This window comes from Hemitrygon akajei, chromosome 1 (genome assembly GCF_048418815.1).
Source record: "Hemitrygon akajei chromosome 1, sHemAka1.3, whole genome shotgun sequence".
NCBI classification, from domain to species: domain Eukaryota; kingdom Metazoa; phylum Chordata; class Chondrichthyes; order Myliobatiformes; family Dasyatidae; genus Hemitrygon; species Hemitrygon akajei.
Genome location: NC_133124.1, coordinates 96854587 through 97431302, shown reverse-complemented (window position 1 = coordinate 97431302; position 576716 = coordinate 96854587). Strand labels below are relative to the sequence as shown.

Below are 576716 nucleotides of genomic sequence, written 5' to 3'. Positions count from 1 at the left end.
ACTACTGAACTCACAGCCAAAATTCTGGACAATTTATCCAGAGACTTGAATTTGAACCCCATCATGACAAATGCAAAATTTAAATTAGAGTAATTAAACATCTGGAATTCAAAATTCGAAGTAAATTTATTATGGAAGTATGTATATGTCGCCATATACAACTCTGAGATTCGTTTTCTTGTGGGCATACTCAGTGAATCAAAAAAACATATTAGAGTCAAAGAAAGACCACACCTATCAGGATGAACAAACAACCAATGTTAAAAAAAAAGACAGCAAATTGTTCAAATATAGAAGAGAAAAAAATAAAAATAAATAAATAAGCAATAAATATCAAGAACGTGAAATGAAGAGTCTTTGAAAGTGAGTTCACAGGTTGCGGAAACAGTTCAGTATTAGGGCAAACGAAGTTGAGTGAAGTTATCCCCTTTGGTTCAAGGGCCTGATGGCTGAGGGTTAATAACTCTTCCTGAACCTGGTAGTGTCAGTCCTGAGCCTCCTGTACCTTCTTCCTGATGGCAGCAGCATGAAGACAGCATGACCTGGAGGATGGGGGTTCTCGATGGTGGATGCTGCTTTCCAGCAACAGCGTTCTATGTGGCTGTGCTCAATGAATGGTGAGGCTTTACCTGTGATGGACTGGGCTGTATCCATTATCTTCTGTAGGATTTCCAATTCAAGGCATTGGCGTTTCCATACCAGGTTGTAATGCAGCCAGTCAATGTACACTCCACCACACACCAACAGAAGTTTGTCAGAGTATTAGATGTGTGATGAATATTTGCAAACTTCTAAGGAAAGAGGTGCTGTCGTGCTTTCTTGATAATTGCACTTATGTGTGATTATATTGCACTTATGCTTAATAACATGCTAGTCTCAGGAATCATAAGCATGAAACTACCAGATTGTTTTGGAAACCTATAAATGTCCTTCGTAAAATAATTCAGTTACCTTGATTATCTTGCTAATATACGATTCTAATCTTGTCAATGTGATTGTCTCTTGATTGCCTTCTTAGTTCCGAGGAAATTAGGAGCGGACAGTAATTTCAGGCATGCTTATGACATGCAAATCTCATTCTATTTTATTTTTCTAAGTCTACCACATCCCTGAAAAAAACAGCTGTGTATTCTCCCTGATTTCTAGTTATCTATTCTGAGCTGCAGATGCCAGAATTGTACATAATTATACAGTTTAGAAGCAATTAGAGAATAGTAAAAGCTTAGTAATGTTTCTTTGATTTTGCATAGAATACCCTGACCAGCAATGCTCAGTGTATACACAGTCAGCTTCATAATGGGCACTAGCTTCCGCAGCATCCAGAACATCTTTGAGAAGTGATACCTCAAAAAGGCAGTATCCATCATTAAGGACCACAGCGCCCAGGGCATCCTTTCTTCTCATTGATGCCATCAAGCAGAAGGAACAGGAGCCCGAGGGCACACACTCAATGATTCGGGAACAGCTTCTTTCCCACAGCCATCAGATTTCTGAATGGGCATTGAACCCATGAACACTTCCGCACTACGTTTTTTCCTTTTCACTACTTCCTTAATTTAACATACAAATATTTACTTATTTATTTATTTATTATTGTTTTGAACCGTAAGGTATTGCTGCTGCATATCAACAAATTTGACAACATATGCTGGTGATATAAAGTAAAGCGAGTATTAAAGCAAAACAAGATTAGATTTCAATCTCCGTACCCTGCTAAACTTTGAGTGTTTTATGACAATGGAATGCGGTTGTACCAGACAGTGGAAGAGGTGACTACAGACATGAAGGCCAGATGGTTGCCCGTCAGCGTGACCAAAACCAAGGAAAGCCTGGATGAGGAATTGTCCCACTCAGCTTGGGAAATAGTTCGAGAAACAAGAAGGCAGGAGACAGGAGGAGGCCGAGAGAAACATATCAGGAAGTGACCGGGAGTTTCCCAAAGACAGTCCTCACCCCCTTCAGAAGAGCCATAAGGTTTGGCTAACTTTAAAAATGTTGAGAAGCTAAACAGAAGCAAAAGTACACGGTGATATACCTATCTCGAGAAATACTTATTATAATGTGGATTTTATATTACTTAGTTGTTATTCTTTATTCACTCACTTACTCCTTTTTCCCCACCAAATTGAGTATATATATGTGTGCGTATGTGTGTAATGTGTGTGTGTGTATAAGTACGTATATATATGTGTGTGTGTGTGTGTGTGTGTGTGTGTGTGTATGTATGTATGTATATATAATATATATATAAATTTGTGTGTGTGTGTATATATATGGATATATAGGAGTACACAGGGAAATCTTTTCTGTGTAATGGATTTGTTCACTGACTTTTATGAATACTGCAATGGGGGCCCTCAACTCACAAGTAGGAGGGGTTATCCCCCACAGCTAGACATTTCCTTTAGCTCATAGGTTATTATAGATTATTTACCTCCATAATGGCCAAATGATTAGAGGAGTTTCTACCCATACTGATACATAATGATCAGACAGGTTTTATACGACAACGCCAGACACAAGACAATATACGAAGGACACTTCACATTATGGATCATATACAAAAAAATAAAATCGAAGCAATAGTGATAAGCTCGGCCGCTGAAAAAGCATTTGATTCGGTTAATTGGAATTTTCTTTACAGAGTTTTACATAGATTTGGTTTCCAAGACACAATTATTAAAACTATACAGACACTATATGACAATCCTACTGCTAGGATTAAAATCAATGGATATTTATCAAATAGTCTTACCCTAGAAAGGGGCACAAGACAGGGTTGTGCATGGTCACCACTACTCTTCGCGTTATATCTGGAACCATTAGCTCAATACATCAGACAAAATTAAGATATCAGGGGAATTACTATTAAAGAGACAGAGCATAAATTGGCTTGTTATGCGGATGACATTTTGATCTATCTAGGGCAACCAACATACTCTTTACCTAAATTGTTGCAATCCTTTGAACAATATGGTCAATTATCAGGATACAAGATCAACATAGATAAAACCCAGTTACTTTCATATTACTATAGCCCACCAAGAGAAATTGAAAGTTGATACCCCTGGGCATGGCACACAGAGTTTTTCAAATATTTGGGCATCATTATGCCAAAAGATTTGGCAAAATTATCAGAATGTAATTATCAGCCTTTATATAAAAAAATTAAGGAAGATGTGGCAAGATGGAGCCTTTTTTCAGTCTCAGTTCAAGGATTGATTCTATTAAAATGAATATACTGCCCAGACTGGTATATCTCTTTCAGACCCTACCAGTAGAGATTAATCAAAATCAATTCAATGAATGGAACAAGATGCTATCAAGGTATATTCGGCAGGGTAAAAGGCCTAGAGTTCGTCTCAAAACTTTGCAATTAGCATAGGAAAAGGGGGGGTGGGGCTTGCCTTCTCTTAGAGATTATTATTTTGCAGCACAGTTGAGAGCTGTGATATGTTGGTGCAACCCATCATATGACGCTCAATGGAAAAACATTGAGGAGCGGGTACTTCCCATCCCCATACAAGCAATTTTGGCTGATAACAACCTGCAAAGGTACATAAATACTATTGATAACCCATGGGTGAAATTGACTTAAAATATGGAAAACTACTATAAAAGAATATAATCTAGAGGGAGATATTGCAATTCTTAAATGGTGTGCATATGACTCTGATTTTACACCAAATAAATTGGATGCTAGATTTAAGGTCTGGACAGCTAAAGGAATAACAGTTCTTTGCAACATAATGAAAGATGGAACACTGTTCAGTTTTGAAATTCTTAAAGAGGAACACTTATTAGAAAAACAAGATTTTTATCGGTATTCACAAATGCAACAATATGTTAATAAGACGCTTAAAAATGTAACCAAGGCAAATACATGCTTGATAGAGCTCTTTAGAAAAGCATATAATTCAGATAATGGTAGTAGAATCATTTCAAGCATGTATAAGGGGTTGTCAAATCTTAAAACACATTCGACTTCATACATTAAAACAAAATGGGAGAAGGAAGGAGGAATAATTATATCTGAGGAAGAATGGACAACAATATGGAGATATCAATGGAAGTGTACCAATTCACAGAAATGGAGGGAGTTTGGATGGAAAAACTTGATAAGATATTTTATTACACCCTCTCAGAAATCCCATTATGATAGTAACCTCCCTGTTTGCTGGAGAAATTGTGGAAATCAAAATGCAAATCATTATCATATTTTTTGGGACTGCCCTGTTATCAAAAACTATTGGAGATAGTTAAGGGGATACACAATGCCCTACAAGACATCTTTAAATGTGAAATACCCTTAGAGAGTAAGACCATATATTTTTGAGAAGAGATAAATATTTAATGAATATACTCTTGGTGGCTGGTAAAAAGACTCTTACTAGGAAATGGTTATCACAGGAGAGCCCAACTTTAAATACATGGATGGAAATTACAATGGACATTTACAAAATGGAGAAGATAACAGCATCTGTTAATCATAAGCTGGAACAATTTGATTCAAACTGGGAAAAATGGTTTAACTACATAATGCCTCATAGGCCTGATTTTATTCTCACAAATCATGAATCTGTTGTAAAAAAAATCACTCCCTACTTGTACATAGTTCTTTCCTTTTGCTTGTTTTTTCTTTCCACTCTTTTCTATAAGTGTATACCCCAGATAAATACTTTGTGGAGATTTTGTGATATATATGATTATATGCTATATATAGACAAATTCAGAAATACATCTTATGGAAATGTTTGTTTGATGAACTTCAATAAAAAAATAAATTACAAAACAAAAAGAAATGCAAAATGACACTGCTCTCCTTCACCCCAGTTCCTTCAGTTATTGTAAAGAAAGATCTTGAAGAAACTAACAGATGCTGACTAGAATGGTTCCAGTTCCTATACTTGGTCTCTGTTGAGTTGACTGTCATAGAACTCAACGCAAACCTGTGCTGAGAGAAATGAGAAAAATTATTAAAGTTCACGCTCCTGTGTGAAATTATCAGCTTTGGCACTGTGGTGGGGCTGTGGCTGCTATAGCAAATGTTCATATGCTCAAGGCTCATTCCAGTAAACTGAATATACAATCTTGATTGACATTCCATCATGCACAAAACTGCCAGTGGTGCTGCCCTACCAATGAAAGGTTAAACTGAAGCCTTCCCCTCTCTCTGAAGTGTTTTTGAATGATCACATTACTGTTTCAAAGAAAAGCAGCAGAGATTGCCAATAATGATGAAACATCTTCCCAATTCTGATTATAAGACCTTACTGTGTAAAGACTAGCTACAATGTTTCTTACTTTATAAAATGACTTCATTAGTTTTAATGTATTTTGTTACATCCTGACAATATGGGGGCAAGATAATTAAATGCGTGATATGTATCATTATGCTCATATACGCAATCAGGAAAAAGAGCAAGTAAGGGAATATCTTCAGAAGAATTCTGTTTATTTCACATACTAGTCTGCCAACTTTGCATGTTTGTCAGCTACATTAAAAATCCATTTGTACATTTCAGTGGCAAGAATGAATGAATGAATAAGGAGGTTGTGAAAAAAGGTAACAAGGCTATCCAATGCAGTCTGAGTTAGTAAACTTATGATTAATTACAGTAACCTCTGTAGACAGACTGGAAATTGAGCAAAATTTCAACTCCAGATATTGCATTTTTTGTGTCACTTTTAGCCGTTCTGTTCTTGTGTAGAACGAATAATCATCTTCTTTAACATTTTGAAATTGTGGGTGAGGACAGACGTGCATTGTATTGATGGGGTGATTAGTACACCATAAGAACTGTGAGTTTTTACTGTTGCCAGTTACAACTAGGCTTAGGTGAATTTGAGGGATTGCTGGTAAAGTTGAAACTACAATGGACATGGGTTTTAATCATGGAAAGGGAAGAACATGTTTAGCTGTTATACTAGAAGTGGGATTCAAGGGGTGTTAGCAAAGTGGGATTTACAAATGGGGTGATAAAAATGGCTTTCTTAAATTAAAATGTGAATGAATACAGGAAAACCCTTTGTTGGCCGAAAACATTACCTTTGTGCTGATGTCAGATTTCAGGAACAGGTAAATGGTCCATGTTATTTTTTTCCCTCTTCTGCTTGTTTGATTTCATTTCATGCAGTAGACAATTGTCTCAATGAATCTGTGTTGCTCCTGAACTCTCTATTAAGGAAATAATTGAGGCCATTATCAATTTACTCAGTGCATAGTCTATTTAAAGAAGAAAAGAAAAACTAAATAAACGCAAGGTCACTTTTCCAGATAGGTAATGTGATCTGGAACAATGCTAAGGACAGGTGTGATTGTGCAGCTGAGATTAGCCAACTATTTATCAAAGACAAGCAGAAGAATAAAAATGCTAGGAGTGACCATTCAGTTTGCAAATCGCTGCTCTGCTGCTCTTTCATCTCCACCAACCACTTCTCACAGTACTTCCCGCACAACCACAAAAAATGTAACACTTGCTCTTTTACTTTGTGTAAAGTATCCAGGCAGAAATACAGATTAAAAAGTGTATGCCCTAAACTTGGAGAATTTGATATTGCGTGAAGACGTTGACAACTCATTACAGTGAAGGGTCAAAATAGTGAACTGTCAACATCATCACTCAAAATCAAATTGTTTCTAAACTCAAGCAACACACACAAAATGCTGGTGGAACGCAGCAGGCCAGGCAGCATCTATAGGGAGAAGCACTGTCGACGTTTCAGGCCGAGACCCTTCATCAGGACTGATGCACCATCAATAACTCACTCTGAGACGTAAGAAGCGAGGTATCGGCTTTTATTGACTGGAAGAATGAACAACACTACATCCTGGGGAATGAGGCTGGGCAACAGGCCTCAGTCACCTTTATACAAGGGTCTGTGGGAGGAGCCACAGGAGCAGTCAGCAGGGGTCTGTGGGAGGAGCCACAGGAGCAGTCCAGACAGGTATATGTAGTTCACCACAAGGACTAACTGAAAGGAACGATAGTAAGAGATTTGAAAGTAGGAGGGGGAGGGAGAAATGCAAAATGATAGGAGACGACTGGAGGGGGTGGGGTGAAGCTGAGAGCCAGACAGGTGATTGGCAAAAAGGATACAGAGCTAGAGAAGGGAAAGGATCATGGGACGGGAGGCCTAGGGAGAAAGAAAGGGGGAGGGGAGCACCAGAGGGAGATGGAGAACAGGCAGAGTGATGGGCAGAGAGAGAGAAAAAAAAGAGGGAGGGGGGAAACTAAATATATCAGGGATGGGGTAAGAAGGGGAGGAGGGGCATTAACGGAAGTTAGAGAAGTCAATGCTCATGCCATCAGGTTGGAGGCTACCAAGCCAGTATATAAGGTGTTGTTCCTCCAACCTGAGTGTGGCTTCATCTTGACAGGCCATGGGTAGACATATCAGAATGGGAATGGGACATGGAATTAAAATGTGTGGCCGCTGGGAGATCCTGCTTTCTCTGGCGGACAGAGCGTAGGTGTTCAGCGAAAAGGTCTCCCAGTCTGCATTGTTTCTAAACTGCAATTTTTTCTTGATTGTTTTTATTATCCATTTCAGTAAAACATTTAAATTGCATATTTTGCTTTAAAACTCAACAAAATCTTTATTATTTTGCATGCTTCTTAAAATATTGTTAATACCAAAATTCAAAGTTCAAAGGAAATTTATTATCAAAGTATACATATATCACCATATACAACCTTGCCATTCATTTTCTTGCAGATATGCTCAATAAAATCCGATAACCATAATAGAATCAATGAACGACCACACCAGCCGGGTGGACAGCCAATGTAAAAATACAAAAAGAAAGAAAAAAAAGAAATAATAACAACAACACTAATAACAACAATGATAATAATAATAACAACAATAATAATAAAGAACAGCAGCACTGGACCAGTGGTGGCACCAGAACCAGGAGCAGACAGCAGCAGTACCACCATGGATTGGATGAGACAACAGCACCTGCCTCTGGCAGCAGGAGGCAGAGTTCGGAGAACTTGTCAGGCGGTGAACCATTCAGCCGCATAGACTCGGAGAACAGGTGAGGAGCCAGGGCTCGGTTTCAGGGAGAAGACATCCGCCAGTGTAAAATCAGCTGCGCCCCCCCTCCCCCAGGTCCTGAAACAAATCCAGACACGTCTGTACCCAGATTGGGTGGTGCTCTGCTCAGCATCTGTTCTCCATGTTAGGGGCAGCTGAGACTAAAGCCTGGCTGTAAGTATAAAAAGCAATACCTTTTCACTTGAGGAATGGAGAGATGCCTACGGAACTGAGTGATATGGCCACTGCCTGGGGATCGCTAGGTCATGCTTGGAGCCAGCACAGGACATGACAGTGAGCAAACTGCTAATGGTGCACTGCTGAATAGGCGGACAGGCACCAGGAAACCCAGAGAAGATACTGTCTGCACTCAAAGTAGCCCATCGACAGCACAGGCCACGACAGCCACTAATGTTTCTCAGCAGAGCAGTCCACTTACAACTGAGACCGCTCAAGCAGTTAAATGGTTGTTAGAAGTAAACACATTTATAATGTGTGTATGTTACTGAGATTGACACGAGAGGATACAGGGACAGACTTCATTAGCAGTTTGTAGCGCAATATCCCTCCATGCAAGTAAATGCACAACGAACAACGGGTCAACATAGGGTGATAGCAAAAAAATACTTAATCCCTACAGATATGGTAAACTAAATAAAACGTAGTTGCACAAGAGTTAGAAGGAAACCAACATAAATACCACAACAATACTATGCAAGAAAATAATGAAGCTGCAACGCAGGAAACAAGAATATATGGGCATTGACCCAACAAAAAGACTCTACATACCAAAACAAAATGCATCATCAAAATTTGCTCTCAACAATATTATATTACCACAACAGTTAAGAAAACTTGAAACATTTGAAGAACTACACACATTAACATACTGTGCAACATTAACAGCAATGCAGTTCAATGGCTCCAAAATAGAGGCACTCATTAATAGAAACTCAAACTGAGTAATGAGATGAGAATACCAAAATTGTTGAAGAGATTAAAAAACAAAATTGAAAACTTAAGAGCAGAAATAGGCTGCCTAATGGTCACTGCCCATATATTCTGGTTAGTGTGGTGTTAAATATTCAGATAATTTTGTCTGTGAGCTGAGTTTGTCGTCAGCATTCTGTGGAGGCTCTGAAACTGTGTTGTTGCTGTTAACGTCTGATTGTGAAGCATTTGTAATAATTGTATTTTCATCAGTGCTTTGGTGCGCTGCTGCTTCATTATTTTCTTGCATAGTGTAGTTGTGGTCTTTACGTTGGTTTCCTTCTAACTCTTGTGCAACTTTACGTTTTATCTAATTTAACATGTCTGTAGGGATTAAGTATTTTTTTGCTATCACTCTATGTTGACCTGCTATTCGTTGTGCATTTACTTGCATGGAGGGATATTGCGCTATAAACTGCTGTGTTTACTTCTAACAACCATTTCACGTGTGTCTTTCTTCTCTTAAATGCTTGAGCGGTCTCAGTTGTAAGTGGACTGCTCTGCTGAGAAGCATTAGCGGCAATCGTGGCCTGTGCTGTTGACTTTCATCCTATTACAGGCATACAAACTATATATAAAATTATAACATCATGTATCTCATAACTAATCACCACTCTCTTAGATAACCACAATATATTTACAGAAGAGCAGGAAGTATGTCATAAGGGTATCAAAGGATGGAAAGCACAACTGATAATAGATTGTGTAACTCTAAACACGAGGAAATCTGCAGATGCTGGAAATTCTAAATCAAGCCTAGCAGAAAAGCAGAAATCGTTCATGTTGCTATATTGACTACCTAAAGGCATTTCACTCTATCCCACTTAATAAAAGTTCTTATTATATATAAATTATACCCAATACTTGTGGAATTCCTGCAACATTTGATGAAACATTGGTATACCATAATCATCTTTCCTACTTACAACCAAAAATGAATCACCACTGTTGTCAAAATAAACCGAGGCATTTTGCAAGGCAACTCTCTAAATCTACTATGTTTCTGTTTAGCTTTAAACCTGCTCTCTAATTTACTGAATCGGATGAAAATAGGGTATCAAATTAAAACAACAAAATGAGCAGTACCTTTACACACCACTTACATATGGATGATTTGAAATCATATGCTCCTTCATCAGTTAAGCTAAAGCAACTAATTCAAATAGTAGAATAATTTGTGAAAGATATAAACATGAATTTTGGCCCGGCTAAATGTTGAACATTTAATGTGGTTGTGGTGCATGTCCATCGCAAGTGACGAGGACCAGTGAGATCTTAAAGTGGGTGTGTTTGTTATTTCTGTGTCCAGAAGTGACTGATGACTCCAAACTGGGCTAGGAAGTACCTACCACACATGGGCAAGTGTGTGAAGGTTCTGTAGTTGAGGTGCCTGCTACTTGTTCATTTCACTGACGAGTCCTGACGAAGTGTCTCGGCCCGAAACGTCGACAGCGCTTTACACTATAGATGCTGCCTGGCCTGCTGTGTTCCACCAGCATTTTGTCTGTGTTGTTGTTTGAATTTCCAGCATCTGCAGATTTCCTCGTGTTTGTTCATTTCACTGTTTCCTTTTACTTCAGCATTGAGATTCTTTTCAGCTTTGGTGGCACCTTTGTTGAGAAGGCTGCACCATGATGAATGATTCAAGGCTGCATATTCTCAAGAATTGTGAACAATCTCAAGGGCCTTGAGCAAAGTCTTGAGTGTGTCCTTGAATTGTTTTCACTGACCACCATGAGAACACTTCCCTATGGTCAGTTCCTTGCTTAATCAATCGTCTGACATCCTGACAATATGGCCTGCCCATCTGACTTGATGTTTCTTCAGCAATGTGTGGATGGTGGACATGTCTACCTCAGACAGCACTTCCGTGTCAGGAATTCCATCTTGCTGATTGATTTTCTTGATCTTCTGTAGGTGTGATAACTGGAAGTGGTTCAGTCTGCATGCATATTTCATGTACACTGTTCACGTTAAACATGCAGAAAAGAGGGTGGGTACAATGACACCACAGTAGGCTTCCAGCTTGGTCAGAGTAGTTCCCCTTCACCCCCAGACAGTGTCACATAGTCTCCCAAAACTGGCACTAGCCTTGGTGATCCTGCACCTGACCTTGTTGTCAATGTGAACTGATCTTGAGAGGGTGCTGCTAAGCAGATCTTAGCAGATACATTAACCTGTCAACTGCCTGGAGCTGCTGGCCATACACCGAGATGGATGGTATCACATAGCATCTGGGGCTGCTTGCTGCATGACCTCTGTCTTCTGGTTGCTGATGGTGAGACCGAAGTTGTCACATACAGTGGAAAATTTGTTGATGATGCCCTGCACGTCGGACTCGGAGCTTGCGTTGAGAGTACAGTCGTCAGTGAATAGGAAGTCTCTCAGCACCGTCTCTTTGACCTTAGTAATGGCTTGAAACCTGCACAGGCTGAACAGCTTGCCATTCATCCCGTATTTGATGTGGATTCCAAGATCGCTGCCCCAGAATGCATCAGTCAACATCTCACTGAACATCATGCTGAAGAGGTTTGGCACCAGCACACATCCCTACTTGACCCCATCTGTGACTGAGAAAGCAACAGAACAGTCACCATCATCGAGCACACTGACATCCCGTCATGAAGCTGCTTGACCATGGTGATGAATCTGCCAGGGTGACCAAATTTTGCCATGCTCTTCCAAAATCCCTCTCACCTCACAGTGTCGAAGACTTTGGTAAGATCGACAAACGTGGTGTAGAGCTGTTGATTCTGCTCCTGGCATTTTTCCTAGAGTTGTCTCGCAGCAAAGATCATGTCAATTGTTCCTCTTCCTTTCTTGAAGTCGCACTGGACTTTCCGGGAGATGACTTCATTCCTGATGAGCATTTAGTCTGTTTAACGGGATGCTGAAGAAGATTTTCCCAGCTACAGAGACCAAAGAGATGCCTCAGTGGTTGCCGCATGCTTGGCAGCTTCCCTTCCTCATGTACAGGTGTACAATGGAAGTACCTTTCATTTATTGCAGAATCTGATCCTTCTCCCAGAAGGACTGGAAGAGCTCTGTCAGTTTGCTGGTGATGAGTGAACTACCTGTTTTGTAGACTTATGCTGGTGGAGCATCTGTTCCAGGAGCCTTGTCACTTGACAGATGGCCTATCGCTTTCTTGACTTCCTCTTCTTGAGGAAGACAGTCCATCTCATGGTTGATGTTCACATAATCGAGATGATCAATTGATCCTTCATTTATGATGGATCATCTGTTCAGCACAGATTCAAAATGCTTTGCCCATCTATCCAGAATGTTGGCCTTCTCAGTGATGAGTATGGCGCCATCTGCACTTAGGAGGGGTGAAATCCCAGAAGGGTGATGGTCCTAAGGTTGTTATAGCTAGGGGTGGTAGTGAGGATAAGCTCCTATTACCTATAAAGTGCTCCAAATGGTGGATGACTCTAACAGCCTCTGACAACCAAGTCCAACTCTTGGCCTTCACGTGTGGCCTAGCTACTAGGCCTGGTGGAACTGTTTGTACTGACAAGAGCAGGGGCAAAGGCAGACCACTGGCGCCTCAAAACCAGTTGCTTCAGGTAGGTGGGGCTCATCAGCCTCGGACAGCAGCCCACCTAGGAGAAGAAAAAATCCTGATTTTAAACCTCCGCTACCTTGCAGCCATACCGACCCATGTGAAAGGCTTCGAGAGTAAACCCAAGGACAAAATTCAGAGTCAGGATCCCTAAGGCAGTTTGATGTTGTTTACAACTTCCCTCTGGCAACCTCTGTGACAACACTCGTGCCAAGTTGTATCGGCACTTGCCCTTCCCTGGGACTATGTCAGTGGCATGGAGAAGGGGAGCCCACTGCATGGGCAACAGCCCGTTCTTCAAATCTTCCCACACAGCTTGCGCCCTGGAGAGGACGCAGTCCACCAGAGGCACAATCCCATGATCCCCTGGGATCGACGGCTGCCTGCTACTACTGAGGGCCATACAGTATTTGATAGCATCAAAGAATCTCTTTGAGTCACGTCTACAGGCATAGACCTGAATCTCGCAAATGCTGTCTTCCTGTAGATGCAGGAAGGAGCATTCTGATAGGCTCTGTGCAGCCTGTGCTTCCCCTTTAGGAGAGCTTTTATCTTCTCATCATTCTCATCAAACCAGTCTTGGTTCCTCCTTGTTGTATGGCCGAGGGCCTCATAGGAGGCAGAGTGAACATGATCTTTGAAAGCAGCCCAGTCTTCTTCAACATCCCCTCCAAGACCAACAGTGGCGAGTTGTGACTGGAGGCTTTTCACCAGTTGGTCTGCAGTAGTACCTGATCTCAGCTTGCTGACGTTGAGCTTCTTGGAAAATTTCCTTGCCTGTGGACGTCGTTTGGGTTGGATGTGGACCTTAAGTTTGGAAATGATCAGACAGTGGTCTGTCCAGCATGGCTTTGGTCACTCTGACATTGCGTCTGTCACATCTTCTAGTGATAATGCAGTTAATCAGATGCCAGTGCTTAGAGCGAAAGTGCAGAAAGGTATCTTGTTATGGTTTGGCGGGGGAAGACCACGTTGGTAATGATCAGGCCCTGCATGACACAGGTTTACAGAAGAAGCAGGCTGTTGCTGTTGTATTTGCCTCCCCCATAGTGCCCTTAGACTCCATCCCAGGTATTGTGATCTCTTTCCACTCAAACATTGAAATCTTCTAGGACAAGGAGCTTGTCTGACCTTGGTACAGCACAATCAGGGAATCAAGCTCACCACAGAAGTTGAATTTGGCTTCCTCTGTGTTGGTCATCATTGGGCCATAGGAGCTGATCAGCGTGATTATTCCTCAGGGGTAGCTGCACAGTCATTAGATGATCGTTGAATCCTTTTGGCGGACTGGTAAGCTTTCGGACAAGGTGGTTCTTGATAGCAAGTCCGACTCCTGCTCCGCGACGTTTGGTGCTACTGCGTCCACTCCACGAGAATGTGTAGCCGCCATCTGCTTCTGTCAGTTGGCCTTTGTCTGCCAGGTGAGTCTCGGACAGAGCTATGATGTTAATGTGTATCTCTCCAGTTCCCCTGACACCAAAGCAGATCTTCTCTCTGGTCTGTCAGACTTGCCGTTGTCCACACGTGACAGGTGCTGATTCTGAGAGGTGTTCCTTTTGTTTGGTTTCTTTGATTTCATCTGCTGAAGTGGGACCCCTGCAAGCTGTGGTTTGCTCACCAGGTTTGAGTAAAGTAGACAATGTTTAGCACACCATTTCTAGCCTCTTCCTTGTACAGTGTGGTCTTGGAGAGGCCTGCTATGTCACTCAGGTGGCTGCCAAGTTCCGCTATTACACCTGTCAGTGAAAAATGACCCATTGGCCTGAGCCTTCTGTGTGCCAGTCCACGGGTGCAGCTTCCAGTGTATCCTCACCTGCTGCTTTGTTACTTGCCCATCAACTCAAGACGTGGATTTAGATGTCATGACTCGTGCATGAATTTGATTAAAGTGAGGGAGAGTTGTGCAGGTCATCAAATTCACTGTCTATTCCTAGTCTGTCTGGATTCAGTGGCAAGACGACAGTTAAGATGACTAGAGTTAGGTCAGGGATGCAGTGGATGACCAGGGTGATCTACGTTCTTACCGTTCTCTTTGCGCTCCACAACGTGTGCTGGGAAACGCCTTCCTGCCCATTGAATCAGCTGGAGGTTTCCTTCACACAATCTGCTGAATCCAGTCTTCACGTGCTTTGGGTAGACAAGCCCAAAGTCACCGAGGGTTCAAAATAAACCCCGACGGCTACTCTCACCTGGTTTGTCCAGCCTCTTGAAGTCATTGCCCGGGATGTGACCGCCATCACATGCAAACAGCTTACTTGGAGCCACAGGTGAGAGCTGAGTGCCAGGTGAGTACCAAAGGAGAATAACCTACCTCAGAATGTACAGCAGGTCTTCACACCAGAGATGCTGCCCTCCGCTCCCCGATAAAACATTAAACATAGAGCTAATAAAATACACAATGGCACAACAGAATACAATACAACTGATGGATGAATCTGTAAACATATACTGTAAGTATCTGGGATATCAACAAGGAAAGAAAATAGATCATTGTACGATAAAGGAAAGACTTTTGAAAGAATTTACTTCAAGGCATAAGAAAATCTGCCAAACGGAGCTCAATAGTAAAAATATAACAAAGGCACTTTTGCTCTAAATGATATTAATGTATTCTTTTGGCATAATATTTTGGTCTAAAACTGACCTGGAAAATTTTCAAAGAAAATTAAGAACTTAAATGACATATTTCAGAAAACATTGTGTTTACTACATTTGAATGTGCTTAGATAACACTAGGACAGAAGGGGAAAGAGGAATAACAGGCATTAAAAATCTACACAACAGTCAGATAAAACTTCTAAGGATATACTTTCATCAACGAAAACAGGAATGAACACTCCATGCAAGCATCTGCAATTCCAATAAGTATACACCACTTGAGTTAAATGAGACCACAACCCAGGAAAACGAAGACAACATGACTATTGAAGAAAACGTTAAACAATGGAACAGCATGACCCTCCATGGAAGACATTCCCAAGATCTGAGCAGATTTAGATGTCAACAAGGAAGCATCGAACACCTGGCTCGGAGGTAGAGACCTCTTCACAAAAACAGAAGGGTTCCTTGTAGCAATACAAAAATCAGGTGGTTAACACAAAAAAAGATCAAAAATGCATAATAAAAGGCCAAAAAATTCAAAATGATAAATGGAGAAAATGCCAAGAAAAACCAGAAACAATCCCATGCTACAGAACCCTGTTGCAGTTTAACACAATCTGACTACTTTCACAGGTACAATCAACTGGCAAACATCATCCTCAGCATCTTGTTTTAAAATACAAACTCATAAATGAAATCACACCTTACTATAGAAACAAGCCTGATCCAGTTTTAGAGTCAGAATACCACAAATTATGTTATGACAGACAGGACAATCCATAATAACCATCTGGTTATAATAATGTAGGATTAACAAGCAAGAACAACTTATTTAACCATTCCAAACACACATAACTTAGAGAAATAAATCAGTGAGAGACACCAGAAATATGCTGATTTAAAAGAGGAAATTGGAAGACTTTGGAACATGAAGAAGGTATACATTGTCCCGATAGTAACATCTACAACTAGTGTCATCCCAAAGGCACTACACAATAGCATTAAACAATTAGGGCTATACAGTAATATCTATGTAAATATGCAGAAAACCACAATACTGAACACCACTAGAATAGTCTGAAATTTCCAACAATTGAGAAATGAGTGTGCCTGCCTATGCCTGTGCCTCAGATTTTACCAGCTTGAGCTGATAAAAAATATAAATAAGAAATAAATAAGAAATAAAAACCAAGAACATGAGATGCAGAGTCCTTGAAAGTAAGTTCATAAGTTGTTGGGGTAAGTGAAGATGAGTGAAATTATCTTCTCTGGTTCAACAGCCTGATGGTTGAATGGTACTAACTGTTCCTGAACATAGTGGTGTGAGTCCTGAGGATCCTGTACCTCCTTCCTGATGGCAGCAGCAAGAAGAGAGCATAATGCGGGTGGTGAGGGTCCCTGATGATGGATGCTGCATTTCTGCAACAGTGTTCCTTATAAATGTGCTCCATGGTTGGGAGGGCTTTACCTGTAATGGGCTGGGCCATAGCCACTACTTTGCTTAGGTCAGAAAATGTAATCATCCTTCTCTGCAATGAGTTGGTAAATAGTTACAGTGTAATGTGCTGCTGTAATAATAATCTAATTTTCACAGCATTTATACCTTAGCTATTTATGCCCATAATTCAAAAATCTGAGGTGCAAAGGGACTTGGGAGTCCTCATGCAGGATTCATTGAAGGTTAATTTTCAGGTTGTGAGGAAGGCAAATGCAATGTTAGCATTCATTTCGAGAGGATTATAATATAAAAGCAAGAACGTAATTTGATGAGGTGCTGGTGAGGCTTCATTTGGAGTGTTGTGAGAGGTTTTGGACCCCTTATCTGAGAAAGGATGTGCTGAAACTGGAAAGAGTTCAAAGGAGCTTCATGAAAATAATTCCAAGATTGAAAGGCTTATCATATGAGAAGTGTTTGATGGCTCTGGGCCAATACTCACTGGAATTCAGAAGAATGAAGGGGGATCTCATTGAAACCTATTGAATGTCAAAAGGTCTTAATAGCGTAGATTTGGAGAGGATGTTTCCTATGGTGGTGGAGTCTAAGATCAGAGGATACAGTCTCAGAACAGAGGGATGTCCATTTAGAATTGAGATGAGGAGGAATTTCTTTTGCCACAGAGTGGTGAATTAATGGAATTCTTTGCCACAGGCAGCTGTGGAAGCCAAGTCTGTATGCATAGTTAAGACAGAGGTTGTTAGATTTTTGATTAGTCAGGGCATGAAGGGACACAGGGAGTAGACTGGAGAATGAGGCTGAGAGGGAAGTGAGAGCTGAAATAGCAGAGCAAACAGGATGGACCAAGTGGCCTAATTCTGCTCCTATATCTTATTGTCTATATCTATGGTCTTATGGTCTTATAACAATAAACCTGAAACTTGACTTGAACTTGGTTCCTTGTGTTGGTGATGTGGTGTCTGCTACTCCTGTTCTTATAGAATTTATGCTCAGTTATTTCAGGAGATGAAAAAACGTTGTTTGTTCCGATGGCATTGTTGAATCTCTCTGTTCATTAGTTCATTGTAGGCCAAATACATTACAGTTTCCCTCATCTTTCAGCACAGTTCTGTATCGTTGATAGGCAATGTTAACAGGTAATTTTAGCTGGGTTTTAATTTGCATAGGTGAACTTTCCATATGCACTATGTACCCCCTCAGCCTATTTAATCATGCTTTCAAGTCAAGTCATTAGAAGTCGAATTTATTGCCATGTGCACAAGTACGATGAGGTACGTGTCCAGTGATAAATTTCATTGCCAGCAGTATCGTAGGAGCATAAGTACAGACAACACACAAACCAAATTATGCATAAGTTATGCAAGGAGTGAGTGAAGAGCAAAGTAAAAGATAAAGCTACTTGTGCAAAGAATAACACAATAAGAGACAGGTCTACAGTATCACAAGAAGCATTCTGTGGTGTTTCATTGCTGAAGCAGGATTAACATTATTGTGGTGAACTACATATACCTGTCTGGACACCCTGCTGACTGCTCCTGTGGCTCCTCCCACAGACCCCTGTATAAAGGCAATTGGAGGCACTGCTCCTCCCTCAATCTCCAGGATGTTGTGTGATGGTCTCTTGCTGCTGATAGTGCTCTCTCTTCCAGTTAATAAAAGCCTATCTCTCGCCTCACGTCTCCAAGAGTTATTGATGGTTCATCAGTTATGCAGGTTGTTTCAAAAACCTGATGGCTGAAGGGAGTTAGCTGTTTCTGAACCTGATGGTGTAGGACTACAGGCTTCTATATCTCCTACCTGGCAGTAACAGTAACAGTGACAAGAAGGCATGCCCCAGATGGTGCAGCTGGATGGTGGAGCCCCAGATGATATGTGCTGCCTTCTTGAGGCAGTGCCTCATATAGATACTTTCAATGGTGTGGGTGGCTGAGCTTGTGAAGGACCAGGATGTATCCAGTACTCTCTGTAGCCTCCTGCATTCCCATGCATTAGAATTGCTAGATGAGACCATGATGCAACCAGTTAGGAAACTTTCAATAGTCTATCTGTTGAAGCTTGTTGAAGTATTTGGTTGTTACTGTGTTGGCTTTGGTTCTCCTGTCCAGAAAGTCATTATCTTCTTCGCTGGGTGTTACAGAGATAACATTTTGTTTAACAAAGTTCTGATCTGATTACTCAGTTAGTGATTTCATGTTAACCTTCAGAGGTGTAGCCTGGAATGACAATGTGGCAATAGTGCTGGCTGTGTTGGCTTCATCTATTTGGGACATCCTGGTGAATCACTAGCTGAGAAAGCGTCTGCAACCTTCTTGTTTTTAGCAGTATCTTCACACCTACATCCTTTTTCTCACACTTCTCTACTGACAAGATATGGCAGTACATCTGCTAGCACCATTTCTTTCCCTTGTAAAGTGTAAACAGAATTAAATCATGACTCTCCATCTTAGAGTAATTTTTGCAGTCTTGCGGCTGCCATGTGTTTTCCATATAAGATACATCCAATAGTTTGGCCATCACTCTCGACTCTGAATTTTCTTCCATTAGAGTAGTTGTAAAATATCAAGACAGAAAGATATTTTTAGCCCAGCAAACTTATGTCTAGAAATACATTTCTGTCTTAATATTTTAAATTTGACTTATTTATGTTACCAACTCTTCAATGATAACTCACAAGAAGCTACAAGACCTGTGAAGTCTTTGCATTAATATTGAAATTAAAGAGGTTCGTTCTAAGACTATGTAACTTCATGGCAGATGAAACAAAATATCATATAATGTGTTATATGACTTTATAACCATCTCTATGGCATTGGAAGTATTTCCAGGGTATATCCAAGCTGTTTCTATGGTAACCATGAGCCTGAGTTAGAACAAGAATCTGTCATGGGGCACATAGACAAAATTACATGTCAGGGATACATTGGGTGAATGATGCTATCTGCTGTATCAAGTATATGCAGACAGTGGGAATAGTCAATCAACAGAGCATGTGATAACAAACTCAGAAAACTCCGGAGATAATTGGAGATGATAGGACTGCCCCTGATACCATCACTATGGTAACCAAGGCCTTAACTAAATGATGAGATACTTTAGTCATGAGGTCATTGGAAGTTGACCAAAATCAGGGGTCAATGATGCACATAGAGAAAATTTTAAGATCATCCTTTTTTTTTTATTTCACTGTGTACTAGATCCTGTCTTTGTTGAAAGTTATTCAGTGTGGCAGCAACAAATGAATTGCTGGAGGAACTCTGTGGGTCATGCAGCAATTGTGGAAGTAAAGGAATGGCCAACATTTTGGTTGAGACCCTGAATTAGGAGTGGGAGTAGAGAACTGTAACCCTTTATCGTTTCCATTTACCACCTTTTTGCCTCAGTCCCTACCTCCACCTTCAAGTGTCCCAATCTGGATCCATCTGCCATAATCCTCATCCTCATCTATCACCTGCCAGCTCCTGTCTCACCCCTATCTTTGCCTGTTTTATTGGCTGTCTCACCTCTGCACTTTCAGTTCTGATGCAGGGCCCTGACTATCGCATTGCTTCCACAGATGCTGCTTGACACATTGAGTTCCTCGAGTAGTTTTGTTTTGCTCCTGATAAAGGTTCTGTAGTCTCCTGTGAATTTACCTGGTGCCGTGTTAACTTGCAGTGGTAGTCTTCTCCGATAGCATCAAATAGATGGTGTACTAAAACAAGTTAAGTAAAAAGTCACAAATCCTTCTCAGCAAGCTTCAGGTGCTAGAATCTCAATGCACTCATCATAGTAGAATTCTTCCTCACTCAAATGTGACTACTATCTTCAAAGGTCCATTAAGAGACAAAAATTGCATCATACCATATAAGTATCTCTGAAAGTACTTTGCAGTAAAAGTCATTTACCTGAAAGTCCTGATGCAGTGTTCTGACCTGCAATCTCAACAATTCTGTTCCTCCCTCAGATGCTGCTCAACATGCTAAGTTCCTCCAGTAAGTTGTTTGTTGCTCCAGACTCCGGAATCTGTATCTTGTATTTCCTGAAAGCATTTTTCCTTTACTCCCATTCATCTCAATTTTCATCACATGTGCATTCTTCTGTTGGCTATCCATCATTTCTAGGCTTGATTTAGGTGGCACAGCAAGTCCCCTCATCTTTCATTACCATATACCTCTGCATGTCATGAAGCTGTTGGATATTTATCTCTTTTTGTGAGCAATGATAAATAATAACATTTTTATCTGAGGGTGTACAGGAGCAAGATATTTCACCTAGTTGAGTAGTGTTGCAGCAACAATCTTCTAGTCGATGTCAGTAAGACTAAAGAACTGATTGTGGACTTTAGAAAGGGTAGGATGAGAGAACACACACACCAGTCCTCATAGAGGGATCAGAAGTGGAAAGAGTGAGCAATTTCAAGTTCTTAAGTGTCAATATCTGAGGAACTATCCCAGCTCCAACATAGTGATGCAGCTACAAAGACGGCACAACAGCTTCTATGTTTCATAAGGAGTTTGAGGAGATTTTATATGTCACCAAAGACACTTACAAATGTACTGTGGAGAGCATTCTAAATGGTTGCAACACCACCTAGTATGGGGTGGAGATGATACTGCACAGGACTGAACTAAGCTGCAGATACTTGAAAACTTAGTCAGCTCCATCATGGCCACTAGCCTCTGCTGTATCCAGGACATCTTCAAGGAATGATAACTCAAACAGGCGACATCCATCAGTAAGGACCCCAATCACCCAGGACATGCCCTCTTCTCATTACTACCATCAGGAAGGACATATTGGGGCTAGAAGGAACACACTCAATGATTCTCAGGGGTAGCTTCTTGCTGTTCATGGGACATTGAATCTATGAACATTACCTCACTACATTTTTATTATTTTTTTTATTTTTGCATTATTATTTAATTTAACTATATATACACATATACTTACTGTAAATCACAGTTTTTTTGTCTATTATTATGTATTGCATTATATTGCAGCCAAAAAGCCAACAACTTTCATGACTTATGTCCATGATATTAAACCTGATTCTGATCCTGATTCTTTGGTTATCTTCCTAAACCAACTCAATGTACAGTGCAAACTCCTTCCATTGTTCTCACTTGACCCAATCTGTCTTGATGCAAGCCTTTGAGCTACCTCACAGCTTGCTGTTTGGTGTCAAGCACGACAATTATATTTTATAATATTGACCCATTATTCAGTGTCTTCCTCGAAGACACGAGAAATAGCTGATAACTTAAACTGTCAAACAGCCTACAAAGGCAGCTGGCAACTTTACAAGTTTTACTTCCACAAACACCTTGCCTGGACCTTCTAATCCATGAACTTTGCAATTTTCTCCCTCAGTTAGCCACAGGAATCAATATTTAAGTGGATGGCAAAATTAAAGGAACAATTATTGTCCATAGATAAATATTACACTTGTCATATCTGTAATATCAGTGAGCTATCACAAATGAGTATGGGCCATTGCTGTCTATATTTTTGAATGAAGAACAACATGGCATAAGAAGGAAAACTAAGAACTAGATGTTACTTTTATAAGTTCCGACAGCTTTATCTTCTTTGTTCCTGTTGATGGTTAATGATGGCATTTGGTAATCATCAATGTTCAATTTGTGCTCCTTGCCAGATGAAATGTTACAAGATAATATGAGAACTGCGGGAAGAATGAACGGTCATATGTGAGAAAGGGTAGAGGAAAATATAGAGGGGAAATGAGACTAATACAATTTCTCTCCTGGGAGCTATCATGGATATGATAGGCTGAATGGCCTTTTTACTGTGGTGTTATGAATATCAGATAACAATATCAGCTCTAATTGAATTGTTCTCATTAGCTCTTTACTAAGGAGACATGTCCTGTAATGTATTTATTCCATTATAAGAGACAAAAGATATGCCCCTTATTAAAAAATGTAATATAACTGAAAAGAATCCTTTGCATATAATACACTCTTATAAATACTGAACTGATGACACCTCTATTGGCTTCAATGGTGAATGACTGCTGAAGGTTTGTATATTTTATAAATTCTGATGAAGTTTCAATTCTTCCAGTGATCCGAGAACAATGCCCCCCCAATCTCGTTGGTTGATACAAAAATTGCAATGTGCATTCTTGCCCAAGAGCTTTCTTAAAGATTGTTATGGTGTGCAATATTGCAATCTCAGTGAAGGATTTTGTCTCAAAATGTCAAATGATCATTTCCCTCCACAAATACAATCTAATCTATTGAGTTTCTCCAGCAGTTTGTTTTTGTGCTTGAGATTGCAGCAGCAGCAGTTCCTTCAATCTGCACTTATCAGGTACACATATATCAGTCATGTGCTTGTTAATCCCTAATCAGCCAATGATGTGGCTCCACCTCAATACATAAAAGCATGCAGAGATGTTCAAGAAGTTCATTTGTTCTTCAGACCAAAGATGAGAGTGGGGAAGAAATGTAGTTTAAGTGACTTTGACCATGAAATAATTATTGGTGGTTTGAGTATCTCAGGAACTGCTAATCTGCTGGGATTTTCATGCACAACACTCTCTAGAGTTTACAGGGAATAGTGCGATAAACAAACTACTCTTGAATCACAGACACTGCTCTACAGCATTTACTGAGTTCTATGCTGAACTGCAGTGCCAGCTCATCTCACAGGAATACTCAGCTTTGCAATCAACTGTGGCTGTTTCCTGCTCCACCTGCAGTGATGTATGGATTTGTGTCTTTCATAAAACTCCAGTTCTGAATGACATTTACTTACTTTTACTGTTTGCACAATTTGTTTTTTTCCTCTCTCTGCATTAGGTGTTTGACTGTCTTTATTTAATATTTTTTTCTGGTTTCTTTGTTTTGTGGCTCCCTGTAAGGAGACAAATCTGAAGGTGTGTAAAGTAAACATACTTAACACAAAATCAGAATCAGATTATCACTGACACATGACATGAAAATAGTTTTATGGCAGCAATATAGTGGAAAGTCATAAAGATCTATAAATTACAAAAAAATGAAACTTGCAGAAAAAAGGAATATCAAAGTAGCATTTGTGGGTTTATTGAACATTCAGTAATCTGATGATGGGTGGATCTTTTATTGCTTTATAAATTTTTTGGAGGGCTAAGATGTCAATGTTGCTGAAGACACAGATTGAATTCCTTTAACTTTCTTTGATGAATACAATAGATCTTTCATGTTTCCTGTGGGCTCAATTGCAGTCTTGTTTGTCTCCTTTTAACTCTGTTCCAACCTGTAATGGGTCTTATAGCACAGACTTCAAAAAGAAAGCAATATCTTAATATCTGAGATGGCCTCTCTTTCATTCCCACTGAATTGTTTTGAGAGGGTTTTTTTAAGTATATGTAGCCTCCATGCCCCTAGTGGCCCCCGATCGCCTACTGTGAACCAACATCGCCCCGCCAATAGTGCAATACTTTGGTGTAAATACGGAGTAATGCCCCCCCCCCAGTACATGCTCGCAATACAAATACCAGACAAAACCCGAAAAGCGAGTAAATAATTGCAACTTTATAGTTATCTCTTGGTGATGGGTTAGTAGAAACAGATCATCTAAAGGCACCAAATAAATAAGTTTATCAGTTTGTGCACATATTTTAATATGTTGGTGCTCACACCTCCGGTTCCATCCACAACGACCTTCCAAGCCTTCGGCCACCATCTGAACTGCCGATGTCCAGTATTCATTCCTCTGGAACCACTGTCCACGCCTCATACGTCCGTCCTCCTCGCTCTCCTCCCGAAAAAGACTGTGAACTCCCGCTCAGCTTACACGTACAAGATAGCATAACAATTCTCCATTGGCTATTTTCCCCCTTATCGGTAGTCATAACCTAAACATACCAGACACAGAAACCCATTACAGCATTACAGAGAAGCCATTTTGTTAGCCTGAACACTGTTACTGAGAGTTCTACATATAGTTTCCAAACTGAATCGGTTGCAGAGAACAAATGGTTTTATGGACTTTAACACTCCTAAACATTCAAAAGCAATCAAGAATAAACATTATTAAATTGTTTTAGTAAATTTAATTATTAACAATAAAAATCCCCAAAACCACTGGAACACATCTGAGGTAATTGTGTGTATTCAAATTGGTAACAAAATGAAAAAAAAAGCCTTAAAATTATCCATCACCTTTTATAAGTGTTTTTCTTCATTCAAATCAGTATGCTGGTTGTTCGAACACAAGGTCATACCTGGCAAGGGAAGAGCAGAAAGAGCTAAGAAATCTGCAGAAGCTTGCACTTCACCACTGGAATATTGAAGAGGTCTATCACCAAGCACTGGGGGTAAAATCTTCATTGGCGAGTTGTGCAGAAGTTAAGATGTTCCATCCACACTTGCACATACTTGGGTAGAAGTCCCAGACTTCTGGACAAATATAATTGAAACACAAATTTATATAAAACAGAAGTGTACAGTCAAGTGCTAATGACCTATGCTGATCAACTGGCTGGAGTGTTCACTGAGATCTTTAACCTCTTGCTTCAGCAGTCTTCAGCAGCTTCAGTTATACTGGTGCCCAAGAAGAACCTGGTGAGCTGCCTCAATGACTATCGTCCAGTGGCACTTACATCCACAGTGATGAAGTGCTTTGAGAGGTTGGTGATGAAAACACATCAACTCCTGCTGAGAAGGGACTGAGATCTGCTACAATTTGCCTACTGGAGGATCAGGTCCATAGCAGATACCATTTCACTGGATCTTCACTCAACCCTACAACATCCGGATAGCAAAGATACATACTGATGCTATTGCTCTTTATTGACTACAGCTCAGCATTTAATACTATCATCCCCTCGAAACAAATTAATATGCTTCTAAACCTTGGCCTCAATACATTTTTATTCAATTGGATCCTCAATTTTCTCACTTGCAGACCTCAGTCAGATCAGATAGGCAACTACATCGCCTCCATGATCTCCATCAGCACAGGTGCACCATAAGGCTGTGTGCTTAGACCTGTACTCCCTTTACACCTATGACTGTGGCTATGAACAGCTCGAATGCCATATTCAAGTTTGCTGTCAACACCACTGTCCTAGGCTGAAACAAAGATGGTAATGAATCAGCAAATAGGAAGGCATTAAAAATATGGCTGAGTGGTGCCATAATAACAATCTCTTATTCAATGTCAGCAAGATTAAGGAGCTGATTATTGACTTCAGCAGGAGGAAACTTGACGTCCTCATCGGAGGATCAGAGGTGGAGAGGGCTAGCAACTTTAAATTCCTCAGTGTAACTGTTTCAGAGGACCTGTCCTGGGCCCAACATGTAAATAGAGTTGCAAAGAAAGCATGGCAATGCCTCTACATCCTTGAGATTTTGTGATATATATGATTATATGATATATATGTACAATGTCTGAAATACATCTTATGGAAATGTTTGTTTGATGAACTTCAATAAAAAAATTACAAAAAAAGAGTTCACAGAGATTTGGCATGACAACTAAAACTTTGTCAACCTTCTATAGATGCGTAGTGAAGTGTATATTGACTGACTGCAGCACAAAATTGTATGGAAACAGCAATGTCCTTCAATGGAAAATCCTGCAAAAACTAGTGGATAGGGCCCAGTTCATCGGGGGTAAAGCCCTGCCCACCACTGAGTACATCTGCATGAAACACTGTGGTAGGAAAACAGCATCCATCATCAGGGACCCCCACCACCTAGGACATGTTGTCTTTTCACTTATACCATCAAGAAGGTGGTACAGGAACCTTAGGATGTACACCACCAGATTCAGGAACTGCTATTTCCCCTCATCCATCAGGATCTTGAACCAAATGGGAATAACTTCACTCAACTCCACTTGCCGTTGAAATGTTCCCACAATCAATGAATTCACTTTCAAGGAATCTTCATCTCATGTTCTCGATATTTATTGCCTATTTATGTATTATTATTGTTTTTCTTTTTGTATTTGCACAGATTGTTGTCTTTTGCTCACTGGTTGAATATCCAAGTTGTTAGGCCTTTCATTGATTCCCTTGTAGTTATTATTGTATATTGAGTATGCCCACAGGAAAATGTATCTCAGTGTTGTATATAGTGACATATATGTACTTTGATAATAAAATTTACTTTGAACTTTAAAACATAACCTTCAGCCCATTGAATCTAGATGCTGCCAGGCCTGCTGAGTTCCTTTAGCATTTTGTATGGTTGCTCGGATTTCCAGCACCTACAAGTTTTCTGTTGTTTGTGATTTGACCATCAAGAACCCATTTACACTAATCCTCCAATAATCTCATTTTATTCTCCTCACATTCCTTTCAACTCCATAGAGATTCTACCTCTCAGCCACACACCAAGGATAATTTACAGTGATTATTTAGCCTACCAACACACACATCTTTGGGATAAGGTAGGAAACACCTGGAGGAAACCAATAGGGAGAACACCCAAACTCCTCACATATATCAGTGGAGGTCAGGATTAAACCCAGTCTGCTGCTAGCTGAGTCCCCTTACCACATGTCAGTACCCTTTGCTGAAATTCCAGGCCAATCTTTAAACAACTGGAATAGAATTTGAAACCATAACTAGTGCATTGGGGAATAAGAGTTCCATAGATCTAAGTATGACTCACTTCTTCAATATTTTGATTTCAACAATGTTAGCAATAGCTGCTTTAAGCAAAATTCTATTTCTATGCATTGGACCAAACTTAAAGTGGATTATTGCTGAGAGACAATCTCACCTCATTCCTGGCTACTCTGCCAATAACTATAAGTCCTCTGGCTCACCTCAGTCCTCAGTGCATGATCGTTGTAGAAAAAGATGCAAGAAGGATCAACAGAATGAGGAAAGATCGAGGCAAGTGACATAAAAAGGAAATCAAAATACTCCACAAGCATCTAAAGATTAGAAGGATGGTTTCAAAAACAGGGATAATCATACTAATATCCAGTCGATAAATCTAAAGTTAGTAGCAGGAAACAAGTTAAAGGATAAAATTAACTGCTAACTGCTGAAACATGACTTAAAAGAGGACTGTCAGCATGATTTGGTTAAAATTAAATCAGGTTTGACTAATCTGACTGCATCTTTGATTTATTATCAGTGAGGACTGATGAACATTAAGCAATAAGTTGCTCTTTTTTATGAGAGGATTAAATTGGATAACCTTCAATAATTTTTCCTTGGTCTAGTTCAATGCAGGCATCAATACAGCTGTAACAGTCATGAAGTCACAGAGTCATATAGTCTACACCTATTGTTGTCCATACTGCACTATGATATGTGAATCCTGGATTGGCCTCTACAACTACCAGAGGAACCACCAATAGGAGAACAACATACTCGACTCGTGTTAGCACACCACTACTATGAATTATAACTGAAGATAGGTCAGAACTGTGGGACCAGGAGGTAAAGACATGTCACTTTGTGAAAAACCTACTCCTACAGAGTCTTCAGAGATGTTATATTTCTGCTTCAACCTCACTGAAGAACAAATTATTCACAGGCTTAGGTATTCCAATCCAGTCATCACAGAGACGTGTAGAAACACTGAAGGAATGTGTTCAATGATCCCGCTGTATATGGATCACACCCAAAGTTTTAAGAATTGCTTCTTCCACTGAACTATCAGATTACTGAACGGTGCATGTATCCATGAACACTACCTCACTATTTGTCTTTTTGCACTATTTATTTGTTTTCATAACTTATAGTAATTTAATGTTTTGCACACTATTAGCAGTAGCAGTATGATCACAAGGGTCAGTATGATATTCTCCTACACGGTTGTCTATTGGTGGATCTTCAGGGTCCACATACACTGGTGCAGTGTGGGCCATCTTTGAGCAATAGGCTTCCAGACTTCACAATCCTGCTCAATTTGCTGATTGCCACAGGACTTAATGCAGGATGTTGGGGCAGATCCCATAATGGAGAACATCTGTGCATGACTTGTTTAACTTGGAGAGTTGCACATGCTGCCACCTCATGGGCCTTAACAGATCGGGGTCAGCATACAGTCGCGTAGAAGACAAGACAATTGGGGACCCTTCATAGCTCGGTCTTCTTCCAACTTTACTGCCATTGTGTAGCGTCATCATCTTCTGCCAGCTCCACCACTGAGGGAGGATCGCTCTTTGTATGGAACCTTCCCCTTGACCACCACCGTGGGTGACTCTACCAGGAGCTAAGCACCAGATGGCTAAACTCTGAAAGGCATCACTCTCAGAAACTCACAATCCTCTCTATCATGACCGGTTGATGATCCTCGGAGAATAAACTTGCACTGTACTACTGCAACAAAACAATGGATTTCATGACAACACACACAAAATGCTGGTGGAACGCAGCAGGCCAGGCAGCATCTATAGGAAGAAGTACAGTCAACATTTCGGGACGAGACCCTTCATCAGGCCTGCTGCGTTCCACCAGCATTTTGTGTGTGCTGTTTGAACTTCCAGCATCTGCAGATTTCCTCGAGTTAACAGATTTCATGACATGCATCAGTGATAATAAACCTGATTCTGATTCTATTCTGTCATTGGAGTTTATGGTCACAACGTCCAAATGCTTTGATACAGTGCATCCTTTTACTTATATGCAGTCTGCAATGCAACTAGCAAGAAGCAAAGACCTTTCAACTCAGTGAGGAGTTTGCTTTTGTCAGTGGCTAGAACTGAGTAAAGCTGGCTGATGTCATCTGAAGCTCTTGAACATGATGTAAAGAGGCATTTGGAAATTAGAAGAGAGCTCAAAGGCATGTAATAAAGGCACTGTATAAAGAAATCGAGTTTCTCAGTTTTGCAAGGGATCATGACACAGAAACAATGAGAAAGGGAAGATTTTGCATAAGGCCAGCATTCTTTCCTAATGTGGTTGAGAATAAGGGAAGAAGACTGTAAAGGTTAACTGCAGGAGTCAATGCTCGTAGTGAGATGCCATCTGACAAGAAATTCAAAGACCTCACATAGGCTAGTGAGGTCAGTAAATAGCACACACATTAAATGTTGGAGGAACTCAGCAAGTCAGGGAATATCTATGGAGGGAAATAAAGAGACAACATTTTGGGTCGAGACCTTCAGTGAGGTGGAGTCCATGAAGGCGATGTTGCCTTCAGACTTAATCCTCATTCCATCATCACACTTCCACAATCCCATAATCCTCTTTGATTTATAAACTGGGGATGGTGGAAGCAGACAGCTTTGATCGTTACCTCAACCCCTACCTACTTCATAATGCCCCACACCATTGCTTTCCTCTTTCTAATCATCGCAAGATGCAAAAATGAAGTAGTATAAATTATGTTTTAATTTAACATTCCTAGTCATGAGCTCTCATAATTTATAGATTAGCACAAAAGTGGCAATTTATTGGTCACTTTTGGTCTACAACCAGACCAAGGTAAATGATAGCTCAAATGCTCGTGGATGACAGAGGGGCACAGCTAGTAGAATAGTAGAACCACTGTCCCGCTACTTCAGCAAACCAAGTTCAATATGGACCTCCTGTGCTCTCTGTGTGGAGTTCATACATTTGCCAGAGTCTCCTCGATGTGCATCAGTTTATTCCTACATCCCAATAACATGTAAGTTTGTCACTTGACTTTCCGCTGTCAGATTCCCCGGTTTATGTATGTGAGTGATAGAAACTGGGAAGAGTTGCGGTAAGTGTACAGAGAATGAAATATGTTCACATAGTCTCATTGTTAATGGGTGCTCATGGTTAGCACAGAGTCAAATGCGTATGATTCTAATAACCCCAAGCCAGCTGGTTGGAGTGTAACTTCAAACACTATTTCTGCTTTAATGGAACAGCCCACAGTGTGATGAGAGTCCTTGATGAGGATGGCTTGGACCGAGATACAGTTTCAAATTGGATCGAGAACTAAGCACAAAACAAACATTATACAAAATCACCCCAGTAAAGCTTATGATTGAGCACTGAAGCTATGATCAAGCATTCCTTAAATACTCAATTCTTGGTACCCAAGACATGATTGTCAATTAACGGGAATGAATGTCGTAAACTCTTAAAGAGGCCACACCAGCTATCCATACTCCAGAGAATTTGAGTATTTAAATCCTGGAAGCTGGCATGGTTGGGAGCATCTTGTAACAGAATGCCCTCCCCTATGACTGACTCCTAATGTCCCTCGTTGCTTGAAGAGGCAGGGATGGTAATCGTGGATAAGAGTCAGATCCAGGATGTCCCTGTCCAGCATGCAGCACCTTTGCTCCAGTCCAAATCCACCTCAGTCCACTAGGTATTGCAGAAAACCTTGGACACTATGCGAGTCTAGAAGTCTCATCTCCATGAAGACCTGTTCCCCCTCATTAAACCTGGATGGTGGAGCTAAGGGGCTGGTGCAGACTAGTTTTAATTTAGAGATATGTAAGGTGGGGTTGATCTTTAGGGTCTTGAGGAGCAGCAAGGTGTAAGTCAGCAAGTTTACTCTCCTCAGGATCTTGAAGGAACCAATGAACTTGGGTGCCAACTTTCAAGATTCTATTTGGAGAGACAAATCATGAGTTGACAACCAGACCTGTTGCCCAGGCTGTAACATGGGTCTCAGGCATCTCCTTCAGTTTGTCCTAGTCTCCGGCCTCCGAGTAGAGACCAGCAAAATCTCTCTTGCCCTCATCCATTTCTCCTTGCAGCACTGGACAAGATCTTCTCCCGAGGAACCCTAACCTTGGCTTCTTGCTCTGGAAAGAGAGGCTGAGGATAACCAAACTGGCAAACTGGTAACATCCCATGAATTGAAAGCTGTAAGCTCCTCTGCCCAAATTGAGTTTGTCCACCACTCGTTAGACCTTTCTGAGGCCAGGCATCTCAGGGTGCATTCTAAATCTTAAACACAAAGTATACCGCAGATGCTGTGGTCAAATCAAGACGTACAAACAAGCTGGATGAACTCAGCAGGTCAGGCAGCATCTGTGGAAACGAGCAGTCAACGTTTCGGGCCGAGACCCTTCATCAGATCTGCTCTGTCTGACAGTTGTACTGCAGCTGAAACCCAGAGGAAAGGCTTGCTGTTGGCCCTATCAGTTTACAGAAAGCCTTCCAGAAATGTGATGAGAATTGTGGACCACGAACCAAGACAAAGTCCACTGGGAATCCATGGACTCTGAAGGCCTGGTCCAGAGAAATCCCAGCCTTCTCTGCTGCAGAAGGTAGCTTCTCCAAGGTAATGAACTTATAGGCTTTCAAAAATCGATCGACAATCACTACAATGACCAACTTTAAAGGGGTCGGCTGAGATGTTGGAGGAGCTGGTCTAGAATATCAGAGGATGTGTCAGAGGAGCCGGTTTGGGTTCAAAGGAGCTGACCTGGCTGCAGTCCGTGTTGCTGCCCGCTCGGAAGCATCAAAGTTGGTGCAGTACAACTGTGGGAGCTTGTCTCGGACATTTCACTTGCAATCCCAAGACCCTTTTGGACAATGTCACACGCCTGTTACCCCTGTCAGGTAGAGGGACAGTCAAAATGGGAGCTGTGCAGCCTCGGTTGTAGTAAGAGCTAGGCCTCAAGCCTGGGGCTTGCCTGCTGCTGCAAGCCAAATGAGAGACGCAGATATGCTACAACATGGTTAGGCTCGGCTGGTGCCTGGCCTCGCCTGTCGGTACTTCCCTCACATGTTCAAGAGGTGGAATGATAGAATGGATTGCGTGTGTCTGTACACTGCATGGAGGCTACACCATCAATTGCTGGACATTGTCACTCAAAGTCGTGGACTACATATGTTTTATTTTTGAGTAAATATCCATCTTTGCTCAATATTTTGAATCACATTACTGACTATTTTCAAATTTTGCTTGCCAGTTTGAATGTTGTGCACCATGGCCCCAGAGGAACACTGTCTCGTTCAGCTGTATCAATGTATAGTTTGAGTGATAATTAAATTCGATTTGATTACAATATCATTTAATGTATACCTGATGCTAAATTAGGCCGTTGACTTAAATACAATTCATGACCAGATGTACCTAGCAGAAATCCTGAATTGGAGTAATTTATACTAAAAGCACTTAGAATTGCTTTGTGCCCTGGAAACGAATGATTGTCATTCATATTATAGTCAGAGAAAAGCTCCACGAGGCTTAGTCTCTTGAGGAAACAGTATTTTTGAATCATAGTTTTTATAGAAATTTAAGAACTGTACTATATTACCTTAGCTCTTTCACCCCTCAATAAAGCTTAACCCTAGATTATTAAAGTTAACAAGCCTTAAGTATGTATGCCAGCTGTGATATTTCATCTGATGCTTCATCAGTATGGTACATGGAACCATATGGTGTAGAACCTTCTCACTTTTACAGTAAAAATTCCTCCCTCTCCCTCTCCCTCTACCCCTCTCTCCCTCTCCCCCTCTACCCCTCTCCCCCTCTACCCCTCTCCCTCTCTCCCTCTCCCCTCTCTCCCTCTCCCTCTTCCCCTCTCCCCCTCTACCTCTCTCCCTCCCCTCTCCCCCTCTCCCCCTCCCCCTCTCCCCCCCAATATAAATGTTTGCACCCCTGTCTTCTTTTTGTCATCACCGTAACTTCCATCTCACAGAACTTACAACAGTCTATCAAATGTAGTGTATTTAAGTTGCATGGTTCTGATGCTCTGCTTGTTCAAAGTTTGGTTATATTGTTTTGCATAGATACTGTATCTTTAAAAGCAGTTTTCCACATGTACTGTGAGTTGCCCATATATAAATGAGTTGAGACAAGCCCGCATTTGATAAAATTATCAAATTCCATTTTTGAAAAGGGTTACTTCAAACAGACATCAAGGCTCCAATTAGACAATGGCACTAATGCCTATTTCAAGCTGTATCACATATCACCTAAAAAGTCAACGAGTTTGGAATATATCCTTGGGTCACTTGTATGTCCAGTTTAATTATAAGATATACACTGCTAATTACATCGGCACTAAATTCCTTCCATCCCAGAAATGAACCTTATATTCAACTGAAAACAGAATAAAAGTAGGAGACTATAACTGAGCACAATCCAATCTTCAAAGACATTCGGCTATTTGCATTAACTTAACCCATGTAATCCTGACGCGAATATTTTAGGTTAGCGGATATGAGGTTTTCTTTCAACCTTCCAGTTATATTTGTAAGATGCAATGATTCAAAGCAAAGTATCAACTGGAATTACATATTCCGATGCCTGAGAAGAGTGTGGCAACCTGACTTAATGACTATCGCTCAGTGGCACTTATATCCACAGTGATGAAGTGTTTTGAGGACTGATATTGAAACTTATCAGCTCCTGTCTGAGAGGTGATTTGAATCTGCTCCAATTTGCCTACCAATGTTACTCACTGGCTCTTCACACAACCCCGAAAAATCTGTTCAGCAAAGATGCATGCATACATCAGGATGCTCTTTATCAATCACAGCTCAGTATTCAATACCATCATCTCCTCAAAATGAATGAGTAAATTCCATATCCAGGACTCAATAATGCCCTGTGAAATTGGATCCTGCAGATCCCAGTCATTTTGGATGGGCAAAAGCATCTCCTCCACAATCTGCATCAGCATAGGGATGTGTGCTTAGCCTCCTGCTCTACTCACTTTACACCTGTGACTGTGTGGCAAAGTACAGCTCCAACACTATATACAAGTTTGCTGATGACACAACTGTTCTTGGCCTTATCAAAGGTGGTGACGAATCAGTATACAGGAGGGAGAATGAAAATTTGGCTGAGTGGTGTAATATCAACGTCTCACTCAATAGACCGAGGAACTGATTGTAGACTTTAGCAGAGGAAAATCAGAGGTCCATGAGCCAGTCCTCATTGGAGGGTCAGTAACTTTAAATTCTTGGGTGTAACTATGTCAGATGACCTGTCCTGTTGAGCAAAGACAGCTCAAAAATACCTCTACTTCCTCAGGAATCTGTAGAGATTTCGGATGTCAGCAAAAACCTTGTCAAGCTTCTATAGATATGAGGTGGAATTATGGCCTGGCATGGGAACATCAATGCTTTTGAGTAGAGAATCCTACAAAAGATAATGGATTTGGCCCAGCACATCATGGGTAAAGCCATTGAGAACAACTTACTTGAAATGTTGCCATAGAAAAGCAGCATCCAACATCAAAGATCCTCACCACCCAGGACAACTCCTTTCTTACTGCTGCCATCAAGTAAAAGGTACAAGCATCTCAGGACTCACACCAGCAGGCTCAAGAGAAGTCATGACCCCTCAGTCATCAAGCTCTTAAATAAAAGGAGATAACTACACTCATTTTGTTTCTGGTGTTCCCACAACTGATGGTCTCACTTTAAGGGCACTTCTTCTTTTTACTTCATGCTCTCATTCTTTATTGCTATTTATTTAAATTTACATTTGCACAGTTTGTTGTTCATTGATCGTGTTTGCAGTTACTGTTCTATAGATTTGCTTAATATACCTGCAGGAAAAAGAAAACCAGCATTGTATATGGTGGCATGTATGTGCTCAGATAATAAATTTTACTTTAAACTTTGAACTTTGACATTCAGCTATAATCTTCATCATTAAAATGCTCAATATCAACCTTACATTTAAAATTAACACAAATCATTCATACATCTTTAACCCAGCTAAATGCCCAAACACAATCTTCCAATTCTAACATTACTATTACAAGATGCTCCCAACCACACCAGCTTCCAAGATTTAAATGCTCAAACTGTCTGGAGTATGACTTGCTGCCGAGGCCTTCTTAAGGGCTTTGGACATTTTTGTTAATTGATAATCATGTTTTGGGCACCAAGAACTGAGTATTTAAGGAATACCTGAGCATAGGTTCAGTGCTCAATCAGAAACCTTACTGGTGATTTTGTCTAGTGTTTGTTTTACACCACTGGTCCACTTTTGCGAGGAGGAAGCCAAACTTGTTTGGGAGAACCAGTCAGTCCCGCTCTGGAACCAGTACATCTTCCAACCCTGGAGAGATTTGATGGTTTCCTCATTCAATGCTTGCCAGAAGCTGAAACAAGAGGCGGCCATAGTTTAAACCATACACTGTTGGTCCATGCTACAGGACTGCTTTGATGACATCATCTGGAATGTCCTTTGTGACGAAGATGTCTCCAAGTTCACCGAAGGGGTCATGAGTTTTATCCAGAAGTGCATCGAGGATGTTGTCCCCCAAATATCAATCAGGGTCAATCCAAACCAGAAATCGTGGATCAACAGTTCTGTGCATGCTGCACTCATCACTCGAGACAGAACTGTTGCTCCCGGTAACCACCTGGAACTCAAGAAATGCAGCTACCATCTACGTAAAGTCATCAAGGCAGTGAAATGACAATACAGGGAGAAGATCCAGGCACAACTCTCCACCAACAACATGTGCAGCTTATGGCAAGGTCTGCACACCATCGCAGACTCCAACGCTAAGCCAGTGGTGCTGCCAACATTGCTGCTTCTCTCACAGATGAGCTAACTCTTTTTTACACTCCGTTTGATGTCACCAATACTGAGCCCCTGAAGAGAGCTGCTGAACCAACCTGCAACTTAGTCATTTCTGAAGCTGAAGTACACAGGTGTTTCCAATGAGTGGACAGTCCCACGGCTACAGGATTGGATGGCACCGGAAGGTGGGTACTCAGAATGTTTGCAGCAAAACTGGCTGGTGCATTTGCAGACATCTTTAATCTCTCCCTCTCCTAGAGTAGAGTGCCGTCCTGCTTCAAATCATCCACCATTGTCCCTGTAACTAAAAAGACCAAAGTAACATGTCTGAATGACACACCTGTTGCACTCACCTCATTAATAAGCAAATGCTTTGAGGGGCTGGTCAAGGACAACATCTGCAGCTTGCTACGACCCACACTGGACCCCCTACAATTCGGAGGAGATAGCATCACCCTTACTGGAAGAAATCCCCTCAGTTTACAAGGACTTAGAGGATGTTTTCAGCAAGAGAAAGGCCTTGACTCTTCCACCGCACTGACCCTATGACTGTGCCATGGACCTGCTGCCCAGTACTTCCCACCGCAGAGTCACTTGTACGCACTCTCAGGCCTAGAGAGATGCACCGTGAGGAGTATATAAAGCAAGTCTTCTCACAGGCTTCATTTGGCCCTCCAGCTCACCTACCAGTGTAGGTTTCTTCTTTGTGCAATAGAAAGATGGGAGCCTGCGGCCGTGCATTGATTACTGGGGATTAAGCCGCGTTACAACCAAGAATCGCTACCCCTTCCTCTTATAAATATGGCTTTCAAGATGCTCCAAGGGGCAAATGTATTCACAAAATTAGACCTCCGGAGTGCCTACAATCAGGTTTGTATCAGGGACATCAATGACTGGAAGACGGCATTCAATACACCAACAGGTCACTACGAGTACCAGGTAATGCTCTTCAGCCTTGCAATGCCCCAGCCAATTTCCAAGCCTTTATAAACAATATGCTGCAGGATGCTCTCCATAAGTATGTCTTCATTGCCTTGGATGATATCCTAACCTTCTCGAAGTGCATGGGGGAGCACATCGTTCACATCAGAGGCATGTTAAAGAGGCTACTGGACCATGGACCTTACATCAAGTTGGAGAAGTCTGTGTTTCGTGTGACGAATGTTTCATTTTTGGGTTTCAGCATTTGTAATTGTAATTTTGAAATGGACCCTACCAAGACCCAGGCAGCAAGAGACTGGCCAACACCATCCCATATCAAACAGATCCTGAGGAAAGTAAACTTAGTGGCTTACACCTTGCTGCTCCCCAAGACCCTAAAGATCAAACTCACTTTCCACATCTCAGTATTAAAATCTGTCTGGAACAGACCTTTAGCCCCACCACCATCGGCCCTGCCACCACCCAGATTTATTGAGGGGGAACAGGTCTTCATGGTGAAACTCACATACTGAATTGGGACTTTGGAACTCGCGTACTGTTCGAGGTGTTCAGCAATACCTAGGAGGGACCGAGACCGGAGAAAAGGTGCTGGGTGCCATAAAGAGATTCCTTGGATCTGACTCTCACCCACAATTACCATCACTGCCTCTCCGAGTAACCAGAGCTGTCAGGAGTCAGCCTTAGGTGAGAGGGTCCTGTATCAAGAAGCTCCCAACCATGCAAGCTTCTGCGGTTTCTAATTCTCTGGAGTACAAGTAGTTGGCGCGGTCTGTTTAAGGGGTTAGGACATTCCCTTTAATTGGTAATCATGTTTTGGGTACCAAGAAATGAGTTTTTAATGAACACCTGAACATAGGTTCTGCTGTGTACATGCACAACTACATATCAATTAAATAAAAACACACACAAGGGAGATGTATTTAACTGGTGTATTCACATTGCAACAAGAAAGACAGCAATACGTGTGAGTAGACAACAGTGCATGTGCAGACAGCAGTTCAATACATAGTGCTAAGGGGGGGGGGGGGTCATTGCCCAAAAGATTTAGATCCATACATTACAGGTTCAGTGCACAATTATAACCCTGTCAGTGTTTTCAACTAGCATTTGTTTTGTGTTCAGATTCTCAATCCCATTTGAGACCGTGTCTCGATCCTAGCCACAGATTCTCCAGCATTAGGGTCCAAGCCTTCCTCGTCAAGGACACTTGTCACACATTACCATTTCATTAACGAGGACAGTTTACTCACAAGCCTCTGACAACTGATCATGTTAAACACAGTGGTTTAATCAATGAACAGCACCTGGGTCATTCAAGGAACCATTATCTTGGCACCTTTGTCCTTACTCTTTACCAGAACATGTTAATCCTGAACTCTGCTCTTTAAATAACTCCCACATGTAAAAGATGGGATTTGTCCAAAAGCAACTGCTCCCAATCTACACCACTTAGCTCCTGGCTTATCCTGTCACAATCTGCCCACCCCCAATTCAGTAGCTTTTCACAAGGTCAGATTTTATCCTTGCTCATAAATATCTCAAACCATAATGAGTTGTGGTCACTATTTCCAAAATGTTCAAACACTATCATGTCTGTAGCCTGGTCTGGCTCATTACCCACAACTAAGTCCAGTACATTTCCTCCTCTATTTGGACTCTCCACATACTGTTTCAAGAAACCCTCTTGAATACACTGAATGAATCCTGCTGCACCTAAGCTTTTCTGTTAGGGAAGTTCCAATCAAGGTTCAAAGGTTCATTTATGACCAAATTCGATAACTCTGAATTTCTTCAATATTCTGGGTAGCCATGAAACCAGGAAAGAAAAGAAATGCAGCACAATTATCAATGCCCAAATCCCCCCTCCCTGCACAAAAACTGAGCAAAACGTATCAGCCACATCGAATCGCAAATCCCCCCTCCCTCTCAAAAAAAAACAGAACGGATCAGGTACATCAACCACCCACTCCACATCCTCCCCAGTCGCTCATCCCACAAAAAAAACTGAACAAAATAGATCAGGCACATTGACCCCCAAATCCCTCTTTCCGCACAGAAATAAATGAACAAAACAAATCAAGCACATCATCCTCAAGTCCCTCTTCCCGGGCAACAAATTGAACAAAACTTGACCAGGCACATCGGCCCCCAAATCCTTCTCCCCGCACAAAAAGATTGGGCAAAAAAAAAACATAGAATATAGAAGCCATATGACTGAGGAAAAAAAGAGTCTGTAGTCCAAGGTCAAAAATTCAAAACACAGAAACACCTGAGGGGGACTAATCTCCAGGCCCAGCAGCAGACATTTCCCTCTCCAGTACAGAGCCATCAAAAATTGAATTGAATTGACGTTATTACTTACATCCTTTATATACATGAGAAATAAAAATCTTTACGTTACGTCTCCCTCTAAATGTGCAATGTGCAATTTATAGTAATTTATTATAAATATTATGTGCAACAGGCTAGTCAATATAACAAAGAAATACAGTTGCGTCAGTATGAATTAAGCAGTCTGATGGCCTGGTGGAGCCCGTTGGTCCTGGCTTTAATGCTGCAGTACCCTTTTCCCGGATGGTTGCAGCTGGAACAGTTCGTGGGGTTGGGGTGACTCAGGTCTCCAATGATCCTCCGGGCCCTTTTTTACATACCTGTCTTGTCTCTGTAAATGTCCTGAATAGTGGGAAGTTCACATCTGCAGATGTGCTGGGCTGTCCGCACCACTCTCTGCAGAGTCCTGCGATTGAGGGAAGTACAGTTCCCATACCAGGCAGTGATTCAGCCAATCAGGATGCTCTCAATCGTCCCCCTATAGAAAGTCCTTAGAATTTGGAGGGCCATACCAAACCCCTTCAATCACCTGAGGTGAAACAGGCACTGTTGTGCCTTCTTCATCACACAGCCGGTATGTACAGACCACGTGAGATCTTTTGTGATGCTTATGCCAAGGAACTTAAAGCTGTACATGCTTTCAACCCCAGATGCATTGATATCAATAGGGACTAGCCTGTCTCTATTCCTCCTGTAGTCCACAAAAAGCTCCTTTGTTTTTGTGACATTGAGGGAGAGGTTGTTCTGACACCACTGTGTCAGGGTGATGACTTCCTCTCTGAAGGCTGCCTCATTATTAATTGTGATTAGGCCAATCAATGTGGTGTCATCAGCAAACTTAATGAGCAGATTGGAGCAGTGGGTGGTGACACAGTCATGGGTATACAGAGAGTAAATGAAGGAGCTTAGTACACAGCCCTGAGGAGCTCTTGTGTTGAGGGTCAGAGGGGCAGAGGTGAGGGAGCTCACTCTTACCACCTGCTGGTGATCTGACAGGAAGTCCAGGATCCAGCTACACAAGGCAGGGTGATGGCTGAGGTCTCTGAGCTTCTTGTTGAGCCTGGAGGGAACTATGGTGTTGAATGCTGAACTGTAGTCCAAGAAAAGCATTCTCAGATAAGCATCCCTCTTCTCCAGTTGTGTAAGGATGGTGTGTAGAGCTGTGTCTATTGTGTTGTCTGTCAATTGATTGTATCGGTAGGTGAATTGTAGGGGGTCCAGTGTGGGTGGTAGCAAGCTGCAGATGTAGTCCTTGACCAGGCTTTCAAAGCATTTGCTTAATATTGAGGTGAGTGTGACAGGACGCCAGTCATTCAGACATGTTACCTTGGTCTTTTTTAGGTACAGAGAAAATGGTGGATGTTTTGAAGCAAGAGGGCACACTACACTGGGAGAGGGAGAGATTAAAAATGGCCGTAATCATACTTGCCAGTTGTGCCGCGCACATCTTGAGTACTTGCTCTGGGATGCTGTCTGATCCTGCAGCCTTGCGAATGTCCACCCATTGGTAACACCTGTGTACTTCAGCCTCAGAGATGACCAAAAGACAGGCAGTCAGTGCTCCCTGCTCCACATTCGCTTCAATGCTTCGATCTCCCTCATCGCTTTAATTGGTGAAGAATGGAAGCTTTAATCAGCAAAATGGAGCCAAACATCAGCTTGTGCCCTGTCCTGCAGCCTGCCAACCATACGGTTTTCAATCACTGTCTCTGCCTCTCAGAATCCTCTCAGAGACTGCAAAGATCTGAAGCACCCAAACGATCTCCAAACAGCAAAAATTCCAACAGATCCAGAATCACATTCAAGACAAGAAACAAATGTGAAAGACATAAAACAAGTGAAAAATACGGTTTCATGATCTACCCGGAAGGTGTTAACCAAAGGAGCGTTGTATGCAGGCGCCATCTTGACTTCCTAGTCAATATGAGGGAAGTTAAAGTACCCCGTTATGACAACCTTGTTGTTTCCACACCTTTCCATAACCTATCAACATATCTGTTCCTCCACCTCTTTTTAGGTATTGGGAGGCCTATAGTATAATCACATCAGCAGTTGCAACATCTTATTTCAGAACTTCACCCAAATGACCTCTGTTGATGTCCCTCATCCTCTCTGAATACTGCTGTGACATTCTCCCTTATCAGTAGGTACAAAGCCTAAGTTCTTTTATGCCTTTCTATCATGTCTAAAACATAATCTCCTTTAAACTTCCTCATTAGTCTTAAACTTATGTCCTCTAGTATTTGATACTTCCATCCTGAGAAAAAAATATTCTGACTATTTACCCAAGCTGCTTCACCTGGTCTAAAGTTGCAGAAAGAGCAATCCAATTTTTTCCAAACTCTTTTAATGCTGATACTCTCTAAACTGCAGTGCCTATATAAAGTATTCACACCCCCCACAGAAGTTTTCATGTTTTATTGTTTTAAAATATTGAATCACAGTGGATTTAATTTGGCTTTTTTGACCCTGACCAACAGAAAAAGACTCTCTCGTGTCAAATTGAAAACAGTGATGCAAATTAATTACAAATATAAAACACTCAATAATTGATTGCAAAAGTATTCACCTCCTTCAAGTCAGTATTTAGTAGATGCACCTTGGCAGCAATTACAGCCTTGAGTCAGTGTGGATAGGTCTCTATCAGCTTTGCACATCTGGACACTGCATTTTTTCCCCATTCTTCTTTACAAAACCGTTCAAGCTCGGTCAGATTACATGGAGATCATCAGTGACAGCTCTTTTCAAGCCCAGCCATGAACTCTCAATTGGATTGAGGTCTGGACTCTGATTTGGCCACTCCAGAACATTAACTTTGTTGATTTTAAGCCATTTCTGTGTAGCTTTGGCTTTATGCTTGGGGTTATTGTCTTCCTGGAAAACAAATCTTCTCACAAGTTGTAGTTCTCTTGCAGACTGCATCAGGTTTTCCTCCAGGATTTCCCTGTATTTTGCTGCATTTATTTTACCCTCTACCTTCACAAGCATTCCGGGGCCTGCTGCAGTGAGGCATCTCCACAGCATGATGCAGCCACCATTATGCTTCAAAGTAGGGATGGTTGTTTTTGATGATATGCGGTGCTTGGCTTACGCCAAACATAGTGTTTAGTCTGATGGCTAAAAAGCTCAATTTTGGTTTAATCAGACCATAGAAGCTTCTTCCATCAGTGTCTCCCACATGCCTTCTAGCAAACTCTAGCTGAAACTTCATGTGAGATTTTTCAACAGTGGCTTTCTCTTTGACACTCTCCCATAAAGCTCTGACTGGTGAAGCTTCTGGGCAACAGCTGCTGTTTGCACACTTTCTCTCATCTCAGCCACTGAAGCTTGCAGCTCCTCCAGAGCAGTCATAATTCTCTTGGTGGTCTCCCTCCCCTCTTGCACGGTCACTCTATTTTTGAAGTTGGCCTACTCTAGGCAGAATTACAGCTATGCCATATTCTTTCCAATTCTTGATGATTGACTTAGCTACTTAAAGAGATATTCAGTGACTTTGAAATTTTCTTGTATCTATCTCCTGACTTGTACTTTTCGATAACCTTTTCATGAAGTCGCTTGTAGTGTTCTTTTGCCTTCATGGTGTAGTTTTTGCCAAAGTATTGACTCACCAGCAGTTGTACTTTCCAGATAACTATGTATTTTTACTACATTTGATTGAAACACCTAAATTGCACACAGGTCTCCAAAAACAGATTTCCATTTAACTTATAATGTGACTACTCAAACCAATTGACTACACCAGTGATGATTTGGTTTGTCACATCAAAGGGGGTGAATACTTATGCAATCAATTATATTCTATTTGTAATTAATTTAGATCATTTTGTAGAGATCTGTTTTCACTTTGACACAAGTCTTTTTCTGTTGATCAATATCAAAAAAGCCAAATTAAATCCATTGTGATTCAATGCTATAAAACATGAAAACTTCCAAGGGGGGGGGGAATGGGGTGAATATTTTTTATAGGCACTGTACATAGGTGACATTCAGGTGAGACTCTTTTGCACCCATGACAAAGCCTTCAAATTCTTCCTGTAATGCAACAACCAGAACCATAGGAAATACTCCTGAAGTGTCCTCATTAAAGTTATTTAGAGTTGGAACATGATTATCCAGCTTTTATTCTCAATGCCCCATTTTTTGAAGACTAGTAAGCCAAACACTTTCTTCACTACCCTATCTAGTTGCTAGTTTGAACCCCAAGATCACCCTGTACATTAATGTTCCTAAGGGTCCTACCATTTGAAGTATACACTGTTCTTAGAGAGGATTCAGTCGGATGACCCCATTTTTGGAGGGATTTACTTCTGAGGAAAGCTTTGCATTCAATGAAGTTGGGAAGAAAGAGAAGCATACATAAAGAGAATTTTAGAAACCTTGACAGGGTAAATACTAGCAGTATGCTCTCCTTGTAAGACAGTCAAAGACCAAAGGGCAATATTTCACAATATTTGATAACCCACTTAGGACTGGAATAAGGAAGAATTTCTTCTCTGAACATCATACTTTTTTAGAACTCATTGGTCAAAGTGGGTCCAAGAGACCAAAGGACCTACTCTTATTCCTATTCCTTATAAATATCTGGTAATAAAGACATTGCTTTAACATCTCATTGAAATGTTATACTTCTGACATTGCAGATCTCACTCATTTTCATCTTTTGAAAGCCATGTCGAATTTCTTCAGATTAAGTTGCATGCTGAAGCATTAATGTTTTTTGAGCACTCTCTTAGGTTTGATTGTTTGGACTGTTTAGAATGAGCAAGACAGCTTTTCATGACTACACCAGTGATGATTTGGTTTGTCTCATCAAAGGGGTGAATACTTATGCAATCAGTTGGTTGCATAATGCATTGTTGGTTGAACAGTGCAATTGAACTTAAGAACAGAAACTGCTGGAAACACTCAACAGATCAGATAACATTCATGGAAAATGAAACAGTTCACATTTCAGGTTAAAGACCTAACAAAGGGTCTTCAAACTGAAATGCTAGGACTCTTTCTCTTCCTACAGAAGCTGCCTGAACTGTTGAATGTTACCAGCATTTTCTGATTTTATTTCAGATTTCCAGAATCTGTGATTTCTTTGATATTCAATGCTATTAGAATAATGGCACAGGGGAAATAAATCTCTAATCATCTTTCTAACTATTTCTTATTTTGTTTTTAAAATATAATCACTTTTCTTTGGATTCTATTTACTGCCATTAGTCAGGGTAAGAGTAAAAGAAATCAGCATAGATACAATACTTGCTGATTATGGTCAGTAGATTATAAAATCAGAAGTGATGAAATAAAATTACATCATAGCATACTGCTAAACTGAAATAAATATAAGAGGAATTCATGTTGGTCAAATGTGCTGGTTGATTAATTGGCTTTTGTAATTTACTCAATGGTGTATTTAACGGCACATCGGAGTTCATAGGCTTGTGAGAGAGAGGAAAATATTGAAGAGTTAAGGGGAAGAATGGGATTATTCCCTTTGGAACTGACATCAATCCAAAGGGTTAAGTGCCCTTCTCTGTCACTTGAATGACAAATGGTCAGTAGTTTATTTTAAACTCTGCTCAAACCAAGAGTCGTTTATAGCCATTACTTGTTTAAAGTAACACAATCACAAGATGTAAATTGCTAGCTCACATGAAAAGAACAACTGGCAGGAGCTAATGCAGTGGAATAACTAGGAACCTTTTGGGTTGTAGCTTCTGTAATTCTGATTGTTCCTGTTTAATCAAATGGGCACTGAAAATCTACATATAAAAAGATATTTGCAAATGTACTGAAATAAACTATACTTCTTTAGAATTTATGAACTATTAACAACTGATATCTACAAAGAGAAACACATTATTCAGTATTCTAAGGGACTGAACATATGAGTATTTGGATAGGCGGGGAGTGATTAGGAATAGTCAGCATGGCTTTTTGCATGGTAGGTATTGTCTAACCAATCCTATAGAGTTTTTCAAGAAAGTTACCAGGAAAGTTGAGGAAGGCAAGGCAGTGGATATTGTCTACATGGACTTTAGCAATGCATTTGACAAGATCTCACAAGGGAGCTTGGTCAGGAAGGTTCAGTTGCTTGGCATTCAAGATAAAGTAGTAAATTGGATTAGTCATTGGCTTTGTGGGAGAAGCCGGAGAATGGTGGTAGATGGGAGTCTGGTTGATCACCAAGCTTGGCGAAATGTTTGAAGACGTTCCTGCTCTGATTGAGAAGCAATCATCAGTGCAAAGTTGAGGGTATTGTCTCCTCAGAGTGCCAGTTTATATGCTCCTCTGGAGTCCAAATGGATATTGATAAGATGTGGTGCTCTGGCTGGCTCATTTAGCAGTAGAAGATTCTGATTGGCTAACTTCAAGGGAGGTCCATTAGAAGTGTTCTCCCCGAGACTGAGAGTTTCATCTGCGTTCTCCGGTTTCCTCCCACAGTCCAAAGATGTACCAGTTGGGAGGTTAACTGGCCATTGTAAATTGTTCTGGGATTAAGCTCAGATGAAATCAGGAGATTGCTGTGGGCATGCATCAAAGGCCCAGAAGGGCATATTTCATGCTGTATTTTGATAAATAAACAAATAAATATGATCAGGAAGCACTTGAAGGTTGTAATATCCTTTAGGGGAAGAAAATCTATGTGATACTGGCCTTTATATGACTGCATATCTACAATGATATCTTGATTGTTAATTCCCCTCTGAAATAATGAAGTAAATCACTCAATTCATGAGATAATTCAGAATAGGTGCTAGTATCAATTACATTCTGTGAAATGTATAACAAAAAAGTGTCAAGTTAGTGCAGTGGATCCTGATTTTTTAATAAAATTGCACAGATACTGCATGAGGAAAACCTACCATTCACCTCCATCAATTAATCAATCGAGCAATAGCTTACTGACATTGAATCTATAACTCTTCAATATCTTCACTTTACTTCTTATCCAAACAAATCGTGAATATTGCCATAGGTTTTCTGTAGGACTTTCTGTTCAAGGGTATTTGTTGTTTCCACACCAGCTGGGATACTGTCATTTGGGGGTATCATTGGGAGTGGACCCAAAAGCAAGACAGACACTGAACTACCAGGAACAGGACTAGGCATGAGAAGGAAGCAAGGGAAGTGGGGAAGAAAGGACGTTGGACACGACACAGGCCCCAGACGAGACAAGGACTCCTGGCCTGGCTAGGACTTGACGAGGATAGCGGAACCAGGACAAGGAACTGGGAACCAGGAGCCTGGGCTTGGACTCCAACCCAGAGACTAGACGAGGACGCAGAACCTGGGTCTTGACTCGGGCTCCAGGCACAGCTGCAGGGCAGGGCTTCAGAGAGAAGGAAGGGAACAGTCCAGCCTTAGGGTAACAACAATGACAGCCTGACTTACCCAAAGAGGCAAGGACAGGATACCAACAGGACAACCCCACACCGAGGCAAGGACATGATACTGACAAACCAAACCAGCACCTAGATGTGAATCCTGGGCCACTTATATTCCCAGCCCCAAGACAAGAATCAGGTGCCAACGATTAAGCCCCAAATGAGACAAGGGACAGCCAGAAGACCCAGAGTCTGGAGTCCATGGACCGGACCGAGAACCAGAACGCGGACTTCACGGACCGGACCATGACAGATACAGCTAGTCAATACACAACTATAGAAGTTTGTCAAAGTTTTCAATATCATGCTGAATCTCTGTAAACTCTTAAGGAAGTAGAAGCATTGCCATACTTCCTTCATAATTGCACTTATATCCTGAGCCCAGGACAGGTCCTCTGAAATAATAACACCAAGGAATTTAAGGTTGCTAACCCTCTCCATCTCTGATCTCCTGATGAGGACAGGCTTATGGACCTCCAGTTTCCTTCTCCTGAAGTCAATAATCAGCTTCTTGGTCTTGCTGACATTGAGTAAGAGGTGGTTGTTCTGACACCAGTCAAATGGATTTTCAGTTTCCCTCCTGTATGCTGATTCATCACCATTTTAGTTTCAGTCTATGACAGTGGTGTCATTAGCAAACCTGAATATGGCACTGGAGCAGTGCTTAACCACACAGTCATAAGTGTAAAGCGATAACCATGTCTCCTTGTTGTTACTATGTCATTTAAAGGCAGTAAATTACAGTAATAAAAAAATTTATAAAGAATCTTCATATATTTATTCTTCTTAATCAACATCTTTCTAATGAAGCTTTGTCATAATTTCTTTGAAGTGTCAAGTGTGGAGTTCAACAGTGCAAATGTACTTCAAGGGATTATTATAAAGGTTTAATTTGGCTTTATAAAGGTGGAATCAAATGTAGTTCGTGATTCTTGTTTTGCCATTCAATTAGATCATGCTTTGTGTCCCTGTATAGCCATACTTACCAAAAATTTCAGATTACAGCTTTACTGAATTGAATTGACTTTATTTCTTACATCATTCACATACATGAGGAGTAAAAATCTTTCCATTATGTCTCCATCTAAAAGTGCAATGTGCAATCATAGTAATTTATAATAATTTATGATAAATTGAACATAGAAACACACTCTAATCAGTGTGAATTAATCAGTCTGATGGCCTGGTGGAAGAAACTGTCCTGGAGCCTGTTGGTCCTGGCTTTTATGTTGCGATACCATTTCCCAGATGGTAGAGGCTGGATTAGATCATGGTTGGGGTGACTCAGGTCCCCAGTGATCCTTCAGGCCCTTTTTTCACAACTGTCTTTGTAAATGTCCTGAATTATGGGAAGTTCACAACTACAGATGTGCTGGGCTGTCCACACCATTCTCTGCAGAGTCCTGTGATTAAGGGAGATACAGTTCCCATACCAGGCAGTGATGCAGCCAGTCAGGATGCTCTCAATTGTGCCCCTGTAGAAAGTTCTTAGGATTTGGGGGCCTGTACTAAACTTCAACCATCTGAGGTGAAAGAAGGTGCCTTTTTCATCATACAGCTGGTGTGTACAGACCACATGAGGTCCTCGGTGATGTGGATGCTGAGGAACTTAAAGCTGTTTATCCTCTCAAACCCAGATCCATTGAAGTCAATAGGGGTTATCCCATCTCCATTCCTCCTGTAATCTACAACTAGCTCCTTTGTTTTTGCAACATTGAGGGAGAGCTTGTTTTCTTGACACCTCTGTGTCAGAGAGATGACTTCTCTCAGAAGCTTTATTGTATAAATATCTTCAGCCTTTTCCTGAAGAGAATTTCTGATAGCCTGCTTCTCTTTGAAGGAAGACCCTTCATTTCTTCATTATTATTTTTACATACTTGTGGATCTTCCTCTATTTCAATTGAACCCTCAAGGTTAGAGAAGAAAACACAAGGAAAACATCCTGGTAATATTGGTGAATAATTTTAGGAGTATTCTTTTTCCATAAATTATATTTCATGAATGTTTTAGGGGAAAGAATAGTGAGAACTAATAACTAGTAAATAGGGTTTAGATTGTGCTAATGTGGTAACAGGGAACCACAGATGAAGGCTCGAAGTAGAGATGTGGAATGCAGCTCCACAAAGTCAAATTAGATTTATTGCTAGACCTGTGGATGATCATTTTATTCTCTAATCAGGACCTAGACTGTTATTTAACTAAGTACTTCTGTAACCATCATTCTGTTACCAAAATTTAGTTTTACTGGTGATGCCATCAATTGAAAATGTAAAACTGCCCAATGCATCAGCCACTTCAGCCTACCTACCAACAAGAACATATAGACAGAAAGGTGCCAGATAAAGGCCAGCAATATCATATAGGATCCCACCCATCCTACTCATTGACTGTTTGTCCCACTCCCAGCCAGGAGGAGGCTATGTGGTATTCATGCCAGGGCCACTAGAGTCATTGATGATCATTGTCCATTAGAATTGTATACTGAAAATGGCATTAAACAATCATGAATCATGAATCTTGAATCTTGATTCTTAAAATCTGTACCAAATTCATGCTTAGGTAGATCGTTTGACTGGTCTCCTGGTGTGAACACTATTTTTCTTAAATTAATCACCCATTTTTCCAGACACTAACTCAGTGTAGCTTTTCAGTTTTCTTCTACATTGAGTAACAACTAACTCTAAATAACACCTTGCCTCCATCTTCTGTTGTTGGGAGTTGAAATGGCTGGTAGTGAGAGAAGCAAGTCAGTGGACACCTGTTGGCACATGGGTCATAATGATCAGAGTACTTGTGCAAATATGTACCCAGCAACTCTCTGGTGGCCACCTTGACATCTCAGGAGATGGAGTAAGGAATGCATTCCTCATTCACAAATCAAACATACAGACAGGCAGCATATCAACCACAGGCTACCTGATTGCTAAGAAGAAAATCCTCCATAATTATTCAACATAGCTGCTCTCATCTATTCAGAAACTTTGACTGCTGCAGAAGTATTTTTTTACATAGGGCTATAATATCACTGATGCAGTAATCTTTTCTTTTTATTAATAATAAATTAAGCTAAATGAAAGAAATCTCTGCAAAATTCAATATTTTTATAGTAATTTAGTACATCCTCAATGGATCACTCAAAATTGTTTTCCAGTTCGGTTAATTTTGCTGAGTTGTCAATGCAGATACTGCTTCATTTCTACTTTATCTCTCCCCCTGGAACTGATAACTAGCAATATATTTGTAAATCAGGGAAACGTAGCATAAAGCAGCTCAGTAAAACTACCTTGGCAGTACAACTTCAATATTCTGTTTTTTTTATATAAACTTCAGCTTAACTTTTCAAGCAAGTTCCTAGCTGAACTCACAAGTCAGCAGAATCATTGGATTCAAAGGAGTGGAATTTTGGAAGAGGAATATACTGTGCAGCTAACGTATTGGGATTTCTATAAAATGTCAACCTCTGATTTGATCCTCAGTGACTGAAGCTATTAATCATTAAATTCAAATCATAAGATATGGTTTTTACAATATTTTGTATTAGCAAATAATGTCAAACGAGGAACAATTGTTCACTGAAACTGTTTCTGTTTCTGTTCCTTTGCTAAACTGAAGTTCCATTAGGTGGTTTTGTGGAGTCCTACGGAAGTTAAATTCAAAGTCAAATTTAACGTCATAAGCACAACTACATGTATGGGCGGGTCCAATGAAAACTTTACTTGCAGTAACATAAGACCATAAGTTACAGGAGCAGAATTATGCCATTTGGCCCTTCGAGTCTGCTCCTCCATTTCATCATAGTTTATCCAACCTTTAGAGAATCCTACACAAGGACTCCCAAGTCCCTTTGTGCCTCATTTTTTTTTGTATTTTCTCTCCAATTAGAAAATAGTCAACACTTACATTTCTTCTACCAAAGTGCATGGTCATACACTTCCCCAAACTGCATTCCATCTGCCATTTCTTTCCCATTCTCCTAACCTAAGTCCTTTTGTAGCCTCTCTACCTCCTCAAAACTACCTGCTCCTCCACCTATCTTTATATTGTCCACAAACTTTGCAACAAAGCCATCAAATCCATCATCCAAATCATTGACATATAACATAGTCCCAACACTGTCCTCTGTGGAACACCATTAGTCACTGGCAGCCAGCCAGAAAAGGCTCCTTTTATTCCCACTCTTTGCCTTGTGCCAATCAGCCACGGCTTTAACCATGCTGGAACCTTTCTTGTAATACCATGGGCTCTTAACTTGTTAAGCAGCCTCATGAGTGGCACCTTGTCAAAACAGACACAGATGACCAGTCAAGCAGCTTTCACAAAGAAAACGTAAATATCAATTAAACACATTTTACCATAAAGTACACAATTATAACAAAAAATAATCGATTTTAGTCTAAAGTGATCAAAGTCATAATGTGCATTGCTATATCAAATTAAAGGCAACACAAGTGAATCTGCAGATGCTGGAAATAAATAAAAACACAAAATGCTGGCAGAGCTCAGCAGATGCTGTCTGGCCTGCTGAGTTCTGCCAGCATTTTGTGTTTTTATTTTTAGTTATATCAAATTACTATATTCTGATACCTTCAAGCCAAAACAAATTGAGGAAAGGTCCAGGACAGAAACACACTATAACTTTTACTTCTCTGATGGTGAAAATTTATTGAAACATAATTTTAATGAGGTGTAGAGCTTATGCAGGAACAAACCACCTGATCACAAACTCCTTAGGTGTTAGGCTAAAGTCTTTATCACAGCTACAGTATGTACAACTGCAATTTATCCCTTTCATTCTCCCTCGAGATAATTAATTTGGAATTAGGTAGATCAAATAATTTTTTGATCATTCTCAGCCTGACTCAAGGGCGCAGGCAAGCTGATTTGTTTCCATTGTGTCAGTTTAATGGTTTCTATCAGTTTCTTCTATGCATACAATTAACTTGACCGCTGCTTGTTTTTTTTCCAAATTGTTAGGTTAATAGAATCTCTGACTGATCTTCACACTAACTGTGTATAGCTTCTGCCGTGTAAAGAGGAATTTAAACTTCATCCATTCTACAAAGCATTTAGTCTGGATATAGATTGTATCTGTTTTTGCTTCGACACATTGCCTTTCATTTTTAAATAATATAGCTCATCTTTAATTTCCTTCCATAGCTTTTTTCCTCCAGTTTCGATTGTTATGGTCATGAAACCACTATAAATTAATCTCTTATAAACATTTATAGCAGAGAAATTCTTCAGCTCCATCTGCATAAGACCTCCATGAGCATGGTGCAAAGATTCACAAAGTGGCCTTGCTTCTTGATGCAAAAAGCTGCACAATCCTGATTACCAGTGTAGATGTTTCCAAAAGTAGCCATAGAATACAGCACAGAACTGGGCCTTTCGGCCTAACACACCCGTCTTGCCCGCATAGGATCCGCTTCTGCTTTTTACAGGCCGATTCAACTTCCCGTGTAAATGTCTCTTCAATATGTAATTGTATCTAACTCCATCACCTCCTGAGCAGTAATTTCCAGATATGAACCAATGTATGGATTTTCAAAATACCCATTTATGCTGCTCCAATTGACAACTCGATTAACTTAACAAACAAATGCTAAAGGTCAAAGCTATCACTATACACTCAGAGGGTATTTTATTTGGTATGTCCTGTGCCTAATTAAGTGGCCACTAAGTGTATGTTTGTGTCTTCTGCTGCTGTAATCCATCCACTTCAAAGTTCAATGTGTTGTGCATTCAGGGGCACTCTTCTGCACACCACTGTTGTAACATGTGTTTATTTAAATTACTGTAGCATTCCTCTCAGCTTGAACAAGTCTTGGCCATTCTCCTCTGACCACTGTCATTTACAAGGCATTTTTGCCCACAGAACTGCCACTCACTGGACGTGTTCTGTGTCTCACACCATTTTACATAAACACTAGAGACTATAGTGCGTGAAAATCCCAGATCAGCTGTTTCTGAGCTACTCAACCAACAGGTCTGGCACCAACAATTATTCCAATGGCAAAAATCATTAGATCACATTTCTTCCTTATTCTGATGTTTGGCCTGAACAACAACTAAACCTCTTCTCACATCCGCTTACTTTTATCACTCGGTTGCTACCAAATGATTGGTAGATTAGATATTTGCATTAATGAACAGATGAACAGGTGTACTTAATAAAGTGGCTTCTGATTTTATAAAGGAAAGCATAACATTAGGAGACTTCAAAGCAGGCTTGTTATCCCTTTCAGTAATAAACATAAGTACTTTCTTATTTGGACTTATATCAACCAGAACACGAGCCAAGTGAGAGGCAAAACATTCTTTAACTGAAAACTCAATAGAGATCCATACTTCAATGTACTCTGGAGAAAACTGATCTTTGTCCCTGCTTAGATCGACTATTTTCATTACATTTTGCGCAGGACTTTGGATTTCCTAAAAAATAATTCACCCCCCATCTTTCTTCTTATCCCAAGCACTGGAAGCTGTGGCAAGAATCCTCTACAGAAATAAACTTTCAGTCTCTTTGTTTATGCAGGGAAAGATAATTCTAATTAACATTGGTTTAATGGAAATGTTGTGCTGGAAGTTCAGCATCCAAGGGTAATGAATGACATCAGAGACATCTCAGAAGCTTGACACATTTATCCCACAGGAAGACTGGGCAACCTGATTAACTATGTAATCTCCAGGGGATGAGGTCATTTATGTTTCAGAAACATTTACCAGCTATGAGCCCAAAGACTTTAATTTATTCAATAAACGAGCCACCTAATGTTATTAGCTTGTCACACATCTAAGGAGCCTAATTCTAAATTAATCCCATCAGTTTAGATTATTCTCAGTCACTGATCTCAACTATAAATTTATAATCAGTATGCCAGTTAATGTTGACCTACCTTGGCATAACTGTAATCTTCTATTTATTTTGACAATTTATGTTATCTATTTGATGGCTTTAATAATTAATAACAAAAGGGTCACAGGCTGTTCAAAAAAGTTAATGGTGAAAGCGGATATGTGGACTGAGCAAATGCATTTAAGAAAAACACATGCAGGTTTTAGAGGAGAGACTGACAGGCATGAGATCAGGAATTTTTCTGAAATGTACTCACAGCAAACAGAAAACATCAGGTTTAGTTGTAGCTCCTATACCTCCACCAAGGAGTTCCAGCCAATAAAATCAATCCAGTAGCAAGAGTCAAACCTTCTGGATCTGTCTCATCCTGCTCCCAAATACTCTTATGCTGGCAGGTTTTAACATGGATCAATTTTTTTACATAGATATCAACATTTTGAAGTTGATAAATTAACCTTTGTCCTATACACAGACTCCTAATCAACCTAACAGCTTTATACGTTAACATCTTCAAAATTAACTTTGAAATGTGACACTCGAATTGATAGACAATTAAAGTGAAGTTTGGTGATTTCAATTCCCAAGCAGGAAATGGATGATATTTTCTGAATCAAACAACATCTTCTTTAAACAACAAATTGTAAGGAACCTTACCCTCCTTATTGGAAGAAGCATCACAGTCTGGTACGGGTGTGATTATACAAGATGCTGATCAGACCACACTTGGTGTATCATGTTCGGGTTTAGCCAAACTGCTATAGGAATGATATTGTGAAACTGGGAAGAGTACAGAAAAGATTTACAAGAGATGTTGTCAGGATTTGAGGAACTGATCTATAGGGAAAGATTGAACAAACAAGGACTCTGTCCTTGGAACGTAGGAGAATGAGAAGTGATCTTACAGAGCATCTGTCTTATAAAATCATGAGAGACATAGACAGGCTGAATGCAATTTTCTCAAGGTCAACGAATCAAGAATTAGAGGCCATATGTGTAAGGTGAGAGGGGAAATGATAATAGGAACTTGGGGACAACCTGTTTACACAAAGTGGAATATGTATATGGAATGAGCTGCCAAAAAGTGGTTGAGGCAGGTACAATATATGCTTTGTAAAACAGATGGACAGATTCACAGATAGGAAATATTTAGAAGATTATGGGCCAAACAAGATAACTGGGACCCCTTCGTATTCACAAAGACCAGTTGGGATGAAGAGCCTCTTTCTGACCTGAATGTCTCCTTGACTCCATCTGGATTTATTTGGTCTTCCCACCCCCATGAAGAATACTCTTTGTTCTCTTGAAACCTCTTCTTCTCTGAAAATTGAAACATACCTGTTCCTCTCATTTTGTAATTTCTTATGGAGTGCCACGGACCTGAAGCATTTACTCTTGTTTTTTCTCTCTCTACCTGACCTGCAGAGTATCTCCAGTATTTTCTTATTTTTATGTCTATCTGTTGGTTGCATTCTCTCTGCCAAAGACACCTACTGTATGATATCGGCCTACTTTAGATTGAAACTCTGCAATGTAGTAGTAACATCCTGCTGTTTTCATTATCTTTTTCTATTTGAGTGCCAGCTTCTCCAATGGAAGAGTTGGAGATTTGTTAACTTGTACCTAGTTGAAAAGTCCTGAAACTTCGAGCATTCAATTTTACTGACAGTAAATATACTTTTGAGTTTGGAAAGAGCCAAAAACAAAATCTCTGAGCTAATGCTTTGTAGACTATGATGGATTGAGACATCATGTCATTGGGAAGTGTATTTGGATCAATAAAATGGTGCACTTAGTTGGATTGCTGACTCTGTTTTCTTCCACCTCTTTGATTTCTCTGACTATTTCCCCACATAATTCTTCTAAAACTCACATGCATACATACCTGTTATTTCTAAGTTAGTTTTTAACATTCTCATGGGGAGCCTCCCACGTTTCATCCGCAATGGGAAAAAAAACTTAACAGCCCATATAATGAACCTAACTTCATCCAAAATTCAACTGCTCCAATTTTAACTCACACCATCCCGTTCATCTATCATTACTTGACTTTTTGATCCATCATGTATAAAATCCTTATCCTTACTTGTAAGTAATTCTGACCCTACCTCTGGTATCCTTCCTAGCCTCGCAGATTTCTGAGGGATATGCCTGCTTGTATATGTTCAAAGTTAATTACTCTTTTGTTGGCAATTGTTCCTTCAATTGCCTGAGCCCTTGATTTTAAAATTCCCTCAATAAGTACCTCCAACTGTGCAATTTCCTCATGTATAAACTCTTGCACATTGACCAAACATTAGGTTAAACTCTGTTTTCTTCCTGACAATCATTTTTTCTATTTTGCAGAATTCTCATGAGCTATTTTGAAACATTTTACTACATTACTGCTAAACAAAACAGTTGATAATGTTAATTATGGTTCTCCAGAAACCCCAAGCAATTTCACCAGCAATCCCTAATACACATTTTACGTAGGTTTTCTATGTTTCTATGTTTTTATTATAGATAACTTACACATTTTGTTGCTATTTTTGGGCCAAAGTTATGCTGAGAAATCAGGAGATGTCATTCAGAATGTCCGTGCACTAATTGCTGTAATAACTTTGTTAGAAGTTATACAGAAATCTACAAATAAACTCATCATGGGCTTCCAGCCAGTTACAAGTATCAATTTTAAATGATGTTTCAATGATAAACTCTGCTATCTTCATCAGGGATGATGGGAGAGTTTGACATCAAAACATTGGTTACAATCGATACCTGTACCTGTCTGGAAGCCTGAGAACAGTTTGTTCATTATATACGCTGGGGAAGCACCAGATCCTTTTTTATGTAGAAATCTGTTTCCTTTGAAAGTGAAGTTGCAGCTAAAAGAAGCTGAAGCAATTCTAAGAAAATTCCAGCCCACTTCCCACATTACATTTACTAAAAGATGTTAAGTACTCTTATGGTGTACTTTAGTTACATTATTTAATATAAATACATCTCAGTTGGGGTTTCTTTTCATTACTTATCTTTAAGACACTCCTTATTGCTCCTTAAGAATATGTTATTCCAAAATTTGCTGGCTTTATTGAAAAGCATTAAATTGAGATCACACTTCTCACAAATTAATACTGAAGGTCAGGTTCTGTTGGATAGTTCAAAGATTAGAATTGACAAAAAAATTGGATCTGGCTCATTCTTACCATTACAAAATAGCCCATTACTCATGGGATGTCTAATTAACTTAGGGTTACTTCATTAGTGGGGATTTTAATTGCTGTACTCCATTGATAATAATATATACTAATTGACATAATTAAGCTGAGGTGTAAAGCTTGTTTGCAACAAAGATGTGTTCTGAATCAGAGAACTAAAGCTATTAATTGGTCAATTAAGCCAGTCCAGTAATCCATAATTCTGGAGATTTTTTCCCATTGTTTTTCTGAGCTGATGATTATGTTATTAATTAGTTCCTTCATTATCACACGCTCAGAGAGATATGAACAATACTCAATTTTCCTTTCAGTCGGTTCATTCATCCAATGAAATATAGAAGTTTTATTTGATTTCTCTCATAAAACAGAAAAATACCAACATGTATTATACAATAGTCTGTACAGATGAATCATTCAAAAACCAAGGGTAATGTGACAGAACTATTTTACATAAAGCTTCTTAAATATTTGATATAAATTACTCAAATTGATCACAGAAACAAATCATAGAAATTAGTTCAGAAACTAACCAGATGGACGTCTGGACATAGAATGGATTATAAACCATTATGAGATGGCAAATAAGCACAATAAAAGAAATGAGCAGAATGAACTGGACAAATTGACTATTTCTTTTCTAAGCAAGGTTCTATGTATATAGTAGACACAGAAAAAGTAAAGTAAATATATATGTATTTAACGTCATGATTTTAACTGGTTATCAACAATTTAATCCATTTTAATCTAATATTTTTTCTCCTCTAATCAACAAAGCAATATTATACTGAACTGTTACACATGCCGCTACCATTTGGCTGCTATCAGCTTTATATTACTCTTTCAATTTTTGTTTGGAGATGTGATGAAGTAATTAAAGTAAGGTTCTCCTCTGTTGTCATTTTTGCCTTATGCAAGCTCCAGGAAAATGGTGAAGTATATGGCAGAGAAGGTGAATGAAAGAGTGAAGATGCGAATTTCTTCTTGGCCATTTTCTCTCTTTCAATAATACATTCCATGTGCATGGCGTTCTTTTTAGGACAATTAGCAAACAAAAAAAATATGAATGGAGAATTGGTGATGTTTTCTTGTGCATTAAGCTATTCTGATGCTAAAGAATGTCAATAAACTGAGGAATCTTGGGAGTCAAAACTATAGTTTCTTGATAGTGGAAAATGCAGATAGGTAGGGTGATGATAAAATCAGATGGCAATCTTCTCTTCTCAGGTCAGTACAAAGAATATAAAAGATGAGATCTTATGTTGCATCTTTACATAACACAGGTTAAACCACATTTATAGGACATTCTTATTTTCACACTATAGGAAGGATGTGGTTGCACTGGAATAGAGGAAATACACCAGAATACTATATATGTCGGAGGATTAAAATTTTGGGAAGAGATTGAATAGGTTGGGCTTGTTTACCCTGAAGCAAAAGAGGCTGAAGGGTAACGTAATAGAGCAATATAAAATTATAAGTAGCAAAAATAGGATAGATGATTGGAATCTTCAAGAGCAGCTACTGAACCAGCACAGGTAGAATGATGAGGCTGTAATACGGTCATGGTATTGTTGTGCCAGTGCCTTATTTTCTTGACAAAGGGGAAGAACTTACCGTACTTTCTTTTTTATTTGATTGAATGGTAAAGGAAAACCTGTCATTGTATCTTTTGGGTGTTCTTACCCCTGAAAAAATATGTCAGTTCTGAGATCAGTATTCATATAAGACCTATGCTGCTAATTCCTAGAGCAGATTTTTTAATGTATTTCTTCTTTTTTTCATAAGCTAGGCATGTCAGGAAAGGCTTGCATTTATTGCTTATCTCTGATTCCCCTGGAGCCCTTCAGAAGATATTATTACAATGTAGTTGATTAGCTAGGTTCAGGATTTGGATCCATCAACACTAACATGCCACTTCCAACACTGATATAAGACTTGTGATTCAAGATAGTGTGCAACTTAATTGAGAACTTGGAGGTGTCCCCATTTGCAACTTGCCTTATGTTATTATTAGTGATCCAGTGATCTGTGGGTTTGGGAGGCACTATCAGAGTGTCCTTCATTAGAACTGCAGTATATTTTGTAGATAGTGCACATGGCAACCACAGTCCAAAATGCTACGTTGATTTGAGTCACAACTTTATGCTTTCGCTCTCGGTAGGGTCACCCATGACAAACAGGTCAAAGGGTAGAGGCCAGATTAAGAGTGAGAGTCCTCCAGGTTCAGGGGTTCAGCTCTGGGCTAATAACCCTGACTGGTAAAACAAAACAGTTACAGGAACAGCAATAAAAAATCATTATATATCTGAGTGCAATGGTGTTCCTGAGTTTCCACTCAAACTTGCATGACTGACAGTAGTAAAAACTGAGCTAACTGACACGATGAAGGAAGCCCTGAACACTGCCAGAGATGGAGGACCTTCATTATTGCCCTAAAGGCCAGCGGCATAATGGGCAGTGGAGAGAGAGAGAGAAATGATCCCTAGGACAGTGGATAGAGTGTCATTTGAGTAAGTTAATTTGTCCCAGATGATGTTGCAAGTTGTTGGACTGCACTCACCCAGTAGAGATATATCACCACAGTCCTAATATTTGTCTTGTAGATGGTGGAAAAGGGTGAGTCAATAATGCAGAATATGCAACCTCTGACGTGTTCTTTTAGCCACAGTGCTTCTGTGGATGGTCCAGTAGAGTTTGTTGCAATGAACATTATGTTGATGGTGACAAGCATGGAATAATGAATGCAAAAATTGACAAAGTTAGAATCTTCCCTATTAGAGACAGTCATCGCCTGGTAATTTTGTACCTTGTACTTTACTTGCCACTTACTAGCCCATTGTCCAAACATGTTGCAAATGGAATTGAGCATTGTGCAGTTATCACTGGAATTATCTACCCCAGGGAGTTATGATTACTGGATCATTAGCAATATTTAAAGTGGGGGTAGATAAACTTTGAATGGTTGGAGAGTTGAGGGTGATGGAGATCTGGCACAGAAGAAGAGTTGAGGCCTGGGATAGGTCAGTCATGATCCGATTAAATTTCAGGACAGGCCTGAGAGGCCAACTGTCCACTCTCCATCCTTTTGCCTTGTGTTCTTGTATTTTATCCTAACAACCGAAGGCCATTGGTAAAACGGCTTGAGATCATTGGGCATAGTATACTGCCCAGACATACTCCTGCTGTGATATCCTTGGGCAACAATGAATGTCTTCCAGTTACCTGAATAGGGGTCTACCAGTCAATAAGGCTACACACAAATATTGTTCACCCGGAACTACTCTGTGCTTTAGGCCATTAAAATTTCAGAGCATCACGGACCATATATAAGGGTGATACAGTGCAGAACTTGCACAATAAAAAGAAGAAAAGCATATGCCATGTTTCTCACACAGATTTAGTCTCAATAATAAAAAAAAATTAACTTCAGCAACTACTGTTGTTTAGGAAAGAAAACACTGGCATGCAGTTTGGCATCAACAAGATGTCCATATTTTGGGTAGAGTTTTTTAGTGGAACTAAGTGGTGGCTAAGTTCCAGTGAAATCAAGAAGGAATTTTTCAAAGAAAGGCCAATGAAAATCCAAAAGTCTCTCAAAAAAGTTTGCCAATATAGCGTTAGTTCAAGCTTTTAGGATTGAATTCAATTGATTTTATTGAGGTAAGAATATCAAAAGCGATGGAGCAAATCACCACCTGTATTTTGAGGACAGCTTTGTTATCTTCTTGTAAGCAATTCTACGGAAAAAGTATTTTGAGACTCCCAGTACCTTTATCTATCAACTTTAGTGAAAAAGCGCCACAGCACCAGCTGCAAATACAACTCAGCTAATAATCTGCATTTATCACTGCTCTTTTCTAAATCTGCTTCTAGAAGCATTACAAATAAAGCATCCTCAATCAAACAGTGAGGGAACACTGAGGCAGAGTCAACCCTAATAATGATGGAAGGCAATTGATTTTTCATTGGTTGTTCTTTGTCAATGAGTTAGACATTTTACTTTTAATCAACCTTTTACAAATCTCAGTGTTGAGATTTTGAAGTACAGTATCATCAATACACAGACTAAAAGTAAATGACATTATACAGTAAAGTGAGTCATGAAACCTGTCATCACTTCCTTAGTACTTATTAATTATTTAAAAAGCTTAGCCTTTTTAACCTGGTTTTATTAATTATTTAAAAAGCTTAGCCTTTTTAACCTGGTTTTGTTACAGCCCAGATATAAATCAATTGTGATGAGGCATCCCACTACCACACGCTCTTTTAGAAAGTGGACTCCTGAAGCTGAACAGGCCCTGAGAGACTGCTTCGGTACTACTAACTGGGATGTACTGCAAGGGGGGCTCTGTGGGGGCGTTGAGGAGGTCACTGAATGCACAACGGACTATATTAACTTTTGTGTGGATGCCGTTGTTCCTGTTAGAACTGTTCGCTGCTATCCCAATAATAAGCCCTGGATCACTAGTTACATCAAAGGCCTCCTAAACCAGAAGAAGAGGCCCTTTAAAGATGGTGATCGGTTGGAGCTTAAAAGAGTTCAGAAGGAACTCAGAGTACAGATAAGGGGGGCAAAGGAGCAGTATAGGAGGAAGCTAGAACAAAAGCTGCAGAAAAAAAGCATGAAGGAGGTGTGGGATGGGATGAAGATCATCACCGGATGCGGTGCAAAGCGGGGGGCAAACATAAGTGGAGATGTGCAGAAAGCGAACCAACTGAACAACTTCTTCAATAGGTTCGACAGCACAATCTCATCCTCACCGCAGAACTTCACACCAGGCTTACTTCCCTCACAGGAAAATAGCCACTCACAGGAGACCTTGCCCACGCCCAGGATTACGGCGGCACAGGTGGAAGGTCAACTGAGGAAGATCTGTACCAGCAAGGCGGCGGGACCGGATGGAGTTTCCCCACGATTACTGAGGGCCTGTGCGACTGAGCTGGGAGAACCACTACAGCGCATCTTCAACATGAGCCTGGAGCAGAGAAGAGTACCCAGACAGTGGAAAACATCCTGTATTGTCCCGGTACCGAAGAAACCACAACCAAAGGAGTTGAATGACTTCAGACCTGTTGCCTTGACGTCGCAAGTGATGAAGACCATGGAGCGGCTGATAATACAGAATCTGAGGCCACAAACCAGGCACGCCCAGGATCCTCTTCAGTTTGCGTATAAGGAGAAGGTGGGAGTGGAGGATGCTATCACGTATTTGCTGCACAAATCCCTCTCTCACCTAGATGGGGTCAGTGGTGCTGTGAGGATTACATTCCTGGACTTCTCTAGTGCCTTTAACACCATCCAGCCCAAGATCTTAAGGCACAAACTAACGGAGATGGGAGTAGACTCTCACATGGTGGATTGGATAGTGGACTACTTGACAGAGAGACCTCAGTATGTGCGGTTGGGAGACTGTAGGTCTGACACGGTGGTCAGCAGCACAGGAGCGCCGCAGGGGACCGTGCTCTCTCCGGTCCTGTTCACCCTGTACACATCAGACTTCCAATATAACTCGGAGTCCTGCCATGTGCAGAAGTTCGCTGACGACACGGCCATAGTGGGGTGTGTCAGGAATGGACAGGAGGAGGAGTATAGGAAACTGATACAGGACTTTGTGATATGGTGCAACTCAAACTACCTGCGTCTCAATATCACCAAGACCAAGGAGATGGTGGTGGACTTTAGGAGACCTAGGCCTCATATGGAGCCAGTGATCATTAATGGAGAATGTGTGGAGAAGGTTAAGACCTACAAGTATCTGGGAGTACAGTTAGACGAGAAGCTAGACTGGACTGCCAACACAGATGCCTTGTGCAGGAAGGCACAGAGTCGACTGTACTTCCTTAGAAGGTTGACGTCATTCAATGTCTGCAGTGAGATGCTGAAGATGTTCTATAGGTCAGTTGTGGAGAGCGCCCTCTTCTTTGTGGTGGCGTGTTGGGGAGGCAGCATTAAGAAGAGGGACGCCTCACGTCTTAATAAGCTGGTAAGGAAGGCGGGCTCTGTCGTGGGCAAAGTACTGGAGAGTGTAACATCAGTAGCTGAGCGAAGGGCGCTAAGTAGGCTACGGTCAATTATGGAAAACCCTGAACATCCTCTACATAGCACCATCCAGAGACAGAGAAGCAGTTTCAGCGACAGGTTGCTATCGATGCAATGCTCCTCAGACAGGATGAAGAGGTCAATACTCCCCAATGCCATTGGGCTTTACAATTCAACCGCCAGGAGTAAGATATGTTAAAATGCCGGGGTTGATTGTATTTAATGTATCTAAGTAAACTACTTAAGAACTTTTTAATAGCTATTATTAATGCTTTTTGAGAGAGTGATTTAGATGCTTATCATATTTTTACTGAGTAATTTATGTAATTAGTTTTGCTAAAACAAGTGTATGGGACAGTGGAAAAAATGTTGAATTTCCCCATGGGGATGAATAAAGCATCTTACCACTCCACACCAATCATCTCTTGCTTACAATCTTCTCTTCAGCTCCAATCCTCTTTCAGTCTGTAACCATTATCTCCCCATGTTTCTTTATATTCTTCCCCATGACCATCTTCTGCCCACCAGATCTATACCACTTTTGTGGTACAAAATGCAGTGGTCATGCATGATAGAATATTAGAATTCCTGGGCTCCTACACAATGGTCTTCAATAGATTAAATCACATATTGAAGAATTTGAGACAATTTTCTATTTTATACAACAAACCAGCAGACATTTCTGAACATTTTCACACTTGACAATCTGTTTTTTTTAAATTTATATTTATTATTTCCATTTCCTTTCTCCTTTCCTTCCATCTGGTCACATTTACAATAGTGGCAAAGAGAATTTAAGAAGACATTTACTTTAACAGGTAGACATTAGGAAGCTGTCACAATAAAACAATAAAGTTGGGCTGCAAAGAGCAGCCAATAATTGCCAGAAGCAATTCTCTTCAAGATTTTCAGCTTTCAATCTTTCTTACCTAGGTTTGCTCCTGGGTGGGCAGGCAGTTGATATTTCAAGATAAAATCTAACTAGTAATTGGAAGATACAAAATATATCACATATGACCATTCAGTTCTTTATTTTTATTTTTAAATATGTTTAGAAACAAATATGTTATCTAAAGCTTCACTAGTTTAAAAGCAAAATCATTGATGGCATGTTTATGTTCAATGTTCAATATTGGTCAATATTCAACTCAACCACACAAGCAGGAAGATTTATATTTCACTATTCCCTGTTAATTACAAGTAATTCGTAGAGATACAAAAATGATGTTGAAGTCGTTAAAGTCACCACAACAAATTCCAAAGAAAATTATTTTTTATAGTGATGAAATCAAAGTGATTTCTTGCTCACTGTCAGCCAGAATCCATTAGTACAGCAGAACCAAGAGGCTACAGCTTGCATTTAATGTGATTTAAATTTTCATCTGCCTGAAAATGAAGCATGTGACTTTTATTAGTAATAAAAGTAAAATCACTGCAGTAGAGGTGATAGATCATATGATTCATTTTATTGAACATTTGAAGTGTTGTACACAGAAAGATAATTTCAGAAATATAATGTGGTTCAAATGTCATCTAAATTCCAGTGTCACAAAGAAAAATCAGTAAAGAATTTGATGAGGCTTTTTGGTGTTTTAGCTTTAGAAAGGAATCTGTAAAATAAGAAATAATTTTGCTCTGAGACTGGTTCTTACAAAGCATTCTTTTTTTCAACAAAATTTACACAAATATGTGGGTAATAATGCAGAAATGCAAATTTTAATTAATATTTAAAAGGAAATGACCATGGGTCTCCTGTGAATGCACATATATAGGCATCTGTTTTAAAATTGCCAAATTGAGTTCATTTCTCCCTTACCAGAACGCAAAGTGCATTGTTATGGATTTCCCTGTTAAATTGCAACTACATATATGCATCCATCCATCTCACAATATCTAATGAAGGTTGTTACCAGATTCCTTATTGTTGAACATATTTTCAAAGATTTTATCATCTACAAGTTTTGAAATTAAGGTCTACATATTTCAGCCCAGTTGACAAATTTATTGTATATTAACAAGAATTCTTAAGACCGTAAGAGTGAGAAATTCCACTAATCATGTCACTCTCCGGTGAAGCTGTTGCTCTCCATTGTGCCTCTCTACTTTGTTATTGTTGTGTTGTTGTTGTGTCTTTATTATTGCTATTCTCTCTTTAATTCTACAGCATTTTGAAAGTCTATGTGCATGACACAAAACACTTTGAATTATTTTGAGAGTTTTAACTAGACTAATAAGTTGATTTTAAGTCTAACAAAACAGGACAGGCTAACACAAGAGTGGAGCAGCAAAGCACATATTATATTGGTTTTCATGGGACCATAAGACCAGGAACAAAATTAGGCCATTCAGCCCATCACAACTTCTATGTCATTCCATTTTATTTGATTTATTGTCCCTCTCAACCCCATCCTCCTGCTTTCTCCCCGGAACCATTGATGCCCAGACTAATCAAGTACCTATCAAACTTTACTTTAAATATATCCAATGACTTGGCCTCCACAGCAATGGACCTTGATGTGCATTCACAGAACCCTGGGCTGTAGTCCATTTGGACCAGGTAACCTATCTACAGTATATTCAAGACCTTTAAGCTTCCCAAGCACTTTCTCCTTAGGAATAGTAATTACACTCACTTCTGTCACCTGACACTCTCGAATCGCTATCATACTGCTAGTGCCTTCCACTGTTAAGTATGACGCAAAATATTTATTAAGAACATCTGCCATCTCTTTGTCCCTTATTGCTACCTCTCCAGTGTCATTTTCCACTCTTACCTCTCTTTTACTCTATATATCTGAAGATACTTTTGAATCCTCTTTCGTTATGAAGTAGCTTACCTTCATATTTCATTCTTTTACTCCTTATGGCTTTTTTGTAGTCTTCTGTTGACTTTTAAAAGCTTCCAAATAGTCTACCTTCCCACTATTTTTTGCTATATTCTATGCCCTCTCTTTTGCTTTTTTCAGAGAAATCAAGAGTTAAAGTTTTGAGACTGAATATCAGCAAAATTTGGAAGCTGTGGGGTAGATGCATCAAAAAAAGGAAGTATTCTAAAGGCAAGAAGTTGTGTCATCTCCTGTATTCGGTGCTCCCAATGTGGCCTCCTGTATATCGATGAGACCTGACATAGATTGGGAGACAACTTCACTGAGCACTTACGCTCCATCCTCCAGAAAAAGCGGTATCTCCCAGTGGTCACTTCCCATTCCCATTCCAGCATGTCACTCCATAGTCTCTTCAATGCCGCGATAAGGTCACACTCAGAATGGAGGAACAACACCTTGTATTGAATCTGGGTAGTCTTCTACCTGAAGGCCTGAACATTGATTTCTCCAACTTCTAGTAATTGCCCACCCCCCTTCACCATTCCTCATTCCCATTTCCCTCTCTCACCTTACCTCCCCATCCCCTCCCTCTGGTGCTCCTCCCCCTCCCTTTCTTCCATGGCCTTTTGTCTTCTCCTGTCAGATTACTGCTTCTCCAGCCCTGTATCTCTTTCACCAGTTGACTTCTCAGCTATTTACTTCTCCCCTCCCGTCTCTTGGTTTCATCTGCCACCTTGTACTTCTTCCTCCCCTCCCAACACTCTGACCTCATCCTTTTTCTCCAGTCCTGATGAAGAGTCTCGGCCCAAAGTAATGACTGTTTATAGATGCTGCCGGCCTGCTGAGTTCCTCCAGCATTTTGCCTGTGTTGCTTAGATTTCCAGCATCTGCAGATTTTCTCTTGCTTGTGGCTCCCTATTCAAATCTGGATTATTACATGACACCAAATCCAGAAATGCTGTTCCCCTGGTGGGCTCAACCACAAGCTGCTCTGAAAAGCTATCTTGAAGGCATTCTACAAATCGCACCTCTTATGATCCAATCCACCTCCGTATTGAAATCCACCATGATTGTCGCAGCATTGCCCTTTTTATATTTATTTTCTGACTCCTGTTCTAACTCGTAGCCCACATCCTGGCTACTGTTCCGAGGCCCATATGCAATTTCTATCAGGGTTCTTTTACACTTGCAGTTTGTTAACCCTATCCACAAGAATTCTACATTTTCTGACCCTATGTCACCTCTTTCTAATGAATTGATTTTATTTTTTACCAACAGGGCCACCTCACCGCCTCTGACTACTTGTCTGTCCTTTCAATACAATTTGTGTCCTTGGATGTTAAGCTTCCAACTATGATCTTCTTCCAGCCATGACTCACTGATGTCCACAATGTCATACCTGCTGAACTCTAACTGAGACTCGAACTCTAACTCTAATCATCTACCTTATTCCATATACTGAGTGCATTCAAATATAACACCTCCAGTCCTGTATTCCTCGCTCTTCTTGATTTTGTTCCCCTTACACTTTACTGCATCCCACTGACTGCAATTTTGTTCGAGCATTTGCCTGTCCTTCCTCACAGCCTTGGTACACAATGCATCTGCTTGTACCTGTATACCAACTGCCCTATCACTCCCATTCCCACCCACCCACCCCTGGCAAATTAACTTACACCCTCCCCAGTAGCTCCAGCAAACCTGCCCACAAGGATATTGATGCCACTCAAGTTCAGGTGTAAGCTGTCCTTTTCGTACAGGTCATAACTTCCCCAGAAGGAATTCTAATGATCCAGAAATCTGAAACCCTGTCCCTGCACCAATTCCTCAGCCACATGTTCACCTGCCTAATCATCCTATTGTTACCATCATACCACCATTGGTTTGAAGCACAGGCAACAATCTAGAAATTATTATACTGGAGGTCCTGCTTTTCAGTTTTATACCTCACTCCTTATATTCTTTCTTCAGGACCTCATCCCTTTTCTTAAGTATGCCATTGGTTCCAATATATATCATAACTTCTGGCTGCTCACCCTTCCCCTTTAGAATGACGTGGTCCTAACTGGAGACATCCTTGACCCTGGCACCTGAGATGCAACATAGCATCTGAGTATCTTTGTCACATCCACAGAAACTCCTGCCTGATCCTCTAAATATGGAATCCCAGTGACTATTCTACTCATTTTCTACCCCTTTTCCTTCTGAGCCGTAGAGCCAGACTCAGCACCAGAGACCTGGTCACTGTGGCTTCCCCCGGTAGGTCACCCCCACCCCATTGTATCCAGAGTGGTATACTCATTATTGAGGGGAACAGCCACACAATAACTTTCATTCACATATTTTGAGTAAAACCCATCCTTTACATATCTCTCCCCGATAGTTTCCCAATTGCAATCTGATCTTTTCCAATTAATATAGGAAACAAAACCTTTGTCTTGGGTTCCTTAGCTGTAGACTATTTTCTAACGTACTAGAAATTGCTGCCTCATATGGTAGGTTGTTGTTCATCGACTTCAGCTCAGCATTTACCACATCTTCCCTCGGAGGTTGCTGGGTAAACTGTCCTCATTGGTACTCAAAACCCCTCTCTGTAACGTGAGCTTGATCTTCTTGACTGAAAGACCCTAGTCTGAGTTGGCAGCAAAATCTTTAGCTCTATCATGCTGAACACTGGTGCTCCCCAGGGCTGTGTGCTCATCCCACTGCTGTTTATGCTGTTGACTCATGACTGCACTGCCAGTTTCCGTTCAAACTACATCATCAAGTTCACTGATAATACAACAGTGATTGGCCTCATCAGCAACAGTGATGAGTTGGCATACAGGGAGGAGGTTGACAGACTTGGTAAATGGTGTGAGAATAACAATCTCACTATCAACATTGACATGGCAGAAGAGATGGTTGTGGATTGCAAGAAATTGCAGATTGACCACTCTCTGTTGCACATCAATGGCTCTGCCGTGGAGAGAGGTGAAGAGTACAAAGTTCCTTGGTATGAACATAAAGGATGATCTATCTTGGCCCCAAAACACCTCCTCACTAGTCAAGAAGGCACAGAAGTGTCTACACTTCCTAAGGAGATTGAGACATGCAAAGCTCGCCACCCCCATTCTAACTACCGTACTTTCTTCCTGAGCACCATTGGCAGTGTCCTGTCCAGCTGCATTATTGTATGCTACACAAGCTGCAAGGCATCAACCACAAGGCCCTACAGAGGCTTGTAAATACCTCTGAGAGGATCACCAGGGTCCCCCTCATGTTTATTTGTGACTCTTGCCAGGACTGTTGTATATGAAGGGCCTGAAGCATTGTTAAGGATCCCTACCACCCAACCCACAATCTCCTTGACTCACTACCATCCAGAAGGAGGTACAGGAGCATCAGGACAAAGGTTGCCAGGCTCTGTAACAGTTTCTTCCCCTAAGCTATGAGACTATTGAATACCCTTCTACCACCAAAGTATCATCACAATGAAAGTGAGCGTTTACTGTTCACTATACAGTTTATGGTTTACCTCTGCTGTGCACTAAGTGCACTTTGAATTATATTTTATTAGCTTATTTGTGGTAATATTTTGTTTTATGTGCTGTGTGCGATGTATGTTTATAGGTGCATTGTGGTCTGGAGGAATGTTGTTTTGTTTAGTTGTGTATATAAGACCACAAGACAGAGAGGCAGAATTAGGCCATTCAGCTCATCAAGCCTGCTCCGCTATTTCATCATGGCTGATCCCGGATCCCATTCAATCCCATACTCCTGATCCAAACAGTCAGGGATCTATCAAATTCCATGTTGAATATACCCATGGACTTGGCCTCCACAACAATCTGTGGTAGAGCATTCCACAGATGCACCACTCTTGGCTAAAAAAGATCCTCCTTCCCTCTGTTCTAAGAGGTCGCCCATCAATTTTGAGGCTGTGCTCTCTAGTTCTGGATACCCCCACCACACAAAACATCCTCTCCACATCCACCCTATCTAGTCCTTTCAGCGTTTGGTAGTTTTCAATGAGAAATTCTAAATTCTGGTAAGTACGGGCCCGAAGCTACCAAACGCTGCTCATATGTTAACCCCTTCATTCCTGGAATAATCCTTGTGAACATCCTCTGGACTTTCTCCAATGAGAATACATCGTTTCTGAGATAAGAGGTTTGAAACTGTTGGCAATACTCCAAGTTTAGCCTGACTAGTGTCTTATAAAACTTTAGCATTACCTCCTTGTTTTTATATTCTATCACCCATGAAATAAGTGCCAATATTGCATTTGCCTTCTTTACCACAGACTCAACCTGTGAATAAACCTTCCTAGAGTCTTTCATGAGGACTCCTAAGTCCCTCTGCACCTCTGACGTCTGAATTTTCTCCCTATTTAGATAATAGTCTGCACTATTGTTCCTTTTACCAAAATGTATTATCATACATTTCCCAAGACTGTATTCCATCTGCCACGTTTTTGCCCATTCTTCTACTTTGTCTAAGTCCTGCTGCAATCATATTGCTTCTTCAGCACTACCTACCCTTCCACATATCTTTGTGTCTTCTGCAAACTTTGCCACAAAGCCATCAATTCCACTATCTAAATCGTTAACAAACAATGTGAAAAGCAGCAGTCCCTATACTGACCCCTGAGGAACACCACTAGTCACTGGCAGCCAACCAGAAAAGGCCCCCTTTACTCCTTCCTGCCTGTCAGCCATTGTTCTATCCATGTCAGTATCTTTCCTTTAACAGCGCAGAATTTTATCACATCTCATGTGAGGCGCCTTATCAAATGCCTTCAGAAAATCTGTAAATAACATCCATTGCCTCTCCTTCGTCCACCCTGCCTTTACTTCCATGACTAATTCTAACAGAGTTGTCAGGCAAGATTTCCCTTTACAGAAATCATGCTAATCTTGACTTATTTTATCATTAGTCTCCAAGTACCCCAAAACTCCATCCTTAATAATGGACTCCAACACTCTCCCGCCCACTGAGGTTAGGCTAGCTGGCCTATAATTTCCTCTTTTTTGCCTTCCTCCCTTCTTAAAGAGTGGAGAACACTTGTAATTTTCCAGTCCTCCGGGACCATGCCAGAATCAAGTGATTTTTGAAAGATCATGACCAATGCATACTTTATCTCTTCAGCAACCTGTCTCTGGACTCTGGGATGTAGTCCACCTGGTCCAGGTGATTTATCCACCTTAAGATCTTTCAGTTTGCCTAGCACTTTTTCCTTTGTAATAGCAATGGGACTCCTGATCCCTGACACTCACAGACATCTGACATCCAGCCAGTGTCTTCCACAGTAAAGAGTGAAGCAAAGTACTTATTAAGTAAATCTGCCATTTCTTTGTCTCCCATTACTAACTCACAGCATCATTTTCCAGTGGTCCAATATCAACTCTAACCTCCCTTTTACTCTTTATACAACTGAAAAAAATCATATTATGATCACTGCCCCCTAAGGGTTCCTTTACATTAAGCTGACAAAAAAAAAGTCTTGGATATTACACAACACCCAACCTAAGTAGCCTTTCCCCTAGTAGGCTCAAGAACCAGCTGTTCTAAGAAGCCACCTCATAGGCATTCAACAAATTCTCTCTCTTGCAATCTGACACCACCCTGATTTTCCCAATCCCCTTGCATATTGAAGTCCCCCATTACAATTCTGATATTACCCTTATTACATTCCCTTTCCAGCGCCCTTTGCAATCTCAAGCCCACATCTTGGCTACAATTTGGAGGCCTATATATGATATGTAGCTAAGTGACAAGAAACATGAACTTGAATTTGAAATTGCTATTCCACCCTTTACAGGAAATAAAGACCTCCCTGTAACCAGTTCCCTCTTCCCAAATGCATCAGCTAAGATGAGCTGGAGAAATATAAACACAAGAGATGGCAGATGCTGTCACCAATCAATTTATGGAGGAACTCAATGGGTCAAAAGGAATTGCTGACTCTTTCAGTTGAAACCTTGCATCATGGTTCTGAAATATGTTTTTGCCCAAATACATATTTTGAAGTTGTGAAGACCAATGCCTAGAAGTTGAATTTCACTTATTAAGGTTGATTTATACTTGTGCATATGGGCTACACCGTAACCCTGATTTTCACTTATGCGTTGCTCTATACTGTAGCGAGCATGTGTTGGTGTGCGCTAAAACATAGGTTGGCGGTGGGGTTTCTATGCCACTGTGTTGAGTTTCTTCATGAGAGACACGGACGAGCAAATGCACTTCAAACATTTTTGCGTGTCGGTAGGTAGATTTGACGATTTGGTTCATCTATTTTGCATCGGTGTATGCACAGCCTGCAGACATGGCGGAGAAGAAGCAACCGGAAATACGTAGGAGGAAATGTGATGCTACCAAGCGGACCAATCACTGTTGTTCCAGTCTGGAGAGGTGTACATCACCCTACTGAGTAGGGTACAGTGTAGGTACTACGTAGGGTACGCGATACCTACGGCGTCAATGCGATGCACAAGTATAAATCAGCCTTTATTCCTGCACATAATAATAAGACCACATTAGATGTCTACATAAAGTCATGAAATTGGGCAAAATACATTAGCAACAGTCCTACAACCATGTCTGACAGATTTCTGTGCTGAAGTGGGATTTGTGTTGTTTCTATTGAGAGCTGTTTGAATACCTTACAGAAGAATGTCAGATTGTAAAAGTACTCTTCCTGGCAGCCACAGATCAGCTGCATAACAAGCAGTCATAAAGGTACGGAAAGACAGAGAAGATACCACGTGAGTGGGCATGTTCTATAAAATGGTCCTCCCTGGATAAGGGCCAGTGATTGCAGCACGCTGCTGTGATGTGACTTGTATAGAAAGACTGTGAACAGTGAAAGGATGATCAGTGATGCCAATTCTATAATCTTGAACACTGGGAATTGAAGCTGACTTGTTAATGAATATCCTATGCTCAGTAGAATTATTCCTTTTTTTGCATGCTTGTTTAATTTGTAAAGTTCCATTTCATAGTGTGAAGGTAGTAAGGTAGAAGGGCTAAAGTGTGTGTACTTCAATGCAAGAAGCATCAGGAACAAAGGTGATGAACTGAGAGCTTGGATACATACATGGAATTATGATGTAGTGGCCATTACGGAGACTTGGCTGGCACCAGGGCAGGAATGGATTCTCAATATTCCTGGATTTCAGTGCTTTAAAAGGGATGGGGGGGGGGGGAAGGGGAGGAGGGGTGGCATTACTAGTCAGGGATACTATCACAGCTGCAGAAAGGGTGGATAATGTAGCAAGATCCTCTTTTGAGTCAGTATGGGTAGAAGTCAGGAACAGGAAGGGAGCAGTTACTCTACTGGGGGTATTCTATAGGCCCCCTGGTAGCAGCAGAGATACCGAGGAGAAGATTGGGAAGCAGATTTTGGAAAGGTGCAAAAATAACAGGGTTGTTATCATGGGTGACTTTAACTTCCCTAATATTGATTGGCACTTGTTTAGTTCCAAGGGTTTAGAAGGGGCAGAGTTTGTTAAGTGTGTTCAGGATGGATTCTTGTCACAGTATGTTGACAGGCTGACTAGGGGGAATGCCATACTAGATCTAGTATTAGGTTACGAACCGGGTCAGGTCACAGATCTGTCAGTGGGTGAGCATCTGGGGGACAGTGATCACCCCTCCCTGACCTTTAGCATTATCATGGAAAAGGATAGAATCAGAGAGGACAGGAAAATTTTTAATTGGGGAAGGGCAAATTATGAGGCTATAAGGCTAGAACTTGCAGGTGTGAATTGGGATGATGTTTTCGCAGGGAAATGTACTATGGACATGCAGTTGATGTTTAAGGATATTGTGCAGGATGTTAGGGATAAATTTGTCCCGGTGAGGAAGATAAAGAATGGTCGGGTGAAGGAACCATGGGTGACAAGTGAAGTGGAATATCTAGTCAGGTGGAAGAAGGCAGCATACATGAGGTTTAGGAAGCAAGGATCAGATGGGTCTATTGAGGAATATAAGGTAGCAAGAAAGGAGCTTAAGAAGGGGCTGAAAAGAGCAAGAAGGGGGCATGAGAAGGCCTTGGCGAGTAGGGTAAAGGAAAACCCCAAGGCATTCTTCAATTATGTGAAGAACAAAAGGATGACAGGAGTAAAGGTAGGACCGATTAGAGATAAAAGTGGGAAGATGTTCCTGGAGGCTGAGGAAGTGAGCGAGGTCCTCAATGAATACTTCTCTTCGGTACTCACTAATGAGAGGGAACTTGATGACGGTGAGGACAATATGAGTGAGGCTGATGTTCTGGAGCATGTTGATATTTAGGGAGAGGAGGTGTTAGAGTTGTTAAAATACATTAGTCCCTGGGGCCTGATGGAATATTCCCCAGGCTGCTCCACGAGGCAAGGGAAGAGATTGCTGAGCCTCTGGCTAGGATCTTTATGTCCTTGTTGTCCACAGGAATGGTACCGGAGGATTGGAGGGAGGCGAATGTTGTCCCCTTGTTCAAAAAAGGTAGCAGGGATAGTCCGGGTAATTATAGACCAGTGAGCCTTATGTCTGTGGTGGGAAAGCTGTTGGAAAAGATTCTTAGAGATAGGATCTATGGGCATTTAGAGAATCATGGTCTGATCAGGAACAGTCAGCATGGCTTTGTGAAGGGCAGATCGTGCCTAACAAGCCTGATAGAGTTCTTTGACGAGGTGACCAGGCATATAGATGAGGGTAGTGCAGTGGATGTGATCTACATGGATTTTAGTAAGGCATTTGATAAGGTTCCACATGGTAGGCTTATTCAGAAAGTCAGAAGGCATGGAATCCAGGGAAGTTTGGCCAGGTGGATTCAGAATTGGCTTGCCTGCAGAAGGCAGAGGGTTGTGGTGGAGGGAGTACATTCAGATTGGACAGTTGTGACCAGTGGTGTCCCACAAGGATCTGTTCTGGGACCTCTACTTTTTGTGATTTTTATTAACGACCTGGATTTCGTGGTAGAAGGGTGGGTTGGCAAGTTTGCAGACGACACAAAGGTTGGTGGTGTTGTAGATAGTGTAGAGGATTGTCGAAGATTGCAGAGAAATATTGATAAGATGCAGAAGTGGGCTGAACAGTGGCAGATGGAGTTAAACCCGGAGAAGTGTGAGGTGGTACATTTTGAAAGGACAAACTCCAAGGACAGCCAGCGCCTCTTCCCCAGGGCACCACTGCTCAGTACAAGAGGACATGGCTTTAAGTTAAGGGGAGGGAAGTTCAAGGGGGATATTAGAGGAAGGTTTTTCACTCAGAGAGTGGTTGGTGCATGGAATGCACTGCCTGAGTCAGTGGTGGAGGCAGACACACTAGTGAAGTTTCAGAGACAACTAGACAGGTATATGGAGGAATTTAAGGTGGGGGGGTTATATGTGAGGCAGGGTTTGAGGGTCAGCACAACATTGTGGGCCGAAGGGCCTGCAATGTGCTGTACTATTCTATGTTCTATGTTTATGCTGGTAGTGGGGTAAATATGTCGTGCATAACTTTTCATTCATTCTGTGCCAGGAAAACACCAAGTATCCAAGGTGAACTAAGCACCAAAGTGATTGACTAATTTCCCAATACATGCAATTTCACCTGGAAATGATTGCCAACATGATGCTACCCAGCTGAAAACATTTCTATGTGTGACTTGTAACTGAAAAGTTTGTACTAACACATTGAACTTCATTGCTAATATTTGTTAATCTGTCCTTGCATTAATTCAAATTTCCCTAATGGTGTTCGTTATCTTTATTATAAATAATGTTGGTGCATTGTTTTTGGAGTTTTATTTGGAAAATTAGAGCACACTTTTCCAAGGATCTGGAGAGGGAATATCAATAGGTTCATCAGCTCATCATTGAGATTTATTGAATAATGACTCATTGACAACAAATAAGAAATTTACGGGAAGGATGAATTAATAGTCCTGTAGCTGAAACGTTTCTCTTATTAGCTCATGCGCAATTGAATTACACTTGTGCTTGGGACCAGCTGAATCAGCCTCCATCTGTGATCAGCCCCAATCAGTGTCTCATGCCTTCATGGTTCATTAACATACTGATTCAGTTCTTTACCCAAGGTCACAGAAATTAAAAATATTTAGAGATTTCATGGCGACTTTCTATTTTATTATTCAGCTTAGGCAATCTCGTGTAATGAATCAGTTACCAATACTCAAATGAGCCCTGTTTCCATCCATTTGAAGTCAAATGCCCAAAAACTAAGAAAAAAAATATTTTTGTTTTATGAAGAGCACTGTCTATTTATAGCTTTTTTTTGGCACATCTGGAAATGTATTTATTTCTTCAGTAACAAGAGAAAATCTGCAGGTGCTAGAAATCAAGGTAACACAAACAAAATTCTAAAGGAACTCAGTAGGCCAGGCAGCATCCATGGAAAAGAATAAACGGCTGGCATTTTGTGCCAAGGCCCTTCATCAGGACATCAGGCCTGGCCTGCTGAGTTCCTCCAGCATTTTGTGTTATTTCTTTAGTAATTCTCTTTGCGTTATAATGATGTAAGGGCCTCAGTGAAAATATTCCTATTCCTTATGGATAGCATAACTGTCATTCTGGTATTTGATATCCAAAACACATCAGCCACACTTCAGTTAACAGTGAATTGTGTTACCATAGACGCTGGAAAAGGAAATATAAGTGAATTTATTGTGTTTCTCAGATCAACTTACTGTATATTGTAAAAAAAAGCTGCACTGGAGTCAGTTCCATCAATTAATGATTTTACTGGAACAAAAGAAATAGTCAGGAGTTCCATGTTATTCTTTGTCACAGAGGCCACATTGCCCCATGTTGAATTTCTTACAGAGTTCATTATAGGCCAACTGGGTATTTGAATTGAATTTTCTTTATTTCTTACATCCTTCACATGCATAAGGAGTAAAAATGTTTATGTTACATCTCCATCTAAATGTGCAATGTGCAATCATAGTAATTTATAATAAATAGAACAGTCAATGTAATATAGAAATACACTCAAATCAGAGTGAGCTAATCAGTCTGATAGCCTGGTGGAAGAAGTTGTCCTGGAGCTTGTTGGTCCTGGCTTTTATGCTGCAGTACTGTTTCCTGGATGGTAGCAGCTAGAATAGATTGTGGTTGAGAAGACTTCAGGTCCTCAATGATCCTTCAGACTCTTTTTTCATACCTGTTGTTGTAAATGCCCTGAATAGTGGGAAGTTCACAACTACACTTGCACTGGGCTGTCTGCACCACTCTGCAGAGACCTGTGATTAAGGGAAGTACAGTTCCCATACCAGGCAGTGATGCAGCCAGTCAGGATGCTCTCAGTTGTGCCCCTGTAGAAAGCTCTTAGGATTTGGGGGCCCATACCAAACTTCCTCAACTGTCTGAGGTGAAAGAGGCGCTGTTGTGCCTTTTCACCACATAGCTGGTGTGTACAGACCACGTAAGGTCCTCGATGATGAGGATGCCAAGGAATTTAAAGCTGTTTACCCTCTCAACCCCAGATCCATTGATGTCAATAGGGGTTAGCACCTCTCCATTCTTCCTGTAATCCACAACCAACTCCTTTGTTTTTGCGACATTGAGGGAGAGCTTGTTTTTTTGGGAGATATGACTTCTTCCCTGTAGGCCACCTTGTTACTGTTTGAGATTAGGCCAAATCAATGTAGTGTTGTCTGTAAATTTAATTAGCAGATTAGAGCTGTAGGTGGTGACACAGTCATGGGTATACAGGAGTAAAGGAGAGGGCTTAGTACACAGCCCTGAGGGGCTCCTGTGTTGAGAATCAGAGGGGTGGAGGTGAGGGAGCTCACTCTTACCACCTGCCGATGTTCTGACAGGAAGTCCAGAATCTAGCTGCACAAAGCAGAGTCAAAGCCAAGGTCTCTGAGCTTCATGTTGAGCCTCGATGGAATTATGGTGTTGAATGCTGAACTGTAGTCCAAGAACAGCATTCTCACATGATCAAATCGGAGTTGTGCTTAATGCAGTTAATGACTTACAGCTAAATGCTGATGCAGATAGCATATCAGTCCTCCTAAATCTGAGTACAGCATTTGCAGCATAGATCACATTTCATAAACCACCTTAGTCAGTAGGTAAGTCTTTCAGGTACTCCCATAAGCTAGTTTCAATCTTATGTAACGGGAAGGAACTTCTTTGTTAGCTGTGGAGATTGTGTGTCCAAAATCCATGTGATTGTGTTTGGTGTGCTGTAAAGATCAATTCTTGTCCTGTTCATGCTCCCATTAGATCAGAATATTTCAAAACACAGGGTGAATGACCACAACTATGCAGAAAACACATAACTGTATCTGTCTATTACACCACGTTACCCTGAGGCTCTAGACACTCTGGTCTACAGTCTTACTAGTATTACAGAATGGATGAGTGTGAATTTCCTTAAACTAAATAAGGAAAAAACAGATTTTGATTATTGGTAGCAAAAGAAGTGTGAATCTTAGAAATAAAACCGATCATCTGGTCTTATAAATCAAGCCAAAAGTAACAAATTTAGGCATTAGTATTAACTCTGAGCTAAATTTCAAATCATATATTCACCATGTTACTAAGACTGTGTTCTTTCATTTAAGGAACATTACAAGAGTTTGATTTCTTAGAGCATCTCAAGATGCAGGAAAATTGATAGACACTTTTGATTTTAGACAATTACAGACTATTGTAATGCACTCTTCAGGACAGCCTAAGAAAGATCTAAATTAGCTGCAGCTTGTTCAAAGTGCAGCAGCAAGAATCTTAACCGAAAAAAGAATCTGAGCACATTTCACCAGTTTTGGCATGTTACATTGGCTGCCTGTGTCCTTTAGGATCAATTTTAAAATACTCTTAATTGTATATAAGGGTCTGAATAATCTCACTCCCCAGTATATTTTTGGAGTATTTACATCCCTAATTGTAATCTTAGATCCACAAATACTGGTCTGCTACTGCCAACCATATAAGAACTGGCAATGCATCCTTTTCCTCTTATGCACCAAAAATCTGGAATATTCTACCTTCAGCGATACACCAGGCCAGTACTGTGGAACACTATAAAACACTTCTAAAAGCCTACTTTTTAAATTTGTCCTACTAATAGGATTATATAATGCCTGCTGATTTTGATTATAAAATATAATTTGGCATATTTGATTACATTTTATTCTATATGATGTTTGTCTTTACTTATGGTTTTCAATTTTATCTCGTATTTATATGACTAAATTATTTATTTTTACAATCTATGTAAAGTACTTTGAGCCTGCATCTTAATGTATGAAAGGTGCTTTATAAATAGTTATTATTATTATTATTAAGAGTATAAGCCATAGATTTCTCATTCCTCGGGACTTCAGTTTCCATCAATTTTAAATAATAAACACACCAACAAGAGAAATTAAAATCCAGCAAGAATCGAGATACTTCCTATATTAATTTCCTGGCCTTCAGATTTTATTCATTCCTCTTGAAAATGAGGTTTGAGTTCCATGGATGCATCTTATGGAATGACATAAATGCTTCCATGCATTTCTTGATACCCTTTTCAAAGCATGACATTATGTTTAATATTAATTTAGGGTACATGCACATCATTGACGCAGGCAACACTCACTGCCCATTTGTAATTGTCCTTTGGAAAATCATGGTGATCCACCTACTTGAATGGCAATATTGCTCAATCTGAAAAAAGAGATTGCAATATATATGTACTTCAAGATGATGTGGAGGGAAATCTACAAGTAGTGACGCTCCAAGTTGTACTTGTTCATCTTGGTGCAGAGTTTGCGATTGGGAGCTGTCATTAAAATAATTGCAGTAGATTTATTCTGTACTGAATCTGGCTCTGTGGCTGCAGCCAGCATGAGAAGTCATTCATTGGTGATGCAATGTGAGGTTTAAAAATAGCTCAGATGTTTTTAGCTTTTTTTTTCGGTGGACAGCAGTTAGTGTGTGAGGTCATTCATTGGTGAAGCAGCACAAAGTTCAAAAAGAGCTCTGGTGCATTTTGCCAGAATATAATCCGCGAGAGGCTAATAAAAGGAATGGAGGTGTAGGCAGAGTGGCCATTGTTGGAGTGGGCCAGTGTTAGAGTGGTCTGGATTTGGCTCAACAAGCTTAGGCAAAAATAGGCCTGGGAAAGATCAGATGCAGGCTCAAAGTAAGTTTATAGTAAGTTGCTTTCCTTTTTCTGTTCTTACATAGTGCGCTGAGAATGGATCTGGAGGTAGTGGTATGCTCTTTGTGTGAGATGTGGGAACTCTAGACCTCCAGCCTTGAGTTGCAGCTCCAGAGAGACCATGTTAAGGAACTCGAGCTGCAGCTCAATGACCTATAGCTCATATGGAAAAATCAGGTGCTAGGTAGGAGTTACAGGGAGGTAGCCACCCCTAAGTTGTAAGAGGCGAGTACTTGTGTGATTATCAGGAGAAGGAAAGTGAGCCAGTGCAAAGATCTCTATATCCATTCAACTCAATAATAAGTATACAACTTTGGATGCTGTTGGTGGGGTGGGGGAAACTACCAGGGAGAAGACACTGAATCTGGCTCTGTGGCTCAGGAGGGACAAGGACAAGTCGACTGTAGTAATGATAGGGGATTCCATCATTAGAGTAACAGAAAGTAGATTCTGTGAATGGGAAAAGATACCTGGATGGAGTGTTGCCTCCTAGGTGCCAGTGTCAGGAATGTGTCGGATTGGGGCCACAGCATTCTAAAGGGGGAGGTTGAACATCCAGAAGTCATGGTACATATTGTTACCAACAACATATGTAGGAAAAGGGAGGAAGTCCTGAAGAGATAATATAGGAAGTTAAACAGAGGCAAAAATTAGGAAAATTAGGGTAGTAACCTCTGGATTTACCATTTACCAGTAAGGGTAAGAATAGAACGATTTGGCAGATGAATGCGTGGCTGAAGAACTGGTGCAGGGGGCTTGATTTCAGATTTATGGATCATTGGGATCTCTTACGGGAAAGATATGACCTGTACACAAGGATGTATTACAGCTAAACCCAAGGAGGTCCAAATTACTTGCAGGCAAATTTGCTAGAGCTGTTGAGAAGGGATTAAACTGATTTAGCAGGGGGATGGGAAAGAGAGTGATAGGGTTGTGGATGGGGCAGTAGGTATACAACTAGATGCAGTGTGTAGTGAGACTGAGGAAAGACAGGCAGATAATAGGAAAGAATTGCAGTCAATAGGATGTTAAAGTATAACAGGTGGCCAAAATCAAAACAAGATGATGAATACAGGACTGAAGGTGTTATATCTGAATGCACACAGTATATGGAATAAGATAGATGACTTTGTACCACAGCTACACATGGGAAGGTATGACATTGTGAGCATCACTGAGTCAGGCTGAAAGAAGATCATAGTTGTGAGCTTAACATCTTTGGATAACTTAGTATTGAAAGGATGGACAGATAGGTAGAGAGTGTTGGGTGGCCATGTTGGTATAAAATCAAATCAAATTCTTAGAAAAAAGTTACATAGGATCAGAAGATGTAGAATGCTTGTGGGTAGCGTTATGAAACCGCAAGTCAATAAAAACTCTGGTGGAAGTTATATACAGGCTTCCGAATAACAGTCAGGCTGTGGGCTACAAAATACAATGGAAGATAGAAATGGCGTGTAAAACGGGCAATGTTATAATAACCATGGGGGATTTCAATATGCAGGAAGATTCGGAAATTCAGTTTGGTGCTGGAACCCAAGAATGTGTACTTGTAGAATGCCTGCGAAATGATTTTTTTAGAGCAACTTGTAGGGGGTTGCAGCCCACTGGGGAGCAGGGGGGTGGGGGCAGCAATTCTGGATTGGGTGTTATATGACGACACAGATTTGATTTGGGAGCTGAAGGTAAAAGAATCCTTAGAAGACAGTGATCATAATGTAATAGAATTCAACCTGCACTTTGATAAGGAGAAGCTGAATTGGTTGTATCAGTATTACAGAGATGTAAAGGGATTTACAGAGGCACAAGAGAGGAACTGGCCAAATTTGATTAGAAGGGGACACACAAAGGGATGATGGCAGAACAATAATGGCCGGTGCTTCTGGGGAAATTTGCAAGACGCGGGCAAAATACTTACCAAAGATGAAGAGGTATTCTAAAGGGAGGATGAGGGAACCATGGGTGACGAGTGAAGTTAAAGACAGCATAAAAGTTAAAGAAAGGGTATATAATATTGTAAAAAAAATGTGGGAAAGTACAGGATTGGGAAGCTTTAACAAGCAAACAGAAGGCAACTAAAAAGCCATGAAGAGAGAAAAGGTAAAATATGAAGGGAAGCTAACTAATAATACAATAGAGAATACAAAGAGTTTTTTTCAGATATACATTATAAAGAATAAAAGATAGATGAGAGTGGATATTGCACCATGGGAAAATGATGCTGGAGTGGTTCCTTTTCTGTATTCTCCAGTTGGGTACATAGCAAATATTATCTTCATCAGCAACCAAACTTCAGACATGAACGTGGATTGTAGATTGAATTTAAAATGCAACTCTAAGCAATAGTTTTCTGGGAAAGTGCACTGGAGTTGATTGCAAACCAGACAATGCTGATTAACATTCATTTTGGGTGTCTGGAGTGTGGGTGCAAAGGAGGCGTGTGAAAAACTATATATAATTCAAAGGAGGCATTATAGATACATTGTAAGTATAAAATTGTCCTACTGTTCCCTTTGATCTTTAGCATATGTCATGTAATATGGGGTTGGAAGGCCTCTTCATCCCAGAGTGTCTCATTTTATTGAATAAAACACGAGTTTCAGTGTCTCTTCAGTGACTTTGTTCACATTACAACAAGGTTACAAAGAAGGACAAAGAAACAGCGGATAAACTTAATGAAGACTTTGTGTTAGACTTCACTGTGGAAGACACTAGCAGGGTGCCAGAAATGTGAGCATGTCAGGGGCAATACTGAGTGTCATTGCTATTACTAAGGAGGAAATGTTTAGGAAGCTTAAAGGTATGAAGATAGGTAAGTCACCCGGACCAGATGAACTCCATTCCAAATTCTGAAAGAGGAAGCAACAGATGTTGTGGAAGCATTAGTAATGATCTTTCACGAATCACTAGATTCACGAATTGTTCCTGAGTTCTGGAAAATTGCAAATGTCACTTTACTCTTCAAGAAGGAAGGGAGGCAGAAGAAAGTAATTTGTAGACCAGTTAGCCTGACTTCAGTAGTTGGAAAGATGTTGGAGCCTGTTATTAAGGATGAAGTTTCGGGGTACTTGGAGACACATGAGAAAATGGGCCAAAGTCAGGACAATTTTTTAAAGAGGCAAATCTTATCTGACAAATCTGTTGGGATTCTTTGAGAAAATAAAAGACAGGATAGACAAAGTAGAGTCAGTGGATGTTAATTATTTGGATTTTCAGAAGTCTATGAGCAGAGGGCACTGCCTCAGAATTGAGGGATGTCCATTTAGAACAGAGATGAAGAAAAAATTCTTTAGCCAGAGGGTAGTGAGACTATGGAATTTATTGCCACAGTCTGCTGTGGAGGTAAGTCATTGAGCATATTTAAGGTGGTGGTTGATAGCTTCTTCATAAATTAGGGTGACAAAATTTAAGGGGAGAAAGCAGAATAATTGGTTGAGAGGGATAATAAATCAGCCATGATAGAATGGCAGAGGAGATGTGATGAGCCAAATGGCCTTATTCTGCTCCTATGTCTTATGGTTTTATGGTCTTATTTTAAACACGATGAGCAGTGGTGGAGGAAATGAATGTTTAGGGTGGTGGATGTGATACCTATCAGGTAGGTTACTTTCTCCAGACTGGTATTTAACTTCCTGTGTTAGTGGAACCGCACACATTCAGACAAGTGGAGTAGATGCTATTACACTCCTGAATTGAGTCTTGTTGACATGTAAAAGCTTTATGGTACAGGGAACTGAATGACTCCCTACTATAATCTACAGTGTACCATACGTATGTGGCTGGTTTAGTTAGGTTTCTCATCAAATGTGATAAGAATGCTGTTTATGGTGAAGAACATGGCAGTGTTAATGTAATTTGTTGTCAAGGATCACTTGTTAATCTCCCTTTTATATGAGATGGTCAATGGTTGAATCTTGTGTAAGAGTTTTTACTTACTGGAACATTCATGTTTTCTAAGTCTTACTGCATGCCAGTATTGCAAGGCTTCAGTTTCTGAGTAGTCACAAGTAGAACTGAGCACTGTGCAATTATCAGAGAATATCATTATTTCTGACGTTGTAAGGAAGGAAGATCATTGATTAAGGTCTTTAAGGTGGCTGGGTGTTAGACATTGCCTCAAGAAACACCTGCAGCAATGTGCTGGTGCTGATGAAACTGATTCCAACAACTACATTCACCTTTCATTGTGCAAGGTATACCTCTGTGTCATGTATTTACTTTTACCCAGAGTCCTTTCTGTCCTTGCATTGAAATTAGAAGCAGTCACACTCAACTCGCCTGAGGTCTTAAATGTTGCCTGAGTTCAGTTCCAGACTGTGTTGAAATCTAGATTTCATTGGTTCTGGTAAAAGCCAAACTGAGCATCATTGAGCAGATTAATGATGAGAAAATGTTGATTGATATATGTTTGTAGAAACATAGAAAACCTGCAGCAGAATACAGGCCCTTCAGCCCACAAAGCTGAACCGAACTTGTCCTTACCTTTGAACTACCTAGGCTTACACATAGCCCTCTATTTTTCTATGCTCCTTGTATCTATCCAGGAGTTTCTTAAAAGACCGTATCATTTCCGCCTCTGCCACCACCACCTTAAAAGACTTATCTTTGGGTAAAAAACTTACCCCTGACATCTCCTCTGTACCTACTTCCAAACACCTTAAAACTATGCCCTCTCGTGCTAGCCATTTCAGCCCTGGGAAAAAAGCCTCTGACTATCCACACGATCAATGCCTCTCATTATCTGGTACACCTCTATCAGGTCACCTCTCATCCTTCATCGCTCCAAGAAGAAAAGGCCGAGTTCATTCAACCTGTTCTCATAAGGCATGCTCCCCAATCCAGGCAACATCCTTGTAAATCTCCTCTGCACCCTTTCAATGGTTTCCACATTTTCATGTAGTGAGATGACCAGAACTGAGCAGAGTACTCCAAGTGGGGTCTGACCAGGGTCCTATATAGCTGCAACATTACCTCTTGGCTCTTAAACTCAATTCCACGGTTGATGAAGGCCAATGCACTGTATACCTCCTTAACCAGAGAGTCAACCTGTGTAGCAGCTTAGAATGTCCTATGGATTCGGACCCCAAGACCTCCCTGTTTACATTGCCTTCTATCACTTTGCTGATAATTAAGGATAACCATTTGGTATGGTCATTAGATTGAATGTCCCCCACTATTTGCCAACATTAGTGGTCTCCAGATACAATGAAAAAGTCTAACACAGGCTGGGAATTAAATTTGTCACCTTTCTATTCTGAAAAGTTCATTTCTAAATAAGGCAGTAAATTCACCAATAAAGTATAAGAATTGTTTCCTTTTTAATTGAAACTTTACCAAAAATAAAACTGAAAAAATACATTCAGCTTAATGCTCAATTTGTATAGAAAAGATCTAAGTGACATTGGAGATAAATTTTCACTGAATAAAAAATCACAAGTGTACACATGAGGCTTCTGTAGAATTCTGTGATGTATGTAAGAAGAAAAGGCAAAAACAAGGGAAATTTTTGCACTCTTTCCTCATTGTACTTCTGTGTAACCATATATCAGAGTTCTCTTTTTAATAATAGCATCTTTGTCCCATTAATAATGAAGAGAAAATGCTATTTTACATCAATACATTACAATTTCATTTCAATGAGAATATAAGTTAATTCCATATTTAGAATAAGTCTCAGCATATTCTGCTCAAAATATAGATCCATTGAGCAAGTTAGGGAGTAGATGGTACATCTGTAGTAGAAAAATTGTGGCTACTTTGGCCAAGTCACTGAACTTCACCTTCTGATATTAAGGGAAAAGAAAAGAAAGTGATATTTTGAAATCTTCCTCATATATGTAATTCTTCAGTACAGTACATTGTAACACACCCAAACACAAACACTACCTTCAACTTAAATTATTTCTGGTTGCCATTCTATTAAAATGTGAACCTGAAGAATACTGTGAGATTGATACCACCCCCATCCCCGCAATTATCCACAAATTATGCCCACATTGCAGGTAGAATGTGATGGAAACAGTGGCCAACCCTGTGATGATGTATTAATCAATCCAAAGTCAAAAACAGTTCAATTTTCTCTTATTTCTGGTTGCCATTCTATTAAAATGTGAACCTGAAGAATACTGTGAGATTGATACCACCCCCATCCCCGCAATTATCCACAAATTATGCCCACATTGCAGGTAGAATGTGATGGAAACAAACTAAGTTGCTGGAAGAATTCAGCAGGTCAGGCAGCATCTGTGGATCGGGGCATCTTTTGTATAGGGGCATCCTGATGAAAAGATAGACTTTTAATTTCATGCAGCTTCCAATGATTCCACCTCCTATCCTAAATCTTCTGACTAGCGGAGTGCTCTGTCAATGTCATCAGCTTTTGGTTATCTCACACATTTGGACATTGCCATACGAAACTCAGCTATTATCAAAAATGGAAAACTTGTTTTCTTTTTATGTCTGATTATGCATTGGCATTAGCAGGCTGTGAGTGAACGTATCAGGTGTGCAATAAACTTGTGGACATTTTACAAGATGGCTGAAATGCAAGTTTCGTGTTTTTATGTGGGCAAGCAAACAATTCTTTGGAATTAACAGCATTTCAATCATTTTAAAGCTGGAAACTCAGAGATGATTAGCATTGCCATATCTGACTGCTATAAATGCATAAAATAGCAATAGATTTACTACTGTTCTAACATCAATGTGACAAGAGTCAAGAGTTTACAAGCAAGCCACAGGGATTATTGCTAGGGCATGCAGCAGCACTGACAGCCCAAACAAAAGATAACAGTTTTGCTAATAATTTATACAAAATGTACGCATTTAGACCTGAGAAGCCACTGTGGAGTGTTTCTTCTCTGCAAAGGTGAATTGAACTGTGGCAAACAGCAAGTGACAGTAACAAAAATGCTTTCTTTGAAGTTGCCTTTCACATACTTTATTAGTATTATTAAACTGCATGAATGACTCCAGGCAGAACACAAGGATGAGGGCTAGATACTGCCAGACATATAGTCACGGAGCATTTTATTAGCGAGATTCATCCTTTCATGGGAAATCAACATTTCAGTCTTAGAAACAATTTGTCAGGGTGTGAAATCAGCTATTTACAAGTGTGCTATTGTGTCAGATCAACTCACATTTTTACTTAAACAGCAGCTGACTGCCATATCTGTTATACAGCAAGTTCATGTGGATATATGCGTGTTTGCTTGTGTGTATGTGTGTTCGTCCATTTACAATAGTTGCTTCCCTTTTTTTCTCCCCCCCCCACTCCCCCGTGGCACCTTAAAATTCTGTTTAAAATAGCTATGGCATTCATTTAACACGCATTATTATTAAATATTCTTGTTTTCAAAGTATCCATGAAAAATCCCCCCAGAGACCCCTGGAAATTCCTAAAGCATGTCCAATAAATGTGACAAAAAAGCATTAATGAATGAATCTAAGACCCTGAGCCCACATGTTGGAACATACAGAAGCAAAGAGTGAATGATGAAAGCATTGCACGACCTCACAAATCACCAACCTGTCTGTGGCATGCAGTACTTCCAGTCCACAGAACTAACGGGACAGGTAGCTCGGTGGGTGATTTGTGAGGTAGTCACAAATCATTTTCAACCCCAACAACCCATTGTAGAACAAAAATATAAAAGGACATCCTCCTTGATTAAAAAGCACACCAAATCCTTATCTGAATTGCATTTCACTTAAATTGTCTATTGGCTTATTTGCTAAATTTTGTCAAATAAAGATAACACAGATCTGAGAAATCACTTATTTGGGATAGTTTTCAGAATGAAATGGGATTTGCCATTTCTTTTGCTTAGATTGGATTTGAACCCAGGTCCTAGAGATAAAGAAGAAAACATTTTAATCACACTCTCTGTTGTTGTCTGTTTGTTAGCTTCATCCCTGGGGCAGCAGATCTCCACTGAAAAACAACTCCTTCCATTTAGGATATATGCAAGTATTTCGGGTCACTAGGAAGTTGCAGATTTTTTTTCATAAATTATTCAGTGTTTCACATCAGAGGTTTTTTTTCCGTCTTTACTGGCAAGGGCCATGGCAGCAAGAGTAGACTTGTCAATGAAAATTTCATCAAAACGAAAAAAATACTTCAGTTTCACGAAGGGCAAAAGGAGGAAGAAATGAATCAACAAATGCATTAACTAGTTAATCAGGTTATGACGAGATTAAAATACCATATGACAGTCATTTCTAAATGAATACCATGAATTCTACATAGGGAGATGGGATCAAAAATCAAATTAACCCATATTGTCTTCTCCTTTGGTTGTGGTTTACTTGTTGGTGTTGATGACACTGCATTACCTGATACTAGATTTAATGAAATGACTCCAGATAGTCAGATATAAAATAAAATTGTCCGTGACTGCAGGGATCCTTTTTACTAACATCGCAGTTTACTGCTGCATCTTCTAAACCGTACACTATAGGAATGTGGGTAATGTTAGCAGATTTCTGGCAAAGTAGCAGAGATGTCATTTTAGTTATCTTTGCACCATCAGCTTGGTAATCAGAAAGGCAGTATTAATGGTTTAAAGACGTTTGCTATAAAATGGAAAAGTGATCTTGTCACTTTCAATGTGCTTTTTAGTTGATCAGAACAGAAGTACTTGATGCTGCTTTTGGCACTTCATATATATTCTCAAAACAAAAGCTAACATACAGAGAATTGAGAATAACTAATTAGATTTCAAACTTCAAAGTAAAATTATTATCAAAGTACATATGTTTTGTCATATACAACCTTAAGCTTCATTTTCTTGCAGGCATTTACACACAAAAAATAAATCCAACAGTATGTACAAAAATCTATATATAAACAAAGCATGACATAATTCAATGTGCAAAAGAAGTCTAATTGTGCAAATTTAAAAAATAATACTGAGAACATGAGTTGTAAAGAGTCCTTGATAGTGAGTCTGTAGATTGCAGAATCAGTTCAGTGGTGAGGTGAATAATGTTATCCACACTATTTCCTGAGCTCAATGGTTGTAGTGAATAAATGCTCCTGATTCTGGTGGTATGGGACCTAAGGCTTCTGGTTTCTGCCCAATGGTAGTAGCAAGAAGAGAGCATGGCCTGGGTGGTAAGGATCTTTGATATTGGATGCTGCTTTCTTGTAGCAGTGCTCATTGTAAATGTGCCCACTAGAGGGGAGGGCTTTTTTAGTGATGGATTGGGATGGATCTACAGCTTTCTATAGTGATTGATGTTCCTGGGCATTGCTGTTTACATACCAGGCTGCGATGCAATCAGCTAGGAAACCTTGAGCATTTATAGAAGTTTATCAAAGTTTTTTGTGACATGCCAAATCTACACAAGCTTCTAAGAAAGTACAGGCACTGTCATGATTTCTTTGTGATGACATTTATGTGCTGGACCTTGATATGGCAAAAAAATTAAAGCTACTGACCTCTGTACCTCTCATGAGGATTGGCTCAAGGATCTCCAGTTTCTTCCTCCTATAAGCGATAGTCAGATCTTTAGTTTTGCTGATGTTGAATGAAAGATTGTTGTTCCAGATTTTCCGTCTCCCTCTTATAGACCAATTCATCACCACATTTAATATGGCCAATGACAGTGATGACATCCGCACTCTTAAATATGGCTGTAGCTTGAGACACGACAATAAGTATAAACTGAATAGAGCAGAGGGCTGAGCACACAGTCCAGTGATGCAGCTGCGTTGATTGGACAATTCAGAGAATTAAAACAGACAATGTGGCTGAATCTGACTTTATGAAGAATTTCACATGGATCCATTGAGAGAGTCTGCGAATGACTTTACACTGGCATTTCATCTATAAGCAAAGGTATTCATTGTAGCCAGTTCCAGAGAAGCTTCTGAAGAACCAAATCACCTTTTGACCCTTTCCCCTGCAGCAATTATATTTGTCTTTCTATCTACTTCCTTCAAGAAAATTTTCTTTTAATTCATTTTTAGAGATGTGGACATCACTGGCAAGGTTAACATTTATTGTCCATCCTTAGGTATCCTTCGGGTACAGTGAGCTACCCTCTTGAACCACTGCAGTCCTTCTGGTGGAGGTACCCTGACAATGCTGTTGAAATGGGAGGGTGGGGAGGGAGGAGTTTAGATTCAGAACTTAGACTAAACCACACTGAAGAATCATGTGTGACTTGAAAGAAACTGTGCAGATTTTGATGCCCACATGAAAATGAATATGCACCAAAGAAGGAAACCACACTGAAGAGCATTGAATGAGAGCATCAAAGACCAGCACTTTTAAATAAAGTATATCTTTAAAGAAGGCAAAATAGAAGAAAAGAAAAATGCACCTTGAAAAAGGTGAAAATAATAAGCAAGGGAACCAGAAACAGAAGACTGACCTAGATGCTAAAAATGCTCTCCCAACAAATCTTAAAATTAGAAAGACGACATGCAAGTAATGATGCACCTGCTGTTCTTGTCTTTATTTTTGAGTTTGGGGGAGTAATGTAGGCAGGAGTGATGTTTTAACATAGTACACACCACAGCCAATGTAAGCATTTGATAAAGGGAATCAAAGTTTGTGCTGGTGGATAGAGTACCGATCAAATGGATTGATTTTTCCCAACATAACTGACCTTCTTCACTCAACCAGACAGGTGAAGATTATTGTCTTGTACTGTGTTAATGGTAGAGAGGATTCAGCATGTTAGGGTGTGAGTCATTCACTACAGGATTCATAGAGCACTACAGCACAGAATCAGGCCCTTCAGCCCATCTAGTCCATGCCAAGCTATTAAACTGACTTGTCCCATCAACCTCCACTTGGGCCATAACTCCCCAAACTCTTTCAATCCATATATCTATTTAAATTTCTCTTACATATTGAAATCAGACCTGCATTCACCACTTCTGCTGGCAGCTTGTTCCACATTCTCTCCGCCCTCTGAGAAAAGAGGTCCCCCTCATGGTCTCCTTAAACATTCCACCTCTTACCCTTAAGCCATCACCCCTAGTTCTAGTCTCACTCAATCTCAGTGGAAAATGCCTGCTTACACTCATCACAATTCTTGTAAATGGCTATGATATCATAATTTTACATGCTGACCCATGCTCTAAGCTCATCTGCCTTACCTATAGTACCTTGTTTTGAATAGATGCAACTGAGAACATTAGTCCCACAATGCTCCACCTTCAGGTTTCTTTGTATGTAGGCTTAACGTCTATTTTCCCCTCAGCCATTCCACTGGCACATTATTTTCTCACAGCCTATATCTTCTATGTACCTCTTCCTATTTCTTAAACAGGGCCTAAATGTCCTAGAAAAACAAAATTCCCTAAACCTTTTAGCCTGGTCTTTTATTCTAATAAGAATATACAAATTTTGTACTCCCAATATTTCATTTTTGCAGGCCTCCCATTTACTATGCATCCCTTTGCCAGAAAACACCCTGTCCCAATGCATATCAGCTGTTGTGTCTGTGCACAACTACATATATATTAAATAAAAGCGCACACACAGGTGATGGCTTTTAACTGGTGTATTCATGTTGCAGCAAGAGGGAGACAGAACAATGTGCATGTGTAGACAACAACACATGTGCAGACAACAAATCAATATGTAGTGCTAAGGGGAGGGGTCATTACTCTAAAAGAAATAGAGCTTCTTCTTCCTTTAGATTAGAGCACCATAAAACTGTAAATGTACAAAACATTTAATTTCCCTTTCATAAACCCATATTCCAAGTAATCATGCTTTCACAATAACAGTCCATAATAACTTCACAGTTCTAAAGGTTCAGTCTTTTGGGTGGTGCTCTGTCTCTTTCAAGATAGTGCCTCTGGACCTGTGGAGTGGCATCAGGTTTGGTAGGTGTCTTGTTGAAGACAATGATCTCGGTTTCTGGTGTCACGTTGCTGTCAGTGACATGATCATCACTGAAAGGTAAGTCCGGTGACTGTAGTGTATCTGTCTTCTAGGATGCAGTCGACTCAGGTGTGTTCTTCACCTGAGCATTCAGTATCTGGTCCACATGACATCCCCAAGTCTAATTGAGTGGCAGTCTAGTTGGATTTTTCTCAACCATTCGCGTCCAAAAAGCGCAGGCCCTCCACTTTTCAGTACATAAAGCTCTAACTGTTGTGCTTGGCCTCCATACATCATATTCACTTTCAGTTTGCTGTTGGGAGACACTTTTTCACCTGTGTAAGTCTTTAGCATCACTGAGGTCTTCTCTAATGGTATCTTAGAAAACAGACTGTTATAGTCAGTCTCTGGAATTACGGACAAAGCTGATCCTGTATCCAGCTCCAATTTCAGTTTTACACCAGACACATCTATTGTGATCCAAAGGATTGTGTGATCTGTTTCAGTAATTCTATGCAGTTCTAGGCATGACAGCTCAACTTTGTCAGACTCTATGTTGTCTGATTCTGTTTTACATTTGGTAACTTTATGCATTTGCTTAGTTTTGTGTTTTGTGTTTGTGTCACTGGGTTGTGCTTTTTGTCCGCCTCGTATACTCTCTCTACGTGACCTTGTCTGTGACACTTTTTGCAAACCTTTTCTTTGAACCAACAGTCATTTGCACCATGGGAGGATACGCCACATCAATAACATTATTGGCTTTTTGCACCATTCAGGGATATTTTGTGCATTTCACATTCTACCTTTTTTTTACTGTAGTTCTGTAATTTGTTGTTTTACCATTTTGGCACCTCACACATAGGTACGTCTGGTATTGCTACCAGAATGTCCTTCAGCATATCTTATGGATCAGGGGTAAAATTCTAGTATAATTATACAGGTTGGTTCTGTGTTGTTTGGATTTTAAAGCAATGAGCAGTGATCTGATCAAAACATGTACATTACAAAAGGGGCTTGAAAGGGTAAATATCAAGATGTTTTCACTAGTCAAGTCAAGTTTATTGTCATTTAACTTTATGCATGTATTTAACATATATAACCATATAATGTATATTGAAACAAGATGTTACTTCAAACTAGATTTTAAAGCAAAGTAGTATACATACACATAACGGAGAATAACTTATGAAGTACAGATAAAATCTACAGATGAATCACACATAAATAACAAACTAAAGTGCATTAATTTTAAACATCGAATAGATTAACCTGTGACACTTTGAATACGATGTGACTGAGAATTCGGAAGCCTAATGGCCTGCAGGAAGACCCCGTTTCTCAGCCTGACCATCCTTGTTTTTGTACATCGTAGTCTCCTATTTGATGGTAGAAAGTCAAAGAAGATGCTAGATCAATGGGTGGGATCTTAATAACACAAGGGCCTTTCATACACAGCGCTCCTGATAAACATTCCCAATGGATAGTAGAGAGACTCCTATGATCCTCTCATCTGTTCTCCCAGTCCTTTGTAGGGATTTCTGGTCCAATGCTCGACTGCACCCATACCAGATGGAGATGCAACATCTCAGGACGCTCCCAAGGGTGCTCCTGTAAAACACAGTTAAGATGGGGGGGTGCCTTGTTTGCTTCAATTTTCTTAAGAAATGAAGGTGCTACTGTGCCTTCTTGTTCAGGAAGGTAATATTAAGGGACCATGTGAGGTCATCCATGAGGTGAACTCCCAGGAATAGTGCACTTAACTCTTTCTACGGAGGAGCAGAGGAGGGTGGTTTGTCTGCACTTTACTGAAGTCCACAATGATTTCCTTTGTCTTCTCCATGTTCAGGCTTGGGTTGTTCTTCCCACACCAATCCACCAGCCGCCCCACTTCCTCTCCATACTCTGTCTCATCATTGTTCTTGATAAGCCCAACCACAGTTGTGTCATCTGCAAACCTGATGGCATGGTTTGAGCTGGATCTGACGACACAGTCGTGTGTCAGCAGTACGAACAGCAGCGGGCTGAGCACACAGCCCTGGGGAGCGCCAGTGCTCAGCATAATGGGACTAGAGACATTGCTGCCCACACGGACTGACTGTGGCCTTTCTGTTAAGAAGTTCAGTATCCAGCTGCAGAGGGAGGTGTTGAGACTCAGCGAGGACAGTTTCCCCACCATTTTATGGGGTATGATGATGTTGAAAGCTGAACAGAAATCGAAACACAGCAGACTGGCATGTGAGACCCCATTTTCCAAGTGGGACAACACAGAGTGGAGGGCAAAGGCTATTGCATCATCAGTGGATCTACCTGGGTGATAAGTGAACAGTAAAGGGTACAATGTAGCCGGGAGAAAGGCTTTAATGTGCTCCATGACCAGCCACTCAATCACTTCATAATGGTTGATGTTAATGCCACGGGACGATACTCGTTTAGGCAGGTTACTGTTGCCTTCTTTAACACTGGAATGATAATTGCTACATTGAAAACCAAGGGTCAGTGGATTGCTCCAGAGAGATGTTGAATGTATCCATTAGCACCACCATCAGCTAGGTTGCACAATCTTTCAGAAGATATATTATCAGGCCCCGCAGCTTTGTATGGGTGTTCCTCACCTCAGCTTCAGCCACTCGAGTGTCTGCTCCCCTGGGGGGAGTGGTGTCTCCCTCACATTAAACCAGGTATTGACATTCTGCCTCTCAGGGAGTGAAGCTTCCTAATCGCTGACTAGTGGGGAAATTCCTGACAGAGAAACAACATAAATGCCAATCACTCAAAATTGAAGTACATTCTGCGGAATATACTTCAACTGAAATTTTTTTCTCATAAATGGTGGTGTATGTCTGGAATTTTCTGCCCTGGAAAATTGTGAGGCCAAATTGTTAAAACTAATTTAAAATAAAAGTAGGCAATTTTTCTGAGCTTTGGAATTCTGGAATAAAAGAGGAGTTTTAGGTCTGGTGGAGATCAGCCATTATCATTTTGATTTGCAGGGTAGACTTGAGGGATTAGGAGACCTGCGCATGTCCCTAGTGTTCCTTGACAGTTTGAAACACTAACCGAAGTGATATACCTACATCCAAATTAGGGACAAGTTTAAAGTTACAATCTGTGCCTAAAATTTAGGCATCTGTGTGTAGTGCCTGCAGGTGCTCAGGTATTGCTAGTTACTAAGGCAAAAACATGCTGCAACACCAAAAGAACATTTGTTAATGCAGGTGGTACCTTGCAAATAACAGCAGTGGCTTTACAACAATTTATCAAAATGTATACCATATGATGCTCTCTGTGTTAGATGAGACAATAATTTTACTAAACTGTGTACTGCACTTTTTCCCCTTAAGAGAGTAAGCAATCCATGCAATATAACATAAATATAAATTTAACCAGACATAGATTTAGGTGGGTGCTGGTCTTCTTCAACAAAACATTTCACCATTTACTGTACTTATTTCAAGAAATTATTCACTTATACTGACATTTCTATTGAATCACTTCTCTAGTTAGTCTTCATATAAATTTGATCTCACATCTTGTGATGTAATTGTCTCCATAATCTTCATAATCGCATAATAGATTATATTACACATTTTCCAAAAGAGGTTACTGAAGTTTATTAACTGCTATCGCAACTAAAATTATACGTTGTCTTATTATTGTGTTAATTGATACTATGAACTAAGTCCTGGTAGCTCTTTGGCTTTATGCCTTTGCTTTGACAGACTTTTGCATTGTGACTTGCATTCTGACTTTAGGTAGATATCTAACAATCTTCTAGAATTCTCTGAGGCATCTATTTGACTTTATCTATCTTCCTTGTCTCCAATTCTTGCAATACTGTCATGCCACCTGTCAGTCTGACCTGCTGCACATTGGCTGCACTTTACTTGGCTGACATCAGTAAGTTCATACCAGCTGTGTATTGAAGTTTTTGAATTGCTTCCACATTACAGTGGTCTTCACTATTAAGACAACCACACATGATTCAATCTATCCAGTAATTCTGCAAACAACAAAAACCTTGTGGCCATTGACCTATTCCAAGATCATGTGTAGTCCCACTTTCTGACTTGCCTGTGTTCTTCTCAATCAATAATGCCTTGCTGCAACACTCCATAACAAGATTCTGTCCTTCCAGCTTATCTCTGGATTCTTGCAATGGCATAGCCACTGTCCTGATAATCTGGTGAAAAAGCACTCTCATACTGTCCAAATAAATTACATGATCTACCTTTGAACTGTGGAGAAATGTGAATATTCCCGTTTATATGTAAATACTAAATCACTGTCCAAATAATGCTTTGAACTCAGATGAGTTCGTAACATTCCACTCTGTGACCTTTCATCCCAATCTGAACCAGTGGACAGCTTGCTACTTTTCTTTGTAGATTGGTTTCCTAACCTCATTGTGTCCTCCATGGATACCTCTGTAAAGGACACCTTAAGCCTTAGTTTTTCTGTGCCTTCATATGGACTAATTGGCTCAGTTGCAGCTCTGCAGAAAAATGGACACAAGTCCAGCCCTCACTTGGCAGACACATGAAGAACACCATTTTCATTCCATGGTTTCTGAAGAATGCTCTTAGATATGTTTATCTGGCAGGGAAGTGTATACGTTCCTGTTGATATCATAGAGTTGTATAGCATGGTATTAGGCCTTTTCTGCTCACCTTAACCATGCTGACCTGTTTGCCTATCTATACTAATCCTATTTGCCTGCGTTAGAAACACATATGTTTATTTCTTATAGTTTATTGCAGTTTGTGTGTAAATGCTTTATCCCACCATCTTGCTTATTCCACCATCTTTTTGGCAGCATGTTCATTAACCACACCCTATGTAAAAAAAACTCACCACTCATTTCCCCTTAAAACTCCGTCCTTTCATCTTAAACCTATTCTCTCTTGTTTTTGGTACCCCTACCATGGGAGAAAGATTTTGACCATCTATCTATACCTCTCATCATCTTATAAACTTCTATCAGGTTGCAGACTTACGATCAGAAAAGCATCTTTCCCATCATTACACTCTGTCTCCTATCATTTAAACCCATCTTGGTTAGCCATCTTGTCTAGGATCCTATGTGCCTTAAACTTCACGACCAACTTGCCATAGGGCATCTTGTCAAATGCCTCTTATAGACAAAGTCTACTGCCTGGCCCTTCATCAATATTTTTAGCTACATCCTCAAAAAAATGAAGTTAATGAGATTAGATTTCTCTCAACAAAGCAATGATGGCTATTTTCTAATTAGCCACTGCTTTTGTAAATTTTGGAGAAAATCACAAGAAATAGAATTTATGTACATTCACACTACTGATTTATAGCTCATCAGCCAATAAGTAACCTGGCTTATCCCTGCTGCCCTTCGTAAATGAAAGTGCAACATCAGCTGTTCTCTAGTCTTCTAGAACCTCACCAATGACTGATGAAGATGCAAAATACCCTCAGGGGAGGAGCTAAGATTGTTTTGAGGGTGACTTCTTTGAGCCCATCAACGAAACAGCTTAAATTATTCTCCTTAATAGCTCATTATTCCTTTTCAAGGTGGCTGGGATCATGTTGGAGCCCATGACCTACAACTACACTCAAACTGCAGTTCCACGCAGCAGCGGATTCCCACTTCAGGAGCTTACTGAGCAGCCTAGTATTTTTGATAACTCCAGGAGCAGCCATGAAGACATGTGCCCCTGGGGCCTTGGGAGGACACTTTGGATGAATCAGTTCCTTGCTGGTGTCACCAACAGGAACGTCGTGGAACATTGACAGCAGGAGCAGCTGTCTGCACTATGGGGACTGGGGGGAGAGTCTACTGCTTCTTGAGAAGGGTGAGCTTGAATAAGTGTTGCTTCAGACTGTAATATTTGAAACAGCGATCTGTTGTCTCCCTCTCCTTGTGGAAAGTGTAACACCTCTCTATCCCTTGTTAATGAGAGAGAGAGTCTATGGCATGTCAAAGTGCTAGTTTTTATTGAACTGCAGATCATGGGTTCTTTGGGGACTTTGCCATTGCTTGCTTGGTGGGTGCTGGGTGTTGATGCTTCCTGCTGTAACAAGTGGGAGGGTTGATGCTTTCACTACTACTTCTACATGGGAAGAGGATGGGAGTGCTTTGGGGTTCTGATGTTTTAGTCATTCATTCTTTGGGGTTTACTTCTGTTTCGTGGATGTCTGCAAAGAGTAAGATAGTCAGATTGTGTACTGTATACCTTCTCCGATATTAAACGGAACATTTGAACCATTGAACCATGCTTCCCAGTCTGTGATAGATCTCATTGGGCCCTACAGGTTTATCAAATCTAATGAAACCCATGACATTTAACATCTCCACCTGCATAATAATAACCTGTCCCAAAATATCCACATACCCCTCCATGAATTCCATGTCTTCTTCATTCTTCGTTACTGTATAAAGATGAGAAATACTCATTTAGGATCGTGACTTTATTGTCTGGTTCCACACAAATATTACCTTTTGGTTTCTAAGGATATTACTTATTTTCCTGACTACCCTCTTATTCCTAATATAATTATGGAATACTTCAAAGGCCAAACCATATAGAAGAAGAATATAGTAGTACAGCACAGTACAGGCCCTTCAGCCCACAATGTCATGTCGATCCTTAAACACTGCCTCCCATATATCCCCCCCACCTTAAGTATAGTTTCCTCAGTCCTTGAAGTTACACTTATGTATGTGACAGTCAAAAATTGTCATGTGCATGAAACGCTGTAGTGCGAATCATGAAAAAGTAGGATAAAATGAGTGAAAATAGTTTTTTATTGTCAGGAATCAAGGAAATAAAGGAATCTTGAGGTGGAGAAGGAAAGTAGCTAAAATTACCATGATCTTTTTGAATGGGAACTGTGTAAAGTGGCCAACACCTACTTCTGAGTCTTACAGTATGTTCTCATGTTATAAAATATCACTAAAGCAAACGATCTAAAGTAAAATGAATAGACAGTCCGTGATGGGTCAGAAGAATCTCAAATTGCCTGTCAAATAAGATTTATTCCCTGAGTCTTCGAAAACAAAGGAGTTTGTTCATGCTAATTTTCAAGCTGCATGACTGATTAAAGTTGCATATATTATTTAGTGTTAATTAAACTGATTGGTAGATATGTGCCACCCCAGAGTATCCCACAATAAACAGTTTTTTTTAAATGAATGCAAATAAAGGTGTTGCCAGTAGCTGTACGCTGGTGATTTTATTGAGATTTGGCCTCTTTTCTGAACAGAGAAAGACATATTTGACAATACTTGCCAAATTAAAGCAATGTTACATTTTTCATTTGAATGTCAGTTTTAATTGTGCATCATTCCTCCCTCCTGCAACCTACAGTTTTTCAAAGATGTTGTCTTTTTTGATTCTTTTTGACCTTTTCCCATCTTCCTACCTACCCACCCTACCCCCATATTATATTTGGACTGGGCTTTACATTTGGGTTTTTAAATAAGTTGACGGAGTCTGCTGGAATTTATAAAGAGGAAGCAAACAGACACGCTGGAGAATTAATTACATGAAGCATCCCACTGGAGCCAGAACTTGCCTTCACCCAGACTCCATTTACAGACTCTTGCTTGCAGGAACACAAAACAATAATCAAAAATACTGAATGTAGCTCAGAGGCAACAGAATCAATTTTAGCAGGAGCTACTGCAACTCCAGATGAAATTAGCTAATTTAATACAGAGAAGGCATGAATGATATAAAATGATTGTTGGACTGTGCTGCATTGATTAATTAAATATCGACAAGAAGTATATTATTAGATTATGCCTGTGCTCAAAGTCTAGATTAATTTAAAAATCCCCATGGCAAACCCACAGGAGCTATTCACCAAATGAGAACATTTTATATGTTTTAATTATGGAGTTTGTGTTTTACAGTTAAGCTATTAAAACTAATGGGTATGATTTAAGTATATATTTTAATGAGAAGGTCTTTTCATGTGCTTTACGGGTCACTTGACTTAGTTACAGTGTTCTTGTCTTTGTAAAGGATTCTGAGTTCAAACTTCCTATGAGTGTTGTGACTGAGTAAAGCTGTGCCGCACAGATGCAGTAACTGGGAAATTTAAAAGTCTTTATCCACCTAGCAAACCTCCGAGAGAGAGACCATGAGGATCCAAGAGCACTAACTCTCCTGATATGATAGTTTATACTTCAACACAAAGGGGACAATAAATTAATAACTACAGCTTCAATTATTATAATCACCGATTTAACTTCAGCATTTTGAATACAGTCAGGTAAATTTATAGAATTACACATTTACAATGTGAGCAGAACCCCTTTTGAACATTCAGTACTAGTGTCTAGTCCAAGAGATTGGTTACTGTGTTGAAGGATGGCTCCATGAATATACAACTAAGAGACAAAACAGATCTGTTCTGAACTGTGCATTAAGTGGTAGGGATATAGGGATATATCTTTTAAAATGTGCTACTAGAAGGAGCATTTAGTTATTGTTTACCCCTATGTAGTTTCAATGGGGGAGAATCAGAATGTCCCACTCTCTAAGATTGATTTCATGAGCCACACAATATCAGATGGAAGTTAACTTGAGAGGGGATCTCATCAAAACATATTGAACATTGAAATGCCTATATAGAGTGGATGTGGAGAGGATATTTATGATAGTGGGGGAGTTTAGAAATCAGAGGGCATAGCCTCAGAATAAGACATCCCTTTCGAACAGAGATAAGGAGGGCTTTCTTTAGCCAAAGGATGGTAAATCTTGGAACTCATTGCCATGTGGCTTTGAAGGCCAAGTCATTGGGTACATTTAAAGCAGAAGTTGATAGGTTCTTGATTAGTAAGGGTATTGAAGGTTACAGGAATAAGGCAGGAGAATGAGGTTGAGCAGGCTGAATGGTCTAATTCTGCTCCTATGTCCTATGATGTACAGATTTTACTTTCTGAAGACTGGTTCTCATTTAGTTAATCCATGATTATGTTATCCATAAAGTCATAACTCCAGAATGAGGATAGGACATCTTGAATGCTATCACCTACAAAGTAAAACAAAGAGGCATATGTGACAACAAGGGTTGCTCTCAGATGAGTTTAAAATGGCTTTTATGTTCACTTTAACCAACAGAACATGACAGCACCTTCATGAACTCCTACAGCCTCTGATGACCCTTTGATTTTAGTCTGAGGCCAACATGAGATTATCATTCAGGAGGGTGAACCCACAGAAAGCATTTGGCTCAGATGGTATACCTGGTCAAATACTGAAGACCTGTGCCAACCAACTGGCTGAAGGGTTTACTGACATCTTTAACCTCTCATTACGGCAACTTGAGGTACCCACCTACTTTAAACAAGCTTCAATTATACAGGTGCCCATGAAGAACATGGCAACCTGCCTTAGTGACTGTCATCCAGCTGCACTTCCGTCCACTGCGCTGAAGTACTTCGGGAGGTTGGTCTTGAAACATATCAACTTCTGCCTGAATAGTGACTTAGATTTGCTCCAATTTTCCTACTGTCACAACAGGTCAGAAGATGCAGAGATCAGAATGCTCTTCATTGACTACAGCTCAGCATTCAACATTATCATCCCTTCAAAACTAATTGAGAAGCTCCAAGACATAGGCCTCAATACCTCCTTGTACAACAGGATTCTCAATTTCTTCATTTGCAGAACCCAGTCAGTTCAGATTCGCAACAACATCTCCTCCACAATCACCATTAGTACCACAAGGTTGTGTGTCTACAAACTTGCTCTACTCACTTTATACCTACATCATACAGCTCCAATACCATAGTTAGGTTTGCTGCTAACATAACTGTTGGTGGCTGAATCAAATGTGGTGGTGAATCAGCATATTGGAGGGAGATTGAAAATTTGTTCAAATGGGGCCACAACAACAACCATTCACTCAATGTCAGCAAAACCTAAGAGCTGATGATTGATTGCAGGCAGAAGAAACCAGATGTCCATGAGCCAGCCAGTCCTCATTAGAGGACCAGAGATGGAGAGAGTCAGTAAGTTTAAATTCTTTGATGTTATCATTTCAGAGAATCTGTTCTGGGTGCCATTACCAAAAAAGTCTTGGCAGTGCCTCCACTTCCATAGAAGTTTGCGCAAATTCGGCATGTCATCTGAAATCTTGACAAACTTCTACAGATGCACAGTGGAGAATATCCTGACTGGTTGCATCATGGTTTGGTATGGAAACACCAAGGCCCATGAATGGAACAGCCTGCAAAAATGGAATGGGTACAGCCCAGTCCCTCACAGGAAAAAGCCTCCCCACCATATACTTATGTAAGTAGCAGTAAATGGTGTCATATACTTACTTCAATAAATTTTCGTTGAGTTTTGATTCCTAACAAAGAAGATAATCAACCTATCAGTTTGGTGCAATGCTAAGAAATGTCACATTGACACAGTATTATATATGAGATTCAAGACTTCGACAAAGAAGGGAAAAGAGACTTACTTGAGGTAAAGGAGACTTACTTGAGTAAATTCTCACACCTAGTTCCCAAGGGGATGTTCAATGCAAGGTTAAGGGAAAGGAAATGGGGTTTCCAAGAGAACATTGCAGAATGAATATAACTCCAACTGATCACTTCAATTTCTTTTATTAACATTCAGGATCAGACCATTAAAACAGAATTAATACATTGATTTGCTTTTGTTTTAATGGTAGGCTTATAAGCACTCAAACTAGGAAATAATCCAACAGAAAGTATCTTTCCAACAAATCGATGGGAAGTTAATGAAACTGGAAAGCTACCTCAAGGAGAATCTCTAAAATGGTTCATTTTTATAAAAAGCTCCATCTTATGAAAGATTCTAAATTACAACTTTTCTTTTAAAACCGTAACCAACTTCAGCCTCAAGGTGGAACCCCCAAACTTTAATAATTGTCCCAAAAAAGGTTCAGCATCAAAATGCGAAATATAGATGGAGATTTATCCATCAGATAAGAAAGCAATACTTAAGAGGCATTTAGACAATGTATGAATAGGCAGGGAACAGAGGCACACTGACCATGAGCAGAAAGATATGAGTTGTTTAATCTAGTATCATGATCGGCACCGAAGTGGTAGGCTGAAGGGCCTCTTCCTGTCGGTGTTTTTCTCTGTGTCTATGTTTCAAATTAGAATGAGTGATTTAGAAGTTTGTTGTTATCTTGCAAACAATATGGTCTGGGCATCAGAGTAGGCTAATTAGACCTTTGATGCAGGTGACATTGACCCAGGAGAAGATATGGATCCTTTCTCACTTATCCAATGTGGATGGACGCACAAGAGTCTCCCATCACCCATCTTTGTTTCCCCTCACTCTCTTGGTTTCATCTACCCACCACACACATAGTTTGTTAACAGTCTTCCCCTCTTTCTCCCACCTTTCCCCACCCCTTTTTGCTTTTAGTTCAATCTGCCAGTCACCTCTCCCAAAATGTCTTTTTTATCACCTCATTTACTAAACAGGTTCCAGTACTGGTAGCTGGATGTGTTGCCTGCATATCACCCTAGTAATTGACTGTAATATTCTGTGTCCCCTCCCCCATCTTGCTCCAATTGCCTTTTTATTCTTTTTTTTCTCTCCATTTGGCTGTTTTTTCCAAACTCTGCCCACCATCTCCTCCATTATCTGGAGCAACCTGCCCACCATCTTTCACCCCTTCCCAGTCCACTAGTCATTCCTGACCACCACTCCCTCTCTCCTCTTCACACTGGCCATCTACCCACTCTCAGTCCTGAACAAGATTTTTGACCCCAAACCTCGACAATTCCTTTCCCCCCACAAGTGCAGCTTGACCCACTGAGTTCCTCCAGCAGACTGCTTGTTGCATTGGGGGATGGCAGATTTTGTAAAGTCAGTATTGGTGCTTTGAGGTGACTGTTGTAGGTACCTTATCTTCATAGTGTTTGCGGTCTTCCTGTTTAACGATATATCACTATTCTTAAATCTTAAGATTTCAGGTAATTTTACTATGATTATTTTGAATAGTCCTCTCAAAGTGAGAGCTTTGTCTCCACTCTTTGATATTTTGCCAATTCCCATCCACATATCTGAGCGGATGCAGCTGTTATCATTGTCAAATCACACACAGATCCTTTTGGGTTGGGGTCAGCAAAATACACTATAATTGCAAGTCTTTTGGTGGGGGGGACATACTTAAGAAACTATGAATGTGCCACATGTCTCTTTGCATGTCCAATGCATGATAGCAATTTCCAAACAAATGGCAATCATAATGTCAAGATAAAGTACTTGTAAAGTCAATTTTAAGCTAGTTAATTAATTATATAAACCAGTTTGAATCAATACAAAGTCTTTATTATCAACACAAATACCAATTATAATGTAGCTCTGTTGTAAATAGTCAAAATTAATTTAGTTTAGAAGTTTAAGATCATAGTTAAAAAGATACTCCAAATTCACTTCCGCTTCATGAACGCATGGAAATGGGTGAGAACGTGTTGGAAAATACAATAAGCACTACCTCTAATTGCTGCAATTTACAATTGCCTTCTCACATCCTTCAACAAGTTCAGGACCCTTTTATGAATGCAAATGTCCTGAATTTGCTGGCTGGCATCTGACAGTATTTTCCTGGCTACACTCCAACTTTGGAGCTCAGAAGCAGAGCTTGACCTTACTGAATCCTTTAGCACTTACGCTAGAGAATTTGCCTGTTGATTTGAGTGGAAAGGAATACCTCCAAGGAGAAAGTTAAGTGTAAAGTTAATACATTATTTTACTGTTTTGAATTAATTACAAGTGGTTTTATTTCCAAGTGCTTTCCTAAGTAATGTTGGTAGTGTCTTTTGTGAAAGTTTTAAATAATAAATAGATTTTAGTTGTCTTTAAATATTTGTCAAACTTGGTAGCATTCAGAAGAAATTAACGATATTGACAGCTTGTAAAATTGTTACTTTGTCAATTGTCAAATGCCCTTCCAGCTGTTGGATGATGGAGTTTATTCTTGGCCACTCAAATTGCTGTCAGATTCCACAGTTTGTCTTGTTAGCACATTGAACTTGACATTACTTAGCAGCACTCCAGCATCAAGAAATCTGCATTATTAAGCACAAGTGTTCTTTGTCAACATTCACTGTGGATGGCTTACCACTGGCAACATTTTCTAGAACATATATTACAATAGCTTAAATATTATCTGGAATGTAATATGCAACCTTATATGCAAAGTACATTTTTTCAGAGAAACAGGCTATTTGGTCCACTGAGTTGATACTAGCTTTTTGAATAATCATGCTTGCATTATCTAACTCTTCAGCCATTGTACTGCATTTTGAAATTCCAAGTATCTGTCTAAATCCTCTCTTACAGACATTGCTTCTCTTACACCATCCTTGCAAGTAAAGAATTTCAGATTCAAACAACTTAATCTTCACATTTCCCTTTTATCTGTCATCTGGTCCATGAACCTTCCACTAATGAGAATGCTTCCTTCTATTCATCATGAACTAGTCATGATCTTTCTGTGGTTCCTTGATTCAAGTTCCTGGGTGTCAAGATCTCTGAGGACCTAACCTGGTCCCAACGTATTTATGCAGCTATATTAAAGGCAAGACAGCAGTTATACTTCATTAGGAGTTTGAAGCATATCAACAAAAACACTCAAAAACTTCTTTAGATGTACCGTGGTGAGCATTTTGACAGGCTGCATCACTGTCTGGTATGGGGCAGAGGGCTACTGCACAGGACTGAAAGAAGCTGCAGAGGGCTGTAAATCTAGTCAACTCTATTTGTGTACTAGCCTACAAAGTACCCAGGAGATCTTCAAGGAGCGGTGTCTCAGAAAGGCAGCTCCATTATTAAGGACCTCCAGCACCCAGGGCATGCTCTTTTCGCAGTGTTACCATCAGGTAGGAGGTACAGAAGCCTGAAGGCACACACTCAGTGATTCAGGAATAACTTCTTCCTCTCTGCCGTACTATTCTTAAATGAACATTGAACCCATGAACACTACCTCACCTTTTTAATATATATTATTTCTGTTTTTGCACTATTTTAAAATCCATTCACATACATATGCTGTAATTGATTTACTTATTTATTTATAATAATTATTATTTTTCTTCTATATTATGTATTGCATTGAACTGCTGCTGCTAAGTTAACAAATTTCACGCCATATTGCAGTGATAAACTTGATTCTGATTCTAAAATGACTGAAATGTGTAAGAAATGACCCTGGATAAATTCAAACAATTAAATATATCTGAACTAAATCAATAATGATAATTATGAAATCCCTAGATTGTCATAAGAACGCATCGGCTATCCCAAGCTGGTCTGGCCAAGATGTGACTGCCACCCCATTAATATGATTAACTTCTGTCTTTCTTTGAAATGGCCTGACAAATACTCAGTACACGGAACAATTATTGATGGGCAGTAAATGCAGGCCTTGATAGTGACATCCGCATCTTAGAAATTAATAAATAAAGTTGGCTGACACATGCTTGATTGGAACGGATAATCCACAGCTTAAAGCCTACTTTTAATTAATATGTATATTTTAATTAAATTAATGTGTTTAACTTTGAAATCATGCTTAGTTTGGCTGAATGAAAGTGACTTTTGCGTGTTTATACAATGTGTGAACTGTTGTACATTTGGAAATCAGCATGCGGTATTATGTGTATTAGTCTAGTTGTGGAAGGTACTATTAACATAACAGTTCATTGGAGCAAAGATGTATAAAATTTCAAGTTCCACACTGAACCAATGTGTTCCTAAGACAGATGGAATTATGTGTGGCACCCTGGGCACCCTGTCCAGATACCATGCAAAGGGTTTATAAACAGAACCTCAAGTCTTTGTTGGAGGAAACTTCGCCACAACAGAGAATGCAGTTATTATTGGAGCATATAAATAATTTGTGAGTCTGGTTTTTTTCTCTCATCATTTACTGCAAGGTTAAGCTGCTTTTATCTTAATCTCTTGCAATGGAAGTTAAGTCCCACTAAATCCTGCTGCGTACATTTCCTAGTTAAATAGATTTTCTTGATTAAAGATCTAATTGAGAATTTGTTTCCAATGAGTACTTAAGTGAAAGCCTTTATGGCAAATTGTGTATTACATATAATCTTTGAGATAACAACAGGAAATTTATTCATCATCGTCAAAAGCTGAGGACCTCTGATGACCCAGCAATAACCCTTGATTATGATAGATGCCAGTGTCTCCAAATTTTTGGAAAAGTGCACAGCGGTTAGCACCAATTCTGCAGAGCAATCTCATGGTGCCATCTTCTGGTAATATTATACTAACACAATGCCCTTAAAAACAACATATGAACTGTTCTATGAATGGTACAGAGCAACGAATATATCATCAAATTCAGTATTATTGTTAGCTACTTCCCCATCTGTTTTTTCAGTTTTCATACTTACTGCATGATACTTGCTATTAGTTTTTTAAATCTCCTTGGATATGCATAGCTGTAGCCATCTGTTATATGCCCATAATGTGATGTGGGGTGGTGAAAGTCAGCAGCTTCATTATCTAATAGGATGTTTTCTATGTGTTGTATCTAATGCTGCCATATGCACTTCAAAAGAAACCAGACAAAGGTACAAATTGCAAGAACTTCAAATAAAAGAGAGAGACTTGTTCATTCACATTAAAGCACTGGTCTTGAAATGGCCTTATATGAATATCAGTGGAAGAACTGCTAATTGACTGTAAATCAATTCCTTTGCTGGTTAATGAAAAAAATCTCCATCCATTACCTCTATAGAATTAAAGATAAAACCTTTTGAATATTTTTGGTTTTCAAGTTTGCACATGGATCTTTCAACAGCCATTTTGAGGACATTACTTGATGTTCAAAAGGGAGAAAAGGGTTAGATTGATCTTAGAGTTGGTTAAATTGTTGGCACGGCATCACGGGCTGAAGGGCCAATACTGTGCTTCCATGTTCCATAGTGAATGGTTCATAGCCCGTGGTCCAAGTATTTGGTCATTTTTAACATTAATGCCTATCTTTCTGCTTTAATTTGTATCTCTGTTTATCAAAGGGCTACCAAGTGAATAATGTTGATCAGAAAAATGCAAGTGTGAAGTCAGTTCACCACTGCTTGACCCACTGAGTTTTACAAACATTGTTTTATTCTTCCCAATATCAGCCTCTGCAGCCACTTTTTTCTTTATCCTTCAAATTCAGTTTTTATCAGACTGGGATAAATTAGAGATAAACAAATTTAAAGATGTAGGGCAGAAGTGAGAATTTAAAGATGTAGGGCAGAAGAAGAACCAGTACCTAATAGCATGGCATACAGCAGATAACTAGATACAGAAGTGGTGATGATGCAGGGAGTGATAGATGTGAGCAGGAAGTGTTCAGGGTGGAGACAGTGCAATCTAACCAAGGGAGGGGTGTGGGAAGAAGTAAATATTGAGAACCTGAATAACCTTATCCCTGATCTGGAATAGCTAACAATCAGATGCTGGCCGTTCTATTTACCAAGGGAGTTCTCCGGTGTGATCCTGGCCACAGTTTACATACCACCATCGGTCGAACGTAATCAGGCACTTGAGATATTGCCATCACTAAACAAGAAGCAGTCCACTCGGATCATTTCATTCATAGTTGAGGACTCCAATCAGGCTAGTTTGAAAAAAAACTCTGTCCAATTATCATCCTCATATAATCAGTCCCACCAGAGGTCCCAGCACATTTGACCAATGCTATACTAGGATAAGGAATGCCTGCCATTCCTTGCCCAGACTGCACTTCAGGAAATCTGATCACTTGGCTGCCCTTTTCCTACCTGTATATAGGCAGAGCCTATAGACCAAGGCACCAGAGATAAGGACAATGAAGAGGTGGTCTCTGGAGGCAATAGAATGGTTACAGGGTTGCTTTGAGTAACTGGACTGGGCCATGTTCAAAGGCTCGTCTGTGGATTTGGATGAATAATGAATGTCATGGCCATTATAAAAACAGTCATAGATGAGTGTGTCCCCAAAAAATCATTCAGAGTCTTCTCCAACCAGAAGTCCTGGATGAGCCAGGAGATCCACAATCTGCTAAGGGCCAGATCAGTGGTATTCAAATCTGGCGACCAAGTGAAATACAAGAGGTCCAGGTACAATTTTTGGAAAGCCATCTCACAGGTGAAGTGGCAATTCTGGACTAAACATGAATGAATGTGGCAGGGTTGTATGCTATTACCTTTTACCAAGTGAAATCAATCAACACAGGTGACAACAGGGCTTCACTTCCAGATGACCTCAATGCCTTCTATGCCGACTTTGACCGTGAGAATATGAAGGATCCTTCATGAACTCTCATAGCTCCCAATGAGCCTGTCACTGAGGTTGACATGAGAGCATCCTTCAGAAGGAGGAACTGTTCACAGTACTCAAGATGAGGCCTCACCAATGTCTTATAAAGCATTAGCATCACATCCCTGCCCTTGTATTCTAGACCTCGAAATTAATGCTAACATTGCATTTGCTTTCCTCACCACCAACTCTACCTGCAAGCTGACCTTAAGGTGTTCTGCCCAAGGACTCCTAACTCCTTTTGCATCTGATTTTTGGATTTTCTCTCCATTTAGAAAATAGCCTGCACATTTATTTCTACTCAACGTCAGTAAGACGAAAGAACTGATTGTGGACTTCAGGAAGGGTAAAAAAAAAAAGGAACACATACCAATCCTCATAGAGGGAACAGTAGTGGAGAGAGTGAGCATTTTCAAGTTCCTCAGTGTCAAGATCTCTGAGGACCTAACCTGGTCCCAACATATCAATGCATCTATAAAGAAGGCAAGACAGCAACTATACTTCATTAGGAGTTTGAAGAAATTTGGTATGTCAACAAGAACACTCAAAAACTTCTATAGATGTACCGTGGAGAACATTCTGACAGGCTGCATCACTGCCAGGTATGGGAGCAGGGGCTACTGCACAGGACTGAGAAAAGCTGCAGAGGGTTATAAATTTAGTCGGATCCATCTTGAGTACTCACTTACAAAGTACCCAGGACATCATCAAGGAGCAGAGTCTCAGAAAGGCAGCGGCCATTATTAAGGACTCGCAGAACCCAGGGCATGCACTTTTATCATTGTTACTAACAGGTGGGTGTAGGAAGGACAGCTTTTTCCCCTCTGAAATCTAATTCCTAAATGGACATTGATCCCATGAACACTACCTCACTTTTTAATATATATTATTTCTGTTTTTGCACAATTTTCAATCTGTTCAATATACATATACTGTAATTGATTTACTTACTTATTTATTTTTAATTTTTTTCTTCTATATTAGGTATTGCATTGAACTACTGCTGCCAAGTTAACAAATTTCACAACACATGTCAGCGATAATAAACTTAATTCTGATTCTGATACTACAAAAGCACATGACCATGCTTTTCCAACATTGTATTTCTTTTGTCACTCTCTTGCCCATTCTCTGAATGTTTCTAAGTCCTTCTGTAGCCTTCTGGTTTCCTCAATACTACCTATGAGCTGCCAGTAATGGTGGTGGAGGCGGATACGATAGGATCTTTTAAGAGACTCCTGGATAGGTACATGGAGCTTAGAAAAATAGAGGGCTATGGGTAACCCTAGGTAATTTCTAAAGTAAGTACATGTTTGGCACAACATTGTGGGTCAAAGGGCTTGTATTGTGCTGTAGGTTTTTCTATGTTTCTATGTTACTCCTCCATCATTCTTCATATCAGCTGCTAACTTGGCAACAAAGCCATCTATTCCATCATCTAAATATGCAGCATAGAAAGAAGCAGTCCCAATACTGACCCCTGCGGAACACCACGAGTGACTGGCAGCCAACCAGAAAAGGATCCTTTTATTCTCATTCGCTGCCTCCTACCAATCAGCCAATGCTCTAACCATGCCAGTAACTTTCCTGTAATACTATAGTTGCTTAACTTGGTAAGCAGCCTCATGTGCGGCATCTTGTCAAAGGCCTTCTGAAAATCCAGATATACAACATCCACTACATCCCCTTTATCTATCCTACTTATAATATCCTCAAAGAATTCCAACAGGTTCATCAGGCAAGATTTTCCTTTACAGAAACCATGCACACTTTGTCCTATCTTTGTCCTATCTTATTCTATGTCACTAAGTACTTCATAACCAAATCCTTAACTATCAATTGCAACATCTTTCCAACCACTAAAGTCAGCCTAACTGGTCTATAATTTCCTTTCCTCTGCCTTCCTCCTTTCTTAAACAAACAATATCCAGATGGTTATTATGGATTGTCCTATCTATTATTATTTTTGCTCTGTCTTGTATTTGCACAGTTTGTTGTCTTTTGCACATTGATTATTTGACTGCCCTGTTGGGTGAGGTCTTTCATTGATTCTTTTACCTTTTGTGGATTTACTGAGTATGTCTGCAAGAAAATGAATCTCAATATTTTATATAGTGACAAATATATTTTGATAATGATTTTACTGTGAACTTTGAACTGTACTAAGAATAGCTGAAGTGGAGAACTTGATTTTGAACCTGGAATTCTAGAGTGTGCCCATTGGATGAGGAGGTGCTGTTTAGCTTGAGCTTTGATGGCACTGTCTAAGAGCTGAGTGACAGGGAATTGAAGTGACAGGTAGCTGGAAGCTTTTGGTCACCCTTGCAAACAGAATGTTTTGTAGAATACATTAAACCACCTAGTGTAGGCAATGTCTCCTTTTGTAAGAAACCAGAGGTTTTTTTAAAATTTGTTCATGTGATGTAGGTATTGCTGGCAAGACCATTATTTATTTTCCTTTGAAAAATTTTATCTGAGAGCAGCTGATGTTCTGGCACATTTGAGTCTAGTGCTACCTATAGGCCAGTCAGAATAAGATGGGTCAACTTCTTTCCAAAAATATAAACTTCAGACACCCAATATAACCCAGTAAATCAATGCTTTACTGCAGAAAGTGATGGAGCTGAAGGAGAAATGATTCAATGAGTGTTTGGACAAATAGAGGTAAGAAAGGTTCTTAGGGCTCTATTCAATCATTGAGTAGAAATTAAAGGTAGGAAATGAAGTTAAAGGTTTAACAATAGCAGGCTGTGATAAATGGTGTTCTGAAGGATTTGAACTGGAGTCTCAGCTTTGCAGAATAAATATGTGTGGCTTGTGTTGATGATGAGAGATGCATTCATTATCAACATATCCATTTATTTAGCAATAGCAACATAACAGGAACATTCTAAAGTCATTTCACATGAGTGTTATCAAACAAAAATTTGATATTAATCCACAGCAGAAAATAATAGCAGGCATCAAAAGCTTAGCCAAGAGGAAGGTCTATTGGCAGTTGAGGAATATTTCAGTGACTGCTTGTCTATTTTGATAGAGGATTGGTACATTGAAAGTAGATTCAGAAGGGAGAAAAGCTTAGTTGGAAGTGGAAGATGGAGTTTCAGATGAAGAGTTAATTAGGGAGATACAAGAAAATGGTGAAAGCCTATGACAGAGATTCTGATTATTAAAGATTATCAGGAAAGGACAAAGTATACAAGCATAGGAGTGCACTAAAATATTGTCAGATAAAGTCAAACCTGTAGGTTAGTTATCTGAATGCAGACAGCATTCTTAACATATACATACTTTAATGACATATGGTTTGATAGCAATTATGGAGATCATACCATGAACTATCCACCATGCAAATTGGATAATTCATAGTGTGTAACATTTCTGAAGAATAGGGAAGAAATAGTCTCTGGGTGATTGATTCATGAAGGTTGAGAACAATCCGAAAGTGAAGAACGATATTGGCTCAAAAGCTCAAGCTGTTGAATCAGTTTAAACAGCAAAGGAGCCTCCCCCCATGTTCACGTTATTAGATTTGGGTTGAGGGTAGAAAATTTGGGAATGAAAATACTGTCTGAAATAAAAACAATTACAATGGTATAAGGATAGGGGGGGAAATATATAAAATGAGAGATGAGTAACTTGAGGAGATGGGAAGTCACTAGAATACATACCAATCCTTTATTGGTATGGGGTTAGCAGTGGAAAAGGTGAATAGCTTAAAATTCCGGGCAGTGAACATCTCAGGGGATATATTCTGGGCCCAATTCATTAATGCATTCATGAAGAATGTATGCCAGCAGCTCTAATTTGTTAGTAGTCTGAGGATTTTCACTATGTCACCAAAGACAAATTTCTCCAGATGTATGATGGAAAGCATTCTGATTGCATCAAGGATTGGTATGGAGACTCCAATGTAGAGGATCAGAAGAAGCTGCAGATACTTGTAGACTTAGCCAGCTACATCACAGGCACAACTATTCCCATCATAGAGGAGATCTTCAGGAGGTGGTGCCTTAAGAATTCAGCATCCATTACCAAGGACCCTCAATATCCAGTTCATGCCTCTTCTCATTACTTCCATTGACCTGAAGACCCGCACTCAAGGATTTAGGAATGGGTTCTTCCCCTCTGGCATTAGATTTCCAAACAATCCTTAGAAAGTCCATTATTTTTTTCACTATTTATTACTTGCCATTTATAGTAGTTTAATGTCTTTGCACTCTAGTGTTACTGCAAAAGAGCAAATTTCATGTCCTATAAGTCGGTGATAATAATTCTGATTCTGATTCATAAACCTGTCCTTGAACCTGATGGTACATAATTTCAGGCTTTTTATCTTATGCACAATAGGAAGGTGGAGAAGATAGAATAGAGTAGATAGGTCTTTGATTATGTTGACTGCTCTTCTAAAGCAGGAAGAAGTGTCGACGTAGTCTATGGAGGGGAAGTTGATTTCTATGATGTGCTAAGCTGTGTACCAATGAGATGAGGAGAATCTACTTTTCCCAGAGAGTAGTGAATTTGCAGAACTCTCTGTCCAGGGAAGCAGTGCTGGCAACCTTATTAGATATATTAAAAACACGGTTGAATAGATTTTTTGCACATGAGGGGACATTAATAATTATGGAGAAAATGCAGGTTGGTGAAATTGAGTCACAGCCAGATTAGCCATGACCTTATTGATTGGCGGAGCAGGCTTAATAAGCTAAATGGCCTACTTCCGATCCTAAACACATTAGATTATGCAGATGCTGGAAATCCAGAGCTACACACACAAATTGCTGGAGGAACTCAGCAGGTCAGGCAGCATCTGTAAAATAGTCCTGATCCTGTTTCTAAGGTGTTCACAATTTTCTGCTGCTTCTCATAGCAATGGGCAGACCAGTTGCGATATCAAGCTATTGGTGCATTTAAGTAGGATGCATTCTATGGTGCATCTATAAAGATTGAGGTGGGTCAATAAGAACATGCCAAATTTCATTAGCCTCCTGAGGGAAACAAAGGCACTGGTGATGTTGCCTATGTGGTTGGTATAAGACAGGCTATTGGAAATGCTCAACCACAGGAACTTGAAGTTCAACTTTCTTGACCTCTTTACCAAGGTAATCACCCCACAGACACCATTACTTCCTGAGGTCAAAGGCTTATGAACTACTTGTAAAGAAGTGCTATAGGAAGTATTCTGATTGGCTGCAATGCAACCTAAAGTAGCAACTACTTGGCTCTGACTTGTCAGATTCTGTAGAGAGTGATGTACACCGCTCAGCTCATCAGGCACTCTTCATTTCCATCCAGTCCATTTTCGTGGCGTGTTGTCTCAGGATATTTACTACCATCAAAGATGCCTGCCACCCTGGACATTCCCTTTTCTCTCTTCTACCTTCTGGAAGAAGATGCAATTTTTGGAAAGCATAGAAACCTGACTCAAAAATGACTTCTTCCTCTCTGCCATCAGACCCCTGGACTAATCACCTTTTTTCACACCCTTCCCAATGGTGCTGCTACATTCTTGGACTCTTAATTCTACCTCTCAGTTAGTCCATTATTGTCATCTTTGCCCTACTTCAGATTGCGCTGCTTTCCTTCATTGCAGCACTCTGTTTGGTGCAGATTGCTGTAGTTGCTATAGCCATGAATACTAGTTACTCTGTTCTTCACCCCAGCAAGGAATTTCATTGCACCCTGATGTTTGTGATAATAAAATCATCTGAATCTGAGCTGTCAATCCACCTTATGATTCAATCAAGTTGCCTGACTCTTTTAAACTCCAGTGGATTCAAAACTAGCCATTGCAATTTCTCATAAAGTATCCATCCTGAAGCACCTCCAAGTTCAGTAAACCTTCACTGAAATGCTTTTGGTGCAGTTACATTCTGACTAAGAAGATCAGTAGAACATGCAGGTGAGACAACATCTGGAGTACTCTGTCTGAAGTGTAAATATCTTGCTCTGTATTTAATTCCTCTCACTATGCATAATGGCACGTTGGTTAGCTTTCCTAATTACTTGTATGCCTTCTTACTAGTCACTTACAAATCATATACTGGGATATCCAGATGTCAGACAACTGCAGTATGCACCCTGTTCAAATAGGACATGATGTATAGTTTTGTTCTCAGCCTTCATTCTGGGTTCAAATTCAGAAATTCATGCCCAATTCCAGGTAGCTCTGCTCATGCTCTAGTCTGGTACAGCATTTCCCAAGATATGCTGTTCCAGTTGGGATTGTAAACTGAAGTCCTGTCTGCATCTTAAGTGGATTTCAAAGAAACTCTGGACTATCTGGGTAAGATCTGATAACTTAAAGATTTGGACGATATTTCACTGGTAACTTGGATCATAAAAGCTCTGCAATGCACATGGTAAATTATACATTTATTCCTTTGCTAATTCATTTACTGTTTGTACTAAGTTCACTGTTAACTGGGCACCACTGACCCCCTCAAAAAAGATCAGCAAAACACCTTTGAACATTTTCACAGTCCTATTGAAGGATTTCATTACGCTGTTAAAATGATAACATTTTGAAGACAGCTGGTTGGGAGCTTTCTCTTTGGAGGTGTCTGGGATCATAAAATCTGCCATAAAAATGCCTTCCTTTCTTCCATTAGGAGAAAAATACAGCCTGAAGTAGATAACAATGAATGAATTGTGACAACATTTTTGACATTTTACAAGGAGTGAGCAAAAAGGACTTTTGTGGCTCTATTTATTTCTAGTTCCACCCCTTTCCCTCAACAACCAACACCCCACCGCCCACCACTTCCGATTTATCTAATAGACTTCATACTCCAGTTGTTTTTTATTTGATTTACAGAAGAAATCACTAGATGATGAACAGCATAAGACAAGACAGCGAAGCCTCAACAGATTTATTTTGCTTTTCATCTCAAAGCATTTTGTGTTATCACTATTCTAGATCCATAAGGAAGGAATGAACACTGGAATTTTTCCTGATTTGTGTCACTTAGAACAGATGTCACTGAGTCACCTGTTGAACACAGCAGACTTAGGTGGACTTTACGTTTTTTTCAAAAACAACGCATATTTTATTCAGCACTACTCACTAAGAATTATAATGCAGCTAATAATTGGGAAGTGAGTAGATACATTTCACATCTCTAGTTGGATCTATTATGTCTTGCTGTAGCCAGCTATATGACCTAATTAAATGAGAAGAGCATCTTGCATGGATTTCCATTTGAATTAATTTAAGACAAAGTGAAATTGTGTGTTAGAACATTGCAGTACCTCCAAGTGATAAGAGAAAAACAATTTCCATAAATTGCATTAAATGCAATGGCAGTTATTACAAGATTATTAAATCACAAGCCCATTTCTGTCCCTCAAGGAAGTCTACAGGTCACAGGGGGCAACTCTCAGCTCTGTTGGCTAATGATATCTTAAATTAGGTGTTGAGCAATCGCAGCTGACAAAAAAAACTATTGTAAGAAATTAATTATAATGAACTTGTTAATTATTCTGTTATTCAGAGGTGTCAAATGGAAGAGTGTAATGAGAGAATTCAGACATGTAAAGGAGCTTTATATCTTCTAAACCTCGCCAGGGAACTTCTCTCACTGTGTGTAATGAGAAACAAATTTCTTCTGGGCAAAATATTGTCAATTTTGTATTCAAGAAATGTGTCACTTTCATTACAATTTATTCGGGAACTTTATTGTTTCTCAGCATTGCATTGAAGTGACCAGGATATCCATGGCTTTCAATCATCCTTCTCACTTCTCCAGGAACTTAATTGTAATGCTACCTTTTCAGCAACAAACCCTCACCCTTCTTCCTATGCATAAGCCACACTGCCTAACCAAACTTACAGAGCTTCTCATTCTCCAATGGCTTTGTTTGATGCACTAGACACACTTCAGTGCATTGTGAAAAATTCAAACTGTTCGGCTGGTGTTGCTATGAAAAGCAACTGTGACATCACAAGAAGCAGCCGAAAAATTTTTGTGTCACAAATAGCTGCTCCTGGGGAGTTCACCTAGAGCAAGAAACATCACTTTCCTTTATCATGCATGAGTTTCATTAGGATTTCAAGCAGGAAATTAAATGATTAACTTCAGTTTTCTCACCACTAAGCACTTAATATTAGGTTTAGTCTGGAACAGATTTCATTGGTGGCTATTTTCAGGTGAAATCAGCCCTTCAAGAAGTAGAACAGACCACTTCTGTGTAACTGTTTGTGTTCGACTTCCCGATCTTTGTCCAGATGTACACCTAGGGCTGTTACTAGTTGTGCAACACTGATCTCCATCCTTACTGGTATAAAATGGCACCTTGGAGTACAACTAGCAATTTTGCTATTTTTGATTTCTTTTCTCTGCTAAAAGGATAGTCTGCAGCTTCACAACTCACAACCAAACACAGGCTGTTCCGATGCCTTCCAAGGGCTAAAGAATGTGCTTAAATGACCAAGGATTGCTCCTTATATCACTTTCTTTCTGACACGCTCAATATGTTTCCCAGCAATGATTCCATTGGCAGTACCCTTTCTCCTCGTGGTGTGAGTAGTCCTGCAGGAATGGTTAGGGACATTTGACCAAAAAATAGGTTTTCTCATCAGCCTATTGGCCACTTGTGCATAGTGGTCTGAGTTGCATTCCACCTGAAACTCCCCAATGAGCAAACTATTCATAGGCTTAGGTTATCTGAGGGTGTGAAATTATGCAGGAGGGCATTTAGCCTCATCCTCATGTATGGACTACTCTCTCTTTCGAGGTAAAGGTCATGTTAACCCTTGACCTCTTCGTCCCAGCCTATTTCCAAGCAGTTTGAACAGATGTGTTGGGAATCCCAATTTTATTTTTGTTAATAGTGTGAGAGAGGTACCCAAACACTTTTTTTTCTCTGCTAGGATTTCAGAGAGAAAAAAAGACATCTCAGACTCTGATATTTAGCAGGACTGCTGGCTTGTCAAAAGTGCATGCAGTAATTAATTGCAAGTGTGGACTTCGAATCAACAGGAATGGATTTAAAGATTAAACACAAGATATTTTGCAGATGCTGGAAATTGAGGGCAACACATACAAAATGCTGGAGGAACTCAGCAGGTCAGACAGCATTTATAGAAATGTGATAGGCAGATGATGAGAAGAGGTAAGAGGGAATAAAGGGGAATAGAAGAAGAGGGAAGGTGGAGGGGGAAAATTTACCAGAAAGCGAAATTGATTTTCATGCCTTCAGGTTGGAGGTTACCTGGACAGTGCTGCCCCCTCAACCTGAGAATGGCCTCATTGTGGCAGAAGAGGAGGCCATAGACTGGCATGTCAGAATGGAAATGGGGATAGGAATTAAAATGGCTGGATGGACACTGGGAAATTCTGCTTTTTGTGGATGAAGTGGAGGTGCTTGACAAAACAGTTCTCCAATTTATATTGGGCCTCAGCAGTGTGGAGGCGGTGGGACTGGAGACTGTAGATGACTCCCAACAGATTTGTAGAAGAAGTTTTGCTTCATCTGGAGGGATTATTTACGGTCCTGAATGGAGGTGAACGGGCAGGTGTAGCTTTTCTGTCACTTGCAGGGATATGTACCAGGATGGAGATTAGTGGTGAAGAATGAACGGACAAGGGAATCACAGAGATTGAGAAAGAGGACAAAGGTGTCAGAAGAGGGTGGAGCTTAGTGATGATGGTGTTAAACGGCGACTCCTTTGCTTGCATCTTCAGAAGCAGCTTTATTTCTATCTCACATTTTCCCTTTCAAGGTTCTTTTGAAGACCCTGACCTGGAGTTACAATCTGACTTTGGTTCTTTGCGGGAATGGGACCCGTTCTCAGGGCCTCGCGACCGGCGGCTTTTCATATCCCAAGGACGAAGCCTGGAAGGCTAGCATGCCTTCGGGGTGTCGGATTTTCATGGCTCTGGAGGCAGGCTGATTCAAGGCTGGTGCCGCCAACTAATGCATTGTGGGAGAACAAGGAAGACTGGAAGCAGTGGGCTTGCTGTTGACTGTATGCCCAGAGGCACAGAGCCCAGGAAAAGTGATGCAACAGACTTTTAACACCATAAATCAATCAGTTGTTTTGTTATGTCTCTCCTTTCGCTGTGAAATGGAGACACCCTTTTCTCCCTTATTAGGGAGAGAGAGAGCCTGTGGTATGTTGAATACCGGGTGAATGAGTAGTCTTTGGGGTACTGCAAGTCTGCGTCTTAATTGATGCTTTGCTGCACGCTTGAGTGCTCAGTGGAGGGTGCCGATGCTTTATTGCTGGTGGGGGAGGGGGGTCATTGCCTTGCTGCTGTTTGTGTCTGGGTGGGGGAGCTGGGGGGGGGCGGGCTTTGTGGTTCTAACTGTCACTCGTTCTTTGGGACACTCCTCTGTTTTCATGGATGTTTGCGAAGAAAAAGAATTTCAGGATGGATATTGTATGCATTTCTCTGACATTAAATGTACCTTTGAAACCTATTGAAATAGACAAAGTCTGAAAATGAAAATATAACTCAAGCCCTACAAAAACGTAAATTTTATTTTTGTTCCCTCCTGAAATATGGTGTCTGAAGGAAGACTAAACTACTTCAAAGGAAGGTAGTGAAGCTGTATGAAAATGAATAGTGGATAAAATATATAAACAAATTTGGATGATTAAGGATTTCAAGAACAAAGGAATGGAAAGTTATCTATTTGAAATCAAGTCATTTTATCACAATTGTCACAGCACAAATGAAAATTTACAAAAATAGCAGAGCAGTAGGTTCAATAAGTTAAGAAATGAATAAGAGCTAGCTTGTGGGAATTCAAAGGGAAGGTGTTGAGTACATAAGTTAATCATTTCAGGACACTTGGTAAAAAAAGAATGGGAAAACGAAGGTTGTAATTACAATATATAAGGGCTTGGAAATTGTATTAATGACGTTAGACTGACAGTGATAAAACGGAGAAACAATCAGTTGGAGCAAGTCAGCAGGTCAGGCAGCATCTGTGGAGGCAAGGAGAGAACTGACAATTTGAGTTAAAATCCTGCATCAGGACTGAGGGAGTAGAGCAGGGATAGCTGGTAAAAAGCAGTGAAGGAAGAGTGAGACTCTTCTAAAAATATTTGTAGTGAATGACCTATTTGACTTTGACTTTTACTACATGTAAAAGTGGCATAGGGAGACTTTACTATCAGCATTAGCAAACAACAGAAAAAGAGAAAAGAATGTGATTTCAAGAAGAGAAAAGTAATTGAATTAGGCAAACATCATTCAAATTCAAAATGCAAAATGAAGTGTTTAAAATGGTTAAATAAAGAATCTATATAATTGAGAAGGAAAGAGGAAAAAGGCTTTTCTGGATGGTTTTCACATACAGTGGGGAAAGATAGTAGACCCAGGCTCCTAATATGAAGTCTTAAGTTCCATTCTGTACAAGCCTGTCTTGCGTAGTTAATGGGGAAATACTACCATAGGATCTAGGTTAAAGCTCTTATAATGATTTAAAAATAAAACTTATGTCATAGGAATTTTGACTGGGGAAGGAAAGTATTTTAGTGTCTAACTCAGCCACTGATGTGCATAAAGGTGAGTGCAGAGGTTCTGCAGATTAAAGACACAAGGTTCTGCAGATGCTGGAAATCCTGAGCAACATACACAAAATGCTGAAAGAACTCTGCAGGTGAGGAGGCACCTATAGAAAGGAATAAAGACTTGACATTATGGGCTGAGATACTTCATCAGAACAGGTTCGAGAGCAGTGTAGTTCAAGAAGAAGAACTGACAAGGTCTGTGAGATTTAGTGCAGGGTAGGAGAATGCAGCCAGGCTTTGGAATAGAATAGTCCTTGAATGGAAGAGGACTATGATTAGAAATTTCTTAAAGATTCTCCTGTGGGTTCTCATTACAAAATGACAGACATGTGTAAGACCAGTTTAGATAAATGGAGTTGTATCCACAGATTACATCAGTATGGAGCAGATGATCTGAAAAAAACTTACTTCTGTTCTACATGCCTATATAAACAACTGCTTTACAATGGGAGCTAAACCTTTGCTTTCACACTGACCATGATACCTGCCAGACTATGTCCTAGAATTCTAATTCCTACTTTAAATAAAAAGCAGCAGGTTGAGAGGTTGATGCTGATACTGTCCGTGTGGATTTAGCACATTTTCCCTATTGTGGCATGGGATTTTCCTTGTTTTCCAAATCCCCCTCCACAACACAAAGTCATGCTGTTTGTTAGGTTAATTGTCTATTCTAGATCTTCCCCAGTGTAGATTGTTGCTGGGAGAATCAAAGGGGTGATAGTTGCCTTGTGAGAGAGAATGAGTGACAGGGAAATAAGTAGAGGAATGACTGACTGAGACTCAGGAGGTTCAAAGGCCTCTCATGTAATATTAAGACTTTATCCTCACTTTAAAATGCATCAATGGCCTTGCTAGAACACAGAAAACAATTAAATTTAAGTTAAAATAGGTTAAATTCAGTCTATATTGCAGCCCCTTTACTATTGACTCTTTTGCAATCATCATCTCTGCCTATTATTTCTGAAGTGTAAGTATCTCTAACAAAGCAGCCCAATGTCTTTGCTTTAAAACAAAGAGGACATTTCCAAGCATGTCTTTGTGTTACTTCATACCTGAGAGGCATTCTTGTGGATCAGTACTGCATCCTCCATAGCCGATATATTCTTCAATTAACAGAGCCTAAAATTTTAGCCAATGCTCCATTTGATTATGTTATTAGAAACTAAAAAAGTAAAAAAATTAAAATAGGTTCTTGCCACTTTCTAGCCGATGTTTACCTGCCTGCTGGAAAGCACAAGTTAATAGCAGGAGAACAGGAATGTCACAAGTGACCCGTAACTTATCTATCTTGTGCCCCTTCTGCCTATCTTGGTCTAAGAATTTGAGGCATGCCTTTTTAACAAAAAATCTAACAATAAAGACAGAAGGATTTTAATTGTACACTAAAATAGAGTCTGAATTCTGCCTTTCTTTGAATTAGGGCTTAAAATTATTGATTTAATGTTTTGTATAATCAATGACTGATCTAGAAATTGGCATATAGAACCAGAGTAAATACTTTTTGTGGAATCTATTTATAAAATAGATAATAAGCCTGGTTTTGCTGAAGGTTGCAATTGTGTTAATTGTCCCCATTAGTCTGGGATGCCCAACAGCTGTGGAGATGACTCTATTTTCAGCTAGTAAAGAATATGCCAATTTTAACTTTGTCTCAAATCTATATCGCTAACAGCAAAATTAAGTAGAAAAAAAGAAAATGAGAATTGCTTTCCTTGAGCAGCTCAGTTTTACAAACATCAAATAAGGTCACATGCAGACACAATCCACTAATGGTAATTGCACATTTAAACTGCGAATGCCTGAAATGTATAATTCAGTTAACATTAAAAAAATACTGTCACTGCAGATTTGCTGAAAATCAGTTGTTTTCCTTGTTTGGTATTCATTCCTTTATTTCAAGCACTGGTTTGAAATATGATAGCATAGTGCTTAAGTGACTGGTGTAATTGTCAGTAGTGCAGAATTCAAATCTCATCATTGCAAGGGATTTAAATTGAAGAAATCTGAATCTAAGAAAAATATGATATCATTAACAATAAGATTATTATAAAAGTAATCCAGTCTAAGACAACATATGAACAGGTAAGGAAAGGAAGGATATCAACCGTATGCAAGCAGATGTGCAGTGTAAATTGGCATCATGGTCAGTACAGACATTGTGGGTTGTAGGGTCTGTTGTATGTTCCTGCAGTGGCATTTTTCTATGCTACCAATGCTCTGTAAGTGCATCTATTTTTTTGTTGTTACCATTGTTCATTTCATCTAACCTGATAGGATATGAAGTATTCTTGAGTTTCAATAGGAAACATGATATTTATTATCATAGTGTATATCTGTCACCTTTTCTTTGTCTCTTTCAATGGACTGTTAAAAGTCAGATGGGGAAAGGTAAATAGAATATGACCTGGCTAACTTGCTTAGATTGCACTGGTTAAAATGGTGGAAGGGTAAGGTGGCATTTCATCAACTCTGATAGAGGCGTTGGGGTTCATACAGTACATGCTTAGTTCGTATGTAGATATATAAGAATAATGAGAGCTGTTTTCTGGTTTAATGCAGGAAGTCACTAATTAAAGCAACAAAACAAAAACACCCCAGAAACTCAACAGTTCAGGCAGCTTCTGCAGAGATAGATTGGGCATTAATGATTCATTCTGATTACCTTGGAAGAATAGACTTCACCTACTCCTTTGCTAACCCTGCTTTGACCACTAGCAACCTTAACCCACTTTTCCCTTACACTCATACAAAGTCAGCCCACTTCACCTTAACAACTTTAAAATATTAATGGATCTGACAAGATGAATAAACAGGTAAAATGAGCTGAAGACAAATTATGCTTCAACTGCATAATAGTACTAAATGCCTGTTATGGAGTGTTCTGGAGTTATGTGAATATAGCAGATATTAATTCAAACAAGAGCTAGTCTTCAGTTCTTGATGTGGATTGTAATTTGCAAGCAGTAAATTGAAGTTAAAAGCACACCTTTCCAAATAAACAGTTTGGTCCACAGACTGAGATATGGTTTGCAAAATGAAGGCCATGAGATGTTTGTGTTTGTATCAGCCAAATGTTAAAACAAAGGGGTTGTGTTAATTATCCTGCCTTAAACTTCTTTTGATGTGGGTGATGAGAATGTGAAACGAGATGCCAGCACTAGTGGTGAATGTGATTTCAATGTCAATATTTAAGAGAAGTTTGGATGGGTACATGAACGGGAGGGGTACGATCCACGTGCAGGTCAATGGGACTAGGCCATATATGTCAAACTCAAGGCCCGCGGGCCAAATCCGGCCCGCGGTGGAATTATCTTTGGCCCGCGAGATAATATCTAATTACTATTAAAGCTGGCCCCAGTAATCGAAGCGCCTATGGCGTATGATATGGCTAATGCTGAGTTTATTCAGGTACCAGGTTTTCAGGGTTTTTAGTGTTTATTCGGCAGTCTTGCTCGGCAGTCTTCTTCATAAGAAACGGAATTTGTAAAGTGAAACACTTTGTAGTTATAGCAGAGACTGAGACACATGAGAGCAGGCTGAAAAAATGGAGGCAACGAAAGCTGCGTTCACACGCGTCCGACTGATCTGGCCTGCATGAAGTTGCATTTTGCTCAATCCGGCCCGTGACCTAAAATGAGTTTGACACCCCTGGACTAGGCAGTTTAAATGGTTTGGCATCGACCAGATGAGATGAAAGGCCCATATCTGCACTGTAGTTCTCTCTGACTCTAAACCAGGCAACATGGCCTAAGCTATTTGCACCATTATGACTTGAGTTCAAGCTGGCAAACCAGACTGATTTTGTCGCAAGGATGACAAAATCTGGAGGACCTGAGTTATATGGAAAGATCGAATAGGTTAGGACTTTATTCCTTGGAGTGTAGCAGATTGAGAGGAGATTTGATAGAAGTATACAAAATTATGAGCAGTATAGATAAAGGAAATGCAAACAGGCTTCTGCCATTGAAGTTGCGTGGGACAGCAACTTGAGGTCATGGGTTAAGAATGAAAGGTGAAAAGTTTAAGGGGAACATGAGGGAAAACATCTTCACTCAGAGGGTCATGAGAGTGTGGAATGAGCTGCCAGCACGTGATGCAAGTGATTTCAATGTTTAAGAGAAGTTTGAATAGGTACATGGATGGCAGTGATATGGAGGGGTATAGTTCCGGTGCCAGTCAATTAGAGTTTAAATGGTTCAGCATGGACTAGATGGGTGAAGGGCCTGTTTCTGTGCTGTACTTTTATATGACTATGACTTAGCACATCAAACATGGTAACAGATATAGGCAATCAGTAGTACTCAGGGACAGCATTGACAGCATTAACTTTGGGTGTCTGGCTGTCTCTCTCTTCAGAAGCTTTTAAACTATTTGTGTGAATTACTTTGTGACAAAAGTGTTTCAATATTCTGAAATGACTCCTACTGTAGATATGTAATTCAAAGGAAGCATTATCAACCTAAAATACTGATGTGAGTGACGTCAATGTAACTATTGAAATCATATTGAATCACCTCCTGTTACCTTTGATCTTAAGGGTATAAAAATATGATGTACATTTAGGTTTGTGAGCCTCTTCCTAGGATGTCCCAGAATGATGCCTGCTTGTTTTGATGAATAAAGACATTTACATCACCAGGTTCAGTGTCCCTCTGTGACTTTGATCACAGTCACAACATGCTCAAGTAATGAAACCTTACATCAAACAGTGCATAAAAGCAGGCTGCTTTTATCCCGTCAACATAATCCTAAACTTGATTTCCTGACTATTGGATGCTGATAGTATTCAATCAAAAATTTAATATTTTTAATAATAAATTAAAAATTTTAAATTTTAATATTTTAGTTTTGTTTGTTAACCAAAAAGTAAAGGTCACCCTCAATATATGGCAACATTTACACACCCTTAGAGGTCTACAAAGTGCCAGGGAGGCCTGTACATTTGAAGCTAGATTACTGTGTAGCTGATTGTGTTGGCACATGGCCTAGTGGTTAAGGCATCGGACTAGTAATCTGAAGGTCACTGGTTTGAGCCTCAGCTGAGGTAACGTGTTTGTGTCCTTGAGTAAGGCACTTAACAACACATTGCTCTGCAACGACACCGATGCCAAGCTGCTTGGGTCCTAGTGCCCTTCCCTTGGACAATATCGGGAGAGGGGAAGGCTTGCAGCTTGGGCAACTGCCAGTCTCCCATACAACCCTGCCCAGGCCTGCACCCTGGATACTTTCCAAGGTGCAAATCCATGGTCTCACGAGACTAACGGATGCCTATGATTATGCAAAGCTACTTATTTGGAATTAAGATTAATCCCACATTTTTTGAGCAGATGCAATGAGTTTTTAAGTCAAATGACAAAATAAATGATGTAAAATCTTAAAAGATTAGATGAAATGGTCAATGAAGAAAAAATTTGTAATACTCCACCATCTGCCAGATTGCAGGCATGAATCCTATCCCACAAAGTTATTTTTGTTTTTTTTCTTGTTTCTATGTACTTCATTATCAAGTAACATAAAAGTAGCACATAGCTGTAATTCTTACACCCCCCCCCCCCCGATTTCCCACTAAGAAACAGTGCTTGGTGTCCCTCTCTGATTGGCAAAGATTAGGTTTGTAATTTGTCGGATATTTTCATCATCACTCTCCGTTTGACATTGTTGCGTTCAACAGCACTGCACTGGAACCCACCAAGGCACAGGCTTTATAAAAAGCTGATTTCCCAAGTGGAATAGCACCTATTTAGCCCATCACCAAGGACAAATTACTCCCTCTAATTTCCCCCTACATATCTCTTGCTTTACGTTTTCGTTTCTTTATCAAGGGATAACTAACTCCTAGTAGTGCTGATTGAACAATAACTTGAATATCAAACGAGGAAATCTGCAGATGCTAGAAATCTAAGTAATGCACACAAAATGCTGAAGGAACTCAGCAGGCCAGGAAGCATCTTTGGAAAAGAGTAAAAAGTCAACATTTCAGTCAGAGACCCTTCATCAGGATTAATAACTTGAAGGTGTTGAATGACAGGCAAGAAAAGTGTGATAGTACTCTGTCTTCTCAATTCTGTTCCTCTGGTTGCTATAATAAAGATTATGACCATTCTTTATTATATCTTACCTTGTAAGTATGAGTTTTTGTGCATCATTCAAGATTCCACATGAAGAAATTTAGGGATTTCCTTGAGATCAGGGCATAGTTACTGTCCTCAATCAACATTGCAAAACTGACCTTCTGCAGGTTCAGAGTTTTAAAAAGCCAATTGTTTTGTTTAGTACTTTGAGATTTTGTCCTTTGACAATGCTATTAGACTGTCTAAGGCATATATGTCAAACTCAAGGCCCGCGGGCCAAATCCGGCCCGTGGTGGAATTATCTTTGGCCCGCGAGATAATATCGAATTACTATTAAAGCTGGCCCCAGTAATCGAAGCGCCTATGGCGTATGATATGGCTAATGCTGAGTTTATTCAGGTACCAGGTTTTCAGGGTTTTTAGTGTTTATTCGGCAGTCTTCTTCATAAGAAACGGAATTTGTAAAGTGAAACACTTTGTAGTTATAGCAGAGACTGAAACACATGAGAGCAGGCAGATAAAACGGAGGCAACGAAAGCTGCGTTCGCATGCGTCCGACTGATCCGGCCCGCATGAAGCTGCATTTTGCTCAATCCGGCCCGTGACCTAAAATGAGTTTGACACCCCTGGTCTAAGGAATAGAATACTGGTCGAAAAGTTGTGGGTGGCAATCCTATTCCAGAGATTCAACAATCAAATGGACAGTACAAGACTTGGGATGTTATGACAATCATAAAAGAATTTGCTCAGACCACACATGAATTCTTGTGTGCAGTTCTGATTCCTAGTTATCAGAAGGATGTCATTAAGCTGTAAAGGGTACAGAAAAGATTTACAACAATGTTAAAGAATATGAAACATAATGATGGACCAAACATATTAAACTAGTAAGTAAATGCCTTACTAAACTAATCCAAACTGCCTACATGACATTGGTGTTACCAGGACTGAAAGGTTAAGTTTTAAGGATAAATTGGATAGAGTGAGGCTTTATTCCCTGGAGTGTTGGAGGCTGAGGGGCGTCCTTATAGAGGTATATAAAACCACAAGGGGCATAGATGAGCTGAATGGTCAGTCTCTTTCTCAGGATAAGGAAGTCAAAAAACTGGAGGGCAGTCTAAAGGTAGAGGGCATTAATTTAAGGTGTGTGGGGGTGAGACAAAGAGGACTTAGGGGCAATATTTTCCACACAGGTGAGCATGCTGGGATGTGGAATGACTGCCAGAATAAGTGGTAAATGCAGCTACAATAAAGGCAGCTAAGTCCCTTAGGTGGAGCTTAGGAGACAACAGTACTTAATGGCAGCTCCTTTGCTTGCATTTTTGGAAACAGCTCTATTTCTATCTTTAATATCTCTATTTTTCCCTTTTGGGGTTCTTTTGAGGACCCTGACCTGGAGTTACATGCTGACTTCGGTTCTTTGCGGGAATGGGACCTGCTCTCGGGGTCTCACTACTGGCCATTATTTGATATGGCAAGTACGCGGACTACAAGATGAGCTCGCCTTTGGAGTTTCAGGATTTCGTGGCTCCGGAGGTGGGCAGAATTAAGGTCGGTGCCTCTGCAGGAAATCGGTGTGTCGTGGGAGACAGAAAATCTCTGGCTGTGTGCCCAGAGACCCGAGTTCTTTGGGCACAGAGCTCGGACACAACAGACTTTTAACATCATAAATCAGAGAGTTGTTTGTTATGTCTCCTCTCTTGCTGTGAAATGGGGACACCTCTTTTTCCCTTATTAGGGAGAGAGAGCCTGTGGTATGTTGAATACCGGGTGAACGAGTAGTCTTTGGGGTACTGCCAGTCTGTGTCTTTATTGATGCTTTGCTGCACACTTCAGTGCTCAGTGGGGGGTACTGATGCTTTTTTTGCTGATGGGAGGGGGGATCGTTGCTATGCTGCTGCTCACACATGGGGGGGGTTTGGGGTTCTAACATATAACATTCATTCTTTGGGGCACTCCTCTGTTTTCATTGATGGTTGCAAAGAAAAAAATATTCAGGATGCATATTGTATACATTTCTCTGACATTAAGTGTACCTTTGAAACCTTTGAATAGCAATGGTTAAGATATATTTGGGCAGGTACGTAGACTGGAAATGTTTAAAATTATGCAGGCCAAATACAGGCAAATGGGATGAGCTCATGTAGGCAATTATGAGATAGACAAAAGGGCCCTGTTACCATGACATGTTACTGAACAACTCTATTGAAGTCAGAAGCATTGTCCCTTTTGATGACACCATTTGTCAAGGGCTCTGTTCATTTCCCCAGTTAGTATTTAGTGAGAAGCAAAGAAGTTTTCTGGTAGCCTCCTCCATGTTTACACCTCATCCTGCTTCAATAAGACCTTACATTCTTTAAAGACTTTGCAACGTGCAAATCGGTTGCTGCATTTCACACAAGATATTGAAGGGATGCACCTCAAAAGCTATAAATCATGCATTTGAAAGGTACTATGTAAATGCTAGTTTTCATTTAATATTCTGTGTTATAATAAATGATTAATGGGGCATTGTAAATTATAAGTTAATTGGAAAGATGTTACTCAATCCTCCTTTGGGTATTTAAGCTGCATTTAAATAAACTCAATGTATAAATCCACAATTTTTGTTTCTATTGCAGACTTGAAGCATACTTGTCGTCTATTGTCATTTGTATTACTTAATCTTGATCAATATTTTTGACGAAAGTTGTAGCTGGAAATAGAACATTTATTGATCAAAGTGGCCATGAAACTCAGACTGATATCCTCTGAGGTATCTTTGTCCAGGTTAGAATTTATTGCTCATTCCAGAAGGCCCTCCGAGAAGGCTTGCTGTGAGTCTGTAGACACAAAGGCTAGACTGGAACATGGCACAGGAATAGATTCTACAGTCCAGAATGCTGCTCTGAACTAATAAAGACACACATTAAATGTCTAACTAATCCCTTCTACCTATACAAGGTCCATTTATCTCCATTCGCTGAATGTTCACATGCCTATCTAACAAGCTCTTAAATGTCTTTTGCCTCCGCTGTCACCCCTGGCAGCATATTCCATGCACTCATCGCTCTCTGTTGGAGAAAAATCTATTTGCCTGCAAATCTTCTTTGAACTTCAAAGGTTCAAAGGTCGAATTTAACATCAGAGAAATATATACAATATACATCCTGAAATGCTTTTCCTCGCAAACATCCACGAAAACAGAGAAGTGCCCCAAAGAATGAATGACAGTTAAATGTGAGAACCCCAAAGTACCCCCCCAGCTCCCCCCTCACGCGCGTATGCGGCAGCAAGCAATGATTCCCCCCTTCCCCACCAGCAGAAAAAAAGCATGCATCGGTACCGTCACCGAGTCCAAGCGTGTGCTAAGCAACAGCAAAGACACAGACCAAAGTTACCCCAAAGGCTTTGCATTTCATCCAGCATTCAACAAACCACAGGTTCTCTCTCTCCCTGGCAACGGAAAGGGAGGTACCCCTATTTTCGCAGCGAGCAGGAGACATAAAAACAACCCGCTGCTTTATGACGTTAAAAGTCTGTTTCATTGCTTTTTTCGAGCTCCGTGTCCGAAGATCGCTAAGACCTTGGGCCTTCCCAGCCTCCCCAACGACACACGAGTCTCCTGCCGTGACACCAACCCTTGAGATCTTAGGCTTCCAAACACGACCCAGACTCTCAGGCCAAACCCTTGGCATGTTGAATAACGGCCAGTCGTGGAATCCCGAGAACGGGTCCTATTCTCGCAAAGAACCAAAGCCTGTGTGTAACTCCAGGTCAGGGTCTTCAAAAGAACCCTGAAAGGGAAAAATAAAGATATTAAAGGTAGAAACAGAGCTGCTTCAGAAGATGCAAGCAAAGGAGCCGCTGTTAGTCGCCATTATTCCTCCTAAGCTCTGCCTTCAATTCAAGCGCATGCCCTGGAGTATGAGGTATTTCCACTCACCGCCTCTTTCACTATGCTACTCCTAACTTTATAAACTTTTAACAGGTCTCCGGTCAACCTTCTCCACTTCAGAGAAAACACCACATAGCACATGCCCTCTCATCCAGGCAGCAGCTTGGTAAAGCTCTCCGGACCCTCTCCCAAGCTTTCACATCCTTCCTATAATGAGCAACTAGAGCCGAAGGCAATGTTCCAATTTTAAAAAGCTATGAAAATAGTAGTTTTCCTTCCCTGAAGAACATTAGTGAACCACATATGGTTAGGTGTATATTAAGATCTGGAAGTTTCTTTGTCATCTTCACTAGTAATTTTATTCAATTATTTGAATCCCCAGCTGTTCTGGGGAACTTCGTTCACAGATCAATAGCTTACAACACTGGAATTTAGATCAGCAAATCTTTTTCTGGCATTTGCAATTTGTGATGCATTGAGTAGCCCACTTCTACCACAAAATTGAGTTCCAAGTCTGCACATGTCATCCTGACATTCGCTTATCATGTCTCACACTCTAACCAGCCATCTTCAATTCTGACCTCCAGTGATGTCTGTATAGAGTTCACATGTTCTCCAAGTTTCAGAGTTTCTTCCCAGTTCCAGAAATGCGCTGATTGTTAGGTTAATATTTTTCTGTAAATTGCTCCTAGTGTAGGTGAGTAATAGTAAAATTAAAGTCTGTGTGTTAAAAGAGCAAAGGAAACGGAAATAAGTTTGATAGAACTTCACTGAGAGCCAGCTTAGACCTGACAGGCTGTATGGTTTCCTAGGTTACATGGAAATGCGAAAATTGGTTGCAATATTTTATATTTCAAGTTAAAGGATATTTACTATATGATAATTTTCTATGGAAATAACAAGAGAAGATATACACATCTGTTTTATAAGTAATTTCTAGTTAAGGAGACAACAGACAAACAAGTTACACAAAGTTATTTCTGTATGAGAAAATCAGCCTTTCCACCTCCATCATCTCGCGAAGCAGAAAACTGAATTAGAACCTGAAGGAAAGTGGGAGAAGGTTCAGCTATTTGAGGCATTATTTAGCTATGGATGAGCATTTGTAATATTGATTCTCCCCATGTATGAACAGATTTAATAAAAAAAATCTGCTAAAATCTATCAACAAAATTCTTTTGAAGGTATCTGCCATCAGGGAGACTGATTAAAGATAACTGGAGTGGTATCAATTATCTGCATGAGAAAGCTGGAAAAAGAGTTGATAATGAATTCAAAACAAGAAATACTCTGCAGGTCAGATTGTATCCATGGAGAGCTAAACATGGATAATTAATGCCTTGGATAAATGATCTTTCATCAGAATTCATCAATTCTTCTTGTTTAATGATTACACTTGCCAGTGGAAACATAAATGGTAAATAACTATTGCCAAGTTTAGCTTACTCTGTTGTATTGAAAGACAACAACACAAGCTGCAAATAAAGTAACCCAAGAACTTTATTCAATTTGTACACAGAACACAAGCCACCACGAATGATGCAAAAGCAAATGTAGAAAAATAGTAGAATCATATTGGTATTGATGATTATCCGTTCTGTACAGTTTTACTCAAAATAAATAATTTCCATCTTGCATTGACATCAGTGTATACAATAAACCTATGCTTCCATTTACATGAATAGCTATAAAGGACTGGAAATTCCTTGGTGCTACTCCCGCTGCTCCAGCATTACCTCACTTGAATGATATGAATTACGTGCACCCATTCTGCCCGCAACTCCAAGGAAATTCTCAGAGACTGAACACCCCACCTTGCTTTTTATCCATTCTGTTAGTTCACTCCGTTGTGGTGCTTGCCCCAAAATGATCAGTTACCATTAAGTTGAGTGGATATGGTTTTGGCAGAATTTCATAATGCTAGTTGTTTGTGGATTGCTAATGTGGTTCTCTGCACACAATGCACCTTTAATGTTAGGGGTAGGATTCTGGGAAGTTTAAATGGCTTTGCTGGTGATAGCACTTTTGACAGGTTACAGTGCCAAGTCAATATCTGTACATCCTGAATCAAAAAAAGAGGTGCGAATAGTGGAAATCTGAATTTAAAGCAGAATTAGGAGGAAAGGTTAAATAGCATCCGGATTTGAAAACAAGTGAGTTGATCATTAATTCTTTTTTGTAAACTGTCTTGCTCAGAATATTACAATTTCATGTTTTCATTTTCCTGCTCTCCATTCTGAAGAATTTCCTACTGAGGAACTATAGGTTGGAGGGTAACTAGGATGAATGGCTTCCTTTTTTGGGTGAGCCTACAATGAGTGAGGATTTCATTCCTGACCTGTGGTGTGCTCAAATACTTTTATGTAGTTTGAATAGATGCTTAGCCTCTTCAGTTGAAAGGGAAAGTCCAGGCATAATTAACTTCTAGACTGATAGTAAGACTAATTTATGTGATGGATTAAGAATACAGGCAAGATTGGCACCAGGCAAGTTTAAGGAGAATAAGGTTAGGAAAGCTGAAGATAATAAGAAGCCTTCTTCTATAACTTGGAAGTTACAAGTGAAAGTAAAATTTAAGTATGTAAAGTTTGACAATTTTGAGCTGTTGGAATTTTTTGATATGGCTGATTTCATAACTTGAACATAGGGAAAATTGCACAAAATGGTGAATTGTGGGATTAGAAGATACAATGGACAATTTAGACAAGAAACACACAAGCTGCAGTAGGCAGAAGAGGAGGAAGAAACTGGATAAGAAGGAGTGGGCTACAATTTGTCATTAGCTATGTAATGTGATCTGTAGGAGATAACAAAATATAAGTGAAAAGAATAACAAAACCAGTCTGTAGGTCCATGTAATGTGGAGCCTTTGATTAGGAAGATTAAAATGAAAAGCTGTTATCTATTAGACGAATCGGTCTCTGGTAATAATTTAATCACAGATTCACCTGTGAACCAGCACAATGTATTTGGGTTATAGTAGATCATATGTGAAATCGTGAGAAGCTCAACTTATTGTTTCCAAATTTGAAATGGGTTGAGAGTTCATGTCTCATTCAATTTACTCAAATTTGAACCAGGATTGCCGGTTTTTGTAAAGTGCACATCCTGTCACTAAGCAGACAAGGCTAATGAAATTTCAAGATGTAATTTCAACATGTGGCAAAATGTCAAAGTTTGACAAAAGCCCAAAGAGGCATGAAATAATTTGTAATTGCTCCAATGAAATGTTAAAAACATCATTATAAAGCAATAAATGCTAACGTTAATTGGTTTAATGTGTTAAATAAGAATGCATTAAAAGCCCCTTTATGATGTCTTTCATTTTATTGAATATGCAGATAAATATTGTTAGCCATCACTATAGTTAATAATATTGCTTTGTTGATTGTGACATTGTATAAAACAGGGGAAGTTGCAGCTCCCTTTATGTTCTATTTATGAGTATAATCCCAGATATATTCTTAAACCTTCAAGTAATGGGGCTGCTGCACAACTTAGCACTGTTCTGACAGGAGGGTGACCAGTCCATGTAAGAAGTCAGAAATTCTGAGACCTTACGGAGAGGTTGATGCTGCAATTTCAGTGAATCTAGCAGTGCTCACAACAATTTTGGGATGACAAAATATGTAGTCCATTAGCCAACAATGCTTCAATGACCTTGCCATGTCAAATGTGAGGCAGCTCGCTGAGCTCCTTCTTGCTGTTGGATTTAGTAAATAGCTCTGCTGATTGTGTCTTTAACTGCCACACTTACACAAAAAAAAATCAATACAAATTGACAGGCAGAAAAGAAAGTTAAATGCAGCCACTACTCCTCATAATGGTTTGAAACTGAAATAACCACACACTCGGCAATGGGCATCTCTAAGGCTGTCCTTGACATTCAATTGCATTACAATCAGCAGATCCTGAACCATCGACAACCTGAAGATAAAGGATTGGTGGGTGGAACATTACTGGACTAGCTGTAGAAGTAATGAAAATGCAAAAGAAAAATCAGTATCTGTGGCAAGTGATGTGCTTTTTGGCACACTAAAGATTTTCTGCCATCCACATAAAACTGTTGAAAAATCCTCCTTGTGCATGAATGAGTTGACAATATCTAGGTTAAAGAAGCCACTAACTGGTAGCATTTATACCTCGGGAAATGGGTTCTTATATTCAGAGTATCATTTTAAATAATGGTGCACACTACGCTGATAACTGTATTGGGAATAGAGAATGAAGCTTAACATCATGTTGTAGCCAGGAAGAATAGTATGTAGGAATACCATCTAATGGGAAGCTCCCTCAGAAAGAATGGTTAATGGCAATATATCATCTCAAAGAAGCAGAAATTCAAAAACTAAAGTAATAGAAAGATAATTACATTAAATTGGTGCCAAAGACAAAGCAGCCTATTGATCAGACCTCTAACAGATTGATTAGAATATGAAAGAAATTTTGCAAGGAATCTACCAGAAATACTTTGGTAAACTTTCTGAAGTCATAGTTCTAGTAGAATGGATTTTATAATATACCATTATTTATTAAACTGAATTCAGACATACTATAATGTGTGGTCTATGCAGTCTGGCAGATTAATCCTGAATGTGTAAAAAGTTAACCTTTGTGTTAGTTCCCCTTCAGATGCTGATCAACTCATTCAGTTGTTTACACTTCAGATTTCCAGTATTTCTTCCTGATTTTCAAAATGAACTTTTTAGGAACAACTTCTTCCCTTCCACCATCAGAGTTTGGAATGGCCCATGAACACCAGCTCACTATTTTACTCTCTTTTTGCACTATGCATTTATTTTTTTATATATTATTGTAAGTAACAACCATGTTTTATCTATTGCACTGTTGCCGCACGACAACAAATTTCATGACACATGTCAGTGATAATAAACCTGATTCTGACAAAGCAGAATTGAAATATAATATGCTGGAAAAGAATGGGAGCTGGACAAAAGGCAAAATGTAACAGCACCGAACCTGCTTTGTGAGTAGGAAAATACTTTGTGTATTTTACTGATTTGATTAATGCCCAGACGGATGACACATTTCAATGTTAATTGCAAGCTTCAGTTAATCACAGACTTATATTACACAAATATGGTGGGTCCAAAGTAACTACCATCCAGATAATGTACTCTTTTTTTTGTATATATTATGTCCACATCATTTGCTACCCTGGCATTTCAGTTAAAAAAAACCACATTTGAATGTGCAAGTTATAAACTGGATTTTACATTCAGTAAACTGGTTCTTACATGTACAATCTCAAATACTGTAGGATTAATATTACCATACTATTATATATTAATTTAAATATTAATTATTATGAAAAGAATAACAGTTCATATAGGCAGTACACTATCATGATATGGATATATTTAATAACAAATAACACTGAATTTGGATATGGCACTTTGACAGTTTACTAAAAGAGATCCCAAACACAACATAATTCAATCAAAACTGAGCAATAAAATCAATTCTCCAGTAATATTGTAGATTCAGAGTAAACCTTTGATCTTTGCCCTTCAAAGATCTTCATGCTAGGAATAACAGAGGCTGGAAATGTTACATAAGACAGGAGCATACTTGCTGCATTTCTGGAAACAAGATTCTGAGTTGTTCAATAACTTAATTGGTAAATCCAACCTGCAACTGAATTTGCACAACATGTCTCATGTTTAGTAATGAGTAGATAAACAGTCAGTTGATCTTCAGAGGAGTGTACTCAGGTAATGGATTTTATACTCTCTACCCCAAAAGCAACTACCTTTCTTTTGGAAAGGAATTTAGATAAATGCAGAAAAAAAAAAAAAATTGTTTCCCTCAACCCATGCATGGAAACAGGTGAGCAATTAATGAATCCCAAGAAGCTGGTAGATGGAGAGGTGGAAGGGGCTTAATTCATATATTTTAACAGGATTGTGCACACACTTTAATATTAAGTGCTTAAGTTTCCTAAGACTTGGAAACCCGGTGGCTGAAAGGAAGTGAGGATTGCTAGATTTAACAGGTTAATGCAAGAAAATTAATTTGCAGCATGGACCGAGGATTGAGCCACAATCCAAAACTGTTAATATATCTTGATAAATCACACTTCTCCACATACTCAGTGCCTATGATATCCTTTTCCTCCTTGCTTCTCCATATCTTCTACATAATGCTCTTCGATCTTCTCAGCATCTTTGCCAATGTCCCTGCTCTTTCCTTTTTAATCACTTCTCTGAATATGACTTAACAAAGTCAGTTTGTTTCCACTTTAAGATCCTTTTTTTTGCAGTTTAAAAATGATCAGTATTTTTGAAACTGCTGTCTTACAAGTTAACCTACTTTGTTTTTAGCAGTTAGATCTTGACTTTGCATCATAGGTAAACTGGGTATTTTGGACACGTGAGCCTGTTTATGGCCTTCTGCTTTTATAAACAATTGAAAACGACAAAGTTAGCAATGTGACAATCCAGATTTTACAGGGGACTATCTGCATTTATATGGGGAAGACTATACACATTCCCCACAGTAACTTATGCAACAACCTAGGAATTCCCACATTAATGCATGTGATCACGAGATGTGGTCATTCATTTATTTTTTTTTGCATGGACACATGATGGCCTTGAATGGCAGGCCTTCCTTGTTCTACCCTTTTGGACTGCAAACTTGATGTATACTGGAAAAGTTGAATTAATATCTACACCAGTATAGAAATGACAAAGGAAGTGTTTCCCCATTCACTTTAATGGTGTGCGACAGCTGTGAAGAATTCAGGAATGCAATAGTTAATTCAGAATTTTCTCAACAACTTGTATATTCAGATAATTTATATTTGAAGAAAGGAACTGAAATGTTTTAAATTTACTTTGATGGTTTTTGTACAAGAAAGATTTAAACATTTGGCAGATTTGTCAAATTTTGATTAGGTACCCTCTCCTTTTCCTTTAATTGCCTATTATCTCCAACCCTCACTCCCTTCCATTTCCACCTACACAATTCGCCCATTGGGGATGGATGATATGACTTTGCTGAAGCCTCTATTATTAGCGGGTTTCAAAGCTGAGAATCCCAGTAAATTCTTTATCCCAACAAATTCCTTATCCTTTGGGAGGTTAGGGGATGAAAGCGGTAGGAGCGGATGGATAATCATGTCAGTTAAATGTCAATTTTATTCAGTGATCTATGATGAGCATGGGTCCATAAATAAAGAGTAAAAAGTACAGAGTTCTGCTTCATGCAGTGTTCAAAACAAAAGCTTTGCCTATTCCAAGAGTGATTCATGCTAAAACATAGTATACTGTCCATCATTAGGTTAAGATTCCATTCTTTATGGCTGGTATTTCTGACATGCTGAGCTCGTGAACAGTTTTTCTCCCCAATTTCAAGTCACAAAGTACTGTGTGGCAAAGATTGGCCACATATTGTTAGTTATGGTTGGCTACTGATAATATTAATTAATTAGTTGTGCGATGTTGGCTAGTCTTTTCTCACTACTTGGTGACATTCAAATCCTATAATAAGCATTTTGTATTGTGAATATATTCACACATCATTCCCTCTGTCTCCTGACTCTGCATGAAATAGCTCTCTTTAAAATGTGCAGCTGTGACAGGAAAGGGTTCTACAGAGAAATCTGTGTGTAAACTGACACAAGCACAATGCAGGTGATTAGAACTCATCTTAGTTTTACTCAAGATAACATGTATAGTTTAAGAAATCATTTTATTCCAAGGGGAAGCAATTAACAAATGTTTGTTTCCACATGGTGATAGATGTGATGCTTCAATAATAAATATGAACATAAATTAAAATTGCCTACTCAAGTCATTTTTCGTAGAAAGCCTAGTGATAATTTCTGTGAATTTAAGGCAGGAAAGCAGTTTTAGATAAATTTAATCTGAAGTGTAAATTTCTTTTGGTACTATTTACAACACAATCATTCTGATCACATGGGTTATTACATGGATGATGCAGAAACGAATCAATGCCAACTCAGTCCATGCTTTCCCACAAGAAAGCACCTGTAAATGTTGTCAGGAGGACACTCGGGTGCCGTGAGTCAAGCAGTAGTGCTATTTGAAATAGTTTAGCCCTGCCACCAGAAGGAACTTTTCCAGGAACAGTTCAGAGTCAAGAACGGCAATGTGAGCTGCCCGGCCAATGAGCGCATTGGCAGTGTTTGGCAATGCGTGGAAAATGTCGTAGCGGATCAGGGTGCAGTCGCTGGTCTCTGTCACTGGCCGAAGGAGGTTGTTAATCATCTCAGTATAAACGCAACCTGAGTTATCAAACAAAAACATAAAAAAAATAACTCCACTCATCAATATCAGTTGTTCTTATACAGCCTCCAGAGGATAAAACTATCAAATCAGTGTGTTGCTCAGGATTTCCAGCATCTGCGGAATCTTTTGGCTTTATCAAATCAGCTTAATGTATTTAATTTACTCTGGATTTGCAAAGTATCAGACTTTAATAACAGAGGAATTGCAGGCTGAGAAATGATCATGAAAGTGCACCATATCTCTTCTTGGTAACTGTAGCAGTTGACTAATTGTCATAATCAATTGTCTAAACAGATACAGGCATGGTATGAAATAAAAGCCTTATTGCAACCACAGGTTCAAACTTCTGAGCATGCTGCACTTACCATGTCATCACTCCACACTGTATTTTAATTTTATTTTTATTGAGAGATACAGTGAGGAACAGGCCATTCTGGCCCAACAACCTACCTATTTAACACTGGTCTATCACACAGGACAATTTAACCTACTAACCAGCACATCTTTGGACTGTGGGAGGAAACCACAGCACCTAGAGGAAACCCACGCACTCATGGGAAGGATGTACAAACTTTCTACAGAATTGAACTCTGAACTCTGACACCCCGAGCTGTAAAGGCATTGTGCTATGCCACCTTGGCGCTCAGAAAATTTAGAAGGCTTTCTTAAGGAAAAATTAATTGGATTTGGTTCCACTGTCCACAGATTAATTTTGAATGTCCCCTTGTGAATTACAGGGTCTTCCTATCAATCTTTCTACTTGGGATAAAGTGAAATCACTAACCACTACCATGGAGCTTAAATGGGGCAACAAATTAAAATAAAATTACCCTTCGTCTTTGTTTTCAGCAAGAATATGATGAGATTACAGGATCCTGCATCAAGTTAGTGAATGACTAGTAAAAGTGTACAATGTCTGAAATACATCTTATGGAAATGTTTGTTTGATGATGAACTTCAATAAAAAAATAAATTACAAAAAAAAAGAAAAGAGTTATAACCATAGTTGTTACAACTTATTTGTCTTGGCTGTTATCTATAATCACAGGAATCAATTGTGGGCAGGCTTTTCCTCCTCTATTTCCATCACTTCCCACCACTGGGTAATGGCAATCATGTCCCGAAGGAGGGTCTCAGCCCGAAACCTCGATTGTTTACTCTTTTTCATTGATGCTGCCTGGCATGCTGAATTTCCAGCAAAGTAATCATGTCTTACCTTCTGGGAAACTAACAAACGATGGGCAAAATGCACAATATAATAAACTGTAACGTTGAACCAAAGAAGAGGATAAACCAAGCCTGGACCACAGATATCCAACGTTGTTTAAAATAATCTTCGACACCATGGGGAAAGAAAATTGACAATGGTAATGAGCTCTGCTGCTGTGACATTCAAGTAATGATTTACAATGAGGGATTGAGCAGCCTAAGTGAAATGACAGAAACGATTGCTGGACTATTATAATAGGATTGACACCAAATTGGGATGCAAGTGAACTCAAACACATTATCATGATGTCCCTTCACTGTCCTTTGCTCTCTCAATATTCCTGTAATAGATATTTTAAATCCTGTTACTTAAGCACTTGTGTTCCCCTAATTTTTGCAGCAATTTAAAAAGTAGCAGTAAAAGCTTATGAGGCTTGCAGAACAAAAACACAAGAAAACTATTCATGGACAATACTTACCGATCTGCCTGTCTTTCAGAGCGGTTTTACACATTTCAATCCGGGCAGAATGAAAAGGAACATATCGGTCTTGAGGTGATGCCACCAGCATAACATTCTTGAAGTACTGCAGCCCTGCATCAGAACAACGAAATGCAACCAGAAAGGAAACATGGTTATTGAAATATCCTACCTTCTCCACTTCCTTCCCTGGGTCTCACTGAGCTATCTGTTGCTGAATAGAGCTAGATAGTTGAATCCGGGACTCTGTTAAAGTCACTTTTCGGTTGACTGAGGGGATTTTCCTGAAAGCAAATAATCAGAAACCAACCTCCACTTTCTACCTCTACCTCTACACCCTACAGCCCTACCCAGCACAGACAGACGAAAATCACACATATGAACCAATCACTGACTACTTTCATGTATTTTGTTTTTGGAAATAACAAGATAAGTTTGATGACTGGAAATGTGTCTAATACACTGTCTATGGTCTAAACATTGTTGTACATACTTCTAGTATAATCTTCCTTCTCTTATATTCAATGCTGATTAAAAAGTATCCAATACGCCTTGTCAGCCACTTTACTGACCTTGCCTGACATTTTTAAATGTATAAAATTCTTGAGACTTGTTGAGGCAGATATGGGAATGATATTTCCCAGAATCTGTCGACTCAAGCAAGCAGACATTCAGGATATATATTATTTTATTTTAAAAATTCCACACAGACAACACCAAATCTTAGAATTTGTTTTAATAAAAGTTTTGGAAAATGAGATGCTTATCCAAGATAGAGCTTGTAAGAACTTTGGATAGTAAGGGAATTAAGAAATTAATATGGAAACATGACACCAATGATAATGATCAGCCACTATCTATGTTCAGCAGAGCAGATCCTGATGGCTCACTACCGCTTCTAGTACTTATCTTTTTGTGTTCTTTGGAAGTGGTGGTCAAGTAAATGTTGAAGTATAAGATCTGATATGATCTTACTGAATGGTGGAGCAGGCAAAAGAGGTCAAATGGTTTGTTTCAGTTTCTGCTTGCATCGATCGATGTAGCTAATCAGACAGGCCTTCCCTTACCACTGTCCCTGGTTTAATAAATGGGGAGAATGGGGAATTGTTTTTTTCATTATCTTCTATCCTTGAACAAACAGACACGCATTGTCAGTAAGGCACTTTCACATATGAAGAATGGGCTATTTGACAAGGTAACTTTTGATCGTTAATGCCCATGATACTGTTCCCATTCACACTAGTCCTTTCAGGGCAGGGAGAGAATAAGATTTGAAGGAAAAAAAGCAATTACATTTATGTTTCTATTGGAATGATATGACAACGTCAACTAGATTTTAAAGGACAAAGCATGATATCTTTAAAAGAAATGATCTGAAGGATTGTAAACAGAGCATGAACTGTGTAATATAAGAAATGTCTATTTGTCAACCTTGCCTTTATTATATGACAAGATTGGCTTTCAGTCAGAGCCTGTAGTTCTTTATATATCCGTTGGAAGCAGTAACCTTCCATTGAACGTGACATTTAGGTAGTCAGATCTCTGTTGTTTTGGTCAGTGATCTTTTTCTCTGAATGCAGTTTCTTTTTCCCCATCACATTTCTTGTGACTTCAGTATTTGTGCTATTTAGAGTCACGGAGTCACAAATACCATAGCACAGAAACAGGCCCTTCAGCCTGTCTAGTCAGTGCCAAACCATTATTCTGCTTCGTCCCATTGTCCTACACCCAGACCATAGCCCTACTTACCCCTCCCACCCATGTTATAACCATATAACCATATAACAATCACAGCACGGAAACAGGCCATTCCGGCCCTCCTAGTCCGTGCCGAACTCTTAATCTCACCTAGTCCCACCTACCCGCACTCAGCCCATAACCCTCCACTCCTTTCCTGTCCATATACCTATCCAATTTTACCTTAAATGACACAACTGAACTGGCCTCTACTACTTCTACAGGAAGCTCATTCCACACAGCTATCACACTCTGAGTAAAGAAATAGCCCCTCGTGTTTCCCTTAAACTTTTGCCCCCTAACTCTCAAATCATGTCCTCTCGTTTGAATCTCCCCTACTCTCAATGGAAACAGCCTATTCACTTCAACTCTATCTATCCCTCTCAACATTTTAAATACCTCGATCAAATCCCCCCTCAACCTTCTACGCTCCAATGAATAGAGACCTAACTTATTCAACCTTTCTCTGTAACTTAAGTGCTGAAACCCAGGTAACATCTTAGTAAATTGTCTCTGCACTCTCTCTAATTTATTGATATCTTTCCTATAATTCGGTGACCAGAACTGTACACAATATTCCAAATTTGGCCTTACCAATGACTTGTACAATTTTAACATTACATCCCAACTTCTGTACTCAATGCTCTGATTTATAAAGGCCAGCGTTCCAAAAGCCTTCTTCACCACCCTATCCACATGAGACTCCACCTTCAGGGAACTATGTACTGTTATTCCTAGATCTCTCTGTTCCACTGCATTCCTCAATGCCCTACCATTTACCCTGTATGTTCTATTTGGATTATTCCTGCCAAAATGTAGAACCTCACACTTCTCAGCATTAAACTCCATCTGCCAACATTCAGCCCATTCTTCTAACCAGCATAAATCTCCCTGCAAGCTTTGAAAACCCACCTCATTATCCACAACACCTCCTACCTTAGTATCATCGGCAAACTTACTAATCCAATTTACCACCCCATCATCCAGATCATTAATGTATATGACAAACAAGTTACTCCCCACCTTTGCACGGCAACTCATTGCACACTTTCACCATCCTCCGACTCTCACCCAACCTCAGTGCTTGCATTGACCCTATCCACACCCCTCATCATTTTGTATACCTCCATCAAATCTCCTCTCAGTCTTCTACATTGTAAGGAATAAAGTCCTAACCTATTCAAACTTTCCCAATTGCTCAGGTCAAATCCCAGCAACATCTTTATAAATTTTCTCTGCACTCTTTCAATCACATTTACATCTTTCCTGCAGGTAAGTCACCAAAGCTGCACACAAAACTCCAAGTTAGGCCTCACCAACATAACAATCCAACTGCAGTACTGAATACATTGATTTATGAAGGCCAATATGCCAAAAGCTTTCTTTACAGCCCTAACAGCTTGTGACACCACTTTCAGGTAGTTATGAATCTGTATTCTCTGATCACTCTGTTCTACTGCACTTCATTTTGCCCTACCTTTCACTGTGTAACACCTACCCTGGCTGGTCCTCCCGAAATACAACACCTTACTCTTGTCTACATTAAGTTTCATCTGCCATTTATCTGGTCCTGCTGATCCAGAATCCACTGCAAGCTTGATAGTCTTCTTTGCTGTCCACTACAACCCCAATCTTGGTATCTTCCACAAATCTGCTGATCCAGTTTACCACATTATCATCCAGATTGTTGATATGGATGACAAATAATGAAGTACACAGCACTGATCCCTGTGACATTGCACTGGTCACAGTCCTCCAGTCAGAGAGGCAACTATCTACCACCACTGTATGCCTTCTCCTGTGAAGCCAATGCCTAATCCAGTTTTCCACCTTATCATGAGTGCCAGGTGTCATTCTTGACCAGCCTCCCACGTGGGACCTTGTCAAAGGCCTGGCTAAAGTCCATGTAGGCAACATACACTGACTTGCCTTCATCAACTTTCCTGGTAACTTCCTGGAAAAACTCCGTAAGATTGATTAGACATGACCTAACACTCACAAAGCCACGTTGACTATCCCTAATCAGTCCCTGTCTATCCAAACTCTAATGTCACGGTGTGAGTTGACAGGTGACACTGAACTCGGGTTCAGAACAATAACAGACTCCCACGTAGAGGCAGAAACAAGAGTTTATTCCAACAGAATATTGATGGCTTGACTGAACAACACTCCGAGATAAATCCTTCTTGAAACACACAAGGAGCCCACAATCTGCACTAAATGGAAGTCTGCTTTAAATCAGCGCGGTACACTGAAAACCCGTACCAGTCAAAGTAAACTTGTCAAGATTAAGAAGAAGGCACAAGGGCTTAATGACTCTAGATAAGACAACAATTAACAAATACAGGTGCAGAGGCTCATAGGGCATATGTCAATTTATATATCCTGTCCCTTAGAATACCTTCCAATAAGTTTCCCACTACTGATGTTAGGATCACCAGCCTATAATTTCCTGTCTATTCATAGAACCTTTCTTAAAAATGGAAGAATATAGCTATGCTCCTTTGATGACTCAGCAATAGTTGGGTGTATAATGCGAGGATGAATACAGAGCCCTGGAGGAGGACTTTGTCAAATGGTGCAACATCAGTAAGACAAAGGAGATGGTGATGGACTTTAGGAAGACTAAGCCTGCTTTGCTTTCTGTTATTATTGATGGTGAGGACATGGATATGGTGAGGACCTACAAGTACCTGGGCTGCATCTGGCTGAAAGACTTGAGTGGAATACTAACACACAGGCTGTGTACAAGAAGGGCCAGAGTCACCTCTACTTCCTGAGGAGACTGAGGTCATTTGGAGTATGCAGGCCTCTCATTCACATGTTCTACCAGTCTGTTGTCACCAGTACAATCTTCTATGCAGTAGTGTGCTGGGGCAATAGCATCAGCACGGAGTGATGCCAACAGGCTCAATAAACTGGCTCTGTTACAGAAGTTAAACTGGACACACTGTGGTAGAACAAAGGACCCTACGGAAAATTCTGACAATTCTGGATAATATTTTTCACCCTCTGTATGCCACCTTGACTAAACGGGGAGCACTTTTAGTAACAGACTAAGACAACTGCACTGCTCCAAAGAGCGCTATATGAGGTCATTCTTACCCTCAGCCATTAGGCTCTATAATGAGTCAACCTTTAGCCATGGAAGTGATGACCACCTCCTGTTAGACTGTGTATGGTAACTTATTTTTTATTCTTTCTACTAGTCTTCTAATATTTATATCTGTGCACTTTTAATGCTACTGTGACACTGTAATTTCCTTTGGGATCAATAAAGTATCTATCTATCAATCATCCTCCGGCACCTCACCAATGGCTAAGGATATTTTAAGCAATTTCTGCACACTAGCCTCTCACAGGGTCCGAGGCAACACCTTGTCAGACCGTGGGGATTTATCCATCCTAACTTGCCTCTCAACCCAAGGACCAAATCTATCCATAATTGCCTTGAAACAAATGTCATTATGATATCTAGGTTCAAAGTGTTCTCCTACAAAAACCTCTGTTAACTTGCCTGCTTCATTCCCTAATAGGAAACCTAGTATGACACTCTCTCTAGTTGCAACTTCAATGTATGACTAAGGAAACTGTTTTGAACACAATTGACAAACTCTGTCCCATCTAATCCTTTGACAGTATCGGAGTCTCAGTCAACATGTGGGAAGTTAAAATCTCTTACTATAACAGTCTTAAATTTCTTGCAACAGTCTGCAATATCTCTACAAATTTGCTCTGCTATATCCCATGGACTGCTGGGTGGTCTACGATATAATCCCATTAACGCGGTCATACCTTTTTTATTCCTCAATTCTACCCATAAAGCCTCACTAGATGAGCTCTCCAGTCTGTCCTGGCTGAGCACTGCTGTGACCTTTTCCTTAACCTGTAACGCCACCCCTCCCCCTTTAATCCCCCCTTGCTCCATCACATCTGAAACAATGGAATCCCAAAACATAGAGCTGCTAGTCCTGCCTCTCCTGCAGCCAAGTCTCACTAATGGCTACAATGTCATAATTCCATGTGCTGATCCATGTCCTAAGCTCATTTGCCTTTCCTACAACATCTTTGCACTGAAATATACACAGCTCTGAATATTAGTCCCACCATACTGATTCGACTCACTCTTTTGATTCTAGTCTTTCTATGTAGGCTTAGCAACATCTTTCTCCTCAACCACTCCGCTATCTCTTCTGGCATTCTGGTTCTCATCCCCTGAAATCTAGTTTAACACCCACCCATGCAGCATTAGCAAACCTTCCAGCTAGGATATTAGCTCCTCTCCAGTTCAGGTGCAAACCCTTCTCTAGAGGTCCCACCTTCTTTGGAAGAGAGTCCAATAATTCAAAAATCTAAAGACTTCTCTCCTATATCACCTCCTTAGCCGACAGTTAAACTGTATGATTTTCCTATTTCTGGCTTCACAATTCTGGAAATCCTGTCCTTTGACTTGGCACTCAATTCCCTAAGCTGACTTTGCAGGACTTTGTCACTTCAATGCAAGAACTTGGATCAATCTGCAACTGGTTGCATTGATGATCAGTAATATCAATGATGATATTAGTAATGACAATGGACAAAATACTACGATGGAAACCAGAGCTGCCAACATCTGCTCCAGTACTGTTCCTCAGTTACATTCCTAACAGTTCACATCTCATTGCACTACTGTGACATTTACATTTTCCACATCAGAATTGTCATGGCCTCTGCAAACTAGATTGTCAATTTAATGGCCCAGTATCACAGAGTCATACAGTAAAGAAAGAGACCACTTGGTAAATTAAGTCCATGCTAATTCATCTATGCTCTTCTCATTTACTAGTACATACTCCTTGGCTTCTGTTACCTTGGTGATTCACATGGTCATCTAGATACTTTTACTTAGTGTTTCTACCAGCTTCTACCATCTACCATCTACTCAGACTGTGGGTAACAATAGCTTCTGACTGTGGGCTTGCAAATACTGGAAACTGAGTTTAAGCTTTTCAAAATTAATTTCACTATGAGCCACAATAACCCAGGAGAAAGAAAGGCAAGTAATTTGCTGAAAGCAGTATTCAATCTATTCTGCTCTCATTATTGACACTTGATGCATGTGCACACCACTGGGAAAAAAAGGAAGAAACCGCAAATCACAATGAAGGACTGGTGAAAATTCCCGGTTCCTTATCCGTAGTGGGTTTACAACTTTGAACCAAGCCTCATGGTTCAACTACTGATTCAACTATCAACAACTGAAACATATGTCTATAACCATATATAACAATCACAGCATGGAAACAGGCCATCTCGGCCCTTCTACTCCATGCCGAATGTTTACTCTCACCTAGTCCCACCGACCTGCACTCAGCCCATAACCCTCCATTCCTTTCCTGTCCATATACCTATCCAATTTTTTTTTTAAATGACAAAATCGAACTTGCCTCTATCATTTCTACTGGAAGCTCATTCCACACAGCTACCACTCTCTGAGTAAAGAAGTTCCCCCTCGTGTTACCCCTAAACTTTTGCCCCTTAACTCTCAACTCATGTCTTCTTGTTTGAATCTCCCCTACTCTCAGTGGAAAAATAGAAAAAGCCTATCCACGTCAACTCTATCTATCCCCCTCATAATTTTAAATACCTCTATCAAGTCCCCCCTCAACCTTCTACACTCGAGAGAATAAAGACCTAACTTGATCAACCTTTCTCTGTAACTTAGATGCTGAAACCCAGGTAACATTCTAGTAAATCTTCTCTGTACTCTCTCTAATTTGTTGACATCTTTCCTATAATTCGGTGACCAGAACTGTACACAATACTCCAAATTTGGCCTCACCAATGCCTTGTACAATTTTAACATTACATCCCAACTCCTATACTCAATGCTCTGATTTATAAAGGCCAGCATACCAAAAGCTTTCTTCACCACCCTATCCACATGAAATTCCACCTTCAGGGAACTATGCACCACTATTCCTAGATCACTCTGTTCTACTGCATTCCTCAATGCCCTACCATTTACCATGTATGTCCTATTTCGATTATTCCTAACAAAAAGTAGCACCTCACACTTATCAACACTAAACTTCATCTGCCATCTTTCAGTCCACTCTTCTAACTGGCCTAAATCTATCTGCAAGCTTTGAAAACCTACTTCATTATCCACAATGCCACCTATCTTAGTATAATCTGCATACTTACTAATCCAATTTACCATCCCATCATCCAGATCATTAAAGTATATGACAAACAACATTGGAACCAGTACAGATCCCTTAAGCACACCACTAGTCACCGGCTTCCAATCTGACAAACAGTTATCCACCAGTACTCTCTGGCATCTCCCATCCAGCCACTGTTGAATCCATTTTACTACTTCAATAATAACACCTAAAGATTGAACCTTCCTAACTAACCTACCGTGCGGAACCTTGTCAAAGGCCTTACTAAAGTCCATATAGACAATATCCACTGCTTTACCCTCGTCAACTTTCCTATTAACCTCTCCAAAAAATTCAATAAGTTTTGTCAAACATGACCTTCCTTGCACAAATCCATGTTGACTGCTCCTAATCAGACCCTGTCTATCCAGATAATTATATATACCATCTCTAAGAATACTTTCCATTATTTTACCCACCACTGACGTCAAACTTACAGGCTGATAATTGCTAGGTTTACTCTTAGAACCCTTTTTAAACAATGGAACCACATGAGCAATACGCCAATCCTCCGGCACCATTCCCGTTTCTAATGACATTTGAAATATTTCTGTCAGAGCCCCTGCTATTTCTACACTAACTTCCGTCAAGGTCCTAGGGAAAATCCTGTCAAGATCTGGAGACTTATCCACTTTTATATTCTTTAAAAGCTCTAGTACTTCCTCTTCTTTAATCATCATAGTTTCCATAACTACCCAACTTGTTTCTCTTACCTTACACAGTTCAATATCCTTCTTCTTAGTGAATACGGATGAAAACAAATTGTTCAAAATCTCCCGAATCTCTATTGACTCCACACATAGCTGTCCACTCTGACTCTCTAAGGGACAAATTTTATTCCTCACTATCCTTTTGTTATTAATATAACTGTAGAAACTCTTTGGATTTATTTTCACCTTACTTACCAAAGCAACCTCATATCTTCTTTTAGCTTTTCTAATTTATTTCCTAAGATTCTTTTTGCATTCTGTTATATTCCTCGAGCACTTCATTTACTCCATGCTGCCTATATTTATTGTAGGTCTCTCTCTTTTTCTGAACCAAGTTTCTAATATCCCTTGAAAACCATGGCTCTCTCAAACTTTTAACCTTTCCTTTTAACCTAACAGGAACATAAAGATTCTGTACCCTCAAAATTTCACCTTTAAATGACCTCCATTTCTCTACTACATCCTTCCCATAAAACAAATTGTCCCAATCCACTCCTTCCGCATCTCCTCAAAGTTAGCCTTTCTCCAATCAAAATCTCAACCCTAGGTCCAGTCCTATACTTCTCCATAATTATATTGAAACAAATGGTATTGTGATCACTGGACCCAAAGTGCTCCCCAACACATACGTCTGTCACCTGACCTATCCCATTCCCTGAAAGGAGATCTTCTCTAGTTGGTACCTCAATGTATTGCTGCAAAAAACTATCCTGCACACATTTTACAAACTCCAAACCATCCATCCCTTTTACAGAATGTGCTTCCCAGTCTATGTGTGGAAAATTAAAATCTCCTACAATCACAACCTTGTGCTTACTACAAATATCTGCTATCTCCCTACAAATTTGCTCCTCCAATTCTCGCTCCCCATTAGGTGGTCTATAATACAACCCTATAAGTGTTACTACACCTTTCCCATTCCTCAATTCCACCCAAATATTCTCCCTAGACGAGTCCTCTAATCTATCCTGCCAAAGCACCGCTGTAATATTTTCTCAGACAAGCAATGCAACACCTCCCCCCTTGCCCCTCTGATTCTATCACACCTGAAGCAACGATATCCAGGAATATTTAGTTGTCAATCACACCCCTCCTGCAACCATGTTTCACTAATAGCTACAACATCATATTTCCAGGTATCAATCCATGCTCTAAGCTCATCCACCTTCCTTACAATGCTCCTAGCATTAAAATAGATGCATTTAAGAAACTCTCCACCTCTTCCTCTCTGTTTATCCCTAACGATGCAAACAACTTTATTATCTATTTCTTCCTTCTCCCCTACATCTTCAGTCTGAGCGCTCCCCTTCTCTATCACCTGCCTATCCTCCCTCACACACTGTCTGCTAGCTTTCTCTATTTGTGAACTAAACTCCTTTCCCCTAGTCCCTTCAAATTGATTCCCACCCCCCCAACCATTCTAGTTTAAAGTCTCCCCAGTAGCCTCCCTGCCAGGATATTGGTCCCCCTAGGATTCAAGTGTAACCCGTCCTTTTTGTACAGGTCACACCTGCCCTAAAAGAGGTCCCAATGATCCAAAAACTTGAATCCCTGCCCCCACTCCAAACCTTCAGCCACACATTTATCCTTCACCTCATTCCATTCCTATTCTCACTGTCGCGTGGCACAGGCAGTAATCCCGTGATTACTACCTTTGCAGTCCTTCTTCTCAACTGCATTCCTAACTCCCTATATTCTCCTTTCAGGACCTCTTCCCTTTTCCTACCTATATGTATCACGACCTCTGGCTCCTCACCCTCCCACTTCAGGATATCTTGGACATGATCAGAAACATCCCAGACCCTGGCACCTGGGAGGCAAACTACCATCCGGGTCTGCTGACTGCATCCACAGAATCGCCTATCTGACCCCCTATCGAGTCCCCTATTACTACTGCCTTCCTCTTCCTTTCCCTACCCTTCTGAGCTACAGGGCCAGTCTCTGTGCCAGAGGCACGGCCACTGTTGCTTCCCCCAGGTAGGCTGTCCTCCCCCTCCCAACAGTACTCAAACAGGAGTACTTATTGTCAAGGGGTACAGCCACTGGGGTACTCTCTAGTACCTGACTCTTTCCCTTCCCCCTCCTAACCATGACCCACCTGTCTGCCTCCCGTGGCCCCGGTGTGACCACCTGCCTGTAACTCCTCTCTATCACCTCCTCACTCTCCCTGACCAGACGAAGGTCATCGAGCTGCAGCTCCAGTTCCTTAACACAGTCCCTTAGGAGCTGCAGCTTGGCGCACCTGGTGCAGATGTGGGCATCTGGGAGGCTAGGAGACTCCAGGACCTCCCGCATCCGACACCGAGAACAACAAGCTGCCCTCACACTCATACTTCCCCCTTTCCTCAAATAACAGGAAAAACTGAAACCTAAACCTACCTTGACTTGCCCGTTTCCGCCTAAGCCCATTGAGCCCAAGCCCTTAAGCCTTCACTCTGTTCCCGGCTCACTCTGCTGCCCTCAAAACGACGCTGCCCGCTGAATAAGGCTGTGTCCTTTTTAAATCTTCCCTGCTTCACTGCCTGACGTCACATGACTGCGCTGTCCCGCCTCTCTTAACTCCAATGAGAAGAAAAAATCCGAATGGCCCCCACCGCACTCCCGTTCTGGTCCTCCGACTTCCTTCTCCAAAATGTCTAATTTAGTAAAAGAACAGACCAGGTGCCTCGTTTTGAAAACGTGTTATTGATTGAATAAACTGGTGATGTAATCAATGCTGGCTAGATCTGATGACACAACAACCTCTGCTCTGCTGTCTAAAATAATTTATTGTAACTGACGTCTTTGGAGATTAGTTCAAATTGCCAGGTACTCCAACAAAGCCAGACTCAGTTTGTGCATATGCAATGCCACACTTACTACTCCACAAATTCAGAAGGTGCTTTCTTGGTCTCCTGACAGAATTTCAGCTGATTCCACATGCCAGATATTTCAAGACAGTTGTTGTGAACTTTTTTTTATTAGAAATAATGAGTTTTGTCATGCAGATTACATTACATCTTGGTGAACAACAGTTAATAAAACTGTCAGTGCAACATTTATTGCTGCATGATATTTGTGCATCTGTCTCAGTGTTTTTTAACCAGATGCTCCTACTTTATTAAAGCCTACATAATATTTACATACATATGCATATAAACGGCTGCCAGTTAAACCTCTATTTCAAAATTAAAAATGCATATTTACTTTACCAATTTGATTAGTAATTTTGTTCTGGAAACCTGACAAAAGTCAGAAGGATGCATTCCAGCACAAAAATCTAAGTAACTTCAGGACACAGGGAAGTTCAGTAGCCATTTTCTCTTTCCCTCTCCTAATAACTCCTTAACACAAATCTGTTATTATAACTGATCCTGACATATTCCATGGAAGCCTCATGTGCCTTTGTTTCCTCCAGACTAGATCATTCCAATGTGCAGTTGTGGCTGGAGTTTCAAGTTCAATATCAGGCCATAACGTGCAAAAGCAACACTCCTAGACAAGAATATGAAGAGAAAATGCTGGAAACACTCAGTAGGTCAGACTGCATCTGCCGAAAGAAACAAGATTCATGTTTCAGGTGAAGTTTGATGAAGGCTCTCAGACCTGGTTCTCTGTCAACAAATGCTGCCTGACCTACTGATTGTTTCCAGCATTTTTATTTCTTATTATTTGAGATTTTCAGCATCTGCCATAATTTTTGATTTTCATTATTAGGCTGGTTCATGCAACATTACTGGCCGGCTGCAAGATGTGAATCAGCTTGTTCTGGACTTCTGAACCTGCACCGTCAGTTGCAGGGGGGAATCCTGGCAGTTGGGGGAATCTCCCGCTTCCCCAGTGGAGTGTAGGGGCAGAGAATTTTGCATCCATAACTCTTGCTTTACAAAAGGGGTACCAGCAGATGGGGCTCGTCAGCCTTGGACGGCAGCCCATGTAGGAGAAGGAAAGCCTTGATTTTAAACTTCCGCTGTCTGGTGGCCATAACCACCTATGGGAAAGGCTTTGGGACTAAACCCCGAGGAAGAAGTCCAGAGCCAGGTCAGTTTGATGTTGTTTACAACTTCACTCTGGCAACCTCTGCAATGATACTGGAGCCAAACTGTAACAGTACTTGCCCTTCCCTTGGACTACATCAGTGACCTAGAGAGGGGAGATCCCACTGTTTGGGCAACAGCCAGTTCTTCAAATCTTCCTCTCCCTGGAGAGGACACAATCCACCAGAGGCTCAAGCCCATCATCCTCTGGGATCGACAGCTGCCTACTCACCTACAGTATGTAGCAAACCCCCATTCAGTCAGTACCTTGCCTGAAAAGATTAACGGCTGATTTCTTTTTACTTGTTTTACTTAATCTGCATGTGTTTAATTAAGTTCTATTTCTGAACTACGTTTTAAATTCCTGTACTCAGGGCAATATGAAAATAACAATTATCCAGCCAGCACATTTTTGGTATATAATGGGAAACCTGAGGACACACAGAGAATGAGCCACCTCCACACAGAGAGTAGCAGAGGCCAGGATCAGGCAGGTCAAATGCAGCAATGCTACTCTTGATGCTGTCTTTCACTGGGAGCTTTTCACTCAGCATTTACCCAAGAGGACATCCCATAGTGACTTCCTCAGTGTAATCACTCCACTGCACTCAAGGAATAATTTTAAGAATGGTGAGACCCCAACCCCAGGTTCACCAACTCTCAAATATAATACTATTATTATATATTTGTGAATAACTATGACATTCATAGTCAGCAGCATGTTCTATTAATAAAAGGAAACCTGCCTAAAATGTATGCACATCTTTTTCTTAGTAAAGAAAATCTAAAAAATCTGTGGCTATTCAATTAAATAATCATTATCTGAGTCGTTTGTGAGGAGCTACTGTGCCTGTGCTTGGTCTGACCTGGTGTCATGCAATGTCCTATAGAGTTCAAGCTGAGGAACCCAGTGGTGCGGGCAAAGGGGTAACCAGCAGGATAGGAAGAATCAGTAAGGTATTTGGAAGTTCACGAGTTGCCACTGCCAGCTTTAGCCTTCACAGGAACCCGAACACTGAGTAACCCTGGGTTAACACTCAATTACAGTCCTTGTCACTGACATTGGAATGGAAGATCCAGGACAAACGTCTTAGACATTCAAAAACAATCATAAACAAAAATAATTCCAACCTATAACAGTTACAAACATAATAAAGATTTTACATTTAAAACTTTTTTCTAAAAGTCGTTATCTAATTCTTACCTGGGTCCCTCACAACAGTCTCCTAAAAGTAAAGTAATGGGGACTCTTTCCTTACACTATACCCAACATGGCACAGGATATTGATGAAGATTCCCATTGTAAATTGTGGGGAATTGCTGCAGCCTCTTATTCTCATGGTCTGTATTAACAACACTGCTGGCAAAATAACAATAAACCATTCACAGCAACTTCTGGATTTCTATGTTTCTGTGTATATGTGTGAAAATCTACCAAAATGTTGACAGATTTTTCACTAGTTTTGCTGACAGTTCTTTGCAAAACCGGGCTGTGTTTATTACCACCACTATTCATTAACTGCTCATTCTACTGTGTTCTACCAGTTGAGGACTCATAGTTACTTTTTTAGAGTATGAGTGAGTTGCAATTTGTTCATGATTGGTAGAACACTTCATTTTCAATGGGACACTGTATGAAGCAACCCGATCTTTAATCTACTGCTGAATTTCTGAAACATGCCAACACTGAAATCTCTAATAGTGTTACATATACTTTGAAGGAAGTACTGATGGATTCTATGGAGAAATTATTAGATTAACTCTACACAATTATCACAGTCATCTGCTGAACTTGGGTCAAAACTCACTGTTGTTGGTTGGCTTCCAAACACCACCAATTAGTGATGCCTGAGACGAAGATCCCCTTGAATGGTGTGCTGTAGGCATGAGAACACGAAGGCTTATCTCTGGCCGGCATCCGTCTGGAAGCTCTGTTCTGCAGGATCCATTGCTTGCAAGTCTTGTGCACTCAGGCCCTCACTATCTTCAAGGCTCCATTCTTCAGGCACATGTTTCATCTGACACGTCCAACCCTCTGACCCCAAGTATCTTGCCAGCCAGTGCTCTAAACCAGCCCCAGCCTAGTCCCAGTCCCTGACTCATATTTCCAGCGGCACACCAAAAGCATGCCCATTGTTTTGGTTCTCGGGTACAACTGGATATTCCTGTGGTAGGGACAGGATTGTAGCTACACCTACCTGGCTTTTCACTGAGTTTGTACAAAAAAGTCTTGCGAGGATCAGCCTGGTCCTTGAAGGTTAGTTGTAACAGTGAGCTTGACTTTTTCAGTTTCTGCATGAGCCAGAGGCCTGGAGTGGTAGAAAGGATATAATTAGCAACTATAAGTATTGAAACTCAAGCAGTTCTCCTGTCAGGCTTACAATCATGATTAAAGAGCTAAAAACAAAGACTGAATCAGCCACAAATTTGCACATATAATGCTCATCAGAGAGTTCTTTATCCCTGGGTTGAATCACACACTTGAGAGGCTAAAATAGTTTAGGGGAATGGGCAAAGAAGTGGCAAATGAAATACAATGTTGGAAAGTGTATGTTCATGCACTTTGGTGGAAGAAATAAACGGGTAGACTGTTATTTAGATGGGGAGAGAATTCAAAATGCAGAGATGCAAAGGGACTTGTGAGTCCTTGTGCAGGATACCCTAAAGGTTAACCTCCAGGTTGAGTCAGTGGTGAAGAAGGCAAATGCAACGTTGGCATTCATTTCTAGAGGAAGAGCAGGGATGTGATGTTGAGGCTCTATAAGGCACTCATTAGACCACACTTGGAATACTGTGTGCAGTTTTGGGCTCCTTATTTTAGAAAGGATATACTGACATTGGAGAGGGTTCAGAGAAGATTCACAAGAATGATCCCAGGAATGAAAGGGTTACCATATGAGGAACGTCTGGCAGCTCTTGGGCTGTATTCCCTGGAGTTATGAAGAATGAGGGGGGATCTCATAGTAACATTCTGAATGTTAAAAGGCCTAAACTGATTAGATATAGAAAAGCTATTTCCCATGGCAGGGGAGACTAGGACAAGAGGGCACGACTGCAGGATTGAAGGACATCCATTTAGAACAGAGATGCAGAGAAATTACTTGAGTAAGAGGGTGGTAAATCTGTGGAATTTGTTGCCACAAGTGGCTGTGGAGGCCAAATCATTGGGTGCATTTAAGGCAGAGATAGATAGGTTCTTGATTAACCAGGACATCAAAGGATATGTGGAGAAAGCAGGGGAGTGGGGATGACGGGAAGAATTGGATCAGCCCATGATTGAATGGCGGAGCAGTCTCAATGGACCGAATGGCCTACTTCTGCTACTGTATCTTATGGTATCTTATGCACTTGCATACCACCCTGGCATGACTGATGCAATCTTCCCATCAGTTCTTATGCTATGGTTCTTTAGAAAGTGAGTCAGGGAAGGCAGTTAAGATGAGTGACCACTTCTGGACACTCCCTAAACAATCACGCTGCTGCAGCACTTACTAAAAATGGCCACTTTGAACAGAACCAAATTCAGAGCCAGGAGCCCAGTCTAGGTAGAATCTCATTTATTTTGTGATTACTTGTCCTCAATGGATTCCACTCTCTCATCCTAAACTGAGCCATCGGCAACCCTTCCCACAGTCATCTGCTGAACTTGGGTCCAAACTCTTAGCTTTCTCAGTTAACAATCCCTAAGCAACTTGATAGCATGAAGTCCAACTTGATAGCAGCTATCCCATCCTTTGGCCCTCATCCCTATGTACTGTCAACATACTCCAAGGTTCTTCTCTCTTTGTCATTGTCCAGCTTCTAGCCCAACTGACAACCTCACCTCTCACCCCTCACCTCCACCATAGAACCAACTGCAGTGCTAAGCTTCATTTACAAGGCAATAGACAAACAATACACCCATTGGTTCTAGGCTCAGATACAACTGCATTTTCTTGAGGTGAGTAACAAACTAGAGTGGTTGCTGTCTTACCATACAGCATTCCTTCAGTGGGACAGTAAATGCAAATTTGTATTTCTAGACCAGTGTTAATGACTGATTCGGTTCTATCTGGCATGTTTTCGATGCATATCAGAAGAAGTCTGATATAGCTACAGTTTGCTGCTTTGAAGGAGCAAGGAATAGCAATGAAAAGTGGGTGGTAGGTGTATGGAACCAGCAATCAGAGCAGGTTATGTATTCAGGTTCAAAACATTTGGACAAGTATATGGATAGGAGAGGTTTTCACGGATATGGAACAAATGCAGACAAATGGGATTAGCTCAGGGGTACCTTGGTCAGCATGGAGTTGGACCGAAGGGTCTGTTTCGTTGCTGTATAACTCTGAGTATAGCTGAGCAAAAATTAAACTAAAAAATGTGCAGGTTAAAATAGTAGAACCAGACAAATAACATCTGTTTTTCAATGTAAGACAAATTTAGAAGAGTTACAAGGGTGGATTATTGAATCATGGAATAGTAACGGCATATTTGGTTCCTCAAGTCAGCAATCCATAACACCTTCTAATCTGAACCTCAAGATCGTGCATTGGGAACACACAGAAGCACTGTATAAGCAGTGGAGGGACACATCACGGCTCAGACGAGACAATCTTTCTGCCCCTTCAGCCATCTCCTACAGCACCCCATGACCTCAGCAGTCACCAACAGATTGGAAGAAGTCATGCTCAACCCCAAGGGACAGCCTAAGATGAAGTAAAGGGATGGCATCTGAAAGGCAGCTAACATATTCATAGGAAAAACCCGTTCTGTTCTAGTACAATGGCCAGTAAGCTAGTGAGAAAGATAGCCAAGAACTGATTGAAAATCATGGGACAAGCAATTGGGAATTAGTTTCATAGCACAAATAGGGGAGAAGGGCCACGAGCAAATGGGATTTTAAATAAGGCACTCATCTCTCAACTGAGATGCTTTTTGTACTTCAATGAGGCCAGTGTGATGCTAGATTGGATCACCTGTCCAGATTTTCAGACACAAAGAAAGGAAAGCTGCTGTTAATATCACATCTAGCCTGATGTTTAATGTATAGTCTTTCTATCAAAGCCACTGATGCTCAAGATTGACTTACCCAGCTTTGTAATCAGTGGTGTAGTTTTGACAATTTGCTGAGCATTCTACCATTATGGCAGGTAATGAGGCTTCTATTATAATTAGAATCAGTTCTTTACCGCAAGGATTAGAAATTTGCTTTGACAGTTCCTCCTTTGCCTGCCTTGCTCAGACTCATGAGAAAGTGATTTTAACCCTTGCTGTTTCAGAGCACCATTCCCATTTCCCTCACACCAGATGTACTCTGAATGAGTTTGGCAATTAGTGCAGAATTGTCTGCAGGTGTCTCCATGAATCATAACATCAGCACTTGAGTGAGGCAGCCAAATTCATTACAGGAGAAACAGCAAAAATGTGAGAGAGAAAAATATACTCATAGTGAAAGAGACAGACAGTGACTAAAATTAAAGGTGACGGAGGGAGACTTTTGCCAAGAAATTTGACTCATTTGCACCTGTTTTCATACACAAATTGCATATAAAACCCATTCTGGGAATGTTAGATCATGCTAGCAATCACTTCCAGGTCGATCAGTGTCCACCAGAAAATTGGCCTGAGTACTTCCAGGCACCATGCCTCAAGTACCTTACTTTTGCAGCGTTGATTGTGGACCTAATGAATTATCTGATGTTTGAACACATAAATCAAATCATCTCCCAAAATATTTCTCTTACTTTTGCTAGCGTTACTATTTTATGTAGACCACCTGACTAGTGTAAAGCAGAACCCCTCAGCACCCCCAAAACTTGACAGTGAAAGCAGAGATACCATGACACCTATACAGAGATATGATACAGTTTAACCTGAGCATTCCAAGAAGGATTAAACTAAATTCCAGAGATGCCAGGATCATGTACTTGCAGCAAAGAGACAGTTAGATTGCTGTGAATAAACTGAGATTTGCTAAAGGATGTTTAGATCCGATCAGCAGGTGAATGTATTTTATAGATAATTTTTTTAGTACTAAACTATTGGTACAAATGTTGTCTCAGATTATGGCTAAATGATTGGTGTATACTCAGCACTCTCTAACCTTGCTTCCAATGCTTTTCATTAGCAAGTATTTGTTTCCAACAAAATGGCAAGAAATACCTCTGTTTTCAGGCAGAAGAAGAAAGAGGATTTTGAAAAAAGGTGTTTCTATTTATTGAATTTACTGAAAGTAGATCCTTAACACTTCAGTGAGGAAAAAGCTGTTGCGACTGCAATTTGGATTTTGCTTGCCAAAAATATTTAGCTAACTGCATCTAAATAATAACAGAAAAATCTATGTCTATGACTTCTCTTCCTCCCTGATGATGTCCCCTATCTGGTATCTTGGTTATAAGGGCTTCAAATCTACTAGAGCAGTGTATGGGATTACAAAAGATGGCATCAGATTGTTATTTAAAATGATCAATGGCACTCAATGATGTCTATCACTGTTCCTCATCATATCTTATTTGACAGTTAAGAATGGTGACATTGAAAGTCAGTTCATTTACATAGCATGTTAATAATCTCATGATCAAAGTCCCAAGTAAAGCTAATTAAGTATTTTGAGTGTTATAATTTAAGTAATGTTGTAGCTAAGTTGTGCAAACAGTATACAATGAAATAATAGCTAGGTAACTGGCTGGAATCATGTTAATTAAGGTGCTGGATGAAGTCCAGAGCATTGGGGAGAACTCTGCTGGTGTTCAGAACTGTACCACTGAGCGCACTCTTGGGGAAGGAACAGATGGTGATACATGGCTAGGTGGCAGTGTGGGCTTTGAGGAGGATGCAGAGAGGCTTCAGGAGGTTTTGCTCAAGATGAAGTAAATGGACAAGGGCACAGCTGCAGCATGCCATGGAAAATTCTGAGGTCCTCCTCTACTTTGTTAGGGAAAATAGAAAGCTCAAATATTTTTTAATTGGTGAAAGAACTTGGAACATAGTAAACAAGAGACAAAATTGGCCATTTGTTTGCTTAAACTGTTCCATCATTAAATCAGATTCTGCTAATCCAACTTTGGCCTCAGTACTACTTCCCTGCTCTCTCACAATATTGCCTAACTCCTTTGTAGTTCAAGTGTCAATCAAAAACAACTCTGTACACATATTCAATGACTTCACTTCCATAGCTCTCTGGAATAAATACTTCCTGCAGGAGCACCATCGAGAGTGTCCTGTCTGGCTGCATCAATGTGTGGTACGGAAGCTGCAAGGCACTGGTTCTCAAGACCCTACAGAGTACAGCAAAAACCTCTGAGAGGATCACGAGGATCTCCTTCTCCTCCATCTGTGACATTTACCAGGAGCATTGCACACAAAGGGCTTGAAGCATTGTTGAGGATCACTGCCACCCATCCCATAATCTCTTTGACCCACTTCTGGCAGGAAGGAGATACAGGAGCATCAGGACTAGAACTATCAGACTGGTCTTCCCAAAGGCTGTGAGACTAATGACCACCCTGCCACCACTAAGTTCCCTGTCATTAGGACTCTTTACTGTTGACCTGTGTTGTGCACTACATGCATTTTGAATTATATTTGGTTAATTTATTTACGGTAATACTTTGTTTTACGTGCTGTGTGTGATAGACGTTTTGTGGGTGAACCGTGGTCCAGAGGAACATTGCTTCATTTGGTTGTATATATGTGCAGTCTGATGACAATGAACTTGTACTTGCAAGAGGATTTGAGAACAAGAATGAAGGCACCATAACTATATAAAATCGTGATGAAACAATGTCTGAAATATTCTGTATAGTCTGGGTCCCCGATGTCAGGGAGGAAATGTTTCAATAAAGGGAGCAGTGCAAATATTCACCAGGTTACTTCCTAGAATAAAAGGCTTTTGTCATATGAGGAGCATTTGAACAGAATTTGCATGCACTCTCCTTAATATATTAGAATGAAAGCTAATTAATTGAAACATACAAAATTCATACGGGAGTTGACATGGATCCCTGGATCCCTGGTTGCCCAGGTTGAAGTGTATAAAATGAAAGCTGACAATCTCAGATTAAAAGATCATTCAATCAGGATAGAGATAAAAAGAACTTTCCTTATCAAGTGTTACTGAATCTTTGGAACTTACCCTCAAGAATGGAGAGGCTCAGTCACTGGGCATATCCAAGGCAAAACCTTGTAGATTTTTAAATTTTGAAGTTGATTATTGAAGGAGAGTTGTACCAAGGTATCTCACTGAATGGCAGTGCAGCTATAAGGTCAAAATGTGTAATCCCATTTCTGATGGTGCATTGGTTATATTCCCATTCAGAATTCTAAACTTCCTCACTTCAGCATTAGCATGTGCGTGGGACATAGAGCACGACAGAATTTAGGCAAGTAAGTTTCAAACAAGTTGGAGTTTGTTGAATGATGGAGATGGGAAAAGATAACAAACTACTGGGCACTGGTCTCATCAATGACCAAAGTCAGATGAAGATGATGAGCATATTAACATATATATTGGGTTTGATTTAGGATTTTTTTTTTGTAATTTATTTTTTTAATTGAAATTCATCATCAAACAAACATTTCCATAAGGTGTATTTCAGACATTGTACATATATATCATATAATCAAATATGTCACAAATCACATAGTTTTTATCTGAGGTATTATGAAACTGATATTAAGGATATCCATAGTTTGTTTTAATCAAAGTAAGTGGTCAGGGAAGATGATGGAATTAGCCTTCAGTGCACAATTTATTGCAGAATGAAAAGTGAGTTTCTTTATCAGTAATTTGGCACATTACTGATAAACAGTAGAGCAAGATGTGTTTAACATGTATGTGGAAAGTTTAAAGTGTTTCTTACTAGTTGCATCAGAATCATTACTCATAATTTTTTTAATAAGTCAATTCAGATCTTTCAAAATATCTACTAACAGTGTCTCACTCATAACCAATAAAAGTCCAAAAACACTCACTGTATTTTCATTATTTTTACAAGCCCAGCATTATTTTACCCCCCAACATACCTGTGCTAACCAGCGTGCTGTTATTATATAATGTTCCCAGATGTGGCCCAGACAGCGATAGGAATGTATGCAGCTTGCTGAGGTAACACCGAAATCTTGGTCGTGTCAGCACAGAGCGGATGATGATGTTGCCCAGTGAGTGGCCAATGAAACTGTGTGGAAACACCGGAAGTGAGTTCAAATTTGACAACATTTATTTGATGATGACTCCACCGAATGACGGATATGTGTCACTAATTTTAACAAGCTAAGTATTTCCCAAGACAGGAGATCATATTAAGGTCCAATCACAAAATCCAACATCCCACAGGGTAGTGGTTCACATCCATAGGAGACACATAAGTTGCAATATCAGACAAAGCCTAAGATAATTGTCTAGGATTTTCTAGTGATCATATACATCTCATGATATACACTGTCCAGTGAATACTGTGGACATAATAAAAATTCTATATACCATTTATTGCCATTGGTTCCTAAGTGTTAAGCTGTTTTTTCCATGCCCTTGAAAGTATTCCTTTACTCGTCACATCAAAGGGGATTATATATGGACTTCATCATATGTAGATCGCAACAATAGCTTTGTTACCAAGTTTTAGGGCAAAAATGGGTACCTAGAGTTTGGTTTCACTGAACAGTAGAAGAAACTCAATGGCTTGCTCCTGTCCTTACACAGAGTAGGTATGAGAGAAAGTGCTCTTCCAGGTACCACAATCACAGAAGCAGAATGAAACACAAACAGCAGAGCCCTCAGTAAGCTATAGTGTTTTGCCTGCTCTCATAATGCAGTATAATGTGGCTACCACAGAACTAGATGGGTTAAGGTGTTTTTTTTTGTTTGAGAAAAATTATCTCAGATAATAGTTAAAGAGTAGTTCATCGCAGTTTTTGAAAGAGAAAACGTGCTGCAGTCATGAGGCGGAGGGGAAGAATATCAGAGCATCAGCATGATTTTGTGTTGTTCCATCTCAGAAAGCAGTGCATGACACAACTGACTTGCTATGCTGCTTTTGATGTTTCCAAGGCATATCCACAGGCATATGAACCGCATTGATGATATTTCCCATTATTCAGCTCCTAAAGCACCTAACCAGCACTGCTGCGAAGCAATTGTCTCCACAGGCTCCACGTCTGTGGAGGGACAATTACAGAACTTCACCATATGCTGTACCATCTGCAGCCAACACGGTGGTTATGTCAATGGCAATATCCTGGCTCCAGCTCATTCAGCCAAGCACTGCAGTGTTAGTTAATGAGCTGACAATCAATGTAACCTGCAAGTGAGGGAAGCAGCAGTGAGTACTGCTTCATCTCCTAATGAAGAGAGAAAACAGCCTGTCTTTTTTGCAAATATTAATGCTTTCCATCATTGTGCTGTTTATACTGTGATGCATAGTCAAAATTCCACATACCATTTATTGCCACTACTTCCTTTGTGTTAAATTGCTTTTTTATGTCCTTCAAAGCATTCCTTTGCTAGTGGATCATATATGGACTCATCGTAACTAGATTGCAATAATATTCTTGTGACCTTCTAGCCTTTCTTTATTCCTTGAATACAGTTCTTAAAACATGTCATCAAGCAAAGCTTCTGATCTTCTGCTGTAATATTCATTATGTAAAACACACATAAAAAGCTGGAAAAACTCAGCAGCTCAGGCAGCATCAGAGGTAAATAAACAGTAAACACCTTGGGCTGAGCCCCTTCATAGGGCCCAAAATTGGGACGGCACAGCAGTGTAGAGGTTAGCACAGCACTTTACCGTACCAGCGACCCGGGTTCAATTCCCGCTGCTGCCTGTGAGGAGTTTGTATGTTCTCCCCGTGACCTTGTGGGTTTCCTCCGGGTGCTCCAATTTCCTCCCACAGTCCAAAGACATACCAGTTGGTAGATTAATTGGTCATGGTAAACTGTCCTGTGATTAGGCTCGGAATAAATCGGGAGATTGCTTGACAGCGCGGCTCAAAGGACCGGAAGGGCCTATTCTGTGCTGTATCTCAATAAATAAAATAAATACTCTAAGTAAATATTGTCTGTTTATTTCCTTCCACAGATGATGCCTGACCTGCTGAGTTCCTCCAGCACTTTGTGTGTGTGTGGTATCTGCAGAATCTAACGTGTATATATTGATTATGATTACATACTGTAGTTCATTCTCAGCTTCTCTGAGGTAACACCTCTGTGATATCACTCAGATTAGATTATTCTTCAGGTTAATTCTCTTAATTGTGAGTAGATTAGCAAATTATTTCATACAATTTTCCCCAGGAGATTGAGTAAATACTGCAAATAGCAAATTATCCCTAAAACTTTAAAGGAAGCAAACTTGACAGACCATGTGATCATACAAATGATCAGAAGCCAGGATAATTTTGATAAGTCAACCCCAATTAGCTGTCTTCACATTCAAGCCTTAATCCATTCGTTTGAATGTTTCATGAATTGTTTTCGGAAATTATTCATTATGTCTGTTTCTATGGTCTTCCTTGATCACCTATTTCATAGCTCTATTAAGCTTTGGAAGTTCCAACTGACTGCTTATTATAATTTTCTAATTTGCTTCCTAATAGCAGGGCTCCTTGATAAGCAATCGTCTGCATGAACCTTGTAAGATCAGTCATAAACTTGACAAGTTTCACTACTAGCTCTGTTCCTGTGCTGCCCTAATCTGATACAGAGCTACTGCTTGACAGCATCAGCAGTGATTCATCCATTTTAATTTCAGCTGTCTGTGTGGAGTTTGCATGTTTTCCCAGACCATATGGGTTTCCTCTTGGAGATCTGATTTCTCAAAGGTGTGATAAGTTAATTTGAGACAATATGAGATATAGTCTGTAGGAAAGTGATAGAATGTGCAGGGAGGGGAACAGAATAAAATGGGATTAATGCTGATCAGTGCTTGATGGCACAAACATGATGGGCCAAAGGACTGTTACTGTGCTGTATGAATCTATTTGCCAGTAAAATGTCTTGGTATCTTTCCTTTATTTCTTTAATTTTTTTAATCTTTTAATATATAATAAATATGGTTTGTTAAATAAGTCATAGGGATTTATAAATAAAATGGTCAAACCATTGTAGAATTTTGTATTTTTTCTACCTTTTTCCCTCCTCAGCAGAAGGTACACACAAATGAAGAGACATGCAGGAGAGTTGGAGTAAGTGGATCTTGACCTCCAAGTCTTGCTGGTGTGTTTAAATCATGATCAGGCAACTCAAAATATACATAAAAGTTAAGTTTTACATTAAAATGCCACTGTTCACACCTCAATCTCTGAGGGCAGGTATTTCCCAACCCATTTGAACTAGCAGGGTTTCCTCTTTGTCTGAAAATTCCTCGAGTTCATGTAATATTTCTTGTCTCTTGGCATCACAGGGTCCTACAGCTTGGCAACATGCTGACCAGTATTCCCATCTAAACTATTCCATTTTCCTGCATTTAGCTGAGCTCATGTCCCTCTAAACGTTTCCTGTCCACGTACCTGCCCAAATGAAAAAAGTATTGCCCATTTATTCATTTGTTCAGAGATACAGCGCAGAACAGGCCTTTCTGAAACAAAAAGCTGTATCACCCAGTAAACCACCTGTTTAACACTATCTTAATCACAGGACAATTACAATGACTAATTAACCTACTAACCTGTATATCTCCGTACTGTAAGAGGAAACTGGAGCACTTGGAAAAAACATACGTGGTCATGGAAAGAACAAATAAATTCCTTACAAAATTGAACTCTGAACTCTGACACCCCAATCTATAATAGCATTGTGCTAACTGCTACGCTACTGTGGCACCCTATAACTCATTAACATTTAAATGTTTAGGTGCTGTCCTGGCAAGGGTAATAATTCAAAGGATTTCATGGTCCTTCAGAAAAGCTTTTCAAAAGTACAATTAGTCCAGTAACCGACATGCCCAACAATGGGTGGGTCCGAACTAAATGAATCTCATTGGCACAATGAATTTTGTCAGATAGTGCTGATGATACCTCTCAGCTCCACCAATTCAGATTCAATGCAGATCTCCGGTGCAGTCTGTGCAGAGTTTGCACAGTCATTCTCCTGCACTGTCTCAAAGATGCACTGGTCGGTGAATTGAGGAATGTAAATTATGTAGCTAAGTGAAGGGCAGAAGAACTGGGTTGAGTTACGAGCACGTGTGAGAGAATAGCCTACAAGGGAATGAGACAAAGGAAATAAAATCTGAGAAATGGTACAGATCTAATAAACAAATGACATGGAAATGTGGAAAATGTTCTGGACCCAGTTTCAGAGCTGGATGGATCCTGAGAACCTGGCACAGTGCCAGCGGTGGGCCTGACACCTGCTCCTGGGAATTCAAGCTCTTTTCTTGAGTCTTTAGCTTCAAGCTCTACAGCACTTCTATTTACCACACCATGCATGGTCTCCAGGTAAACTGATGAAGAAACTTTCCTTTTGCACGTGGGGAAAAAAGTCTGCAAACCTTAGGCTCTGCCCAGAACCTCAACCACTGACTACTGCCCATGCTCACACTTTGACCTTGTTTGGAAGTAGTGCCAATCATCATCCCTGAACCAAGTCATAATACCAACTGGCATCTTACAGTGCCCTGCTACTTTTTTGAACCTAATACAAATGATGCTGATCTAACTGTAATACCACTATCTCAGACAAATAATTAGTCAATGCACGTTTCTGGCAAGTGTTGCTCCAGACCTCATTTAAATAAAGAGGAAAAAGGCACTGAACCTTGGCCTGGTCAAGAAAATTTAGAAGGGCGATGGTTGGAGGTTAAAAGACATAGGGGATTATAGGAGTGGAGGTCAATTGGAAAAAGTCTAATTTTGCAATCAGAATGTGGGCTGGACAATGGCTTTAATGTGGAATTGAAACTCCTGCTTCCATCAGGTCCCATTCAGTTCCTTTTAAACTAACGCCTTTCAACTATGACCATCATTTTGTCTCTGGTTAGTGGACTTGACATAGATCCAACTTCCCTGTATGCTATTGGTTCAAGGATCATACTTTATATAGATGACCTCAAAAGAACATAAAGTCCCCTATTTACTGAGAATGTCTACTCAAGGGCTCAGGCTGTCTATAGCACTGTTAAGGACCAAAATGGTGAAATTTTATATCTGGTTCATGATGTTCTATTATCTAAAACTGTAGACATATTACTTTGAATGTAAATCTAGAAGGACAATTTTATAAATGTACTTAGCTTTAATTAGAAAAGGGACTACAACAAATAAAATAAACTCCCCATAGTCATTACATCCCATTTGAAATGCAGTAAGTTATGAGCTTGGAAGTGCAAACAACTCAGCTATGTTTAGTGTAACATTATCCTTAGCAATAAATCGTTGCCAACAATTATTCTCCATTTGATTGGAAAAAAAATCATTTTGAAAATTGTTTCGTTTTATTTTGATGGAGAAAAGAAAGAAATGATTTACCGTTGGGAGTGAGACAATCACTTGTGCTTCAAAGATTACCATCCCCCCCCCCCCCCCCCACTCCTTTTGCATAACTCCTCAATCACCAGTTACACAGAAAGTGATGCTTGCTGAGTGAACCGGATATGATCTATCATGCCCACTTGGAATTGTCTCAGGAGAGACATGGAGGAGAGGCAGTGAATGGTCTGTAAAATGGAGCCAAACAATTTGCAGGTAAAGCATTTTAGACAATCTAACATGAAATGATTTTTATGAGCTATCCATCACTTCATGACAAAGGACATGGTGGATCACTGTAACTTGATAGCAATTCTTCCCAAAGGCACTGATGCTGGTTAATTTTATTTTTGATATATTGCTTTGCTCAACATCTGACATAACTGCTGTAGATCGGCACATCTCTTTTTGCTCCAATATTTTGCTAGTCTGAGCTTTGTTCCCATTGTGGGGTGATATCTAGTCCACAGGAGTCAAATGTTACACTTTTAGACCAATTCTTTCCCCCCAAGATTAAATGCATTTTCTGTGATGTTCTATATGTGACTCCAATCCAAATTCTGGGATAGAAGAATTTTTTTTTAAATGGCTAGAAGCACTAGTATCACTAGAGCTGAGGTCTCTAACCTTTTTTACGCCATGGAGCCTTACGATTGACTGAGGGGCCCTTGGATCTCAGGTTGGGAATCCCTGCACTGTATGTAGGTCAAACACAAACAAATGGGGCTAGCTTTAATATGCAACTTGGGAGGCAGAGATGAGATGGGCCAAAAGGCCTGTTTCTGTGACAGGGCACACCAACTGCAGAAATATCTCAACATGAAGGGAAGGCAGAAGTTGTGAATGGTGTTAGTCTTCTTAACACCACACCCCATGATTCTCTTTAACACGAGAGAGAGGAGAAATACTGCATCTCCAGCCACCTGTAGCTTAAAACTCCAATCATGCTTGATCTTCATTAGTGCCAGTCCTTCCTGACAGAAGTAGAGTGGTTGGATTCCTCCAATGGTCTGGCCACAATGCAATATACACCCTCGACTGCCACCACAAGATATGTGTGAGAATACAAAAAAAGTACTTCCCACTGGCTTTAAAATAATTTTTAAAATTTGTTGCACTAAGTAGCACAGATTTGTTTTTAGCTGTACATTAAAAGTCTACTCATGACTAACATGTAGAATCCCAACAAAGGTCCTGTTCCTGTGTAATCATAAACATGAGAAATTCTGCAAATCCTGTTAATCCAAAGCAACACACACACAATGCTGGAGGAACTGAGAAGGTCAGGCAGCATCAATGGAAATGAATTAACAGTCAATGTTTCAGGCCAAGACTCTTCTTCAGCACTAGAAAGGAGGGGGAAGATGCCAGAATAAAAAGGTGGGGGGAGAGGAAGGAAGATCGTGAGAAGATGATAGGTGAATCCAGGTGGGTAGGAAAGATAAAGGACTGGAGAGGAAGGAATCTGATAGGAGAGGAGGGTGGGCCATAGGAGAAAGGAAAGGAGACAAAAAGTGGGCCATTGGAGAAAGGGACCCAAGGAGAAGCGATAGGCAGGTGAGGAGAGGTAAGTGGCCAGAGTTGGGAATAGAAGAAGAACGGAGGGGGAGAGAAACTTTTTTTTACTGGAAGCAGAAATCAATATTCATACCATCAGGTTGGAGGCTATCGGATGAAATATGTTACTCCTCTGCCCTGAGGGTGGCCTCACTGTGGTATAAGAGGAGGTCATGGATCAACGTGATGGAACGGGAATGTGAATCAGAATTAAAATGTTTGGTCACCAGGAACTTTTGGTTTTGGCTGGTGCAGAGGAGCTTGACAAAGAACCAACTTATATTGACCCTCACCAATATAGGGGAGCCACATTGGGGGCACCAGACATAATTGGCTGTCCTAGCAGATTTGTTGCTTGGGGCGCTGAATGGAAGAGGTGAATCGGCAGGTGTCACACTTTGGCTGCTTATAGGGATTAGTGCCAGGAGGGAGATTAGTGGAAGGGATGAATGGACAAGGGAATCATGCAGGGAGCAATTCCTGTGGAAAGCAGAGGTGGGGAATGAACGCAAACACGAGGAAATCTGCAGATGCTGGAAATTTAAACAACAAACACAAAATGCTGGTGGAACGCAGCAGGCCAGGCAGCATCTATAGGAAGACCGGCCCGCAAAGTCGACTGTACTTCTTCCTATAGATGCTGCCTGGCCTGCTGCGTTCCACCAGCATTTTGTGAGTGTTGGCGGGGAACGAAGATGTGTTTGGTGGTAGGATCCCTTTGGAGATGGCGAAGGTTGCGGAGAATGATGTGTTGGATGCAAAGTCTCAAGGGGTGGCAGGTAAGGATGAGAGGAACCCGTTCTGACATTTACTTCAAAGGAATTTCTTTGCAAAATGGATGAATGACAAAACCACATCCTGTAGTTACCCATGAATGGAAATATTGCCTTTGCACCACCCTGTCAACCCCCCTCAATAGAATTATCTCTCATTCTTCTAAACTCTAGTGAAAATAGCCCCAACTTTCCTGTCCTTCCTCGTAAGACAATCCCTTCACCCCAGCAACAATCCTAATGAATCTTCTCTTAAATGCTGCCACTACAAATATATCCTTCCTTCAATAAGGAGACCAAGTTTACATACAGTGAACTTGGCGGGGGCTGACTGTACCCTATAAGATGTGTAGGGCTCTCAGTACCAGTAACTGTGGTGATAACGGTTCAGACTAACAAAATGGGTTCTCTGTAATGTTACTTAATGCTGTAATGGGTTTCTGTATCTGGAATGTTTGGTTTATAACTGCAGATGGGGGGGGGGGGGAACTAGCCAATGGAGAATTGTTATGCTATCTTGTATGTGTGAGCTGAGTGGGAGTTCACAGTCTTTTTCAGGAGGTGAGCGAGGAAGACGGGCGTGTGAGGAGCGGACAGCGGTTCCAGGGTGGCGGATACTGGATGTCAGCGGTTCGGACAGTGGCCAAAGGCTCGGAAGGTCATTGTGGATGGAACCGGAGGTGTGAGCTCCAACGTATTAATATATTATGTGCACAAACTGATAAACTTACAGATTTGGTGCCTTTAGGTTATCTGCTTCTACTAACCCATCACTAGGAAATAAGTAAGAAATAACTATAAAGTTGCAATTATTTACTCGCCTTTGGTGTATTGGCTGATATTTGTGTTGCGAGCATGTACAGGAGGGGGCAATACACTGCATTTACGCTGAAGTATTGCACTATTGGCGGGGTGACGGCAGTTCACCCTAGGCGAACAGGGGTAAATTGGGGGCATGGATGCTACATTTGTGGTCATAATTCCCTATTTTTACATTCCCTCTGCAGTGCAACAAAGGCCATTAATTCAGTTCTCTTCCTAATTCTTTGCTGTACCTGCATCCTAATTTTCTCTTCTACAGTATATACACAAAGGCACATAGAATTCTTTATTTTCTCTCCATCATGCAATACTCCACTTTTCTAATCTTCCCAACAAAAAGTGGATAACCTCAAGTTTCTCCACATCAGGCATCCGTGTGGATGCGACAACTAGTGGTGAATTAAGAATACTCCCATTATGTGTGCCCAAGGCTACTCAAAACTAGATTGAAGTTTTCCAATTACCCACTACAGCCTTGCAGGCAACAGACTAAAGTAACTTTCATCTCAGTAGCTTAAACTAGATTTGTAATCACGTTCAGCATTTGGGAGATTGATATCCACAGTCAGTGGAGTGTTCAGTCTGCTGGAAAAGTAAGGCATTATACAACATAACATGCTCTATAAAACCAGGACTGTCTACGCCCTTGGTTTGATTAATCTGGGAAGTGGTTGAGCAGCTTATTTATATCAATCACCTATCATGGTGGTACACTTTGTAACTTCCACCAATGTCATACAGTTTACAAATGATCTTAATAACACTTTGCAAGTGGAAATGGTCTGAAAGCAGCACCTCAAAAAACAAATGACTAATAACTGAATATTCATTCAGGGTTCTCATTCTTCCTGGTCCTTCTGAGGCCAGTACAGCCATGTCTACATGTGACATAATCAGTAGCCACTAGCAACAAGAAGTTGGAATCGGGAAGAAGGCGATAGCTTCACGTTAGCCCAGGGGATTGTTACTGGTCATTCCTGATTGCTTCCCCTCCTTCTTGATTTTTCTGACCCCATTGGAATTGTGGCTACTCCTTCCTCCACTTCACCTTATTTACTACCTCCCAGCCTTCTGTTTGTTAACTCCCCATGATCACATTCTCTTATCTCAGATCCTGCATGGAAGTCTTTGCCAGTGACACAGGTACAGCTATCTATCAGTTTAACTCTAATTTAAAAGTGGCTGCAGACACAATTTTGATTAGGATTTGGACTTAACCTCTTCAGGCACAACACTATTTAACCCTCTTATTTTCCCATTGTGATAATTAATTGATCACCCTGACTTCCTTCACTGGTGTTTGAACAGCTATTTCCTTAATTTTGGAGCTCTCAGTAAAATTGAGCATTTATACAAGAAGCTGCAATTGCTGAGAATACTTTAAAACATAAATACTTGGAAGGTTTTTAAAAAGTTTTTCAGAATCTGTACATTGCTAGCATTTTTTTCAATCCAGATTATTAGCTAACCTTACTTTCTGTAGTTGGAAACACAAGAGACTGCAGATGCTGGAATATGGAGTGAAAAACCAAACAGCTGGCAGGACTCACTGGGGTGATTGCCAAGAGTGGAGGCAAAGGGGTGGTCCAAGTATTGGTTGGAGACTCTGCTCCTGAAGTATTGACCATCCCTTTTCCTCCACAAATGCTACTGAGCCCACTGTGCTCTTTCAGCAGTTTGATTTCTATTTAGCCTGGTTCTCATGGTGGAATCATGATAACTGGGCTTTACATTGTTGGTCTCCGTCTCTGGATTATTAGACTGGTAATGTGCCTCCCATGCTCTCACTATATCGTTGGAACTGAAGCTGTTTGATAAGACTGGAACAACGGTGGTGAATCTTACTGGCATTGGTGTACCACACGGAACTATAGCCTAGACCTTACTAAACCTGTACTTACAAAATCCAAGTGTAAAGAGCCTAAATTATGACAAAAGTGCCCAGGACTGGTGGGGGGGTCTCTGCTGGCAAACTCAGAAACCCTTCCCCTGAAAGACCTTAGAAGCACTGATGGCTGGTAAAACACCACCTCACCTGTCCAGCCTGTAAAAACCGAAGATTACTTAACATTTTCTCAAATATTTCAAACTAAGAATATATATCATAAATATCTAATTTGCAGCTATACAAATAACTATAGCCTTATTAAAGTTTTTAAGAAAGACAAAAACTCCAAAAATAGACAAATAAATCCAACATAAATAATTTAAAAAGGAAGCTAACTTCCTCTTTGCTTTTCGGCCAAGGGCCTCTCTCCCCATTGAAATCTATGGGATTGTGGATCTGTGTTAGGTCCGACCGAAGAGATTGGAGTATTTCATTAAGATAGCACACCATTACAGAGCAAATTAATAGATTCAACATTCCAGATTTACTCTCACATTCAGGAATTCTATGTTTAACAAGGCCTGTACTTGCTTCTATTTAGATAGGTGAATGTTGGTGGTTTATAATATAACAGCCTGCAAGTTCTGGGCCATGGAGTTGGTTTCATAATAAAATTATGTTGAATGCATCCCTCTTCATGCTGATTTTTGATTACATCAAGTGCTTCAAAACATTCTTTTTACATATCTCATGATTTCCACTTTTCACTGATAGATATGAGTAGTTTGCAGATGGACAATTATGTATCAAGTAAGAGAGCAGATCTGTTACCTTATTCTGGATATCGTCAGATTGTAGAGGTGGATATGTTGAACAATCTCGTCCAAGAGTCGATCCGTCATTGTATCAAAATCAGCAAAGGTGTCACTCTGAGTCAAAGGGATTCAAAACAAAACAGTGGCAATGTCATTCTGGTCAAAGAACGGAGATAACTATCTGTCTCGATTCACCAGGCAGCACATACATTTCAAGGGTGGAAAGCTGATGACATTTCCATAAAAGAGATAACTTTTCATTTATGCAAAACAGAATTTAGACCGCTTTCAATCCCCAGCTCACCATTCCCTCCCACCCTTTATCTAAAATTGAACAATCCACATGGAAGAATTCAGCAAATAACATTTCATTAAGTACTCAATGAATTCAGCACAGTATCATACATATAGTCATCAGATTGCTGAACCCATGAACACCAGCTCACCATTTTGCTCTTTTTTGCATTATGTATTTTGTTAATATTCTTATTGTAATTTATAACACACTTTTATGTATTGCACTGTACTGCTGCTGCAAAACAACAAATTTTATTTCATACTGTTTGTCAGTCATAAGAAATCTGACTCTGATCATATACTGGATTATTCAAAGTTCAAAGTAAACTCTATTATCAAAGTATGTATGTCACCATATACAACCACGAGATTCATTTTCTTGTTGGTATACTCAATAAGTCAATAGAATAATAAACATAACAGAATCATTGTAAGACTGCCAAACTAGAACATTCAATCAGAGTGCCAAAACAACAAAATTTGCAAATACAAAAATAAGAAATAATAATATTAAATAAATAAGCAATAAGTATCAAGAACATGGGATGAAGAGCCCTTGATAGTCAGTCCATTAGGTGTGAGAACAGTTCAGTGATAGGGCAAGTGAAGTTATTCCCTTTGGTTCAAGAGCCTGATGGTTGAGGGGTGATAACTGTTCCTGAACTAGGTGATGTGAATCCTGAGGCTTTTCTACCTTCTTCCTGATGGCAACAGCGAGAATAAGGCATGACCTGAGTGGTGGTGTCCTTGATGATGGATGCTGCCTTCCTGCAACAGTGCTTCAGTAAGATGTGCTGAATAGTTGGGAGGGATAGACCTGTGATAGACTGGGCTGTATCCACTACATTTTGTAGGATTTTCCGTTCAAGGGCATTGGTGTTTCCTTACAATGCTGTGAAACAGTCAGTCTATATACTCTCCACTACACATCAATAGAAGTTTGTCAAAGTTTTCGATGGTTATGCTGAATATCTGCAAACTGCTAAAGAAACAGAGGCACTGTCACGCTTCCTTCGTAATTGCACTTGTGTGCTGGGTCTAAGACAGGTCTTCCAAAATAATAACACCAAACCCCTAATTGTTAAATAGAATAGTGTGATCTTTATCTTTTTGTGTATATTATCACTGTTTGAGTATATTTTCTTTTAGCTGTCTGGTCATAATGCTTATTTTCCTCTAGCTATTTCTCCTCTAAGAAAATAACCCCTTGTATCAACTTTATATCTTGCTTAATATTATTATCCATTTTACTATGATTCCTCCAAAACACATCAGGCTATTTCCTTGTAAATTCCCAAAAATTGAGTTGGATTATCTGACCTGCAGAGGGAACTGTTTGTCAGGTCTTGCCTTTGGTTCTGGTGGAGAGGTGGATCAATGGAATAGATTTCCGATCACTGACGGCATGCCCTCTGCATGGTGTCTCACTGTACTACTGTCAGTCGGAACCTCCCAGCCTTGACCTGCCATTCAGTGATCCAGCTCTGCTGAGATTTCACTGCACAACTGCATTGCCAAATGCTAAGAAGCATTCAACTGTGGAAGACACATACATACAGCTCAGACTTGAACTCCACACATAATGGGAAAATGATTAGATGAATATTGTCCATATAACTGTTTGCCCAAAATATCCATCAACACACAGGTATTTTGAGTGATTGAGTAGACAAAAACAGAAATTACACTCAGTAGCTACTTTATTAGGTACCTCCTATACCAAACAGAGTGGCCATTGAGTGTATTTCTGTAGGTAAGTGGTCTCCTGCTGTAGCCCATCTACTTCATGTTCTTCATTCATCTCTGAATTTCTTCCCATTCTGATGTTTGGTCTGACCATCAACTGAATCGCTTGACCATGTCTGCCTGCTTTTATGCATTGAGTTGCTGTCACGTGATTGACTGATTAGATATTTGCATTAATGAGCAGGTGTACCTAATAAAGTGATGACTGAGTGTATAACTAATATGGGAAAAAAACACACACACTAAGCTCCTCCTTGACTGATAAATAAACTCCAGGATATTTCTCAGCCGTGTTTATTTGGGGGTGGGGCAGGTAGGGGTGCCATTCCCCACTGAACGAAAGGGCATAACTGACAAGCCTCCACAAGGATTTCTATGAGAGCCATCTATAAAACAAAAGAAATTATAGATTTAACACAAGATGTAATCATGGGACCAACCTCCCTAAGCCAATGAGCATAATCAATAATGTAGAAGGCCATCAATCGTTTCCTAATAAGATTTCTCCAAGTGTGAACAGAGCTGATGAGATCAAGGCTGGCCAACAGAGATAAGGTTGGGCAATCCAGCCCTTTGTATCATTATTTCTTTCAGTCTGATTTCACTAAGAAGCACACCAAGTAACTTTCTTTCGTATCAGCCGGATGAACACAAGGTGCTGTTCTCAGATGTTCTATAACTGCTGCTTAAAGAGAGCCCGTGTAGATTTTCCCTGAATGTGAAAACATTTCATCCAGCTGGATGATAACTTTGAGTGAATGCAGCAGAGCCGATGAGAAGGGTTAATTAGAGCAGCAGTGGAGAGCTTACTGCTAATTTGACAGTGATAGACTCAGCCCATTAACACAATGTGGCTTGATTTCTTTTTTAGATAATAAGGTCTCCGAGTTCAATCTCACTGTGGGAAATGTTTCTTTTTGTCTGAGAAAAATTATGATCTAGTTATAAGCCACAATACATAGAAGTACCTAGTCAGTCAGTAGACTGCTTTTTTAAGTATTGTGCAGATGTCCCTGTGTTGTGGCATGGACATGGGAGGGAAGGAGGAAGGTACAAAAAATAATGGGAATGGGCTTCCAAGACATGAGGACCACATGTTGTACTGACCTTCTGACTGACCCTAAAATCAATCAAACTCTTCCCTCACACAGAGCTCTCCATTTTTTCCATCAATGCGCCATGTTTTAGAATATCCTAAGCAACAGCGTTGGGTGACATTGATTGTCTGTTGCAATCTATCCATCACATACTGTAATGGAAAAAACATCTGGCCAAACCTGCAGGCTAAAGTGTAACACTTACCCAACAGGCTGGTATATGTCTAGGGGAAAAGGAGATCCAGCCACTCACCAACCCCACCTCCCGTACACGCAGGTGCTGTGGGAATCAAGTTTATGCCGCGCGTACACACACAATATCAAACTCACACCAGATACCGTTACGGAATACACTTTAAAGAGTTTACTAAAACCAAAAGAGTACTAGGCAATACAATATATATGAAAGAAAAGAAAAAGCAAAAGGCGCCAACTTATCAAAGTTCAGTCAGTTTAGTGCACATCGGTGGAGCTCAACCATTGAACCATTTGACCCCTCGTCACTTTCCTCCGACCACCACGTCTTCACACCTGGGACCACCCCCGGTGGTCAACCAAGCAGTGCAGCGCACGTCCACCTGCCTTGGCATCTTCTTCCCGACTCTCCTGAAAACCCGCGAAAATGCCCCCCCCCCCAAGCTCCCAGCCTCACAAGACAAAATAACATTCCCCATTGGTTAACAAATGAATACAATCCCCATATCAGCAAGTCTAAAGCTAAACAACTGCGAGAGAAACACTTATCAGACAAAGATGCATTCCTACTCTTAACAAACCAAAGAAGCCATTTTGAGAAACATACACAGGACATTGTACAAAAGTAATTGGAGATGGTCACAAATGCATTTCAGCTGAGAAACAAGTAAACAAGTAATTCAGAGATTCACAGCAACTTGTGCATGTGAGTGTGGAGGAGCACTGCAGAAATTTATCAGCAACTCTGAGAGAAGAGCCTGTAGTTATTTGTTGAAAACTTATACATATGAAGCAACACACACAAAATGCTGGAGCAACTTTGCAGGTCAGGCAACTTCTATGGAAATGAATAAACAGTCAACATTTTGGGCTGAGACCTTTCTTCGGGACTGAGAAGGAAGGGGGAAGGTGAAAAGGTAGGGGAGGTGAAGGAGGCTAGCTGGAAGGTGATAGGTGAAGCCAGGTGGGTGGGAAAGTTCAAGGGCTGGAGAAGAAGAAATCAGATGGGAGAGCAGAGTTGATTGTAGGAGAAAGGGAAGGAGGAGAGGACCCCGGGTGTTGGGGGGGGGGGGGGAAATGACAGGCAGGTGAGAAGAGGGAAAGGGTCAGAGTGGGAAATAGAGGACGGGGGGATTTTAAAAAAAATAGGAGAAATCGATATTCTTGCAATCAGGTTGGAGGCTATCCAGACGATAAGGTGTTGCTCCTCCATCTTGAGTGTGGCCACTTCTTGGCACACAAGGAGGACATGGATTGACAAGTCAGAATGGGAATTGAAATGTTTGGACACTGTGGCAGATAGAGTAGAGGTGCTTGGAAGTACTGTTTGGGGCCCTGAATAGAGGTGCGGGAGGAGGAGTATGAGCTGGTGTAGCACTTAAACTGCTTACAGGGATGATGCACCATCAATAACTCTCTGAGACGTGAGGCGAGATATCGGCTTTTATTGACTGGAAGAAAGAACAAGCAGTAGTTGACCACCATACTACATCCTGGAGACTGAGGCCGGGCTCAGGCCTCAATCGCCTTTATACCGGGGTCTGTGGGAGGAGCCACGGGAGCAGTCAGCGGGGGGGGCGTGTCCAGACAGGTATATGTAGTTCACCACAAGGGATAAGTGCCAGGAGAGAGATTAGTGGGGAAGGACGAATGGACAAGAGAATCACGGGGGGGGGGGGGGGGGGGGAGTGGTAAAGATATACTTAGTGGAAGGATCCCTTTGGAGATGGCAGAAGTTGTGCAGGATGATGTGTTGGATATGGAGGCTGATGAGTGATAGGTAAGGACAAGAAGACCTCTATCACGGTTAAGGCAGCAGGAAGATGGGGTGAGCACAAATACATATGAATATCTATTTGGGGCAAGCAGACTTCCCTGCTTTTTAATTGTTGCTGGAAAGATTTAACCAGGAATTTTCGGGCATGGGTGGGTGGGGGGGGGGGGTTACCAGCATAACTACCCTGGGTTCAAGTAAATTAGATTTTCCATGAATGTCTGGGAATCATTATTAGAGTGTGAAAGTCCAACGTGCCATGAATATAAAGACCGGACACAAACTTTCCGACCTGCTTCTTGTCTGACGTATCATTTTTAAGTCAATAGCTCCCTCTTGTGTAATTTGTTAGTAGCGCCAAATTGGAGCAGCTTTGAAGTAGCTGGCCTCCTACAGTTTTTAATTTACAAGGTATTACGTACCATTATCCGGGAAGGATATCAGCCGCTGTCAGTCCTAATTCACTGGAGACTGCCGCTAGTAAAAGCCTAAAGGTGTTATTATTTGCACACCATGTATTTAAATGCTGGACTAATTTTTCCTCCCCACTATTCTTTATGTGCAAGTCTAGACAGCAAGTGTGCTTGGACATGCTGTTTGATTTTGGGCTGAGAGGAAGTGGAGATGGGGGCATCATAAATATAGTTTTCCAAGACATATTTCATAGGGTTTAAAAACACGAACAGTGAAGCTAGTTTTACAATGACCTAATGCACATTTGCAGACTATCTGGCAAGCAAAAACACTGGAAAAAAAGACCAAAGGGGTTCTCCCCTTACAAGGCTCACTGAACAGATGATTAGGAGCAAGAACTCTGACTCATTTCTAACACAATTTCATTGCAGATTAACTACTATATGCCTTAGCTCCCTGTTGTCTGCTGTTGGATACATTATCAAAACACCACAAGCTAATCTCCAGTCAACTGTCCCTAATTATCTTTTTACATCTGCATCTTTCTCCCCTGTAAAGGCTTTCCTTCATACTTACTTCTTCAACTGAGCCCTCTCCAATGTCTCCTTCTTTGGCTCAGTTTAAAGCCTGGTCATACTACATACCTGTGTAATGCCTTCGATCGTTTTAAAACCTTAACAAGCTGCTGCGTAAATTCAAATTGTTGCAATTTATAAGCATGAAGTTTCAGTCAGAGCACAGACTGTTATAACTCGTACGAAGGCTTGTAGGTGGAGGTGGAGTCACGATGGTGCTAAATTGTGATTCCTTTGTTTTCACCTACAATAACAGCTTTTCTACCTTTGATGGCTCTCTTTTTCCCTTACAGGGTGGATGGGGTTCTGTTAAAGATCCCACCCTGGAGTTACACTCAGACTTTGGTTCCTTGCGGTGGTGGGACCCACTCCTGGGGGCTAATGGCTGGCTGCTTTTTGCTGTCCTGAAGAAATGGCCCAGAAGACAAGCACACTTTAGAGGTTTCGTGGCCCTGTGGATGGACTGCTTCTAAGCCGGTGCCGCTGACTGAAGCATCACAAGAGAGAACGGAACATTGGATCAGCTACTGGAGGACGTGTACTCGGCGAGTCGTACTGTCTCTCTCCCTTGTTGGGGGGTGAGAGATTGCTGCCGATTCTCAGGTCACAGAACTCGGGAGAAGAAAGCGGTGCGACAGACTTTTAACACCTTAAATCAGCGAGTTGTTTTATTATGTCTCCCCTCTCGCTGTGAAAGGGGACACCTCTTTTTCCGTTTATTAGGGACAAAGAGAGCCAGTGGTATGTCGAATTGTCGGTGAACGATTAGTTTCTGTTGCACTGCAGTTCACGGTCTCTTTTGGGGGCATGCTTGGTGGGTGGAAGGCACAGATGCTTTTTTGCTGAAGTGGGGGGTGGGAGAGGGTCATTGCTTTGCTGCTGCTTGTGTGTGGGAGGGGGTAGAAGGGCACACTGGGGTTCTAACGTTTTAACTGTGTCACTCATTCTTTGGAGCACTCTTCTGTTTTTGTGGCTGTCTCAGAAGAAAAAGAATTTCATTGTATTCACTTCTCTGGTATTAAATGAAGCTGCTGAAATATTGAACGTCTGTGCTGTTGAACTACTGAACTACATTGTTTCTTCAACTGTGATTGAGTTTTGTTTTATTATCCTGCACTGTCTCAGAAACTTTGCAACCACTTTAAGATTCAGCTTTAATTTATTCTCATGTTTGTGGGCAGGGAGAAAAAGATTGGAAGAGCGACGTTGCTGTACTTAAACTAGGTAGCTCTGCAAACCTCGTTTCTTAATCTTCCATCTAAACATGAATAATTCATAGGAGAAATAGCACAGAAACAGCATCTAAAACAACAATGGCCTATACTCATTAAGTTCCTCAAATGCAGTAATGGTAATTAGGTACATTACTGAATCAGAATCAGGTTTAATATCACCGATATATGTTGTGAAATTTATTAACTTACCAGCAGCAGTACAATGCAATACATGATAATACAGAAGGAAATATATATATATGTAAATCAACTACAGTAAGTATATAGATGTATATTAAATTGTTAAATTAAAAGTAATGCAAAAACAGAAATAATAAGTAAATGTGAAGTGCAGTTCATGGGTTCTATGTCCATTTAGGAATCAGATGGCAGAGGAGAAGAAACTGAGTGTGTTCCTGAATCACTGAGTGTTTGCTTTCAAGCTTCTGTACCTCCTTCCTGACAGTAGCAATGAGAAGAAGGCATGGCCTGGGTAATGGGAGTCCTTAATGATGGGACACCACCTTTCTGAAGCACTGCTCCTTGAATATGTGATGGATACTATGGAAGTAAGTACCCAAGATGAAGCTGACTAATTTTACCTTCGATATGTTGGCACCAGGTTAGATCCTCAGAGATCTAGACACTCAGGAACTTGAAATTGCTCACTCTCTCCACTTCTGATCCCTCTTTGGTCTAACCGATGTTGAGTGCCAGGCTGCTGCTGCAACACCACTCAACTAGCTGGTATATTTCCTCCAGTCATCTATTATCTCCATCTGAAATTCTGCCAACAATGGTGGTATCATCAGCAAATTTATAGATGGTATTTGAGCTATACTTAGCCACACAGACATGGGTATAGAGGGAGTAGAAACGTGAGCTAAGCACACACTCCTGAGGTGCACTAGTGTTGATCATCAGTGAGGAGGAGATATTAATAGCAATCAGCACAGCCTGTGGTCTTCCGGTTCGGAAGTCGAGGATCCAATTGCAGAGGGAAGTGCAGGGGCCCAGCTTCCATAGCTTATCAATCAGGACTGTAGGAATGATGGTGTTAAATGCTGAATGATAGTCAACGAACAGCATCCTGACATAGGTGTTTGTATTGTTCAGGTGATCTAAGGATGTATGAAGAGCTGTTGAGATTGCATCTCCCGTAGACCTATTGTGGTGATGGGCAAATTGTAGTGAGTCCAGGTCTTTGCTGAGGCAGGAGTTGATTCTGGCCAGGATCAACCACTCAAACATTTCGTTGCCGTAGGTGTTAGTGCTACTGTATGATAGTCATTAAGTGCCTTCTTGGACAATGGTATAGTTGTTGCCCTTTTGAAGCAGGTGAGATCTCTTGACTGTAGATGAGAGGTTGAAAATGTCCTGGAATACATCTGCCAGTTGGTTGGCACAAGTTTTCAAGTGGATGTAAAGCTTGGAAATGCTATGAGTTCAGATTTCTAACGTCAAAATGGTTCCAAAGGGTCACAGAAAAGATGGAAAGAAAATGCAAGATTAGTAGTGATGTACCATCTGCAGGATTACAGCTCCAGTATGTTCCAATGTACTCACCAGCAAATGGTGGACATCAGATGAATTTACTACATGGCAATACATCCCTATAAACACTAATCTAATAATTGATTGAGGACTGATTATAGGCCTGGAGCTCAGAGCTAACTCCATGACCTTCAAAACCCTACCACTCCATTCCTTGAAATTGAGCAGCTAAAGGCTTGATTTCATGCTTCATTCTAAAGATAGGATAAATGTCAGAACAAAAAATATACACTATTTTTTCCCAAAGATAGTGGCAATTTTAGTTCATGTTTCACATTTTTTTCCATCTCCTGTGGTAGTAAAATAAACGATTATCAAAACAGCTCCACACATACGTAGCCCAGGTAAATGCACCACGTCTTACCTGGTTCCTTTCAGACATTAAGAAATCGAGCTTGGCACCAGGAAGCCCCAGTTCAATAAACGTCTTGACAAGTCGTAGATCTGCACTGTTACCTGAAACAAAGAAACACTCTTATATAGCACATTATACAAAAAGTCTTCATAAGGTGCTTCTGATAGGCATGAGCAAACAATAACTGATACTGGGCTGAATAGTGAAATTTAGGAGGCTATTGCTAATAATTTGGTTGAGAGGGATTTTAAAGAAGAATTTAAAGCAGGAAAGAGAATTAAAGTGGTAAGGAGATTGAGAGAGAAAATTCTAGAAGTTAGGATTTGACAGCTGAAGTTAATGGACCAATAAAATCCATGGGCGAACAATGTACAGCAGCTGTTGGACACATATTTTGGAGGGCTGTCAGAGATTACAATGACTAGAAAGGACAATGAAAGACAGAAATACTTTTACTATGACTGTGCTGTTCTATGAGCAGTGCACTGTTTTGTAGCCTGTATAAGTAGACAAGTACAGGAGTGGTAGTTGAAAATAACATGAGTTACAGAACTTCAGATGACCTCAAGCTCCAGTAAAGTAAAATGAAGGAAGTCATCAAGGCCAGCACAAGGATAATAAAGGCTGGAGATAGAAAGGGAAATAAGGTTGAACAATGTGATCACAAATGACACTTCTAATGATTACAAGAACGTTTGAAAGTTGTGAATGTTAACAGTCGGTACTTACCGTCCAATCCATGAACACAGACCACCAAGTGGATTCCTTCCTCTAAATTCTCTTCCTCTTCTTCTGGGGTGAAGTATGGAACATCAGAAGCCAGAAATGGCAGGTCGCTGTACAGCGTGCCTTCAAACTTCAGTCCCTTTATCAACTCATTTTTGGCCTTCACAAAACTGTAAAACAAACATTATTTGTAAAAATACATACAAATCATTTGGCTGTAAATGTAGGTTGCCTGCTTAGAAGGTTTCTAGATGACAAGGAGATTGGTGCAATTGCAGACAGTGAGGAAGGTATGAAAGGATACTGCAGGGTATAGATCACCTGGAAATGTGGGTAGAGAAATAACTGGTAGAGTTTAATCCTGACACCTGTGAGGTGATGCACTTTGGGTGGTCAATATAAAAGTAAAGATCACAGTAAACAGCAGAATCCATAAGAACACTGACTTGCAGAGGGACCTTGGGATGCAAGTCTACAGCTTCTTGAAAGTGGCAACACTAGTGAACGCAATGGTAATGAAAGCTTATGAAATGTTTGCCTTCATCCATTGTTTATGTTGTCCCCCATTGGCAAGTCAATATGCTGCTGGTTCAGCCACTTTCAGAGTATTATGTATAGTCCTGGTTGCCATTTAACAGGAAAGACACTGTTTGGGGAAGGTGCAGAAGAGAATCACCAGGATATTGCCTAGATTGGGCAGTATTAGCTATAAGCAGAGGTTGGACAAACTTGAATTTTTGTTGAAGCATCGGAGGCAAACAAATCACCCAATCAGAAAATCAGAAGAGGGTGGATAGTCATACTTGTGTTTCTTAGCATGGAAATGTCAAATACTAAAGGGCATTGGTTTAGAGAGGTTTATAGATTTAAGTTTCTTTTATACAGAAGGCAGTCGGTGCCGGAAATGCAGATATGATAGCATTGTTTAAACAGCTAGCCAAGCACACAAACAATAAAGAAAGAGAAGTAGGTAGACTCCATGCGGGCAGATGGGATTAGTTTATGTTAACATCTTGGCTGGCACAGGTATCATGTTCCTCCTTTGCTACACTATTCCATGTTCTCAAAGTGAACAGGAGTTTGAAGGTAGTTGTCTTTCACTTCTCAAGCAGACAACTGAAAAATTTACTATTTTACAGGTCTATTTCAGAATTTTTTGTTGTAATACTGTACCTCACAATTTTAAGAAAGGGAGATCCTTATTTCTTAATGGTCTAAAGTGCCATTTTCTCTCACCAGGGGAGGGAAGTTATGATGCATAACTTCACAATTTCCATTTTGCATCCAGTGAGTTCTTAGTAACTGCCGCGTGTGTGTGTGTGAGATTGACCAGATAATGTTAACAAAATAGATGGAGGAATGTGTGTTGGCCAGCAAACTGGGAAAAACTCACCTGCAGTTCTGCAATGATGGCACGGGGATTCTTACACCCACTTGTGAAAAGCTGGAACCGCTCAGTACCTCAGTCATTAGCAAGGCTGATGTTACAGATGTTTATATTTTTAGACGAATCCACAACCAACATAACTTTACTCTTTTCTCATCAGAATCTGATTGACAGCTTTGTATCTTTAGCATTAACCTTAGCTGTAGAAATTTGTTTTGATTGTGCTTAAATTGGTCACATTATATTTGCCCTCCAGTTAACTTTTTTTAGGAAATATTTAGGGGGATAACTTCAATAGAACTGCTTATCAGAAGGTTATGAAACAGATGCCCAAACTTTCAGTGAAACTGCCCAAGATGAACTTCCACTTGATCTGTGATGAATCCATTTTCCCAGTATTGCCCAAATATCAAATGCACAATAGCCACATCACATGTTTGAGATCAAGTATCAAGATCAGGATCATCAGCATTTTTTTCTTAAATCAAAGAACTACACATATTACAATTCTAAAATGAGGAAGTTTAAAGGTAGGATTCAGGTACTTAATCTGAAATCTAATAAAATGAAAGCAGATTGTTTACAAGGCATCAATTATCTACGTACCCCCTAGAAGATACCTGGATTACTGGAAGATAATCATGCAATCCTACTGAGTCAGAGAGTTGTACAACATAGAACTGATCCTTCCACCCATGTTGACCTTTTATTCCCCCAATTACACTAATCCCTATTGTCCACTTCATGACAAAATCCTCTTATGGCTTGCCTATTTAAGTGTCTGCCAAAATGCTTATTAAACGTAGAAATTGTACTTGATTCCATCACCACATCGGGCTGTAAGTTCCAGATATCAACTTGCCTCTCAGATCCTCTAACACTTTTTCCTCTTGCTTTAAAACTATATCTTCTTATCTTTGATACCTCTACCACAGGAAAAATATTTTGACCATCTCCCCTATCTCTATCTCTCATAATCTTGTATGCTTTTATTAGATCACCCCTTAGCTTCTTTGCTGCAGGGAAAACAATAATAGACTATCTAATCTCTCTCCATATCAAAAGTCCTTCAATCCAGCCAATCTCATGGTGAATCTTCACTGCACCATCTCCAGTATAATCACATCTTTCTGGAAGTGCACACAGTACTTACTGCAAGTGCAGTCTAACTAATGTTTTCTTAAAGTTGTAACAAAACATTCCAATTTATATATTCTGTGCCCTGAACTACGAATGTAAATGTGCAATTTGCCTCCTTCAACCCCCCCCCCCCCACCCTTTCTTCCCTACACATCGACAGTCCATTTCTCTCGATAGATACTACCTGACTCTGGGTATCCATTGTCGACTGTTATAGCACATCAAACACCTCCATCTGCTTTATACTGACATGGCCCAGTCAATCAACATATTGATCAAGTCAATTTATTAATGGATTGTGGAGCTCTTTCTAATGAACATGATAAGTTACATTCACAGCTACAGCTAAATAGTTTGCTTTGATGAACACCAAAATACTGAGATTTAAAATAATGTAAGAAAATACCCATCAGCTTCAGCTGGAGAAAAAGTTCCCATATGTCAGTAATAAAGTCCTTTGCAAAACAAGAAAGTCTCAAAAGGTGAAATTTGGAGATATGTGAATTTGTTCAGGTAAATTATTTTACCTGAACTGTGCCTCCTTTAATTATTCATAAATATTCCTGGTTGTCAGTAAGACTTAATTATTATAAACAAGATTTTAGATAAGTATCATTATCTGCGTGGCAAACTAAGTGGCCAACTGTCTGTCCCAGATGAATGCCTTGGGAGTAACTCATATTGGATTACAGAAGCTATTCAAGGCAAAGCTTTAAACAAAGTAATTTGTCTCAGGAACAAGAGAAAATCTGAAGATGCTGGAAATCCAAGCAACACACACAAAACACTGGAGTTCCTCCAGCAATTCATCTCAGGTATGTGGGCCAAATGTTTCTATTTCTGTTCTTGTACTTAAAATTATTTTTATGTTTGCTGATGTCTGGTGAAGAAAGTAAGGACTTCAAGTATGATTTTGTGATGTTAAGTGGTATTAGGAAACTCACTCTCCCCCAAAATATAATCACAGTCGGCTCCAATGAAAACCTGAAAACCAAGAACAATACTTGATTCTGCCATCTTCTAACATTGGCAGTGTTCTTTTAAAAAAAAATTAATTAACCTTTATTTTGTTTGGTTAAAAAACCGTATTGATACTGATTCAGCAAAGGAAAAGCACAACTACTGTGATCTAATTGAATGAGGAACATGTTTGAGATGTTGAATATGAACTCTTTCCATTTGGTACATGGATGGTTCAAAGTGGTAGTCTGTGCCAAGTTCAGCCATAACTTTGTGTCTGATTGAGTTCTCACATTCACTATTCTTGTTGTACTTCAAAACCTCCTGTTTAAAACAGTCAGTCTTTATCTAGTACATGCTGCCCTTGGTTCCCAGATGATGATATGACAGGGTAAATACTAATTTTTAAATAACATCCCAATTCATTTTTACTTTCATAGCTTACAAGTACTAATATCTGGATTTGATTCTAGAAGTCCTCATCTCCTGCCTTGGGACTGGTGTCATTACTGGAGTAACAGCTAACTTAAAAATGGTTTATGTGCGATTATCTATAGTAATTGCTGGCCATCTAACTTACCATTTGTGGGAAGGTTTAACCTTGCCCTGACTGCAGGACATTTGACCTCCAGAGCACTATCTTGAATCTGTTCTTTCTAGAGTCATAGCACAGCATAGAACCAGACCCTGCAGCCTAACCTATCCATGCCAACCAACAAATCCATCTAAACTAGTCCTAGTTGCCTGTGTTTGGCCCAAGTCCCTCTAAGCTTCCTGTGCATGTGTCTGCTCAATAATTTTTTAACAGTTGTTATTGTAACTGACTCAAATATTTCCTGTGACAGCTCATTCCCTATTCCACTAATCTCCGAGTGAAGAAATTAGCCCTCAAGCCCTTTCAAAACCCCTCTCTGCTTAAATCTTTCCCTTCTAATCTTTTTGGCTGTATATATTATACATAATTTGTTAGTAAATGTACTTTGAACTTTTTTGGTATCAGAGTGTTTTTGTAAATTTCTGGCACCCATTTTGATACCCCAGCTGAAACTGGCTAATCCAGCTCCAACACTGAGCTCACATCCGCCAACTCCAAATTCCTCGGTACCACGCTGAGTCACGTTGCAACCCACTACAGCACAGTGGCTTTAAAGAATATGAATCAATAGCTGGTAGCATCCTTACCTTACCATTCTCTCATTGGTTTCTTCATCGTTCTCCTGTGAATTAGCTGACACGACTCCAAAGGAGCCCATGGGCTGTCTCGTGATGGGTGACGCCACCTGCTTGGAAGGAAAGGCAACTGGAGAATCCCTGAGCATGGAAGAAAATGGCAGACACGTAGCTGTACATGAAACAGAGAGATTCACAACCTCAACCATGTTCCTTTTCTCAAACACCATGCCTGAGCCAGCAGCTCCGGAAGGAGTTGCTCCATCAACAAGAGGCTCAAGTTCACATCCGTTGTTACCAATGGGTTGTACTTCTTCTCCAAACTCATCAAGTTGCTGGTTGAGACTGTCACAGTGCTGATTATTGTTAACCGCAGTTTCCATCTTTTCTTCCCGTAGGCATGGGAGCTCTTCATGACAAAGCCTCTCATTCAAAACCACTTCACTGAAAGGAGCTGTGGTTGGTTCCAAAGCTTCTGTTGACTCAGACTGTGTGGCCACTTCATACGTGGATACCTCGCCAATATTGTCTGGTACAAATTCCCCATCTGGTAGCCTGGTGTCAAATGAACCAGGCTGGCCATGCTGGACCTCATCAGAAAGGGGAGGTAGGGATTGTTTAATCTCCTCTGTGTGACTGTTAGGGTCATATGTATTACTACTTCTATCTAATAACTCACTGAAATTCACCTTCTTGCACAGAAGCTCTTCAATGGTATGGTCTGTGCTGTCCTTAGGGCTTGTAGCATCAAGTGTATCTGCACAATGGTGGCAATCATTCACTTCACAGGATATCCACTGATTTTCTCCTGCGTCATTGTAGTCTTTTTCAGCAGCTTTTGCAGAACCATCGTTCTGCACTGATTCTTCTAAGCTTGTTTGTAGGATTTCTTTATCTTCAGGGGAATCAAAAACATCTCCTTGAATTGCATCCATTTCATCTTTGCCTTCCTCTGTCTTTTCTGAGGGATACCCACTGACCCAGCCTTTCTTATCCACTGTTCGGTTCTGCGCTAAAGAGTTGGGAGTTTCATCCAGCGCATCGGAGCTGCTGATCTGCGGGGCTGACAAAGATTTAGTTAATTTGCTGAGTTCTATCTCCTCTTCATCTTCAAAAGGCAATGAACTGATCGATGTCAAAGAAGCTTGAATGCCACTTGGCAGACTAGTGCCACTTTCAGTGTGACCACCCTCTAGGGAATTCCTGTGCATCGCCTGTGCTCTGACTATCTCTTGCATGAGGTCCCGGTCATTTGATGAATCCAGAGGCTTGCGCATCTCAGGCCAAGCCACAGAACTGGGCTCACTCTCTATGCCAGAGTCAGATATAATTGAAAGAGACCGCTTCATAACCCCATAAATACTGGGATAGTCAGCATTCTCGATTTTTCTTTTCACAGAGTCTTGCTCAACAGACTCACTGTCTACATGTTCAGAGCTCATTACAGAATGCAGCAGTTCCTCCTTTTCACTATCTTCATAGTCATTAGATAGAGATGATTCATTTGTATCTGTATTATTTGGAGAACAAACCCCTAACACAATGTTTCCATGACAAAGATCCTTGCTGCTGGGTTTTACTTCTATATATGTCAAGTCTAAATCTGACCCAGCTTGTTTGCCTACTGCTGCGCTATCAGATTCAGGAACCATTTCTTGCTGGTCAGAACCTATTGAGATTCCATTCAATCTGAGTGGTTCAGTTTGATGTTCATAGATTGTTGAGAGATCCCCTTGACTTTGTCCAACAAATCTGTCCACTTCTAAGCTCCGAATGCTCTTGATTTCAATCTCACTGAGTTCATCGTATTCTTGGCTGACAAAAGCAGCCAGATCAACACAGTTGTGCATCGTTTCCAAGGAAACAGTTTCATTCAAAGGTTGTGAGCCCGGCATGCTTGTCGCAAGCAATTTGAAGGTTTCAGAGGTAAAGCAACTATTTTGCACTTGCTGGAACTGTTTCACTCCAGCTGGTAAACTTGCAAACTCTGAAATCTGAGTGTCCAATACATGGTTAAGCTTCAATTCCATTTCCTTGTTGGATTTGCCATTGTCAAATTTGTGATTTGCTGTAAAAGTAAAGAAAATAAACAATGACAAATCAGAGCAAAAACAAAATGCCAAAGGAATACCCATCAATCTCAAGACAATTCTTAAGTATATGAGCTTAATACAAGCCAGTGATTTTCCAATTAATGTTCTGAAGAAGTAAGCTGCCATTTTCAGTGCACTGAGCTGAAATAAAAGGCCCTTGTTAATGAGCAAATGCACATTAAAATTAATGTAATTTCCAAACTGGGATATTAGGATTAAGAAGAAATGCGAGGATACATTTTTATTTAAGGGATGAATGGCATATGGAATAAAGCAGAAATTAGGTGCACTTCAGGATACTTGATTTAGCGTAGAATGAAGAGAGCCCAACTGAGCTGATTGATCACAGGGTACCGAGCTTGTTGGGAGGAAAGATTTCTAAATTCTTTAGGCTTTTACCTTGTTTTCCCTCAACCGACAAGTATTCACAGTGGATTTTAGATGCAAGAAAGTATATATTAATGTTCCATTGATCCAGCATTGAACTCTTCAAATTGGTGACAGCAGTTTCACCATAACCAGAATGAAGCTGAGAGGAAAAATGAATTAGCCATGATGAAATGGGGGTGCAGACTCAATGGGCCAAATGGCCTAATTCTGCTCCTATATCTTATGGTCTTATAACATTGGAAGGGCACCAAAAAAAAGCTGTTGCACTCTCTACAATACTTTCAATGTATGACTAAGAAAAAATGTAAAATACTCTCTCCGAGTTATTACCCAAAACAAAAAAAATGGAATAATAAGGAAACCACACATTATGTGCAAGTATAAAAATAACAAAGAAGGAATACCTGTTTAAAAAAAAAGCTCAATTAGTCTGAAGAAAGAAAGCAACTGCTTTGAAAACTATAAACTTATACTCTTTCCCCAAGTTCAGCGGAAGTGTCAATGACTCAAAATATGAACTACTTTCTCTTTGCACAAATTCTGCTTCACTGGCTGACTTTGTCCAGCAATTCTGTTTTGTTTCAATTTGTTCTGTAGATTCAAGCATACACTTTGCATATCTTTCCACTTAGGATACAGTTTTACTTAAAATAACATTTAAAAGGGCAGAAATGAGAATTTTGTAAAAAAAAGTATTCATATGGTAGTATTTTATGAAATAATCTAAATGCAGGAGATAAGAATCCTTCATCACACTACACAACTGAGGTAGATACAATAGCTGTGCTTTGTGGAAGATTTAAAAAAAAATAATACAAATGAGAAATACAATGAGAGAGCAGAATATTCAGAGAAATTTGGATTTATCCATGGGACCATGTCCCAAGGGCTATTAACTTCAACTGACCATCATTTTCTTGAAATAAATATCCAAGTGCCAAGGGCATTATTGTGTCCAGCACCACTAGATGGCTGCAAAGGGCAAAGCACATAAGGTTTATTCTGATCTGAGCATCATCTCAATTTTGTTTAGCGGATGTTCCAGTTATTAATTTAACTGTGTATACTAGTCAAATATTAATTCCTCTAGAGTACTTTTTCAGACTGTTTACATTTCCAATATTTATTTTCTTAATGTGAAAGATGCAATACTTATGAATAGCTTTTTAAAAAATTTTCTCAGCACTATATCTCCAGATGAGCTAGATAAATATAACTTCCACTTACAGATCTCAAGGGCACAATGTTCCCTAAATAGAAGGAGAGATGCAGAGATTTTGGAAGAGAATCCCATAGATTTAAGTCTTAATTTACCAAAGAAGGAACTATTAAGTACAGGGATGAGCAAAAGGTCACAAGGTTGTGGTCAGTGGATTGCAGGTTCCTTGGAGAATTATAGAGATGGACAATATTACAGAGATATGGGGTGGAAGTGGGTAACAATCATAATCAAATTACTCTACTTCTAAGAGTCAAAATTAGCTTTACGACAAATTCTGCTTCATTTAAGGAAAATAACTTTCCACAGAGAGAACCTGGAGAAGTTGATTGCACAAGTCTGCTTTTTTATAAAAAGTATGGTAGTTCCAGACAAACTATAAAAGAGGTTGAAACATATGATAGTTATGATAGCAATGAAACATAGTTTTGGTGCTTCTTATATCATAAATAACTATTTGTTTCTCTGCCCTGGGAAAAAGCTCAGAAAATCATTCTCTTTCAAATAGCTGTAATCAAAGATATTCTAGACCAACAATTAATACATAACGACTGCATTGGTGCTGCTTTTGGAACCCATGCTAAGCACATTGACTTCATCAAATTTGCCTCCAACTTCTATCCTGCCCTCAAATTTATATAACCATATAATAACCATATAACAATCACAGCACAGAAACAGGCCATCTCGGCCCTCCTAGTCCATGCCAAACTCTTAATCTCACCTAGTCCCACCTAACCGCACTCAGTCCATAACCCTCCACTCCTTTCCTGTCCATATACCTATCCAATTTTACCTTAAATGACACAACTGAACTGGCCTCTACTACTTCTACAGGAAGCTCATTCCACACAGCTATCACTCTCTGAGTAATAGCTGGTCCATTTCGGACACCTCCGACCCCTTTCCTGATCTCTCTTTGTCTCTATCTCTGGAGACAACCTATTCATCGAGACCTTCAATAAACCCACTGATTCTCACAACTACCTGGAATATACCTCTTCCCACCCCGTCACATAAATATTCCATTCTCTTCTCTCAGTTCCTCCGTCTCTGCTGCTCCTGCTCTCAGGATGAGGCTTTTCATTCTAGACCTAATGAGGACCAAAGATGTTCCTTCTTCAAAGAAAGGGACTTTACTTCCTCTGCCATCAATGCTGCCCTCATCTGCATCTCTTCCATTTCATACACATTTGGACTCACTCCATCCTCCCACCACAATTCCAGATGTAGAGTTCCTCTTGTCCTCACCTACCATTCCATTAGCCTCCACATCCAGCACATATTCTGCATAACTTCTGCCATCTCCAATGGGATCCCACCACCAAGCACATCTTTTCCACCCTCCCCCACTTCCTGTTTTCTGCAGGGATCACTCCCAATGTGACTCCTTTGTCCATTTGTCCCTTCCCATTGATCTACTTCCTGGCACATATCCTTGCCAGTGGAACAAGTGCTCCACCTGCCCCTACACCTCTTCCCTCACTACCATTCAGGGCCTCAAATAGTCCTTCCAGGTGAAGCGACAGTTCATCTGTGAGTCTGTTGGGGTAATCTACTGCATCCGGTGTTCCTGGTGTGGCCTTCTGTATATCGGTGAGACCCAACGTGGATTGGGTGATTGATTCGCCGAACACTTATGATCCATCCACCAGAAAAAGTAGGATCACCTGGTAGTCAGATCAGGTTGGAGAAATGACGCCTTATATGCTGTCTGTGTAGCCTCCAACCTGATGGTATGAACATTGACTTCTCGAACTCCCAGTAATTATTAATTGCATCCCCCTCCCACTTCACATTCCACTTTCCCATTCCTGTTTCCCTCTCTCACCTAATCTCCTTATCTACCTCTGGAGCTCCTCCTCCTTCCTTTTCTTCCATGTTCTTCTACACTCTCCTGTCAGATTCTCTCTTCTCAGCCCTTTATCTCTTTCACCAATCATCTTCCCAGCTCTTTATTTCACCCCTCCTCCTCTCTCAGTTTCATCTATCACCTACCAGCTTGTATTTCTTCCTCCCCCACCCCATTACCTTCTTACTTTGACTTCTCAACCTTTTTTCCAGTCCTGATAAAGGGTCTCGGCCCGAAATGTTAACAGTTTACTCTTTTCCATAGATGCTGCCTGGCCTGCTGAGTTCCTCCAGCATCTTGTGTGTGTTGCCTTGGATTCCCGGCATGGTTGCCAGACCAATGTCTATCAGACTGATGCCTCATAAGGTAAGCTTTATAAACGAGGAGTGATTTGTTTGAAACCTGTAAGATCCAGAGGGTTTTTGACAGAATGGTAGGAATCTTTCCTTTTGTTTGAGTGAGAGCTTACAGATTAAGTGGGTCGGGTCACTTTTTTAGAAAAAAAGGTCGTTCATTTAAGACAGGGATGAGGATTTTATTTTCCTTGCAGAGTCCTGGCAGAAATCACTTCCTCACAGAGCAATAAAACAACAACTTTCAATACTTTTAAGATGGAAGTAAGGAAATGCCAAGTAAGAATAGGGAAGAGCAGAATCGGATTTATTATCACTGAAGTGACATGAAATTTTTGATAGGTTTACACAGGTGGGTGAGAATATAGATTTGTGGTTACAATCAGAGCTGTCATGATGTCAAGTGGAAGATTAGGCTTGGTCTATTCCTCCATTGCAGGCCTTCTGGTGAAAGTACTTGTATGGTGAGGTTGGATTGGTGTTTCCAGGATAAAGGACAATCAACAAAGGAAGAATATAGATATAGTTTCAAATAGGAATGGTGTGTGTCCTGGAACGGAAACCACAAGTGATCTTTCCAGTTGCCTGACATCTTTTTCCATCTAGGTGGTTAAGATTGCTTGTACATAGCATACACACTGAGGCCACAAGATATTGGTGGTGGACATATGAATCCTTTGGACAGTGGGTGTGGTACTACTCAAGTTGGTTGTTTTCTTCTGGACTATAGGAAGCTTCTTGAGTGGTACTGAAGATGCATACATCCTAGCCATTTGGAGTATTCTGACACACTCCTGACTTGCACTTTGCAGATGGTGGAAAGGTACTACAGCAACAGTAGATGCATCACCCATTCACTGTAGTCAACCTCTAATCTCTATTTGCAGACTAAGTGATTAAGTGGCTGGTCCAGTTGAGCTTTCTGTCAGGGGTGTCCACTAGGATATTAATGGTGGCAAACTCAGGGATGGCCATCCCTTTAAATGTTAAGATAAGTACTTAGGCCATCTCCTGACCTAGCACTTTAATACCATATATGATGAGTGCAGACATAGGCTACTTCATTTAATATACAGTTATGAAGAGAACTGAATTTTGCAGTCGTCCTCAATGTCGCCACTTGTGACCTAGTAATGGAAGGTCATTGATGAAACCACTAAGCATAGTTTAGTTCTGGACACTATCCTGAGGAACTCATGCAGTATTGCCCTATGGCTGGAATTATTGACCTCCAATAACCTCAACCAGCTGCCATTAAGTAAGGCATGACTTGAACCACTGGTGTGTTTTCCTCTTAATACTCATTGACCACAAAGGTACCTTCATGCCACAATTGGTAAAATACCGCTTGATTCAAGCTTAGTCACTCACATCTCCCCTTTGAAATACACTTCTTTCGTTTATTCTTGGATCAAAGCCATGATGAAATCTGGTTAGTAGGCCCAACCAATAAACACAAAATAAAAAGTGATTCCCACATAACTGACAAATACTGCAGATGCCTGAAATATGAGATAAAAATAGAAAATGCTGGAAATACTTAGCAGGACAGGTACCATCTGTAGAAAGACAAACTGAGTTAAGGTTTTAAACATAGAAACATAGTAAATAGGTGCAGGAGTAGGCCATTTGGCCCTTCGAGCCTGCACCACCATTCAGTATGATCATGGCTGATCATCCAACTCAGAACCCTGTACCTGCTTTCTCTCCATATCCCCTGATCCCTTTAGCCACAAGGGCCATATCTAACTTTCTCTTAAATATAGCCAATGAACCAGCCTCAACTGTTTCCTGTGGCAGAGAGTTCCACAGATTCACCACTCTCTGTGTGAAGAAGTTTTTCCTCATTTCGGTCCTAAGAGACTTCCCCTTTATCCTTGAACTGTGACCCCTCATTCTGGACTTACCCAACATCAGAAACAATCTTCCTGCATCTAGCCTGTCCAATCCCTTTAGAATTTTATACGTTTCAATAAGATCCCCCCTTAATCTTCTAAATTCTAGTGAGTATAAGCCTAGTCGATCCAGTCTTTCTTCATATGAAAGTCCTGCCATCCTAGGAATCAATCTGGTGAACCTTCTCTGTACTCCCTCTATGGCAAGAATGTCTTTCCTCAGATTAGGGGACGAAAACTGCACACAATACTCTCGGTGTGGTCTCACCAAGGCCTTGTACAACTGCAGTAGAACCTCCCTGCTCCAGTACTCAAATCCTTTTGCTATGCATGCCAAAATACCATTTGCCTTTTTCACCGCCTGCTGTACCTGCATGCCCACCTTCAATGACTGGTGTACAATGACACCCAGGTCTCGTTTTACCTCCCCTTTTCCTAATCTGCCACCATTCAGATAATAATCTGTTTTCCTGTTCTTGCAACCAAAGTGGATAACCTCACATTTATCCACATTAAATTGCATCTGCCATGAATTTACCCACTCACCTAACCTATCCAAGTCACCCTGCATCCTCTTAGCATCCTCCTCACAGCTAACACCGCCGCCCAGCTTCGTGTCATCCGCAAACTTGGAGATGCTGCATTTAATTCCCTCGTCTAAATCATTAATATATATTGTAAACAACTGGGGTCCCAGCACTGAGCCTTGCGGTACCCCACTAGTCACTGCCTGACATTCTGAAAAGGTCCCGTTTACTCCCACTCTTTGCTTCCTGTCTGCTAACCAATTCTCTATCCACATCAATACCATACCCCCAATACCGTGTGCTTTAAGTTTGCACACTAATCTCCTGTGTGAGACCTTGTCAAAAGCCTTTTGAAAATCTAAATATACCACATCCACTGGCTCTCCCCTATCCACTCTACTAGTTACATCTTCAAAAAATTCTGTAAGATTCGTCAGACATGATTTTCCTTTCACAAATCCATGCTGACTTTTTCCGATGATTTCACCTCTTTCCAAATGTGCTGTTATCTCATCTTTGATAACCGACTCTACCATTTTCCCCACCACCGATGTCAGACTAACCGGTCTATAATTCCCCGGTTTCTCTCTCCCTCCTTTTTTAAAAAAGTGGGGTTACATTAGCCACCCTCCAATCCTAAGGAACTAATCCAGAATCTAAGGAGTTTTGAAAAATTATCACTAATGCATCCACTATTTCTTGGGCTACTTCCTGGGATGCAGACCATCTGGCCCTGGGGATTTATCTGCCTTTAATCCCTTCAATTTACCTAACACCACTTCCCTACTAGCATGTATTTCCCTCAGTTCCTCCATCTCACTAGACCCTCGGTCCCTTACTATTTCCGGAAGATTATTTATGTCCTCCTTAGTGAAGACAGAACCAAAGTAGTTATTCAAATGGTCTGCCATGTCTTTGTTCCCTATGGTCAATTCACCTGTTTCTGACTGTAAAGGACCTACATTTGTCTTAACCAATCTTTTTCTTTTCACGTATCTATAAAAGCTTTTACAGTCAGTTTGTATGTTCCCTGCCAGCTTTCTCTCATAATCTTTTTTCCCTTTCCTAATTAAGCCCTTTGTCCTCCTCTGCTGGTTTCTGAATTTCTCCCAGTCCTCAGGTGTGCCGCTTTTTTTTGCTAATTTATATGTTTCTTCTTTGGACTTGATACTATCCCTAATTTCCCTTGTCAGCCACGGGTGCACTACCTTCCCTGGTTTATTCTTTTGCCAAACTGGGATGAACAATTGTTGTAGTTCATCCATGCGATCTTTAAATGCTTGCCATTGCATATCCACCATCAACCCTTTAAGTATCATTTGCCAGTCTATCTTAGCTAATTCACATCTCATACATTCAAAGTTACCCTTCTTTAAGTTCAGAACCTTTGTTTCTGAATTAACTATGTCACTCTCCATCTTAATGAAGAATTCCACCATATTATGGTCACTCTTACCCAAGGGGCCTCGCACGACAAGATTGCTAACTAACCCTTCCTCATTGCTCAATACCCAATCTAGAATGGCCTGCTCTCTAGTTGGTTCCTCGACATGTTGGTTCAGAAAACCATCCCACATACATTCCAAGAAATCCTCTTCCTCAGCACCCTTACCAATTTGGTTCACCCAATCTATATGTAGATTGAAGTCACCCATTATAACTACTGTTCCTTCATTGCATGCATTTCTAATTTCCTGTTTAATGCCATCCCCAACCTCACTACTACTGTTAGGTGGCCTGTACACAACTCCCACCAGCGTTTTCTGCCCCTTAGTGTTATGCAGCTCTACCCATATCGATTCCACATCCTCCAGGCTAATGTCCTTCCTTTCTATTGCGTTAATCTCCTCTCTAACCAGCAATGCCACCCCACCTCCTTTTCTTTCCTGTCTATCCCTCCTGAATATTGAATATCCCTGGATGTTGAGCTCCCATCCTTGGTCACCCTGGAGCCATGTCTCTGTGATCCCAACTATATCATATTCATTAATAACTATCTGCACATTCAATTCATCCACCTTGTTACGAATGCTCCTCGCATTGACACACAAAGCCTTCAGGCTTGTTTTTACAACACTCTTAGCCCTTATACAGTTATGTTGAAAAGTGGCCCTTTTTGCTTTTTGCCCTGGATTTGCCTGCCTGCCACTTTTACTTTTCACCTTACTACTTTTTGCTTCTACCCTCATCTTACACCCCTCTGTCTCTCTCACTTGTTCCCATCCCCCTGCCACATTAGTTTAAATCCTCCTGAACAGCAGTAGCATTGGTTCCAGTCCAGCCCAGGTGCAGACCGTCCTGTTTATACTGGTCCCACCTCCCCCAGAACTGGTTCCAATGCCCCAGAAATTTGAATCTCTCCTCCTTGCACCATTTTTCAAGCCACGTATTCATCTGAAATATCCTCCTATTTCTCTGACTAGCACGTGGCACTGGTAGTAATCCAGAGATTATTACCTTTATGGTCCTACTTTTTAGTTTATCTCCTAACTTCCTAAATTCACCTTGTAGGATCTCATCCCATTTTTTACCTATATCGTTGGTACCTATGTGCACCACGACCACTGGCTGTTCACCCTCCCATTCCAGAATGTCCTGCAGCCGCTCAGAGACATCCTTGACCCTAGCACCAGGGAGGCAACATACCATCCTGGAGTCTCGTTTGCGGCCGTAGAAACGCCTATCTATTCCCCTTACAATCGAATCCCCTATCACTGTAGCTCTCCCACTCCTTTTCCTTCCCTCCTGTGCCGCAGAGCCACCCATGGTGCAATGAACTCGGCTGCTGCTGCCTTCCCCTGATGAGAGACATCTCCCCCCAACAGTATCCAAAACAGTATATCTGTTTAGGAGGGAGATGACCTCAGGGGACTCCTGCACTACCTGCCTACTGCTACGCTTGTCTAGTGGCCACCCCTTCCCTTTCTGCCTGTGTAAGATTGAAAACAAGTTAAAAATGGTATTAAAGAAGAGGCTTATGAAGTTGCCATAAAAAGCAGTAGCCGTAAGGACTGGGAAATTGTGGAGGTCAACAGAGATGAACCAAGAATTTGCTTAAGAAAGGCAATGGACCAAACAATAGGAAACTAGTGAGATCAGCCTCCTGTACCTTGGAGAAACCAACTACAGAATGGATGATTGCTTTTCAGTGTGTCTATGCTCACGGAGGCATTCCTCACTGTCCCCTTGCCTGTCACATTAATTCCCTTTCCACTGCCACTCTGACATCTGTGCCCTCTTGCAATGTTACAACACGTCCAAACACAAGCCTGAGGAGCTCATCTTTTTGGGCATGTTGTTGCCTGCAAGACAGAATACTGAGTTCTCTAACTTTAAATATTTCACTGTCACCTTCTCCTTGCAATAAAACTGGCCATTTTTACTGGACCAATTCTAGAGTGTTACCATTAACATCAAATTACAATCACAAAAAAGCTTAATCTGATTTTAACTACTTAACTGAAACATGAAGTTATCATGTCTCAGCCTATCAAAGAAGTTCTCTTTCTTCCATCTCCCCCATTCCCTATCTCTCTGCTGCCTCTACTAACTTAATTCTCTCTTCCACAGTTCCAATGAAGGGTTGCAGGCCTAATTTGTCAACTACTTCTCTTTCCATAAGTGCTGACTGAATTTGATAATCAACAGCTTTATCTGGTGCCCTACTAGCTCTCTTCTTTGACTTGTAGGACTAAAAATTTTTAAAAAAGCATTGAGGACAACCAGCTCATAGATTGAAGGGACTGAAATAGAATGAGTTTAAAGTATAGTGGTTCAGCATGTGTTTAAATCTGAATGTCTGAAATGACTGCTCAAACATCCGCCAGGAAAAATAACCAAAACAAATCCTATAATAGGCTGAATGATGCCATCTGCAACTTAGTTAATAAAAGTAATCAAGCCTGCTTTGAAACTCACAGATGCTCCTCTCCTCTTGGGACGAAAACATTTCACTGACAACTCGCAACTGTAATGAACTTAATTGATTCATAACTCTAGAAATCACTATTGACTATACAAGTAAATAAATAGCCAAGATAGCTGCTTGGTGTTCTTCTACATACCATTTTAATAAAGTCCATAAGCCATTTAAACCTAAAAGATTATCAGCTCTGTTGCAGCATCACCTTGGAGACTGTCATTCAAACAAGATCAATTTACCAGCTGATGTTGCTATTACAAATTTATGATCTGAGCAGGATATACACTCAGGTTCAATAACAACAATCTCCTCTTTAAGTGGATTCCATGCACATGATTAGTTCACCTTCGCTGCATAAAATTAAGTCAAGTGACAAATCACGGTTGAGGAGATGGTGTGTTTATACTAGCAAATATTCTCCTGCTATTCAAATTTGGACACATCATTTAATCATATAGTTATGAGTGCTTTTTTCCACAAACAGTAATGATTACAGAAATTTCATTTAATTTTATAGCATTCCTCAGAGCAATGAAAACAATACAGCACACTATATTACCCTATTAACATGCTCAGTACAATTTTAGTAATCCGTAATTTCTTCTGCAATGGCTTAGAATTAAGTTTGAAGAGAAAGTTAAGCAGCCTGAAAATTCATTCGGCATGTACTTTCTTAGCTGTAAAAGAAGCCAACCAACAGTACTCCATGCCTGAGGACTGGCTGGTTCACCTGACATTAAACTAGCTTCTAAACTGCAATATATTGTACAAGCTTTCTCATGCTGTACAGAACAGTCTTTTTTGGGATATCAGTGGAACTCTATTTCTCTCAAATTGCTAAGGAAAAAACTGCAATTGTTTGTTGATGTTTCAGCAGAGTATAATACTTCTTAGCAAAATTCAAATTTTACACTCTATGCTGCAAGCCAGACTAAGTATATAAAAAGGGTCAATCACCAGTTTACAGGTCATAATCTCATGCAGTTAAAACAGAAATTACCTACTGTAATAAATATGTAACACATTGGATGAAATAAAGGAAATATGACAAACCTTTGGAAATGGATTCCTCATATCGGTCTTCAAATATAATAGGAAGATTACTCCAGTCTCCATCTATGTCCAGACACTCAATAGGCAATGGAGGCATTCTAGTGAGGTAGGATGAATTTCGGACAGCTGCTGCGATTTGACTGTGACTTTGGATTCTGGAAGCATAAAGAATAATTTTAGAACTTTTATAACCCCCTAGTATGCAGATAATTGGGTTCCAAGATAAGGTGATTGACACTAAACTAGAATGGTAGGTGCCCTCACGTGACAGGTTTAACATTTACCTCAAATTTTCAATGATGATATTCTTCAACCTGAAAAATGATTCTGATTCCTTCCAATGAATAAAGATTTAAACCATTGATAATAAGGACATTCAGATACAAATATCAACTGAGAGTTGCCTTTAATGATAAAATTACACGCAAAGGAGTCAAGACAGAACAACATGACCACAAAATATCAGACAAAATAAAGTCAGTCAGCCCATCAAATCTACTCCATCATTCAATATTGCCTGATATTTTCTTTCCAACTCCAGGGGCAAGTTAAAGTAGTACTAAAGACTGTGGAATTTTGGAAATTTCTTCCACAAATGTCAGTAATTGATGTACCAAATATTAATAGTATTGTCCCTTTCTTGGGTAGGTCTCATCCAACTAATATATGTATTTGGTTAACTCCAAAACATCCCACCTTCTTTCCTGCTTAAAACTTTTCCTGATCCTATCAATGATGACTGATTTGCAAACAAAGTGCCATATTCTCAGCAACTGCTGATTGACACCTGCAGCCCCTCCAATTCCTATCAATCTCTCTACAAACCATCTGGAGGGAATCCTCAGCCAGTCTACACCTCCTATCAACTTACAGCCCTGTCCTTTCCAATGCCAGACCTCATTGGAGAATCAGAGGCGGAGAGGGTCCTCAGTGTTATCATTTCAGAGCACCATTCCAAGGCACAGCACATAAGTGCAACTACAGAGAAAGCACGGCAGCGCCTCTATTTCCTTAGGAGTTTGTGAAGATTCAGCATGATATCTAAAACTTTGACGAACTTCCATAGATGTGTGGTGGAGAGTATTGACTGGCTGCATCAGAGCCTGCTACGGATACACCAATGCTCTTGAATGGAAAATCCTGCAAGAAGTAGTGGATACAGCCCAGTCCATCAGGGGCAAAGCCCTCTCCAACACTGAGCACATCCGCTACTGCAGAAAAGCAACATCCATCATCAATTTGATCATTTTTCATTCATTTTGAACTTTAGTGGCCTATATACACCAGGGGTATATGATAAGCCAAAGGACTACATTAGCTTTAATCATAAATTGGCAGCTTTGAAGTTATCAGTCAGCATTATCCAGGAGTTAAGGTTAATCTTTTCTTGCCTAAGGGTTTGTTTATCCCTTACCTCAAAGTAAAGATTTCAGCGTCTCATGCTCACTTGCAGTGAATGGGGTGATTAACACACCTGAAAATTCAACAAGCTTGCACATTATCCCTATTTTCCATGCTTTTCCCCATAAAAGCAAATAATATTTCCCACCTTATGAGAACTCAGTGGTGCCAAGGATGTTTCATAATCTCTCCTCTCCTCCACCAAAGGATAAAACCTTGGGCTCGGTAATCAGTCCCTATGTTACCATGTCCAAACACCTCTGGATGAATGAAACTGAACTATGAGTGTTCTGACTTCACACAGTTTCCAGCAGAATGCTCGAAGGGCATTGATCAGGCACATTTACCCTGGTTGATCTCGTCTTCATGGCTTACCGTAGATTCCGGACTACAGAGCGCACCTGATTAAAAGCCGCTGGCTCTAATTTTAGAAATAAAATCAATTTTTTACTTGTAAAGGCTGCACCGGATTTTCGGCCGCAGGTGTCCCACGTTGTAATATGAGATATTTACACAGAAAGATATTACACGTGAGGATTTTTTAACTTTTAATTAAATCCATATGGTAACAAAAACAAATACATATTGCAAATGCTTTTTTTTCGAACCGTGCCCGTAACGCAGCTACTTTTAAATATACGTTGCGTATACTTCTTTACTGAACAACATTCCAATATCTCCTAACGACTGGTAAAAAATATATATACTGCAGCCTACCAGGAAAAGTTATTGATCGCCTTTAACTTAAAAGCAGCGTTTTCGCTCCGCCGCTCCCCCCCCGCCGTCCCGTTTATCGCAAATGGCATTTAAAAGCAGCGTTTCGCTCGGGTCTAATGCCCCCTCCTTCCCGTTTATCGCAAACCGGTATATTTCCCACAAGACGCGGCGAAACCGGGTGTGACGTCATAGCATCCCGCGATGTAGTACAGAAAACAAATATAGTTAAAACACTTCTAACTTTAACTAGAAAATGAATTACTAAGCGAAAATATTATAAACTAAATAACTGCCATAAAGGCAGCACAATGCTTTTCTTCGAGTGTTTTCCATGTTGATGAGGGTGAGTACAAATGACTGATTTACAATAATTTAATTGTGAAAGTGCGCTTGATTTATCGTACAATTTCATTGGACCTCTGTGAACTACTCATCAATTTTATTGGTCTACTGTTACGAGGCAAAATGTTTTCGGCGGCATGAAAAAAAATAATACATTAGCCGCTCCGTTTTAAAGGCCGCAGAGTTCAAAGCTATTCAAAATGTGGGAAAAAAGTAGCGGCTTAAAATCCGGAATCTACGGTAATTGTTCTGATATCTTGAGTAGCCTCTCAGGTAACACTTTGCAAATCTCACTTATCTCACAGAGCACAAAGTCAAAAGCCCTGTCAAAATATCATTAACTGTATCCTAAAGAAACAGTAATTTAATATCAATATATATAAAAGGATACTTTTATTAAAATAGAGGGTCACTGGCAAAGAACTACAGTCTGAGCCGAGGATGAGCAATGAGATACACTGCCTAGAATTAACGATAACATTAAAAAGTAGTTAACTGATTTAATTTAAAGTTGCATTTCTTTCCCTTGGGTCAATAAAGCTATATTTTCTATCTGCTTAATTTATCAAAGAGAACATTTCCTTCCTAACTCTGAAAATGGAATGGAGCTCACAGGTTAACTAGAATCAGAATCAGGTTTATTATTCCTGTTTTATATGACATGCTTTCTTTCTTATTTTATTGCAGCAGTTCAGTGTAAGGACATAATAATTACTATAAATTACAAAATAAATAAACAGTGAATAAAAAGGAATATTGAGGTGGTGTTCATTGGTTCATGGAGCATTTGGAAATCTGATGATGGAGGAGAAGAAGCTGTTCCTAAATAATGGGATGTATCACCATAGAACCATAGAACACTACAGCACAGTACAGGCCCTTCAGCCCTCCATGTTGTGCTGACCCATATAATCCTTAAAAAAAGTACTAAACCCACACTACCCCATAACTCTCCATTTTGCTTTCATCTATGTGCCTGTCCAAGAGGCTCCTAAATACCCCTAATGTTTTAGCCCCCACCACCATCCCTGGCAAGTCATTCCAGGCACTCACAACCCTCTGTGTAAAAAACTTACCCCTGATGTCTCCCCTAAACTTCCCTTGTTAATTTTGTACATATGCCCTCTGGTGTTTGCTATTGGTGCCCTGGGAAACAGGTACTGACTGTCAACCCTGTCTATGCCTCTCATAATCTTGTAGACCTCTATCAAGTCTCCTCTCATTCTTCTGCGCTCCAAAGAGAAAAGTCCCAGCTCTGCTAACCTTGCTTCATATGACTTGTTCTCCAAATCAGGCAAAATCCTGGTAAATCTCCTCTCCATAGCTTCCACATCCTTCCTATAATGAGGTGACCAGACTCACTAATGGTAGGAATAAGAAGAGGGCATGTTCCAGATGGTGAGAGTCCTTAATGATAGGTGTTGCCTCTTGAAGATGCCTTTAATGGTAAGGAGAGTTGTGCCCATGATGGAACTGGCTGACTTTACAGCCCCTCAGCAGCCTCTTACATCCTGTGCATTGGAGCCTCCATTACAGACTTCGATGTAACCAGTCAGAATATTGATTTGCAAGTTTTTGGTGACAGACTAAATCTCCTCAAACTTCTAAAGAAATGCAGCCATCGGTACAATCATGAAGATGGCATATAAATGTATCAGGCCCAAAACACATATAGATTTGTTGACACCAGGAAGTTGAAGCCACTCACTCTTTCCAGCACTGACCCCTCAATGAGGACTGGTGCATGCTCTCCTGAATTCTACAATCAACTTCTTGATATTGCTGACATTGTGTGCAAGGTTCTCGTTGTGACATCACGAACCTGTTAATCTAACTCACTGTTGTAAGCATACTCATTACCATCTGAGATTCTTTCAATAACAGAGATGTCATCTGCAAACCTATAAATGGCACTTGAGCTGTGCTTAGCCACATAATCATGAGTGTGGAGAGTAGAGCAGTGGGCTGAGCATGTATCCTTGAGGTGATTGACAGGGAGGACGAGGTATTATCTCCAATCTATACAGACTGTTTTCTCCCAATGAAGAAGCCAATGATCCAGTTGCAGAGAGGGGCCCAGATTGAGAAACTTAGCGATTAATGCTGAGTGGATGAAAATTTTTAACACCAAGCTATAATTGATAAAAAGCAACCTGATATATGCTTTCCTGTTGTTCAAAGCAGTGAGAGCGGCTGAGAGATTGCATCCTCTGAAGACCTGTTACAATGTTAAGTGAATTGCAGCAGGTCCAGATCCTTGCTTTGAAGGAGTCAACTCCAACCATAAGCACATCATTGGAGTAAATTGCTGGTGCCACTGGGTGATAGTCATTGAAGCAACTCACCCTGATCTTCTTGGGGACTAGTATAACTGCTTCCCTTTCGAAGCAGGTGGAACCTCAGACTGCAACAATGAGAGGTTTAAAATGTCCTTGAGCTCTCCAGCCTGCTGGTTGGCACAGGTTATCAAAATCTGGCCAGATCAACCATCAGGGCCAGATGCTTTCCAAGGGTTCATCCTCTTGATGGATGTTCTGGCATCGGCCTCTAAGACAAAGATCACAAGCTCATTGGATGCTGTGGGGATTTGCATAAGTGCAATATTAATCTCCCTTTCAAATCCTGTATAAAAGGCATTGAGCTTACTGGGATGTGAAGCATTGCAGCCATTTATGCTGTTAGATTTCATTTTGTAAGAATTAACAGCCTGCAAATCCTGCCATAGCTGCTAGGCATTAGATTATGTCTCAAATTTCACACAAAATCCCTTTTCAGTGTCACTCTGGACTTATTCTGGACTCTAGATCATCAGTCTTAAATGCCACAGATTTAGTCCTTAGCAGGCGGCAAATTTCCTGGTCCATCCAGGGCTCCTAGTTTGTGAAAACATGGATGTTTTCAAAGGCACACTCGTATCCACATCTTGATAAAAATCAGTGACAGCTGTGGCATATACAGTCAGATCTGAAGATGAATTCCTTGTCCAATTTACCAGTTCAAAGCAGTCCTGTAAAATGTACCTCCACCTACCTTAACCATAATTGATGGTCCTCACCATTCTTAGTTTGGTCCTTAGTCTCTGTCTATATCGCTGGAGTGAAAGTAGAGCCATGTGATATGACTTGCAAAAGAGTAAGCACGGGTATGGGTTGGGAAAGTAAACATTCTTGATGTTGGTGTAACTGTGAATGCATGTGTTGGCTCCTCTGGTTCACTAGGCGACATGTTGGTGCTAGTTGGCCAAAGACTTATTCAAACTGACCTGACTGATGTCCTCAGTGATGATCGGGACAGCATCAGGATGCACTGTCTTATGACTATTGATTTCAGTACTCAGCTCCTTCAGTGCCAGCTTGACATTTAATGTTTACTACAAACACCACTTAGCTATGTGAAAGGTCAACACTGAATTCAGCATGTAGACTATGGGTCAACTTTCCTCTTACACACACAAGAAGATTTAAAGGTGACCTATATAAATTTTATATCAAGATAATTGGAAATTTGGTCCAAACATATCTTTCAGGATGATACAGGTCAAAAGCAAGTGACTTGTTAAATAATTAAGAAATGAACACAGTAGGGAAGGGTTGTGATTACTGCAAAAGACAATTCTTTTCTTTATCTGTAACCCTTGCTTCAAGTTGCAGCATCTAGAGACACCAGTTTGGTATCAGATATTTACAAAGGTGTCAGACCTGAAGTGATAAAACCAAACCAGTTTCTCTTTTCATAGATGTTGCCTGATCTGCTGACTGTTTCCCATAATTTGTGCTTCTATTTCGGACATCCAGCATTTGCAATTTTCTTTTACAAGTCCTTTAACCCCACCAAAATTCAATCTTTCCCTATCTCCAGTTATTTGTGCAAATTGTTTTCCAGCCTTCAGCTAATTATTCACTTTATGTCACTTTGGCTCCTTGATATCCATTAAGATTGTGCTGCTGAAGCACAGCAATGACTTTCTGGTAGCAAAAACAATTATTAATAAAGTAGTAATACTTTATTGATCACACTTTTTCTTGAAAACATTCACTGCAATCAATAGCCCGTAATTTCCCTTTTGGAGTCGAGCTTTGGAACAGCCTGTACGACGTGGCATTTTTGTGGTGTGTAGTCTCAAAGGTGCAGGACATTTGTGGCATGGCCTGGGTCTGAGAGGGGGGAACAAGCCGATGTTTGGTTGCTGGAGTAGACTTGGAGGTGATTTGAAGCAGCAGAACTGAAGAGAGGCAGATTCAAGGCATCGGAGACTGGGCCCCGAGAACGATGAACAAGCTTAGATTTGACCGGTTTAAGCGCAGTGCCAGGCAGAATTGGAAAGTCGGCTATGGACCAAATCGAGGCAACATGTCCTAGACTTGACAGCATATTCAAGTGGCAGGGCCTGAGTCTGAGAGCAAGGAATGACCCACTATTTGGCTGACTTAAGTGTCAGGCCCAATTGAAAATGTCAGGGTGTAGGGGCCAGAGGCGAGGGAGGCCCAGTGATCAGCTTGCTGCTTAGTGAGGTTTACTTGTCACTATGCTGAACAGAAACCAGGACCTGCAATGAATGGGATCTTGGATTGGCTGTGACTGGCTTCCTGGCTATGAACTCGCTTTCATGAAATTCAGTTCTGAATGTTAGTTACGTATTCTTATTGTTTGCACAATTCGTGCTTTTTTGGCACATTGGATGTTTGAAGGTATTTTTATTAATGTGTTCTATTGGGGTTCTTTGTTTTGTGGCTACCTATAAGGAGACAAATCTCAAGGTTGTATATAGTAAACATACTCTGATATCCCTCCTTATTCATAAAAGTATATATCCAGTCTTACTATCTTTCTCTTACTGGCTCTGGTCTCCTTGCTGAAAACACTAATATACGTTGTGTCTAATTATTTTTTGTTAATTTGAAGATTCCAAATATTTTCAATCTGTTACTCTTGTTTATGGGAAAACAATTGAGAGGATTAATGAATCCACTGTATTCTACATTTGTGATTGAAAGCAGGGTCTACAGCTCTACTTCTACCTTCTTTTGTTATGAAGAAGCCATCACTTGTTCGTGTCAATGCTTGGAATCCAAGCACTAAATTATGGTTGATTTCCTCATTGAAGTGCACATGGGCCTTACGCTCATCAGCTGGAAGGCAAAGATCTTTTACCATGTTTCCCCTTGCAGCACATTGAAAATCAACCTGACAGCTGAGATCCAGACAGAGAATGTACGGCGATGACTGCAGCCAGCAGCTAATAGCTACAGCTGCGCAAAGCATGATGCAAAACAGGAGAAGCCAATTTCACATGAGCAACAATTTATTGTGAGTAGAAAAATAGGTATGACTCATAGCCACACCAGAGCAGAAAACTGTGCGGAATCTTCAGTTCGAAGAACAGAGGAAGAGATAATGGCCTGTAATGCTCTTTGAGAATTTCCAAAGACATTGGTAACAATAACATTGGAAAGTTGTTCTCCATTATAGTATCATAGAATGTATCAAGTATTGTTCTTAGAAACCATCTGTAGTCAGCAGACTGTGAAATAATATTTTAAATGAAACCTTCATTGAAGAACTGTATTTCCCTGAGACACATTATTTTCAATAAGGGGTAATTTGGCTTTGTTGGCATTCAAGGTTTCCAAAGCAGGCAAAAGAGCTTGTGGTTCCTATGCTAATAGGTGATCACTAGAAGTTAAAATGGTGAAATGCTTAGCTGGGAAGACATAGTCGTTAGACCCACATGGGAAATCTTTCCAGAGCAATCAATTCCTTGAACCCTATTTCTCATTGACTTAAAGGTTTGAAGAGTCCCAAAAATCTGAATATTGACTTCTGTATAAACATATATATAAAAAAGCATCAAGTAAGGTTCCCCATGCGAGGCTTATTCAGAAAGTAATGAGACATGGGATCCAAGGAGACCTTGCTTTGTTGATACAGAACTGGCTTGCCTAGAGAAGGTAAAGGGTGGTTGCAGATATTCGTATTCTGCATGGGGGTTGGTGACCAGTGGAGTGCCTCAGGGATCTGTTCTGGGACGACTCTTCGTGATTTTTATAAATGACCTGAATGAGGAAGTTGAAGGGTAGGTTAGTAAGTTTGCCGATGACACAGAAATTGAGAGTGTGTGGATAGTCTGGAGGGTTATCAGAGGTTACAGCGAGACATCGATAGGATGCAGAACTTGGCTGAGAAGTGGCAGATGGAGTTCAATCCAGAGAAGTGTGAAGTGGTTCATTTTGACAGGCCAAATTTAAAGACAGAATATAATATAAATGGTAAGGTTCTTGGCAGTGTGGAGGATCTGAGAGATCTTGGGGTATGTGTCCATAGGACACTTAAATCTGCTGCGCAGTTTGACAGTGTTGTTAAGAAGATGTATGGTGTGTTGGCATTCGCCAGCTGTGGGATTCAATTCAAGAGCCGTGAGATAATGTCACGGCTATATAAGCCCTTGGTTAGACCCCACTTGGAATACTGTGTTTAGTTCTGGTAACCTCACTACAAGAAGGATGTGGAAGCCGTAGAAAGGGTGCAGAGGAGATTTACAAGGATGTTGCTTGGACTGGAGGGCATACCTTATGAGAATAGGTTGAGTGAACTTGACCTTTTCTCCTTGGAGCAATGGAGGATGAGAGGTGACCTGACAGAAGTGTATAAGATGATGACAGGCACTGATAGTGTGGATAGCCAGAGGCTTTTTCCCAGGTTGAAATGGCTAACATGAGGAGGCATAGTTTTAAGGTGCTTGGAAGTAGGCACAAGGGGGATGACAGAGATAAGTTTTTTGCACAGAGGGTGGTGCGTGTGTGGAAAGCACAGCCAGCAATGGTGGTACAGGCGGATGCAATATGGTCTTTTAAGAGGCTCCTAGATAAGTACATAGAGCTTAGAAAAATAGAGAGCTATGCAGTAGGGAAGCTCTAGGTAGTCTCTAGAGTAGGTTATATGGACGGCACAACATTGTGGGCTGAAGGGCCTGTAATGTGCTATAGATTTCTATGTTCTAAGTACATTGCAGTAACCCCTCCAGAGAGCAATCATCACCAAGAAAGAAGAACCACCTCAGATGTTGGACGTGAGTGACAACCAGGGCTCCCGTAGAACCGAGCTGGGCAGGTTGGGGAAAGGTGGGCAATACTCTACTCTTAACACACCAGTGCCAGAATAGCTTACAAACTTTTTTTTTGGAAGAAAAAATATAAGGATTTGGAGTAAACCAAGCATAGGTATGCTGCCAAACATATTGAGTATTTTATTTTCTATAGCTAATCAAAACACAAGATTTTACAGTGAACAAAATTGGATCATTTTCCATACCTTGGGAGCCACCTCTCATTTGACAATGATGGCAAAAGTTATTCTTCTTTCCAATGTCCTATATAATCTTCAGCTGTCTGGGGAAAAGGATTTTTGAAGACCAAGACATGGGACTAATCTCTTAGTCTACTGGATAGCAGTTTTTAAAAAAAAAAATCCTTCTGCATGCTTTAGAGACAACAGCAACCCATAGAAGGTAATTAAAAGTTCTAACAATATTTCCTCTGCAAAATCCATTATCAGGATTAGTGATGAAATGCCAGTTTCTTTCCCAAGCCAACACCACCAGATTCAAAGCTCTAGTCATGCTCGCTGAGTTCTGATGACTGATCCACAGTACAACTTGATACTAGATGCCTGGTCTCTACCCTAACCTCCCTCATGAGACCTCCAGGAAGATGTTCTCAATGCCTCCGAGGGAAAAATGTAACATACTCAGACACTCAGGGGAGCCTCTGCCTTGCAACACAAAGTGAAGAACAACCACCAAGCACCGTAACTCTGTAGGGCAGTGACAAATGAAATCCAAGTGCAAATAGAGAGGGAGTGTACAACATCCTAAATTAGAACAACTGCCCACTCCATGAATCACCAGCTGCCCCCAGCTAACAGAGCATCTAAAACACTCATCGGTAAAGTCCAATGCACAGAAATGGATTGGAAGCGAGTCATCCAGGTCTTGGAGAACGGTACAAAAGTAAACGACTCCCTGATCATCCACCCTTCTTGCCCAAGGAGGCACTTCACCACTGCTTCACCAAAAGAACTTACAAAGTAATTGTCAGTGGTATACCTCCATTTACTTCTCACTCATCTGTCTTATTCAACGTCTCACTCAACCGATAGCCTGGCCCAAAGAATAGAAACATGCTAGCACAAGTACCTTCTACACAGAGAAAGATGTTAACTGTGAATTTAGAAAATAAAATTTGCTTAATAGAAAAGTAGCACCTGATAATAATTAACAAAAATACTCACATGTGTTCCTGGAATGTAAGTGCCATCTGTTTCTGGTGTTCCATGTAGAAGAAGGCCTCTGAGAATCTTCTTACCTGTGCACAAACAAATAAGAATCTGAGTTCTCTCCCTAATTATATAACCATTTACTTTGTGTCTTTACTCATCTTTCAGTATGTTTTAAAATATTGAGTTTCTGACCATTTGTACTCCTTAAACCAAACCTTAGGGAAGTACGAACTAAAGAATTCCCATGCACAGTTCAGTCTTCTGTACAATGAAGTTGCTGCCAAAATGACTGTGAGATTAAAGAAACTCACTGGAGTGCAACACTGAGAGTAACTGTATGTATGGGTCAAGTGAAGTTCAAGTTCATCGTCAAGTTTAATTGTCATTCAACCATGCATGAATATAGCCAAATGAAACTGCGTTACTCTGGGGCCAATGTGCAAAACAAAGTGCCAACAGTAATTTACATCACAAGGCACGTATAGCACCTCTAAGACAGGAGTAAAATACAGGCACACAAAGAAGACATATAGTCCTGATGAAGGGTCTCGGCCCGAAACATCAACAGTGTTTCTTCCTATAGATGCTGCCTGGCCTGCTGCGTTCCACCAGCATTTTGTGTGTGTTGCATATAATCCAAGTCCCTGGGTCCATGAATGTTGCAGCAGACTGCAGTTAAACACAATACATCTTGTTTTCTGCTGAAGGAACACTGCACGGCAGAACCATGATTCCAGGATTGACACCATGCCACACCGTCTCTGGTGGAGGGCACCAACTCTGACACCTCTTTCCTAGGTAGCTGCTAACAAGTGGCACCGCAGTTTGAGGCTTCAGCTTTGCTATGACCGAGGCCACATGTTGTCTGCCTCCACCATTCACCAGTAAAACAGTGAATCAGACTGCAGCCTTCCGCATTACCAATGTCCAACAGAGTCTTGCCATCATACAAAAAGCGGCTAAGGCAATCACTCGCTGTTGGACTGCGCACCGCCTTTTCACACCGACTCCTCGCTGACAGAGGTAGCAGTTATTTTGTATAATGACGTTAACAATGAAAACACCATCTTGCTGAAATGATATACTGATAACATCTGATGCTTTTATGATTCAGGACCCACGTTACTACATTTTAAGACAACTAATTGATGGATCACAGTGAATTCATGACAAGCCTCTTAAATTTTCTGAAACAATGACTAAGGCAAGGGAAAGAAGCATGGGTGATGTGGATTTTGAAATGGTAAATGATAAAGTCCCTCAAATGCTAAAGTTAAAGCCCATGGAATTGACTCAGCAAGAAAGCTGCATGACCAGGAGATAGAGAGCTGTAACAATGACTCATTCACTAATTGACTGCATGTGATAAGTAGTACTCTGCAAGGATTTGTGTTGAGATTATACTACTCAATTTAATTGTAAATGATTCAAATGAAGGGTTACTAAACACAAACCCAAATTTACCATTATCAAACCACAAACAATATGCAAGGAGGCAGAAAATTTCAGAGACACCTACAAATAAACAAAACTGTGACAATGCCTTTCAACGTTGATTATGGCATGAAGTTATTCACATTAGACCAATAATAGCTCCTAAAGCAATTTAGGGATTTCAATCCTTGGACCTTTAAAATGCCATGCTAAGATTTGGAAAGTAATCAAACAGGCTGGTTTCCCTACCAATAGTGCTAAATACGAGGAGAACCTGCACAAATTGGGCATTATTTCCTGGAACTTATTAGGTTAATGACTGATATTTTTGAAGTGTTCCTGATATTAAAGAAAACTGATACGTAGATTACAGAAAGCAATTAATCTTGTTTTGAAAATAAATAGTTAGATTCTGAAAATATTGGAAAGTAGGCCTAATTAACAGTCTTCCAAATAATGCAACTTATCCTCAGAACTAATTATATGGATCAACTCCATTCGGTCAACAAACGTGATTCCACATTCTCTGTTGCTTTAATTTCTTGTCTCTCATCTACTCTTGACCTGAATGTCCTCACCCTTCAATATTACTTCATTGAAAGCACAGAGGATTAAAGAATAGCAACACAGCATTTAGGTCAACAGATTATATATTTCAATACCAGGGTTAACAACTTGCTTAGTGATTTTTTTTTGCCAATTATATCCAGCTCATAGTTACTTCTGGTTTCTTCATTTGTTCTAGTACAATTACTTTTGCCTTGAACCATTATTCCTTTTGCTATTTAATCACCCTTGTCTCCTACAATTATTACTTTACATTTTATTCTTTCCTGTATCACACTGTTCTCTACATCCCAAAAGCTGTTTTATTTCCTATTTACATCTACTAGGTACCTCCTGTACCTAATAAAGTGGCCGTTGAGTGCTTGTACATGGTTTCCTGCTACTGCAGCCCATCTACCTCAAAGTTCAACGTGCTATGTGTTCAGAGATGCTTTTCTGGACACCACAGTTGTAACATGTGATTATTTGAGTTACTGTCACCTTCTTGTCAACTTGAACCTGTCTGGCCATTCGCTTCTGACCTCTTTCATGAACAAGGTGTTTTCACCCACAGAAATGTCTGCTTACTGCTTACTTATTTTTTCACACCATTCACTGTAAACTCTAGATATAGCTGTTCATAAAAATCCCAGGAGATCAGCAGTTTCTGATTATATATCTGCATTAATGAGGTGTACAGGGTGTACCTAATAAAGTGACACTGAGTATACTTCCAGCAACATGAAATGTTATCCCCCGCTTTCTCCTTCTTTCACTTCAGATGCCAACTTATCTGATGAGCAATTTATGTGTCGTTACTTTAAGCTTTCTAACTTTTTTTCTTCCAGATTTATATTATTGTCTTCCTTCTCCTTTAAGGCTCGGCGGCAGTTCCTCACTCTTCATAAACGCCCTTTGACAACTGATTCAAGTGGACAACCTTAAACATTAGCAAAGACAGTAAACTATTTAACAGTATCAAACATAGCGTGAAAGCCAACGCACCTCGTTTCCAAGAGAGATTTTGGTTAGTATTTGCATTCTAATTTCTCTTCCCAAATTCAATACACATTCCATGTCCAAGTTGCATAATTTTAGTTAACCATAGCTGACTTCTTACCAATCAAAGATTTGACTTACTTAATATCTAGATCAATAGATTTGTTGCAGGAAAAATGTAGTTTCTAATCTACTAAGAATTTCACCTCACAACTAAGTCTCACTCTCAAGTATTGGTAGAAACCAGCCAGAATGATGAACACAGGCGAATGCAGAATGGTCTGATAAATCCTGTGACAGTAAATATGATCACAAACGAGAACATTTACAGACGCTGGAAATCCAAGCAACACACACAAAATGCTGGAGAAACTCAGCAGGCCAGGCAGCATCTATAGAACAAAGTACAGTCGACGTTTCGGCAGCAAATATGATGACTGCTTCTTCACAATCCTACAATTTGGAAGGAATAAGTATCCAGAAACAAAATAATCACCATACATGGAAGGCAGAGGAAATCATTGGGAATCTTTGTGGCCTAACTGGAGTTTCATGAAAGATGAATCCTAAACAGTTATAAATACAAACTGTGGCACCACTACCCTCAGACTGTGATGGTCCTGCCGTAAGAAAGCTGTCACATCTTCCTGAAGAGTCGTGCTGACCCGGAACTGGTTCCACAGAGCTACAAGGCAGGAACAGAGCTGCTGCAGATCCTTGCTGATCTGTTCTGCCACTTTATCTGGACTGCTAAACATCTGCAAAAAATTAAATAAAATCATTACATTGGGCATGTTGTCACAATCTTAACCGCAACCTATAGCAATCTTATTTTTATCGACTGTGTCATAATGGAATGGCGACAGATCCTGCAAAGGACAAACAGGTGAGGAAGAAAGTATTAAATGGTAAAGTTTTGATAAAGTATACTGAAGAGAGACTCGGGAACCTACCTCCTTCTCCGTGGCTGAGTCAAAAGCCTGGAACCCTCTCACCAACAGCACTGTGGGTCTGCACACACTTCAAAGACTGCAGCTGTTCAAGGAGGCACCTCACCTCCACCTCCTCATGGGCAACTAGCAATGTGTAATTTACTGCTGGCTTAGCCTGTGAAATGCATGATTTTAGACAGGACAATAAACTTGGCTTTGATCTTGAATAACTGAATGCAGTGCTGCAGGAGGTTCAGTGAGGGTACACAGTATACCAGTACCACCGACTGCCTCAGGCACAACTCAACTCAGAACATCACTAACACTGATGTACCAACAAGCTCTCAGCTTTGGACTTGTACTGAACATTCATTAGTTCCATTGCACCCTCAGCTAAACACTGCTATGAACGTTGCATCACCTAGCTTGCAGATTACCAGATTTTCAATCAAGACGACTTAAACTTCAGAACTGGAAACATTAAACTTATTGCATCATTTTACTCTCTCTGAGGGATATGCAGGTACTTAAAGAGGAGCAGAAAGAATTACAGCAGGAAGGTGGGGATACCTGATGAAACCAGGTCAGAAGTGGAAAGAAAAATACTATCTCCTGTAGGTATTCTTCTTACTCAGCACAGAAACAGTTCTATTTTTTGAGGTGCAAGTAACTGAAGCAATCGCCTCTTTCTAACATCTTTATCCCATCCTATGCTTCATCTTAAGAAGCATAGAAACATACAGCAAGATAATAGGTCATTTATAAGAACATAAGAAATAGGAGCAGGCCCATCGAGCCTGCCCCGCCATTCAATAAGATGATGGCAGATCTGTCCGTAAACTCAGCTCCATCTACCTGTCTTTTCCCCATAACTCTTAATTCCCCTACTATGTAAAAACCTGTATAACTGTATCTTAAATATATATAGTGAGGAAGCCTCAACTGCTTCCCTGGCAGAGAATTCCACAGATTCACCACTCTCTAGGAAAAACAGTTTCTCCCCTGAATCTTGAGGCAATGTCCCATAGTTCTAGTCTCATCTACCAATGGAAACAACTTTCCTACTTCTATCTTATCTATCCCTTTCAAAATTTTGTATATTTCTATAAGATTCCCTCTCATTCCTCTGAATTCCAGACAGTATAGTCCCATGCGACTCAATCTCGCCTCATAGGTTAACCCCTTCATCTCTGGAATCAACCTGGTGAACCTCCTCTGAACTGGCTCCAAAGCCAGTATATCATTCCTCAAGTATGGAGACCAGAACTGCACACAGTACTGCAGATGTGGCCTCCCTGCTCTTGAATTCAATCTCTCTAGCAATGAAGGCCAACATTCCGTTTGCCTTCTTAATAACCTGTTGTACCTGCAAGCCAACTTTTTGTCATTCATGCACAAGCACTCCCAAGTCCCTCTGCACAACAGCATGCTGCAATCTTTCACCATTTAAATAATTATCTGCTCTTCTATTTAACCCATCAGCTCCATAATGAACATCAAGGATCCATTTACATCAATCCTAATTTTTATTACTCCCATATTTCCAGGTCCTAGTACTAGAGGCAATTTACAATGGCCAATTAACCTATCATCCCACATCACTACAAAGTTAATTTACTGATTTAACTTAACCTCTTTTTTAAAAAAAACAACCAGGCAGTACAACCTGGCCAGACAGCAGAGTTGTCATAAGATGATAAAGATGATCATCTGGGTTACATTTCGAACAACCATCGCAGAAACGGATTCTCACATTAATTTAAGAGGATAACGTGGAGTCTGCATCTAGAAGGCGTGGGCCAGTGGGAAGAGGAAATAATATTCAAGGTTAAAGGAATGCTGTGCACAGTAATGCCACAGACAGGATCTCCTGAGGCCTCAGATGGAGACAAAAGCCCAACATAACCATTAGAAGGAAGGCATTGTCTCATATACCACCCGCCTATGAGACTCATCAGTCACCTCTTTTCCCATCCGTGGAATATTTTTTCACAGTGATCTCACATTCTGCAGATGCTGAGAATCTTGAGCAACACCCACAAAATGCGGGGAAGCTCAGCAGGTCGGGCAGCATCTATGGAGAGAATAAACAGACAATATTTCGGGCAAAGACCTGATGATTAAAGGTTAGCTTTGTTTGTCACAGGTACATGCAAAAAATTGAAACATAGTAAAATGCATCATTTGCATCAAATCACATCAGCGAGAATTGTACTAGGCAGCCTGCAACTGTCACATAACGTGGAGTCATAGAGCACTACAGCACACAAACAGGTCCTTTGGCCCATCTGCTCCATGCCAAACTACTATTCTGCCTAGTCCCATTGACTCACACCTGGGCCATTGCCCTCCATACCCCTCCCATCCATGTACGTTTCCAAATTTATTTTAAATAGTGAAATCAAAACCTTATCCATCACTTTTGCTGACAACTCATTCCACATTCTTACCACTCTCTCAGTGAAGTAGTTCTCCCTCAACCTCAAGTTCCTCATAGGTTTCACTCTTAAACTATGATTTCTAGTTCTGGTGACACCTAACCTCAGTGGAAAAAAAGGTTGCTTGCATTTATCCCATGACAACAGTGGGAAATCAGAGATTGGGAGCAAGAAAAAGAGTGACTCACTCAGGTCGGCAAGTGTCCATTAAAGAGCAATGCTTCGCAGGAGTTTCAGCATTGGCACAGAGGATGTTCAGAGATGGGGAGTGAGAAAAGGAGTGAGTGTATGTTAAAAACAGCGCTTTGTGGGAATTTTACCATTTGAACAGCAGCCAATCAGAGTTCAGGATTCATTAGCAAGTGCAAATTAAAATAAGGCAGGGGTAAGCGGAGTGGCCTTTGTTAGAGCAGACCATGCTAAAGTGGGGACTTGAACTCTTCGAGGCTTCCGCAAGGTAAGGCTTGAGTGAGAGAATATGAAAAGTTGCAGGTATATTTTTTTCCAGTTTATTTATCATTTCCTTCTTTATATTTGCACAGTGAGAACAGTTGGGATGCCAGACAGGATAGTTAAACGCTCATCTTGCATAATGTGGATGGCAGGGAGACCTCCAATGTCCCTGATGATTTCACCTGCAAGAAGCGTATCCAGCCGCAGCTTCGAACTCTCTGCATTAAGGAGTTGGACACGGACCTGGATTAACTCTGGATCATTTGGGAGGCTGAGGGGGTGGCAGACAAGGCACTTAGAGAGGTAGTTAGACCCAAGCTGCAAGACACAGGAAACTGGGTGACAGTCTGGAGGGTGAAAGGAGTTAAACAGGCAGTGCAGAATTACACTGTGTTCATCCCCCTCAACAATAGCTATATCACTTTAGATACTGTTGTGGGTTTATGACCTAGCAGAGGAATGTCTCAGCAGCCAGGTCTCTGGTACAGAATATAGTTCTGTGGCTCAGAGAGGGGGGTGGGAGAAGAAGGGATTTATTTGTTAGGGTAACAGAAAGAAGGTTCTGTGGACAAGAACAAGATTCCCAGATAGTAGGTAACCACCCAGGAGCTAGGGTCCAGGAAATCTCAGACTGAGCAGCCAGAGGTTGCGATCCCTGTAAGTACCGATGACAAAGGTAGGAAGAGGAATGAGGCTCTGCAAAGTGAGTTAAGGGATTTAGGTGCTTAGTTAAAGGACAGGTCCTCCAAGATTGTGATTTCAGGATGCTACCCATTCCATATGCTAGTGAGACCAGAAATAGGAAGACGTTTAACACGTGGCTTAGGAATTAGGGCAGGAGGGAAGGCTTCAGATTTTTAGACCACAATGAAGGTGGGACCTGTTCAGAAGAGACAATTCACATTTAAACTGAAGGGGGTCTTATATCCTAGTGGGAAGGTTTGCCGGAGCTGCATGGGGTTGTGGGGGAGAGTTGCAGGGGGATCCATACTTGTGAAATGAATTCAGTTAAGTTTCCTTAATCAATACATAGAAATCTGAATGAGCAAGTGTGCAATATCTGATCTCCTATTAGGGAATGAGTCAGGGCAGGTGATAGAAGTATGTGTAGGGCAACTCTTTGCATTTAGTGATCATAATGCCATTAGTTTCAAGATAATTATGAAAAAGGATAGTCTGGTTCTTGGGTTGAGATTCAAAATTGGGGGGAAGGCCAATTTTGATAGTATCAGAAAGAATCTGGCAAGTGTGGATTGGGACAGGCTGTTTTCTGGCAAAGGTGTACTTGGTGAGTGGGAGACCTTCAAAAATTAAATTTTTAGAGTACAAAGCTTGTATGCGCATGTCAGAACAAAAGGCAAGGATAAGGTTTAGGGAACCTTGGTTTTCAAGAGACATCAAGGCACGATTAAAAAAAGAGGAGGTGCATGGCAGATAACAACAGGTAGGAAGAAATGAAGTGCTTGAGGAATATAAGCAATGTAAGAGAACACTTCAGAAATCAGGAAGGCTAAAAGAAGGCATGAGGCTGCCCCAGCAGACAAGGTGAAGGAGAATCCGAAGAGCTTCAACAGATGTGTTAAGAGCAAAAGATTGAAAGGGACAAATTTGGTCCTCTGGAACATCAGAATGGTAATTTATGCATGGAGTTAGAAGATTTGGGGGAGATCTTAAACTGATTATTTTATGTTTTGAATTTACTCAGGCGACAGACACCGAGACTATAGAAGTGAGGCAAAGGAGCATCAAGGTCATGGACCCCATACAGATTACAGAGGAGGAGATGTTTGCTATCTTGAGGCAAATTAGGGTGGATATATCCCCAGGGCCTGATATATTTCTCAGACCCTATGGAGGCAAGATTGCAGGGACCATAGCAGAGATATTTAAAACATACTTAGCCATGGGTGAGGTGCTGGAGGATTGGAGGATAGATAATGCTGTTCAGCTGTTTAAGAAAGGCTCTAAGAATAAGCCAAGAAATTATAGGCTGTTGAGACTGACATCAGTTGCAGCAAAGATTTTGGAAGGTATTCTAAAGGACTGGAAATGTAAGTATTTGGATAGAGAGAGGGACTAATTAGGGATAGTCAACACGGCTTTGTGCTTGGTAGGCTGTGTCTAACCAATCTTATAGAGTTTTGAGAGGAAGTTAATAGGAAAGTTGATGAAGGCAAGGCAGTAGATGTTGTCTATATGGACTTTAGCAAGGCCTTTATCAAGGTCCTGCATGGGAATTTGGTCAAAAAGGTTCAGTTGCTTGCTATTCGAGATAGGTAGTAAACTTTGCTGAAGAAGCCAGAGAGTGATAGTAGATGATTGCCTCTCTGATTGGAGGCCTGCAACATAATGGAGTGCAGCAGGGATCAGTGCTGGGTCTGTTGCTGTTTATCATCTGTATCAATGATCTGCATGATAATGTGGTTAACAGGATCAGCAAATTTGGGGTTGTAGTGGATAGTGATGAAGACTCTAAGAGCCTGCGGTGTGATCTGGACCAGCAGGAAAAGTGGCCTGGAAAATGGCAGATGGAATTCAATGCGGACAACTGCAAGGTGTAGCCCTTTGGGAGGACCAACCAGGGTAGATCTTGAAGTGCTGTGTGCAGCTTTGGTCATCTACCTAATGAAAGAAGCAAATAAGATTGAAAGTGTGTGAAGATTGAAGTTTGAGGGGAGACTTAATAGAAATATACACAATTATGAGGGTATATATGGGGTAAATGCCAGTAAGCTTTTTCCACTGAGGTTGGGTGAGAAGTGCAAACATGAGGAAATCTGCAGATGCTGGAAATTCAAACAACACACACAAAATGCTGGTGGAACACAGTGAGTCCTGACGAAGGGTCTCGGCCCGAAACGTCGACAGTGCTTCTCCTTATAGATGCTGCCTGGCCTGCTATGTTCCACCAGCATTTTGTGTGTGTTGTATGGGTGAGAAGTCATGGGTTAAGGGTGAAAGGGGGACATGAGGGGGAACTTCTTCATTCAGAGGGAGGTGAGATTGTGGAATGAGCTGCCAGCACAAGGGGTGAATGTGATTTCAATTTCAATGTTTCAGTGAAGTTTGGATAAGTACATGGATGAGAGGGGTATGGAGGGCTAGTGTCCTGGTGCAGGTCGAAGAAACTAGGAGGTTTAAATGGTTTGGCACGGACTAGAGGTGCTGAAGGACCTGTTTCTGTGCTGTTTTTTCTATGGTTCTATAACTCTATTTATACCCCTCATAATCTGGTATTCCTCTATCAAGTCTCCCCTCAATCTCCTATGATATAAGGAGTAAAGTCGCCACACTTCTGATACCCACAACCCACTAACCCCCATGGTACATCTTTGGATTGTAGCAGGAATCCTGAGCACTAGGAGAAAACCCATGCAGTGATCGGGAAAACCTATAAACTCCGTAGAGGCAGCGGTGGGAATTAAACCCCAATCGATGATTGCTGACCATGCCATGATGAAATCTCTAGGCCGAAAACATTGGCTGTTCATTTCCCGTCATGATCTGCTGAATTCCTCCAGCAACTTGTTTTTGTTCCACACCGATTCAAATGCCAGCCTCAGAAATCATAAAACTGGAGTGGAAACAAGTCAACTGTAATGACAGAAAAAAGGCAAGGATGGCGCTGTAGAGCCTAAAACAAACAGTATTTGTTGTTGGCCTGCAACAAGAGATTATTCTATCTCTACATTTAAATCAGAATGTTATTTATGGTCATGTTTATCATTCATTCATTGTGATCAGCTGAAGAATAATTGCTACAGAAAACGAAGGTGGAGGTTCATTTACAATTTAACAGACTTGTCAATTAACAATTGTCATAATTAATAATTGGTAAGTTATGTCTTTTTGCATTACAATTAAACATTTTCCAGAAATATCACTCTTTTGCAGTTCCTGGATTGCTTCTACAAATGCAACTAACCCTTTTCCTTGATACAGAATAGGCTGTTTTGAATTGTGTTTCTAAATTCATGAGAACTTTCATTGGCACTGGTCCCTGAGCTAGCCACTTACTCTGGCTGCCTCCCACTTCTCTTGTAATTAGAGTACCTTCCCTTGCTCTATGGGTAACTGCTCCTCAAACTAAAAACGGCACACTGTGGATTTGGGCAGATTCACTTAATCCATAATGACCATAAATTATACTAAACAGCTTTTAAATTTTTATCCTGAGTGACATTTCTGTAGCAATGTTTTAAACTCAAATGGAATAAACTTGGTGCTTTCAATGAGGCAACAATTATTTTACTCCCTCACATTACATTTATATTTTCCATTCTTGCCCAATTAGTGGGAAGTTTAACTTGTGCAGGAATTAATTATTTGGTGATACTTTTAAACATATTGTCAAGTATCTGCTTCTTGTTTTCTGTTCATGAATTTTTATTCTATTAGTTTCCCTTGCCTTCACATTGTGCTTCTGACAAGGAATAAATGTCTAGTCATAAAAGGTAGAAGCAGACATCGATGGAAAATGAAAAATGGACACTAAGAGGTTGATCTGGTACAGACTGTCCCACTCTGCCACTTCAGACTTCAGTTTTGAATTCCAATATCTAACAGCTGCTGTGAAATAAACAACAGAATTTCTCACCTGCAGGTTAACACAAAGCTGTGACAGTGTCTCATCTATAAGACAGTCCTCTGGAAAAGACAAAAAAATACAGATTTTGAGAAATCAATCCCATTGGAATAAACTGATTGAACTACAGCTTTCAACAATACATAAACAGGAAAAGCTGGAATAAGACTAATAAACAGGCTAGAAAATGATCTATTGCATTTATGGCCTCTTCCACCCCAGCATGGCCCATATACTATTCCACCTTAAATACTAATCCCATCAGCTTTTGGCAGAAAATGTGTTTGCTCGGATTTCTAGTGTAGTTTTTGTTAGAGTGGTCATTTTATTTCATCAAATTTATTAACTTAACATACTCGTTGATTTTATTACCCTTCATTTTCCCATGAAGTTAACAATGCAGAATCAATATTGCAGATACACGTAACAAGAACTTCAGATGTCTAACACTGTTCTTTAACTACTCTGTGACCTCTTTTGCAGCAAAATATAACAATGAATATAATTGGATGGATTCACACTACTCCAGAAAGAACCTTTCCTTCTCAGACATTCATCATAAGGTCGGTGGAAGAAAGTTTAAGGGAAATGTCAGAGCAGGTTTTCAACACATGTATCTTAAACACTTTGTCAGGGTGGGGGGGGGGGGGTGGAAGAACCTGTTATAATAGGGATATTTCAAAGTTCAAACTTCAAAGATTATTTATTAACTAAGTACATATATGTCACCATATACAGCCCTGAGATTCATTATCTTGCTGGTATACTCAATAAGTATGTAGAATAATAACCATAACAGAATCAATGAATGACCACAACAACTCGGGCATTCAACCACAGTGGAACATATGATGAAGAGTCCTTGAAAGTGAGTCCATAGGTTGTGGGAACATTTCAATGATGGAGCAAGTGAAGTTGAGTGAAGTTTCAAAATTTTAAAGCACATTTATTATCAGGGAACGTATAAATTATACACCCTTAAATTTGGCAGCCACAAAGCAAAAAGCCCGAATAACCCAATTAAAAAAAGACCCAATTCAAGAGAGAGAGAGAAAAAACACAGATCATGCAAACAATAAAATCCAACAGCATCCTGAACCTGACTGGGTCCCAGATCCACTCCTGGAGTAGGCCCAAACCAAGATTCTGTTGGTTCAAGAGCCTGATGTTTGAGGGGTAATAACTGTTCCTAAACCTTTTGGTATGTGTCCCTGATGATGGATGCTGCTTTCCTGCAGCAGAGTTGATCAGTGGTGGAGAGGGCTTTACTTGTGATGTACTGGGCCATATCCACCACATTTTTAAGCGCACAGCCTTGTGGTGCACCTGTGCTGACGGGAGATTGTGCAGGTGATGTTACCAAGGTGAACTGACTGGGGTTAACACATCCCTCAATGGCACCAATCTATTGACCCTACACTTCCAAACCTTCCACCTATTGGTCCTGCCCAGATTTTCAAGAGCATTTCCAGGTTTCACAGAAGCAACACGCCTCATTTTTCCCCCCACAAAATGAACGGCTTCTGAAACTCCCTTTTCAACGCCCCTGATGCACTTTCCCTAACCCACCCCAAAACTAACCTGGAATCTAAACAGTGGTCTGCCCACTGGACTTCTCTCCCCACATCCTCCTACACCTTCCTTCCCATGCATTGGCCTTGGCCTCAGGTGCTGTTGTGCCATGGCTGTAATGCATTTAAAGCATGCAACATGACCTTACAGCATGCCTTTTATAGGTTACTGTTCTAAAAATAAAGCTCCAAGTTATTCCATTCCATAAATATCATATTAAAATTAACATAACTCTACTCTGAATTCATCCTATCCGAGTCACAAAGTCTGCTGTAGCAACAGATGTCACCATAAGCTAAGGGATATAATTTATGGCACGTTTAAACTGTAATCAAATTGCAATTGTTTCACTTGCAAGATATTATGTTAGCGTATTCCTTAAATAAAAATTATACCCCACAGCCCTTTGTCATAGAGATCTGAAAAAAATAATACAATCATTATGATACTTTATAATAAAAATATATAATAACAGTTCAATTAGAACATAGCTTACATAACCTTTGAAAACAATGACGTCCACAGTACTTGATTAAATTTTTGCTGGGGCCTGTTCTCAGAGCTGAATACAACTTGGCTGATCACTCCTAGAATTACCTCAGGCAATAAGACCATAAGACATTGGAGCAGAATTAGGCCATTTGGCCCATCGAGTCTGCTCCACCATTCAGTCATAGCTGATCCTTTTTTCTCCTCCTCAACCCCATTCCCTGGCCTTCTTCCCGTAACCTTTGATGCCATGTCCAATCAAGAACCCATCAAGCTCTGCCTTAAATACCCCAACAACCTGGCCTCCACAGCTGCCTGTGGTAAAAAAATGCCACAAATTCACCACCCTGGCTGAAGAAATTTTTCCACATCTCTGTTTTAAATGGATCCCCTCTATCCTTAGAGGTGCCCTCTTGTCTTAGACTCCCCCACTATGGGAAACATCGTTTCCACATCTACTCTGTCTAGGCCTTTCAATATTTGAAAGGTTTCAATGAGATCCGCCCTCATCCTTCTGAATTCCAGTGAGTACAGATCCACAGCCATCAAACCTTCCTTGTATGATAACCCTTTCATTTCTGGAATCATCCTTGTGAACCTCCTTTGGTCCCGCTTCACTGCCAGCCCACCTTTTCTTAGATGACAAGCCCTAAACTGTTCACAATACTCAACATGAGGCCTCACCAGTGTCTTAAACCCTCAGCATCACATTCCAATTCTTTTATTCTAGACTTCTTGAAATGAATGCTAACATTGCATTAGCCTTCCTCAACACCAACTCAACCTGGTAAATTAACCTTCAGGGTATTCTGCACAAGAACTCCCAAGTCCCTTGGCATCTCAAAGTGTTGGATTTTCTCCATGTTTAGAAAATAGTTTGCACATTCATTTATTTCTACTATCAAAATGCATGACTATGCATTTTCTAACATTGTATTTCATTTGCCACTTTCCTGCCCATTCTCCTAATCTGTCTAAATCCTAATCTAAGGCAAATTATCCTAATCCTAACCTCTAAAACAGGGTCTTAACCAATTGTTTCATTTTGTTAAAAATGTGTTCTTACTCATGGGCAGTTGGAAATAAAAATATTGTCTTTCATTATATTTTAAAAAATAGAAGAGTTGGGAGAGTTCATTGCTTTATAATGTTAATGCATTTCAATGAGGTGAAATACTGTGCTAACTGTCCATTTTCTGAGTGTGAATCAAGGAAACAGGGCATTTGCAAAAGTATAAAAGCATGGGAATAACATTACAGAGAACTGGGAACTTTATGAAAAGGTACCGCATTATTAAGCATTCTCAAAGCATGAGTGCTACTCGCAAACTCCATGTTTACTTATCTACCAAATTCAGTCGATCTCAGAAGACAGTGTGATATTGCCAGCTTGCAACAGAGGGCAGTAGAGAGTTAATCAAGAGTAGTGCCACATAAAGATTATTTTCATCATCCTTAATTTATTGGTAAAGAAGTCTTTTTATAACAATTTGATAGCTTTGCCATCACTTTTACAGGTGTGTTTTTATAATTTTCAGGATTAAAGGCTAAATTCAAATTTCCAAACCACTGTGATGTAAACTGAATGCAGTCTCTTGCTCTCTGAATTAATTATCCATCAGGTTAGCCAATTCACAGAGACCACTTGGCACCAATTTATATTGTACAGTAACACAGCCATTGCCTTCTGAAAAATAAAGTGGTTGCCATTTCTCCAGTCACACAGGAATGTATAGTTTAACACAATTACATTTCTTACCCAGCTGAATCTGATGCACTTCCGGGACCTGTTTCATTATTGTACTGAAATAACAGAGGAGACCTTTGTATGCAGAGAGTAGGATTCGGCACAGGTTTTTGTGCCACCGGTACGCTTGCTGAAGGCAACTCTCAGAGGTGATAGTATTGCTCCCCTAGCAAAAAGAATAAAGAGATCAATACAGGAACAATGTGTTTCACAATGCAACATATACTGCAAATTCATTGTTATATTCAAAACTAATGTAACTAGATCAGTTTTCTATTTCCCTGCTCATTGACCAAGCTTGTGCTATCTACCCCAATTATTTCTGATTTGATAAAGCACCTTTGAAATTATTTGAGAGCTACATAAATACGAGGTGCCATTTTCCATTATTCAAACAGCATCATTTGCAGAAACAACTAAGCAATTTCGTAGATTTCTCCATGTATCCCCATTGCTTTGAATTTAAAATGAAAATGCTGTTAATCATTTAAGTCACTCTTAATCAAGACTCAAAAATGTGTTATGTGCCATGCATTCCAATTTCTGTGAAAAACAGCAGTCGAATAATAAATGTGAATTTATTGTGGATTGCAAACTCTGCAAAATCCTTTCAAGGTTCCACTAAGTGGAAGCGCACAATCTACTATTTCAGAGATTTTACATTCCTCATTGACCTATTTCCTTACGATGTACGAAGAAGCTGTTCATTCCATCAAGAATACCTCATTTCCCAGAGTAATCACATTAGCACTGTTCTTCCATTATAGAACTCACCCTGCAGTTTGAGAGGGAGAAGCCGAAGTCGTATCAGTATTACAGTGGAGTAAATGGAATTACAGAGAAATGAGGGAGGGGCTGTCCAAATTTTATTGGAAAGGGACAATAGCAGGGATGACAGCACAGCAGTGCTGGCCGGCATTCCTGAGGGCAATTGGGAAGGTGCAGGGTAGTTATATCCCAAAGATGAAGAATTATTCTGAAGGGAGGATGAAGCAACCATTTAGGACAAAGAGATGACAGATGCACTTAATAGGTATTTTGTGTCAGTCTTCACTGTGGAAGAAGATTCTAGTAGTATACCAGAAATCGGAAAGTGTCGGGGGGCAGGAGTGAGTGTTGTCACTGTTAATAAGAAGGAGGTGCTTGGGAAGCAGAAAGGTCTGAAGGTGGATAAGTCACCTGGACCAGATTTCTGAAAGCGGAAGCTGAAGAGATCGAAAAGGCATAAGTTATGATCTTTCAAGAATTACTAGATTCTGGAATGGTTCTGGAGGCTAGAAAATTGCAAACGTTACTCCACTCTTTAAGAATGAAGGGAGGTAGGAGAAATTAAATTATAGGCCAGTTACTCTGCCTTTAGTGGTTGGAAAGATATTGGAGTCCATTATTAAAGATGAATTTTCAGTGTACTTCGAGGCATATGATAAAATAGGAAAAAGTCAGCATGGTTTCCTTGAGGGGAAATCTTGCCTGACAAATGTCAGATTTGCATAAGTACTTGGGAGTCCTTGTGCAGGATTCCTTAAAGACTATCGTGCAGGTTGAGTCAGTGGTAAGGAAGGCAAATGCAACGTTAGCATTAATTTCTAGAGGACTAGAATATAAAAGCAAGGGTGTTATGCTGCATTTATAAGGCATTGGTCAGACCACATTTGAAGTACTCTGAGCAGTTTTGGGCCCACTATCTGAGAAAAGAAGTGCTGGCATTGCAGAAGGTCCAGGAATGAAAAGGTTACCTATGAGAATCATTTGATTTCTCTGGCCCTGTACTCGCTGGAGATTAGAAGAATGGGGAGGGGGGAGGATCTCTTTGAAACCTATCGAATTATGAAAGCCCTAGATACAGAGGATATGGGGAGGCTGTTTCCTATAGTGAGTGAGTCTAGGACCAGAGGGCATAACCTCAGAATAGAGGTTATCGATTTAGAACAGGGATGAAGAGGGTCACGATTTTGTGGAATTCATTGCCACAGACGGCTGTGGAGGCAAACTCATTGAGTATATTTAAAGGAGAGGTTGATTGGTCAGAGTGTCAAAGGTTATGAAAAGAAGACAGGAAAGTGGGGTTGAGAGGAATTAAATCAGCCATGATGGAATGGTGGAGCAGACTCCATGGGCCCAATGGCCTAATACTGTTCCTATGTCTCATGGTCTTATTTATTTCCTTGCAATCTATTCTCTCTCACATGACCTCCAACATCACAGTGATTTTCCTAGCAACTAACCTACCAATTAGCATGAAAGGAAATCACAGCATTCAGGGAAGCAACATGTTAATGCCAGGTTGCATTTTATTAGTTTTGAAGTCAGGACTTAACTTCTGATGAGAGACTGGAATTCAATAGCAAACTGTACATTTGCTAATGCTAACCATCACAGGCAGTAACGCTAATTACAGCTCAACCCGTTATCAACTTCTGTCAGGTCAAACAGGGAGGCATCAAATGCTGCTTCCTCAATTTCAACAGATTACTATTTACAGTCTCCTCTGAGAAAATAGACAAGTTCAGATGGAATTAGTTCTGTCTTTAATGTTCTTTTTGCTGAATCACTGCTTAGGTTTACAGTTAGCAGATAATAGGACTGGTAAATTGGCGATTTGATTTATTATTGTCACTTCTACCAAGGTACACTGAAAAAATTATCTTGCATTCCGTTGATATAGAACAATTTATTACAACAATGCATTCAGATAGTACAAGCTAAAACAAAGCAGTGCAAAATAAAATTTTACAGTCACAGGAAAAGTGCAGCTGGACCGAGATCAACAGTCCATTTTATCACACTAGGGAACTGTTCAATAGTCTTCAAACAGCGGGACAGAAGCTCTCCTTGAGCCTAGTAGTACATGCTTTCAGATCTTTTCATCTTTTGTCCATTTGGAGGGGGAGAAGAGAGTATGTTCAGGGTGGGTGGCATTTTTGATCCCATGGAGGGGAGGCTGGTTTCTATGATGTGCCTCTGTCCACAGCTTTCTACAGTTTCTTGCAGTCACGGGCTGAGGAGTTACCATACCAAGTCATGATGCATCTGAATCGGATGTTTTCAATGGTGCATTGTTAAGTGCTGGTGAGGGTCGATGGGGAAATGCCAAGTTTTTTAGCCTCCTGAGGAAGAAGAGGTACTGGTGAACTTTCCTGGTCATGACGCCTACGTAGTTGGACCAGAACAATTTATTGATGATGCTCACACCTTTGGACTTGAAGCTCTCAACCCTCTTGACTTCAGCTCCGTTGAGGTAAATGAGAACACACATATTGCACCCCCACTCCCATCTTCCTGAAGACAATAACAAGCTCTTTTGTTCTGCTGATAATAAGCAAAAGGTTGTTGTCACTGATGTAATATCATGGGCTCTTTATCTCCTTCCTGCACTCTGACATATCAAGATACAGCCCACTATGGTTGGGTCACCTGCAAACCTGTAGATAGATCTAGAGCAGCCCCTGGCCACATAGTTTTGAGTGTACAGGGAGTAGATTAGGGGGCTGAGAAAGCACCAAAGTTGAGGATAATTGTGGCAGGGCATTGCTGCCAATCCTTACAGTTTGCAGTCTGTTGGTCAGGAAGTCAAGGATCCAGTTGCAGAGAGATATATTGAGTCCCAGGTCTAGGAGTTTTGAGATGAGTTTGCTTGGAATTATAGTATTGAAGGCTATTGTTTATTGATCACAGCACCACCTAACTTAAGAGTCGATATCCTCGTGAGATGAGAGCCAGGGAGATGGTGTCCGCTGTGCACCTGTTTCAGCAGTAGGCAAACTGCAGTGGGTCTAAGTTGTTTGGGAGGCTGGAGTTGATGCATCAGCCTCTTGAAGCTCTTCATGGTGGTAGAGATCAGAGCCACTGAGCAGTAGTCATTAAGCCAACTTACATTGTTTTTCTTAGGTGCCAGGATAATAGAGGTCTTCTTAAAGCAGGTTGGATCTTAGACTGAAGCAGGTAGGGGTTAAAAATATCTGCAAATAAACCCAGCAACTGATCCGCACAGGATCTAAGGACATGGCTAGTGGCACCATCCAAGCCAGTTGCTATCTGTTGGTTCGCTCTCCAAAAGACTGACCTTATGTACTCAAGCAGTCTTGGTTGAAGGTGTGAAGGACTAGCACATTACCACATTGATATTCACAATATAGTCACCTCTGTAGAAGAGCAAACAAATACTGACTAAGTGACTTTCTGATGAACCTGTTTTGTTTTGTTAGCGCGGATGATCCTGGGTTTCTGGTTGTTCTCTGTTCCACTCTCATTTTGATCTGTCTGTGACTCTTGTACTGTTGTAACAAAAGCCGACACAAACTGGTGTAAGGATACTGATCTGAAAAGTTAAATCTGTTAACCTGTAGCTCTCTCTATAGAAGCTCACTGGCCTACTGATCATTTCCAGGATCTCCTAATTTAGTTTTATATAGAGATGGAGAGAGAGAGGGTGACAGAAACAAAGAGGGAGAGAGTGAGAGAGATAGGCACAGACATAGAGAGAGAGTGTTAGAGAGCATGATAGAGAGATAGGCAGATAGATAGACAGATAAACAGACAGAAGATTCTATTTAATTGGATCATCATTTACTGAGGACAGCTGTTGATTTGGGACAAATCATAAGGAATAAAAAACTAAATTGAGAAAATAGCTAGAAGTCCCTTTGTGTATTTGGGGCACAATGCCATTTAATTGAGGCAGGAGACTTGTCGAACAGTTTCTAACTAGCGTAGTTGCATACATTTATATGGCCATTATTCACTACGCCATACTTAGAGCGATCAGTTCTTAATCAGAGTCATTTGCATGTGTTTATGTTCAAAAGGCAGTGATTTTTGTCCTTAGTGTGAAGGATTGCTGGCAAGAAATAAGCAATAAGACAATTTGAAACTGTTTCGCTCATTGCGGTTTCAATTATTCGGACTTGTTGATGCCAAAATTGCCAGGAGTGTAAGTGAAATAATTTCACTACTTCAACAAGTTAGGCATTGAAATTATATCAACAATCATCTTCAATTTTACAATGACAATGAAAATTTGGAGATCGCAATTGTCTAAAACATTGCATGAAGGCAGCCCAATATCTGCACTAAATGTTTTGTGCTGATTTTGTTCATTTACAGTCAATCAAAAGAAAATGGCAAATGAATACCACTGTCAATAACTATTAGGAAATAATGCACAGTTTTATAGTACTGTTGAAGTATTGGTAGAGTCCTAATTAGTTCTGTAGTTGATTTAAATACATACATTTCTACTCATTTAAACAGTAGCTGGTCTTTTGTTCCTTTTACCTATTTCCATGAAACTTCGGCTAATTGGGGCAGCTGCTTAATTGAGCCAAAGTGTAATGGTTCTGATGTGTCCCAATTAACCGGAAACCACAATATTAATAAATTTGCTAACTAGAATGTAACTGCACATAATCAATACTGAATGTGAAATAGTTAAATGTTACAAGACAGATTGGATGATATCCATTCTCTAAATAGCTGGTAAAAATATGTCAAGCCTGTCCAAAGACAGAATTCTGTCAGAATAATTTAATGACAGTGTGTTTACACCCCAACTGCAATCATACAATTAATAAAGTAGTTTTTATATCCCTTGGAAACCATGGATACCTTTGAATTGTCCTGTGCAATTAGATGCTCTCTTCCCAAATTATGTTTTTGATCTTGTTTATGTACAACTTGTCATAGCCTCAGTATTAACTGAAGTCTTTTCAAATGAATGATGATTTGCCAAGATGTAGATGATAGTAATTGTTTGAAACATCAAGACAGGTTGACTAGCTAGATATGTGGTGCCACAAGGACAACCTCTCTCTCAATGCCATTAAGACCAAGGAGCTGATCATTGGCTTCAGGAGCAGGAAAAGAGAGGTCCATGAGCCAGTCCTCATCAGGTGATCAGAGGTGAGTGGGTCAGCAAACTACAATTCTTCAATGTTGTCATTTCAAAGACTCTGTCCTGGACCCAGAATGTAAATGCCATTATGGAGAAAGCACAGCAGCACCTCTACTTCCTTAGGAGTTTGCAAAGAATAGGCAAGACATTGAACCATAGAACACCACAGCACAGTACAGGCCCTTCAGCCCTCCATGTTGTGCTGACCCATATAATCCTTAAAAAAAGTACTAAACCCACACTACCCCATAACCTTCCATTTTTCTTTCAACCATGTGCCTGTCCAAGAGGCTCTTAAATACCCTTAATGTTTTAGCCTCCACCACAATCCCTGGCAAGTCATTCCAGGCACTCACAACCCTCTGTGTAAAAAACTTACCCCTGATGTCTCCCCTAAACTTCCCTCCCTTAATTTTGTATATATGCCCTCTGGTGTTTGCTATTGGTGCCCTGGGAAACAGGTACTGACTATCCACCCTATCTATGCCTCTCATAATCTTGTAGACCTCTATCAAGTCCCCTCTTATTCTTCTACGCTCCAAAGAGAAAAGTCCCAGCTCTGCTAACCTTGCTTCATATGACTTGTTCTCCAATCCAGGCAACATCCTGGTAAATCTCCTCTGCACCCTCTCCATAGCTTCCACATCCTTCCTATAATGAGGTGACCAGAATTGAACACAATACTCTAAGTGCGGTTTCACCAGAGATTTGTAGAGTTGCATCATGACCTCTCTACTCTTGAACTCAATCCCCCTGTTAATGAAGCCTAGCATCCCATAGGCCTTCTTAACTACCCTATCAACCTGCGCAGCGACCTGGAGGGATGTATGGATTTGAACCCCAAGGTCCCTTTGTTCATCCACACTCTTAAGTAACTGACCATTAATTCTGTACTCAGTCTTCTAGTTTGTCCTTCCAAAATGCATCACCTCACACTTGTCTGGATTGAACTCCATCTGCCATTTTTCTGCCCAATTCTACAGCCTGTCTACATCCTCTTGTAACCTTCAACCACCTACAGCTCCATCCATAACTCCTCCAATCTTCGTGTCATCCGCAAACTTACTCACCCATCCTTCCGCCTCTATATCCATGTCATTTATAAAAATCACAAATAGCAGGGGTCCCAGGACAGATCCCTGCAGCACTCCTCTAGTCACCGACCTCCAGGCAGAATACTTTCCTTCTACTACTACCCTCTGCTTTCTTCCTTTAAGCCAATTTTTTATCCAAACAGCCAAGGTTCCACTTATCCCATGCCTCTGACTTTCTGGATGAGTCTCTCATGAGGGACCTTGTCAACTGCTTTGCTAAAGTCCATGTAGACCACATCCACTGCCCTCCCCTCATCAATTTCTTTTGTTACCTTTCAAAAAAACTCAATCAGGCTTGTGAGGCACGATCTTCCCTTCACAAAGCCATGTTGACTATCCATGAGTAGACTGTACTTCTCCAAATGCTCGTAGATCCTATCCTTAAGAATCTTTTCCCGTAGTTTGCTAATTAACACCGACGTAAGACTCACCAGTTTATAGTTCCTAGGTTTCTCCCTATTACCTTTTTTAAACAAGGGAACTACATTTGCCATTCTCCAGTCCTCCGGCACTTCTCCTGCAGCCAAAGAGGATTCAAAGATCATGGCTAATGCTCCTGTGATCTCTCAATTCCCACAACAACCTGGGGTGTATCATATCCAGCCTTGGGGATCTTAATGTTTTTAAGAAGATCTAGCACTTCTTCTTCCTTAATCTCCACACTGTCCAGCATACAGGCCCGCTCTACTTCGACCTCATCCTGATCAAGATCCATTTCACTTGTGAATACTGAAGCAAAGTATTCAAACTCCTCCGCCTCCAGGCACATGTTGCCCTCTTTATCCTTTAGCGGTCCCACCTTCGTTCTCGTCATCCTTCTTTTCTTCACATACGCATAGAATGCCTTGGGGTTCTACTTAATCCTACATGCCAAGGCCTTTTCATGCCCCCTTCTAGATCTCCTATGTCCTTTCTTCAGCTCCTTCCTGGCTACCCTATATTTCTCATAAGCCCTATTTCCTGCTTCTTATTTCTAACATATGCTTCGTTTTTCCTCTTGATGAGTTGCCTCACATGTTTCGTCAGCCATGGTTCCCTTTTCCTACCATTTTTTCCTTGCCTCAGTGGGACAAACCTATCCTGAACCCAGCTCAAGTGGTCCCTAAACTTCTCCCACATTACTTCTGTGCTTTCCCCTTTGACCATCTGTTTCCAATTTACTCTCGCTAGTTCCTGCCTCATCCTTTCAAAGTTAGCCCTTCTTAGTTAAGCACTTTACCATTTTGTCTGATTTTATCCCTTTCCATTGCTATGCTGAAGCTAAGGGAGTTGTGGTCACTCTCACCAAAATGCTCCCCCACCAAGAGGTCTGACCACCTGACCAGGTTCATTACCCAGAACTAGATCCAGTATAGCCTCTCCTCTCATCAGCCGGTCCACATACTGTGTCAGGAATCCTTCTTGAACACACCTGACAAATTCAGCCCCATCTATCCCCCTTGCACTCAGGAAGTGCCAGTCAATATGAGGGAAGTTGAAATCACCCATAACTACTACCCTGTATTTCCTGCTCCATTCTAAAATCAGCCTGCTTGTCTGCTCCTCGGTGTCCCGAGGGCTATTTGGGGGCCTATAGACTATTCCCAGCACAGTGATTGATCCCTTCCTATTTCTGACTTCCACCCAGACTGACTCCATGGACATTCCCTCTGCAGCGTCCTCCCTTTCTATAGCTGTGATACTATCTGTGTTGCCTTTATGGCATTCGTTTAGTTTATAATATTTTCGCTTAGTAATTCGTTTGTTAGCATTTTCTAGTTAAAGTTAGGATTGTTTAAAGTAAATTTGTTGTCTGTGATATATAGCGGCATGCGATGACGTCACATCCGGTTTCGCCGCGTCTTGTGGGAAAATACCGGTTTGGAGAAACGGGAAGGAGGGGGGCATGCATGTGCGAGGTCAGCGCAAGAAAAGTTGTCTTCTACGCATTAGAAACACAGTGAAGCAACACCTTTTCACCATACGTTAATGTGGAAGAGTGAACAGTAAACGGTTAATCTTACTGTGACCCTGTTTTCATTGACGACGGTTTACCTCTGTGTTTAGTTCAGCGTTCCCTTACACCTGAGCGAGAACACTACACTATCCCTGATACATCTAAAACTTTGACAGATTTCTATAGAGTATATTGACTGGTTGCATCACAGCCTGGTATGGAAACACCAATGCCCTTGAATGGAAAATCCTACAAAAAGTAATGTATACAGCTAAGTCAACCATGGGTAAAGCCCCTGACACCATTGAGCACATCTACATGGGAGTGCTGTCGCAGGAAATTACCAAGGACCCCAACCACCCAGCCCATGCTCTCTTTGCGTTGCTGCCGTTAGGTAGAAGGTACAGATGCCTCAGGACCTACACCATCAGTTCAGGAACAGTTACTACCCCTCAGCCATCAGGCTCTTGAACCACATGGGATAGCTTCTCTCAACTTCACTTACTGTTTCCACAACCTATTAACTCACTTTTATTTGTTGCTTACTATCTATTACTATCTTTTTTTTGTATTTGCATAGCTTGTTATCTTTTGCATGTCGCTTGTTTGTCTCTCCTGCTGCGTGCAGATTTTCATTGAATCTTGTGCTTCTTGGATTTACTGTGTATGCCCGTAAGAAAATGAATCTCAGGATTGTATACAATGACATACATGTACTTTGATAATAAATTTACTTTGATCCTTTGAGATTCTGCACACTTTTGTTCAAGAAGGTCAACCCCTGGGGCTGCAATGGATGAATGTTACTTATTAATTAAGTCAGAGTATTTTTTCATGTTTACTGTGTGCAAGTTAAAGATTGTTCAATAATCTGAGTTGCAAGTGAACAACATACTGTGCTATCATCAGCGGGCATCCCCAATTCTGATTTTATCCTGAAAGGTCATTGTTGAAGCAGCTGAAGCATTGGGCTCTTTTCCAAGGAATTCCAGTAGCTTTGCATTACTGTTTAAATATGACTGCATTCAACTGCTGGTTATTAAGACTACTTATGGCTCATTCCATTGGATGGATGATCAGCCGGAGGTGGAGGAGGCCATGCAAACTGATTGAAGACAAATGCCACTAACCTGTTCACAGCAGGTTGTGCACTGGCAGCTGTAGCAGCATCTGCTTTCTAATGCACCCCTTTATCTTCTACTGCACAAGTGGTAAGTATTACTCTCAAAAGGTTGGCTTGATTACACCTCTCTAAGCAGCACATTAATTCCCAGTGATTTTTACTTTTAGTGACCCATAATGGAGTGATAGAGAGTCATAGAATTGTACAGCATGGAGAAAGGCCTTTCAGCCCCTTTGATCCATGCTGACCAAGATTCCCATTTAAGCTAGGCCCTTTTGCCAATATTTGGCATATACCCCTCAAAACCTTCCCTATCTGTGTACCTATCCAATCACTTTTTAAATGTTATTGTACCTGGTTGCCGGGATGGAGATGCCAATGTAAGGGGCTGCTTCCCTCCGCTCGCCTGTAGGTCACCCTTGGGCAACATGAGGTACTGCTTCGCCCCACTGATCAGGGTCGTATGAAGCCAGGGGAGCAGGTGGTGGATGGTCCTATGAGCAGCCAGTGCACATCACCAAACCTGGCTATGTGACCACTGATCCAGGCAGGCAATCTCGGAAGAGTATCCATAATGGCTGAGGGTCACCTGTCTTGTACCGACACTGCCCAAAAGAAGGCAATGTCAAGCTACTTCTGTAGAAAAATTTGCCAGGAACAATCATGGTCATGGAAAGACCACAATCGTCTACATCATATGACATGGCACATAACGAACAAATGAATGTACCTGCCTCAACCACCTCCTCTAGCAGCTCATTCCAAATAATGACCACCCTCCTATTAAATCTTTCCCTTTTGATTCTCTAAACCTGGGAAAAAGACTGCGTGCATCCCTCCTATTTATGCCCCTCATAATTGTAAACACCACAATATAATCATTACTCATCCCCCTACACTCCAATAAGAACAGCTCAACATTTCTCCACATACAGGTCATTTCCAGCAACAATCTCATTAACTATTTTGCATAGTTCTACATTATCTCAGACATCTTCTCATTTTGTGAAAGGATCTGTCCTCACCCTTCAGTTACATTTCAAGAAACTTGGAGGCCATTTATTCAACATTTTCATATGCTGTAAACTGACCGTTTCCAACTCCTTCTCAATAACTTTTTGTTCATGTATAGAGGAGTGGAGTTAATGACAAATAATGATTTTAACCGCTGAAACATAACAGCCCAGCTTTCGTTTTGTTTTGTTTTTAATTTGGGTTTTTTTTGAGTTTAGGGGGATTTTTTTCTCTGTAAAATTTAAAAAAATTCTTTTTCATGTTTAGTTACTAAGAGATTGGGAGGCTTAGATTACACATGCTACTCAGAGTCTGTTTCTGTTAACTGTTTTTAATGTAATCCCGATCTCTTTGTATCATTATCATTGTTATGTTTATCTACTTGAAATGTAACAAAAAAGACTGAGAAAGGATCTGTCCTGGAGGGCAAAAAGAAAGGAATTAATGAATGTGACAAAGGAGTGAGTGGATGTGTGGAGAGGCATTATGCAGAGGCAGAGGATGAGAAGGCAGAAGCAGATGGGGTAGAAACTGAGGTAGAACGAACAAGAGAATGTGGTGATTCTCTGCAGGCTACAGAATGAGAAGGGAGTGATACAAGTGCCAGAGAAATGCTAGTATCTTTCAAACAGAATCAAGTTCTTGAAATTTCTGGGAGAGGGACGACAGGAATATTGTAATGTACTGTTGTAGCGGTGTGCTACACGTAGCGCTGAAATAACGACACGTAGTCGATGAGCTGCAGTTGCAAAAGAGATTTATTCGAACTTCGCGGCCTCGCTTTAAAGCTGTGCGTGGGCTTTTCCCCTTGCTGGTGAAGCAGACTTGGCGCCCTTTTTGGGACTGGCCTCAATGCCGGCGCGCGTCGATTTGTGAGCCGGTTCGAGTGCGCTGGGAAGTGGGTCGCCACATAACCCCACCCCCCAGAACCGGCGATACACCCCCCAATGTCCACAGTCTGGGTCGGACTCTGTTTGGGAGGCCTGCCTCTGCGCCACGGTGCCTGAATCCCGACCGGCTGCGCCATGTCCACATGGGCCGGTTTGAGTCAGTCCACCGTGAAAACCTCCTCTCTCCCCCCAATGTCCAGCACGAATGTGGACCCGTTGTTTCTGATCACCGTAAACAGCCCCTCGTAGGGCCGCTGTAGCGGTGCCCGATGTCCAGCCAGGACTCTGGTGAAGTCATTGTCGGACAGGGTGATGGAGTCTAGGTGTGGGGCTATGGCTGCCTCAGCCTTTGACACCTGTTTCAGCCTAAAAAATTTTAAAATTCTTATAAAAATTGTGCACAAGTTACGTTTAATTTATGTTTTCTTGCGAGTGCACCTTATATGGTGCTATGTGATTGTGATGTGGCTACAAGTAAGTTTTTCACTGCACCTGTGCATAAGTGTTCTTGTGTATATGTCAATAAACTTGACTTTTGACTTTGACTTTAACATTGATAATGCCAGCTGCTAAACACATCCCTAGACTTATTCACCTCTATTTTAATCCCCTCAATGGATTTGTCCATTGGTATCATGCTCTGTTCCCTTCCTAACCATTTGCCACAAGACCGCTTATTTGAGTATGTTCCCATGAAAGCTTCATACCCAGGACAATCAAGACATGTACACTTCAGGTCCTGGAATGTATCCCCCCAGGACAGAACCACTTTAGTGCTGAAGTAGGTCAATCACTCCAGGAAGCACATCCCCAGCATTTCAATTCTTCACACGTATAGACTTTGATGTCACACTTCAAATATAGAAGCAAAAAGTGGAAGAAAGGTAAATATTTCCTGCTGATCTGCAGCTGGCAATTTACTAGAGCTGTCAGTAAGCAAGCTCTCTTTGTTGGAACCACTGAATTATGGTTCCAGGCCAGCTTGAAGTACATCTCCACTACAGCAGCAACATAGTACATAACAAATTACATTTAAAAACGATTGTGCTATAATAACAAAGATTTTTTTTGTGAAAATGGAGACGATTTTCATATTGTAATGCCAGAGCACAGTGGAGCACTGAAATGCCTGAACTAACCAATCAGATTACTGCACTGTTCTTGCACAAGATTCAACTGTACAATAATGGGTAGGATTTTGCAGAATAGTGATGATGAAACTGTCCAGACATTACTGTTATTAATTCTCTGCAAAGTAAACTCTCTTCTCCTGCTAAATTATAAATAAACTCCTGAGAATGCCTGCTATATACAAATCACCTGGACTGTAACATCTTTCAATTGTCATGCATTGTTGCAGCAGTCATAAGTAAATTAGCAAAGATGTCATAAATTACAATTACTGCTTTGAAAATCTCATTCACCTGGAAAAGTTTTATTTGTATAGATTATAATTTCATCAGAAATATTTAATTAAAATACTAAATTATATTTAATAGATTTCATTTAAAGAATCCATTTATGAATTTTACATTATATCTTAATATTAAGAGAATATTCCATTGTACTTATGCTTTTAAGAATATCCAAAATGCAAGCTGAACATTGCTCAACTGCTTGCCCACTTAGCCTGTTGGCTTATCACTGTTAAAACAAAGAACATAAAAAAGTACAGCACAGCAAAAGGCATTTTGGCCCTTGATGCCTGTGAAAACAAAGATGCTAATCCAAACTAATCGATCTAGCCGTACAAGGTCTTTGCCCTCCATTCTCTGCCTGTTTGGGTGCCTGTCCAAATAGCTCTTAAATGTTGCTATCATATCTGCTTCCCCCACTTCCCCACGCACCTACTGATCCTCCCCTGTAAATCTCCTTCAGATTTGTTATCGAGCTCCAAATGTCCATGCCAAAGCAAGTTTGCTGATTGTAAATTGGTCATCGATTTCTGCCACCAGCTCCAGAGTTGGAGGTGACATTATGTTGTGGTGAAGGAATCCACTGGTAAGTAGGATCAGATAAGTATTTTCACTGCTTTTACACTTTAGTTGCTTAAAGTTCAGCTAAGTCAAAGACAAGGTATCAGCATTCTTTAATTAATGGAGAGGACAACTGAGAACTTCAAGCTAAATCTTTTCAAATTGAATTATATTTTAATTAAAGGCAATCTTTACAGCCTAGATGCTGCTTGCGATCTGGATCTACCAGTGGTACTCTGGAGGGTTGTAACGCAGAGTTAGAATACAGTAGGGCATAAGGCCTGGCCAAATGAAGTTAGTCCCACAGACGGGGTCACAGACAAATGGTAGAGTAGGAAATGAAGAACAACCCATTACAAAATGAAAAGGAAGTCAATCTAGAGCGTATATTGACTTGCTAATATGCCGGGAAAAAATGTAAGACTGCACTGCACCTAGGGTATATTACTACCTCAGAATAAGGCAGTGTTGCTAACATGGAGATGTAGTTGAAAGATGAACAGGACCAGGATCTTAGCATTCCAGGGTATAGAGAACTTTAAGGCATGAATGGTGATAAACTTTAAAAAATAAGTAGACAGAATCTAAGAGCTGATTACTGCAGGAATGAACAAGGATATAGCAGATGGTTCTTCAAATGCATGGGTAGAGTTTAGAAGCAAAATGGGAAGGACCACTGGGAGTCTCCTACAGTTTTCTTAACAGCAAATCATGAAGAATTGTAAAAGAAGGGTTAATTATGATCAGGAATTTCAATTTCCTCTATTAAATGCAAATGCCTTAGCGTGTGGCAGTTCCTGATGAGGTGTATAAAATTATGAGGGTCATAGATAGGATCACGTAAGAATTATTTCTCCTGAGCAGCGATGTCCAAAACCAAAGGGCATAAGTTTAAGAGAGGAGGTAAGAGATTTCAGTCCTGGTGAAGGGTTACGGCCAAAAACATCAACTGTTTACTCTTTTCTATTGATGCTGCCTGGCCTGCTGAGTTCCTACAGCATTTTGTGTGCATTGTTTTGATTTCCAGCACTGTAGATTTTCCCTTGTTGAAATAAGAGATTTAGTGGGGACTGGAAAACTTTATTTCACCCAGTGAGCAGTTGACATCAAGAATACACTCCTTTAATTAACTGTTCTGCAGATACTCTCATAACATTTAACAATTATTTGGATGAGTGCTTGAGATACCGTGACATAGGAGGTTATTGGCTGAGTATTGGACATAGGATTAGCATTGATAGGTATTCCAAGTTCATTACAGATAAGATTGGCCAAAAGGCCTGGTCTGTGCAACTTAAATCTACAGATGTACCACAATTGCTTGCGCTCTGTGTCAGCTTAATTGACCAAAACAAGTTACAATTAATATATCATGCTTCTAGTGGCTTAGAGCCCTTAAATTACATGACAAAAGCCATTTATTAGGATATTAACAGGAAATGAGTACAGATGTATTTTGGTTTGAATTAAATGAAGGTTGTATTCTAAAATTACAACAAAGTGATACATCTGCTACTGTTATAGGAAGTATTCATGTAGATCTGATTATACAATTTAATACTTTAAATGAATAAACTATCGCTAACAATTCTCGCTATAAGGTGTTTTGTCTTAGAACTTTAGCTAAATCTCCCTTTTTCTTGTTTCCTATGATTTCTCATGCAGGAAATACCATAATTGATGACCAAATTTTACAATCAAAGTGGCAATCTTTTCTTTAGTAGGTCAGCTTCAAAGCAATTGCTTTTCTGTTCCACTCAATAGCATCAGAAAGCACTTAAACTGCTACAAAGTGAAATTTGTGAACCACAATGAAGAAAATCAGAATATTTTGAAACAAGGATATTGTCGTTGTACTTGGACAGTTGTTTTTAAATTTTGCCTTTTCTCAGACTTCTGCTCAGCCTTTCTTGAGGATTCAGACATAATGTTTTATCCACTGGCTCCCTTTATTTACCACTTTGTTTTCTACGATTATCCATGCATCTTTCATCCCAAAAAGAGGGGAGAAAGGTATAGATTTTCTTCTTTTGCATGTAGTTCAACTGGTCTTGTACATGGAGCATGTAATAAGAAATCAGGCAAGGAAGTATCAATTATCCTTTAAAAATTGTTTAAGATTTATCTTGGGTTTAGCCCTCCGTTTAAAACAAACCGCACCTAGACAGACACATATATATGTATACTACTCAATAAAAGATTTTCAAATAGTGGTCTTGTGTGAAGATCTTCTCCAATTTCCAAAATCACCCTATTTCTACCTGAAGTCTGGAAATGACTTGAGGACTCATTTGCAAGTACAATTTCACAGCCAAGAAGTGCACGTTTCAACTCATTGCCATGAGCCATCTATAAAGCTGAGCTGAGCCTATAATATAGGGCAAAAATGCTTTGTTTAGATTGGCAGTGAGTGAAAAATAGCCACATGTCCATCATAGCAAGGATAGGTGGATAGTACATGACTCCAAAGACTAGCAAGGAAGAAAAATGGAGTTGTCAAACAAAAGAAAAATAATTCTTTCTCATGCTTCCAGTTGCTGCCTACCTTTTTAATGGCAAGTACAAATGGCCTTAGCTGTTCCTTTATACACCAGAGTTCAATTAATTTAGGTTTAAAAGTGCCAACATCCTTCAGCCAAATCCTGCAAACTGTAAATTTTAGATTTTCAACCTTTGAACTTTGGGGGGGGGGGGAGTCTTTCTTCTGGCTTCATCAATCAATTCAAAGCCCCTGGATTTAAAGATACGTGCAAGTGATTATACACCACGACAATCACGAAGAACAGTAATGCGGCTCTTTCAATGAGCAAAGACTCAAGGTTTGGAAGTCATTTTTGATGATTTCACTCTGGGGTGCGTGCAGCTGCTGAAAAAGCAAGTCCATCTTATTAACCAGGGATCAGACAGGACTCCTGGGGAGAGCAGAATCCAATTATCAAACCTCACTGCAGGCATACAATGTTACAAATGACACAGGATGATATGGCTTATGCTATGAAGAACATAAAAGCAGTTTCAGACATCGTCTGAAATATACTTGCAAGCAAAGAAAATAATATTTCCCCTAAGCTTATACTGGGGAAAGCAAAACTGCGTATTTTGATTGTGTAAAGTTATTACTCTAAATTGGTTACTTTTAAAATCTGTAAATAGTTTTCAAACTATGTATATGTGGCATTAAGTTATAAATGCTTTAGCTGCAGCAGCAGACTTGTAGGTGACTTGCAGTGGCAACAGAGACCAGGCTTGAGAGCCAGGAACAAGCCAAGGTTGCACCAATTTAAGTGCCAGGCAAAATCAGAATGATTGGCTATGGGCCGAAGAGCAGTGGCAGGTCCTGGGTACGGGTGGGTATAGAAGCAGCAGGGCTTGGGTCCAAGAGCAAGATAGGACCTGCTGTTTGATCAAATTAAGCACTGGGCCAGACTGAAAACATCTTGGTGTTGAGGCCAGAGACAAGGGATGGGCCAGAGATTAGCTCGCTGTTACATGAGGTTTACTCGATTCTGCGCAGAAGTGATACTGTGGTCTGCAACTGATGGGCTCCAAGATCAGCTGTGACTGGCTTCGTGGCTGTGAACTCACTTTCGTGAGCTTCAGCTTTGAATGTTATTTCCTTAGTTTTATTGTTTGCATGATCTGTTGTTTTTTTTCCTGCACTTTGGGTGTTTAATGGCCTTTTTTTAAAAAAAATAGGTTCTATTGGTTTTCTTTATTTTGTGCCTTCCTGTAAGGAGATGAATCTCAAGGATGTATATATTCTGCATACTTTTGATAATAAATGTACTTTGAAATCCCTGCTTGGAAGCTTAGATTGCTTCTGTGAATAAAGAATTACCCATGTGCATGTTCCTGCATTTAGTGTGAATGATTTTTGCAAACTATTTACATTTTTGCTTATACCTTAAATTCTTTTTATCATTTATCACTGTTTGCATTTTCCTAGCTCACAGCAAAAGGTCGTAGAATCTGCTGTACCCTGTTCATATTGACTGCTCTGAGAATCTGACCGGAGGGATTGAAACATAGAACCACTGGAAAGTTGGGCTGGGATTTGGAAAACAACACATTTCTGATGAGGCTGAGTGAAATTGGTAGATCTGTCGGAAATTTACAATGACAGATGCTTCTAAAATGGTTCTTTTTAAGAAAATTGTAGTGACAGTGGATTTAGTAGGGAGGAATGGAAAGAAGCCATTAATAGTAACTAATGTGGGCCATGAAGTGGAAATGGGTGGTCCATAGTATGGGTGGAGGAGAGAATGTGCTGAAATCAGATCTTGTGGACAAGGAGAGCAGAAAGAATGCTTTAGAAAGGACTGAAGAAAAACTAAAAGATTGGTGGGTAAAAAGGTTGATTCCAGAGATGAGGGGGTTAGACTATGAGGAGATATTGAGTCGCCTGGGAATCTACACACTGGAATTCAGAAGAATGAGAGGAGAGCTTATAGAAACATATAAAATTATGAAAGGGATAGATAAGATAGAAGCAGAAAAGTTGTTTCCACTAATAAGTGAGACTAGAACTAGGGGATATAGCCTCAAGATTCGGGGGAGTAGATTTAGGACAGAGATGAGGAGGAACTGCTTTTCCCAGAGAGTGGTGAATCTGCCCAATGAAGCAGTGGAGGCTACCTCAGTAAATATATTTAAGGCAAGATTGGATAGATTTTTGCATAGTAGGGGAATTAAGAGTTATGTGGAAAAGGCAAGTAGGTGGAGCTGAGTCCATAGCCATGATTTTACTGCATGGCGAAGAAGGCTCGACAGGCCAGATGTCCTACTCCTGCTCCTGTTTCTTATGTTCTTATGTTCTAAAAATATACTGACATACTTATTCCACTGTTCTTTTATATCCTGGTTAATAATCAACACCACCAGAAGCCCTCCAGTTGGCCATTCACCTTGATCGTGTTTGTGGATCATGTTCCACTCAGCACCTTTGGGTTACTTTATATGAAACACTTGAGAAAAGGGTTAAGATACTCCTTTTTTAATATCAGAACTTTTTGAACGGAGGTGTTATGATTATTGCGATGTAACGAATGCTCCCAGATTTGATTGCTCCAAACAAATGGCAAGCATAAGATTGAAAAGTTTTGCAAAACATCAGTTAACAGATTGGCAGAGGATAAATGTGTTCATTTACAGGAACTAAAGGCTTTCTGAGTGGTTTTCAAACAAAAGAATTTAAGGTGTTATGGCAACTGTTGATCGGCTGTTCACAAGTTTGGCTCAACACAGACACAATTATCATTACAGCAAGTGTGTTCAAGAGGATGAGACTCACTGCTTTAATCGTTTGGAAAGAAAGGCTATTTTAGAATATTTTTGCTTTTCAATCCTCCATTTCATGCACTAATTTTACAGTTAACTATATGATACAACAGGTTTAGCTGCACATTCAGTATTGCAACCAAAGCACTGATCAGGCAACAAATACAATTTCCATATCTGCTCTTTCGTGAAGTCAGGTGTGATGCCTGGAAGGGCTAGGCAAGTTGAAAGGGAACAAGGTAAATTAATTGAACCCAGAGATCAAGATGGCTGATGAAATTAGGACATCAGGAAGTATAGAGGAAACTTGGTGACCAGGAGGGCTGGTGGAACCTAGGAGATCAGTAGGACCTGCTGCAGGGTGGTAGTAGAGCAGAAGTATGGGGTAAGGCTACAGGCATTAGGTTTGAGAGGGGTGCAGAGACCAGGAGGGCTTGGAAGGGAGAAGAGATCAAAAATTGAGAAAGCTGAAAGGATGCAAGTTGGGAAAACAACAGTCATTAGATACTGAAAGAGCCTGCGAGAAGAACAATCAGACTTTGCTGCTCTACCAGCTCCATGCAAAAGCAACTTGGGTCATGGCACTTAAACACCTTCACACTTCCCCACCCCCCATAGCCCTACAAATTATTCCCAATGCTTTGATTGAGTCCACCTCCAATATTATAGATGCTTCCTGATCCACCATCCATTACTCACTGACTATATTTCTGAATTGCCAGGACCCAGTTGAAAAATGGAAAGTTCTGCATCTATTTTGGTGACAAGATCTTCAAACAGAAACACTCAACAGCTGCCTACCACTGCAAACAGTGCTCAATGCAATTCTCACACAGCATCTTTCCAACTTACAAAAAAATCTGCTTTCCTTGTCAGAAAATAACTTCCTGGTCAGAAAATAACTTCATATTTCCCCTTCTTAAGGCAACTTTTGGCCATTCATCTAACATCCTTTTTGTCACTCACTGGAACGATCCAAATTTTTTGCAGCCCATTTGAAAGGCTGTTCTTAGCTCATTTGCTGCTAGTTTATCCAGCAACTTTTGTCTATCACTACTAATCAATGCTTCTCTCTCCTCGTTGGCCTTGTCTTTTTTTCTCTCTTTTGTCTGATGCTGAAAAGACTCATAAAATTATACACAAGTCCAACAGAGCACTCTGAATTCCTGTAAGACATTATTTGGAAAGTAATAAATTTTAGACTCTCTTACCTCAACTGTAAGCTGCTTGTAATAGCTGGGTCCAAGCACCAGGTTTTCAAGGGTTAGATTTGATATATCTGGTTCTGTCTCCTGACCACCTTTACTAAGCCATGAGCCTTTACCTAGGCGAGGGAAACTAAAGAAATATTTTTAAAAAGTCTCAATAACAATGAAGTAGTAATATAGACTATCCCATTTTTAGGCAATGCTGAACAGTGGAGGACATAACATTTTATGGTACTTCAATGAGGGTTTTAAGGGCTCAAAATAGTCTTTTCTTCCTTAGTTTCTTCCCTTCTCACTTCATATATTGCTTCAAACTGAAGCTCATTTTGAACTTCAGGTAGATGTTTGGTAAACCTTCTGTTTCAGTTTGGACATCAGCAGCAGTTTATTGGGAAGAAAGATGCGCGAATTAGCATGCCGGCTGATATTAAACTTCATTTGTGTCTTAGAAAAATACTTTATGGACCTTTATCCAAGAGATGAATGTTTCTCAAGACCTTTCTCAATAACTTCATCCAAATTTATCACAAGGCAGAGTTAAGCTGAAGCTGATAGCAACAAATTTGAAACGCCTACATACGAGGGGTGATTGATAAGGTAGAAGGAAATGAGTTATACAGCTCTCGTTACATGCACATACAGTTCAACTCTTTGAGTGAAAATGCAGAAAGTTTGAAGTTAATAACTCATCTCCGTCTACCTTAGGCCACAAACTTATCTATCACCCCATGCTGTGGACCATTTCTGGAGGTCCAAGACGCCAATTTCTACAAAGAAGGGATCTGTATGCTCCACAACCACTGGACTAAGTGTGTAAATGTAGGAAAAATAAATGTGCTAGGTTTTCTAAAATTGACTCCTTCTACCTTAGGCCATGAACTTATCAATCACCCCTCATAAGTATTCTGCCTCCATCTTATATTTAGGTGAATTAAGCATCTCATGATTAAAATACTAGTCAGTGTGAGTTTATTTTCTGCCACTCCTCAGCATATCAATGTGTTGAAGATGTATCTAATAGGATGTGATTTTGGAGTGGATCACTGCGGTATCAGGTGGCCTTATAATTACTCTTCTGATAACACATCTTTATTAATGTACGTAAGAAGTAAAGATGAATTTTTGCAATCAAGATCACCACTGTACCTTATCAAGGGTTGGTGCAAAGCAAGAAGTGACGCATGCACAGTAACTGACATGACCGAGAGGTGAAAATAGTCAAACATGACAGGTACGTGATGGTGTAACCCCCTCCTCGGATGGAAGTGAAGACTCAGTCTTCGGCTACTGATCAAAGGGATTCCTGCAACATCACTTAATCTGGAAGAAGCAAACAGAAGATGGATTACAAATGCAACCTGGAGACAGTGTTTATTAAGATTGCTAACATTAAGAAATGACAAAAATTAACGGAAAAATCTCTCAACTTCTGTAATCACTCCAAAAGCCTTATTTATTCAATAAATACGTCAATTATCTTGACCATTCAGTCAGAAATTTCTAGGTATTAGTAGAGTGAATAAAGGGAATCATGATGACAAAGAACAGAACAATTCAGAATTTGTTTGACTGTGTTACAGGATTCACTGAGCTTACATTTATCTAACTCTGCTTGGCACGGAACCAGATACAATCTTCTCTCTAGTTCATACACCTCTGTGTTTATGATCAACCATCCAGATTTTGCTTTTCTTGATGCACACTTCAAATGCTTCAGACTAGATATTGCTAAAAAAAGCAGAATGGCCTTAGCACTGGGGTGAATCTTGGGCAACTCCACCTCAGAACAATCTTGAAAGTCCACGGGAAGAAAGCAAGATAAACCAAAATATCTGTGGTTGTGTTGTAGATTTCTATTTATTGCCAGCCATGCTTCAGACCTTACTTTTTCAGGTTCAAATTACTGTTCTGAATACCACAGCACAGAAATGACTGCTGTACTGAGGGTGTGCTCACATGGATATGATATTGGTCTTGTCTGCCCTCTGAGATGAATGCAAAAGATTCACGGAAAACATCGAGGGTAAAAGTTGTTCCTTCCAATGCTCTAAACAATGTTTAACCCTCAATCAATAACATTTAAGACAACTTATTTAGTCATTTCCTACATTATAACAATGACAGATACATTTCATTGAATGTTATTAACTGTGATGAAAAGAGGCGGTAAAATGTGTTCTATAAATCCAAGTCTTTTCTTTCTGTTTGAAACCCTTGGGTTATAATGAAGAGTTGAGGGTGTGGAATTATATAGAGAAGCAGATGCACTAGGTTGACTTAAAGTTGGAGTTAACATGATGAATCTTCACTACTTTGTGAATGCTGGTGCAATTCTTTGCTTTGATACTGTTGTCACAGTTCAACTGAGATAACATCCAAAAGGTGAACATTGTCAAATTGCAAACACCTCAACTCAGCCTCTCTCTCACCCTTGAGGAAGAAAGCACAGAAACTGTGTCAGCTTCATAGAAATGCAATACAAAGCGAAAGCTTTACGTTCTGCAACCTTCATAATTCCCTTTAATGAAATAATGCCTGTGTTGTCAGAACAGTAACTCTCAGTTTCACTGGTAAAGCACAGTAGTTCATTCAGGCTCAACATTTTGCCAATCTAATATTGCTATTGTAGTGACTAAAACAATTAGGATGGAAATGCAATGGGTTCCTTGTAACGTTCACTGTTGTGTATGTAAAATAAAAAAGATATTTTACATATGCTCGTGACATCTAATGATAAACCAGTTACAATGCAGATTCAACTCCAGTCACACTGACAAGATTTCTAATGTGAAAATGCTGCACCCAGTGATTTTGATTCACTTAAATGTCAATCACGTGTTGTACTGGGGACATTTGGTGACAATCAATCACCGTCATAACTGCTCAGAGGAATTTATGAGCCAATTTAAATACAATTTATTACTATTTTGTAAGTGTGTGTGTGTGTGTGTGTGGGGGGGGGGGTATCTGAGCCAATGATCTATTTATCATCATAGTATGTCTTCAGTCATGAATTGTAAGAGCTCTTAAACACCGCATTATGGTTTTTCCCTCTTTATAATTAAATTTTTTAAAATGTGAATCAATGCAGAAATTAATTCCTTATAATCTACTAAACTGGTGCCAACCACATTGTGACCTTAGAACAATACAGCACTGGAACAGGCCCTTAAGCCCATAATGTCTGTGCCAAACATGATGCTGAATTAAACTAACTCTCCTCAATCTGCATATGGTCCACATGACCCTTCTGAATTATTGTCAAATTGATGGCAAATTTTGACATGACTTTGAAAAAGAATGTTGTGCAACTGAAAACGGTCTTTTAAAAAAATTCTAGAACTTTTAGCATTGGCCAGCAATTTTGGCCCCAATTTTCCAGTAGAATCTTGATCTGCCCTAATATATATTTTGGGTGGTGAGAGATATGTCTTTACCAAGGGAGGTGTATGACACTCCTTCTCTTTGCTAGCATGTGGGTCACCCTTGGGCAAACTCTAGCACCTGCTTAGACCTCCCCGCCCAACAAGGGTCAAGGGTCACATGAAGCCTTGGAAACTGTGGTGGATAGTTATATGAGCAGCTGGTACAAACTGCCAGTCCAGGTTATGCGCCTGCTGATGTTCTCTGAAGAGTACTGATAATGGCTGGAGTCACTCAGTCTTGTAATGACACTGCCTGGAAGAAGGCAATGGCAAACCACTTCTGTAGCAAAATTTGACAAGAACAATTATGTCATGGAGGGGAGGAGACTGTAGGTGGGGGCATTGTGAAGTGGGGGTGTTTCTTCTCCATGGTCAACAATCCCTTGCTACTCCTCAGATTAAGGACAGCTGGTAGACGATGATAGCCCACGTCATATAATATGACACATAGTGAAGATGATGATGTGCATTTTTTAGAATATAACTCCATCAAAAGATGCCAGTGATAGTGCAGTGTTCAACACGCAGCTGCAGAAACCTCACCTACATGAGAAAACCATGGTTCTTATTAGCTCAGAGATGACCCAGCTTTTACCAACCATCTCTTTTGCAACTGGGCAAATTTCAAACAATGTTTCTCTGTAATACACAGAAAATGGTGGAGAAACTCAGCAGGCCAGGCAGCATCTACGGAAAAGAGTAAACAGTCGAAGTCTCGGGCCAAGACACTTCATTGGGGTCTTGGCCAGAAACATCAACAGTTTACTCTTTTCCATAGATGCACTCTGGCCTGTTGCATTCCTCCAGCATTTTGTGTGTATTACTTTGATTTCCAGCATCTGCAGATTTTCTCTTGTTTTTACCATTTCTCTGTGCTCCCTGAGATCTGTATTTTTCTGCTACCATCAAAGATGTCTGTATTGCTTTAATCAAGATCATAGTTACTTCCACCTTCCAAGCCTCAGGATGATTCCAGACTGCTGCTGTTGATTCCGAACACATCTCACTGATTGCTGATCACTAGTGAATTGGGGAGATCACCTAATCACCAGATCACTGTCCTCGCGAGGACAGGAGAATTCACTGATTTCTCGTTCTGTCCACAGAAGGCAGAGAAGGCATAGACATTTGTCCTTAAAGCAAGCTTCGTAAAATACCAGTGTTCATGAACAACATTCAAAATCTATAACTACTTCCATGAATCCACTGCAAGGAATAAAATAACCAGCTCAGTATTTCCAACGTTTTGTTTTACAAGGATCAACTTTATACGCCATATCATTTACACGTATTAGGAATTTGCTGTAGTGTGTTGGTCAGGATAGTATATGGGACCTGACTGCAGCTTGGAAGGACCCTCATGGTACCCTAGTACATACATGCCACTGTACCAGCCTGCTTGGGTCCTTCTGACCACCAGCTCCCACCAGCCCGCTCTCCCGAGAAGCACTTCCTAGCACTGTCTAATAATTATAGCATTCGCTCTTTCAGGAACATTACTGTAATACTCTCCAGTTGCTACAAATGTGCCCTGTCCCTTTCAGGTGAAACTGCCAATGTCACAGCTGCTGGGCTAAGAGCGGGCAGCTGCTGGATCATGCAGTAAGTAACAATTAACTCAGGCAGAAACAACATTGATGCAAGAACATTGTTCTTAGAAACTTAGAATTGAGGGCTAAAATTTTCATGAGTCAATTCTTGTCGGATCAGAGGTGAGAAGGTCAGTAATTTTAAATTCCTCAGTGTTATTACTTTGGAGGACCTGTCCTGGGCCCAGCACTCAAGTGCAATTACAAAGAAAGCACAGTAGCACCTCTACTTCCTTAGGAGTTTGCTAAAATTCAGCATGACATCTAAAACTTCGACAAACTTCTATAAATGTGTAGTGGAGAGTGTATTGATTGGCTGTATCACAGCCTGGTAAAAAAAAAATAATGCCCTTCAAGGGAAGATCCAACAAAAAGTAGTGGATATGGGCCAGTTCATTAGTGGCAAAGCCCTACCCACCATTGAGCACATCTAATAAGCTTCAAGATGGCGGCGCGACACAGTTTGCAGTGGCCTCTCTGGAGTTGATATCTGTTATTTGTCACGCAGGATGCCGTACACAATCCTAATCTGATGAAAAACGGACGTGGAAGCATGGAGGAACATCTGGAAATCTCCAGGAAGGCCTTCTTCATTACTGCCGCTGTTGTGAGGTCCAGGTCTCTACTGGGAAGAACAGGCCCCCAGTCCTTGGGGTCGCGTTGCCAGTGGCCGGTGGCAGGGGCGTTGCAGTCCGCTCAGCAGAAGATGGTGCTCGGAGAGGCTGTGCCGGAGGCTCGGAGGTTCGACAAACTCGGAGTCCACTGTGGTCGGGGTGCTTTCATTGTGTGCTGCATCTGCGAGGCTGAGTCCGGCAGCGCCTTGGAAGTCCATAGCGGGAGTATTCCCTTCTGCCGCCTGCGTGGGATGACGAGTCTATCAGGACCCTGAGGACTTCTGGAAACTGTGTGGTGGTTTCTTTCAAACTTATAATCTTTTAACATTTTTGAACTATTTTTACTATGCCCATGGTCTGTTTTTTTTAATCAATTATTGTATTGTTTGCACTGTTGTAACTAATGTTGAAACTATGTGGTTTTGTGTAGGTCTTGTAGCTTTTGTTTTTGGTTTGTTGGGTGGTAGAGTCGGTCTCCTGACTTGGTGTGTCTGGGCAGTCTTGTTTTTGTCTGGTGGGTTTGTAGCTCCTTTCTGGGGAATGCGCTAAGATGGTAGCGCGATATTAATATGCAGCAGCCTCTCCGGACTCTGGATTTGGGGATTGCCAAACGTTATGTGGATTTTCCGGTGTAGTCTGTTTTGTCGTGTGCTTTTGTGATATCATTCTGGAGGAACGTTGTTTCATTCTTTAACTGCATTGCAGTTGTGGTTTCTAAATGACAATAAACTGAAATTCAATTCAATTCAATTCAATCTACATGAAACTTAGTCACAGGAAAACAGCATCCATCGTCAGGGACCCCCAGATCATGCTCCCTTCGTGCTGCTGCCATCAGGAAGGTGGTACAGGAGTGTGAGTACTCACACCACCAGCTTCAGGAATACTTATTACTCCTCAACCATCAGGCTCTGAACCAAAGGTGATAACTTCACTCTACTTCATTTCATCATTGAAATGTTCCCACAACCTAAGGATAATGGGAATGGGGAATGATGGGGGGGGGGGGATTACCGATAGTTTGAGAGGTGTAGGGGCAAGTGTAGCACATGTTCTGCTTGCAAGGATAAGTGCCAGGTAGAGATTGGGGGAGGGGTGGAGGACGAATGGACAAGGGAGTTTGATAGAGAGTGATCGCAGAGGAAGCATAAAGTTGGGGGGAGGGAAAGATGTGTTTGGTGATGGAATCCTGCCAGGGATGGCAGAAGTTTACGGAGAATCACGTGCTGGATGTGGAGGCTGATGGGATGATAGGTGAGGGCAAGAGGAACCCTATCTTTGGTGGGGTTGCAGGAGGATGGGGTGAGAGCAGACATGCGTGAAATGGAAGAGATGCATTTGAGGGCAGCATTGATGGTGGAGGAATGGAAGTCCCTTTCTTTGAAGGAGGAGGACATCTCATTAGTTCTGGGATGAAAAGCCTCATCCTGAAAGTAGATGCAGCAGAGATGGAGGAACTGAGAGGAGGGGATGGCATTTTTGCAAGTGACAGGGTGGGCAGAGGTATAGTCCAGGTAGCTGTGAGAGTCAGTGGATAAGCTGTTTCCAGAGATAGAGATAGAGAGATCAAGAAAGAAGAGGGAGGTGTTGGAATTGGTCAAGCAAATTTGAGGGCAGGGTGGAAGTTGGAGGCAAAGTTGATGAAGTCAATGAGCACTGCAAGGGTGCAATGAAGTGTAGCAAAAGTTTGAGGAGTGATACCGGTGTAGGATTGAAGCATAGACTGTTCCATGTAGCCACAAAAATGCAGGCATAGCTGGGACCCATGTGAGTACCCATGGCTACACCTTTCTTTTGGAGGAAGTGGGAGGAGCTGGAAGAAGAAATTATTGAGAGTGAGGACCATTTCAACCAGAAGGAGGAGAGTGGTGGTGCAGGGGAACTGGCTGTGTCTGGTGTCCAGAAAGAAATGGAAGACCTCAAAAGCACTCCTGGCCAGGGGTGGAGGTGTATGGGGACTGGACATCCATTGTGAAAATAAGATGATCAGAGCCAGGGAACTTGAAATAATTGAAAAGATCAAAAGCATGTGAAGTGCCATGGATGTAGGTAGGAAGGTCTTAAAAAATATCACTTTTAAGGACTCTTCATCTCATGTTCTCCATATTTAATGCTTTTTTATTAGTTTTTTTTTCTTTTTGTAATTACACAGTTTGTTCCATTTGCACATTGGTTGACTGTCTAAATTGGCGCAGTCTTTCATTGATTCTATTATGCTGATTACTCTATTATGGACTTATTGTGTATGCCCACATGAAAATGAATCTCCTGGTTCTATCTGGTGACATATATGTACTTTGATAAGACATTTACTTTGAACTAACTTTGTATAAAAAAATGCAAAATCTATGTCTGTCTTTCTGAAACAAATACTTTTTGCAGATGGCAGAATGCATCTTCAAAGTGCATTTAATCTTTATATCATCCTAAGGGAGTTCTGCAGTACCACTTTTGAGAAGTTCAGTGGAAAAAAAAAAGACTGGAAAGTGAAGTTTGATTTTATAGACTAAATTACTAAATAATGGATTCTGCCTATGGGTTGCTGAACAGCAATGAGGTCCCTTGTAAATGTCATCTTGGTAAGCAATTCTTCACCATTACCCTCAAGCTGTTCAAGCAGTCAACAAAGTGAATCGTCTTTCTTTGCACTGTGGTGGCAGATCCTCAACTTTTTCCAATTTATATAATGGCATCAAAATAGCACTGAAGGTATGATAGCTAAAGCTGCTGATGACATAAAGATAGATAGGAAAGTATAACATACACATGGCAAATTCTGCAGATTCTGGAAATCAAGTTCAACATACAAAATGCTAGAGGAACTCAGGTCAGGCAGCATCTATGGAAGTGAATAAACAGTTGACATTTTGGCCTGAAAAAGGGTCTCCGCCCGAAACATTGACTGTTTATTCATTTCCGTTGATGCTGCCTGACGTGCTGTATTTGGTGTGTGTTGCTTTGGTAGGAAAGTAAGCTGTGAGGAGGACGTAAACAGTCTAGAAAGGGATACAGATAGGATAAGTCAGTGGTTAAAGTTCTGGCCAGTGGAGTATAATGCTGGAAAATGTGCAACTCTATTTTGACAGGTTGGTCTTGCTCCTCTCTGAGCCTTGTGGTGCACCAGCTGGGTAACCTTGGCTTTTCTTCTGCATTTGTCTGTTTCTTACGAGGCCGAGTTGCTAGCTCGGCACTCAACCCAGTTGCCAGATAGATTCAAACCCAGGACCATTCACCTCAAAGTCCAGTGCGGATGCCACTACACCGCCAGCTGGCAATTTTGACAGGTAAAGTACCATAACAAGTTTCTAAATGATGAGAGATTGCAGAGCTCCAAGATGCAGAGGAATATGTACATTCTGGTATATGATTTGCATAAAACTAGTTTGTTGATCTGGCAAATAACACTGGACAACAAAGATTTTGCTTCGTGAATACTTCTGGCTGTGTCTTACGGATTTTGGGCTGCTGATCATGAAAATCACTGTGAAATTTTCCTATCACGCACCATCCTTTTGAAATCTCCTGTACTTGATATTTCAATTCATAATTCAAGTCAGAATAACTGATGCTAAGAATAAGGAAGGCAGTTTAGTTGGTCTAAAAAGCAAAAAATCATCAATGACTGGTAATCTAAAGAACTTCTAGTGGGTCCGGAGAAAATTGCACAGAAGGCATTCAGCGATGCCATTTAAAAATTTTTTTGCAACTGCAGAGTACCAAACTACACGTAGCTGGTTGACAACATCTTTCAAGCATACAAAACCATGAAGTGCAACATGTCACTAAAGATTAATTTTCTGCATTCCCATCTAGACTGCAAATCTTGGCACTGTCAGTGATGAAAATGGTGAAAGGTTTCACCAGGACATTGCAGTCATGGAGAAACAATATCAGGGCATCTGGAATCCATCAGTGCTGCCTGGTTATTGTTGGACACTTAAACTGAGAAGCCTCAGACACTGAGTACAAATGAAAATCATCAACAGAACATTTTTTAGCTTAGTTGAACTATTCCAAAGCATCAGCAGCATTATGCAATTAAAAGCATTATAGTTAATAAAAGTCAATTTCTTCTTTCATTATACTCCCACATGATGTACAATTTGTGTTCAGCTTCAAATGTTCCACCACAAACAAAAAAAAAATCTGAGGTACAATACTTTCAAAAAAATTTGTTATCTAGTGTAATTAGAAAAGTTAACAGAATGTTATTTCATATTTCCAGGGGAAATGAATACAGAAGTAGGAAGGTTATGCTTCATTTAGAGAAGGCATTGATAACATCATATATGAAGTGTTGAGAGGAGCATTGATTTATGCTTTTGGAATGATGTTAATGTGTTGAAGCAGTTTAGGGAACATTAACCACACTAATAGGTGGATTGTTTTATGAGGAATGATTAGATATGCTAGACTTTAATCAACTGGAACTTTAAGAAGCATGAGGTTAATTGATAGAAACATAATATCCTGAGATGTCCCAGTGAATGTGAAATTTTATTGTAGAAGAACCCAGCAGCCATTGTTTAAAATGATGGCCAGCCATTTTTCTGTATGCTTGTAACTTTTCCTTGACGTGCCTTCCCTGACATGAATACTAGTCCTTAAATGGCCACCTGCAATGTTTGCATCTCATGTAATTTCATTCATTCAAGAGTGGTCCATGTTTTGAGCTACTACTGCACTACCAGCCATTCAAAGCAACAAAACAATTCTTCTTCATGCAAGTCCAGTAACTGAGACTTCAAGACTATAAGACAAAGGAGCAGAATCAGGCCACTTGGCCCATCAAATCTGCTCCACCATTCCATCATGGCTGATTTATTGAGCCACTGAATCCCATTCTCCTGCCTTTTCCCCATAACCTCTGACACTCTGATTAATCAAGAAGTCATTAACCTCTGCCTTAAATATATCCAATGACTTGGCCTGCATAACTGTTGGTACCAATAAATTCCACAGATTCACCACCCTCTGCCTAAAGAAACTTATCCTCATCTCTGTTCTAAATGGACGACCCTCAGTTCTGAGTCTGAGTCATCTGGACCTAGACTCGCCCACTACAAAAAACTCCCTCTCCACATCCATTTTATCCAGACCTTTCAATATTCAACAAGATCCCCTCTCATTCTTTTAAATCAAGACCAGAGACCTCATATGTTAACCTTTTCATTCCTGGGATCACTCTCATGAATTTCCTCTGAACAGTCTCCAATGCCAGCACATCTTTTCTTAGATAAAGGGCCCAAAACTGCTCAAAGTACCCCAAGTGCAGTCTGAACAATGCCTTCTAAAGCCTCAGCGCTACCGCCTTGTTTTTGTATTCTAGTTCTCTCAAAATGAATGATAACATTGCATTTGCCTTCCTTACCATTAACTGAACTCTCAAGTCCCTCTGCACCTCTGCTTTTTCCTTCATTTAGAAAACAGTTTATGTCTTTATTCCTTGTGCCAAAGTTGATGATCATGCACTTCCCTATATTACGTTCCATCTGCCATTGCTTTGCCCATTCTCCCAAACTGGCAGCCTGCTTCCTCAACACTACCTGCCTTTCTACCTACCTTTGTATCTTCCACAAACTTGGCCACAAAGCCATCAATTCCTTCATTGAAATCATTGACAAACACGTGAAAAGAAGTGGTCCCAACACCAACCCCTCTGCAGTACTACTAGTCACAGACAGTCACCAGAAAATGCACCCTTTATTCCCACACTTAGCCTCCTGCCAGTCAGCCCATCCTCTATCCATGTTGGTATCTTTGCTGCAATGTCACGGGCTCTTATCTTGTTAAGCAGGCTTAGGAGTGGCACCTAATCAAAGGCTTTCTGAACATCTGAATAAAAAAAACATCCGCTAACTCTATCCTGTCAGATATGTGAGGTTATCCACTTTGGTGGCAAAAACAGGAAGGCAGATTACTATCTGAACGGTGTCAAGTTAGGAAAAGGGGAAGTACAATGAGATCTAGGTGTTCTTGTACATCAGTCACTGAAAGTAATCATGAAGGTACAGCAGGCAGTGAAGAAAGCTAATGGCATGTTGGCCTTCCTAACAAGGGGAGTTGAGTATAGGAGCAAAGTGGTCCTTCTGCAGTTGTACAGGGCCCTGGTGGAGTATTGTGTTCAGTATTGGTCTCCAAATTTGGAGCGACTGGGCTTGTATACACTGGAATTTAGAAGAATGAGAGAGGATCTGATTGAAACAAATAAGATTATTAAGGGATTGGACACGCTAGAGGCAGGAAACATGTTCCCGATGTGTGGGGGTGTCCAGAACCAGAGGCCACAGTTTAAGAATAAGGGGTAGGCCATTTAGAACAGAGTTCAGGAAAAACTTTTTCACACAGAGAGTTGTGGATCTATGGAATGCTCTGCCTCAGAAGGCAGTAGAGGCCAATTCTCCGGATGCTTTCAAGAAAGAGTTAGATAGAGCTCTTAAAGATAGCAGAGTCAATGGATATGGGGAGAAGGCAGGAACGGGGTACTGATTGTGGATGATCAGTCATCATCATATTGAATGGCGGTGCTGGCTCAAAGAGCTGAATGGCCTACTCCTGCACCTATTTTCTATTGTCTATTGTCAGTCAAGGATTCTTCTTTAGAAAACCATGCTGACTTTAGCTCATTTTATCATGTGCCTCCAAGTAACTTGAAACTTTATGCTTAATAATAGACTCCAACATCTTTCCAACCTGAAGTTAGGCTAACTAGCCCATAACTTCCTTTCTTCTGCCTCTCTCCTTTCTTGGACAATGGAGTGACATTTGCAATTTTCCAGTTCTCCGGATCTGTTCCAGAATCTAGTGATTCTTGAAAGATCATTACTGATGTCTCCACAATCTCTTCAGCTACCTCTTTCTTTCAGAAGCCTGGAGTACAGTCCACCTGGCCCAGGTGACTTAGCTACAGTCACGATCTTCAGCTTCCTAAGCACCTTCTCCTTACTAAGAGCAATGACACTCATGTTCACACTCTGCCACTCTTACAGTTCTGGTTTTCTGCTAGTGTCTTCCACAGTGAAGATTGATGCAGAAGTACTTATTAAGTTTCAACGTCATTTCTTTGTTCCAATTACAGGTCCACAATCTCTTATCCAAAATTCTGAAATCCGAAAAGCTCCGAAAACCAAAGTTTTTTTCGCCAACAGCTGACATCACTCAGGTGTGACGTTGCAGCACTAGCAGAGGCCGCCAGACGTCAGTTGTGGCTCAGCGCTCGTACTGGTTACACGTGCATTTGCTGTTCGCTGATATTTTGCGTTCACTGTTGACTTTGTGTTTAATTTCACTGTGAAAATGTCAAAAAGAGCTGAAGATACCCCTATGGTTAACAATGAGAAAAAGAGAAAGAAGCATCTATTATTATCAATAACGCAGGAAGTGGAGTTATTACAGAAGCTTGATCGTGGTGTGTCTGTGCGGTGTCTTACTGAAGAATATGGTGTAGGAACTACCACTGTATATGATTTAAAGAAACATAGGTTACTGAAGTTTTATAGTGACAATGATGTTCTACATTTATTCCAATAAATCATTTACCATGTGTTTGATTCGGTTCATTTGAAGCTGTATATTTTTATGTTTTATTGAATGTTTTTGTTGGAAATAAAAAATTTTCTTGTCATTATTCCCTAAACAATACAGTATAACAACTATTTACACAGCATTTACATTGTATTAGGTATTATAAGTAATCTAGAGATGATTTAAAGCATACGGGACGATGTCCATAGGTCTGGAGCTCCGCCAGGTCCTAAAGTCCACCCGCAGACAGGTTAAATATGGGACTTGAGCATACGTGTTTTTTTGGTATCCGCGGGGGGTCCCGGCACCAATAAGGAGGGATTCTGAAATCCGAAAAATTCTGAATTCCGAGATGTAACTGGCCCCAAGGATTTCGGATAAGGGATTGTGGACCTGTATTACCTCTCCAGCATCATTTTGAGCAGTGTGATATCTACACGTCTCTCTTTTACTCTACATATCTGAAAACCCCTTTTTGTATCCTCTTTTATATTACTGGTTAGCCTACCTTCCTTCATATTTAATCTTTTCTCTCTTTATAGCTTTTTTAGTTGTCTTCTCTTGGTTTTTAAAAGCTTCCCAATTCTCTTCCTTCCCACTAATTTTTACTTTACTATATGCCCTTTTGTTTTTAGCTTTTATGCTTTAACTTCCCTCGTCAGCCATGGTTGCTTCATCCTGCCTTTAGGATACTTCTTCTTTAGGATGCATCTATCCTGTGCCTTCCAAAGTGCTCCCATTGATGTTCTCCCATCATCCCTTCCAATCAATTTTGGTCAAATCCTCTGTAATTCCCTTTACTGCACTGTAATACTGATCCATCCAATTTTAGCTTCTCCTTCTCAACTGCAGGGTGAATTCTATCATATAATGATCATTACCTCCAAAGGGTTCCTTCACCTTAAGCTTCAGAATCAAATCAGAGTCATTACATACCATCCACTCCAGCTTTGCCATTCCTCTAGTGGGATCAACCATAAACTGCTCTAAAAAGCCATCTTGTATGCAATTTAGAAATTCCCTCTCTTATGAATCAGCACTAACAGGATTTTTCCAGTCTTCCTGCATATTGAAATACCCAATGATTATCACAACAATGCTCTTTTTACATGCCTTTTCTGCTTCCAGTTTTAATTATAGCTGCCATCCTGGCTACTGTTCGGAGACCTGTATACAACTCCCATCAGGGTCATTTTACCCTTACAGTTTCTTAACTCTACAAGGATTCTACATCTTCGGATCCTATGTCAACCCTAAGGATTTGATTTCATTTTTTTACCAATAGAGCCACCCCACCCCTTCTGCCTACTTGCCTGTCCTTTCAATACTATGTGTATCCTTGGATGTTAAGCTCCCAACTATGACCTTCTTTCAGCCATGCATCAGTGATATCCATAACATTGTACCTGCCAATCTTTAACTGCACTACCTTATTCTGTATACTATGTGAATTCAAATATAACAACTTCAGTCCTGTATTCATCAGCCTTTGTTTATTTTGGCCCTGTTACACTTTAACTCATCCCACGGACTGCAATTTTGCCCTAGTATCTGCCTGTCCTTTCTCACAGTCTCACTATACATTGCATCTACTTGAATACAAACTGCCCCATGATCAGCTTTATCACTCCAGTTCACATTCCTCTGTCAAATTAGTTTAACCCCCCCCCCCCCCCCATTCCCCAAACAGCTCTAGAATATGTGCCTGTAGGATATTTGTCCCCAGCAGGTTCAAGTGTAACCCACCTCTTTTGTACAGGTCATACCTTCCCCAGAAGAGATCCCAATGATTCAGAAATCTGAAACTCTGACCCCTGCACCAATTCTTCAGCCGTGCATTCATTTGTCAAATCATCCTATTCTTACCTTCACTGGCATGTGGCACAGGTAGCAAACCAGAGATTACTATCCTGGAGGTCCTGCTTTACAGCTTTCTGACTAACTCCTTACATTTTCTCTTCAAGACCTCCTCCTTTTTCCTAACTATGTCATTTGTGCCAATATGCACCAAGACTTCAGGCTGCTCACCCTCCCCCTTGAGAATGCCCTGGACCTGATGTGAGACGGCCCTGACACTTGGCAACAGAACATCCGGGCCTCTCTATCATGCCCACAGAATCCCTTGTCTACTCCTCTATTGACTCCCCTATCATAAATGCAGTCCTCTTCTTCCCACACCCCCTCCCTTCTGAGCCACGGAGCCAGACTCAGTGCCAGAGACTTGGTCACTGCAGCTTCTCCCTGGCAGGTCATCCGCTTCAACAGTTTCCAAAGTGGTAATCTTATTATCGAGGGGAATGGCCAAAGGGGTACTCTGCCTATGCCCCTACCTCTCCCTCTCCTGACTGTTACTCAGGGACCCACCTCCTGCAATTTAGGGCTGACTATCTCCCGGTAGCTCCTATCTATCATCTCCTCATTCCCCCATATGAGTCAAAGGTTGCCAAGTTGCAGCTCCAGTTTCTTAACGTGGTCTCTAGGAGCTGTAACTTGATGCATGTGTAGTTGTCAGGGAGACTGGAGATCTCCCAAATCTCACACAAATAACATACTACTACCTCCGGATCCATTCTCAGTGCACTAGCTAAGAACGGGGAAAGAAAACTTATGAGAACCTTTCTTTCTTATTTGGAACCTCTGCCTCTGCTTGCCCAAGCCTGTTCTCATCCAAGTCTGCTGAGTCAAAGCTGGCCCACTCTAACACTGGCGCATTTACACAATGGCCACTCCAGCAATGACACCCTCGCTTACACCTCCTTTTGTTTTATTGGCCCTGTGCTGATTTCAGTTCATAGATTGTGTCTATTCAGATGTCTACCTAATAGTTTAAACATTATTGTATCCTAAGTCAGCTGTGCAGCTGTCTGATGTGGGTACTTCTTGCTTATTAAATGCTTGGGCAAAGGTCAATATGAAGACCGTCTTGATAGCTTAGCTGATTAATAACAGGTCATATAGTTTAGCTATTGTTATCCGAGCCTAGGCAGCAGTGGGGACCTACAAATAACTAAAGTGATAGATGAGGGAATTGAAAACCTAACAAGGACTTTTGCAGTAACACACTGTTCATTCTCCCTGACTGGATATGCTCAAGTACATCATCTGTAACTAAGTGTAGGAATGAAAAGGAATCAGTCCACAGATCAAGCTGAGGGTGTATCCAGCTTTTGCCATGACTTTTGCTCTATCCTTGCAAGATATGGACAGTATACAGTTGATATTCCAAACAGCTCAGCCACTTCCATATGAACCTGTCTGCATAGAGCACATCACCTTAGGAGACAAGATTTCAGAAACACAGATTCTATACCAGACAAACCCCCCACCCCCCAGCATTGCTAGAAGACCAGGTGGGCGGGATGTGTCAGAAGATTGTCTGAAAGAATGCTAACACAGGAATTCCATGCAGAACCAATCATGCGATGGATTCATAGATTACTGTAGAACCTCCTTGAGGGACATTGACATTGACATATACCTTGAGTCACCCTGACACAGTGGTGTCAAGAAAACAATCTTTCCCTCAATGTCGCAAAAACAAAGAAGCTGGTTGTGGACTACAGGAGGAATGGAGACTGGCTAACCCCTATTGACATCAATGGATCTGGGCTTGAGAGGGTGAACATCCTTAAGTTCCTCAGCATACACATCACCGAGGATCTCACGTGATCTAAACATACTGGTGATGTGGTGAAAAAGCACAACAGTGCCTCTTTCACCTCATACAATTGAAGAAGTTTAGTATGGGCCCCCAAATACAAAGAATTTCCTATAGGGGCACAATTGAGATTTTCCTGATTGACTGCATCACTGCCTGGCATGGGAACTGTACTTCCCTCAATCGCAGGATTCTGCAGAGTGGTGTAGACAGTCCAGTGTACCACATCTACATTTACAAAGACAGGTGTGTAAAAAAGGGCCTGAAGGATCATTGGTGACCCAAGTCACCCCAACCACAAACTGTTCCAGCTGCTACCATCCGGGAAATGGTACTGCAGCATAAAAGCCAGGACCAACAGGCTCCGGGACAGCTTCTTCCACCAGGCCATCAGACTGATTAATTCATGCTGATACAATTGTATTTTTATGTTATATTGACTGTCCTGTTGTACATACTATTTATTACAAATTACTATAAATTGCACATTGCACATTTAGACAGAGATGTAATGTAAAGGTTTTTACTCCTCATGTATATGAAGGGTGTAAGTAATAATTAGCACTGGATTGTCCTGATAGGTATGGCTGCTTTAAAAGCTGTGCTTGCTTATATGAGGAAGCCAGAGTGGAGAAAGTATAGAAGAAAAGAGGATCATGGAAATCAAGAACCAGTGTTGCTACAGCACCCCTATACCTCTGTCACCTATGTGAGAGGAACATTAGAGCCCAGTCTGGTCTAACCATCTCTATATACATTGCAACTCTTTTGATTAGATGTCATGGTTTTACATAAAATCAAATCACAAACAAAAGCAAGGGACTAGTTTCAGACTGTTGTGCAAATCTCTTTATTAGATTCTGGATTCTTCCCCTTTCTTCCCTGAAGGATCTTGGCCGAAACATCAACTGTTTATTCATTTCTATAGATACTGCCTGACCTGCTGAATTCCTGCAGCATTTTGTGTGTGTTGCTTTGGATTTCTAGCATCTGCAGAATCTCTTGTGTTTTGTTCAATATAAGCTGAGTTAAATATGGTTAGATTCTGTAGTAGGAGAGTTAATTGGGTAGAGTGGTTAAAGCATTTCAGGATATATACTGTATACATTTCTCTGACATTAAACTTGACTTTTGAACCTTTGAACCTTAAATATGTGAAGAAGAGGACAGGCACGCTCCACAACCTGATAGCATTAGATACATCAATTTGAGGTATATATTGGCATGTTGTTTCATTACTTTTTATGGCCAGTTTTGCAATGCTACATATTGTTTAAGAATGCAAATCAAAGTGAGAACATAATAAAAACGTTCAACTATCAAGATACATGAGATTAGTACCACAAGGTTGAAATTAAATATTGAAACTGGGAATATCCAGATAACAATGGAAAGTTCACACACAGATAATTCTTGAGCCTTCTGCAGTGTATTCATTTATTTTGATATAATCTTTCTTCTTTACTGCATCTAACTGCCCGGTTTTGAGAAATGATCAAACAGATATTTTTTGACAATTGGCTTGAATTGCCATAAATTGATTCAGCTGTGAAACCATACAGCAAGATTGCTTAATAGGTATTTCAGAACATGTGCTGCAAGTACTCATGTGATCAGTGACACAGTCTTCAGAGAGCAAGGTTGCCTTATTTTCTACACAATTAGACATGACAAACTTGAGATGGCTATACAGTAATATCTTAAAATACACACTGCAGCTCTCAATAATGAAACCTCATTATAGTAAAGTCAGTCCAGTGTTCCCCTTTATTTCGCTGTTAACTGTTCAGCAATTCTTCATTAACAAGTAATTTTGTGCTGCTACATAATTACCTCCAAAAGAGAATTTTACATAACTAAGTTATTATTCCCCAGGAAAACATCACCCTATTCCATGAGAAATATTATTGTATTCTTTATGAAAAATACCACTATATATTTATAGCTAAACATTTTGTTCAATAAATTTGGTAAAACTGTTCAGCATAGGAACAGACCCATTGGCCCACAATACCAGTGCTGACCATGGTGCCAAATTAAACCAAACCTATCCAACTACACATTATGTATATCCCTCTACAGCTTACATGGTCATGCGCTGGTCTAAAAGCTTCTCAAGCATTAATATTACATCTGCTTCCACCACTACCCCTGTCAATGCATTCCACCTGTGTAAAAAAACTAGTCTACACATTCAATTTAACCTTCTCCCTCTCAACTTGAACTTGTGCCCTCCAGAATCTGATATTTTTATGCTTGGAAAATACAGCCTATGCATGCCTCTCATAGCTCTATGAACTTCTGTCAGGCTTCCCCCCAGCATTTGATGCTCCAGATAGAACAATGCAGGTTTGTCCAATCTCTCCGAATAGTTAGTACTCCATGATTCTGGCAGCATCCCAATGAACCTCCTCGGCACACTTCAAAAACCTCGACATCCTTCCTAAGTGCGGCAACCAGCACTCCAAATGTGGCCCGATCAAAGGTTAAACAGATGTAAAATCATTTTCTGACTCTTATACTCAATGCCCTAACCAATGAAGGCAACCATGTCATATATAGTACATTCTTTGTCCTTCAGGGAGATTATTTCTTCAATGAGTAAAGTAAGTTGGCTCAGTATTCTTCAATATGGGAAGAAGATTAGTGGAGAGTACATGGATGCCTTTGTGTTGGAACTAACTGTAGAAAAGACAAACTAGTGGGAGTTCAGGGTCATCTTTAATCTCTCATTGCTACAGTTGGAGGTTCCCACCTATTCCAAAATGGCATCAATCAAATCGGTGCCCAAGAGCAGGGTGAGCTACCTCAAAGACAATGACTGTGATGAAATGCTTTGAGAAGTTGATCATAGTTAGAATTCACTCCTGCCTAGGCAAGGACCTGGACCCACTGCAATTTGCCTATTGCCACAATAGGTCTATAATGGATGCAATCACACTGGCTGTCCACTCAGCCTTGGATTATCTGGATAACAGCAATACCTAATTCAGGCTGTTTATTGATTGCAGCTCTGAGTTCACAGCTATAATCCCCTTAGTTCTAATCAATAAGCTTCAAAACTTGGGCCTCTGTACCTCCCTCTGCAACCAGATCCTAGACTTCCTCATCGGAAGACCACAGACAATGCAGATTGGAAGTAACATCTCCTCACTGACAATCAATACCGGTGCACAACAAGGATATGTGTTTAGCCTTCTGCTCTGCTCTCTCTACACCCATGACTGTGTGGCTAGACACAGCACAAGCACCATCTGTAAATTTGCCGATGACGCAACTATTGTCGGCAGAATCTCAGATAGTGATGAGCAGGCGTACAGGAGTGAGGCAGATTGGCTATTTAAGTGGAGTTACAACAATCTTGCACTCAACGTCAGTGAGACCAGGGAATTGATTGTGGAATTCAGGAAGTCGAAGACACACATACCACTCCTCATTGAGGAAACAGTGAACAGTTTCAAGTTCGTGGGAGTCAATACTTCTGAAGATCTATCCGGAGCCTAACATATTGGTGCATTACAATGAAGGCATGCCAGCAACTATAGTTCATTAGGAGTTTGGGGAGAGTTAGTTTTTCGTTACAGTGCGGAATAAGCCCTCCCACCCTTCAGGCCAGACAACCCAGCAAGCCCCAATTTAACCCTAGCTTAATGGTGGGGCAACTTACAATGACCAATTTACCTACGATCCGGTACGTCTTTGGACTGTGGGAGGAAACTGGAGGACACAGTGAAAGGCCATGCATTCCACGGTGAGGATGTACAGAATGTTTAAAGATGATGTTGGAATTGAACTCCAAACCCCAATGCCCCAGGTTGTGATAGCGTCCCACTAATTGCTATGTTACCATTTTAGCAGAGACTCCAGCAAATTTATACAGATGTCTCATGGAAAGCAGTCCAATTGGCTGCCTCACCGTTTGGTATGGAGGAGCCACCGCACTGGATCAGAATAAAAGCTGCCAAGAGTTGTAAGTTCAGCCAGTTATGTCATGAACATTAGCCTCCCCACCACTGAGGACAAGTTCAAAATACAATGTCTCAAAAGGTGGAATCCATCATTGAGGACCCCCACCACACAATGCTCTGTTCTCAATACTACCATCAGAAAGGAGGCACAGGAGGCTGAAGACACATTCGCAACATTTTAGGAATAGCTTCTTCCCCTCTGCCATCAGATTTCTGAATGGACAATAAGCTCATGCATGCTACAAAACTCTTTTTGTTCTCTTTTTGCACTATTCAGTTAAAAAATATATATACACATCTTATTATAATTGATACTATTTTATATGTTTTGCTGTATTGCTGCTGCAAAATAATAAATTCCACAACATATGTCAATGATAATAATCCTGATTTTAATTCTGATTCTGAGACTAGAAGATAAGATTTCAGGGTAAGCTGCAGTGGGGGAAGAATCTTAAGGGTGCCAGGAGGAGAATTGGCAGGGAGTTTGGTAGTGAATGGTTAGAAACTGGAGAAGTACTGTAGATTGATGCTGCAAACTGATGATGGATGTTAAGAAGATCAGAGCTTGGGAGGGATTTGCAGTTGAAGTTGAGAATGGACTGAAGCAGCATAAGGACATTGTCAAGGAGAAACTGTGATGGTTTATTAGGGGTGAGAACATCAATAATAATGAATGTGATCGAAGCAAAATCAAAACCTGAGGATCCAACAGAAGCCAAGGTAAGGACTGTTTTTTTTAATGCTCCTTAAACTTCTGATTATGACCTGTTCTGAAGCTTAAAGATGTTGTTCACAAATCTAGCAGGAACAGAGGGAAATTATTGATTCTGAACTCTTGGTAAAGCTGTTCTAAAGTCATTCAATGACCAACAGAGACCCACAAAGTGTAGTTAGCTGATTTAGCATCAAAAATTCTTTTGGCGAGCATGAAATATATTACTTACTGCTGTTCAGAGTCTGTGAAATGTAGATCGAGCTTCAGCTGGAAGTCGACTTCATTCAATGCCTCTTCCACCTGCAAAACAAGTGAAATAATTAAACGAAGATGGTCTCCTCAGTAAACAAATTGTGAAAAAATATTTTAAGAATCTTCTCAATTTTTTTGACAAAATGTAAATTCTCACCAACTTATGGAAATATCTAACTCATGACTGCTTTGAATAGGGATGACGATTCTCAGAAGGCACTGAAAACCTCATTCTTGGGAGTGGAAGCCTGTCAAATCCCATGGAAAGAGCAAGCCATCTCCTACATTAACCATGCACCTATGGCAATAGTTGCAGATTTCACAATGGCTTTATTTGCAAACTTAGGACCAAAGTTCTTGACCTTGAGGAATTGCCTTGCCTTGCCTTCAAACAAAGAGAATTGCTTGAAGGCAAGACAAAAAAAAATCACTGCTAATTGTGTCATTACTAAAGGAAAGTCAGGGCAAACGAGAGTGCTTCTGCACTGGAAGATTTTCTGTTAAAAATAACTGAGCATTATTTCTCTAAAGAATAGATAAATTAGCATATTCTCCAACCTAATTAACCTCTTTTCTCAGGACACCAGCAGCCTGAGAAAAGAACAGATGTGAAAATGGTCAGCCTGAATTATGCAATAATTGTTAGATACAAGGTTGGTGAGCATTATGGCAATGGTGTGCTAGAAGGTTTCAGTTCATGTCAACCATGATGTGTTTAAATATGGATTTCAATGGACTTAATATGATTAACTTTAGAAGTTAGGATAAATACATACAATCACTTTTATCTGTGCATGTAATCACAGAAGATTTTTTAATATGTGAAAAACTGTAATACAGCAGGATTCAGAATGTGAGACAATGAACTTGCCAAAATTAGACGGAAATGATATACTGATTTTTCTCTGTTTCTTTAAAATGTTCAGATAATCACAGTCTATTAAATACAATTAAGGGTATTTTTTTTACTTATTAAAGGCGTCCACTGAAATGTTAACTGTTTCTCTTTCTATAAATGTTGCCTGACCTGCTGAATGCTCTCAGCATTTTCAGTTTTAACTTAAAATTTACAATAATTATTTTAACTTACTGTTTTTCAAAGGTTTTATGAGTTTAAAGAAACAACACATTTGAATGGATTATCATCAACAAGTGCTAACCAGTTGGAAAGAGACAGATAAAAATCGGAATCAAATTTATTATCTCTGGCATATATCATGAAATGTGTTGTCTTTGCAGCAGCAGTACAATGCAAAACATAATAGAAGAAGTGTGAAAGTTAAACTGAATAAGTAGTGTAAAAATAAAAATAAATAAGTAGTGAGGTGTTGTTCATTAGTTCAGTGTCCAATCAGAAATCAGATGACACAGGGGAAGAAGCTGTTCCTGAATCATTGGGTGTGTGTCTTCAGACTTTGTATCTCCTTCTTGATTGTACCAATGAGAACAAGCCATGACCTGAGTGATGGGGGATCTTAACAATGGATCCTGCCTTTCTGAGGCATTGCTCCTTGAAGATGTCCTGGATACTACAGAGACTAGTGCTCATGATGGAGCTTACTTTGATCCCAGGTAGAGGTCACCCCATACCAGGCAGTGAGGCAGCCAGTTAGAATGCTCACAATGGTACATCTGCAGTAATTAATGAGCGTCTTTGCTGATGTACCAAATCTCCTCAAATTCCTAATGAAACATAGCTGCTGTCATGTCTTCTGTGTAGCTGCATTGATTTGTTGGGTCCAGGATAGATCCTCAGAGATATTGACACTCAGAAATTTGAAATTGCTCTCTCTTTCCACTTCATTGTATGTTCCCTTGTCTTACCCTTTCTTAAGTCCACAATCAGTTCTTTGGTCCTATTGACATTTAGTGGAAAGATGTTGCTGCAACACCATTCAACCAGCTGATATATCTCGATCCTGTACGGCCTCTTGCCATCTGAAATTCTGCCAATAATAGCTATTCCATCAGCAAATTTATAGATGGCATTTGAGCCACACAGTCATGGGTGTAGAGAGAGTAGAGTAGCTGGCTAAACATACATCCCTTAAGTGCACGAGTGTTGATTGTTAACGAGGTGGAGACGTTACTTCCAATCCACACAGACTGTGGTCTTCTGGTTAGGAGTCAAAAATCCAGTTGTAGAGGTGGGAGGGCTACAGGGGCACAGGTTTTACAGATTTTTGATCAGAACCATAGGAATAATTGTGTTAAACACTGAGCTATAGTCAATAAACAGCATCTTGGTAAAAGGTATTTCTATGGCCCAAGGCCGCATGAAGAGCCAATAAGATTGCATTCATTCGAGATCTATTGTGGCAATAGGCAACTTGCAATGGGACCAAATCTTTGCGGAGACAGGTGTTAATTCTAGCCATGATCAACCTAATGAAGGATTTTATCATTGTAGAAGTGAGTGCTACCATACAGTAGTCATTGCAGCAGCTCACCCTGCCCTTCTTGGGCACTGGCATGATTGTTCCCCTTTTGAAGCAGGTGGGAACTTTCAACTGTTGCAATGAGCGCTTGAAAATGTCTTTGAACAACCGCACCAGCTGGCTGGCATAGGTTTTCAGAGCCCTACCAGGTACTCCATCATTGCCTGTCACTCAGCAAGAGCTCACCCTCTTGTAAAACCAATTCCAAGTTCTAGTGGCTTGTAACTGGGATAACACTCTCTTCAAAATTCAGTTGCAGATACAATGAGATCTCTATAGCCAAGACTGTAATTATCAGACAGAGTTTTCACATCCTGAATTCACTGTGAGATCTTAACACCACATATTATTTATTTTATCATTTGCGCTCCAGCTTTCTATTTATTTTATTTGTTCTGTCAATGGGCTAAAATCAGTATATCACGTAAAACTGCACAATTTGTTTAAGATTTCACTTATCTGTCATTTGCTATGAGCCCCTTCATTTCACTATTACAAAGGATACAAACGTTAAAGTGAGTTCAGAATTAGAGAAACTCTCATTTGCTATTATGCAAGACAAAAATATAAATGCTAATTGGCTATAAATTGATACAAACAAAACTTTATTTCTTTGTTAAATTCATAGCAGAATGCAACTCCAGACAAAAGAGAAAATTTAACATCCCAAATAAGATCTCCTTATAAGATCTCCTTATTTTAAGCAAAATCTCTAAGCTCTAATGGGCCCCCATAATCTATTTGATCTTAGTGCAGGTGATGATAGTGGGACCTGCAGGAAGGAGGAGTTAGGACCAAATGTGTCCAATGAGCGAATAAATTTCTGGATATCAATCCAAAATTCAGAGTGGAATCTCCCATCTGTACTTGCGAAGATTGGAATAGTGACTGTAAAGGTTGATTTGAAGCTAATAATTTACTAGAATGCCACAAGCTTGGCTGAATTTCTCTATTATGCATCATATCATTATTCCCTATCAATTGTCACAGTATTTTCGATTCATGGGTGCAGAACCTATCTGTGAAACTCGACTGATAATGTTACCCATTATAAAGCACAGTTCAGTAAAACACAACCAGTTTATGATTCACTGCTTTTTCTCCAAATTATTTCAGTAATTCTTTAGAAAGAACATTATTATCTCCATTTTATTGATTCCCATTAATTTTTAAACACTTAAATTGATTTTCTTTTCTTTTTTTAACAAGAGCAGATTAATCTTTGTGGGTCTCATCAATCAGCGGTCAAAACTCTTTAAAATGCTTTTCTTTTCATTGCATTTATGAAGCAATGTTGCTTTCTCCCCTTACTGGTTCTCGTAATAACCTTTTGATATATTATTCCACTTACAACATTTGAAGGAGTTCAATCATATATCCCTTGAAGGCTTCATTTCTCCATCTACCCTTCTTTTCTCCACATGCAACTTTAAAACAAAGTCAAGCACTCCTAATCTTTTTCTTCAGTGTGGCATCATTTTTGGACTGATTATGCTTCTGAAAGGGAATGAATAATTTGCTCTGTGATAGCTGCTGTATTAATGAAGATAATATTTACTCCATTCATGATATTGAGGTATCTGAAACTTAATAAATATCATGATGTAGAAGATAAATAGAAGGGGGCACACTCAATACTTGAGGCACTATATCTTTCCCCACTAAATGGAACACTTTCTGTTGATTGAACAGTCCAAAAGACAAACTCTTTTAATTGTGGCAATGCTAATTAATATACAGACAATTATAGCACATGCATTGATAGACTACAATAAAAAAATAACCCGATAATCTCAGAGCTGGAGTGAGTGTTGTCAGAAACAATCGCCCATGAAATATAATCCCAAAAAATCTAATTTGTGAAGAGCATTGTACTGGAAGAGAATTGATTCAGTTCCATCAATTCTAATTAATTATATAAATCATTCATGTCAAAAGTACTACAGAGAATTATTTTTAAGTGTCCAGACTGTTATGTACCTTCCTAGTTTGTTTGCATTTAACCTTAGCTTTGTCACTACTGTAAATATCAGAATTAATTATTTCATTACAAGCAGACAGTCAATTATTATTTTTTTAAAAAGACAGATAATATTAACGATCAGTTGAACATAACCAACTTACGTGGAGGATAAGCAAATACTAATAGAAGGAACAAAGCTATTAAAGAGAATGGGAATAAAAGCAACAAAACATAGGCAAGACAAATTGCCTGGTTATTCCCAGTGTTTTCATACATGTCGTAAAAAGCTGACATGAGCCTGTATCCCATCCACTGTACAATGCTAATCACTACCTCAGTACGGCAACATGATGACCACTTTGTACTACAATGGATTTTGCTTTTTTATTCTAATTATGGTCTTTCTTGTATACTTTTGCATTATTCATCTTCAAATTTATGGTTTTTTGGTGAATGTTGTATATCTGATGCTGCTGCAAATGGATTTCTCAATGCATCTGTGCGTGCATGGTACTTGGTAAATTTATTGTCACCTCCACCAAGGTTCAGGTAACATCGTTGTATTGCTTGCCATCCATTCAGATCATATCATTACAATGGTGTATTGAGATAGCATAGAGGAAACAGATAGCAGAATGCAGAATAAAATGTTACAGTTCCAGAGAAAATGGAGAGCAGGTAGAACAATAAGATGCAAAGTATAACAATGTAGATTACAGGATCAAGAGTCCATTTTATCATACTAAGGGCCCATTCATTAGACTTATAACAGTGGGATAGAATCTATCCTTAAGCTTATTGGTACAAGTTTTCAGGCTGATATGCCCTCTGCCTGTTCGAAAGGTAAAGAATAGAGAATGTCAATATGCATGGAGTCTTTGATTATGCTGGCTGCTTTCTGTGACACTGAAGAGTGTAGACAGAGTCCAAAGCTTGTCATGGTCCAGATCGGTTCCTCTTTAAATTTAGTTAGGTTGCGTTATGATCCGGACCATTGACTCCTTGTTCCCTTCTAATTCCGTTTCACGTGTCCCTTGAGCTTGGCCATTAAGTTAATCTACTCTCGACCCGAACCGGCAGCTTATAAGCCCCTGACATTAGCCGTTCAGGGCAAGAGTGTTAAGAAGCCTTAGCAAGTCGCCATCGCTACCAAAAGCCAGAGTTATCCAGCCCTCATCGGAGTGCTGGCAATTCGCCTTTCTTCGTCAGAGTGAGTCCAGGCAAGGTCAATCTGCCAGGGGTGAGTTGAAGGCGGAGTCCTGACTCGATGTTCATGCCCAGTGTCTGAGTCTATCTCTTGAAGAAGAGTCTCAGCTTGGTGCCTGAGTTGAAGGCAGAGTCCTGGCTCGATGTTCATGTCCTGTGGTTGAGTGTCCACATTTCTGGCTGTGGTGATCCATGGTGTCCACGTTTCTGACTGCGGTGATCCATGGTGTCCACGTTTCTGACTGCGGCGATCCATAGTGTCCACGTTTCTGGCTGCGGCGATCCATGGTGTCCACGTTTCTGGCTGCGGCGATCCATGGTGTCTACATTCTGGCTGTGGCGATCCATGGTGTCCACGCTTCTGGCTGCGGCGATCCATGGTGTCTACATTCTGGCTGTGGCGATCCATAGTGTCCACGTTTCTGGCTGCGGTGATCCATAGTGTCCACGTTCTGGCTGCGGCGATCCATGGTGTCCACGTTTCTGGCTGCGGTGATCCATGGTGTCCACGTTTCTGGCTGCGGCGATCCATGGTGTCTACATTCTGGCTGTGGCGATCCATGGTGTCCACGCTTCTGGCTGCGGCGATCCATGGTGTCTACATTCTGGCTGTGGCGATCCATAGTGTCCACGTTTCTGGCTGCGGTGATCCATGGTGTCCACGTTCTGGCTGCGGCGATCCATGGTGTCCACGTTTCTGGCTGTGGCGATCCATGGTGTACACGTTCTGGCTGCGGTGATCCATGGTGTCCACGTTTCTGACTGCGGTGATCCATGGTGTCCACGTTTCTTACTGCGGTGATCCATGGTGTCCACGTTCTGGCTGCGGCAATCCATGGTGTCCACGTTTCTGACTGCGGTGATCCATGGTGTCCACGTTTCTTACTGCGGTGATCCATGGTGTCCACGTTCTGGCTGCGGCGATCCATGGTGTCCACGTTTCTGACTGCGGTGATCCATGGTGTCCATGTTTCTTACTGCGGTGATCCATGGTGTTCACGTTCTGGCTACAGCGATCCATAGTGTCCACGTTTCTGACTGCGGCGATCCATGGTGTCCACGTTTCTGGCTGCGGTGATCCATGGTGTTCACGTTCTGGCTGCGGTGATCCATGGTGTCCACGTTTCTGGCTATGGTGATCCATGGTGTCCACGTTTCTGTCTGCGGTGATCAATGGTGTCCACGTTTCTGGCTGCGGCGATCCATGGTGTCCACGTTTCTGGCTGTGGTGATCCATGGTGTCCACGTTTCTGTCTGCAGTGATCAATGGTGTCCACGTTTCTGGCTGTGGTGATCCATAGTGTCCATGTTTCTTACTGCGGTGATCCATGGTGTCCATGTTTCTGGCTGCGGCGATCCATGGTGTCCACGTTTCTGGCTGCGGTGATCCATGGTGTCCACGTTTCTGGCTGTGGGTATCCATGGTGTCCATGTTTCTGGCTGCGGCGATCCATGGTGTCCACGTTTCTGGCTGCGGCGATCCATAGTGTCCATGTTTCTGACTGCGGCGATCCATAGTGTCCACGTTTCTGGCTGCGGCGATCCATGGTGTCCACGTTTCTGGCTGCGGTGATCCATAGTGTCCACGTTTCTGACTGCGGCGAACCATAGTGTCCACGTTTCTGACTGCGGCGATCCATAGTGTCCACGTTTCTGGCTGCAGCGATCCATGGTGTCCACGTTTCTGGCTGTGGGTATCCATGGTGTCCATGTTTCTGGCTGCGGTGATCCATAGTGTCCACGTTTCTGGCTGCGGTGATCCATAGTGTCTACATTCTGGCTGCGGCGATCCATGGTGTCCACGTTTCTGGCTGCGGTGATCCATAGTGTCTACATTCTGGCTGTGGCGATCCATACTGTCCATGTTTCTGGCTGCGGTGATCCATGGTGTCCACGTTTCTGGCTGTGGTGATCCATAGTGTCCATGTTTCTGGCTGCGGTGATCCATGGTGTTCACGTTCTGGCTGTGGTGATCCATAGTGTCCATGTTTATTACTGCGGTGATCCATGGTGTCCACGTTCTGGCTGCGGCGATCCATAGTGTCCACGTTTCTGGCTGCCGCGATCCATGGTGTCCACGTTTCTGGCTGCGGTGATCCATGGTGTCCACGTTTCTGGCTGCGGTGATCCATAGTGTCCACATTCTGGCTGTGGCGATCCATGGTGTCTACATTCTGGCTGTGGCGATCCATGGTGTCCACGCTTCTGGCTGCGGCGATCCATGGTGTCTACATTCTGGCTGTGGCGATCCATAGTGTCCACGTTTCTGGCTGTGGTGATCCATGGTGTCCACGTTCTGGCTGCGGCGATCCATGGTGTCCACGTTTCTGGCTGCGGTGATCCATGGTGCCCACGTTTCTGGCTGCGGTGATCCATGGTGTTCACGTTCTGGCTGCGGTGATCCATGGTGTCCACGTTTCTGACTGCGGTGATCCATGGTGTCCACGTTTCTTACTGCGGTGATCCATGGTGTCCACGTTTCTTACTGCGGTGATCCATGGTGTCCACGTTTCTTACTGTGGCGATCCATGGTGTCCACGTTTCTTACTGCGGTGATCCATGGTGTCCACGTTCTGGCTGCGGCGATCCATAGTGTCCACGTTTCTGACTGCGGCGATCCATGGTGTCCACGTTTCTGGCTGCGGTGATCCATGGTGTTCACGTTCTGGCTACAGCGATCCATAGTGTCCACGTTTCTGACTGCGGCGATCCATGGTGTCCACGTTTCTGGCTGCGGTGATCCATGGTGTCCACGTTTCTTACTGCGGTGATCCATGGTGTCCAAGTTCTGGCTGCGGCGATCCATGGTGTCCACGTTTCTGGCTGCGGTGATCCATGGTGTCCACGCTTCTGGCTATGGTGATCCATAGTGTCCATGTTTCTTACTGCGGTGATCCATGGTGTCCACGTTTCTGGCTGCGGCGATCCATGGTGTCCACGCTTCTGGCTGCGGCGATCCATGGTGTCTACATTCTGGCTGTGGCGATCCATGGTGTCCACGCTTCTGGCTGCAGCGATCCATGGTGTCCACGTTTCTGACTGCAGCGATCCATGGTGTCCACGTTTCGGGCTGTGGTGATCCATGGTGTCCATGTTTCTGGCTGCGGTGATCCATAGTGTCCACGTTTCTGGCTGCGGTGATCCATAGTGTCCACGTTTCTGGCTGCGGTGATCCATAGTGTCTACATTCTGGCTGCGGCGATCCATGGTGTCCACGTTTCTGGCTGCGGTGATCCATAGTGTCTACATTCTGGCTGTGGCGATCCATACTGTCCATGTTTCTGGCTGTGGTGATCCATGGTGTCCACGTTTCTGGCTGTGGTGATCCATAGTGTCCATGTTTCTGGCTGCGGTGATCCATGGTGTTCACGTTCTGGCTGTGGTGATCCATAGTGTCCATGTTTCTTACTGCGGTGATCCATGGTGTCTATGTTTCTGGCTGCGGCGATCCATAGTGTCCATGTTTCTTACTGCGGTGATCCATGGTGTCTACATTCTGGCTGCGGCGATCCATGGTGTCCACGCTTCTGGCTGCGGCGATCCATGGTGTCCACGTTCTGGCTGCGGCGATCCATGGTGTCCACGTTCTGGCTGCGGTGATCCATGGTGTCCACGTTCTGGCTGCGGCGATCCATGGTGTCCACGTTTCTGGCTACAGCGATCCATAGTGTCCACGTTTCTGACTGTGGCGATCCATGGTGTCCACATTTCTGGCTGCGGCGATCCATGGTGTCCACGTTTCTGGCTACAGCGATCCATAGTGTCCACGTTTCTGGCTGCGGCGATCCATAGCGTCCACGTTTCTGACTGCAGTGATCCATGGTGTCCACATTCTGGCTGCGGAGATCCATGGTGTCCACGTTCTGGCTGTGGTGATCCATGGTGTCCACGTTTCTGGCTGTGGTGATCCATGGTGTCCACGTTTCTGGCTGCGGCGATCCATGGTGTCCACGCTTCTGGCTGCGGCGATCCATGGTGTCCACGTTTCTGGCTGCGGTGATCCATGGTGTTCACGTTTCTGGCTGTGGTGAATCAAGGTCCTAGTCTCCAAGTCCAAGGTCCGTGACAATCCAAGTTCCCAATGTCCAAGTCCAAGGTCCGCAGCGGTCCATGTTCGCAGTGTCTAGTCATGGCCGCAGCGATCCAAGTTCCCAGTCTCCAAGTCCAAGGTCCGCAGCGGTCCCAGTCCCCAGGGTCCCAGTCATGGCCGCGGTGATCCAAGTTCCCAGTTTCCAAGTTCAAGGTCCGCCGCGATCCAAGTCCCTAGTCTCCTAGTCCGAGGTTCGTGTCCCTCTTTGTCCTCCCTGATTTCCCGGTCCTCTGTGTAGCGAGTAATAAACGCTATTTTATTGAACCTAAGAAAGATGTGTTTGTGTCCTGCTAGTGCGTCCTCTCCCAGCACCCTTGCCCCCACCTTGTGACAAAGCTGGGTTGTTCCTGTGATGTGCAGAACTGTGACCACAGTTTCCTGTGGTCTCAGGTGCCATACCAAAATGGGATGCATCGGATAGGATGATTTCTATAGTGCCTCGATAAAATTGGTGAGTGTCAAAGGAGACATATCAAATTTATTTCCAAATTCCTCTCAACCGCAGAACTGTTGGTGTGCATAGAAGCATGTACACCACCCCTCTTTCTGAAGTCCATGTCATGTTCTTTTGCTGACATTGATAAAAAGGATGAACTAAGTTCAACTGGAATTTCTACTTGCACTGACTTGTTCTGATCAATTGCCTATTCAGTATCTTTCACTCTTGGGGACTACTGTACCACTTACTCCTGGCTTCACTATCCAGCTTTTCCATAGCACATTTTCTTCCCTTGTTTCCACTCCAGAGAGTCACTTTCTATCTTGTATTAATTGATCATCTCAGTCTATATACATCCACAGAAGAATACTTACAAATTAAGGCAAATATTCAAAATAATTTTTTTGTCAATCAACCTTCTCAGGTAAGTTTGTAATTCAAGAAGACAACAGTTCTGCGTGCATGGAAATTGCAATGCTTGTCTCTCACTATTTGCTCATTTAACACAAGTTATTCATGAAATCCTTTGGTCAGGTAGCTGGAAGAAATGCTTGACGAAGCAGACTGTGTAAGAACCCAGTTCTAGCAGCAGCAAAATGTTGAAAAGATTTTTGAACAGTTTTCAAAGGAAACATAAAATTGTAGTAAGATAATAGATGACAGTTACAATGGCAAAATTACATTTGTCAGATTATATCTGTTAGGATGCATGATCACATTCACTGCTTTCTATGCACTGAGTCAATGATCACCAAATGGAACTGGAGATGCAGCTTGATAACCTACAGCTCATACAGAAACTGAGGAGGTGACTCATTGGGCTGGATGGCCTGATTTTGCTCATATGTCTTATGGTCTAATCACAATTGAGAATATGAGGAAAAAGTAATTTTATTAATATTTAACAACTTGTTTTATTAGTTCCTCTGGGTCAACTGTCATTCATCCATAAACAAAATACTCTCTTTCACACATGGGTTGGAATGTAATCACATCGTTTTAATCCTTGCTAAAAAGACAAATGGCCACTATTCTGTCACCCAACTAAACACTTTAATAACCTGGGAACATTAAATGAGGTTAGAATTTGAGTCATAAGGACCAATTTGATTCTCAATGAAGCCTGCCATTGGAGATATATCTAGAGATTTCTGTGCTGCTACAAATACATCCTATTGGTGCCATTTTCCTGTACTTGCTCGGCAAGAAGAGTGGACTCCATTTGCAATGACCTGAATTTTTCTGTGCTCGCAGGTTACCAAACTCAGGTGTGCCATCGCTTGAATGCACCAAAAGATGGCAGGCCACAAACTGGGTAAAGGAAGGCGTGGTAGCAAGGGAGTATGGTTTCACTTTGGAGAAAAAAAAGGGAATTACAATAAAATTTATCCAGCTCATTAACTTCAATACTCACCTAAAAATTCCAAGTTATGACAAACGAGGATTCAAGCAAAATCATCCCTCTGGCTTAAAGAGAAGGGAAGAAAAATGGTACAAAGAAATGGCTCTTCCTAAAATAATCTAACTGCATGTAAATGGACTTGATTTATTTATAAAGCACAAGTTGCAAGATGAATAAAGACAGCCAAAGGCAATGCAGGAACTAAGTGCTGACATTTTTCAGCTCCAAAAAGCAATATATTGCTTGTATAACCTTCCTAAGAGGCAATGCCTCCCACTGCTGCTAAAATATGGTGAGTAATGGCAAATACTAATTGCCTGTGTTCACAGAAGTAATATTGCATTGTACCTTATGAACTGAACTTGCTGCCAAAACTATGTCATTCTTCATCTGAAAACATATTACTGCAACAAAAAGCAAACTAATTAGTCAGTAAGATTCATGGCAATAACAACAAAATATCAGCTTAATTGCTATTTTCTATATACTAAATATAGCAAAGACCATGATCGCTGGACATCCAATTAGAGAAAATCAAAATCTACATAAAGCAAGGACTGACAGTGAAATTTCTACTTTGTCCTGTCACCATTCATCAATTTGATTTCCCTCAGTAATCTGATAGGCAGTTGATGAATGGTTAGTCTATGATTGTAACTTGCCAAGCCTTAACAACAGAAAATAAAGTTGCCACGTTGATCAACTTACTGTCTGAGTGTTCTACCTCCTAATATACTTGCGATTGCTCACATTTGTTCTGCAGTTCCAAGTTGGACAGCAAAATTATATCTAAATGATGACTATAGTCTGGATTTTTTCCTTTTTCTTGTCATATACAATTACCTAATTATTTTGAAAATATAGTTTATTCATAAATATATATACAGGAAACACAATGCAATCAGGGAGATTGAAATTTTGGCTGAGTGGTGTAATACCAACAACCTCTCACTCAATGTCAATAAGACCAAGGAACTGATCATAAACTTCAAGAGAGGGAAGACAGAGGTCCATGAGCTAGTAATCATCGGAGAATCAGAGGTGGAGAGGGTCAGTATCTTTAAATTCCTGGGTGTCACCTCTCAGAGGACCTGTCTATTATTCCAAAGAAAGCATGACAGCTCCTCTACTTCCTCAAGAGTCTGTGGAGATTTGGCATGTCATCAAAAACCTTAGCAAACTTCTATAGATGTGTAGTGGAAAGTGTGCCAAGTGGCTGCATTATGGCCTTGTATATGAAGACCAATGCCTTTGAAAGGAAACTCCTACAAAAGATAGTGGATTCAGCCCAGTACATTATGGGTAAAACCCTCCCAGCCATTGAGCACATCTACATGAAACGTTGCCATAGAAAAGCAGCATCCATCGTCAAGGACCCTCACCACCCAGGCCATGTCCTTTCCCCGCTGCTGCCATCTGGTAGAAGGCACAGGTGCCTCAGGACTCGCACCACCATCAAGAACATTACTACCCCTCAACCATCAGGCTCTTGAACGAAAGGGGATAACTACACTCATATAAGGACTCTGTTATATTGTTATTTCATGCTCATTATTTATTGCTATTAATATCTGCATTTGCACAGTTTGTTTACAGTTAGCAGCTTTTGATGTTTATAGTTACCATTCTATAGACTTGATAAGTACGCCCACAGAAAAAGAATCTCAGAGCTGTATGCAGTGACATGTACGCACTCTGATAACAAATTTTACTTTGACTTTGAGTTCATGTCTCCCTTTATATTCACCAATCAATAGCTTCTATTTACAATGCATCAAGGTTACTCCTGTATCCTCACTGATAAATACACTTGTGAATTGTTTAGTCACAAACAGCACTGGGACGAGCTACAGCCCCATGTCCCAAAGTGAAACTGAGAAATTTCACAATGAAAAATGCAATGCAATAGTTATGATGACAACCAATAAGTTAGAACACGAACAACATATAGAGCAATTGTTATGTTTTACGCATAAAGGTATGAACATATGCAGCTCCATGAAGTTATGTGTCTAAGTTTAATCTTAAAATTATCTGGATGCAGCATTGGGCTTAAACAATGTTTTGCCTCTGGATTTAGCACAAAGGATGCAGTGGTATCAATGATCTGGATAACATCTTCAACAAAGCTTTTTTTCCCTCAAATTTAATTTAAATTACAGAGCTGGTTCCTCTCCTAAATTTTTTTCAAAGCACAAAAAGCACTAATAGAATGATGTCCTGGACGACTGAATTCCTTAAGGGCATTTTATCCACACCATTCAGTCATCCTCTCAATTCTCAAGCAGAACTGATAGCTGAATAGAGAACAGGAAATGCCAGTATTATTCAACAGTTATGCAGCATTTGTACTGGGAGATTCATTTTTTCAGGCCGAAGAAATGGATTGGGAACAGTTAGAAGTTAAACATTTCAAGCTGCAGAGAAGAGGAACAGTAAAACTGTTGATGGAACTGGTGAAAAAAGACTAGTAAAGACTGGCAAGTAATAGTCAGAGCCAGTGTAAGTAGGAGAGGGTGAAGAAAAACTGAAATTGCCACAAAGAGACAGAAGCAACATCTGTGATGCTGGATGTGCAAGGGTGGAATAGATAAGTATCTATAACTACTCAATTCAATATTCAATACAGAAAGCTATAATGTGCCTATTTATTCCTGTCTGTGGAAAATTCACAATGTTTACAGTGCTCATGAAGCTCTCTGAGTGGATAACTGACACCTCACCATGTGATTGGCCACTGTCATACCATAAGCACTCTTTTAGCACAGGTTGGTGATGTGTGTATCCATCTCAGAATAGAGGAAGCCAGTGCTCAAACAGCCAATATGCAAAAGAAAAGAACAAATCATGCAAACAATAAAAAGTAAGCAAATTCACATTCAGAGCTAAAGTTCACAAAAGCGAGTTCACAGACATGAAGCCAGGCATCACTGCAGCTGGTCCAGGAGCCCATTAGTTTTAAGCATCAAAGAATCAAATTAAACAAGAGAACACAACAGCACACCCACAATGGGAAGGCAATTCCTAGCAGCTGGTTGTGCTCCAGCAGCATTAATTCACTGGGCTTGCCAGTGCAATCTTACTTGGGCCTATAACACTTTCCAGAGTTATAGTGCCGGAGCAGATCCAATTTCGAGGAGTTAACTCAAGTAGAAACAGGGAAATAATTTTGAGGTCTTGAGTTGCCATTGGTAACGCTAAAGACACAATGAAGTAGTGTCAACAATGTTGTATTATATCTTCAAAGTTTACTATTGATACCAGTGGAACAGAATTTCTGAAACAGAATCTAACAAGCTGCTGTTATTGTTCAACGCTGAACACCAGGGACAAATTTCTTAGCAGTTAACCTCTCAAGTAATTATTCTGTTGATTATAGCAAGCAATTGTGAAGTATCTTGAACTTTTTTTTTGCTTTAAAAATAAAATTAAAATAATGGAATTAAAGCCCAAAGGAGCCATCAGCTTGACCAAAATGAGGCTTTATGAAGGGCTATTTAATAATCAGGATGTTTTGGGAAGCTGGAGTACAGCTCTGAAACCTGAAGTACTTTTAAAAACAGCAATAAAGCTGCCAGCTTCAGAGAGAAAGAAGCAATGGCTGCAAACTGGTGAGAACATTTTGAGCTTAAATCGGACCACATAATCCACATGGCTCAGCATCAAATCTGACAGAAACCCGAAAGAGCCCATTCTACAAGAGTTTTCAGCACAACCAAACAAGACTGCTTAAAAGTAAGAACCTTTCTAAACCTAAGATTCACAAAACATAAAAAATGTGCCTCATCAGTTATTATAGGCAGAAAATAGATTGCACAGTTCAGTTTTTGCATCCAGTATGAAATACAGAACCATTTTCATCTGGATTAAAGCATACTACTGATGATTCCCATGTGAAACGGCACCAATCAGAAAAAGTTATGATATATGCAAATTTCTCTGACATTTCCCAGAATTAGATGCACATGTCAATTGTTATTATTTGAAGTTCTTTAAAAGCTCTATTAGTTGTAATTGAAATAAGTATACTAGTTCAGTGAAGCTAATGTAATTATCATGCTCAAGTACAGGAAGGCCACCTAATTCACGAAAAAACAGCTTTGGCCTTACATCACAGCGTTGCCACAATGTTGCATTAAATTAAATTTTAATGTGCCAACAAATAACACAATTTGAGTGTACTGTACAAGGTCAGATATCACCTTAGGACAATACAGACTGTCTCAGATTCTGCAAATATAATATTTGATGCCATTTTTGTGGAAGGAGCAGTTGATATTAGCTTTATATTGAACTCAGCTGGATCCCTTTGGATATTGGATTTCCTTGTACAGTTACTTTATTTTGAAAATCAAAGTAATGATGAGACAATCAGACTCCTCTGATTTGATAATAAATTTTCTAAACTGAGCAACTATTCAGATGCCTCTGAACTATATTATCTACATTTGCATGATTAATTTGTTCCCAATGTGTATCACCAACTAGAAGTATTTCATAGTGGTCAATTTCTTCCAGGTTAGGTGGAAAATCACAGTACTCCTCGTTGAAATTCTCCCCAGCACCACTCTATATCTTTCCATTAAATCATTGAGTAGTTCCACCACGTCTGATGGATAAGGAAAAAACTAGATGCAGATACCAAATGAGTGAAAGCAGATTCAGCACCATCTGACAGTGTGGGCACCTCCAAAAATACTTTAAGCTTGGTTGGAATGAACAAAGTTGATGTTAAAAAAACTTCTTGCCTCCAAAATTTCATTTTGGAGTCAAGACAGAGCACAAAAACTGGCCTTTTAGTCCATCGTGTCGATATCAAGTTCCTATTTTTACAATACTACTACTTTATTCTTCCCCACGTTCCCTTCATCATCCCTAATCTTCACTCCCAGATACAACCACACACCTACACACTAGGGGCAATCTATGGACAATTAACTTAATAATCCACATATTTTCGGGATCGAGAAGAAAACCAGAGAAAATGTGCAAATTCCACACAGATAGCGCCAGAGGCCAGATTGATGACTGCTCGCTGGAGTGCTCTTTTGTTAGCTGTGCCACTGAGTCACCTTTATCTTTTTTGTCATTGCCCCATGCTCTTTGTTTCTTTTAACACATTAGCTCAGTGTTCATCCTACTGTTGAAATGCTTCTTCTGGCTATTCTCAAAAAATTGTACTCACTAAATCCTCAGTTGAAACCATTTATCACCATCTCATGCATTTTTTTTTTGGGAAAAATTCTACTGTAGAACTTATTCCAAATGACATATGCTTCCAGCAGTACCTCCCAATATGCATATGGAAGGTAATTAAATTTAACAAATGTTCATCTAAACATGTGCCAATAACCATTCCGAACATCCAGAACAATAAAAGCAATTGCACAATCTGGGCATGCAAGTATTTTCTTTTACCAGCAATAGAAAATGCTCTATTTAAGTATTTAAGAACCTAAATTTATGCACAATGATCTATCCTTGTTTGACATTGACACCAATGAACTGATTCAATAATTAATATTGCTAAGGCAGTCAGCCCACTCGTCTGCCCACATCATTCAGTGCTAATTTCAATTTATTAATTAAAGCCACTGGCATCCTAGAACATTTATCTTGTACCAAATCTACCATTTCATCACAAACAAGAGAAACTCTGCAGATGCTGGAAATCCAAAGCTGCACACACAAAATGCTGGAGGAACTCAGCAGGCCAAGCAGCATCAATGCAAAAGACTAAACAGTTGACGTTTCAGGCCAAGACCCTTCATCAGACTGGAAAGCAAAGATGAACTCCAACTTGATAGCATGAACATCAAATTCTTGACCTTACAGTAGTTATCCACCCCCCCACTGCTTCATCATTCCTCATTACTGTCTCCCTCTCTCACCTTATCTTCTTATCTGCCCATCAACTCCCCCTGGTGCTCCTCCCCTTCCCTTTGTTCCATGGTCTTCTATACTCTCCTGATTTCCCCTTCCTCTCCTTCACCAAAGAACTTCCTAGCTCTTTACTTCAACCCCTCCCCCTCTCCTGGTTTACCTAACACCTGCCATCTCTACTTCTCCCTCCCCTCCCCCCACTTTCACTTCCTTTCCAGTCCTGATGAAGCGTCTTATCCTGAAACATCAGCTGTTTGTTCTTTTCCATAGATGCTGCCTGGCCTGCTGAGCTTTTCCAGCATTTTGTGTGTACTACTGCCATTTCATTTAGTCTGATTTGGCATCCTGCTTTAAGTTTTCCAATTGTGTCAGGGCTTCTTTGCTTTAAACATCACTTGATTAATGGCTATTAGTCATTTAACACAGGTCTAGACTCCAGCTAATGGTGCTTTCTTAACATTATTTTTATAATATCTCTGATAAAATAGGCAGAGATTTTAAAGTAGTAAATCCTCAAGCTTAAAATGCACCTGACTTGTTATCTACTACCAGGGGTGATTGATAAGTTTGTTGCCCAAGGTAGAGGGAGCCAATTTTAGAAAACCTAGCACATTTATTTTTCAACATAGTCCCCTCCTACATTTACACACTTAGTCCAGCGGTCATGGAGCATTGGGATCTTGGACCTCCAGAAAGTGTCCACAGCAGGGATGATTATTAAGTTCATGGCTTAAGGTAGAAGGAGATGAGTTACACAGCTCTCGTTACATGCACATGCAGTTCAACTCTTTGGTTGACCCTTTGGTTAATGGTAGGGGTCCATTGCAGAAATAGAACCTCTCTATAGTTTTTTTTGTGTGGGAAGGGCTTGGGGGTTAGGGGTTGATGTTTTAGCTGCTATGTCTGGGAGGGTGATCTGTTTGTTTTGTATGTGAGCGAGGGTTTGGGGGTTTTGGGGTTTCTGAGTTTTCATTTTCTTTTTTGTGTTGGAAGAGGATTTCAATAACTTCCATGGTTTTTCTGTATTTCATGGCTGTCTGAGAAGACGAATCTCAGGATTGTATTCTGTGTACATACTTTAATAAAATGAACATTTGAGTTTACAGAGAATGGTGCAAAAAACAAAAGGCATCCAGAATCTAGCAGTTCTGTTGGTGAGAACACCTTGTTAATGAGAAAGGTCAGTGGAGAATGGCCAGACTGTTTTAAGCCGACAGGAAGGTGACAGTAACGCAGATAATGGCCTGATACCTTCGTGGCGTGAAGAAGAGCATCTCTGAACACAACGTGACAAGCCTTGAAGTGGATGAGCTGCAGCAGCAGATGAACTCAGTGTTCCACTCCTGTACCTAGTAAAGTGGCCACTGAGTGTATAATTGTAGTTCAAATCTTTCCACCTTGCAAAACCTAAGTTCTTTGACTGCTTCCTCATGTGAGTAAACTGGAATTACATTGCACCAGATTACTATATCTATGAATTGTGTAACATATTCATCACAATCCCAAATTGGAAGCTCTGTCCTCAGTGGTAACTAAAGCTGTCAATCCTGTTCCTGATTCCTCATCATTAGTACAGATTGGCTGTCTATACCCATTCCTTTTCATAGCATTTTCTTTTCCTTTTGCAAACTGGTTGTACTTTCTGCATGTTACGCTTTACCAAATTCAGGATATCTTGCTCTCTGCAAAACTTGCCTCCTTTCCAGAAGGCCAACTCTTCCATATTCTCAGATTGCTTTTGCACCACTAGCAATTTCCTTACATTGGCATATTTTGCTTACATCCTGTCCTGTTGGATTACTCATTGCTCTATGCTGAATTTCCATACTTTCTACTGCATGACAAATCTCACCTGTTTTCTCTATTCTTTTTCACACTCTCAAGAATGCAATTCCAAACAAAAGTCTGTCCTTGTACATTTCTTCTGATGGAACCAGATGGAACTAACCTGCTTGGTGAGTTTTCACAACATTGGTCTACCTTTTTTTCAAGAATTCGCTGGTGTTTACTTCAATTATATTTTTGAAAATGTTTTTTTTATTGTTCAGAATCAGGATCAGAATTATTCAATGCATGATGTGCAATGTGTTGTTTTGCAGTAGCAGTATGGTACCTAGACATAAAAACCTATAAATTACAGAAATAAATAAATAATGCAAAGGAATAAGATTCATTGGTTCATGGACCATTCATAAGTCTGTTGGCAATATTGAGAAGGTTTCCTGGAAGTAATTTAGTTCATCCCAGTCTAATAAATTGGAATAAGCTTGTAAGAAGTGTCCTGCTTGGAATCATTCTGTCTTCTGCTCGAACTTAATTGTCCTAGCATAATTCAGTCAAAATATTCAGTAAATCTCCTCCACTTCTCTGCCACATTTTGAAAGCTGGTGGTGATACAGCACATGTGAAAGCCACCATAACACAGCTAAATGACTGTCAATCAAGATTACCAGCTCAAAGATGTTCACCAAAATAAAAAAACAGAATAATCTTAAACAACAATTTCTACCTCCACTATCGCAATGTATCAACTTCCACTGGTGGGGGGCGGGGGGGGGGTAATAAATGTACCATGGTGTGTTACAAGGAGAAATCAACATTTATTTAAAGTGAAGAGAATCAAGAAGCCATATGTTTTTACCATTAATATTGTTTGTTATTCTCAGAAATTAACTCCAGAACAATCTTATTCTCCTTCAGTATATATAAACACATGTTCAGTGGGGAATCGGTGCAACAATATTTATTTAGCTTTTTATAGCAAGTGAATTCCTGACAGAAATTCAGCTTATGGGAAGAGGAACAGAAATACATGTATGGAACTACTGTTTCCTGGAACTCTCCTCCTGGTGTCTGCATGTTACGGACATTGTGGCTTTAAGAATTGATGATGTTTTTTGTGTATGTCCTGTATCCAAGTGATGGAAGCTACTTTACAATGCTGCTGCATCCAACAAGATCTTTCTGGATTCAAATCACACTAATGCTGTTGCGTAAGAGTTAGCAACCGACTGTGCGACTTTTCAGAGAAGGACTTAATTGGAAACAACTGTTTTGGGTAATTTCACATCTGACATGTGGAGCAACTACACGGAGTACTAGGCTAGTATATTCTATTAAAACAGAAGGAGAAGAATGGCAAAGCAAGGGAACTTCGGATTGTGAGAGAGGTGGATAACTTAGTCAAGAAGAAAAAGAAAAGGGTTAAGGTTTAAGAAGCTAAAAAGCTAAAAAGGCCCCTAAGGGTTATAAAGAAGCTAGAAAAGAACTCCACAGGGAATTGGGAGTGCCAGGAGGGGCCATGAAAAGTCTTTGACAAGGTGGAGTTAAGTAGAATTTCAGGACATCCTATATGAAGATAATGAGGGGAAAGGCAAACAAGACGTCCTTTTAGAATGGAGATGAGGAACAACTTGTGCCAGAGGGTGGTGAATCTGTGGAATTCATTACTACAGGCTCGGTCATTGTATTTAAGGCAGAGGTTGATAGGCTTTTGATTAATCAGGGCGTGAAAGGTTACAGGAAGAAGGCAGGAGAATAGAGTTGATAGGGGAAAATAGATCAGCTGTAATGAAATAGCAGAGCAGGCTTGATCGGCCAAATGGCCTAATTCAGTTCTTACATTTTGTGGTCTTTATACTCTTACTTACTGGGAGCGTTGCAGATGAAGGGCCCAAAGCATTATTGAGGATCTCTACCATGGATCCCACAATCGATGACCCACTACCATCAGGAAGGAGGTACAAAAGCAGCAGGACTAGAACTGCCAGACTCGGTAATAGCTTCATCCCTCCAGCTGTGAGACTAATGAATACCCTGTCACCACCAAGGTCTCGTCACTAGGACAGTGAGCTGTTTAACTGTGCATGTACTACAAGCATTTTGAGATATTTATTTTATTAACTTACTTATGGTAATATTTTGCTTTATGTGCAGTGTATGTTATACGTTTTGTGGGAGCACTGTGGTCCAGAGGAATGTTGTTTCATTTGTTTGAATATATGTAGAGTCAGATGACAATTAGTTTGAACTTGAATTTGAAGTCATGCCTATAATAACATGATTGATTCTTTCAAGGAGATGACCAATTTGATAGGTGAGTTTAAAGCTGTGGATGTTGTGTAGATGGATTTTTGTAGCCTGTTTGATAAGGTCCTACATGGTAGGTTCTACATGGCATGTGGGATCCATGATAACTTGGCTATTTGGATTCACAATTGGCTTGTTAACAGAAGATAGTGATCAAGGGGGATTATTCTAGCTGGAGGTCAGTGATGTTCCACAGGAATCCAAACTGGGCCCTCTGTTGTTTTGATAAATATAAATGACTTGGATAAAAAGTTGATAGAACAGAGAACAGTACAGCATTGTGTAGGCAAAAGTGATTAGTTGAGCATTTGATTACTAATTTAATTAAATTGGCTCTTCAGCCTACAATGTTATGCCAAATTAATTAAATTCGTAATCAAGTACCCAACTAATCACTTCTGCTGAACACAATATCCATACTCTACCATTTGCTGCACGTTCATGTACCTGTCGAAGAGCCTCTTGAACACTTCTATTATATTTACTCCAGGCAGTGCATTCCAGCACCCGCCACTCTCCGTGTTTTAAAAAAAAACAAATTTTTTTTAAAAATTGTCACACACATATTCTTTCAACTTATCCTCTCCCACCTTAAACGTCTGCCCTCTGGTAATATACTGTACATTTCATTCCAGGGCAAAAGATAGTGGCTGTCCACTGACTATCCCAAACGTATAAACCTCTATCAGATCTCCTCCCTGCCTCTCCATACCAGATTAAACAACCACAAGTTTGTACAACCTTCATATCCAAACAGCATCCTGGAAAACTTCTTCAGCACTCTCTCCAAAGCCATGATAATGGGAATGACCAGCTTTATTTGTCACATATGCTGTACAACCGAAACATTAAGTGAAGTGGATCACTTGCATTGACGATCAGCTCAATTTGGGGATAGTGCTGGGAGCAGCCTACAGGTGTCGCCATGCTTCTGGCACCAAAAAATCATGCCCACGATTTACTGGCACTAACCTACTGTTTGGGTGGATGGACTAATACATTTACAATGTATGGCAATTTCATTTTTAATGTGAGGACATATATCCAACTTGCCGCTTCATCTTTGACTATTTTGGTTCTGAACAAGAAAAACACTGAAGGTTCAGACACTGAGAAATATGGTTCAGAAATTATAATAGGTATTTATTTCTGTGGTCTTGAGGATTGGATGAACAAGTCATTTGTACAGGGGTTTGATGAGCTCCGGCAGAATAAGTGATGATAGCTTAGAAGATAATCAGCAGAATATTATCAATAACTTTGCGGGGAAAAGAACAAAGAAAAGTTGTTACCTAAAAGAAAGAAAGGTTGGAGGCTTCACTTTAAAGAAGGACAAGATGCGAAAGGAAGTTTCCAAAGGCTAATTTGTTAAATTAAGACCATATGAGACTTGAGTAAGATAGACCTATAATCTTCAAGACATGCCATGTTTCACATTTGTGATTCTAATGAGATTTGCCTTGGCAGAGAAGAAATTGTTTAATAGGTTCCAGAAAAAAAAATCTCAATCTGTTCACTGTTTGTTTCAAGTGTTCCTTTATCAAGCAATGACATTCATCTGTCTTGGTTGTACCTGCAGCAACAGGCCAGTCAGAAGCAACTTAAATGAAACCCATTCTTATCTGCAAAAATGAAGTTTTCTATTTATGGATTGCTATCAAAGCAGTAAGACCACACAGATTCTAAGCAGCACATTATATTGCTCATTAAACCAATCAGAAAATACCAGGTACTTTTCAGCCACAACCTGAAACCATTCTATAATTTAAGTCTGCAATGTCCCTTAACTAAATTATTCTCAAGTTCAAAGAGATTTTTGTGTTTACTTAGAAATATGGATTTCACTCACCATATGAAACACAGAATATTATAGTCATACAGTCAGAAACACACCATATTATAGCCATAATATTACACCTGTCTTAATGCACCTGATTTACCATTTCAACACCACAGGAGACATGTAGCTATTAAAATATTTGAGATGTCTTGCACAATAACTACATCATTCCAACTGACAAATTCATTTTAAATAGTAGTTTATATAAAAAAGTAGGAAGTTTGTTTTTGTCAGTTTTCCTAAACTATGATAACACCATCTTCAGCAAGTGGCCCGATCAATCAAACAACACTAAAGTAGAAAAAAAATTCAAAAAGCGTCATTACTTCAATAAGCAGTGCAGTGTTAGACCATCCTCACTGAGCAATGATCGAATCAGCAGCTGAACGTCTTCTGCTCTAAATCCTGACCCCTACCCTGCATCACCTCGTTCTACCAGTGTGAAGAACTGATCTGTATGGATAACATGCAAACCAAAGACTTTCATTGTATCTTGGTACGTGACAAAATAAAACCAATACCAATTATTCTGCTGAAAGTCACAGGATATCGGGTTTTTGGCCTGAAAACACTTGCTATTGAATACAACTTAGCAATGTATTCATTTACTTGGAGATACAGAATGGAATAGGCAGGCCCCTCAGAGCCAATGAGCTGCACCGCAGCTCACCTATTTAACCCTAGCCTAATCACAGGACAAACTAACCCACTACATGATACAGCTTTGGACTGTGGGAGGATACCAGAGCACCCGAAGGAAACCCACACAGTCACAGGGTGGGAATTGAACCTGGGCCGCTGGCACTGTAAAGTGTTACGCCAACCGCTATGCTACCATGCCGCTCATTTATTTTTGTGTTCAGAGAGTAAGGAAGATCTACTCAGGATCTGCACGTGCAAAATGCTGGTGGAACGCAGCAGGTCAGGCAGCATCTATGAAAAGTGATAAAGAGTCAAGGTTTTGGGCTGAGAGCTTTCATCAGGTGTTGCAGGGTCTCAGACTGTAATGTTGACTCTCCATAGATGCTGCCTGACCTGCAGAGTTACTCCAGGATTATATGCATGTTACTCTGGATTTCCAGTACCTGCAGAATCACTAGTATTCTCTGATGATTTAGAAAGAAATACGCCAGTGAACGACGTAAGGAGCTGTCCAGAGCAGAGAGATTTCATATTCTCTGTGGCAGTGGCAAATCTCCTACAGCTGGGATCTGAAAGAAGATGACACTAGAATGTACAGAGAGGAGAATCAACAAGTGTCTTTATTTGTGATGGGCATCTAATGAACAATGGCCATTATCAAATGCAAACTGTCGTCCTCACTTTTAGGCCAACATGAAGCAGAACTGGAAACATTAAATGCAAAAGAATAGGAAGAGAAAATATTGTAAAATAAAACCTCTGGAGGTTTCCAACTGTGGAGAACTGAAAAGCAACAGAAGGGCTTGTTTTTAATAAACTTGCGTTGTTGCCTCTATAATTGATATTTCCATTTGCAACCTTGTCTGATTAACTCCAACAACTCCCTTGCTGTATCCATAGGATAAACTATTGTTCCCCTAAATAACACTTGAATTTACAACGAAAGATCCCTCAGATGGTTCTCCTGGACTGCATACACTCAATTCAGTTGTTCTAGATTTCCCTAAAGTTTGTGAATATACATTAATGGACTAATTACTTGGATACATCAGGATTCTTCCTTGTTTACCTGAAATCACTTTTGAATTGATTTACAAATTATAAGGTTATATCTGGAGTCTGAAGACAGCAGATGAGTTTCTCCACAGGATGAAAGGGACCCCACAGTGAGGAGTAGGTGGAAATAGAGATCTCATGAGACCACCTAGCACTTAAAATGAAACTGTTAAAAAACCAATCGCCTGAGGAGGCTGAATTATCCAAAGCAATCTGGCAGATTATCACACTGATAAAATTGCTTTATTTTAGCTCTCTTAATATAAATTCATTACTAAAATGACTTCCATGAAACTGTCAAAGTATCATTTAAAAATAAAACAGAATTTCATAAAACAGATTTTCAGCAAAACATCGAGCAATTTTCAGTACTTTTTTATCACTTACTATTCAAGTTGTTTTAAGCAAATACAGGAACACTTCTTATGACTTAACAGTTGCTGAAGGAATGCTGGACAATGATATTCCAATACACAATATTATAGATTCACAGAATCTACTCTGGGGAGCAGAAGCAAGAGAGAGTAAAGAGCGGAATGAGCAAAGTGTGCTGAATTCTTCTGTCCACCTCAGGGAACAGTCTTTTAGACCAGAAGAAACGGAAACAGAAGTGAATTTGAGTCTGCCTGTATACAGGCTGTGCTACTTTAAAGAAAGTGAAGGACATTTAAAGGTGAGGCAGAAGCAGTCAGTCAGTGGATAAAGCTTCAAATCCTTTTCCACACATTGAGCAATGGCCAATCCAAAGACATCCAAAAATAGCACATTTGGAAAAGTTTACACTTGCTGGGGAGGTTTTCACAAACAAGAGAAAATCTGCAGATGGAAGGACTGTTTGGGGCCCTGAATGGTAGTGAGGGAGGAGGTGTAGGGGCAGATGTAGCACTTGTTTCACTTGCAAGGATAAATGCCAGGAGGGAGATCAATGGGGGTGACGAATGGACAAGAGAGTATAACAGTCCTTCTAGGTGAGGCAACACTTCACCTGTGAGTCTATTGAGGTCATATACCATGTCCGGTTATCCTGGTGTGGCCTCCTGTATATCGTTAAGACCCAACGCAGATTGGGAGACCAGTTCACTGAGCACCCCAACTCCGTCCACCAGAAAAAGCAGGATCTCCCGGTGGCCACCCATTTTAGTTCCACTTCCTATTTCCATTCCAGTATGTCAATCTATGGCCTCCTCAACAGTTGTGATGAGGCCACATTTAGGTTGGATGAACCTTATATTCCAACTCCTTATACTCCAACCTGATGGCATGAACATTGATTTCTCAAACTTCACCTTTTCCCTCCCTCACCTCCTCTCCTTACCCACCCATCACCTCCCTCCAGTACTCCTCCCCATGTCCTTTCTTCCATGACCCTCCATCCTCTTCTATCAGACACCTCCCCCCCCTTCTCCAACCCTGTATCTCTTTCACCAATCAACCTCCCAATTTGTTACTTCATCCCTCCCCTTTAGGTTTCACCTATCACCTTGTGTTTCTCTCTCCTCCCCCCCTACCTTTTAAATCTACTCCTCAGCAAGTTTTCCTCCAGTCCTGCCGAAGGGTCACAGCCTGAAATGTTAACTGCACTCTCTTCCTTAAATACTGCTTGGCCTGCTGAGTTCCTCCGGCATTTTACGTGTGTAGGGAGGTTTTCATGCTGATCACCATATTAAACCTTGACCTGCACTATTCAAAGTGGCACCTTCATCCATCTTTTGCTGCCCAGTTCCATGGGAGTAAGTCAATGATTGAAGGAGCAGATTCCTGGGCAGCCAGAGCTGTAATAGAGAGGGCTGTCATGGAAGTAAGCAGATACAGAAGGGGGAGGAGCACAGGTTAATAGTTAGGGGGTGGGGAGGTCACTCTCATCACAAGAGCAGACCACTGTCCCTGTGAGGCATGAACTCACCTCCCCACACCAATCTTTGCTGTGCTCAGATACAATCAGTACCGTGAGACCCAGCAATAATATGTGAAATATACAGTATAGAGCAGACAGCTCAGGCAACATCTGTGGAAAGAGAATGAGTTAATGTTGCAGGTCTGAAATCCTGTTTTCAGAACAATTCCAGGGCTTTGGATCTGAAAGCTCAATTCTGTGTGGGCAATGCAGTAGCAGAGTAGTGTGAGTAATGCTTTACAGAACCAGCGATCAGGGTTCAAATCCCACTGCAGCCTGTAAGAATTTTGCATATTCTCCCTGTGACTGTGTGGGTTTCCTCTGGGTGCTCTGAGTTCTTCCCATGGACATTCCACAGACATGGGTGTAGTGTGTTGTGGGTGTGCTCTATTAGTGCCAGAGGCATGGCAACACTTGCAGGCTACCCCAAGTACATCTCGGATACAAGCAACCCATTTCACTGTATGTTTCAATGTACATATAGCAAGTAAGGCTGATCCTTATCTCATTACCTGTTTCCACTTACACAGACCTGCTGCTGAGTGCTTTCAGCATTCAGTGTTTTTAATTCAGATTTCCAGCATAAGCAAGTTTTTAAAAAATTCCCTTTAATTTTCATCTCTATACCAACATTTATGATCCTTTCTCTGTGGATATAAATGAAAATTGAATGAATTATTTTATGTCCATCAGATAGAGATTTATCACACATTTTTACGATGTGATCCCATGCACAAATGAGCTGGGGAAGTGACGGGTCGTCTATGGTGTATCATGCTAAAAGGTGCCTGAACCAATCAGTGACAGACATTATTGTTATTATTGTGTTAAACATGTGTTAAATGCTTTCATGCATAATTTGTGCATCAAACTGGATTTTATAAACTCCAATTTCTAGGCTGTTATGTTTCAAAGTTTATACTGAGTTAGTCAAGCAAGACATTACAATGATAGTTCTGCCATTTATTTAGAAAATGAATTCTAAAGAGAATACTAGAGTTGAAATGCAGAAAATTGCACATGCTAAAAATCTAATGGAAGCTCATTAACCAGAAATATTAACTCTGCTTCTCAATCCAAAGATACTGCCAGACCCGCAGTTTTCCCATCATTTTCTGATTTTATTTTGAACATTATGGGGTAAATTTGCAATCTGATTGTAAAAAAAATACCAATGCTTTATGAAAATGAATCTCAGGATAGTATGTGGTGACACATTTGTACTTCGATAATAAATTTATTTTGAACTTTGAACCATAAGCCTACAATTATGCCAATATTGTTTTTTCTTTCTTTTAAATGAAACCACTATAAATTATGCAAGTAGTCATCTCTCCCTTTACAATGTCATCAAGGGCAATGTTTTCAATAAAATAACTCACCCTTTCTCCATCCAATAAGAGGTGAACTCTGAAGAGACTGGAACTGTTCACCACGATCTCCTCATTCCTGTACAGGATCTGAAATATCTTACTGTAAACTGTGTTGTCATGGATGAAGGGTGGATTGCTGACTGAATCACCTGCAAAAGAAAACAATCTCCTGTTAAGTACGAAAGGAAATAATTCAAAATTTCAGCACAATATAATTCTGATATCTCAGCAGGCTGATAGAGCATGTGATGATCTGTAACAAAGCGGAACCTTTTTGTGGAGATTCAACTTTCTCATCCTATTTCTCAATACCTTGAGAACACTCTGGGTAATATGTTTTTGCACTGTCTTCTTTAGTAATTTAGATCTCTATATTGTATCCCTGGCCATTCTCTTTGTTTCAAATATTCTAAGCCAAGTTTGGCTGAGCCACAGAGATAACCCTAATCAAACTGAACTTAGCCATTTAGTTCCAAGGCCCAGCACCCTAAATCTGTTTACTTATCTGCTATTTTCCATGTGTTTAGAGCATTCCACATCTATCTGTGGCTGCTATTAAAATGATCAATGATTTTCACTACAATCCCGGTTACAACAAATGTACTCCCTCAATCTCTTTACCATCTTCATTGATATTAAATATTCTTTTGACATTACCCCTCTTTCAATCCAATTCGTGTTACCACATTCTCCTGCCAGACTGCCCCTCACATGTTTATTCTTATTGTCACCAACATCTGTACTATGTTCCTGGACTCAGTTCTCTGTTTAGCTCCTAATCATTGGCACAAGTATTGGAAATTGCTGCCTCAGTTATTATATGTAAGGTAATATTAGTTCTACTTCTGTTTAGCATCATTAAGTGCTGTTATTCTTTGATTCAGCTTTATTTATATGTACATTGAAACATAGAGTGAAATACGCTGTTTGTGTTAACAACCAGCACACACACCACGACCAGCTGCCAAGTTGACTTCAAGATCACTGATGTATGATTACAGAGAGCTTCGAGCTTGACTCAGAATCCATCATTTACCACCCCTGACTTTAACTCCCCCACATCCTTGGCCCTGTACACTAACCTGCTGTCCTAAAGTCATCCCTATGAACCTACTGTAAAAGTAAGTCCAAGCCCTGACATTGCCAGACACCACAGCTCGGCACCTTCTTGACCTGCCAATGATACTTCCACTAACAATTACTTCATCATTGAAAAACATTGAATGAAAAACAGATGCCATCAGAATCTGAATCATGTTTTAATATCATCGGCATATGTCATGAAATCTGTTGTGCAGCGGCAGTACATTGCAATATGTATATATTAAAAAAGCAAAATTAAATAAGTAGTGCAAATTGAGAAAAGGTAAAGCAGTGAGATAGTTTTCATGGGTGCAGTGTCCATTCAGAAATCTGATGGTAGTGGGGCTGAAGCTGTTCCTGAATCACTGAGTGTGTTCCTTCAGGCTCCTGTACCTCCTTCCTCATAGTAGCAATGAGAAGAGGACATGATGGGGGTCCATAGTGGTGGATGCTGTCTTTCTGAGGCTTCACTCCTTCTTGCGCCCATGATGAAGCTGACTAAGTTCACGACTTTCTGCAGCTTATTTTGATCCTGTGCAGTGCGTGCCTATCCACCCCCACCCCACCCTACCATACCAAGAGGTGATGCAGCCAGTTAGAATGCTTTCCACGGTGCATTTGTAGACACTTGCAAGTATCTTTGGTGACATACCAAATCTCCTCAAACTCCTAATGAAGTTTAGCCACTGTCCTGTTTTTCTTGTAACTGTGTCAATATATTGGGCCCAGGATAGATCCTCAGAGATGTTGACACCCAGGAACATGAATTTGTTCAATCATTCCATTTCTGATCCCTCGATGTGTGTTCTCTAGCCTTACCCTTTCTGAAGTCCAGAATCAATTTTTTGGTCTTGAGTTTACATTGGGATTTGTTAGAACTGAGAGATCAAAGTAAAATTGAATAGAGAGTTAAAGTTAAGGAAAGTTGGAAACTCATGGGTCCCTCAATAGGTTCTTCTATTCTACAAAACAGTCACACATCATGCATCTTGTTTCTCATCATGAGTACCGAATCCAGTACACTAGATTAGAAGAAGTGCAAGTGAATGGCTCTGTGTTTGTTTGTGTGTGTGTGGAAAGAAGAGGTAAAAGAGTAGTTGTGGCATCTCTTGTGGCTGGACGGGAAGCCATCGTGAAAAGGGAGTGTTAAGTGCTAATGCAGGTGGGAGTGCAAACCAGGAGTCAGGAAGGTAATGCTGAATAAGAAGTGAAGAGGAAATGGCACCTGTTGGAGGCATTACACCACACAGTGGACACAGAAATATTTTAAATTCACAGAAAATGGCTTTCATTCCTCACCTTGAATTATTTCTAAAGTTCTATGAGAAAGGTTGGATATTTACCATGCAAATTACTGTCAACTCTAGAAATATGGAACAAAGATAACTAGCAAAACTCAGCAATTCAATCAGTACTGTGGGAAATATCAGAGACAGCATTCCAGGTCAATGACATGACATTTAAATTGCACATATATTAAGCGATAACATTGTGTTCAGTGGTCTTAAAAAAGAAAAAGTGGATACGCTTGTAAAATAAAAATATAAATCTTCCCTGATAGTGATAGTTTTCATTGGGAAGATCCATCAGGACTCAGTAAAGAAATTAAGTAGTTGGGAGCAGTACACACGAAATGCTTGAGGAACTCAGCAGGCCAGGCAGTATCTATGGAAAAGAATACAGTCGACGTTTTGGGCTGAAACCCTTTGGCAGGACTGGAGCAGCAGGGGTCACAGGGGAAAGCAGTGAGAGAAGGTTTCACTGAACTCCCATCAAAGGTAGGATTTAAACTTGTTCAGGGTAGACATCCCTGGAAGAGACTTCACAGTGTAGTAATCCAATCACAAACAAGAGAAAATCTGCAGATGTTGGAAATCCGAGGAACACACAGAAAATGCTGGAGGAACTCCGTCCTACCAAAGGGTTTTGGCCCAAAACGTCAACTGCACTCTTTTCCATAGATGCTGCCTGGCATGTTGAGTTCCTCCAGCATTTTCTGTGTGTTTCTCAGATTTCCAGCATCTGCAAATTTTTCTTGTCTGTGTTAAGTAGTTGGAAGTTTTCTTTGAAAGGATTTAAAAGATCGAATGGATGTGATCACATTGAAAAAGTCACAGTGATAACGTATGAGAGAAGTAAGAGATGAGGGCGCATTAGCTTCAACTTTGAGAAAATCTCTGCTCATCCAGTTTTGAATATCATTTAGAGAGTCTAACAATTCAGTGGCAGTGAAGGGAATTACAGAGCAGTAAGCTGGAGTTGAGTGTGGGCAGCTTACCTGTGGAAAATGATGCTGTTCTTCCACATCACCAAGGGGAAGCACTTGAATGAGTTACAGAAAGGCGACAAAGATAAATGAAGATGAAGGTGGTGGTGAGAAAGCACAGATACAACAGAGCAGTGTGAGGAGTATCATTTCAACTGATGGATATGAATGAATGGAATCAGGCTAATCCAAACATCTAACTGAAGTTGAGTAAGATGAGAGAAGATTGGTGCGGTTGGCCACATCAGCCTGCAGACAGGCAGAGAAGGTTGAGGGGGCAACTATTTGAATTACTGGCATAAAATTCTGTTATTTTTCTACAGGCTAAACAACTTGTTTAGTTGTAATTGTTAATAAAGTTTCTTGCAGTGCCTAACTTATAAAACACTTACTAAGCAGCTGCCAAGGAAACACCTTCTCAAACATTATGTGGTCATGTAGCCTCCAACCTGATGGCATGAACATTGATTTCTCCAACTTACAGTAATTCCCCCCCCACTTATTCTTCAATTCCTCACACTGCCCCCTCCTTACCTTTTCTCTTCTCCTCTCCTGCTTATCATCTCACCCAGTGCCCTTCCTCCTTCTCTTTCTCCCGTGGTCCCAGATTTCTTGTTCTCTAGCCCTTTACGTTTTCCACCAATCCATCCCCCTTCCCCCACCCACCCAGCTTCACCTATCACCTTCCACTCTGTCCCCCCCCCCCCCCACCTTCTTATTCTGGCATCTCTACCCTTCCTTTCTAGTCCCGACAGAGTCCTGAAACGTTAACTGTTTATTCACCTCCATAGACACAGTCAGAACTGCTGAGTTCCTCTAGCACATTGTGTGTATTTTCATGTGTTTATGGACCAATGGATGATATTATTGTGATTATAATAACAAGATTATTGTGATTATATAAGAACCTGTAGCAATACCAATGCAGCAAAAGCTCAATTATTCTCATGCTGTTCTCAGACTGGAATTCTTTACTGTTGACTCCATTCAAAATAACCAAATTTATCATAAAGAGGATGGAAATAAAGTGACAAAAATAGTTGCTATTCTGACATTGAATTATATGAACATGTGGTGCAAACTGTGGGATTCGGACACATTCCCTGCATTCTGTATATATCTGGTGACTAATCTCATCTGTACTTCATGTTTTTCCTCCTCTTCACTGGATTAAACAAAAACTCTTTATACAGATTTTGATTCCTATTTGACATTTCCCTAAATCAATCATACAATTATATTTTTTAAGCCAGGCTGTGCTTTACCTAACCATTGCTTCTTAGTAAATTAGTCAAAATATCAATTTGCTCATTACGTGAGACTTCGTTTGTTACTCAATTTATAAAAGATCTACTGTTGCAAGAACAAAAAACATTTTTGTTCCACAATACGCTATACTGGACCAACTATACCAGTGAATAGGGATATACATGACTGCGGATACCAGAATCTGCAGTTAAAGAAAAATAATCTGCCGGAGGAAGTCAGCAGGTCAAGCAGCATCGGTGGGAGAAAAGGTTATTGCCAACGCTTTGAGTTGAGACTCTGCATCAGGGAGCTCAAGTGGGCCAGAACAGGATGGCCTTGGAATGCTCAATTGACAATAGTATAGAACATGGATAAAAATTGGAAAGGAGAAGGAAATATTAAGATTTTCTTTTAAAATAGTTAACAGTTGTTTAAAAACTAGTCAAAGATCATTATGTCTGCCTTTCTCTTGGAGACATGATTGAAATTTCCTGCAGCCTTTCTTAGTTTAGGTCCCAACCACGTGCTGGGATCATGACTATAGTAGGCATCCTTTGATTGAAATTAAATTTAACTACTATCCTTAGGCACAACCCCTTCTACTCATTGTGTCATCCTTTAACCGCATCCCCCCTCCAACACTGCCGTTTTCTTTACATAACATGCCCTCTTTCCAGTGAGATGGATCTCCTGCTAAAACAATGCTAATTTCAGTAGCAACTAGGACCCTTGCAGCATGTCCAATAAGGAAGGCTGCCACACTGCAAATACGACATGCTTTCTCAGATTGCGATATACAAAACAGCAGGAGCAGCATTGTTCAGCATCTGCTTTCAAACAGTGAGAATGCAGGATCTCTCATCCTCCTGTGGTAAAAGCACTGAATTTAATAAGCTTTAGATTTAAGTCCTTCCAAAAGTTAAGTAAAGTAGCTAATGCTAGCAAGAGATGATACAAGTCTACTTAAAAACTAAAAATCTCAGGGAACACTACTTCAATGGAGTCAAGATATATGGGGTATATCCCATCTAGCCCCAGGGACTTATCTATCGTAATGTTTTCCAAAAGTTCTAGCATATCATCTTTCTTAAAATCAACATGTTTAAGCACATCAGTCTGTTTTATGCTATCCTCACAAAAGTCAAGGTCCTTTTCATGGGTGAATACTGAAGCAAAGTCTTCATTAAGGACCTCCCTATCTGTTCCAACTCCAGACAGATGCTTCTTGTACTATCTCTGATCAATCCTACCCTTAATCTGGCCATCTCCTGTTCTTTACATACATGTAGAATGCCTTGGGGTGATCCTTAATCCTTCTCACCGGGCCTTCTATTGTACCCTTCTAGGTCCCCTGTCCATTCTTCAGCTCCATTCTTGCTTCCCTGTAACTCCCTACAGCCCTGTCAGATCTTTGCTTCCTCAACCTTGAATAAGCTCTTCTCTTCATTTCTCTTGTCTTCCACATCTCTTGTCAACCATCACCCTACCACCCTTTCCCTCCCTGAATGGGACAAACCTATCTAGAACTCCAAGCGAGTGCTCCCAAAACAACCTCCACATTTCTGTTGTACATTTCCCAGAGTTCATCTGTTCACAATTTATGCTCCGCAGTTCCTGTCTAAAAGCATTATAATTCACCCTCCCCCAATTAAATACTTTCCCATGCTAGCTGCTCCTATCCCCCTCCAAGGCTATAGTGAAGGTCAGGGAGTTGTGATCACTGTCTGTGAAATGCTCTCTCATTGTGAGATCTAGCACCTGACCTGGCTCATTGCCTAGCATTAAGTCCAATGTGGTCTCTTCTCTAGTTGGCTTGTTTATATATATTAGATCAGGAATCCTTTCTGGGATACCTAACAAATTCTGCCCCATCTAAACTTTTTGCACTAAGGAGGTGCCAATCAATATCAGGGAAGTTGATGTCACCTGTGACATAACACTGTAGTTTTTCCACCTTCCCAGAATCTGCCTCCCAATTTCCTCAGTGTCCCAATTGTAAATGGAGAATGGGCATTCTATATAACTCCATGCTCTTGCACTCTTCCTATTTTTGACTTCCATCCACACTGACTCAGTAGACAATCCCTCCACAGTGTCCTCCTTATCTGTGGCTGCGATACTATCCACAATTAGCAATGCCACTCCTCCACCTCTTTTACCTCCATTCTAACCTTTGTGATAGCCAAGCCTCTGTAATGCCAATAACCTCATAGATACATGTACTACACTGACCCATGCTCTAAATTCATCACCCATGTTCCTGTTACTTCTTGCATTAAAATAGACATACTTTAACCCGTTCAACTGAATGCAATTTTGCCCTATCAACTGTCTATCCTTCCTCACAGATTTACCTTACCCCTGCATCTACCTGTACACCAAATGCCCCATCCACTCTGCTATCATTCTTAGTTCCTATCCTCCCGCAAAACCAGTTTAAACCCTCCCCAATAGCTCAAGCAAATTTTCCCACAAGGATATTGGTCCTCCTCAAGTTCAGGCGTAACACATCCTTTCTGTACCTTTCTCAGAAAAGATCCCAATGATCCAGAAACCCTCACACCAATTCCTCAGCCATGCATTCATTTTTTTTACTGTACATCCTGACATGATTTGCATAAAACTGTTCCGTACACAGAAAGTTGAAGTCTGCTTTGGTATTTGATGAAGAGGATCTGATTCTTCTGGGTCTTTTGTTAAGGAGTGTGAGATAACTTCCTCTGACATTGCCTTGATACATTCCCCTATCAATATGCCACTCTATCCAGCCTCTCTTTGTGCTCCCTCTATACTGCTATTGCCATGTCAAATCATCCTCTAGCCACATCCAAAAATGTCCCCAGTTATCTTTTTCAAACTCACACAATCTATAATGGAACCAGCTTCCTTCATAAGCTTTACAGTGTCAGATGCAATAAAAGAAAAGGCCTTTGTGGACACGGAATCAAAGACCTTCCCCGGTGCACATAATGCACTGAGCCCCATTGAATTCCAATGGCAGTGATGGGAGTGTACTCCGTGCTCATTTTTCTTTATTTCTCCCCTCAGCAATGTTATTATAATGCAATTTTACAGGCACAGTACAATAGTACAATTTCTAGAGCAATTTGTTTTAAATCAGCAGCTGGAATTGAATATTCATTAACATTAGCACCAAATCACATAGGAAACTTGTCAAAAGTACAGTTGCCAGTATTATTGAATAAAATATCATGCCTTGTTCCAAACACAAAGACACAGAGTTAAAGAAAATGCGATCGTTCTTTGGACTGTACATCCTCACCGCTTTACTTCTTTACTGAACATCATCGTCCATTTACTTCAGCATGCTATCAACCATTACTTATAATAAGTGGAGAAACAGGAAGATAAGCATTTTTGTTTAAAAGCTTCCATTACAGGGCCCCTAGATGTAATTTTGGTGCCTGCATTACCATTTGATTTATGTTCCAAGTTCTTTCTTTCTCTAAGTCTTTCCAACTGGGCACCCACCATTCCTGGCCTGGGGACTGATGAGCTCCTGCCAAGCCTTTGCTAACACCACTGTTAATCCATCTGTTCAAAGATATGCAACAGTGGCTCGCTCAATTCACACTCGTTCCCTTTCCCTTTCTGCCCTATAGGGAAGCTTCTGGTCTCTGTGTGACACCTTACCGTGTAGGTACAGACAAGAATGCAAACACAGTGTGTTGAAAATGCTTTCAAGTTAAGAGCACTTTCATGCCGTAGATCCTTGAACAAGCCTGGTTGCTTTATAGATAAATCAACAATTCAGTCCTAATCTTGCTGACCTCAGAGTCAGGAAAGCAGCTGCTGCACTATAATTAGCATTACTACCTTTGTGCCAGGAAGTGAAAGGTTACCAAGACTGCCTTTTCCATGGTCTTTAACTGAAATTAGCAAGGTTATGATGACATTCTCCCAACCCCAAAGAAGCAAACTGATCAGAGTTCTCAAGGCAAGTTGCAACAGGAAATGCTGCAGACAAGAATGACCGAGAAGAAAGTAAACTGCATGTTAGTAAGTTTGCTGTTGACACAAAGGTTGGGGATGTTGTGGACAGTGTGGAGGGCTGTCAGAGGTTGCAGCGAGACATCAATAGGATGCAAAACTGGGCTGAGGTGTGGCAGATGGAGTTCAACCCAGATAAGTGTGAAGTGGTTCATTTTGGTAGGTCAAATATAATGGCAGAATATACAGTAGTATTAATGATAAGACACTTGGCAGTGTGGAGGATCAGAGGGATCTTGGGGTCCGAGTCCATAGGACACTCAAAGCTGCTACACAGTTTGAATCTGTGGTTAAGAGGCATACGGTGCATTGGGCTTCATCAATCATGGGATTGAGTTTAGGAGCCATGAGGTAATATTGTAGCTATATAGGGCCCTGGTCAACCCACTTGGAGTACTGTGCTCAGTTCTGGTCGCCTCACTACAGGAAGGATGTGGAAGCCATAGAAAGGGTGCAGAGGAGATTTACAAGGATGTTGCCTGGATTGGGGAGAGCATGCCTTATGAGAATAGGTTGAGTGAGCTCGGCCTTTTCTCCTTGGGGCAACAAAGGATGAGAGGTGACCTGATAGAGGCATACAAGATGATGACAGGCATTGACCGTGTGGATAGTCAGAGGCTTTTTCCCTGGGCTGAAATGGCTAACATAAGAGAGCACAGTTTTAAGGTGCTTGGAAATAGGTGCAGAGAAGATGCCAAGGGTAAGATTTTTACGAAGAGAGTGGTGAGTGCACAGAATGAGCCACCAGCAACGGTGGTAGAAGTGGATAAAATAGGGTCTTTTAAGAGACTCCTGGATAGGTACATGGAGCTTAGAAAAATAGAGGGCTATGGGTAACCCTAGGTAATTGTGGTAAACTATGTGTATTACCTGTCTGGACACACCCCACTGCTGACTGCTCCTGTGGCTCCTCCCACAGACCCCCGTATAAAGGCGATTGGAGGCACTGCTCCCCCCCTCAGTCTCCAAGATGTTGTGGTCACTTCTGCTGCTAATAAAAGCCTATCGTTCGCCTCCCATCTCCGAGAGTTATTGATGGTGCATCAATTTTATTAGCAGCAATTTTAAAACATGAAGAGCATTTTACGACCCAACAAATTGGATATTGACCCTCAATCTCCGGAAGCCAGCATCGCTTTTGAATTCTGGCTTGCATGCTTCCAATCGTACCTGGAAGAGATTCGTGTTACCGAGCCGGCAACGATGCACAAAATTCTCCTCTCCAGGGTCAGTCCACGGATCTACTCTCTGATCAGGGCCCTGCCGACCTACCAAGGGGCATTGGATGCCCTCAAAAGACAATACCTGCGGCCGATGAACACCGTCTACGCAAGACATTGCTTAGTGACACGGCGGCAGCGGGTCGGAGAGTCAAGCGCTGAGTCTGTCCGGGCCCTACAGACACTCATGCGGGCCTGCGACTGCAGGGGACTGACGGCGGAACAGCATGCAGAGCTGCTGGTAAGAGACGCCTTCATCACGGGGGTCCCCATCTTGGTCTCCGCCATCTTGCCTGCCCGCCTCGTGCGAGGCATGGGGGTGGCCATCTTGGTCACCGCCATCTTGCCTGCCCGCCGCATGCGAGGCATGGGGGCGGCCATCTTTGTCGGCACCACCTCGCCCCACCTCCGACCCATGGGTGCTTACCGGGCACCTAGATGGCGATGCAACTCTGGCCTCTGTGACCCTTGACCAAAGCGCTTCACACCAGCTCGCAAGGTCAATGATGGACATCCTGGTGGAGGGGCACAGGACTAGCTGCCTGTTTGACACGGGCAGCACTGAGAGTTTTATTCACCCGGACACGGTGCAAAGCTGTGGACTCGTGACACAGCCGGTAAGCCAGAAGGTCACCATGGCTTCTGGATCGCATTCCACAGACATCCAGGGGGATGTGTAGCGACATTGGTGGTGCAGGGCACAGAATATCGGAACTTTGCGTTACTGGTCATGCCTCAACTGTGTGCCCCTGTGCTATTGGGGCTCGACTTCCAGTGCCACCTGGAAAGTGTGACAATGGAGTATGACGGGCCCCTCCCACCAATCACTGTCAGAAATCCTCAGTTTTGTGGGACTTCGTCATATACCCCGCTACTGACCACACGCACACACCGACCCATACATCCCACCCAGCACCATGCCAACGGCCGCGCTACTGACACCACTTGCAGCCTCTCCACCCTCAAGATCCCTCCCCACCGCGTTTCACCAACGTGACCCCCGACTGTAAACCTGTGGCAACTAAAAGCAGGAGGTACAGCGCGGGGGACAGTGCCTTCATTCAGTCAGAGGTGCAGCAGCTGCTCAGGGAGGGGATCACTGAGCCAAGAACAAGTCCTTGGAGGGCCCAGGTGGTTGTTGTTTGGACAGGGCAGAAAAATAGGATGGTCGTGGACTATAGCCAGACCATCAATAGGTTCACGCAGCTTGACGCGTACCCCCTACCCCGCATCGCGGATATGGTCAATCAGATAGCTCAGTACAAGGTGTACTCAACCATATACCTGAAATCCGCTTACCATCAGCTCCCCGTCCACCCACAGGACCGCCCCTACACCGCCTTCGAGGCGGGCGGCAGGCTCTATCACTTCCTGCGCGTCCCCTTCGGTGTCATGAATGGTGTCACTGTCTTCCAGAGGAAAATGGACCGGATAGTGGACCAGTGCCAACTGAAGGCCATGTTCCCATATCTGGATAACATCACCATCTGCGGTCACGACTGGCAGGATCACGACACCAACCTCCAACGATTTTTCCAAGCGGCCAAAGCTCTTAACCTCACCTATAACAGGGACAAGTGTGTGTTCGGAACCACCCGACTTGCTATCCTTGGGTATGTCGTGGAGAACAGGGTCATTGGCCCTGACCCCAACCATATGCACCCCCTGTTAGAACTCCCTCTTCCCACCACTCTCAAGGCCCTCAAACGGTGCCTGGGCTTCTTTTCCTATTATGCCCAATGGGTCCCTCACTATGCAGACAAGGCCCGCCCCCTGGTCAAGTCCACCGCATTTCCCCTCTCAGCCGAGGCCTGCGCGGCCTTCAGCCGCATTAAAGGGGACATTGCCAAAGCAACGATGCATGTGGTGGACGAGACCATTCCCTTCCAAGTACAGAGTGACGCCTCCGACTTCGCGCTGGCTGCTACCCTCAATCAGGCAGGAAGGCTGGTAGCATTCTTTTCTCATACCCTTCAAGGCCCTGAAATTCGGCACTCCACGGTGGAGAAAGAAACCCAGGCCATAGTGGAAGCTATTAGGCACAGGAGGCACTATCTCGCCGGCAAAAGGTTCACCTTGCTGACCGACCAGCGCTCAGTTGCGTTCATGTTCAGCAACCAACAGCGAGGCAAAATCAAAAATGATAAAATTTCTCCACCTACAACTATGACATCCTGTACCGGCCTGGAAGGCTCGATGAGCCGCCTGATGCCCTATCCCGGGGAACGTGTGCCAGCACGCAGCTCGACCAGCTGTACCATGCAGATCTTTGCCACCCGGGGGGTCACCCGACTTTACCATTTCGTGAAAGCCCGGAACCTGCCTTACTCCCTTGAGGACATCAGGACGATGACCAGGGACTGCCAAGTCTGCGCTGAGTGCAAACCGCACTTCTACCATCCTGAAAAGGCACGACTTATCAAGGCCACCCGCCCCTTTGAGCGACTGAGTGTTGAATTTAAGGGCCCCCTTCCCTCCACTGACCGCAATGTCTACTTTCTCAACATAATCAACGAGTACTCGCGGTTCCCCTTTGCCATCCCCTACCCCAACACCACTACCACATCCGTCATAAAAGCCCTGCACCAGCTCTTCACTCTGTTCGGATATCCCTGCTATATCCACAGTGATAGACGGTCTTCATTTATGAGTAACGAGCTGCGTCAGTACCTGCTGGCTAGGGGTATTGCTACTAGTAGGACCACGAGCTATAATCCCCGGGGAAATGGACAGGTGGAGAGGGAGAATGCCACAGTGTGGAAGGTCACACTCTTAGCCCTTAGGTCAAAGGGATTGCCAGTCTCTCACTGGCAGGAGGTCCTCCCTGAGGCACTCCACTCCATCCGCTCCCTGTTATGCACGTCCACCAATGCCACCCCTCATGAGCGCCTATTTTCTTTTCCCAGGAAGTCTGCCACTGGGACCACCCTACCGGCTTGGCTGACGTCCCCAGGGCCAGTGCTGCTCCAGAAACATGTGAGGAGCAATCAATACTCCTCGCTGGTCGAGAGGGTTCACCTTCTTCATGCGAACCCCCAGTATGCCTACGTGGTCTTACCTGATGGGCGGGAGGACACGGTCTCCGTCCGCAACCTGGCGCCCGCAGGAGCACCAGACCCCTACCCCGAACACTCCACGGTGACTATGACCCCGTACCCACCAATGTATATACCCACAAGACACTGCGCACACCAAGCCCTACACAGACACCTCACGACACTCCCATACCGGGCGCGACGCACACGCATGAGGGATTACTGACACCTGACGGGCTGGCACCTCAAGTCAGGCTGGAGCCAGCACAACCACCGTCACCGGTGCAATCACCACCGGCACCTGTGCAATCACAGCCGGTGCTACGTAGATCGCAGCGACAGACTCGACCACCTGATAGACTTAACCTGTAAATATACTTGTAAGAAACTTCGCCCCATGGGAACTCTCTTTTAAAACAAAGGGGGTGGGTGAATGTGGTGAACTACATATACCTGTCTGGACATGCCCCCTGCTGACTGCTCCTGTGGCTCCTCCCACAGACCCCTGTATAAAGGCGATTGGAGGCACTGCTCCTCCCTCAGTCTCCAAGATGTTGTGGTCACTTCTGCTGCTGATGAAAGCCTATCGTTCGCCTCCCGTCTCCGAGTTATTGATGGTGCATCAGTAATTTCTAAAGTAAGAACATGTTGTGCACAGCTTTGTGGGCCGAAGGGCCTGTATTATGCTGTAGGTTTTCTATGTTTCTATGTGTGGTACCCTCCTGATCATCTCATTTTTATCCCCTTTATCATCCCTCCCTTTCAGAACCCCCATCACTCATCTTTGCAACAACTCCGCACCACAGATGTTCCCTCTGCCATTTACTTTTCCCTCTAATATCAGTTCCTTTTCCTCTACCACACACCATCTGCCTCTCACTTTATTTCAATTTGCCTGCCTCTGTCTACCATCAGCCTGTCAATGCCTTACACTCCCCCCCACCCCACCCACCCACAATCTTCTACCTTGTGGAATCTGCGTATAATCTTTTAACCCTCCTTCATCCACCATTCACCTCTGGCTCCTGTCTCATCTTTATACTGACCATCTCCCTTATAAGGGAGTAAGTGTGTGCCTGGGAATGAATGTGTGTCTTTCAGGGAGTGTAAATGTGAATGTGTGTGCATGTGTACGCACACTGTGTGAAGTTAACAGGAGGGGTAAGGACAGGAAAGGGAATGAAATAAAACATTTGAAGGTTTCATGACAAAGACCAGAACTTGCTTTTAAAAGGAGGGAATTCTTGGCTCCATTTTGCTGATGGCATTGACTGCTTCTTTGCTGCACTTCATTTCATTAAATGAAAATCAATCTTTTATTTTTTCCATCAGGCTTTTAAATTGATTATGTTGCAATCTGCTTATGATTTATCTTTCGCAGAGCAAATAGGTCATCAATTTCACAGATGTGCAAATATTTCATTCAGGTTTGGACACAGGTAACTTGATCTACTTTATAAAATGTAAATAGATTCATTTTTACCAAAATATATTATAATGAATCCATCAAGAGATGGCTCAGATTTTCTTTTACCAGTTTTATTAGCCTGAAATAGAAATACATAAACTGTAACATACAATTTAATATGTCTGTTTCAACCATACTTCTGTAAGGAGTCTTGAAACTTCAATCTAAACTAAGTTAGAGGTAAAATGCAAGAAACAAATTGGCTTTAGCTAGAAAACAAAAACTGGTACAACAACACAGGCTTTGGGACCTTCTACACATCTAAGTAGGCCACATGCATCACCTTGAACTCTTTTAGTTGATCAGAGAACCAGCATGGATTTATAAAGGTCAGGTCATGCCTGACAAACTGAATTATTTTTTAAAGAAGTGAACAAAGTAATAGGGGAGAATTTATAAATAATTATTTTATGAGCTTCCCTCATTAGTGAAAGGTGAAGCTTATGGGGTTAATGGAAGATTTTTGACCTGATTAGGAAATTGCCCACCTGGCAGAAAATAGAATGTGGAGAGAATGGTGGATACTTTAATTGGCTGGGTGTTTGATTACCATTACAAGAAATTATACTGAGACCTAGAAATTGAACCCACGTGTATTTTTCATAAATGCTGAACCAGTGCATAAAAATGGTGTCGTATGGGTTAGATACATTATCTGTCAATTCGCCTTCACTGAGAAACTGATCTGGGAATAACTATGCAGATTGGAAATAACATCTCCAGCTCACTGATAATCAACACTGGCACACCTCAAGAGTGTGTGTTTAGCTCTCTGCTCTACTCTCTCTACACCCATGACTATGTGGAAAGGCATAGCTCAACCGCCATCTATAAATCTGCATGATGATACAACTATTGTTGGCAGAATCTCAGATAGAGTTGAGAGGGCATACAGGAGTGAGATATATCAGCTAGTTGACTGGTGGCGTGGCAGCAATCTTACATTCAGCATTATTGATTGTGGACTTCAGAAAGGGTAGAATGAGGGAACAAAAACTAATCCTCATAAAGGGATCAGAAGTGAGGAGAGTAAGCAATTACATGTTCCTGGACGTCAATATTTCTGAGGACCTAACCCGGCTGCAACATATTGATGCTGACATAAAGAAGGCAAGACAGCAGCTACAGTACAGTCAGAGACTGTGACCTAAACCACTTAAAATCTTCTACAGCTGTGTAATGAAAGCATTCTGAAAGGCTGCATCTCTGTCTAGTATGGGGGGTGGGGCTACTGCACAGGATTGAAGAAAGATGCAGAAAGTTATAAAATTAGTCAGCTCCGTCATGAGTGCTAGCCTTTACAGTATCCAAGACATCTTCAAGCAGCGGTGCCTCAGGTTGGTTGTGTTCGTCATTAAGGACCCCCAGCAATCAGGGCATGCCCTCTTCTCACTGTTACCATCAGGAAGGAGGTACAAAAGCCTGAAGGCACACATACAGCAATTCAGGAACTGCTTCTTCCCCTCTGCTATCTGATTTCAAAATGGACATTGAACCCATGAACACTACCTCACTACTTTTTTCATTTATTTCTGTTTTTGCACTACTTATTTTAACTTAACTATTTAATATACATATACATACTTACTGTAATTTAGTTTTAAAAAAAATATTTACCACGTATTGCTTTGTACTACTGCCGCAAAGTTAACATATTTCACAACATATACTGGTGATATTAAACCCAACTTATTATGATTCCTCTTAGGTGGGGTGGACATTTGCCTGTCATCGGACAAGCAGCTGATGTTAACGTGTGCATAGCAGCTATTCTGGTAACACAAACTAAACAGTACAAAATTGGACAACCCTTGATTTAAATTATAAACACACTAAATGAAGCAAAATACATAGTAGTCCTATAGGGCCCCAATATGATGTTACTGTTCATCTCACAGCCACCGCCAAGCTCAGTTTTCATTCCTCGAGAGACATGGAGAAACATAACTGTGTGCACTCTTGCTAACTGCAGCATTTCTATTTTGTACATCTCACTGCAAGATGCTACAACGTAGAACAGTAGAGTACAAACCCTTTGGCCTATGATGTGCCAACCTACATATTGCAACCCTTCCCTCCGGCACAGCCAATAACCCACCATTTTTCTTGCATCCATATGCCTATCTAAGAATATTTTAAATGTTTCTGTTGTATCCGGGTCTATGACCATCCCCAGCACTGCACATCTACTTCTAATGTCTTCCCCAAACTTCTCTCCACTCATCTTCAATGGAAGTCCTTTAATGTTGGCCTTTGCTAACCTAGGAAAATGGTGCTGGCTACCAACACTATCTAGGACTCTCATAATCTCATACATTTCTATCAGGACACTTCTAATTCACCTTTGTTCCAGAGAGAAAATACCTCACTCACTCAACATTTCCTCAAAGTATTTTCTGTAATCCTGGTAAACCTTCTCTGCACCCTCTCTAAAGCTTTCACATCCTCCCTATAATGAGGTGACCAGAACTAAACACTCAAAAGGTGGTCGAACCAGAGCTTTACAAATGTGGTGAACTACATATACCTGTCTGGACACCCCCCACCCCCCCCACCCCCGCTGACTGCTCCTGTGGCTCCTCCCACAGACCCCAGTATAAAGGCGATTGAGGCCTGAGCCCGGCCCTCAGTCTCCAGGATGTAGTATGGTGGTCAACTACTGCTTGTTCTTTCTTCCAGTCAATAAAAGCCGATATCTCGCCTTCACGTCTCAGAGAGAGTTATTGATGGTGCATCAACAAACCTGCAACATTACACATGGCTCTTGAACTAAATCCCCTAACTAATGAAGGCTAGCACACCATATGCTTTCTTAAAGAGCTGCTCAACTTGCGCAGCAACTCTGAGTATGGATTTGGATCCCAAGATCCCTCTGTTCCTCCACATCTACCAAATTGATTAACTGGCATCTGATAACAGCAGTACACCTTCTGCAGGAAAGAGCTTTATCGGGTCTTTCAGTCAGAGTAGTTGTCAGTACATGCACATACAAACACAAATAGAAGTTTGTTATTTCTCTCCCATCACTGTCCATAATTTGTTCTAGCCTTTTCTGTATCTCATTTGTGGCTGCGTTCATGAGAGCTTCTTTAAGGCCAGTACAACAAGGTTCTATATGCAGTCCCCACTAGGAAATTCACAGAGGCTAGGCATAGCTCAAATACCATCGACAAATTTGCTGACGATAAAACCATTGTTGGTAGAATCTCAGGTGGTGACGAGAGGGCGTACAGGAGTGGGATATGCCACTAGTGGAATGGTGCCGCAGCAACATCCTGGCAGTCAACATCAGTAAGACGAAAGAGCTGACTGTGGACTTCAGGAAGGGTAGGACAAAGGAACACATACCAATCCTCATCGAGGGATCAGAAGTGAAGAGAGCAAGCAGCTTCAAGTTCCTGGGTGTCAAGATCTCTGAGGATCTAACCTGGTCCCAACATATTGATGTAGTCATAAAGAAGGCAAGACAGCAGCTATACTTTATTAGGAGTTTGAAGAGATTTGGCATGTCAACAAATACACTCAAAAACTTCTACAGTTGTACCGTGGAGAGCATTCTGACAAGCTGTATCACTGTCTGGTATGGAGGGGCTACTGCACAGGACTGAAAGAAGCGGCAGAAGATTGTAAATCCAGTCAGCAACAACTTGGGCACGAGCCTAAAAAGTATCCAGGACATCTTTAGGAAGCAGTGTCTCAAAGGCAGAGTCCTTATTAAGGACCTTCAGCACCCAGGGCGTGCACTTTTCTCACTGTTATCATCAAGAAGGAGATACAGAAGCCTGAAGGCACACACTCAGCGATTCAAGAAAAGCTTCTTCCCCCCCCCCCCCCACCCCACCATCTGATTCCTATATGGACATTGAAGCTTTGACACTACTCACTTTTTTAATATACAGTACAGGTATTTCTGTTCTTGCACATTTTTAAAAATCTATTCAATATCCCTAATTGATTTACTTGTTTAATTATTATGTTTTATTTTATTTTTTTCTCTCTCTCTGCTAGATAATGTATTGCATTGAACTGTTGCTGCTAAGTTAACAAATTTCACGTCACATGCTGGTGATAATAAACCTGATTCTGAGATCCCATTATATAGTATGTGAAATGCCATACACTACTTTTCATGTATTTTTGTCCAATTTTGCTAGATCTTTTAAAGAGCTTACAGATTGCCCTGGATGGCTTTTACTGATTCACTGCTGTCCAGTTGGAGAATAGGAAAGGAACGGGAGGAATTCATTCTGTCATTCAAAGTGGGCAAAAACTTAGCAGATGGAAATCATGGAAAATGTAATTTTTTTTTCCCTGCACGGAAAAGCTGAGTTTTTTCTAAATGGTGAAAGAAATGTTGATATTCACAAGGACCAAGGTGTGTTTGTACACAAGTCACTGAAAGATAACATGCAGATGCAGCAAATAATTAGAAAGGCAGGCTGCATGGTTATATTTTTTTGACAGGATACATGAACGAACTTGTCTTATGACAATTATCTGTGTTCTTGCTGAAGATAAAACAGAAGATTGGCTGACAAATGGTATTTTGCAGGAGTCGATATGAGGACTGCTACTTTTAACATCAAATGTAAATGATCTGGATGATGGAGTTGATGGTCTGTGGACAAGTTTGCCGATGATACAAAGATAGATGAAGGGGGAGGCAGTGTTGACAAAGCAGGAAGTCAGCAGATGGATGTGGATAGATGAGAAGAATGGGCAAAGAAGTGACTGATGGAATACAGTGTAGGAAAATGCATGGTCATGCACTAACATAGAAGGCATAAAGACATAAGGAATTTTCTAAATGAGGAGCAAATTCAGAAATCAGAGGTTCCAAGGGCCTTAGGAGTCATCGTGCAGGATTAAGTGAAGTTTAACTTGCAAGTTGAGTTGAGTAGGTAGGAAGTCAAATGTAATGTTAGCATTAATTTTGAGAAGGTTAGTATATATAAGCAAGGATGCAATGCTGAGGCTTTATAAGGCTTTTTTTCTGACTGCATTTGAATTATTGTGAGAAGTTTTGGGCTCCATATCTAAGAAAGGATGTGCTGGCATTGGAAAAGGTCCACAGGAGATTCACAAGAATGATCCCAGAAATGAAAGGTTTAACATATGAGAACTGTTTGATGGCTCAAGGCCTGTACTCTCTGGAACTTAAAGGGTTGAGATTGTTCTCAGTGAAACCTGCTGAATATTGAAAGACCTAGACAGAGTGGATGTGTAGAGGATGCTTCCAATAGTGAGAGTGTAGGACCAGAGGGCACAGTCTCAGAATACGAGGATGTCCCTTTAGAACAGAAGTGAGGAGGAGCTTCTTTAGCCAGAGGGTGGTGAATCTGTGGAATTCATTGCCACAGAGAGATGTGGAGGCCAAATCATTGGGTATATTTAAAGTAAGTTTGATAGGTTCTTGGTTAGAATTGCTATCAAAGGTTACAAGGAGATCGCAGGACAATGGAGTGGAGATGGAAACTCAATTAGCCATGATCGAATGATGAGGCAGACTCAATGGGCTGAATGGTCTAATCCTATTTCCTATGTCCCTGACCTCATATTCACTCATTGCTTAAAAGTTCTATAAAATTCATATTTAAATTAATTCCTGTGTTTTGGTCTAGTAACCCCACTAATCTCTTTACAAAATAAGCAAAAGTGTATTAAAAATATGACTGTGATGATTTGTATATTGAATCCTGCTCAGATGGGAGCTGTTGGGTTCTAAACTGCTAGTTTGAATTTCTATTTTTAAATGCTTACCCAACAGGGTTTCCCAAAAAGCTCAGCTTGGTATTAGGCTTGGTTCCAAGTGTTTTTTAGAGAAAATACTATGAAGAAGCAGATAGATGCCCAAATTCTCCACTATACCCAAGATGGCCACTGATCAGTCATCTATCACATCCCTGTCCTTCCTTGACCAGTTAGCTGGTGCTCACAGCTGCCTCCTGGCGACTAAAGATCTTTCTCATCTGATGACATTACAGTCCCACCCACTCTCTTAAACTTGAACTTAACATGCCAATACAATGGAAAAGAAAGTCTTGTGGTTATGCAAGGTCTATTGTGTTGTGCACGATAGTTGGATCTTCTGCACTTTTAAATTTTGCAACAGCTCCTCCTGAAATATGCTTTTAAAGGCAGCTTTCTCCATCACCATCCAGATCTTGGACAAACAAGCTGACAGAGACAATCAAGGAAATTCTACTGTAACTTTCAAAACATAATTGGACATTTACAAATCACAGGGCTGATTAGAAAGAGAAAGTGAGTAGAATTAAATGCTTAACTTTTTTAAGGGACAAAATGAGCTTCATTAACTTCTACTGTGCAGTTCAGTTCAATAAGCTTCAGAATTATAACTTGATAAAAATAGGATCTTCAATGGAAGAATGCGGGAGGAATTAATCCCACTAAGAGGACGACAGTTGATTCCTTATTTGTCATTAACATATTTTCCCTAAAGACTGGCCACTCTGAAGAGATAGAACAAAATTAAAGGAGAGCAGAAATGAGTACAACTGTTTTTAAATTCTGATGTAGCACTGCTGAAGGTTTAAATGGTAACGATCAGTCTCTGAATCATGTGCTATCAATGACAGTGCAACTTAACAACACTTCAGACTGACTATTCTTCATAGCACATCATCCTCCATTGTGAAGAAAACTCAGTTTAGTGCCACATTCAGTTTGCTGGAAATGAAGTGGTGTAACATGGCTTGATCAATCCCAAAATGCTCAGTGGCAAAGAACAAAAGTTCAGGCAATGGTATCACCAATACTTGCCATCTGTACTCAGCACAATCCTTGAGTCACGTTTGATTAGAAACTTTTAACTGGACCCACCATGTAATTACTGAGGCTTTTTTCAAATAGATGCAGGGATTTCTGCTGCATGTCAGTCTTCCCCAAACCATCAGAGGCTCTCCACTACAGAAATAGAAGGCAAACTTCATCAGTCCAGATGAAACAACTTAATTGAAAATGTCAACTATCCATTTTCCCTTGTAGATGCTGACTGACCCACGGAATTCATCATTATCTCATGTATTGTTCCAGATTCCAGCATCTGCAGTGTGTCCTGTCTCTAAGGCAGGACCTATTGAATGAATTTCATTGCCAAAATACCTTGGTTTGATATGGACTTATCCTCCATATCATTAATGCAGGCCTCTAGATTAACATCCCATACACTAACTTGGACATTCACTGGTGCACTGTAAACAGAGCATTTTTAATGTACAAGTTATATTAGAGCAACTTCACAATTCTTCTTTGATAACATAATATCTACCAAATAAAAGGTCAAGGGCCTGAGGTGCATGGAAGCATTGCCAAGGTTCCCTCCGAGTGATACAGTAGCCTGGCTTGGACAAGATAACAAGAGAAATTACTGGAGACACTCAGCAGGTCAGACAGCATCTATGGAAAGAAAAGCAGAGTTAACACTTCAGGTGCTATACCCTTCACTGAAATTTGTGAAGAGATCAAATGTATTATTCAGTGGCAGAGAAGATGAGGAAGAACATATAGAATATGTCTAACAAAGTAGGGCCCCATTAGTTAATAATGTGATAGTTAAATACACTTAACTCTTTGTCTGAATTATGTGTTGTCAAAAACAAGGCATGCACAATAGGCTAGGCTATTCTAATGGGCAGAAAATCTGAGATTTAAATCACAAATGTGTGTTTGGCAGAAATGGTTAATTCTGATCCATATGGGAAGAAACGATGAGTTACTTAAAATTGGAGGTATTGATATTGAGTCAAGAAGACTGCAGTGTGCTCAAAGAAAAGACAAAGTGTTGTGTGTTATGCTTACATTGGGCCGTAGTGTAACAGTGCAGGTGGTCACAGATAGATAGATTAGAGTGGGGGTGTAATGGTGAACAGTGCAGGGTCACCACTATAGACTGGATTCAGATACTCTGCAAATCACTCAAACCACATTTGGCCTCTTCCGTATGAGAAATCCACATTGCGAACATTGAACGTAGTACACTGGATTGGAAGAAGTGCAGTGCATCGTTGTTTCACCAAGAAAGGCTATGTCCTTATATGGTGGGAAGGGAAGAAGTATAAGAAGGGGTGTTGCCACTCTTGCAACTGAAAAAACCCTGGAACTTCACAAATTTGGTAGCAGTTTAATAAACTTCTCAAGGACAACTACATCCTGAGAATTACTAATAAAAGGTTCCTGGTGCATTTTCACAATGTACAACACATCCACACCACAACAATCAAAAGCTGAAATTGGATTTCCATGAGTACAGTGCTGTTAATTTAATTAATGTTTGCCTTTAGTGACTACTGATGGCATTAGCAATTTATTGCTTGATGAGCTCACAGGCACTATGAGTGACCTTGTGTAATATCACACACAATGTGAAGGTTAAATAGGATGATTCCTATGCTACATTTTCATCGATATACAGTAGATACTTTAGAGCAAAGTTAATGTGGTACACTTAAATGCAAAATAGAATTTTATGGCATTATATTTCAAAATTTCATTAGATGTAGATGCTTGAAGCAACCTCACTAAAATTTAGTATACTCTAGTATCTGATATAGTACTAGGTAGGTGGTATTTAGCCAGAAGAAACTTACATTGATTTTGCATCTTATTGAGTTACTGGAGTGAATACAAAACACTTCAGATACATTGAATTACTTCAAAATGCCTTCTCTTGTTGGGTAGGTAAACAGGATCCTATTGTTCACATTTCCTGCTAAACTATTTCTGATGGAGTTAGTTAGTGGAGGTGTAAAGGACAGGACAACTGACATTTTAGTGTCTCTTCTGGAGTAAAACATTTCTGACAATGAGACATGGCCTACGCTAAGCAGATTATACGCCGCAGTCTTGAAGTGAGATTTGAACATGCAATTTTCTTACAATATTGAACAATGTTTCCAAGTTATATTTCAATAACTGGAGACAGTGGTTTCAAATTCAGCCAATGAATCTTTAGTAGGTCTTCCACTTCTAGGTACTCTACATCCTACACATTTCAAAAGTTTGAGACCTAAAAAATGACAAATGACATCACACCTGTTCATCACTAGTTTCCACCTGGACTCGCAATGATAGAGTCCAGTTTTGATCAGATCCCACTGGATTACACTGTGCCCTGCTACTCATTTCCCATGCAGGATGAGATATGGCATTGGATCTTTCAATGGAGAAGCTAAATCTGCAGACTACAAGGCAATGGCAGGTAATTCTGTTTCAGTTTTATTTCTAAATTTTTTTTCAATTATGGTAACATTTTCAAATATTTTCATTGTTTTTTTAACCTGTTATTTTCTCAGTTAACCATTTCTGAAAACTGTTAAAATTCTCAACAATCTTGACAGCAATGCAGCTTCTGCCTCAGCTTTGCCTCCTATCAAAGCTGGGCGAGGAGCTGGGTCTCCGCAGAGTCACCTGAGGCTTAATGACATCAAGAGCTGGCTCGTGAGAATGCAGTGCCAGTGGGATCTGTTATGCTTTGTAATTCCAAAACATAAAAGCTAATCGAAAAGAAAGCAAGGGAGCCAGTAATGCGAATTTAGCTTCATTTTTTTTTTACCTTAAGCAAGATATGCATGTATGACTCAGATAGATAGATAGATAGATACTTTATTCATCCCCATGGGGAAATTCAACTTTTTTTTTCCAATGTCCCATACACTTGTTGTAGCAAAACTAGTTACATACAATACTTAACTCAGTAAAAAATATGATATGCATCTAAATCACTATCTCAAAAAGCATTAATAATAGCTTTTAAAAAGTTCTTAAGTCCTGGCGGTAGAATTGTAAAGCCTAATGGCATTGGGGAGTATTGACCTCTTCATCCTGTCTGAGGAGCATTGCATCGATAGTAACCTGTCGCTGAAACTGCTTCTCTGTCTCTGGATGGTGCTATGTAGAGGATGTTCAGAGTTTTCCATAATTGACCATAGCCTACTCAGCGCCCTTCGCTCAGCTACCGATGTTAAACTCTCCAGTACTTTGCCCACGACAGAGCCCTCCTTCCTTACCAGCTTATTAAGACGTGAGGCGTCCCTCTTCTTAATGCTTCCTCCCCAACACGCCACCACAAAGAAGAGGGCGCTCTCCACAACTGACCTATAGAACATCTTCAGCATCTCACTACAGACATTGAATGACGCCAACCTTCTAAGGAAGTACAGTCGACTCTGTGCCTTCCTGCACAAGGCATCTGTGTTGGCAGTCCAGTCTAGCTTCTCGTCTAACTGTACTCCCAGTAGCATCATGATGTATGTAATTCACTTATTTTTTACATATAACCCATAATTAATTATTTAAACAAATAAGAACAATGAATCAAACAATATATTTACAACATTGCTCAAATACTACTAAAATATTAAATACACAACACTCCTCCCTGCTTAGCTGTAAACTCCAACTCAATATAGAATGCATCTCAACTATATGCATGTAACGCACTGTAATGGTTTCTCTGTAGCAACAATGTTTGGGTTATGACTAGAGATAACAGGGCTTTGCAATGTAGGGCTATCCAATGTGAGGGATGTTGTTCTTTCTTGTGGATCTGGGAGGATGAACTTCGCGGTCTTTTGCCGGGGAGAGATGAAGAAGGAAGATGCGAATGGAGAGAGTTGGTAGACCACCGGACAGAGGGGACTTGGAGGAAGTGTCTGAGGGTCGGCTACGCTTGGAGAAGGTCGAGTGGACTGAACTGTGAGGTCCAACGTTGCACATTAGACTGTTTCACGAGAATGGGCCCGTTTCTTTTTTTTTTTGTTTCTTTACTAATCATATAGTCAAATTAAGAATTATAAAGCTCAGTCGGTTAATCGTATATTATGTACTGTTTGTTATTTCATGGTGCTGATTTGTAACAAGGGACACATCATGCAGCATCCACCCAAAACAGATTTCTTAAGTTTGGCCAAGCCGAGGGCTGTCTCTCCCTAGATTAAGCCGCTAGCCGAACTAGGGTTACATACACAATATAACACAACTATTATATAGACATCCGCAGACTAGTAACTTCTAACCTGTCCCATTCAGGCCTAAAGATTTAATTGCTGTTAAGGATTTCTTACTCTTGTGGGATAACATCGTTCCTGATAATGGACGTCACTCTACTTTACAGGAGACACTCGTGGCTGTGAAAAAATCTCAGGTTCTGGGGTCTCCTCCACGGTAGTTGCAGGAGTTAACTCTGCAGGAACAGGCTCTGACATCTCTGGCCACCTTTCATCTCAGTGTGTTGCCATCCTGCACAGTGCATGGCAAGCTTCACTGGACATGGATCATAATATGTGGGTACCGCGTCTGACGTCACCAATTCCTTTACCTTTTTGAAAGCCACCTCACATTGCTTTGTCCATTGCCATATTCAAGGAGTGGAGCACAGTAGCCAGGTTTAGCAGGAAGCTGTTATAGTAATTGACAAATCCTATTAAGGATCACAATTGTGACAATTCCTTTGGCCTTGTGGCATCCACCTCAACACAATTACGTCATTCTTGTGTGTTACTGGTGTGACCACTGTAAGTAACATTTGGTTTGAAGAATTCACACTTCTTGTGTCATGCTCTGAGCCCATAATCTTCTGATCTTTTTAACAATGTCTTCAGATTTTGGAGACTTCCCTTGCTGTCGTTATCAGTAACAGTGAGTGCCTGGGCAACCTTGCAATACCTGGTCCATCGTTTTTTGCTAAAGTGCAGGTGCAAATGCTACTCCAAAAATAAGCCTATTATAGCAAAAACGCCCTTTACAATTGTTTCTGGTGAGAAACACTTTGGACTCTTCTTCCATCTCATCTCTAGTTAGGCAATCACAGTAAATACAAGAAACATATTAGAATCAATGAAAGAATACAACTAATATGGGGGAAAAAAAACAACAAACTATGCAAATACAGAAATAAAGAGAGAAAAAATAAATAATAAATAAATAAATAAGCAATAAATATCGAAAACACAAGATGAAGCATCCTTAGTCGTGGGAACTGTTCAGTTTTGTGGCCCGTGAAGTTACCTTCTCTGGTTCAGGGTTAATAACTGTTCCTGAACCTGGTGGTGCAGATCCTGAAGCTCCTGTACCTTCAGCCTGATGATGGTAGTGAGAAGAGAACACGGCCTGGATGGTGGGGGTCTGTGATGATGGATGCTACTTTCCTGTGGCCATTCTCCATGTAAATGTGCTCAATATTGGGGAGGACTATAGTCATGATGGACAGGGCCATGTCCACTACTTTCTGTAGACTTTTCCATACAAGGGCATTAGTGATTCTGTACCAGGTCATGATGCAACCAGTCAATATACACATCTACAGAAGTTTGACAAAGTTATAGGTGTCATGACGAATCTTCAGAAACTCTTAAGGACATCGAGGTGATGCTGGGCTGAGCCCAAGTGATAACACTGAGGAATTTAATGTTGTTAATTCCCCACTGAGGTCTCCTCATGGACTTCCAGTTTCCTCCTGTAGTCAATAATGTGTAAAAGGTTATTATTGTGGCATCACAGACAGGTTTTCAATCTTCTTCCAAAATGCTGTTCATCACCACCTTTGATTTGGCCAGCAACAGTGGTGTCATCAGCAAACTTAAATATGGCACTGGAGCTGTGCTTAAACACACAGTCATAAGTATAAAGTGAGTAGAGCTGGGGGTTAAGTCTTGTGGTGCACATGTGCTGATGGAGATTATGAAGATGTCATTGCCAATCTGAATTGAGGTCTGCAAATGAGGAAATCAAGGATCCAGTTGCTCAAGATGGCATTGAGGCCTAGGTCTTCAAGCTTATTGATTAGATTTGGGGGGATGATAGTACTGGATACCAAGCTGTAGTTAAATAAAGAGCATCCCGAGGTATGGATCTTTACTGTCCCGGTGTTCATGGGGCGAGAGAAGAACAAATGACATGGCATCTGCTGTGGACCTGTTGCTCTGGTAGGCAAACTACAGTGGATCCCAGTCACTTCTCAGGCAGGAGTTGATATGTTTCATTACCAACCTCTCAAAATATTTCATCACAGCTGATGTAAGTGCTACTGGACAATAGTCAATCAGGCAGGTTACATTCTTCTCAGGCACCAGTATAACTGAAACCTGCTTGAAGCAGGTACCCATAAGTAAATTTCCAATCTTGCATACAAAATATGCTTGAGAAGACAGAATTAGCCAATTTACCCTTGCCTACACAAGAAAAGGAATGTGAAACAAAAAAACAAATCAAAAATGTTCATGGAATACTTGTAACTGTGTTTCAACCCAGTCAACTACTTGCAAGTTACAGACTACAGTATTTTAATACAGGTGTCCCATGCTTTACGAAAGTTTGCATTACACCATTTCGCTTTTACAAAAGACTTAAATTAGTACCTGTATTCGCTAACCGAAGGAAATCTGAAGAGGATTTTCACTTTTACAAAAAAAGGCACCCACTTTAAGCTTGTGTTTACCCCGAGAAAGACCACCTTGCACAGGCAGGTGTGTGCGCATGCGTGTACATGCACATGCGTGTACGTGCCAATTTTTTTCTACAGATCAGTTTTGGCTAAATCTTTCCAATTCTGGTAAGTGAAACTACACTGTACATATATTATTTCTACTTTATATAGGCTGTGTATTTATCATGTCATTCCTGCTTTTACTATATGTTAGTGTTATTTTAGGTTTTATGTGTTATTTGATATGATTTGGTAGGTTATTCTTTGGGTCTGTGAACACTCAAAACTTTCTCCCATATAAATTAATGGTAATTGATTTTTCGCTTTATGCCATTTTGGCTTACGAAAGGTTTTATAGGAATGCTGTACTTGCGAATAGCGGGAGAAACCTATATATATTTAAATAACGGATAGGACCCATTAATGATCATTCTCTTCTGAAAACTGACCAATAGATGGCAGGTATTTTGGTCAGATTATAAACTGAGGGTTTCAAATATTTTATGCAATTGAGAGGGAACTGCATTTTGAAACGTAGAAGATCTGGATATAGTATAACAAATGCTTGAGGCAATACTGCGAATGCACTGTGAAAGCTGTGTATCGATGCAATGCCTTAGACAATCTCAAGTTAGTCCAAAACACATCACATTTGATGAACTACTTTCAAAGTATCTGCCCTGATTCCAAATGATGCCCAAAAAGAAGCTGCATACAGACAATCCAGTGGTATGAAAGCTGGACAACCTTCATGACAGCTCTTCACTGAAGATAGCATTCCCCAGTGCAACATCAGGCAACTTCATTGGTGAGTGGGAGTGGAAATCTGGTAGTGCAAGCAGCTGTCAGGGATTGAGAAGTCTAGCTGGATAAATTCTTAGAATAACAATATACTATTGTTAGAAGAGGGACGCCTCACGTCTTAATAAGCTGGTAAGGAGGGCGGGCTCTGTCGTGGGCAAAGTACTGGAGAGTTTAACATCGGTAGCTGAGCGAAGGGCGCTGAGTAGGCTACGGTCAATTATGGATAACTCTGAACATCCTCTACATAGCACCATCCAGAGACAGAGAAGCAGTTTCAGCGACAGGTTACTATCGATGCAATGCTCCTCAGACAGGATGAAGAGGTCAATACTCCCCAATGCCATTAGGCTTTACAATTCTACCGCCAGGACTTAAGAACTTTTTAAAAGCTATTATTAATGCTCTTTGAGATAGTGATTTAGATGCATATCATATTTTTTTTACTGAGTTAAGTATTGTATGTAAGTAGTTTTGCTACAACAAGTGTATGGGACATTGGAAAAAAAAAGTTGAATTTCCCCATGGGGATGAATAAAGTATCTATCTATCTATCTATCTATTAATTACCTACAGTAAGACCATAAGACATAGGAGCAGAATGAGGCCATTCAGCCTAGTGACTCTGCTCCACCATTGCATCATGGCTGATCCCAGATCCCACTCAACCCTGAAAAAATTTGTGTACTAACAGAGAAAAAATTGGATAATATTAAACATATTTGAAATCACCACATCAAGTACTATTTTATTCTTGGGAAATAGAAGTTGGTATATGTTATCAAACATTACAGAGAAACTACTTCAATAAGCTAAATCACATACAATTACACTGTATACAATATACACGTGGAATATCTGTTTGGTTTTACAAGTTCAAGATCGATTTTAAAGTTGAAGAGCAAAAATATTCTAAAATATCAGGATTTCTTAAATTCTTTTCTTTTTTAAAGAAATTTGGTTAGATGCAACAATTTTCAAAATGGTAAACTGCTACAAGGCTACTACATTCTTCAAACTCCAGTGAGTACAGGGCCAGGGCCATCAAATTCTCCTCTTATGTTCTCTTATGAACTCTTTTCTTCCTAGGATCATTCTCGTGAACCTCCCCTGGACTCTTTCCAATGGCAGCGCATACTTTCTTAGATAAGGGGCCCAAAACTGCTCACAATACTCCAATACTCACAACTGCTTACTTGACTACACATTGGTCAAGTGTAGTCTGACCAATCACTTATAAAACCTCAACATACACTGAGCAAGATCTCTGAGGACCTAAGATGGTGCTAACACATTGATGCAGCTATAAAGAAGGCACCACAGCTGCTACATTTCATTAGGAATTTGAAGAGATTTGGATTGTCAACTCAAATACTTCGATAGATGTACCATGGAGAGCATTCTGACAGGCTGCATCACTGTTTGGTACGGGAGGTGGACGGTGGGGGGGGTGGTGCTACCGCACAGAACTTGAAAAAAGCTACAGAAAGTCGTAATATTAGTCAGCACTATCTTTGGATCTTCGATACTAGCCATTGTAGATTTTTGAATGCTGTCCCGATTTACAACATAGTCTACGCCTTTATTCCTGCTGCAAAAATGCATGACTATGCACTTCCCTACATCAGAAACAAAATAAAATCTGCAGATGCTGGAAATCCAAGCAACACACACAAAATGCTGGAGGAACCCATCAGGGCAAACCCAAAACATTGACTGTGCTTTTTTCCACAGATGCTGCCTGGCCTGATGAGTCCCTCCAGCATTTTGTGTGTGTTGCTCACTTTCCAACATAATATTCCTTCTGCCACTTCTTTACCTACTCCGACAATTTGTCTAAGTCCTTCGGAAGACACCCTCTTCCTCAACATTACATGCTTTCATATCATTCGCAAACTAGGCCACAAAGCCAACAATTCCTTCATCCAAATCACTGACATACAATGTAACAAGAAGCAGTCCCAACATAGACTCCTGCGTCACAGCACTTGTCACTGGCAGCCAACCATAAAAAGCTTGCATCATTCCCACTCTTTGCCTCCAGCCAGTGAGCCAATCTTCTAAGCATTCTAGTACCTTTCCACTAATCAATCAGCTCTTATTTTGTTCAGGATTCTCATTCATTCTTATTAATAAAGGTCTTCTGAAGATCCAAGCAAATAACATCCACTGACTCTCCTTTGTCTACCCTAAATGGTTATTTCATCAATGATTACCAACAGATTTGTCAGCTAATATTTCCCCTTTAGAAAACTATTGGCCTATTTGTATCAGATACCTCCAAGCACCCTGAAACTTCATCCTTAACAATTGACTCCAACATCTTCCCAACCACTGATGTCAGACCAACTGGCCCATAATTTCCTTTCTTCTGCCTCCCTCCTTTCTTAAAGAATGGAGTGACATTTGCAATCTCTCTGTCCTCCAAAACCATTCCAGAATCTGGTGATTCTTGAAAGATCATTACTATAATGGTTCCACAATCGCTTCAACTATCTTGTGTAGAACACTGGGGTGTAGTCCATCTGGTCCAGGTAACTTATCTACAGACTTTTCAACTTCCCAAGCACCTTCTCCACAGTAATAGCAACAACACTCATGTCTGCACCCTGACTCTCCTATGTTTCTTGTATTCTGTTTGTTTCTTCTGAAGTGAAGACTAATGTAAAATACTTATTAAGTTCCTCTACCATTTATATATTCACATTACTACTTCTCCAGCATCATTTTCTAGTGGTCCTTTGTCCATTCTTGTCTCTCTTTTACTCCTTAAATATCTGAGAAAACATTTTGTAACCTCTTTTAAATTACTGGTTAGCTTACCTTCATATTTAATCTTTTCTCTCTTTATGGCTTTTTTGTTGCCTTATGTTAGTTTTTAAAAGTTTTGTAATCCTCTAACTTCCCACTATTTTTTGCTATATTATATTCACTCACTTTAGCTTTTATGCTGTCTTTGTCTTGTCTTGTCAGACAGTTTTCTTATCCTCCCTTTAGAATACTTCTTCTTTAGGTGTGTGTTTCCTGCACCTTCCAAATTTCTCCCAGAAGCACCACCCATTGCTGTTCTTCCATCCACTGTGGTAGTGTTCACTTCCAATCAACTTTGACCAGCTCCTCTCTCATGTCTCCGAAATTTCCTCTACAGTAATACTGATATATCCTGTTTTTAGCTTCTCCTTCTCAAACTACAGAGTGAATTCTATCATATTATGATCACTGTCTCCTAAGGGTTCCTTTACCTTAAGTATTCTTAATCAAATATGGGTCATTACATAATACCCAGTCCACAATTGTCATTCCCATTCCCCTGACAAATTAAGTTACACAGGTAGCGGTGATATGCTTTCTTCCACAAATTTTGCCTCCACTTTATCGTGAAGCAAATGAATACAAGTTCCTGAAGCAGCAGGCTGATGAAATCAGAACCACCTTCCAGGTCACATACCATTCTGATATTGAAAATATTTAGATAGCATCCCAACATCACTATACTGTGTGAGTACATTTAATCAGGAAGTGTTACAGTTCTGAAAAACAGTTCATCATCAATCATATAAGCAATTAACAATCAGTGATAACTGCTGCCCTTGCCAATGGAACACAAAACACATCAATGAATGAAAACAATCTTGTGTCAAAACTGTGTTACTAAGCAGATTGTTTGCCAATTTCAGTTCTTATTTCTGCCAGCCACAGCAGAAGACTCTTGCTTGTGCTTTTAGAGTTCAGTAGAGACACAGGTTCTTAAGCCCACTGATCCATACTGACCATTAAGTACCCATTGGCACTTATCCTGCACCATCCCATTTTCTTCAAGGCCCAAAGTTCAAACCCATGATTGATGAGTCCTGGGGTTGATAACCAGAGGTCGACAAAAAACGAAGGGCAAAGCTGGATGGTCAAGGTCCAGAACTTGGTGAGTTCTGAGGTAGAAAATGTAGATATTAAAAAAGAGGATGTGCTGGAGCTTTTGGAAAGCATCAAGTTGGATAAGTCGCCGGGACCGGATGAGATGTACCCCAAGCTACTTTGGGAGGCGAGGGAAATTACTGAGCCTCTGGCGATGATCTTTGTATCATCATTGGAGATGGGAGAGGTTCTGGAGGATTGGAGGGTTGTGGATGTTGTTCCTTCATTCAAGAAAGGGAGCAGAAATAGCCCAGGAAATTATAGACCAGTAAGTCTTACCTCAGTGGTTGGTAAGTTGATGGAGAAGATCCTGAGAGGCAAGATTTATGAACGTTTGGAGAACTATATGATTAGGAATAGTCAGCATGGCTTTGTCAAGGGCAGGTCGTGCCTTACGAGCCTGATTGAATTTTTTGAGGATGTGACTAAGCACATTGATGAAGGTAGAGTAATAGATGTAGTGTATATGGATTTCAGAAAACATTTGATAAGATACCCCATGCAAGGCTTACTGAGAAAGTAAGGAGGCGAGGGATCCAAGGGGACATTGCTTTGTGGATCCAAAACTGGCTTGCCTACAGAAGGCAAAGAGTGGTTGTAGAAGGGTCATATTCTGTATGGAGGTCGGTCACCAGTGGAGTACCTCAGGGATCTGTTCTAGGTATTTTGGTCATTAACGCAATCAACACATTTCCCTGAATACTTTGATGTAGTAAGCTATGAATAGATCTGAATCTGATCTTATTTTTCTCATTTCCCATCATTCCACCACTCACCTACACATGAGGGGCAATTTATATTGGCCAGCTAACCTACCAGAATGCATTGGGATGTGAGATAAAATCAAAGCACTTAGAGGAAAGCTCAAAATTACAGGGGAAATATGCATATTTCACATAACAGCAACAAAAGTCAAGACTGAGTCCAGGTCACTGGAGCAGTGAGCCTACAGTTTCCCTAACCCCTCAATGAACAAAGAAACCCAATACCTTTATGACAGGTTAACTTCATCCATCTACCTTGTACAGAGGCTGAAAAAACACATTTCTCTGACATATTTTGTTGGTCTAATATTCCTCAAAGTGATTTTATATTAATTTCTATCATTGATATCTCTTAATCTCAATTTCCTAATTACTTTACACGCTTGGTAGGTGTGACGAGGTAAGGTTAGTTTGCAATTTCCCACAAACAGATAGATTTGCATCAGATAGGGATAGAAAAATACCAAGAAAATTAAAGCAAAAGCCTATTGTAACTAAGTAAAGCCAAGCCACACAGAAGCTGTAACTGGGAAAATATAAAAATCTTTATTCACACAGCAAACCTCCAAAAGAGAATAAGTCCAGAAGAATCTGAGAGAATCACTCTCTGCTGACACAATATTTTATAATTCTTCAACACAATGATTACTAGATAGATAGATAGATAGATAGATAGATACTTTATTCATCCCCATGGGGAAATTCAACTTTTTTTCCAATGTCCCATACACTTGTTGTAGCAAAACTAATTACATACAATACTTAACTCAGTAAAAAATATGATATGCATCTAAATCACTATCTCAAAAAGCATTAATAATAGCTTTTAAAAAGTTCTTAAGTCCTGGCGGTAGAATTGTAAAGCCTAATGGCATTGGGGAGTATTGACCTCTTCATCCTGTCTGAGGAGCATTGCATCGATAGTAACCTGTCGCTGAAACTGCTTCTCTGTCTCTGGATGGTGCTATGTAGAGGATGTTCAGAGTTATCCATAATTGACCGTAGCCTACTCAGCGCCCTTTGCTCAGCTACCGATGTTAAACTCTCGAGTACTTTGCCCACGACAGAGCCCGCCTTCCTTACCAGCTTATTAAGACGTGAGGCGTCCCTCTTCTTAATGCTTCCTCCCCAACACGCCACCACAAAGAAGAGGGCGCTCTCCACAACTGACCTATAGAACATCTTCAGCATCTCACTACAGATATTGAATGACGCCAACCTTCTTAGGAAGTACAGTCGACTCTGTGCCTTCCTGCACAAGGCATCTGTGTTGGCAGTCCAGTCTAGCTTCTCGTCTAACTGTACTCCCAGATACTTGTAGGTCTTAACCTGCTCCACACATTCTCCATTAATGATCACTGGCTCCATATGAGGCCTAGATCTCCTAAAGTCCACCACCATCTCCTTGGTCTTGGTGATATTGAGACGCAGGTAGTTTGAGTTGCACCATATCACAAAGTCCTGTATCAGTTTCCTATACTCCTCCTCCTGTCCATTCCTGACACACCCCACTATGGCCATGTCATCAGCGAACTTCTGCACATGGCAGGACTCCGAGTTATATTGGAAGTCTGATGTGTACAGGGTGAACAGGACCGGAGAGAGTACGGTTCCCTGCGGCGCCCCTGTGCTGCTGACCACCGTGTCAGACCTACAGTCTCCCAACCGCACATACTGAGGTCTATCTGTCAAGTAGTCCACTATCCAATCCACCATGTGAGAGTCTACTCCCATCTCCGTTAGAACTACAGTTTCAATTGCTATAATCAGCTTCATAATTTTAACATTTGGATTTTAGTCAGGTGAATTTACAGAATTACATAGTTGCAATAGTAGCCCATCCCCAACGAGCAGAACCTCTTTGAATAATCATGACTGGTGTCTATTCCGAAAACCTCTGAATATAAACTGCAGACATTTATAATAATAACCTTTTTGTTGCATGTATTGAAAGATGGCTCCATGGATATACAACTAACTTGAAGGTCAAGAGACAAAACCTATCTGTCCTGTTTTATGTCTCAAGTGGCAGGGATCTACCTTTAACAATGTTCTAATAGCAGAAGCATTGTATTTCCCTGTGTAGTTTCAATGGGATAGAATCAGAATGTACTCAACCCAATGATTCTTTTCATGAGCACGAAGTATGATTTGTAAGATAAATTGTGTAAGGGTTTTATTTCCTGAACAACACACACAAAATGCTGGAGGAACTCAGCAGGTCAGGCAGCATCTATGGAAAAGAGTAAGTTGTCGACATGTTCGGCCGAGACCCTTCATCAGGACTCTTGTTTTAATTCTTGAAGACTGGTTCTTATTTTCGTAAAACCATAATTCTGCTATCCATAATGTCATAATTGCAGAATGATCCCTAACTAACTCGTCTCAAATTCACAAATCTTCAGTTTTAATGAAGGAAGGACAGAGAGTCAGCAATTAACATGGCCTCTCTTTGCATATCTTTGCATATATTTTAACCTGGAAGATTATCTGAAAACACATGTGCTGCCCATATAATTCCCAGCTCATGGATGCGTTGGGTAGCTGTGCAATCAAGAACAGAACTCAGGGAAACCACGCATTCAGCAAAGCCACCTGCAGAACCATTTGCATTCACAAGGTCTCACATCAGAAACTCTGCCATGATGCAGCCCACATGTGACTTAAATGAACAGCAAGGCTTCCTCACACACTTCCTCAAACTTCAGAAGCATTGCTGGCAAAGCTTCTCTGGATTTTGGTACTCAGAATAACCACACCATGCTCGTCAGTTTTGTAAGTGCAAGGGGCAGGGGTCAGCATGAGAGAAGACATCACATAGCTGGTCAAAGTCAAGTTTATTGTTCTATGCACACACACGGGTGCAATGAAAAACTTATATGCAACAGCTTCACAGGCATGGGGTATCAGAGACACACATTCACAAGAAAAAAAAATAAATACACCATTTCTACTAGAAGGAACGCAAAACAAAAATACTCCATTCTAATGCAAAGTGGTCGTAGTTGCTATTCCAAATTACATGAATAAAATACATTAATTATCTAAGTATGCATGCAGAATACAACACTGAAATGTGTCCTCCTGCAGCGTCCATCACGGATAAAGCCCTCCCCACCACTGTGCACAGCTACGTGAAGCGTCGTCGCAGGCAAACGGCATTCATCATCAGAGACCCCACCACCCAGGTCATGCTTCCTCTCGCAGCTGCCAGCAGGAAGAAGGCACAGGAGCCTCAGGACTCACACCATTAGGTTCAAGAACACTTTCTACCCATCAGGCTCTTGAACCAAAGTGGATAACCTCACTCCACTTCGCTTGCCACATCACTGAAATGTTCCCACAACCTATGGACTCACTATCAAGATCTCTTCATCTTGTGATATTGATATTTATTGCTTATTTATTCATGATTATTTTTTGGTATTTGCAACTTGTTGTCTTTTGCATGCTAGTTGAATGCCCAAGTTGGTGCAGTCTTCCACTGATCCTATTATGGTTGTTATTCTGTTATGGATTTATTGAGTATGCCTGCAAGAAAATGATTCTCAGGTTTGTATACGGTGACATAAATGTACTTTAATAGTAAATTTACTTTGAAATTTGAGACCACATGAATATTAACCTGAGAGCAGAATGTGCCAAGCACACATGAAGGGAATGCAGAGAAAACAGATTAAACTTTTTAAAAATTACACTATATTTACAGTGCTTTTGCACAAATTAAATATTTCAAATAGCAGTTGAATACACAAGAGTATCGTTGCAAAGGGAGCTGCTGTCAGTGATAATGTAGATGCAATCTGTTAAGTCATAAAGCAAGTGTTCACTGATTGAGACACAACAATGTCTCTTTTCTAAAGCTAATATCAGTCTCAAAGTGCAAAGGCCTTGATTGACGTAGCAGATAATTACAGCTCCTGGAAACAAGTTAGCATTTAGGAAATGGCAAGCAACATCAAAATCCCAGGGCTAGAAATTCATTCAGGCAGCTCTAAATAAAACTTACAGATTTTGCTCATCCCGTTTCCCCCTCACACAGTATTACTTAAAGGGGCAACTCTCAAACTGCACTCACCGTCCTCAATGAGATTTCTGACCTATAAAACCTTCATTATACCCACCTTTGCCTATGACAGTCAAGGGCATGATCACTCTGGGCTGTTTCTCTTGATCTCTGCTACAGGTCAGACTTTTCTGCTTACTCCTGCATTCAGAAGCCCACAGGAGCAGGCAAAATGGACAATATCTTTGTCTGCAATGCAGGCTTCCTGAAACTGCCAACATTTTGAAACCCATGTCCTTATAGCTCCCATCACGAGTATCTCACTATAGTTCTTAAGGATTCCTGAAACCTTAGGAAAAATGTACATCCTGTGAGTACTTTTCTACACCAGTCAGCTCAAGTTCCTCTGTGCCCTTGTGGATGATCATACACTCCTATCCTCTATTTATTCATTGATAATATTCCTCTGTAAGTGGAAGGAACTTGCTTGCAAAGTTATAGATACCTTAAGTGCTGCCTGAAAATATACCTACTCTGTTGCATTGTAACAATTGCAGGAACTTGCATTTAATTAATAGAGGATGGCAATTTGAAACCACCAAGTTAGACAGGAAAACACGTCCATGTTGTACTGTGTACCTCACGTCTGATGTTCTCACAATATTACAATAACCCATATTTCTTTTGTTACACCAAACTATGTGTTTGGTATACCATGTGTTGTTCACTCCCCTTTCGAAATTTGTGCAATCTGATCTTTTTTCACGCATTAGGTACTTGGTGTTTTCTTTGAACCGGTTCAATGGTGCTTTTTTGTTTCGTGGCTGCCTGCAGGAGAACGAATGTCAGTATTGTACTCTGTATTCATACTTTGATAATAAATGTACTTTGAATCTTTGTAAAAGAAAAATAGTGTGGCACCCTCATAATTACACTCAGTGGGAACGTGTGCAGCTAATTGATTTCATAAGCTGAGTGTCCTAATTTAGAGGCAGCATAGTATTTCTATCTGATCAGTAACTTTCTCTAACACATACAAGATGCTTGTTTATGTCTATTAACAAAACTTAGTGGTTTTACATCTTCAATAGGATAGAGGGAATTCAGAGAGGGTGCAGATTCAATAGCATGGTGCTCAACAGCTGTTCTTAGAGAGTACTTCAATTCTCTTATCAAAATGGTGATGGCAAAAATGCAGGCTAAAAAAGAAGCAGGGCCCATCTTTGGCAATTATTGTCAATGAGGAATAAATTCACAGGGTGCATTTATAAGACACTCTTAATGTTGAAGGATATTCCAAGGAACTTCATCTGGGCATTACCCTCCTTTTTTCACCATTGAAATAGTGATTTCCACTTCTCATTTGAATGCAAACTCGTTCAAAGTATTTCACTGTCTGTAAAGTGCCATGGGGCATACTTTCTTTCTCTTAATCACAAATACAGTAAATTGTCACTGAATCAGAGAAGGAGATACAAGCCTAATTCGATCTTACAAGAGAAAAGAAAAATGAAGAGTCAGGAAGGCTATTCAAGTGAATCTCAACAGTTAGACCCTGGCAGACGAAGACTATAAGTTTTAAAAGGGCCAAAGGGTGAGTCACTACATTGGAGAGATACCAGTTTCTTGTAAGGTTTAGGGCTCAAGGAAACACACAAAATAGAGGGATTTCAATAAAACTGAGGAACAATATTAGGTATTGAGAGAAAGGAACCTAATATGGATGACCAGATGGGGGTGTCATGGGTTGTTCTATATGGGATTCTCCAGGTCTAGCACATATTATTGACTCTCACCAGCTGGGACATAACCTCTTCTTATTACTATCACTGGGGAGGATGTTGTGCTTTGTGACTTCAAAACACTAAACTAATTCAAATGGAGACAGGAGTTAGAAAATACAGGTGTAACTTTGACTTTAAGAGAGGCATGCATGCATCAGGTGGTAGTGTAATTATGTATGCAATTAATGTATTTAATCAATTATTTAAATGAAGAATGCTTAATCAAAATATATATATTCAAAATTACTCAAATATTATTGAAATATTAAATATACAACAGTCCTCTGTGCTTAGCTATAAACTTCAACTCAATAGAATGCATCTCAACTTTACACACAGCATACCACATAATGCAAATACTATATACATACATACACAGCATAGTAGATCTTAAATGGGCTTAAAGCTATAATCGCTGTGGAGGATTTTCTTACTCTTGTCGGATAATGTCCTTCTTGACGGGGGAGAGGTGGATATCACTCTGCTTAGCAGGTGAGATGTGGCTGTGAAAACAATCTCAGGTTATGAGGCCTCCTCCATGGTGGATGTTGGAGTTGACTCTGAGACTGCAGGTTCTGACACAGTAGCCTCCTTTCTTCTTCCTTTTTTATCGTCTAGTTTGTGCATCGTGATCTCGGGCAGGTGTATTTAGTTCATTGGAGTGTTCTCTTATTAATCCATCTATTACTCCCTTTATGATCTGGTCTCTCCTCTTGGTTTTTGTATCCACAACATCTGACAAATTGCCTGCTTTTGTATCTTCAATGTCTCCTTTCTTTTTCACCATCCCATTCATCCAGCTGGGCTTTGGTCATTGCATCTACTTTTACAGTTCTTAACTAGATATCTGCAGGCTTCAGTTTGGTATCTTTGAAATGCCATTCAAACTCATTTTGTGGAATGACTGAAACAGCTGAACCAGTGTCTAATTCCATTTTAATTAACCTGCTGCTCACTTCTAGCGTAAACCATATTGCTTGTCTATTGTTAGTCTTGACACTGTTAATTTAAGGTTACATAATCCTGTATCACTCTCATCATTATCAGATTGTTAACAACAGCATGTGGATTAGTGACCTTTTTGAAACTATAACTTGAACTTGTATCATTTTGTCTTCCCTGTGCAGTCCATGTATTTTTGTCTGCCCAACATGCTTTTTATATGTGTCGTACTTTGTCACATTTTCCACAAGTTTTGCCTTTAAATCTGCATTTATTTGGTGTATGTGAGTTCCTGCCACAACTGTAACACAATTTCTTCGGCCAGACCAGTTTCTGTTTAAATGCTGCAATTTTATTCATGCTTCAACTCAACGGTGTCTGTCTATGGTTTCCATTGAAATAGTGATTTCCACTGCTCGTTTGAACGTAAGCCTGTGCATCAGTTAGGAGCCATTTCTGAATGCTTTCTTTTAAGATTCCATAAACCAAAGGATTTCTTCATGTTTCATTCCCAAACTGACAATGCTTAGACAATTGCTTCAGTTCATCCACATACGCTGAAATGGACTGCCCTTCTTTTTGATTCAGCTCATGAAACCTAAAGTCAACAGTGGCTTTGGTTCAAGCAACACACACAAAACGCTGGAGGAAAGTTGCAGGTGTTGATTAGATTTCCAGCATCTGCAGATTTTCTCTTGTTTGTGAACGGCTTTGGTTCCAAGTGTTCCTGCATCACTGTTACAATAGTAGAAAAGCTCACTACTGATGTTTAGTTGGAGCAGTCAAACTGTATGCCTTTGAACCTAGTGCACTTAGCAAAATTAGCATTCACTTCTGGTTGTCCATTTCATTTGCTTCAAAATACTGTTCCAATAGCTCAGCATACACAAGCCAATTGTCCATTGTGTAATCAAATGAAACTCGTCGAACTTTCTGATGTAACAGCCATTTCTGATGTTTTTTTAATGATTATTATAACGCAGTACAATCTCCTTATAAATCTGAGAATTCTTCCGTTGTTTTTAACTTACTTTTTAAATCGCTTGTGTCTTCTCTTCTGAAGAATATGTGCTGCACCACTTTTTGCTTAAAATTTGAGCGTCTCCACATACTAGACTGTTTTTTTCTAAACCCACTGTTCCTCTGTGTTATTTTTAGTTTAAACATCTCTCTGTAGGTTGGTAGACATGTCGGGTTTGTTTTAAAAGTACGTCGTCACCAATTATATGTTTTGTAACTTCAAAACATTGAATTAATACAACTCGAGAGGAGTCCATAACTACAGGTGTAACTTTTAATTTACTTTAAGCGAGGTATGTACTCAATATATGGTAGCATGATAACGTATTCATTTAACGTATTTTTATATCTAAACCCATAATGAATTATTTAAATGAACAAGAGATCGTAATCAAACAATATACAAAATTACTCACTTATTCAGATATTAAATGCACAACAGAGGAGGTACAGGAGTCTAAAGTCCCACACTCAATGTTTTAGGAACAGGCTCTTGCCCTCTACCAACAGCTTTCTGAATCTACTTCACTATTCCTCTTTTGCACTGTTTGTTATCTATTAATTATTTATCAAGGATTAAGGACTATTTTTATTCAACATATACATTTACGTGTATATGCTGTGGTCTAATGGCATGATATGCAACAAAAAACAACAATTCAACTGTTATGAATATAATTTAGAGGTTAAAGTACGGCTATGGAATAAAATGTGGATTAATACATAAATGGCACTGTGTTTATAATGTAAATAGCATTATAAAAATGGCTTCAAGTGTTTACAGAGCATTGCAGTGACTGAGGTAATAGATACGATGCCACAGTAGCTTAGTAGTTAGCATGATGCTATTATGACTTGGGGACAGAGTTTGGAGTTTAATTCCAGTGCCACCTGTAAGGAGTTTGAACCCACGAGCATGTGGTTTTCTTCCAGATGCTCCGGTTTCCTCCCACGGTCCAAAGACATACTGTTAGTAGGCTAAGTGGACATTGTAAATTGTCCTGTGATTAGGCTAGTGTTAAATAGGTGGGCTGCTGAGTGGTGCAGCTGGTAGGGCCGGGCTGGACCATTCAACGCTGTATCTCTAAATAAAATAAAATAAATAGAAAACAAAGGGGCATGTGTGGGGAGCTAACTAGACTGATTGATCAGGATAACTGCCTGGAAGAAGAAATTTTTAAGATGGTGTGAAGTTTTTGTTTTAATAGCCCTACAAGAAGGGCTCTTTTGGAAAAGGCAGTTGGCTTTGGGTAGTATCCACAATGATTTTTCCTGCACTTTTCTTTGTTATGGACACATACGTGACCAAGATGGCATTGGTAAACCATGGCAGTGTATTGCAGGCTGCTTACAAAACCTTCTCAATGTACCTCTCCTCTGCAAGATGGTGCCAGTGATCAACATGTCTAAATAGCGACATCCTGCAGACAACTCACGAAACTACTTCTTCTTTTAAATATACATCTACTACTAACAGGAGCCTGTAATTTACATTTTGATAACGTGCTTTTGTGCTGACTGAGCAATCTGGTGCCTTTGCTGTCTCTGAGGGAATTTGGCGTGGTTGAGAATGCAGTCCGTGGCCTAATGGTGGAGCATGAAACCTTAATTGGCTCCAATTCTTGACCAACTTGCTAATTAAAGCATCAAGCAAGATTAAAATCAACAAGGACGAGAGCGTAAGGTGAGTGGGTGTTCAGCGCTGTCTGCATGCATTTGACTGTGCTCTCTTTCCCTCTCGCTTGCTGCTTCCGGAGGAAGGTGCAGGAGTCTTGAATCTTGGGTCGGCACAATTTGTGGACTGGACTCATTTTTAGAGGTTCTGCAGTTCATGTTATACGTGATTGTGGTTTCTGATTACTTCTTTTTATTGTTATTTTGATCGAGGTGAACTCACTCTGCTGCCTGCAGTCAACAAACGGCACTGCGCTGAATTGTAATGTACTGAACTAAACTGAACGTTCCTAGACTATTTCAAGGACTTTATGGGTTTAATGCTTAATAGTGTGTGTTATTCACTCGCTTTTTGCTGTTTCCACGATTTGTTCTTTTTTTTTTACACATTGTGTGTTTGATGTTTTCTTTGAATAGGTTCCATGGTGTTTCTTTGTCTAGTTGCTCACCATGGGAAGATAAATCTCAGGGTTTCATACTGCGTACATTCTTTGATAATAAATGTACTTTGAACTGTGAATCTGAATCTTCTAAAGTGCTTTCACTGCAATCCGGAGTCTGTAATTTCCCTTTAAACAACATACTTCTGAAGAACTTAGAGGATTAAGTCTCAAGCATGTGGTATGGCACCTTTAAGTGGACAAAGATACTGTATATTGCCATGGCTGGAAGAGAGGGAAGAGGGAGGACTCCAAGCCAGATTGAAATGCCAAGGATTGGAAGTTCCTCTACCCAGCAAATTGCTGGCGAATGTACAGTCACTGGAGAACAAGATTGAGTACCAAACGGCAAGATTGCTGTTTCAGAATTAAATGAGGAATTGCCGTGTACTCTGTTTTGTGGAGATATGGCTCACTCTGAACATGTTGATATGTCTGTAAGAAGCAAAGGCTTCTCAATGCACAGAATGGACTCGACTGCTGATTCAGAAAAGGCAAAAAATTAGGGTTTTGGAATTGAATTTAATTGACTTTATTACTTGCATTCTTCACATACACGAGGAGTAAAAATCTTTACGCTACATCTCCCTCTAAATATGCAATGTACAATTTATAGTACTGTAATTTGTATTAAATATTATGTACAATAGGACAGTCAATATAACATAGAAATACATTCATATCAGTGTGAATTTATCAGTCTGTTGGCCTGATGGAAGAAGCTGTTGGTCCTAGTTTTTATGCTGTGGTACAGTTTTCCAGATGGTAGCAGCTGGACCAGTTTGTGGTTGGGGTGACTTGGGTTCCCAATGATCCTTTGGGCTCTTTTTACACACCTGTCTCTGTAAATGTCCTGAATAGTAGGAAGTTCACATCTACAGATGCGCTGGGCTGTCTGCACCACTCTCTGCAGAGTCCTGCAATTGAGGAAAGTACTTTTCCCATATCTGGCAGTGATGCAGCTAGTCAGGATACTCTCAATTGTGCCCCTGTAGAAAGTTCTTAGGATTTGAGGACCAATACCAACTTTCTCCTACTATCTGGTGAAAGAGGCACTGTTGTGCTTTTTTCACCTCACAGCCAGTATCTACAGACCACGTGAGATCCTCAGTGATGTGTATGCCGAGAAACTTAAAGCCCTCTCAAGCCCAGATCCATTGATGTCAATAGGGGTTAGCCTGTCTCCATTCCTCCAGAAGTCCACAACCAGCTCATTTGTTTTGCGACATTGAGGGAGAGGTTGTTTACTTGACACAACTGTGTTAGGGTTATGACTTCTTCTCTGTAGGCTGCCTTGTTATTATTTGAAATAAGGTCAAACAATGTAGTATTATCAATAATTTTAATTAGCAGATTGGAGCTGTGGGTGGCAACAAAGTCATGGGTATACAGGGAGTAAATGATGGTGCTTAGGACACATACCTGAGGGGCACCTGTGTTGAGGGCGAGAGGGGTAGAGGTGAGGGAGCCCACTCTTACCACCTGCTGGCGATCCAATACTATGATCAATTATTTGTGGAGCTTGGATGCAGTGGTCATGTCATACTCTTGTTCTGCTGAACTGGAACACATAATGAAGTGCTCACTGTTCTCATTATCATGTGATCCTGACTGCAGTTCACATAGCACCAAAAGCTGACATTAATCAGGTACTTAAGATACTGAATGCTGCCATCATCAATCAAGAAACAGCCCACCATAGACGAGGAATTCAGTCAGGCTTGTTTGAAGAAATCTCTGCCCAATTATCATCAACATATCACCTGCAGCACCAGGGGTCCCAATACACTCGAATATTGCTACACTATGATTAGGAATGCCTACCATTTCCATACCTATACTGCATTTTGGGAAATCTGGTCACTTGGCTTTCCTTCTACCTGCATACAGGCAGAAGTTAAAGAATAAAGCTCCAGATAGTAGGATGACATAGAGGTAGTCATGTCAGATAGAGGAGCAACTACAGGACTGCTTCCAGACCAATCTGGGAGTGCTTTGTGGATTGGGCCGTGTTCAAGAACTCATCATAGGAGTTGAATTAATATAACACAGTTATCACAGGCTTTATAAAAACAATCATGGATGAATTTGTCCCCCAAAAAAATTCAGTCTTCACTAGCCAGAAGCCCTGGATAAACAATGAGATCTGTAATCTGCTGAGGGCCAGTTCAGTGGCATTCAGGTTCAATAACCTAGCAAGATACAAGTCATCCAGGTAAGCTCTGTGCTTTGCTCCCTGCTCTATTCACTTTATTCTTATGTCTGTAAGGCTAAGCACAGCTCCAATGACATATTTAAGTTTGCTGATGATATCACTGTCATTTGCTGAACTAAAGAAATATAGAACCCAGGCTACTGTGGGAGGCGAGGGAGGAGATTGCTGGGCCTCTGGCGATGAACTTTGCATCAACAATGGGATGGGAGAGGTTCCGATGGATTGGAGGGTTGCGGATGTTGTTCTATTATTCAAGAAAAGGAGTAGAGATAGCCCAGGAAATTATAGACCAGTGAATCTTACTTCAGTGGTCAGTAAGTTGATGGAGAAGATCCTGAGAGGCAGGATTTATGAACATTTGGAGAGGCATAATATGATTAGGAATAGTCAGCATGGCTTTGTGAAAGGGAGGTCGTGCATTACGAGCCTGATTGAATTTTTGAGGATGTGTCTTGTTACGTACACATAACAGTTTAAATGAACCAGCAACAATAGACCACACCTGGAGTCTGGTTTTGATGTTAAAACCATTATCTTTATTAGTATCTATTTAATATAGCAACTTAAACAAGAATAATCAAAAGTTAACAGTGTTATGAGTATACATATGTGTGAATATAACTCCCAAACTATTGAGTTCGGGAGCACCAGGCTTAAAATCATGAGATGGTAAGGTATGAAAGTTCAGTTCATCCACAGATTAAATGATGTGAGAGAGATACTTGTAATCCAAGGTGAATGTCAAGAGAAGGCATTTATGTCATATTGCACAGGTTCCATGGTGGTAAAACAGGATAACAAACGCCGTAGGTTTTATTCACTGTCATTCCAAATCAACTTATGAATTATCACCAATAGTAGCTTATCACAGGGGTACTGCCTTCAAAGGGAACTACCACCCAGGCAAGGGTTAACACATAGGTAGATTCCACAAAGTTGCCCCAATCACACAATGTGATAGCCACTTATCGATGTGCTGGGTCAATACTCAACCCACCCTTGTGGGCACTCTCTCTTAAAAATGACAGTCCACGGCAAGGTAAACCTAGGGGTTCATCACAGTCTAAACACATTGATGAAGGTAGAGCAGTAACTGTAGTGTATATGAATTTCAGCAAGGCATTTGACAAGGTTCCCCATGTAAGGCTTATTGAGAAAGTAAGGAGGCAGGGGATCCAAGGGGACATTGCTTTGTGGCTCCAGAACTGGCTTGCCCACAGAAGGAAAAGAGTGGTTGTAGACAGGTCATATTCTGCATGGAAGTCAGTGACCAGTGGTGTGCCTCAGGGATCTGTTCTGGGACCCCTACACTTGATAATTTTTATAAATGACCTGGATGAAGAAGGGGAGGGATGGGTTAGTAAATTTGCTGACAACACAAAGGTTGGAGGTGTTGTGGATAGTGTGGAAGGCTGTTAGAGGTTACAGCAAGACATTGTTAGGATGCAAAACTGGGCTGAGAAGAGGCAGATGGAGTTCAACCCAGATAAGTGTGAGGTGGTTCATTTTGGTAGGTCAAGTATGATGGCAGAATATAATATTAATGGTAAGACTCTTGGCAATGCAGAGGATCAGAGGGATCTTGGGGTCCAAGTCCATAGCATACTCAAAGCTGCTATATAGGTTGACTTTGTGGTTAAGAAAACATACCGTGCATTGACCTTCATCAATCATGGGATTGAGTTTAGGAGCCGGGAGGTAACGTTGCAGCAATATAGGATCCTGGTCAGACCCCACTTGGAGTACTGTACTCAGTTCTGGTCACCTCACTACAGAAAGAATGTGGAAACCATAGAAAGGGTGCAGAGGAGATTTACAAGGATGTTGCCTGGATTGGGGAGCATGCCTTTTGAGAAGATGTTGAGTGAACTCAGCCTTTTTTCCTTGGAGTGACAGAGGATGAGAGATGATCTGATAGAGGTGTATAAGATGATGAGAGGCATTGATCATGTGGATAGTCAGAGGCTTTTTCCCAAGGCTGAAATGGCTAGCATGAGAGGGCACAGTTTTAAGGTGCTTGAAAGTAGGTACAGAGGAGATGTCAGGGGTAAGTTTTTTTTTACTCAGAGAGTGGTAAGTGCATGGAATGGGACGCCGGTGACGGTGGTGGAGGTGGATATGATAAGATCTTTTAAGAGACTCCTGGACAGGTATATGGAGCACAGAAAAATAGAGGGCTGTAGGTAACTCTAGGTAATTTCTCAGGTAAGGACATGTTCAGTGCAGTTTTGTGGGCCGAATGGCCTGTATTATACTGCAGGTTTTCTATGTTTCTAAAGGTGGTGACAAATCAGCATATAGGAGGGAGACTAAAAATCTGGCTGAGATGTTGCCACAACAATAACCTCTCACTCAATATCAGCAAGAGTCAGTCCTCATGGGGGGAATCAAAGCTGGAAAGGGTCAGCAACTATAAATCCCTCGCTGTTATCTTTTCAGAGAACCTGTCCTGGTCCAAGCATGTAAGTTCCATTGCAGCACCTGTACTATCTTAGAAGTTTACAAAATTCGGCAAGACATCTGAAACTTTGACTAACTTCTATAGATGAGTGGTGGAGAGCATATTGATTGGTTGCATCATGAGCTGGTGTGGAAAATATCCCTGAATGGAAAATCCCATAAGAAGTAGTGGATATTGCCCAGTCCATCACAGGTAAAGCCCTCCCTACCATTGAGCACATCTACACAGAGCACTATTGTAGGAAAGCAGCATCCACCATCAAAGGTCCCTAACAGCCAGCCCATGCTCTCTTCTCGCAGCTGCCACAAGGAAGGTGGTACAGGAGCCTCAGGACCCATACCAGCAGGTTCAGGAACAGTTATCATCCCTCAACATCAGGTTCTTTACCCAGAGGCATCAACTTCATTCAACTTCACTCACCCCATCACTGAACTGTTCCCACAATGGACTCACTTCCATGGAGTCTTCATCTCACATTCCCAATATTTATTGCTTACTTAATTCTTTTTTTTTGTATTTGAACAGTTAGTTCTCATTTGCACAGTGGTTGTCTGTCTGTCTTGTTGAATCGCAAGAAAATGAATGACATATGTGCGCTTTGATAATAAATTTACTTTGAACTTGGCAGTGACTGTAGAATGCAACCAATAACTATTGTTCTGACCTGACAGTTTGCTGTAGTTTTCATATTTTCCTGAGAGGATGCTGCATCATTTATTTGTAACTTATAGTATTATTTAATGTCTTCCATTGTACAGCTGCCACAAAAGAAATTTCACAACATAATCAGTGATAATCAATCTGTATCTCATTTATATGGGGTAGATGAAGACGGAGAACAATGAAGGTAGCTATGTGATAGGGCTGTTTGAATTATAGTACATTTGTATTTGGTCTTCATATCAAATGTTCTCCCAACATTTATCCCTTCTTTAATAACAATAGAAGTTAGGTGTCTAAAATAAGCATTACAACTGGTGCCCACGGGCATAGGTGACATATGCACTAGTTTTTATTACTGCTTTGTTATTTAATGTCAATCTGTTGTTCATGGGTACGATGGTGTGCCAGTGTGAGTGCTCTGCAGATGTGCCAAAGGCACACAACACTACTTCAAACACTAATACAAGCATCATTAGCAAAAGGTTATTCATTCTGGTAGATCAACCACATGTTAATGATTTCCCCAACACTTGTTTCTGTAGGAATGAGAATGAAAATCTCAAGCCACATTCAACTGTTCAGGCTCAAAATCAAAGAGATTCGTTCACCACAAATCCTGTTGAAGAAATATCGATGCATCATAATCCAAAACTTAATCGAGAATAGACATTCATTCCAAGGCACACTCTCTGAGAACAATCAAGCATTAATTCCCATTGGTGTCTATAATTGCTTGAATAAAACAAGAGGAAAAGCTAAGACATGCAGAGTTTATCCCAGGATCGCCTGTGCCTCATGCATCACAAGAAAGCTCCAGATTTAATTATTCATCTGTATTATATTGATGAAGCTCAGATAGGATTCAACTAGGTGATTACAATTGACCTCAGTTTTCATTAGCTCAGGAAAGGTAAATTTAAAAGCTCTAAAACTGGTCCACATCTAATTTTTTTTCATGGTACAGCAGCATCAGAGTCCAGGTTGACAAAATTTGCAAAAGACACATGAAGAGCAAGGACTCCAAATGGGAAGTTAATCAAACAACATTGCCAGGTTTCTAATGAAACCCAAGACCATAGGCTTCAGCTTCACTTTCCCTAATGTGTTGCAAGTTCTTGCCATTGTTATGGAATTTGCAATTGGTCAATGAAAGACATATCACTATATAAACAATGGTCTTCCAGCTACCGGAAAATGTTGTTATTGACTGAATGTTGCATGCTCCTAGAAGATCAGAGAAAGCTGGACTACTGATGAAGAACTGTATGTGGAGAAGGCATGTTTTCATGCAGTTGATGCCAAAGAGACCCTCCAGGTACTCTTGGCAGGATGGTGACAGGCACTTCTCTAGAAAAACAGAGTGTTGTCTCTAAATGCCTGCTCCTATGTGATGAAGGAAAAACATATGAAGCCTGCTGTTCTTAAATGTAACATTTAGATGACCTTCTCAACATAGAAAAGAGAGGAATCCCGAGTTGTGTCAGAGACACTTGAATGATGCCAACTCTATGAAGCATAAAATGACTGTTACCCTGATCTCCGTGTGCAGAACAATTCATTCTCAAGTGAAGTTACAACTGAGGTCAAAGGAAATCAAAGGTCTCATGAAGAACAATAATGCAGTTTGGCTAGTGACTCTTTAAAAGCTCAGTTCCCGGAGAAATTATCTTAGTATAATTTTATTGCTTCATAAGTAAGTAAGTAATTTATCATACAAACACGAGGAAATCTGCAGATGCTGGAAATTAAAAACAACACACACAAAATGCTGGTGGAACACAGCAGGCCAGGCAGCATCTATAGGAGAAGCACTGTCGACGTCTCGGGCCGAGACCCTTCGTCGGGTCTCGGCCCGAGACGTCGACAGTGCTTCTCCTATAGATGCTGCCTGGCCTGCTGTGTTCCACCAGCATTTTGTGTGTGTTGAAGTAATTTATCAAACCAGTTTGGTTAAAAATTCTGCTGCAGACTTATGTAACATATTACACTCCTGTTTAAGAATTTTTTGGGACCTCAATAAAAATTTCTCCAAAAATTGATAAGAACAATTTTCCAATAACCTAGACACCCAGAAGTGTGTGCAAAGTTATTTTGCTCCTCTTTTACTCATTTTGAACTGTATGGTATTGTTTTTATTGGAGCTATTGAAATAAATTCCTGATCTTAACTCAAATAATAATCCTGCTGCAGGTATAAGTCTTGATATAGACATTACAACCTTTAGAAAGCTATCAGGCAGGGATGCCAAGACACTATGCTCAAACCAAATCAGAATCCCAGACAGACGATCAGTTGTGGCACGGTTTGAATTACAAAACATAATTTGTTATTTATTTATGTTATGTCACTTACACTTTTTTCAGCCTTGTCATTCGTAAAGCATTTTGCATTTAATGGGTAGCAGTTTCAGGTAGCCTATACCAGAAACTTATTACACAGCTAAACTGGCACTCTATTCTCAAATTCAGGCAGTGCTGGGGAAATATAGATGCCAACCTTCAGCTGAGATGCTTAATCAAAGTTTTGTTTACACTTTTGTTTGAATGTGGAAAGTGCTACAGTATAAAATGTGAACAGAGCGGCAAACAGCACAGGAATAGGCCCCTCAGCCCAAGATGCCTTCGCTGAACACGATGCAAATTAAATTAGTGCCATCTACCTGTGCATGATCCATATTCCTCCCTCCCTTTCATACACATGTGCCAACCTAGAAATTACTTAAAGGCCATTATGAAGATGAACTGAATTGGTGAAAGGGAGTAGATGGTACAGGAAAGCCGCCTGACAGGAGAAGACTGAATAATGTACAAGTTCAGAGGAGGTGAAGTGATAGAAAAAACCTGTAGACCAAGGAGATTGACACTGTGTGCTGCTGTCCAAGAAAAGGATCTGTATGTGTTACCAGCGTAAGTTCAGATAGACTTGGGGCTGGATCCAGTGAAGAATATAGACTGCACAGTCTTTGGAAGGTCAAAATCAAACAATTAGTAGGAGATATATCACTGCAACGATGATGCTATCCTGAGGCAAGGGCTGGGCATACTCATGAGGAGCTCTGTATTTTTCTCAACTACTTAAGTGTGTGTGTGTGTGTGTGTGTGTGTGTGTGTGTGTGTGTGTGTGTGTGTGTGTGTGTGTGTGTGTGTGTGTGTGTGTGTGTGTGTGTGTGTGTGTGTGTGTGTGTGTGTGTGTGTGTGTGTGTGTGTGTGTGTGTGTGTTTTTGTTCGAAATACTTAACAATATTGACAGCATTTAATGCAATCTTTCCTACAGTTCTGATCAAAAGGCTCCAAAGCCTGGGCCTTTTTATCTTCATCTGCAACTGGATCCTTGACTTCCTCACATGAGAGCACAGTCTGTGTAGATCAGTAATAACATCTCCACCTCACAGACAATCAACATCAGCACATCTCAAGGGTGTGTGCTTAGCCCACTGCCCTACTCTCTCTACACCCATGACTGTGTAGCTAGGCACAAATCAAGTAGCATCTATAAATTTGTTGATGATACAACTATTGGTGGCAGAATTTCAGATGGTGACAAAAAAGCATAGAGGAGCAAGGTATATCAGCTTGTTGAGTGGTGGCACAGTAACATCAGTAAGGCCAAAGTACTGAATGTGGACTCCAAAAAGGATAAGACAAGGGAGTCAACATCTTTGAGTATTTATCCTGGGTCCAAAGTATCGATACAGTTACAAAGGTGGCACAACAATGGCTATACTTCTTTAGGAGTCTGAGGAGATTTGGTAAGTCACCAAAGACGCTTGTAAATTTTTACAGATGTACCATGGAGAGCATTCTAACTGGCTACATCACCGCCTGGTATGGGGAGGCTACTGCACAGGATCGAACAAAGCGGCAGAAAGTTGTGAACTCAGTCAGCTCCATCACGAGCAATATCCACCCCAACATCCTGGACATCTTCAAGGAGCAATGCCTCAAAAAAGCAGCATCCATTATTAAGGGCCCCATCACCCAGGACATGCCTTATTCTCACTGAAGACACACACTCAACAATTCAGGAACAACTTTTTCCCCTCTGCCATCAGATTTATGAATGAACATTGAATCCATGAACACTACCTCACTACTCTTTTTGCACTTCTTAATGAATTTTACTATATATAGTAAAATTATATATATATATATACACACACATACACACACACTGTAATTCACACTTTTTATTATTATATATTGCAAAGTACTGCTGCCGCAAAAATGAGAGATTTCACAACATATGCCAGTGACATTAAAACTGATTCTGAAGATAGAGAAACTCACCTCTGTTTTATGACGAGGGGTATCAGGGAAAGGGAAAGCCACATTACCTAAAAAGTAACAAGTCATTCTAACTGGCTGCATCACCATCTGGAGGGGTTGATATTGCACCCCCATGAACCATGAACAGGGCCTCAGTAACACACACAAAATGCTGGAGGAGTTCAGCAGGCCAGGCAGCATCTATGGAAAAGAGTGCAGTCGATATTTTGGGCTGAGACCCTTCAGCAGGACTTGTTTGTGATTAGAACACTATCTCGGTGCTTTATCTTTTGCATTACGTATTTAACTAAACTATTATATATTTACTGTACTTCACAGTTTTTGTGTTCTCTATTGTGTATTGCATCGCACTGCTGCCACAAAGTTAACAAGTTTCATGATATATGCAAGTGATATTAAACCTGATTCTGATGACACCATATGAGTTCAGAAGACTGATTGGAGATGGAAATAAAACATGAAGGAAGTGACAAATTCCAGTTTCCATGTCTTAACCAAACACAACCCAGCAGTATATGTAATGGAAAGTGAGTTTACTCAGCTTTGATTTGATTAATGTTGCTGTTGCATTTATAAATATGGCAGTATGCCCTCTTGGCTGGCCTGTGATGTTAATACATGTGGACAGAGAAATAGATGGCTGTAAATGAACATCAGGATTCCATCACATCCAGTTTCAAAGGAACTCTCAAAATAGTTCAATTGTTGGTGATATCTATGGTTCATAAAACAAGGAAAAAATTTCCACATATTCTGCAAGGATCAGCCCAAAGTAGTTTTGTTGACTTGCAGCACTGGCTAGGATACAGCTTGAATATTGTGTACAATTCTGATTATCACACCATAGGAAGAGAGTAATTGTATTGGAAAGGGCGTAGAAGGGGTACAACAAGGATGTTATCTGGCATGGATTGTTTCACCTATGAGGAGTGACTAGACAGGCTGGATTGGATTTTTTTGGGCTGAATGGAGACCTGAAGGAGACACACAGAATTACAAAGGCATAGACGAAGCGGATATTAAGAAACTTTTCCCTATAGCAGAGGTGTTAACACGTATGTGGTATTCATTTTGAGTCAGGGCAAGAGGTTCAGAGAGGATTCAAGAAAGAACGTTCTTGCCTAGGATGGTTGCAGTCTGCAATGAACTGCCTGTAAATATGGTGGAAGTAAGTTCTCAAATAACATTTGTATCATCTGGCCAAGCACTTGAATTGTCAAGACATTGTATGCTTCAGATCAAGTGATGATAAATGGTATTGTTATAGGTGGTTAAACTGGATATAGTATATCCAATTACCATCAAACCCACAAAGGGGGTGCTGTTGTAGTGTGATGCACTGATCTCTACCTTGCTGAGGCCAGGCAACAACTCTCAGACACCTCCTCATACCCACCCTTCGAGGAGGACCCCACTCCACACCATCAGAAACTGCCACCGACACTATCACTGACCTCATCCACACTGGAGAACTCCCAACCACTGCCACCAAACATAAAATTCCCTTAGACTGCAATGCTTGCTTCTATCTCCTACCCAAGATCCACAAACTGGTCTGTCCGGGTAGGCCTATTGTCTCTGCCTGCTTCTGCCCTACTGAACTTGTGGCCTCATACATCAATTCCTTTCCATCCTGCTCGGTTCAGTACCTTCCCACCTGCATCCATGATGCTTCTCATGCCCTCGATCTTCTCAGTAACTTTCAGTTGCCTAGTCCTAACCGCCTCTTCCTCACTGTGTTCAGTCCCTATGCACTTCTATCCCCCTCCAAGCTCACTATTTTTTTCCTAACAGAACAACCAACCAACCTTCCTCCAGCACCACCCTCCTCCATCTGGCAGAACTGGTCCTCACCCTGAACAATTTTTCCTTTGGCTCCTCTCACCTTCTCCGAACCTGAGGGGTAGCATGGGCCCAGGGTATGCCTGCCTCTTCACTGGCTATTTAGAACAGTCTATATTAAGCCAGTTGTACTCCCCAACTCTTCCTCTGCTACAATGACAACTGCACTGGCACTGCTGAACTCATCAGTTTCTCAGGATAGAGTTTTCCATTCCAGGGCATCTAAGGTCCTCCTTCTTTAAAGAATGCCGTTTCTCTCTATTGACACCACCTTCACCAGCATCTCCTCCATTTCCCATACATCTATGCTCACCCATGTTCCCACTGTCGTAATAGTGATAGAGTCCCTCTTGTCCTTACTTACCACTCCATCAGCCCCTGAATCCAAACATTATCCTCTGCATCTCCCGCCTTCTCCAAAGGGACCCTACCACTAAACTTATCTTTACCTCTCCCCCTCTCTGCTTTCCACAGGGATTGCTCCCTCTGCGATTCCCTTGTCCATTCATCCCTTCCCACTAATCTCCATACAGGTCCTGCAAGTGATCGAAGTGCTACACCAGCCCATACACCTCCTCCCTCATTTCCATATGGGGCCCTCAACAGTCCTTGCAGGTGAGGTAACTGATAATCTGTTGGGGTTGTCTAGGTGCCCAGAGTTCCCGATACGGCATCCTCAACATTGCTGAGACTTGTTGTAAATTTGGGTACTGCTTCATTGAGCACTCTAAACCATAAGCGGGACTTCCGGATGGACAATCATTTTAATTCTGATTCCCATTTCCATTCCGATGTGTCAGTCAATGGCCTCCTCTTGTGCCAAGATGAAGTCATCCTCAGGGAGGAGGAGCAACACTTTATATTCCACTTGGGTAACTTCCAACCTGATGGTATGAATATCGATTCCTCCTTCCAGTGAACAAAATTTCCCCCTATTCCCCACTCTGACCTTTTACTTTTTCTCACCTGCCTATTACCTCCTCCTTCCCCTTCGCCAGTTGCCCACACTATTCTCCTATCAGATTCTTTCTTCTCCAGCACTTGACCCTTCCCACCCACCTAGCTTCATCTATAACCTTCCAACTAGCCCCTTTCACCTCCACCCACCTTTATATTCAGGCATCTCCCCCTTTCCCTCTCAGTGCTGAAGAAGGGTTTCAGCCCAGAACTTCGACTGTTTATTAATTTCCATTGATGCTATCTGACCTGCTGAGTTCCTCCAGCATTTTGTGTCTGTTGCACAGCACAGATGGATGACACAGACGTGATGGGCCAAAGACCCTGTTCCTGAACTGCATATGTCCATGGTTCTACAACTTCAACTGAGTTTCCACTTTGGTTTGGTATGTAGCCATCTGCTGCCAGTATTACTCAAAGGCAGGTCAGCTAGCAGACGCCATCACTGGTGAGAATATCCAAGCATTCACTATGCCTCTTGGATATTCCTAGGAGAGATACAACAACACTTATCAGTTCCAAGTTGGGAATTATTTCAGAATTCAGAATTATAGGTGGAACAGTTTTATTTTAAAACCAGCATTCAACCTCATTTTTGTCTTGTAGCTTTATAGTGGGAGAAGTGGATAATCATTGGTGTTGCAGTCCTGATGCACTTGTCCACTCTCTAATTCAGAAGCTGAGATGAAATAAACCATTGCACTTAACTCAGAAGACAGTCTTGCTAAGTCAGCACAGTTTTATAACCTTCAACTATTTGCAGCAATACAGCAATGTGCCAAGGTGTTTCACAGAAGCATTAAGAAGCCAAAGCATGAGCCAGGTAAACAGATGGTTCTGAACCAGCTATCAAGGGGTGGAGGAAAAAAACAACTGCTTCCTACTTTATATTGGCCCTTTACAGTTTTATACACCACAGTAAATCCTAAACCCCATTTGCTCTGAATGAAATAACTCGAGTGGAATCACACCCTTCCTGTAAGTATGATGCACCATCAATAACTCACTCTGAGACGTAAGAAGCGAGGTATCGGCTTTTATTGACTGGAAGAATGAACAACACTACATCCTGGAGAATGAAGCCGGGCATCAGGCCTCAATCGCCTTTATACAGGGGTCTGTGGGAGGAGCCACAGAAGCAGTCAGTAGGGGTCTGTGGGAGGAGCCACAGGAGCAGTCCAGACAGGTATATGTAGTTCACCACAAAGTATAACTAGAACAGTACACTCAGACAGTGGTCTGAGCTGTCCAGTGTTCATCTCTGCTCTTACATTCTGTGCAGTTGTTGAAGGATATGCCTTTCTTTTTAAACTATTCAGTGGGTTTGTCCCGCTCCCATTAAGGATTTGGAGTCTACCTCCAACATTCCACTCTTCTCCACACATCCCATCATCCTCTTCACATTTTTTACTCCCCTATAGTTAAGTCTAGGTTATTCCTATGTAATACAAACAGCAAGGGATGCTGTACTGAGGTTTCTTGAAACACAATGTTAACAACCTGTCCATACAAAAACGCTTATTTTTCTTCCTGATACCAAACCAATTTCAGATGCAGTTTGCACAAGAGTTTTGGATTCCACGTGCTTTTACGTTTGTTTGGCAATCGTTGGTGAGGCCACACTTGGAGTACTGCGCAAGTTTTTGTCATGTTATAGAAAGTACCAGTAGTTGTGCATCTTATAACATGATATAGGATGCACAACAACAGCTCTCTCCTCATCGCCTTCAACACAGATGCCCCCCCAGGGCTGTGTGCTGAGCCCACTGAACACTCTGCTCACAAATGACAGCATGGTCCAAGACCAGAGAGTTGTCAATGTCAAGTTCACTGATGACACGACAGTGGTGGGCCACCTCATCAGCAATGATGAGATAGTCTACAGAGAGGAGGTGGGAGAGCTCAAGGCCTGTTGCCAGGCAAATAATCTCTTCCTCAGTGTCAACAAATCAAAGAAGATGTTATCAACTTCAGGAAAATTCGCACCGCTCACATCCCTCTTTTCATTGGTGGCACACCAGTGAAAAATGTAAGCAGTTTCAAATGCCTGGGAGTGCACATCTCAAACAATCTCACATGGACCCACAACACATGTGACACATCCTAGAAAACATCTTTCAGAAAGGCTCACAAACAACAGCTTTGTGAGAGTATGAAGAGAGCTGGACTATGCACATTAATACAGCCTTCTACAGATGCACAGTTGAGAACTCGCTAACATGCTGTAACACTGTGTGGTACAGAAACTACACTGCGACGAACAGGAGGGCTCTACAATGAGCAGTCAGAACTGCCCAGTGCATTATCACAGCCAGCCTAGCAGCCATCAAGAACATCCAGAACTGGCTTGTCCACAGAAGACAAAGAGTGGTTGTAGAAGGGTCATATTCTGCATGGAGGCTGGTGACCAGTGGAGTGCCTCAGAGATCTGTTCTGGGACCCCTACTCTATGTGATTTTTATAAATCACCTAGATAAGGAAGTGGAGGGATGGGTTAGTAATTTTGCTGATGACACAAAGGTTGGGGGTGTTGTGGATAGTGTGGAGGGCTGTCAGAGGTTACAGCAAGACATTGATAGAATGTAAAACTGGGCTGAGAAGTGGCAGATGGAGTTCAACCCAGATAAGTGTGAGGTGGTTCATTTTGGTAGATCAAATATGAAGGCAGAATATAATATTAATGATAAGACTCCTGGCAGTGTGGAGGATCAGAGGGGTCTTGGGGTCTGAGTCCATAGGACACTCAAAGCTACTAAGCAGGTTGACTCTGTGGTTAAGACATACGGTGCATTGCCCTTTATCATTTGTGGGATTGAGTTTGACAGCCAAAAGGTAATGTTGCAGCTATACAGGACCCTGGACAGACCCCACTAGGAGCACTGTGCTCAATTCTGGTTGGCTCACTACAGCAAGGCCATGGAAACCATAGAAAGGGTGCAGATAAGATTAACAAGGATGTTGCTTGGATTGGGGAGCATGCCTTATGAGAATAGGTTGAGTGAACTCGGCTATTTTCTTTGAATCAACGGAGGATGAGAGGTGATCTGATAGAGGTGTATAAGATAATGAGAGGCATTGATTGTGTGGATAGTCAGAGGCTTTTTCCCAGGGCTGAAATGGCTCACACGAGAGGGAATAGTTTTAAGGTGCTTGGAAGTAGGTACAGAGGAGATGTCAGGGGTAAGTTTTTTTATGCAGAGGGTGGTGAGTGCATGGAATGGGTTGCCGGTGGTGGTGGTGGAGGCGGATATGATAGGGTCTTTTAAGAGACTTCTGAATGGCTACATGGTGCTTAGAAAAATAGAGGGGTATGGGTAAAGCCTAGGTATTTCTAAGGTAGGGATATGTTCTGCACAGCTTTGTGGGCCAAAGGGCCTATATTGTGCTGTATGTTTTCTATGTTTGTATATATACAGAAAGGTGCTGGAAAAAAAAGCCAGCAATATCATGAAGATGTTCAGCCACCCTGTTCACAGACTACTTGTCCCACTCCCATCAGTGAAGAGACCTTGCAGCATCCATGCCAGGACCACCAGACTCAAAAACAATTCCTCCCCCTGATCAATACTTCCACCCATTAACCCACCCCACCACCACTTCTTCATCATGTCAAACAGTTTATGTACCTTGTGTCATTTCGTGCACATACAATCAGCATACAAGCTAATCTAATGCATTATCTTCATTGTGTTTTTTTAAAATTCTGTTTTATGCTTGAGTTTTTTTATAGCGTATCAGATCCTAAGTAACAATCATTTTGTTCTCCTTGACACTTATGAATGACAACAATCCTGAGTCTCAATCTTGAATCTTGAAAGACGTGAGTTCTAAGGAGAAGTTGGCCAAGCTATGTTGTTATCGAGAAGTGACTTTATAGAAACATTTAAAATTTTGACAGGCATAGATAAAGGTGGCTGGTAACATGTTTCACCCCAGAGTAGGGATGAGCAAAACTTGGGGGCACAGATTTAGAGCGACAGAAGAAAGCTGTAAAAGGGAGCTGAGGGGAGCTTTATCATACAAAGGGTTGTGTCTATGGAACAAGCTGCCAGCAGCGGCTAAAGCAGTAATAATAGCATCATTTAAGAAGGAATTGGATAGGTACACGGAAGGGCGGGGCTTTGAGGAATATGGACCGAATGCAGGAAACTTAGACTAGCTAAATGGGCACCTGTTGGGCCAAACAGTCTACATTCACACTGTAATGCTCTATGACCTGTCTTCTATAAATCCTGATTCAAGCCTTGCTAAAATTTACATGGAGCTTAGAAAAATAAGAGAGCTATAAGTAACCCTAAGTAATTTCTATAGTAAGGACATGTTCGGCACAGCTTTGTGGGCTGAAGGGCCTGAATTGTGCTGTTGGCTTTCTATGTTTCTAAAATTCACCATGGAAACTTGAAGTAAACTTTGCTCACTGAGGTTCTTTGCTATTACCTCAGCATACTCAATTAGTCAGACAATTTGCTGCTGATTGTCCCTGATTAATCCATGCCATTCGAGCTGGACAAAATATTAAATAGAAGACAAGTACTGGGAAAATGACCACAAACATTCAAGGAAAGAGATTAAAGTAGTTATTTTTAATGCTGTGCTTTTTATTTAATCCATAAATCTATTATTCATTAGTTGAATTCTGAATTGTATTGTTAAACCTTTTTTCTTTCACACTCTCAGTTAATTCAAGATAATTTCACTAAAGTGCAAGGAAACAGTATTGAATTAAAACATAATCTCAGCAACTGCCTCACAAACTCTGGATTTTGAGGAGACAGCATAATACAAAGAATGTTACAGGGGAGGCCGATCAATCTAGCTTATCTAAGCTGAACCTTTACAAGAACATTTCCAATGTCTCTGCTTCATTTGCAGTCACAAACCATGATCCGTTCTGAATATTTATTCTATTTTCCCTTAAAACAAATAATAGACTCTGTTTCAACCACTCACAGTGATGTAAAACTCTTCGGTCAAACAACTGTCCTAATTGAAATAATTTATCTTTGTCTCCCGAAAGGAAAAATTCAATTTCACTACTCACTTTAGCATAATCCCAACAATTGAGTCCAATTCTATTACCCCACCTCAAGTCAGCATTACTGAATGGGCTCAAGAGTAAAAATCCTGCTGGTTGTCTCTCTTCCATAGCCCGGAATAATAAAAAGAGAATTGATTATGACAGCTATAAAGGTCTATTCAAACAATGATCAAATTGAAGAGTTTTTTCTATTATCTATCAAACGCAGACCTCTTTTTAAAGTAAACAAACTTACATTTTTCTCAACTTCCGTGTCAAAATATAGAATTGGTAAGGGCCAAAAGACCCAATAAGTTGTATTGTTAAGAAGATTAATCCCATATTCACTTTTTCAAATTAATTAACTTTAAATAATTGCAATTATCTTGAATATACTATGGTTTGTCTTTCCATTTCATTTAATATTTAAATCAGGAACTCTATTCCATATAAATCAAATGTTCAGTCTGACCTTCAGCCTCTTACGAATCAACCATGTTGCTTCTAAAGAACGGCAGATTCCCCTCCCTAAAGGGTGCTGGTGAATTCAATAGGTTTTATTTTTACAAATTTAGGATATTGATCACTCATTTATTCATTTCTAATTCCAAATTTATTTAAATTTGCCAACTTCAACAGTGGAATCTCAGTTCAGGTTTTCAGGTGAATAGACCTGAAGTTTGTCCATTGTGTTGCTGTATCAAACACTCTGATGCTGCAACACTCTAATTCCTCATCCTACTGAAAGTATGCCTGAGCAAAGCATGATATATCTTAACGGCAGAATCAATTGATAATGCATCCAAAGTGGAACACTGTAGATGAGGGGAATGAGTACTCTGGCCATTAGAATGAATAATGATTTTGGTTGAAGAGTATTTTTTTTAAAAATCAGCGGGGAGAAAAAGTGCTGTAAATTAAAACCTTACTGTTACTCTAATAAACATATATTATAAAGGAAAATAGGCATATTAAAACTGTTGGAAGTTTTCACAACTAGAGAACTGGCTACAGCTCCTGTATGCTACATAACCTGCTTCCTAGTGAGAGAACATCTGTGATTTGGACTGCAGGCTTTGAATTTTTTAAGCATTGTATTTGCTGCTATTGCTAATCAGTCGCTTCCATTATCGAAAAGCATCAAACAAACGACACAGTTCTTCACCTTCAGCACTGTGGTGAATGAATCTAATTTGGAAGCTTCCCCTGGTACAGTCTGAAGCAGTGACTGATTCCATTTGTTACAGGATGCGATCACCTGCTAACCAAGATCCCTGTGAGATCAGTCCTCAAGACTCAGCTTCACTGTTTCTAAACGCACACCACCAGCACAGCAGATGTCCTTTATGGATTCCAGAAACAACATGCATTAGCCTACAGTCCATTTCCTCGAATAGGAAGCAGTAGCTGTAAACTAGGGCTCGACAAAAATGCTTGGGAGGAATTATAAACTGCATTTTAAAATGGAACTGATGACTTATCTATTTGAGGGCGACTATGGCAATGTTAAATTGTGTGATTCACAACATCCACTGAACCAGCAGGGCCCTTCTTTGATGACACCGGCTTGGCAGCGAAGTTAACCTGAAGCATTATTGAGAAAGTTGTGACTTATCTAGTTTAAGCTGACCAAACAATGACTAAGAGTGAAAATAACCACAAATACGTTTCATAACTTTAAGGTTTCCTTGAGGTCTTTGTCAACCACAGCAGCAAAGAGGCCCACAGCCCTAGTTCAAAATATTAAGTAATGATCCACACCTTTCAGATGGAAGAATGAGCAACGTTACAAAAATAAGCTCCAACGGCAGAAACCATACCAGGGTCTTTAGCAGCTTTGGTGTTCAACCTTAGCCTACATTTGCAGTCATCTATCTCTGCACTGACAATGGGGTCAATGCAGAGATGACTTTCCAGATTGATTCCAGGCATCGGGAGTTGAACTATGAAGAGACACTTGAGAAAGATTCTCCAATATCCAATCATTTTTAAAGGAATAAGAGGCAATTTCTTTAAAGAGGATTGATAAGATAGATTATGGGAACTGTTTCATCCAGCTAGAAAGTCAAAAAATAGTGGATGCAGTCCTAGTAACACAAACAAAATGCTGGAGAACTCAGCAAGTCAGGCAGCATCGACAGAGAGGAATATAGATTCAAAATTTAAGACTGATACCCTTAACCCTTCATCAGGACTGGAAAGAAAGGGGGAAGAAGCCAAAACAAGAAAGTGGGGGGAGGGGAGGGGAAAGAGTACAAACTGGAAGGTTACAGGTGAAGCCAGGTGAGGGGGAAGGCATATACAGTAGATTGGTGGGGGGGGGGGGGGGAATGCAGTGCTAGAGCCATTTATAGCTAAGATGTGGTTGAGTCCCTCTATCTATGAGAACTGGAAAAAATTGGTATTTTCTGTCTCAGTTGTTCTACATAAAATGTTGAAATTGTGATTTTTGGACACATAAGACATCATATGAAGCACAGAATCAGCCACAATCTTAGTGAATGACAAAACAGAGGTAAGGGAAAGGAACTACTGCTGATCCTATTTATTATTTTAAAATGTTTCCATCTTACAGCGTAGAAGTCAGAGGATACAGCTTCAAGAGAAAGCACAATTTCCTTCAACTGCAATCACCTGAGAAAAGTCAATTAAACCCACTAACTGAGTGTTTCCTGGCAGGACTTAAACAATGTGTATTTAACTGTCAGCCTGTCTAATCACTCAGATAAATCCAAGCCATAATGTACTTGTCCTTGAAACTGAAAATAAACCCTAAGCAATATTTAAAAGGGTTTGTTACTTTATTATCTAATTAAACATCATGGAATTGAACAGTGAAACATGTCAGACCTTAAAAACAGAGGAGATTGCAGTCACCTTCACCTAAAGGTTTTTTATGAAGCACAACCTTTTCCTGCGTCTACTTGAAATATTTTGACCATCAGAACAGGGAGGAACCATCGTGCACCCCATGTCTCCTGATGGTCCTTTGGTCTCAGTATTCGAAGATGACGTACAAGCTGCCTTCAAGAGAGTGAATCCTAGGCAAACATCCAGTCCGGATGAAGAACCTGGCCGAGTACTGAATACCTGTGCTGACCAACTGGCTGGTGTGTTCACGGATATTTTCAACCTCTTGCTCTGGCACCCACTACTTCAAGCAGGCTTCAATGGTACCAGTGCCCAAAAAGAGCATGGTAACCTGTCTAAATGTCTATCGCCCAGTGGCACTTACATTAAAAGTGATGAAGTGTTTTGAGAGGCTGGCGTTAAAGCACATCAGCTCCTATCTGAGTGGCAACTTGGATCCACTCCAATTCACCTACTGAACCAACACGTCCACAGCAGATGCCATCTCATTGGCTCTTCACACAACCCTGAAACATCTGGACAGCATAGATGCATACATCAGGATGTTATTTATCGATTACAGTTTGGCACTTAACAGCAACATCCCCTTAAAACTAATCAGTAAACCCCAAGACCTGGGCCTCAATTACCACCTTGTGCAATTGCATCCCGGATTTCCTCACGTGTAGACGCTGGAGTCGCAAAAACATCTTCCTCAAAATCTCTATCAGCACAGGAGCACCACAGGGATGTGTACTCAGCCCCCTGCTCAACTCGCTTTACACCCATGACTGTGTGGCTAAGCACCGTTCCAACATTATATGCAAGCTTGCTGATGACACCACTTTTGCAGGCTGTATCAAACAGGGTGATGAATCAGCATACAGGAGAGAGATTGAAAACTTGGCTGAGTGGTGTAATAAAAACAACCTCTCACTCAATGATCAAGGAACTAGTAGACTTCAGGAGAGGGAACCAGAGGTCCATTAGCCAGTAATTATTGGAGAATCAAAGGTGGAGAGGGTCAGTAACTTTAAATTCCTGGGTGTCACTATCTCAGAGGACCTGTCCTGAACCCATCATATTAATATAATTGCAAAGAAAGCACAACGACACCTCTACTTCCTCAGGAGTTTTTGCAGAGTTTCAGCATGCCATCAAAAGCCTTGCCAAACTTCTATAGATGTGTGGAGGAAAGCGTGCTGACTAGCCACATTACAGCCAGTTATGGGAACACCAATGCCTTTGAGTGGAAAATCAGGCAAAAGTTTGTGGGTTCAGCCCAGTACATTATGGGTAAAACCCTCCCAACTAATTGAAATGTTGCCATAGAAAAGCAGCACCTGTCATCAAACATCCTCACCACCCAGGCCATGCTCTTTTCTCACTGCTGCCTTCAGGTAGAAGGTTCAGATGCATCAGGACTCACACCACCAGGTTCAAGAACAGTTACCACCCCTCAATCATCAGACCCTTGAACAAAAGGGGATAGCTACACTCATTTAAGGACTCTGTTATATTGTTATTTCATGCTTGTTATTTATTGATATTTATTTACATCTGCATTTGCACAGTTTGTTTATAGTTTACAGGTCCTGATGTTTACAGAGTTCTGTAGAGTTGCTCAGTATGCCAGCAGAAAAGGAATCTCAGGGTTGTATGTGATGATATGTATGTACTCTGATAATAAATTTTACTGTGAACTTTACCAGAAGATATTTCTTCATTGTTCCAAACCCAGATGTCTGACTCCAGATTTGCCACTTCCAATTACACCCAAACTATACACCAACCAGTAGGGAAAAAAAAACTTCAAGGCGGTTTCTGTTGCAAGTCCTACCACAGAAAATGCTGTGTGGTACCCACAGACTTCACCTTGGGTGGGGCAGGAGGTGTTGATGGAACCAGCAGAGTTATACAGCATGAAAACTGAACCTTCAGACCGACCTGTCCAGGCTACCCAAGATGCACACCAGAGAACATTTCCTATTATGGGCCTGTCTAAATGTCTTTTGAATATTGTAAGTATACCCACCTCTTCCACTTTCTCTGACAGCTCAGTCCACATACCACCACCCACTGTGTGAAAATGTTTCACCCAGGTTCCCTCTCAAATCTTTGCCCTCTCACTAAAAACATGTCAAAGTCAAGTTTACTTCTATAAGCACAAGCACATGCATGTACAGAATATTGTTGCTGGTCAGGGAGAAGAACACACGCAAGTCTAGCACTCACTGAAGGCTTGTGTAAAAGTGATTACCTTTTCTTACAGTACCTGGAAGTTAATAATATGAAGCAGAATTCTCTGCAAATGTGCTTACAAAATGCTGGAGGAACTCAGCTTGCCAGGCAGCATCTAACAGTCAATGATTCGGGCCGAGACCCTTCATCAGGACTGGCCTGCTCAGTTCCTCCAGCATTTTGTGTGTGTTGCTTGGATTTACAGCATCCGCAGACTTTCTTCTTGTTGTGGTCTCCTTGATTGCCACTTTGCCAACTCAGGCTACAGTTCAACCTGCTTACAACCATAGCAGTCTAAGCTCAAAATGTTTCACTTGTGAAACAGAGGGAGGAAATAGGCTGGAATGGAGAGAGGCAGAATGCAGAACAAATCCAATGATCGTTGTTGGGTTCGATGACCTATTTCATCTGCACTTACTTCTTTCTGCTAAGGACTCTTTTACTTTCTGCTATCGATATCCGTCCATTTTCTCTCAATGTGACACTGTTACATTTGTTTTTCTGTCAGTTCTTCAATGTTACCCTCTTCTAACACAGCAGGTCACTGGTAAACACTTGTAAAACTTCCTGCCGCTAAATAATTCGAACAGCTGGCTGTCAGCAGCTGTCAAATCACTGTAGGAGGATGTCACAGGTCAATCACGACACCCTCAAAGTATATAAACAATATACAAAAAGCAAGCCTAATTAGAAGTGTCTCATTCTCCCAACTCAACCAATTATAAGAGAGTCTACTAAATTATAAAAGCTACCTTAAGGTATAACTGTCTTCTAATGATGTATTTACTGTGAATCCTACCCACCAGCTGTTAAACACTGCATACATGCAGAACATTCAGCACCTTGCTGAAGCCACAGTAGTTTTGAAGCTCCATGCTGTGAACCGACATTAACCAAGGATAGATTCCAGATGCTTTCTGACATAAAGCAGACCCTTGCTCACTGTAGCGTCCACTGTGCAGACTTGCGGTGACCAGATCAGCTGATTGGAAGCTGGATTCCTAATCGTGCCCTTGACTAACAGCTCTGATAACAGTTCTCCGCAGAGTTAGCTCAGCACAGTTAAAATTCTGTTATTACACTACAACTGAGCTCAGCATTTTAAGTCTGCAGCTCCTTTTGAATATTGTCCATCAACTCCTGTTAGGAAGCAAAGGCACAAGGCAAGGAAAGGATGGGTAGCTTGCCCACGTTATCAGTGCAAACACAGAATATAGGCACTCTGGCAAGGCGAAGAGGACAGCTGCGGCTCTAAACCCATCACAAAGCAGCAGATGTAATGACAGCTTAGAAACAAAATGCAAAGTATTGCTTGGCATTGATGCACGCTAGATGTGAGGGGTACTTTAAAAATGAGAAAGGCATAAAGAACACCTTTGTTGCTTGGAAATAACTCAAGATAAATATCTGTATGTTTCTTTTATCCAGTATGAGGCAGTAAATGACCAAACCAGCTCAGCATGCATTCTATTTTCTTACCTGTAGGTCCTATAAGTGTTGCTGTCAGCCTGTGAGGAATTCGGGGTGGGATTTTCAGTGCTGTACACACCTGGTAATATCTGGAAGACAGAGTAGGAAAGAAAGATTAGGAAAAACCTGCAGGTTTGGCAGCATACTCAGTGGTTTGACTGCGAAACATGCTTTTGGAATTTCAGCAGGGCATTTTTCACCTGAGGGTAGCTCTGCCCTGTCATAACCTTTTTGTCTCTCTGTTTAATTCATTTTATTTAGGTCAGTGACCTTGAAATTCCCCTCATATACCATCCCATGTGATCCTAGGTTGAAATCAAGGCCAACTGCACAGTCCACTTAACGTCTTCCTTCATCGGAACTGTGGTCTCATACAAAGAATATCCAAAGTAGATTACATGCACGGATGCTATTAGTGGCGCAAAACTTTCAATGCACAAATCCTAAAAGAAAGCTGAACATTTGAAATTTGGTTTAATCCAAAGTGGTGAAATGTTGAGCCATTTCTGAGTATCAAATACTCATTGTAAACTTTAACTCCAAGAATTTCAAGAACATTTTTTGTCCACAGTAGAGCTGTATATAAAAACCATCACCAGTATTATCTTCAACCTCAATGGTCTCAAAAACAACATATTTTCTCTCTGGTTTTACAGATTTCACAAACAGTGTTTCCTTCGCAAGTTTACTACTTAAAGAGTCAACACTCCTTGTCATCACTAATATCCCTGATCTCCTATGGCTTTGAAAAAAACCTCATGTACATTTGGACTGCCTCGCTTGTTCAGACCCCCTCAATTTCCTGGCAAGGTCACTCAAGCTTCTTACTCAAGCCTAATTACACACAGTACATGCTTCCTGAGGGCACAATTCTACAGAAATCTGTTTGGTCCTTTCAATGTAGGCAAGCTATTGTTTCAGTTAAAGTACATAATAAAAACATACCACACAATGGATTTCATGTAACAACTTGTATGCCTTCACCCTTTCAAATAAGTAACCGATTCATATTTTCACAGCTCTTTCACTTTCATAGCTTCCAAAATCTATTACTTATATTAACGTAATACCAACTTGATGAACCTGCCTTGGTGTGTCTATGACTTGGTGTCTTCTTCTACTGTTGTTAATCCCTAGAGTTGTTTCTGCTGGTCATCTCAAGAGGCACCCTTCTATACCTTTCTTCAGGTACCTCCGAAACATTCCTTAGCTCTTTATTGCCTTTAAACATCCTGAATTTTGATCCTTAGCCATACAAGCAAGTGTTTCTTTAACTTCCTCAAATGACTCTTCGTGCCATGCTATCTTATAATTCGTTTAACTATTTGTTTCCTAAATTATTAGAATATTTATTTGAGGTTTGTAATCTGCCAAATATCCTTTTTGACAGGATATCAAGTCACTACTGCCTTCATCTGCTTGTCTTGTCTTTTGGATAGCTCACAGTAAGAGGTTTGTGATGAGGTAGTACACAGGGACTGTAAAGCTGAGCTCACAGTCGAGACTGAGCAGCCATTGATTACATGACCTTCCTTCACTGTGTCTTTTTATTCTGTGGTTTCCAGCATCTCTTCCCAGCGCATCCCCCCAATATCTGATGGGACACTTGACATTGTCCTGGCTACAACAATTCACAATGTTAAGTATCTCTTTATGCTCATTATTATCCTCAAAGAGATTACTGAATCAAGGTGAGATTTGATTAGATCATTCAAACTAAAAAAGCCTTTTTATCTCTGAATCACACTTCAAAAAATTGCCAGTTTTTTGAAATATTTTTAACTATTTCCAGTGAAAGTCCCAACCAGCATCAAACTGAACCTGGCATCCCCTGGGGTGTTGCTTTGCTCAGTCTGCAATATCCATCTTGAACTCCTAGTTGCAAACCGTTTCAACTCCCCCACCCATTCCCACACGAACTTGGCCTTCTGTGCTTGGCCTTCTCTACTATCAGGGCAAGGACAAACACAAACTGGAGAAACTGCTCTTCATATTCCCTATGGACACTTTAGAACCCAACAGCATTAACACTGAGTTCTCCAATTTCAGATAAACTACACCAGCTCTGTCTCTGGCCTTCCTTCATTCTCACTTTCTGCTCCACCCAGATCTTCTTACTCTCATGATTTTTTACAATTCAGCCCAATGTCACTTTAACTCCTTTTCCAGCTTTCAGACCCCTACCCAACCTAGTTTCATTTGCCTCTCACCCACATACTCAACCCCCTCCTCTTCCCCCACTGTTTTCATTTGCCCAGAATCCATTCCTTATCTGGTTCTACTCATCACCTGCCACTCTTATCAGTTTACAATCTGTATACCTTTGTTGTCTCCAGCAATCATCTCCATTCTTCTATAGCTATCTCCAACCTCTCTCACCCCAGCTGGTTCTATCTGCCTATCACACCCTCCTCATCTGATTCCACCTATCACTAGCTAGCTCCTGCCCAACCCCTCTCCTTCACCTCTCTCTACTAGCTACCTTCCCTCTCACTCTTAATCCCAGTTCAGGGTCCCAACCCAAAACAATGATTATTGCTTTGTCTCCATAGATGCTGCTTGACCTAATGAGTTCCTCCAGCAGTTTGATTTTTACTCACTATTATATTACATCATTCTGATGATGTCATTTCTCCAAAATATTTCCTACATGTGATGACCTTAACAACATGAATGGTGCCTATTAATTGCTTTTCAATTAACATTCAATTTGTCTTTTGACCTATAACTTACATTTTAATTCTCAATAAAATAAAATATAGATCACGAATGAGCACAACTGAAACATATTGACCTGAAATGCTGACTGCCAATTCTCATGAACAGATGATACCTGACCAATCGAGTTTCTCCAGCATTTTGTGTGTTATTCCAGTTTCCAGCATCTGCAGTTTCTTCTCACACCATTTTATATGTTGTAAATCTCAGTCCCCACTACCTAATCATTTACATCTATTAACAACTTCATTGCCTGCAGTCCTGAACACAGATTAAAAAAATTTGGACACTACCATCTTCAGTTCACAAAAACTTCAATTGCTGGCCAGAATACCTTAGAAATTATCCACAAAGGAGGTATCAAATACGAGTCTGCAAATGAAGAATCCGATACTGTTGCACTCCTCTGTACCTTTTCTCCTCAAACCCTTCCAGCACCGTGTTCCACACTGCCTCTCACTCCCAGAAACCAGTCGTGTCACAGACTGAGCTGGTGAATATTCACAAGAGCAACAGAGCAAATAACACATTGCTGCCTGCTTAAACATATTACATGAATTTTAATGTTCCTTAAAAGGAGGGAACCATTAAAACAATTTCTTCAAATGTTAATTTGCCAATTTCTTTATTTTGGCAGTTCTCAGTTTCGTATTAGCATTGTATCATAGTCGGTGTATTATGTATTAAACAAGGAAGGAATTCAGTCTCCAGGATTATATACGGTACTTCTGTGCATCTCCACTTTGCAGAACTGCTCAATTCACCAATAGATCAGTGTGGAAGGGGTAACATCAAGAATATCCAGCAAATTAGCTAACTAAAGCCCTATTGTTGATGAATCATGACTATAAAATTAGCTGGTGGTTTGCTGGATGACAGAGGGAGCTGGCGAGAGGGGGGCTGGTAGAGAAGAGTGGGGGGCGGCAGAGGAGACAGAGGGCATGGAGGAGGGTGTTGGCGGAGGATGGGAGGAAGGTGGAGGAGGTGGGGAAAGGAGGAGGTGAGGGGCTGTGGAGGAGAAGGCGGGGTGGCTGGCAGAGGAGGGGGGGCTGACGGAGAGGCCGCTGGTGGAAGAGGGAGTTGGCAGGGGACGTTGGCAGAAGAGGGGGGGGGGGGTTGGGTGAGGCGGAGTTTAGGCCTAGCTAAGTTTTTAGGCCTAGTTTAAGGCATAGGAGCAGAATTAGACCACTCAGCCCATTGATTACATTATCATAGATCCCTCTCAACCCCATTCACCTGCCTTCTCCCTGTAGCCTTTGACACCCTGGCTAACCAAGAAGCTATCAACCTCTGCTTTGAATAGGCTCAATTACTTGGCCTCTACTGCTGTCTGTTCCAGTCAGTTCCACAGATTCACCAACCTCTAGCTAAAGAAGTTCCTTCTCACCTCTGTTCTAAATGGATATCCCTGTATCCTGAGCTGTGGCCTCTGGTCTTAAGACAGCCTCACTGTAGTAAACATCCTTCCCACCTTCACTCTGTCTAGGCTTTCAATATTCAATGGCTTTCAATGAGATCCCGTCTCATTCTTCTAAAACTTACGAAAGTACAGACCCAGAGTCATCAAACCCTCCTTCTAAGAAATCAAGAAATCCTTAATTACTGAAATCATTCTCATGAACTTCCTCTGGACCCTCTCCTATGCCAGCACATCTTTTCTTAGATAGGAGGCCAAAAACTGCTCACAATAGTCTGTATGGTCTGAATAATGCCTTATAAAGCCTCAGCATGACATCCTTGCTCTTACATTCTAGTCCTCTCAAAATGAATGATATCTTTGCATTTACTTTCCTTACCACCTACACAATCTGCAAATTAACCTTTAGGAAATCCTACACAAGGACTCCGAGCTCCTTTTACACCTCTGACTTTTCAAATTTCTCCCTGTTTAGAAAATAGTCTACACCTTTCTTCCTCACACCAAAGTGCATGACCATATGTTTCTACATTATATTCCATCTGCCTCTTTGCACATTCTTCCAATCTGGCCATGTCCTTCTGTAGGCTCTCTGCTGCCTCAACACTACCTGTCCCTCCAACTATCATTTTATTATCTGTAAATTTGACAACAAAGCCATCAATTCCTTCATCCAAATCGTTGACATAAAATCTGAAAAGAAGTGGTTCCAAAACTAACCCCTGCTGAACATCAAATGTCATTGGCAGCCAACCAGGATAGGCCCCCTTTATTCCCATTCTTTGCCCAATTGGCCAAACCTCTATCCATGCTAGCATCTTTTTTGTAATACCACAGGTTTAATCTTGTTAAGCAGCCTCATTGTGCAGTACTTTGTAAAAGGCCTTCTGAAAATCCAAGTAAACACCACCAACTGACTTCCCTTTGTCTATCCTGCCTCTAATACCCTCAACAGATTTGTCAGGCAAGATTTCCCCTGAAGGAAACCATGCTGACTTTGGTCTACTTTATCATGAGCCTGTAGTTGCGCGCAAAGCGCAACGAAAGGAACACATGGAGGCAGAGAGAGCTGAACTCGGAATGACTTTACTGATTTGAACTCGTGCACTTAAATCTCCCCTCCCATGGGTCCCTGCGACCAGCGGGGCAGACATAATGTCAGACTGTCCCCGGAAAGTCTGCTCCGAGCGGGCTGCACGTCTGCCTGCGGCTCCCGATGGCAGTTCAAGTCCCGTGTGTGCAGACCGCCACCAGCCTCCAATTATTCCAAATTCTCATCCTTAATAATGGACTCCAACATCTTCCAAACCACTATAGTCAGACTAACTGGCTCATAATTTCCTTTCTTCTGTCTCCTGTTCTGCTTAAAGAGTGGAGTGATATTTGCATATTTTCAGTCCTCTGGAACCATTCCAGAATCTAGTGATTCTTGAAAGATCATTACTAATGCCTCCACAAACTCTTCAGCTTTCTGAACCCTGAGCTGTATCCCTCCTTTTCCAGGTGACTTATCTACCTTTAGACCTTTCAGCTTCCCAAGCACCTTCTCATTCGTAATGGCAACTACACTTAATGCCCATTGACACTCTAGAATTTCTGGCATTCTGCTAGTGTCATACACAGTGTCAACTGACACAAAATACTTATGAAGTTCGTCCAACATTTCTGTGTCCCCAATTACTACCTCTCCAGTGTCATTTTTCAGCAGTCTAATATCCATTCTTGCTTCTCTTTTACGTTTTATATATACAAAAAACTTTTGGTATCCTAGAGTCACAGATTTGTAGAAACAGCTCAGAAACAGACCCCTTGGCCCATCTAGTCCATGTCAAACCATTTAAACTGCCAACTCCCACTGACCTTCACATGGACCATAGTCCTCCATACCCCTACCATCCGTGTACCTATCCAAACTTAAATATTCAAATCGAGCTTGCATGCAGCACTTGCTACTAGCAGTTCATTCCACACTCTCATGACCCTCTGAGTGAATAAGTTTCCCCTCATGTTTCCCTTAAACTTTTCACCTTTCACCATTAACCCATGACCCCAGTTGTAGTTCCACACAATCACAGTGGAGAAAGCTTACTTATATTTACCCTATACTGTATATACCCTTCTTAAAGGTTATATATACCCTTCATAAAAGGTGGTTGTGATGTGTCTAGTATAGGAGTGTACTGGGTAGTGCTTGTCACTCTCACTTTCAGCTTTTGCAAAAAGGAGAGCTGAATGTGCAAGTCTTTCCCTGCCGGTACACAGCCCCTCCAAGTGCAAGCTTCATGTAGTGCCTCCTTGATGGTGACACACAGAAACTGAACTCCTTTCGGACTCAGGCTGAACTACAGAGGAGGGGGAGGAGGTTTGGCCCCTGCACATTTAGTATACAGGCCTACCAGTGCGTGGAGACACCCTGGTGCTTGTGAACCAGATCCTCAGTAATGGATAAATAGCTCCACTACCTCGTTAGAAGCTTTGGGACAGACAAAGGCTATGGGAGTAAACCCCGACAGCAAATCTGGAGTGGAGCCCCTCTGGCAGCTGGATATCACTGACCATCCTCCCAGCAGCTCCTACAGCCAAGCTGCTGCCAAACATATTGCTTCATAAGCTTTCATTGTACTACCTGGTGAGGTTTCTTGAAGTCTGGGCATCTTTCTCCCAGGCTTGTGATGATGATCATCACTGTCCTTCGGGACAGACAGGTGCCAACCAACCCCACATAATTTTGTATACCTCTTATCGAATCTTCCCCCAGTCTTCTATGTTTCAAGGAATAAAGTCCAATCCATTTAACCTTTCCTTATAACTCAGGCTCTCCAGTCCCAGCAACATCCTTTTAAATTTTTGCAATACTCTTTCAACCATATTTACATCTTTCCTGCAGGTAGTTGATCAAAGCTACACACAATACTCTGAATTAGGCCTCACTAACATCACATTCAACTTCAAAATAACATCCAATCTCCTATACTTAATACTTTGATTTATGAAGGCCAATGAAAGGCCAAGCTTTCTTTATGATCATATCTATCTGTGCCGCCACTTTCAATGAATTATGGAGCTGTATTCTGCACAACTCAGTGCCCGACCGTTCACTGTGTAAGACCCACCCTGGTTCGTCCTACCGAAGGGCAACACTTCACACTTGTCTGTATTAAATTCCATTTGCCATTTATTGGCCCATTTTTTTCAGCCATAAGCTCTCAAAAAAATCTATAAGATTGGTAAGACATGGATTATCACGTACAAAGACTACTCCAAATCAATCCCAGTCTATACAAATACCCATATACCCGAGTCCTTAGAATACCTTCCAAAACCATTCCCACTATTGAAGTCAAGCTCACCAGCCTATAATTTCCTGGTTTATCTATAGATTCTTTCTTAAACAGCAGAACAATATAAGATATCCTTCAATTCTCCAGTACCTCACTTGTCGCTAAGGATAATTTAAATATCTCTGCTAGGGCCCCTTCTGCACTTGTCTCCCACGGGGTCTGAGGGAAACATCCTGGGGATTTGCCCACCAAAATTTGCCTCAAGACAGCAAACACCTCCTCCTCTGTAATCTGTATAAGGTTCATAAACCCACTGCCGCCTTCCCTTACTTCTATCGACTGTGTCTGTCTCCTGAGCAAAAAAAACATTTAATATCTCCCCCACCTCCTTTGGCTCCACACGTAACTTACCTTTCTGATCTTCCAAAGGATCAGTTTTGTGCTTTGGGATCCTTTTACTATAAACATATCCATAAGATCCCTTAGGATTCTCCTTCAACATGTCTGCTAGTACAGCCTCATGTCTTCTTTTAGCCCCCTTAATTTTTTTCCTAAGTGTTCTCTTGCATTTCTTACACTCCTCATTTGTTCCTATCTGTCTATACCCTCTATGTATCTTGATTTTTTTTCCTTAACTAGGGCCTCAATATCTCTTGAAAATCAAGGCTCCCTAAACCTGTTATCTTTACCTTTTATTCTAATGGCCACATCCTAGCCTTGTGCTGTCAGGATTTCACTTTTGAAGGCCTCCCACTTTCCATGTACAACGTTGCCAGAAAACAGCCTCTCCAAATCCACACTTGCCAAATCCTTTCTGATACTGTCAAAATCGGCCTTTCTCCAATTTAGAAACTCAACCCATGGACCAGACCTATCTTTTTGCATATTTACTTTGAAAATAATGTCATTATGATCACTAGCTACGAAGCATTCCCCAACACAAACTTCTGTCACTTACCCTGTCTCGTTCCCTGATAGCAGATCAAGTATCACACCTTTCATGTTGGATTTCCATGTACCAATTAAGAAAACTTTCCTGAACACATTTGATAATCCTATTCCATCTATTCCTTTTACAATATAGGAGTCCCAGTCAATATGTGGAAAGTTAAAATCTACCTACTATCATAATCTTATGTTTCTTGGAACAGTGTGCAATCTCTCTACAAATTTGTTCCTCTAAATCCCGTGGGTGGTCTTTAATATAGCTTCATTAACGTGGTCATACTTTCTTACTCAGTTTCACAGATGAAGCCTCACTCTGGTCTGTCCTGACTGAGCAATGCCATGGCATTTTCCCTGACTAGTAATGCTGCCCCTCCCCCCCTTTTAAATCCCTCCCACTCTGCCACATCTAAAACAAGGTAATCCTGGAATATTGAGCTGCCAGTCTTGTCCCTCATACAACCAAGTCTCACTAATGACCTCTTTACTATCTGCTCTGACACCCTGCAACACTAGTTCAAGCCACCTTGAACAGCACCAGCAAACCTTCCTGTTAGGATATCCTCTTTGATATTTTTGGCTACTTAACTTACATATTTCAGCTTTCCCCTTTTTATGTTTTTTTTGTTGCATTCTGTTGATTTTTAAAAGCTTCCCAATCCTCTAGGCTCCCACTATTTTTGGTACATTATATACCCTTTCATTTGCTTTTATGCTTTCCCTGACTTCCCTTATCAGCTACATCTTCCCTTTAGAATACTTTTTCATCTCTGAGATGTATATTTCCTGCACCTTCCAAATTTTCCCTATAATCACCAGCCATTGCTGTTTTAGTATCATCCCTGCTAGTTTCTGCTTCCAATCGCCTTTGGCCAGCTCCTTTCTCATTCCTCACTAATGACCTCTCCACTATCTGTTCTGGCACTCTGGGTACCCCATCTCCCTGCAACTCTACTTTAAAGCACCCTTTCATCATTGTTATGTACCATATCTTTCCATGACCATTATTACTCTTGGCAAGTTTTATTTTACAGAAGTGGTTTGCCATTGTGTTCTTCTGGGTGGTGTAATTCCCTTTACTCTGCTGTAGTACTGATACATCAGAATTTATCTTCTCCTGCTCAAAATGCTGGGTTAATTCTGTCATATTAAGTTCACTGGCTCCTAAGGGTTCCTTTACATGAAGCTCCCTACTCATATCTGGTTCATTACACAACACCCATCCAGAATTCCCTTTCCCCTAGTGGGCTCAACCAAGATCTACGCTAAAAAAGCAATCTCATATGCATGCTAAAAATTCCCTCTCTTGGGATCCAGCACCAAACTGATTTTCCCAATCAACCTGTATATTGAATATCTACTGATTGGGCTTATTTTAGACCAATGGGAATTAGGTTTGTTTTTTAGGCCAAGTTGTTAGGCTTAGTTTAGACCTTTTGGGGAGTAAATTTGTAATGTTTCAATCCATTTCTTCTCTGCTCTTTTTCTTTGAAGGTTTGACTTGTCTATCAGTTTCCAGGCCCAAGATCTCCAAAGACTTTACCCCATACAGTTTGAAGTGTGATGATGCCCTGAAGGTGTGTTACATAGAAAACATAGAAAGTAGGTGCAGGAGTAGGTCATTCGGCCCTTCGAGCCTGCACCACCATTCAGTATGATCATGGCTGATCATCCAACTCAGAACCCTGTACCTGCTTTCTCTCCATACCCCCTGATCCCTTTAACCACAAGGGCCATATCTAACTTCCTCTTAAATAAAGCCAATGAACCGGCCTCAACTATTTCCTGTGGCAGAGAATTCCACAGATTCACCACTCTCTGTGTGAAGAAGTTTTTCCTCATCTCGGTCCTAAAAGGCTTCCCCTTTATCCTTAAACTGTGACCCCTCGTTCTGGACTTCCCCAACATCGGAAACAATCTTCCTGCATCTAGCCTGTCCAATCCCTTTAGAATTTTATACATTTCAATAAGATCCTCCCTCAATCTTCTAAATTCCAGTGAGTAAAAGCCTAGTCGATCCAGTCTTTCTTCATATGAAAGTCCTGCCAACCCAGGAATCAATCTGGTGAACCTTCTCTGTACTCCCTCTATGGCAAGAATGTCTTTCCTCAGATTAGGGGACCAAAACTGCACACAATATTACAGGTGTGGTCTCACCAAGGCCTTGTACAACTGCAGTAGAACCTCCCTGCTCCTGTACTCAAATCCTTTTGCTATGAATGCCAACATACCATTTGCCTTTTTCACCGCCTGCTGTACCTGCATGCCCACCTTCAATGACTGGTGTACAATGACACCCAGGTCTCGTTGCATCTCCCCTTTTCCTAATCGGCCACCATTCAGATAATAATCTGTTTTCCTGTTCTAGCAACCAAAGTGGATAACCTCACATTTATCCACATTAAATTGCATCTGCCATGAATTTACCCACTCACCTAACCTATCCAAGTCACCCTGCATCCTCTTAGCATCCTCCTCACAGCTAACACCGCCGCCCAGCTTCGTGTCATCTGCAAACTTGATGCTGCATTTAATTCCCTCGTCTAAATCATTAATATATATTGTAAACAACTGGGGTCCCAGCACTGAGCCTTGCAGTACCCCACTAGTCACTGCCTGCCATTCTGAAAAGGTCCCGTTTACTCCCACTCTTTGCTTCCTGTCTGCCAACCAATTCTCTATCCACATCAATACCATACCCCCAATACCGTGTGCTTTAAGTTTGCACACTAATCTCCTGTGTGGGACCTTGTCAAAAGCCTTTTGCAAATCTAAATATACCACTTCCACTGGCTCTCCCCTATCCACTCTACTAGTTACATCTTCAAAAAATTCTATAAGATTCATCAGACATGATTTTCCTTTCACAAATCCATGCTGACTTTGTCCGATGATTTCACCTCTTTCCAAATGCGCTGTTATCACATCTTTGATAACCGACTCTAGCATTTTCCGATGTCAGACTAACCAGTCTATAATTCCCCTGTTTTTCTCTCCCTCCTTTTTTAAAAAGTGGGGTTACATTAGCCACCCTCGAATCCTCAGGAACTAATTCAGAATCTAAGGAGTTTTGAAAAATTATCAGTAATGCATCCACTATTTCTTGGGCTACTTCCTTAAGCACTCTGGGATGCAGACCATCTGGCCCTGGGGATTTATCGGCCTTTAATCCCTTCAATTTACCTAACATCACTTCCCTACTAACATGTATTTCCCTCAGTTCCTCCATCTCACTAGACCCTCGGTCCCTTACTATTTCCGGAAGATTATTTATGTCCTCCTTAGTGAAGACAGAACCAAAGTAGTTATTCAATTGGTCTGCCATGTCTTTATTCCCTATGATCAATTCACCTGTTTTTGACTGTAAAGGACCTACATTTGTCTTGACCAATCTTTTTCTTTTCACGTATCTATAAAAGCTTTTACAGTCAGTTTTTATGTTCCCTGCCAGCTTTCTCTCATAACCTTTTTTCCCTTTCCTAATTAAACCCTTTGTCCTCCTCTGCTGGTCTCTGAATTTCTCCCAGTCCTCAGGTGTGCTGCTTTTTTTTGCTAATTTATATGTTTCTTCTTTGTACTTGATACTATCCCTAATTTCCCTTGTCAGCCACGGCTGCACTACCTTCCCTGGTTTATTCTTTTGCCAAACTGGGATGAACAATTGTTGTAGTTCATCCATGCGATCTTTAAATGCTTGCCATTGCATATCCACCGTCAACCCTTTAAATATCATTTGCCAGTCTATCTTAGCTAATTCACGTCTCATACCTTCAAAGTTACCCTTCTTTAAATTCAGGACCTTTGTTTCTGAATTAACTATGTCACTCTCCATCTTAATGAAGAATTCCACCATATTATGGTCACTCTTACCCAAGGGGCCTCGCACGACAAGATTGCTGACTAACCCTTTCTCGTTGCTCAATACCCAATCTAGAATGGCCTGCTCTCTAGTTGGTTCCTCGACATGTTGGTTCAGAAAACCATCCCACATACATTCCAAGAAATCCTCTTCCTCAGCACCCTTACCAATTTGGTTCACCCAATCTATATGTAGATTGAAGTCCCCCATTATAACTACTGTTCCTTTATTGCACGCATTTCTAATTTCCTGTTTAATGCCATCCCCAACCTCACTACTACTGTTAGGTGGCCTGTACACAACTCCCACCAGCGTGTTCTGCCCCTTAGTGTTATGCAGCTCTACCCATATCGATTCCACATCCTCCAGGCTAATGTCCTTCCTTTCTATTGCGTTAATCTCCTCTCTAACCAGCAATGCTACCCCACCTCCTTTTCTTTCCTGTCTATCCCTCCTGAATATTGAATATCCCTGGATGTTGAGTTCCCATCCTTGGTCACCCTGGAGCCATGTCTCTGTGATCCCAACTATATCATATTCATTAACAACTATCTGCACATTCAATTCATCCACCTTGTTACGAATGCTCCTCGCATTGACACACAAAGCCTTCAGGCTTGTTTTTACAACACTCTTAGCCCTTATACAGTTATGTTGAAAAGTGGCTCTTTTTGCTTTTTTCCCTGGATTTGCCTGCCTGCCACTTTTACTTTTCACCTTACTACTTTTTGCTTCTACCCTCATCTTACACCCCTCTGTCTCTCTGCACTTGTTCCCATCCCCCTGCCACATTAGTTTAAATCCTCCTGAACAGCAGTAGTAAACGCTCCCCCTAGGACATTGGTTCCAGTCCAGCCCAGGTGCAGACCGACCTGTTTATACCGGTCCCACCTCCCCCAGAACTGGTTCCAATGCCCCAGAAATTTGAATCCCTCCCCCTTGCACCATTTTTCAAGCCACGTGTTTGGGATGGTGGCTGTTTATGTAGAGGAGGGTTTAGGAGTCTTAATTTTTGAAAAATACCTTAGTGACTAACTTCTGGCTCCTATTTTCTGGTTCTAATTTAAATACAGTGGTGTCCAAGAAATCAGTTTTCTCCCTACTAGTGTGTTAAGTCACCCTTACACCTTTACTTTGTGTTAGGTCACTGAGGCTGTCTACAAGAAGGGTCAGAACCGTCTCTACTTCCTGAGGAGACTGAGGTCCTTTAACATCTGCCGGATGATGCTGAGGATGTTCTACGAGTCTGTGGTGGCCAGTGCTATCATGTTTGCTGTTGTGTGCTGGGGCAGCAGGCTGAGGGTAGCAGACACCAATAGAATCAACAAACTCATTCATAAGGCCAGTGACGTTGTGGGGGTGGAACTGGACTCTCTGACGGTGGTGTCTGAAAAGAGGATGCTGTCCAAGTTGCATGCCATCTTGGACAATGTCTCCCATCCACTCCATAATGTACTGGCTAGGCACAGGAGTACATTCAGCCAGAGACTCATTCCACTGAGATGCAACACTGAGCATCATAGGAAGTCATTCCTACCTGTGGCCATCAAACTTTACAACTCCTCCCTCGGAGTGTCAGACACCCTGAGCCAATAGGGTCGTCCTGGACTTATTTCCACTTGGAATAATTTACTTATTATTATTTAATTATTTATGGTTTTATATTGCTATATTTCTACAGTATTTGTGGTTGGTGCGACTGTAACAAAACCCAACTTCCCTCGGGATCAATAAAGTATGTCTGTCTGTCTGTCTGTCTTGCACCAGGCATCAGCTCATTACTTAGGGGCTCTGTGGATGTACTTTAGTGGTAACTTGTTTCTCTGGTCCCAGTCTGGGTTTAACCTCCTGCTTCCTTCTTGACTTCTTATTATCTTGGCACGCCACTTTTGGATAGGATGTCAATACACAGGCAGTGGGAAAATTATCCCTCTTGCATTTGTCCATCCTGACTGAAGTTTACACACTGTCAAAAGTAGGATGTAAAACAATCACTAGAAGTATTGAATGCCATGATTAGCAAACAAGGAACAGCTTACCCTGACACCTTTCAAATTATTGTCGAGGACTTCAATCAGGCTTGTTTGAAGAAATCTCTGCCCAATTATCATCAACATATCACGCTCAGCCTCGTTCAACTTGGTGAATTCAGCCTCTGACGCTGACGTGACAGCATCCTTCAGGAGGATGAACCCACGGAGGGCGTCCAGCCTCACCCTGTGCTGATCAACTGACTGGAGTGTTCACTCAGATCCGTAACCTCTCCCTTCGGCAGTGTGAGGTACCACCAGCTTCAATTATATAGGTGCCTCAGAAGAATGTGCTAACCTGCCTTAATGACTATCATCCAGTAGCACTTATATCCATTGTGATGAAGTGCTTTGAGAGGTTTGTGATTAAAAATATTAACTCCTACTTGAAAAGTGGCTTGGATCCATTCCAATTTGCCTACTGTTACAACAGGTTAATAGCAGACACCATTTCATTGTCTCTTTACTCAATGCTGGAAGATCTGGACAATGAAGATGCATACGTCAGGATGCTTTTCATTGACCATAACTTGGCATTCAATACATTATCCTCTCAAAACTAATCAATAAGCTCCTAGACCATGCCCTCAATACCTCCTTGTGCAATGCCTCCGCTATTTTCTCACTTGCAGACTCCAGCCAATTTGGATTGGCAACAACATCCATCAGTACAAGTGCATGACATGGCTGTGTGCTTAGACCCTCCTCCACTCAAGTTACACTTAAAGCTATGAGTCTAAACACAGCTCCAATGCCATATTTCAGTTTACTGATGACACCAGTGTTGCTGGCTGAATCATGGGTGGTGACGAATGGGTGAGAGACTGAAAATCTGCGGAGGTGGTGCCACGACAACAACCTCATACTCAGTGTCAGCAAGACCAAGGAGAAGATTATTGACCTCAGGAGTAGGAGACCAAAGGTTCATGAGCCAGTCTACATCCAGGGATCAAAAGTGGAGATAGTCAGCAGCTTTAAATTCCTCTGCGTTTGCATTTCAGAGGATCTGTCCTGTGTACAGCACACAAATGCCTTTCTGAAAAAAGCACAGCAGAGCCTCTACTTTCTTAGAATTTTGCGAATATTTGGCATGTCATCTAAAACTGATAAGGTCTCTGTAGAACTGTGGTGGAGAGAATATTGATTGGTTGCATCATAGCTTGTTATGGAAACACCAATGCCCTTGAACAGAAAAGCCTACAAAAAATAATGGATACAGCTCACTCCATCACAGGTAAAAGCCTACCCAGCATTGAGCACATCTACATGGAGCACTGTCACAGGAAAGCAGCATCCATCATCAAGGACCCACTCCCCCACCCCCGACTCACCCAACCACCCATCCAGGACCTACTCTCTTCTCGCTGCTGCCGTCAGGAAGAAGATACAGAAGCCTAACCCTACTGTGCCACCATGTTCAGGAACAACTATTACCCCTCAACCATCAACCTTAACATTTCAAACACACTTCATCTCATTCTCAATATTTATTGCTTATTTATTCTTATTCATCCTTCTATTTCCTCTTTACTTTTGCATTTTCACAGTTTGTTGTTTGTTTCTTATTTGCAAATGAGATCTAGGTGTTCTTGTACATCAGTCACTGAAAGTAAACATGCAGGTACAGCAGGCAGTGAAGAAAGCTAATGGCATGTTGGCCTTCATAACAAGGGGAGTTGAGTATAGGAGCAAAGAGGTCCTTCTGCAGTTGTACAGGGCCCTGGTGAGGCCACACCTGGAGTATTGTGTTCAGTTTTGGTCTCCAAATTTGAGGAAGGACATTCTTGCTGTTGAGGGAGTGCAGCGTAGGTTCATGAGGTTAATTCCCGGGATGGTGGGACTGTCATATGTTGAAAGATTGGAGCGACTAGGCTTGTATACACTGGAATTTAGAAGGATGAGAGGGGATCTGATTGAAACATATAAGATTATTAAGGGATTGGACATGCTAGAGGCAGGAAAAATGTTCCCGATGTTAGGGGAGTCCAGAACCAGAGGCCACAGTTTAAGAATAAGGGGCAGGCCATTTAGAATGGAGTTCAGGAAAAACTTTTTCACCCAGAGAGTGGTGGATATGTGGAATGCTCTGCCCCAGAAGGCAGTGGAGGCCAAGTCTCTGGATGCTTTCAAGAAAGAGTTAGATACAGCTCTTAAAGATAGCAGAGTCAAGGGATATGGGGAGAAGGCAGGAACAGTTTACTGATTGTGGATGATCAGCCGTGATCACATTGAATGGCGGTGCTGGCTCGAAGGGCAGAATGGCTTACTCCTGCACCTATTGTCTATTAGTTGTTTTCTGCCCTGTTAGCTGTGGTCTTTCATTGATGCCATTGTGTTTCTTGCATTTACAGTGACTGCCTGCAAGAAAATAAAACTCAGGGTTGCATATGGTGACATTTATGTATTTTGAAAATAAATTTACTTTGAACTTTGAACCTTTGAGTAGCTGGCCAGCAGAGGCAGATCAAACAATGCCATACTGGTTAACCTGAAATCTTGCGCCCAGAAAACTATGCAAGAGAAGCTTGAAAGTTGGATATGAACAAGAGGTTGTACATTTGATTTAAAGTCTACACCAAGAAAACAGCTTTCACTGAGAATAATATAGATGCAAATTTGACAATGAGACCAAATTAAAAACTGTCTGGGTTTCCACTGTATCCAGTGATATCTGTTGCAGACTGTCTGCATGCACACTGAGTACGAAATGGCAATCTTTTGGTGTAATCCTCTGAAAAACAGAATGCTTGCTTTTCTGCCTTGAACATGAGAATGTTTGATGTTATTCCTGAAATTTATGCCAGGCAAAGTTAGAATGATCAGTGTTAATGAAATTCATATCCCAGGCTTCTGCATTTTCTCTGTTTTCCAAATTCCCTTCCTCCCTTTGCTTAATTGAACTCACTTCAGACCTGGATTCTGATTGCTATCCAACTCCTCCCCATAACCATGGATGCTCACTCGATCGTCAATACAACTTGATACCTTGACTGCTTACCTGTACCCAATCTCAGACTTCAACAAGGTCACAGGGCACCAATTCCCTGAACTTTCAATAGTCAAATTCACTTATGACCAATCCATTTTCTCTCATGAAAATATGTAAAGCCTATTCAATAGTAATTAAGACACAAGTTACTACTGAATGCAGAATGTCATTAAACAAACCACATTGTACACCCACTATTTTGCAGTCGGAATTCTAGGGACGCACTTTGGGGACCCAGAGTCTCATTTCTTATGCATACTCTTCAGAGGCTTTGCTTTAAGCATTTACTTACATTTAAGCATTTACTTGTTTCTTACTTCACAAATAAATTGACCCATAAGTATATCATTAGCAATGGTAATGTCATTGAGCAACAAATTTCCTCTGTTTTATATTTATATGGCCTGCAAGTTACCTGCCACTGACCATCTCGTGGCTGAGTATCATCTAGGTTTTGCCACATGCAGGCATGGAGTTGAGAATGGCATTGGATATTCTCTTCATTTTTGATGTTGAATCAGCTTGGATCTACGACTTTACCCAGATTAATGTCCACAATGACATTTTGGGATTTTTTGACCTTCAACAACTATTCTTTGTTCAAGGAGTTCTCTCATGGTGTGGCTCAGTCACACCCCCGAAGTTCTTTCGGAGTTCCTATATCTAACCACTTGTTTCTGTCACCTCCTAGGAATCCTGCCATTCCCATGTTACTGGGTCAAGTCATGAGCCTGCTGTCCAAAGCTCCTAGGTCGAGTTGGTGCCTGTGGCCTTCATGACAGAGAAAGTCATGACCTATGACCTGTCCTCCAACAGCACACCATGACACTAGAGAGAGATCCCTTGTGACAAATGTATTAATGGTGTACCCTCCTTTGGCGCTTCCTGTTCTTTATTCTGGAATATATATATACTTCAAAAGCAAATGCCTACCGAAGTAAAGCAACTCTTCCAGATTAGCAACCATTACTCCCCACAAATACTTCCCATTAATCAGATTTTTATTTAATTGCTAATTTATTTTACCCAATTTCCTTTAATTTTTCCAACAGTCCTCTTGCTAAACGCCTTAACAATAATATTCTGAATATCCACATGCATTAAACCAATTGCTGTCAAAAAGCTTATTTAAATATGTCAAACAATGCTGGCCTTTGAATCAATGTTGACTGTCCTCAGATAAAATTATGCATTCCAATTTTATCTTAAATTATGTCTTTAGAAACTTGTCCAAAATGATGCTCTTGGAATACAGCATACACTTCAGATTCTCCTTTGTGAAATTAGTTGGGCAGGCATTTATTCATCATGTCTAACTGGAGTCTCACCTCCTTATTTTCTTGGCAAGTGCATTGTTCTGGCCAGCATTATTAAGCACACTTCATCAGACTAACCATGCTTATTCATTTGAAGAATGGGTATTTTAAATTATTTCATCTATTAATTGCCCGAGATTTTCTCTTCAATATATCCTGTTTTGATTCTCTTCCATAATCAATAGGTACAATATAATACATAAAATTGTATGATAATGCCATCAGTACATTCTACATAATATCACAGGCTGCATACTAGTTCAGCCTTTAGCACTACTGCCTCACAGCTTCAGCCATCTAGGTTCAGATCTGACTTCTGGTAGTGTGCATGGGGAGTATTCCCATTTACTCAAACATCCCAGTGATGTGTTTGGCAGGCTAACTACAGGCTGAAGGATCTGCTTATATGGAGAATCCCTCTCTGCCTTTATGACCATAAATTGTTCCAAGTGTAGGAGGCAGCAGATTACTATCTAAATGGAGTCAAGTTAGGAAAAGGGGAAGTACAACGAGATCTAGGTGTTCTTGTACTTCAGTCAATGAAAGCAAGCATGCAGGTACAGCAGGCAGTGAAGAAAGCTAATGGCATGCTGGCCTTTATAACAAGAGGAATTGAGTATAGAAGTAAAGAGGTCCTTCTGCAGCTGTACAGGGCCCTGGTGAGACCCCACCTGGAGTATTGTGTGCAGTTTTGGTCTCCAAATTTGAGGAAGGACATTCTTGCTATTAAGAGAGTGCAGCGTAGGTTCACAAGGTTAGTTCCCGGAATGGTGGGACTGTCATATGTTGAAAGATTGGAGCGACTGGGCTTGTATACACTGGAATTTAGAAGGATGAGAGGGGATCTGATTGAAACATATAAGATTATTAAGGGATTGGACACACTGGAGGCAGGAAGCATGTTCCCGCTGATGGGTGAGTCCAGAACTAGAGGCCACAGTTTAAGAATAAGGGGTAGGCCGTTTAGAACAGAGATGCGGAAAAACTTTTTCACCCAGAGAGTGGTGGATATGTGGAATGCTCTGCCCCAGAAGGCAGTGGAGGCCAAGTCTCTGGATGCTTTCAAGAGAGAGTTAGATAGAGCTCTTATAGATAGCGGGGTCAAGGGATATGGGGAGAGGGCAGGAACGGGGTACTGATTGTGTATGATCAGCCATGATTACAGTGAATGGCAGTGCTGGCTAGAAGGGTCGAATGGCCTACTCCTGCACCTACTGTCTATTGTCTATTGAAAATAAATGGAAGGGGAACCGTGGGGATGTTGCCAGTAAAAACAGGATTAGTACTGATAGGTGGTCAATAATTGGTGTGGATTCAATGGGCTAAAGAAATTGCATCCATGTTCTATCACCATTTTATCTATCCATATATTATGATCTCCATACTAAAGCACCATGCATTAACATCTTATTTTCCAATACTGGAAAAGAACATTGGTTTCCCCAATTTATTTTGTGTTTGGACTGTCTGCTTTAGGACAACCAAAGCCAAAGAACCCATAGTTCCCTTCCCAAAATTATTTCTGGAGCCTCCACGGCAAATGGACACGTTCCCAGAGGAATCTATACCCTATTCAGTGATCTAATTCATTCTCATCATGGTATCCTATTGAAACAGCAACTTGACCAGGAAAACACTGCAAGATACTTAATGAAACTATAGCCAAGAAAACATTTCCCATACAGCCACATTGAGATAGTCAGAAAAGTGATCAAAAGGTGAGTTTATAAGGAGAGGCATGAAAATGGAGAACAAATTCTAGAAATTGGGCTGAGATTCTGAAGTTATGAAGGAGACACAACTAGTTGATGGCTCTGGATGTGTACTTGATGGAATTCAGATGGATGAGGGGCATTCCTTTGAAATACTGAATACTGAAGGACCTGGATAAAGTGGACATAAAACGGATGTTTCCATTTGTCAGAGAGTCTAAGATCTGACAACTCAGCCTCAGAATAAAGAGGTATCGCTTTAAAACTGAAACTAAGAGGGGTTTCTTCATCCAGAGGGTGGTGAATCTGTGGATTTTGTTACCACAGTGGAATGTGAAGGCCGAGTCATTGGAGCACTTACGGCCGAGGTTGATACGTTCTTGTTTGGTACTGGAGTTAAGGATTACAAGCAGAAAATCATTCATTATTGAGCAGACCTAATGAGCCAAAAAGGCTTAATTCTGTTCCTATTTTTAATGGTTTTATGGTCTTAAGGTGTGGTTGCCAAAGGTGGGTGAACACTGGGAGGTGCAAGAGATCTGAAGAAAAGGGGTGTGGTGTGCAGAGATCGGGGGGATTATAGAAATGATAGTTACAATTAGGTAAGAGCAGAGTCACAGACATATATGAAAACAAGAATGAAGATTGTAAAACCTAGGCTGAGATGTAGGATATTATAACAATGAAAAAGGGAACTTTAAACTGAGTGAATAGGAAAATAAATGAATGTCAGTAGGAAAAGTGACAACTGTGATCTCGCTGTGACAACAGTTTAACAGAAGTGAAGTACTGTGCTCTGCTCTTGGCAGTAAAGAAAATCTTGAACAACACACACAAACTACTGGAGGAACTCAGAAAGTCAGGCAGCATCTGTGGAGTGGAGTAAACAGTCAATGTTTTAGCCTGAGGCCCATCATCACACAGTACCTATGGAGGGAATCCTGATATACTGATGAAGGATCTCCCCTTGAAATGTCAACTGTTTATTTCTCACCATAAATGCTGCCTGACTTGCCGAATTCCTCCAGCATTTTGTGTGCATTGCTCAAGGTTTCCAGCATCTGCAGAATCTCTTGTGTCTGAAGCTGAAGCTCCAGAACTGGTATACTCACAAAGGGATGTTTTACAGAATAAGGGATGCAGGTAAAAAGAATAACAGACACTTGAGTCAGAAGTCAGTCAACAGAAAAGGAACAAGTTGAATTTGTAGCATAATCTAACAGCAGAGATGACTTTGTTGAATCCCTTTCTCTCTCCCTCAAGTGGAAGCTCATTTTCACCAAAATACATTTCTAAACAACAAGCATTTTCAAGTATACCTTCAAGTAAACCTAAGAAAATCCAGCAATTAATTTCACAGTAATAGAAAAAGATTCCCTAATCAACAGAAAGATAGTAAATATTGCACCACCCGGGAGGGGTTTGCATAGTGCTTCAGATGTAACTAGCCAGTCTTCCCAGGCAACCCTTCACACCACAGTTTAAAGCAACACATGTATTTCTTTTCCTGGCTTAAGCCAATCCTTTCAGAATAGACCAGAGGACGGTGATGAGACAAGTTCTCAGCTTTACTCTTACTAACTCAAGGGCATGAGGGAGGCCATAGATAATCCGCAAATGACTTGCGGCTGTGGCCAAAAGTCTTGGTGCATATTGCAGTATTGTAAGTCATTTAATTCATTAGATCATACATCGATTTAATATTTAAGAAAACAAAGCTTGCAATTGGCAAGAAGCTTTATGGCTAAAGTGGTGCAGTTTAAAAGCAATTAATCTTCATTTTGCTATCTAATATATTAAGATCTGACTGTAAAATGTCACTTTATTTTCCCCAGGAACTTTCATTTAATACTTAAAATCTTTATTTTGTATTGGCAGGAAGTGTTGAAAGTGTTTTTTTCCTCAGGATGGAGGGCATTTATGAGGATGCTTCTGGGTCTCAAGGGGCTCTTATGGAGAGGTGTAAAGCAGGCTAGGGCTGTATTCATGGAGGATGAGGGCTGACCTTGTAGAGGAATGTAAAATCATAAGGAGCTTAATAAATGTCTTCTACCCAGGTTTGAGGAATCAAAAACTAAAGGGAATAGGTTTAAGGTGAGAGGGGAGAGATTTAATAGGAATCTAGAGGACAATATTTTCTACCCAAAGGGTGGTCAGTACATGAATGAGCAGCCAGAGGAAGTGGTTGAACCAGGTACATTAGCAACATTAGGTACAGGCACATGGATACAAGAGGATTTGAAGGACATGGCCCACACATGGACACCTGGGACTAGCTTCGATGGGAATCTTGGTTGTCATGGGGTAGTTTTCCTTCAGAGGGATCAATTAATAGACTAATTTAACAGTGGAAAATTCTGCATTCATAGTTCACAGCCTTGCTCCTCATGCAAACTGGGGTGGCCATATTTTATTTCACCTCAAATATGAAAAGCTTACAAAACGTTCAAAAAACTAGGTAATGATAGAGATCTAGAAAATTATAAGGCTAGCAGGAAAGAGTTTAGGAATGAGATTAGGAGAGCCAGAAGGGGCCTAAGAAAGCCTTAGTGAGCAGGATTAAGGAAAACCCCAAGGCATTCTACAAGTATGTGGAGAGCAAGAGGATAAGACCTGAGAGAATAGGACCAATCAAGTGTGACAGTGGAAAAGAGTGTATGGTACCAGAGGAAATAGCGGAGGTACTTAATGAATACTTTGCTTCAGTATTCACTATGGAAAAGGCCCTTGCTGATTATAGGGATGACTTACAGCAGACTGAAATGCTTGAGCATATAGACATTAAGAAAGAGGATGTGCTGGAGTTTTAGAGAGCAACAAGTTGGATAAGTCACCAGGACCAGATGAGATGTACCCCAGGCTATTGTGGGAGGCAAGGGAGGAGATTGCTGAGCTTCTGGTGATGATCTTTGCATCATCAATGGGGACAAGAGAGGTTCCAGAGAATTGGAGGGTTGAAGATGTTGTTCCCTTATTCAAGAAAGGGAGTAGAGATAGCCCAGGAAATTATAGGCCAGTGAATCTTACTTCAGTGGTTGATAAGTTGATCAAGAAGATTCTGAGAGGCAGGACTTATGAACATTTGGAGAGACATAACATGATTAGGAATAGTCAAAGACAGGTCGTACCTAACGAGACTAATTGAATTTTTTGAGGATGTGACTAAACACATCGATGAAGGTCGAGCAGTAGATGTATACGGATTTCAGCAAGGCATTTGATAAGGTATCCCATGTAAGGTTTATTGAGAAAATAAAGAGGCACAGGATCCAAGGGGACATTGCTTTGTGGATCCAGAATTAGCTTTCCCACAGAAGGCAGAGAGTGGTTGTAGACGGTTCATATTCCTCACACAGGCAGTTGACCAGTGGTGTGCCTCAGGGATCTGTTCTGGGACCCCTTCTCTTTGTGATTTTTATAAATAACCTGGATGAGGAAGTGGAGGAATGGGTTAGTAAATCTGCTAATGACACAAAGGTTGGGGGTGTTGTGGATAATGTGGTGGACTGTCAAAGGTTACAGCTGGACATCGATAGGATGCAAAACTGGGCTGAGAAGTGGCAGATGGAGTTCAACCCAGATAAGTGCGAGATAGTTCATTTTGGTAGGTCAAATATGATGGCAGAATATAGTACTAATGGTAAGACTCTTGGCAGTATGGAGGATCAGAGGGATCGTGGACTCCATGTCCATAAGACACTCAAAGCAGCTGCGCAGGTTGAAAGCGTACAGTGCTTCATCAACCGTGGGATTGAGTTCAAGAGTCGAGAGGTATTGTTACAGATAATGTTCAGTTTTAAGGTGCTTCGAAGTAGTTACAGAGGAGATGTCAGGGGTAAGTTTTTTATGCATACATTAAGTGCATGGAATGGGCTGCCAGTTGATGGTGGTGGAGGTGGATACGATAGGGTCTTTTAAGAGATTCCTGGACAGGTACATGGAGCTTAGAAAAATAGAGGGCTATGAGTAACCCTTGGTAATTTCTAAGATAAGGACATGTTCGGCACAGTTTTGTGGACCAAAGGGCCTGTATTATGCTGTAGGTTTTCTATGTTTTCTATATAGGACCCTGGTCAGACTCCACTTGGGAGTACTGTGCTCATTTCTGGTCACCTCAGTACAGGAAGAATGTGGTAACTATAGAAAGGGTGCACAGGAGATTTACAAGGATGTTGCCTGGATTGGGGAGCATGCCTTAAGAGAATAGGTTGAGTGAACTTGGCCTTTTCTCCTTAGAGCGACGGAGAATGAGAGGTGACCTGATAGAGGTGTATAAGATGATGAGAGGCATTGATTATCAGAGGCTTTCTCCCAGGGCCGAAATGGATAACATGAGAGGGCATAGTTTTAGGATGCTTGGAAGTAGATACAGAGGGTACATCAGGGGTAATTTTTTTGCGCAGAGAGTGGTGAGTGCATGGAATGGGCTGCCGATGACTATGGTGGAGGTGGATACAATAGGGTCTTTTAAGAGACTCCTGGTCAGGTACATGGGGCTTAGAAAAATAAAGTGCTATGGATAACCTTGGGTAATTTCTGAAGTAAGTACCCCTTTGGCACAGCATTGTGGGCTGAAGACCCTGTATTGTGATGTAGGTTTTCTGTATTTCTATGTTTCTATGCTTTTTCAAGAGCACATTTCCAAAATAGGACATCAATTTGTATGACAGTCATTTGCTGAGCCCCAAACACATTTTTTCATTTTATGGAAAGAAAACCCAGAGCACGGGGCTTAAAGGATAAGCTAAGTACAAAAGAACTATACTGCAATCACTGATGATGCTAAAACACAAATATGTACATCATACATTAGTTAAGTGAAACAATTTCAAGATTCAGATGAAAAGCTACTGATCTGAAACTTTAATTCTATTTCCCTCCCATAAATACTATCTGGCATGTTAGAGAGAAAGAGAAAGAATGAGGGACAAGGGGGACAAAACACTAATTTCCACTCTCACTTCTTGTTTACTCTTTATATACTGTATCTGAAAAACTTCCGATATCCCATTTTATCTTATTGACTAGCTTTCTTTCATATTTCACCCTTTCGCTTTCCTTATTGTTTTTTAGTTGGTTTTACTGATCCACTATTTCTTTGTTAAATTGTATATCCTCTCTTTTGCTTTTATGCTGTCCTTGACTTCCCTTATCATCCACAGTTGCCTTTAGAATGCTTCTTCTTTGGGATGTATTTATCCAGTGCCTTTCGACTCACATCCGGAAACCCCAGACACTGCTGTTCTGCTGTCATCCCTCTGTATACTGTGTGCATTCAAATGTAATTTCTTCAGCATTCATCACCCTTTTCAATTGTGCTCCAAGTTACCATAGGTTAAATTCTCATCCCTTTCAGAACATCTTGTCTTGTGTCCAGAAACCCCAAACATTGCTGTTCTGCTGTCATCCCTGCTAGTCACCCTTTCTAATCAGCCTTGTCCAACTCTTCTATCCTGCCCCAGTAAATCCCTTTAATCCACTGTAATACTGATACATCTGATTTTAGCTTCTCCCCCTCAGACTGCAGGGTGAACTCTGTCATTATGATCACTTCCTTCTAAAGGTTCTTCCTCAAGCTTCCTTATCAAATCTAGTAATTTCACAGCACCCAATCCAGGATTATCTTTCCCCTAGTGGGCTCAAACATAAGTTGCTCTTAAAAAAGCCATCTCATAGGATTCTACAAGACTTTCTCTTGGGATCCAGCACCAACCTGACTTTCCCAATCTACAAGCATATTGAAATCCTCCACAACTACTGTAACATTGCCCTTTTTATGTGCCTTTTCTATTTCCCATTGTAATTTATGCTCCACACCCGGGTGACTATTTGGATGCCTGTATACAGCCCTTGCAGTTTCTTAAGTCTACGCACAAGGATTCTGCATCTTCTGATCGCGTGTCATTTCTGATTTTATATTTTACCAACAGAGCCACCCCACCCCCTCAGCTTACCAGCTTGTCCTTTTGCTAGAAATTGTTTATTTATTCTGGAGACATTTGCAACCTCTCCAGCACTCTGCTTCCCTTTTACTTTCTTATCACTTGTGAACTCACTGTTTCGTTTCAAGACACATTTCAATACATCCTACCAACACCAATTTTGCCCTATCAGCTACCTATCCTTCCTTAAAGTCTCACTACTTGTACACCAACTACCCCATCTTCTTCCCTATCACTCCAGTTACCCCCCCTCCCATATATGTTTAAACCCGCCCCAACAACTCCAGCAAACCTGCCCACAAACATGTTGGTTCAGGTGTAATCCATATTTTTTGTACAGGTCATATCTTCCCCAGAAGAGATCCCAATGATCTAGAAATCTGAAACACCATCACCTGTACCAAATCCTCAGTCATACATTTATCTGCTACATTATCCTTTTATTACCCTCATTGGCTTTTGACATGGGTAGCAATTCAGAGATTACTACCATTGAGGTCTTGTTTTTCAGCTTTCTACCTAGCTCCCTATATTCTCTCTTCATGGCCTCCTCCAATTTCCTATCTATGTTGTTGTATCACCACTCAGTTAGCCCATCCTCCACCTTTAGAATGCTGTGGACCTGATGCAAGATGTCCTTGACCCTGGCACCTGGAAGACAATGTATCATCATGGTGTCTCTTTCACATCCACACTATCTCCTGTCTGCTTCCCTTCATTTCTGAGCCACAGAGCCAGACTCAGTGCCAGAGAACTAGCTGCTGTGGCTTTTACATGGTAGGTCATCCCACACCTCCCCCCCAGTATCCAAAACTGTATACTTATTATTGAGGGGAACGTCACAGGTGCGCTCTGAACTGTCTGCCTATTCTCCTTCCCTCTCCCGAGAGTCACACAGCTTCCTGCAACTTTGGGATGACCACCTCCCTATAGATCTTATCTATTACCTCTTCATTCTCCCATATGAACTGAAGTTCATCCAGCTGCAGCTCCAGTTCCCTAACATGGGTTGTAAGAAGCTGTAGCTGATTGCATTTCATGCCGATGCAGTTACCAGAGAAACTGGATGTATCCCAGAGCTCCCACAGCTCACATAACGAACAGACCACTGACCCTGGACCCATTTTCACTACATTACACCTGCACTATAGACAAAGAAAGTATCTTACTGCTTGTGGCGTTCTGCTGAACACTGTGGGCATGCAATGTTGGAGTCAGAATGTGTGGTGACAATTGTGGCCTGTCTCGCAGTACATCCTTGGGTATGTCAATTGTCAATGCATTTCACTGGAACTATGATAAATAAATCTGAATCTGAATATTTTTAAAGAGTAGGTTAAAACATCTGCTCATGCACTGTAGTGTTCCACGTTCAATATGAATCTGGATCTATGTATACATCTACTGATAAATGCCAGAAATGTTTATGTCATAGTAACCTCTTTCTCAACCTGCCCTGCCATTTTCAATATCATATGTACTTATAGCTCCAGATCCTTCTGCTCCTGCACCGCTTTTAGAGAAGTTTTATTCTATATTCTCTGCCCTTAGTCTTCCTACATCACTTCATATTTCTCAACTGTAATCTTCATCTGCCCACTCTAACCGCCTGCTCATTATCTGCTGCAATTGCCACCTCCTTTGCAGTTCACAAATTTTGTATTCTCTGCAATTCTAGAAATTAAAACTTGCCCCCTGAAATCCACATCATTAATAACAGTAAAAAAAAAGCCTTAGCACTAGGGAACACCCCTTTCACCTTCAGCCAGCCCAAGAAACAACAATTCACCATGACAGTGTTACTTGTTATTTAGCCACCTTCCTATCCATTCTCTTATGCCATGCGTTTCACCTTCATTGATTATCCTGTACACTGGTCCACCAGCCACTTAATGGGCACAACACGTCCCAAAGGCAGGAACCAACTAACGTGAATCAATCAACATAATATCTGACCCACTGCAGTACTTTGTCATTCTAATTGTCATTTTATACTCATGACTCTTCCTGCATAACATCAATCAGACATTATATCTTGCCAGCGAAGGGTAGAAGCAGGTGCAGACAATATATCAATGTATGACTTCTAATGATTTGCTCTTGGAAGATCTGAAATGTCAAGCTATAAATGAAAATCAGTCAAGGATGATCATTTTAATGACTGAAATCTTTCGATAAGTTTCAGTCATTTAAACATGAATAGTGATAACACAAGCCAAACAGAATGTGGGGTTTTTTCCTTGCAAAAATTTATCCATCAAGTTTATTTTATGGAAAAACCAAAACTCATCTGTGCTGTCTAGAACTGTCTGATTGAGAGTACCCAGGTGAACATAGTACATTACACTTAATAATTTTACAACACTTCCTGACTTGTTTTAGATTGGAGACCCAAACTGAATGCTGCTTTTCAAATACTGCTGTTGTATCACAACAGAGATCCTCCCAATAATAAATTCTTCTCACATAAGGCTCTACATGTGCTCAATGATGCTATTTTTAAAATAGATAGTACACAATATCTATGTTATATAATAAATAATCAAGGTTTCATCTATCTGCAATAATTGGGAACAATCTGAGTGTTACAATGTGTTCAATATTATCCAAATGAGTAAAACAAATTCCACGCTGCATTAAATTGGACACTGTCTTGGATTTTGGCTCAATTGTCGCATGCAGATAATAAAAATATCCCTCACTACTGGCAGAATGCATCCTTTGAACAAAAGATTTGGGAAGACTATCTCAGATCCAATAATCAATTGAACCAAAATGCATTCAATATCAAAAGGCACCATTAGGATGGCAATATATGACCTGGACATCTATCCCACCAGTTTTCTAGGTGCTGCTCTTTGGAGTTTAGGCTGAAATGTATTTTGCACAGCAATTCTGTTGGATCCTGAAGGACAGACCAGAAAGGCCTTAAAACATTGGAACTCTGTTTATTGTCCCATAACGCCAATATTCAGAACAGAATCGGTCTCAAGTAACAGGTGCTAATCCGTGGAAATGTACTGTCCATCCCACTGTTTCTAAGACTAATTAGTCCTAAGGCAAGAGTGGAGGGAGGTGGATGTCCTTGGACTGATCACTAGAGGTGCTCCACGGCTGTTTTGTATTTGTGGCTCAGGGTGGTGAGACTGGGGAAGCAGGTAGAGTTTAAGAATTTGTAGCCTGCTGTGGAAGAGACTGTTGCTTGTGGCAGGGGAGGATTATAAGCACAGCAGGTGGGGCAGTGTTCAGACTGGCATTTGTGATGGAGGGTGGAAGTTTAGCCCAGCATTTGGGGATGAAGAAGACAAGATTAGCCAGGTACTGGGTCAGTGTTTCTTTGGGCAGCATCTCAGCTTTTCAAAGGAGTGGGGGGGGGGGGTACAGGGGAATGCACCGAGAAAGGTTTGATGTGCTAAGAAAGAACTGTGGGGGGAGGATGGCACTGTCTGTAAAATTAGGTGGGGTGCAGAATCAGTGACATTATAAAATAGGCACCTATGGTGCGGTAGGGAGAATAACTATGAGGGGAGGTGTTGCTTAGTTTTACAGTATATGTGTGTGTATGTGTGAGAGCAATGATAAAATTGGTGTTATTTATCAATTAATATTGGGGCATCTCCAAGATCAGTTTTGTGTGTTTAAGATCCTATTGTTCTATAAGTACCTTACAATGGGTATGTTGAAGGGAAAAAGTACAAGTTTCCCTGCAATTCACCAAAAGGAAGTTAAACAGGCAGTGATACTGCCCAGAGCACTCCTGATAAGGGAATTGCCTCAGTCACATAAGAGACTCATGAAAGGCAGTGTGCAGTTAAATTTCCTGCCTGCAGTTATTTGGCCCAGAAATATTCAAATTGATTTCCAGTTTAATAGTGTCTAAAATGGTGTGCTATGATCTACTTTCCAGGGTAAATATTGAGGAAGGTAGAGAAATCTTTGCTCTGGGCATCACTTTGTCAGAACAGATATGAAAGCTTGAATAAAAGAGGAATGTACTTCTCAATAGCAATAGTCTGTGTCTTGATGTGCACAAGTGTTGTATCCACAGTGTTTAAAGAATTTGTAGAGATCTCTAATTGGGTGATGTAACCAGTATTGTGATTACCTAAAATGAGATCATGTGGCATTCAAACTAATGACTACTGCTTGGAGTGCTCATTTAATTAAGGGTTTAATCTTGCACATGCATAATTATTAGTGAGTCAGTTCCTTAATAAAACAAGCTGGTTTGTATTTGTAACCCTGATAAATGAGAGATGAGCACCATATAATTAAAGTGATATCCCATACAGTACAGTCATGACAAGAATCAACATGAGGACATTAGAGCTTATTGACAAGAGCAGACTATTCGGCCTAACAAAGCTTGCTAAATTCACATTGTGTGTTGAAACAACTATCAAATTTAGATTTGAAAGTCTCTAAGTTATTATTCTCAACCACACAACTAGGTCGCTTGTTCTTTGTATTCACAACTCGCTGTGTAAAGAAATGCTTCCTGCTAATAGTCTGAAATCTCCTCTTAACTAGTCTCCACCTATGGCCTCGTATCCTTTACTTACACACTTAATGACTTTGAAGACTTCTATCATGTCTCCTCTCATTCTACGTCTACTTATGCTAAAAAGAATTAATTATTTCAATCTTGTTCATAGCTCATACCCTGCAGACCTGGAATGAGCCTAGTTACCCTTCTCTGCACTCTCTCCAATGCCTTCACATCCCTCACACAAAATGGAGACCAAAATTGTACACAGTATTCAAGATGTGGCCTCATAAGCGCAATATACAGCTTAAGGAGAACATCTCTAATCTTAACTCCACTGAGCGCATTATATAGCCCAACATTCTATTAGCCTTCCTAATCACTTCTGTGTATTGCCTAGATGTTGACAGTGATGAGTCAACCAGGCTGACCAAATCCTTCTCATTCAGTGTACTTTCTAACTCAAGACCCCCCACTGTATATTTATATCTAATTTTTCACCTCCTATAAGTAATATTGTATTGGCCTTCATCAACCGTGGGATTGAATTCAAGAGCCGAGAGGTATATAGCTATATAGGACTCTGGTCAGACCCCACTTAAGAGTACTGTGCTCAGTTCTGGTCGCCTCACTACAGGAAGGATTTAAGGAGAAGAGGAGATTTACAAGGATGTTGCCTGGTTTGGGGAGCATGCCTTATGAGAATAGGTTGAGTGAACTCAGCCTTTTCTCCTTGGAGTGACGGAGGATGAGAGGTGATCTGATAGAGGTGTATAAGATGATGAGAGGCATTGATCGTGTGGATAGTCAGAGGCTTTTTCCCAGGGCTGAAACGGCGAACATGAGAGGGCACAGTTTTAAGGTGCTTGGAAGTAGATACAGAGGAGATGTCAGGGGTAAATTTTTTTACGCAGAGTGGTGAGTGCGTGGAATGGGCTGCCGGCGACAATGGTGGAGGTGTATATGATAGGGTCTTTTAAGAGACTCGTGGATGGATACACGGAGCTTAGAAAAATAGAGAGCTATGGGTAACCCAAGGTAATTTCTAAAGTAAGTACATGTTCAAAACAGGGTTGTGGGCCGAAGGGCCTGTATTGTGCTGTAGGTTTTCTATGTTTCTATGTTAATACTTTACATTTACTTTCATTAAATTTCATCTGCCATTTAACTACCCACATCTGGATTTTGTTATGATCTAACTGTATTGATTTTGCTGCCAGAATGTTATCAGCCCATCCCCCTAATTTTGTGTCATTGGCAAACTTTACCAGTTTATTTGTTGTGTGCAAATCATTAATATAAATTATAAACAGCAGCAACCCCAAAATCGATCCCTGCAAAATCCCACTTCTAACTCTTCTAGGTGTGAAAATGATCCTCTTTGTCTACTTTGTCAGTTCTGTCTCTAACTTTCCATCTAACTCTTTAAATTTGTCTTGTAGAACTGACAGCCCGTCCTTACCTATGTCAATTGCTATGATGTGGACAATGGCTGCTGGATCCACCCCAGCTCTGGTCAAGAGCTTATCTACTCATCCAGGGAGGTTTTCTACTTGTGCCCTTCATAGGCAACACAGTGTAAAAGAGTACTTGTCAGTATGTACCTAATTCTCAAACCCCCTCCCCCCACGATAATTGAGTTCCCTATCATCATTACTTCCTTTTTATGAGGTTCAAGTTTAGGATCAGAGAGGGTCCATTGTTACTAAAGTAGAGGAGATACTGACTGGCAGACTGAAGAAGCTGACGCAACTCTTCAGAATTCACCATTTATCCTAGGACCATCAGGCATCTGTATTCTTTATCCAAGACTGGGTTGCTGCACTAGAATTTCCACTCAACCCCAAACATTAAAAGCAACTGTACAAAACTCTGACGTGTTAAATAAAGGACCAGGTCACAGAACACTAAGCTGAGTGGTTGTTTCCATTTCAGGGAAAAGAAAGTGGGCAAGAAGAGAGGAAAATAGTGAGGTAATGCTAATGGACTGTGAGGTAATGACAGCACACCTAGGAGAGCCCAGCTCTGGGAAGTGCGAGTAGAGAGTAGTCATTTTGCTTTCTGAATAAGCCACAGTTGTTCTGTTCACCATGAGAGTATTTTCCATTTATGTAACAGAAAGTAAATTCCCACAGTGGTGTAACTAGTTGAGCCACTGCCCCAGGGATCAAAGTTCAATCTTGACCTTAGCTATCAGTGTGAAGTTCACACATTCTCTCTGTTACTGCACGGGTTTATTCTGGGAGATCTAGTTCCCTCCCACAAGCCGAAGATGTGTGTTTTATACATTAATTGGTGAGTACATGAGTGCTCAATTCTGAGGTAAATAAATGAAAGTGTGGGGAAGATTAAAACAGCTTAGATTAATGTGGGATCAATGTAAATGGATGGTTGATGGAGAGTGTGGATGCAATTGTACAAAGGACCTGTTTTTCTTCTGCGTCTCTATTGTTGAGCACCATGACAAAATGTGACCATTCATTTCAGTACTCAGAATTGCTCACTGAGCATGCAAAGTCAGCACAGGTTCACAAATTTGATTCCAACATTGAATGGCTTATTATATGAAGTGCACTTGATGGCTCTAGACCTGTATTCACAAGAATTCAGAAGAATGAGAGTTGACCGCATTAAAATGTATCAAACGGTGAAAGGCTTTGATAGAGTGGATGTGGAGAGGACATCTCCTATGGTGGGAGAGTCTAAGACCAGAGGACACAGCCTCAGAAAAGAGGGGCATCCTTTTAGAACCATGATATGAAGGAATTTCTTAAGCCACAGAGTGCTGAATCTGTTGAGATCATTGCCACAAGCAACTATGAAGGCCAAGTCTTTATATATATTAAAGTCTGAGGTTAACAGAGTCTTAATTGGTCAGGGTATGAATGGCTATGGGGAGAAGGCCGGAGATTGGGAGCTGAGAGGAAAATTGCATCAACCATGATGAAATGGTGGAGCAGACTCCATGAGCCAAATGACCTAATTCTGCTCCTATATCTTATGGTCATATGATCTATTCCAAATTATATGTTGGATGCAATGATTACTTGCTGTTCATGGCAACAAAACCACAGCCAAAGAAGCTTGGTTAACACTCACTGGCTAAAGTCACTGGCGGCTGTAGGGGTGGGGATGAGGAGGGGATTATTGGAAACCTCATCAACACAGCTGATTCATAAGTATATGATTCCTTGATGGCAAGGATAGGCACCACACCGTGTTGACAATTACTTGCTCTTCACATGCCAAATTGAATCACTGTACAATTTGGAATGAGGAATATCATAGATATTTTATTCAAATTTAGCACTCAGGGAGAGATGTAACTCAACCACAGATAAGTTGAAAGTGTGATGCTGTAAGCCAGAATGTACAAAATAACTTCAAGCACCTTCAAGAAGGCCTTCAAAAGATAATCTGTAACTGGACATCAAGGGTAGGATGGATGACAAACCTACCTGACTGGCAGACCACAGTATGTGCAGCTTCAGAGCTGTTTGTCAGACGTGGCTATACACAGCACTGGGGCTCAACAGAGGACTATATTAGCTCCCTTCTTGTTTACCCTGTATACCTTGAATTTTAGGTACAACACTGAGTCATGTTGGGGGAAATTCTCTGATGACTCAACAACAGTTGGGTTTATAAAGGGAGGATGGAGGATGAATACAGGGCCCTGGTGGAGGACATTCTCAAATGGTGCAAGCTAAGATATCTGTAGCTCAACATCACTGAGACAAAACAAAGGAGCTGGTTGTGGAAGGAGGAATGGAGACAGGCCAACCCCTATTGACACCAATGGATCTGGGCTTGAGAGGGCGAACAGCTTTAAGTTCCTCGGCATACACATCATCGAGGATCTCAAGTGGTCTGTATATTCTGGCTCTGTGGTGAAAAAAGCACAACAGCGCCTTTTTCACCTCAGACAGTTGAAGAAGTTTGGTATGAGTCCCCAAATCCTAAGGACTTTCTGTAGGGGCACATTTGAGAACATCCTGACTAGCTACATCACTGCCTGGTATGGGAACTGTACTTCCCTCAATTACAGGACTCTGCAGAGAGTGGTGCAGACAGCCTAGCATAGCTGTAGATGTGAACTTCCCACTATTCAGGACATTTACAGAGACAGGTGCATAAAAAGGGCCCGAAGGACCATTGGGGACCCGAGTCACCCCAACCACAAACTGTTCCAGCTGCTACCATCCAGGAAACGGTATCTCAGCATAAAAGCCAGGACCAGCAGGCTCCGGTGCAGCTTCTTCCACCAGGCCATCAGACTGATTAACACACTGAAACAATTGTATTTCTATGTTATATTGACTGTCCTAAATATATTACAAATTACTATGAATTGCACATTGCACATTTAGACAGAGATGTAACGTAAAGATTTTTACTCCTCATGTATGTGAAGGATGTACGAAAAAAAGGCAATTCAATTCAAGGAAACTCTGATGGACTTTAAGAAGACTAAGCCTGCATTGCTCCCTGTTACTACTGATAGTGAAGAGCTGGATATGATCAGGATCTACAGGTACAGGTACCTGGGGTGCACCCAGATAACAGACTTGAGTGGAGCACCAACAGAGAGTCTGTGTACAAGGCCCAGAGTTGCCTCTACTTCCTGAGGAGAATGAAGTCCTTTGGAGTAGGCAATCCTCTCCTTCACATGTTCTACCAGTCTGTTGTCACCAGTACAATCTTCCATACGGTGGTGTGCTGGGTGAGCCCAACAGGCTCAGTAAACTGACTAGTAAGTCTGGCTCTGTTATAGCAGTCAAATTGGACACTCTGGATACTGTGGTAGAACAAAGGACCCCATGGAAAATTCCAGCAATTCTGGACAATGTTACTCACCCTCGGCATGCTACCTTGGCTGAACAGAGGAGCACTTCTAGTGATAAGCTAACACAACACGCTCCAAAGAGCGTGAAATGTCACTCTTAGCCTCGACCATTCGGCTCTATAATGAGCCTACCGATAGCCATGGAAGTGATGGCCCCTCCTGTTAGATTGTTTGTGGTAACTTATTTTTTATTCTTTCTACTTCTCTTCTAATATTTATATCTGTGCACTTGTAATGGTACGGTGACACTGTAATTTCCTTTGGGATCAATAAAGTCCTATCTATTTATCTAAAAGGAAAGGGTCATGTGATGCATTTACGGTTTTGTTTACAGACTTCTAAATGAATACTATTGCTAGTGCAATGGACTATTATGAAATCACGTGATGAGCAATATGATGATGTCGCTATCTGGAGTTGACATTCCAGTATAGGTACAATGTTAGTGGGCCAGTCAGCTCCTCTAAAAGAAGTTTCAAGTAGACCCATTGTTTGTTATGTATTTTATATATAAATAGTGAAAACTAGCCAAACTCACTAGGTATAAATGTTTGTGCCCAATTCCCACAGAAGTCCAATCCAGAGAGAAAATGGCCAGGTACTTCCTGTAACCATTCATCTTGCTGCATGTTTTCTTTATCTCTGGTAATTCCTGCTTGTCTTAAATGTGTTCAGCTTCTTAGATAGAGAGATTATGATCTACGATTTTGTAGTTTACTCACAACAAAACATTTATTTTGATAGTGAATTCATCATTTCAAAGGACATCATTGGGATGTAGCTATATTTTACAAATCACTCACTGTTTCCTGTGTGAAGTCTATTGTATTAAAAGTAGCTACTAAGTTCAACATGGACAGATTACAGTCCCCTCCTCACCGCCAACCTTAATGAGGTTCTTGCCACCTGTACAACCCACTGTCCCATCAGGCTGTACTTTTAAAAATCCCCCACATTCCACCACTACAGCCATTGTCTCATAAGACCTAGGAGCAGATGTAAGCCATTCAGCCCATTGAATTTGCTCCACAATTCCATGATGGCTATTTTATTATCTGTCACAACGCCATTCTCCTGACTTCACAACCTTTAATGCCCTGATTAATCAAGCATCTGTTAAACTCCACCTTAAATATACCCAAAGACTGGGCCTGCACAGCTGTCTGTGGCAAAAACTCCACAGATTCATCACCCTCTGATGAAAGAAATTTTTCCTCATCTCTGGTTTAAATGGACATTTCTCAATTGTGAAGCTGTGTCTTCTGGTCCTAGACCCCCAATATAGGAAATATCCTCTCCACATCCACTCAATCTAGACCATTCAATATTCAATAGGTTTCAATGCAATCCCACATCATTCTTTTAATCGTCAGTGAGTACAAGCCCAAAGACATCAAATGGTCTTCACATGTTAACCCTATCATTCCTAGGATCATTCTCACTGACCTCTTCTGAACTCTTTCCAATGCCAATGCCAGCACATATGCCTAAGTGTAGTCTAAACAGTGCTTTATTACATCCTGGCTCTTGTATTCTAGTCCTCTTAAAATGGATGCTAACATTGCATTTGCCTTCCTTAACACTGGCTTAACCCACATGCTAAGCTTAAGGGAATCATGCATGAGGACTCTCAAGTCCTTTTGCACCCGGTTTTTTAATTTTCTCCACATTTACAAGATATTCCATACCTTTAATATTTCTGACAAAGTGCATGACCATACACTTCCTACATTACATTCCATCCGCCACTTCTTTGCCCATTCCCCTAATCTGTCTAAGTCCTTCTGCAGACACCCTGCTTCCTCAACACTACATGCCCTTCTACCTGTCTTCGTATCATCCACAAATCTGGCCACAAAGCCATCAATTCCTTCATCCAAATCAATGACATACAACATGAAAAGAAGCGATCCCAACACCTACCCCAGCAACACACCACTAGTCACCAGCAGCCAACCAGAAAAGGCCCTGTTAGAGAAAAGAATTTGCTAAGGAAATTCGATTAAAGTTGGTCGCAAGTAAATTAGACATGGACTTCGAAGTAAAGAGAGCTTTATTCACAATATCGTGGGGAGTGGGACCATTAACAGTGGGTTTCGAATGCCAAATTATACAGACAGCATAGTTCCTTTTATACATGTACAAATCGATCAAAAATCAAAGGGTGTTCGATTAACCTTGTGAATTGCAAAAGATAAGCTAGGTTCACATGCAGTTCTCTTGTGTTAAACTACCCATAGCAACAGCCAAAAATTAAAAATTCAGTCATGTGCATAACTTTATATGAACAGACAGTTTGTCTCATTTCCTTGAGGCTAATTCTTACAAGATAAGCAACTGAAAGTATTTATTCTAAGACTTGGCTCTGCTAAAAATCAAGGCCAGATCTCTTACAAACTAAGCTGCAAACTAGTCTCCATATTCAAAAGCCAATATTAACCCTTTGTCTATCAAAATCTTTAGCTTGGAACATTTTCATCCACAGTCCCCCTTTATTCCCTCTCTTTGCTTCCTGCCAGTCAGCCAATTTTCTAACCATTCTAGTTTCTTTTCCAAAATACTATTGCCTCTTATTTTATTAATCAGCCTCATGCGGGCATCTTGTCTAAGGCTTTCTGAAAATCCACTAACTCCCTTTGTCTATCATGCTTGTTATTTCCTCAACAAAATTCCAACAGATTTGTCAGTCAAGATTTCCCCTTTAGAAAACCACGCTGACTTTGGCCTATTTTACCAAGTGCCTCCATGTACCCTAAAACCTCATCATAGAAACATAGAAAACCTACAGCACAATATAGGCCCTTTGGCCCACAAAGCTGTGCCCAACATGTCCTTAACTTAGAACTACCTAGGCTTACCAATAGCCCTCTATTCTTCTAAGCTCCATGTACCTATCTCTTTAAAGACCCTATCATTTCCACCTCCACCGCCGCCGCAGGCAGCTCATTCCACACACTAACCCATTCTCTGCGTAAAAAATTTACCTCTGACACCTCCTCTGTACCTACTTCCAAGCACGTTAAATCTATGCCCTCTCATGCTAGCCACTTCAGCCCTGGGAAAAAGCCTCTGACTATCCAACAATCAATGCTTCTCATTATCTTGTACAGCTCTATCAGGTCACCTCTCATTCTCTGTTGCTCCAAGGAGAAAAGGCCGAGTTCACTCAACCTATTCTCATAAGGCATGCCCCCCCTAATCCAGGCAACATCCTTGTAAATCTCCTCTGCACCCTTTCTGAATCCCTGCCCCATGCTCCAATCCCTCAGCCACGCATTCATCCTCCACCTCATTCTTAATAATAGACTCCAACACATTTTCAATCATTGAAGTCAGGTTAACTTCCCTATAACTTCCATTTTTCTGCCTCCCTCCCTTCTTGAAGAGTGGTGCCATTTGCAAGTTTCTTGTCCTCAGGAACCATTGCAGAATCTAGTGATTCTTGAAAGATCATTACTAATGCCTCCATAATCTCTTCGGCTAATTCTTTCAGAACCCTGGGGCATAGTCCATCTGGGCCAGATGACATCTACCATCATTTTTGTCAGTTTCCCAAGCACCTTCCCCTTAGTAATAGCATTGACATCACTACTGCCCATTGACACTCTCACATTTCTGGCATTCTGATAGTGTCTTCCACAGTGAAGATATTTATTAAGGTCCTCAGCCTTTTCTTTATCCCCCATTACTTCCTCTCCAGCATTATTTTCCAGCAGTCCGATATCCACTCTCATCTCTCTTTTACTCCTTATATACAGTATCTGAAATTTTTGTTCTCTCTTTTATATTATTAGCTAACATCTTCATAATTCATCTTTTCTCTCCTTATGCCTTTTTAGTGCTTTTAGTTGATTTCTAAAAGTTTCCCAATCCTCTACCTTCACACTAATTTTTGCTACATTACATGTCCTCTCTTTAGCTTTTATATTGTCTTTGACTTCCCATCCGCCATGGTTGCCCCATCCTCCCTTCGGAATACTTCATCTATGTGATGTATCCTTCCTGCACTTTCTGAACTTTCCCAAAATGCACCAGCCATTGCTGTTGTACCATCATCCCTGCTAGAGTCGCCTTCCAAACACCTTTGGCTAGTTCCTTTCTCAGGCCTCTGCAATTCTCTTTACTCCACTCTAATACTGATATATCTAATTTTAGCTTCCCCTTCTCACCGAGGGTGAATTCTATCATTATGATCACTGAGTCCTAAAGGTTCCTTTACCTTAGCTTCCTAATGAAATCTGGGTCAGTACATAACACCTAATCCAGAATTGCTGTTCCCGTAGTGGACTCAACCACAAGCTGCTCTAAAAAGCCATCTCATAGGCATTCTACAAATTCTTTCTCTTGGGATCCAGCACCAACCTGATTTTCCTGCCTATTGAAATACCCCATTGTACCTTGTAGCCTACAGTATAATAAGGGACTACTTTATGTTTTAGTAACACATCGTTGAATGCGTTATTAGGCACATATTGCGCATACATTATTAGGCACATATTGATCTGTACGTGTGCGTTAAAGTTCGGATTCTGCCAGTAAATAACCATGAAACTTAGCTCCCGTCTCCAGCGTTTTTATTAATAGCATTGTTGTGTAACCAGGTAACATACACAACACCATTAATTCTGTTCTGACATGCGTCTTCTGCCTCCCGTTGTAATTTCTAGTCCACATCTGGCTACTGTTTAGAGGCTTGTATAAAACTCCCATCAGTGTCTCTTTACCCTTGCAGTTTCTTAACCCTGTCCACAAGGTTTCTACACCTTCCAATCCTATGTCACTTCTTTCGAAGGATTTAATTTCATTTGTAATCAACACAGCCATGCCACTTCGTTAACACATTTTCCAAGGAGTTGAAGCTCAATACATTTCATGCAGATGTAGTTTTCCATGAGACTGGAGATCTCCCAAATTTTCCACATCTCAAACAAGGAACGTACCACTACCTTCGGATCCATTCTGAGTGTAGTAGCCATGTACTAACTGTAAAAAAACTAAGCAACTTTATTACTTACTTACTTAGAACCTCCACCTGTGCTTGCCCAAGCCTGGTCTCACCTAAGCCTGTTGAGCCAAAGCCAGACAGCAGTAACAATTCCCCACTCACACAATAACCGCTCCAACAGTGGCCTCCTTTCTTTTTATTGGCCCTGTGCTATTTGCCACCCGCCAAAAAGCACCCAAGCTCTTTTTAAACCTCGTGCTGCATCACCAAAGCATGACCTCTCATTCTATTTGCAACTAGCCGATAAAAATGGTATCTCATCCCCACACTCGAGTACACACCATCCTGCTCCATTCCGTAACTTCTCTGACTTTGATCTGTCCCAAAGCTAGCCTGCAGATTTGCTTTTAACAGCACTGAACCATTTTAAATGTGTCCGCAAACAAATGCCATTGCTGTCTCTTATCTAGCAAGTGGAAATGTGTGTGAAACTCTAGTCAAGTTATAAATTCTCATGAAGGGAGTATATCCCATTAAATCACAGTGCCAATTCCTTAAATGAAGAACTCTACTTTTTTTTACTTCCAACTTGATTTTGGACACGAACAGACATTTATCACTACCAAAATTGCTATAATGTAATCTATTTTTTTCTGTTTGAGTAGACTGATCATTTGAATACAATTATCATAGGAGCATCTATTAAATTTAAGAGAGGCATGGGTAGGCATTCAAAATCCTTCTCCTACAGTAGAAATGTCCAGAACCAGAGGGCATGCATTTAAAGTGAGAGGGTAGTTTAAAGGAGATGTCCAGGGCGGGTTTTCTTTAACACCGTATGGTAAGTGGCTGAAAGGGGCTGCCATGGCAGTGGTAGAAGCAGATCGTATAATGGGATTAGATGGATGCAAGAACATATAGGAATGCAGGGATAATAATCATGTTCAGGTGGGAATTAAGTTTAATTTGGTGTAGACATTGTCGCCTGAAGGGCCTGTTCCTAAGCTGAATGCCCTATGTTCTAACCCAGTGATTCCCTATGGGGGCAGATACATGTACTGAGGTAAATAGAAGTTATGGGGGGGCATTCAAGTTGTTGGGGGGGGGGAGTTCGTAAGCAGCACCCTAACTTGAGACACAAAACCTGACTGACTGATAATAAGGCAGGCTCTTCCGAAACACAAAGCTTGAGCTACCGGAACACAAGTAGAACCACAGCTCTGCAGGTGCGAGCACTCGCCGTTACAATTCATCTGAAACTCAGCAATCTCATCCAACCTCACCAACCAAACAGGCATTATTAGGGATACCAGTAATTGGGGATAGCAACCAGGGTGCCCAGCAGTTCCCCTTGACTTGTGGCGTGGAAAGAGTTCATGCAATTTAACAATTGATAAGTCAAGTACACCCGCTCAACTTTCTCTACAGATCTACGGAAAACAGGTCACGCAACAATATAAGTGCTGGCTGGAACCAACAGAGAAATAGAGCCAATCAGTGAACCTGCTGACCCCAAGGATTCCTCCCGAGGTGTTTAAGGTGACCTCAGCTTCAAATGGCGGTTAAGAACTATCTTTGGGGGTTATGAGACCTAACATGATTGGTCAATCACGCTAATGGGAATAGTATAAAGGTAGCTTGTCGAATTTGAATCCTTGCCAGCAAAGTTTTCACTGTTGTGATAGTCCTCATCTTCACCTCGACGTTCCTTTGTGTGTCACGACCATTGTTCCATCCATGTCAACTTGCTGCTGTAGTCAACATCCAATTGGCATTCCCAGTTTGTGTTCATTTTTTATTTTAATTTAGCCCTGTTTATGATGGATAAATACACACAGTATTTTCTCTGAGTCTGAAGGCAGTGAAGACTTGAATTCTAATCCTGCTATGAAAAAGAAACTACAGAAAGTGTGTCAATACAATGTTACATACCTGGAGTACGGTTTTATTCTGTTCCTGTCAGATCAGTGACGGCCCATTTCTCTTATTTGTTACACTGTACTGTTTAATAAAGCCATGAAACCATCAAGACTGCTGGATCACTTTCATAAAAGAGACCCTGAAAAGGCTTCTTATGGTATTACTCAGTTCCAGAAGATGAAAGAAGTATTTAAACAGCATTGCACACTTAAGCCATTTACCAAGAAAGTTAAAAAATGATCTTGATAGTGGTCTCAAGGTAGCAAACTGTGGAAAATCTCGTACTATTGGTGAAAGATTAATAATGCCTGCTATATCAGAAGTGCTCACCACTGTGCTCAAAATGAGTATCAGCATTTTAAAAGCAATTCCTCTGAGTAATAGCTCTGTAGCTCCTTGTATTGATGAAACGAGTGAAGGCATTGAGTATCAACTATGCACAGAGCTACAAAAAGAGAAGTTAGGATTCACCTGAATGAGTGAACTATGAGAGACAACGTGGCAATGCTAATGGCATATGTATGGTTTATCAAAAATGAAAAGTTTATAAAAAGATTCTCTTTTGTAAAAGGTTAAGAACAATCATCAATGAATGATGAAGAAGCAAAAGTGCTTTTCAAAAATGTTGGCTTTTGTGGTATGTGGCTATATTGTCATACTAAGTTTCTTGGTCTTTGAAGAGCTGTACTGCTCTTTATTGCATTTTCATCCTCCTTCCTTGTTAAAAGAGTCCACAGTGCAGTGAACCACATCTCCCATAAAGTAGAAATTGCTTGGCCATTGTTATGCATGGGGGGCTTAAGGCTTTTGCTGTCACCACTTGAAACAGATATTTCAACTCTTGCTAAAAACCACAACCAAGGATCACACTGATATCAAAGCTGCCGTATAGCACACAAGTATTGTGTAAGCTAGGTTTAAAGACAAATAAAGAGTCAAAGCAGAATCATTTTTCTCATGTTAGCATATGGTAAACATGTTTTTACACTATGGGGGTGGGCACCAGAAAGTATATTATGCCTAAGAGGGGCATTGTCATGTATGATGGTATTTTAGGGGGCCACTGGCAAATATAAAACTTCCTTGGGGGGAGCATGGTGCTAAAAAAAGTTGGGAAACACAGTTCTATTCCATACACCACAGCTTTTCATCTAAAAGTGAGTTTGTAGATGTTTTTATTTCCAGAATCCATCAGAAGAGATCAGTGTGAAATACAGAACTGGAACTGAGGTCCTTAGTAATCCTGATCCCTTGCACTAATTTTGTTTAGAAAACCACCAATGGTAGGTGAGAGCCTGCTGGCTCAGTTTCTCACTGAATGAACTCAATGAGCTATCAAGGAGCCACTCATTAATATTTTCAACTAAGTATAAAAGATACACATTTCCTACAATTTCACTGCAATACTACTTCAATATTTTACACTTCATGTGCAGCTGAACAGTCCCAAGTGGAAAAGTATTCATAATAAACACATTTACAGTAGATTCATGGTAAAATAAATCAAGCCCACTTTTGGGAACTCATTAAAACAGACTGTAACTCTTAAGACATTTTACAGCCATTTTGTATTTCCAGGTACAAAAGAAAGAAGGAACATTTAAAAAAAGCTTTCCAAGTACTCATATCATCCCAAAGTGTTTCACAGCTGATAAATTACTTTTGATGTGCAATCGTTGTTATACAGGGAACCACAGCAACGCCGACATGCAGAGTAATAAAACAAATGCATTGTTGGTGTTAGATTGGACATTGAAAAATATGCTGAGATTATACCTCCCCCAGTCTTCCTCAAATAGACAAAGGATCTATTATAGCAATCTGAACGTGCAAAAGATGCATCGGTTTAGGTTCTTATATAAGTCCTTTCAGTGCATCCCCCCAGAGTACTTCACTATTATGTCAAGTCTTTGGCTAAGGCCCTGGACTGAGACTTGAATCATGATTATCCAACGCAGAAGCAAAAATGCTACACAATCACTAAAGAGGGCAGTTGGAAGACACTAGCCATTAACATTTATAAGTGGCTCTTTGTTACGTTGTCAATACACCGATGATCTTGCTGCAGTATTAACATTTTTATGAAGCTGTAATTACATTAGGAGGAATTGATCCATTCTGTCTATAATGCTGATCCAGAAATTCATTCATACTGGAAATAAAGCAGATTTTACTTAACTTGCAGGTTTCCCAGGAAGGGGGGTGGGACCATGTCTTACAGAGTCTTATGGACAGAGCACAATGGTTCAGGTTTCAAGAAGATGCCCCAAAGCCTATTAAAGCCTTGCAGTTCAGATGCCATCTCAGCAACAGGATTGCAAAGGTGACAAACGACAAGACGTGGCTGGTTTTATTTTCCTGATATGAAGCATGCTGAAACTGGACATTGTCAAATTCCATTGATAATTAAAACAAGTCACATAAATCTTTCAAAATGATGCAATGCAATTAAATTTCATGACAGCTAAGACTTAATTATATCCTCCAACTAGTTGTGGGGTTCCAACAAAACAACTCTTATGCTTTTGCTTTTTTTTTGATATATTTTCAGACTTGGGTATGACTAGCATTTATTGCCCATCCCAATTGCCCTTGACAAAGTGATAGTGAGTCAGTGTATCATTGTGCCAGGGATGAAGGTTCAATCCTTACCTTGGGTATTCATTGTGTTAAGTTCACATGTTGTCCCTATGACAATTTGGATTTTCTCCAGGTGCTCCCAAAGATGGGGCAGTAGGTTACTTCACAACTGTAAATTGTGCAGGTAAGGGCTAGAATCTAGGGGAGCTGATGAGAATGCGGGAAAATTAAAATAGGGTTAATGTAGCATTAGCTAAAAGGCCAATTGATAGTTTGTGCAGACAATGGCCAAAGGGACTGCTTCTGTACTATATGACTCTAAGTCTCCTAACTGATGCAAATCTTCTGGTGAAGAAACACCACAGTGCTATTTAATAGGAAATTTGACCGGATATGGTAACATAATGGTAATATATTACCAAGTCAGGATGATGCATAAATTAAGGGGAAGATGCAGGTGACAGTGTTCACATGCACGTTCTCCCCTCACTCTCCTTGGTGGTAGAAATTACAGGTCAGCAAAGTTCTGCTGGAGTAGCCTACACAATTATCTGCAGGAAATTCTGGAGAGCATGTGCAATACAGCTGCAGTGTTCCTGTGATGGAGGTTAGTATGGCTTGATGGAGAACCTATCAAGCAATCTTTTTTATCTTGGTTTGTGTCAAACTTCTTGAAAGTTGCTGCTTCCCTACTCATCCAAATTATGTGTATTCCGTTATGCTCCCGACTTTAGCCTTGTGAATGGTGGACAGGTCTTGGGGTATCATGAGTCACTTGTCACAGGATGCCTAGCCTCTGATTTGTTCATGTGACTCAAGTTTTTAATATGGTTGGTGCATTTCTGCTCAGTAGTAACTTGTAGGATATTGACAGTGGTGTGCTGGAATGCCAAGGATAGATGGGGATATTCTCTTGTGGAGGTGGTCATTGCCTGCCACTTTGAAACCACAGATTTTACTCATCTAGAGACATGGGCTGCTCCATTTGCCTTGGAGTTGCACATTGCACAAACATCAATCAAAATCTCCACTTCTAACTTTATGAAGGAAGGAAAGTTATTGACAAAGCAACTGAAGATGGTTAGGGCTGGGGGACTGTCATCAGTAACTTCCACAATGATTCCTGTGTTGGACCACTGACAATCACAATGATCTTCCTTTATGTAAAACATTACACTAACCATGGGAGTGTTTTCACATTGATTAGATCAGCTTTGCTATATTTCCTTGTTACCATACTCAGTCTATTCTCAAGATTGTTGATGTGTGTTTGCCAAAGTGCTACCTTAAAATAATGACTAGGTATAGTTTTGTTACGTTGATGGATAGTTTGACTGTTACTGCAGGTGCTCTTCCCATTTGATTTGTGAGTTTGAATTAAAAATTGATCTCCTGTTATATCCCCTTTTAAATCTACCATCAATTGTCTCTTCTACATACATTTCACCTCCTATTCTTGAAAACTGTTGCCTTAAACCCAAGAAATATTTCCTCTCCAAGGACCTTGATCAATTTCAAGTCTATTTTTGCACAAATCCATGTTTGAAGCATCAGTCATGGTCCAATCCCTGTACTCAGCTCTAAACAACCTACATCAAAGCTAGAAACAGCACTCTCCCTGACTTTAATTGTAAACCACAATACTCTTGCATTGTTTTGATGTACCTGCAACCTTTGACACATTTACTGTTGACATCCTCCCCAAATAACTTGTCTCCACTGTCTAACTGAGCTGGATTCAGTTCATTTATTGTTCACTGCTTGAAAACATCCTAAAAATCAGTTATCTCAGTCTCACTATAAACACTTCCATCACAAATTCCATTCCTCTTTTGTCGTATTTCAGACCAAAACACCCATCTTTGCATTCTGAAAACTAAAAATAACTGCAAAGGTTGTATATCTGAAATAAAAACGGACAATGCTGGATATGTTCAGTGGTTAGGCAACATCCTTCAAATGTGAAACAAAAACTACTTTACCTGCCTCTCACAATATATATCCCATCACCTAAGAGTCACTTTTCATTATATTTCATATTAAAACTGGATGAAGTAGTCTCTGGTTATCTTAGCTCACAGTTGAGACTAAATAATTTCACAATTTTAACATGAAGGATGAATATAATGCATAAGAATTAAATGTGCATAGTTTGGGAGTATAGAGGCTCAACTTAATCCACACTTTAGCTGGCAAAAGGAAGGATATCTGGCAATAGGAGGCAACAACAGCATTAGAGGGCAATAAGATCCAGCAGGAGAATGAGTTCTGGCAGCATCTTTGTTCCTTATGCCGCGAAGGAAACTTTTAAATAAAATTGTTTGTTCTTCAAATCTGCTAGTGGAACACAAGCGAACTCCCAGTGGTATGGCTGAATTGGAAAACCATCAAAGCTTCTCCACTCACCTCAGACTAGGCATATAGAATATGTCAAGGTGATGATGTCATTAGACCCTATTTGCATATTTAAAGGACATTTGCACACTACTGCTCATCTAGTCAATAGAGACACTGGGGTTGGAGCTCCCTTACAGGATAGATTTTAATCTCCACATGCCCATGCCCACTTTATGTCAATTGGGGTCATTAAAGCTGGGCCCAATAAAGAAAACGATTTGTTAAGTCAAGTACTCCTGTTCAGTTTTAAAATAACAGAACAGTCTTGGCTTTCAGTATTCTTAGGAAGCATTTACAAACAAGAAAGTACAGAATCTCACCCTCTCTGAAAGAGATCCACATTGTAGAACTTGTGCAGCTCAACTGAGAACTCAACAGTTCCTTGTACCTCAGACATGATCTGTCCAGCGCATCACCTGGAAACAAAGAGGTCAATAAACAATTAAATAACAATTCAGAAATGAGGCACTGACCCTAAATTAAGAACACCAAAAATATCAAAGTTATTCTCCAGGAGGTAAATTAGTAAATTGGTTTGTTATTGTCACATGCATGGACATAAAATAAAACAAAAAGTTTTGCATGCCATTCATAGAGATCATTTCATCACATCATTACACTGAGACAGTACAAGGGAAATGCAATAACATTGCCTAGAATGTAGAGTGTCGTTATGAGGAGATTGGATGGACTGAGATTATTATCACTGGAACAGAGGAGGATTAGCATTAGAAACTTATGAATGTCATGGATGTAACAAACCATCAAAACTTTTTTTTCTAAGGGTAACGGAGTCTAGAACTAGCGATAACTAGTTCAATTCAAAGGTAATCTGAGGGATATGTTTTTCACTCAAAGGGTAGTGAATATCTGGAATGAGATGCTTGAAAAGATGGTGAAGACAGATAAAATTACAACAATTAAAGCCATTTGAAATGTACTTGGGGTGGGACGGATACAGACTAACTTAGGCAAATGGAACTAGCATAGATAGACATCATGATTGGCATGCATGCAGTGGGCCAAAACAGTATATTTCTATGCTGTAAGTTTCTATGATTCTATGAATACACACATCATTATATGTAATGGTTTTCATTTATTTCCATGGAACACATTACTGTGCTTTCTTTCTACAGCCACTGTTCCAATGAATGAATTGATGGGAATCTTGAGTGTTCTGTCAAGCCTTAGGTGGAAAATAAATCAAGTTCCTTTAACACCTCTTCACTTTCCTCTCCCATAAAAACAACAATGCAGTTGTTTTCAGCTCCTTGTGAATCATTTACTTTTAATACTTAGAAATAGCAATTCCACATTGATAAGCCTAAGAAGAGGGTCAGTAAGATATTCTGGATAAGAAAACGTTATCGTATACATACTTCATCAACAACAGTTTATGCTTTAAGAACTTGCTTAGTTATGCTGGATCCAAGTTGAACCCCTTCAAGAGTCCTCTAAACTTAACATTTATGAACATTTGGAGAGGCATAATATGATTAGGAATAGTCAGCATGGCTTTGTCAAAGGCAAGTCGTGCCTTTCGAGCCTGATTTTTTGAGGATGTGACTAAACACATTGATGAAGGTAGAGCAAATAGATGTAGTCTATATGGATTTTAGCAAGGCACTTGATTAGGTACCCCATGCAAAGCTTACTGAGAAATTAAGGAGGCATGGGATCCAAGGGTCCTTGCTTTGTGGATCCAGAACTGGCTTGCCCACAATAGGCAAAAAGTGGTTGTAGATGGTTCATATTCCTCACACAGGCAGTTGACCAGTGGTGTGCTTCAGGGATCTGTTCTGGGACCCCCACTCTTTGTGACTTTTACAAATGACCTGAATGAGGAAGTGGAGGGATGGGTTAGTAAATTTGCTGATGATACAAAGGTTGGGGGTGTTGTGGATAGTGTGGAGGGCTGTCAGAGGTTACAGCTGGACATTGATAGGATGCAAAACTGGGCTGAGAAGTGGCAGACAGAGTTCAACCCAGATAAGTGTGAAGTGGTTCATTTTGGTAAGTCAAATATGATGGCAGAATATAGCATTAATGGCAAGACTCTTGACAGTGTGGAGGATCAGAGGGATCTTAGAGTCCAAGTCCATACGACACTCAAAGCTGCCATGCAGGTTGACTCGGTGGTTAAGAAGGCATACGATGCATTGGCCTTCATTAATCATGGGATTGAGTTTAAGAGCTGAGAGGTAATGTTGCAGCTATATAGGACCCTGGTCAGACTCCGCTTGGATTACTGTGCTCAATTGTCGTCGCCTCACTGCAGGAAGGATGTGAAAACCGTAGAAAGGGTGCAGAGAAGATTTACAAGGATGTTGCCTGGATTGGGGAACATGCCTTATGAGAATAGGTTGAGTGAACTCGGCCTCTTCTCCTTGGAGCGATGGAGGATGAGAGGTGTATAAGATGATGAGAGGAATTGATCATGTGGATAGTCAGACGCTTTTCCCCAGGGCTGAAATGGCTCACACGAGAGGGCATAGTTTTAAGGTGCTTGGAAGCAAGTACAGAGGAGATGTCAGGGGTAACTTTTTTATACAGAGAGTGGTGAGTGCGTGGAATGGGTTGTCAGCAATGGTGGGGGAGGCAGATACGATAAGGTCTTTAAAGGGACTTCTGGATGGATACATGGAGCTTAGAAAAATAAAGGGCTATGGGTAAGCCTAGGTAGTTCTAAGGTAAGGACATGTTCGGCACAGTTTTCTGGGCTGAAGGACCTGTATTGTGCTGTAGTTTTTCTATGTTTCTATTTATTTTTCTGAAATATAACATTCAAAATTGAAAATAAGGTTCATCTAAACAATAGACAAATTAAATAATCAGTTGTGAGAGAGAGAAAAACTATCTGTTTCTCTTTTTGCTGATGTTGCCTGACCTGCTGAGGTGATTTTCCAAATATTTTCTGTTTCTTTTCCATGCTTCCAACTTCTGTAATTGTTTATTTTAATAATTATTAAGCATTTTCATTAAATCTTCAAATTAAGCATGACAATCTCATTTTTGCATTCTAATTCCCCAAGAGGTAAAGCTTAACATTCAAGTAATTTGGGACACAGAGCTAGGCACAAAATAATTATTTAAGATAATGCTTAAAGCTAATTGAAAGACATTTCTAATTCTGAAAACCCAGAATTTTAAAGAGCTTCAGAATTACTTCATGGCTCTTGAATTGGCTAGAGTGTCCCAGGATTTAGACCTGGTGACAATAACAAATGAGCAAAATACTTAAAAATCAGGAAGATGTGCAATAGCAGTTGAGTACTTTAGCTACTATATTGTTGTACTCCTGATGAACAATAAAATATCTTCACTCATGTTTACACAGAATATGCCCAACCAATGCCTGGATAACAGAGTAGGAAAAATATCCTAAGCACATCAAAAAGATTGACAGTATCTACAACTCCGAGCTTGATCAGATGAAACTGACTCTCAGGATGGGTAATATGGAAACAATGCCCGGAATCTACCTTTGGCATGCAAAACAAACTGAAATATTACAGCACAGAAATATTGACTATGTAGTTGTAAACTACCAAAGTCCCTGATGCAAGCTATTATGACTGGAAACTAGATCATGATGTAAGCACAATTTCAATTTCAATTAGATTATCTGCTCACTGGGTTTGTGTTAGCTTTTCATTATCTGATCCCATATTTTGGGCAATTTTCCTATCTTGTCTAAACGTAGGAGGGAATCTCTGCTCAATAGTGTCCTTCACAGGTCACTGACGAGAGGCTGAATAACAGCAAATCACAGGAAACATTTTGAGGATAAGCTAAGTGAAGACGGAAAGGCACAATTCTCTTCTGAAAAATTCCATGTAGTGATCATAGTAGTGATAGCTGCTCAGAATTCGAAGTACAGACACTGATGGCACAAAACAAGCCCTACAGTTCACTCTCTAGTGAACCAAACCGAATGACCAACACCTGATTCAGTGTTTCTATGTGTTGATGATTCATGGGTTCATCTAGATACATCAGACTCTTTAAGGAGTACCTGACTAGACCATCCACTCGGAAAATTTGTTTCAATTTCTAACCACCCTCTGGGTTAAAGAGTTCTTTCTTAGATCCCCTTTAAACCTCTAAGTCCTCACCCTAAACCTATTCCCATTAGTCTTTGCCTATGCAAATATAGCCTGCACGCTTTACTTATCCAAGTGTTTTACTGGTAGCCTGAATAAAAGCTACCACCATCCTGATAGGAAAAGATGAAAATAATGACTTGGGATATTGGTAGGAGGGGAACGGAGAGAGATTTGTGGGAGGTAGTACAGAGAAGGCCATTGAACTCTGAACAACAAAAAAATGCCATTCCTGCATGTTATACTGAACAATCACTCATCTATTCAATAAAATATCTGATAAAATAGGTGGGCTGAGCAGCAAGTTACATTATTTTAATTAACTGATTGAACTATAATGCAAAGTAAGATCTTAATTGATCACCAATGATGTTAGTCTCAACACAATCTAACGGCATTTGCTTACAATGCACTACTTTGCTATTACATGGAATTCTCATTCAACTAATGCTATAAAATAGCTTGTTACATCGAAAGCACATCCACTCAGTTTATTAAAAGCAACCATGAACACGGACACTTTTACATCTGCAAGTACATTATATATTTAATGTGCCGAGAGGGTGCTGATTCACCACAGCTGTAAGACCACAGCCAGAGCCATTGGAGCTGTAGCCTTTCAGCTCCAGAAATACAGGCTCAATCCTGGCCTCCAGTGCTGTCCAGGTAAAACTAGCACATTCTCCCTGTGACTGGGTGGGGCTCCTTCCGCTGCTTTTGTTGCCCAAAGACGTGTTGGGTGGTAATTCAGTTAGTCACTGTAAGTAGTCTTTAGTGTGTACATGAATGGAAAAATCTGGGGAAATGCATGAGAATGGGGGAGAATATAAATAGATTAGAGAAATGAGAGCTTGATGGTTAGCATCAAGGACCTGTTTTCATGTTGACTCTGCAGAAGCTTTTGCCTCAAGCAACGATCTGATAGGAAGACCAACTAAGTTCATGGGAACTAGTTATCCATATAAGAGTGTTTCAGTTTGCAATCAATTAACTAGATTCTTCTTAGGGATGAACCCTCCTAATTTGTGGGAATGCCTGTGCTGAATGAATGCTGTTATCCAATTTGCCCTCAAGAGCAATAGATAACATACCCATAAGGAAGTAGAGAAGCTAGGATGGGTTGGGACGGAGCTGCTGGAAAGAAAGCTCAGAGATAGTGGTGCATTTTTCCCAGTGGATCTTAAGGCTAGCAGTAACTCAGACCACTGCAGTATTGTGAAGTTGACAGTACTCTGCAATGCAGTTCTCTGCTTCCGTATATGAGGTGTAAATTTATTCCACAATTTGGCATGGAGCTACCTTACTTTATAATAAAATATTGGAATGAAAAATCATTTAATTAAGCTGCAATGCCTCCTGCAGATACTTTCAGTGGTGGGAAAAGAAATGTAAGTGATGTATTGGGTCATGTCCGCCACTCTCTGCAGCTTCTTACATTCCTGAGCATTTGAATTGTTGTACCAGACCAAGGTGCAACAATGATGAGCCCCCAAATATTAGTCTTCACCACGCTGGTAAAATGTAGGTGACCTTCCACTCTATCCTGATTTTATATACATTCCTCCTGATTTTATATACCTCTATAAAGTTGCTCCTCAGCCTCCTAAGTTTGCTCTTTCCGGCATCCCATGGACCTCCATGTATTTTTACCCAACAGCCTGGAGGCTATAAATGCCCTTTCTCCATTTTGTGCAGTCATGTGTCAAGGAGTCCCATGAGTGCGAATCTTACACTTTTACAAGGATGTTTGAGAATATCCTCAAATCATTTCCAATGCCCATCTGGTGATCTCTTCCTTTGTGAAGAATTTTGGATTAGAATGCACAGTTCTAGAATCTACTGCTTGCCTGACCATCAAAGCCAAATTATTGTAATTGGGCTCCCAATGCAAACAGTGGAAGCCTGGGAGAGAACACTGATGTGGACTTGCTTATGATAGTACAGTCCGCCCTCCTTATCTGCAAGCTCCACATGAGCGAATTCAACCAACTGCGAATCGAGAAAATCCAGAAGTGCTCTTCAAGCACGTTGTTCGATCCTTCAATGGAACGAAGCCTCTGGGTCACCCGAGGGATAATGACATGCCTACAACCACTGCAAGATTTGTTTGATGATTCAAAGAAAAAGAAGAGACAGCTTCCTATAACAATGTTTCTAACTAAAGCATCTAAAGTCTCGACGTTCAACATTTGAAGATCCTCAGCCCTCAACCTCCACAGTTCCTGACTTTAGTATTATTGAGCCTCCTCCAAAGCATCCTTATTCCCTTACCAAGACAGTGTAACAACTACTGTACAGGTGTTACAAGTTTTACTCATTGTTTGATCATTGTTCGCCTCGCGTTTCATTCGTTCGCTGCTTGTGTTGTGAGCATGAGGAACATGTACAGTTGTTTTTCTTGTCAATATTCCCTAAACAAGACAGTGTAATGACTATTTACATAGCATTTCCATTGGATTAGGTGTTATAAATTCTGTAATCTAGAGATGATTTAAAAGTTTTACTCGTTGTTTGATCATTGTTCGCTGCTTGTGTTGTGAGCGAGAGGAACATGTACAGTTTTTTTCTTGTCAATATTCCCTGAACATTACAGTATAACAACTATTTACATAGCATTTACATTGTATTAGGTATTATAAGTGATCTAGAGATGATTTAAAGTATACGGGAGGATGTGCGTTAGTTATATGCAAATACTATGTCATTTTATATAGGGGACTTGAACAACCATGTTTTTTGGTATCCGCGGGGGGTCCTAGAACCAATCCCTTGCGGATAAGGACAGCCGACTGTACTGAATGAAGAAGGATATTATGGATATGGCACTGTTACTATTGCTCCAATCTCAGAATTGGGTAGTTCATTCCTGTAAACATACAGGAGGGCAGAGATCACAGTATACCATGTGCTAGATCTGAAGATTTGAATCTTAAACACTCTTTTCCTTAAGATGGCTGAAGGACCCGCACTCTGTTTAAGCAATAGGAAGTATACATTTCCCAGGATATCATCATGATGGTATTTCATTTGACATTGGCATTATTATACAGCAGGGCCGATTAGTTGGGGACCTTTGTTCAATAGTTGTTAAGTATCAGGTTCTTATATTGGTATGCTTCAGTGGACAAACTGACAAGCATTTGAAGACACAAAGAACAGCAATGCCTGCAATGTAGAGCAACAAACAACTGCTGAAGGAACTCTGTGGTCAGGCAGCTTCAGTGGAGGAAAGTGGACAGTCACATTTTGGGTTGAGGTCCTTCACCTGGAGTGAAAGAGGAGAAGACTATCTCTTCTCAAAACTTTCAGTCCAGATTAAGGGTCTCAACCCATGAACATGCTTCAGTATTTTCCCCTTAAGTATACTTCTTATTGTTTAGTTTTTATTATTATGTATCACAATGTACTGCTGCCGCAAAACAACAAATTTCACAACATATGCCAATGATGTTAAACCTGATTCTGATTCTGAAAGATACATCATCATTTTAATAAATTAAGCAGTATTGCATGATATGGGACAAATACTTGAATGCACCAAACAACCAAAAAAACAAACACAGAGTTAGAAGCATTACAATATGGTAAATACAACTGATTTTGGTTGAAGTCTAGACCCTCAGAGTGGTAGGAATATATATCACTGTTTCTCTTGGAAAGGCTGAGAAAGGATTTTGTTAGAATGATACCAGAGGTGGTGGACTTCGGTCATGTGTAATGACCAAAGATTCTAGGGTTACTAATTTTAAGGAAAACATTAAAAAAGTTAGAAATCCATTACAAGAAGTTGGAATGAAGGAAGCTTTATCTTAATATTCACGCAATCACTCAGGTTATTAGCTGAGTACTGCAAACATTTGGTGAACCTGAAATAAGTCAGATCACTTATGGATCTATTCATTGAGGTCACCAAACAAAATTCATTCCATTAGTGCTGGGATTCTGATTCCCAAAGCAGTACTTGTCCATTTTCATTTCAATCAGTTATGCTTCCTCCCATGGTGCTCCTTACATTGCAGCCTGCAATGTAATTTATAATTCAGCAAGACAGAAAAATATAAATAAGAAAAAACAACAAATTAAACAGGTAGACAGTATGACACCGTAAGGTTTGCACTCTGAGGACCTGATAAGTTTTTTTCTAAAGTGTCTTTTCAATTAGCAATGTCATAATATTATGTTAAGCAGCACAGAAGTGGTGCAGCTTTTAAAATGATAATAACTATCAACAGCATTTCAGCTTCCTACCCTATGATCATAAATCACAGAAATTCTAACATTTGTAAACAACACAATGAGGTTCAATAGAAGAACAATCCTTAAAATTAGCCCAATCAAGTTTAATGTCAGAGGAAGCACCTTCTAAGGAATTATCATCAGTTATCTCTCTGTAAGACCATTCAGCCCATTAAATCTGCTGCACAATTTGATCATGGTTTATCTATTTTCACTCTTAATCCCATTCATCTACCTTCTCCCTGTCATCTTTACTAATCAAGAACCTGTCAAAATCTGTTCTAAATATATGTAATGGTCTGGTCTCCACAGCTGTTTATGGCAATGAATTGCACAGATTCACCATGCTCTGAGCTAAAGAAATTCCTCCTCATCTTTGTTCTAAAGGGATGTCCTTCTATTACAAGGTTGTGCCCTCTTCTGAGATTCTTCCACCATTGGAAACATTTTCCCATGTTGACTCTTTCAATATTCTTTCTTTTAATGCAAGATCACAGCTAGATGTTTTGAAGTAAAGATTAAGAGATTGTTGGATGGCAACTGGCATAAGGGTTATCAAACTAAGTGGATGGAATTAAGATACAGGCAAGCTATGATCTACTGAAAAGCAGAACAAGTTGGCTAACCCTAATACTGCTCCTGTTGTTCAGGATACACATAAAGATAAAGGTGCTGTGAATAATGAAACAATATTATGAAAGCATTTATGCATTTTTGGTTCCTTAAGAATATTATAGCTAGGGGTGGTAATGGAATCAGCTGCCATTACCTATTGAATGCTCCCAAAGGCATAAATCTCAAATAGTCTCTGACAACCAAGTTCAACTCTGAGCCTTCCCATGTGACTTAGCTACCAAGCCCAGCGGAACCATTTCTACTGACAGCAGAAAGGGCAAAGGTGGGTTACTGGCAGCTTAAAACCAGGCACTTCATTCAGATGCGGCTCATTGGCTGTGCTAGCTCATCTAGGTGAAAGAAAACTCTGACCTCAAACCTCTGCTGCCTTGCAGCTATACCCGCTCATGGGGAAGGCTTCAGGAGTAAACCATGAAGAAAAATCCAGAGCAGTCCTACACTGAGTTCAACACTGATTGGCAATTCCTGCAATGCCACTAATGTCAAACTGTGTCAGTCTCTGCCATTTCTTTGGATTCATCAGCTGTGTCGAGAGGGGGAGCCTGATGCGTGGACAACAGCTTGCTCTCTATATCATACTGCCCTGGCTTGTGTATCATGTGGACAACTGGGATGCAACAACCATGGTCAACTCCGACCAATGGATGGCCTCAATATGCAGTTCTTAGTTTAATGTAGCTAGCTGGCGTGACTGAGCATGTACTGTTTAGCTTAGTATGGAAGAACTTACATCAAATATCAAATCAAAGAAGACCAATCAGTCAAATGTTATTTTAAATTTTATAGGATACTCATCTGAATGATGTTGCTCAAGGAACCTTTCCACATTGGAAGGTAGCAACTATGTTAGCCTGATGCATGTTTTCTGCTTGGGATCCCAGCTGTAATATCCTATTGCCCATGAGTGCAATGTAACATGTACAATAGAGCTGGCCACATGCAACCAAACAAAGAAATTCTGCTCAGGCAGAAGAATTCAGCTGGATTGTGCGCTATAGTAGCAGGGTGGGGAGAAATCCTGTTCAGGCAAAATGTGCCAAAGTTCAGTCAGTGAAGGATTAGAAATGCTGGAGTCATAATGGAGCATCAGTAATAGTTGCAGGGGTGAAAATGGGAAATACATAGGACTCGTGAAGCATCATAGTCACCTCTGTTGTCATCTTACCATCTTTACATACTGTGCACTCAGCACTGAGCTGAACCATATCCTCAGTGGGTGAAGAGGCAATTTAAAATTATATACAGAGAGTACTCATCATGAAGTACAGTCACAGAGAGCTGAGTTTCCACCTGGTATACACAATGCATATAAAGTTAATGCCATAATGTTATTACATGAGCAATATTTTTATAAACCCTATATATATATATATGCAACAGTTAGGGAAATGATCAGGCTGAAATCTGGGAAACAAGCAGGTTCAGCACACCAAGCCAGGTGTACAAGACCATCACAGTACAACACTGGGTGTGGTGAGGATGATGCATATACTGTATAAGGAGTAGCTTTGAATCTTGGTAATGAATTCCAGAGCTGTGAACCAGGTCATGTAACTCTAGTTTAAATCTTAAAGAAGTAAATAGACTTCATATCTTTTGAAAAACCTGCTTCCACCCAAGGAGCTGATGCCAAAGTCACAGACTGTGCAGCTGAAGTGACATGGCATGCAAACACGCACTCAACACCACCACTGGAAGACTTTGTGTACCAGTATGCTAAAGATAGAGGGAATAGGAGCAAAGTGACATTCTAAGGGCCTGATCATATTTAGTGACTGAACTTTGGTAATGTTCTGTGGCATAACACACAAAAAGAATTGTACTTCCGTACAGAATTCATGCACCATAATATCATTGGGTGATAACTACAAACTAGGTAAGATTTAACAAATATCATGGTAGCTCTCATGAAGAAGAGCCGGCTGGTGGTGTAGTGGCATCAGCGCCGGACTTCAGAGCAAAGGCTCCCGAGTTCGAATCCAGCCGGCTCCCTTGCACGCTTTCCATCTGTGCTGGGTTGAGCGTCGAGCTAGCAACTCGGCCTCATAAAAACAAGAAAGCCTGCTAAAAAAAACGCTGTTACATTGGTGTCCCGATGACTCCACTTGAAGTTAAGGGCTTTCTTCTTCTCCTAGATGCTACTGACAGTACACCTGATTCAAGAATTCATTGAAGAAATGGATGGGAAATGAAAATTTTCAAATCTTTTCCTTATTCTTGCCTTCTTATATACTTACATTTTAAAACTTTAAAATATTTTCTTCAACAGGCTTTCAACATTTATAAATGTCAGTACAGTATAAAATATATTACAAGTGAATTTTGTAGGAAAAGCAATGTTCTGTAATAATTTAATGGTACTGGATAGATCATCAGACGGACACGCTGATCCGACTGCAATAAATAAAAAAAGCATGAGGTCAATGTCATTGCACAGTGCATTAGTCAGTCACCACCTGAAGAAATTCTGGTTAACTAATTTCAAGGATACTCTACAGAGGAAAATTATTCTGGCAACACATTTTCTTAATCTGTAACTGTGGAAATGAAATTGGCAAGTCCTACATTGCAGTAATGAACATGTCCAATTACCAGGTACATTGTAAATGTTGAATCCTATTCTTTGTAACAATTTTAACAGTTTCTCTGCCAAGAATACAATAGCTAGATTAATGGCATACAAGAGAGAATCTGCAGATGTTGTGAATTCAAGCAACACAGAAAGGAACTCAGCAGGCCAGGCAGAATCTATGGAAAAAAGGTACAGTCGACATTTTGGTCTAAGATCCTTCAGCAGGACTGGATAGAAAAGATGAGTACTGTCTTTTTTTCCATTGATGCTGCCTGGCCTGCTGAGCTCCTCCAGCATTTTGTGTGTGTATCAAGATTAATGGGCTTAGCCACAACCAGGAACCCTGGAAGCCAGGACGGAGGGTACAGTTGCAGAATAAGGACAGATCAGGTACAAGTGCTTAGCCGTTGCAGATCCTGGTGAAAAATGTTGTACCACAGGCGTGACTAGGGCTAAAATTACAGAACATGGCTTAGATTGTGTCCTGTCCCAAATGTGGGGGAATCTTTGGATGATGGTAGAGGCACATATGACAACTCTGACAGCATGTTACCTTGGTGAGCTTACAGGAAGCACTCAAGCTCCTTAAGGTCCACAGTAGAGCTGTGAGGATCCTTACAGATTACTCGTTCTTGCTTTCATCTGGGAGCATGTTTTCCATCTAGACAACCCATTTAACACACATGTTAACCTATTTGGGTAACGAGAACTACCACATGAATATTAGGGTCAATTCGATAGTCCTGTGAGCCAATAAACACAGCAAGGTTAAACCATATACCAGCTCTTCTTTATATAATCTAGGCTAGTATATCAGTTTACTACTAAGAAAATACAACATTGTGTGAGGTAGCACCTTTCAAAGAGTTATTGTATTTAAGTCTCATCAATCTGTTCAAGTGGAATATTATTCAAAGCAAAACTCAGCTAGAATTTCCCAACCTAAATCAGCAAAAAGTAGTTAACAATTTGCCTGTATTTCTCTGTGTGTGATCTTTTAACCACTAATAATCAATGAATTGCCACTTTTGCCTTCAGAAATACAGCAAGTGCACGAGAACATTGAACCCATTCAACAGGATCACAGCTGTTCTACTCTGGACTCAATTCTCTTCTTTGTCAGTTCCACACATAGTTCAATTCTAGATCTTTGAAATATTTATCTATCTTCACCTTAAATGTCAAAAAATTTGCCCCAACTTTAGAGATTTCATGAATTCAAATGCATTATCAGAGTCAAAATTGAAGAAATCTAGACTTGGTTTTCAAAATACCAAGTGAATACAAATATCAGTATTATTATTGTAAGCAGTGTTGGATCCCTTATCTTAGAAAGGATGTGATGAAACTGGAGAGGGTTCAAAGGAGCTTCACGAAAATGATTCCAGATTTAAAAGGCCTGGCACATGAAGAGCATTTGATGGCTCTGGTCCTGTTTTCATAAGAAGTCAGAAGAATGAGGGGTGACCTAATTGAAATATATGGAATGGTGAAAGGCCTTGATAGAGTGGATGTGGAGAGAATGTTTCCTAAGTTGGGAGTGTCTAAGACAAGAGAACACAGCCTCAGAGTAGAAGGGCGTACTTTTAGAACAGAGATAAGGAGGAATTTTTTTCACCAGAGAGAAATTGTGGAATTTGTTGCCACAGGCAACTGTGGAGACAAGTCTTTATATATATTTAAGGCAAAGGTTCATATATTCTTGATTGGTTAGGGCATGAAGGGATACCGGTGGTGGCGGGGGAGCGGGGGAGGTGGGGGAGGCAGGAGGTTGGCTGATGAAATGGTGGATCAGGCTCAATGGGCCAAATGGCCTAACTCTGCTATGCTTTATGGCCTTAATAATTAACAACATTTTTCTGAACAAATACTTTGATTAAATGTTCAAAGCATAAGAGGTAAAAAATCAAAGATATGAAGAGAAGGCAAGTACTACAGCTGTTCCACAGAAAGTATAATAGTGTCGTAGATATTCTTTGAAATAATGAGCATAAATCAGATATGTGAGCATAAATCTGTATAGAAAGAGGCTGACAAATTCTGTAAATGGGCTATATTAGTGTTAGCCCATATTAATGGAGAGGCAAAGTCTTTGCCATATTTCCCAAAACAAATCTGAGGAGAAGCATATGGTATCATAAGAATAAACATTTTAGTTTCATCAGTGTCAAGCCTTCAGCATCACTGTGGAAACTTTGGCTGCCAACCTTTATATGTCTGCATTCTGACAGAGAATCTGCTGAGAATTCCAAAAGGTTAACATGCCAACTGTGGGTAAATGAAAGACAACCAATACTTCAAGCTCATCTGCTTTAAGTCAGCATGCATTATAGAGCAACAGAATATGATTTAACAAGACTGTGGTGGTTGTGCTCCTGTGATGTCCTGTCAAAGTAAGCTGTACAGTGAATTAAAAAAACAAAAAAATCAACCAAAAATTCATCCTTATTTTTATTATCATTTATCTCCCAGTAGTCATTATCAGGATCTATGATCCCACATTACATAAACAAAATTTTGACCAAAGGAATTGTCAGGGAGGTGATGAACAACAAAACACTTCTTTTCATGTATTTCACAATATGCTTGACCCATCAATCTCCAGTAGTAAAATTTAATATCTCCACAACCTCAACAAGTAGCAGAATTAATTGTCATCTGCCTTCGCCATTCTTCTCTGACTCCCTGCACACAATACTCCCCATACACTGTTTCTTTCCTAATCCTGATCTCAAAGATAGAGGGAATTGGTACAATTTATTTTTCTTTAACGTTGATTTTTGAGCAATGGGGATAGATGCATAGGACATGTATTTTCAATAAGCTAACAAGGAAACCTTAACTAGCTTAGTCCATCTAATTTACTGCAAACATTAATATCTATACAGCATGCAATAACCACATCTTGTATATCCCGACAACACTTCTCATTAAACCCGCCTCACCATGTTCCTTGAACTGGTTACAGTCTACGCCTCTAACACTCTTAAGTGTTTGTCGTATTACACTAGCATAAAAATAGAACTGATAAAAAGGCACATTTAAACATCACATAATTATCGTTGCATACTTCTATGCACAAGTAAACATCCACAGAATAGCAATTAATGTGATTAGAGACAGTTTAAAGTTGAACTTCCACCTCTTTATTTGCTATGATCAAAACTACATGGTAATTGCTTGATCTTAAAAAGGCCATTCATTTGAAAACAAAGTCAGCTCAAAGCAAATTGAATTTTGTTCTGAATATTGCTCACCATTTATTTTAGTCAGTAAAGCAATTTATCAACTTGTTGCTATGAAGCAGCTGAACTGTACTGTCGGAATTACCAGAGCACATTTCAGCATACCTTACGAGGGGTGATTGAAAAGTTTGTGGCCTAAGGTAGGAGTCAATTTTAGAAAACTTAGCACATTTTTTCCAAGAATTTTTTAGCACAGATTTCCAAGATGGTGGTGCAACGCAGATTGCAGCGGCCACTTCGGAGCTGATTATCTGTTATTTGTGAAGTGGGGTGCCGTGCGCAATCATAATCAATTGAAAACGGACGTGGGAGCACAGAGGAACATCAGGAAATCTCCAGGAAGACCTTCTTCGTTGCTGCTGCTGAGGTCCGGGACTCTGCTGGGAAGAACAGGCCCCCAGTCCTTGGGGTCGCGTTGCCGATGGCCGTTGGCGGGGCCGTCTTAATACGCTCGGCAGAGGATGGTGCTCGGAGAAGCTGTGCCAGAGGGGATGGTCGTCGGCTTGGAGGTTTGACGGACTCGGAGTCCACTGCGGTCAGGTCACTTTTGGTGTGTGCTGCGTCTGCGAGGCTGAGTCGGGCGGCGCCGTGGAAGTCCATAGTGGGGGTATTCCCTTCTGCCGCTGGTGTGCGATGGCAAGTCTGTCGGGACCCTGGGGACTTGTGGAAACTGTGTGGTGATTTCTTTTGAACTTATAGTCCTTTAACATCTTTGGACTATTTTTACTGTGCCCATAGTCTATTTGTTATCAATTATGCTATAGTTTGCACTGTTGTAACTATATGTTGTAACTATGTGGTTTTGTGCAGGTCTTGTAGCTTTAGTTTTTGGTCTTGTTTGTCTGGTGGATTTGGAGGTCCTTTCCAGGAACGCGCTAAGACGGTAGCGTGATATTAATACGCAGCAGCCTCTCCGTACTCTGGACTGGGGATTGCCAAACGTTGTGTGGATTTTCTAGTGTAGTCTGTTTTGTCATATGCTTTTGTGATATCATTCTAGAGGAACGTTGTCTCATTCTTTAACTGCATTGCATTTTGTGGTTTCTAAATGACAATAAACTGAATCTGAATCTGAATCTGAACATTTATTTTTCAAGATGCACATGCAGTTCAACTCTTTGAGAGACTATGCAGAAACTTTGAAGTTAATAACTCATCAGGGGTGATTGTTAAATTTGTGGCCTAAGGTAGAAGGAGATGAGTTATTAACATTCTGCATAATCACTCAAAGAGTTGAACTGCATGTGCATCTTGAAAAATAAATGTGCTAGGTTTTCTAAAATTGACTCCTACCCGAGGCCACGAACTTATCAATCACCCCTCGTAAGGTACGCTGAAATGTGCTTTGGTAATTCCGACAGTACAGTTCAGCTGCACATCTATTTTGAAGGATATAGCAGATAAGTATCAATGAAGTTTTTCCCAAATTTGAATTGTTGGTTCTTACATTATATAACCATTTGTCACATTTTTGCTTCATTTTATGCAGCCTCTTCCATCTCCCTGCAGCTGTTCTGATGAAGACACCCAGCTGAAACATTAATCTGTATTTTACATTTTTACCTGTTTCCTATAAGCTTCCATAACAATTCTGCTTGTGTTTAACTTTTCCAATATTCACAACCTTCCGTTGCATCAAGAACTTAAAGTAAACAATGTTCTGTATTTTTCAAATGATTTCCTTTTCAAAATAGGACTGATTTTTCTGTAACTATTCAGAAAAGTAATAAATTAAATTACAGTTAATTTGGACACTGTTTAATTATTTGAGACAACTCTTAAAGACAAAATATATTCAAGAACATAGCCTGGATTCCCCTTGTTCATTTGGGACACAATGCCACTTAACTGGGACAAGAGGCTGTGACTGAATTGTTTCTACCTAGCATCAGTTGCAAGATCTATTGTGACCATTAGACACCACACCATGCTCAGAGCAAACCGCTTTTAAATTGCATCAGTTGTGTGTATTTATGGTCAAAAAGTAGTGACTTTCATCACTGATATTTGGTGAGAAATACGCAGTAAGACTATTCAGAACTGTCTGGTTACTGCGGCTTCAAGCATTCAGGTTTGGAGATGCCAGAACCAGCCAGGGAGAAAATGAAATGATTTCACTATTAGAGCAAGCTAGGAACTATGAAGAACTTGAAGGGATCAACAATCATCTTGAATGTTACAATGAAAATGATGAGTTGGAGAATGCAATCTTTGAAAACATTGTATGAAGGCAGTTCATTATCTGCACTAGGTGTCTGGGTTGAGTTTGTTCAGTAACAGTCAATTAAAAGAACATGGCAGGGTACACCAGATGAATTCCTCCATCGATAACTATCATGAACTAACACAGTTTTATTGTAATACAGAATACTGTTTGTCCTGTATTTCATTAAATACATAATTTGTTACTCAGATAAACAGCAGCTTGTCTTTTTTTATACCTTTTAAACTATTTCCATGAAAGTTCGGCCAATTGGGGCAAAATGTACTGGTCCCAATGTGTCCCAATTAACTGGAATCCACTGTACTTACTTTTAATAAGTGCAGTAAGAAATTACTTGCTTAAACATACTGCAAAAGTCTGAGGCATATATATGCTAGGGTGCCTAAGACTTTTGCACTCTCACTCTGATTTGTAATAATCACCTCTTTTTTCAAAAATAAACACAGAAGTGCCAGTTCTGAACCAAATAAGAATGGCTGGTTCACAATTTTTGATTGCTCTATTCAGCTGAATGTTCACAGGTGAATTCTGGCCTTCAGATTCTGCTCCACCCATTAGTATTTCCAGCGGTTTCAGATTTTCAGAATCTGATGTATTGTTGTCCAGTAGTTTCAAATAATAATTCAGAATTTGGATAACAATTCTGTGTTGATAATACAGGATAGATGAATCTGTTTCACCTCTAGAGTGCTAGAGTGATCTTTTGCGTTATTCCTTATCCCATTCCATGTCCCTCTTTCACCCTGCATTATCATACCTTTCTCCATTTCATCTCTCCTGCCTTAAAGCACACCACCATCTCTTCCAATATCTCCACTCCTTTCACTTTTTACTACATTTTAAAGACTGTTCACCTTTCCAGATCTGATAAAATGTCTTTATTTGGAAACTTAACATCATTTCTGATTTCACATATGGTGCTTGACCTGCTTAGTATCTCCAGCATGTTATAGTTTGGTTATTGTAATAGATTACAACATTGTTTCTGACTTCACACGTGTTACTAGCCCTGCTTAGTATCTCTAATGTGTTACAGTTTGGTTATTATAATAGACGTTGCATGTTTATTATAATAACAAAATTTTCCAAGTGTAAATATTTGCAATGGTTTTCTCAGTCATACAGTGCAGAAAGAGGTCATTTGAGTTTGTACCAACTATCAAATGCCTATCTACATTACCTCAATGCTAATCTCATTTCAAGTTCCTCTCAACAACCACATAACCTGTCCCCCATTCTCCCCTCCATACTAGCAACAATTTACAGTGGCCAGATAACCTAACACCCTACTGAACACTTCTTTGTTGAACTGAGAGGAAAATAGGGTACCTAGAGAAAACACGTGGTCACAGGGAGAGCATGCAAACTGCACATACTAACAGCACCAGAGGGTTGGACGGAAACCCAATCACCAGAACTGTGAGGCAGTAGCTTTACTAGATTTCTGAAAGGTCCATGAACACGAACCTGTTATTCTTTTTGTTTCTGCACCACTTATTTATTTTGCAATTTATAGTGATGTTAATGCCACTCCTTACATTAAATACAATACTCCATAGCCACCTGGGAAATACAGTACTGTGAAAATGTTTTCAGCATCCCAGCTATAAATATGTGCCTATGACTTTTGCACAGTACTGTAAAAGTTTCTCATCTACACAAAAATGATCATGTCATATTGTCAACTGAAAATTAAAATATGAAAAATTAAGATTAGTGAGAACAAGGATGGAGTTGGGATGTTCCTGAAGAAATCCTTGTAGAACACTATAGCTAGATAATTAGGACAAGGGTTTCATCAGAAAACTGTCTGAAGGCATGAATTATTAGCTTGAGATATTTATATTCTGTGTTCCCTGGTTTATCTAATGCAGTGGCTGGGCAGAGAAATGGAATTGGAGGCAAAAATTCCATGAAAAATGGGGGAACTGAGTACATCAGATTCTACCTTGAGTAATATGACATCCTGTCCTACATAACCTTCAGTATTTTTTTGAACCTTACAACTCACATTTCCTTCACCAAAATAAACCTTGTAAAAGGCATTACTCCATTATTGTTAGCCTATATTAGTTTACCCTTCAGATTTATTTCCTTTGGCTTTCTAATTGGGTTGCATTAGACAAAGGTCCTGGACTAACAACTCAGAACTCAAATCCAATCAGAACAGTTACTGGACTTAAGATCAGTATTTGCAATAACAAGGAGCCTCAGTAACAATGATGATGTAAAAGTCCATTGGATTCACTAATGAAAGGAGGAACTCTGCAATCCTTACCTGGTCTGGCCTGAATATGACTCCAGGAATGGAAAGATTCCAAAAAATGAATTTTTAGAAAGGGTTATCAAAAAACATGTCTGCCAATAGCAGCATCCAAACTTTGCTCTCTGTTTGCAAAAGTTGAACACATGGCATTGTCCCTTAAGGTAATATCAACCTCAGCAACTTCAAATCCTTATCCTGATACACTGTAGTTTGTGGAATTCAAACATACAGGTGATTCCTTCCAGAAACCTACTTTGCACCAGAGGAAATCCAACATTAATATCTTAAACAGTCTTCACAATCCTTAGTAAGTTTCACAATAATTACAGTGAGTCACACTGTGTCAGAACAGATTTGCAAATCAACCTCCTACAGATGCTTTCCAAAGAAATACCCAGCAGATTATGACAAAGTCCGTAATGTCCTACGGGAACTACAGAAGCTTAATGATTTCCAATGTGTTGTTATTCACATTAAGCATGAACTTTCAATGCTATTTTCTGCATACCCTCAGGGCTAAATATTCATCTTCAATTGCTCAGAATGCAGGGAGTGTAGAGCACGAGATGGAAGGGGTTACCATTTCTCATCAGAGACAGGATTGAATGAAGTAAGTAAAAGTCCAGGAATTTTTCAAAAAAGCAAACAACATAAAACCATGTGAAAGATCACAGCACAAGACAAACTCATGGAGTTGCAAACAAAAAATCAGCAGAGAAAGCGAATGGGCCACCAAACTAATATCAGAGAGGAGGAAAAACTGAGGCTTTTTAGAATGGCAAACTGCACCAATGGCATCAGTGTGAAGGTCTCAACTATTCTCAAGTTATCTTCAATATTCAGACAAGCTATCAAATAAATTATAGCCAAAATTCTTGGAAAGCTAAACAAGGATTTTGAAGAGGGAAGGTTGAGAAAGTAGGCATAACTTTAACATATAGGATATAATGTAGGGAAATATAAAGTTATCTACTTTGGCAGAGAGCACAGCAAATTGGAATATGACTGAAAAGAGAAACCACCACAGAATGTCCAGGAGGATACTTATACTGCTTAGTATTGAAGCCAAAATGTTCCACTTTAGTCTCATCCAACCACAAGACTTTCTTCCAAATTTACAATATCTCCTAAGTGACACTTTGCGAAGTATTTATGGGCAAGGATATGCTTTATTTTAAGCGGTACATGTAGTGTAAATCTAATACTGTGCCTCAGCCAGGTAACACCACCCCTACTGTAAAGTATGGTGGAGGTAGCATCATGCTATCAGGATGCTTTTCGACAGCAGGGACAGAAAATCTGGTCCAGATTGATGGGAAGATGAATAAAGATAGATCCTGGATAAAATCCTGGTAGCCTCTGCCAGAAAGCTTAAACAGGAAAGGAAATTTTTCTTTCAGCAGGACAATGACTCAAAGCACACTACTTCAGCAACCATGGAGTGGCTTCAAATGAAGAAAATTGATCTCCTTGAGTGGTCCTGTGAGAGACCTGATCTTAATCTAATCGAACATCACTACAAGACCTCAAGGTTGTTGCCCACCAATACTCCCCAACTAACTTGGCACAGCTTAAACAATTTTGTAAGGAGGAATGGGTAAATCTTTGTCCATCATGTTGAACAACTCTAATGGAGACTTATCCTAAAAGACTATTGGTTGTAATAGCTGTGAGAGGTGGTTTATCCAAGTACTGAGCAAAGAGAGATGAATACTTTTGCACTGCTGACATCTCAGTTTTCAAATTTTTAGTTTTTCATGCTTTACAATTTTCCCTGCTTTGGGTTCGACTGTGTAATAAAGGAGCACGTTATTCACAGACAAAGATTCTGTTACATTGATCAAAATCCATTGTTGTATTACTCATGTATGTGAACAAAGGGTTGGGGTCTGAATACTTTTTCAAGGCACTGTAGCCTTGTTCTTTTTATCTTCTGCTAACATAAGGTGGAGAGGGTTTGATCAGGGGCCGGGGAAGATGATGGCAGATGAGACAGTTGGTCGGCTGGGGAGGTGATCATTTGGGGAGTTGTAAGAGTGTAATTAAACTACAGAGATGTTTTGGTTGAAGAGAAGATAACAGGGAGGCCAAGGTCAGGGAAGAGGTCAGAGGAGTTAAGCACCATTTGGGCCAGGGTTTCACATCGCAGCTTTTCATCAAATTTGAAAATGATAAACAGGTTACAAGATGCAATTTAAAGAGAAAAGAGATGAAAGAATAAACAAACAGAGATACGGTGAAAAAAAATATGATAGTTTAAGGCAAAAGATGGTGGCAATGATTCAAGTAAAAATGCAGCAGGAACAGAACATTTATAACGGTGAGGTGCCAAATCATCATACAACATTATAAAATGGAAATGTCGTGCATGCTGGAAATTTGAAAGAACAATTGCTGAGATTATTCATTGCCTTAAATACTTAAATGTAGGGCATCCAGTAGAGAAAAATGTGGAAATACTCATCAAAGTTACATGGAGCTTAAATGAAACACTGTAGAATGCCAAGTGCAAAATACTCAGACTACTAGCAAAATAGAGAACTAAATGCTGGAGGAGCTCAGCAAGTCAGGCAGCATCTATTAGCAGTTGATGTTTTGGGCCAAGATCTTTCTTCAGTAAAAAGGAAGGTGGCAGAAATGTAAATAAAAAGATGGGGGAGGGGAGAAGTACAAGCCAGAAGGGGATATGTGGTAGAGGTAAAGGGCTAAAGAAGAAGGAATCTAATAATAAAGGTTTTAGTGGACCATGAAAGAGGGGGGGGGGAACTGGAGGGAGGTGAAGGGTAGATGAGGGGAAGAGAAGGGGTGAGCTGGTAACCAGAATGAGGAACATAAAATAGAGAAGGAGGGATCAGGGAAAAATTACCAGAGGTTGGAGAAATTGACATTCGTGTTATCAGGTTGGAGGCTACCCAGGTAGAATATGAGGTCGAACCTGAGCTCGGCTACATCATGGCAGTAACGGAGGCCAGGGACAACATGTCACAATGGAAACGGTAAATCAAATTAAAATGGGTAGCCACTGGGAGATGCTGTCTTTTGAAGAAGACAAAGCAAAGATGCTCAACAAAGCAGTTCCCCAATCTGTGTTGGGTCTCACCAATGTAGAGAAGCCTGTGCCAGGATCTCCAATGGCTGCCAATTTCAATTTGATTTACCTTTCTCATTCCGAACTAGATAAGAAAAGAAAATCATTGTATGGAGGAGAAAATAGAGGAAAATCCTCTCCAATCCCCTCAGGTGATCAAAACTGATAATTTTATGGGTGCATACCTCTTTTATGAATTAATCTTTGTGGACACAAATCAGGGGTTTTAAAAATAAGAAAAAGTAGAATTGATCAGGAAATGATACTGAAGTGACAAAGCAGGCAGAAGGTTCAAGGTGAAGGCAGAAAGACAAAAGAAAGAGCGAGGTCAACCATTCCACACCATTTTAGGAAGAAAACATAATAAACAGAATACTACAAAATTAACAAACAAGATTGGAGAGCTTGTTTCATCAGTGGAAATTATCCTGTAGTCAAGCAACTGAATATCCCCAGTGAGCAAACACAGTGGTATTATGTTACTTGAAGGCCAGCACTGATTCTGCATGATCAATCACAACATTCAAATTGAGGTTTTCTTTTATGTGAAGATACTAAACCAATGTCATAACACAGTAACAAAAATACTTAAGCCTGTAATCCAGATTGTCACATCAGCAAGACACTAACAGAATGGTGCACTATTATTGGTATCATATTCGGGAAGAGCTGTTTAGTTCTGCAGCAGAGCATAAAAGAACGGGCTTACTTTTCATGATAGAGCTGTGGTGACGGGGTGTGTCGATTCTGGTCAATATTCATCCCTTGTCTATCATCACTTAAACAGCTTCACTGATTGATATTACAATTCTATTTGTGGGACATTGTCATGTACTAACCAATTACTGGATTTTATGCATTACAAAATGCACGCCTGGGGATAAGCTGTATCACATTTTTCTATGTTTAGGGGTTAAAAAACATGTTAAATAAATGCAGGTCTGCTGTCATATCCATTTCCCACCATCCTGGGTTTCATCAACATTGCAATCGCCTCAGCATCTCCCTTTCAGCCATCTAGCATTCCCTCCACACTCCCACAGCAGTGTGACTCAGCTACTCCAGTTCAAGATAGAGTTTAATTGTCATTTATACAGTTACTCATTTACCCATTTATACAGCTAAATGAAACAGAGTACCTCTGAGACAAAGGTGAAAAATACTGTGTATATGGCCACGGACAACACACAGCACAGAGTTACCATAGTACATACAGTCACAAAAATAATATTAGAGTAAGTTCCTGAGTAGCATGACCTGCAGTTTGAAGACTGAAGATCCTGCCTGTGTGCTCTGTATATTTCACCTAAAAATATTCACGTGCCAAATTTTGGGAAAACAAGAAAAATATCACATCCAAAATTCGCACATAAGATAATTTATCAGATATTTCACTTATTACATCTAGTTCTCAATTATAGGCAGTTCTGGGCTTATGTGAATCGGATGGCCGAGCAGGCTGCAAAGTACTTTGAAGAACTATCCGTCTCCTGCATTATCTTTCGGCAGTGTTAAAGGACTTTGCATGAACAGACAGCGCAGAGGTTGTGGAGACAGAAGTTGTTGAGACCTCAGACAAAGTCAGGAAGCAGCAGGTTTGAGCATGGTGCAACTAATGTTCTGAGCTGTGCATATTTCAATGCAAGTTGTAGGAAAGACAGATGAGCTCAGGGCATGGGTCAATACTTGGAATTTGAATATTGTAGCCATTAGTAAGACCTGGTTGCAGGAGGGCCAGGGCTGGCAGCTCAATATTCCAGGGTTCCGTTTGGAACTAACAGAGTGGGAGGGATTAAAGGGGGAGGGCAGGCATTAGTAGTCAGGGAAAATGTCATGGCAGTGCTCAGTTAGGATAGATTGGAGAACTCATTTAGCAAGGCTTTAGGGCTGCCCCTGAGAAATAAGAAAGGCACGATCATGTTCATCTGGCAATATTATAGACCACCCAACAGTCTGTAGGATTTAGAGAAAAACCTGTAGAGAGTTCACGGTCTTATAAGAAACATAAGGATGCTAGGGTAGGTGATTTTAACTTTCCACATATTGCCAGGGACTCCCATACTGTAAAATGACCTGAGTGTCAATTTCTTTTCCTTAATCAGAACATAGAAGTTCAAATGAGAGAGTGTGCGATACTTGATCTCCCATGAGGGAAAGAGACAGGGTAGGTGACAGAAGTTTGTGTAGGGGAACATGTTGCATTCAGTGACACAATGCCATTAGTTTCACAGTAAGTATGCAAAAAGATAGATCTGGTCCAGTGGTTCAGATTCTAAATTGGAGAAAAGCCAACTTTGATAGTGTCAGAAAATGTAGACTGGTCCTGGCAAAGGTGTACTTGGTAAGTGGGAGGCCTTCAAAAGTGGAATTCTGAGAGTACAGAGCTTGTCCTCTCGAAGCCGGGCCCTTCGCAGTAGCCGGGTCCCAGTGTGAGGTACAATCCGCTGTTAAGACAATTTAAACACCGGTCCAAATCAGGGGTAAGAGCCGATTTAGCTCACTCTCCACAATGTTCACTCCTCTCTCCAGTGTGCGAGGCCTTTCAAGGTTTCATTGTTTGGTCAATTTAAATACCAGCCCAGATAGATTGAAAAGACAGGGTGTCAGGAACTGAGGTGAGAGCCAGTTTCACTGGCTCTGTGCAGTGGTCACTCCCCTCACCATGGCACTGAGGCTATGAAGTCTGCACCAGCTGCTCTGCTCCAAGCCCAACAATATGATGAACTGATAAGTGAGGCTTTGAGCCTATTCCATGCTGCCTCAGGGTTCAAATTTAAGAACGCAATTTGGTTTGGTACGTTGTTGTTTGCATGATTTGTTTTTTTTCTCTCTTTCTCTTGTACATGGGGTGTTGGTCTTCAATGATTTTTCTTTAATTTGGTTTATTCGGGTTTGTTTGCTTTGTGGCTACCTGTAAGCCAACAAACCTTGAGGTTGTATAATTTAAACATTCTTTGATAATAAATGCATTTTGAATCTTGAATTTTGAATGTGCCTGTCAGAATAAAAGATAAAGATAACTGGTTTAGGGAACCTTGGCTTTCAAGAGATATTGAGAAAAAATGGAGGTGCATAGCAGGTATAGGCAGATAAGAAGAGATGAGGTACTTGAGGAGTATAAGAAATGCAAGGGGACACTTAAGAAAGAAAGCAAAGGGCTAAAAGAAGACATGAGCTTACCCTAGCAGAAAAGGTGAAGGAAAATCCTGAGGGATTCTACAGAAATGTTAAGAGCAAAAGGATAGCAAGGGACAAAATTGATCCTCCAGAAGATCAGAATGGTAATCTGTGCATGGAACCAAAAGAGTTGCGGAGATCTTAAATGGAGTTTTTGCATCTGTATTTACTCAGGAGACAAGACAAGGAGTGTGTAGACCTGAGGCAAAACACCAGTGACGCCATGGACTCTATACAGGTAATAGAGGAGGAGATGCTTGCTGTCTTGAGGCAAATTAGGCTGTATAGTCCCCCTGGGCCTGACAAGGTGTTCCTTAGGACCCTGTAAGGGGGAAGTGCAGAAATTGCAGCCCTAGCAGAGATATTTAAATCACCATTAGCCGACAGGTGAGGTATCGCAGGACTGGAGTATAACAAATGTTAGTCCACTGCTTAAGAAAGTCTGTAAGAATAAACCGGGAAACTATAGGCCAGTGAGCTTGACATCAGTAGAGGGAAAGTTATTGGAAGGTATTCTAAGAGACCAGATATATGAGTATTTGGATAGACACAGACTGATTAGGGATAGTCAGCATGGCTTTGTGCACAGTAGGTCATGCCTAACCAAACTCTGAGAGACTTTCATGGAAGTTACCAGAAAAGTTGAAGATAAGGCAGCGGATGTTGCCTGCATGAACTTTAGCAAGGCCTTTGACAAGGTCCTGCATTGGAGGTTGGGCAAGAAGGTTCAGCTGCTGAGCATTCAAGATGAGGTAGTAAACTGGATTAGACATTGACTTTGTAGGAAAAGCCAGAAAGAGGTAGTAGACGGTTGCCTCTCTGACAGGAGGCCTCTGTCTACTGGAGTGCCGCAAGGTTCCGTGCTAGGTCCATTGTTGTTTCTCATCTATATCAATGATCTAGATGATAAAGTGGTTAACTGAATCAGATTGAAAAAGGATAGAGAAAATTTACAAGAATATTGCTGAGATTGGTGGACCTGAGTAATAAGGAAAGATTGAATGGGCTGGAACTTTATTCCTTGAAATGTAGAAGACTGAAGGGAGATTTGATAGAGGTATACAAAATTATGAGGTTTATAAATAGGATAAATGGAAGGCAGCGTCCATTATTAAGGACCTCCAGCACCCAGGGCATGCCTTTTCTCACTGTTACCATCAGGTAGGAGATACAGAAGCCTGAAGACACACACTCAGCGATTCAGGAACAGCTTCTTCCCCTCTGCCATCCAATTCCTAAATGGACATTTAAACTTTGGACACTACCTCACTTTTTTTAATATACAATATTTCTCATTTTGCATGTTTTTTAAAATCTATTCAATATACATAATTTAATTACTTGTTTATTGATTACTATTATTATTTTTATTTTATTTATTATTAGCAGCATTTTTTCTCTGTGAGATTATGTATTGCACTGAACTGCTGCTGCTAGGTCAACAAATTTCACGTCACATGCCAGTGATAATAAACTTGATTCTGATTCCGATTCTGAGCAGGCTTTTTCCACTGAGGTTTGCTGGGAGTACAACTATAGGTCATGGGTTAAGTGTGAAAGATGAGATGTTTAAGGAGAACATGACACAAAACTTCTTCACAGACAGTTGTGAGAGTATGGAATGAGCTGCCAGAGCAAGTGGTGCATGTGAGTTCGATTTAAAAATTTAAGAGATGTTTGGATATGTACATGGATGGCAAGGATATGGAAGGCTATGGTCCAGGTGCGGATCAATGTGACTGGGCTGTTTAAATGTTTTGGCATGGGCCAGATCGGCCAAAACCATGGGAGCAGGTGATGGATGGTCATATGAGCAGCTGGTGCATATCACAAGCATTGATAATGGCTAAGGTCACCCATCCTGTAAAAATACTGCCCACGTCATACAATACAGAACATAATGATGATGATAATGACCCTGGGTAAGTCTGTGACTATCCACCTTATCTGTGACTTTAATGATTTTATAAACTTCAATAATGTCACCTCTCATGCTCCAGGGAACTACCTGAAGTACTCATGAGGAAGGTGGGCATAATGAAAAAGGTGATATTGGTTTAGATCCAAAACATGTTACTAATGCTATAAATTTTCCTGCAAAATAATTAGGTATACAGCTAGATCTTCCTTACCTTTGAACAAAAACAAAGAAATGTTAGTAACAATACTCCAGCACCTTTAATCTCCCATCATGCATTTTCCCCTCCCTCTTCTGATTCAATGATTGTCCTACACATAGGCATCAATCATTAGCTCCCCACTCCCCCACCCATCCCCTGCCAACACTGATTCTGTTTCCCTCTGTTCTGCGCCTCACCCTAGTGATTTTCATCATCACCTTCCTCACTTCTCAGATTCCAGCACTGGTGACCTTTGCGTTGCTGTTTATCATCCTTCTAGCTGCCTCCAAACTCACTCTCATGTCCCCCTACTTGCTTCCATAAGCATCTTTTTCTTTCATCTATCTCTCTCCATCTGCCTCTATCTCCCAACTTCACCACTCCCTTTCCCCCATCTGACTCGATCTGCCCAACATACTGCACCGCTCGTCAGTGCATCCATCATTTCTGGCCTTTTCTCACCGCTATTCCTTTCCTCTTTAAGCTGGCTATCAACCCTCTCCACTCCCATTCCTCCTAATATCCTTCCCACCCCCACTGATGCTGCTCCATCCACTGAGTTTAAAGTTTGTGGCTTAATGTTAATAATGTTCCTTTCTGGAAAACAAATTCATTCACCAACAGACTATATGCCAAGAGTACTGGATTAGATAAAGACCATTAATGATTGTTTTCTTATGCCAGAATCTCAAAAAAATATATTATTGTATATAAATGTGCTTACTTGGATTTTCCATTGAACTTATATCTGTCAAGAAATTGAACCAACCATTTCTAGTTTCAATTTGCTTTAAAACATGTGTCACTTTCCTGCAGTGCATCTCACATGTAACATCATGAACAAAGTGTACGGTGCTCTTAACAAGTTAATGACATATTTGAACCACATGACCTATAAGCCATTTTTAAATCTTCAATAAAACAAAGAACACTTTGTGGTGAATATTCTGAAACAGGAGATATAAAGTAATTGCTGGGGCACTGATTTTATATTTCATAAACAGAATGAGTGAAATTTCTCTTGGCTAGGAACTTGAGCATAATAAGAGGAATCTGCACATTGACATTTTCAGCTCAGTCTGTGGTGTCTATATTCCTACATTTGAGTGCTTTGGGACCAGCCATTCCACAAGATCAATTGAGGTCCTAAATGACTACTTCTCATCTGTATTCATCAAAGAGAAGCACTCAGGAGGACAGTGAATTCAAGGAGGAATACACTGGTTGTCTGAATGTTGCACTTGTTAAGAAGGTAGAGGTCTCAGCAGTCTTGAAATGCATAAAGGTGGATAAATTCTCAGGGCCAGAATGCTATGGGGAACAAAGGAGGAGATTCCTGGAGCCCTGCCAGAGATATTTTCACCTTCATTCTTCATAGGTGAGGTATCATTAGACTGGGGGATACTTAACGGTCTTCCTTTGTTTAAGGAGGGTATCAGGGATATATCAGGGACTGTTAGGACAGGTAACCATTGGACTTACATCAGTGAAGGGGAAATTATTGAGTATTCTAAGGGGGAAGGGATTAATTAGAGATTGTGCAGGGGAAATTGTGACTCACTTATTGAGTTTTCTAAGGAGACTGATGAATGCAAGGTGAATGAGAGAGCACCACCTGCTTTATTGCACAAATCATGACTTAATACTTTGTTAAAGAATTTAACAGGGTAAAGGTTTCTTATAGAAAAATATGTCAATTTCATGATATATTAAGTGACCCTAACTGTCAAAATGAGGACCCAAATGTGGTTAAATGTATAAAATCTAGTTTTTAGACCTCTACATAATTTCTACACGATTTCTACATCAAAAAAGCTCATTAACCTCGAGGCATCCCAAATTACTTTGCAATCAGTTAAGTACTGTTGCAGCACCTCATAATATTGGAACCAAGTATCCAATTTACATACAATCCACCTGGAAAACAGCACTGTGATGATGACCAGAGCATCCGTTCTGGTGATATCAACTGACAGAAGAATATATTGGTCAGGACTCTGGGAATAACTTGAAATTCTGCCAGGAACGTCATGAGGGAGCAGCTGACATATTTCATGTGAAAGATGTACATCCAGTAGTAGCTCACTCCCTCAGTATAGCAATGGAAGATAAACTTAGATATTTCTACACAAATCTGTGGCGTTTTAATTCAGAGCAATGAGTGTCATCAGCTATGTTACTTCCAACTACTCATCTAACTAATAACTAATTGTAATTATGAAACTATGTGTATAAATATCACCTTTAAGTAACTTCTCTTAAACTCACAGAGATGCATGCTAATTCTAAATACACTTCATATATTCCAGTGAAGTGACCTCTTTGAAGATCTACCAAAGTCATTCATTTGAAACAGTAAATAAACCCACTTGGATCTTCCATATCTACAGATATAATTTTAAAAATCCAACAGACACATAACTGAACAAATCTTGCAGAAGAATTAGTCTCGAATTAAGTTAAGTTAGACCCTAAGAAAATTTGTACAAGTATTGTTCAAATGGTTCAGTTTAATATTACAGAATGTATATAGTATACAACTCGAAATACTTGTCATCACAGACATCCACGAAAACAGAACCCAAAAAGAATGAACGACAGAAAAATATTAGAATCCCAAAGCCCCCCTTCCTCTTCCCCACGCAACCAGCAACAAAGCGTCATTGCCCTCCCCCTGCCCATTTCAGCAAAAGGTGTCAGCACCCACCACCCAAGCAATAGCAAAGCAACCAAAGAGAGACGTTGATCTGCAGTCAACAAAAACTATGATCTCCCCGACAGTTCGACAAGCCACAGGCTCTCTCTCAGAGAGATATCACCCATTTCACAGTAAAAGGGGAGACTAGCACTATTACAGTGTTACAGTCTGCCAAGTTGCTTTCTATTCTGAGATTCTCCAACTCAGGAATTGGCTGCAAGCTCTCCCTACCGAGAGAAAGGGAAAGAGAGTGGAATCGCTCGGCTGCAAAGCAAATCAAATTGTTAACTTCTCAATTACAGCAAAAGAGTTAACAGACTTAATATCAGGCAATAAAAAGGGTTCTAATTTTGTCATGAAAAGCAATCTAAACTTTGGCTTAATCTTAGCTTTACCAATTTGTCTTTGTATACATTATCTTACCAACGTTAAGTTATGCTGCATACGTACATGCCCAGAAATGACATTTCTTCAAATCACTGCATGACTAATACAATAAGTTATCTGGTCACAAAAAAAGGGTAAATGAGAGGATAGATACTGTCATTAATGGCAAAGGAAAAAATGTATTTGAAGAAGGTATATGGTTTAGGAAAACATATCAGCTCTGCAACTAATACACATCATCTGAATATCCAAGAATATCCATTAGAAAGTCCAAGCCAAAATCATTATTAAACTGTTTTAAGTATGTTTGTGTTAGGATGTTAAAGTTTATTTTTGGAGTGTAAAGTTGGTAATGGTATTGAGTTCCATGACTACACAGCCCATAAAAATGTGAATATTAAAATTGTCTGCACTTTAGAACGAAATGGTAGATCTAACTAATGATCTGTGCAACAATGGACAATGTGCTCAAGAACAGAAGCAAAATTGTTTATTTAAGAGAAAATATTTGAACTTCAGTAATTTTTCTGGGACCTTTCCGAATATTTCTTCTGGGGTTTTTGTGCTTTCCTTCATTACATTTATAGAATAATGACTTTATAAAAACAGATTCCTAACAACTGATTTATCTCATCAGAAAGGAACTAAATATCGAATTGACCAGTATTTAAACTGATAGGAAGCTGAGGGGGTAAAGCATTTTAGAATTCTTTACAGTTAATTTATTAATCAAATAATAATAATCATTATATTGACTTTTATGACCTGAAGCAAATCTAGTCATGAGGTTATCCTGTGATCATTCAAGCTAGTTAAAGGGAATACGAGTGGGTTAAATATAGATTCACCTTCACAGGCTGCAACAGACAACTTATTTCACAATCAACCTCTGCTTTATTTCATGTATATTATGATCTGACATGTTTACACTATTCCCAAAATCTCAGGTTAGATTTGGTTTTGGTTGCCCATTGTACAGTGCAGGCAGGATGGCAGATATGGCCTTGGAATGGTCCTCCTGTAGGATATGGGAATTCGTGGAACCTGATAGTCTCCCTGATGACTTCACCTGCAGGAAGTGCAGCCAACTCTAGCTCATGAAAGACCACGTTAAAGAACTGGAGCTGAAGCTGTATGAACTTAGGGTCATCCGGGAGACAGAGCAATTGATATATATGACTTTTCAGCAGGGGGTTACACCCAGAGTGCATAATTCAGGGTGTAAATGGGTGAACACCGCAAACGGAAAAGGGAGAATGAAGACAGTGCAGGGTCCTCCTGTAGCCATTCCCCTCAGCAACTCCTTTGGATACTGCTGAGGGGGATGACCTATCTGGGCAAGGCAGCAGTAGCCAGAACAATAGCACTGTGGTCGGCTCTGAGCCTCAGAAGGGTAGGGACTTCAGTCAGGCAGAGCAATAGTCACAGGGGATTCGACAGTTAGGGGGACAGATAGGAGATTCTGTGGCAGCAGAAGAGACACCAGGATAGTGCAAAGTCCTGCTGAAGGGTTTCAGCCCGAAATGATAACTGTTCCTTTTTCCATAGATGCTGCCTGGTCTGCTGAGTTCCTCCAGCATTTTGTGTGTGTTGTCAGGATAGTGTGTTGCCTCCCGGGTGCTAGGGTCTAGGATGTCTCTGAGTGATTGCAGAATATTCTTGAAGGGGAGGGTGAGCAGCCAGAGGTCGCAGTACATGTTGGTACCAATGACATAGGCAGGAGAGGGGTAGGGGTCCTGCACAGTGAGTTTAAGGAGTTAGGAAGGAGGCTGAAGAGCAGGATCTCCAAGGTGGTAATCTCCCAATTTCTCCCAATGCCACGAGCTAGTGAAGGTCAAGGACAGGAACATAGCACAGATGAATGAGTGGCTGAGGAGATGGTGCACGGGCCAGGGTTTGGATCTTTGGAACCTTTTCTGGGGAAGGTGTGACCTGTACAAGTGGGACTGGTTGCACGAAAAACTGCAGGGAAACCAATATCCTGGGAGGGAGCTTTGCTAATGCTATTGGGGAGATTTTAAACTAAATTCGCAGGGGGGTGAGAACCGAAGTGAAGAGGCAGAGGATGGGGTGGTTGGCACACAGATAGTGACAGCTTGTAGGGAGTCTGTGAGGAAGGATAGGCAGATGATAGAGCAAAGAAGCACTCAGCCAGATGATTTGAGATGTGTCTATTTTAATGCAAGAAGTATCATAAGCAAGGTGGATGAACTGAGAGTGTGGATCAATAGCGGAACTATGATGTTGTAGCCATTACGACAACTTGGATGTCTCAGGGGCAGGAATGGCTGCTGCATCTGCTGGGCTTTAGAAGTTTCAAAAAGATCAGGAAGAGAGGCAGAAGAGGTGGGGGTGTGTCGCTGCTAATAAGGGATAGTATCACGGCTGCAGAAAAGGAGGAATTAATGGAGGGATTGTCTACTGTGTCATTGTGGGTGGAAGTCAGAAACAGGAAGGAGGCAGATTCTGGAACAGTGCAATAACAATAGGGTTGTTGTGATGGGTGATTTCAACTTTCCTAATATTGACTGACAGTTCTTTAGAGCGAGGGGTTTAGATGGGGTGGAGTTTGCTAGGTGTGTTCAGGAAGGTTTCCTGACACAGTATGTAGATGAGCCAACTACAGGAGAGGCTGTACTGGATCTGGTATTGGGAAATGAACCTGGTCAAGTATCAGATCACTCAGCCGTAGAGGATTTTGGAGGTAATGATCACAACTCTATCTCCTTCACTGGAGAGGGATAGGAGCAAAAAATGTGGAAACATTTAATTGGAGTAGGAGGAAATATGATGCTATTAGGCCAGAACTTGGGAACATAAATTGGGAGCAGAAGTTCTCAGGGAAATGCATGGCAGAAATGTGGCAAATGTTCAGGGAACATTTGCATGTCATTCTGCATAGGTATGTTCCATTGTGGAGGGAAAGGATGGCAGGGTAGAAGAACTATGATGTACAATGGATGCAGAAAATATAGTTAAGAAGAAAAGAAAAGCTTATAAAAATTTCAAGAAACTAGCTACTGTTAGAGCTGTAGAAAATTACAAGGGTGCTAGGAAGGAGCGAAAGAATAAAATTAGGAGGCCCAGAAGGGGCCATGAGAAGGCCTTTGTGAGCAGGATTAAGGAAACCCCGAGGATTCCTACAAGTATGTGAACAGCAAGAAGATGAGCCATATGAGAATAGGACCAATCAGGAGCAAAATTGGATCCATCTGCATGGAGCTGGAGGAGGCAGCGGAGTTACTAAATGTATATTTTGCTTCAGTGTCCACCACTGAAAAGGACCTTGACAATTGTGGGGATGACTTACAGCGGGCTGAAACACTTGAGTCTTAAGAAAGAGGATGTGCTGGAGCATTTGAAAGGTATTAAGTTAGATAAGTCACTGAGACTGGGTGAGATATACCCCAGGCTACTGTAGGAAGTGAGGGAGGAGATTGCTGAACGTCTGGCAATGACCCTTGCATCATCAATAGGGACAGGGAAAGTACCAGAGGACTGAAGGATTGCAAATCTTGTTCCCTTGTTCAAGAAAGGGAGTAGAGATAACCCAGGAAATTATATACCAGTGAGTCTTACTTCAGTGGTGGGTAAGTTGTTGGAGAAAATTCTGAGAGACAGGATTTATAAGCATTTGGAGATACATAATCTGATTAGGGATTGTCAGCATGGCTTTGTCAAGGGCAGGTCATGCCTTACGAACATGACTGAATTCTTTGAGATGTAACAAGACACATTGATGAAGGTAGAGCAGTGGATGTAGTGTATATGGACTTCAGTAAGGCATTTGATAAGGTTCCCCACGTGAGGCTCATTCAGAAAGTAATGAGGCATGGGATTCAAGGAGACTTTGCTTTGTGGATCCAGAATCGGCTTGCCCACAGAATGTAAAGGGTGGTTGTAGATGGTTCGTACTCTGCATGCAGGACGGTGACCAGTGGTGTCCGCAGACCAGTGTTCAGGGGCCCCTCCTCTTTGAGACTTTTATAAATGACCTGGATGAGGAAGTAGAAGGGTGGGTTAGTAAGTTTGTTGATGACACATAAGTTGGGGGTGTTGTGGATAGTCTGGAGGGTTGTCAGAGGTTACTGTGTGACATCGATAAGATGCAGAATTGGGCTGAGACATGGCAGTTAGAGTTCAACCCAGATAAGTGTGAAGTGGTTCATTTCAGTAGGTCAAATTTGAAGACAGAATATAATATTAATGTTAAGACTCTTAGCAGTATGGAGAATCAGTGAGATCTTGGGGTCCGTGTCCAAAGACAGTGTTGTTAAGAAGGTGTATGGTGTATTGGCCTTCATCAACTGTGAGATTGAGTTCAAGAATCGTGAGGTAATGTTACAGCTATATAAGATCTTAGTTAGACCCCACTTGGAGTACTGTGTTCAGTTCTGGTCACCTCACTACGGAAGGATGTGGATACTATAGAGAGAGTGCAGAGGAGATTTGCAAGGATGATGCCTGGATTGGAGTGCATGCCATATGAGAACAGGTTGAGTGAACTTGCCCTTTACTCCTTGGAGCAACGGAGGATGAGAGTTGACCTGATAGAGCTGTATAAGATGATGAGAAGCATTGTTTGTGTGGATAGCCAGAGGCCTTTTCCCAGGGCTGAAATAGCTAACATGAGGAGGCATACTTTTAAGGTGCTTAGAAGTAGGTACAAGGAGGATGTCAGAGGTAAGTTTTTCACACAGAGAGCAGTGGGTGCATGGAATGCACTGCCAGCAGTGGTGGTGGAGACAGATACAATAGAGTCATTTAAGAGATTCTTAGATAAGTATATGGAACTTAGAAATATAGAGCACAATGCAGTAGAGATATTCTAGGCAGCTTAATATGGTCTGCATAACATTATGGGCTGAAGGGTCTGTAATGTGCTGTAGATTGCAATATTTCTATGTTTATATGTTTCAAGTATTTTTTTCTCTTAATAATTGATCTGTTGTTCAAAGAAACAAGATTCTAAAAGGATTCTGATAATTTAGCACACACAGGTGCTAAATCCATTTCTTGGAAGTTCCCTCTGAAGTGCATTTAGTTAACTTTTCCCTTTACTTTCAATTGCAGTTAATGTTCAAAATTGATCAGTGAGATGAGGACATTTTGTGCAAAGACAAGATGCTCTGCTTGACCAGGGTTTCATACATCTGTGTCTCTTCTGATTTCGGTTGAAAAAAAATGGAAATGAAATACTGAAGACAATCGTCGTGGTTCCTGTTCTCTGAAGAAGAGTGTTCTTATCTGTTTACTGCATTCTTCCATTCTTTCTCACTTCTCACTTTGTATTCCTCCTCCATCTACTAACTCAGTTCAGCCCCAAAGGCACAATATCAGAAAAGTGATTCACTAGTAAATTTAGAAAGATTTCATGTGCAAAGCTGAGAGCAGTTATTCTCCAAAAACACTTAGATTTTCACCACTTTCTATGTAGTTGGTTACATAAATATCACATCAAACTAAAGGTAGCGTATATAATTTCAGAAATTTTTAATGTAGTCTATAGCAGTCGGCCTCAGTGATCATAAAAAGGTTCAATAGCAATCTATTTCTTTGAGCAATGATGAAAGCTTGCAGGTGCTATTCTGTAGCAATGAAAGAGATGCCATATTATTATGTCATTAACAGCCTCTCAAACATTTTGGCACTGGCATGCAAGGTCACAAGAAAGTCATGGAATGAAATTACTTTAGGGCAGTTCAGGGTCTCTCATTGGCTGCTACTTAACAACAACTGCCCTATCTGAGAGCACTAGGAACTTTCAAATCTGCTGTAGTACAAGCAAGGAATATGAAAGGCACTGGATATATATAACCAGATTCCTCACCTTCAATTCAATGCCCTTTGCTAACTCATCCTTATTTGGGACCATAAGAAATAAGAAATGGATCAAGCCATTCAGCCCACTGTGTCAGTACTGCCCTATCTGATTCCATCTGCCGATCTAATCCTCCCCATCTAGTTCCAGCCAACACCCACCAGCCTCTATTCCAACCTGCTTTCATACTGCTATATATTGGCAAACACTTCTGTTCCCTCTCAACCCAAATTATTACTTACACCATTTGCATCCACTGAGTTCTTCCAGCATTTTATTTGTTGTCCCGGGTTTTGCCATCTTCAGCCTGTTTTCTGTTATATACATAGCGTAGGTGAGGGAGAATGTAATGGTCTGCTGAACTACAACATTTAGGTTCACAGATAAGGAAAGAAGGGCAAACGCTCTGATGCTGCATTGTCAATAGGGTGCAGAATGCAGTAGGAGACCATAATCTTTGGGAGAGGCAACATTGACTTCATTGATATTGTGGTGTTTGCCAAGCTTGGCAGTTATGTTTCATCACCAGTCGAGGTGACATCCTTAGTTCACAGTTGTTGGTGTTTCTCTCAGGGCGTGTTCGTGTTTACACAGCCCGCCCTATTTGCTTGCCTCAGTCCTGATTGGCTATCCCTTCAGTTGACCTTTGAATTCTATTAGCTCGCGTTTCTTTGGCTCTTAGGGGTTCATAGATAATGTCTATTTCAATGTGTTTGTTTACGAAGTCATCAGAAGATGTTGACTCCTCCAGCAAAACAGAATGTACTCTATTGTATCCGCAATATTCAATATTTATCTCACTAAAAGCCAAGAGGTGAAATCCATATGTCTTACACTTTCATCTTGGCTTCTACAATTTGCTTTATATTCTGTTTAAACTTGGGAAATGTATCCATCTTTCCTGGAAAAATCTACCTGTCCGCTCGGCAGTAAAGTTTCTAGATGCAGAAATTGCTTTGACATTGTCAGTGTGCATTTCTCCAGTCGTCTCCAGTTTAAAGAAAAATGGCTAGATTCTAAATGGAAAATTGTAAAAGCTAAATATAACAACAAACCAGCCAAATATAATGAACACTTAGAGGACATAAACAACACATTACTGAAAGAGCATTGTGCTGGCTTCAGGATTGCTTGCAGCCACAATATAATGAAATGATTATGCGTAGGCACTTCTATAAGCAATGGGTTATCACAGTTTTACCCTTTGTGTTTGCTTTTAGAATGCAGTGATTCTCATAATTTTAGCAAACAAGGCTCCTACTCTATTTTGCAGAGGTACCATCATGAAACAGGAAACAGATGAATAGTGCTGAATAAGAAATCAGGACCGGCTCAGAAGATGGGAGAACATTCTTTCCACACTAATACTGTATATGGGAAACATACCCCAGTTCAGGCAACAATTGTGTACAGAAGAAAAAGATCGAATCTTTCAGGATTGAAGATTCTTTGTCACTAATTGAAAAATGGGGTAACAAACACTCTTGGATATCTCCTTTATCCCATTCATCCCTCCTACTCCCCCACCCCTCCACAACTGAAGCCTAAATTGATTCTCACTATTGCAATGCTATCAAAGAGTTCTTAACCTGAAGTTTAAGTTTATTGTCATAGGCATTATTACACTGTGTATAAATGCTTTTTGCAGCAGCACAGTACATTACAAAATGACAAACCTAAGATAACATACTTGTAAGCAACACTCAAAGCACAGAAGGAACATCAACGATTTGAGGGTTGCGACCCTTCCTCTGGACTGAATCAAAATGTTGACTGTCCATATTCTTCCACAGATGTTACCAGACTCACTGGGCTCCTCTAGCACTACGTATGTTGTTCCAGATTCCAGTATCTAGTCTCTTATGTCTCCATAAGTTAACATAAATTATACATAACATGCATAATTACATATTTATATATATTTATTTTAATTTATTGCATTTTTTGTATGTATTACATTGCATTGCTGCCACAAAACAGCAAATTTCACAAAATACAGTTTGTCAGTGATGTTAAATTAATTCTGATATTTAAAGAGAGCATTTCAGAGTGCATTTCTTCCCAATGCTGATGTTTTGTCTCAATAACAACTGAGCCGCTTGACCATGTCCGCATGCTTTTATGTAATGACTTGCTTCCACATGATTGGCTGATAAGATATTTTCATTTACATATAGGTATACCTAACAAAGAGGCCACTGAGTATATATAGCACACTAACTAAATGATCATTACATTATCACCAGAGTTAAGTGTTTCTCAAGTGTTCCAGAAGAAATGTGATAACATTGCTAATAGTGAATATTTCCACAGGTAAAATAGAACAAATTAATCAATATGCAGTGTCAGTAAGTGGATGCTATTGCTAGACTGCAACCTCATGCCTTTCATTCTGCTTTTTGTATCATGATAACAGAATAAGGTCAATTCAATTTCAGGCTGCAATTTTGTGATGTTATATATTCATTCCCTCATTTTCTCCTTTCATTTTTATCAGGATACAGATGAATGATTTTTCCCAACTGAATAGTGTTTCAGAAAGCAGCTTTCTCTCTTGAAATTATTACCCATGTACCGAAGCACGTTTCTTGAAAGCAATTAGATCATGAAGAATCATAAATAAGATTGGAAGAAGTCGGATTTGGCATGCTCACAAAATGGCACACTCAAGCACATTTAATTTTGCAGAAACTATTGCCAGCAGTCTTAGATAGAGCTATTTGGATTTTATTCACTCCTAATCCTCAAGCCAGCACAACTTTATAAACCGCTTCCCCAAGGTGCTCATATTCTACGTACCTTCAATGGAGAGCGATGATGGAGAGTATCAACAGCTTTACATTCCTGGGCATTAACACATCGGATCATTTGTACTGAGTCCAGCAATTTGAGGCGATCACAAGGAAGGCATGCCAGCATCTCTACTTTCTTATAAGGTTAAGGAGGTTCAGCATGTCTCCAAACACTCTAAAAAACTTCTGCAGGTATATTGTTGAAAGAATCCTGTCTGGTTGCATGATGGTCTCAAATAGCGATCTGGCAGTGCACGTGAATGCAGCCGCCTCTTGGGGACCGACCAAAGGTGCTTTTCTCTTTGTAAAATTTGTGTTTTTACAGTCCAAAGACAATTCTATTCCAAGAACACTGGCTACACCATCAGTGAGCTGCTCATTGATCGGAGCAGCTGGACTAATGTCAGCGGCGGAGCCGGCCTAGGTACCGGAGAAGCCAGTCAGAATCTCAGAGAAGCCCATTGGGATATCGGAGAAGCCAGTCGGGATATCAGAGAAGCCCATTGGGATATCGGAGAAGCCAGTCGGGATATCAGAGGAGTCAGTCGCGATGTCAGAGGAGCCGGTTTGGGTTCAGAGGAGCTGACCTGGCTGCAGACCGTGTTGTTGCCTGCTACTTGGAAACCTCGAAGTTGGTGGAGTATAACTGTGGGAGATTGTCTTGCCGCAAGCCTGTTACCCTTGTCTGGTGGAGGAATAGTTAACTCGGGAGCTATGCGGCCTCTGTTGTAGTGAGAGCTAGGCCTCAAGCCTTGGGCTTGCCTGCTGCTGCAGACCAGGCGAGAGTTGCAGAACACCTACAGCGTGGTTGAGCTTGGCTGGGGCCTGGCCTCGTCCATCGGTGATGTACTCCCATGTTTGAGTGGTGAAATGTCAGGCTGGTTTACGTAAGTCTGTATACTACTGGTGGACTGTACCATCGACTGCTGGACATTGTTGCTTAGGGTCTTGGACTATAAATGTTGTATTAAATAAATATGCTTCTCTGGTCAATATCTTGAATTATGTTACTCACTATTTTTGAATGTTTGCTTGCTATTTTGAATGTTTTGCACCTTGGGCCCAGAAGAACGCTGTCTCACTCAGCTGTTTCTATTCATGGTTTGAATAATAAATAAACTTGATTTGATTTGAATTTGAATGTGCAGGAATGTAAGAAACTGCAGAAATTAGTGGACTTGGACCAATATATCATGTGCATATTTCCTCCCCACCACTGAAGGTATCTATATGAGATACTGCCACAAAAGAAGTACATCTATCATCAAAGAAAAACCCCACTATCCAGGCCATGCCATCTTCTCATAGCTACCATCAAGCAGGAAGTACAGAAGACAGATATTCCACAACAATTTCAAGAATAGAGACTTCCCTTCAACCTAAGAGATTTTACAAATGCTGGAAATCCTGAGCAACACACACAAAATGCCAGAGGAATAAGGCAGTCAGGCAATGGAAGGGAATTAACTGCCAGCATTTAGAGCTGGGACCCTTCATCAGAACTGGAAAGGAAGGGGAAGCAGCAAGGGTAAGAGGGTGGGGAAGGAGAAGGGATGCAAGCTGGCAGGTGATAGGTGAGATCAGTTGGGGGGAAAGGTGTGTAGGGGAAGGGGTAAGAAGTAGGAAGCTGAGAGGAGATAGGTGGAAAATATTAAAGGCTGACGAAGGAATGTAATAGGAGAGGATAATGGACCATGGAAGAAAGAGCAGGAGTAGGAAGAACAGGGAGGTGATGGATGATGGGAAGGGAAGTGAGAGCATAACCAGAATGGGCTGTAGAAAAAGAAAGAAGGAGGGAGGGGGGAGACTTTACCAATGTGAAATTGGCTTCATTATAGCAGTAGAGTTATCCGTGGACAGGCATATCAGAATGGGAAGTTAAACTGAAATGGGCAGCCACTGGGAGATCTTGTCTTTTGCAGCAGACAGACTGAAGGTGCTCGACAAAGTCGTTTCCCAATCAGTGTCAGATCTCCCCGCTGTAGGTGAGGCCACACTGGGATCTCCTGATTGCTACACATTTTGTTTTGGACTCCAGAAATTAATCAAAAGAGAAACATAGGAGTCAAGGTATTTGTCTCCTTAGTTTTTCTTTCCTTTTCTTTTATTGAAGCACTGACATATGATGTGGTGGCAGAATGACAGATGCCATTTACATATGACCATAATGAATTATGTAAACTAACAAAGAATGGTCAATCAAACAATGCATTTACAATATTACTGGAATATTTAAAACACAACAGTACTCACTGCTTAGTTATAAACTTCAACTCAATATAGAATGCATCTCAACTCAAATAGGTAACGTCCTGAGCCCCAGAGAAAGCTTTGAGCCAGCGCATTCATTTTGACCAGGCCTACAGTAGATGATCAACTTGTAGCTCCTCCAACACTCCAGCTCTCAGCTTAGATGTTACAACTTTCCATCCCCACCTCAGGCAGCCCCCATCAAGGGTAAGTTCATCTCAGCAATGGTAAAAGTGGGAAAACTGGAATTTATGCTGCACATTCTAGCCATGCTGGGTGGCCATGCAGACCTGAAACAGTGTACGGTCTTTTCTGGTTTCTCTATGCATCATCTATCCAGTGATAGGGAGATTTCCAATGTCCACTCATCAGAATACATTAAGAGAAGTGGCCTCTTTTGTAAATGTTTCAGGTATTTCCTTTTCTAAGGGTAAACGGGATAATTTATCAACATTTCCATGATTTGTTGTCCTCTTGAATTTGATATTGTAATTGCGTCCTCCAAGAAACAGAGCCCATCTCTGCATTTGTGCTGTTGCTGTTAGTGGAACAGCCTTCTGTGGATTGAAAATGGATATTAGTGGTTGATGAACAGTAATGACGGTAAATTCTCTCCCATTAAGGTAATGGTTGAAACATTTAACATTCCAAACCAAACTGAAGGCCTCTCTGTCAATCTGTGCATAATTTTTCTCTCCCATGGTAAGGGAACACGATACAAAGACCATCACTTCCATCACTCAAAACATATAACATCTGTACCATACCATAAGGAGAGGGATCACAAGCAAGCTTCACGAATGATGTGGATAACAATGAGTACAGCGTCTGACATCGCCATTTCCTGGTACACATACTTAAATTTACTTTGTAGTTTGTACTTTAAATGTATTTAATAGGGTAGCCTCTACTGCTTCCCTGTGAAAAAGTTTCTCCTCATCGCCATTCTAAATGAGCTACACGGAGAAGTTGGACAAACTTGGTAGTTTTCCTTAGCACGTCTTAAGCTGAGGAAGGACCTGATAGAAATTTAAAGGGTTAAGAGAGACATAAATAGTAGAAGCAGTTAGAATCATTCTCCCAGAGTATATATGTCAAGTACTGCAGGACATGCATTTAAGGTGAAAGGGATAAAGAGATGTGTGGGACATTTTTCCTGAAATCGAGACCTGATGGATGGAGCCCAGAGTGTGCAAATCTTTGCAAGACCACTGGCAAAGTTGGCACCCAGTGTCTGCAAATCCATGAGTCCACTGAAAGCTGGGGGCAGAAGAAGGCCTGTTCTGGGTGTCACGTACCCTGTGACGGGTTAAAGAACCAGCAGAAATGGAAAACACATTGGAGTCTGGTATTGCTAATAACTAATAGTGTTTATTAGTGACTACGCAATACGGTACTATAAAAGCAGATTTATTACACAGGTTAGCAATGATATATACACATAAGTGTGGAAATAGGAACAAAACTAGGCTCTTTCAAACCTAGGGGTGGATGGATATAGTCTTACGATGATGAAGAGAGTGCAGTTCAGTTCGAGGTAGTTAGTTGAGTAACATTGGAGAGAGAGAGGTGACAGGTGTGAGCTGTTGCCGTCGATCTTCCCGTTGTCGTCTGAAATCCCCGTTGTCCTCCGAAATCCTGTTGAAGTCACCGACTGTGACCATAACATGTACGACCATTCTTCAGTGGTTGAATTATCACCCAGGCGAGGGCGGACACACAAATAATTCCCCACCGGTCGCACCTTTTCACACTGCAAGAGCCACTGATTGATTTCCCTGAATCGATACTCCAAAAACCCCACCTTCCTGTGGATACAACAAAGCTCATCCAGAGTCCAAAACTCTGTGTCTGTGTCTATCAGTGGACCTGGTATTTATCCCCACATGTTGTACACCAGCTATCCATCAACCTGCTCTGCCCTCCTCGCTCTGTAAGAACTTTACCAGCAGGCAAGTGTCCTTGTGGAAAGGTAAACAAACTTGTAGAGAAACCATAACATCAATCTTTTGAGCAGTTTCTCTCTCTCTCTCTCTCTCTTAATAACAAAGTCTCTGCATTGGACACCTCCCTCTCTCTCTCTGTAACAGCTCAACAAGTCTAAAGGTCAGTCTCATTCTCCTGACATTTTAAAGTGATTGTCCACAGAAAATATGAACCCGAGGGGTACATAACATGGGGTTAGAGGACTGAGTACTGTATGTGGATGGATGGATGGATGGTGGGAGTAAGGGAGTTATGGGGCTCGTTTCACTGGGCTTGCCTGGTTGCTTGGTATGTTCTGTCTTGTTGTGTTCTGTGTTGTTCCGCTGAGCATCGTTGGCACGCTATGTTAGTGCCGGAATGTGTATCAACACTGCGGGCTGCCCCTAGCACATCCTTGCATGTGTTGGTTATTGACTCAAATGGCACAATTCACTGTCCGTTTTGATGTACATGTGATAAATAAATCTGAAACTGTTACAGAGTGGTAGGTGCCGGGGTAGTGGTAGAAGCTGATATAACAGCGGTATTTAAGTGGCTGTCTGATAGCCACAGGAAAATAAAGCTTTTGGTCTATAGAGAAGTCATGAACCTGAATTATGGATCACAGACAGCAGGCACCTGAAAGCTCTGGAACAATATCTCCAAAGATCCTTATGAAAGATTTTGAGGATCAAGTAGCCAGATAAGACACATTAACATGTAACATGTACTGGAAGAGGACAACATGAATAGCATCTCCAACATATAAAGCAACACCACTCTAATGGATAAGTCATGTCATCTCGATTCCTAACTCACATCCTCCTAAACAGATCCTTTACTCCCTGTTGAAAGAAGGTCAGCGAGCCCCTGGTGGGCAAATGAAACACTTCAAAGATACTGTAACATCAAAATCAGCCTGAAGAAATTCAGCAGTACATCTAAAATCTGGGAAGTTATTGCATTCAATAGATACACTTGAAGGAAATCTGTTCAAGAGTAAGATGCACTGTTTTGTGTGTATTCCTTTTCTGTAATCTGTTTATGGTTCATGACCTCTCTGCTACTTTCTACATTTCTGTAGACTCCGTTTCTTTCTCCCAATTAAGTACCGATGGAAAAACAAAACTATTAAGATCTCTCCCTGTCTTTTTTGTCTCTCTGTATAGATGATCGCCCTGATCTTCCAGGTGCTCAACTTCGTCCTTTGCTATCCTTTTGCTCTTAATATGCCTGTAGATGCCCTTGGGATTCTCTTTCACCTCGTCTGCTAGAGCAAATTCAAGCTTTCTTTCAATCTCCTGATTTCCTCAAGTGATTTTCTGCAGTTCTTACACTCCTTTGGTCCTTCCTACCGATACCAGCTATGCACCTTATTTTTCTTAACGAGACCCTCAATATCTCTGAAAAACCAAGGTTCCCTAAACCTCTTATGTTTGCCTTTTATTCCGACAGGAACATGCTAACTCTGTGCTCTAAAATGTTTAGTTCTGAAGGTTTCCCTCTTACCAAGTACACCTGCCAGAAATCAACCCGTCCCAGTCCACACTTCCCAGTTCCTTGCTGATGCCTTGGCCATTCTGCAATTTAGAATCTCAACGTGAGGGCCAGACCTATTCATTTCCATAATTATCTTGAAACTAATGGCACTGTGATTACTAGATACAAAGTGTTCTCCTACACAAACTTCTGTCACTTGCCCTGTCTCATAGGAGATCTAGTATTGCACTCCCTCTAGTTGGGATTTCTATGTACTGTTTAAGGAAATTTTCCTCAACAAACTCTTTCCCATCTAGTCCTTTTACAGTATGGGAGTCCCAGTCAAAATGAGGAAGTTAAAGTCACCTACTGTCACAACTTTATTTCTTGCAACAGTCTGTAATCTCTTTACAAATTTGTTCTCTAAATCCCGTGGACTGTAGGGTGGTCTATAGTATGACCCCGTTAACATGATCATCCCTTTCTTATTCCTCAGTTCCACCCATACAGTAGATGAATTTTCCAGTCTGTCCTGTCTGAGCACTGCTGTGTCATTTTTCCTGACCAGAAATGCCAGCACTCCCTTTTTAATCCCTCCTACTCTATCATGTCTTAAACAGAACCCTGAAATACTGCATTGTCTGTCCTGTCCAAGTCTCACTAATAGCTACAACGTGTGCTGAGGCATTGCACTAAGCTGATCCACCTTATTTACCATACTCCCTGCATTAGAATATATGCAACTCAGAACCTTAGTCCCACCATGCTGAACCGTTCAATTCCTGACTTAGTAACAACATCTTTCCTCACAACCCCTCCATTATCTGCTTGCATTGCCCTGCAGCTCTAGTTTAAATGTCATCCCCCCCCCCCCCACCACCTCCCCCTCCTGTACAGTACCAGCAAACCTTTCCACAAGGATATTAGTTCCCTCAGCTTCAGGTGCATATTATCTCTTCAGCAGGACTTTATAGAATGCATATGTGATAGCTTTCTTGAACAGCATGTTACTGAACCCACAAGGGAATGTGCTATCTTGGATCTGGACCTGTGCAATGAGGCAGATAGAATTAGCAATCTTGTAGTTAGGTTTTCCTCTTAGAAACAGTGATCACAGTACAATTGAGTTTATCATACAAATGGAGGGTGCAGTCGTTCTATCTGAAACCAGTGTATTATGCCAAAACAAGGGAGACTACAATGGGATGAGGGAGGAGTTGGATAGGGTAACTGGGAACACAGGCTATGTGGTGGGTCAATTAAGAAACAGTGCAAGACTTTCAAAGAGATTTTTCATAGCGTTCAACAAAAGTATATTCCAGTTAAAAACAAGGACAATAAGGGTGAGGAGAGCCAGCCATGATGACTAAGGAAATAAAAGAAGGCATCAAACTAAAAGCTATTGAGTACAAAGTTGCCAAGAGTAGTGGGAAACTGGAAGATTGGGAAACTTTAAAAACCACCAAATAACCACTAAATGAGCAATAAAGAAAGGGAAGAGAGATTTTGAAAATAAACTATGAAAATAAATAATTATGAAAATGGATAGTAAAAGTTTGTGTAATTATATAAAGCGGAAAAAGGTGGCCAAAGTGAACGTAGGTCCCTTGGAGGATAAGAAGGGGGAATTGATAATGGGTAGTAAGAAAATGGCTGTGGCTTTGAATAACTATTTTGTGTCAGTTTTCATGGTAGAGGACATGTCTAACATGCCAAGAAGAGATGATATGGATGTGATGGAAGATGAGGACCTCAAAACATTAGCTATCACTAAAGAGGTAGCACTGAGCAAACTTGTGGGCCTAAAGGTAAAAAAATCCCCTGGTCCTGATGGAATGCATCCCACGGTACTGAAAGAAATGACAGAGGTTATAGTTGAGGCTTTGGTGATAATTTACCAAAGTTCTCTGGATTCTGGGCAGGTCCCAGCAGACTGGAAGAAGGCAAATGTCATGTTCAAAAAAGGATGTAGGCAAAAAGCAGGTAACTATAGGCCAGTTGGTTTAAGATCTGTAGTTGGGAAAATGCTTGAATCGTTAATGAAGAAATAGCGAGGCATCTGGAAAGAAATGGATCCATCAGGCAGGTGCAGCATGAATTCAGCAAAGTCCGGTCCTGTTTGACAAATTTACTGAAGTTATTTGAGGGTATAACGAGTGCAGTGGATAGAAGGGAACAGATCGATGTTATTTACTTGGATTTCCAGAAGGTGTTTGATAAGGTGCCGCATAAGAGACTTATACATAAGTGTGGATTGAGTTGGGGGTGACGTCTTAGCATGGATAGAAAATTGGTTAACCAATAGAAAGCAGAGAGTTGTGATACATGAGTGTTTCTCTGGTTGGCAATCAGTGGTGAGTGGTGTGCAGCAGGGGTCAGGCCTGGGCCGCAACTGTTCATGATATACATTAACAAATAATGTATATCTCTGGAAGAGGGGACTGAGTGCAATGTATCTAAGTTTGCTGATGATACCAAATTGAGTGGAAAAGCAAATTGTGCAGAGAGATATAGATAGATTAAGTGAGTGGGCAATGGTCTGGCAGATAGAGTATAATGTTGGTAAATAAAAGGTCATCCACTTTGGAATGAAAAAAAAAATCAGATTATTTAAATGTTAAGAAACTGCACCATGCTGCTGTGCAGAGGGACTTGGGAGTGCTTGTGCATGAATCACAAAAGGTTGGTTTGTAGGTGCAGCAGGCTGTCAAGAAGGCAAATGGAATGTTGGCCTTCATTGCTAGAGGGATTGAATTTAAGAGCAGGGAGATTATGCTGCAACTGTACAGGGTAATGGTGAGGCCACACCTGGAGTACTGTGTGCAGTTCTGGTCTCTTTACTTGAGGAAGGATATACTACCTCTAGAGACGGTGCAGAGGAGGTTCACCAGGTTGTTTCCAGAGATGAGGTGGTTATGAGGAGAGATTGAGTTGTTTGGGATTGTATTCGCTGGAATTCAGAAAGATGAGAGGAAATCTTATAGAAATATATAAAATTATGAAAGGGATACATAAGATAGAGGCAGGAAGGTTGTTTCCACTAGTAGGTGAGACTAGAACTAAGAACATAGCCTCAAGATTCAGGTGTGTAAATTTCAGATGGAGATGAGGAGAAACTGCTTTTCCCACAGACTGGTGAGTCTGTGGAATTCTCTGCCCGATGAAGCAGTGGAGGATACCTCGGTAAACATATTTAAAACAAGGTTGGATTTATGTTTGCATAGTGGGGGAATTAAGAGTTATGGGGAAAAGGCAGGTAGCTGAAGATGAGTCCATCGTCAGATCAGCCATGATGTTATTGAATGGCGGAGCAGGCTCAACAGGGCAGATGGTCTACTTAGGCTCCTATTTCTTATATTCTTACGTACAAGTGAGTGACCTCTACTGCGCCGCAGAGAACGAGCAGCAGCAGCAAAAGGAGAGAATGAACAACCAAAAGGCCCAACCACTAACCACAGCCACCACCTCCTCTTGTCTACACTGTACCGGAATATGCGGCCGCAGATCGGCCTCTACAACCACCTGAGAGCCCACCAACAGACAACCCCTAGGAGAACATCCTACTCGACTCAGTGATCATGCTCCTCTTAACTGCAAACAGTAATAGTTTTGGGCTGTTCACTTGTGGCTCAAATTAGCTGCTGCCGGAAGCCAGCAGGGAGAAAGTAAAATTAAAAATAGGACAAAGAACATCCTCAACAATTCGATGTTCCTATGGTGCATAATGAAGAACATTTGCCCAAAATACTTTACTGTGAGGAGAAATGACTTGCAGATGCAATTTTAGTTTCGGAGAACTAATAAAACTACTGAAAGAGCATCACAGGTGGTAGAAAGGAATGGATATACTGTGAAGAAAACTGAATAGGGCAGAAATGTAGGAGGTGAGTAGCGACTATCTACAGCCATATAAAAGGTATTGTCCAATTGCATGAGATGGATTTCTGCCGAAAGTCTGAAATAACAAAAGAAAAATTTGGAAATCTTCAGCATGCAGCATCTGTAGAGTGAGAAACATCATTAGCATTTCATTTCAGTGATCTTTCTAATGAGAGGATGATTACTGCCAATCTGCCACATTTACTCTTTAGAGTTGGGAATTGTACTGCGGTTGCTCTCTTCACGGAAATCCTTCCTAACGGACTACATATGAAGACCATTGACCAGAAATGTTAATCCTGTCACTCTCTCTGTGTCTCCACAGATGTTGCCCTGACTTCCTGAATATCTCAAATAGTTCCTTTTTTCCAGCTCCATTGCTGTTCAATAATTTCTCACAGTCACTGTCAGGGTGCTCAAACACAAGTTGTACAAAAGTAAGCAAGCCCAAGAATGTCATCGATCTGAGTAAACACATAAAATACAGGATATAATCAGCGAGCCAAATGGCATCCGTAAAGGGAGCGAAGGAGCTTTAACAAAGCGATTGGTATCACTGGGCTTTGCCCATATGTGTGCTGTTCCTGGATAGGAGCCACTTAATAATTAATATTTCTCTCCCCAAGGACACTGAGAATTTTGATTTGAAAACACATGCAATTCCTCCGACCATAGCAAAGATGGAAAATAAATCAAATGTGGAAATCTACGTACATTTTCTGAGTGTTTTGGGGATCTGTTTGTAAATTTGCAAGAACAATTAGAAATGGAAGTTATAAAATGAACTCACTATTAATCTGTGAAATACTTCAAGTTTTTTTTCTATTATAGTAGTCTGATAATGAGCTTTGGGAGCTGAAATGCGATCTGAGAATTCATTGCTCAAGGTGGAGTTCATAAGTGAGCACTGAAGTGAGAAATATAAAGTAGCACAATAGCACAAAACCAAAATAGTTTGTTTAAATCTTTTGCTCTTGATATTTTCTGCAAATTCATTCACATGCAAATAGAAGATGCATTCATTAATGTATAAAACATCCAGCAAACGTTAGGTGAGGAAGAAGAACTCCCTGACTTGCTAAGTATAACAAACTTCTATATGATTTACACTACTCCTCCACAAGCCTCAAAAAAAATCCCATGATATCGAAGAAATTGGTGCAATTGTGCTGTTAAAACAATCTGTTTTTGGAACAGAAAGTTAGAGTCATAAAGTCCCTTATGATGATGAGATTTGTGTTCTGCAATCACTCTCGGTATTTTCTGCCCAGAAGTGAAACAGTGAAATATTGATATTTCAGTCCTACAGGGAACAACTGAACCTTGAGGTTTTTTCCAATTTCATATTCTCACTTTTTTTCACTGCCCTTTTCTTCCCTCCCTCAATCTAGTATTTCTCCATTTATTTCTTTTTTTGTGTATCTAAATTTTTTTATTCAATGTTTACCTTATTTTTCTTTCCTGTCTTTCCCCTTTATGAATTTTTTTTCAACTTAAGGGGACAGACCACTATTTCCATTATCTAAGATCTAAGGAGAGCAGCTGTATCATTAACAATTTGCATTTCCAACAGTTTGCATCATAAGAATATTCTGCATTGAAGTTTTGCTCTTATTAGTCTAGCATAAATTATCATTGGTAACAATAGAGAATGAAAATACTCATTCAGTCAACAGACATTTGCAGAAAAAAAGTTAAAATTTCAAGTCCATGAACTTTCATCAGACATTTATCATTAGGATATCTGAGAAAATGGAATAGATGAACAACTTATCTAGTAAAAAAACACACACTTGTGAACAATGCAAAACAATGGCCCTTTAGGGAAGTAAATCTATCTCACTAGCAAAACAATTATAATAGAGTCCTATGTTGATGAAAGATCATCAATCTGAAGTATTATCTTAGCTTCTTTCTATAGATAGTTCTAATAATAAAGTAATTTTATTATGCTGGAAATTTGCTTCAACACTGACTTGTCCCTCTTGATCCCACAAATCTGAATTGCCTTCCATTGTGCCCCAAGCTTCCTACTTGGTGTTCAATAACAGCCTCAGAGCCATCAAATACTATTGAAACCTTAAACCAACCAACTTTCAAGCTTCAAGTTTGAAACCTTCTGAAAGCCAGGCAACATCTATGGAGAAAGAAAGAGAATCAATATTTCAGAACGATGATCTTCGATCTTACCAAATGAGTAGGTGGCTCGAAAAGGCGAAAATCATCCACTCCTAACTCTATTTCTTTTGCCTTCTACTAGTGGATCTCTGTGCTAAAGCAGCTTGAAGTTGTGAGAAATGCAACATTAATACAGGTCATTCTTTAGAAGTCCAACCTCTTGCAATATATTGAAGCAAGTCTTAAGCTAAAATTTTTATTTTTTTCTTGGGAAGTAAGGGAAGGCAACAAACTATTAAGAATTACTGACAAAAGTTTATAAAATGATAAGAAGCATAGAAAAAACAGCCAGTTCCTTTACCTCAGGGTCAAAATATCTAATACTAGAGGTGAGAGTGGTGAAAGTTCAAAGGAGATGTGCGGAACAAGTTTTTATTTTACACACGGAGTGGTAGGCACCTGAAATTCACTACCAAGGATGGTGGTGAAGGCAGATACAAAAAGACTTTCAGACAGAAGCAGGAATATGCCAAGAATGGAGAGATATGGACCATGTGCAGCCAGCAGAGATTAGTTTAATTCGGCATCATTAACTCATTTAGCTCAGCAAAAGATTGTGAGCTGAAATGCTGTACTGTTCTATGTAAATAATTAACCAGGCATGTAGGACAGAAATATTTCAGATAGAAGAAAGAAAGTTAATAATCAACCATTTTTTTTTTGCTAATCTCACAAATGTCATAGTCATTTTACTATATTATACATATTTATAATCTGTAGATAATGATAATTTATCAGTCCACTTTATGTCTACGGAAATGGAGTTACATATAAGCAGAAGCAGATTCAGATAGGATCTTTCCAATACAATTGCAACTTTTATTTTTCTTGTGCTAGGCCACAATTACAAGCTTAATTGAATATAATTACACAATTTGTCTTCAGGGATTTGAACACCAAGCTTCTAAGTTGCTACTCATCTTCCAAAATACCATAAGTTATTATATCCTCTGAAGTTTACATTTGTTTTTGATCTTGTACAATGATCTGAAATGCTTCCCATGTATATTAGATTTTCATTACTCCTTAAAAACAATTTGGCTTTGCATGCTAGAGGCTGAATTAAGTACCAACTTTATTATTTTTCTTCTTGACTAAGAGGTGCTAACACCTCAGCAGCACGCTTTAGGGTGTCATCTAGCAATTAATCTTCATGTGCAATATGATACAGTAATTATTTGTTGTGTCTTCAACTAACTAAGAATACCATAACCCAGTTTTCTCAAATTCTAACTTGAGGATCATCAAGAATTGCTGAAATTCAATCTATAGAAAAAAACGCTAATTTGCTTCTCTTCTTATCTGTCTCAGGCGTGATAAGCCCAGTGCCAATCCCATCACCTCATAAACTGAGAACAAGAAACTTTAATGTAGATTCTAACGTGGATCTTTATTAGACAGTGTGGCATAGAACATAGATGAGAAATCCTTTAACACAGAAGACTATAACCTATTGGAATCCTATACTATTGTTTTTCAAGAGTTACAGAGATTAATACATTTCAAACACAACAACAAGTCAGAGATTATAAAAGTCACTGATAGATTGCACTTGACACTTTATTTATCAAAATCTTACTGCTTAACTGAATAGCTTTAAAGAGTGTTTGGCATAACCTTTGGGTTCTTATGTTCTAATAAATAACAAGAGTGTGGAATAAATTCCTGAAAACATTGTCCTGTTTCACAGAGCTACTCACCGTCTCCAATAGTCCTCTAACTGTCTTCTTTACAGGAGCTTAAATATAACTATGTTTTGAATCATTCCTGGGGTAGATATTGCTGACATGTCCAGTGTTCATTGGCCATCTCGCCATTAAACTTAGAAAAGGTGGTAGTGAAATTCTTTTTGAATGACTTTAATCCAGGTGGTAAATTTCTTCTGAAACTCAATTTCTCAACAGCTTTAGTGGTTTTCCCTAACTTAATTAACACCGAATTTTAAAGGTTTATGAATCCTTCAATCATTTGCTTAAAAATGCCTATTTCATGGGATAATAAAGGAACTAATTTTTGCTTCTTCAAAGCATCTTAGAATATAAAATTAGAAAACAGAGGAAGAGGTTCAGAGAGAAGCCCAGAGAGAGACAGTGAAATAGAGATGGAGACAGATTATAAATGCATGAAATTAAAACTGACTTCACACAGGTTAAGCGAAGCAACAATGTCTTTGATCCTAATATATTATCCATATGTATAGCAAATACATAAAGCTTTCATAGTACTGGCACTTTATGACATTTTTAAAAACTAAGAGAAACATAAATACTGTATTTCACAAATGTTGCAGGATGCAGAGAATGTGAATTTCTGGGAGCGGTTTGGTGAAAACTCAATACTCAAAGGTAAAACGTTGGCCTTATGCCAGATTCCAATCTGGCTGCTGTTCCTCTTAACTAACAGCATCAGTTTTTCTCTCTGATCCTAATTCCATTATTAATGCTCCCTTTGAGAATTTTGCTTACTGTTATATTTACAATGGAAAAAGTAAGTTTGTATTAATTTGACTATTATCAGTTCCTAGAACTGAATGAAATATATACAAAGCTTTCATTTTATGTTTGCCATTTAATAAAACCCATCCAAGTATTTCCTCGTTTATGTGTCTATGTTACAAGTACAAAGATCAAAAGTACATAGCCTCAAGATTTGGGGGAGTCGATTTGTGATGGAGATGGAGGAACTGCTTTTCCCAGAGAGTAGTGAATCTGTCCAATTAAGCATGGAGGCTACCACAGTTATGACAAGGCTGGATAGATGTTTGATTTGTAGGGGAATTAAGGGAAATGGGGAAAAGACAGGTAGGTGGAGATGAGTCCAAGGCCCAATCAGCCATGATCTTATTGAATGGTGGAATAGGCTCGACAGGCCAGATGTCCTACTCCTGCTCCTATTTCTCATGTTCTTATGCTCTTATGTAAATTTATTATCAAAGTACATATATGTCATCATATGAGATTAATTTGCTTGCAGGCATGCTCAATAAATCCACAATCAAATAATAACCATAATAGAATGGATGTAAGACTACACTGACTTGGGCATTCAACCAGTAAACAAACAAAACAAGGAAGTTCTGCTTGGAGTGAATAATTTCTCCTGTGAGTGCTTGCAAGAATATGGATTCAAGGTAGGATATGGTGACATATACAGCCTCTAATTATTACATCTGAGAACCGATCTCTTACCTTGATGGTAGAAACATTCTAATTAATAAGTCACATAACTGGACACAATGTGTATCTTTCATCATTATCTTTTAATACCAAGTGAACTGTAACTGGAATCTTTACTTTATTGATGGTAATAATAAAGATTGTATTTTTATATTTCCTTGTAGACATAATGTAGCAGAGTATGAACTTACTTTGAATTTACATTGAACTTTGACTTATACCAATTAGATTGAAGGCAGGAGTGAATTGCATCATCAATGTCTACCATTGGTGGGAAGTGGCTCGTAAGATTTTAGAAGTAGCTCACAATTTTAAGGGTGTTGCCATTAGAGGGCAGCGTGGCAAATCAGAGAAGGTTGATGTAGCGATTTTGTCTTAAAGATGTTGATGAAAGCCCCATATACTTATGTCGGTCACTCACCCTGATGTTTCAGTGAAAGCAGCAGTGATGGCATGCAGCTCAATGTCTGAACATGTAAGAACTGTCTCTATAATGCAGTTTGATAACTGTGTTTAGGATAATGTGTTGATTCATGAAAAGAGTATTTGAAGATCAAGGCCACAATCCGGGCTGAAAACCCATAGTCTACCAGGTTTGAGTGATCCATGTCCCTCCTCTATGCTTCTGAGACAAAGGCTACACACAGCAGGCATACAGAGGCACAGGAAACTGTGAACACTGCAAAACCATCTATGTTCATTGGAAGGATAAGTGAACCAATACTTGCATCTTCTACCAGGCTGACATTCCCAGTAATGAAGGCCTAGTTCCATTTAGTTGACTGCTTTCAGCAGGCCCCATCATTAAACTCCAGAAGCTCTGTCAGGGGAAGAGATGACAAGATGAAAGTGGAAAAGTTTCCAGGATGTGTCCGAAGCCTGACTTTCTCACTGACTCATGAGTATCTCTAGTCCATGACTGCCAAAGTGGAGAAGGAGCATTCAGGATGCCATTGAGAATATTGAGGCTCTGCATCAGGTGGTCACGGAGGTCCTCACAGAAGAGGCAGAACATCTCACAGATTAGCTTCCATGCCACATCAGCCTATGTATGGAAGAATTCACATTACTGCTATAGCTTTGTTGGTCACCTTGGAACCCAAAAAACTAGAACTGTAGCAATCCTCCAATCCTGAAGGACAAGAAAAAAAACATTAGCACAACTTTAGTCAAGCTCTAGTGATCACAAGTCAGCGATTTATAGAAATGGAAAAATCTCTCTTCATCCCCCACCTATGCTGGGTAAATTTAATGGAAGATGTGACATTCATTCTTCTAAATACTGAAGTGGGTATTGCATGAAAGACTCCTTGGTTTTTATTTTTATGTCAGTAACTCACTGATCAGGAAGGATGGTTATACCACCAGACTGGACATGCCTAGGCATCACCTCTGATAAAGATGGCAGAGTTTGTCATTGAAACGTTGGGTAAAATTGATAACCTGCACCCAGCTGGCAGTCCGAGAAGAGGTTATTCATCATATACACCAGGAAAGCAATAGATCCTTCCTGTCATGCACCCTCTTCAACTGCCCTACTCACACTTTGCTGAATTATGTCTACAAGGAAATATAGAAATATAATCTGTATTACTACCATCAGCAAAGCAAAGATTCCAGTTACAGCTCACTTGGTATTAAAAGGTAATGATGAAAGATACCCATTGTGTCTAGCTACGTGACTTATTTTATTAATTAGAGTATTTCCAGCATCAAGGTAAGAGGTTGATTGTCAGATGTAATAATTAGATGCTGTTGTTTCAACATTCAATTTTAAAATTAATTACAGTAAGGAAAATAGCATCTGTCTCTCAGCTTTTTAGCACTTCCTAAAGTTTCAAGAAAGCAGCACAAGGATATGATCGTTTTGTACCCATGCTTTGTTTACCAAAGCATTCAATCACTGTTTAAAAGAACAGTCATTGTATATTGTAAATCTACAGAATTTTATTATTTTGCCATCTAGCCTTTCTTCAAGACACATTAAAACAAATTAGAAAAAAATATATACTGATGCCTTTTGGCAATTTCTTCACAACAGAGTCAGAATCAGGTATAATATCACTGGCATACGTTGTGAAATTTGTTAACTTAGTGGCATTGCTTTCAATACATGATAATTTAGAAATAAATAAATAAGTTGATTACAGTATATTAAATAGTTAATTTAAAAATTGTGTAAAAACAGAAATAATAAAAGTGAGGTAGTGTTCCTGGGTTCAATGTCCATTTAGAAATCGGATGGCAGAGGGCAGGAAATTGTTCCTGAGTCACTGAATCTGTACCACCATCCTGATAGCAACAATGAGAAGAAGACGCATCCTGACTGATGGAGGTCCTTTCTACGGCACCGCTCCTTGAAGATGTCTTGGATACTACGGAGGCTAGTACCCAAGATGGAGCTGACTAATTTTACAACTTCCTGTAGCTTCTTTCAACCCTGTGTGCTAGTCACCCCAATCCCCACCCCCAATACCAGACAGGAATGCAGCCTGTCAGAATGTTCTCTATGGTACATCTGTAAAAGTTTTTGAGTTTTTTAGGTGACAAACCAAATCTTCTCAAACTCCTAATGAAATACAGCCTCTATTTTGCCTTCTTTATTGTTGTATTGATACGTTAGGATCAGGTCAGATCCTCAGAGATCTTGACACACAGAATCTCTCCACTTCTGAGCCTTCTATGAGGATTAGTTTGTGTTCCCTCATCTTACCCTTTCTGAAGCTCACAATCAGCTCCTTGGTCTTACTGAAGTTCAGTGCAAGATTGTTGCTGCAACATCACTCAACTAGCTGGTCTATCTCACTCATGTACGCCCTCTCATCTCCATCTGAGATTCTGCCAACAATGGTTGTATCATCAGCAAATTTATAGCTGGCATTTGAGCTATGCCTAGCCTCACAGTCATGGGTATAGAGAGAAGAGAACACACCCCTGAGTGTTGATCATTAGCAAGGAGGAGATATTATTACCAATCCACCCAGATTATGTTCTTCTGGTTATAGAAGTTGAGGATCCAATTGCAGAGGGAGGTACAGAGGCCCATTTCTGTAGCTTATTGATCAGGACTGTAGGAATGATGGTGTTAAAAGCTGAGCTATAGTCAATGAACAGCACTCTGACATAAATGTTCGTATTATCCAGGTGATCTAAAGACCACGTGAAGAGCCATTGAGATTGCGGCTACCACAGACCTATTGTGGTGATAGGCAAATTGCAGTGGTTCCAGTTCCTTGCTAAGGCAGGAATTAGTTCTGGCCATGACCAACATCGTCTATTTATTTTGCTCCAGAGTTGCTGTCTGTTCTGCTGAGTTCCTTCAACATCTGTGTCTGTTGAACTGTAGAGTTTTAGACATACCTCTAAGCAAAACCTTAATGGTACAGTGGATTTCAGTTACTTAGGCGATCGGTTAATCAGGACAGCCACTTATTTGGGACAACTTTTAAAGAACAAAAACTAATCAAGAAAATGGCCTGCATTCCCTTCATTTATTTGGCACACTATGCAACTTAATAGGGCAGAGAACTATTGCTGAACAGGTTCGAACCAGCGTCAGTCATGTGTACTAGTGCGGCCATCATGCTTAGAACAAGCACTATTTGAATAATGTCGTTTGGGTGTGTTTGTGTTCAAAAAGCTGTGATTTTTATTACTGATAATTGATGAGAAATAAGATGATTCCGAACTATTTCGTTCACTTAAGTTTCAACCATTCAGGCTTAGAAACAGATGGGAGTGAAAGTGAAATGGTTTCATTACTTCATCAAATTAGAAACTACGAAGAATATAAAGGTATCAACAACCATCTTGAATGTTACAATGAAAATGAAGATTTAAGGGATACAATCATCAACAGCATTGAATGAAGGTAGTTCCTTATCTGCACCAGGTATCTGTACTGATTTTGTTCCATTACATACACTGGATGAATCTGTCTGTTGATAACTATTAATAACTAATACACAGTTTTATAGTACTGTTCTAATTTGTTCTGTATTTCACTTAAATAGATACAGTACCGGGAAACAGTTTTAGGCACATATATATATATATAGCTAGGGTGCCTAAGACTTTTGCACAGTACTGTATTTGTCAACATGAAGTGGACAGCGAGTTTGTTAATCTCCGATTTAGTGGGATTTAAGGATGTTGGGAATGATGAGGATGGAGTGCCATGGGAGGGGCAGGTTGTGCCGAAGGGGTGCCAGGGGCATGGGGGGTGCAGGTGCAGACACAACCAGCCCAGAGACACCAGGAAAAGTAATTTCATTCCTAAAAATTGGTTTATTGATAATTACAGAATGTCTCTCTGGTGCTTCCCACTCTCAGTCCACAATAGCGACCCATATCAGAACCAGGTTTATCATCACTCATGTCATGAAATTGGTTTTGTTTTTGCTGTAGTAGTGCAGTGCAATACATAGACTTAGTACAATGCTATGCAAAGGTCTTAGGCATGCTAGATCTATATATATACTCTATGTGCCTGTGACTTGAGCACAGTACTGTAAGTCATTGCTCAGTTTGTCGTTTTATACCTTTTTATTTATTTCCATGAAACTTCAGCTACTTGGATCAGTTGCTTAATTGGGCCAACATGTACTGGTCCCAATGTGTCCCATTAAACCGGAATCAACTGTATTTACAAACTTAAAGATAAATTACATCGCAAAAGTCAGCATTTTCATTGGTAGGCTGTGGAAAAACTAAATGCACCTTTTTGAAATTCTTTGTATGTCAGAAGTATCAGTTTCTAATGAAACAAAATTAATTCTGTTTTTTCTGAGTGATTTGCAAGAACTTTGACTGGTTGATTAGAATAAAGCATTTGTAGTGGATTCCAGTTCCTAATAGTTATCAATGGAGGAATTTATCCAGAGAATGCAATGAACAAAATCAGCACAGCTACCTGATGCAGATTGCTTTCATACAATGCTATCAATGATTGTATTCTCCAAATCTCAGTTTCATTGTAACATTCAAGATGGTTGTTGATACCTTCAAATTCTTTGTAGTTCCTAACTTGTTGAAGTAGTGAAACCATTTCACTTTCACTCCCATCTGTTTCTGGCATCTCCAAGCCTGAATTCTTGAAACTAAAGTGAGCAAAACTGTTCGGAATAGTTTTAATGCTTATTTCTTGCCAACTATCAGTGACAAAAATCATTACTTTTTGAACACAAATACATGTGAATAATGCTACTTAAAAGATGTTCACTCTAAGCATGGTGTAGCATGCAACAGCCACACAAGCGAGTGCAACTGATGCTAGTTAGAACTTGTTCGCAACAGTCTCCTGCCCCAGCCTTGTGTTTCTAATAAACAAAGGTAATCCTGCCAATTTTCTCAATTAGCTTTTGTTCTTTAAGGATTATCACAAATAAATGGCTGCCCTCATTAACTGATGGGTCAGTTAACCAGAATCCTCATTGTATAAATGTAGAGATAACTACTTAAATGGCAAACAGCATGCAGAAAGTGTGTCCATATGTAAGTTTTGTTTTAACATATCCATTGTCAACAAACAGTTTGAATCATCCTACAACCATCAGGCTCCTGAACCAGCTTGGATAACTTCACTCACCACAACTCTGAAATGATTCCATAACCTACAGACTCAAGATTAATGACTCTACAATTCATGTTTTCAGTATTTTTCAAATCACAAACAAGAGAAAATCTGCAGATGCTAAAAATCCAAGCAACAAACACAAAATGCTGGGGGAACTCATCAGCTCAGGCCCCCTTCCTTCTCAGTCCAGATGAAGGCTCTCGTTCCAAAACAGCAACTGGTTATACCTTTTCATAGATAATGCCTGACTTGCTTTGGATTTCCAGCATCTGCAGACTTTTTCATGTTTATTATAAAACCTAGTCTTTTATTTATCATACAATTCCAACTCCATTTCAACTTTTGATTAATTTTTGAGAAATAATTGAAAGCCTGTTTTATTCCTGACAGGAAATCCAGCACTAAGTATGACATCAACTTGTGAGTAATGAGGCATTAAAATATAAAGTACATCAACGTTTCAAATGATAATGAGAATTCTCTTGTGAATATATCAGAACAATGTGCAGATTTAAATAGTAAGGGATGTAGGATGGTCTTAACTGGAGCACCTTGGATGCATTTTCTTCCTTTATATATCTACTCACAATTGTCTTCATATATCATTTACTTATTGAGATACAACACAGAAAAGGCCCTTCCAGCCCCTCACACTGCACCACCCAGCAATTCCCCGATTTAATCCTGGCCTAATCACGGAGCAATTTTCAGTGACTAATTTACTTACTAACCGGTAAGCCTTTGGACTGTGGGAGGAAACCAGAGCACTCAGAGGAAACCTACAAACTCCTTACAGGCAGCGGAGGGAATTGAACCTGGGTCGCTGATACTGTAACCACTATGTGCTAACCACTATGCTACCGTGCTGCCCCAAGACAGACAAATTATTTTTTCAAGTCAGCCATTAAATGTTTGCAATATGACTTAAAGTCAGCTTTTCTGATGCTCCCACCCAATCCTTGCCTCTGCACAATGTCTCCCATTGTAGTGACAGGTGACAGAGGCAATTGAATAAAATACTTCTGCTGTCTCTTATCGAACATAGAACATACACTTCTACAGCACATTACAGGTCCTTCGGCCCACAATGTGTGTGTCGACCATGTAACCTACTCTAGAAACTGCCTAGAATTTCCCTACTGCAAAGCCCTCTGTTTTTCTAAGCTCCATGTACCTATCTAAGAGACTCTTAAAAGACTCTATTGTATCTACCTCCACTACCATCACTGAAAGTGCATTCCACGCACCTACCACTCTGTGTGAAAAACCTACCCCTGACACCCCCCTTGTACCTACTTCTAAGCACCTTAAAACTATGCCCCCTCATGTTAGCCATTTCAGCCCTGGGAAAAAGCCTCTGGCTATCACACGATCAATGCCTCTGATCATCTTATACACCTCTATCAAGTTGCCTCTCGATGTACAAATAGATTAGGCATAAATGTCCTGAATAGTGGATAACGTTAAGGGGCTGGGTGGCCTGATTATGCTGTGGCATCATTCAGACATGTGTATGATATTTACAAAATCCATCTGCTTAGGTTAGAGTAAATCTGCAGATTACCATTTTCCAGTGATCATTAACTATTAGACAGAAAATTAAACATGCTTGCAAACTGTGCTTCAAGAAATAGTAAACCTTTCGGGGGTGGAGCTGGTAAAACTAGGGGAAATATTGGAGCGGGAATATTCATGGAAATATTAACATTATACAAAGAGTTTTTCACACTGAAACAAACTGCATCGCTTCTAACAAGGTCATAGAAATGAAAATTCATATTCAACAAATCTTGTTCTCCATGCCAAATCATTCTGGGACATGGTCACATATGCCATTGCCAAAGGTTACAGCACACAATCGGCATATGGTACAAGAATGCAATTGTTGGCAGGTTACAATCCTTTGGCGCAAAATCAAAGCCATGCCCAAGCATGTTTTCAGTTGTGTTCTTCACAACATGGGTCACTAGATAATAGTCGGGAGCAGGAACCCTAGTTAATTGTCACTCTGTACAGGAAATTAGCTAGCGAACCCAAAAGCATAGCGTTCACAGGCCTAATTAAAGCACAGGCAATGACGACTGTGAAATCCATCTCGAAAGCTTATAAACAAATATACACAGAAGGTGCGAGCATTGGTAAAACAAAGAAAGCAAATCTCATGAATGTTGCTGATTACTTGCAACAACAGTAATTTCTTGTCGTCTTGTTATGAGAAGTTAGGTTGGTTTTAATTCACGAGCACTAGTTTTAACTTTCACAATAGCTGTGAGCATGGTTTAATCACAGAAGACATGCAGTACATCACAGGAGCCAACTTGCATTTTCCATCATTATTATAGCACACACAGCAGAATATGTCAGATTCCAATCTTTAAAAGGCAGAACTTTTCCTTAATACATTTAAATCAACCCTGCATTCTGCAAGTAGCAACCTGAATAAAATTTAACTGCTGCTGGGAGTTTATCCCAAGGCTTGAGAAACACAGCAGTGAAATGCAGCAGCGTCTGCAATATCCAAAAGGCAAGTATTCTTTATGTCAATCATTGTGGCCAGGTGGAGCAGAATGGCTCTCAACAACACCTCAGCGAATTGTTCAGCAATTCTTTTTGGCCCAACCTGAGCTGTTAAACAGCACATCTCACCTTCAGCCTAGACTACAGAATGCCCCATGATCAAAGCTGGATCCCAGTCTGCCATTGCTCATCATGACAAACCCCAACATACAGCCTGCTATAATGGCAAAATTCATTTAACCTGAAAAGATCTACATATCAAGCTACTCAGAAAACTCAGATCCCAAGATATAGAAAAGCAAAGGTGGAAGTCACTTAGCCACTGTCCTTGTGCTTGTTCCATGAAAGAACCACCCAATCAGTTGTACCCACCAGTGATCTGTACTTTATTTCATTTTCCACTATACATGTTTTCCTTTTAAAGCCTTATATTGAATCTGCTACTACCACCCTTTCTGATAGTGGATTCTCAGTCATAACACACTGCGTTATAAAGGAATTTTATCACCTCTTTGTTCTTTTGCCAATTATCTCAATCCTACAGCTCACAGTTACTGACCTTCTGGAAGTGGAAACAGTTTTCTATATTTAGCTTATTGAAACCCATCATAGTTTCAACACTTTCAGTTTTAAGTGCTCCACTTAGTCTTCCATCTCCTCTGGTGTTACCATATAAATGAAATCCCTCATGTAAGTAAATGTCTGCACCTTAATTAGGATACAACAGGTCAATTAAGTGGCAAATTCTGCCTAATTTCAAAGATTAACATAATAACTGGAAACCAACTAAGCAAGTCAGTTGATAAATGGGTATTACATTCTGCAGCAAAAGCCGACATGGATAATATATCTGGTATTCCAATGCAGTAATAGTTCACAAATCCATAAGTCTAATTTACATAGTTTTGTAGCTCGTCTCACAAGCCCTGTACAACTGCATGATTTATGTTTACACTGTTCAATCATTGTGGTGACTTGCACAATCAGTACTCTTAAGAGTTTAACATAATCAAACCTAAAACAATTGTTGCGTTGTTGACTCTACGCTTTTGATTGCAGAATTTCCTTAATTAACTGAATGTAAATGCATCATCCGCCTTATATAACTCTACAGCATTAGTGCAGGCTCACAGATTGCTCATCTACAATGCTACAGTGCTCTATGGATTTGTTGCTATTGGGAAGGGATTAAAAGCAGCTAATAACTTACACCAATTACCACCATCATACATTGAAATGCCAGTCTTGATACAAAAAAAATCAAAGCACTGTGCTATTGCCTCAAACTCTGGCAAATATTTTGACCTGAATTGGATAAAGCAAGAAACCCCAAATAGAGTAATTAATTTAGGATTTTACTTTTCATTCCAGATGTCCAACTTTAATAAACAAGATTAGGTACTGACTGCATTAACATTAGAACAGTGCAATATAATGATTGGCCTCACTAATTCTGTAAACGTTTTCTCCCACTTCCAACTTCTTCCATCTGTCCACCTATGCTTACTCCACAGTCTTTCCCAGTTAAATGACCTCCCACATAAAAAAAGCAAAGCACTACAGATCATGAAAATCTGCAATAAGTTAGAAACAAGCCAGACATATTCTGCATGTCAAGCCGTACCTGAGAGAATAGCAAAGTTTACTGCCTTGAGCTGGCTGATAAATGCCGAGTGATGATTAAGAACTGCCATCGTTCACCCACTTTACCACCAGGAAGAAGGTGACATCAATACCCGTGTACCCAAATTCTGAATTTATTTCCAGATTCCAGTCATCAACTCTCACAGGCACCATGAACTTACTGGAATCTCCTAGTATTTAAACTATTGAATCTTGCACCTGTTATGGATCCACAGTCATTAAATAATACAGCACAGTCAAACCCATCAGCCCGACATATCTATGCCCCTCAAGATATCCATCCCACCTTGTCTTATCTGCTTTCCTGTCCAGCTATCTGTACCAAACTTGTTCATCTGAATGGAGATTTTACAGTAACCAGAAAGAAAAGTGAAAATATGATAAGAAAGGTGAAAATAATATATCAGCATTTGCAGTAACATTTCCATTTATTTATAAGTATTTTAATCAAATACTTAAATTTATTCTTTTTTTATTTGCTAATTTCAGTTTTGATTGGTTTTGGGTCCTTTTAACTGCCAGAGACGTTCAAAAAGTTGTCAACAAAGCTTGACAGATTTGATAGCTAGCCAAACTGGGAGTGTGGCTCTACCATCTGTCAAAGGTTTGCTCAGTCCTTTCATAGGCAGAGCTTGTTCTAATCCAACCACATGACCCAATTACATCATGCAAGGTCCTTGTGCTACACAGTGCTTCACCAATTATGAGCTAGTGGCTTTGATCCAGCAAATTATTCTTCACAGATATTCAGAAGGTAACTGCAGGACAATTGCATATCTCACTGGTGAGCGCTGTTGCCAAGATGCACTCAGCAAAATCCAGGTCAATGTTTCAGCTCAGTGTTCTTAAATCAACACTCCAACATCAGATTCACCTTGAACAAGAGATGTCCACCTCCTATAGAACTGTCCATCTGACCTTCCCCAATGGGGAATATCTTTATTTTTAATTCCAAGGCTTTGTTGTTCCAGTTAGCAGGAAAAGCACTCATTCATGCAAATTTAATTGTATTGACTAAAATGTTAAGTGTGTCTCCTGTTATTAAGAAGCTTTGCATCCATATCATTAATAAAGAAATGCCCAGTAATTACCCAAAAACAAATGAACAGGGAAATTGTTGATTTAGGAAACTGAAACTGAGGTTAACCATATAACAATTACAACACGGAAACAGGCCATCTCGGCCCTTCTAGTCCGGGCCGAACGCTTACTCTCACCTAGTCCCACCGACCTGCACTTAGCCCATAACCCTCCATTCCTTTCCTGTCCATATACCTATCCAATTTTTTTTAAAATGACAAAAATGAACCTGCCTCTACCACTTCTACTGGAAGCTCGTTCCACACAACTACCACTCTCTGAGTAAAGAAGTTCCCCCTCGGGTTACCCCTAAACTTTTGCCCCTTAACTCTCAACTCATGTCCTCTTGTTTGAATCTCCCCTACTCTCAATGGAAAAAGCCTATCCACATCAACTCTATCTATCCCCCTCATAATTTTAAATACCTCTATCAAGTCGCCCCTCAACCTTCTACGCTCCAAAGAATAAAGACCTAACTTGTTCAACTTTTCTCTGTAACTTAGGTGCTGAAACTCAGGTAACATTCTAGTAAATCTCCTCTGTACTCTCTCTATTTTGTTAACATCTTTCCTATAATTCAGTGACCAGAACTGTAATTCAATTCAAGAGTGACTCATAAAAGAAAAATAATTTGAGGCCACTATGAACAATAAGCCCTTGCCTATTTGAATTAGTGGAGATCACACAGAAAATTCATGTTCAGACCTCAATGCCCTAACTGTAGCAGCATTCTAACATTAGAGTCAAAGTGGCATAGAGTTATATAGAACAGAAAGAGGACCTTTAACCCAGCTAGTCCTACTTACCTGAATTTCACCCAAATCCCCCTAAACCTTTCCTTTCTATACCGGTCCAAAAGTCATTTAAAATTGTAATTTTACCTCTCTCTACCACTTCTAGCAGCTCATTCCAATTAAATAACTCACTCTGCATAAAAAAACTTTCCTCTCATGTCCTCTTAAAATCTTCCTTTCTCACCTGAAATCTATGCCATTCAGTTTTAAGTTCCCAAACCCTGGGAAAAAGACATGATAATCCATCCCATTCAGAGTGTAATAAACTTCTGAAAGGTAATCCCTCAATTTGATTCACTCCAGGAATAACAGTTCCAGTCTATCTTATCTCCCTCATAACAAGTGCTCCAGCCCTAGCAACATTCTTGTGAATCTTTTTCTGTACCCTCTCTAGCTTAATTACATCCTTCCTATAACACAGCAAACACAGTATTTCAGGTCTGGTCTCATAACTCTTGTATTTAATCAAGCCTTTGCTCTGACAAATGTGTCTCAATGTCTGGAGTACCCCGCGCCATCTCCCTCATTCCAGCCTCCCAATCTGGCTAGTAATCATGGGGACCGGGGTGCAGTGCACTCATTTGTCAGAAGTATTTGTCTCTACAGCAGTCAGTAATGTCACAGAGAAGAGAAAGTACCTGAGGCAGGAGAAAACTTGAGAACTGAGGTTCTCCAAGAATGACAACAGAATTGTCTTAGATATGCACGTCCATTTCTATCACATTCTTCTGGACAATTCAGAAAGTTTTGAAACTCTTAAAACTGTATGGTCACTTGGCCATATTCATATCATGACAGCGCAAGAGCTGAATATAGTATTGAGTATTACAGTAATGGCAATTGAAGGCAAAAGTATCCTATATTCTGTTTTAATTCTCAGTTCAATTCTTTGAAGGAAAGTATTTTTATCTGTTATATTACCCAGTTTATTTTGAAATACGCTTAAAAGCATTGACAGAAAGTAAAAAAAAAACTATACTTGTTGCTAATCTAAAGTAAAAACAAAAAACAGTGGAAATATTCTGCTGGTCTGCCCACATCTGCGGGACGAGAAATGCAACTACTGTTTCAGGTTCAAAACCCTTAATCAGAACTGGGAAGAATTGTGACTGGTTTATTAACATTAACTTGAATTTCATCAAAATAACATAAAGTTGATGTATGGTATGCTGACTATTGCAAAACAAAGAAGCTGACCTTTGTAGTAGTTTGCAGAATCTTATAACATGTTCTGTGTTACCAACTGTAAATCAATGTGGAAATTAAATAAAGTTTCATTATACACAGTGCAATTGTATTTCTTAGCTTGTGCATTCATTTTATAAATTGCAAAGTGACATACACTCAACCCCATGACTTCACTTTCCATGATCCCCTGTGGTTCTTCCTATAGATACAGTTTTATTTTACTGCCGATTACTGTGCCTCATCACAGATTATCCCAAACCACTTAACCTTCTGCTGTGAAATGACTTCCTTCTAATCTCGACATCTGCAGCAAGGGATTAATTGACATTTAAATAGCTTCAAAACTATGAAACAGAACAGCATCAGCATCTGAGCAGGTAGCAGTGAGTGTGACTATCTGCGGGGTTCATCACAGCTGTCATGAGTCACATTTCTTGGGTATCTCAAAGGGAAAACAGACAGAAGGAGAAGGTTGAGGGGAGAGAGGAAATGATTGAGAAATGGCCACGTACAGTTTATAAACCCGAGACAGTTACAGGCAAAGAACGGGGTGGAATATAAGAAGACAAACTGCATCTGAAAATACATACACCTCCAAATGAATTCATGCTGTCACTGACCTCTAGCTGAACAACTGCCCTTCCTGTCCTCCAGTGAAAATTAGGATCTGAAGGCAGTGCTATAGATCTCTATCAGCTCCTGCTTCATCAGATTGTGCATCACCTCATCTTGAAAGAACAAGCAAAGTGTCTCCATGACTTTCTGAGTGACATTATTAGAGCTGAGAAGCCAAAGGTTTGCAAATGCTAAGGCTGTGCATCTAAAGCTGTTAGTAAGTCAGATGAGAATCAGATGGGGAAAATGGATTTTATGTAAGAGTGCTGCTGAAAAGATGCTGTTAATACTTGTGTCATAGGGCCCTGGGAATTGGTTAAGTTTTGATTTAGAAACTTACTGTACAATAACAGGCCTAACCGGTTAAACGAGCCCACGTTGCCCAATTACACCCATTTGACATTAACCAAAATGTCAATGGCATGTGGGAGGAAACCCACATGGTCACAGGGAGAACATACAAATTCCTCACAGACAGCAGCAAAAATTGAACCTGTGTCAATGGCATTGTAATAGCATTACGCAAGACACTACACTACAGTACCTCCCCATATTAAGTGGTTTCGTTAAAAGGATAAGCATTAGAAGGTGTATTCACTGACTAAGAACATTATGTAAGACCTCCAAACTTCTTGTGGTCTCTCAGCCTCCCCTTTGTGGACTCACCTTTGTTATCTTTGCCAACTTCGTACACCTCTCTACAACTCCGGCACCAAGATCAGCAGCGTAACACATAAAAACTTCAACCCTGCTTGCCCCCTTTTGCCATTCTTCTAGTTTAATCAGCTCAGAATCACTCCCTACATGACTGCTAACCACAGTGTACATCTTTAATGAGGTACCAGGGAGATTTAAGATGCATAACATAGTTTTAATCAGATCCATAAGCTCATTATTCTATGCCCCTGCTGATGCTTCCAGGCAGTCAACATCAGGGTTAATAAATCAACCAGAAACCCTGGATGAACCAAGAGATTCAAAATATATTAAGAGTTAGATTGGTGGCATTCTGGAATGGCAACCCAGGAAAGTACAAGCGGTCCAGATATGATCTCTGCAAAGCCATTTCACATGCAGAATAGCAATTTCAAACAAAGGCAACACTCAAAAATGCTGGAACTTAGCAGGTCAAGTAGCATCAATGGAAATGAACAAACAGTCAATGTTTTGGGATGAGATCCTTCTTCAGGATTGGAAAGGAAGGTTACAAGATGCCAAAATAATAAGGTGAGGTTAGGGGAAGGAGGACAGCTAGGGGGTGATAGGTGAAACCAGGTGGATAGGAAAGGTAAAGTGCTGGAGAGGAAAGAACCTGATAAGAGAGCAGGCTGTATCATAGGAAAAAGGGAAGAAGGAGTGGACCCAGGAGAGGTGATAGAAAGGTGAGAAGAGGTAAGAGGCCAGATTGGGGAATAGTAGAAGAGAGGAAGGAAAGTGAAATTGTATTCTACCAGAAGGAGAAATCAATACAAATGCTATCAGGTTGGAGGCTAACCAGATGGAATATAAGGTGTTGCTCCTCCATCCTGAGGGTGGCCTCATCATGGGAATGGGAATGAGAATTGGAATTAAAATGTTTGGCTACCGGGAAGTTCTGCTTGTGGTGAATGGAGCAGAGGTGCTAGACAAAGCAGTTCCCCAATTTACAACGGGTCTCACCAATGTAGAGGAGGCTGTATCGGGAGTCCAGGACACAACACCAGCAGATTTGCAGGTGAAGTGTTGCCTTACCCGAAAGGACTGTTTGGAACCCTGAATGGAGGTGAGAGAGGAAATGAGTGGGCAGGTGTAGCATTTTGACCACTTGCAATGATACGTGCCTGGAGGGAGATTAGCAGGGAGAGACGAATGAACAAGGGAATCATGGACGGAGTAATCCCAATAAAAAGCAGAAAGAAGGAGTGAGGTAAATATATGGGTAGTGGTGGAATCCCTTTGGAGAAGGAGGAAGTTGAGGAGAATGATGAGTTAGATGTAAAGGTAAGAACAAGAGGAACCCTACCACTGTTAAGGTGGCGGGAAGATGGCATGAGCAGGGATGATCAGGAAATAGAGGAGATGCTGGTGAGGGCTGTGCCAATGGTGGACTAAACTTGAATCACAGAAGGATGTTCTGTGAAAGGTTAAAATGTCATCACCTTCTACAAAGCAAAGACAAGCAATATAATTGACAACAAGGTTTTACTCCCAGATAAGTTCAATGGCTTTTATGCTCACTTTGACCAACAGAACAAGGAGGGTCCTTCACAAATCCCCACAGCCCATGATCTCAGTGTCTGAGGCTGACATGAGAGCATTCTTCAGGAGAGTAAATCCATAGAAAGTACCTGGCCCAGATGGTGTACCTGGCCAAGTTTTGAAGACTTGTGCTAATCAACTGGCTGGAATGTTTATGGATATCATCAACCTCTCGCTTTGGCAGGCTGAGACACACACCCGCTTCAAGCAGACTTCAATTATTTCAGTGCCCAGAAAGAACATGGTAACTATATGATAGGTTAGTAGTCAGAGGGGGTGGTGCGCCTCTGGGTATAAGAAATAACATTAAATCATTGGAAAGAGATGACATACAATTGGAAGGTGTAGAGTCTCTACGGGCTGAGTTAAGAATTGGCAAGGGTAAAAGGACCCTAATGCAGTTGCATACAAGCCTCCAAACAGCAGCCGGGATGTGGATTACAAATTACAGCAGGGGATAGAAAAGGCATGTCTGAAAGACAATGTCATGATAATTGTTGGGGATTTTAACATGAAAGTGGATTGGGAAAACCAGGTCAGTACTGGACCACAAGAGAAAGAATTTGTAGAATGTCTAAGGGATGGCTTTTTAGAACAGCTTGTTGTTGAACCCACTAGTGGATCAGCTGTGCTGGATTGGGTATTGTGCAATGATCCAGAGGTGATAAGAGAGCTTAAGGTTAAGAAACCTTTAGGGAACAGTGATCACAGTATGATCGAGTTCACATTGAAATTTGAGAGGGAAAAAATAAAATCCAATGTGTCAGTACTTCAGTGGAATAAAGGAAATTACAATGGCTTGAAGAGGGGCACTGGTCGAAGATGACTGGAAAGGGAAATTTGTAGGAAAGACAGCAGAGCAGCAATGACTGAAGTTTCTGCAAAAAATGAGGGAAGTGCAAGAGATATATTTCATATAAGAAGAGATTTTCAAAGGGAAGAACACTACCGTGGCTGACAAGTGAAGTCAGAGCCAAAGTAAAAGCAGAAGAGAGGGCATACAGGAAGCCAGAGCTAGTGGGAAGATAAAGGATTGGGGAGCTTTTACAAACTTGCAGAAAGAAACTAAGAAGGTCATTCAGAAGGAAAAGATGAATTATGAGAGGAAGTTGGCAACTAATATCAAAGAAGATACTAAAAGTTTTTTTTAAGTATATATAGGGTAAAAGAGAGTCGAGGGTAGATACAGGACCAATACAAAATGATGCTGATGCAGAGATACCAGAGGAATTGAATGTGTATTTTGCACCATTCTTCACAGTGGAAGATATCTGCAGTATACCGTACATTCAAAAGTGCCAGGGAAATGAAGATTGTGCAGTGAAAATTACAACTGTGAAGGTGCTCAGGAAGTTTAATGGTCTGAGGGTGGATAAATCTCCTGGACCTGATGGAATACACCTTTGGGTTCTATAGGAATTAGCTGGAGAGATTGTGGAGGCATTAATGATGATCTTTCAAGAATAGATAGATTAGGGCATTATACTGGATGACCAGAAAATTGTAAATGTTACTCCGCTATTTAAGAAGGGTGGGAGGCAGCAGAAAGGAAACCATAGACCTGTTAGCCTGGCATCAGTGGTTGGGAAGTTGTTGTAATCGATTGTTAGGGATGAGATTACAGAGTACCCAGAGGAACATGACAAGGTAGGCCAAAGCCAGCATGTTTTCCTGAAAGTAAAATCCTGCCTGATAAACCTGCTACAATTCTTTGAGGAAATTACAAGCAGGGTAGACAAAGGAGATCCAGTAGACATGGTGTACTTGGATTTTCAGAAGGCCTTTGACAAGGTGCCGCACATGAGGCTGCTTAGCAAGTTAAGAGCCCATGGAATTACAAGGGAGTTACTAGCATGTGTGGAGCATTGGCTGATCAGCAGAAAACAAAGAGTGGGAATAAAGGGATCCTATTCTAGCTGGTTGCCAGTTACCAGTGGAATTCCACAGGGGTCGGTGTTGGAACTGCTGCTTTTTATGATGTATGTCAATAATTTAGACTATGGGATTAATGGATTTGTGGCTAAATTTGCCAATGATCCAACGATAGGTGGAGTTGCGGGTAGTGTTGAGGAAACAGAGAGCCTGCAGACTTAGATAGTTTAGGGCAATGGGCAAAGAAGTGGGAAATGAAATACAATGTTGAAAAGTGTATGGTCATGCACTTTTGTGGAATAAATAAATGGGCAGATTATTACTTAGATGGAGAAAGAATTCAAAATGCAGAGATGCAAATGGACTTGGGAGTCCTTGTGCAAGATACCCTAAAGGTTAACCTCCAGGTTGAGTTGGTTATGAAGAGGGCAAATGTAATGTTTGCATTCATTTCTAGAGGTATAGAATATAAGAGCAGGGATGTGATGTTGAGGCTCTATAAGGCATTCGTGAGACTATACTTGGAGTATTGTGTGCAGTTTTGGGCTACTTATTTTAGAAAGGATATACTGACATTGGAGAGGGTTCATAGAAGAGTTGCGAGAATGATTCCAGGAATAAAATGTTTACCGTATGAGGAACGTCTGGCAGCTCTTGGGCTGTATTCCCTGGAGTTCAGAGAATGAGGGGGGATCTCATAGAAACATTCAAATGTTAAAAGGCCTGAACAGATTAGATACGGCAAAGTTATTTCCCATGGTAGGAGATTCTAGGACAAGAGGGCGTGACTTCAGGATTGAAGAATGTTCTTTTAGAACTGAGATGCTGAGAAATTACTTTAGTCAGAGGGTGATAAATCTGTGGAATTTGCTGCCACGAGCAGCTGTGGAGGCCAAGTAATTGGGTGTATTTAAGGCAGAGATAGATAGGTTCTTGATTAGCCAGGTCATTAAAGGGTATGCGGTGAAAACAAGGGAGTGGGGATGACTGGAGGAATTGGATCAGCCCATGATTGAATGGCGGAGAAAACTTGATGGGCCAAATGGCCTACTTCTGCTCCTGTATCTTATGGTTTTATGGTCTTATTGTCCAGTAACACTTAATTGACAGGATGGTCATAAAGCATATCAACTCGTCCCTTAAGTATGACCTGGATCCACTCCAATTTGCCGACCATTACAACAAGTTAAAAACAGATGCCATTTTATTGGCTCCTCACTCAGCTCCGGAGCACCTGAACGATAAATGTGCATACATCAGGATGCTCTTCATTGACTACAGCTCAGCATTCAACACTACCCTCCCCTCAAAAAAGATCACTAAGCTCCAAGACCTTAATACCTCCCTGTGCAACTAATCCTCGATTTCCTCAGAGGCAAATCCCCATCAGTACAGATTGGCAACAACACTTCCTCTACACTCCCCATCAGCACTGGTGCAGATCAAGACCCCTTGCTTTACTCACTTCATACCTATGACTGTGTGACTCAGTATAGCTCCAATGCCATATTTAAATTTGCTAACAACACCACAGTCAATGGCTGAATCAAACATGGTGACAAAGCAGTGTATAGGAGGGAGACTGGAAATCTGGCTGAGAGGTGTCACAACAGCAACCTCTCTCTCAACGTCAGCAAAACTGAAGAGCTGATTATCAACTACAGGAGGAAGAAGCTGGAGGTCCATGAGATAGTCCTCATTAGGGGATTACTGGTAGAGAGGGTCATTAACTTTAAATTCCTTGATGTTGCCATATCATCTAAGTGCCACCATAAAGAAAGTACAAAAGCACCTCTACTTTCTGAGAAGATTGTGTCGATTTGACATGATATCAAAAATATCGAACAACTTCTATAAGTGCACCTAGGAGAGTATCTTAATTTGTTGCATCAAGGTTTTGTATGGAAACACCAATGCCCAGAAATGGAAAATATTACAGAAAGTGATGGACGTAGCCTAGTCCATCACAGGGAAAGCCCTCTCCACCAGTGAGTACATTTACATGGAGTGTTACCACAAGAAAGCAGCATCTATCATCAAGGATCCCCACCACCCAGCCCATGCTTTCTTCTTGCATTGGGTAGGAAGTACAGAAGCCTTAGGTCCCACACCACCAGGTTAAGGAACAGTTATTAACCTGCGACCATCAGGCTCCTGAACCAACGTGATTCACCACAACTGATCTGATTCTGAGACCTACAGACTCACTTTCAAAAGATTCCTTACAAGTCATGTTCTCAGTATTAATTTTATATTTGCACAATTTATCTTCTTTTGCACATTGGTTCTCTGTGAATCTTTGTCTATGTATAGTTTTCTATAAATTCTCTTGTATTTCTTAATTTTCCTGAAAGTGCTTGCAAAAATGAATCTCAAGGCAGTGTACGGTAATTTTGATAATAAATTTACTTTGAACTTTGAACCCTGTCTGGAAAAGGAATCCTTCAAATGAACAGGCATTATTAAGTTAACATGATCTCTCTCTCTAAACAATTGTTTGATAATTGTTAATCAGACATGGTGATTTCCATGTTCCATTTTGACAGCTATTGGAATTCAACATCCTTAAATTTCTAAAAGAAACTGATTTCAAAACACAAGAAGAACATCCCTCAACAGTACCACAGCATTTCTCACTTCCTTTTGAACAGTTTAACATAATTTCTGAAAGACAGAAAGTATGACAACACAAGATCCTCTGTGTATGTCACTGGTGCATTGACCTAGCTTATGTGTCCAAATTTTGGATAAGGCTTGAAATACAGCCAAATATTGCAGAAGCTGATTGTTTAATTGTTGCAACATCAGGCCAAATAAATCACAAAAGGAACTGTAGTGAAGATTACAATTAGCAAGCAGGTTGACTTGAGCATAGTGTCTTGATTGCCCACCTCATAAATGCAGCACCATTCACTGAAATCAGTCATTTGAGCTAAAGCAAAGCACTTCTGCATTTCTTTTTTTGGTAGTCAGATTGAAGTGATAGTTATCGCAATCCTTCAAAGGTTTGCACCTCACAGCACAGTCTAAGCACTATGTTGTTCCCGATGGATTAATTGATTTACGCAGTGCCAGTAACAATATCATTACGTCAGTGATCTAACATTGCTACAGTGAAACATCAGAGATGCCAGTGCACTATTCCCATCAGATTCAGAACAGCAGGTGAAATGTTGCATGTGCCATAAATTCACAACAGAAAACAGAATGATGACATTTATTTTAAAGTTCTTCATCAAAGTAATACAATCTGGCCTCAGAGGAACTTATGCAGACTATCAAAATTTTACTCATATTCAATTTTATCCTAAGTAGAATACCAAGTATTTCTAAATGATATTGCAAAGCACATTCTAATTTCACAGCAGAAGGTTCTTAGACAACCACTTATGGTTATGCATGCTTATTTTGGTCAGCTGTCACCAGTAACATTCGTATTGAGTTCCATCCCATCCCACATGAGCATCTTCTGACATCCTTCTTGGCATGTCAAAGAGAAGTGTTTCTGGCTCTGGTCATATTGATGTAATTTAAATGTATAGCTAATAATTAGTAAAGCACACTAACTTCCTGACTTTCCTATCCACCGTCTCACTATCCCCACTCTACAACCTCCCTTTCCAATTCTCTCTCATTTCCTACCATCCCCACTGAAAAGCAATGAGCTGTGACCCAAGTAAAGTTCCACAGCTAACAGCAGCTCTAAACTGACCATTAATAATAGTGAACCTAATTTTTTTTAAATCGTTGAGTTACAGCTGAACTTAATTTTGATCCGACCCAGATTTTTTTGTAAAGGAGTCACTGACTGACAAGCCAAAGTGAGAATCAAAATGGATTTTACCTCCCTCCTCAATGTGAGTCCCCAGAGCACTTACAGGCCATCCAGTGAGTCTGCTGTCATTCATTAAAAATCATGGATAATTTTCTGCCTCAGTGCCAGTTTTCAATGCTTTCTACATATCTTGATCCCTCGATTCCTCAATGTCCAGAAAACTATCCATCTGTTTCATAATGAACACAAAATCTCAGCTTCCACAGACATCTAGAGTACAGAATTCTGAAGGTTCACAAGCCTCAGATTTCCCTTAATATCTGTCCTAAGTGGTCAATTCCTTATTCTGAAAATGGGCCTAGACTTCTAAACCTGAGAAAGCACCCTCCTTGTATCTTGAATGCAAATTCTTCAAAAAATGGAATAATTCAACATGATCTCTTGTCCTTCTTTTAGACTCTAGAGCAGTCCAGCTAATAGTAATGGTGATCTTCGCTACATTTTTTTTTCAATGGCAAGTATGTCCTTTCATAGGTAAGGATATTAAATTTACAGTCAATGTGCCATGTGTAGTCTTAACAAGGCCCTATAGAACTGTAATAAGAATTCCTTTATCCTCTAAATAAAAATTCTTATGGCATACCATTTGCACTCCCAATAATTTGTTGTGCCTGCATGTTGGTTTTCAGCAAGTTCAGAAACAGCCTAGTTCCTTTGAATAACAACACCTCTCACCACTTCGTAAGTACTCTGCTTTTATGTATTGTGCACCAAATTGGATGTACTCGGGCTTTCCCATATTTTATCTGCAACATTCTCAGTCACTCACTTAGAAACTTGAAAAAATGATATGTAGTTGTACACCACTTCATTAATCTGTCCAATTGTCCATAATATCAGATGTAGCTCTGTAATAATACTTGGTTCCAAGTCAGGGAGTGTGGGCTCAAACTCTACTCCCACAAAAAAAGCACAAAATCTAGTCTAATATGCTGAACAAGTACTGAGGAAATACTGCATTATTTGATGTCCTGTAAAACAAATCCTACTGCATTTAGTGAAAAAGTGGAAGTGCTTCCAGGAGTCTTTGTCAGTGATCAACAATATCAACAAAATAAATGTTCTGATCTTTGATGTCATTGCTGTTTGTAGATGCATGCTGTATGTAAATTGCTTGATGTATTTTCGACATTACAATGATGACCACAATTTAAAAAATGCTCAATTGCTGAAAAATTGCAATGGAATCATTAAAGGTACTGAATAAATCCAAGTGTTTCTTTCCCTAATTACATTGAAATTGCTTGATATAAATCAGAATACAGTTTAAAAAATATTCTTTATAAATTGTGGATTCACTATTTATGAACATGATAGCTAGGTGAAATATTCATGTTCAGCTCACTTTATTCATTTTTCTAAAATATATTCATTTCATATATTCACATTATGTTGAAATCAAACAAATTAACTCAAATTAATTAAATCCTGATTAAGGATTTCAGCTTGAAATGTTGACTGCTTATTCCTCTCCATAGATGCTACCTGACGCACTGAGCCCATTCAGAATGCTGTCCGTGTTGCAAATAATAATTTCTATCAAATCAATATTGTTTTCTAAGGTTTATACCAAAGTATCATTTGGACCACTGTGGCCAATGTCTTTCATAGTCGACTGTCAGAATTCCAAAATGATTGGCGTAGGAATTTTCTTAAATCCACTGAAACTGTATAATGTAATCTGCAGTTAAAATTCTCAACAGTTTTGGACCCCATATCTCGGAAGAATGTGTTGTCATTGGAGAGAATCCAGAAGAGGTTCACGAGGATGATTCCAAGAATGTAGGGATTAACATATGAGGAGTGTTTGGTAGCTTTGGGCCTGTACACACTGGAATTTAGAAGAAAGCAGGGGAATCTCATTGAAATCTACTGAATGTTGAAAGGACTAGGTAGCCCGGATGTGGAAAGGATGCTTCCTATAGTGGGGATATCCAGAACTAGAGGGCAGAGCCTCAAAACTGAGGGGCAACTTTTAGAAAAGAGGTAAGGAGAATTATTTTTAGCCAGAGAGTAGTGAATCTGTGGAATACTCTGCCATAGACTGTGGTGGAGGCCAAATCCATACGTATATTTAAGGCAGAAGTTGAATGTTTCCTTATTGGTCAGAGCACCAAAGGATATGGTGATAAGGCAGGTGTATCGGGTTGAGTGGGATCTGGGATCAGCAATGATAGAATTGCAGAGAAGACTCAATGGACTGAATGGCCTAATTCCGCTTTTTTGTCTTATGGGCTATAATTATATAACTTGCTGTTCCAAATCGAGTTTCAACTGGTAGATGTAATTTGAGGTAATACAGTATTGTTCATTAAAAAGGTTAAATTATCTACTAATTTAAATTAAGCAACAGAATAGCAATGCAATCTAGAATTTCCCAAAATAATAAAGTTATCAGAATATCTGAATTAATAGCAGCTGGCATAATAGAAAACTTAGGTGAACCATTCACTCTTGCTGTCTTGCTAAGCAGCAGTGCTCATGGTGGGACTAAATTAAGGTACTGAATAGTGTTGCATAAAAGAAACATATTGTATAACATTGAATGTCTATTGGCTCAACTCCAATTTTTCCAACAAAATGATCAAAATCAATGCACGAATTAAAACATGTAATACCAAGGCTTGAACTGAGTAGGGTTGCTGAACTTATAGTTCGTAAGTCAATCTTGATACAGATTGGTATTCTGATCCGAACGCCCTGAGTGGCATAAAAAAAGAAAAAGGTACTTTTCTTGTTATCCATACGCAGAATTGTATTTGCTGATATGTAATTTCAAAGACACAGTGTTGTTTGTGGAAACATCCTGAAGGCAACATTGAGTGTAGCCATATGATAAAACACTGGATGTGCAAATGCCAAGTGTTCTATCTGTTGCAAAGGATATGTCTAACCTTTTTGATACGGAATGCTCCACTCAATTGGATCATTTGTAGAAGTTTATTCAGAAGACTACCTTTGACCACAAGTCAATCAGTGATCTCCACAGAATATCCTAGTCTTTGCAGTTAAGAACAACTGTGGTGTGCACATGCAAACATACACATTCTCAGAGATGCAAAGTAGAACATAAACTATTAACGGTAGGTTATCACCTTGACCAGAACAGTGACATAGCAGGTAGTGCTTCTGCTGTGTAGCTCCAGTGCCCTGTGTTCAATCATGACCATGAGCTCCTCTGAATGGAGTTTGTATGTTCTCCCTGCAATAGCATGGGTTTCTTCCATGTGCCCAAGTTCCCTACCTCATCCCACAGATCTTCACGTCACTTAGTGGCTACTCTGAATTGTCCCTATAGATGGAAGTGGATGGCTGAAGAAGTTTGTGGTGATGGGTGGAATAAATTAAATTGCTGGGAAAATGGGACAGGTGGGAATATTCTGGGAAATAGCACAGATTCTCCAGTGCAGGGTTGTGTCCAGGACAATGTGCTGAGAGATATGGAGGTTTGGTCCAGACATACCCTGAAGCTCCATGGAAAAGGCTGTCACCTCAATATACAAAGACCTCTCAGCTGATTCCTTCCTGAAATATATGTGGAAGTAAAACTGACTTCTTACTACAATTCCTCAAAGTAAATGAAATAATATGGTTTGTACAATGAATGTGACAAATTAATGTATGGATTTATATTTTGAAATTTTTAATAAATAAAGTATATGTTGGGTGGAGAAGGCTGCTAGACTGTTCAACTTCAAACTTATATCAGAAAATCTAATATATATAATGTGTACATGCAAACATACACATATACACAGATGTGTAAGTATACTAATACATAGATCCTACACTGATCATTGTAACACCTAAACATGCCTATATAAATACCCATATTTATTTATCTATATACATGTGTGCTATTATGTTTACATGTAGAAATATATGATTTTGTGGATATGCATGTATACAGGACCAGATATGTGGCCAAATATATGAAGATGAGGTCTTACATCACCAAGGCATAGAAGATTACCATCCAGGTGCTGGTGTATAGATAGGTATTTCATTGTCCTCATGGGCATAATGGACTAAAAAGGCTGGTTTCTATGCTGTATGACTCTACAGCACAAGCATACACTGGTAGGTGATGCAGAAAGTTATGCACACATACATACATGTCCATATTTGGATATATGCAAATATATATACAAAATACATGAATGCATAGATATACATGTATATATGCACTATATACACACAAATTCAAATGTATTACATAAACAAAATTAACATCCACATCATAGTTTTATTATGCGTGCACACGAATAGAATTCGAGGTTAAGTTTGAGCAATCATGGCCCAATGAATTCGGAGTGATGTAGCTACGATCAAAAGGGACACCGTTATGTATTAAAGGCCCAATCTGATTCACAGTACGTGGACTGAATAATATCAATGGCATAACGATGCCATGAATATACTGACTATATGTGGAACCCTCATCTTTCCGTAAATCTCAAAAGAAAAAGAAATGAAAGATAATGAATCACCCTCTAACTGACCCCTATTAATTATTTGTATACAATATAAAGCTTTAACTGGTTGTATTTACAGTTTAATTCGTCTTTCACCCAGATTTTTCTTAAAACAATATGCAACCTATAAAGCCAGACACGTTCATTTCAGAACTTTCCAAAAAAAAAACCCAGATCTGACCGCAATGAAACATGACTTTAACAAAACTGCGTCGATGACTTGTTTCACATTCGCCACCCCCTTCGGGTTCTGATGTTTTTGCGCCTGTCACCGTTCCGATGAACCGCAGAGACGCGCACTAAAGAGGGTTAAACGCAGAAGACAAGCTGCATTATAGTATCGTGCTAGCACCTTCGCTCGGTGCTCAGTGCGTTGACACCGTAGCCACCCCGTCGCTCCTAGTGTAACACTTCAATCCGCAGCGTAAAAATCATCGCCACCGGCTGAGTCGCTCTCACATCGGATGCGTTTACTCCAGCACCCAGCGCAAAATGAATGGATCGATTTCACTGAAATATGTATTCGAAAAATATGAGGCAATATAGCCAACACGTTTCACAAAGTGAAAAGTGCATTCATTGATCTTTACGATCCCACGTTGCGTTAACATGTAATAGACATTTTTCTTTAAACACGTGGCAAGTATTAGACATTCACATGTATACACACAAGCACCTTGTTATATATATATCTGTCTACTAATATATTCAGTTATACATACATACACATATTGAACATATACATAACAATCACTATCTCCTACCTGTTTTCCGAGATCTGCAGATTCTCCCCTTCCAGACGGAAGATCGTCCTTCTTGATTTTTTTCTCTTGTTATTTGATTAATTCCCCTGTTCCCATGTTTGCCCAATTATAAATGGATTGTTGGAATTTATTACATGCCTGTCCCCTCCAGAAGACTCGTTGTGTTCCTTACAGCTAGGATCTCTCGCTCTCTCTCTCTCTCTCTCGCTCTCTCTCTCTCTCCTGGTACAGAACTGTTGTGAAGGAAATTTCTTCTGGGCTGCTGACGTCACGTCAGTCACAGCAACAACTAAAACCCAGCAACGAAAAGTAATGAGAAAGTGAAGAGACGCGCGGCCAACTGCATTAGAACCCGGAGTTCCAGTCGTCTGTTTCTGCTGACCGTTTGCAAATGGAGTGGGTGGCCAAGCGCATGTGGTCTCTGAGCAACAGCTCACAACACCATCGCTGGCCAAAATATTACAAGTGGCGAAGCTCAATGCAAGAGGAAGAGATTAAAACCGAAAGGCTGACTCTTCCACAGGTCCTCATTGAGATGAGCAAAGGTTGCCAGAGTGAGCAAACTTTTAACAGAGCGCCGATCTACTGGGTGGAGGAACTGGGCAGGTCAGGCAGTATCCGTGGGAGGAGTGGAGCTGTCAATGTTTCAGGTCACTACCCAGTGGGAGGACTGAGATCCTCACTCTCTCCTCCCACCGGTGCTGCTTAACACGCTGAGTTCCTCCAGCAAAGTGAAGACACATGAGATTGCAGTTGCTGGAATCTGAAGCAACTGACAAAACACTGGAGGAAGTCAGCTGGTGGAGCAGCATCTCCAGGAGGAGAAAGGGAGATTCTCGTCATTCCATCTTTTAGGTCTTGAACTGCAATATCGGCTGTCCATTTTCCTTCTATACATGCTGTCTGGTCTGCTGAGTTCCCCCAGTGTTTTGTTTGGAGATTCCTCCAGTAGACTGTTGCTCCAGATTCTAGCATCTACAGTTTGTGTCATCCTTTCAGCAGAGATGTTGCTAACATTGAACATGGACCCAATACAGAGGGAGAGGCGTTGGCTGCCTTGAGGCAAATTGGGGTGGATAATTCCCCAGGGCCTGACAAGATGTTCCTTCAGACCCTGTGGGAGGCTAGTGCAGAAATCGCAGAGGACCTAGCAGAGACATTTAAAACATCTTTAATGAGGTGCTGGAGGATTGGAGGATAGCTAATGTTGTTCCATTGTTTCAAAGTGCAAAGTCAATTTATTATCAAGGTACATACTGAATATGTCACCATATACAATCCTGAGATTCATTTTCTTGTGGGCATACTCAATAAACCTTTAGAATAACCAAATCAATGAAGATTTTTTGAAAGTGAATCCATTGATTGAGGAAACATTTCAATGGTGGGGTAGGTGAAGCTTCAAGAGCCTGATGGTTGAGGGTTAGTACTGTTCCTGAACCTGTGGTGTGAGTCCTGAGGCTCCTGTACCTTCATCCTGATGGTTGAGGGTTAGTAACTGTTCCTGAACCTGTGGTCTGAGTCCAGAGGCTCCTGTACCTTCATCCTGATGGCAGCAGTAAAAAGAAAGCATGTCCTGGATGATGGGGGTCCCTCATGATGGATGCTGCTTTCCTGCAACAACAGTTTGTGTAGATGTGCTCAGCATTGGAGAGGGCTTACCAGGGATAGGCTCAGCTCCAAGAATGAGCCAGGAAATTATAAGCTGGTGAACATGATAACAATAGTGGGAAAGTTAATGAAGGGTATTCTATGGGACCGAAAATATAACTATTTGAAAAGACAGGGACTGATTAGGATATAGTCAACATGGCTTTGTGCATGGTAAATCATGTCTAACTGATCTTATAGTTTTTTAAGAAAGTTATCAGGAAAGTTGATGAAGGCAAGGCAGTAGATGTTGTCTACATGCACCTTAGCAAAGCCTATAACAAGTTCCCACATGGGAGGTTGGCATGAAGCTTGCCATTCAAGATGAGATAGTAAATTGGATTAGGCATTGACTTTGTGAGAGAAGCCAGATAATGATAATAGATGATTGCTTCATTGACTGGAGGCCCATGACTCGTAGTGTGCTGCAGGGATCGGTGCTGCATTAAACTGGATAAACTGGATCAGCAAATTTGCTGATGACTCAAAGACTAGGGCTGTAGTTAACAACAAAGAAGACTATTCAAAGCTTGCAGTGGCATCTGAACCAGCTTGAAAAATGGGCTGTAAAGTGGCAGATAGAACTTAATGAACACAAGTATAAGGTGCTGTACTTCGGGAGAACTAACCAAGGTTGGTCCTACATGGTGAGTGGTAGGGTACTGAAGAGTGCGGTAGAATAGAGTAATCTGTGAAGATAGAGCCATAATTCCTTGAAAGCATCACAGGTGGATACAAAGACAAAGGTCTCACTCTGAGTAAGAACTGAAATTCAATTGTAAACAAGGTGGGACAGTGGAAACCTGATTGGATGAGGACTAGCCAATCAGGAGGGATGGATGACGGGAGTATATGTACTACCAAACTAGACATGCCTAGGCATCATCCCTGATGAAGATGGCAGAGTTTGTCTTGAAAATTTAGCAGAAGGCAGCGAGAAGGAATAAAGGAGGCCTTTCCTGGTTGGCTGTGAGTGACTAGTGGTGTTCTTCGGGGGTCAGTATTGGGACCGTTACCTTTCACATTGTTTGTCAATGATTCAGATAGTGGGATTGATGGCTTTGAGGCAAAGTTTGTGGATGATGTAAAGATAGGTGAAGTGCTGAGGACGTAGACAAATTGGAAGAATGAGCAAAAATATTGGCAGATGGAATACAGCGTTGGGAATTGGATGATAATGCATTTTGGTGAGAGGAACAATAATGCAGACTATTATCTAAATGTGGTGAAAATTCAAACATCAGAGGTGAAGGGACTTAGAAATCCTCATACAAGACTCCCAGAAGGTTAATATACAGGTTGAGTCTGTGGTAAAGAAGGCAAATGCAATGTTGGCATTCATTTCATGGGGAAATATAATATAAAAACAAGGTAATCTTTATCAAACACTAGTCAGGTTTCACTTGGGGTATTGTCAACAGTTTTGGGCTCCTTTTCTCAGAAAGGATGTGTTGTCATTAGACCGAGACCAGAAGAAGTTCACGAGGATGAGTCCAAGAATGAAGGGGTTAACATATGAGCAGTGTTCGGCAGCTTTGGGCCTGTACTCACTGGAATTCAGAAGAAAGCATGGGGATCTCATTGAAACCTACTGAGTGTTGAAAGGACCAGACAGGGTGGATGTGGAGTGGATGCTTCCTATGGTGGGGATATCCAGAACTAGAAGGCGTAGCCTCAAAATTGATGGGTGACCTTTTAGAACAGAAATAAGGAAGAATTTTTTTATCCAAAGAGTGGTGAATCTGTGGAATGTTCTGCCACAGACTGCAGTGGAGGCCAAGTCCATGGGTATATTCAAAGCAGAAGTTGATAGATTCCTGATTGGTTGGGGCATTAGGGTTATGGTGAGAAGGCAGGTGTATGGTGTTAAATGGGATGATAAAATGGCAGAGCAGACTCAATGGGCTGAATGGTCTAATTATGCTCCTGGGTCTCATGGTCTTCACAGAGCTATTTACCTACGGCCATGGGATTTTAAGCTCACAATCCTCAGCCAATTGATTTCCTGCCCCACTAATTCATCAATCCCACATCTCATCTACACACCCACCTCTTGACACTCACATGACTATCTTGTGACTCAGTCCCAAGCACCAATCAATTCACCACCCACATCAACAAACTCACCATCACCTGTATTACTAAACAATAATTCCCTTTACCTTTGTAAAATGGAAATTACATTAAACAATCTTGAAGCTTGAAGCTCTATTGATCCTTACCCAGTCTTTCTTTCAACTTATAACCTACCCTTCTCTTGTATTTTTCTCTTACAGCAGCACCACTCTGCCAGCCACAGTTTTGATCTTACCCAAATTCATCGTATACTCCGTGTGCTGAATAGTATTCTTCAACTATGAGCAGTCCCCTAAAGGGATATCCTTCCAGTAAGAATAGCTTAAGATGCTACCGGACAAATTAAGCTAGATTGGAACTTACGGACTTGAATGTACTATGACAGGAACATGTTTTGAAATTCAGTCATTTTTTAAGTTACTCGTAAATGAAAAGTAAAATGAGTACTTATTACCCATGTTCAGACTAGTGGGAAGCCTTTGATGACTTAAATGTCTCACACACAAAATACTGACATTAGCTACTGCACAGCAGCTGATTACCAGATCTCTGCAGGCCCTGAATAAATTCCAATGACAGCAATATTTTTTAATGAATCTTAGGATGTGGATTAAAAAAGACAACAAAACAAACTGCAGCTGTTGAATCAGGTTTTAAGTATCGAGTTTTATGAATCAATGATAATTTAAAGCCTATTGAATCTTCTCAAATACACTCCTATTGTTAAGAGCTTTGCAAGTAAATTTATTCCAGTGAGAACTCTAGAATCTAATTTGCTTCAATATTGTTTATTTCCATCCTGATGTTCACATGAATACGACAATCCCTCTAGGTATGCATGTACGACTGATAGTTCATGGATGATTCTGCAGTCTCTTCATCATGTGTGCCACTTCTTGAAGTTTAATGGTGCCTTAAGGTGGTACCAGTTCACAAAAATCTTGGTTGCCAATTGAAACTGAGGAACAGCTCACACCTGTTAAAGTGGTTTTGCCATCTTTACAGGAGAGAAGCCACTGTAGCTGAGCAGTTAGTGCAACAGTGTTACAGCTCAGGGAATCAGATTTTGGAGTTCAGTCCTGGCATCCGCTTTAAGGAGCTTGTATATCCTCCCTGAGAACTTGTGGGTTTCCTCTAGGTGCTCCAGTTTCCTCCCACAGTACTGAAGACAGTTAGTAGGTTATTTGCTCACTGTAAATTGCCCTGTGATTCGGCTTGGGTTAAATAGGTGTGTTGCTCAGCGGTGCTGCCCATTTGGCCTGAAGGACCAGTTCTGCACTGTATTTCTAAATAAAATAAAGTGATATATTCAAATGTCTGGATGCACAGTATTTTGTTCAGTGTACTTTTCTTATTGTGAGAGAATTCTAAAACCTCTTTTTTTCCATATCCCTGTAGACTTACAGTATTATAGCCAGCAGTCAACAAGGGGAGTGAAAAGTGGGTGACACACTGAGCAACAACACTGCTAATAATATCATTAGCCACACAGTATCAGAAAGGATACTATGCAAATATGCATGTACAAATATTGGAAACACTGGCATCATCTGTTGAAGAGAATCTAGTCAATCCCAAGTGTTCCAATAGTCAAAATAATATTAATAGCATCAGCATCAAGCACAAAACATGACATAACTGATCAGATATGAGGTATCTAACTTGAAAGAAAAGATCAGCCAACTAAAGACACAGAGTTATATAGAGTTATCATCCATTGATTACATGATTAGCCAACTGCATCTGTACTTTAAGTTGTAAAATCACTAGACATGGGTAAGCAAAGCCCAGAGAAGGTCACAGCTTTAACTGACAACTCATAACAGAAGACACAACAAACCTGAGAGAACTGATATCAATGAATTAAGTTTTTAACAAATCTAATGAAGTAGTATGTACAGAAAAAAATCTGCCCAACAGCGATACAAAATATTATTTTAGAGTTAGAAACCTATATTAAATGTATTGCAGTACCCTGAGGACAATATGACCAGCTGATAGCATTTATCAGAATCAGGTTTAATATCATTGGCATATGTCATGAAATTTGTTGTTTTGTGGCAGCAGCACATTGCAATAGATAACAATAAAAAAGCAACTAAAGCACACACATTTGTTGGAATCAAGATAAGGCAACATAGAAAGAGGGTTTTTAGCACTTACATAAGGATGTGAGTAGTTCCATATTTATCTCATGGAAGGAAATTCATAGTAAAAATAGAGCAAATTTATTTTAAAAATTATGTAGAGTGCCAGTAAATTTATACCTAAGAACTCTAATTTCTTATTTTATTTTAAAATACAAGCCAGCGTAAGAAGTGACAGTTGCAGAGGCATTCCCTCATGCGTCAGGGAACTATGAGATAAGAGATGTAGGTATAAAGATAACTTAATGTAACATGAACAAAACTGAGAAAGTTCAGATAAGAAACCTATAGGAACAATGAGTTACAAAAACTCATTGTCAGCAGATGATTGAGGGACCGTCCAAAAAAATGAGACAAACACAGCCAGCAACCATTGGATAATCCAAGCAAACACCCTATTGGAAAAAGTCATCTTACTTCCTGGGTTGAGAAGTATCATTCACAGAAAAATGTAGGGAGAGCTATTTAAGGACAGAAAAAACAAGGCAGGGAACTACAGGTGAGTGTGCCTAACATCTGTGGTGGGTTAAGTTATTGGAGGGGATTCCAGGGACATTTCAGTAGACAAGGTCTAATTGAGGACAGTCAGCATGGTATTGTGCATGAGAGATCATGTCCGACAAATCTGTTAGAATTTTTCAGAGGTAGCCGAAGGGACACACGAGGGCATGGTGGTGGATGTCAGAACTTTAGCAAGGACTTTGATAAAGGTTAGATCATGTGGGATCCAGTGACCTCACGTGACAAGATGGAGAAACAACCAATGTGCAAAAGATAACAAACTGTACATATACAAAAAGAAAAAAAAATCAATAAATATTGAGAACATGAGAGTGAAAATTAGACCATAGGCTGTGGGAACAGTTCAATGCTGGGGTGAGTGAAGTTAAGTGAAGTTATCCCCTCTGGTTCAAGATGGTTGAGGGATAATAACTGTTCCTGAACCTGGTGGTATGGGTCCTGAGGCTCCTGTACCTCCTTCCTGAAGCCAGCAGTGAGAAGAGAGCATTGCCTGATTGGTGGGGTGCCCTATATGATGGATGCTGCTTTCCTGCAATGGCAATCCATGTAGATATGCTCAATGGTGGGCAGGCTTTATCCATGATGGACAGGGCAGTATCTACTACTTTTTGTAGGCATTTCCATTCAAGGCCATTGGTGTTTCCATACCAGGCTGTGACTTAACCAGTCAATGTACTCACCACTGAACATCTATAGATGCATGTCAAAGTTTTAGATGACCTGCCAATTCTTCGCAAGCTGCTAAGAAAGTAGAGACATTGCAATGCTAACTTCCCATAGAGCACTTTTGTGCTGGTCTCAGGATAGGTAAATATAGCACTGAGGAATTTAAGGTTGCTGATCCTCATTCCAATGAGGAATGGCTCATGGATGTCTGGTTTCCTCCTCCTACAATGTTGTGCCAATCTTGATGTGAATTTGTACTAAATTTCCTCCTCTTGTGTATCGTCCATATCCCTCTATTCCCTTCACATTCATGTGTCTACTTAAAAGCCTCCTACCTCCACCAAACTGCCTGCTTCTTCTACGATCCCTGGTACCCCATTCCAGATGCTAACCACTCTGCGTAAAATCTTGCCTCTCACACTTTGTTTATAATTTCCCCTCTAATCTTAAAAGCAAAATTCTCCAATGTTTGATATTTCTACCATTTGTATATCATTACATCTGCAAAGATGCTGAGAGTATGGTGTAAATATTGCTAGATATGTGAGGTTCAAAAATACACAACAAAAAAGGAGATAAAGCCAGTGAGTTGCCTTCATGTAGGACACCACATGCTTTTGCAGTAGGTTGTTCATACACAGACAAGAAAGGTTATTTCACAGTGATAGACAAATACAACATTTCCTTTCATCAGATGGATTTAAAACTTGAAAGACACAACAATTACCTCAGCAGTTTGAATCCTGTTTGTAGAAGATGTCTGTGTGAATAACCAAAACTGTGGTTACTGGAAATATCACAGCAAAGCAGAGAACTCTTTAAATACTCAGCAGGTCAGGCAGTATCCGTAGAAATAGATAATATTTCAGGTTGATGACCTTTCAGCATCCTTCTTCAATGAAAATTCATTAGCCTCAATAGATTGTTCTCTGGATTTTTACTCCTCTGCTAAGGGAAATCAGACTTTCTGATTTACTCTACACATCTCAAATAGGTCTACCCTCAGTTTCCTTTGTTCAAAGAAAACAGGCCCAACCAAACTAATCTTTCCTCATTACTACAATGTTCCAGTCCTGATAATATCCTTCTACATCGCTCTTCTGGCACAAAACCATCTTTCCTGTAATGTGATTAGAATGCACACTTTACTCAAGCTTTGATTTATCTGAAATTCATGCATATCTCCCCATCTCTGGAGGCTAATAAAGAAAAGGAATCTAAACAACGTTTTAAATATATTATTGAATTGTCTTGATACTTTTGAAGATTTGTGAATGTATCCTTCAAGGTCCATTATAAGTTCATATCACTCAGTGTTATCCCATTCTTTCCTTGGTCAAATGCATTTGCTCGCACTTTTTGGGATTAAATTCCATTTTGCATTTTAATTTAATAATTTTGTTGTATTTAGGGATACAGCATGGAATAGCCCACTGATTTAACCCTAGCCTAATTTCAGGACAATTTACAATGACCAATTAACCTACTAACCAGTACATCTTTGGAATGTGGAAGTAAATTGGAGCACTCGGATGAAACCCACATGTTCACAGGGGAAACGTACAAACTCCTTACAGATATTGTCAGAATTCAACACCAAACTCTGACATCCAGAGCTGCAATTGTGTCATGCCAACTGCAATGCTACCATGGCGAAGTGTCCACCCAGCTAATCAGGTTATCTATATCTACCTGCAATTTAAATGTTTCCTCCTCACTGTCAACCATGTGCTCAATTTTCAGAGAGAAATTAAAGAACTTGTAGAGTAATACAAATTCATCAATATACCACACCTCCAACAATATCCAAGGAACATAGTTTTATGGAGTGAAATGATCAGACAGTCAAGAACACCGTAATCAAGAGCAATGGACTCAAACAGAACCTATCATCTTCCACTAGAAGGGAAAAAGTCAAAAAACAGCAACCATGCCAATTTGCTACCTAAGGTGTTGAGCCGACAGACGTTATATTTACAATATAAGAAAAAGCGGAAGAGTCCAGCTATCCCCAAATCGGAGATCTGTTCCAGGTCAGAGGTCCATGCAGGCAGCCTTAGACACAGGCAAGAGTCACAAGGTCCAGTGGCTCTCCAGGTCACCAGGGGCAGAGGTCCACATGAGAGCAGAATTTGAGGACCGTACGAGTCCAGAATTCAAGGCCTAAAAGTCAAGGCCTGCAGGGAAAGCCAAAAAGCAAAGTCTAGAGCACAGTGACTCCAGGAGTAGAAGTCTATAACTCAAAGGACAGGAAGCGTGGATGGGGCTGTCCTGGGGTTGGAAGCCTACCTGTGTGTGTAAGTGGGTGGGTGGGAGGGATGGAAAAGGGGTTTGTTTTGCTGTTGTTGTCTTGTTTTGTTTTGTTGTTGCTGCTGCTGCTTGAGTTGTTCTGTGGAACAATGTACACTGTATCGGTTGGCACCAGAATGTGCAACAACACTTGCAAGCTGCCCCAACACATTCATGGGAATGCTGGTTGTTAATGCAAATGGCGTATTTCACTGTATGCCTTGATGTACATGTGATAAATGTGATTTCCTGCCTACATCAGATCTGAATATACAGGGAGTATCAGCAACAACTGGAGCCAGGGGAAACCTTCTAGCCACATTAATTTGCAAACCTCATTATCATTGCAAAGAAAACCGAGCAGCTGACACCAGAGCAGAGCTGCAAAAACTCACAGTTACTGCTGTAACTAAAGTCAGTCACAAAGTCATACACCACAGAAACAGACTCTTCAGCCTACAATGGTATTCCAACCTTTTTGTCCATCTACTCTAATCCCAAATTCCCACAGGAGGGCTATATCCTTCTGTGTTTTGTATATTTAATAGTGCTTTAGTGTTTCTCGATGGTCCACAGCTCATGCTGGCTATGAGAGCATAACATTTATCCATTGAGCATGGATTCTCAAAACTGAAGGAGAATACAGTAGCAATCTTCAGCTGGATTATTTATGTCTGTCAGTCTTTATTTATGTAGTTTTACCTATATTCTATTGTATTTCTTTATTTTCCTGTAAATGTCTGCAAGAAAATGAATCACAAGATATTATATGTACTTCGATAATAAATTTACTTTGACTTTGAATTTATTTTGGCTTCGAAGATCTCTTGGTTCTCTAGCACAAGGAAACTCTCCTCAAGCGTCTAGCTAGTTCATGGGAATATCCATATCTCTTCCACTATATCTGGACTCTCTCTCCTTCTGCCCATGTGCCACCCTTTCCATCATGATGGTCATAGTCTACATTGCAACTATCTAGTTCCCAAAGGGAGTATACCTTTAAGGGCTGATGTCCTCCTCAGTTTCACGTACATTAAAATGGCAAAAGTAGCATCAGCTGAGTGAGGTCCAGCCAAACACAGTCTATGTCCCGTTTCAGAGCTGCTTTCTTCCCAAAACTGTTTCAGATACCTTACTGGCAAATTTTGCTATGTTTTGTCAGAGAAATGAATTGCTCTTAGCTCTAAATGCAGTGACACATTTGCACATCGAAAGCACATGAAACCGAATTTCTAGGCAACTGTATCTCTCAGCAGTGCATAGCCTGTGTCAGAAAATAAGAATGATGTGAATCTTAAACTGTAATTAAGAAAGTGAATTCTGTGAACAATAAGACTTAACAATGGACTGGAGTGTCGGAGGTGGAATGTTGGACTTGATTTATTATTAAAGCAGTCACCTATTCCATATCAGGCATGAGAGAAATAATGATTGCAAGGTTGGAAGCACAGATTAATATCTATGTTTTATTTGTTAAGTATGAATTTTTATTGAAATTCTCAACTCCCTCAGTTTAATAAAATAAAGACTTAAATTACATTTACTGTGTATTATTGTTTATTTTCTTATCTAAAGCCAGTTTTTTTTTGTACTTGAGCAATGAAAAATAATATATTCTATCTAATGATTAAAATAATAATTAATTACTTTATGAAGTATACTGGGATTTCCACCATGCCTTCTTGGTTAGAGAATATGAACTGTGCTCTGCTGAAAACAACCAATTCTATTTAGAAACATAGAAAACCTACAGCACAATACAGGCCCTGTCGGCCCACAAAGTTGTGCCGAACATGTCCCTACCTTAAAAATGACTAGGCTTACCCATAGCCCTCTATTTTTCTAAGCTCTATGTAACTATCCAAAAGTCTCTTAAAAGACCCTATCGTATCTGTCTCCACCACCATTGCCAGCAGCCCATTCCACGCACTCACCACTAGTAATTAACAGCTATAAAGATGTCACAAAGATAATTCAAAGTACAACATTCACAACTATACTTCTCAGTTCTCTCCTCTACATTATTGAAATTGCACTGTTGTTTAGGCCAAAATTTGTAATGTGTAGACTTGTGTGAATCTTCACCAGACATTCAAAGAGAGCTGTAAAACCTCAAGAGCTTGTTTTACTTTAAACCAGAGAACCCATTGCAAAGAAAATTGTTCTCAGTGCTGCAGTAATAGAAATAGTTGTATTTTTAATTTGGATATCACAAGGCAGATCATATGAGAGATCTGATGATCTGGAATCCCAATTGTTCTTGCTGTTCAGTATTTGTGACTTTAGATGACTGATTTTGAATCTGCCATTTGAATGAACTTACACAAATTGAATGAAGCTAAATAAATTTTCAAAATGAAAATTTCTCACATCTTTCAAGAATACTTTCCAAAGGAAGAGCCTGTAAAGGGCAGTTAGTATATTTGCATTTTTGTTGATTTAACTTTAATTGTTTAGGCGATTGTAATTTAGCGGAGAGATAAAAGGAGAGCACAGCAGATAGCGGACAACAATTCTACGATATCCTACACATGCAGCAACTGTGGCGGAGCCTACCATTCCAGGCTCGGCCTCAATAGCCACAGTCAACGCTGCTCGACAAACCAGTGACTACCAGAGGTGCTGTACCCATGGTCAACCACGATCGATGGAGGCCACACACACACACACACGTAATTTAACTATTTGCCAGGATAAACTGCATCTTTAAAGACATATCCTTTGTTTTTAAGTCTACAGTATTCAATAGGATGAAATTTTCTAACCCATCAGCTGGTGGCTTGGAACTGGCCCTCTCTATGAGTCCTGGTATGCAGCACTAGAGGTCAGATTGCATTGATTCTAACTTCCTACTCTGCCTACTCTGGGACACACATATCCCAAGCTAGGTGGCTGGATGATTCACCACTTTGCATTCATCAGCCCTGGCTGCCTTGAGTAGCGCAACTTCAGTCATCTGAATTGGATTGCTGACTTGGATTGAAGTGATTAGTGTTTTTAAAATTTAAGTATTTACATCATTTTTATCTGTTTCAACTGTTTTGTCATTAGGAAAGAAGAGAATAGTGGACTCAGCTAGTTATTTCACAGGCAAAGCTCTCTCATTGTTGAGGACACACTCAGGTTGAAGGAACAACACTTTATATTCCGTCTGGGTAGCCTCCAATCTTGTGGCATGAACATTGATTCTCAAACTTACAGTAATGGCCTCCACCATTCCCCATTCCCATTTCCCTCTCTCTCTTATCTCCTTGCCTGCCCATCACCTCCTGCTGGTGCTCCTCCCACTTCCCTTTCTTCCACGGCCTTTTGTCCTTTCCTATCAGATACCCCTTCTTTAGCCCATTATCTCTTTCAGCCATCGACCTCCCAAATCTTTACTTCCCCCCTCCCACCTCTTGGTTTCACCTATCACCTTGTATTTCTTCCTTTCCTCCCCCACCTTCTTACTCTGACTTCTCATCTTTTTTCTCCAGTCCTGATGAAAGGTCTCAGCCCACAATGTCGATGATTTAGTCTTTTCCATAGATGCTGCCTGGACTGCTGATTTCCTCCAGCATTTTGTGTGTGATGCCCCCTTCACGATGCTGCTATCAGACAGGAGATTACAGGAGTTTAAAGACCCAAACCTCAAAGTTCAGAAATGGATTCCTCCCCAATGCAATCAGGTTTTTGAAAGGATGCAAACCTGAACACTCATTTGATCCTCTCTTTCAACTTGCACTAGAGTGCTCCATCAGAGAAAGGGAAGGAGGAAGGGAGAAAGAAAAGGGATGGGCAGGTAAGGAACAGAGAAGGCGTGAGGAAGTAACCAGAATGGGGGAATGGAAAAAGAAACAAGGGAGAGATGGAAGATATTACCACAAGTTTGAGAATCGATGTTCATTCCATCAGGTTGGAGGCTACCCAAATGGAATATGAAGTGTTGTTCCTCCAATCTGAGAATGACCGCATCGTGACAGTAGAGGATACAATAGTGTCCCTCTACCTTTCCTTTCTCTGATGGTCCACTGTTCTGTCCTTTCAGCTTCCTTCTTCTTCAGCACTTTGCCTCTTCAAGCTATCACCTCCCAGCATCTTTCTTCATCTACCCCTCACCCACCCACCCACCTTCACACTCACCTGGTTTCACCTATTACCTACCAGACTGTATTCCATTCCCTCCCCCCCACTTTCATGTTCTGTCTTCTTCCCCCCTTCCTTTCCAGACCTGATGAGGGGTTTCAGCTGAAATGTCAACTCCTTATTCCTCTGCGTATATGCTCCAGACCTGCTGAGTTCCTCCAGTATTTTGTGCATGTCGTTTTGCATTTTAAGCATCTGCAGATTCTCTTGTGTCTGTGTTAGATTAAGCTCATGATAATTTCCTTTTTGTCAGAAAACCTGCAAAAAGCAGATGTTTATGATATTTAAGCATGTGTATACATGTCTATGACATTAAACTTGAACACGAAAATACGGTGAGCTGTCACAATGCCAGCAGAATATTCTGAGTATCACTGCCACAGGCCTAGTTGCTACTCCTGGAGCTACCTGCTTTGCAAGAGGGCCAGAGGGCCATGCAGTAAGTCTGGAGCTTAGCTAGATCAGTGGTGCTACAGATGATTGGTAAAGATAAGTGAGATGTGGGGAGCCAACACAAAATGATTACCACATCAAGTACAATCTAGCCAATATACTAAGCTACAGACAATTTACTGAAAGAAATCAGCAGATGGAGCAGCATAGGAGAAACGCTGAAACCTGCATCAGGACTGAGAATGAGAGCTGAGATGACCAGGGTAAAGAGGAGAAGGAGAGTGGCAAGAAGGGACACTGAGGTGGACTGAGGAGGCGAGGAAGATTCAGACTCAGACTGATTTATCATCGAAACACAGTGAAAAACGTCGATGGAGATAACAAAGAACACAACGTAAGGATATACTGGGGTCATTCCAGCACCAACGCAGCATGCTCAGTTCCTCAGCAGAACAATACAGAACACAACAAACGACAGAGCGACAACAACAAAACAAGCCCCTTTCCTCCCTCCCACACACCTACACACAGACAGTTCCGGGATAGGAACCTCACAACCTTAATTTTCTTGCAACAGTCTGCAATCTCTCTACAAATTTGCTCCTCTAAATTGAGTGGTCTATAATATAATCCCATTCATGCAGTCATATCTTTCTTATTCCTTAGTTCTACCCATAAAGTGTCACTAGACGAGTTCTCCACTCCATCCTGCTGGAGCACTGCTGTGAGATTTTCCCTGATTTGTAATGCTACACCTCCCCCTTTAATCCCTTGCACTCTATCATGTTTAAAACAACACAATACCAGAATATTGAGCTGCCAGTCTTGCCCCTCCTGCAAGCAAGTCTGGCTAATGTCTACAATATCATAATTCCATGTGGTGGTTAATGCGCTGAGCTCATTTGCCTTTCCTACAATACTTTTTGCATTGAAATAGATGCAGCTCAGGACATTCGTCCCTCCATGCTCAACCTTTTGCTTCCTGTCTTTGTCCGGGGTCTTAACAAATTCTGTCTCCACAACCACTCTACCATCTGTTCTGTCCCCGTGCTCTCTAGTTAAAACTCCACCCCCCTCCATGCATTACCACCAAACTTTTCCGCTAGGATATTAGACCCCCTCCAGTTGAGGTGCAAACTGTCTCATTGTACAGGTCCAACCTGCAATGCTCAGACAATTTCTTCAATTCAGCCACATAAGTAGAAATGGACTTCCCTTCCTCTTGTGAAGCCTAAAATGTTCTGCAATCAACAATCCATTCAGTTCTCAAATTTAACTGCTATATTTTCTTATTGAACCATCAAACATGTCTCAGGTTCGCCTTAATGGAAGGAATTCTGCTTCTTATCCACTCTGATCCTTCTGGTATGATGGAACAAGCCGCTTAGTTCAAAAGCAACTGCAGACAGAACTAAATGCTGGTTTGGCCAGCAGCAGCCTCACCATATTATAAAATAATCCTGCATTTATAATCAAGCAGTAGCTTTATTAATCGAGTTAACATCATCTGTTGTGTTGGAGCAGAATATATCAGGATAGTCATTTACCTGAACTATTAACATTCTTCCTCTTCTCCGACTTGATCTGATCTGCTGAGTTTATCTAGAACGTTTCTGTTTTTAGGATTTCCATTATCCACGGTACGTTGCCATTAAAATAATACAAACACATTCAAGTTTGTAATAACAAGTCCATGATCATCAATCATTTTCTCATGGAACTCATCTGAGGCCCAAAATAATACAATTCATCATTTCTGAGATATGTTTGATGGTTCAATAAGAAAATATAATGTGCTTTAATTTTTTCCATTTAACAACCTACTAAAATTTGAAGTGTGTGGGTGTTTCCAGATGTAAGTAATGTAGCAATGCAAGCAGTTAAATTTGAGAACTGAATGCCTTTGGCTTAGTATATTAGAAACACAAGACATGGTAGCACACAGCCTGAGTAGCTTTGGTATTACTGCTCGCTCCATGACTCTCTGGTCCACTTATCTTTCCACATACACCCCTACCTTATCCCTGGCACTTTCCTTTACCCTTGCAGTATGTGTAACTTCATCACTACCATTCAAGGACCAGAACGGTCCTTCCAGGTGAGGCAAAGGTTCACATGCATTGCCTTCAGCTTTGCCGACTGCAATTGCTTGATTATAAATGCAAGATTATTTTATAATTCATTCGCGTGATGAGGCTGCCACTGACAAAATCAGCATTTAATTGACTGAGTTTTCTTGAGAGTTTTCAAGCAGGTACATGGATGGGAAATGTTTAACTCTTGAACAGGTACATAGATAGGAAATGTTTAATGAATATGGGTTAAACATGGACAAATAAGATGAGCTTAGAAATGAATTTTGATTGGCATGGCCTGGTAAGGCCAAAGGACCATTTTTGTATGCATGATTCAATGATTCGGTATATAGTTCTGCATCAAGGAAGTAACAAGGGTCATCACAGAAATTAGTTAAAGAGTTAGACTCTGGAAAGAGTCTAAATGATTATTTCATGACATTGACAGCATTAGTGTTTATAGGTTCCATTGTGTTACTAGTTCCATGATCAAATCTTCCGAGGGAGAGCTATAAACAGAATCTTCTTTATTGAGGGCAGTAGTAAATAAATGTGCAATGTCTGGGTGCAGCAACATATCAGGAAACATAATGCATCATTTAAACTATTTCTGAAGGATATCTATATTCTCTTCTGTTGCAATCAGTTAACTGTTTAAATTTAGCTACTGTTTAAGTTCAACCAGTTACGAATTCATTCAGGCCCTTGCTCCTCATGTTCACTGAATCCTGCAAATTTAATTTGACATCTCTTAAATATCTGCTCCTGGCACCAATAATTGTATTTTGTCACCTTCCCAGATAGACGGATGACTCATTGGCTCTGGTATCCTATTAATGGAACTATTGCCTCAATGCAGTTATTACCACAGCCTTGAAGACCTCACCTGCATGAACTAATGTGTCCACATAAAATGACACAGAGGATATTAACTTATCTATATAACTATAGACACCGGACATCAAAGGTAGCTGGAAGGAAGTGGAAACCTTTGGTATCACAATGCTAACTCCTCTTTCAGGGTCATATCCAAGACCTGCAGTTCTGAATCGACTGTTTTCAATCTACTTGTCACATTCAAGCAACGCTGTGGTTGGCTGCTGTTAATGACCATGCCTGTTATTTATCCTTTAGATACCTTTCAGAATTTATGAGCTGTTTCTACATTGCCATCCCGTCTTTTTTCAATTCTTCCACACAGTCAGTATTACATTCAGTCTATTTAGCAACTCTATAAATTGCAGAAATCCTGTGTTCTTCCTCAGAACTCAGCAACATTCAGCTTCTCTCTGTATATTGCCTACGCCAGCCTCAGTCCATGCTATTTAGCTGCTGAACCTTATGCTTCACCCTTGGTTTCTCACCTTGTTAACTCTTGCAGTAACAGAACTGTTATCCTAAAACTTCTTTGAACTCTTTCTTTTTGCTTCAACAGACTACAGTCCCTTCCCCTTAGCTGTCAGCATTCAATTAATCTCAAATTATCCAGTTATTCTGAAAAATACTGTATCATGTTATTGCTGAACCTACATGCTTGCCTCTGCTTACTTGTATTGGAGTATCTTTGTCTGCCCTAGACCCAGAATGGATTTTACTCCAGGACATGTCATCAAGCCCATTGTGAGACCTACCCACTATTGTTATTTCTCTCTTCCCACTGTGATCAATCAGTCTATGATCATCTGCATGTTACAATGAGGCCCAGCACAAGCTTGAGGAAAAACACATATTACATATTGCAGCCTACTGTACTTCATTTTGAATTCTACAACTCTTGAGTTTCTTAACTCAATTTCTGTTTGTATCTGTCATTTCTCTGATTTTGACTTCACTGCTCTGAGCTACCATTCTATTAGTCTAGTTGTCCACTCCACCTATGCCTCTCATTATCTGATACAACTCTATCACAATGTGTCTCATCCTCCTTCACTCCAACAAAAGAAGTCCTACCTTGCTCATTCTTTCTTCATAAGATACATTTTCTAATCCAGACAGCATCCTGGTACATCACTTCTGCATCCTCTCTAAAGCTTCCACAGTATTCCAACAAAGAGGCAAACAGAACTGAAAGCAATATTCCAAATGTGTAACCACAATTTTATGGAGCTGTAACATTACCTCGTGGCTCTTGAAGTCAGTCCCCTCTAATGAAGGCCCACACTATACTCAGTCTTAACCACCCTATCAACTTGTGCAGCAACTTTGAGGGATCTATGGATTTGGACCCTAAAATCCCTCTGTTCCTCCACATTATGAAGAACCTCGCATTAACCTTGTACACCACATTCAAGTTCAACCTTCTAAAGTATTATCACTCCACAATTCTTCAGATTGAGCCCCGTCGGCCACTTCTCAGCCTAGCCCTGCATCTTGCCTGTATCCCATTGTAACATCTGACAATCTTCTACACTATCTACAACACCACCAACATTCATGTCATCTACACACTTACTAACCCACCCTTTCAGTTCCATATCCAAGTTATTTATTAAAATCATAAAGAGCAGAGGCCTCAGAACAGGTCCCTGTGGAACACCGCTGGTCACTGACCTGAAGGTAGAATATCCTCCATTTACTACTACTCTCTGACTTCTGTGGCAAGCCATTTCTGAACTTACCCATAGCAAAATTGTCATGTATCCCATTACTTACTATATGTCTTTCTGGATGAGCCAACCATGGATAAACTTGTCAAATGTCTTACTAAAATCCATTTACACCATATTCTACCTTCATTAATTTGTTTTGGCATTTCCTCAAAAAACTCAATTAGACTTGTGGGGCATGACCTGCTCCTTAGGAAACCATGCTGACTATTATTACTAAGACTATGCTTCTCCAAAAGCTTGTAAATCCTGTCTTAAAAATTCCGTCCATTAATTTTCCCACCACTGACACTAGATTTGTGTGTCTATAATTCCCAGAATTATCCCAATTATCTTCCTTGAACAATTGAAGTACCATAGCAATCCTCTAATGTTCTAGTACTACTCCTGTGGCAGGGAGAATGCAAAGATCACCATCAACCATTCAGAAATCTCTTCCCTTATTTCCCTAGTAACCAGGGTATATCTTGTTTGGCCACAGGGACATATCTATCTTATTTTTTCTCAGAAGTTCTAACACTGCTTCTTTCTCAAAATTTACATTAGCCTGTTCTATGTTTCACATTTGTCAAAGCCCCCCTCCCAGGTGAACACTGAAGAAAATACTTCATTAAGGAACCCCCTACGTCCTCCACTTCCAGGCACATTTCCCCTTTTAATCCTGACTGGTCCTACCCTCGTTCTATTATTGAATTTGGCTTCACTTGCAAACATCTCTGGAATGTAATGGATCATATAAAATTCCACCTTCCAGCTTCCTTGGATCCCTTCCAGTTCACCAACCACTCAAACTATTCCACTGATGATGGCATAGCTCGGCACTCTTTTCCATCCTGTCCCATCTAGAAAACAATGCCTCATACGCCAAGATGTTGCTCATCCAGTTCAGCTCAGCACGATCATCACTCAAAGACTGGTGGGTAAACTGTCTTTGTTTGGACTCAACACCCCTCTCTGTAACTGAACCTTGGACTTCTGTATGGAAAGACACCTGTCATTTTGAGTTGGCAGCAATATCTCAAGCTCCACACTGAGCACCGTTGACTCCCAGGGTACTCTGTTCAGTCCGCTGCTGACTCACAACCACACTGCCAGATACAGGTCAAACCCCATCATCAAGTTTGCAGACGATACAACAATGGTTGGCCTCATCTGCAATGATGATAAGTCAACATACAGAGAGGATGTAGAGAGGCTTGTCAAGTGATGCAAGAACAACAACTTGAATGTTAATGTGGACAAGACAAAAGAGCTGATTGTGGATCCATTGCACATCAATGGTTCAGTCATGGAGAGAGTGAAAAACATGAAGTTCCTTGGCGACAACATAGCAGATGATCTAACCTGGACGCATAGTCACCTCTTCACTAGTCAAAAAGACACTAAGCATCAATACTTTCTGAGGAGAATGAGGCATGCAAGACTCCCTGCCCCCATTCCACCAACTTTCTACGGGACAACTATCGAGTGTGTCCTGACTGGCTGCATCATTGTGTGGTTGGAAGCTGCAAGTTATTGGACCACATGACCCTACAGAGGATTGTAACGGCTGTTAAGAGGATCACCGGGGTCTCCCTCCCCCTATTTATGATACTTACTGGAAACGTTGTGAATGAACAGTCCGAAGCATTGTTGAGGATCCCTACCCCCCATCCCACAAACTTCTTGACCCACTACTGTCTGGAAAGAGGTATAGAAGCATCAGGATTAGGATTGCCAGGCTGGGTAACAGCTTCTTCCCTCAGGCTGTGAGACTAATGGAAACCATGCCACCACTGAGGTCTCATCATTAGGACAGCAAGCTGTTTACTTTTATTATTTACTGTTTACCTGTGCTGCGCACTACATGTAATTGGAATTCTATTTTATTAACTTATTTATGGTACTATTTTGCTTTATGTGCTGTGTGTGATATACACATACATATATATACATACAGTCAGATAACAATAAACTTTGAGAATTACTGTTTAGAGATAAACCATAGTGAACAGAGGAGAAGCAGAATGTAGCAAATAATTATTCCTGCTGAGGACTGAAGGCTATTTACATTACCCATGACTTAATTGATTTAACATTGTCCAACTAACTGCGTTATTAATATCTTTTTCACCACAACCATGTAAAATTTAAGAGATTAGGATATTTAAGGTTAATACGATGTCTGCAATAAAGCAGAGAGAATGTGTGACTGTAAACTTATAAGCAGATAATCTTCATATTTACTACAACAGGCTAAATATTCATAACTATTTCAGGGACATCTTAATTTTCTATTTGCTGTTCATTTTCTCAATGGTTTGTGGCTGTGCTATCCTCAGGCTTTCCCATATGAGGCATTTTTTCTTCAGCTTTGTTTTTTGCTCGAGCGTTCTACTGTGGGCCCGTGTCTTCACTCATCGAAGTTATTAGTATTCAGCCAGAGGCCAATTCTGACCTGTATACCAGAATGTACTTGCTACAGCAATATATCACTGCGGTCATTGATCATTAAACCAACCTGGGTCACAACGACCTCACCAAAGCCTGCTCCAAGAGGTAGCTAGCCATAGTACCTTTAGTGCTACTTACTAAATGATGCCTTACTGTTGTTTGTCAAGAATTCTATCACCACTTTTTGTTAAATTTCAAACCCTTCATTAACTCCACCTATTAATGTTTTTACCCATCATTGTTCTATTATATTCCTTTTAGTAAATCTATAATTTATTGCTTTGTAAAGCAAATAATAAACCTTATTTCCCTCTTTTAACATTTAATCTAAGAAATTTAACATTTTCTTGAGCCTGAAACAGGTTCCCACCTGTTGATAAATATTGAGGCTCATGAAATTATTTCCATTGAATCACTGTCTCACTGATAGTAGAATATGTGACAACATTCACTTTCATCGGAAACTGGCTATAGCTAAGCAGAAACTGTGTTAATTACACATTTGTATTGGTGATCATCAGCCTTCTCTTGTTAAAGTACAGATTAGACAATCACTAGCTGAATGAGTACAAAAGAAATTTTACACTTACAGTCTTAATTGAAAAATTAAAGTTAAAAATATTCAAACATATTCAAACAAGACCTAATACAACTCCTCATATCTCCTAACAATACAGCCAGTAAGGACATCATCTCTCAAAGACTCACTATCAATAGCAACCAGGTGTCAGGGGCATAAACATTGTCAGATGGATGCTGCTAATGAAGGAAGATAATTTGTCACAGTCACTCAAATAGAAACATGTCCAGAGGAGGTCCCATTTACCAATGGGGCGTGGCGGTAGGAACTTATGTGGTGATCTATAACTATTGCTTATACCTCAAGAGTAGAGATCTTCACTAGGAGAATGTACTAAAGTGAGATGCTATTCATCAGGCAGTGCAGGGATGCTTTTGTAAACCAGTTAACTAACTGAAGCAGAGATTTATTCAATCAGTGCACTGGACCTGCAAAGCAAGATGCAAGGGATTTTTATACATCTTCTGGATTCTCCCATCTGGTTAGTGTATTACATTGGTAGGAAGGATTGTATGTTTATGCTTCTTAACATCACAGTATGGATTACAGTATGGATATGGGGATAAGGCAGGAACCGGGTATTGATAGTAGATGATCAGCCATGATCTCAGGATGGCGGTGCAGGCGCGAAGGGCCGAATGGTCTACTTCTGCACCTATTGTCTATTGTCTATTAAGGCAATGTATTTTACTTCAGAAATTTGTTTCTATATTAGAGTCCTTTAGATGCCATGTGACCACTTCTTGCTTCCTCCTGTTGTCTAGGAGGTGAGCCTACAGATTTTGAACAAAATATATTCCTTATAGTCTGTTTCTCCTGCTTCTGAAAGACATCTTGTCTCCATCCTGTCCTCCACCACGAGCTTCAATCTTCAAATGGTGATGTTTTGACAACACATAGTAGAGATCGATGAGATCTTTACATCTGATTGGTTCACTCCTCGACTTTTGCTGTGAAAGAAATCATATTTTTAGGAGCCCTATGATATTTTCCATTGGCACTAGTAATTGGTGCCTGTTTTAATCCTCATTCAGCTGCTGTGATTAGAGACAGGGCTGGTTTGGGTAGCCAGAGAAGTAAAGGGCAGTGATAGCCACTGAAAATGTCCAGCATTGCTGACGTCCTCAGGATAAAGAAGTTGTACGTATTTCACTAAAAGACAGTATTCACCATGAGGAAATTCTCATGATTTGCAAGGTTCTACACATGGAGCCAGTGTAAATCTTCTCTATTCACAAAATATCTGGGCTATGATTGATATATTCTGGACCAGAAAGACTACACCCCAAGATTTTGAAAGAGTAGCTGAAAGGATTGTGGAGGCATTAGTAATGATCTTTCAAGAATCAGTAGAATCTGGAATGGTTCCAGAGGTCTGGAAAACCGAAAATGTTAATCCACTCTTCAGTAGGGAGGGAGACAGAAAAAAGGAAATTATAGGCCATTTAGCCTGACTTCAGCAGTTGGGAAGATAGAACATAGACATAGAACATAGAATAGTACAGCATATTACAGGCCCTTCCGCCCACAATGTTGTGCCAAGATGTTGGAAAATCTCTATTACTTGGAGGCACATTATAAAATAAGCCAAAGTTAGCATGGTTTTGTAAAAGGGAAATCTTGCCTAACAAACCTGTTGGAATTCTTTGAGGAGATAACAGACAGGACAGATAAAGGAGCATCAATAGATGTTGTTTTCTTGGACTTTCAGATGGTATTTAACAAGGTGCCACACATGAGGCTACTTAAGAAGATAAGTCCTCATGGTATTACAGGAAAGATACTAACATGTATAGAATATTGGCTGACTTACAGGAGGCAAAGAGTGGGAATAAATGGGGCTTTTTATTGTTTGCTGACTGTCACTGGAGGTGTTTCAAGGGGTCAGTGTAAGGACTGTTTCTTTTCATGTTATATGTCTATGAGGGTTTACAAATTGAACTTCAATGAAGATGGTGCCAGCGAACAATGCGACCAAGGGTGTCATCTTCCAGACAGTTCACCAAACTACTTCTTTCCCCTCTTTTTGTTTCAGCTGTGGTTCTGCTACTGTTGGAGCCTATGATCTACATTTTGAGGCTGATTAGTATCTGGCACCTTGCTGTCTCCGAGGGGTCTCGGTGAAGTTTCAAACAAAGTGTGCAGCCTGGAGTCAGGTCATAAACCTATAATCGACCCCTTTTCTCACTGATCTCGCTAACTAAACTACCAAGGAAGATTTAAATCATTACGGGGAGTGAAGGTGAGTGGGTGTTCAGCATATTCTACCTACGGGTGACAGGGTTCCCTCTCGCTCTCGTTCGCTGCTGCCATAAGAAGGTGACTTTGTGCGATGGTCTCTTTCTCTCTCTCAGTTCAGAACTGAGCTGAGCTGAGTATACCAGGAATGGTTCAAAGATTTGTGACTTGATGTTTCATATTCTGTGCTTTTTGCTTTTTTTCTGCTGTTTGCGTGATGTTCTTTTTTTTTTGCACGTTGTGTGTTTATGTTTCTCTCTGAATGGGTTCCATGGTTTTCTCTCTTTGTTTAGTGGCTCTCTGTGGGAAAACAAATCTCAGGGTTGTATACTGCACATATACCTTAAACTTAGAACTTTGAACTTGAACTTTGATATGGATGACGGAACTTACGGCCAAGTTTACAGACAATACAAAGATTGATGGAGGTGCAGGTAGTGTTGAGGAAGAAGGGGAGTCTGCAGAAGGACAGAATGGAAGAATGGACAAAGAAGCACCAAATGGAATATGGTAAATGCAAAGTACACTGCAGATGCTGTGGTCAAATCAAGACGTACAAAAAAGCTGGATGAACTCAGCAGGTCGGGCAACATCTGTGGAAACGAACAGTCAACGTTTTGGGCCGAGACCCTTCGTCAGGACTGAAGAAGGAGGGGGGAGGGGCCCTATAAAGAAGGTGGGTGGAAGGTGCCAGGTGAAAGATCAAGGGGTGGGGGAGGGAAAGCAGGGAGGGGATAGGCCGGAGGGGTGAAGAAGGAATAAAAGGGGAAAGCACTATGGGTAGTAGAAAAAGGCAGAATCATGAGAGAGGTGATAGGCAACTAGAAAAGGAGGCAGAGTGAAAGTGGGATGGTGGAAGGGAGAGGGAGGGAATTACCGGAAGTTGGAGAATTTGATGCTCATACCAAGGGGCTGGAGACTACCCAGACGGTATTCACACCAAGGGGCTGGAGGCTGCCATGATGAGGCCAAACTCAGGTTGGAGGAGCAACACCTCATCTACCGTCTGGGTAGCCTCCAGCCTGGTGGTATGAAACTGCCATGATGAGGCCAAACTCAGGTTGGAGGAGCAACACCTCATATACCGTCTGGATAGCCTCCAGCCCCTTGGTATGAACATCGAATTCTTCAACTTCTGGTAATTCCCTCCCTCTCCCTTCCACCATCCCACTTTCACTCTGCCTCCTCTTCTAACTGCCTATCACCTCTCTCATGATTCAGCCTTCTTCTACTACACATAGTGCTTTCCCCTTTCATTCTTTCTTCACCTCTCCGGCCTTTTCCCTCCCTGCTTCCCCTCCGCCACTCCTTGATCTTTCCTCTGATTGGTTTTTCACCTGGCACCTTCAACCCTCCCCCCATCCTTTTTATAGGGCCCCTGCCCCCTCCTTCTTCAGTCCTGTCGAAGGGTCTCGGCCCGAAACGTTGACTGTTGGTTTCCACAGATGCTGCCCGACCTGCTGAGTTCATCCAGCTTGTTTGTACGTCTTGAAATGGAATATGGTGTAGGGAAGTGTAGAAGGAGTAAAAGTATAGACTGTTTTCTAAAAGGGAAGAAAATTCAAAAATCAGAGGTGCAAAGGTTCTTGGGAGCCCTTGTGCAGGGTTCCTTAATTGTTAACTTGTAGGTTGAGAGTGGGGAAGAAGGCAAATGCAATATTAGCGTCCATTGCAATAGGACCAGAATATCAAAGCAAGCATGTTAGACTGGATCTTTATAAGGCATTAGTCAGACTGCACCTGGAGTACTGTGAGCAATGTTAGGTTTCTTTTCTAAGAAAAGATGTGGTAGCATTGGAGAGGGTCCAGAGGAGTTATGAGAATGATCTCTGGAATGAAAGGGTGTACATATGAGGAGCTTTTGATGGCTCTGGGCCTGTATGTGATGGAGGTTAGAAGAATGAGGGGAGGATTTCATTGAATCCTATTAAATACTGAAGGGCCTAGATAGAGTGGATATGGAGAAAATGATTCCTATAGTTGGGGAGTCTAAGACCAAAGGACACAGCATCAGAATAGAGGCCTGCAGAATGGGGTTGGGAGGGATAATAAATCAATCATGATGGAATGGTGGAGCAGACTTGATGGGCCTATGTCTTATGGTCAAAATCTAAGGGTCAATTATCAACACACACCAAGGAACTCAGCAAATCAAGCAGTATCTATGCAGAGGAATAAACAATTGATGTTTTGGGCCAAAACTCTTCACTCTTCAAATAAGAGCAAAGGTCAATGATGCTCTGTGAATAAAAATGGTTCTGACATATTTCCAGGTTCTCTGTTGTCAGAAACAAACAACGCATGCTTTGATATCCTTTCACAATCAACTGTTAATGATGGCAAAGTTAGAGATAAAGGAGAAAATGGGTGCCAAATACATCATTACTGAGTGTTAATTTTTTTTGTGTCTGAACACTAGTTTTACTTGTAAATTGGAACCTGATATTGAGCGAACATAAAAAAGGTAAAAAGTAGCTGACTTTAAATTTGCTTTGGATTTAAGTTATTGATTCTGTCAAACAAAAGCGAAAGTTAATTGACGGTACTGTAGCAAAGAAAAGAAAGAATTGCCTGATTAAAAATTTATTTATAGTGACAGCATTGATTGAGAACCACTTGTCCTATTTTCTTATTCATTTTCAGGATGGTCATATCACGGTTGAAACCAGCATTCATCAATATTTGTCCTTAAAGTAAATGTTTTGCCGGATCATTTCAAAAGGTATGAAGAGTCAATCAATAACTAAAAAGTAAAATTCTGCTGAAAAACTGAAAACAAAAGCAATAAGAGCTGAAAATACTCAGCAGATCAGATAGCATCTGCGGAGAGAGAAAAGCTATTTTAACATGTGAGTTTGATTAGATCTGGTGAAGGATTAACAATAACAGATTTAAATCTCCAGCCGCTACAGTGGGTTTGGAATTAAATTCTCTGGCTCAATATACACACACCTGAATATCTACTCATGTAATTTAACAACTCCCCGAAATTATTTTCTTAGAGATTCAGTGTGGAGAAGAGCATTCCAGTCCATTAATTTGCACTGCCCAGCAACCCACCTGTTTAACATTTGCCTAATCACAGAAAAATTTACAATAACCAAATAACTTACTAACTGGAATGTCTTAATAATGTGGGAGGAAATCAGAGCACCCAATAGTGAAGTGGGTGAATAATAATAATAATAATATCAATAATAATAATAATTTTAATTCTTAAAAAACCTGAAAAAATGCCCAAATTTTTGACAGAAGGTAAAACATATCTCTTACCTAAAGGAGAAATCACAAATGACCCATCAAAATCTCGCCCTATCACTTGCTTACAAACTATATATAAAGTTGTAACATCATGTATCGTGCAACTAATCATCTCTCACTTAGATAACCATAATATACTTACAGAATGAGCAGAAAGGATGCCATAAGGGTATGAAAAGATGCAAAGAACAACTGATAATCAATTCTGTAACTCTAAATCAAGCCCGCTGGAGAAGTAGAAATCTCTTATGTTATTATATTGACTACCAAAAAGCATTTGATTATGTCCCACACTCATGTTTTTAATATATATAAAGTTTTATATATATACAATGTTTTAATATATATAAACTACATCCTTTACTTGTGAAATTCCCATGACATCTGATGAAGTAATGGCGTTTTATTATCGCCCTATCTATTAACAACCAAAAAAAGAACAACCACCATTATCAAAATTAACTGAGACATTTTCCAGGGCAATTCTCTAAGCATGCTATGGTCTTGTCTGGTTTTAAACCTACTCTCTGATTTACTGAATAGGATGAAAATTGGATATCAATTAAGGGACCACCAAATAAATTATATCTTGACAATCCTTGTATACATGAATGATTTGAAATTATATGCTCCTTCATCAGACAAGCTAAAGAAATGAATTCAAATAGTTGAACTATTTACCGTAGATTTCGCACTACAGAGCGCACCTGATTAAAAGCCGCTGGCTCTAATTTTAGAAATAAAATCAATTTTGTACTTGTACAAGCCGCACCGGATTTTCGGCCGCAGGTATCCCACGTTGTAATATGAGATATTTACACAGAAAGATATTACACGTGAGGATTTTTTAACTTTTAATTAAATCCATATGGTAACATAAACAAATACATATTGCAAATGCTTTTTTTCGAACCGTGCCTGTAACGCGGCTACTTTTAAATATACGTTGCGTATACTTTTTTACTGAACAACATTCCAATATCTCCTAACGACTGGTAAAAAATATATATACTGCAGCCTACCAGGAAAAGTTATTGATCGCCTTTAACTTAAAAGCAGCGTTTTGGCTCCGCCGCTCCGCCGCTCGCCCCCCACCTTCCCGTTTATCGCAAACCGGCATTTTCCCACAAGACGCGGCGAAACCGGGTGTGACGTCATAGCATCCCGGGATGTAGTACAGAAAACAAATATAGTTAAAACACTTCTAACTTTAACTAACAAATGAATTACTAAGCAAAAATATTATAAACTAAATAACTGCCATAAAGGCAGCACAATGCTTTTCTTCGAGTGTTTTCCATGTTGATGAGGGTGAGTACAAATGACTGATTTACAATAATTTAATTGTGAAAGTGCGTTTGATTTATCATACAATTTCATTGGACCTCTGTGAACTACTCATCAATTTTATTGGTCTACTGTTACGAGGCAAAATGTTTTTGGCGGCATGAAAAAAAATCATGCATTAGCCGCACCGTAGTAAAGGCCGCAGTGTTCAAAGCTGTTCAAAATGTGGGAAAAAAGTAGCGGCTTATAATCCGACATCTACGGTACTAAAGATATAAACAAAAACTTTGGACTAGGTAAGTGCAAAATATTAAACATAAAGGAAAGTGCAACAGAGTTAGTAGAATATAAAACAAAACAGCAGGATACATTTTAACTGATGGATGATATGAAACATATAAGTATCTGGGATATCAATAAGCAAAGTAAATAGATCATTGTGTAATAAAGGAAAAGCTTTTGACATAATTTAGACCAATGCTTAAGAAAATCTGCCAAACAGAGCTCAATAGTAAAAATATAACAAAGGCACTTAACACTTTCTATATACCCATGTTAAAGTATTCTTTAGGCATAATATCTTGGTCTGAAACTATCCGGAAAATTTACAAAGAAAAATAAGAAATGAAATGACAGATTTTAGAAAATGCAATGTACACTTGAACACACTCAGATTAACACTACCTAAGACAGAAGGAGGAAGAGGAATAACAGTCATTAAAAATCTACACTGCAGTCAAATAAAACTTCTAAGGATATACTTTCATCAATGATAACAGGATTCAGCCTCCATGCAAGCATATGTAATTGTGAAAAGAAGTAATACCACTAAACTTAAATGAAAGCACAACCCAGAAAAATTAAGAAATTAACACTACAGAAGAATAGTTAACAATGTAAGAGTATTATCCTCCATGGAAGAAATTCCCACAATCTGAGAAGATTAGACATTGACAATGATGTGTCAAATGCCTGGCTCAGAGTTGGAGACCTCTTCCCAAAACAGAGGGGTTCCTTGTGGAAACACAGGAACAGGTGGTTAACAGAAAAATGATCAAAAATACATAATAAAAGATAAAAAAATTCAAAATGAAAAATACAGAAAACCAGAAACAATCCAACAGATTACAGGTGCAATTATGGGTGCAATTCCCCCTGCCAAAATTAAGTATTCTAAAGACAAAGCAACACACACAAAATGCTGGAGGAATTCAGCAGGCCAGACAGCATCTATGGAAAAGAGTAAACAGTTGATGTTTTGGGCCGAACTTCACGCACAACTGGAAAGGAAGAAGTATAAGGTGGTAGGTGATATGTGGGGGGGGGCAAAGTAAAGAGCTGAGAAGTTGATTTGTGGAAGGGATTAAGGGCTGGAGGAGGTGGAATCTGATAGCAGAGGGTAGAAGACTATGGAAGAAAGGGAAGGGGGAGGAGCGCCAGAGGGAGGTGATGGGCAGGTGAGGGAGACAAGGTGAGAAGTTTTTTCACAGGAGAGCGTTTGATGCTGTTAATGTACTAATAATCTACTGCCATCACTTAAAACAACGTAGATTTAATGCTAGATTGCCTGTCAGCATTCACCATTCTTTCACCTTAAGGCTCGTAGGAAATTTAAACATGTACTGATAACCTTCTTCACAGCCATTCAACCTTACCAACCATATCCCAGTCTTTTACTGTGGCCTGCAATCAAACTGGGTTGATAATATATGCATGAAGAAACTGTAGATTCCCCAGTAGCATTGTTATTTGAGGAAAAATGTTAGCTCATTCTAACTGATTTAAATTAAACTGTACACAGGATTATTGCTCAAAAGCATTTATTAACTGAATCCAGTACTGGGTCTGCTCTCACTGCTCTCGTGTGCTGTCATAATCACTTGACTGACCTCCTTCTCCTTCAGGGTGAGAGGGTAAGCCAGTGGCTGGTCATTGGTGAAAAGGTTAATGGATGAGGAGGCTCTTGGATTCTGAGAGCAAGGGTCGTAGATATTCCTACCATCTACTACGGGCTCTAATACCAAACAGGCTATTTTTATTTTCAGGTTTTTCTGTAATCAAGAGCTTACATGGGAAAGAAAGAAACTCCTGGGAAACTCAACTAGTTCAGCAGCATCTAGAGGCAGAAGTGTAGTCAACAGTATGGGCTGAGACCCTACATCAGATAGTCCGATTGCAGTGTTTTGACCATCCCTTAGTCTCCAAGAATGTTACCCGAACACTGAGCTGTCCCAACAGTTATTTTTTTTGCTCCATATTCCAATGTCTGCATTCTCTCTTGTTTATACAGTTCACATAGGGCATTTGGGGACGTGGGGAAAAGTTTCTGTTGCAAACATGTAGACTTATGGAGAAGAAGCATTATTTTTGTCTTTTGCCAATTCTGACTAATCCTATGCATAGTCCCTAGATTAATCTGCTTACAGACCTCATCACGGCAGCTGCAATGCATGAAGAAGCCCTCATTTTCTGAAGCTTGGCAGCAAACTACTCCAACAAGGGAAAAAAATACTATAGAACTGATTGAATATATGGCAGCCTGAGCATTGGTGAGAGATCCATATGCTGCCTCAAGAGTGCCTGATATGCTTGGTATTAACTTTTATTCCACAACCTTCTAAAAGACTTAATGTTGTACATCAAAAACACACACAAGATGTCAGTACTCCCCCACATTTGGTGCCATATGGTAGTAACTGCTGATGGCATCCAGAAGCATGCCTTTGTATTCCTGGAGTGTCCCCTATTTGAACATCAAATTTAGAAGTTAGTGCACACTTGAAAACACATGGTCACTGGTCAGTCTTCGTGTGCTGCTCTTTGATTGTCTTTGTATGTATGTAGTTTTTCATTGATTCTACTGTATACCTCGGTAGAGATCGTAAAGAGCACCAAATTTCTTGGTGTTCACCTGACGGAGAATCTCACCTGGTCCCTCAGCACCAGCTCCATAGCAAAGAAAGCCCAGCAGCGTCTCTACTTTTTGCAAAGGCTGAGGAAAGTCCATCTCCCACCCCCACATCTTCATCACATTATACAGGGGTTATATTGAGAGCATCCTGAGCAACTGCATCACTGCCTGGTTCGGAAATTGCACCATCTCGGATCGCAAGACCCTGCAGCGGATAGTGAGGTCAGCTGAGAAGATCATTGGGGTCTCTCTTCCTGCCATCATGGACATTTACACTAAACGCTGCATCCACAGAGGAAACAGCATTACGAAGGACCCCACGCACCCCTTATACAATCTCTTCTCCCTCCTGCTGTCTGGGAAAAGGCTCCGAAGCATTCGGGCTCTCACGACCAGACTATGTAACAGTTTCTTCCCCCAAGCTATCAGACTCCTCAATACCCGAAGCCTGGACTGTCACCTTGCTCTACTGTCCTGTTTATTATTTATTGTAATGCCTGCACTGTTTTTGTGCACTTTATACAGTCCAGTGTAGGTCTGTAGTCTAGTGTAGCTTTCTCTGTGTTTTTTTTTTATTACGTAGTTCAGTCTAGTTTTTTGTACTGTGTCATGTAACACCATGGTCCTGAAAAATGTCGTCTTATTTTTACTATGCACTGTACCAGCAGTTATGATCGAAATGACAATAAAAGTTGACTTGACTTGACTTGACATATTTGTTTTACTGTGAATGCCTGAAAGATAATGAATCTCAGGGTAGTATTTGATGACATATATACACTTTAATAATACATTTTCTTTAAACTCTGGAAAAGACACTACAAAGGAAAACACTTCCCTTTACCTTGGGAGCCATCCCCCACCATTTCCAACTTAGTCATCTGAGTCTTTGTTATTTCTGGAAAAGAGTTTTTGAAGATTAAAACTTTGAATCTGGCCCCAAAAAAGGGGCAGATGATCCTCCTGCCTTTGCCACATCCTCTAGAGGCTAATGACAAGTCTGAGAAATGAAATTGGCCATTTTGCACATGTTCTGACATATCTGAGGCCAAGTGGTATCACCAGAAGAATTGATGTCAGGATTACAGTTCAGGTTTGACGTCCATTGCTGATTACATGGAGTTTACAGATGGGCTTCTCCATTTGCTCCGTCCTCCAACCTCATTCCAAAGGCACATTAGCTGGTAGGTTAATTTGCTAATGTAAACTTCCCCGAGTGTGGCTAATTGGTACATTATGAGGAGTGTGGTGCAGGAGGATGGTGTTGGGGAGGAGTGAAGAAGTTCATCAGTTCACCCATGCTGAACACTGGGGAATAAGTGGTGATCTTATAGAGGTGTATAAAATTATGTGGAGAATAGTGTGCACAGTGTTTTCTCCAGGTTTGAAGGATCAAGAACAAGAGCGCAGATGTTGGTGAAAGGGGAAAGACAATAGGAACCTGAGGGGCAACTATTTTTACCCAAAGATTGGTCAGAATATTGAATAGCTGCCAGTAGAAGTAGCTGAGAGAGGTACAGTGCATTAATGGCATTTGGAAGGTACTTCGTACATAGATAGGGACACTAAGAGGGATGTAGGCCAAATGCGTGCAAATGGATCAGAATTTTTGGTAGATGAAACAGAATTAGTGATTTCCCTGTTGGAATAGCTATGAAGTGGCAGACTTAAATTTCATTTTAGTCTCTGGTTACATATGCAGGCCTGTCTTAGAGCATTTACTGGAAATAATGTGGTAGATTCCAGTAAATCATGTATCAGGGGTCTCATCTTAATTGGAGTTGTTATTCACTTGTAAAGGAGATAAACAAGACCTGAACAGTTCAACAGTAATGTCAATTCAAGGGATTTATGGAGTTGAACACACCTTATTCAAGCTCCATCCAAAAATCAGGTTGCAACCGATGGCTGACAACTTTGATACGCCTTCATGCCTCATCATAGTGCTGGGTCTCCCTTGCAGCCAAAGACTGAGTGTTTAAAAATACACAAGCACTGTTGCTAATTATGAATTGCTATTAAGTATTATTATGAATTGCTGGCAATCTTAAGCTTGATTTATTCATGGAGAATCAAATAAAGATATCTTGGGTTTTGTTCTTTTAGTTGAATTAGATTAGATTTGTAGCTGTAGTTCAAAGTTGAATTAGATTTGTAACTAAGAGTTAAACTAAATTACTAGAGTTACTAGTTCTTTTAGTTACAAGCTAAATAAAGTTACTTAGTCAGACTATTGGTACAGTTATGTCTTACATTGTTGGCTTGTCACTCAATGGAACCAAAAGAAACCTGGGCTCTGTTTTGATAGGGTTAGTAGGGATGAGTTGGGCTGAAGGGCCTAACTGTATAACTCTATCCATGCCACATAACTCTATGATTCGATGACTCCATGACTATGATGCCTACCTACGCTAACCATTTGCTGCCTTAGACCCGTCTTTCACATCCAAGTTCCTGTACAATTGCATTTTAAACTTTGTAATGGTATCTTCCTTCACCATCTCCTCTTATAACTCACTCTAAATATTCATCACACTCTGTGGAAATAGAAACATATCGTTTTTACATCTCTTTTATATTTCTCCCTTAAACCTTTGCCCTCTAGTTCCAGACTTTCAGGCACTGGGGAAAACTGACAGTATCAATTATCCAAAAATTATTTAAATATATTTTTCACATGAGGCTGGGTGAATCTTGTCTTGAAAAAAGAAAAAAACAGAAATTGCAGGAAACACCAAACATGTCCAGAAATGGTGCTAAGGTTCCTAGTTGGAGATGCTCTGTCAGATTTTTTTTGATTTTCATCTCATGCTTGCAAGCAGCCTCATAGCAATTCATCAAAGTGATCATTGCAATCACAAATACGACTGCAACATCCAGTCATTGATATTCTCGCCCACTGGGTTTCAGTAATCTCATTTTGCTGGGCGTTGTTGCAAATCTGTATTGGACACTGAAATGTGAGCTGATTAGCACAATGAGAGACATTGTCCCAAGGTTCAACAGGAAAGCCGCGTGGTGTTAGGGCCAAAGTGACATTATTGAAATCAACAGGGAATAAAACTTTTCAATGATTGCAATAACATTTTATATAATGGAAGTTATCTGATTAGATTGGCTCAGTCATCTCAGCTGTTCTATCAATAGCCTGCCATCAGACTGGTCTGTTGTTTGACCACTCTACAGCATTCAGTACATTCACAATGATGAAAATAATAAGCTTCCCATACTAGCTGGAACTCAGACCTGGATAAGATCTAGACTCTGTCTGAGATGTGCCAGGTAATAATTGCATCAGACAAAAGACAGATAATATTAATTATCCTTTGTGTTAGCTAACTGTGTATAGGATCACTAGGTTTTAACATTTCTATACTAGTAATCTCCAGAGAGTGTGATAATATTGGTTTCAATAGAACTACTTATTAATTAATCAGTTGGTCATCTCAGAAAAAAACACAAATTTTATGCCACTTCTATTCATTCATTTGAGAAAAGATGAAGGTGCTTTGAGGTTCCAATAGGTTAATTTATGCTCTCTGCCTTTAAAGAAATCTTTTATTTTGTCTTTAAGACAATAGGCTTTATCATTCTTATTTGTCAGATTGTCCAGTTCTCCTGGGAATTATTTAATCTTGAGGAGGGATTTGAAAATATACCATCTGAAGCACTTACTGTGGACAGAAAACCCATTGTGCTTGAGGGAATGTAGGTGGGAAATAATAAATCTTAGAATCACCGGAGATTTACAACACAGGATGATGTTCAGCTCATCATATCAGTACGATTGGACAAGGAGCTTCTTAACCTAATCTCACCTTCCAATATTTAGTCTGCAGCCTGATTGATCACAGTTATTTGAGCACTGTATATATGTGATAACAGTTTGTGCTTCAGCCATCTTTTCATGCAAGCCACTACAACCCTTATCTCCCTAATCATCAATATTCTCTTTTATCTCCCTCTAAATACTTTATAGCTCTTATTACCCAAGCTCAAGTTTGTTCCTTCTCTTCTTTATATTTACTCAGCTAGGTAGAGATGACAGGCAGGATAGTGCAATGCTCCTCTTGTGGGATGTGGGAAGGCAGGGAGACCTCCAGTATCACTAACCACGACAACTGAGGGAAGTGCATCCAGCTGCAGCTTCTAACAAACCATGTTAAGGAGTTGGATCTGGAGCTGGAGCTGTATATACTCCGGATAATTTGGGAGGCTGAAAGGGTGATAGACAGACAGACAGACAGACAGACATACTTTATTGATCCCGAGGGAAATTGGGTTTCGTTACAGCCGCACCAACCAAGAATAGTGAAGAAATATAGAAATATAAAACCATAAATAATTAACTAATAAGTTAATCACGCCAAGTGGAAATAAGTCCAGGACCAGCCTATTGGCTAAAGTTTGATGGCCACAGGCAGGAATGACTTCCTATGACGCTCAGTGTTACATCTCGGTGGAATGAGTCTCTGGCTGAATGTACTCCTGTGCCTAACTAGTACATTATGGAGTGGATGGGAGTCATTGTCCAAGATGGCATGCAACTTGGACAGCATCCTCTTTTCAGACACCACCGTCAGAGAGTCCAGTTCCACCCCCACAACATCACTGGCCTTACGAATAAGTTTGTTGATTCTGTTGGTGTCTGCTCCCCTCAGCAGACATATAGGACATATAGGATAGATAGGACATATAGAGAGGTGGTTATACCCAAGGTGCAGGACACAGGAAACTGGCTGACAGTCAAGAAGGGGAAAGGGGTTATGGAGCCAGTGCAGAGCAGCCCTGTGGCCATCCCCCTCAACAACGGGCATATCACTTTGGAGGTTGTTGGGGGGTTGCCCTAACAGACGAAAGTCACAGCGGTTAGTTCTCTGGCACTGAGTCTGCCTCTGTGACTCAGATGGGAATGGGAAAGACAAGGTATACTGTGACGATAGGGGATTTGTTAGTTAGGGGAATGGACAGGAGGCTCTGTGGGCAAGAACGAGATTCCCAGGTGGTAGGTTGCCTTCCGAGTGCCGGGGTACAGGATATCTCAGATCGTGTCCTCAGCATTCTCAAGTGGGAGGATGAACAGCTAGAAGTTGTGGTCCATGTAGGTACCAATGACATGGATAAGATGAGTGACGAGGTTCTGCATAGGGAGTTCAGGGAGTAAGGTGCTAAGTTAAAGAGCAGGACCTCCAGGTTTGTGATATCAGGATTGCTACCCATGCCACATGCTGGTGAGGCTACAACTAGGAAGATCATTCAGTTTAATACATGGCTAAGGAGTTGGTGTAGGAGGGAGAGCTTAAAATTTTTGGATCATTGGTCTCTCTTCCTGGGAAGGTAGGACCTGTACAGAAGGGACAGTTCGCACCTGAACTGGAGGGAGGTAATATCCTAGCGGTAAGGACAGCTAATGCTGCATGGTGAGATTTAAGCTAGAGCTGCAGAGGGATGGGAACCAGAGTGCCAGAACAGTTAGTGGAGAGGTTGGTAAGGCCTCAGACACAGTTAGGAATCAAAAGGTTGAGCATGGAGCAACAAAATCAACAAGACTGAAAGTGTTGTATCTGAATGTGTGCAGTCTATGGTGCAAGGTTAGCAGAACTTGCAGATTGGCAGGTATGATGTTGTGGGCATCATGGCTGAAAGAGGGTTATAGCTGGGAGCTTAATGTCAGCTATGATGAAATGATGGAGTAGTCTCGATGGGCCAAATGGCCTAATTCTGCTCCTGTCTTTTATAGTCTTATGGCCTTAAAATGGAAGATCCTTCCTATTTACTCTGCCTAGGTCCTTCATTTGTAGATCTCCTCTGCATCCTCACATCTCTCCTGGATAGAGAGGTGACAGAGGTGTTAAAAGGTGAATAGATGAAGACCCAGAGGCTGGGTTGTGTTGGTTCAGGCACACCATCTGTAAATGCTGACTGAAAACTTCATCTGCTTCCACTTACTTTAGCCAGATGGAATGGCCTCATTTTGTTGCTTATCGACAACCTCAAGACCTGTTCTCTGGCCCGAACCACCGTTGAACAATGAGTTGAATAGTGCAGAAAGTTTATGCCATAAACTGCAAACGATTTCAACAATCTTTAAACACCACTGATTTTCAAAGACAATTTTGAACAATGAAAATAAAAGTAATTTTACAAAAATTTATTTGAAGAATATAAAACTAATATTTAAAGAAAATGAAACTAAAATTAATGAAATACATTAAGAACCTGGAAATACTAAAGCACATTATGCTAAAGCAAGGGACATTAAAAGCTGTATTATAAACAGAAAATGCCAGATACACAGTCGGTTAGCTAATGTGTTGCCTGCCCTCTGAGTATGACCAATATTTTCTGCTTTTATTTTAGATTCCCAGCATCAGCAGTTTTTTTTTTGCTTTTCAATTACAGTAAAAGGTCTTCAATCCAGCACTTGCTGAATGTTACTAACACTGGCTCCTTCAGCGTTGGACTGGTTGTTCCTTTGTTACCAACCCTCTGTCAATCCTGTGATTCCCCCACCCCCCACCACCACTCCTCACGCCCCTGCAGCTGGTCTAGAGTAAAGGGAAAGAAAGATTGATGAGTGCAGATTGTTTACTTCACAATTTCTCAGGTCGAACTTCTCCACAGGAAGGGAGGCAAAGGAATGATGGTAGATTACCCACTATCAGTCTGCACTCAAACATCTGTAATAAGGAAACGTGCATCAACAATTTAAGGAGCGAAGATCAGAAAGAGAAAACTACAGCCATGTTGTCTTTATGTTAATAGGTAGGGGACATAGAAAATAATACTATGGGCAGGGTCAATGTGGAGCAAAGGTTCAAAGGTTCATTTTCTAATCAAAGCTTGTATGCAGAATACAATTGTGAGATTCATCTTCTCCAGATAGCCATGAAAGAAACATAGAAGCCATTGAAAGAAAAGACATTAACACCCCTCGCAGCATGAAATAGAAAAAGAAACAAAATCTTGCAGACCCCAAACCCCCAACCCCTCCCTTGCACAAAAACTAACAAATCACCCAATTGGAAAGTGACCACTGGAACATCAACATCAAACCCCAAACCCTCAACCTACTCCCTTGCAAAAGAACTAACATATCGCCCACGAGGGATAAAACCAGTGGCAGTAACATCAAATCCCCAAAAACTGCTTCTCACAAAAAAAAATCACATAATGCCCAGAAGTATCCAAACCTCCAACCCGCCAATCGGCAACAAGAAAGAAGACACAGATGACAGAAGGAGACCAGTATAGCAACAGGAATTTAGCAGTACAGCAGCATTGGGAATTAAAAGATACAACAAGCAAGAAAGAAGGCAAGCCTTTGTAGGTAATTGGTAATTATTTATTATTGGCACATGCACCATGATACAGGGAATAACTTTGTTTTGCATGCTATCCACACAGATCATTACAAAATGTAAGGACACTGAAATTATACAAAGGGAAAAGCAATGACAGGATGCAGAATATAGTGTACAATTACAGTGAAAGCGCAGTGCAGCTAAGCAATAAGGTGCCAGATCATAAGGAGGTACATCAAGAAGTCAAGAGTTCACTCTCATCCTACCAGAGGTCCATTCAAGAATCTTATAACAGCAGGAAAGAAACTGTCAATGTTATTTGAATATACAACAATAATTATGATATGTTAATATAATTTATGTTGCCTTATTAAGATCACAATTGGAATACTATTTACTGGTCTGCTAAAAATATGTCAATTTCTTCAGTTTTCATGTTGTTAACAAAAGCATTTACTCCATGCCCCCTCTGACATGCAATCATGCTCTTGCTACCAACCTCAAAATGCAGAGAGGAGGCTTAGACTCCGGCCTTGTTGTTGCATGAATGAGAAAAGTACTGGTAGGTATGAAATAGACTCTTTATTCAACAAAATATTACAAATAAGCTGCCAGCCTTTTTGGGGGGGGGGGGGGGGTGTGTGTGTGTGTGTGTGTGTGTGTGTGTGTGTGTGTGTGTGTGTGTGTGTGTGTGTGTGTGTGTGTGTGTGTGTGTGTGTGTGTGTGTGTGTGTGTGTGTGTGTGTGTGTGTGTGTGTGTGTGAGAGAGAGATTTCAAATATCTGGGGAGCATTCTCTCTGAGGATAGCGGCATTGACAATGACATCCAGAGCCGCATTAAACAAGCATCAGCCGCCTTTGGGAGACTTCGGCGTAGAGTCTTTCAGAACAGGAGCCTTCGTCCCTCCACAAAGGTCACTGTATACCAAGCGGTCTGTGTCACCACTCTCCTTTATGGCTGCGAAGCTTGGGTAACCTACAGCCATCACACCGAGTCCTTGGAGCGCTTCCACATAAGCTGCCTTCAGCGCATCCTGAGAATTATTTGACGTAAGCGGGTGCCTCACACTGAAATACTAGTAAAGACCAACTGCAGAAGTATTGAGGCCATGATCACCCAGCGCCAGTTGCAGTGGCTGGGGCACGTGATAAGGATGTCCCCATGTTGGCTACCCCGCAGAGTGTTATACGGCCGGCTACATCATGGTCGACGCTCAGCTGGAGGGCCGAAGAATCGCTATAAAGATCAGATGAAGAATGCTTTAAGGAAGTGCAAGATCAGACCTGAGAACCTGGAGGATGTTGCTGCTGACCGTAACACTTGGCAACAGCTGTGTAGGGACGGGGTTCGTATTCTGGAGATGGAAAGAACAACCAGAAGACAGCAGAAGAGAGCCAGGAGAAATGCAGCCATGGCTGCCATCACTACTACCACCACCACTACCACATATTCATGTCCCACCTGCAATAGAGCTTGTGGGTCCAGGATAGGACTGTATAGTCATCAAAGATCTCACTGTTAAAGGAGTGGATGTTGTTATCGGATTCCGATGGACAGCCAAAGAAAAGAGAGAGAGAGTGAGAGAGACCCTTTCACAGCAAGTCTGCCCTGGCCCAGTATTACACAATACTTAGGAACATAACTTTAACTGGCTTCATCACCTAGCCTTGAGATTCAAATATGAATTGTGAATTAAATCTAAAATGCAGCTCTGAACAGGCCTTTCCCAAAATTCCCCACACCCTTGTACCTACACTGAAACCTATCTCCAAAACCATCCCTATGAACCACGAACCTAAAAAAATCATTCCTTGATCCAAAAAACATGTCACGTATAATGTAACTTTTGTTTTCAATATTCTAGTTCTAACTATACTGTATATAGATAAAATCATGATAAATACCTATATTACACACTTAAGAACAAACCAAAGATCCAATCTTATCATGGGTTTTTAAGTTAAACCGTCTCTAAAAACCAAGAACACTAGCTTTTCATTCCTTTCTTTGCATTATTTATTTATTTTCAGAATTTATAATAGTTTTTTGTCTTTGCACTATACTGCTGCTGCAAAATAACAATTCTCATGTCACACGAGTCAGTGATAACAAATATGACTCTGATTTCCTCTCTCATTGCTGAAATTCTTCACCACCTCCACTTTCAGAAGAAATGTTCTTGCTATATAACTTGCTGGGGTAAATGTAGTCAAGATGCTCATCCACGAAGAATACTCTATTACAGTTTAAACATGCAATGTTGCAGATGTTGGCCACACTGAAACACCTGCTGTGACAATTGTAGTGGTGTTGTAGACATTTTGTTCTTATGGGTAGTGGATCACAAATCAGAATCATCATCAAAATGTGTTTGTAAATAAACTGTGCCATATGCGACTCATTGGATCATATGATTTACATGGATACTCCCAATTTCATTCAGAAGCAGAACAAGGCACCATTCAGAATGATGAACAGCAGCAGCCATTCCAGTTTCCCCTTTATCTGTATCCTCTTTGTTAGGAAAATTCAAAAAACCCACATGATCTTTAACTTGAAATGTTCCTGTCTGTGAAATCTAAAATGAAATTTGTTTCTGAAAAATCTTATTTCTGTTCCACTGTCAGTGTGATTTGGTTTATGCCAAAGTTTCCAATGGGTGCAAGGGAAAGCGTTGGGATTTTATGCTGTTGTACTATGTAGAACATCTCAATACTTTAACAGGAAAATTGCCAAATGATATTTCATACTAAAGGAAGAAATGCCCTGTAGAATTTCCTTCTTAACTGCATCTTTGATTTCCCTGTTAGTTCATTCAGCCTCCCCAGTAACATGGGAATACCAGGGTATGTTTGAAACCATTCCTTCATGCGAAATCGTTGAACTACTAAATTGGGGTCTGCCTTCAAAGGTTATTTCCTCCAGCTTGATTTGTAAATATTGCTGAAAGGTAGAATTTCTCATGATCTTAACTTCTAGCTAGAACTTACAAATGCTTGTCTCTTTTCAGTAAAATCTATGTGCCCTCATGGAAGGAGTTCCTTAGTGTCATGAGCCCTGTGGGCCTGTGCACATGCATTTGTTAATTGTTGTCTTATCTAGAGTCATTAAGCACTTGTGCTTTCTATATGATTTTATCAAGTTTATTTTGACTGGCTTGGGTTTTCTGCGTATAGTGATTATATAAAGGGGACAACCAAATAGCATTAATTGCGGGGTCCTTGTGTGTTTCGAGAATGATTCATTTCAGTGTTGCTCAGTCAAGCCCAATGTTCAACTGGAATTCTTATGAATAAAGTCTTCTTTATGTGTCAACATGAGAATCTATCATTCTTCCGCAGCTTGGTTCAGTCGTTTTCGGCACACATCATGACAGAAGGACCGAGCACCTTAAACAGACCCAGCAGAGATTCAACCCTGGCTTGGACATCAATTGGCTGGAGGCAAGATTGCCTTCTATTCTTAGTGTTTGTTGCAAGGCTACATTCCAGGTTACCTGAAGCTACATTTCTCGAGTCCATGTTCCAAGATTCTCTAGTCTACATTCAAGGTTGTCAAGGTTTCTTGAGTCTCCCATGGCCCTTCATGTTTCCAAAGATTATTCCAGGCTTCTGAGGGTTATACCATGTTTCTATTTGTTTCCAAATTTGATTCTGTGTTCCTGAATTTAACTCTATGTTCTAAATAAAATGGAATGTTCCCACATTTTTCAGGCCTGTCTCGAGAGCATCAGGTCTGTTTTGAATTTACCAGCCCAGACTCAAGTTCCCCAGGATCCCTGGGCCGTCAGGTGCTGGTCTTAGGGAGAGGGGTACTGTCATGAACCCTGTGGGCTTGTACATCTGTCTTCATTACTTGTCTTACCTGGAGTCATTAAGCCCTTGTGCTTTCTGTTGAGTCTTGCAAGTTTATTTTGAATAGCTCAAGTCTTCTATGTACTGTGTTTATTTAAATAGGACTCCCAATTAGCTCCGATTGCAAGGATCCTTGTGTGTTTCGAGAGTGATTCTTCTCACAGCGTCACTCGGTCAAGCCGCTAATGTTGTTAGAATTCCTGTGCATAAACTCCTGTTTCTGTCTCAACTTGGAGTCTGTTGTTCCTCCGCACCTGGGTTCAGTTGTTCGTCAGCACACATTGTGACACGTAGACCTTGTGCGCATTTGGACTTCTTCCACATGTTAATCTATATAGCTGGTAGATCGATCCAAACTTGATCTTCTGTAAAACTTCCTGTAAAATTTCTTTCATTACTCCAATCCAAAGCATTCCATATGTAACTCAGTCAATGTCTTTGGTCTTAAAGCTGTAGCTCATAGTTGACACATTCTCCATTTTTCCCTTCATCACATGACAATCCACTTCAGTGAGGACTAAATGATCTTAGCTTTTCACTGATACATTTCCAACTCTGGCTAGTCTCAAAAAGCGTTTCTGTAATTGCTTTGCAATTTCCTAAATTGACACATAACATCATTAATCACTTGATTGGAGTGTGAACATTACTTTCACAGCTCACATTCTCAAGGAAAAGACTAGACAATACATCTGCTGCTTTAATCTGCTTCAAAGCCTTGTATTTTATCCTGCATTTAGAATGAAAAAGAAGAATTGTCTATTGTTGCATCTATGATCCTGTCATTAGTGGTATTACCAGCTTTGCGTCTCAACTTCCCACTACTGGTGTCTGATCTGGTTCCAGAATCAGTTGTCTTCTATAATAAATTTGATGAATTGATGTGTTCTCATTGACATGAAATACTTATTCTGCTTTTTCTTCAGATGCTGCCTGACATGTTTTAAACTTTTAATTTCTAATTTCTTACATCCCTAGAATTTTGTTTGTTTTCCCACTGCCTGTGGGATGTATTCATCCCAGTGCCCGTGTCTGCTCTCAAAACAATACCAGGAACCCTATTACCCAAATTATTTCCTTGTGACCTTTTCTTTCTGACGTGCCTTCAATTCCCGTCCTACACCTGCCCTCCTTTCTCCATGCTCCTGTAATCCATCTGCATCGGAGATACTTTATAACAACCTTCCAGGCAGAACATTCCTGGGATGTGGAAGGAGGGTTAACTGGCTGCTGTGCTGTACAGGTATTATAAACATACTGTACTTGTTGTACCAGTCTGCTACCTTATTCGGAACCAGGGGTCTCCCAAGCAGTCACAGGGAGAACATACAGACTCCACAGAGACAGTGCTGGAGGCCACTGGAGTTGCGATGCAGAAGCACTATTAGTTGCAAAATTGTGCTGCTGACTAAGAGATTGATTGAACTGTTTGTCACCACATTTGATACCTGAAACTCTGTTTTTCTTTCTTTCTCTATTAGAATAGGCCTTCCCGGCCCTTTGAGCTGTGCCACCTGCAACCCCTGATTTAACCCCAGCCTAATCATGAGACAATTTACAATGACAAATTAACCTGCTATCTGGTTCATACTTGGACTATGTGAGGAAACTGGAGCACCCAGAGGAAACCCATGCAATCCAGGATGAGGATGTACAAATATATTACGGAGGACACTAGGATTGAATTCCGAATTCCGATGCCCTGGGCTGTGATACTGTTAATCGCTACACTACCGTGGCACATCTTGATTGGGGCATAATTTTGCTTGTCAAACTATGGGATGCAAAAGAAATGTCGAATTTTCTGTCTATTATTCATTAAATGGCTGACCAAAAGCCATTACTTAAAGCATCATGCACAACCTAATTCACAAGTGTTGTTGTACTGTATAGGAAAAACTTTACTATCTAATTGTAGTTCAAGCATGCTGCTGCGCTTTGTCCTATATCAACTGATGATCTCTCTTCACTACAAAAACCATCTCCAAATTCCACACCATCAAGATTCAGGGAAAGGGAAGGAAAATCTAACCATTGGCTGCAAGGTTAACTAGGCCAGCCACTAAATATTATAAACAAAAAGCAGGCACATGATGGCAGTGAGTAACTCACTTCATACATCCCCAACTCTGTTTGACATCACAAAGATTGGAAAAGAGTGTAGGAGTGATGTCAGGGCTAGTCTTTTTACATAGAGAGTGGTCAGGGCATGGAACATATTGCCAGGTATGGTAGTAGAGGCAGGTATTTTTAGGGACAATTATGAGTCTCTAAGATAGGCACATGGATGAAAGAAAAACAGAGGGCTATGTGGGGGCGAAGCGTTAGATTGATCTTGGAGTAGGTTGAAAGATCAACACAATATCATGGGCCAAAGGACCTATGCTGTGCTGTATTGTTCTATAATCAATGTTTTTATAGATCAACAGTGTGATGTAGTTTTTTTTTTACTTGCCTGGATCAGTGCTGTTCCAACACATTTAATGCTGTAGAGAACAAAGGAACCATCTATCACTTCTAAACAGTTACCATTTCAGCTGTCAGTTCACAATAGCTGTAGTACATATATAATATTCATAAGATGTAGTGCAATGACTGATTGAGGTTACTTCAACAGCACCTCTGCAAAGTTAAGAGCAGCAGATACACGAGAATGCCATTAGCTTCAAGCTCCTCCGCCAGTCACAGGTTGCTCTGACCAGGAAATATATTGCCGTCCTTTTGTCATTATTAGTTCTAAATCCAGGAACTGGCTTCCAATGAGCAATTTACCTTTATGAGACAAAGCATACAACAGGATCCCCAAAAGACAACATGGACCATCACATATTTGTTAACACCCATATACGTAGGGACTTAGTAGTGATTTACCAGCACCATAGAGATTCAAAAAGGTGGCTCATCACTGCTTTCTATAGAGGAAGCAGAGATCAACATGATCTCTTGACAGCCAGCACCTTTTCCCCAATATGGAAATGTCCAAGTTCAGAGGACATCCATTTCAGATGAGTGGAGGAAAGTTTAGGAGAGATGTCAGAGGTGGATGGGTTTTTTTTTTACATAGAGAGTGGTGGAGAGGTTGGTGCAATAAGGAATTTTTAGAAACTTAGATAGGCGTGTTATGAAGGGCTGAGGGCTGCGTAGGAATGAAGGGTTAGATCGATTGTGGAGCAGGTTTATATGGGTTGGCATAGCACTGTGGGCTGAAGGGCCTGTACTGTTTTATTTTTTAACATTGAATATTTGTCTTACCTGAAGCAACTGCATTCTGTGAATGAATTAAAAATAAAACATTGAGAGAGAAATTAGGGGAGCAGATAAATATGTTATATTAGATTTTGGTTCTTAGACTTACAATTTATAAATTTGCTAAGATGGTAGCCTTGAAATGATAGTTTCTGTCAAGTAATCTGATGGATACATTTCAGTAAAATGTCATTGTCTAGCATATTGACGTAAGGCTAATAGGTTTCTATTAATTACCCCTAGTGTAGCTAGCTAGCAGGAGAATTAATAATGGAGTTTATGGACATGTGAAAGATGATAGATTACAAGGAAATAAGTTGTAGACTGGGATTAATGGGAATGCCCTTAGTGTTGGCATGGATTCATACATATCAATCTTCATAGAGGGATCAGAAGTGGTGAGAGTGAGCAGCTTCAAGTTCCTGGGTGTCAAGATCTCTGAGGATCTAACCTGGTCCCAACATATTGATGCAGTTATAAAGAAGGCAAGACAGCAGCTATACTTTATTAGGAGCTTGAAGAGATTTGGCATGTCAACAAATACACTCAAAAATTTCTATAGTTGTACTGTGGAGAGCATTCTGACAGGCTGCATCACTGTCTGGTATGGGGAGGGGGGCGGGAGAGGGGGTTACTGCACAGGACCGAAAGAAGCTGCAGAAGGTTGTAAATCTAGTCAGCTCCATCTTGGGTACTAGCCTACAAAGTACTCAGGATATCTTAAGGGAACAGTGTCTCAGAAAGGCACCGTTCATTACTAAGGACCTCCAGCACCCAGGACATGCCCTTTTCTCACTGTTACCATCAGGTAGGAGGTACAGAAGCCTGAAGGCACACACTCAGTGATTCAGGAACAGCTTCTTCCCCTCTACCATCTGATTCCTAAGTGCACGTTGAATCTTTGGACACTACCTCACTTTTTTATTAATATACAGTATTTCTGTTTTTGCATGTTTTTAAAAAATCTATTCAATAAATGTAATTGATTTACTTGTTTATTTTTTTATTTTTTTCTTCCTCTGCTGGTTATGTATTGAATTGAACTGCTGTTGCTAAGTTAACAAATTTCACGTCACATGCCGGTGATAATAAACCTGATTCTGATTCAACGGGCTGGAAATTACAGCAGACAAGCTATTTCATTTCCCTTAAATTTACAGGTATAGTATTATAGTATTTTTCAAGATGAGTAGGAATCTACAGAAAGTTAGCATTCCCAGTTTGCTATCATACTTGGCATCATTACATTAAAAAGGGCTGACCACTTTTTTTCTACTGTATCTATTCTATCTGGTGCTCTCAGTGTGGCTTCCCTTATATCGGTGAGATTGGACATAGATAGGAAGACTACCTTTCCAAACACCTACACTCCATCTGCCAGAAAAAACAGGATCTCCCAGTAGCCAGCCATTTCAATTCTACTTCCCATTCTTGTTCTGACATGTTAGTACATGGTCTCCTCTGCTGCTGTGATGATGCCACACTCAAGTTGGAGGAGCAAAACTTTATATTAACCATATAACAATTACAGCACAGAAACAGGCCATCTCGGCCCTTCTAGTCCGTGCCGAATGCTTATTCTCACCTAGCTGCACCTACTTGCACTCAGCCCATAACCCTCCATTCCTTTCCTGTCCATATACCTATCCAAATTTTTTTAAAATGACAAAATCAAACCTGCCTCTACCACTGCTACTGGAAGCTCGTTCCACACAGCTACCACTCTCTGAGTATTCTGTTTGGATAGCCTCCAACCTGATAGCAAGAACAGCAATTTCTCAAACTTCCCTCTCTTGCACCATTCCCCATTCATGTTTTCCTCTCTCATCTTATCTCCTTACCTGCCCATCATCTCCTTCTGGTGCTCCTCCTCTCTCCCTTTCTTCTGCGGTCTTCTGCCCTCTCCTATCCCTCGTCCAGCCCCTTATCTCTTTCACCAATCAACTTCTTTACTTCACCCCTCCCCCTCTCCCTTTTTCATCTATTGTCTACCACCTGGTTCTTCTTCCTCCCTTCCCCCCACCTTCTCACTCTGACCTCTCACCTTATCTCCAGTCCTGATAAAGGGTCTCAGCCCAAAATGTCAACTGTTTACACTTTTTCCATAGATACTGCCTGGCCTGCTGAATTCCTCCAGCATTTTGTGTGTGTTGCCTGACCAATTTGTAAGCTTTTGCAGTTGCTTTCTCTTCTCAGCTGCAACTATCATCATGGAATCTAGACCAGCCAAGTGACATCACAAAATGACAATCAGTTGAAGAAGCATCTGAGATGCACCTGTTGTTCAACCAGCTGTGATTATTAATTATGCATGGAGCCAAAGATATTTAAATCAGTTTATTCATAGTGCAGTATGATCTCAAAAATAATGGATATACCGAGCAACAAGATTCCGAATGTCTATAGACTCTTAGTAATCAGATGCTAATTATTCCCCCTTTCTGCATTTGACAACTTCTATGATGCTGAGCTGGCAAAGGCACCAAGGTATAGATGAGTATATAGATACCAGTTAACCTGGTTTGCCAATATAAATAGATTACAGTGCACCCATTGTACATACTGTATGAGTACTGGGGGTGAATGATATTTGTATTGGGAGCCTGATACCTCTATATTTATTTCAACAGGAAAGGCTGAAGCTTGGGCTGGGTGCAATCAGTACCATGAGGTTCTCAGCACTTGAACCAGCTGTTCTCCAGGCACCACTGGGTCCTCCCACCCACATGGGATGGTTTTAGAACATAGAATATATAGAACAGCACAGGGCCAAGTCCTTCAGCCCCTGATAGTGCTGCCAACTGTAATGCCAATTTATACACTATCCTCCTCCATTCCCTGCCTGATCATGCATCCATCTAAATATCTCTTGAACATTGCTATTGTATCTCTTCTACCATTTCCCCCTGGCAGTGCACTCCTGGCTGCTGACTTGAAAAAATTACCTGTTAAACTTTCATCTTCTCAGCTTAAAGTTAAACCCTCATGTATCTGATATTCCCGGCCTGGGAAATAGACTCTGCCTATCTTCCTTATGTATGCTTCTCATAATTTTATATACTTTTAACAGGTCAGCACTCAGCCACTGACATGCCAGAGAAAACAATCTAAGATTGTCAAACCTCTCCTTACAGCTAATGCTCTCTAATCTTGGCAAGGTCAGAGAGACCCTAATTATTTAACAATTATCATCGTCGAATCAGGAGGTGGCTCTTTGTTCATGTCCAATTGCTTACCACACCAGGACTCAGCTGAGATCCTTGACCAACCTGGCAGGTGAGCCAGTTCATTTGATAATTAGCAATCTGCCTGTCAGGTTGAGGCTAGTGCAGCAACAGATGAAGGAAGCATTTAACCCAATTTGCCATGGTCCAAAAGCCTCAACAGAGTTGGGGATTTGGTGTTCTCATTTGATTGCACGGATGAATATGTCTCTGTTAACTTAATGAATGAATGTATCATATAAAGTGCTGATTGTTCCTATCCTGACACCATCATTTCAAATCTATGCTAACTTGGCATGAGGTGGGCAGCACAATCTATTTGCAACATGGTTCTCTTGCTCATTACAGCAGTGACTATACCAAAAATACTTCATTTGCTGTAAGTGCTTTGGAATGCCTTGAAAGGAGCAAGGGTGTTGAATAACTACAAGCCTTTCTTTTTATTTATTGATGGTGGGTACACTGGAGACCTGGAAAAGAACCTGGGTCAAATCGGTGACCATTCAGAGGCAACACACATAGCAATGTTCCAAAAAGACATCTTTGGCATGATCTGCAGCTTTTCTTAACAGCCATTATTGTGACAGACACTCAGTGGACACTTATTAGATACACCTGTGCACCTGTGCAGCAACTCGTTAACACAAACATCTAATCAGCCAATCATGTGGCAGCAACCCAATGCATAACAGCAAGCAGACATCGTCAACAGGTTCAGTTGTTGTTTAGACCAAACGTCAGAATGGGGGTAAGGAATGTGACTTAAGTGACTTTGACTGTGGAATGATTCTTGGTGCCAGTCTTGTTTGAGTATCTTAGAAAGTGCTGATTTCTTGATATTTTCACACACAATAGCCTATAGAGTTCACAGAGAAAATGGTGGGAAAAGCTGAAAAAAAATAGGTAATCCAGTGAGTGGTAGTTCTATGGGCATAAACACCCAGTTAATGAGAGACATCAGAGGAGAACGATCAGACTGATTCAAGCTGACAGGAAGGTGACAGTAAGTCACACTCTACAACAATGGTGTGCAGAAGAACATCTTTGATTGCACAACACAGTGAATCTTGAAGTGGATGGGCTGCAACAGCAGAATACTATGAATGTACCTTCAGTGGCCACTTTATTAGGTGCAGGAGGTGCAGTGCAGTGGCCATTAATGAAGTGGCCACTGAATGTATATTCATGGTGGTTTCAGACCACACAATAAGGCTGAGACACAATCTGCAGTCGTGCATTGAAATATGCTCCTGCAGCTGTGAAAAGGAATATCTGGTCCAGTGAAAGATAAATCTGATCTGTGATTATTGGCTGCTGTTATACTTTAGTCTGCTGTTCATATGAGTTCCCAAAGGTATACTTACTATCAAGACTAATTAAAATCAGTTACTAAGCTTGGCAAAGATAACAAAATAGTGATCAGATTGTCACTTTCCAACTTCCTATTACTAAATTGTTCCTTCTTGCTAACTTACCCAAGGGTTTTTGTAGATCGCTGCCAATGTAAATAGAAGAAAAATGTGATGGAGTTATAGAGTGATAGAGCATAGCAATAGGTTCTTCAGCCCAGAATCCATACTGGCCATCAACCACCATTACACTATCCTACCTTAAGCCTTCTTTAATCCCTACATTGCCACTAACTCTTCTACCAGGTTCTACCACTCATCAACACAAAAAGGATAATTTGAAATGGTCAATTAACTTACCAGCTTGCACATTTTTATAAGGTGGAAAGAAACTGTACAGTGCACAAAACAGTGCAGGGCAATACAATAATTAATAAATAAAATAATAAGCCTGACAATAGGTACAGTAGAGGACAAATTTCAATATAATAAGTGATGTAGATGTCAGTCTAGACTCAGAGTATTGAGAAGTCTGATGGCTTGGGGGAAGAAACTGTGGCACAGTCTGGCCATGAGAGCCCAGAAGCTTCGGTACCTTTTGCCAGATGGCAGGAGAGAGAAGAGTCTGTATGAGGGGTGTGTGGGGTCCCTCACAATGCTGTTAGCTTTGCGGGTGCAGTGTGTGGTATAAATGTCTGTAATGGCGGGAAGAGAGACCCCGATGATCTTCTCAGCTGACCTCAGTATCCGCTGCAGAGTCTTGCGATCCGAGATGGTGAAATTCCCGAACTAGGCAGTGATGCAGCTGCTCAGGATGCTCTTGATACATCCTCTGTAGAATGTGGTGAGGATGGGGGGTGGGAGATGGACTTTCTCAGCCTTCGCAGAAAGTAGAGATGCTGCTGGGCTTTCTTGGCTATGGAGCTGCTGTTGAGGGACCAGGTGAGATTCTCCGCCAGGTTAACACCAAGAAATCTGGGAGAATGTGCAAATTCCACACAGACAAGTATGCTCCAGTTTCCTCTCACATTCTAAAGATGTTCAGGTTAGTAGGTTAATAGGTTACTCGTACATGTGTGTATTTGTGTGGTTTGGGCTCATTGGGTCTGGAGGACCTGTTATTGTAGTGTATCTCTAAATAAATAAATGGATAAATAACATGAACAAACAATGCTGAAGATCAGGGTTGAACCAGGGTCACTGGAGTTGTGATTAAATTCACACTTAAAGGGGTCATTTTCAATTTGAGACATGCAATTGGTGGTTAGCTGAAGAACTGTGTCAAAACGCTGTCCGTTGTGAGACATGTGAAGCTGAGCTATTTTGAGATTGCTGGCACTGTATAAAACAAGCCTGAATGGTATGCACCAAACCAGTGTACAAAGGCAACACATTAAAGAAGGAATTGCAACTGGTGAAATGTATACACAGCCACCAGACTTGTAGCTTTAAAGTAAAAATAGAAAATGCTGGAAATGCTCAGCAAGCCAAACAGTATTTGTAAAGCGCCTATAATTGCTGTGTTCTGCATTTCACAGTTTGAGCATTGTCTGCTTTTTCTCTGCCTTCATTCGCCTTTTGTATTTACAACTCCGCCAAAAAGATCAGCTGTGATTAACAAGCATTCACCACCTTTTGCATTTCTGTCGTCTACACTTGCGTAGTCTCCACCCTATCACAGTCATTCCTTTTGTTCTCTCCACCTCTTTACTGTCTCAGCAACTTGAAGCATGAATTGATTTCTCACGTCTCTAGTTCTGATGAAAGGTCACTGACCCAAAACATTAAATCTCCATCTCTCTGTGGATACTGCCTGATTTATTGAATATATCCAGCATTTTCTATTTTTATTTCTGCAGTGAAACTAGGTTAACACATCAGGTGACCTTCCCCATTACCTAGCATCATGAAGCTAAAAATAGTGTGTATGAAAAGCGTTTCCAAGGAGCATTGCAGCTTCTGTTTCTGACCACATATAAAATTAAGTTAGAGTTAATTTTCTAGGCAGCATTAAGCGTGAATGAGCAAACTGGGTGTAATCCAGAATCCATTCAGATACCAAAAAAAAATTAGAATTATCATTAATTCTACATCTGAGCATTTTTGCTTCATAACCCTGTTGTCCTCACTTCCTTGAATGTTGGAGCTTCACCACTCATCTTAGGGCATTGAAAATTGTCAATAAATCTGCAATTTATAAACGCCTGGCAAGCAAGTGTGAAACTAAAATATACAGTATTGACTTAACAATCAAAATTTATCAGAGTTTATTGACTTCTTCATAATGAGTGAACATAGTTCTATTTAAGCAGCCATCTTCAACCTGCTAATAAATTGTTGATTCCTTTTCTGAAGTTTTCAAAAGATTGGTGTTTTGCTTATAAAATAGAGGTTAACTGGTAAATTCAATAATTTAGAAGATTAGTTAATAAAATACCAAAAGCAGTGAACAGGGATGTCAGTAGCTCACTTGCAACATGAGGGCTGATTCTGCAATACCAAGATTCTCTGACCCACACATCAAATAACAAAGCTCCATGACAGCAAAACACCTTCAGAAAATTGCCTTGAAGTAGAGAATCTGCCCAGAATTTTCCAAAAAGACAAACTGTAGCTAGTGAGACTATTCTAGAAGCATGGAGACAAATAAACATCCTATAATGGAAGAAATATCTGAGCTAATCTACATTTGGGAAAAAAAAGGTAAATCATTAATATTAAAGTGATTTGCACATGCATGTAAGTGACCATTCTCTCCTCTCCCCTAAGATAATTCCCATTTTCATCTTCATTTCCATGCCTGTTTCACCTCCATCCATTTCCTGATCTCTACCTCCACCACAGTTCCATTATTACTATCAATTCCAATATATGTCTTGCCTCATCACCATCCCCACCTTTATTTCCAATCCAATTTTATCACTACCTTAACCCACCCTATTCTACAGCCACTTCCCAGATCTTCAACCCCATTTTCAACCACAGCCAGGAAGAATGTCACTGGATAAAAGAAGATTGCCTGCAAATACCTTAATGTTTGTATTACATGAGGCCTGTTCTGTGTAATCTATCATAAAATGTAATAAAAATTCTTATTCCAGGCTCAGACAGAGGAAGGACATCTCATAGAAGATCTTTACAGATGCAGTTAAAGCTAGTGGTTTAACTGAGTCCCATTCAAATAATGTAGCATGCTGATTATGGTGTGACAACTCCTTTACAAATGCTGATTGGAATACCAGTCTGCAGCATCTCTCTTTTACTCAATAAAATGATTTTAATTAATAAAAGAAAGAAAACATAACGCCTCTGTAAACCTTTACTGTATTGTGCATTTTTCGTGTTATTGAGTGTGATATAAAAATCATGGATTAATGTAACAGAAAGAGAGATGACGAGGGAAGGCAAGGGAGACAAGAATATAAGCAGAGACCAATGAAGAGTGATAATGGACTACCCGCTTAACAGTGAGAAAGAAACTGAGGAATGTAGAAAGGCTATGGATAGGAAGAAAGGAATGGGTCTAAGGTTAATGTAAAATTACTGTAGATGTGTGGTTAAAGAATCAAAGGATGATGAGTAATTGAGAAACAAACAGTTGTAAGACTGACTACAGCGAAAAAGAAAATAGGAATGATATTGATGGAATTGATCTGCTGGGAGCTGGCATGGATGAAATGGGCTGAATAGTCTATTTCTATAAGAGGTAATGATGGAAAGTTGAAAAGCTCCCATAACCTTGGACTCACTTTTCAAGGACTCTTCATCTCATGTTCTCAATATTTATTGTTTGTTTATTTATTTATATTATTTTTTTCTTTTTGTGTTTGCACAGTTCGTTGTCTTTTGCACGCTGATTGAACACTCAAGTTGTTGCAGTCTTTCATTGATTCTATTAATGGTTATTATTCTATTACGGATGTATTGAGTATGCCCACAAGAAAATAAATCTCAGTGTTGTATGTGGAGACATTTATGTACTTTGATAATGAATTTACTTTGAAATTTGAATGGTATGACAACACAAATTTTCAAAGGGAGAGGAGGTAATTAGATAGATAGATAGATAGATAGATACTTTATTCATCCCCATGGGGAAATTCAACATTTTTTCCAATGTCCCATACACTTGTTGTAGCAAAAACTCATTACATACAATACTTAACTCAGTAATAATATGATATGCATCTAAATCACTAACTCAAAAAGCATTAATAATAGCTTTAAAAAAGTTCTTAAGTCCTGGCAGTTGAATTGTAAAGCCTAATGGCATTGGGGAGTATTGACTTCTTCATCCTGTCTGAGGAGCATTGCATCGACAGTAACCTGTCGCTGAAACTGCTTCTCTGTCTCTGGATGGTGCTATGTAGAGGATGTTCAGGGTTTTCCATAATTGACCGTAGCCTACTCAGCGCCCTTCGCTCAGCTACCGATGTTAAACTCTCCAGTACTTTGCCCACGACAGAGCTCGCCTTCCTTATCAGCTTATTAAGACGTGAGGCGTCCTTCTTCTTAATGCTTCCTCCCCAACACGCCACCACAAAGAAGAGGGCGCTCTCAACAACTGACCTATAAAACATCTTCAGCATCTCACTGCAGACATTGAATGACGCCAACCTTCTAAGGAAGTACAGTCGACTCTGTGCCTTCCTGCGCAAGGCATCTGTGTTGGCAGTCCAGTCTAGCTTCTCGTCTAACTGTACTCCCAGATACTTGTAGGTCTTAACCTGCTCCACACATTCTCCATTAATGATCACTGGCTCCATATGAGGCCTAGATCTCCTAAAGTCCACCTGGAGTGTTTGAATTGAAAAGATATAAAAGCAACATAAGGTGACTCTTCTGTAAATTATGAGCAAAGACTGGATGATTGAGATGGAAATTTAACTGCAGTGTCGGGCAGTTCAAACTGGGAGGACTGAGGGATGTCACTCTAAGATCACCAGGAATGAGTAAAATAGTCCCGTACTCCCTTAAATTTAATCAAATAAAGATCAAGTTCAAGGTTATTGTTGTTTATAAGCAGGTGCCATGAAAATCAGTTTTTTTACAGCAGCAAAGTACGAGGACAAATTACGTGAACAGAAACATAAATTATACATCAAAAAACACAAAAGTAGTGACAGTATGTGACATTGAGAGAACAAAAATACATTCTGAAGCAGAGTTATGATTTTTCAGAACCTGATAGCAGTGCAGAAGAAGCTACTGTTGAACATGAGGTATAGCTCTTCAGGCTCCTGCTCATTCTGCCTAACGGCAGCATTGAGAAAAGTGAATGTGTTGAATGGTGGGAGTCCCAAATGGAGGATGCCAACTTCCACAGACATTGCCTCTTCAGTGGTGGGGAGAGCTGTACCCATGATGGAACTGACTATTTTCTGTAGCATCCTGCATTCCTGTGGTTTGCAGTTCTCATCCCAGGCCACAATCCTTTCCATTGTACATCTCTAGAAGATGTCAGAATCTTTGATAACATGCCAAATCTCCTTAAACATCTACGAAAATATACAGACACTGGTGAAGCTTTTTCATGGTTGTGCCTATGCAATGGGTACAGGACCAGTCCTCTGAGATTTTGACACCCAGGAATAAAAACTGATAATTGAAACATGCAGTCTCCTAAGAGGGATTGATAGGATACAGGATGAGAGGCATAACATTGTCCTTTTGTCTCACCTCTTCTATTTCCTGTTGTAACCTGTGGTCCACCTCCCAGCCACTGTTGGGAAGCCTGTATATAACTGCCATCAACATTCTTTTACCCTTGTAGTTTCTTAACTCAACTCAAAAGGACTCACCATCATCTGATCCTATGTCACATCTCTCTACTGATTTGATGCCATTCTTTACCAGTAGAGCCACACCAACCCCTCTGCCTACCTTCCTATCTCTCCGATATAACGTGTAACCTTGGACATTCATTTTCCAACTACAATCATCCTTCAGCCACATTTCAGCGATGGCCACAACATCATACCTGACAATCTATAATATTGTGACAAGATCATCCACCTTATGCGCATTTAGATACAACACCTTGAGTACCATATTTGCTGTCCTTTCTGACTCTGCATCCCTAATGATTTGATACTCAACCTGTTGGCTGCAACTAAGTTCCATCACCTGCCTGCCCTTCCTGACAATCTGACTGGACACTATCCTTTTTGTTTAACATCCATCATTTCCTGAGTTCCTTCACTTTGGTTCCCACCCCCCTGCCAAGTTAGTTTAAACACTCCCCAACAGCTCTAGCAAACTTGCTTGTAAGAATATTGGTCCCCCTCTGGCTCAGAAGCAAGCTGTCACTTTTGAACAGGTCATACCTCCTCCAGAAGAGATCTCAATTATCCAAGAACCTGAAACCCTGCCCTCTGCATCAGCTTCTCAGCCACACATTTATCTGACAAATCAACATGTTTCTACCCTCATTGGCTTGTGGCACAGGCAGTAATCCAGAAGTTACTACCTGGGAGGACCTACTTCTCAGCTTTGCACTTAGTTCTCTAAATCTCCTTTCAGGATCTCATTGCTATTCCTTCCTGTATCATTGGTACCAATATGTACCAAGACATCTGGCTGCTCCCCCTCCCTCTTCAAAATGTTGTGGGCACAATCTGAGACATCTTTGACCCTGGCACCTGGGAGGCAACATATTATCCAAGTGTCCTGTTCATGTCCACAGATTCTCCTGTCTGTTCCCCTCACTATTGAGTCCCCTATCACTATCACCCCACTGAAATCCAATGAAAGGACAACTGTGGCTGACAAGGAAAGTCAATGCTATTGTAAAAGCAAAAGAAAGAGCATACAACAAAGCAAAAATTAGTGGGAAGATAGAGGATTGGGAAGTTTTTAAAAACCTACAGAGAGCAACTAAAAAAAATCATTAGAAGGGAAAAGATGATATATGAAAGCAAGCTAGCAAATAATATTAATGTGGATAGTAAAGTTTTTTCAAGTATGTTAAAAATAAAAGAGAAATTAGAGTGGATGTAGGACTTAGAAAATGAGACAGGAGAAATAATAATGGGGAACAAGGAGATGGCTGATGAACTAAATGAGTATTTTGTGTCAGTCTTCACTATGGAAGATACTAGCAGTATGCCTGATATTGTACTGTGTGACGGGAAGAGAAGTGGGTGCAGTTACAGTTACAAGAGAGAAGGTGCTCAAAAAGCTGAAAGACCTAAAGGTACATAAGTCACCCAGACCAGATGAACAGATGAAATAGGTAGCATTAGAGATTGTGGTGGCATTAGAAATGATCTTTTAAAAATCATTGGACTCTGGCATCACGCCAGAGGACTGGAAAATTGCAAATGTTACTTCACTCTTTAAGAAAGGAGAAATGCAGCAGAAAGGAAATTATAGACCAGTTAGCCTGACTTTGGTGGTTGGGAAGATGTTAGAGTCATTTGTTAAGGATGAGGTGATGGAGTACTTGGTGACACAGGACAAGATAGTACAAAGTCAGCATGGTTTCCTTCAGGGAAAATCCAGCCTGTTGGAATTCATTGAGGAGATTACAAGTACGATAGATAAAGGGGATGTAGTGAATGTTGTATATTTGGACTTTCAGAAGGCCTTTGACAAGGTGCTACACATGAAACTTGGTTCAGCCATGATTGAATGGCGGAGCAGAGTCGATGGGCCAGATAGCCTAATTCTGCTCCTATGTCTTATGGTCTAAAATAAATTTCTAGCAATGGAGAGAAGCAGAAAGAAAACTGCAGGAAGAGACATGGCCCCAAACAGCTAGTTTTATTTTTGAGTTTGGTTAACATTTTACATTTAACATTTTATTTTTGAAGAAAAAGTGATGAAAATTTAAAGGCTGAAACTGATAGGCTTTCAGACAAAATGGAAACAAGTAATTTAAAGATCGGGTAAGAAGATGAACTGGTTCAAGTACCTTCTTACTGAAAGTCAGTGCTGGCTTCAGAGAATGCATGCCAAATTCCAGCTTCATTTTTATATGTTACCTTGGTCTTGCATCTCTTATGTACTCTGCAGATAAAATTTCTTCAAGGGTGTTTAATCCAATGGACACCAAAAGTTTCAGAAAGAGATAAAAAACTACAAATGCATAATGTCTAACCAAAAACAAAAATTGCTGTCAGCATCAAATAAGTATTGCAGTACATTGCAACACTGTAATAAAACTATAAATTACAATAAGAATATATGAAAAAAATTTAAAAAGGGAGAAATAGTGAGGAAGTGTTCATGGGAGGCAAGTCCAGGCCTAAACCTTTTATCATTACTTCATGAGTTTACATGAAATGCCGTGCCTGAGACATTAACTTGTTACTTGTCAGGGCAGGTGCTGCACCAGACTTACGGTCTAAAATGCCCTGTTCTCCTTCAGCCTACCACTTTGTGTTAGGAGCTGGCATTTTGTCTTCTGTTTCTAACTGCTTACATCTCACCAGACAGAACATCAAGTTGTTTTGCTGTATTTGGATACTTGTCAAGCTTAAAACATTTTTCTTCTTCATGCCTGACCTACCATACATTTTCTCAGCTATTGCTTTTTACCTTTTTGCCTTTAATTTTCTTCCACTTCATGTTCAAAACCTAGCAGGACTCTTGCAATTCTGGCCACCTGCACAAAAAAAAATCACCAAAAATGGTTGGACTGTTTCCCTTCCAACAGCTTTCTCTCTACTTGTCTCAATAGAATCAAAATAAGAATCAGGCTTAATATTACTGGTATATGTCATGAAATCTGTTGTTTTGTGGCAGCAGTACATTGCAATACATGGTAATAAAAACTGTAAATTACAAGAAGTATATATGAAAATAAGTAAAAAAGAGAGAAAAATAGTAAGGATGTGTTCATAGGTTCACTCTCCATTTGGAAATCTGATGGCGGAGGGGAAGAACCTGTTGCTGAAATGTTAAGTGCATCTCTTCAGGCTCCTGTACCTCCTCTTTGATGGTCACAATGAGAAGGGACGTGCCTTGGGTAGGGGTCCTTACTGAATGATCCCGTTTTTTTTGAGACATTACCTTTTGAAGGTGTCCTACATACTGGGGTGGCTAGTACCCCTGGTGGAGCTGGCTGAGTTTACATCTTTTTCTGATCCTGTGCAGTGACCCCTCCGTACCAGAAGGTAATGCAACCAGTTAGAATGCTCTCCACAGTACATCTGTATAAATTCACGGGAGTCTTTGGTGACAAATTCTCCTAATGAAAATAGCCCATCATGCCTTTTTTGCAATTGCATCAGTATGTTAGGCCCAGGATAGATCTCAGACATGTTAACACCCAGGAATATGAAACTGCTCCACTTCTCATCTCTCAATGAGGACTGTTGTGCGTTCCCTTGACTTATCCTTTCTGAAGTCCACAATCAATTCTTTAGTCTTACTGACGCTGAGCGCTAGGTTGTTGCTGCAACAATACTCAACCAGCTGATCAGGGTTGCACCTGTGCGTCTATAACACCCTGGTTAAGATTTTTGCTGCTATAATGTAGATATTTCATTTTAGCAGTTCTGTAAGAGCAGTCTATTCTGCCTTCTGCCTGTTTGGGTTTGAGCTGAGAAAAGGGGCTTTATAGTTCTATTTACGAATGTTGTGTCAGCCAATCAGGATGGTGGAATTGGGAGAAGGTTCCAGAGAACATGGAATGGAGAGGTCTTCGTTGGTGGGAGCTGGGAGAAGACAGGAGGGAAGATGGTGGAGCATGCCATCCCTGTTGCACAAGATGCTTTGTGCAGATGAATGGCTTCAAGGAAGAAGGACCAATGCTCCCGTGGGAGAACCCGTTTGTTCAAGATGGATTTTGAGTGACCTTTGCAAGATGCTGTGTGCTTTCACGAAGACTGAGGGTCCAGCGTGTCTGTCACAGACAGACAGGTTCACGATTTGAGCTCCACCGTGCACATGTGACCGTTTAAGCATAATGGGCCCTTTTTTCTTTAATAACTGCTTAAGTTAATGTTCTTAAATGTACTTATTAATTGTATGCAGAGTATGATTTGTTATTTCTTGCCAATGTGTGATTTCCAGGGGAATGGGGGAGGGCGCAAAGTAAATCACACAGCATTCACTCAAACCACGGTTTGGGTGGACGAGCTATCCCAAGCTCATGGATTTGGCTGGACCAAAGTCGTATACGCCCTAGACATATGAAGCCTGTGAAAGGTGGGTTTTTCGCAACAGAATCCAGTGGCTGTTAGCAAGGAGCTAACAAGCTGCATTTCCAGCAATGCCCACTAAAAGGGGGTTTCACCTCTCTTCGTCATCTTCTGAAATTTTGCCAACAATAAGTATGTTGTTGACAAACTTGTAAATGTCATTTGAGCTGTGCCTATCCACACAGTCTTCAGTTTCTAAATAGTAAAGCAGTGGACTAAGCATACATCCTTGAGTTGCCCCAGTGTTGATTGTCAGGGAGGAAGAAATGTTATTTCTGATCTGCATAGACTGTGCTCTTGGTGAGGAATTCAAGGACCCAGTTGCAGAGGGAGGTACAGAGGCCCAGATTTTGAAGCTTTTTATCAGAACTGAGGGTATGATTCTGTTGAAATTCATCTCAATTTACAAAATGTGCTGAACGGTAAGTTATCTAATCTTGCATTATCTTTGCGAGTCCAGTACCACCAACATGTTAACTCCTAACTGCATCAACATTTGTGAAGTAATTATTGTTTCTCTCATTGTTTGCAATGTCCATATGCAGCCAACTAATAAATCTATAAAATTAATGAATTAGAAGATGTTCACATTTTACGTAAAACAGTAGAGAGAACAGGTAAGGAGTGGAGGGATCAGTCCATGTGCAGGCAGGTGGAATTGGTTTAATTTGGTATTATGGTCATCTCAGATGTGATGGGCTGAAAGTCTGCTTCCTGTGCTCTACTGTTCTATGCTGAATTTGCTAAAACTGATACCTTAGACTGGTTGGGCTGAATTTCTCTAATGTTGGTTTCCAGCAATGTTTTATCTTTTATTTGTCTTGAACTTTATCTGTTTGAATGTTTTTTTTTATTTCATTTGTTTTTATGCAGCTGAGTTTGTCCTCATTCTTTCATTTTTTTTCTTTACCTGCAAGAAAACAAACTTGTGCTAAAAGTGAACATTTTCATGTCACCTTGCTTTCATCTTGGGAGTGTTGATATAACAATCATATGTTGTGAAGCAAAGGACTTTTTTAAACAAATCTGTGCAGATTTAGAAATATTCTTCAAATGGATCTCACTTCTGGATATTTAACCTACTTATCATATGGAATAATTTACACTGAAGTTAAACAAATGCGTTTTTAAAAATCTTACCAGATATTACTAAAAGAGAGTAAGTGAGAGAGCGAGAGAGAGAGGCAGACAGACATTCAAGATAAGAAGAGAAGGGTCTAAGAACATTTAAGGTTGAGAGAGAGATACAAGCTTGATCCACCAAATTAAACGCTTGATTTCTCCACCAAGCCTCCAAGAGGATCACAACCTTTTTGTTGGGTTTGGAAGCTTGGGTGTCTCACTGACCAAGAGAACTACGTTGGCTGGAGTCAGGCCTTATGCTTTGACTCTTGGTAGGGTCACCAATGCCAAACAGGTCAAAGTGTAGAGGGCGGACTAAGTGGTTCACTAGCCCTCCAGGTTCAGGGTTCAGCTTAGTGCTAACAACCCTGACTGGTCAACAAAATAGTTACAGAAACTGTAATGAAGAATCCTGAATCCGTGTGCAATGGCATTCCTGAGTCTCCACCCTGATTTGCTTGACTGACAGTAGTGAAGACCAAGAGGAATTTACAGGCATGGTGAAGGAATCCCTGAACACCACCAAGGTCAAGATCAAAATTAATTTTGGAATGTATGAACCATGTACAATACTGACAAGCTAGATAAATAACTGCAGAAATGCATCATTATAACCTACATATAGTGGGTGTCAGTGAAAGCAGATGGACAGGGTCTGGCAGTCTAAAGGCAGCAACTGGTAAAACAGTTTTATACCCAGGAAGGGAAGGTGGTCAGCATCACGATGGTGCAGCTGTCAGTTTGAAGAAAGGCATTGAGAAGTGCTTGCTGAAATGGAAGCCACTCAACAGTAGGCTGATAAGAGTCTTCCCGAAAGGGAAGCAAGTGAACATCACTGTGGTCCAATTCCAAACTCCAACTAAAACAGTGATATTGAAGAAAAGGACATCTTCTATGAACAGCAGCATTCGGAAGTAGAGTTAACACACGCATGACATAATCATCATCATGGGATATCTAAACTCCAAAGTAGGAAATAACAACTCGCACCTCACTAGGGTCATGGATGTGGAACAATGAATAACAATGGTGAAAGACTGCCAGAATTCTGTTCATAAGGGGGATTCTCTTTCCACACCATGAAATCCACAGTCTCTCATGGTGCTTACCCAATGAACATAACAAAAACCAGATTGACCACTTAATGATCAATGGTGCATGGAGACGATCCTTCAGGATGTAAAGGCGAAGAGGAAAGCCCACAATGTGGAAACATTGGAAGCCTCAGTCTTCAAGGAGAGCAGCGAGACTTATCTAGGACACAAAGCTGGAAAGAAGAACAAAGAATTGATACAGCAGGAAACATAGACAGCCTCAGAAGAAAGACGGAAAATTAAGTAAGTGTTAGAGGCAAGTCAACAAGAATTAAGGAGAAAGTTCAACTAGCATATATCGAAGCTAACAAGAAAGTGAAGAAACCTGGAGGAAAGTATCAGAGTCTACATGGAAGACCTTGCAAAGGATGTTGAAGCAGTAGCCAATCAAGCTGATTAGGGAAACATATACCAGATTTCAAAATTGGCATGTGGAAAGTTCCAGGCCAGATACAGTGGTCCCATGAGAGATAAGAATGGTCTGGTTTTGACAACTGAGAAAGCGCAAGAAGCCCAGTGCACGAAGTGGCAGAGAAAACTATATGTGACTTTTGTGGACTTCAAAAAGGATTTTGATAGCATCCACACAGAATTCTCAGCTCATATGGATCCCTTCCAAACTTGTCCAGCTACCCAGAGTTTCTATACTAACTTCACCTGCACAGCTAGGGTCCGCAATTTGAGCTCTGAAGTCAAGACAGGAGTTAGGCAAGGCTGTGTGATGTCAGCGATATTATTTAACCTGGTGATTGACAGGATTATCAGGCAAACAATGAAAGATATGCAGAGAGGCATTAGGTGAACTCTATTCTCTACTTTGGAAGACCTTGACTTTGCAGATGACTTCACATTACTATCACATACGTACCAGTATATGCAAGAGAAAACAATGCCATGTACATTTGGTGGACAGGTTAGACTCAGAGGCAATCAAAGAAAGACTGTGACCATGGCCTTCAATGTAGAGACTCTTCCTCCCGTCAAGGCATATGGCATCAGCACATGTGGTTTCACCTACTTGGGCAGCATCATTCGGCAGGCTGGTGGGGACCAAGGATGTCATCCAGTGCAGACTCAGAAAAGCCAGAAATGTCTTTAGATCGATGAGCAACTTGTACAGCAGGATCTACCAGGTACAGCATCCACACCAAGGTGAAGCTGTACCAGAGCTGTGATCTGTCAACTCCCTTCTACAGGTCAGAATGCTGATGCATGACAGAGAATGACCTTATCAAGCTGTCATCATTCCACACCATAAACCTCTGAAAGATCCTCCGTATTTTCTGGCCAAGAGTATCTCCAACTACACCCTATTCCTTCAGAATCACCAAGAGGACATGGCCACGATCATTATGAGCATGCCTTATGACAACTGGTTGAGTGAACTTGGCCTTTTCTCCTTGGAGTGACGGAGGATGAGAGGTGACCTGATAAAGGTGTATAAGATGATGAGAGGCATTGATCATGTGGATAATCAGAAGCTTTTTCCCAGGGCTGAAATGGCTAACATGAGAGGGCACAGTTTTAAGGCACTTAGAAGTAGGTACAGAGGAGATGTCAGGGGTAAGTTCTTCACACAGAGAGTGGTAAGTGCATGGAATGGGCTGCCAGCAATGGTGGTGGAGGCAAATTTGATAGGGTCTTTTAAGAGACTCCTGGATAGATACATGGAGCTTAGAAAAATAGAGGGCTATAGGTAACCTTAGATAACTTCTAAGTAAGTACATGTTCGGCACAGCATTGTGCTGTAGGATTTCTATGCTTTATGAGGAAACGTTGGAGATGGATTGGGCAGGTAATGAGAGGCCAGCTCCATCACCCAGATAGCACATCGTTGGACTCCTGAAGGCCAGAGGAAACACGGGAGACCAAAGACAACTTGGCACCCTACTGCAGAGGCAGAAATGAGGACACTGAACCACACCTGGGGCACAATAGAGAAGATGGCCAAGGGCAGACAGAGATGGAGGACTTAAATGCCCTAAACACCAGCAGCACAACAGTCACTAACTAACTAACTCCTCCACCAGGGAAGTGGCATGTAATTACAGTACAACCTATGGGTGTTACTGAGTGCGGCAAACACGTTCCCTGACTGGAAGGAGCACATTTGTTATTTTGGATGACACCTTCATCTCTCTGACTCTCGCCTTTAACTCTGTAGCACTCATTAGCTGCACAGTAGTATCTTGCCAAGTCTGGTTATCAAACCTCCACTTTCTTCCTCTATCTCCTAGATATTCTAAATATTTCTATTCTGTTACTGTCAACTAGGTTTAAGCTGGCAGGCAATGAATTTTGGCCTTAACTGTATTGCCCACATCCCTTTAATAGAGTTTAAATATAACTTTGTATACCTGGTGAAGAATAGTGTTTCAGCATGTACCAAGCTCTTTGATGGCATTTCAGTTTTTTTTGCATGTCGTTCACTCAAAACATAATGTAACATCCACAGAAGTTCAGTAGCACAGTCGTGTTTTAATTAGGCTCTGTTTGAAATGAGATTTAAAACTGAGGAGGAAATCCATGGCACTGCTCAAAGGTCAGCGAGGGAAGTCTCCTGGATAATATTACAATAATAATATGAAGTTTATTATACTCTCATTTTTGCCAGAGCTAACTGCGGGGTCTAACAATTCATAGGTAGAATACTGCAGTTGTCTGCAAGAATAATAACACTTCAGGAATCTGATAGCATCTGAAACACCACCTTCAGGTTTTTGGAAAGCTCTCCTTATGAAGGACATGTTAACCTTGGCAGAAGTCCAGTGAGGATTAATCTGCATAATAATCCTTGGTGCTAGGATAGAGCTACGATGAGAGAGTGAGTAAACATGAGCAATATTCCTCAGGGATGAGAAGGTTAAGGGGCAAGCTGACTCAGAGAAAGTAAGTAATGAAAGGATCCAGATGTGAAATACCTCCTTCCTTCTGCAGCACAATTCAGAATAATATCAAGTCAATCAAGATTTGAATATCTCAGCAGAAATCCGTTGATTAGACAATCAAGATTTGAATAGCTCAGACTCAGCAGAAAGCAGCTGATTGGGCAATCGAGGTCAGGTGACCAAGCAGTTTGAAGAGCCCAAACAAATAGAGGGTTACCTCAAGTGGAGTGGCCTGTGGAAAGCGGCCAGTAAAGGAGTGGAGATTTGAGGCTTTGACTCAAGAGGCTTCGACGAGAAGAGGCTGAGGACGAGCTTCACTCCAAGTGAGGTAAGGCCGGGTAAGTTCCTTTCAAAGGAGAAAGTTTCAAAAGTTGAGGCAAGTATTGGGTAGGTCATGGCAGCTGTGATCGGCCCCGTGGTTTGTTCATCCTGCAGCATGTGGGAAATCAGGGATACTTCCTGTGTCCCTGACGACTATGTGTGCAGGAAGTGTGTCCAGCTGCAGCTTCTGGCAGACCGCATTGAGCGTCTGGAGCTGCGATTGGATTCATACTGGAGCATCTGCGATGCTGAGAAAGTCGTGAATAGCACGTTCAGTGAGTTGGCCACACCGCAGGTAAAGGCTACACAGGCAGAAAGGGAAGGGGTGGCCACTAGACAGCGTAGCAGTAGGCAGGTAGTGCAGGAGTCCCCTGAGGTCATCTCCCTCCTAAACAGATATACTATTTTGGATACTGTTGGGGGGAGATGTCTCATCAGGGGAAGGCAGCAGCAGCCGAGTTCATTGCACCATGGGTGGCTCTGCGGCACAGGAGGGAAGGAAAAGGAGTGGGAGAGCTATAGTGATAGGGGATTCGATTGTAAGGGGAATAGATAGGCGTTTCTACGGCCGCAAACGAGACTCCAGGATGGTATGTTGCCTCCCTGGTGCAAGGGTCAAGGATGTCTCTGAGCGGCTGCAGGACATTCTGGAATGGGAGGGTGAACAGCCAGTGGTCGTGGCGCACATAGGTACCAACGATATAGGTAAAAAATGGGATGAGGTCCCACAAGGTGAATTTAGGGAGTTAGGAGATAAACTAAAAAGTAGGAGCACAAAGGTAATAATCTCTGGATTACTACCAGTGCCACGTGCTAGTCAGAGCAGAAATAGGAGGATATTTCAGATGAATACGTGGCTTGAAAAATGGTGCAAGGGGGATGGATTCAAATTTCTGGGGCATTGGAACCAGTTCTGGGGGAGGTGGGACCAGTATAAACAGGACGGTCTGCACCTGGGCTGGACTGGAACCAATGTCCTAGGGGGAGCGTTTACTACTGCTGTTCAGGATGATTTAAACTAATGTGGCAGGGGGATGGGAACAAGTGCAGAGAGACAGAGGGGTGTAAGATGAGGGTAGAAGCAAAAAGTAGTAAGGTGAAAAGTAAAAGGGGCAGGCAGGCAAATCCAGGGCAAAAAGCAAAAAGGGCCACTTTTCAACATAACTGTATAAGGGCCAAGAGTGTTGTAAAAACAAGCCTGAAGGCTTTGTGTGTCAATGCGAGGAGCATTCGTAACAAGGTGGATGAATTGAATGTGCAGATGGTTGTTAATGAATATGATATAGTTGGGATCACAGAGACATGGCTCCAGGGTGACCAAGGATGGGAGCTCAACATCCAGGGATATTCAATATTCAGGAGGGATAAACAGGAAAGAAAAGGAGGTGGGGTAGCATTGCTGGTTAGAGAGGAGATTAACGCAATAGAAAGGAAGGACATTAGCCTGGAGGATGTGGAATCGATATGGGTAGAGCTGCATAACACTAAGGAGCAGAAAACGCTGGTGGGAGTTGTGTACAGGCCACCTAACATTAGTAGTGAGTTTGGGGATGGCATTAAACAGGAAATTAAAAATGTGTGCAATAAAGGAACAGTAGTTATAATGGGTGACTTCAATCTACATATAGATTGGGTGAACCAAATTGGTAAGGGTGCTGAGGAAGAGGATTTCTTGGAATGTATGCGGGATGGTTTTCTGAACCAACATGTCGAGGAACCAACTAGAGAGCAGGTCATTCTAGATTGGGTATTGAGCAACGAGGAAGGGTTAGTCAGCAATCTTGTCGTGCGAGGTCCCTTGGGTAAGAGTGACCATAATATGGTGGAATTCTTCATTAAGATGGAGAGTGACATAGTTAATTCAGAAACAAAGGTTCTGAACTTAAAGAAGGGTAACTTTGAAGGTATGAGACGTGAATTAGCTAAGATAGACTGGCAAATGATACTTAAAGGGTTGACGGTGGATATGCAATGGCAAGCATTTAAAGATCGCATGGATGAACTACAACAATTGTTCATCCCAGTTTGGCAAAAGAATAAACCAGGGAAGGTAGTGCACCCATGGCTGAAAAGGACAATTAGGGATAGTATCAAGTCCAAAGAAGAAACATATAAATTAGCAAAAAAAAGCAGCACACCTGAGGACTGGGAGAAATTCAGAGACCAGCAGAGGAGGACAAAGGGCTTAATTAGGAAAGAGAAAAAAGATTATGAGAGAAAGCTGGCAGGGAACATAAAAACTGACTGTAAAAGCTTTTATAGATCAGTGAAAAGAAAAAGATTGGTCAAGACAAATGTAGGTCCTTTACAGTCAGAAACAGGTGAATTGATCATAGGGAACAAGACATGGCAGACCAATTGAATACTACTTTGGTTCTGCCTTCACTAAGGGAGACATAAATAATCTTCCGGAAATAGTAAGGGACCGAGGGTCTAGTGAGATGGAAGAACTGAGGGAAATACATGTTAGTAGGGAAGTGATGTTAGGTAAATTGAAGGGATTAAAGGCCGATAAATCCCCAGGGCCAGATGGTCTGCATCCCAGAGTGCTTAAGGAAGTAGCCCAAGAAATAGTGGATGCATTAGTGATAATTTTTCAAAACTCCTTAGATTCTGGATTAGTTCCTGAGGATTGGAGGGTGGTTAATGTAACCCCACTTTTTAAAAAAAAGGAGGGTGAGAGAAACCGGGGAATTATAGACCGGATAGTCTGACATCGGTGGTGGGGAAAATGCTAGATTCGGTTATCAAAGATGTGATAACAGTACATTTGGAAAGAGGTGAAATCATCAGAAAAAGTCAGCATGGATTTGTGAAAGGAAAATCATGTCTGATGAATCTTATAGAATGTTTTGAAGATGTAACTAGTAGAGTGGATAGGGGAGAGCCAGTGGATGTGGTATATTTAGATTTTCAAAAGGCTTTTGACAAGGTCCCACACAGGAGATTAGTGTGCAAACGGAAAGCACACGGTATTGGGGGTATGGTATTGATGTGGATAGAGAATTGGTTGGCAGACAGGAAGCAAAGAGTGGGAGTAAACGGGACCTTTTCAGAATGGCAGGCAGTGACTAGTGGGGTACCGCAAGGCTCAGTGCTGGGACCCCAGTTGTTTACAATATATATTAATGATTTAGATGAGGGAATTAAATGCAGCATCTCCAAGTTTGTGGATGACACGAAGCTGGGCGGTGGTGTTAGCTGTGAGGAGGATGCTAAGAGGATGCAGGGTGACTTGGATAGGTTAGGTGAGTGGGCAAATTCATGGCAGATGCAATTTAATGTGGATAAATGTGAGGTTATCCACTTTGGTTGCAAGAATAGGAAAACAGATTATTATCTGAATGATGGCCGATTAGGAAAAGGGGAGATGCAACGAGACCTGGGTGTCATTGTACACCAGTCATTGAAGGTGGGCATGCAGGTACAGCAGGCGGTGTAAAAGGCAAATGGTATGTTGGCATTCATAGCAAAAGGATTTGAGTACAGGAGCAGGGAGGTTCTACTGCAGTTCTACAAGGCCTTGCTGAGACCGCACCTAGAATATTGTGTGCAGTTTTGGTCCCCTAATCTGAGGAAAGACATTCTTGCCATTGAGGGAGTACAGAGAAGGTTCACCAGATTGATTCCTGGGATGGTAGGAGTTTCATATGAAGAAAGACTGGATTGACTAGGCTTATACTCACTGGAATTTAGAAGATTGAGGGATCTTATTGAAACGTATAAAATTCTGAAGGGATTTGACAGGCTAGATGCAGGAAGATTGTTTCCGATGTTGGGGAAGTCCAGAATGAGGGGTCACAGTTTAAGGATAAAGGGGAAGCCTTTTAGGACCAAGATGAGGAAAAACTTCTTCACACAGAGAGTGGTGAATCTGTGGAATTCTCTGCCACAGGAAACAGTTGAGGCCAGTTCGTTGGCTATATTTAAGAGGAAGTTAGATATGGCCCTTGTGGCTGAAGGGATCAGGGGATATGGAGAGAAAGCAGGTACAGGGTTCTGAGTTGGATGATCAGCCATGATCATACTGAATGGTGGTGCAGGCTCGAAGGGCCAAATGGCCTACTCCTGCACCTATTTTCTATGTTTCTAAGTGCAATTATGAAGATGGCAAAGTAGTGCCTCTACATAGAAATCTGCGAAGATTTGGCATGACACCTAAAACTTTGACAAACATATTTAGATGTGTAGAAGAGAGTATATTTACTGACTGCATCACAGCCTGGTATGGAAACACCAATGTCCTTAAATGGAAAATCCCACAAAAAGTAGTGGATACATCCTAGTCCATCACAGGTAAAGCCCTCCCCACCATTGAGCACATCTACATAGTGTTGTCACAGGAAAGCAGCATCCATCATCAGGTACCTCTATTAGCTAGGACATGGTCTGTTCTCACTGCTGCATCAAAAAGGTACAGGAAACTCAGGACTCACACCACCAAGTTCAGGAACAGTTATTAGGCCTCAATCATCAGGCTCTTGAACCAAAGGGGTTCAACTTCAACTTCATTTACCCCACTACTGAAAGTTCCCACAAGCTAGGGACTCTCTTTCAAGGAATGTTCATCTCAAGTTCTCAATATTTATTGCTAATTTATTTATTATGATTTTTTTTTTGTATTTGCACAGCTTGTTGTCTTTTGCACATATGTTGAACGCCCAAGTTTCTGTGGTCTTTCATTGATTCTATCATGGTTACTACTCTATTATGGATATTTCAGTATGCTCGCTGGAGAATGATTCTCAGGGATGGTTACATATATGTACTCTGTTAATAAATTTACTTTGAACTTTGCTAATGGAACTGGGGTGAGAACAAATTGATATCCAAGAGATCTTGTGAAATGAACAAAATGAAAACACTAATGAAGCCAAGGACTGATTTTGATCCCCACTTCATCCCATAAATATGAGTCTAATATTTTTAATATAATCTGCTGAAATTCATTAGTAACTGGGTGATTATTTCCAGCAACATTTTTAATCAATTCTTTCATTCTGTTTCATTAACTTTTATAGTCATGGGTGACACAAAACAATATTTTCCTCTGTAATCTCAGCAATGCATAACTCTATTATAAACTAGGCCATGATGTACCATACTCCATTAATTTCATTTGTATCAACATTAAGAAAGAAAATCAGTTTACATCTCGTACTTGTAGAAAAAAATATCTGCAGCTTTTAAGTATATTAGTTTCCCTCATTACTGAAGGAGAGCTCTGAGTATTATTCCAGCAAGATGGCACCATTGACCAAAGTCGACATCCAGTAACAGCGCACTAAGCTACTAAATACTGTTTTTCTGAAGTACTCTTTTTCTGCAATTGATTGCAGCCCGTAATTTGCCTTTGAAGGGTGTATTTTTGAGCTGACTAAATTATCTGGTGCTTCTGCAATCTCCTGGGGGATTTGGTGTGGATGAGAGCAGAGAATGTAGTGGTCAGCACCTATTGGCGGAACACAAACCTATTGTCAGCTCCTTTCCTCCACGCCAATTAAAGTGTCGAGAAAGATTAAAATTGTCGTGGATGAGAGTAGTAAACAAACAAGTGTTCAATGCCATCTGGCTGCATTTGACCAGTCTCCTCTCACTTCTGTTGGTGGACAGGAGGTGCAGGAGTCTTGGGCCCCACACTGCCCGGTTCAGGAGCAGGTGTTGCCCTGCAGCCATTGGGCTTTAGCCAACTCGGCGTTAAACGTGCTCCGCAGCCATGGACTCTCGTTCGGGGTCTCTGCAGTTCCTGTTCCTTGTGCTTTTGTTTACTTTTTAATTGCACAATTTGATCAAGGTGGTTCAGCGCTGAACTGACTCAGCAGCTCCATGGCTGTGGACTCACATTTGGGGACTCTGGTTAATGTTATTTGTTTACTTTTGATTGTTTATATGATTTGTTCTTTTTTTCGCACATTGGGTATTTGATGATCTTGTGCGAGGATTTTCTTTAAAAGGGTTCTACTGTGTATCTTTGTTTTGTGGCTGTGTGCTAGAAGACAAATCTCAAGATTGTGTGCTGTATATACACTTTGATCATGTACTTTGAATTTTGTAATTTATTTTTGCCACAACCCTCCACCTACTGGTAACTTGTAAAGCCTGCAGGAAAGTGACCCACAATGCAAGTAGAAAAACATTTAGTTTTGGAGAGCAATGTCAGTGCTAGGTCCAAGTATCATTATACTGTTATGGGTGAGAGGCAAATATTAATTCTTCCACTAGTGTCCCATGCACAGCTCAGACCTGCTAACACCTTTGCATTTTACCATTCAATGAAAAGGTTTCTGAATTGTTGCATGGAGATGAGAAGAATAACTTGGCTGCTATTCCTAGTTAAATGTTTTCAGCATTTTCTGTTCCTATTTCAGATTTCTAACATCTGTAGGTTTTTACTGTTTTCTAATTCTGCCTCTTCTGGAAGATTCACCTCAAGGAGCTTTGGCTCCCTTCTCTATCAGAGTTTTCATTTTGCTTTTACTTTCATTATTTTCCATTTGCCTTCTTGTTCTTGAGGTGATATTGATTAGAAATTGATTGAACATCCTCATTTATTTGCTTTATGGACTTTTTGCATGGATTCCAACTGAAATTTTCCTTTCCCATACTCATGAAGAGAAAATTTTACTCATAGTTCACTCAATTAAGTCACTTAATTACAGATAATATAGGTGTGTTCTAAATATTCAGTATTTTTTGAATCACTGTCCTCAGTCAATTCTTGTTCAACACATTAATACTGTTTTTTTCTTTCTGAGAATGCTGACTCAACTCCCTTTCAAAAACTGTCTTGTGCAGACGTTCCATTTCACCATTTTCTGCAAACCAACTCAAAAAAAATTCTTTCCTTCCATTCATACATTATGGGTTGCAAAAACTTCAAGAACTCCTTCTCAATTTCTAACATTCCCTAGTTCTAATGAAATGTTAACCCTATTTCTATGTGCATGGATTTTGCCTGATTGAGTATTTCTAACATTTTCAGTTTTAATATAAGAAGGAAGAATCTATTTCAAGCTATAGCCCTTCAGAAATATCAATTGTGCCTCTTATTAATGTAATTAAGAGGCATATCATCTTGCCCCGGCTGTAGGAAATTAAGCAGTATATAGAGTCTGCATAGACTTTCCTCTTTCTTATTTAGCTTTCCCAGCTGTCCATATGGTTAAAGGAGCAGAGGTCACCAAAAATTTTTTCTGTTTTTTTGTGAAGCTGGGAATAAAAGTATACCCCTCTCCACCCCAGCCGATGACACCTCAAGGGATGTGGTGGATTCCCACTCATATCTAACTTACTCTTCTTCTGTATTTGCCTGTCACCTGAAGCATCTACATCAACGCCCCTTCAACCTCAGCATCATGGCCTGAAATTTGATTTGCAAAAGCAACACATTCCTGCAGCCACAACACTTGATGGTTGCTAGGAACATACCAGGCAATGGAATCTTTGAACATCCGGAACAACCAGCCGGCAAACAAGTGGAGATTCCAAAGCTGGGATATCTTTACTTTATAACACTCAGAAATAAGTCAGATGAAGCTGAAACAATTTTAGTAGTTAGCCAATGCATACTCAAGAAATGTACAAACAATTCAATAAATTCTAATGTTTGCTTTGGGTAAAAGAGTTTCTTTCCTCTCAGATGGAGGTTAAATACCTGTCTAGAATTTAGTCACATCTAATCTGCCAAGTTCTATGTAATGCACTGGAATTATGATATAATCTTTCAAAGTGTTTGTTAAACCGAAACTCCATAAAAGACCCAATTTAATAGCAACAAGAAACGGAGCATCTGTTTGGCCATCTTACTGCATCCAAGTTACCAATCAAACATGACTTTGAAAGTAATGCATTTGCTTTGAGATGCTGTGACACAGCCTGAGGCGATTTAAAAACTATTACATAAATGCAGTCTCATTCTTTCTCCTAACAGCAGAGTCATCCAGACAAAGATATGATGATAGATGATTGCCTTCGTGCACTGATAACCTTCTGGCAAACCCCGAGCAGGTGCTCAAGAATTCATAAGAACACTGATCTTCCTTCCATGTGTTCTCTGAACAGAAAATCATCATTTTTATTTGCCAGGGTCTGACCAGAGTGCAGGCTGTGAATAGAAGGTGAAAGATGTATGTTTATGTCACATCTGTTCATTCTAAACAATGACATTGCTATAAATACTTAATGATCAACTTGTTGGAGGTCACCAAACTACAAATTCCTAAATGAACAAGACTAACTTTCAAACATCCAGTACAGTACTCTCTGTAAAGCTTCTCTACTGTCAAATGTGAAGGCCTCCTCATCTCATTTTGAAGAGCACTTATTAGGTTTTGAGTCAACAACAATTACTGACAATCTCTTCAATGTGTATATAAAGTAGCCGGTTCTCTACCAACATGAGATGAATGAACACAGGCCAATTTGACTCATATTGTGAATTACCCTTACCAAGTTAAAACTGTGACCACACATAAATAAGTATGTTATTGCCCTTGAAGGATTTTGTTTTCTTCTAATTCTAAAAGAGTAAGCAAAGCAAGTCTTTCTTTCTCCCTTGGATAATCAGAAGAATCCCTGAAAATCTTGAAGAATCAGAAACCAATTGCTTTATGGGTAAGATTGAAAATTTTGTTTGAATCTCTGGTACAAAATATTGACTTCTATAAAAAGAGATTAGTTATATTACTTATTAATTGCACAATGTTTAGCAAAACATTAAATTCAGACACTATGTATTGAAAAGTAAATTTGAACACTGCCAGCTAAAGTTATCATCCCTGACCTTATCACAAATATTACTCCCTAGTCACAAACTGCATATTGCACAGATGTTTATCTTCATCTGAAGCATACTGCAAGCAAGCTCGGTGTCATATTTGACTTCAGATCTCACTATTACCTTAATGATCAATTAAAATGCCCTGTTACAATATATGGCTCCATCTCTGTTCAGCTCAATTAACACATTATTTTCTTAACCCTGAATTTACCAAGTCCAACAAATCCTTTTAAATGTCCTCATCAAAACCTGAGGTCATCTGAAATTCCTTTCAATGTCTCCATAAAACCTGAGGTCATTTGAAACTCCTGTTAACCATTTTCTAAATTGCACTATTTCCTATTAATCCAACCCCCAACTTTTATTCACCTCCATTGCTTTCTGGTTAAATAACACTTTGATTTTAAATTCTAAGGCTTGTTTTCAAACCCAAATAAGACTTCATGCCAGTATATCTTTCCAACATTTTAAGTGTTTTATATCTGCTCACTTCCAACGTGGGCACGAGCACTTTTCTAATTGTAATCACTCCAGCTCCCATTGCTTTAGCATTTTAAATTACCCTTGTACCTTTGTATTCCTCTTTCTTCCTTCAAGAAACTTTTATGCAATTCTGTATATTAAATGTTCTATCAAACAAGTTATCAGTGTTAAAGTCAGGATAGAAATAGAAGATGTGGTGTTAAAGTTAGAAATAAAAGAGTTGGTGAAAATCAAACTGGAAATATGTAGATACTTGAAAGCTGAAATTAAAACAGAAAATGCTAAGGAACTCTGCAAGTTAGGAAGCATCTGTGGAAAGAAAGGCAGTTAATGTACCAGGTCTTGGGTGCTTTATCAGCACAGGGAAAGAGGGAAAATAAAGTATTTTTAGGTAGCTAAAGAACTGGGGAGTGGCAGGGTAGAACAAAGGAAATGTCTTTGGTAGGCTGAGACCAGCTATCCTAACACAACGCGGTTAATGAGGTGTTAAGATCATAAATAAAAAGTTGTCTGTCTCTTTATGAGATCCTGACTGACATTGACCTACAAGGATTAGAAAGAACCACATGTGTTTGGGACCTTGAGCCACTCAAGAAATAAGCAAAATAATTTGCATGGTGTTCATTTTATTAACTGCATCTCCAAGTATTCAATGTGGCAGGAAGCACCGATTCCTGCTGCAATTGAGGAATTTAATAACTTCCTTTGACACAAAAATGACTGCAGATGCTGGAGATCTGGAGCAACACACACAAATACTGGAGGAACTGAGCAGGTCAAGCAGCAACTATGGAGAGTGTCAACATTTTTGGCCAAAACCCTACATCAGGAAGCAATTTGTGTCTGTTGCAATAAATTTGGGATTTTTTGCAAGCATCTAGTGTACTGCACCATAAATGATATAAGTAGTGAATTAGCTCTACCAATTCTCCAAACAATCCTTGTGAAGTGAGGAGTGGATGTTGTTCATTGTCACCAGCTGAATTTAGTGTTTCTGTACAGCTTTATTTTCTTATTAGTGTGTTAGATTTTATCAGCACACCACTCTGTTCTAGCCTATTCCTTCTCATTAAAACATGTTAGAGCATACAGACTTAGCTGAAGATTAGCTTCGTAACTGCTCTGTTGTAAGTATGCAGAGTCTTTTTCTTTTTTACAATATTTTTATTCAGCAGAAAAAAACAAGATTTACAGAGTGCAACACATAGATACATCTCAACATAACTTGTGTACATTCATATATTGTAATAAAATTGATCAAAATATTATAGCATAACACAGAGGTATACCACTCTGTAATCAAAAATTTAAAGATAGGTCATACATAATAAAATAAATTTTTTGTATTAAAAAAAATCAACCCCCTACCGACTACCAAAGAAAAAAGCTGACGGATGATAATGGATAATTAGGAAAAAAAACATATTCGCTTAAGAAGAGAAGATAAAAATATACATAAAAGTCTGTGCACTGTTAAACTTTATAAATTGGAAAAGTAATTTAGGAAAGGTCCCCAGATATCATAAAGAGATTGTTTCGAATTTAAGACTGAGCAGCTGATCTTTTCTAAATTTAAATAAGACATAATATCACGTAGCCATTGAAGATGTGTAGGAGGGGTAGACTCCTTCCATTTAAGCAAGATTGCTCTTCTTGCTAAAAGAGAGGTAAAAACAAAAACCTGTAGGTTAGGAGTATTTAAAGTTATATCTTCATTTGCAGTAATACCAAACAAGGCAGTAAGGGGATTTGGGTCAAATTGGACCCTAAAAAGTTGTGAGAAGGTATGGAATACTTCCCACCAAAACTTTTCAATTTTAGGGCAAAACCAAAACATATGAATTAAAGAGGCATCAACAGAGTTGCATTTATTACAAAGTGGAGAAACATTTGGATAAAAACTGGACAGCTTCTGTTTAGAAATGTAAGCTCTATGAACCACTTTAAATTGTAGAAGAGAATGACGAGCACAGAAAGATGATTTATTAACCTGTTTAAGAATTTTATTCCATCTATCATCAGAAATCTGACAATTTAGGTCATCCTTCCAAACTTTTTTTATTTTATCTAAAAAGTCTTGTCTAGAATCAATCAACAAGTTATAGATACCGGTAACAGAACCATTAACAAAAGGTTTTAAATTTAAAAGATCATCCAGTAAATTTTTATCAGGACCTATAGGAAAAGTAGTTAATTCGAAACGTAAGAAATCTCTAATTTGAAGGTATCTGTAAAAATGTGATTTTGGGAGTGCAAATTTATTTGACAATTGGTCAAATGAAGCAAGAGATCCTGAGATAAACAGGTCCCAAAAACACTTAATACCTAGTTCATCCTAATCCTTAAAGACTTTGTCAGTCATGGAAGGAATAAAAAAATAATTAAGGAGAATGGGAGATGATAATGAAAAATTCGCTAAACCAAAAAATTTCCTAAATTGAGACCAAATCCTTAAAGTTTGCTTAACAATTCTTATCTGTTATTTTATTTGCTGAAAAAGAAGAGTATGATCCAAGAAGAGAGACAATAGAGGATTTTTTCCAGCATTAACTTCTGAGGAGACCCATGATGGGCAATCTTTACGATAAATATAATGGGACCAGAAAGTAATATTCCTTGTATTGGCAGCCCAATAGTAAAACCTAAAATTGGGTAAGGCTAATCCACCCATCTCTTTATTACTTTGTAGGTAAACTTTACTTAAACGAGCTTGTTTATTATTCCAAATATAAGACGTTAAAATTGAATCTAAAGAATCAAAGTAGGTCTTAGGAATAAAAATAGGTAAGGCCTGAAAAAGATATAAAAATTTAGGAAGAATCTTCATTTTAATTGAATTAATTCGGCCAATTAGGGATAAAGAAAAAGGAGACCATTTAGAAAGCGTCTTTTTCACATAACTCAATAAGGGGTTTAAGTTTTCTTTAAATAAATTCTTGAAGTTTTTAGTAATTGTTACACTTAGGTATGTAAATTGACTTGTGTTACATTCCCCGTAACTGGGTGACTTACCAGCAAAGATAGAGAGGTCCGCTGAAGTCTGATGCTACTATTTTCAAACGTTTTTTTATTTATAAAGAGGCACAAACGTATGGTTAATACAAAACATTCAGATCATATACGTCGTCAATACTCAATTTAAAGCACAGGTATAGTAATAATCAATCAGAAATAAGCTCTATTGTTGTCTAGGGGATAATACTGAGTCCAATGGAAATATAAAAGTCACTCAGAAATCTGCAGGCTTTTCCGTTTGGGAACCGCTGGCATTTCACGTGTTGGAGAGAGGGATTGGTGAGAAAAAGGAACACTTGCCCGTTGTCTTGGTGAAGCAAATCCCTGTTGTTAGTTAAAAACGGTTTTTCCTTTGGTTTCAGCCACAGACTCCTGATCCGGAATCTAACGCACGTGGCTTCCTTCAAAATGACTTCCCACTCCGACGGGAAGCACTATCGTGTCTTCTTAGTGTGTCTCCTTGGTGCGTCTGAGGGGCCGCCTCAGCAGCCCACCTTTTATCTGGACTGGCAGGGTTGTAGATGTCAATCAGGGTGGGGTGAGGCAATCTTTCCCCATCACCCAGCCCACATTGCCCTGAGGGTTTGCACGTAGTCCAGTCCCCATTCCACAAAGGATTCTCCAAGAGACAATGGCCATGTCCGTGGCTTTTGTCTGGCTGAGAGGCCAGACCACATTCCAAACCTTAAGGCTTCTCTCTCTTGGGTCATTGACCCCCCCCCCCCCCTTTACTAGGGCTCTTGTGATTCTCACAAGGGAGGGGGCTGAGGTCATAACACTTGTAACAACTTGGAACGGAAATTTGGCATTTGATGACATTAGGTCATTATGACTCAAAATTTCGTTATACACTGATGATATTTTACTTTTTATCTCTAACACTGAAACTTCTTTACCTTCGGTTCTTTCTTTAATTTCCCAGTTTAGTTCTTTTTCAGGATATAAGCTGAACTTACATAAAAGTGAGCTATTTCCTTTAAATGCACATTCTACCCTGTTATGCCATTGTAGCTATAAGCATATTGTCAGGTCTTTCCAACAAAATATTATGGCCTGAATTTCAAGTATCAATGCCGAAAACAATTTTTTTTTCATATTAAGCTTGTATTATCTCATTCAGCCCTTCCCCATAGATGGCCAATTTTCACAGGTCATTATTTTGATGCAGAGTGTACATACTGTTTTTCCACTTCAGTTCCTAAAATCTCAAAGTAGGCTTTCAGTTTGATTGAGAATTCCATTAATGGATCCAACTAAATTTAAAAGTGTCTTTACCCTTAATTATTTTAATGACTCTAAAACTGAAACATTTGGCTCTTTCTCTTTTAAGAACTTGGAGAATTTATATTCTGTCACTGCAATGACCATCACACTCTTTACCCTTTGATCAGTAGTATGTACTGTCAATGAGCATATGGCATTGCTACTTGAAGGTCAATTTTGCCACCATTTAGTTCTGTGGCATAGATACTGTAGAATGTGAATTCTCAATGTCTGAATGAACTTCCCTGGGTATGATGTCCTCCTAGATGTCATTTTGTCATTTTGAATTGCCACTGAGATTGTTACAGTTGCTTACCTCACTGTTACATTTACAGGCTGTCAAAATATGACTCTTAGCAACTGAAACATTTGGCTCTTTCTCTTTTAAGAATTTGGAGTGTGATGGTCATTGTAGTGACAGAATATAAATTGGCTTGTTATTATCACATATACCATGGTACAGTGGAAAACATACTGTTCATACAGATCAATTCATTAAAGCAGTGCATCAGATAGTACAATGTAGAACAATAACAGCACAGAATAAAGTGTTACAGTTACAGAGAAAATACAGTGCAATAAGGGCAGGGTCATAATGATATAGACTGGTGCAGTGGAGAGTCCATCTTCTCACTTGTAAGCTAATTATCATAGAAAATGCTTTCTCTTGACCAGAACTGTAAGCTGCTTCTCCTTCCACACACCCTGCTTAACTGGCTGAGTTCTGCCAGTATTTTTTAATTATAGATCACAATAGGACTTTGGACTGCAATTACACCGGTCACTTTAATAAACAAAATTTCCTTAAGTTTTTGATGTTGTTTCCATCAACACAGCATTTTACGTAAGTACATAGAACAAAATAAAATTGGTATTAAAGCAAGTCATTCAGGCCCACAAACCAGCCCTCCCATTCAATATGATCACAGGTGATCTTACCCGTATCGATTTCCCTTTTGTGCCTATTCTCTGCACTGCTTAACCTTCCTGAATTTTCAAAGATTAACTTACTCTCTCGTTGAATGCCCCAGTGACCTAAGCTCCACAACCTTCTTGGGTAGAATACTTCAGAAGTTTATCACTCCTGGTATTTTCATACAAACTTGAATGTCAGGTTTTGTGTGGGCAACAGGAATGACTGAATTTACTCAATGCACAAGTCTACCTCCCCCCCCCCCCCCCACCACCACACACACAGGTAAATATCAATCAGCACTGATATTTGTAATGCAAGGATAAGTTGCTAAATGGTACAATGCATTATCAACAAACTCATGAATTGTCTTACTCTACTTCTGGCTCCTTTTACCTATTTGTAATCTCTTGGAATAAAGACAACAGTTTCTAAGCAAAATATTTAAATGTGACATCATTTGCTTGGCATGGGTCGAGGAAGTGTGTTATTATACCATATTGGCCCTAATCTCTACAACAAGTAGTGTGTTTTGCTTTGAAAACATGTATATTGAATCATTTTGGTCACTAAGGATGTGCACAGCACAGCTGGCAGGTGTGTTTACTGACATTTTTAATCTCTCCTTCTCCCAGTGTAGAGTGCCCTCCTGCTTCAAATAATCCACCATTGTCCCTGTACCAAAAAAGACCAAAGTAACATGCCTGAATGCCTGATGTCCTGTTGCACTCACCTCAATAATAAGCAAATGCTTTGAGAGACTGGTCAAAGATTACATCTGCAGCTTGCTACCAGCCAAACTCACTCTCACTCTCATACAGTTTTCCTGTGATGAATAAGATCATACAGTGAGTGATCCAATAATCATTATAAGCAGGCTCATTGTATGGTTCTGTTGTCCAATGGATCACAGGAAATCCACAATTAGATACACTGCTGTGAGTCAAAGTCCAGGAACTCCCTGCCCAACAATACTTTCAAACAGTGAACACATGAAATTGCCTCATGACCAACTTCTCAAGTACAGTAAGGCACGGGCAATGAATTTATCCTTGCCCACAATGTTCTTGTCCCATTTAACAATAGTAATTTTCTAAAATCCCTCAGGTGAGAGTCACTGCACTGTTCAATTTACTGTTAAGCTCTTGTACCATGAAAGTCACTGACATTCTCTGTATCAGAAGGAACATTTGGAAATTCTCAGAGGAAAGCAGGAGCAAGGAGCTCTCCAGTAACCTCTGTGGCATGAGATATCATGCTCTGCACTCCCGTCGACTTGTGTTCTCACTACCACTGAGCTAACATCTTTCTGAATCGGAAAGGATTCTACTCCAACAATGCTCAGCTTGTTTGTAATCACTTGGATCACATTGTCCAGGACCTGTGCTTGGAGTTCCACCAATTGTCACACTTCATTTATTCAAGGTGCCAATGTCTTTAAGGAGGAGAGGATTCAGATGCAGTCCAGACTCAAGCCAGTAAGGGAGAAAGATGAGACAATTATAGCCAGAATTCCCTAGATGAGTAAAGAGATAATACGCAAAATAAAGCAGAAAAAAAAACCATACAGTATAGTATGTCTGGTTAATAACACAAATGAAAATGAAGCAGGTTGCAGAAATTTCAGAGGGTAAGTGAAAAGGAAAATTACAGAGGAAAAGAATGTGAATAAAGTTTTTCAGAAAACATAAATGGAAAATTCAAAATTATATTGATATATAAAGAGTGAACACCAAGTCAGAAATGGGGTCAATTAGAATCCAAAAGAGATCTATTCATGGAGGCAGGCAGCACAGCCAAGGTACTAAATGAATCCTCTTCATCAGTCTTCACTCAGTGTAAAGCTTCTGCTGAAGCCTCAGCAGAGGTAGATTAATTGTGATACAGTATAAGCTAAATCTTAATAAAGAGAAGGAACAATAAAACCCGACAGTACTTAGAGTGGATAAGTTGCCAAGAGCAGATATTAATCCTTGGTAGGTGAAGGACACATAAGGTAGAAATAGGTAGAAAAAGGTAGAATTGTATGCTCTGTCATACAATCAGGGCTGATTCCCTATCTCAAAACCATATTCCAACTCTCTCCCCATTTCCATTGATATCTAGAAATCTATTTCCTTCTTTTCAGTGACACAACCTCTACCACCTTCACTGGTAGAGAATTCCACTGGTTTATCATCCTCTGGCCAACAAAAAGATTCTCGTCATCTCAAACTTAAATGCATGAGGTTGCAACTCTATCCAGGATTATCTGTTGCACAGGAAGTATCCAATTATCTACTAGTTTGTCTGAGAGTATAAGACCATAAGACCTAAAACCAGAATGAGGCCATTTGGCCCATCGAGTCTGCTCTACCATTCAATCATGGCTAATCCTTTTTTCTTCCCTCCTCAGCCCCTCTCCCCATCCTTCTCCCTGTAACCTTTGATGCCATGGCCAATCAAGAACCTACTAATCTCCACCTTAAATACAGCTAACGATCTGGCCTCCACAGCTGCCTGTGGTAACAAATTCCACGAATTCACCACCGTCTGGCTAATGAAATTTCTTTGCATGTCTGAGGTTGTGCCCTCGTCCTAGACTGCCCACCATGGGTAACATCCTTTCCACATCTACTCTGTCTAGGCCTTTCCACATTCGAAAGGTTTCAATGAAGTCGTCCCCCCCCAACCCCCTCATCTTCTAAATTTCAGTGAATACAGACATACAGCTATCAAACTTTCCTTATATGACAAGCCTCTCATTGTTACCAGGTTCAGATATGGCCCAAGTGTCGAGTGAGAGACACTGAAGCAAGTGGATAGTTCATCAACTTTATTGCGAACAGTGTTAAAGGGAAAATAAAGCAATAAACACTAGGCCAAATAGGGCTGTTAACTAAACTCTCATGGGAAATGAAGCCTATACTGAGGCTGAAAAGAAGATCTAAACATTAACGAATACTGCTAGTCTTCAAAGTCAGTTGACTCAAAAGTCCAATTTCTCAGGGAAGGCCGAAAGCAAACAGGCAGCGAAGCGTTGCTGAGCTCTGTCCAAGTCTCAATAAGCACTAGCATGACAAGTATGGAGTTAAATACTATCATGATTAAATAATAATTAACTGACACATGGAAATTCACAAACGCAATTGCTGTATCTACTGTGCTACCATATCCAAGTTTGTGAAATTCATTCCTTGTGAACCTCCTCTAAACCCTCTCCAATGCCAACACATCTTTTCTCACATCAGGGGCCCAAAACTGTACACAGTACTCAAGGTGAGGCCTCACCAGTGCCTTATAAAGCCTCAGCATCACATCCTTGCTCTTGTATTCTGGACCTCTTGAAATGAATGCTAACACGGCATTTGTCTTCCTTCCTCACCACTGACTCGACCTGCAAGCCAACCTTTAGGGTGTTCTGCACAAGGACTCCCAAGTCCCTTTGGATCTCAGATTTTTGGATTTTCTCCCCATTTAGAAAGTAGTCCACACATTTATTTCTACTACCAAAGTGCATGACCATACATTTTCCAACATTGTATTTAATTTGCCACTT

At 40.5% G+C, this 576716-nt stretch overlaps 1 protein-coding gene across 1 annotated transcript; it reads right to left on the bottom strand.

The window, feature by feature from the left end:
- Window positions 1-131816: 131816 nt before the first annotated feature.
- fam135b (family with sequence similarity 135 member B) lies at window positions 131817-493449 on the bottom strand. Its single transcript, XM_073048301.1, has 20 exons — window positions 492917-493449; window positions 412345-412440; window positions 364651-364730; window positions 297531-297670; window positions 269184-269254; window positions 248605-248778; window positions 247462-247588; window positions 227063-227216; window positions 223255-223304; window positions 215437-215592; window positions 211868-211941; window positions 201122-201276; window positions 187830-189885; window positions 183164-183330; window positions 182444-182535; window positions 173230-173327; window positions 161977-162128; window positions 155172-155282; window positions 140305-140418; window positions 131817-138612 (listed from the first exon to the last, which is right to left on the bottom strand). Exons 2-20 carry the CDS (start codon window positions 412419-412421, stop codon window positions 138407-138409), a joined length of 4254 nt encoding a protein of 1417 aa, XP_072904402.1. The 5' UTR covers window positions 412422-412440; window positions 492917-493449; the 3' UTR covers window positions 131817-138406.
- Window positions 493450-576716: the final 83267 nt, after the last annotated feature.

Bases quoted from the DNA above. Each gene is read 5' to 3' on its own strand.
- fam135b (XM_073048301.1), bottom strand. From the start codon at position 412,421: ATGTCTGAGGTACAAGGAACTGTTGAGTTCTCAGTTGAGCTGCACAAG. The intron at 248,779-269,183 runs GTAAGTAATATA...TGCTTCTTCCAG, and splicing joins TTCACAGACTCTGAACAGCA to ATTAAGTGATGTTGCAGGAA. The intron at 138,613-140,304 runs GTAAGTATTGTC...TTGATAACTCAG, and splicing joins TCTGAAAGACAGGCAGATCG to GTTGCGTTTATACTGAGATG.